At 42.7% G+C, this 576716-nt stretch overlaps 9 protein-coding genes and 7 pseudogenes across 14 annotated transcripts; 10 read left to right on the forward strand and 6 right to left on the reverse strand.

The window, feature by feature from the left end:
* Positions 1–19722: 19722 nt before the first annotated feature.
* On the forward strand, positions 19723–86796 carry LOC147437172 (uncharacterized). 5 transcript variants are annotated; one of them, XM_086486778.1, is made up of 3 exons: positions 19723–20196; positions 30314–30508; positions 85972–86796. In XM_086486778.1, exons 2-3 carry the CDS (start codon positions 30365–30367, stop codon positions 86056–86058), a joined length of 231 nt encoding a protein of 76 aa, XP_086342904.1. In that variant the 5' UTR covers positions 19723–20196; positions 30314–30364; the 3' UTR covers positions 86059–86796. The 5 variants fall into 5 exon arrangements, 3 of the variants coding, with proteins under 3 accessions (XP_086342904.1, XP_086342905.1, XP_086342903.1); XM_086486779.1 differs by lacking the exon at positions 19723–20196 and adding an exon at positions 29276–29579; XM_086486777.1 differs by lacking the exons at positions 19723–20196; positions 30314–30508 and adding an exon at positions 37600–37758.
* LOC147437173 (uncharacterized) lies at positions 68488–68739 on the reverse strand. Its single transcript, XM_086486127.1, has 2 exons — positions 68716–68739; positions 68488–68661 (listed from the first exon to the last, which is right to left on the reverse strand). Exons 1-2 carry the CDS (start codon positions 68737–68739, stop codon positions 68488–68490), a joined length of 198 nt encoding a protein of 65 aa, XP_086342253.1.
* Positions 86797–92086: 5290 nt separating the features above from the next.
* LOC147437174 (uncharacterized) lies at positions 92087–97027 on the forward strand. The gene has a single exon (XM_086485869.1). The coding sequence runs from the start codon at positions 94626–94628 to the stop codon at positions 95133–95135; it is 510 nt and encodes a 169-aa protein (XP_086341995.1). The 5' UTR covers positions 92087–94625; the 3' UTR covers positions 95136–97027.
* Positions 97028–101418: 4391 nt separating this feature from the next.
* LOC147437175 (uncharacterized) lies at positions 101419–364155 on the reverse strand (annotated as a pseudogene).
* Positions 124367–246848, forward strand: LOC147437176 (uncharacterized). Of its 2 annotated transcripts, XM_086486780.1 has the most exons (5): positions 124367–125012; positions 232575–232721; positions 234455–234613; positions 234684–234804; positions 245618–246848. In XM_086486780.1, exons 1-5 carry the CDS (start codon positions 124773–124775, stop codon positions 246055–246057), a joined length of 1107 nt encoding a protein of 368 aa, XP_086342906.1. In that variant the 5' UTR covers positions 124367–124772; the 3' UTR covers positions 246058–246848. The 2 variants fall into 2 exon arrangements, with proteins under 2 accessions (XP_086342906.1, XP_086342907.1); XM_086486781.1 differs by lacking the exons at positions 232575–232721; positions 234455–234613; positions 234684–234804; positions 245618–246848 and adding an exon at positions 189947–190556.
* LOC147437177 (uncharacterized) lies at positions 190689–192761 on the forward strand (annotated as a pseudogene).
* Positions 201600–205348, forward strand: LOC147437178 (uncharacterized; annotated as a pseudogene).
* Positions 337750–352634, forward strand: LOC147437179 (thioredoxin domain-containing protein PLP3B-like). Its single transcript, XM_086486782.1, has 9 exons — positions 337750–337981; positions 339294–339368; positions 339584–339631; positions 339705–339761; positions 339843–339928; positions 340033–340105; positions 352022–352083; positions 352157–352254; positions 352350–352634. The coding sequence occupies exons 1-9, from the start codon at positions 337898–337900 to the stop codon at positions 352448–352450; spliced, it is 684 nt and encodes a 227-aa protein (XP_086342908.1). The 5' UTR covers positions 337750–337897; the 3' UTR covers positions 352451–352634.
* An 823-nt stretch (positions 364156–364978) lies between the features above and the next one.
* Positions 364979–365815, reverse strand: LOC147437180 (uncharacterized; annotated as a pseudogene).
* Positions 365816–446405: 80590 nt separating this feature from the next.
* Positions 446406–452374, reverse strand: LOC147437181 (uncharacterized). The gene is made up of 2 exons (XM_086486784.1): positions 451883–452374; positions 446406–446716 (listed from the first exon to the last, which is right to left on the reverse strand). The coding sequence occupies exon 1, from the start codon at positions 452296–452298 to the stop codon at positions 451885–451887; it is 414 nt and encodes a 137-aa protein (XP_086342910.1). The 5' UTR covers positions 452299–452374; the 3' UTR covers positions 446406–446716; positions 451883–451884.
* Positions 452375–458205: 5831 nt separating this feature from the next.
* On the reverse strand, positions 458206–460397 carry LOC147437182 (uncharacterized; annotated as a pseudogene).
* A 41623-nt stretch (positions 460398–502020) lies between these two features.
* LOC147437183 (kinesin-like protein KIN-7A) lies at positions 502021–507692 on the forward strand. Its single transcript, XM_086486785.1, has 14 exons — positions 502021–502659; positions 503457–503546; positions 503650–503750; positions 503859–503978; positions 504050–504131; positions 504235–504302; positions 504381–504446; positions 504533–504657; positions 504732–504936; positions 505044–505187; positions 505269–505370; positions 505473–506420; positions 506550–506908; positions 506999–507692. Exons 1-14 carry the CDS (start codon positions 502419–502421, stop codon positions 507339–507341), a joined length of 2994 nt encoding a protein of 997 aa, XP_086342911.1. The 5' UTR covers positions 502021–502418; the 3' UTR covers positions 507342–507692.
* A 31324-nt stretch (positions 507693–539016) lies between these two features.
* On the forward strand, positions 539017–539537 carry LOC147437184 (uncharacterized; annotated as a pseudogene).
* Positions 539538–539568: 31 nt separating this feature from the next.
* Positions 539569–555497, forward strand: LOC147437185 (uncharacterized; annotated as a pseudogene).
* A 2467-nt stretch (positions 555498–557964) lies between these two features.
* LOC147437186 (glycolate oxidase 1-like) lies at positions 557965–561859 on the forward strand. Its single transcript, XM_086486786.1, has 12 exons — positions 557965–558292; positions 558426–558667; positions 558819–558943; positions 559033–559079; positions 559319–559396; positions 559484–559608; positions 559684–559750; positions 559915–559977; positions 560097–560166; positions 560362–560462; positions 560663–560767; positions 561519–561859. Exons 2-12 carry the CDS (start codon positions 558525–558527, stop codon positions 561702–561704), a joined length of 1110 nt encoding a protein of 369 aa, XP_086342912.1. The 5' UTR covers positions 557965–558292; positions 558426–558524; the 3' UTR covers positions 561705–561859.
* A 1816-nt stretch (positions 561860–563675) lies between these two features.
* On the reverse strand, positions 563676–566555 carry LOC147437187 (ras-related protein RABA1f-like). The gene is made up of 2 exons (XM_086486787.1): positions 566189–566555; positions 563676–564357 (listed from the first exon to the last, which is right to left on the reverse strand). Exons 1-2 carry the CDS (start codon positions 566404–566406, stop codon positions 563925–563927), a joined length of 651 nt encoding a protein of 216 aa, XP_086342913.1. The 5' UTR covers positions 566407–566555; the 3' UTR covers positions 563676–563924.
* Between the last annotated feature and the right edge of the window lie 10161 nt (positions 566556–576716).

A 576716-nucleotide genomic window follows, 5' to 3' on the forward strand; every position in this document is an offset into this window, starting at 1 on the left:
TGGCAAGTCGACCTTATTCATTTGAGTGTCAGTGGACAATGACTGTAGGCAAGGATTGAAAAAGTTTCTGCAGCTGGCAAGTGATGATGCCGACACAGTTTTACGAGTTTATGCAAGACTACAAGGTGATTGGTAACTTACAAGTAAAATAATCAGGATCCTGTATGCCATTGAAAAGGATTTCATTGAACATTGTTAGGCTAAGCAAAGCTTGCTGATGAATATGGGAATTGTTAATTCTGTGGAATCAAATATAATAAAATGTTTTTTGTTCATATCTAGTATGCTGCTTATAGGTGCAATCTTCAATCTTTTAAAAGCAATTTGGTCATCAATGAGTTTGTAGGTTGAAGGCGTTTGCAAGTACAGGGTTTGTGAGCTATTTCTACTTAAAGAGAATTTTTCCATCCTGATCTACAGACCAACTTTTGCAAGAGGTCTTTAAACCAATGTTTATTGTAAATGAAAGTGATTAGGGTTACTGATTAGTGTTTGATTGCACCTCTGTCTAAAGAAGCTTAACTGTACATAGGGAAATTTTTAGATTGCTATCTTTTGGGAAATGAGGATAGCATGTACAAAGATGTACCTGCGCATGTGATGGCAATATACGCCTGCTTGTAGAAAAGCCTTTCCAAAGAAAACACCTCTAGCACTTCGTTCATTTTGTTTTCCCAGAACGAAAATCATTCTATTCAAAATACCCCAAAGTACACAAACCCCGAGGCTTGTAGCTCTTAAGGGATTGTCTAGATTACAAGGCAAGGTTTATGGTTAAGCCTAGTGACCTCCTAGGCTCCGAAAGAGCCTTCTTATTAGCGTGAACAAGGGAGGGGAATATGCAGATGCAATAATACCTTCTAAGCTGCTACTAATGGCTAAATCCAAACTCTAGCCCTGCACCTTTGTCTCAGAGTCTATGTGAGCCAAAGAAGAAGGGATGTTAGGAGAGGTTTTGCATATGTAGACAGCCTTTGGGGGCCTGTGTCCTCTGAAGCCATCTATAGCCTCTTTTTACCTTGCTTCTTAGCCTCTCTTTATCTTGCTCTCTTTACATATGTAGACAACCTTTGGGGCCTCTATCCTCTGAAGCCATCTATGCCGCTTCTTAGCCTCTCTTTATCTTGTTCTCTTTGTATTCGATCTTTGTTTCATTTGTCCATCACCCACCAACACTTGTCATGCATGTTGGGTCTTCTGCCTACTGTGAAGAGTTACATTGCGTTTGGTACAATCAAAAGCTACATGGCCTTTATTGCCACAAACAAAAGAATGGCAGGAAGACGAATGAAGAAAACTCGTTATAGAATGTCTTTCCCACAAGAATTTGGAAGAGAAATTACAAATTTTTTTTTCTGCAAAGAAAAACATTATATTAAAAACACCCAGGGGCATAGTCCCCAAGGCAAAATACAAAATGAGATGGTTACAACAAAGGCTTGTATGAGTGGTATTACCAAAAATAAGGGGGGTGGGAAAGGCAAGTAGCTCTTAAGAGACTGCCTTGAATACAAGGCTACGTTTTAAGTATAGATGGTATTCTAGGCTCCGGAGGAACCTTCTTATTAGCTTGGGAAGTGTCTCTCACAATTAGATGCAATGCCTTCCGAGCTACTACTTGTTGGGGTGGTAAAGCCCAATGTGCTAGCCCTAAGTAATTGGGCGGCCGGCGGACACTAACACTGACCATTCATACTATACAAAACAATAAGGACTCAAACCCTATTTTTTGATCTGAGGTCATTTCACGCCTCGTTTTGACTGTGCAAGTGCTACACAGGCAGTTTCGTCTCTTGTCGACTAGATGCAGGTTCTGCATTTTCTGCACATTTGGGTCATTCGGCTTCGGTGGATGGTACTAGATCGATTCCCCGACAATCCCATTTTCTGCATCGAGTCTAGGATGTATGTTTATGAGGTAGTTCAGTGATGGTATGCTCTTGCTAATTAGCCATTGAGGCATTGATACACTCTTATGTGTATGCCTAGATTGACAATGTATCAGAGATAGTGAGATGCGTAGTGAAAATCGATCAATGATAGTGACTTTGCTTCCAAAGAAAATGCATAATTCCTTTGTACCATTCAGATACCTCATGACTCCTTTCACTGTCTCCCAATGTTTCTTGCGAGGATTTGACATGTATCGACTAACCACTCCCACTGCAAAAGCAATATCCGGTCGTGTACATATCTCAAGCTACCAACTGCAGAGGAGTATGACGCCTTGTCATTTCAACCTTTTCTGCATCAGATTTGGGACAATCATTTAGGCATAGTTTCACATACGGAGGTGATGGAGTACTCAATGCCTTCCCCCTCTCCATGTTTTCTCTGCTTCCTTCCTGCTTCTTTTCTTTATCTTTCTCCTAAGTAACTGGGCGGCCGGACACTAACATTGACCATTCATACTATACAAAACAATAAGGACTCAAACCCTAGCTCACTATTGTGAGTGAGTCCACTACATCTATGTCTCATCTTCTTCTTCACTCCACCTTCACGCACTCCTCTCTTGCACGCTCCCGCATTGCAACTTCACTACTAATCACCAAAAATAAGGGGGTGGGGGAAGGAAATCTCAAGTTTGTAGCTCTTAAGGGATTGCCTTGAATACAAGGCTACATTTAAGCCTAGATGATCTTCTAGGCTCCAGAGGAACCTTCTTACTAGCTTGAATAAGGGAGGGGAAGCGTCTTTCATAATTATATGCAATGCCTTTTGAGTTGCTACTGATGGCTAAATCCGAACTTGAGCCTTGGGCCTGAGTCTCCAAGTCAACTATACCGAGAGGTGAGCGGAAGAAGGACAACAAGAAAGGCTTTGCGCCTGTTAAGAACCTTCAAAGCCTCTATCCTCCTATACACCTCTTCTTTGCCTCCGTTCTTCTTGCTCCTTCTACATCTGATCTCTATTTAACCCGTCCATTACCAGCTGACTACCTTTGATAAGGAGATGACTGCCTCTGATAAGGAGTTACCTTGTGTCAGGTACACCTGGCGGCCATATGGCCTTTCTTGCCACACACAAAATAATGGCTAGAAAGACCAGTAAAGAAAACCCCTTGAAAAAAATCTCCTCCATGGAAATTTGGGAGAACAATGAATTGTGGGGGCTCCTTGACCAAGGATGGAGGAAGGATCATCCTCATCATAATGGTGCGGTCTAGGATTACATCACCAACCACCGAATACATCTACTATCTCCTTCACATGAGGCACAAATTTTGGGAGCAGCCCTAGAAGCCTCGCGGTCACTATGAGCCTAGAGAGGTCCATACCAAGTGTGCAAAGCATAAAAAAAATCCACCTTGTGCAAGAACCTTATTTGCTTGACCTGGTGTCTCTAGCTGAACTCTAAAACAGCCTCTCCCCAAAGGGGAGACATTCACAATCTTGAATGTCGAGCCGATTAAGGAAGCATTTTCTAGTTTTTTACCTTGAACATCTCAAACATCCGCTCCAAAGAGTTTCCATGATGAATCTGAGCTGTCGAGGGGTCGATACTTATGATGTTCAAATACTGACAGGGTTGTTCAAAGTTTCTCCCATCTCCTTGCATGAAAAGAAGCTGGCATAAAGTTTGCATTGAGGTTTGAGATGACTTCAGAATAACCATTGAATTTATCATCTTTTGCCCGGTAATAAAGATAAGAATGGAAGAATGTATCAATACAGATTTTCCACCATGCACCTTAGTGGTTTGTGGTAAAGGGAGTAGGCAGGCATATTTGATAATGATTTTAATACCGATCTCTCTCTCTCTCCCTCTCTCTCTCTCTCTCTCTCTCTCTCTCTCTCTCTCTGAAGGAAACTGGGCTTGAAACCCTTAATATTACCAAAAGCCAAAAATGCAATTACAAAGTAATACATCAAAAGACTGCATAACAGGGAAAAAACCCCTCAAGATACAATAGGAAGCACAAGAGGAGGGGAACCCCCGTCCCATCATAGGAGCCAAAAGATGGTTGCAAAGAGATGAGTCGACGACCGAACAACAAACTGTATAAATCTGCTGACCACCATTCCCGCAGGGGCAGTGGTGTAGTCCAAGACTTCTCCACGACCCACCGAACGGGCTTTGCTCCAGCCAATCACACCACACTTGAAGAAGCCCATGACAGGAGCAGTAAAATGGAACATCCATAGGAAATCACCACGAAAGGAAGGAGTAGGGAGAGGAAAATCCGCATGAAGAAAGCTACCACCGACCAAGAGCAACAAAAAAAAGGTGCAGGGAGAGAAGAATTTTGGGAAGGAAAGCACCGCCACCAACCGCAAGGTCCCAGCAACTTCAGTCCACCCCAGGGAAAGACGTTCGGGCTGTAGAGGAAGAAGCCACCAAATCTGACATGGAAGCCCAAAAGGCCACACCACCCAAGGGCCATGAAACCGCCAAGAGGAAGGGAAAAGAGCGCACACACCCACACCACACGCACACACACTACTCTACCCCAACCCAAACCCGCCACAGGGCACCACACCAAGCACAACCATGCAAAAACATACAAGCAAGCAGAAAAAGAAAAACCCTAGATCCACCCCCCAAACAACCAAACCCTACATACACACACACCCATACCCTAAACCACACACAAACATGCAAGCACACAAAAACACACACACACACGAACAACGCGTGCGCACGCACACAAACAGAGCGCGCGCGTTTGTAGGTAGACAGGGCAGACAGACGGGGGCGCACAGAGGGAAGGGGCCGCACGCGGCACTGAAAGGGGAGCAACAGGAATTGGAGAATGCGCACGCAGATCTGCCCGAAGGTAGTTGTGTGACGTCTCTCTCTCTCTCTCTCTCTCTCTCTCTCTCTCTCTCTCTCACACACACAAACCACATACTCGGCATTCAGATGAGCAGGCATCACAACAGACTTCAGAGTCCAACTGTACCAAGGGTATTTTGACTGACAAGGCTAGTGAGCTTGGGAGATCCAGACGCCCACGACTGCAAGGGTCATCACAACGTCGATGGAGGCTGCATCAGAGGGTCCGGACTATTCTGGCACGACATGGGAGACGTCCAGTTAGAGCACTCACTATGGAGGACATTGATGAGATTCGCCAACTACCAATGTTGAACATCTTAAGACCCTGATTTCAGCACTTCAGATTTCAGATTTCAGTTTTCAGCATTTCAGTTCAGTTCAGTTTTTAGTCTCTTCTTTTAGCACACAGACATTGTACCAAAATCACCAGTTGTAAAACTTTTTGGTCTCATCGGTCATTTTGGCCTTCTGAAGACGTTAATATATCATTTCATTTCATTTCTCTCTCTCTCTCTCTCTCTCTCTCTCTCTCTCTCTCTCTCTCTCTTACAAGTAACCACTGGGCTTGTACCCTTCATATTACTAAAAGCCAAGAGGCTGAAATTACAAAGTAGTACAGACTGCATAACGGGGAAAAACCCTCCTGATACAACAATAGGCTCAAACTGAGGGAAAAGTGCAGAATGACGACCAAATCCCCGGTGAAGCTACTACAGGCGGCATAGATATGCCAAACACCATTCCCGAAGGGGTATCCGGCGATGTCGCAATGGAGCACTAACTCTTCCCACGGTCCTCAGTTTCAGTGGATTCCCCCTGGCACTCCTGTGCGGTATCTTGGTTGTCATGTGGGGTTGGACTTGACTTCGGAGCAGCAGATTGCGCCTTTGCTTTTGAGTATTAGACAGAAGCTTCTCTTTTGGAGTTCAGCTCGCCTTTCTTTGGTAGGGAGAGTTGTGGTGGCGAACCAGGTGCTCCTGGCTACTATGTGATACATCACTTCCTGCTGGATCTTCTCGAGCTCGTGTATTAGTCAGGTCCAGAGACTGATCACGAGCTTCTTGTGGTCTGGGAGAGATGGAGGGCCGGCTAGGGCCAAGGTTGCATGGCCAGTCATTACATTGCCGATTACTCAGGGAGGACTGGGGATTGTTGACCCTGCATGCCAGAGCAGAGCCCTCTTGGGCAAGTTTATGGTGCGTGGACTTGTTCCAGGAGCAGAGACCCTGAAAGAGCTCCTATTGTTTAGACTGAGTGCATACTTACCAGCATCAGGAGGACCTTGGCAGTTTGAGCTCAGGTGGCTCTTCATTGAGATGCGCAGAGTGGGATTCTCTTGTCGACTTGAGGACAGATTTGCTTGTAGTCTTTTGAGGACATGGGAGAAGCTGAGACCGGCACTGATTCAGACTCCTCCCTCCTGCCTTGAGGAGGTGTTGCACCAGCCGTTAGTCTGGAACCCACAGATCCGGACTGAGAGAGGCCATATGATGGGGGCTAGACAGCATGTCTCTTGGAGTGCTATGGCGGCTTGGCCTGCTCGTAGCATAGGCGAGTGGTGTCAGTTTAGACAACCAGAGGAGCAGCAGAGCACGCGACTTGTTGGTATGCGAGGAGCAGCTTAGATGATCAACGACATTGAGTCGGCGTTTCCAGAGATTTGGTCTCAGATCCGTGAGCAGGGGCAGTTACTTGGATGGGGGCCTTTACCCACACATAGATCTTGATTGCAGTGAGAGGATGCACTGAGACTACCACTCTCTTCTACGAGGTAGAAGAAGGGGGTCGGCTTCACAGAGTAGTACATCGAGAGGCAGATCTTGTGGCAGAGTGTATTTTTCAGAGGATTAGAGTGCTTGGAGTTTGCGACAAGGCTTGGTAGACAGATCCAGACCCTGATTCTATCATTCCCGAGTGGCGACTTGGGCTTGGGAGTCTCGCCCCTTGACCCGTGTGCAGTGGGATCCAGAGGAGTGGAGGTGGAGAGATCCTTTCGTTTCAGCTGAGAGTCCTCCTATCCCTTTCAGTACACAGCGAGGCTTGGGAGGCATATTCTTCTAGCTAGGAGACCGGCCACCCCAGCTGCGGCGGCAGAGCATTGGCGACGTCAAGGCCTCACTCAGGATTTCTTCTTGTGCCTATTGCTTCTTGTGCCTATGGCCTCGCTTATCAAATCCTCCATGTCAGATTTGCTGAGCTTCATAGCAGCTTCGAATTCTTTTGGATCTACCTACCCTTCTGTGTGACTGGGTTAGGCATCTCAATCTGCTAGTGTTCTTCTTCCATCGTTGTGGGCTCCAGGCTTGCAGAGCAGTCACTCCTTGTCTTTGTCTACTACTGTCAGCCTTGATGAGTTGGTCGGCTTGCTACTTTCCCAAATTTGTGGTGGCATCAAAGCTCCCCAAGTAGCCTTTAATGACTCCTATTTCTGTTCCATAATGATTGGTCCCCATTGATAGCCAATCTTTTTAGGCAATTGCAGAGTATCATGCTCTCCTTTAAGCTCATGGGATTGTGTAGACTTTTTGCAAAGTACCATCTTTTCTAAGTGATGCAGTCAAAGAGTTCATCTTGGCAGCCAAAGGTTGGCAGACCCTTCGTTGTAGCCTTGGGCTTGAAGCAATTTCTTGGGTACCCATTACAGATTCCTGACCAGACCACAGATGCTTGGTGGTCTTTGGGCTTGCGATCAACTCCCTTCCGGCCCAATGCTATGGTCTGTTCGGACCTTAGATGCATATGACTTCCAGGACTTGGGACTACGCAAATCTAGCTAAGTCTTGTTCTTTTGCTTAAGGATATCGATGCCCTTAACTTAGCCGATGTTTACACATGTCGAGCGGGTTAGGGTTAGGGAGCGCAGGAAGCTCTGTGAGGCTCCTCTGTGCTGGAGTTTGCACTAGCCTGTTTGCTTTCCTGCTCGCCTCCTTCCCTGCCGACTGCAGTGTGCTCGTGCCTTCGTGCCGGCCAATTTTTTTCTGCATTTTCGTGGGTAGAGCTTGATCATCTTTGCTTGCAAAGCTTGATCAGTGGTGATGGATTAGGGGTGATTGTTGTGGAGGTGCCCTGGATAGTGAAGGTGCAGCAGGATTTTGGCTTGCTCGTGCCGATTGCGGGCAGCCCCCTTTTTTTAAATGAATATAATGTATCATTATCTATTTAAATCTGTATTTTTTTTTCAAAATATAATAAATACATTCCCTCTTTAAATATATTTTTATAAGTTTCTAGTATTTAAAATGTCCTTTTATTGAACTCTCATGACAGGCACATTTTTTGTAAGTGACCCCCCCCCCCCCCCCCAAAAAAAAAAAAGTATTTATAATAAACAATCAAGTTAAATAACAATGAATATTATTACTAGTACTATGAAGCATGTAGTAGTTATCCGCTTTCCCCAAATTTAAAGAGCATAAATAACAATGGACAATTTCTTTTCATGTCCTTTACTTAAGCTTAGTTGGTTTAAACTTACAAATATCAAATGCCAAAGTATAATTATCTTGCATCAAGCGAACACTTACACCTTTTCCACTAGCATCAGCACAATAACAACAAAAAATGATTGATGAAAATCAGGAAGGTGCAACAATGGTTTGTGTCAAAGAATATTTGAGTGATTCAAAAGAAATCACTCCACACATGTGGAGTAGTTTTGTACAAAAGCAATGTGAGATAGTGAGCTTTATGGCCAAAATTACAAAGAAAAATTAGATAATAGCTACACAATCCCAAAGTTGATCGCAATTCATATAGGTTCTTAAGAATAGGCAAGAATAAAAAGCTTTGATTCTCTTAGTATCATTGTGAATTCCTATTTTAAAACCTAATTGGCCCAAATATTCAATTTCACTTTGAAAGGATGTGCTTTTCTTAAGATTCAAGAAAAGTTGATTCTTCTTTAGCAAATTGAAAACAATCTAAAAACACAATAACAAAATCTTGATTACAGCTCATGGTGCATGTGAAAGTGGCTAGTGAATTTGTTATGCTTGTATGTAGTTCGCCATGGTTAATTTCAAATTTATTAAAGTGGTTTTAACCTTGCACTAAGAAGTGGCACGGGGAATGGCAATCATATGTGCAAGACATGTGGAAATGAAATCATGGCTACTACCATATAGCATTCTACATAAAGTACTAAAGCGGCCATATAGTACAGTGGCTAGGTAGCAAAGTGTTTTGAGGCCTTCTTAGTTTATGGCCTTCTAGATAAAAGACAAGAAAGAGATAAAAGACAAGAAAGAGACTGATTTTTTAGGACCCCAGAGAGGGAAAGTGCATAAACAAATTGATCAAAACAAACCATCACTCCTTCTAAGTAGGTAGGCTGTGTTCAAACAAAAAAACTTAGCCCTTACTATATGTAGGGAGCATTCGAGTGAAGCTAGTGAAAGATTAATAAGTTCATTTCTTACAAAAGAAAAAGATGTGTTATTTACTAGTAATCATTGTCTTGATTTTTTGTATCTAGTATCAAGGGGGGCATTCTTACAGTGATCTTCAATCTAGGGGGTGTCATTCACAACGATAAGTGCATGGTTTGTAAGTTAGCACCACTAACCACCAGTGGTGGGTTAGGGTGGTGGGTGGTGATGATTGCTAAGGGGTGGCAATGGGAGGTAGTGGTGGTGGGATGAAAAAAAAAAAAGCTCGCTCCAAAGCTGGTTTCGTTGAGCTCGTTCCTTAACCGTCCCCATCTAAGGGGTGTCATTCACAACGATAAGTGCATGGTTTGTATGAGACCATTATACAAACATTTTTAATTTTGTTTTTGAGATGTTTTTATTCATGAAGAGGTATCATCTAAAGGATTTTATATATAGATTTGAATAGGAAAGGACTTGTTTTAATCATGATAAACTTAAAGATAAGAGATCTTTTTCAATTATGCCTCAACACAAGAGCCATCAATAAAACTACTTTATGTAAATTTTACACAAGTAAAAATTGTAATTTACATGAATTGTGCATGGAGCAAAGTATTTTATGACCTTGTTAATTGACAAAAAGAAATAGAAATTTGAGCATTCCATAAAACATAGGTGCATCGAAAATTTGATCATTAACAAGTATGCGTGCCTTCTCTAGTGAGGGTTCAAAGAAGAACTTAGTTTCTCTAGTAGTAGAACTACTTGAACCTAACATCAAGGGTGCATTAAGGGTGCATTCTCAAGCAAAGGCTTGTCACTTAGATCAAGACTCAACATGAGAGCCATGATCTATCCCTTGTGTTACTATTTTACACAAATCAAAGATGGCAATTTACATGAAGTGGGCAAGAACTAAAGGGTTTTAAGACCTTGCTAATTTATAATAAATAAAAATTTAAAAAAATCACACCCTATAGAAGAGACTTCGTTTAGAAAATTGATCAAAAAAAATAATTAAGCGAGCAATTCCAATGCTAGGTGGCATTGAAAGACAGGGCCACATACCACAGATATGCTACATAAGCATACGAGCATTTCCATATAGCACAGACGTGCTACGTGGCATCAATAGATTGGGCCATGTATCATGGATGTTTTATGTGGCTAAATAAAATACATTGCATGCGCTTTTTCTAGACGCTAGCCACATCATACAAATGTGCTACGTGGCTATGTCTTGAGCAAGAGCCATTTACCTAGCGGGCCTATTACATGGATATAGCAAGTAAGGCCATTAGGTTATTAATTTAGGGCTAAAAAATTAATTTAGGGCTAATCTTTTTGACAAAGTAAGAGAGGGAGACCGACAAGCGACAGTGAAAGAGACGTGCTTGATTACACGAGCTCAGAAGCTTCCCCGCCATATCCTTATCCAACTGCCAGGTGCCAGCACTGCCAGGTACTAATAGAATGTTTTTTTTGTTATTTTGCATCTCCATTTTGCAAATTTGCACGCACACCACCACATTCTCAAGACTATGCTCACATTCCTTGGGTGAAGAGTGTGTGTGTGTGTGTGTGTGTGTGGTAGAGAGAGAAAGAGAAAGAGAGAGAGAGTGGAGGGAGAATGGAGAGAAAGATATATATGTGTATATATAAATATAAATATATATATGTATGTATGTATGTATATATCTATATACATACATACATACATACATACATATATATACATACATACATACATACATACATACATACATACATACATACATACATACATACATACATATATATATATATATATATATATATATATATATATATATATATATATATATATATATATATATATATATATATATATATATATATACATGTATGTGTGTGTGTGTGTGTGTTTGTGTGTGTATGCATGCATGTATGTATGTATGTACACGAGAAATACCTATCATATCATCACTAAAGACTGCTGTTGTAAGTGTGTGTCGTGTCATAATAATCAATATCTAATTCTCCTAAATGATTTTCTCATGTTAAACTGATCATTTAATATGGAAAAGTGCCAGGGGAGAAAAAGCGAGAATATTGGTTAAGCTAGCAGACCGGCCACAGTAGGGATCCAAAGGGGGGGCCATCTGCAAAAGAGCCATGTGCAACAATGGGCTAAAAAGACCCTAAGGCTCAGCCCATTAAGACTTCCAAAATGCTAAGGTTCCAAAATTCAAAGGTTGTGTCCAAAGGTCAACCATAGGAGAATTGGATGCTTTGTGTGTGTCCAAAAAAGTCTTTGTACATCCCTACATAGGAGGGGGGGGCGAGCCTAGCATGTAGGGGATGAGAGAGAAAGCCACACACACACACACACACAAGCTCCCTTTACACAAAGGGAATGAGGGACACATGTCAGCTCCCTAGGCCATATGCCCACAAGGTGTACCCAATTCCTTTTGGATGGCCTTGGAGGTGGACCAATGAGAATTAGGCTAGAGTAAATCTAGTTCAATTAATTTAAAAACACTTAATAAAAGAACCAATGAGAATTAAGTCCTCTAGAAGACTATTGGACAGTCTCCCAAGGGCTCCAATGAGCATTCAGCAGCCCAATGGCTTGCCTGATTCCTATTGGCCAGGAGGCAAAGGGGTCCAATGAGAGTTTAGTTGAATTATTAAATTACCTAAAGCTCTCACAAAAGGGGAAAGGGAGACACATGTCAGAAGGCTATCACTTATGCTGCTTAATAGTCATTGGCTAGCCCTGAGGAGGTCCAATGGGAGGATAGCAAGAGCAATTAGCAAGAGGGCACGCCCAAGAGAGAGAGGGGGCTGATTTTTGCAAGGCATTATCACACACACACTCACACAATCTCATGTGTGAAGTAAAGAAGACTATCTCTTCCCAAGCTTTAATGGAGAGCTCATCACCTACTCCAAGCTTGTGAGATAGAAGCCTACATCGACACACTCTTGGCATGAGCTTGAAAGGGAAAGCTTCTTCTTCACAAGAGAGCAAGAGAGGGCTTTGATTCAAGAGGAAGAGGGAAAAGCTCCTCTACTTAGCTATGGAGAAAGAGGGAAAAACTTCACTACTTAGCTATGGAGAAAGAGGGAGAAGCTTCACTTCTTAGCTATGGAGAAAGAGGGAGAAGCTTGGAGTGTGGCTATGGAGATTGTTGCCTTCAAGAGAAAGAGCAAGAGGGAGGAGCCCTTCTAAAATAATACAAATGAGCATGGCAAGAGCTAGCTTAAGCATGTTCTCAAAAGAGGGCCAATAGGAGATTTATATAGGAATTCTTTAGCTTGCAAAACCATGGATTCAAGTAAAACTATGGATATAGAACTAGGGGTTTTATAAGTAGCTTCTCTTATTAACTTCTTTATCAAGTTAATTGCTTGGTTATCAAGCTAGTGGATAAGTAGTCTCTCCTTTTCAAAGTCAAGGATACAGAACTAGGGGTTTTATAAGTAGCTTCTCTTATTAACTTCTTTATCAAGTTAATTGCTTGGTTATCAAGTTAGTGAATAAGTAGTCTCTACTTTTCAGAGTCAAGGATACATTTCTATACAATCACTTTTCTAGGTTAAGGAAAAAATCCATTCAACTTTGTAGTTAGCTTAGTTGAACACATACTAAATTTACACATGTTCCTTGCCTCTTTTATGCATAAAGATCTTATAAGAGGCTTTCCCATGGGATGTAGCTTCTTTTGTAAATGTTTCTATGGCGAGGATTCCTTTTTGCACTAGAACTGTTGGGGTATAGGCGCCTGTGCCTTGCCCGGCCGCCCAGAGTTTGGGTGCCTACTGACTTGTATACCTTATACATAACATAAGTGTATAGGGGGCTGCTCACTCTTTGAGTCTCCCCACCCATATCTGTGTGTCGTGTGTCTCCTTCTCTCTCTCACTCTCCGTCTGTGGTGCTCTCTGATCCCCTTCAATTGGTATCAGAGCGAGGTTTTGTGCTTGATGTTTTCGCGTCCGCGTGCGCGCGCACTTTCAAGAGTGTAAATAGGGTTTCGACTTCGGCATCGACAAATTTAGCTTTCCGAGAGCGTTTCCAACAGGTGTTCTGACGTTTTACCCCCCTTTCGAAGCCATTCAAGCCATCAGAAACCTCATTCAAGCTACGGTTGAGGAGCTGCATTTTTCAGCCCTCTTTTGGCAGTTTATGCTGCATTTTTTGGGCCGAAATAGAGGTTTTTGGCATAGCTTTCACACTCGGACTCGGATACATGTGATCCAGGAGTCTACCTTGGGGTTTTGGCACGCTCCAGACGCGCTCGTCATATCAGAATTTTAAAATTTTGAACGCTGAATTTTTTGAAGCAGCAGTTGTTTATTGTGTGTCGAGGATTCCACGCATGGTTTGCTCTCAGATGTGAGAGTGATATTTGCTGCAAGTTTCCTCACAGGTGGGAGGATACGATGTATGCCTTATGTGGTTTGATGCTCAGGGAGACTAATGTGATTACATTTTGAGCTCGGCAATGTATGCCTCGAGCATGTTTTTTGGCAGTCACAGGTAGAGCAGATATTTGTGTACTAGATTTGCAGGTGTTTGCAATTATGTATGCAAAGTGTGGAGATTGGTGCATGCATTTGGAGTGCAGTTTGATGCGCTTTGGTTGCTCATGGTTTTGAGCGTGCAGTCAGTTTGGTTACTGGTTGTGGCCGTTTTACTGACGAAACTCTGGCGAAATTTTCTCAGTAGTTTTATGCGCATCATTTATGCGATCTATGTAGAGATTGCGGGTTGCACTCAGCATTTGCGTGCGGTGTTCTCTGCAGGTGGGAGATTTGTGCATGTGTATGCATCGATACCGCACAGTGTGGGCTTGGTGATTAGCTCACGGTTTGACAGGCGTACATTTATCTTGGCACACTCACAGGAGTGAATGTTGTGATGTATGCTTGTGTGGCTACGAGCTAGGTAGCCGGATTCGAGCACTAATTGCTAGAGGTTTTTCAACAGGTTTCAGCTACAGGTTTACAAGTTTACAGGCAGGTTTGAGGGCTTATTTGGGCACTGAATTTTCAGCCATTGTTTCCTCTTTGCAGATGTCCATGTATGGCTCAGTTGTAGGCTGATTTGGGACACATTTGTGACTTGTTTATGTAGTTGTTTAAGAGCTGAATTTTGGGGCTGTTTTGGGGCTTATTTGCAGCCATATTTTACAGCCATATTTGCAGACTTTTGTTGATGCGATTCGAGCCAGTTTAGAGCTGATTTGGTTGACATTTGCTACTCATTGTTGGTTGCTCTTTTGCGAGCATTATGGCTGATTTTTCATTTGACTTTCAACGTTATGGTCTGACACAGTTTGATGGTGTAGATTTTGTTGCTTGGAAGGAGCATATGCTTGTTGCATTGGCGGATTTGGTGCAGGATAAACCCTTGCGTGGTTTATCGGCGAAGCCCAAGTCTATGCATGATGATGATTGGCAGGATCTTGATGAGTTAGCCATGTCTACGATTCATTTGCATCTGGTTGAGTCTGTTTACTGGCAGGTCTCGAGGGAGACTACAACTCATGCTTTATGGCAGAGTTTACATGCTATGTACACGACATCCATGTCTACAGGGGAGTCTAGTCTCACTTCTATGTCCATGGGAGAGATTGGTCCCACACGCAAGTCTCGACGGCATAGAGACTTGACATGTTGGCATTGTGGACATAGAGGACACATTAGGCGTCGATGTTTTAGGCGTTTGCGACAACGGAGGCGACAGAGATGCAGATTTGGGCATGACAGATGCTAGTGAGATCAGTACGGTGGTTACTGAGTATGCTTGTGATGGCGATGTCACATTTACATTTAGCTTGTCTTCATACGATCTTATGTCTACGGATTGCATATCGGATTGCACATTGTCTTCACATTGCTTACTAGATTCAGATGCTACTTTCCATGTCACGTCGCATCGTGAGTGGTTTATCACGTTTTCTAGTGGGAGACTTGGTTGTGTGCACATGGCTGATGGTGTTGTGTATGACATTGAGGGTGCAGGAGACGTATGTTTGTCCTTGCCCAGTGGTATGAGATTTACCCTGCGTCATGTGCGTTGTGTGCCAGATCTGAGACGGGATTTGATCTCAGTCAGACAGTTACGGGATAGTGGATGTCGGGTATCACTGCTTGAGCGATCTTTTGCGTTGCATTTGGGTTCGCTAGTGATTGCGAGAGGTGCTAGAGTTGGCACATGGTACCCATTGCACGTAGTACTGGTGCAAGATGGTCGAGTCTCCATCTTGTTACAACCATGCAGAGAGCGAGAGACCCGAAAAGTCTCTTTTGCTCATGGATTGCAGAGTGCTTTGCATGGAGTGCAGAGTAGTGAGCTCGTTGTGCACACAGTTGGGGCACGACTTGAGCAGTCACACAGAGAGGTGACAGATTCAGACATGCATGCTTTGCTAGTGACTGAGCAAAGCAGAGAGTCAGTTGTGCGAGATACTTCTATGCAGGATAGACAGGTAGAGCGGTCTTGCTCTAGTGAGTCACGACAGGAGGACGTTGTGCAAGAGTCTATGCATAAGGAGTTGGAGCATGAGATCTCTAGTGAGTCACAGCAGATTGAGTGGTCATGTTTGCAGTGGATGATTGCAGAGGAGGCTGAGATGTCAGCGATTATGCAGTCATTCCTTTCTATGCTCGACAGTGAGCATGGGGATATAGTTGTGCAGGATATGTCTTCCAGCAGACACCTAGAGCAGCTGGTTTGCTCTGAGGTTGCACGGCAGGTTGATGCGTCTTTTGCAGACAGTCAGGAGATGCATGTGGCTGACATGCCTTGTCAGTCAGAGATGCCTATTGCCAGGGATATATATGTTGATGCATGCTCCATAGAGCTAGCAGGGCCCGCTAGCATTGCATCAGCATTTGATGGTCTCATGTATGAGATGTTGATCTTGAGACCGGATATCGCAACTGCAGTGGGAGCATTTGCAGTTGGGGTTGTCAGTCGTTTGTTGACTGATGATGGCATAGTGCACGAGGGAGATATGCAGGTATTGCATACATACTTGTAGTACGTGTGCGGTACGTCTGGTGGTGTATGGAGTTACACGGGAGCAGGACAGCCGGATGCACATCACAGCCAACCAGTGGGCATCGGTTGAGAGCGATTTTCTCTTGCCTTTTGTAGTCTTTAGACTAGGTTCTCTTGCTTAAAGGCACAGTCGCCTTTAAGTGGGAGGTTGTTGGGGTATAGGCGCCTGTGCCTTGCCCGGCCCCCCAGAGTCTGGGCGCCCACTGCCTTGTATACCTTATACATAGCATAAGTGTATAGGGGGCTGCTCACTCTTTGAGTCTCCCCACCCATATCTGTGTGTCGTGTGTCTCCTTCTCTCTCTCACTCTCCGTCTGTGGTGCTCTCCGATCCCCTTCAAGAACCACACCGCCTAGAAATAATTCGACTGACGGAATAAAAAAATAGAGTATTTACCCAATTTAATTAATTTAAGAGATACTAGCCAAGGTTCACACTGCAGCCTCGAAATGGTCCCGAAAATGACCCCGACGGGTGTCTCGGTAATTTTACTCTAGATCACTTAAACCAACAAACTTTGCCTTCAACGTTGAAGCTTTGCTTATCAAAAATAATTTTTCCATTCAAAAATTCCATTTACAAGGGCGAGCTTCTCGCTTTCAATCCAATTACACGAGGTAGAGAAAGAACTTAGTCTCGGCATGATTTAGGACTAAAAAGGAGGTGGGGGAGGCCATGTACAAACATGTCTATTTCTAGAAGCTATATGTGAAAGTAATACAAATGCCTCAAAATGAGGCATGCCTTTGATGTGTGCAAATAAATTTCTATTTATAAATTTTCTAAAAGCTATATTCCATTGGTTACACTACATGCATTGTTGCCCAACAATGAGACCTTATACACATGCCTATTTCTAATTTACCTATGCGTGGAAGCAATAAAATTTTCTCAAAATGAGGCATGGCTTTGATGTGTACAAACAAATTCCTCTTTTAAATTTTCTAAAAGCCTTATATAATCACTTAGATACACTACATGGATTGTCGCCTAGCAAAATGAGACATTAGAGACATACCTATTTCTAAAATTTATGTGTGGAAGTAAATGTCTCAAAATGAGGCAATATGCCTTTGATGTGTGCAAATAAATGTCTATTTCTAAATTTTCTAATAGCTATATTATGTTGGATATAGTACATGGATTGTCACAAGCGAGAGGGACACTGGGAATGGCTAGGCATGGCCCTCACAAGTGGTATCAGAGTGTAGGTTTTTGGAGGAACAAGTCGGTAATTGGGGATTCAGACTGAGCACCCATGGACTTAATGATCGACGCATTCCTATCCTGGAAATAAACATGTAGTTGGTGTGAGAGCTACCTATCTGATACTTGTTAGTCCATTAGATAGGATAGCAGAGTAAGTGGCCGTACTAATCACGAGTGCCGTGGGACCGGGTTAGGCTGACCTGAGATACTACTTGTGGCCAGGTTAGTCTCATCAGGAGTCACTCATGACTGGGTTAGTTGGTTGGTTGGAATCGATCTGTGGGTTTTGAAAGAGATCGATGCTATCCTTCTCACAGATGGGATGAAAGGTAAAGATGATTTTGAAATCAAAGAATCCGGAATTGGGATTCTATGTGTGAAAATTCTTGTTGTTGATGGATTTTGGAATGTGGGAATTCATGTTGGGTTCCAGATGTGGAAGGTTGAGTTGAAGAGCTTCATCTTGATTGTGGAAAACCCAAGTGTGGGGTTTCATCCTGATTGATTGGACTCTAGTGGGAGGATTTTTATTGGAATGAGGATCTTATGGTTATCCCCCAGCAAAAAGTTAGAAGTGTTGTGGAATCATGTGTATGATTTGATGATGATTTTTACTGGAGTTGGTGGTACTCCTTGGATAAGGTTGGATTGCTTGGGATGTTGAATAGTCTGACTTAGTTTTCTCCTGTGTGCTTTGCTTGGAGTAGATATGGTTTTGTATGGCTCATTTTTGGAGCATGCTTCTTCATGTAAAGATGGTTGACCTCCAGAAAGGGATGTCAAAGGGTTGGTTATTGACAAGGGATCGTATATGATTGTTTCCGGATCGCAAAAGTTTAAAAAGACCTGGTAGAGTTACAAGAGCTCTATGAGATCTCGGATTTAGAGAAAGCAGATCCATGTGTTAGTTCTGGGGGCTATGGATGGTTTTAAGTAGGAATGCTTTGATCTATCTTCCCCGAGGTTTGGTTGACAGAGTGATTTTAAGGAGCAGCGTAAGAGTTTAGAGTAAGCGAGTTTGCGGGCTACTGTTGAAGGACAATGGATTGCTGAGTTCTAAGGAAGTTTGGGAATTTCTTGTGTTTGTTGGTAAAAATGAAGTAAAGGTCTTGTTGCGGCGAAGGCAGGTGCACATTGTTTCGAAAATGCTCTCCCAGATAGTCACCCTTGTAATATTGTGCCTTGTCTTCCATATAGTTTGCGCGTTACAACACCCTGGTTGAGGAAACAAACGTTGCTTGTATCTCTCTAGGAAGGCTCTACGCACACATTCACTTGCCTGCTCTAAGTGTCGCAACCCTATAGACAAGATTAATGCTCCTCTCCATGCTACCATTGATTCTCAGGAATCGAATAGGAAAAATCTAGCATAGGAGAAGTAAAGAAAGGAGAGAGGTCTACTTTGATATTCTCACGAAAGAAGAGAATGCCAACTGATTTTATAGGAACCCTTAGCATAGACGGGAAGCTGCTTGATCAAGAAGTAGCTTAAAGGAGAAACTTCCTTCTAGACCAAGCTTGAAGAGGACCTTGTCGAGCTGAGGACAACTCTTTCTTTTTGTTGGGGAGTTTGTAAGGGGCCTCCCCCACCCCTTTTTAGTCCTAAATCATGCCCAGACTAAGTTCTTCCTCTACCTCGTGTAATTGGATTGAAAGTAGGAAGTTCACCCTTATAAATGGAATTTTTGAATGGAAAAATTTATTTTTACTAAGCAAAGCTTCAACGTTGAAGGCAAAGTTTGTTGGTTTAAGTGATCTAGAGTTAAATTATCGAGACTTGGTGCCATTTTCGGGACCATTTCAAGACTAATGGTGTGAACCTGGGCTAGGATCTCCTAAATTAATGAAATTGGTTAAATAGTCTATTTTTCTATTCGCTCAATCAAATTATTTCTAGGCAGTGTGGTTCTAGTGCCTTTGCGAAAGAAGTTACATCCCATGGGAAAGCCTCTTATAAGATCTTTATGCATAAAAGAGGCAAGGAACATGTGTAAAATTAGCATGTCTTCAACTAAGCTAACTACAAAGTTGAATGGATTTCTTGTTCCTTTAACAAGAAAAGTGAATTGTATAGAAATGTTGAATCCTTGACTTTGAAAAGTAGAGACTACTTATCCACTAGCTTGATAACCAAGCAATTAACTTGATAAACAAGTTAATAAGAGAAGCTACTTATAAAACCCCTAGTTTTGTATCCATAGTTTTACTTGAATCCATGGTTTTGCAAGCTAAAGAATTCCTATATAAAGAGCCCTTTGGCCCTCTTTTGAGAACATGCTTAAGCTAGCTCTTGCCATGCTCATTTGTATTATTTTAGAAGGCCTCCTCCCTCGTGCTATTTTTCTTGAACGCAACAATCTCCATAGCCATACTCCAAGCTTCTCCCTCTTTCTCCATAGCTAAGAAGTGAAGCTTCTCCCTCATTCTCCATAGCTAAGTAGTGAAGCTTTTCCCTCTTTCTCCATAGCTAAGTAGAGGAGCTTTTCCCTCTTCCTCGTGAATCAAAGCCCTCTCTTGCTCTCTTGTTAAGAAGAAGATTTCCCTTTCAAGCTCTCAAAGGTGAAGAAGAAGCTTCCCTTTGAAGAAGAAGCTTCCCTCCTCAAGCTCTCAAGGTTGAAGAAGAAGCTTTCCCTTCCAAGCTCCAAGGTGAAGAGAAGCATCAAAGGCTACTCCCTTAAGTAAAGGAGAAGCCTCATCTTGATCCTCATCAACATAACCCCCCTTCTTTCCTTTGATGCCCCTTCAAGGCTTAAGCTTCCTACTCCTTAATCTTTTTAGGTAAGAGCTAATAGATTTTTTGCACCCTAGTTAATGAAAAGGATTAAGTTTTCTTGCATAACCTAAGAGAAGCATTAAACCTTTATCAAAGTCTAGAATAAGGGGAGCTTGAAACTTGAAAAGAAGGAATGATTCCTAAGTCTTTTTGTTTAAATCTCTTAGCTCATAAGCATTGAAAGAGAGGGTGAGACCTTGTTCATAGATGCTTAGTCTATTGAGTCATTAAGCTTATAGTAATCTATGAACCTTAGTATTAGGGAAGAGGGTAAGGATATTAGAACCATCATCATTAAGATTAGTTAACATAAAATATTGATACCTTGATCATAGAGTGAGAGTCTTGCTAAAGGAGCTTCAGATCATAAGTAGAATGAGGGAAGCATAATGATTTTGTAATGAGATAGGAAAGGAATCTTGCCACCCATGAGCCTAAGCCATTAGTATGATTGTATAAAGTGAAGAATAGCAAGGACCTTCAAATCATTTAAGGGAGCCTAAGTAGATTTGAAGGTGTTAAAGGGTACAAAGTGTGCATATATACTTGAAAGAATCACTTGGTTGCATGATAAAGAGGTTTATGTATCTATAAAAGTTGCTTAAAGTAGGTTACTTTCAAATGAGTTAGCCTCTTTTCTTCTTGCTCATAAGACCTCGTCAAGGTCTGTTGTAGAGGAGATGGGCTCCTGAAAATGAAAGAAACGAACTTGAATGGGACGGGAAAAAAATTTAATTAAGTATGGGTAGAAAACGAATCGTTGATGGTGGATACTTGGAATACCTCCTGGGGAGGTCGGTCTACACCAAGGTAACTATTGACTGAGTGAACGCGAGGACGATTAATGGTAGGAAAGGTGTGAGTGAATCAAGGTCTCGCTCCCAGCTATGAGGCGGGATCGCAGAGTCCCTATCCAATAGTATTGCTAGACTCTCGTCTTAGGGACGTGCCTCTTCAATGTGGGGAAAAAAGGCGTTGGGTAGGAACCAAGGACGGCTCGGAGAAGTCCTAAAAAGTGCTTAAGACACAAAGGACTCTTCGGAGCGACTACTATTTATGACCTACGAATAGGATTGTCAAGCTCCGTGATTAGGTCAAAAGTGGTTTCTTCAAAAGCAACAAGACTAATTCTCTTCTTCTCTCTCAGGTTCTTCGGGTGGGTAACGACCCTAGGAAGTGTATTTCCTTTAACGGTTACGGTGGTGGGTGCGATTATGAATGGCAGAGTAGTCGAGACCGTACCAACATAGGGCTAGATCAAGGAAATCACGGCCCTGTGTCCGAGTACTATCACTGCACTTGAAGTAGTCTTGAACAAAAGAAATCCTGTTTGTAACTAAGAAGTAAAATAGGAACTATAAGGAATCAAATTTCAAGGAAGTAGAATGCTTTACACTAGAGAAAAAAGAACCCTAGTTTAGATAACTCGCAGCACCACATAGGAACAAAGTTAGCCTATTTTCTCTTGTTTGGACTAAGTGATCCATCACCATAGACCAGGCAGATTGCCACGTGAGGTAGCGTGGGTTAACTATGTGGATTCGCCGTGTGAGGCAGCATAGGATGTATGTCCGTAGATTCGCCGTGTGAGACAATGAAAGACTGTAAGGGATTTCCCCGCACAGATTCACCATGTGAGGCAGTGCAGAAAGGGGAAGTTGGCATGCAGTTTCACCATGTGAGACAGCACAGTCACTAGTGGAACTGTGGAAGGACTGGTGGGATGGTGGATGTCTAGGGAGGAGAAGTGATTAAGAAGAAACCTATTTTTGTTGACAACGCAACATAGACAAGGCAAGAATAGACTAGCAAATAATAACTCAAAATCACTTTTTCAATAACATACAATGAGTGATAGACATACAATAGCCATGGATAGAGTTGCACAGGGAACAAAGTAACACTAGCTAATTAACAACTGGGAGTAGAGACTAGCAATACTACTGCTAGCTCACCAAGTGATAGATGATGATAGTTGATAGTGTATATTTGTGAGATATGCGTGGTGAGATGTGGGTGGTGGAAAATAGGTTATAAAATTAAGAAATGTCTTTACCGCCCACTTAGTGAGATAAGAGTTAGATGGTAGGTGGTAGATGGTAAGTGGTAAGAGTAAGCCACGTAGGGGTGTCCATAGGTGAGGGTGGAAGGCCATAGCTAGATGGAGTTCACACTGGTGGCTACAATATTCAAAGTGATTATAGCTTTAAGAAAATTTAGAAATAGACATTTGTGTGTAAGGTCTCATTGTTGGTGGGTCACAATCCAGCTAGTGTATCCAACGAAATATAGCTTTTAGATAATTTAGAACTACCTATTTGGAGAGATTGCTCTTGAGTAATCCACATGCATACACAAATACATATAAATATACATGCATATATAAACATGTACTCATATACACACACATAAATGTTTACATATATATACACATATAGAAATACAAACATATATGCATGCGCCTTCTGTATTACTTAAAGTAGTCTGAAATTTACCATACATACATCAAATGAGGCATGGCTCTAAGGTGTGTGTGTGAAGGAATGTCTCATTGAGAAATAGGCACACAACGAACAAAAATTTATTTTGTTGCATTGAAAGGGAAAATGGCATCATGGAAGCCAATTGACTACACCAATTTAGAAATAAAGGTTTTTTTTTGCAAAATGAGGCACTTAAATCCATGTACTGTATCCAATTGACTAAAGCTTTTAGAAATAGCCATGGTCAACCACACAAATTTTAAAATTTACATACTTAAAAAAAAATCATAATAATATAGTGTATCCAAGTGACCAGAGCTTTTAGAAATAGACACGTGTGTGTGTGTGTGTGTGTGTGTGTGTGTGTGTGTGTGTGTGTGGGGCCTTGAAGGAGTGTTTATCTTATTTTTTTAGAAATAGGCACACATTGTTGGGAAACATTCCAGGTAGTGTACCCAAGTGATTATAACATTCACCATACATCAAAGCCATGTCTTTTGGCAAGATAAGCCTTTTGTATCACTGTTTGAAATAGTTCAAAATTTACCACACATACATCAAAGGCGTGTTTCTTTTGGCAAGATGAGTTGCTTTTTTAACTTGAAATAGACACACATCATGGGAAAGTTAGCATATATCAAAGGCATGCCTTTTGGCAAGATGACCATTTCGTCTACTTGAAAGACAAGCAAGACAATGCTAGAGAAAAGCAACTTCAAAGAGAGCAGGAGAGTGAAGGGACCTGGATGCTCAAAGGCTTGACTCTCTCTCTCTCTCTCTCTCAAAGTTGGCAATGCAAGCTCAATGGTAACTCTACTCTCTCCTACACCAACTCTTCCAATTTAATATATATATATATATAGGATAGCATGATAAATAAAACATGCAAGCCAAAATGACAAGAATGCAATCTCTCTCTCTAGTGGTATACCTAATGATATCCCTATTTTAGAGCATATAATGCTCTAAAATAGGGATATCATTAGGTATACCACTACCCCTACTTTGTGGGATAAGGGGGATCCCATGGGTACTATGCCCACTGTGTTAAAGCTAGCTTTTGCAATGTCCAGATGCCCTGTAGTATTTTAAGGATTCCGACTGGTATTTTTTCCAGTCTTAGAGCTATTTTTAGAGGTCGTCTACTATTTTTGGAGGTCGTTATTATTTATTGCCTATCCTACAAATTGCCCTACCAAAGCAATTAGTGGCATATAAATAGTTTGCCTCAGTCCTCATTTTCATTCAGTGAGTCAGTTGTGGAGCAGAGCCTTACACAAGGGTTTCCCAGACACAATGGTAGAGCGACGGAAGGGAAAGGATCTGGTTGACAACGATGATGAAGTTTATATGTGATGCAAGAGTTATGGAAAGGAAGATTTCAGTTCTTCCTCAGTTTCCGAAGAGTCGGTAGTTATAGGGGCAGGGTAACTATGGCATTTGGAGGGTGTTGATGGAGTCGGTACTCGAGACACATGATATTCTATTGATGGTGTCTTAGGAATGTCCCCGCCCAGAAGTAAAGACAGGAGAAGGATAGTCTTCATCATCCTCTTCTTTATTTTGTATTGCCTCTACAAAGGAGGCTAGCTAGTGGGATTGATTGAATGCCAAGATTCGGTCATTCATCTTTCTCAACTTCTCACCATCCATGATTGGGCACATAAAGACAATGACGTGAGCCTGAGATATCTGGCTACGTTTAGGATTGTTGTATAGTCGGATGACCCGATGAAGAGAGTGGAAATTGAGGTCCAGATGTAGACGCTCAAGCCCGCTTAGTTGGCTTAGATGCAGGACCACATCAATAAGCTTCAAGGGATGCAAAAAGATGTGCAGGCAACTGAGAAGACCATCTCATCTGAGAATATGGCAATCACTCTTTTGTCTCATCTTCCTGACAGCTATAGTAATTTTTATTCTTCTTTGATTACTTCGGGGCAGATGACTGATCTAACATGGGAAGAGTTAGTTCCCATGGTTTTGGATGACTGATCTAACGTGGGAAGAGTTAGTTCCCATGGTTTTGGTTTAGGAGGAATGGTTCAAGGAAACAGAGGGGGCATAGTTGGCTTAACTGGCCAAGGTTGGAGGAACCAAAATAAGAAGAAGAAACAACAAACCAAAGGCAAGAAACAACAATCCAAGGACGATGCAAAGCAAGATGCTTCGAAGAAAGAGGTGACATGCTTTGATTGTGGCGAGGTAGGCCACGTATGTCACAATTGCCAAAAGAAATCTACAGAAGGACATGAAGGAGACTAAGGCGATTGCCACTGTGGCTTGACCAGCAGCCTTCGTGCATATAGACCTTCTGGAGAGTGATGGATAGTGGACAGTGGTACTTCGAAGCACATGACGCCACTGAGGGATGGTCTTCAGCATCTTTAGGCAAAGAAAGGGAAGGTGTTCATTGGGGTTTTTGTGTTTGATGAAAAGAGTGTGCCTAGGGGGATTCTTCCTCAAGAGAGTCAACCTCACGAGCATGGATGTCCACTTATTCTAGGAGATACAGGTGACAGTTGGCAATCATCTACTTAGGAAGCGACCCCTACTCCAGTAGCCATTCCAGAAGATGTGTCGGATCTAGAGGATCAGGTGGTTGAGGAGATTCTAGAGGATGTGGATCAGCCACACGTTGGTTATGATGAGGAGGGGGAGTCCTACAGACTACCTCCTATTTGGACTCATTAGATAGTGCGCGACTCCGGCATTGAGGGCGTTCCTTCAGAGTGGGAGGATACAGAAGGCCCACAATGATCTCATCAGATTCGAGAGTGGAGTCATACTGGTGAGGTTCTTTATGTCAACTATGGGTTGATGACTCGTGCTATTGAGGACTAGGAGCCTACAGATGTTGGCACATGGGAGTTAATACCTCGTCCAGAAAAACAGAAGGTTATTGGAGTCAAGTAGGTTTTCAAAACCAAGTATCGGAGTGATGGCACTCTTGAAAAGCATAAGGCTAGATTAGTAGCTAAGGGTTATGCTCAATGTCAAGGCATCGACTATGATGATACTTTTGCTCCTACAACTCAGATGGCGACTATCAAGCTGACTACTCTTGCCATTGCTAGCAAGAAGCGGTGGTCCTTGTATCAGATGGATGTGAAGTCCACATTCCTTAATGGTGATCTGAAAGAGGAAGTTTTTGTTGAGTAGCCTCTAGGCCTCCAGCAATGCTAGTCCAAGGGGATGGTCCACATATTGAGAAAAGCTTTGTTCGGGCTTAAGCGGGCTCCTAGAGCCTGGAATGAGAAGATTGGTGCATTCTTTAGGTGTACAGGTTTTCACCATTCTGTTGCAAACTTGAATCTGTATAGTCACCAAGAAAATGGCCTTTCGACGGTCATTGTTATGTACGTGGATGACCTTATCATTAAAGGTGGTAGTCCAAAGAATATCCAAAAGGTGAAATCAACATTGAAGATGGAGTTTGAGATGACAGACATAGGGCTGTTGCATTCTTTCCTTGGATTGGAAATTGGTAACCCAGGGGAGTAGAAACAACCCCTTAACGTGTAAGAGGCCAGATCACCTCAAGGACCCACCACGATTAACCGCCCTTGACGAGTGAAGTGACTCGTGGTTTACAACTTTTGAAGGAATGGAAACCATGAGGATCATACCTATATATATGGCTTTGCCATCTTTTGTAAGCTCTCTGGAATGATCAATGAAAGGTGTCTCTGAGATACCAAGATGGTGTATTTTTTCTCCTCCCTATCTCTGTCTATAATAGAGTGTGTGGGTGTATGGTGATGAATGGTAAGTGAGACATTTTCATTCTAGGGAAGCTCACCGCAGTGTGCATTGATGAGTGTTGTCTGGAGTTGTCCATCTTACTGTGTCTGTTACATGAGCTAGTAGGAGAGTAGGAGAGAGAGAGAGAGAGAGAGAGAGAGAGAGAGAGAGAGAGGAGGGTAGTTGAGTGAACTCAGAGGGTGTTTCCCACCCGGGGAAACTACTTCGCAATTAACCGAAGGCAACACTTTGTGACCACGATGGGATATTTCTCAACACTAAGCCTGCAAGGGGTATTACACCTTGGAGCTCATAAGAACACATAGAACATCTAAGCAGAATAAAGACATAGCTAAGACTGCACACCAGCAAGGGGAACCAGAGGAAGAATTCCCGGGGGCGACACCTGATAGTGTATTTAATAGAAGAGTAAACCGTAGAACCCCAGGAGAATCAAGTTGAGGAGCCTCCACAAGAATAACCACCACAGGAACAAGCTGCAGAGGAACAAATTGAGGACCCTCCACATGGGCCAATTCACTAAGGAGACTAGGAAGTAGCAGTAATGGCGGCACTAGCAAAGAATTTTCCCTTATTCAGAGGAAGGAAATATGAAAATGCTGACCTCCATGTAAAGAACTTTGAACATTACTGGAATGTGGCTCGCCTGCAACAACACAATCTGGCTGCCAATGCCTATGATAAACTAAAGAAAGATGCTTTTGTAATCACGTTCAAAAGAAGAGGCAGAGAATGGGTCTCCCGGTATGAAGACAACCATTTCCAAAATTATGAGCAGTTAACGACATCCTTCTTATACAAAGGTTTCAAAAAGAGAAATCCAGCTCACAACCCTGTGATCGCATATGCATCAAAGATGCTTAGCATGAGGCAAAGGGTAGAGGAATAGCTGAGACCATCCATAAAGCAAGTAGATGAATGGTTTATCCGAGGGCTAAAATCGGAATGTCACGTAGCAGTAGTCAACACGAAGAATGTAGAAACCCAAGAAGATTTTGATGCTCTGGCACTAGAAGCAAAAGTGGCTGAAAGAAGAGCATTAGAAAGAGGCACAAGTACGCGGAAAAAGGAGCCAAAAGAATCGTCATCGTCATCAAAAGAATCAAGTTCCTCGGAATCATCAGAATTAGAAAGTGAAGATGAGAAAAGGGATAGGAAAATGAAGAGCTTCACTAGCAAAACCCTCACAGGAAGAGATGCAGGCTCTAATAAAGGAACTAAGAGAAGTGAAAAGAGAAATAAGTAGAAGGAAGATGTTATGTGCATAATGTAAGGTAGAAGGCCACCTAAAGGAGGAGGAATGCACCACGCTGTCCACATGTGCAATTTGTTTGATGTACAATCACACGATAGTTAATTGCCGCTACAAGATGGGAGAAATAGGAAAAAAATGTGGTAAAACAGGAAGAAACTCAAGGACACCAGGAAACAGCCTACCCAACCCAAAGAGGTAGGGGATGATAGCATGGCAGAGGACAAGGCCGGGTGACCCCATGGATAGAAATGAATTGTTGTGTTACTACTGCCTTCTTGTACCTGGACACATTAACAAAGATTGCACACTGAGATTAAGGCACCAAGAGAAGAAACACGTAGAGGTGAGAAGGGTCAATGAGAGACCAGTTGATGTCCAAACAATAGCACTAGTGAATGAAGAGAGAACACGTGTAAGCAAATCAATGGAAGGATTAGCTGAAGCTAATAGTCACCAGATCTCAAGGAGACAAGACGGGTGCAACAACTCAAAGAAAAGACGCAATGGTCCATATGATGAACCCACAAGCTAATGCCCTTACCCACATTCACTTCCCAAGTGTTTAGAGCATGCATCTACTTTCCCACATTGGCTCAAATCACTCAAGAATTCACAAAATGATTAAGAACAAGCAAGCACTTCATTCCCACTCCCAAAGCACTCATTCTAATCAAGCAAACACTCAATAGGTAAGCCCACATTGATTCTCATTAGCACACATTGATCGTTCAAGCAAGAATGCAACCATTAATCAATTACTTGATCCCACACAAGCAAATACTAAGAAAGCAGCAAGAATAGCGACTAAAGAACACGAAAGAGAAGCTTCATTCATGCCATTGATTCATTGATGAATACAAATGCTCTAGCCCAAAACTAGGGAGGAAGGCTATGAGAGCTTATAGTATAAGAGAGAGTAGAGAGCTCATTCACTTGATAAGCTCTTCAAAGAGCAAACATGCAAAAGAGCCCCTTTGCTTTTGTTAATCTTTGTTTTATAGAGAAGCCACTAATCCTTGGCCCTTTTTAAACATGGGCAGACAAACTAAAGAGTTGGCTTAGCTAAATACATCTTTGAAACTCCATAATAGAGCCCATATTAACCCAAAAAATATTTCTTTACACTTTGGCTTCAAAGTGAGTTAAAATATGTTCCGGCAATGCGGGTCTTCATTTCTCGTGTGACTACTCCAACCACTCCCGTCCCATCTCGCGACTGTTTCTCTTCCTTGCTTGTCCTTTGTCTTCTCGTCTTAGTCTTCATGCATCTCCAATCTTCTCACAAACAGTCCCCCGTGTCTACTCCATGTCACACATATTGGCTTGACGCTCAAGAGGGTCCTGGCTTTGTGTGTGTGTCACTACCACTGCCCAAGGTTTGTCCTCCTCTTCGAGCAAAGAGGTGACCTTGGCAGTCCTTGTCCTTGTTGAGTTGGCTAAGATGGAGCCAAAAATCTGGTAAAGGTCCCCCTGGTGGCTACCGAGCTGTGCCCCTTAGTGAAGATCTGGCCCTTGGTGGTCTTGCACTTTGGCACCTTCCTCCCTTGCCCAAATTTGTGACGTTGGGTCCTCTAAGCGGTCCATGTGATCCATGATGTCCTTATTGATCATTGTTGGGGTAGGTTGTGGCAAATTCTTCCACCTCAAAGTAGTATGAAGCTCATGTTGCTTCCTTTGCTGTTCAGGGTCTATGACTTGTTGAGATATCAAGCTCAGCCCATGGTCCACCTGGCTGATTTCCCACCTACATTCATCACCTGCACATGGTAGCAGATATGAGGATCTTTGCCAGTGATACTATAGCTCGTCGACTTCATCGAAGGATCTACCTACCGATGGCACACCTATCTTGCCAGCTCACTCACTAGTGGTTTCACATTGACAGGTGTACATCCATTCTATTTCATGTTGTACTCTCTTTATGTTTGTAGACCTTCTCTATCACTTTCTTAAGTGGTGAAGAAGAAGAAGAAGATGTCAGCCTCCTTTCTTGTGTACTCCATTCTAGGCTTTTGTGTGTGTGTGTGTGTGTGTGTGTGTGTGTGTGTGTGTGTGTGTGTGTGTGTGTGTGTGTGTGTGTGTGTGTGTGTGTGTGTGTGTGTGTGTGCGCGCGCTTGTAAGAGCTCAAGCTCTCTTCTCCTCTCTTTCTCTTTATGGTATCAGAGCCTAGTGTTGCTGAGGAGCTATGAGAAGCAAGCATGAGCAACGGAAGAAGCGGAGCTAGGGCAAGAGCATCACCATCTCTTCCCCTGTGTGCCCTACTACACCCTTGGTGGTGGTCATTCAGGAGACGCCTGCAAGAAGCTCATATTGAGGAGCTTCCTTCACATGCATGTGCAGCTTGGAGTTGTGATGTCTATGTTTTTGGGAGTGTTTTTCTATTTTTGGGAGTGTTTTTCTATTTTAGGCATATTTTGGCATCCGTTTTTGAGATATAGTGTGTTCGTGTGCTCCCGGGTAAGTTTTGGATTTTTGTAGGTTTTTTATTTTTGGAGTGCAAACATCATATTTGGGTAAACAGACAGTGCACGCACTACATAGGAGTGTTGCAGGTGCTATTTGGATTGTGCAGGTTTTTGACTAGTTGCAAAAATGTTTACCAATGATGGACTTAACCAGGTTGTCAGTGAGAAGTTGGATAAGAACAACGTTCATACATGGAAGTTCAAAATGACCAACTTCTTGATGGTCATGGATAAAGGCTACTGGGAATATATAGAAGGTGACCAAGAGGATGCACCAGAGCTACCTGAGGAGAATATCACTGCTGCGCAAGTAAAGGAGTTCAAGGACTGGAATCAAGGAGCAAGGAAGGTAATACATTGGCTATCTCTACTACTAACACAAAGGTAAGAAAGTTGTAGTTAAAGAATGATCTAAATACAATCAAGAAGGAGAACCTGTCCAACCATCAATGGTTACACTCTGAAGATCAAAGGCATATGCAAATATCTTACCTCTATTGGTGTAACAATCGAGGATGATGACAAGGTTGAGGTATCCTTATGTGGCTTGATGCCTGTATATAAGCAGTTTAAGATCCCTATTTAGACTAAGGAAAAAATTCCCAATTTGTAGATTCAATCCCTATGCTGGTTGTTGAGGAAAAGAACCTTGGTGAAGACTCATCTTCTTCACAAGGCCAAAAAAGTTCTGAGCAGGCCTTGTACTCGAATAGAGGTAGAGGTAGAGGACGTGGTATAGGCCAAGGACGAGGTCATGGCCATGGCAACCAGAGTAAGAATCAACAACAACAACAATAGTATAATGATACACAAGGAACAAACACACGTAGGTAAGGACAATTCAGAGGCAGGGGGAGAGGTCGCAAAAATTTCGAGAGAAATCATGTAGAAAATGATAACAGAGAATGTTAGGGTTGTGGAGGAGCAGGTCACTTTGAATGTGACTGTCCATCAAGAAATCAGGGTGGTAGAAGGCTGCAAAACAATTATGTATCTACCTCATGATAATAAAAGGTTGTTTGTTATGCAACATGTTGTGAACTCTATGTTTGCTGATGTGGCCTCATGTAAGGAAGATTTATGGTATGTGGATTCAAGCGCATCGAATCACATGACTGGTGATAAGTCATGGTGAGTGGTTCAAGTAGATGAAAGATCTTGAAAGACCAAGATATGTAGAAACAGGCGATGACACAGCCCATCCTATTGCTCATGTTGGAGATGTGCCATTGTCTATGCAGGATAGCAAGGTGAAGTATCTTGCTGATGTTTTGCATGTACTAGATTACTAAAAATTTGGTTTTTATTGGCCAAATGGTTGAACAAGTTTTACAAGTGTGGTTCAATCGCGATGGCTATTTTGTTGAAGACTTTGAAAACAGGTGCGGGTTGGTTGTCAAAGGCAAGAGATCATGTAGAATGTTTACATTGGATGTAATCCAATGTAAATATGCCTGAAGTCAAATTTGCTATGTTTGCACATGGTGCAGGAGTTGTCGCACATGTGGACATATGGCATAAGAGGATTTGGGCAGAGAATGAAATTGATGCAGTTGAAAGAAATTGTGATAGGGCTATCTAGGCTGAAGGCTGAAGACATGCACAAAGTATGCGAGGCTTGTCAGCTTCGAAAGCAAGCGAAGCATGCATTTCCACAAGATAGACATGTGAGTAGAAATTCACTTGAGATTGCGCACTCTCAATGTATGGGGTCTTGCGAAGACCACGTCTATGGGTGGCTACAAATACTACGTAACTTTCACTGATGACCACACAAGGAAAGTGTGGGTTTACTTCATGAAGGAGAAGAGTGAAGTGTTCACTCATTTTCAGAATTTCAGAGTTATGGTTGAAAAGCAGACAGGGAAGCATGTAAAGTGTCTGAGGTCAGATGGAGGGGGAGAGGACATCTCCAATGAGTCCTCTAGTTATTTGTGCAAGAATGGAATCCAGAGAGAATTTTCATGTAGATAGACTCCGCACTAAAATGGTGTTGTCGTGCGAAAGAACAGGTGCATTGCTAAAATTGTGCGTGCATTGATGGCTGAGAAGAATATACCGCATAGTTATTGGACTAAAGTTGTTTCTACTCTCTCTCTCTCTCTCTCTCTCTCTCTCTCTCTCTCTCTCTCTCTCTCTCTCTCGGGTCATATCCAGCATGGAGAGAGAGTGGCAGAACACGTAATCAAACGAATTATATTGGTTCAAAAAATGTATCTTGGAAAGGGAAAGAGAAATTCGATGAGGGATTCGCCTTTTTCTGACACGTCTATAGGGCATTCTGTTGTTAGGGGTGAGTCGAGTGGCTCTTGATGAAGAGCTTGACATTATGTCTATGAAGACACCTAGTGTTAAAAAGGCTTTGGAAGACATGCATACAAAGCTAAGAAGGTCTTCTAGAGTCAAGAAGACCGTGCAACATTTGATGTATGATGGATATGTAGCACACCACAATATATATATGGCAAAATTGTAGAGGCTATTGAGCCTACATATTTTGAGGATGCTGTTGGAGAGGCAAAATGGGAGAAAGCCATGAATGAGGAGATGGCTGCACTTGATGCAAATGAAACATGGTATTTGGTGTCATTGCCAAAATACAAGAATGTGATTGGTTGTAAATGGGTGTACAAGGTGAAGCATAATAGTGATGGTAGTGTGAGCAGGTACAAAGCTAGATTAGTAGCCAAAGGTTATGCACAGACCTATGGGATAGATTATGAGGAGACTTTCATTCCCGTAGCTAAGATGACTACAGTTTGTGCTATTATTGCAGTGGTTACATCAAAATATTAGATGTTGCATCAGATGGATGTGAAGAATGTGTTCTTGCATGGTGACCTTGCAAGAAGAGGTGTATATGGAATAGCCACCACAGGGTTATGAGGATGTGAGGCATCCCATGATGTATGCAAGCTTAAGAAAGCTTTGTATGGACTGAAGGAAGCGCCAAGAGCATGGCATGCAAGAATTGTGGCATACTTGGTCTCCATAGGTTTTCATATGGCTGATGCAGATCACTCACTTTATGTGCAAGAGAATGAGAATGGCATTGTCATCATTTGCATTTATGTGGATGATTTGATTATTGGAGGTGATAATGTGGCTGAGATAGAGCATGTAAAGACTCTCTCAAAGCAGAAATTTGACATGAAGGATTTGGGGGAGCTGCGGTATTTCTTGGGCATTGAAATACTACGCACAAAAGAGAGCATATGGCTGTCACAAAGACAATGCTTTGGATATGTTATCCAAATACGGTATGGCTGATTGTAAGCCTATTGCTATGCCCTTAGATCAAAATTTGAAGTTGAGGGTTGATGAGGGTCAAGTGCTTAATGATGTTACTATGTATCGGCAGGTTGTGGGTAGTTTGATATACTTGACCATATCGTGGCCGGATTTGAGTTACACAATTGGCTTGGAGAGTCAGTTTATGCAGCTTCCCACGAAGCCACACTTGGATGCGGTGAGGTGCACATTGCGCTATGTGAGTGCTACCTTGGATTATGCACTCTTCTATGAGGCTGGCACGAAGTTGCAGCTCTATGGATACACAAACACAACTTGGGCTGTAGTGCTTGTGATCGACGATCTACCAGCGGAAGCAACCTATGGTTGCTTTATCGAGTACAGATGTAGAGTACAGGGGTGATGTAGTGGCAGCATGTGAGGTAGCATGGTTATAGATGCTACTTACAGATTTGGGGATACAAGTGCACGTACCGGTTGTCATTCATTGTGACAACCTTAGCAGCATACATTTGGCACAGAACCCAGTGTTCCATGCAAGGACAAAGCACATTGAGGTGCATTACCATTTCATCAAGGAGAGGGTCTTGGATAGCGACATAGACCTCACATATGTGAGGACAGATGAGCAGGTTGCAGATATCTTCACGAAGGCCCTTAGAGCAGAGAAGTTGCGGCAATTTTGAGCGATGCTTGGAGTACAAGAGATGTCATTGAGCTTGAGAGGGAGTGTTGAGATATCAAGCTCAGTCTGGTTGATCCCCCACCTACATTCACTGCCACGTAGTAGCGTGTTTTGAGGATGCTGGAACAAGAGCTTGGTGCATCATGAAAGACAAGGAGTTGAGAAGCATGATAAGAGCAGTATATGATTTTTTCAGAGTACTGACTATTTTTAGTAATTTACTATTTTTAGTCAGTATGGAAGTTCGATGAAATATGGAGCGGACCCATGGTAAAGTGTGATTCAACCTGGTCTTTTTTAGCACAAGAGCACTGTAATTAGAGATTAGAGCACCAGAATAAGAGAATTAGACAGAAATTAGCTATTTTTAGGTAAAAGTGGAGCATATGGAGTCTAATGGACATGTGGGTTCATTCATTGTTGTGAAGCCTATATCAACCTCTTCAGTTCAAGTACTCAACTTCATCTAATGGATTACCAAGCTACCAATAGGAATTTTACCCGTCTGTGATACAGGAAATATGATAATATTCATGGGATTTCCGTCACTCAAATGAAAGCCAAATACATTGTAATATTATTATGGGATTTTCTCCTATTTTCGGTGGGCTCATTGGAGTTCCAATTTGTAACTAGTGCAAGCCCGTAAATAAGTGGCTTTTGGCCGGTCAAGTGAGTAAGTGAGTGTGAAGCCAAAAAACCTAGAGTGCAAAAGTATATAGCTCAAGAATGCAATGTTGTGTGGTTAGCTTGTGTGAGCATTCTATTGAGAGCTTTGCAAAGACCACTCTAGAGCTCCAAGTCCTCTCCTTACTTCTCCTTCTTTACATTGTAATCCATGAGCTTAAGCTACTCTAAGCTTGAAGCCCTCATGTAATGGAAATGCTAATTCATTCTCTCTTTGTTTAAATCTCTTAGTTAATCTTATGTTTGTTGAAGTAGCTTAAGATTCTTGCTTTATGTGTATGTGTATTGCAAGCATGTGTGCATGAAGTGATAAGCCCTAACCTCCCATCTCCATAGTGTGTGTATGTGCTTTGAATCACTTGTGGGTTTGAGTAATTAGCATAAATTAGCTTAGATTTAGAGTAGAAATTGCCGATTTTCTTGCCCATTGAATGCGGTTTGGCATTTCATGCTTTATGGTGAATGTATGTGTATATCCCTTGCCACTTGTGAGTAGAAGTGTAGGAAAGCATTCTTTTCTTGCTTGCTTGGTTTGAGTGGATTAATGCATGCTTAGGAAGGTTGAGTATGGATGTGAATCCCGCATTTGATTAGCTTTAAGTTTGATTGTTTAACTTAGAGATGGAGAGAGTGGTGTGCTTGCATGTGTGTGCATCACATGTGAGATACTTTCTTATGTTGCATTGTATGAGTGAAGTAGAGTGTGTGAGTGAGAGAGTTAAGTGTATGTGCTAGCGCATTCATCTCATTCTTGATATTGCCTCCACGCGCTGACCGGGGTTAGAGTTCCTTGGATCGATAGAGTTGCAAAACTCATTGGTTGAGAGTTCTTGATTTCCCACAGACTTGAGGGTCTTCCATTGGCGCCGCTTCCGGGGAAGGAAATCCCTATGGTTAGCCGAGTGCCAAGCATGTATGCTTACCAAAACCATTAGCTCCATTTGGTTACAAAACCATTGGATAGGATTAGGTGTAGGCATTGGGTGTTTGATCCCAAGGGTGCTAAATTAGGCTAATTAGGCTAGATTAGGAAAGAAAAGATTGTGCGGGTGTGGATATTCATTTCACATACCATATCGTGGTTGAGCTTAGTGCCCAAACTCTCTTTACCATTCATTAGTTTTTGCATTTGGGAGTAGGATTAGGAAACATTTTCATGTGCATGGATGTATGTTGACAAAGAGGTCTTATTTTATAGGTGTAGGTACACATCCACTTGAGTAAGGTAAGGGCCTTTGGAGGCCACATTTATTGCTTATAAAAGTATTGCTTACATTCCGGCTTAGCCGAGGCCTGTAGATGGCTCTAAACTGCATATGGTAGTAGGTACCATGTCACATTATACCCTTGAGCTTGCTTGAGAAACATATGGAAATTTGGCCATAAGCGCGTTCTCACTCACAAGTGACACCGTGGAGTGAACGCATATACATTTTGCATTGTTATGCTACCGAAATTTCTTGAAATTTCCGTGCATAAAGTGGCTTATGTGGTTTAGCGCCATTATGCTATCAAATTTTTTATAAATTGGACACTTTAATAGCCATTGAGTTATAAAAATCACCAAGCACAATGGGTGTTGAAACATAAGAATAGCAAAATTAGGCTTTGCCTTAGGATTCGAGTGAAAATCTCTCGACGTACGCCTAAAATCGCGAGGGTAGATTTGGGCTATTTTGAAAAATCCAAGTTCTTTTTGAGCTTTTTGACATTGCCAATAGCTTCAGAACGCTCAAAAACTTCAAAAACGATACTTGGGTCTTGCGATTCCGAGTTTGTATGAGGGAGAATGGAGTATTTTAAGCTTGAAAACTGTCAAAATTGTCAGTGGCGATTTTGACGCATAACAAAAAATTTTGGAGATTTTGACACTTTGGAAATTTAAAAATTTGCAAAAATAATCACCAAGCGGGGAAAGTTTGAAAAATCATCAAGCAAAAGAAAAATCACCGCCAAGTGCAATCACCTTGGAAATTTGCAATTGGCATTTGAACTTTTGTCGAAAAAATTGGAAAATGTCAAATCACCATGTTTTAAGAAAATTCTAGCGATCGTATTTAGGGCATAACTTTCACATATAAACTCCGATTTCAAAACTTTTTTTATTGGATTTGAGCTTGTGAGTAGCCCTACATCTCTTGTGAGAGCAAGATTTTCAAAAATCTATCATTTGCACCTCTAAAAATTGGCCTGTGTAGGGTGGTCCAGATTTAAAGAATTTTTTCAAAGTTTCGCCATTTTTGCATATTGCATTTATTTTGAAGGGGAAACCATTTGACCATCACAAACACATTATCTGGATGATTTATTTTATATATATATATATATATATATATATATATATATATATATATATATATATATATATATATATATAAAGAGGCATATGCATTTGAGATCGGGACGACATCTTGGCGCCGACTTGAGGTCCGAGACTGTCTCAAGGGTACCTACTCAAGGCAGTGGAACAAGGTCGGTTGGAAATTTAGAGACCATTCGTGAGGATTTATCCTCCGACACATATTCAGACCTCCAATCACAGACAGAAAGTGAGATGTCGATAGGAGACAACTCACAAAGAACGGATTTGAGACAATCCATGTCTCAACGATCCAGAGACATGCATGACCCTATAATAAATGACCTAGGGAAGAAGCCTGTAAATCCATTCACAGAAACACCAATAGAATTGGATTATGATGTAAGGCTAAAATTTGAGACTACTAACTCTCATGGGGCTCTTCTTTATAAGGATCCCTTTAAAAGGGTTTGTGTCAAGCATGCAGATATCATAACTCCTTTTGAACTGAGACCATGGACGAATTTTCAAGAGGACTCCTACATGGGAACAGATGGAGCAAGATACATATTGACCAATGAGCCATGGAAAATCAACAATATGGGATGCTTGGTCGAGCCAAGTCGAGCGGCCACATCAATGGATCAACCTGCAAGAGAAGAAGTAAGACAGACAGGTAAGAAATCGTTGTTTTCGAAACTAAATGAAGCATCTTTTCCTTTTCATGTGAGAAAAAAAGCAGTTGAAAAAGAAAAGGATAGGGGAAAGGGAAAAGCATTTGAAGTAGATGTTATCCAAGTAGATCAAGTTCAGCAAGATTGGATGGACAGGGAAGTCTACCATGATGGTGTTGGAAATTACTATGTAACCCCTAAACACCCTATGGATGAACTTCCAGAAAAACATGTTTTGTTTGGGGAAACATGGGTAGGATCCGAAACAAACTACAAGGATAACATGAACCATGAATACACAAAATTGGATTGGGGTGAGATCATGAATTTGACCTATAACACACTTCCTATTTTTGTTGACTTATCCCCAAAAGCTACGGCTAGGCCGGAAGATACTTCTTACTTTGGTGAGACAGTAGCTCCCAAGCCTCAAGTAATTGAGAGAAAAAGTAAGCCTGAACTTGAAAGGGAAAGACCAGAGTTCTCTTTTGAAACTACAGCAAGAGGACCCACTTTTGAACCCAGTGCACCTACTTTGATAACAATGAGAATAGAACCTTACCCCATGCTTGGGCATAGAGGGTATGTAGATAGGAGATTAGCGAGCCATACGGCTATTTCGGAGCCACTTGGGCCAATTACTAGAGTGTATGAGGAACCTCATCGCACTAGAACACGAGAAACAAGAAGAAGAAATGATGATGTGTACTCTTGCAAGGTGAGACGTTCTACTCTACAAAAGCTAGTGAAAAAGTACGATGGATCTGGGGATCCGTACGACCACATAGCTTCATTCAGATAGGTTGTGCATGCCGAACAAGTCACGAACACACACACACTAGAATAGAGGGATTTGGCTTAACCTTAGAGGGTAAGGCACTATCATGGTTTTAAACCTTAGAGCCAAGTGTAAAGGCAACATAAGATAGCTTAGAGGAAGACTTTGTTGTTGCCTTCTCTAAGATGGGAATCAAGCACAATGTAGTTGCCAAGATACATTCCTTCAAACAAGCGGAATATGAAACAGAGAGGGATTGTGCAAATAGAATGAAGCAATATATTGCAAGATGCCCTGACATTGAGAAACCTAGCCAACAAAGATTAATTTCAATCTTTTTGGAAGGGTTGATCAACAAAATGCTTCATGCACATCTTTATGCAAAGAAACATACGAACTTTAATGAATGCTACCTTGATGCCATGGATTATGATGATAAGTTTGACATCGATGGTAGTGAATCTAGCGAAGGGATTTATAAAGGGAAGAAACAAAACCCTGGGAAGAGTTCTGACACTAGTGCTACATCAACCAAAGAAGTATATCCTGACGTGGTAGCTGATTTGGTGTTAAAAAGGATGGGGCAACCATATCATCCTCTTGTCAAACCAATGTACACTCAACCAGTTCCACAAGGACCTTATAGATGTGGTAAGTGTGGAGGAGATCATAAAACTGAACAATGCACTGTGTATCCCACAAGAAATGTAATGGAATTGGCCTATTTAATTTGAGAGTAGCGGAAATTAATGAGAGTACTTTTGAGAAATGACTTTGTGAGCATAGCGGGTGAACATAATTGAAGATAGCAACATAATCATAGCAATTAGCTAACTTGGCATGAACAATACTTTTCAAGAGAGAGATAGAGAACATGACAACAGTTGAGGACCGGATTTATGTGGAGCCGGTCCCCTCTCCAATAGGCATTTGTATTATGATTTCTCCCATTAAGAGAGACTTGTTACAATACAATCTTTGTGTTCCTTGTGACCTATGTGATGCAATGAAGATGGAAAGCTTCATGCATCACAAACATAACATAAACTTGAAGAAATCTTTAACTATCCCCAGCCTCAGTCCCAAGCCCTCAAACACCTTCGAAGGTGGAGAGAGCTAGCAGGGAATGGGGGTAGGGAAGAGGAAGAAGAAACATTTCGTAGGAGAAAGAATTAGTTCCTCACTTATCATAACTCTTGTTGCTAGCATACATAATAGCATAGTAATGAAGAAGAAGGAGATGGCAAGCTTAAGCATTGAAGCATGGCTCTTGGTTGGATTTACACTCCATATCCAAGAGTGTTGGTGTAGGCTCTCAACCTCTACTTGCTTGGAGAAGGAGAGGGAGCTCTTGCACTTTGCATAGCACACAATGAGAGTGTTTTTGAGTGTGTGTGGGTGAGTATACCCCCTAAGCAACCCCCTAGATTTCTTGGGTCGACCCCCCTTGTAGCTCATGCTTGAAGCTCATTGGACCCCTCCAGGCCTAGCCAATCACAAGCAGGAGGCATTACAAGCAGCAAGGGTAGCCTTGAGACAAGTGTCCCCGTTTACCCTTTGAGAGAGAGGGCTAGATAAATGCTAAATCATTTAATTAAATCTCCTAAATTATTATTGGACCCCTTGGGGGGCCAACCAATAGGCTTCAGGCAGACCATGAGGGCAACATGAGGAGGAACTTGACAAGTGTCCCTTTTTCTTTATTTGTACCATGCATGCCTTGTGTGAGTGTATGGGTGTTCTCTCTCATCCCCCCTCATGTAGGGCTCGCCCCCTCCTTGTAGGGATTGAATCTTTGACTTTTTGAAACCTCAAGCCCCTCATGCATAGGCCGAGTTCCCACCACAAGCTTGGCTCATAAGCACTTTAAGCTTGGGCTGGGTTCTCACCTCAAGTGCAACCCTAGCATCTCAAGCATGTCAAGCACCTCAAGCATCTCAAGCACCTTAGTCATCAAGCATGACAAGCAGGACAAGCACCTCGAGCTGGGTCGGGTTCCCACGCCTCAAGCTCAGCCCTAGCTTACCTAAGGTCAAAGGCCTTTTACACACATTATTGGAGGTCTTCAATGAAGCTAACCCTAAGGTCTTATGCTCCATTTGTTAGCCTTGCTCTTTGATAGACCATCTCTCATTTGGGCCCCTTGATCATTGGCCCCGTGTTGAGATAGATCTATAAGCACATGTCTATATCTTAACACTTGTTCCCATTTATTCTCCCACGTTAAGTGATCAATTAATATGAGAAAATCATTTGGGTTGGTTAGATATTAGATTTTATGACATTACCTCTCTCTTGAAATCATAGTCGTCCTTGACAATGAGGTAGAAGAGATAAAGCCTTAGTTATTAGTCAATTTTACTTAGCGGGTAGAGGATCCCTTTTTACCCTACGACATCTTTCCAAGATGGATGACTAATCCATTTGGTGCTTGGCAGACATAGCTGCCACAAGCATGTCTGCTCTTTGGTCCATTTCATTCTCCCAAAGTAGAGTGACAAATTCTACTTGGTGTTTGAGAGACGTCGTCATCACAAACATGATTCTAAGCATGCATACTAGTTAAATTTGTGCACAATTAAAAAGAGTACTAGTCTTATAAGACAAAAACATGAGTCATTTAAAAGAAATTTGTACATTTGCTTACTCTAATGTAGCATTGTAAGCATTGACAAGGTTCATACTATGCTTAAGCTGTATTCCTTGCATCCATCTAGCATCTTCAAAAGGATAATTTTTGAACCTAATAAGATACCGTCGGATAATCTTACCATGTCGTAGTACCGAAGGACAGCTTCGGGTTGTAGCACCTCTTCTTGGTCTTCAACTTCGGGAGGGTCTTCAATAATTGGTTCAGTTGGTGGCTCTCCTTTGTAGGGCTTAAGTAGGCTTACATGAAAGGCATTGTGTATGAGCCAATGGTTGGGCAACTTGAGTTGATAAGCCATCTCATTGATGGGCTTCAAGATTTGGAAACAACCATAGTATCTTTTTGCTAGTTTAGCATAATACTTTTGATGGCCCGTAGGATTTTTGCCCGTCGTTTGCCTTAATCGAGCCTTAGGAAACTTGAGTAAGACCCATTCAGTTTCTTTGAACATTAAGGCTCTTTTGTGCTTATCAGCAGCAGCTTTTTTCCTTTGTTGAGATATGGATATAGCCTCCTTAATCTTTTGAAAAGATTCTTGTACGTCACGGCTATACTCATCGGCGGCGAAGATCTTCCCATGTACTTTGAGTAGCAAGGGACTTTTAGGTCTTCCCTCAATGATCTCAAAAGGTGCTTTTCCCGTAGAAGTATGTACAGTATTATTGTAGGCATACTCTACAAGAGGTAAGTACTTTTCCCATTGTGAGCGTTGATCTACTTCGGTAACATAAGTCTTGAGTAGATCGAGTATCGTAAGATTGGCTATCTCACTTTGGCCATCCGTTTGTGGGTGATAGGCTGAAGAGAAATTAAATCTTGTTCCTAGATTTTCAAAGAGACCTTTCCAGAAATTACTGGTCATTCTAGGATCTCTATCTGACACGATGGATGTGGGTAATCCATGGTGCTTGAAAATCTGAGATATGAAGAGAGTTGCCATTTGATGTGCCTTAATAGTCTTTTTGACAGGAATACAATGTGCTTGCTTGCTAAACCTGTCAACTATTGTCCATATTCCTGTATTCCCATGGATAGACTTGGGTAATCCAAAGATGAAATCCATGGATATACTCTCCCATGGTAAATTTGGGATAGGCAATGGCTGGAGTAATCCAGGTTGCTTCCCTCTATCATACTTGGTCTTTTGGCATACTGCACATTTTGAAACATACTCTTGTATGTCCACTTTCATGGTAGGCCAATAGAAGTACGTCTCTACTCCTCTCAGAGAGTAGGTTGAATACCTCTATGCCCCGCATATGGAGGAGCATGGGATTCATACATAACTTTCTCACGAAGGGAATGGGTAACACATAGCCTATTGCCATGGAGAAGATAACCATCCTGCAAGGTGAATGGTTCCCCTTTCTTCCCCAAAGCAAGGGCTGACATTATGTCTCTAAAGTCAGGGTCAGTAGCATACTCATCTATCATAGAGGATAGATCATTGTGAGTAGCTATAGACACCGCATTAACTTTGGTTCGTCGTGAAAGTGCATCGGCCACTTGATTGTGCTTACCAGCTATGTGAGCAATATCGAAATTAAATTGCGAAAGAATATTCGCCCACCTCATTTGTTTGTCGGAAAGCTTGGTTTGCGTCATGAAATACTTGAGACTTTGGTGGTCGGTTCGTAGGATAAATGGAGTCCCCAATAGGTAGTGCTTCCATGTGTCTAGGGCATGTAGAACAACTAAAATCTCTTTCTCATAAATTCCCAAGACTCGTTCATCAATATTGAGCCTTTGGCTCTCACATGCTATGGCATGCCCTTCTTGAAGCAAAACTGCTCCAAGGCAATCACCACAAGCATCACATTGGACCTCAAATGGCTTTAAGAGATCCGGAAGCATGAGGACTGGTTGGGAAGTAAGCTTCTCTTTGAGCTTTTCAAAAGCATTTTGCTCCTTAGCAGTCCATACAAACTTAACGTTCTTCTTAGTTAAGTCGTGTAGTGGTCCTGCTACTTGAGAGAATTTTGCTATGAAGCGTCTATAGTATGCGCACACACCAACAAAGCTCCTTAGCTCATGTAGATTTCTTGGGTTAGGCCATGCTTTTATCACCTCTAACTTTGATGGATCCATTCGGATACCATCTTTAGAGATAATATGACCTAGGTATTGAATCTCTTGAAGGAAGAATTCGCTTTTCTTTTGGTTGAGAAAAATTTTGTTCTCCCTCAATGCTTGAAAAATCACTTGGAGATGTTGCTTATGTTCCTCCAAAGACTTGGAGTAGATGATGATATCATCAAAGAACACTCCAGTGAATTTGCGGTATGGTCTAAAAATTTTCTCCATCAAACGATTGAACATAGCTGGTGCATTAGTCAAGCCAAAAGGCATGACTAGATAATCATAAAGACCAAACGTTGTGCAAAACGCGGTCTTTAAGATATCTTCATCCACTATCCTTATTTGATGATAGCCACTCTTAAGGTCAATCCTATTGAAGTAGGTAGAGCCTTGTAGCTTATCAAAGAGATCTTCTACCCGAGGTACGGAAATCTGTTTTTGATAGTGATATGGTTTAGTGCTCGATAGTCCACACACATACGATATGTACCATCTTTCTTTTGCACTAAAAGGACTGGAGAACAAAAGGGAGAGGAACTAGGCCTCACCATCCCTTTGTCTACCAGCTCTTGTACTTGCCTCATGATCTCCTCTTGTTGAGCTTGTGAGACTCGATAAGGAGGCTTGTTAGGTGGTGAGCTTCCAGGAAGGAGCTCAATGCGATGGTCATCATCCCCTCGTTTTGGAGGTAATTCCATAGGGATATCATCGATGAACACATCTTGGAATCCTTTTAGAAAATTAGACAAGTTTAACTCTTCTTGATTCCTACCATTTACATTTGATGAAAAATTAGTATCTTTTAGAGACTCTTTGACAAAAATCATGTACGCACAAACTGAGCTCTTCATTGACTTATCAAAAGCGAGAGGATTTACAAGTGGAATAGTACGACCACGCTCACTAGCATCTATATACATGTTCTTTCCCCTGTAGGTGAAGTAGGTTCTCCTTTCAGGGAACTTCATGTTGGCAGCCATGCGATCAAACCATGGCTCCTAGGATAACATCCTCATGTTGGAGAGGAGAGATGAAGAAGTCTTCTTTGTTGACATAGCTTTGGACATGAAGCCTCAACTTCCCAATCAAGGGAGTAACGGAGGCTTGTTGTCCCTTGAAAGCTGCATCAACCACTACTATATCTCCCATCTCAAAAGCTTGAATGCCCAACTTGGTGGCCAACTCCATTGATATGAAGTTGAGAGTAGAGCCAGGGTCAAACAAGATGAAGGCATCATGCTCTCTTACCTTTCCCCAAGCATAGGAAAGTGATGATCCTTTGCAATGAGCATCCGCTTTTGGAGCTTCGATGGTGGAAGCCCTAGGAGTCTCATTGCGAGTATTCTTCTTGGGGCAAGAACGATAGCCATGTCCTTGCTCTCCACACTTGAAACACTTATGGTCCTTGCGAAAAGCTTCAAGCTCTTCACGAGAGATTTTGTTTTTACCTTTGTAAACTCCCTTCTCCTTGGACCGATTGTTGTTGTTGCTGGAAGTGACTTGGGAAGTTTCTTGAACATTGGTTTTCCCCTTTGCATCATTTTTTTCTTTGTTTTCCATGGGCTTGACATTACGTCTAGCCCCTTGATGGAAATTGATGCGTGAAGCAACCATGGTGTGATGGATTACTTCGCTAATAGTACCAGGCCGTTGAGAGTTGATGTATTTGGCCATCTCTTCAGGTAATCCCGCACAGAATTGCTGCCTTTGCTCGGCAAAGTCTATCTTTTGAAAGACAGTAGCCTTGAGATGTAAATCCCAAAACTTGTCTACGTACTTGTGGATAGACTCATGCACTTTGTCTTTTGCATCGCTTGCAAGGAATTGCTTCATGATGGAAACTCGTAGAGTTTTCCATGTCTTTGGGGCTTCACCATTGCCACGAAGGCTAGCCCACCATTGATGAACTGATTTTTGGAAGTGCATAGCTACATGGAGTAGCTTGGAGGACTCTGTGAAGCCCTCGTCTCCAAAGGACGCATCAAATTGCTGGATGAAGGCCAACACTTTGTTGGTAGCACCAAAGGTGTCATCATACGTGAGAAAAGAGATACTCTTTCCTCCCTCCTTGAACTTCTTTAGCTTTTGTGACCTTCGCCATGCAGGAAATGATTTGCGATGTCCTCCCCTCTTGTATTCTCTAGGCAAATAGCCATAACTTTCGTCGGAAGAGGAGGAAGGTGAAGAAGAAGGAGAAGAGGGTGACCTCTTCCTAGCCCTTTTCTTCCTTTGTTTCCTCTCGTGCCTTTCAGAGTGAGGACTATGTGTTGATCTTTTCCTCTTGGGAGGAGTGGGCGGTCGTCTAGACCGCTGTCTTCATGGAGCCACATCTTCAGAGGAGCTTAAACTTTCATTGCTTTCTTGCTCTTTGGATTCCTCCTCTCGAATGGGAGAGAGTCTTCTTTTGGAGGTCTCTTCAAGAGGCCTCCTAAGCTCTCTCTCCTCTTGGAGAGGAAGGGAAATTCCATAAGCACGAAGTTGTTGAGTAACTTCAGCTTGCAAAGCAGGGTTTCCCATAGCTTGCTGCAACCTAGTGACGAGATAATTCACAAACATGGGAGCATCATCATTAGCACCTTCATGTGCAAAATCAAAGCTATCAATGTTTATTCTACTCTCTTGATTATTGTCAGCCATGTTAACAAAATTTATGTATGTACTTAGTGTATGCTTTGGAAATTCAAAACCTTAGTTGCCACTCCTCTTAGCCTTTGAAAATCGGCTCTTAAGTATCTACACCCACGGCTCGAAGTGGTTAACTATAGACAGTAGAGGAGTAGGTCTAACATAGCAGACTCTGACGAGGGCTAGGTCCCTTCGGACTTCTTATGGCTCAATAATGGTAAAGCCATAGGCAAGTCTAAAAAGACTCCATTATTAAGTCCAAAGCTCCCGAGGTGTGCACCATCCCCCACATAGTGGGCTCAAGAAAACCTCTAATAGATCCCAGTTCCACTTACCCTAATATAATTAACAACATCAACCATTTATAGGCTACTTAAGGACCTCTCTTCTTAAGCAAGAAAAGAGAAACCAAATGCTTTGATACCAATGTAATGGAATTGGCCTATTTAATTTGAGAGTAGCGGAAATTAATGAGAGTACATTTGAGAAATGGCTTTGTGAACATAGCGGGTGAACATAATTGAAGATAGAAACATAATCATAGCAATTAGCTAACTTGGCATGAACAATACTTTTGCAAGAGAGAGAATTTAGAGAACATGACAACAGTTGAGGACCGGATTTATGTGGAGCCGGTCCCCCCTCCAATAGGAATTTGTATTATGATTTCTCCCATTAAGAGAGACTTGTTACAATACAATCTTTGTGTTCCTTGTCACCTAGGTGATGCAATGAAGATGGAAATCTTCATGCATCACAAACATAACATAAACTTGAAGAAAGCTTTAACTATCCCAAGCCTCAGTCCCAAGACCTCAAACACCTTCGAAGGTGGAGAGAGCTAGCAGGGAATGAGGGTAGGGAAGAGGAAGAAGAAACATTTTGTAGGAGAAAGAATTAGTTCCTCACTTATCATAACTCTTGTTGCTAGCATACATAATAGCATAGTAATGAAGAAGAAGGATATGGAAAGCTTAAGCATTGAAGCATGGCTCTTGGTTGGATTTGCACTCCATATCCAAGAGTGTTGGTGTAGTCTCTCAACCTCTACTTGCTTGGAGAAGGAGAGGGAGCTCTTGCACTTTGCATAGCACACAATGAGACTGTTTGTGAGTGTGTGTGGGTGAGTATACCCCCTAAGCAACCCCCTAGCTTGCTTGGGTCGACCCCCCTTGTAGCTCATGCTTGAAGCTCATTGGACCCCTCCAGGCCTAGCCAATCACAAGCAGGAGGCATTACAAGCAGCAAGGGTAGCCTTGAGACAAGTGTCCCCCTTTTTCCTTTGAGAGAGAGGGCTAGATAAATGCTAAATCATTTAATTAAATCTCCTAAATTAATATTGGACCCCTTGGGGGCCAACCAATAGGCTTCAGGCACACCATGAGGGCAACATGAGGAGGAACTTGACCAGTGTCCCTTTTGCTTTATTTGTACCATGCATGCCTTGTATGAGTGTATGGGTGTTCTCTCTCATCCCCCCTCATATAGGGCTCGCCCCCTCCTTGTAGGGATTGAATCTTTGACTTTTTGACACCTCAAGCCCCTCATGCATAGGCCCAGTTCCCACCACAAGCTTGGCTCATAAGCACTTTAAGCTTGGGCTGGGTTCTCACCTCAGGTGCAACCCTAGCATCTCAAGCATGTCAAGCACCTCAATCATCAAGCACCTCAAGCACCTTAGTCATCAAGCATGACAAGCAGGACAAGCACCTCGAGCTGGGTCGGGTTCCCGCTCCTCAAGCTCAGTCCTAGCTTACCTAAGGTCAAAGGCCTTTTACACACATTATTGGAGGTCTTCAATGAATCTAACCCTAAGGTCTTATGCTCCATTTGTTAGCCTTGCTCTTTGATAGACCATCTCTCATTTGGGCCCCTTTATCATTGGCCCCGTGTTGAGATAGATCTATAAGCACATGTCTATATCTTACCACTTGTTCCCGTTTATTCTCCCACATTAAGTGATCAATTTAATATGAGAAAATCATTTGGGTTGGTTAGATATTAGATATTAGATTTTATGACAAGAAATACACCTTCGGGATTGTGGTGTGATGTTTATCGATGGAATTACACTCATGTAACCAAAGACTGTAACCGCATAGCACGTATTCAACGGGAACAAGGCTATTCCAACTTTCCACAATATAGACCACAAATGGGAAATGCTGAAAGAGCTCTTGTACCTACCCAAATGGGAGGCCAGGAACAAGCTAGATCAGTGTTGGGAGCGCAACCTCCTGCACCTGGAACTACTCCATTAAGGTACATGGGAGCTAGTGAGTATGAGCAAAACTTAGAAATGGTGACCACTCAATCTTACTTCCAAGAGGATGAGCCACCATTGATAGATTTGAGCTCAGAAACACCAATCATACAACCCGAACAACCATTATACACCAGTCAAGACATAGATCAATTCTTACTTTATCAATCAAGGAAATAGGGGCTATGGCCAAACACAACAACAACCACAGAAGAGAATGTATCAAGCTAGACTACCTCTTAAGTGCTATGGTTATGGTGGTGAACATCTTGTGAAAGATTATCCATACAGAGGTAGACCTATGCAAGAGGGAACTTCTCAAGGAACTCCTGACCAGAACCCTACTACCCAATTTCCTTCGATTCCAGGATTTTGCAAGGATTGTTCTATCACTCACCTTGTAAAAGATTACCCAATGAAGCCAATAGGGAGTGATAACGCCAGAGGGAAGACCACGTTAAATATTGTTGATGTGATACCCTCACCTCAGACATCGAAAATGGAGACAGAAACTATAAATGTCCCAGTGAGAGTTGTGACTCGAGCTCAAGCACGAGGTGCAAAAGAAATGGAGGAAATGAAAGAGAAGAGCCTTAGAGTTGGAGAACCATAACATCAAGAAAAAAACAAAAAGAAAACAAGGAGACTTTGACCTAGGAGCCAAAGAGCAAGTAGCAAGGGATCCTCAGAAAGTGCCAAACCTTCTGTTGATAGTATTGCTCAAAATTTGAATCCTAAAAGAAAAACCCAGCCAAACTTGGAGGTACTTTGATGATATCAGCGTCTCTGAAGTGAGTGTGGGGGGTTCAATTCTAGTGGAAAAAGTCAATGAGCCATTTGATGCTATGAAGAAAGGTTATGATAGTTGCATCATGGCAATGACGAAAATCCCTAAAAAGTTGTAAGATTATCCCAATCCTTGTGAGGAAAAGATAAATCTAGCTATACATCAGCAAAAGATCAGAGAGACTCAGGCAATGTTAGAAGGACCACCAAAGACGATTTTACAAGGACCAAATCCTTTCCAACCATTGCTCAAGGCAATTCACGAAGTAAACTCCAGTGTAGAACTTGGAAGCAAACTAGTTGTTCCTTCTATTAGTAGAGAGTCATTGCAGGCATATAACTCTCAAGAGCCTGAACCTAAAGAAAGGCCTTTGACCACAGCTGATTTAGGTGATGAAATTCCAGAGATTGAAGAGGCCATAGAAATGGGAAGCCATTAGAGAAAAAGCTCATGATGAGTTATCGTCTTCAGGAGCCCCACCCTTCTTAATTGTGGATTTCATAGAGAGATTATCTTTGGATGGAAGAACCATGCCTTATATTGATGATCAAGGTTCGGAAGATTTTTTTCCAAGTAAACAGACTCTAAAAACCATGCCATCTTATCTAGGGGATTATGAGACAAAATCAGTAATTTTGAAGGTCCCTTCAATTTGGAGTGCTCAATGAAAAGAGTGTGATATAGCAAATTTGCAAGCGTTGATGACTAGCCTTGTGACATGCACACTTCCATTGATTGAACTCTTGAAGGTCAAACCAGAATTATGGGAGCATGTGGCTAAGTGTCTTAATGGGGAAAGCCTGCAATTAGAAGAACAAGGATGAGTCTGCAATTAGCAGATGGAAGTCTCGAATGCCCAGTCGGCTTACTAGAGAACGTAAAAGTAAAGTCTTGTGGTATTGAGTACCTTTATACATTTACAATTGTAGATTTTGGAAAGAATGCCAATTACGAGGTGACTCTTGGACGTCCATGTTCAAAATGATCCAAGATTGGGGATATAACTACTTGTATCTTAGACATGAGGGAGTTATAACCAGAATTAACTTGAGGAATCATGAGTACTGGGATGTAACTCATTCCTCAGTTGAAGAGTTTGACTCAGCTTCTTCCGAAGACATCGAAAATTTTATCGGTAAAGGTACTAAACTTTGGATTTGTGGAGCATCCTATAGATATGAAAATATGAGATCAGACGGGATTGTGGTTGAAAGGAATATCAAAGATGAGGCTTATATTCTGATGCCTTTCCCAGAATACCTGATTGATCTCAAGAATGGATCCATGTTCTTGCCACATTGACAACTTGTGCGCTTCCTAAAACAAACAAAATTCTATGATATGGATGGCTATGACATAGTCCCTATCAGGATGGTCAAAACTGTACTCAAAATGAGCCCTTGCAAGAGGAGTTCTATGAAGCTAATGAATAGATATTTCATGGAGATATGGTTTCAGTAAGAGATCTAACCCCATCTGATTATGACACTACCGAGAGTGGTGAGGATGAAGGGAACTTTGATAGTTCTGATGGGTATGACTCTGATGACTCCATAGTCCCTAAACAAGAACTTGAAAAAGTGAGAATGCTTCTACGAGGCAGGGAAGAAATTGCTGTAGAAATTTCTCATGACAAACCAAAACGTAAGTTCTGTAAGAGTCATAGGAAATTTCAAAAGTAGGTTCTGAGGGAAAAGAGACAGAAACAAAAGAGGGATCTCGAGGAGATCGACAAAGAACACTTTATACCACCAAAAATTCCTCCTGAGTTACGAGGAAAGAATGAATTTTTATACTATGTGGGAGCCAATGACTGTATCAAGGATGAGGTCAAATGGAGATATGGTTTCCAACTAGTCAAGAATCTCAATGATAAGAAAAATGAAAACCCTAAAAAGAAACGAAATAGGAAAGCAAAGAGCAGAGTGGACTCCTCAGTGAGCACCATCCACTCAAAGATGACCAGGGTAGAAAGGAGAGCATTGTTACAGGAAAGAAAAAGATTTTTAAAGGCTGCTTGGTCATCTACCAATGATGATTCCGATAGTGAGGAGGATGTGGTGAGTGTTCCTAACAACTTTAAGAAGTTCACTATACAGGACCGAAAGATAGTGTTGCAAAAACCTATCCGTGAGAAACTTGAAACTCCAGGCGAGTCTTATGGCCGTACACATACAATGAAAACTTTGCTAAGAAAATCAAGGAAGAACTTGATAAGCTTTTAGATGCTGAGTTCATTTATGAGATTAAGCATACCGAATGGGTTTCCCCTATTGTAGTGGTGCAAAAAAGAATGTGAAGCTTCGTGTGTGTGTGTGTGAAATGTCGAGTCTATCGGATTTGCTTAAACCCTAATAAATATAAATTTATGGTTAGGCAAGGAAAGATTTTGGGCCATATAGTTTCAAAAAATGGCATTTCTACTGATGCTTATAAAATTGCGGTCATTGTTGAATTGCCAAGACTAATAAATGCCAAGGGGGTATAGATATTCATGGGTCATTGCGGCTACTATCATAGATTCATCTACATGTATACTAAAATTGCTAAACCTTTATATGGACTCTTGGTAGTATTTGAATGGAGTGATGATTGTGAGCTATCATTTGAAAAATTGAAGACCGCCTTAGTGTCTGCTCCTATCCTAAGAGCACCTAATTGGAATGAGATTTTTCATGTGCTTATTGATGCATCAGCTTACGTAATAGGGTGTATTCTAGCACAACCTGGTGAGAAAAATATGGATTTTTTAATTTCCTATGCAAGTCGCCAGTTGAACAGTGCTGAAAAGAATTACACTACGACTGAGAGGGAAGGTCTTTCAATGGTCTATGCAGTAAAAAAAATTAGACACTACTTGCTTGCAAACAAGTTCGTGTTTTTTGTTGACCATCAAGCACTTCTTTACTTAGTTAACAAGCCATGTGCTTCAGGCTGAATTGTAAGATGGTTTATCATACTCTTGGAGTTTGATTTCACGGTGGCTATGAAAAAGGGAAGCACCCATCAGTGGGCTGACCATCTCTCTAGGATAACTTCTGGTGAGGATCCCATAGGAGTAGACGATGATATTCCAGATGCCACTTTGTTTGAGATTGAGACTGCACCAAGATGGTCCAGATCAATTATAACCTTCTTGTCTACAGGGGTTATTTTAGAAACAACAGATTCTGTTTCTCAAAAGATAGCCTTCTTAGAGGAAAAAAAAACCATATCAATTGATTTTAGGGCGGCTATACAAGTTGGGAAAAGATGGTTTACTTTGTCTGGTTCCTAATCTCGATGATTACACACGGATCTTAGCATCAGTTCACCTTAGTGTAGAATGTATCCATTACTCTTGAGATAACACTGCCAAAAGAGTGATGTATGAGGGGTACTGGTGGCCTACAGTCCACAAAGATTCAGAAGAGTTTGTACATGAATGTTTTGTTTGTAGATGGAAGGAACCACCTCAATACATTACTCTCTATTGAACCCAGATGAACCCAAATTGGAGCCATTACATTGAAAGATATTTAAAATTTGGTCATGAAAGTGAAAATATACCCAAGCATCGGAAAAAAGCCATTGAGGTTGAAGCTGCAAATTACACTCTGATTAAAGGGAAACTATTTAAGAGAGGAAGAGATGGGAATCTACGGACTTGTGTTTGTGAGATAGACTATCTCTCTATTCTTAGTCATGCTCATACAGGTGTAGCAGGTGGACATTTCTCTAGTGAGACTACAGCCAAGATCATTCTTTGGTCAGGGATGTGGTGGCCAACACTTTTTGGCGATGCTCAAGAGTATGTTAAAAGGTGTGATCAATGCCAAAGAACAAAAAATCCTATCCAGAGTGACAACATGCCTCTCAGACCTGTCATGGCGACAAGGGCTTGTGCTAAATGGGAAATAGACTTTGTAGGTCCCATTAAGCCTCCGGCTCGTCATACGCATGCCGAATACATTATTGTGGCAACTGATTATTTAACAAAGTGGGTAGAAGCCAAAGCTACTATGAAGAATGATGCGCGTACAACTGCTAAATTTCTCTATGAGTTTGTATTTACCCACTATGGCTTGCCGATAGAGATTGTGAGCGATAGAGGAGTTCATTTCATAAATGAAGTAATTGAGTTTGTACTTGATGAATTTATGGTGATTCACCATAAGTCGGATCCTTATCAACCACAAGCAAATGGACAAGCTGAAAGCACAAATAAAACCCTCTGCATAGCTTTAACTAAGATAGTTGAAAACTCACGAACTGACTGGGAACAGAAGTTACATTCTGTTCTATGGGCGTATCACACAGCGTATAAGACATCAATTGGCACAACACCATTCAATTTAGTCTTTGGATTGAATGTTATTCTCTCCATGGAGTTCTTAATTCCAACCTTGAGAGTAGCTATGCAATTGGAATGGACAGGCCATGAGTTCACTGAATCCCTAGATGACTTGGAAAAGTTGGATGAAGATAGACGGATTGCCGTAATGGGCATCTATGCTGAGAAAAGAAGACAAAAGCAATGGCATGATACTCATGTTAAAACTGATTGTTTCCAAAAAGGGGATTTAGTTCTCCTTTACACCTTGAAAAAACATAAGCGAAAGTTGAAAATGAGGGGTCTTGGACCATTCATCATCAATGAGTTGAGTGCAAGTGGTGCTATATGACTGGAAACTTTGGACGGTGAACCTATGTCTAATTTCATCAATGGAAGTCGCCTTAAAAAGTACAATGAACCTCTAACGTCATAAATGCTAGAAAGAATGCATGCTGCCAAAAATAGAAAGGCACAAGTGGAGTTGCTTAAGCAAGAAGCACAGGCGGAAGCATTTGAGAAGGCTAAGCAATCCAAGGCACGTAAAATAAAAGCTAAAATGTTTCCTATTGCTACAATAAATTGTGAAGATGAAGATGAGTTCATTGAGCCATTCCGAATCTCTTTAGAACTCCTCACTGAGAAAAATCATCTTAGAGCATGCATTTATAGATTCTGGAGCAGACTTGAATGTATTGTCATGGGAAGTCTGGGATGCTTTAGGCCGACCTGAACTTCTTTCTACCAAACTAAACTTTCTGAGTTTCTCACAGACAGAGACCACATGTTTAGGATGCATTTATTTGAAAACTAAACTTATTTCTACCAAACTAAACTTTCTGAGTTTCTCACAGACAGAGACCGCATGTTTAGGATGCATTTATTTGAAAACAAGAATCCAGGATGAACCAATGTATGTTGTCTTTTATGTGGCTAACAAGAGCGAAGGCTTGGAAGGAGTGATTGTGCGCAAGCATTGGATGAAGGTGACCAAATGTCATCTGGATTGGGATGAACGTCGATACACCATCAAGGTAAATTCTCGTACCCTTACAGGACCAAGTTCCTCTGGAGTACAGGATCTTCTACAAGACAAAGAAATCTTTACACACTACTGCTTCCAACAAAGTTTCAAGTGATCCATTAGTATGGATTCCAACAAGTTCAAAACATATACAATCTGGGTGGCTAGTAAAGAAAACACTTCTCCAAAGCGAAGGCTATGGGGGGTTGGGAATGGAGGGAGCTATAGGAGGGAGCTTTTTTCATATTTTTGCTCAACTAAGCAATTAAAAAAAAAAACTCCCTCCAAAGATTCCTCCAAAGCTCCCTCCGTACCTCAGTTCTTGGAGCGAGCTTTTCGAAGGGAGCTTTGTGTGTGTGTGTGTGTGTGTATGTATGTGTGTGTATATATATATAGGTATGTGTATGTGTGTATATATATATTCCTCTCTTTCTCTCTCTCTCTCTCTCTCTCTCCCCCCCCCCCCTCTCTCTCTCTCTCTCTCTCTCTCTCTCTCTCTCACTCATATGTAAGTGGGCACTAGACCCTAAAACATTAGTTAGTTGGGATTAATGTTTTTCAAATGCAAACACAACATTATTGTGTGAGAAACTTCTTAAAAGTATATTGCTTATGAGAAAGAGAGTGAGACTTGGATGTTTTTAATCAACTTGGTCTCACTCTCTTTCTCATATGCAATATACTTTTAAGAAGTTTCTCACACAATAATGTTGTGTTTGCATTTGAAATACATTAATCCCAACTAACTAATGTTTTAGGGTCTAGTGCCCACTTACATATGAGAGAGAGGGGGGGGGGGGGGGGGGGGGGGGGGGGGGAGAGAAAGACTGGAATACACACACACACACACACACACACACATATATATAGATATATATATACATATATATAGATATATACATATATATACATATATATACATATATATATATATATATACACACACACATATATATATATATATATATATATATATATATATATACATATATATACATATATATATACAGCTGTAACTATAACTATATCATATATATACATATATATATATACAGCTGTAACTATAACTATATATATATATATATATATATATATATATATATATATATATATATATATATATATATATATATATATATATATATATATATATATATATATAGTTATAGTTATAGTTACAGCTGTATATATATATGTATATATGTATGTATACGCGCGCGCGCACACACACACACACACACACACAAATCTCCCTCCGAAAAGCTCGCTCCAAGAATTGAGGTACGGAGGGAGCTTTGGAGGGAGGTTTTTTTTTTGAATTGCTTAGTTGAGCAAAAATATGAAAAAAGCTTCCTCCATTCCCCTACTCAGGCTATGGAAGGGGGGAGCTCAGCTCTACTGGTGGGTTCCTAAGAGTTCACGGATGATGGAGCCTATACCAACTGTTTGCTATCAGCAAACAATGCCTACTATCAACACTCCACTAAAGCAACTGTAAAAATACCAACAAAGTCGTCAACAATGGAAACCTTAACAAACAAAAACACAAAGATGGGTGTCCAAGAGAGTTCTTCGAGCACAAGGCTATTATGATGGAGCTACCTCTCTATGGTTGCCAATAATAGAGCAAACAGTGGTACCTCAGAGCACCACACTCTCATCTCCAATTTTGTCTTAGCACCGACCAATGCAAAATAACAAGTCAGAACAACCATTGGTGGATCAGTTTCAACAAAAATCAGAAAAAAGCAAGTGGGTACCACGGCTCACATTAATCAACGAAAAAAGTTCTCAAGGAGTGGAAACCGCATCAACTTCTACAATTCTCACCACTCAGAAATTCACTTCCAAAGTGAGCTTATCGGTACCTGCTCTAGTGCCAGTGCCTAAGCGATTGTACATTCCAATTAGGGATCCCAAAATAGATGCTCTCACCATCAAAGAAAGGGCATTCCGTTTGCAGTTCCAATTATTTGGTATGTCATCTATAAATCGCTCTTTATTTCCAGATTACGACTTTCAAGGTCAAGTCAGTTCACAACTCAGGTTGTGGGCATAAGGGTCACAGTAGGGCACTCTACAGCAGACACGCTCAGAGGTTAATCCTAAAGCTTCAAGTCATATATACTCTCTGCGTATGGTTTGCATGTACTTAAACTTTTCTTTTCATTTTTCTCATTTGGTGTGAATTAAGTTCAAGCTAGAGAGTTGAGCTTAGTTATGTCGTGTCGCTCATGCGGGTAACGATGGGCAAAAGAGTCTAAGTCTAAGTCTAATTATCTGAGGATGGAGTTGGAGCAGGGAGGGCATATATGTGAGCTTTGAGTGCGGTAACCTCTACAGCAAATGTCCCTTGACCCTTTGATGGTTAGATTGACTTAGTCAAGCCAGTTAAAGTCTCAAATACCCTTAGTCTTTTCTTACACTGGATATCTTTGACATGCATTGGCTGTGAATGCATTTAGGGTATCTGAATTAAAGATACATGCATTAAACACTTTTCTAGAACCCATGCACATGAGGGTGCACAAATAACAGGTCAACATCAGAATACTTCCCCATAACTTTTTCAACCATCTTTGGCCAAGACGACCAACATTAGGAAGGGGGGAGCAAGGTCAATAAAAGTTGGTAGGTAGCACAATGCAATCTATCGGTATCAAAAACAGTGGAAAACTTTTGAAAGTGATGCACAAAAAAGCAGGATCAGTGTAGTCAAAGAGCCTTCAAGGGGATGCAACGACCACAATGATCAAGGTGCCAAATCACCTAAAGCTCCTCTTGAGAATGAATGCAGATCAAAAAGATGTTGAAACCCTTGGGTGAATTCGAATTGCAAGAGTTCATTTGCATGCATTGAAGCTCGGCATTGTGCAAGGACCGACACCAAAGGGAATTAAGAGATGGCATGGGGTCAAATTCTAAAACAAGGAAGCCTATGTCGGATACAGATGCAGAGCAAAGGGTGGAGAATAAGTGACAAATACCACTCTGTATGATTAAATTGTACACGATGCTTTGAAGAGATGCAGTGTGAGGAATTCCTTCCAGAGCCAATGTCATGCGCTTGTGTGCTTTTTGTTGAGTGCAGTCACCCAGGTCTACTAGAAAAGTGTTGAGCTCTTTTTGGTGAAAAAGAGCACCTCAAATGCTCTGAATCCAACTCTACAGTATTACACTTGCAAGTTTAACCGCTTGGGGGAGCAGGACATTTATAAAGGATAGTAAGAATGATCCGAGGCATGTCATCTTCTCTTGTTTATCAAAATGGACCAATGTCAATATGAGGCGATGGTCCTACAAACAAGCAATATAGTTAGATAGAATTGATGGGCCAACATTTGATCTCTCTGCAAAAATTATGCAACAGTTGTTATGGAAAAGAGATCAAAAACGTTGAAGCCAGAGGGATTCGAAACTGCGCATGAGAGAAGCAAGGAGATAGCGTGTGAATCAACTCAAAAATCAAAAATCAAAAGACCATGCTATTCTCAGCATGAAAAAATCGCCAATAAGGATCAACGATAAAGGTTACTCTCTCTCTCTCTCTCGATTGCATCAAAAAAATCGCCAGCTATCAAGTAATGTAGGATAATATATATGGCAATGTTTCATAATAAGAAAATGTTTCTCACTAAGAAAATGTTTCCTTATGTTAGTTTTTTTCTTAGGTAGAAATGTTTCCTATGTGGATTGTATGTTGGAAAAATAAGATTCCAACAAAGTTTTCCTATTGGTAAGCAATTTTTCATAGAAGTGCTCCCAACTTGTGGAAATAAGGGTTTGGTTCCTCCAACATTTAAACATTTCACACACAAAATCGTCCAAGCTCTTTGCTTCATGGAGTTGCCTCATTGTTTCTAACAAGTCCTTGTAGATCCCTACACTCCAAAGATGCGCTCGCACTTGCTTTGTAGATTCAAATCCGCTGCCATTACAATACAAGAGAATTCCTCAAAACATCAAAACTGAGCGACGCTGCTCTGCCACCCTCGAAGAACCTGCTGAAGCATTCCATGTACTCCAAGCTCTTACCAAACCACAGCCAAGCCAAGGTGTTCATAGTCGAGGCAGGCTCATTGCTTAGAACCTCTAAACAAAGAGCCTTCCAAATACACGTCCAAGCAGTAATGCTGGCAATGGTGGAAAACATCAAACAGCAAGTCCGAACAGCCTCAGCACGTACGAAGAGCTGAAGCTGGAAGCATACTCAAAAAACCACGACGATAATCTATAGATGTAAGCAAAAGGACCAGGATCCTCATCCTCATCCTCATCCTCCCCCTCAAAAGTAAGATGAGGACCCACATCATGAAGAAGCAAACCCCAGGTGATAAACCCTGATTCCTGAATGCAATCCTGTTGTAGTCATCAGAAGGCATACTACTCTCTAAACTGCATGTGCCTGCGGCATGCCCATAAGAAATGTTTGGGTGACTCTGGAACATCCTAGTGACACCTCAAAAGTAGGATCATGGTTTGTGCACATCACCCAAGTGCCAACAGCCAACATGAGCAACCATCCATAAAAAATACATAATGCATCGAGAAATGTGAACCTCACAAATGTGTGTCCAAAAGTGAGAGAGAGACTCATGGGAAAGACCGACATGAAGCCAAGCGTGGAGACGAGTTGGCCTTGCGCACTGCTCTATCTGTCACCGTTCCTAACCGAATACTCAAAGAAGGAGACATGATCATCCTCCCAATCCTCCTGATGAAGAAGAAGAAGAAGAAGAAGAAGATGAAGAGCAGGGCTTGAAGGACTCTCTCTAGAGGAGCTCACCACTTTACTGACAGAGATGTTGCATGGTGCAACATCTGAGGCACACTAGGCCCAATCAAAGACGGCATTCTAGGAGCATGCCCCAGAACAATTGGTATGACGAGGAGTGCAGGGAGATGAGAGCGCAGCTTCGGAGGGGTCTTCTCTTAGGAGTCATCATTTACAGACAGTCCCGGATTGCCTTCCGGTGCCTTGTGCGAGAGAAGAAGCGAGCGTTCCTGGCTCAAATGGAGCGAGACTTATACTAGTTGTTTTTTAGTAGAGACTCAGGAGAGGCATGTCAATTCTTTCATGAGCACTCCCCTCCCCCAGTGATTACTTCTCCTTATGTGTGAAGCCAATATGCAGCATCCTCATATAAGGTCCCTGGACAGGCACCCCTTCCAGAGCCTCCAGAGTCATGCCCACCTACGAGTACCTTCTTTACCACTGAGATGGTAAAGAGGGCCATTGACAGGATGAGGACCAAGAGGGCATATGATCATGATGGTCTAGTAGCAAAGCACTTTATACATGCCAGAGACATGCTTGCAGAGGTTCTTGCAGTGATGTTTAATCATGCCATGTGTGAGGGGCTACCTGAGACTTGGAGACAGTCTACTATTGTGCCTATCTTCAAGGCAGGTGATCCTACCGAGCCTGGGAACTACTGTACTATTATGGTTGGGTGGACACACATTAGCACGGTTGTATGCATCCATTCTGGAGTAGCAGTTGTGCAGATGGGTAGAGAGTGAGGGCATATGGGCAACAAGACAAGCCGGTTTCAGGAGGGGCTTTTGAAAATTGACCATATTCTGACACTCATAGCCATCATTGAGGAGAGTAGGGCACATGGGAGACGGATTTATTGTAGCTTTGTGGATTTCTGCAAAGCATTTGACATGGTGCCTAGAGCCAGATTGATGCGCAGACTACAGGAAATGGGGGTGCCCATAGAGTTGATTTGGGGGATTATGGCTCTATACGAATCAGTGATGGGACATGTACGCACACCTGAGGGCACATCTGACTTAGTTTACTCTATTATTGGAGTGAAACAGGGTTGCCCACTGTCCCCCACTTTATTTGGTATGTATATTGATGAGGTTTCTAGTTACATTGACAGAGAGGGTGACAGAGGTGCCTAGTTGGCAGGGACATGGATCCCATTGTTATATGTTGATGATATTGTGTTGATCTCTGACTCACCAAAGGGTATGCAGCAACATTTGGATGCATTACATAGCTTTGCGCAGGATAGTGGACTGTCTGTAAAGCTTGGTAAAACCAAGGCTATGGTGTTCAACACCACGTCACAATGGATCAAGAGATCAACACCTACATTCACATATGGTCAAGAGACTGTGAAGTATATGGATGCATACACTTACCTTGGGGTAGTCTTCACTGGACCGAGGTTTTCTTTGAGGAGAGCACCAGAGACTAGACTAACCAGGGCTTATGCGGCACTGGGAGGATTATAGAGGATATGTTCGTAAGTTCAATTCCAGAAACCTCGAACAAAGCTATGGCTCTTTGATACCTTGGTAGCTTCATCTATGCATTATGGGGTTCAGGTTTGGGGACCTTCTGTGGGTCAGGATGGTTGGAAATGTATGGAGAGGCCCTTGGTATCTCTCGGCTGATTAGGACTAAAGCCTCCGTACCACATGAGATCATTCGAGCGGAGTTTGCCGCCACCCCTATGGAGATAGAGATGCTTACCAGATCAGTATCATTTATGCATAACTTGTGGGATACTACCAGAGACAGATATACTAGATTGGCCCTTCAGTCTTCTAGATAGTTAGCTTTACAAGGGGACACATCATGCCGGTATGCACAGATGACATCATGGTTCCAGATGCATGGCTTCAGCATGGACAGACTGCCCCCCTTCTAGTACTCCCTAGATTAACCCTCGTTGCCTTTTACACGGGTGGAGATTACCAGACTTTTTTGTCACAGGACCTGACCCAATTGGCACCAAGAGGACATGGATAGAGCCGACACAGGATTTGGGACGGAAGATGGCTTTCTATAGAGAGCATCTTCTCCAACTCACAAGAGATGGGTTTGTGATTTGACCTAGTTATATGGACACACATTTATCTCATGGGTTACGGTGTGCCATCGATCAGATACGTACATCTTCGCACCAGCTTGAGATAGAGACTAGTAGATTCAGAGGGATATAAACAAACATCAGGATTTGTTGATTATGCCATATGGAGCCAGAGACACAGTTGCATTATATATGTCACTACATAGTGTACTATGAGATACGGGGGTGCTTCCACTGTTTATTCACGGAGGGTTTTGGACTGCTCTCCAGAGTCATGAGTTATCAGGATCAGAGATGTCTTGGACTGTATCTACTTGAGCTACACAAGCATAGAGAGAGTCTATTGAGGAGACTTGGAGTGCAGTCCCAGAGACAGATTACAGATTTCTTTACCCCAAATACGAGACAACTAGAGGAGCAGCCACCACTGTAGGGCTCAGTCCATATACACACTAGCGGCACTCTCATCAACCGAGCATTGGAGCTAGGGAGAGACAGACGCCCACGACTAAGGAGAGAAGCTACAGAGCATCGACGACGGAGACTACAGCAGAGGATCCGAGCCATTCTATCTCCACATCCAGAGCACAGATGAGGAGGATCTTCTTATGACTTGTCACTGTCTTTACCATTGTATCACCCACTGTACTGTACTAGACATTCATGGTATCAGCTGTCACATTCCCGCCCGCACAGTCGTAGCTAGTAGCACTAGTCTTCTAGTTTCACTTTCATTTTCATTTTTTGTATCCAGTCATGGTATCAGATAACAGATTGGTCACATAGGTCATTTTGGCCTTTTTAAGACGTTAATATATAATTTCATCTCTCTCTCTCTCTCTCTCTCTCTCTCTCTCTCTCTCTCTTTCTTTCTCTCTCTCTCTCTCTCTCTCTCTCTCTCTCTCTCTCTCTCTCTCTCTCTCTCTCTCTCGGTGACACGGTTGGCCCGTGGCTGGGGCCCATGGCTGCCTATGGGCTGGTTGGTCCATGGGCTAGCCTACAGGGCTATGGCCCTTGGCTACTTACTACCTTGGATGGCCTAGGGGTCAGCCTTAGCCACCCTGTGGCTCTCTCCATGCCTCTTGATGGCGGGTGACCGTGCTACCAATCTTGTAGTCCTTGTGGCTTTTACCATTATGCGCCCTGCACTGCTTCTCTCGGCTGTGCACATTTGGCCATCATGGCCTTCCTCTTGAGTGCCCACCATGGCCTTTAAGGCCTTAATGTTATGCTTGGCCCTTGTGGCCCGTTTTGTGGTAGTCACTGGCCCTTTTGGCCCCTGCCCAGTGCCATGGCGCCCTTATTGCCACTCTACATGGCATGTGCACCACACGTATTGCATGGCTTAGGCTGTGCCCCCGTGTACCGACTTATGGCCTTTGTGCCCGTCATGCCATGCACCCTTTATTGAGCGCTGCCCACCTTGGTCCATGGCCTCATGTGCTCCCACCTTAGCTTATGGCTTTGTGCGCTCTCACCTTAGCCATAGTGCCCTCCTTGCTCGTGCGCTCCTTCTTCCCTAAGTGCCACACAAAAAAAAACTCACACATGCATAAGCTTTTGACGAGCAAGATGATAGAAGTGAAGAAGAGAAGAAGATGCACTCTCTCTCTCCATGGCATCCGTGTCTGCAACAACAGCCTCACCTTAGTGGTTCTCCTTCCCCTCGTCGAAGCATCGACACCATGCTCTGATACGAATGTAAGGTCTGAAGAAGAGAAGTGAATGTGTCATGCTAATCACCACCTAACCGGGTTTCACACTAGTTATGCCCACTGACCTACATGACTAGACCTTTGTCTAGAGGACCCTTGTCCTCACAACAGTAACAAAGTGACAAAGGTAAGTGGGGTAGAAGTATAGGTATAAGAGGAAGTAGAGATAAAACTTGTAAGAGAAAGAGAGAGAGAGAGAGTAAACAGAGTAGACTCTGTGTCATAAAATTTATATTTTATGAGATTCACAGGTTTTTCTCTCTCTAAAAAGTAGCTATCTAGAGAGAGAAAGCACAGGTAAGCATAGGCTAAATGCAATGATTTGTAAAAAGATTTATTTTGACTCTAGTTTATGGTAGTCAAAAGAATAAACCTTTACAAGTGCAAAACAGACACTCTCTCACTAGAATTCTAGAGAGAGAATGTGTAAAAATGTTAAAAACGGGTTGTGCATGGAGGAGGGCCAAAACGAGCAAAATACCGCTTACGGGAAGGTTGGGAGTTGGGCAGAGGGACTGCAGGTGGGAACCAGGGCATACACATGTCCAAAAAGGGTTGGCCAATGCAAAAAGGGGAGAGAAAAGGAAGAGGCGCATTTTGTTTCTTGCTCCACAAGCTAGCCCACTCTCTCTCTCTCTCTCTAGCTACTAAAAATAGCAGAAAAGTGCTTTTGAATGCTAAATTTGCTTCATGAAAAAATGTGAGCTTGAGGAGGGGATATCTCTTGCATGCTTGGCCAATTTTGAGCATGGAGGAGTGCTGGTGAAAGCTCTCATGTCCTCTACACTCTCATCTACTCAGTTTTTCATATATTCATCTTGCTTATGCTGCCTCCCTTGGTAGCTATGTAATTACTTAGTCTATGAAGCTCATTTCTCAAGCTTCCATCTTGATATACATGAACTCTACTCCTTTTCTCCGCTAGTTCTCTTTACCTATGTGGTATTTGAGGACTTGAGAAGAGGAAAACGGGGGAGCTTAAGTCTTCCTAAGCTCCTATGATGCTATGGCTATGGAGATTCTATGTACAAAGATCCTATGTTGTATTATGCTCAAGCAATGACTCTTTTTGAGCTTGGAGCACAAAGAATACAAAAGCCTTTCGAGGGGGGGCCGACCTCATAGACTCGGCCTCCCCTTCTCCTTCTTCTTCCTCACCCAATTCTTCTAGCTACGATGCGAGTGCACAAGAAGCTAGCTCCTCTGCACCACTCCGAAAGGGAAGAGGGCATATACGTGTGCATCCAGCATGGAAAAAGTCTTGCCGTCTCCAAAAGTTCAAGGAAGGAGGAAAAAGCATTACTTTCCTTTCCTTTGATGGGACATATGGTGATATGAATATAGTACTACACTTTATTCAACAATTTGATGCATCTTTTGGAGGTGAGCATTTCACAGAAGGCTCTAAGCTACGCCATATGGCAATGTATTTCCAAAAGCTAGCTAGGCATTGGTGGGCTACTATAAGAGCTTAACGTCTAGTGTCAAGGACTTGGAAGGAATGCCAAATTTCCATCATGAAGCAATTTCTCCCAGAAGGCACTAAAGATGAAGTCTTAACTGCATGGAGAAGCTTCAAGCTGGAAGAGGGAGAAACCATCCAAAAGCACCTTGATAAGTTTTGGGATCTACATCTCAAAGCCACTGTCTTTAGCAAGATGGAATTCTTTGAACAAAAGCAACAATATTGCACTGGGCTTCCAGATGATTTGAGAGCATATATTAATGCTCAAAGTCCCAAAACGATCTCCGTCGTGATACACCACTCTATTGTAACTGCCAAGATCTTTCCTATAGCTACTACAATGACGATGGTGAGATCCAACCAACGTAGAGAAAGGCCACCAAACGGGGAGAGACCTCCCAACAATAATCAGGAAAAGAAGAATGACAAAGGCCTTTACAAAGGCAAGAAACGTCTTTCTCCCGAAGAGATGGAGTGCTACCGTAAAGAGAACCGATGCTACAAGTGTGGAGAACAAGGTCATGCATATAGAGCTTGTCCTTTACGGACAACTAAGAATGACAAGCCACAAGCATCTTTGGTTACAACGCAAGATAAGAAAAAAGAAGACGATGAATCACGCCAATGCTATGCATGGGGCAAAGTGCGTGACCAAGATTGTCTTATCTTGTTTGACCCAGGCTCCAATCGCAACTTCATCTCAAGGGAGTTGGCAAGTCGATTGGGAATTCATGCACATGAGATGGGACATTCGCTAGAAGCTGATGGGGCTTTTGATACTCCAGCGGTCCCAGTCACTCCTTTGATTGAAAAGCTTTGCATACATGTGCAAGGATATGTGGACCAAGAGGATTCCTACATTTCTCCTCTTAAGCATCAAGGTGTTTTGTTGGGCACGCCTTGGTTTCATCGTATGGTTGCCAATCTTAAGTTTCTTGATAGAATTATTTCTTTTCAACATAGAGGTAGAGACATTAACTTAGATGTTAATGATAAGGAACACACTATCCCTATTGTATCCCTTGATTCTTTGAATAAATCAATAAAGTCTACTCTTTCCGCTTACTTAATTTTTGTCAAAGATTCTTTGAATGATGTTAATTCTCTACCATGTGAGCTAAAAGATTCATCTAAAGAAGCAGCAAATTTAAAGTTGTTTCTTGATGAATATGCTGATTGTTTTACCGATTCTATCCCAGGGGAACTACCTCCTCCAAGGAGAGAAGATGACCATAGAATTGAGCTTATTCCAGCAAGCTCTTCACCCAACAAACCACCATATAGGGTCTCTCTTGCACAACAAGAGGAGATTATGACTCAAGTAAATGAGCTAATGGAAAAAGGGATGGTGCGTCCAAGCTCATCTCCATTTTGCTCACCCGTGTTATTAGTGCAAAAGAAGGATGGTTCATACCGCATGTGTGTGAACTATCGTGCACTAAACAAGAACACAATTAAGAATCATTTTCTGGTTCCAAGGATAGAAGATTTGTTTGATAAGCTTCAAGGGTCTTCCTACTTTAGTAGGATAGATCTCAATAGCTCTTATCATCAAATTTGGATCGTATCGGAAGATATTCACAAGACCGCATTCCGCACTACCTTTAGTCTTTATGAGTTTATTGTGAGGAGAGGATGTCACGTGACACATCCCAACCTTATGTGTCCATGGACAAGCTACACCATAGCAGGGTTCCCATCAGTCAAGTCAGTCTAGATTAGCAGTGATCTGGCACTTTTGTGAGTCTATTCGTAGACCGTGCATGCCCAGTCACTCAGTATAGATGCATATCCTCCGGTTCAGTCACTCAGTATAGATGCTATCCTCCGGTTGCACGCAGCATGATCATCAGTATTCCCTTCGAAATCCATTAGAATCAGTTAGGGGATTTTTTAGATGACTTTATCCCATTTTTCCCTATTTTTGACATTTTTCACTTATTTATTAAGTGACTTTTGTTGGGTAGTCAGTAGAGAAAATTGGGTAAGTTAATATATAAGCAAACCCAAAGTTAGCACTCCATTGCAGAAGAGGCAGCAGGAGCTTCCCGCTCAACAGGCAACTTCTCAGCAGGAGCTTCCCGCTCAACAGGCAACTTCTCAGCAGTACCCCTCCCTCAAGCACTTAGCCTCGCCATTCCATTCTTTTCCTTGGCATCTCCCCACAGCATTCAGCATCGCCATCACATTGTTTGCCTGGCGTTTACCCTACAGTACCATTCAGCCCAGCGTTTTTCTTGCAAAAACGCTACACTTCAGCCAGCGTTTTTCTTGCCAAAAACGCCAGCAAGACTTCAGCACTTCTCCAGCGTTTTCAGCCCATTTACTAACGCTAAGAAAGCTGCAGATTTCAGCAGTGATAAACGCAGGTTTTCAGCAGTTAGCAAGGTAGCAAATTCCCCCAAGTTGATCCACCATTTTCAGCCATAAAAACGCAGCCAAAACAGTCATTTTCAGCCACCGAAACAGTCCCCGAATTCAGCAATTTGAAGACCACAGATTTCAGCCACCAAGTCGTCGTCGTCGTCATCACCGTCGTCGTCGTCGGCATAGTCCCATTGCATCAGTCCATTGCATTTGCATTGTACACCTTTGTGCAATCAAAGTAGAGCACTCTTGCCGACGAGAGTGGGGCCTTCGGAGGAGGGTTTTACAACGTCTCGGGTGTCGTATCTCTTCTCTCTCCTTCTCTCAGTCTCATTCACTTGCACGCACAATATCCACTCACTTTGTTCGTGATCATAGCACTCTCTATAAGACGGAAAGCTCTCTCTTTCTCTAAGAACTAAAAGGAACCTTGAGCAATAAAGATCACTAATCTTGAGAAAATACAACATTCATTCCGCTGCATCGAACATCTTTCTTTCCTTTTTCTTTCCTGAGAACTGATATGGCATTATATTTGGTGCAAAAGCAGAGGCTAATTGTTCGAACTACAAAAAGAAGTGCAGGAACACTCCTGTCAAAAGAAGACGGATCTCCTCGAGAAGAGGCTTTATATGATTCTCAATCTTGGCTTCCAAGAATGTGGTAAACTTTTCAAAATCTTCTCGAAGTCTATGGCTGTAAGATCTTTATCCGTGGGATCAGCCTCAATTGGGTTTGCTTTTGAGTCCCCGTTTCTTGACACCATGCCTTGATGACGTGTGTTGAAGGTAGCGCGCGAAAACAGAAAACTAGACTGGAAGATTGTCACGGGAGAGAAGCTCGAAAAGAGGACTCGGGAACGCACACTAAAGGTCCCTGAGACTTGAGTACACCCCTAAGGTGTGCACACTTATATCCAACTTGGGTGCAACTACTTTTAACGAAAAAGCTCCTAGTCACAGGAACCCGACGATTCCATGCTTGGAATCGTCAAAACGACGATTTTGCTTTACCTTACGTTGGAAACATTCGAAAAATGGGAGCCGTTGGAACAGGTCGTTTCTCACACTCGAAATGGGATGGAACGAGAACAATACACGTTTCCTTGTGCTGAAACGGGTGCCACGCGTCACATTTTTTTAAAGGTTTTTTTAATGGTTCGTTTGAGCCTGTTTTCTTTACTACGTTTTTTTTTAACGTGGAGCATGCCCGTTTTTTTAGTCTGCCGTTTTTTTAAAACATGGAGCCTGCCCGTTTTCAAGTACTTTTGCAGGCCATTCTGTTTGCGGAGGGGCCTCAAGAGGAGTTAAGTGCTCTCTTAGGAAAAATATTTTCCGCACTAAGAAAGGGAAAAACAATTCACGGCGAGGTTGGAAGCAGGGGTGAGATGAAGTTGAGAGAGAAAGGGAGAGGAGTGGAAACTAAATTTTGTACCTGCATGTGAGAAGTAGTATTGCCATTGTTATTATGTGTTTTATGACTCGATTTGTAGCCTATGCCATGCATGACAATGTGCTGGTATGAAGATATGCCATTCATGATGAATGTTAGGAATGATTGTATCATTGTCTCTTTTAAGCTGCATTACTGTCTCTTATAAGCTGCATTGCTGTCCCAAGAAAAGAAGTTCTTCATAGAGGCTAGAAAAAATGCAATGGACTTATGCCTGTTTCCTTGTGCAAGTGTTGTGGAAGAATACAAGGAGCTGAGGTGCATGCTAACTCGACCAGCTGGTTCCTAGCTGGTCCCAGTTCCTACTAAACACCCGATTCACGTTTCCTAGGGTCCAACGTTTCCGTTCCCATTTCTTGATTCTGATGACTTGAAATAGACCTACCGGTTGAAATCTAACAACCATGGTTCGAGAGTCGTTGTGATACCAACTATCACATACCCATAAGGACTCACAACAACCATGGTTCGTGAGTCGTTGTGATACCAACTATCACATACCCATAAGGACTCACCCTCGTAGCCGCCATCTTCATGCCATATGTCCGCAAGATCCTGCAAAATAACCACATAACACATGAAACTGTAGGGGGTACAGGCTTGACTCACCTCCCAACCATTCGATGATCGCATGCTGTAGCATGATCATGGATCATCGAGCCTTGAGCCACTAATTAGGATTCTAGCACACACATCCGACTAGCCCATACTTTCCCTGCGTCGTCCCATACCACCACGAGTGCTCCACTAGAGCCCAGGACTATCTGTTGGTAGCAGAGGCGCATCCACGCTAAATCTAGGCTCCATGATTGTCCCATCCATGCTCTGCTTTGCATAAGATTGCACTTGGACTGATCTCCAATTGATGATCTACCCACCCTTATATACTAACGGTGGGAGTCTAAAAAGCAGGCGTCCAAAAAGCGGCTACCCGTCCATTAGGTTGTCCCAAGCTTAGCTTACCAATCTGCCTGTGTCTAGTTCTAGCCTCCCCTGACCTACACTAGACACCCTACTGTACATGGATGACTTTGGTATGCACATGACAGTTAGGTCAGCCATGCTCTGCATAAAGAGAGCGTCAAAATCCTCGAGGGTGGCCATTTGCTGTAAGAAACTTGCTTAGAGAAAAAAATTCTGCCTACTTTGATACCAATGTAATATGCGTCAGCCTTTTCTTTTGCCTTAGACCAACGGTATCCACTTTGCAGAGACGATTAGAAACAAAACTGTCCAATCATGCTACGGCATGGGATCATCGAATGGTTGGGAGGTGAGTCAAGCCTGCACCCCCTACAATTTCATGTGTTATGCGGTTATTTTGCAGGATCTTGTGGACGTATGGCGTGGAGATGTGGCTAGGAGGGTGAGTCCTGATGGGTGTGTGATAGTTGGTATCACAACGACTCTCATATGCAAGTACCATGGTTGTTAGATTTCAACCGGTAGGTCTATTTCAAGTTTCTCTTCATGCTTGCATTGTTTGGTTCTATGCCTGCCAAGTATGAAGCATATAGGTGAATGTGCGTGTGATGATTTTGTGGGAAAGCGGGCTGATTTCAGCCTAGTTTAATAGAGATAGAGAGTGCATGGAGCAGAGCTAACTCCTGCCGAGGTTATGCAGGTGGGCTTCTGGAGCTTGTGAGAAAAACTCAAATGCTATTCTCAGAGCTTGTAGGAACGCCCAAAAGCATGAAAGAAGAAGGAAAAAAGCACATTATGTTTTTGCAGAGCGTCAATTCTCTGCACGCATGCTGAATTTCTTTTTGACAGCAAGAAAAAAATACAGTACGCATTGGGAAATCCGCAAAGACAAACATAATCTCTCCCGAGCTGCCAACTCTGATCCATGAATGGTGATGGGTTTTTTTTAACACTCATAAGTTAGAACAAGTTTTTTTTTTTTAAACTCACTTTTTGAAGGTCAAGACGAGTTGGCTTCCCTCCTTCAAGAGAAGCTAGGGATTTTCCTAAGCAATATCCCACTACATCCTCTCCACCTCCCTAAGTGGATTTCACATTTCCCACATCCCATCTAATTTTATGAGTAGCTCCTCTTTGGAACACCCTCCCTCCTACCATGCTATCTCTACCCAAGCTAGTCCCTCTACCATGGGAGTCCTCACTAGAGCCCAACGAGTGACTTGTTGGACTCGGCTTGGATGAGTTGCCTAGGCAACTCCAAGAGCCATCTCACAATCCACCCAAGTTCTCCCCCTCCCCCCTTGGGTGCATTAATGAAGCATTCATCGATGCCATTCAAGACCTTCACCGAATGGATCCTCATGAAGGCCTAGCTCCTCTCTCCATTGAGCCTTCAAAGAAACCTACGGAAGCATGGCCCTTTAGGCTTTATGATCTAATGTGCTTGACCTTAGAAGACACTGCCAAAGTCCTACAATCTCTTTCCATAGTGGGGTCTAGTGGCGGGCACCTACCACTCCTTTTGGTGGAAGGGTGTCCATGAGCTCTAGTTGCCTGGTGGTTCAGCCATGTTCTTCACTGACAGATAATAAAAGTCACCGTTTGACTATGTGTGTCTCACGAACTATCTTGCAAGGTGCCATAGTGGATGGAGGCTCTGGTATCGACTTTATGCTAGAGTACAGAATGGTGACTCTTGGTCTTCAAACTGACTGTCTTGCTCACTTCTCAGTCACCTCGGTGGATCAACAAAGGGTTCCTCCTCTAGGCATAGAAAATGTCTCATTGGAGATTCAAGGGTTCACTTTCTTGTTGGATTTTGTGGCAGTATGCCTTCCCAAGGTGCCCGTTGGTTTTCCTCCTCACAGTGATTGTCCATGGCTAAGGCATGCCAAGGTAGTTCATGACCGGGGTAGTGATCAAATGTGGATCTTTTGTTACTTTTTAGTCACGACTAGCTATTTAAGCTAATGTTAATGAATTCACCCTGTAAAGTTGTCTCTAAATGTGAGTTAACTATTTGGTGAGTAGATAGAAGAATACATGTGTAATGTATTTAGTATGCACATTTGATGGATCTTGGAGAACTAAGTGTGTAAGATTAGAGAGGGTTCGGAACCCTAAGGGTCAGGGACCCTAAGAATAGATAAGGGTTGGGAACCCTAAGGATCAGGGACCCTAAGAATAGATAAGGGTTTGGAACCCTAAGGTTCAGGGACCCTAAGAATAGTTTAGGGTTTGGAACCCTAAGGGTCAAGGTCCCTAAGAAAGGGTTTCGAACCCTAAGGGTCGGGGACCCATAAATTAATTAGGGTTTGGAACCCTAAGAGGGTCAGGGACCCTAAGATTAAGTAGGGGTTGGGAACCCGACAGGTGTGGGACCTAAGAGCCCGGGATACTCTAGAGAAAGAATGTATCTGATGGATCTACAAGAGCCAGATACTTACTAAAAATAGAAAGTATCCGTGATACAGATACTAGACAAGCACAGAAGTTAAGATGGGACTCTACAAGAAGTAGTTCATATGTATGGCATGATTAACGCATGCTTATAGCATAGTACATGTGTTTTTCACGTTTAGATGCACCCGGGGATGCCCGAAATAGTAAGTTTATGTGATAGGCATGTTGCCTGTAAGCACTCTAACCATGCGTTGAGTTGTGCAGGGTCATAGGCTCAGTCGGCATGAGCTTCGGAGTTCTAGAAGTAATTCCAGGCCAATTCCTAATGAAACGAGCCAAAACCGTGGGAACCACCTCTTATTTTTAAAAACTCACTTAAAGCAAGTGCCACCTCTCATCTTAGCAAATTAGAAAATGCACACATGTCTCTCTTCCATCAAGATGGCGAATTTTTGAAGAGGGAGAAGGAGGAAACATTATAAAGGCACTCATTCTCTCACTTGGACACACACACCCATCATCTTGCTCACTCTCAAGCTTTCATGGTAGCTTCCATCATCATCTCCACCAAGCTCTCCATTGCTGTAAATCAGTTTCAGTAGTGGTTTTGAGCCTCTTTCTTAGCCGAAACAGCCCCTTTTCATGTAGAAACGATCCCCAAGCGGTCCCACACAAAGGAGAAGGGTTTTCCTTGTGTGGAAACCCTAATTTCAGGTGGTGCAGAAAATTACAGCATGCTGAAATTGCAGATTTCAGAGGTTTCCATCGTGTGAAAGTACGGAGAAAGGTTCTCCAAGGCTAATAGCTTCATTACTGATCGTGGCAAAGCTGAAAGCACTCAATTCGGAGCTCTACAACGCCGGGAATTGAATATTCAAGCGGAGCGGAAGACTTGGAAGAAGGGTGTAGGGCATCCTTGAATAGCGAAAGAGGTGCGGGGCATCTTCTTTCTCAATCCATAGCGAGGGGATAGTGCGGGGCACTCCCTAGATAGAGTGGAAGCAATTAGCGGGGCTAATTGCGTTCCCGACTTTGTGCTTGTAATAAAATACCCTCATTTTCTTAATAGAAAATTTCTCACAAGGGGGGACCGGCCCATCTTCGGTCCCCGATAGTGTATCGACTCTCAATTTCCCTCTCCCTCTCTTGCTCTTTTCAATTTCTATTATTCATATGTCATATCTTATCTAAAGATTACGTGAATCTATTTAATCTACTCTTTTATGCGCTAAGTTTGGTCCTATCTAGCCTCCGCGATTGTGACAGTGGTATCAGAGCCAGGCTACTTCTCTCTTTTCTCAAAGAGAGAGCTTTCCTGGGAAAATTTTCAGCATGGCTGCAAATCCAAGCTACGAAGCGGAAGTTCAAGCCCTCCGAGGAGAATTAGGTGAGATACGGGGTATCCTCACCATTCCGGAGGTACGTGATGCGTTGGAGCGCGTGCACAAAGGCAAAGGCAAAATGGAGGAAGTAGTGGCTGGGCAAACACTCCCTCCTTCCTTTGAAGAGGACCAATGGGAAGAGGATGCTGAAGAGGAGACTCCAAGGAAGAAGGCCGAGAGATTGACTCGCACTTATGCCACACTGTGTAATGCACAAAGCCCTCTCCTGGAAGTCCCTTTGTGAGTAGATCAGCAGGATTTTCCTTGGTGTGGATCTTCAGCAGTTGTATCTGCTTGTCTTCAAGTACTTCCCTAATGAAGTGATATTTCACATCAATATGCTTAGTCTTCGAATGGAACACTGGATTCTTTGCCGATTGTATAGCACTTTGACTATCACAATATAACTCTGGCATATCTGCATTGATTCCCAAGTCTGCTACCAATCTACTAAGCCAAATAGCTTCTTTGCATGCCTCATTTGCTGCAACATACTCAGCTTCAGTAGTAGATTGTGTAACACAATCTTGTAATCGAGATCGCCATGATATGGCACCTCCAGCCAATGTAAAAACATAGCCTGATGTAGATCTCCTCTTATCCAAGTCTCCTGCATAATCTGAGTCAGTGTATCCTCTGACACTCAAATCCTGACTACCATAGCATATGCGCATACTCTTTGTATGTTTTAAGTATCTCATGATACCTTTCACTGCCTCCCAATGTTTCTTGCTGGGATTTGACATATATCTGCTAACCACTCCCACTGCAAATGCAATATCCGGACGTGTAGCAATCATTGCATACATCAAACTACCCACTGCAGATGCATATGGAATCTTATCCATTTCAGCCTTTTCTTCCTTAGACACAGGACAATCTTGTTTGCTAAGTTTCACATATGGTGGCAATGGAACACTCAATGCCTTTCCCTTCTCCATATTGAAACGTTGCAAAACCTTGTCAATATACTCTGTTTGAGATAACCAAATCAACTTCTTTGATCTGTCTCTCTCAATGCGCATACCAAGTATATGACTTGCCTCACCCATGTCTTTCATGTCAAACGATTTTTCCATCTTTGACTTCAAAGCTGAAATTTCTTCCAAGTGTTTGCCAGCAATCAACATGTCATCCACATACAAAATAAGGATCAGCCAACTGCCATCCTTAGCCTTCTTTGTATATAGACAGTGATCGAACTCACTACGTTTGTAGCCTTGAGAAAGCATAAACTTGTGGAACTTATGGTACCATGCCCTCGGTGATTGTTTTAAGCCATAAAGACTCTTTAACAACTGGCATACCAAATCTTCCTTGCCTTTCTCAACAAACCCTTCTGGCTGCTGCATGTAAATTTCCACATCTAAATCACCATGCAAGAACGCTGTCTTGACATCCATTTGGTGCAACACCAAATCCAATATGGCAACCAATGCAAGAAAGCATCTCAATGTAGTCATCTTGACCATTGGAGAGAAGACTTCATCAAAGTCAATGCCTTGTTCTTGCCTAAAGCCCTTGGCAACAAGCCTTGCTTTGTACTTTGGCTGACTATCATGAGCGGTGATCTTATACCTGTAAACCCATTTACAAGGTAGAGCCTTTTTGCCCTGTGGTAATTTAACTAGCTTCCATGTCTGGTTTTTATGCAGAGCTGTCATCTCTGACTACATGGCCAACTGCCATTTTTTCGAGTCAACCACTTGTAATGCTTCCTTGTAACAAGATGGTTCTCCGCAATCTGTGAGCATGACATAATTTAGAGATGGCACAAAATGATCAGGTGGTTTGGAGACACGCTCAGAACATCTCACCACAACTGATTCTGCCTCTCTAGCCACTATAGGATGTTCCTGAGCCTGACCATGCTGTCTTGATGTGCTAGCACTAGGTCCATCTTCCTTGAAGACAACTCTTCTGATCTCCTCTGTCTTCTCTGGCTTAGCATGAAACTTGGCTTCATTGAAATGCACATCATTGCTACGAATAACTTTTCTGGACTCAGGATCCCAAAGCCGGTAACCCATCTCGCCCGATTCTCCGTAGCCAAGAAATATACACTTCTTGCTCTTTGGTTCTAACTTATTCTTGAACTCCTTAGGAATATGGCTATAAGCTTCACAACCAAAGACTCTGAGATGCTTATACGAAGGTGCCTTGCCTGTCCATAGCATCTCGGCCACTTCACTCTTATCCAAAACCCTACTAGGAGACCTGTTGATCAAATGGATTGCTGTAGCCAGTGCTTCCGCCCAAAATCCATTAGGCAACTCAGCATTTGACAACATGCTTCTGATCTTCTCTTGTATGGTCCTATTCATACGTTCTGCAACTCCATTTTGTGAAGGATTGTATGGTGCAGTAAGTTCCCACTTAATCCCTTTTGCTTCACAAAAGTCTTGAAAAGCTTTGGAAACGTACTCTCCACCATTGTCAGTTCTCAAGCACTTCAGCTTCTGACCACTCTGATTCTCCACAAGCTGCAAGAATGTCTTAAAGACCTTGAGCACCCCATCCTTGTGCTTCAAGAAGTAAACCCATACTTTGCGAGAATAGTCATCTATGAATGTACAAAAGTACGCTGCTCCCCCTAGTGACAAACTAGGCATTGGTCCGCATAGATCACTGTGCACAAGAACTAACCGTTCGTCCCTACGATTCCTCTTTGATCTGTGCGGTTCCTGTGTTTGCTTACCATAAACACAATGCTCACAAAACTCGAAATCTTGAAATGAAAAGCCCGACAAATAACCATAATGAGAAAGTATTTCCACTCCTCTTTTTGACATATGTCCCAGCCTACGATGCCACAGTGACACACTTTGCTGCTCAATCACATTAATTACATGGTTTTTAATCTCTGAAACATGTAAAGTGTACAAAGTTCCTGACTTGCTGCCATGTGCTACAGTCATCGAACCTTTGGAGATCTTCCAAGCGCTGTTCCCAAAAACTGTCACATAACCCGCATCATCCAACTTCCCTGTACTGATCAAGCTCTTTCGGATTGCTGGAATATGTCTGACATTCTTGAGCCATAAAGAAGATCCATTCTGAAACTTCAACTGCACATCTCCCACTCCAAGTATGTCACAAACCTGCTCATTGCCAAGTCTGACATAATCTTTAGTAGCCACATATGATGTAAACCACTCTTTGTGCGGAGAAACATGTAAAGATGCCCCTGAGTCAATAATCCAATCAATCATAGCATGTCCATCCTCTGCAGTCAAGAAAACAGAATCAAGATTGCTTGTGAGGAAGATGTCACCAGCTGCTATACCAGAATCACTGTCTGAACCAGATCCTGTGACATTCACCTCTTCAATCTTCACTGAACTCTTCTTTTCATCTTGCTCAGAACTCTTTGTTTTGCCTTTTTCTTGTTTCCACTTCGTACAGTCTCGCTTCATGTGACCCTTCTTGCCACAATGGTAGCATTCTATGTCATCCTTTGACTTCGAGTCACGAGACTTACTTCGATTTTGTGCCTTCTTACCCTTCTTCTTTTTAGACTGTTGTCTCCCTCGAACGACCAAAGCACTATTGCCTTTGTCTTTGTCAATGTTCTTCCTGTTCACTTCCTCTGTGAGCAAGCTGCCCTCTACATTAGCACTTGTAAGACCTTCTGGCACGACAGAATTACTTAACGCTGTACGAAAAGTATCCCAACTTTCTGGCAAAGTGATTAAGAGAAACATAGCCTTCACTGAATCTGGAAAGACTATCTCCTGTGCTGTTAACTGGCTGAAAATTGTGTGAAATTCATTGAGATGATTTGACATGGCTGTCTCTTCCTTCATCTTCAAATCCACCAATTTCTTGAGCCAGTAAATCTGAGAAGCAGCACTTTGTTTCTTGTACATACCACATAGCTTTTGCCATACGCCATACGCTGTAGTCTCTTCTGCTACGTTGAAGTAAACATTTTCTGCAGTGTCAGCATGATTGTGGAACAAGCTAACTCGTCAAGCTCTTCCCACTCATCTTTAGCCATACCTTCTGGTCTCTCCCCTTTGAGCTTCAGTGGCTTCACTTGTTTTTTCTGCACCAAAACCTACCAAATCTGCTTCTTCCATAATAGAAAGTTTGTGTCATCCAGCTTTTTTATGTTGTAAAGAGTCTCACTTTGAGAAGATGCCATATCTGCCAAACTGTTTACTCCTAGGAAAAATCCGACAAAGTTTCCCCTGTAAACTGGCCTCTGTACACAATAAACAAGCTTTAAACAACAAGCTGAACACCTCTCCTCAAGAACTGTCAGTATTTTGAAAAATTTTGACAGAGTCTCCCTTGTAAACTGAGCTCTGGAAACCAAAAGATAGATCAAAAAACAATCATAAATAGCTGACCACTGAAAAATCTAAAAATCTCTATAATATGCTGTGCTATAAGTATCACTGTCTCCTGTCTGGGCGATCACAGAACCTGTATCTGTCTCAAGACTGAACCCTGAACAATGCCTCAACGGCCTGACGCATAAGATGCAATCTAGTGTCTACACAAAGTCATACATCCTATGGGATAAAAGTCGCCGAAGAGGATGCGTGTAGAGGGGAACTCCATCAACCTAATCCACCTCACACTGGGTAACCCAGTCCCCCAGTGCTTGGCTCCAAAAAACCTCACACACGACCCTCACAGATGGCTCAGCAAACTGCCCAGAACTAGCATACATCCTACAATAGACCAATCATTGTCCTATGACCGCTGCGGCGGTCTGTTTGCTAGCGTGACTCACAACTAGTAGACCCACAATCACAGTACATCAATCTGCAATACATGCCAGTGGTGTCAAGCCGTCGTATGGCCACACCTCCCCTGGACCCTGGCAAGCACAAGAAGTAGCAATGCAGACTGCAATATATATATCTGATGATATATATGTGTACCTGGTCTATAGATGATGCTCTGAAGACTGATGAGTGATGTATGTCGATGCCGATATTGATGCCGACCACCTCCTGCTTGCCAATCTACACAAGACGGGTTTCTTTGTGGCTGAAACCTATCTTCTGATGTAGTGCTCAGAACGAAATTCTGAGGGCATAAACGACTTCGAAAGGGGGGTAAAACTTCAAGTCACCTATTGGAAATGCTCCCGGAACGCCGAGTGTGAATTTTCGATCTCCAGATCCAGAATCTGCCTGAAAAGTGCGCGCGCGCGATTACGCAAAACCGCACTGAACCAAGCTCTAATACCAATTGAAGTCGAGAAGGGGTCGACTCACACACACACACACACACAGAGATACACAGTACGCAGAGAATCGTTTTTTGAAGGGTTATCTCCCAAACCTTATTATCCACAAAGGTATAAGTGACTATATACAAAGATTTAGTGATAAGTGAGTTAGGCAGGCGGGCGGCCATATCCGTATAAGAGGCCACTTGGGCTTTAATCCTAACACTGGGGGGCGAATTTTATTTCTATGTTCCATTTCCATTTTATGCATACACCTGGAAATAAGAACGTGGTGGCTGACGCTTTGTCTAGGAGACCAAAGGTCCAACGCCGTTACGACAATCCATCATCAGGATTTGTGTAGTATGCATGATGCTTATGCAAACGATGAGGATTTTAGAGAAGTGTGGGCTGCCTTGCAAGAGGGAAAATCAGCCCCACCTTTTTCCATCAGGGATGGATACCTCTATCATAATCAGGCTATTTGTGTAGTAACGCGGTTATGCACAAAAGTGATGAATGAGTCGCATGCACCACCTTATGCGGGGCATAGAGAAATCATGTCGACCACTTCAGCATTAGAACGGTATTTTATTGGCCTTCGCTACGAGCGGACATAGAGAAATACGTTCGTGAATGCTTAGTGTGTCAAAGGGTCAAATTTGATCGACACAAGACTTTAGGGTTACTCCATCTATTATCTATTCTAGATGCTCCTTGGGAGAGTATAGCTATGGATTTCATTACAGGTCTTCCTCGCACACAATTTAGCAGGCGCATTTCTTGCCCGTGCGAAAGACAATAAAGCCAGATCACATGGCTAAGATTTTTCTAGCTCAAGTTTTCAAGCATCATGGGATGCCGAAATCCATTGTGGGGGACTGGGATCCTCACACAACTAGTCTCTTTTGGCGAGCTTTATTCGAGAACATGGGCACACGGCTTGATTTCTCCTCCTCTTATCATCCAGAGACTGATGGATAGAGTGAGATAGCAAACTTAACCATCCTTGACATGCTTAAATGCTATGTCTCAGATCAGAAACCAGAATGGGAGAAGTACTTGCCACTTGTAGAGTTTGCCTACAATAATACAACGCATTCTTCTACGGGAAACGCACCATTCGAAATCATTTATGGAAAGCCTCTTCTACCTCCCATTCTTTGTACAAAAGAAAAGATCTTTGCTGCTGATGAGTTTGTGTGCACGACATTGACACAGCTTATCAACAAGTAAAGCAAGCTATCTCTCGTGCTCAAGAGAAGCAAAAGAAAGCAGTGGATAAGCATCGACGACAGTTGACTCTTGCCAAAGATCAATGGGTGCTCCTTAAGTTTCACCGAGCAAGGCTTAAGACAATAGCAGGGAAAGAAGGCAGGGCCATTAAACTTTCTCCTGACCATTCAAGATCATTGAAAGCATTAATGATATTACATTCCACTTAGCTCTTCCAGCTACTTGGAAAATACATAATGCCTTTCATAGCAGTTTATTGAAGCCTTATGCTAGTGAACCACCCTTGGAGCCCATTATGGAAGATCCTCCTAATGTTGATGAAATTGAAGAAGTTCTCGAGCCTGAGCAGATAGTTGCCCATCAAGATCGTGTTCTCAAGGGAGGAAAACACTCGCCGTTTCTTAGTCAAGTTTAAGAATTATTCTCCTTTGGATGCCAAGTGGATGGATACCCAAGAACTAACTAACTTTTCCCATCATGTACATACTATTTAGAAGCCTTTTAGTTGAGGGCAACTGAATAAAAGTGAGGAAAAATGTTACTTTTTAGTCATGACTAGCTATTTTAGCTAATGTTAATTTCACCCTCTAAAGTTGTCTCTAAATGTGAGTTAACTATTTGGTGAGTAGATAGAAGAATACATGTGTAATGTATTTAGTATGCACATTTGATGGATCTTGGAGAACTAAGTGTGTAAGATTAGAGAGGGTTCGGAGTGGAAACCCTAATTTCAGATAGAGAAGATTAGAGAGTAGATAGAGAAGGGTTTTCCTTGTGTGGAAACCCTAATTTTAGGTGCTGCAAAAAATTACAGCACGCTGAAATTGCAGATTTCAGAGGTTTCCATCGCGTGGAAGTACGGAGAAAGGTTCTCCAAGGCTAATAGCTTCATTAGTGATCGTGGCAAAGCTGAAAGCACTCAAGTCAGAGCTCTACAACGCTGGGAATTGAAGATTCAAGCGGAGCGGAAGGCTTGGAAGAAGGGTGCAAGGCATCGTTGAATAGCGAAAGAGGTGTAGGGCATCTTCTTTCTCAATCCATAGCAAGGGGATATTGCGAGGCACTCCCTAGATAGAGTGGAAGCAATTAGCGGGGCTAATTGCGTTCCCGACTTCGTGCTTGTAATAAAATACCCTCATTTTCTTAATAGAAAATCTCTGAAAGGGGGGGACCAGCCCATCTTCGATCCCCAATAGTGTGTCGACTCTTAATTTTCTCTCTCCCTCTCTTGCTCTTTTCAATTTCTAGTATTCATATGTCATATCTTATCTAAAGATTACATGAATCTATTTAATCTACTCTTTTATGCGCTAAGTTTGGTCCCATCTAGCCTCCGCGATTGTGACATCTTTCCCCAAGGCTCACCCCGGAAGGAACCATTCAAGACGGAGGCATAGATCTCGGTGCGTAGGGCTTCTCCCTCACCATTCATCTTAGCAGTCGTGATCTAGATTTAGTGCCTGAGCATTTAGAGGACACTGAGCTCCTAGATTGGATGGAGGTGACAAAATCCATTTCTTGTCTCATGGTACTCATCACAGAGCCTGGCGATGGGTCCGATTCACTTGGGTCTCAACTTGGGAACCCCATAGACACCCACTCAATTGTGACCAACCCATTGAGTCTGATCCAATGGACACCGAGCTCATAGAAACAATTGGTCTTGGAGATCCCATCAAGGATCCTAGGCATGGCAAAAAACCTCTTCACACGGATATACCTACCCAATCTTCTTCATGTTCTCCTCCCCTTCAAGTCTAGTCACCTTCACCATCATCACCTACAACTAACAGTGATCTACCTTTTAATGAATTACCCCTTGGGTGGTTGCAAGAGAGGTATGGGGACTTCTCTATAGACGAGGAGCTTGCCCATATGTGACACTTGAAAGGGCGGCACTAGCAGTGAAGATCTACAACTAACTTCTTGTCACCACCTGGTCAAAGAAGTCAACCTTGGCACCACACAAGAGCCCAAGCCCATCCTGCTTGCTTCATGGCTTTGGGATCAGCCCAACCTCTTGTATCAAGTAATCTCCTTTATGAAATCTTATCAAGATGTTTTTGCAAGGTCATATGAGGATCTAGAAGGCATCCCACCTGAAATAGGGGCTCACACGATTCCCTTGGTGGATTGCACTTGACCGGTCCACAGCAATCCCAAGTATCTAGAGGCGGTCAAACTTAAACTAGAAAAGATGAAAGAAGCCATCTCCCATGGTCATCTCTCCAAAGAAGAAATCCAACAAGATCCGAGTGTGTGTGGACTTTTGGGTACTAAATAAGTCTACCATCAAAGATGGTCTTCCAACACCTTTTACAGAAAGTGTTCTAGAAGATGTTACAAGCCTTAGTAATTCATGGGCATGACACACCGTATGTATGTTGAAGGCATGAGCATGATCATGTATGTGTGCATGACATGTGCACGTGTGTGTGTGTGCTGCATGTGAACACCATGGTTTAAGTGTGTGGATGTGTGTGCTCTTTGCATGCATGAAGTGCATAGTATGGAGCAGCACATGGCACTGTGTTTTATGAAGAGTGTGAAGGGTGCGAAAGCATGGAAAGAAATAAGCCATGCTGTACGGCAGCACATGAAGTGTGCAAATCTGCAGATGACACATGGTACTGCTGATGTGGCATGCATTTTGATGATGTGGCAGTTGCTGATTTGGCATTTTTATTGGGCGCACATGCTTTTTATTCACTCTCTCATCATATGCATCATTTTTTTCTCACTATCTTTAAAAAGCTAGGATTAAGAGGTATTTGCTAAAAATAAAAGCGTTACTTTTATTTTTCTTTTATTCGACTGCCGGAGGAAAAGCGAGAGCTTTCCTCTCGGCGCCTATATAAACAAGGCCTTGGCTCCCCTTAGGCATTCAACTCAATGCTTGATTGATTGAGACCAAGAGCAACCTTGTGCAAGGCTCGCGGAGCTTGTACTTGCACTCGAGCTTGGTGAAAATAAAGAAATATTGGAGGGGGCCCAAACGTCTCTCTTGTGTATGAGTGCTTTAGCTCCCGCTCCCTCTCTCTAAACTCGTAGCCATCTCTCTTTGTGCTTGTGTGTTGGATCGTGTGTGAAGTGTTCAACATCGCCTACTGCCCCTCAAATCTCTTAAGGCCGGTTTCAAGTTTCCATTAATGGGACCCCTCACCAACTTCTTTAAGAGGACAAGCATGTTGTGTTGATCACATTGATGGCTTCTTTAAAGCATGACAAAGAGGAGATTGCGTCTTTTGGAGAAGACAAGTGGAATAGCAAGAACAACACCGATAAAGAAACCTCGAAGATTGAAGTAGAGGAACCTGTAGATTTTGATGGACCCACCGAGGAACAAGAATTGCATAAACTCTTGGGGCATTTTTTTGGTCTTATTGGTGGACCGATTCCTCAAAAGATGAAGGAGTGGAAAGCGCGAGTGCAATAATTGTCTTGTTCATCCATACCTTTATGCTCCACCTCCCGCCCCACAAACTCATCCCAGCTATTTTGAGGAGGCTCAGTTTTTCAATCCATGACAAAGGCACCCCCTAACAACATGAATGGTAGCCTTAGACCCCACATGACACCAAGGATGCAATTTGGTTTTTCGTGCTTCCACCCCCCGTGCCTCGTCCTACAGGCATGTGCTAATTGCGTGCTGCGGCAACTCATCCCTTAGGCCGTACATAAGCTCGCCCAGCTCACGCTATTGTGGTGATGACGCATTTCGCCTCTTCTTCTATCCTTTTGGGTTCTACCATTACGACCCCACCGCTAGGTATAGAAGCCCGGTTTTATACACTGGAATTAGATATTCATCAATACGTTTACGCTCCAACTCCCGCCCCACAAACTTATCCCAGTTATTTTGGAGGCTTAGGTTTTCAATCCATGACAAAGGCACCCCCTTACAGCATGAATGGTAGCCTCGGACCCCACATGACACTAGGGATGCAGTTAGGTTTTTCATGCTTCTACCCTCGTGCCTCATCCTATGGGCATGTGGCAATTGCGTGCTGCAGCAGCAGCTCCTCCCTTAGGCCATACAACGGCTCACACAGCTCACGCTATTCCGGTGATCGCGCTTGTCGCCTCTTCTCTAATCCTTTTGGCTTTTTCCATATGACCCCACTGCTATGTATGGAAGCCCAGGTATATACAGATGCTCACATGTAGGATGAATCAGATTCAACCTGCTCTTCTTTAGCTGAGGACGAGGAGGACAAAGACTATGGTATTTAATGCCGATGGTGATATCAAGATTCCACGTTGATTTCCCCGATTCTCTAGAAAGTCACCTCAACACCACCACCTGTGTGTCGGCGGGAAGATTTCTATATTCACTTCTCGCAACCGTTACCGACTTTCTCTCTTCAGGAGGTGTTTTCCCTAGGCCAGCTCCGCACCCTGGGGCTATCATCCTTGTCTATAGGTACACTCCCATCAACTCCCCTTCCCGACTCTATCCACCACTTGCTCCGCCATTTTTCCTCTGTCCCATCTGAATTTTTGACACCCATTGTTCTATCGATTGCATTGGGCCTAGAGCCCATCTATCTTCTTGTGGCGACATTCACCTACTCTACGCTGGACAAGGTGGCCATCATTGCGGCGTGTTGGACCTTGCTTAACACAGAGCAACCTATATTTTTTCGTCACAACCGCATTTACGCCTTGCTACACTACTCCTTTCTTGTGTAGGAGCTACCCAATGAATCCAACCCCACCCCTTACTGTGTGATTCTTTCTAGTGCCTATGTCGTGGTATTCCCTACCAATTGATGTTTACTTCTTTGGAATTGGTTTTGACAACGATACGGGAAACCAAAGTGTACTATACTTCATTGCTACTCCACACTCCTCTTATCCTGATTTGCAGCTTTCTTTGGCCTCTATCCCTGCAGATAATCTCTGCCGGTCTAGGGCTCTTCCATTCGCTGTCCGCCAATTTTTCCAAAGTGACTTAGGATCCATCCTCCCTCTTGAGCCTTAGCCCCTCTTTAGAGAAGCAATACTCGGCTCCCTACATCAAACCTCCTTGTCTTCCATCTTCATGTGTGAAACCCTTGCCATCGTGCTTCCCATTTACAAGCTTGGGGTCCACTCTACCCCATGCGATCATCCTCCCTTGATTGCCCTTGGAGGACACTGTTGGTGATCCTTCATTGGCAGTTTCGTTTGTAGTTTGGCTCACACATGGCACTTGGCATTTCACATCTTTGACATCGGCTATATTGACAACCCCCACTTCCATTTCCACACCATAGAGTTTGTGGGATCCCCCTTGGCTCTGGATTCTATTCTTTTGTTGTCTACCACACCACCCACTTCCACCCGTCCGTCTTGCCACTCCAACCTTGACACGGCAGAGACCTTTCTGCAAATCGTGCCATCGAATCCATCCAGGAGGGTCTCAAAGAGCTCAGCCACATGTGCCTTTCGCTGCCTGATGACCATGGAACCCCCCACTTCCATTTCCACGCCATAGAGTCTATGGAGATCCCCCTTGCCTCTGGATTCTATTCTCGTGTTGTTTACCACATCACCCACTTTCACCCATTTGTCTTGCCACTCCAACCTTCATACGGCAGAGACCTCTACGCAGATGACACCATTGAACTAGGAGGGTCTCAAAGAGCTCAGCCACACCTACAACATGCAAACTCGTGCCTTTTGCTGCTTGACCATGGAACTAGCACAGGCTCGTCGAGCGGTTCATGTCTAGGATAACATGGTCACCGAGCTTCGCCATCATCTCACTATCCAAGCTGTGGAGTTTATGGAGGTTCGATCCCAGTAGGATTCTTTATTAGGGTGGCATCTGGTGGTCTATCATCAACACTCCATCCCCATCACCCCCAGCCCTAGTTCTCCCACCAAGTCTCTCCTTGGAAGGAGCCTCACCTTCCTTCATGGAGGCCTCATCCACCTGCTCTCCCCACTTGAGTGATATCTCCTCTTCCAGTTTATATAGGGATAGGTATGACTTTATTTCTTATGTTTTACATATGCTCCTCTCTTCTATTTCTCCTTACGATGGGAAATGGATTAGTGACGGGCCACAGGTAGCTAACGGTCCAGTAGCCCCTCCTCGGTGGTATGTGGTTCCTACCGAGTGGTCCTTAGCTGGTGGACTTGGACCATTGGATTCGCCCTTGGTGGTCTTTGGCCATTGGGCTCAGTAGTTGCACTTGGAGCCTCTTCACCCTAGGCCTCTAGCAACGGTGTGTGTCCAAGCCAATCGAGCTATTTGTTATCTCACCATAGCAGCAGTGTGTGGCCAAGCCAATGGAGCTATTTGTACTCTTTGATTTAGTGGGAGTAGTGGTTCCATCTTTCTTTTCTATGGTTGACTTCAGTTAGTGTCATGTTCTATATTATTCAGCTTATGTGCATTGTGTTTCGAAGTTTGCGTGGTCGAGCTTGGTTATGTTTGGTCGAGTGGATACTAGTGAGTTGGATATATCTTAGTTCTTGACTAGGTAGCTAGGTACGGGTATGGTGCGCAAGGAACGTAAGACACATTAAATTAAATAAATAACTAATATATGTTTTTGCAACTTAGTACTGACAACTTCTAGGTATGGTACCTAAAGTACCTATTAGGTAATTAGTACAGATGCAACTATGGTTCTTGAACATTTGGTGTGTAGAATGTTGGAATGTTTCTTATTGTTTTCATGGCTGTGTAAAAAGTTGTTTGATGTTAGAGGGTTTTTGACAATGTATGTGTGTGTGTAGTTGAGGATTCCACCAACTTCCTGCGAGCGATCTGTGAGCCTACTCCAACGGCGTCACCGGCTGATTTGGCATTGCGAATGGAAGTGAGGCGGTGCCATCTTCGACTCTCCTCCAAGTTCAAGCAGGATGCACCTCAATACAAGAGATTACAGATGCTCGACACATCGTTGACGGATTTGTGCCGCACGTTGGGAGTCGCTCGTAGGCGTCGTAGATAGAGGATCAGTTGGAGAGGTTAAAGACTCCTAGTTTAGAGTGCAACAAGCAGTGTGGACAGATTTGGCAATGGTTAGCAGCTCTTAGGCTTTTGATAGTTCAGCAAGGCAATGTGTAGTTTATGGACGGTAGATGTTGTTGAATGAATGAATGGATTTCACAAGCAGCATGTGGATGCTTTTAAATGATGGATCTCACGTTTGGATTTGTGGTGGTGGATAAACAGGTTCTTGTTGAGTGAAGACTTATGTTGGTGGTGGTGGATAAACAGGTTCTTGTTGAGTGAAGGACTTATGTTTCTGGTGTCTGGCTTTGAATTTGGTGATGCCATGGGAATTTTGTTGGAGGTCATAGCTCCTCCCTTGTAGCAGGGGATTTTTTGTGTGGCTTCAGCCTCCTTCATAGACTATGGATTTCACAAGCAGCATGTGGACAACTTTGTGCATGCTTTTAAATGATGCACTAGAAGTTTGTGATGTACTATTTCATGTTTGGATTTGTGGTGGTGGATAAAGAGGTTCTTGCTGAGTGAAGATTGATGTAGCCAGGACTTATGTTGCTCGTGTGGCTTTGAATTAGGTGATGCAATGGGAATTTTGTTGGAGGTCATGGCTCCCTTATATTTTTTGTGTGGCTTCAGCCCCCTTAAAAGTAGGTGCTTGACTAAAGAAAGGATATTGATGTTTACTTTGTAAGCACGGCATGGCTCCCTTTGAAGCCAGGCTTTTTCTTAAAGAAATTTTTGTAATGAGAAGGGTGTATGTAGCCTCTGATTGATGGTTGTACTTGAGGCGGGGGTTGATCTCCCCCCTTTTTCTGTACCAAATTTATTCTCCTCTTTATCCTCTAGCTATCTTATTCTATACCAAAATTATTATCCTCTTTATCCTCTAACTATCTTATTCTGTACCAAAATTATTCTCCGCTTTATTCTCTAGCTATCTTATTCTGTACCAAAATTTTAGGGGGGAAAAAATACATAATCTCAATCTATTCTGTGCATGTGGCATTCATTTTGCCAATCCATACAACCAGTAGCATTAAGATCTTGAGCTCCAATGTCTCTCTCTCTCTTTTTTTCTAGAAAGATAAGAAATTTAATTAAATTAAGCTCAATCTATTTTGTGCATGTGGCATTCATTTTGCTAATCCATACAACCAGTATCATTAGGATATTGTGCTCCAATGTCTCTGTGAGAGAGAGAGAGAGAGAGAGAGAGAGAGAGAGAGAGAGAGAGAGAGAGACAGAGCTCAGAGCCATTCTCCATTCATGGTGGTCGTAGTTTTTCCCCATGTTGCAAATGACCACCAAACTCTCCTCGAGGACATCCCTTTAGTTAGGCACTAAAATGACGCCTTCAAACAAAATTGGTGTCGTCCCAAAGATGAGCCAACTTCGTAAGCCAATTGTTGTTAAGCTTTATAGCAACCTCCTACCACCAGAAGGCCTCCAATGACCATCCGCCAATAAGGGAAAGCCATGGAGACCAGTGTGGGCTAGAGTTTTTACAATAGCGAATTACTTCTCCCCATTCCAGCATCGATGCTGCCTTATCAAAGTAGCAAATACACACACACACAAATAGACCCACACCCATCCTCCTCATGTTAGGTGATAATTGGGGTGGTCCATCAAACCCACAATCTTGGGGTTAACAACGAAATGTTCTACCAACAAAACCCGATTTTAATATTAGGTATTTGTTACAACTAAATAATTCATCCTTTTGTTGTGTATGAAATGTATTATCATCCCTCTCACTTGAAGGCCTTTTTCATACATGTAGAGCTTTTATATCTCTCTAGTACCATAACTAGTTCATAATTTAGGAAGCCTTTCTTCAACACATTTGGAGCATACAACTTCGACCTAACTCATTCGTAAAGAAGGCTTAATTATTTGTTTTGATCAATTTTCTAAACCAAGACTCTTTTATAGGGTGTGATTTTTTTTAAAAAAAAATCTAAACCAAGTCTCTTCTATATTGTAAGAATGCTCCCCTTGATGCTAGATACAAAAATTTAGACAATGATTACTAGTAAATAACACATATTGTTCTTTTGTAAGAAATGAACTTATTACTCTTTCACTATCTTCAATTGAATGCTCCCTACATATAGTTTTTTTTTGTTTGTTGAACACTGCCTACCTACTTAGAAGAAGTGATGGTTTGTTTTGATCAATTTGTTTATGCACTTTCCCTCTATGGGCTGCTAAAAATTCGGTCTCTTTCTTGTCTTTTATCTAGAAGTCCATAAACCAACAAGGCCTCAAAACACTTTGCTACCTAGCCACTGTACTATATGGCCGCTTTAGTACTTTATGTAGAATGCAATATGGTAGTAGCCATGATTTCATTTCTACATGTCATGCACATATGATTGCCATTCCCAAAGCCACTTCTTAGTACAAGGTTAATTCCACTTTAACAAATTTGAAATTAACCATGGCTAGCTACATACAAGCATGCACGTTTTTGGTTTGCGTGGAGTTGATATTATTCTTAGGGTGCCATTTTATCATGATTTCAATCCACATATTGATTACAACACTTGTTCTCTTTCTTTTACTCATAATGGTTAGCATGTGTGTTTCAAAGTTTAACTTGAAAGTGACAATATCCACTCTTGTCACACACACACACACACACATAAGCTAAGAGGGCAATAAAAAAATTATGCTTGTAAATGAAATCCTTGCTTAACCATGTATTGCATGTAATGATATAATTTTATCTCAATTTCAGTACTTTTTAATGTATGAATTTCATCCTGGGTTACTTTATTCTTGTCGATGTAATACACCACCTTGTTGAGCAACCTATCAAGTAAATCCTCTTGAACAAGGCAAGATTCAATCTCAAGTTAAGGATTTATTAGACAAGGGGCTCAAACAATCCAATAGTTTACCATATGGGGCACTTGTTGTTCTTGTGAAAAAGAAGAATGACACCTACCATATGTGTATTGACAATTGTGCTATTAATAATATTACTATTAACAATAGGTTCCTTATAATATTTATAAATGATATTTTGAACAAGTTGAAGGGGGTAATTGCTTTCAGTAAAACTAATTTAAATTCTGGTTATCATCAAAGTAAAAGTAATAGAAGATATTGTGCATAAAACTACTTTCAAGACACAAACGTGGCACTTTGAATTTTTTGTTATGCCCTTTGATTAACAAATACACTAGGCACTTTCACATGCACGATGAGTTGTAATCAAGATTTTACTTTTGTGTTTTCATATTGTTTTCAATTTGCTCAAGAAGAATCAACTTTTCTTGAATCTTGAGAAAAGCACATCCTTTCAAAGTGAAATTGAATATTTAGGCCAATTAGGTTTTAAAAAAGGAATTCACAATGATCCTAAGAGAATCAAAGCTTTTATTTGGCCTAGACATATGAATTGTGATCAACTTTGGGATTGTGTAGCTATTATCTAAATTTTCTTTGTAATTTTGCCCATAAAGCTCACTATCTCACATTGCTTTTGTACAAAACTACTCCACATGTCTGGAGTGATTTCTTTTGAAGTACTCAAATATTCTTTGACACATAAACCATTGTGGTTGCACCTTCCTAATTTTCATCAATCATTTTTTGTTGTTATTGTGTTGATGCTAGTGGTGGAAAAGGTTTAAGTGTTGACTTGATGTAGGATAATTATACTTTGGCATTTGAGTTTTGTAAGTTTAAACCAACTAAGGTTAAGTAAAGGGCATATGAAAAGAAACTGTCCATTGTTATTTATGCTCTTTACATTTGGGGAAAGCGGATAACTACTACATGCTTCATAGTACTAGTAATAATATTCATTGTTATTTAACTTGATTGTTTATTATAAATACTTTGGAAGGGGTCACTTACAAAAAATGTGCCTATCATGAGAGTTCAATAAAAGGACATTTTAGATATTAGAAACCTATAAAAATATATTTAAAGAGGAGATTTATTTATTATATTTTCAAATTCTTTTACAGATTTGAATAGATAATGATACATTATATTCATTAAAAAATTCATAGATAAGGGATTTTGATATAGGCCTTGAACACACACAATATAATAAGTTTTGACAGAGTAAAACTCCCCCCAAGTATTTAATGGATTCTGAATTTTTCATAAAACTTGACAGCAAAGCATTAAGCATTTGCTATCACAACCTTTGATTTATTTAATTGGGTCGATTTTAATTAAATATTTCAGCTTACTCTTCAATATCATGCTCATTGTATTTGTTGAGTTTTTGAAAATAATGCCTCAATTTAATTACATATCTATTGTTAAAGGTATTTATTTTGTGTATATGTCTGACACATATGTACATGATGAAGATTTTAGGTATACATGGTTGAAATGCATGCACATCACTCATAATCTTTGGTTAATTATGCCCTTTCTGATAATTTTCTTTATTTTAAGAAAAAGTTGTATGTCACTCAATTCTTTTCTTTAGAAGAATTTCATATTGCCCCATATGCAAGTTGTAGAGGTATTGCTGCTATATTTTAAAATATTTATCAGGATGTCTTTCTTGCATGAAACAAGATGTCAAACAACTTGTGTCTCCATGCTTGACTTATCAAAAGGTTAAATCATACATGGGTAAGAAACTAGGTCTTTTATACCCTCTTCCTATTCCCGAAAGACCTTGGAAACATATTTGAATGGATTTTATCACACTGATTTTCCTTTTACTATTTGTAAGCATGACATGATTTGGAATATTGTAAATCACTTTAGTAAGCAAGCCTATTTTATTTTGTGTCATTAAAACATCACTTATATCATTATACACAAAGTTGCTAAATTGTTACACAACTCATTTAGAATGTATATATAAGCAATACATGCAAAACCTTTCAAGTGTAATAATAAATCTAGTTTTGTGCTTGTAAATCTTTCCTCTTGTGTAACACAATGTACAACCACTATGGGGGTCCTGTTCATAATTTAAAAGACATTTGAAACTGCTTTAGCCCATTCATAAATGAGGCAAGTTTCTCAATGCATGCACAATCTCCCCAGTATGCCTATTTTTCTTCTTAGTAACACCATTTGTCTACAAATTATATGTACATGTAAATTGCCTTTGAATTTGATTTTTTTCCAAGTGATTATACTCATTTGAGAAGTACCCTAGCCCTCCATCTAACCTCATATATTTAATCTACAAATCTATTTTCTTTTCAATCATAGACCTAAAATTATTGAAGTGAGTGAACGTCCACACTTTCCTATTGTGATTAATAAAGTATATGCATCCACACATATATACTTAATCTACAAATATATTTTCTTTTCAATCATAGACCTAAAATTATTGAAGTGAGTGGACGTCCACACTTTCGTATTGTGATTAATTAAGTATATGCATCCATGAAGACTTACTATACAAGAGCCCGGTGCTACCCTCTGCATCCCCTTCCACTTCCCCCCCTCCCCCCCTTTCTGAGCTTGTGCCCCCCCCCCCCCCCCCCCCCCCCCCTTGCTCCCCTCTCGCGCTCCTCCTCCTCCGCCTCCCCCTCTCTGTTGTGCTTCCCACCTTCTCCCCCTCCCCCCCCCCCCCCCCCCCTTTTTGTGTGTTTTCCTCCCCTCCGCCCCCCTTTCCCTCTGCGCTTCTCCCCCTCCTCCCTCTTCCTGAGCTTGCGGCGCCCCCCTGCTCCTCCCTCGCACTCCTCCACCTCCCCCTCTCTGCTGCGCTGCCTCCCTACTCCCCCTCGCTGCCCCCCCCCCCCCCCCCCCCCCCTCTCCTGCTGTTGCGCAACCCCCCCTCCGTTTTTTCCCTTCTTCTTGTTCCTCCTCCCGTTCCCCCCCCCCCCCCCCCCCCCCCCCCCCCCCCCCTCCCTTTTTTTTCCCTCTTTTCGCCCTCTGCTTCCCGTGCATGGGTGTGTTGTTCTCTTTCTTCGCCTGCTTCATCCCTTCCATCCTCCCCTTCTTTGGGTAGCGGACAGAGATGGAGGAAGCATCCCATTCGCAAAGGGACTCCGCTGAAGCCCCCTCGCCCGGCCCCGATGCTTCCCCCATTCGACTCTCTCTCACCGATGAAGAGAGAGCGAGACTAGCTGCTGAAATAGAGCGGCTCCAATGCTTTCTATCATCAACAAAGTGGTCGGAAGCCGACGTAGTAGAGGAGAGTTGCGTGATCTACTCCAAAGTCGCTTGCTTGTTGAGGTGGGCAAGATTACAGATGTGGAGCTTCTCGGTCGTGGCTTCTACCAGGTCGAGTTTGAGGACCAGTCGGCACTCGCACGGGTACTTGAGCTATCTCCTCTAGCGTTTCAATCTGCCCGAAGCCTTCTTTCGCCCTTGGGTCCAGAGCTTTGACCCAACAACAGACTCCTCTTGCTTCTTCATCCCGAAGGCGGAGAGGGGTTCCAGTTATAGCATGTTTCCCTGGCCTTCGACGCGAGTATGTGCATCTCCTTACTCAGATTGGGAAGGCCATTGGGACCTACATTGAGATGCATTTTACGGCGGCTTGAGTGGTCGCCAAGGCGGCTGTCATTCCTTCAGTACGCGTATTGATCTCGGACCCTGCTTTGCTACCGCAGGAGATTTTATTGCCATCCCTTGCAGATGGTTGGCTGACTCAGAGAGTTGAGTATTCGGGCATTCCGAATCAGTGTTTTGTCTGCTGGCAGGTCTGTCACTTGGCTCGAGCTTGCCCTCAGAGAGCACACTGAGACGGGCTGGGCGTGGAGGCCGGCTTGGGCCTAGGCAAGGTACGGATGCCTAGCAGACATCTTCCGTCCCGCACCAGACTCCAGAGGAGGCCGGGACTGCACAGCCTCAGGCACCAGACTCTCAGACCCCCCCCCCCCGACTGGCAGCAGGTTCCTCAGCGTCGCCAGGCAGCTTCGGGGGCTAGGGAGCCAAGACATCGAGGTCGTTCAGCCCCTCAGCAGTAGTGGGTTCCTATTGGGAACCGTTTTAGTGTTCTTCACGAGGAGCCGAGTGGAGACTCCTTGGGGACTTCCTCATCTCACCAGGAGCCGAGCGCTCAGGTTTTGACAGCGGCCTAGACACCTCCCTCTTCCGCCTCTCCTCTTGCGCGCACCTCCACCACTCACACCGCTTCTACTGCCGCACCTCCTCCTGCTCTGTCACCTTCTCCCTTGCCCTGTCTCCACTCCCAGGACTATGCCTTCGACTCCTCGTTCTTCTCCAGATCCTGCTCCTCGTAGTGCCTATCGGTCTCAACAGGGGGCGTTTACAGCGAGCACGACTGCTCAGGAGGGCATTGCCTTTCCCCGCCCTCTTGTTGTGGTCAGTACCTCACCCATGGCTGCGGTTCCCCCTGGCCTTGTTAGCTTTGCCTATCATCATAGGGGGGAGCACTTTGTCTACGAGTTCACCCGCTTCTTTGGGGATCAGGATGATTGCAGGCCAGCCACATGCATTTGAGTCCATGTCTTGGCATTGGGCTCACAAGGACCTGATGCGGTTGATTGCCGGCTAGCCACACGCATTTGAGTCCATGTCTTGGCATTAGGCTCATGGGGACCTGATGCGGTTGATTCAGTAGTGGCTTTCTCTTTTCCACTATGTGGGACTTCTCAGGAGGAGTGGACTGACAGCTCGGCCATGCGATTCTTGCGTGCACATGTTATGGAGTTCTCTCATCACTTGGGAGATATGGAGTGCATCGATGTATTTACTTGCTTTTGGGATCTAGCCAGATTTATGTTGGTTCCTGGCATGCCAGATGCAGTAGAGAGACAGGTGATTATGTATTTGTTTGTGGAGTCCAGGATATTGCCTTGCTATGTATATATTCATGAGGATGAGATTGTGCAGGAGGTGGCTAGAGAGCATGCAGTTCAGACTTGGGCTTGCCTTCGACGTGCCATGTATGAGTGATTATCCTTTTTTAGGGGGCGTTTGGACTCGGACTATTCCCCGTCCAAACCGGCCTCTAAGATTGTGAGACTTGCCGCCGTTGTGGCGGCCTCTTAGTTTTCACAGTCACCATGAGAGTGATCTCATGGAATGTACAGGGTCTTGGAGGCCCAAACTTCATGCGTTATAGAGGCCGGTTGCGCCAAGAGTTGATGCGATGCTTGACTGGGGGCCAGATTGACATTCTTATGCTTCAGGAGCACCAATTGTCAGATAGCCGCACTCGGCGTTGTGGACAGCTTATGCGCATAGACACAGTGAGGTGTTTTGGTATGTTGCTTTTGGCCCCTCTGGTACTCAGTGGGGAGTATGTATATCTATTGCGGACTCATGGCAATCGGCCATCATCGACAGAGGCATTATTGTTCCTGGCCACGCCCAGTGGATTCTGTTGTAGTGGGGGGAGGTCAGATGTGGCTTTCTGAACCTCTATGCCCCAAATCATGAGAGCGCTTGAGGGATCTTTTGGACACAGATTCATGATGCTTTACCTGATGCAAATGAGTGGTGCGTTGGTGGTGACTTCAACATGATTGAAGCACCAGAGGACAGACTTGGAGGCAATGAGGTCACCAATCATGGCTCAGAGTTGGCAACTTGGGAGAATTTATGTATGTCTTTGAGGTTTTCAGATGTATGGCATCATGAGGGTTTTGCTAGAGAGAGGGATAGTCTCCTTTTCACGCGGTCCGGCAGACGCATCGGAGGGACTAATCTCTCTCATATTGATAGGATGTATATCAGTGACATGCTCGGGGACCGAGGTGGCTCTATTGGTATTATGGCTGGTACATGCATGTCTGATCACTTTCTAGTTGTGTTAGTTCTTGCCGTTGGGGACAGATGCTTTTCTCAGTCTCTCCGCATCCCTCAGAGTGTGCAGATTGATGAGAGCCTTGCTGAGCGAGTTGAGGAGATTTGGAAGCTTTCTCAGGATTCGCTTGGGCGCGAGCCGAGTGTCTTGCAGAGGGCCTCCTGCATATCAGTACCTTTCTCAGTCGAGTCAGCGGCTCACACTGATTCGCGAGACCGAGCGTAGACTTCACAAGAGCGTTGCCTCCCTGCAACGTTTACTACAGCACCAGCAAGATTGCCAGTGGGTTGGCACTCAGCTTGCGTAGGCTCAGCAGGAGCTCCGAGAGACCAAGGAGCGGCGACATGACTTCGTTTTTCACATGAGGACAGCTCAGTGGACTCAGGTGGGGGACAGAGTGACAGGAGAGTTCTTTGCAGTTATTGGACCGCGGCATTCTCACATTGGGGTGAGGAGACTTAGACGACATGACGGCACTACAGCCTTAGAGACTGAGGAGTTGAGGGAGATTGCTACGTAGTTTGACCATACCCTATTGACAAAGGAGATCCCCCCTCCTGGGGGCTTAAAGTGCAGACAGCGTGTTTTGAGGCATGTGCGCAGGACAGTGATGGCAGATGAGATGCGTGCACGGTTGTTGTTGCCTTTTTCGGGTAGTGAGTTACATGATGCAGTTCGCGCCCTGGCTCATGACAGCTGCCCCGGCAAGGACGGACTAATGCCTTGATTTTTTCTTCGCTATTGGGAGATCTTGGAAGAGGGGCTACAGCTTGCCTTCCAAGAGGTGATGGACAGAGGCTCACTGCATGAGGCTCACTGCCTGAGAGTATTGCAGAGGGATTGATCTTTCTTATCCCCAAGGAGGGGGGGGGGAATCTTGAGGAGATCAAGCATTGGCGGCCAATCACAATCTGAACTCAGTCTCAAAATCTTGGCGAAGGCTCTGGGGATTGTTGCAGCAAGGTATAGAGTTGTGTGAACAATGCGGTTGAAGATGTGTTTGGTGATTTGTAGACGCATCTGATTTCCCAATCAATGTGTTCATGAATGGCTAATATAACTTGAATGATTTCTATTCCTGGAGCTAGAAATGTTTTTTGCAGAGTGGAGCTTGATGCTAGGCTTGTAGTAGATTGAAACACCTATTTTGTTGTGGTGATGTACATGATGAAACTTTGGTGCAAGATCATTGGAAGGATTTTTTTGCTTTGTTTCTTGGAGGCATAGAATGTCAGAACTTGTAAAATTCAAATCGTCTTTGATATGTTTGAGATATTTCTGACTAGAAACGATGTTCAATGATTGAATGATATGATGTGTGTGTTTGTATGCGAATAGAAATTTTGTCAAATACTCCCATTTGGCATCATTGTTGAGGTGGTCAAGCTCATCAAGCACAATTTTGTCGACTTTGATTTGAGCTAGATGAATCGGATTGAGAATGTGGAGGTTTGATGGATCTTTGATGCGAGAAAGAGCTGTGTAAACCAATCCATGTGAGTTTATTGATGTTGGATCAAAGGCTACTATGCTCATTGTCAAGCCTTGTGACCTATGGATAGTGCGTGCATTCGCTGCTGGTATTGGAAACTGAGTTCGAGAGACAGTGTTTAATGCATTTTTACCAACTTGAAATTCTTTTGTTGTTTGACAAATTGGTGTCCACTGAGGGCCAATGGGAATCGTATTGAGGTGTTGGTTCACATGTCGTTGTTTGCAGCTTGTTGAGGAATCAAAAAACTCTATCCATGCAATAGCGCAGTTAACTCTACTGTCCACAAGCTTCAGAATTCCATCTGTGCCATTCACAGCACCGTCGGAAATATCGATATTGCCACCACAAAGTTCGAAAATCATTCCTGCTTTGAGCTCCAAGGTTGAGGACAAGTCTGCTGTGTTTTGTGGGTTGTTTGGAACAACTAGGTATTTTGAGCAAGTTTTATGGTGGTTGTCTCTCGCATGGATTATGTATGCGTGAGTAGGCAATTCCTCAAAAACAAGTCGATTATGTGAGTCTTTCAAGTTATTGGTGAAGCATAAATGGGGTGTTGTAAATTTGCTAAAGACCTTGTTGGTATGGTTGGTATTCAAGAGCAACAAATCCTCGGTTGTGTGTTTTGCTTTGCGTATTCTATTGAGAATGGCAATGAAGTCATTATCTGATTGACGCATTGTTTTTGTGAGCTCGTGGCATTTTATATGGGTAAGCCAGAATGAAGGCGAGAGCAGTTGCAGAGAATCCTGTGGCTCCCTAAATATCCAACGATCTCGAACCGGGCTTTCTTGACACAGGTCACCGCAGAAGATGACATCTAGACCACCGAATGGCTCTATGTGATTGTGCTTAATTGATCGCAGCCTTGTGTCTATGATACGCAAGAGTCTATTCCCAATCAAAGATGCCTCATCAAACACAACAAGCTTGAGGTTTCTATACAGTTGCGAGAGCTTGGCAAGGCTCTTAGAAGAAAGAGAAACATTTGGTTGGAAGACAAGGGGTAAACGCAATGTTGAGTGAATCGTTGTCCCTCCAAGGTTGAAAGCTGCTTTTCCTGTATATTCCATTAGCAATGTTGAGGGAAGATGTACATCTAATTCAAAGGAGGCATTGTAGTGACGAATCAAGCCTTGCAAGATTGGTTGCAAAGTGAAAGTTTCCCCGTTCCTGCACCACTAGTCAAAAAGAGATGGATTGGTTGAGTTGGTTGCAAGTGCTTTCTAATCATAATGTCGTCAAAAAGGGAACGTTGCTCGATGTTCAACTTGGACACAAGTGAGTGATACTCCTCGTTGCACAATGCCAATTTTCGAAATGTTGGTAAGGATCTTGTAGTGGGTTTGCTTGGTTGAATATCAAGTGCCAACTCATATTTGTATGACTCACCAGGCTTAGATCTTGAGGATGAGGGCAATGAAAGTGTGTTTGAGGTTGCTGCGCGAAGTTCTAGCTTACAATATTTTTGACGATTGTCATCTATAATTGCATAGTTTGTGGTATATTTGTCTTTCCAACAATCAACACTTGTCCCAAAGGTTTTCTCATCGCCCGTAAATGGAGGGAACAATAAGCAAATCTCATGAAAATTCCTCTCTGCATCCTTCTCCAGAATGAAGTTAGCATATCGTATGACTCGAGGGTTCTTAGACTTGCGGGTAGAGGGGTAAAAGCATGTAATGGTGTCTACATAACTGGTGTCCACAGACACTTACTATGAAAGTATGGTGCTATTTTTTCTATATAAGGGTACAATGAGCTCACATCATGTTATATATCAATGGATAGGTCTTGAAGAGTAGAATTTAAAAATATACACTCCGCTAAGTTTTGAAAAATTTTGTAAAAAATTTACCATGCCCCCATTTTTGTGCTATGCTATATAATAGCAGAAATATCTTTCCACCTATACATGCTTTTACCCAGAGCCACGCACACACCGGTAGTTTCTTGCATAATCAACCAAACATATGTGTGCAAGGTTGTCTGGACGATGGGTGTACTTGGTGACAATATCGTCAAAGAAAATGTTAGAATCATCAGGATTCAAAGTATTCAATGCAGCTCTTCTTTTCAACAACAATGTGCGTTGGCTTTCGAAATCTGTATTGAAGAACACGAATTGTCTACTCGCACTATGTAAAGGCAATGAAAGAGAAATGTATGTGGCTTGCTGTGATGTCATCTCTTGTGTATTGATCAAAGCACCGCCAATTTTTTTCAACCGATCCAACGTTGACACACTTGTCTTCTTGCAATCTTGCAATATGTGCTTGATTGTTTGGCTTGTGATCGAATCGTTTTTAGTCATGTATGATGTGAAATATGCAGGAGCACAATGGCCATTGAATATAAATTGAATGTCAATGTTTGCATCCCATAGACTACACAACTCTTTGTTGAAATTGTTTGTGTAAATGTCTTTTCAAGAGTAGTGTTGGCTCTGTGATGCTCACCAAAAGGGACTTAATGTACACTTCTTCAGTCATTCCCAAAAAGGCCAACCATTCATCATATGACACTTCTGAATCATGTCCAAGAGCAAGCAATTGATCGTCAATGCACTTTTTGCAGGCTAACAATGCGGTTTTCTCCGTTTGTGCCACTGTGGCTAGATATAGAATCATAGTTTCTCGAGAGGGTGGACGTGGAAAACCAAACCGGAAAAAGCTTTTACATGTTTTACGATGGTAGTGGGCTTGCACGCTTCTAAGAGACTCTTCTAACAAATTATTGTCGGTAGCAATATGTGCGTCGATAAAATGTATTGTATCATTATCCGGCGCTACACCAAAGAGAGGTGCATGTTTTACCCAAAGCAATCTATGATCATACTGACTTCCTCTATTTTGAAACTCGGTCACAAAAAAGTAATATATCAACTCACCAAGAATGGCATTGTTGCGTTTCAATTCCGTTTTCATTGCTTGAAATCTATGGACATAGTATCGCGCTGTTGTTACAGGATCAGAACGTACAAGTGCACGAATGAATGAGGCTTTGGTTGGGTAATTTGATTCTTTAATATGAGGATTCAATGCACACAAACATTTTTTCAAAGGGTCCCATCTTTGCTCAGCACATGAAAATGTTACAAAGAAAGTCGGCTGGCCCAATTGACGAATGGTTGCAAACACGTTTCGCTTAAGCTTCACCTTGTAATCGATTGAAGTGCGTAGTGATTGGAAGTCGTGGTACCCTAGCTCGGATGAAAGTAGCTGCTCTATGTTAGTGCTAGCTTGAACATCTTTTGATTGTAATTGCTTGCCACAAAGTTTTCCCTTGCGTAAGCGCACCCATATAGATCCAAGCACTTTCGCAATAATAATTTTCATTGTTTTGAAGAACAAATTTTCAATGTTGCTTGCAAATCGTCTATCCACATTTTTAAGCTCCCATTGTGCTACTTTTTGGTATTTTTTCTTCGGCAACACATGGTACTTTCTTCTTTGACCAAAAAACAATGTTGGGAATGACAACTCCTCACAAGATTCATCATCGAAAATGCTCAGAGGTCTGAATCCCTCACAAGGCGCTATACTTGCAACTTGTGAATTATGGTCCACAACTTGTTGAGCGGAGTAGATACCATGCACCAAAGTGTCCGTAGAATCATTATCGTCTTCAAGATATTCTTGGTGTGGAGTGCGACACACATCTGCATGGATTGTGGAACTAGATGACCAAGACATATCGATAGAAACACCATGCTCAATGTACAAGGAAGTGCTCAATAGGTCAACCAAAGCTTGAAGTACACAATTTGGCCGCACAATGCCACTCAAGTAGGCATGATCATAATCAAGCTTACGCTTTATCTCAACTAGAATTGAAGCTTGATCACTAGAGAAGAGTGGCAACACTCTTTGTACTCGTGACAAATCTGCCATTACATTCACAATGCTTCCGCGTAAACCAAATTGACCTTCAAAGTTGAGTTCTCGAATTTGTGCGAATGGTATGCGCAAAGATACAAGAAGACTCTCTACTGAATTCAACCTTTCTACACTAGATATTTTGACACTAAAAGTCATCTCTCTTCTCATGCAAAATAGTGGTTCCTCTTGTTTCTTCAATGCGACCTTGCACGGGTGACACACTCGAAGCACCTTATCATCAACCACCGTGATTGATTTTATTTTTTTAAGAAGCAATAACTCCACCTTTGACATGCCATGCAAACTTTGACGAAACATAAGTGAACCACATGAAGCACAATCAAAAGAAGGGGTATCCTCGATGATCTTCGCATATTGTGAAGTTCTACTAGATGAAATTGTAGAGATTCTTTGATGTTTTTGAGATGACTTGGAGTACATATTGTAAATTTTGGTTGTGACTTGCTTAAGCGTAAAGGTGTTGGGATATAGGCTCAAGAAAATAGATGCAATTTTCTAAACAGCAACATTATGGTTGTCAACAAGAGTAGCTAGAGACAAACTAGCCTCTTTAGTCCATACACATCGTCTACGTTTAGGTCGGTCAAAACCACCAGGAAACCATAAAAATTCACCATGCAAACTCAGTACGACCAAAGATGGCAAAGTGGATGAAGATGGACAATCATGTGCAACAAAGGAGCGAGCTTCACGTATAGCCTCACCTTGGTAAAAGTAAAGTTTACACGCAGCAGAAAACATCATGCACATTATACCAACCAAGTGTACGCTTAACATCATTGAGGATTGGCGACTAGACAAGAGAGATATTATAAATTTCCTTTGATCAAAGGAGGGCGATTGAAGACTTATGATCCAAGGCTGCACTCAAATTTTCAAAATGTCTTCATTTGTTAATACGATTTGCTCTACAATAACATCAACAACTTTGGACTCAAGAGATTGCAACGAGAGGCTCAAGTTAAAAAGATGAAGTAAGCTTAGCAAAACATCTTTGTTGCTCAGAAAGTTACATATAAATATGGGATCAAGGTACAATCTTTTACTTTCTACCCACAAAATGAGATCACTTGCCATTTTACAAAAAGTATAGCGTAACAAAGAGGACACACAACTAAGCACCTTTGAAATCAGTAACCTGACCCGACTTGTCAATAGTGAACCAACCAGCCTTCTTAAAGTTCAAGAGTGAAGATTTTAAATCCACCAAGCTTTGCTCAAAGAGATGCAAAAATGGACGAGAGAATCCAAGCACAGTGTCGACTACAGCACCTTGTAAAATAACACCAACAACCTCTCCATCTTGAGGATATAAGTTGGCAGGTAACACTGGTTGCTTATTGATTGTAGATTGTCTCCCACATGAGTAGCAAAATGGGTTGCTAGCTTGGCAGCTTACATTCAAACCTTTGCACGTGCCACAAAAGAACTCCACATCCAAGCTGTTCACACTCACAATCTCCAAAGTTCCAAACACCTACGAATTTCACATTACCAATGAGGATTATAGCGATTTTTATTTGATATGCAATAAAAATTTTACCTTCTTCCCAAAGCCTAAATTCGAGACTTGTTTATGCAAGTATTCTTGAAAGACATCAGCCAATGAAGGAGGCAATGGACACAAGATTGTAGCATCAACGACACTTAGAGTGTTCGACAGGTGCTTGAAGACGTTGATGTTACGAGCAACACAAGTGTAGAATCCCTTTTCTTCGACCTCGTTGACCATAAGTTGATAGTCGAGGCGCCATGTTGGGACAAACAGAAGCTGCCATAAAACAAATCTCAGGTAAAAGACACGCACTATAAATTTAAAGGTTGGCCAACACTTACACTAGCTCGATCGCTTGTTGACGGCCCATCAGCAATAGTCAATCGAAAACCAGAAGTGTTGTCACTTCTAGTTGCATTCTCTATTTTGACGACAATGAACGCAATAGGTTCCACCGACTCGTTAGCATTAGAACTTTGTGCCAACAGCTCTTTGATCTTCTGTTCTGGATAAAGGTAAAGGCAACACTCAAAAGGCTCTGCCTTAACAACCAAAGTAGTTGCATCCGCATACAAAGCCCACAAACAGGTACCACCGTATTTTGCAACAGCCCTTTTTACACATGCCCCCTCGATGCGCACGTAATCATGAACAACAAAGGCCTCAATAAAGTCTGAGAGGTATATCTCAGTCACAACAAAAGTCACAGTATGGCGAAGTAGGTATATACCAAAGTTAGACTTGGGTATACTTACAAAGCACTTTGCCTTCCAATGCAAATCTAAAATTTGCAGTCTCTGACAACTCGGAGAGAGCTAAGTTTCTTAGGGCAGGGGTTATGGCTAGCTGTGAGGAGAAAGATTCAACATTAAGCTCATCTTTCTCTTCGCCTATATTTTTTATCAAAGGGGACGAGAATGAGGTATCTGCCAAGCACCTAGTCGCCTTACCGAAAAAAAACCATTAGTGTGAGCAAAATACTCTATCGATTAATAGAAAAAACAGCAAACATTACCTCTAACTGCGAGCAAAGCCTTTTTTATAGCTGAAGAAGAGGCTTTATTCAACTTTCCTCTTGGGCTAAGTTTTTTGCTATGCGAGGAATATTCAGAGAACTGATTGGGGTTTCGAGACAAAGGTGAAAAAGCAGCAGCAGTGCTACACTTCGTACTCTCAAGAAGCTCTACTTGCAACGAAGGTGCTTCTACACGCTCGGGCTCAGACAATGCCTCATCAAAACTAAGATCTACAAACATATACTCATGTCAATGCTCGAGATCACATGCTCAAGGTAATCACAACTCAAATAAAATCTTGTTAACGTACTCACCCTTCATGGGAGTATCCATTGTATGAGGTATATAAAGCTAGAATTGCAAGCAACTATGAGCAAGAAGAGCTTAGGCCTTAGGAAAAGCATATGTATATTGTGCAAGAGATAGTTATATATATAAGAGCTGTATGAGAGGCAGAGGAGGAGTAGTGCATGTGTTTCTATAATGAGAGCCAATGCCTCACGTTTAGCATAGAAGCCAAGACAAGAGAGATTGCAATAAAATGATACAATATCTTTTCATATTAAATGAGAAGATATCATTTCACGTTTTCAAAGTAAGAGAGCACGTTTTTGGAGGGCAACTTTATTACGCGTCTTGGTGGCAATGAAAGTAAGCTGTAATTATTTTATTCTTTTAAAAGAGCAAGTTAATATCTCATAATAAATCCGAATAAAATGACATTATAGTCAATAAATATATACTAGGATGGTGCATTTATCATGGGCGACATGTTTAACTATGGAGATTTTAAAATTATCAAAAGTTTCAAAAAAATAAATTTAGAATTATTATTTATAATATTAAAAGCTCTAGACTGCATTAAAAGAACCTAGTTCTATTCAAAACCCTAATCTTTCAATAAATAAAACATGTTTCTCAAAAATAATATAAACCTGTCTGCTTTATAATATTAAAATTAAGATTGTGTACAATAATATTTTCTTAGTTTTGATCAATATTTAATGGGAAGTTATAATACCAAAGAGACTATTTTGCTTAAAGATTCTATACTAAGTTTGAAAACAAATTAGCAACAAAATAGAATTCATAAGAAATTACTAAACAAAATTATCCACAAGAGCAATTAAATTCGGCCTTGACATTTGTCTTTCCTTATCCCATAAGCTCATAACAGAATACCCAACATGAAGGATGTAAATCCATAGTTGGGTATATAGTCATCATCACAGCTTATCCAATAGTACCATTCGTGTTAATGCTCAGTCTATTTTTACTTCATCTCTATTCATGTAGAGATGAATAGCAAATGAGCAGACATCACGGCAAATCCCCGATACACTGAGAGCAAGCCGTAGATAAAAGGCCCTATTCCTTTGACTGAAGAGGCATAACAAAAATACTTTACAACAGAGGAACTTGACACATACTACATACAAAGCTAACCATAAGGACAAGACAACAGGGGATCGAAACAAGGCTACTAAATCTCACGTCACCATGAAAGAAGTAATTATATAAAAAACATAACCAATTTTAAGCATCAAAGATGCTCATAGAAGTCTAAAAGGAAATTTTTTTTACTGTTCCAAGATTTGCCTTGCGAAACTGAGAGATGAAAGTGGAAATCTTGATTACTTAAATACTTTTTGTCACTCAACTTAATCAAAAAACAGTCCTGGATATTAGCAACTGGTGCATACAAGAAAAGCCTTGAGCTTCTTTAGCAGCCGCAAACCAGAATTGAACATGGTGTTAGAGCTATACAATTAGCCAAGCTAATGGCCTGAGATCGACAACATGTGTGTAGGTACTCCAGAAAAGTTTTCATCAGCGGATCTGCAGAGTCAAAGCAGACGGTTGGTATAACAAGAATAATCAAATCCGAATGTACTCAAGACTTTGAACACTAAGAAGAACAACCAAAGCAGAAGTAAATAAATAAAGAAAGGGACATGAAGTAAAGACAAAGATATCCGGCCCCAGTCCATACCCAAAACCTCAACTATACGTAAACCTCAACATTATGTAAACCTTGATATTATCTAAAGGCAATAATTAGTGAACTTAACATCCAAATGAAATTTGCTCGCATTGCGTCCCGGCCCTTCTCAGCAGCCGTGTCTCAGCAGCCAACTGTATAGCTACTACTGCCCTGCAATGCGAAACAATTACAAACACAAAATAAGAAAGCAAAAGCAAAGCAAGATAGACATGGCGCATTGAATGGAAAAATAAATGCAAATAGCTCGCCAGTAGTATGCGCATCAACCAAATCAGAAGTATACCATCTTCAAACACAAGCTCTTGAGATGCACTTCACAGGCTCATGAATACGGATTAAACTCAGGCCTGTGGAAGCGGCGGGAGACAAGGCCCAATGGGAAAGCAGCGAATTCTACACACGCTGGCTGATTCTGCACACGATGGGCGAGCTCTCTTGGCATCGAAAGGCAGCTTCTACAGCAGATTATACACACGCTGAAGCTGTCAAGCGAAAGTAGAGGGGCTAACATCGTGCACGCCCATCGTAGTGTAGAAGCCCCATACCTAATACCTGATACAAGAAGAACACATAAGCCAAAGCAGAGAGAGAGAGAGAGAGAGAGAGAGATACCTTGATCTCTGTGTGAGCGAGGGCATAGCGGCTGCAGAAAGGCGAAAGCAGTATCGCGTAGCAAGCTTATTCGCATGTGCGGCTATGGCAGGATCATGGGCCTGACTGCCTTGACGGGGTTTTCACAAGAATGCGCACCCAAGCAACCCTCTTGACCTCGCCATCCCTCTGCGGCTGTGGTTGCAGACGAGAAAGAAACGTCACTACGCATCCAAATGATGGGCTACTTGAAAACCTAAACAGCGTGCCTTATCACTCCCTCCGAAGATCATCATAAGCCAATAAAAATGCTACACATCGGCAATCCATATCCCTACCTCTACCTACCACTTAGGATACCCATTTTGTGCGCATAGTGGCCACATTCCCCACCACTTTAATCATGCCACAAAGCGGTGCTTGATTAAAAACCACAAAATGAACATAAAAAAATAAAAAATATTTTAGTCAGCAAAAAGAGAAGTGATCTCTATAGCCTTTGTGAAGGAGTACGAGCGGAAGTGCGACGCGAGAGAGAGTGCGAGAAGAAGAGCACAACGATATGGTGAACTCGCTCTACTGTAATGTGTAGAGCATAGTGAGTTCTTATTAGGTTTTTACAAAAGAATATGTGTACATACCTGGCGGCCCGCCCACTTACGTGGGCAACCACATTGGGCTTTATACCCCAACAACCTCCCACTTAAAGTCCAATGTGGTACTTTAAGTGTGAGAGAAGCTACTATACAAGCTAATATACAAGAGATGTAGAGAAGTGATGTACTACCCTACACCTAACTGCTTGAGAAAATGCGCAAAGCTCTCTGAGGGAAGTCCTTTTGTAAGTAGATCAGCAGGATTTTCTGTGGTGTGAACTTTGACAAGCTGAAGTTGCGTATCCTCGAGCATTTCCCTGATGAAATGATACTTCACATCCACATGCTTTGTCTTTGAGTGATAAACTGGATTGCGAGCCAATTGTATAGCACTTTGACTATCACAATATAACACAGGCATCTCTTCTTTGATTCCCAAATCTATTACTAGTCGATTAAGCCAAATTGATTCTTTGCATGCCTCTGATGCTGCAACATATTCAGCCTCTGTAGTAGACTGAGTAACACAATCTTGTAATCTAGAATGCCATGATACTGCTCCACCAGCCAATGTAAAGACATACCCTGACGTAGACCTTCGGTTGTCTAAGTCACCTGCATAATCTGAGTCTGTAAAACCCTTTACACTTAGCTCCTGACTCCCATAGCATATACGCATACTCTTTGTAGCTTTCAGGTATCTCAATATTCCTTTCACCGCCTCCCAATGTTTCTTGCCTCGGTTTGACATGTATCGACTTACTACTCCCACTGCAAATGCAATGTCTGGGCGAGTAGCAATAATTGCATACATCAAACTACCCATTGCAGACGCATATGGAATCTTATCCATTTCAGCCTGTTCTTCCTCAGACACAGGACAATCTTGTTTGCTAAGTTTCACATATGGTGGCAATGGAACACTCAATGCCTTTCCCTTCTCCATATTGAAACGTTGCAAAACCTTGTCAATATACTCTGTTTGAGATAACCAAATCAACTTCTTTGATCTGTCTCTCTCAATGCGCATACCAAGTATATGACTTGCCTCACCCATGTCTTTCATGTCAAACGATTTTTCCATCTTTGACTTCAAAGGTGAAATTTCTTCCAAGTGTTTGCCAGCAATCAACATGTCATCCACATACAAAATAAGGATCAGTCAACTACCATCCTTAGCCTTCTTTGTATATAGACAGTGATCGAACTCACTACGTTTGTAGCCTTGAGAAAGCATAAACTTGTGGAACTTATGGTACCATGCCCTCGGTGATTGTTTTAAGCCATAAAGACTCTTTAACAACTGGCATACCAAATCTTCCTTGCCTTTCTCAACAAACCCTTCTGGCTGCTGCATGTAAATTTCCACATCTAAATCACCATGCAAGAACGCTGTCTTGACATCCATTTGGTGCAACACCAAATCCAATATGGCAACCAATGCAAGAAAGCATCTCAATGTAGTCATCTTGACCATTGGAGAGAAGACTTCATCAAAGTCAATGCCTTGTTCTTGCCTAAAGCCCTTGGCAACAAGCCTTGCTTTGTACTTTGCCTGACTATCATGAGCGGTGATCTTATACCTGTAAACCCATTTACAAGGTAGAGCCTTTTTGCCCCGTGGTAATTTAACTAGCTTCCATGTCTGGTTTTTATGCAGAGCTGTCATCTCTGACTGCATGGCCAATTGCCAATTCCCGGAGTCCTTCATTTGCACTGCTTCCTTGTAACATGAAGGCTCATTGCAATCAGTCAACATGACATAGTTCATAGATGGAACAAACCTATCAGGAGGTCGCGTGACACGTCCAAATCTAAGCACAATAGGTGGCTCAGGCTCAGCCACAACCTGTGGTTCCACTCTATCCTGTCCTTGCTCCTCTTGAGCCGTGACATTTTGTCTTGCACATGCAGGTCCATCTTCTTGGAAGACAACTCTTCTAATCTCCTCAACCCTCTCTTGTTTAGAATGATATTTGGATTCATTAAAGTGAACATCATTGCTGCGGACAACCTTTCTGGATTCGGGATCCCAAAGTCTGTACCCCATCTCACCAGAATTACCATAGCCTAGAAAGATGCACTTTCTACTCTTTGGCTCAAGTTTGTTCCTAAATTTCTTAGGAACGTGAGTATATGCCTCACAGCCAAAGACTCTGAGATGTTTGTATGAGGGCATTTTGCCTGACAATACCATCTCTGGCACTAAATCCTTCTGCAAAACCAAGCTAGGAGATCTATTTACAAGATGAACAGCTGTTCATACAGCTTCAGCCCAAAACCCATTTGGCAGTTGTGCATTAGACAACATACTTCTGACCTTCTCTTGTATGGTCCTATTCATCCTCTCAGCAACACCATTTTGAGGAGGATTGTAAGGAGCAATAAGTTCACGTTTTATACCTTTTGACTCGCAAAAGTCCTGAAAGGCCTTTGAAACATACTCTCCACCATTGTCAGTGCGTAAGCATTTAAGCTTCTTGCCACTCTGATTCTCCACAAGTGTCACAAACGTTTTGAAAACACTAAACGCTTCATCCTTGTGCTTGAGAAAGTAAACCCATACTTTCCTCGAGTAATCATCTATAAATGTCATAAAGTAAGAAGCTCCCCCTAGAGATGGGTTAGGCATAGGTCCACACAAATCACTATGAACAAGTGCCAACTGTGTATCTCTTCTACTGCTTCTATGCTTATGTGGCTGCTGTGTTTGCTTACCATACAGACAATGTTCACAGAATTAAAAATCATTAAATGAAAAGCCAGGCAAATAACCAGAACGAGGCAAGATTTCCATTTCCTTCTTGGACATATGTCCTAACCGGCTATGCCACAAAGAAACGTTCGGCTGCTCGATTACATTGATTACATTTTTAGAGACATTTGATACATAAATCATGTCAAGTCCTCCAGACTTTACTCCATATGCTACTGTCATAGAACCCTTGGATATCTTCCACATGTTCTGTCCAAAAGTGGTGACGTAGCCAGCATCATGAAGTAAACCTGTGTTGATCAAGCTCTTTGTAATTGCGGGAACATGTCTCACATTCTTCATCGTGAAAGAAGAGCCATTCTGAAACTTCAATTGAACATCTCCAACACCTAAGATCTCACATGTCTGCCCATTGCCTAGCCGAACATGATCTTTAGTGGTCACATAAGAGGTACACCACTCCTTGTTTGGAGACACATGAAGTGATGCCCCTGAGTCTATAATCCAGTCACTCAGTGCATTTCCATCAGATGCTATAAGAAGAGCTGAGTCCATTGTATTCTTCAAGAAGTAGATGTCTCCTGACACTAGACTGTCATCCTCTGCAACAGTGTTTGTCACATTTATTTCTTGAATCTTCACTGAGGACTTGTTCTTCTCACCATGGTCTTCAGCTTTCTCTTTGCCTTTTTCTACTTTCCATTCTCTGCAGTCTCTTTTCATGTGACCCTTCTTGCCACAATGGTAGCATTCTATGTCACTCTTGCCTTTAGCACTGCGGGACTTGCTACGAGACAGATTCCTCTTTCCACCTTTGTACTTTTCTTTGGTCCTTCCCCTGACAACTAAGGCTGTTCCTTTGCCTTTGTCCATTGTCTTTCTATTGGTTTCTTCAGTAAGCAGACTTCCTTCTACACCTGCTATGTTCAAACCATCTGGAGGTGCAGAATTACTCAAAGCTGTGCGAAAAGTGTCCCAACTTTCCGGCAATGTGATCAACAGGAACATAGCTCTAACAGGTTCATCAAACTTGACACCTTGAGCTGACAACTGACTATAGATTGTGTTGAATTCATTTAGATGATTGGACATAGGTGTCCCTTCTTTCATCTTCAAGTCAACAAGCTTCTTAAGCCAGTATACCTATGAAGCTGCACTCTGCTTCTCATAAAGATCACTCAGCTTTAACCATGCTTGATAAGCCGACATCTCGTCTGCTACATTAAAGTAAACGCTTTCTGCCAAAGTCAGCATAATGGTAGAAAGTGCCAATTCATCCATTTCGCTCCATTCATCTTCGTCCATATCTTCTGGTTTTATCCCTTTGAGCTTTATAGGTTTTATCTGCTTCTTTTGTACCAACACGTGCCAAATCTGCTTCTTCCACAATGGGAAATTGGTTCCATCCAACTTCTTGATATTGTAAAGGGCAGTGTCATGTGATCCAGCCATAGCTACGCTTCACAGTGGTTTACTTTCCTGGGAAAAATTCGGCAGAGTTTCCCCTGTAAACTGACCTCTGAACCAATATCAACCTGTCAAATGAACCAAAAAAGCTTCAGATTTTGCATAAATTTCGGCGGAGTCTCCTTTGTAAAATGGCTCTGGTGTACTCAAAAACAGACCAAAAAATAGCTCAAAAACACTGTCTCTCTGACACTGTAAGCTGCGGGTAAACCTGTCCTGCACCTGTACTGTCTCTGACTGTTCTGTCACTGTCCTGTAAGCATAGACTGCGACAATGCCTCAACGGCAGTAAAGCAAAGATGCAATCCCAACTGTCTAACTCACAATCAATACATCCTAGCTGCCTATCTAAGGGTGCTCGAGGGATCGCTCCAAGACCTGTATCACCGAAAGGATCTCAACATTCGAGAATCCCCCAGCTCAATAAAACCTCACTCGACCCTCAACAAAGGCTGCAGTAAATCTGACAGTACATAGACTTCCCACAAAGTCATACATCCACAAATTTCCCACTGTATGCTGTAACCGCTGCGGCGGTTGTTTGCTGCGTGACTCACAGCCAGCAAACCCTCAACAGACATGCATCATCTCTGACAATACATCCCATGTGGAAGTACCTGCAATGTCAGGATGAAATCTGGAATATCAAGCAGCAAACACAAGCTACCTGATGAACTAGTGGATGTCGCCTACAGACTGTGTGTAGATGCGCCCGTGTCGTATGTGACACGCCTCCAAGAACTGTGAGCCGTCCTTCGATGTGTAGACAGCCACGAATCAACACTTTGGGAGTGTCGATATCCTCAGCACGTGCAGTCGTAGGCCGAAAACCCCAAATCTGCAGAGTCGGATCTACACCCGCCGAGACCACGTAGTCGAAAATGGCCTGCGCAGACCTTTGTCGAAGCCGAACGGTGACCGAGATGACCTCAGAATGAAATTCTGAGAACACCGAGTCCTTCGGGTACACACACAGGATTTGGGGCCGTGTCTTCGCCTGTCGAATTTCACTCCAATCTGAGCTGGTGACTCTAGCCTCCTGCAGTGCTGCCCCGAGTCTGGATCTGAGCTCTAATACCAGTTGAAGGAGTATGAGCGGAAGTGCGACGCGAGAGAGAGTGCGAGAAGAAGAGCACGACGATATGGTGAACTCGCTCTACTGTAATGTGTAGAGCATAGTGAGTTCTTATTAGGTTTTAACAAAAGAATATGTGTACATACCTGGCGGCCCGCCCACTTACCTGGGCGACCACATTGGGATTTATACCCCAACACTTTGCCTTTTGGGTAGGCCAAAAAAAAAGTATATGCATCCATGCATATATGCAATCTTTTTTGGCTCCCATATGTCTAAATGTACCACCTCAAGTGGCTTCAACTTAGGGGAGCTTGTGTCCTTCAAAATAAAAAATGAATTGTATTCATGTAAGTAAAGAGAGGGGGTGGGGGTGGGCGCGGGCGCGGGGCACGACCCTAAGTGCCACGCTTTCATTGAGAACCCCTAAGTGGGATTGGTAATGGGGGATGCTTGGATGCTTTGACCCATCTGATTCTCTTTCTGAAAGAGGGGATCATTAAAAATGGGCGGCCAGGTGGCAAGGCCGCTAGGATTCCTAGACACAATCAAACTCAAGCAAGGAACTACCTATGTGGATGCTCTTCCACTAGCACATAGCACTCACATGCTAGTGCCTAGTGTGTGTGAGTGCCATAGATGTTATTTTTGCCCAAATTTTGAACGACCTATAAATATGGAAGTTACATAAGTACTTCACATCTAATACAATCTTACTTCTCACAAAAGAGAGAATAGCTTTGAAAAATCCTTAGAGCAGGCTAAATGGGTATTATACCATCATATAAACACATGCATGTGTGCATGCCTGCACGTGCACGCGCGCACACACACACACACACAATCAAACTCTGGAAAAGTAAATTCCTAAAGAGAGCCTCGAGAAGCCGCCATCGCACATCGAGACCACCTAAGCATTGGCACATGCTGCCACCATGCCACAACCACCTGCCACATGATTGTAGCATGCCCATATCGAGCCAAGGATCCACATCAAAAACCACCCACATTCGAGGAAAACGGACCGCAGATCGGCACCTTTGCACGTCCAATGAACCGTCAGGAAGGGCGAAAACAACTGGGCGGGCACAGTCAAGTGTCCTCCCCCCCCCCCCCCCCCCCCCCCCAAAGCGATCCCCTGTACCCGGAGGTGCAACAGCGCTCCCGCTCCTAAGCTCATGCCCACCCTCCAACGTTGGCCATAACATCCTACCTTAGTCCCACAAGGGGGCTGCCCCATAAGAGCACCGCAACCGGCATAGAAAGACATCCTGCAAGCCAAAATCCTTCTACACCTTCACTATCCATGGCACCTCTACAACAATCACCCCCTAATCCATCACCATTGATCAAGCTTTGCAAGAAAAGATGATCAAACTCTGCGTACGAAAATGCAGCAAAGAGCAGAAAAAAACATTGCAAGATTCAATCAAAAGATAAAGCTTTCCTCATTTAAAGCCCTTAGGTAGTACTGATTTGTAAAAGATAGATATTTTTGGATCTTTTAAAGAAAAGAGAGAAAAGAAAGAAGAAAAAAATAAAATCATGCTCTCGTGGGAAAGGGTAACCTATAATTGGTTACCCCCTCAAATTTACTATTAGAGATTTTACACATAATAGACATGCACACTCACACACAATGTTACTCAACATTTCAAAAGAAAAGAAATAGATTTTAGCCTATAAATAAAATTTAAGAAAAATCAATTACAGCTTGCCACCTTTTCTCAAAATGCAAGGGGAGGCACAATTATACTTATCCCCCCCCCCCCCAAACAACATGAGAGTGTATGAGAGGCAGAGTAACCCAAGCTCAGTTATAGGTCACCCTTCCTCGTGCGAGTACACTCTAAGAGAGAAAAAGTGTGTGATATTTTTAGAGAAAGAGAGAGTCGGATAGTTGTAAATGATCCAAGAAGATAGAAATTATTAGCATGATGTCATTAAAAATTTCATTTTCATTTTGAAAAACATAAAATTCTATTAGATATCTTCAAGACTATGAGAGAGAGAGAGAGAGAGAGAGAGAGAGATTTGATTATTTTAGTACAACTATGGCAAGGAGTGAGTGAGGGAGAGGCACTCTAAGATAGATTGTGTAGCGAGCAACTTAACGACAATGTGTGTGTGTGTGTGTGTGTGTGTGTGTGTGTGTGTGTGTGTGTGTGAGAGAGAGAGAGAGAGAACGCTCAATGCTAGCTCTAGAATGGAAAAAAAAAAAGAAAACATTTTTAATGTACTTTATATCCATTTAAAAATATGTATATTTTTAGTGTACTTTTAGCTAAGTTTTTATGGTGGAGATATCTAACTTAACATTCCACAATCCCAGAATGGGAACTACGACGTCAAAAAATAGGCTTGGTAGCAAGGGTTGAGAAGGGAAATTGATATAAAAGACAAGAAAGAGCACATATCACATTTTTAGTAAATACAGAGGGCATAAGTTGATGTTGAGAAGGGTTTATAAATAGAGCACGAGAAAGAGGGAGAGAAGGATCGAGAGTTTATAGGTATAATTCGTATGGAAAAAGGTAAGCAAGAAATCATACTTTTGGATCAACAAAGTGAGTTAAAAAACAAGGATAATAACCTTCTTAGAGAGAGAAAGACGTGAGACTTAGACATATGGATAGAGAGATAGAGATGGAATGGCCAAGAGATAGACACATACAACCATAACCACATAGGAGAAGAGAAGGAGACAAAACTATAGCCATAGAGATAGAGAGAGACATAGAGAGAGAGAGAGAGAGAGAGAGAGAGAGAGGAAAGCAGAGAACAAAGTGTGTGTGTGTGTGTGTGTGTGTGTGTGTGTATGTGTAATGTAGAGTGGAGAAAAACTGAAGTGCAAAGGCATTCAAGCTCATCACCACTATTTGAGAAATAAATTGCTCATTTTCAAAGGTTTTGCATACAAATTTAACAATTATAGTTAAAAGAAATTAATATGAAAGTTCTTCTCACAACAGTCTTTAGAAGGCCACTTCTCCAAATTGAAATTATATGAGAGAGAGAGAGAGAGAGAGAGCGAGGATTTTTAATGGATACAAGTGGGAGAGTTCAAAAGTTAAATTTACCCATTGATGATGGACTCATCCATCAAAGGCATGTCTATGAGTTGGCATGAATGCTAAGGTAGTAAATATGGGATGTTACCCGGCCATCATTGACCGCGTAGTGGCCGTGCTAAGAGCGAGCAAGACCCAACGAAGACGGGTCACGTGAGCTAGTCCCTTTTAATGGCATGTGCTCTTAAAAGTTGTCAAGATATTTTTAAAGAAAGAACACACAAACTTAATCAAAAGGCCCTACTTTTCCATAACATCCACATATAGTCATGGTGGATTATTGACTCGGTTTTTGATTGTGTTCTTAATCTTCCAAAAATTGCCCACTCACTATTTTCTACCGACATTAAGAAGTGTTATGAAAACATCCCACACTGAGGGCCTTATGGTCTCTCTACCCACATTAACAAGCTCATTACCTTTTCTTTTGACCATAACACACACAAATTATTATCTTTTAAAACTTCTCCATCATCGTGCTCTATAGGGTTCTGGTCAGAAAAGAAGTATAAAAATGGGCTATCCTTCACTAAAGGGGATTTGTCATACCTAAACTCATGGATCATTAACAACATGCTTATACAATTCAAGGGCATGATTTTTAGACAAGTCAATGGGATACCAATGGGTCTGGCTTGCTCACCCATGTGGTGTTATCTTTACCTTCATTCTCTGGAATTTGAATACATTAAAAAACACCTAAACCTACTTGAAGCTAAAAATATGCTTACTCAACTAAGGTATGTGAAGGAGTACGAGCGGAAGTGTGACGCGAGAGAGAGTGCGAGAAGAAGAGCACGACGATATGGTGAACTCGCTCTACTGTAATGTGTAGAGCATAGTGAGTTCTTATTAGGTTTTAACAAAAGAATATGTGTACATACCTGGCGGCCCGCCCACTTACTTGGGCGACCACATTGGGCTTTATACCCCAACAACCTCCCACTTAAAGTCCAATGTGGTACTTTAAGTGTGAGAGAAGCTACTATACAAGCTAATATACAAGAGATGTAGAGAAGTGATGTACTACCCTACACCTAACTGCTTGCGAAAATGCGCAAAGCTCTCTGAGGGAAGTCCTTTTGTAAGTAGATCAGCAGGATTTTCTATGGTGTGAACTTTGACAAGCTGAAGTTGCGTATCCTCGAGCATTTCCCTGATGAAATGATACTTCACATCCACATGCTTTGTCTTTGAGTGATAAACTGGATTGCGAGCCAATTGTATAGCACTTTGACTATCACAATATAACACAGGCATCTCTTCTTTGATTCCCAAATCTATTACTAGTCGATTAAGCCAAATTGATTCTTTGCATGCCTCTGATGCTGCAACATATTCAGCCTATGTAGTAGACTGAGTAACACAATCTTGTAATCTAGAATGCCATGATACTGCTCCACCAGCCAATGTAAAGACATACCCTGACGTAGACCTTCGGTTGTCTAAGTCACCTGCATAATCTGAGTCTGTAAAACCCTTTACACTTAGCTCCTGACTCTCATAGCATATACGCATACTCTTTGTAGCTTTCAGGTATCTCAATATTCCTTTCACTGCCTCCCAATGTTTCTTGCCTGGGTTTTGACATGTATCGACTTACTACTCCCACTGCAAATGCAATGTCTGGGCGAGTAGCAATCATTGCATACATCAAACTACCCACTGCAGACGCATATGGAATCTTATCCATTTCAGCCTTTTCTTTCTCAGACACAGGACAATCTTGTTTGCTAAGTTTCACATATGGTGGCAATGGAACACTCAATGCCTTTCCCTTCTCCATATTGAAACGTTGCAAAACCTTGTCAATATACTCTGTTTGAGATAACCAAATCAAATTCTTTGATCTGTCTCTCTCAATGCGCATACCAAGTATATGACTTGCCTCACCCATGTCTTTCATGTCAAACGATTTTGCCATCTTTGACTTCAAAGCTGAAATTTCTTCCAAGTGCTTGCCAGCAATCAACATGTCATCCACATACAAAATAAGGATCAGCCAACTGCCATCCTTAGCCTTCTTTGTATATAGACAGTGATCGAACTCACTACGTTTGTAGCCTTGAGAAAGCATAAACTTGTGGAATTTATGGTACCATGCCCTCGGTGATTGTTTTAAGCCATAAAGACTCTTTAACAACTGGCATACCCAATCTTCCTTGCCTTTCTCAACAAACCCTTCTGGCTGCTGCATGTAAATTTCCACATCTAAATCACCATGCAAGAACGCGGTCTTGACATCCATTTGGTGCAACACCAAATCTAATATGGCAACCAATGCAAGAAAGCATCTCAATGTAGTCATCTTGACCACCGGAGAGAAGACTTCATCAAAGTCAATGCCTTGTTCTTGCTTAAAGCCCTTGGCAACAAGCCTTGCTTTGTACTTTGGCTGACTATCATGAGCGGTGATCTTATACCTGTAAACCCATTTACAAGGTAGAGCCTTTTTGCCCCGTGGTAATTTAACTAGCTTCCATGTCTGGTTTTTATGCAGAGCTGTCATCTCTGACTGCATGGCCAATTGCCAATTCCCGGAGTCCTTCATTTGCACTGCTTCCTTGTAACATGAAGGCTCATTGCAATCAGTCAACATGACATAATTCTTAGATGGAAAAAACCTATCAGGAGGTCGCGTGACACGTCCAGATCTACGCACAATAGGTGGCTCAGGCTCAGCCACAACCTGTGGTTCCACTCTATCCTGTCCTTGCTCCTCTTGAGCCGTGACATTTTGTCTTGCACGTGCAGGTCCATCTTCTTGGAAGACAACTCTTCTAATCTCCTCAACCCTCTCTGGTTTAGAATGATATTTGGATTCATTAAAGTGAACATCATTGCTGCGGACAACCTTTCTGGATTCGGGATCCCAAAGTCTGTACCCCATCTCACCAGAATTACCATAGCCTAGAAAGAAGCACTTTCTACTCTTTGGCTCAAGTTTGTTCCTAAATTTCTTAGGAACGTGAGTATATGCCTCACAGCCAAAGACTTTGAGATGTTTGTATGAGGGCATTTTGCCTGACAATACCATCTCTGGCACTAAATCCTTCTGCAAAACCAAGCTAGGAGATCTATTTACAAGATGAACAGCTGTTGATACAGCTTCAGCCCAAAACCCATTTGGCAGCTGTGCATTAGACAACATACTTCTGACCTTCTCTGGTATGGTCCTATTCATCCTCTCAGCAACACCATTTTGAGGAGGATTGTAAGGAGCAGTAAGTTCACGTTTTATACCTTTTGACTCGCAAAAGTCCTGAAAGGCCTTTGAAACATACTCTCCACCATTGTGAGTGCGTAAGCATTTAAGCTTCTTGCCACTCTGATTCTCCACAAGTGTCACAAACGTTTTGAAAACACTAAACGCTTCATCCTTGTGCTTGAGAAAGTAAACCCATACTTTCCTCGAGTAATCATCTATAAATGTCATAAAGTAAGAAGCTCCCCCTAGAAATAGGTTAGGCATAGGTCCACACAAATCACTATGAACAAGTGCCAACTGTGTATCTCTTCTACTGCTTCTATGCTTATGTGGATGCTGTGTTTGCTTACCATACAGACAATGTTCACAGAATTAAAAATCATTAAATGAAAAGCCAGGCAAATAACCAGAACGAGACAAGATTTCCATTCCCTTCTTGGACATATGTCCTAACCGGCTATGCCACAAAGAAACGTTCGGCTGCTCGGTTACATTGATTACATTTTTAGAGACATTTGATACATAAATCATGTAAAGTCCTCCAGACTTTACTCCATGTGCTACTGTCATAGAACCCTTGGATATCTTCCACATGTTCTGTCCAAAAGTGGTGACGTATCCAGCATCATGAAGTAAACCTGTGCTGATCAAGCTCTTTGTAATTGCGGGAACATGTCTCACATTCTTCAGCGTGAAAGAAGAGCCATTCTGAAACTTCAATTGAACATCTCCAACACCTAAGATCTCACATGTCTGCCCATTGCCTAGCCGAACATGATCTTTAGTGGTCACATAAGAGGTAAACCACTCCTTGTTTGGAGACACATGAAGTGATGCCCCTGAGTCTATAATCCAGTCACTCAGTGCATTTCCATCAGATGCTATAAGAAGAGCTGAGTCCATTGTATTCTTCAAGAAGTAGATGTCTCCTGACACTAGACTGTCATCCTCTGCAACAGTGTTTGTCACATTTATTTCTTGAATCTTCACTGAGGACTTGTTCTTCTCACCACGGTCTTCAGCTTTCTCTTTGCCTTTTTCTGCTTTCCATTCTCTGCAATCTCTTTTCATGTGACCCTTCTTGCCACAATGGTAGCATTCTATGTCACTCTTGCCTTTAGCACTGCGGGACTTGCTACGAGACTGATTCCTCTTTCCACCTTTGTACTTTTCTTTGGTCCTTCCCCTGACAACTAAGGCTGTTCCTTTGACTTTGTCCATTGTCTTTCTATTGGTTTCTTCAGTAAGCAGACTTCCTTCTACACCTGCTATGTTCAAACCATCTAGAGGTGCAGAATTACTCAAAGCTGTGCGAAAAGTGTCCCAACTTTCCGGCAATGTGATCAACAGGAACATAGCTCTAACAGGTTCATCAAACTTGACACCTTGAGCTGACAACTGACTATAGATTGTGTTGAATTCATTCAGATGATTGGACATAGGTGTCCCTTCTTTCATCTTCAAGTCAACAAGCTTCTTAAGCCAGTATACCTGTGAAGCTGCACTCTGCTTCTTATAAAGATCACTCAGCTTTAACCATGCTTGATAAGCCGACATCTCGTTTGCTACATTAAAGTAAACGCTTTCTGCCAAAGTCAGCATAATGGTAGAAAGTGCCAATTCATCCATTTCGCTCCATTCATCTTCGTCCATATCTTCTGGTTTTATCCCTTTGAGCTTTATAGGTTTTATCTGCTTCTTTTGTACCAACACGTGCCAAATCTGCTTCTTCCACAATGGGAAATTGGTTCCATCCAACTTCTTGATATTGTAAAGGGCAGTGTCATGTGATCCAGCCATAGCTACGCTTCACAATGGTTTACTTTCCTGGGAAAAATTCGGCAGAGTTTCCCCTGTAAACTGACCTCTGAACCAATATCAACCTGTCAAATGAACCAAAAAAGCTTCAGATTTTGCATAAATTTCGGCAGAGTCTCCTTTGTAAAATGGCTCTGGTGTACTAAAAAACAGACCAAAAATAGCTCAAAAAACACTGTCTCTCTTACACTGTAAGGTGCGAGTAAACCTGTCCGGCACCTGTACTGTCTCTCACTGTCCTGTAAGCATAGACTGTGACAATGCCTCAACGGCAGTAAAGCACAGATGCAATCCTAACTGTCTAACTCATAGTCAATACATCCTAGCTGCCTATCTAAGGGTGCTTGAGGGATCGCTCCAAGACCTGTATCACCGAAAGGATCTCAACATTCAAGAATCCCCCAGCTCAATAAAACCTCACTCGACCCTCAACAAAGGGTGCAGTAAATCTGACAGTACATAGACTTCCAACAAAGTCATACATCCACAAATTTCCCACTATATGTTGTAACCGCTGCAGCGGTTGTTTGCTGCGTGGTTCACAGCCAGCAAACCCTCAACAGACATACATCATCTCTGACAATACATCCCATGTGGAAGTACCTGCAATGTCAGGATAAAATCTGGAATATCAAGCAGCAAACACAAGCTACCTGATGAACTAGTGGATGTCGCCTACAGTCTGTGTGTAGATGCGCCCGTGTCGTATGTGACACGCCTCCAAGAACTGTGAGCCGTCCTTCGATGTGTAGATAGCCACAAATCAACACTCTGGGAGTGTCGATATCCTCAACACCTGCAGTCGTAGGCCGAAAACCCCAAATTTGCAGAGTCGGATCTGCACCCGCCGAAACAATGTAGTCGAAAATGGCCTGCGCAGACCTTTGTCGAAGCCGAACGGTGACCGAGATGACCTCAGACACGAGATTTGGGGCCATGTCTTCGCCTGTCGAATTTCACTCCAATCTGAGCTGGTGACTCTAGCCTCCTGCAGTGCTACCCCGAGCCTCGATCTGAGCTCTGATACGAGTTGAAGGAGTACAAGCGGAAGTGCGACGCGAGAGAAAGTGCGAGAAGAAGAGCACGACGATATGGTGAACTCGCTCTACTGTAATGTGTAGAGCATAGTGAGTTCTCATTAGGTTTTAACAAAAGAATATGTGTACATACCTGGCGGCCCGCCCACTTACCTGGGCGACCACATTGGGCTTTATACCCCAACTATATGCTTTTTGGCGCTTTGATGATTTGCTTTAGATTGATAATTCTCTCTACCATAATCTACTTGTTGACAACCTAATTTACCCACTTTCCCTTATAATAGTCAACACTAACCATGATAGTAGCTCTGCTTCCTTTCTCAGTATGCAGCTGCATATCAAAGATGGACTACTGCATCAATGTATGATGGATAAATCTAACTTACTCCCAATCAAAGTACTCAAGTACCTCCATAGAGGTAGCAGTAGACCTTCACAATGGACCCACAAGGTCATCTTGTCTCAAATCAAGCCTATCATCTTTTGTAATGATGATATACCCCTAGTTGCCAGGGACATTAAAACCTTAGTCAATGCATTTGGTAACAATGGTTTTGAAAGGGCTAGACTTTGGAGGATCATAAAAGCTCAACTTGCAAACTCTATCCCACTTGAAAAATCTTGTTCACCCTATGACATCCTAAAGATCTTATCTATTGGTGGGCACTAGGAACCCTTCTTAGGGTGCCTAGTACCCCTAACACCATTATGCCAAGAGGGTTTACTAGACAGGGAGGGGAGGTGGGCCCACCTCACACACTCATAAAGTTAGAGTGTGTTAGACTTGGTATGAACAATACCCTAAGATTACATTTACCTAACCAAACTCTCACACAAGTGAAACAAAGGTGTGAATCATCACTTGAAAAAGCCTCTCATTTTAAACCTCTTTTACCACACCCTATGGTACTCCTTAAGTGTGTAAAGTATTGGAAAAAGCAAAGATAGTAGTGGGAACTATACTGTGCTTGCTTCACAAAAATTTGAATCCGATTCTTCACATTCGTTCACCCTATGATGGCTTTCTTGATGTTTAAAAGAAATGCTTTTTTCCTAAAACACCCTACCCGGTGTAAACATGGAGGTTGAATGGCATTTACAAGATCAAGAAGATCAAAAGGAGGAGAACATTGTCTACTACTTAAAGGTGGTGTGTATCAACACCTTCTCTCAAGAGCTAGAAGAACTACTCCTTGGCCCCTACTACACCGCTGCCAAGACCCCCTCCATGGAAACCCAAGTTTTTTAATTCTCTTTTTGCTAGCTAAAGTTGATGAATGGATAACAACTAGCCTTCTTACTTGACACCCGTCGTCCATGTATCTTTTCAAATGTATCATGTATCATGATGTATCAAATGTATCATGTATCTTTTGACACCTGTCTTCCATGTATCATGTATCTTTTGTACATGATGGTGATAGGTAACATTTGAAGGCTTTTCTTCTTTGGTGTGCAAATGGTAAAAGCCTGGATGTTCACTCTCTTCCCATTCAAAAAACTAATTTTTTAATGTATTTGCATTGCTAATAAAATGTTTTCTTAAATTCCATGGCAATTCTGTAAAATGGTGTATAAGGCTACTTGCCATTGTTGATTTTTCAATTGCCTCTCCTCTCTCTATTTCTTTGGTATCATAACACACACACACATTGGCGAGAATGAATTTGTATCAAATGTGGTGGTCATTTTCTTATTTCTCAACACATATTTCAATAAATAGAGTATCGGCTTAGTTGTTAGGGTGTTCCAAATGTTAAAACACAGTTTGTGGATTCAAACCATGTTGGCTGTGCCAAATAAAGCTCATCTTACCTTTGATTTTTGGGAAAAGGGAAGTCCATGGGTACTAAGGGTGTGTGTATGTGCATGCGTGCATGTGTGTGTTTGTATCTAACGCCAAACATAAAGTAAAAGAACCCAAAAGTTTAAGAGGTCCATCCACGTGACAATAAATAGAATCTCAATAGGATGAATGTGAGGATGGAACCTCATCTTACACCTTGGGTTATCTCACTACAGGGTTGGTATGGATAGAGGATCTTTTCTTTAAGGATGGAACCTCATCTTACACCTTGGGTTATCTCACCACAGGGTTGGTATGGACATAGGCTCTTTTCTTTGTTGTAGGGTTTATATGGATATACATCTATCACTTCATTAGTCTCTTCATCAACTTGTGTTGCATGCTGTATCATCATGGTCGAGAGCTGTGTAACTAAATCATCTAGTGTTGTACTTTGGCCTTCTCTCTTTTCTCTATTTTCTCTTTGTCTCCTCCAAGTACCATCTTTTGTATGTATTTGAGGCGTGTACAAAGTAACATGTTTGTTCATGAATTCCATGGCAATTCATTCTTACTCATTCACCTGATAAGGATGCGACTAGACTACCCAAGGTCAAAGGTGACCGAAACCCAGGAAATGAAGAATTGCTAACTAAATCATCTAGTGTTGTACTTTGGCCTTCTCTCTTTTCTCTTTGTCTCCTCCAAGTACCATCTGTTGTATGTATTTGAGGTGAGTACAAAGTAGCATGTTTGTTCATGAATTCCATGGCAATTCATTCTTACTCTGATTGGCAAGGATCTTTGTGTGCAAGATTACCCTTCAAGGATAGGACTTTGTCATCTCTCTCTCTCTCTCTCTCTCTCTCTCTCTCTCTCTCTCTCTCTCTCTCCCTCTCTTCTATATGTATGTATTTGAGGTGAGTACAAAGTAGCATGTTTGTTCATGAATTCCATGGCAATTCATTATTACTCAGGTTGGCAAAGATCTTTGTGTGCAAGATTATGCTTCAAGGATATGACTTTGTCATCTGTCCCTCTCTCTCACACGAACAAAGAATGTTTAACCTCTTTTTTACACACAATATCTCTCTTACACACACTCTCTCTCTCTCTCAAACACACACACACACACATCCAAAATATTCTCCTTTATTCTCTCTCTCTCTCTCTCTCTCTCTCTCTCTCTCTTACACACATAATCACTACTCTCCCTCGAACAATCTCTCTCTTGTCTCTCTCTAACACATATACTCTCTCTCTCTCTCTCTCTCTCTCTCTCTCACACACACACACACACACACACACACACACAGAGTTACACACACAGTTATATACCGGCTTTTCTTTCTCTTCTTTGAGTGCTTAAAGTATGTTCACTTCAAGATTAGGCCTTTAACACTAGTTTTTTAATTAGGCCCCAAAAGTGGCTCAAGCTAGTTTTTTGTAATTTGTACGAAACTTTGGCATGTGATATAAGAACTTCATGAAATTTCTTAAATATGCTATTCACACATATTGAATAATTTGGGAACGAAGTTTAACTTAAGGATACTGAAAAAAGAGAAGTCACTTTTTTTTAATGGGCAATTCAAATTTTACATAAAACAATACTATATTGCCCAACCTTGATTAGTCTACTAATACATATACATGGATTTTTTAAAGCATTTTCAATCAACTTTGAAGAAATTTCACCTAGTTTTGAGACATTCTACTAAAATCTTTTGCATTTGGACAAAATGCTCCTTCAAGATGGCCATAAGAATATACCTTGACTCCTTGCATTTTGATCTTACTATTTTTTATTAGGTGTTGGATGCATCTTCCTAAAAGCATTTGATTTTTAGAACTCTAGACAAGGAGGGAAAAAAGTCTCTAAAAGCTACATTTTCTCTGCACGGCTAGTGATTTCTGGGCCTAAAAAGAAACATATTGGATGATCTATGAAAGCTATTGATTTAAAACTATTAGCCGAAGAGTCGGAGATGTGAGAGAAATGCATGGTATCAAAAACTATTTGATTTAAAACACTTAAGAATATACAGGGAGTTTTAACATTGTCAATTGTATTGTATTCCCTCTCTCTCAAAGTCAGTCAAATGGGAAAAAAAAAAACGTGTTATAAAAAAACGTGTTAGAAAATTTTCCGGAACCGTCGAGTTAGTGAGTCACTAAAGCATGTCGAGAGCCACGTCCATGGCCGCGTTCCTCACAGACAACGAGTATGTTGTCTTGACTGTGGTATTCTTTGTTTGTGATTTAGTGTATGCACATCTCACGGGCTCGGGCTCTGACATTGTGTTTCGACACAATGAGCTCCCCTTTATTTTCTTTATGGGATGGGCTGTATGCGCCTATGCCTTTGTGGAAGGCTTGAAGAGAGTCTTCCCTTCTCTTCATTTCCTCACTCCCACTCTCCTTAGCTCTTCGGCAGGAGCCATTTATGTCTACCTAGGGTATGACGTCAAGAAGAGGAGAGAGCGTCTTAGGGCTGCACTCTACCCATTTGGAGACACATGCTTTGTTCTCCTCATGGCAGTGAGACACCTTTTGGCTTCTCAGGGTTATTCCAGTGCAGTTCATGCTGAGGCTGATGCTCTCGCCTCATGTCTTATGTTCCACTACGCGCGCTTTGAGGTTGCCCTTCGACACAAAGACATGCAGCATGCCCCGGATTTTCCCGATGCCCTTCTTAGTGCTTTGCGACAGCATGCTACACAGGTTCAGGGGGCTCTTGCTGTGTGGGATGACTCTAGGGACTTCTACCTTCCGCATGCTGAGCAGGACGTCCTCTTCAAGTTCTACAGAGCTTGTGGGTCAGGTGAGTTCTATCTAATCTAATTGATAATAGAGTTGTTTATATAAGTAATATAGAATGGTTTAGATCTTTTGGTTTGTAGAATTATTTGTAGGCACTAGCTAGATACTTAAAATGTGGTAAAAGCTTGGGCAATTAGACAATTGTGGACACAATTGGATAAATGGAGAGTTATGGAATTGTCACTTGTGAGAAATTGGGCAATGGTGTTGAAGAAGCCCTACTGCTTTGTGATGACTTTTTACTTTCTGGCATGTTTGGCATCGCTGCTTATACTCGTAGACATCTCTCCTCATGTGGGGCTAAAAGAAGGACCTCTCAAGCTTCTCTAATGTACCATTGATGCCACAGTGACCCCCAATGAGAGTCAGTGTGATGTGGTGCTGCATACGAGACCCTTATAGAGTAGCCAACCATCTTGGAGATTGTAATGGTCCGGGCTCACCATCCAAGGCCAATGTGTACTGAGTCCCAAACTATGGAGAGTCATGGTACACATCTTGCATGCTTTCCGACGATAGTCCCTAAATTTCCAAAACGGATCAAATCATTTGGTCTTGGTTGGACTTGTTATCGGGTTATGCTTCCTTGGGAGGTACTCTATCATGCCACCAAATTACTGGAAGATTTGACTTCATCAAGACTGGCGATCACTCCAATTGGCATTGGGCATGGTCTATAACCACTTCAAAGCTTGGTGTTCAATCTTAACAACAAAATCTCGCCTATACAAGAAATGTTTCCAGTGATTCCATGAGGCAATTTTAAGGATTGTTGCCTCGAATGCTAGCTTCTTGAGTGCATGACATGCCTCTAATGCTTTACCTGTAATTGAGACTTTCTACTTCATAGTCTTACAACCTTTCAATAAGTCTGTGTAAGTGGGGTTGTTGTAGCTAAAAAGTTTGTCATGTGTCTGTTGTAGGCTTGATAAAGACCCACAAATGATCTGATCTACTGAGCGGTTTGAGGGACTTCACACTCTGGGATGGCCTAAACCTTTTGGAGGTCCAACTAAATGCCATCACTGTTGATGTGACAAAGCTGAGATATGCTATCTCCTGAATGCCATACTCGCTCTTCTTGGCGCTGTTTTCAGAATGTTTGCTTCGAGAATTCGGACATGATGGTAGCCACTCTTCAAATGAATATTTGTGAAAACCTTGGCTCCATCTAGTCTCTCCAGGATGTACTCAAAATGCAGGGCATGAGGAACTTGTTCTTGATGGTGGTAAGCTTATTTAATGCCCCGTAGTCCATGCATAAGCAAGCGGTCTTGTCCTTCATGTCGAATAGGATGGGTGCTGCAAAAGGGGAGGATGTAAGTCAAATGAGACCTGCTCGAAGTAAACATGCCAGTTGGGACTCTAGTTCACTTGATAAGTGATAGGGGAATTGACTAGGAGGTTCTGCGCTAGGAATTCACTTGATGTGATGATCCTTTGGTCTTGAAGGGGGAAGCTTTGGAGGAAGACTATCCTTCACCATTAGATGTTGATACTTGGTGACTAAGTCCTTCATCCTGGGCTCCATGCTTGGCTCCATTGCTACATTGACCCTGAGATTGCTCCAACTTGTGCAATGCTATGAATCGACATGGTCAATTGTGGTTTGACGCGAACGTATATCAAAGCACATTCCGCGCCTTTTTTGAGTGCTCGTCAAGCTTGGAGGTGCGAGATAAGTGGGATACTTGGTAGTCGCTGATTACATTGGATGGAGGTGGGAGTGGGGAGTCCTTCGGTTAGGAAGAACGTCCGCGTCTAGGTATCGATGATGACTGGAAGGTGAAATTCCATCTAAGGTTTACCCAATAGTAAGTCCAAAGTCGCATCCTATCAAGTGAAAAACGAGAAAGTCTCGCTCAAATGAGACATACAAAATCTGGAATTTGACATTGTCTGCTTGTTGCGTGATCTGTGTGCGGATGCTGGGTGTGAAGCCATCGACGTCCACCTGCACTGGGGTAAACAAACATTGCAACTTGTTGGCTAATTGGGGGGAAATTAAGTACTCGAAACTCCCTGTGTCAAAGAGGACTGTAAACTTGTGACCTTGTGTTGGGCCATAGATGAGGAGCAAACCAGATGGTTGGCGTGTGTTCTTATGGTTGGCGTGTGTTCTTCTGCTTATTCAAAAATTGCAGCATGGGGGTGTACAAACCGGGGATGTGATGAAAAATTGCACTCGTGGCTATGGCGGGTGGAGTGGGAGTAGAAGGGTCTGTGGTTGTGGACATTGCTGAAGTAGAAGTTGTATCTGTTGGGCTTCCACTTCGTACAATCTTGTTTCCGATGCCCTTTGGTGTGGCAAAAGAAACAACATTGCTCGAATATGGAGGACTTCCACTCATCCTCGGGGAGAAAATAACCGAGTATGCCTGCCTTCGACTTCTCATCGGGTGTCTACTTGGGATTGTACTCGGTTTTCCCATTCTTGCCTTTGTCTCCTTGGGATTTTTCTCCTACCTGGGCATTTGAAGAGTATCGCCTGTTTTGGCTTACCATTGTTGAGCTCTAGCTCCTTGTTCCAATGCTTCTTCATATGTGTTGATTTTGGATTTAATACTTGATGGAGCAATCCAAACCACAAATGAACTTGCGAAGCTGCATCTTCTCTCGGGTGACAATTTGTTGAGCTAGAGTGAGAATCGTGTTTGAATAGATCACTACTAGCATACCTTTTTGCATCAATGCATCAAACGCATCCTCCAAGTCCATGAGAAACTAAGGAGATAAGAATCATTGCGTGAAGTCTAAGATGAATGTGTCCCATTCATAATGTGGCAGTTTGATGGAGGGATACGTAAATTGCTTTGGATAATGCTACCACCATGGGACCGCCTCGTTGGTAAGATGAGGGGCCACCAGATGGACCTTAGCCTAGGGCTCAGTAGTAATGTTTGCCAGCAGGAAGTGTGTCACAAATTGGTGGATAAACTGGGTGTCTGCGTTGTGGTCACACTTGCCATCATACTTGGTGAAGTTGGGGGCAGTATGGACCATCTGCTGGGTGGGAGAGCGGGAAGAAGTGCCCACGGATGGGTGAAGCGTAGCCACAAGTGCAAAATTCTTGTGTGCAAAAATTCCTCTTCTCCCTTTGGGACCCGCCAAAACTAGCTATAGGATTCACGATCACTGTTCGAGTGTTGTGATACCTTGTCGTCCTCCTTTGGGTTGAGAAAACTCTCATCCTGGATGTCCTTATTGGTTTCCTTCTCTATAGGGGACAACCTTGCCCCAGACCTGTATCCTGGTCCGTACCTGTTGTGGGTGCTTGCTCGTGTGGGGGGTTCTTTGGCTTTGTATGTACTCCACTATCGTGGAAAGAGTGTCCACGTGGGACCCTATATTTGTAATTTTGGCTGTTAGTATCACACACTTGTAAGGACTTGCTATCCTAGCCACATCTCCGTGACATACGCCCGCATGATCCCGCAAAATAACAACATAACACATGTGAAACTGTAGGGGACTCAGGCCTGACTCACCTCCCAACCATATGATAATCGCATGCTGTAGTATGATTATGGATCATCGACCCTCGAGCCACAAGCTAAGCTCCTAGCACGCACATCGACTAGCCCATGCTCCTCCGGGAATGCTCCACTAGAGCCCAAGAATATTTGTTGGTCTCGATTGTATGTGTAGTAGGCGTGCATCAACGCTAGATCCAGGCTCAAGTTCTTCATCCCATCCATGCTCTGCTCTCTGCAAAAGACCGCATGGAAAATGATCTCCAACTGATGATCAAGAGCTCACTCCTAAGCTGTTAGGAAAATTTGGAAAATACTTATGGAGAGTAGGTAATGACTACCATGTTGATTCTATCATGCCATTTGATCTTGTATTCCGTGATAAACTTAGTTTTACATGATCTTCATGAAAGCCAAGAATCTTTTCTTGTTCATGCCGTAAATCTTCGACCATAGCTAGATCTTGAGGAGAAACCAATTGATTTGTGCCACCTAGGGCTTCTTTCAAGCGGCGAATATGAAAGACTGGATGAATATGAACATGGGAAGGCAAAGCAATCTCATGTGCAACCAAACCAATTTGTCGAGGAATGCAGAAAGGACCACAATATCTAGGGGACAATTTATAAATCCGTCATGTAGACAATGTCTCTGAATCCTTCGGGACTCCTAAATAGACCATTGTCCCTTCTGAGAATTCTCGAGGGGAACATTGTCTATTTGCATAGAATCTATCTCGATCGTGTGCGCTCCTAATGGACTGGCAAGCGAAATGTAACGTCTCTTGCATATCTTCCAAGAATTTTCTTGCTGTCTCATTAGTGAGTCCCTTGAATCAGATTGTTACAAGAGATCTAGGTTGAAACCTGTACATAAGCATAAAAGGACTATAACTAGTACCAGTATGCTTGGAAATTTTATAAGCAAACTCTACCATTGTCACGTGACACATCCCAAGCCTATGTGTCCGTGGACAAGCTACACCATAGCAGTGTTCCCGTCAGTCAAGTCAGTTTAGATTAGAAGTGAACTGGCACTTTTGTGAGTCTATTCGTAGACCGTGCATGCCCAGTCACTTAGCAATAGATGCATATCCTCCGGTTGCACACAGCATGATCATCAGTATTCCCTTAAGAATCCATTAGAAACAGTTAGGGGATTTTTCAAGTGACTTTATCCCATTTTCCCTATTTTTGACATTTTTCACTTATTTATTAAGTGACTTTTGTTGGGTAGTCAGTAGGGCAAATTGGGTAAGTTAATATATAAGGAAACCCAAGTTAGCACTCCACAACAGAAGAGGCAGCAGGAGCACCTTGCTCAACAGGCAACTTCTCAACAGAACCTTGGTGGATTCCCTCCAAGCAAGATCCCAAGCCTTGGCGTTTTCTCCAAGCAGCAGATTCCTATCCCAAGCGCTTTCAACAGCATTCATCGCCGGAAATCCAAGTCCTTGGCGTTTTTGCTTCAAATCGTCGCCGGAAAGACCATCACATGCCTGGCATTTTTCACATACCCAACGTTTTTGGAAATGCAAGATCAGCTAGCGTTTTTGGTCAACCTCAGTCTCTAGCGTTTTGGATTTCAGCAATAGAAAAAGTGGCAGATTCAGCCCACAAGAAGTATCAGATCAACCTCAACTTGGTTGCAGATTGCTCCCCCATTTTCAGCCATCAAAACGCAGCCAAAACAGTCATTTTCAGCCACCGAAACAGTCCCCGAATTCAGTGATTAGAAGCCTACAGATTTCAGCCATCGAGTCGTCGTCGTCACCACCGTCGTCGTCATCGGCATAGTCCAACTTGCATCAATCCATTGCATTCGCATTGTACACCTTTGTGCAATCAAAGTAGACCACTCTCACCGACGAGAGTGGGGCCTTCGGAGGAGGGTTTTACAACCTCTCGGGTGTCGTATCTCTTCTCTCTCCTTCTCTCAGTCTCATTCACTTGCACGCACAGTGTCCACCCACTTTGTGTTGTGATCATAGCACTCTCCACAAGAAGGAAGGCTCTCTCCTTCCCTAAGAACTAAAAGGAACCTTGAGCAATAAAGATCACTAATCTTGAGAAAATACAACATTCATTCCGCTGCACCTAACAACCATAGGAAGAGAATCTTCCCATGAAGATTATTTCTTAGAAACATATGTATGTAGCATATCCTCTAAGATCTGGTTCATCCTCTCTGTCTGACCATCGGTCTGAGGATGATATGAGGAACTTAAGCTCAGCGTGGTCTCTACTACTTTGGGTTTTTCTCTTCGAAGATCTTGTTAAGACTTTCATTCCAAGTGATCGGTTGATTGGATTTTTGTCCCTTGCCTTTCAAAAGGTTCGTAAATAGAACAAGTGGGTGGGAGTATTCTCTCATGACTTTCCGTAGAAACATTGTGAATCCTAGAAAGGATCGGAGTTGTCTAATAGACTTAGGTATAGACCAATCTAAAACCAATTGAATTCTGTCTAAGTCAATGCTTAGCACATCCTTAGATATATGATGTCCCAAGTAAATGATCTCCCTCTTAAAGAAGTTACATTCACTTATCTTAGCGTACAACTTACTCTATCTGAGAATACTCAAAATGATGTAAAGATGTTGGACATGGTCCTCCAAATTCTTGTTGTACTCTAGGATATTGTCTAACCATACATCCACGAAATGTCCTAGATGATCTTTGAACAAATCGTTCATCATTTGCTGAAATGTAGTGGGAGCAATATGAGAAACTTGTAATGACCATACCTGGCATGAAACACAGTCAAGTAGATGTGTCTAGGATGAATGTGTATATGGTGATAACCCGTACGTATGTCAATCTTTGAGAAATAGCTGGCACCTTGCAACCTATCTATCAAGTCATCCGATCTAGGAAGAGGATAGTGATTCTTGATTGTAACTTTATTCAATTTCTTGTAGTCCACACACATGTGCCCAGAGCCATCCTAATTCTTATGGAAAAGCCAAAGAAATTTATTGTGTTTGATTTAACCTAGCTTTAGATATTCATCTAATTGCTTAGCTAGTTCATCTTTCTCAAGCTGGCTCATCCAATATGGTGGTGTACTTATCGGTTGAGTTCTTGGAACTAAATCAATCCAATGGTCAACTTCCCTTTTAGGTGGTAAAGTTGATGGCAGTTGTTCTTTTTTTTTTTTTTTCGACACACCAGAGGGCCCACAGGGGGAGGTGCTTATCCCTTCCAAATATTAGCCATGTTACATGGTTGGGCAAGGGCCGCGTACCATCGGGCAAGAGCCACGCGTAGGCATCACCATGGCCACCTAATTGATGCACCTATCTAGTTCTGTAGTATTTACAAGAGGCCCCTTAGAAGGGTGTACAAAACTGGATACTAATCTAGATGCCTTGAAACAATAGAAACACAGTGCACTTTCCAATCAATTTGGGCATCGAGTGCTTTTCCACTCAATTCCTAAAATCAAGCCTACGTGATCGAGATGCATAACAAAACATTGAAGAGAATCCGAATAGGCTTGAATTGTGATTGGTAAATCTGGTACCCTATGACCCCAAAATTGCCTCCAAGAAGGAAGAAGCACCACATAGATGTGGTCATTAGGCACCGTTTTGATCTTAAGTTTTTGCACCAATCGATTTATTAACAAAATTATGTGAGCTACTAGGATCCAACAGTATGCAAATCGGTTGTCCGCTGATCTCTCAATAAACTCGGAGAAGATCATTGGGACCGAATATTATAGAATTAAAATTACAATCTAAATTTGATGGACTATGCAAAATGTTAACAAAAATATCTGTAAGGTAAACTTGGACTGCCTTAGTCTTGCAAGACGACTTCATATGGATTGCCTTAGCCTTGTGTTGTGAAGACGGCTTCAATCTGTCTTTTCTAGGATAAGTGGCACGAGCATGCTCTTGTTGCTCGCAAAGGAAACAACGTCCTTACTTCTTCATATGCAAAAAATGGCGAAGCCCTTACTTCTTTGCATTTGCTGCATTTGCATTCTTTTCGGGTCCCTTATCGGAATCCAGAAACCTCTTGGGTTCTGTGCTAGAAGTAAATGGAAACTTTCGTTGTCTAGCTTGGTTTGAGGTTATCTGCTGCATGCTTCTGAGGTGACATCGAGTCATTTTAATTGTGCACAAATTTGATGCCATCCTCCAGCATAGCGGCTTTGTTGTTCTTCACTTGCAGTTTGTATGTATTTGGAAATCGTGATACAAGAAACCTAGGAACGTAGTCTTATCCATCTTTGTAGCCCGGGTTTGCAAATCTTGAAACTTTTAGAGATAAGTATCGAACGATACCCCCATAGTTGTCATACTAAGACGTTTAGATTTCGTAAAGATATTATAGTCAGCCTCTTTCTTCAGGAATTCCTTTCGGAAAGATTGCTCAAATTCTGTCCATGTCGATGGTTGCGGTCTAAGTTCTTGCCACCACAAACGAGTCTTACCGGATAAGTATCGAACGGCCAACTGAATCTTTTGTGAATCTGGAAAGGGGTGAAACTTGAAGTGCACGACCCCCTTGTGTAACCAAGTATGGATGACTTCTTTCTTTCCTTTTGCTTTCCTGAGAACTGATATGGCATTATATTTGGTGCAAAAGTAGAGGCTAATTGTTCGAACTCCAAAGAGAAGTGCAGGAACGATCCTGTCAAAAGAAGACGGATCTCCTCGAGAAGAAGCTTTATATGATTCTCAATCTTGGCTTCCAAGAATGTGGTAAACTTTTCAAAATCTTCTCGAGTAATGAAGTCTATGGCTGTAAGATCTTTATCCGTGGGATCACTCTCAATTGGGTTTGCTTTTGAGTCCCCATTTCTTGCCATTCGATGATCGCATGTTGTAGCATGATCATGGATCATCGAGCCTTGAGCCACTAGTTAGGATTCTAGCACACACATCTGACTAGCCCATACTTTCCCTGCGTCGTCCCATACCACCACGAGTGCTCCACTAGAGCCTAGGACTATCTGTTGGTAGCAGAGGCGCATCCACGCTAAATCTAGGCTCCATGATTGTCCCATCCATGCTCTGCTTTGCATAAGATTGCACTTGGACTGATCTCCAATTGATGATCTACCCACCCTTATATACCAACGGTGGGAGTCTAAAAAGCAGGCGTCCAAAATGCGGCTACCCATCCATTAGGTTGTCCCAATCTTAGCTTACCAATCTGCCTGTGTCTAGTTCTAGCCTCCCCTGACCTACACTGGACACCCTACTGTACATGGATGACTTTGGTATGCACATGAGAGTTAGGTCAGCCATGCTCTGCATAAAGAGAGAGTCAAAATCGTCGAGGGTGGCCATTTGCTGTAAGAAACTTGCTTAGAGAAAAAAATTCTGCCTACTTTGATACCAATGTAATATGCGTCAGCCTTTTCTTTTGCCTTAGACCAACGGTATCCACTTTGCAGAGACGATTAGAAACAAAACTGTCCAATCATGCTACGGCATGTGATCATCGAATGGTTGGGAGGTGAGTCAAGCCTGCACCCCCTACAATTTCATGTGTTATGCGGTTCTTTTGCAGGATCTTGTGGACGTATGGCGTGGAGATGTGGCTAGGAGGGTGAGTCCTGATGGGTGTGTGATAGTTGGTATCACAACGACCCTCATATGCAAGTACCATGGTTGTTAGATTTTAACCGGTAGGTCTATTTCAAGTTTCTCTTCATGCTTGCTTTTTTAGGTTCTATGCCTGCCAAGTATGAAGCATATAGGTGAATGTGCGTGTGATGATTTTGTGGGAATGCGGACTGATTTCAGCCTAGTTTAATAGAGATAGAGAGTGCATGGAGATCCCTTTTCCTAGGCATGGCATATTGTATGTTGTGTGTTCAATCGTTATGTGATCCCTTTTCCTAGGCATGACATATTGTATGTTGAGCACGTTTCTTTCATGGATGAGCACCAATGTATGCGGATTTTTCATGAAAAGCTGAAAAGTTTGTATGTAAGGAAGTCACATTCCATGTCTCTTCCTTGGCATGACACAGTTGCCGAACGAGCACATGACTGTATGAGCACCAAGCATGGGCATTTTCATTCTGATTTGCCACAGTTGATCGTTTTCGGTCAAATAGAGAAAAGATTCGATCTCATTGTTTGCATGTGTTTGATGAACAGTTTGTCACTCCGTCTCTATTTTCATCTACATTGCATACACAGTCTTTAGAGAAGTCAAGATTTTTTTCCTTCACTTTACATGGAATGGGTATGTTCATGGTTTTGTGTTGGAGATGATTTCAGGAATTTTCAGCCATGGGGATTCTTGAAGACGAAAGAAGTAGGCCTCTAGACGAAGTTGAAGCAAGAAAGAAGATTCAGAAGACTGTGTCGCTTTCGGCGGCATTGTAGACATTCAGGAAGTTCAAGTACCGCACGACCCACACATCAGAGTGGGCCGGCGAAGAGTCCCTTCCAGGATTCCGGATACTCTTGGCGAACTCCCTCGACGCCATAGAGGTCGGTACCAGTACCTCACTTTGAAAAAGAGGGGATGTCACGTGACACATCCCAACCCTATGTGTCTGTGGACAAGCTACACCATAGCAGGGTTCCCGTCAGTCAAGTCAGTCTAGATTAGCAGTGATCTGGCACTTTTGTGAGTCTATTCGTAGACCATGCATGCCCAGTCACTCAGTATAGATGCATATCCTCCGGTTGCACGCAGCATGATCATCAGTATTCCCTTCGGAATCCATTAGAATGAGTTAGGGGATTTTTTAGATGAATTTATCCCATTTTTCCCTATTTTTGACATTTTTCACTTATTTATTGACTTTTGTTGGGTAGTCAGTAGGGCAAATTGGGTAAGTTAATATATAAGCAAACCCAAAGTTAGCACTCCACAGCAGAAGAGGCAGTAGGAGCTTCCCGCTCAACAGGCAACTTCTCAGCAGTACCCCTCCCTCAAGCACTTAGCCTCGCCATTCCATTCTTTTCCTTGGCGTCTCCCCACAGCATTCAGCATCGCCATCACATTGTTTGCCTGGCGTTTTCCCTACAGTACCATTCAGCCTAGCGTTTTTCTTGCAAAAACGCTACACTTCAGCCAGCGTTTTTCTTGCCAAAAACGCCAGCAAGACTTCAGCACTTCTCCAGCGTTTTCAGCCCATTTACTAACGCTAAGAAAGCTGCAGATTTCAGCAGTGATAAACGCAGGTTTTCAGCAGTTAGCAAGGTAGCAGATTCCCCCAAGTTGGTTGCAGATGATCCACCATTTTCAGCCATAAAAACGCAGCCAAAACAGTCATTTTTAGCCACCGAAACAGTCCCCGAATTCAGCAATTTGAAGACCACAGATTTCAGCCACCAAGTCGTCGTCGTTATCACCGTCGTCGTCATCGGCATAGTCCCATTGCATCAGTCCATTGCATTTGCATTGTACACCTTTGTGCAATCAAAGTAGACCACTCTCGCCGACGAGAGTGGGGCCTTCGGAGGAGGGTTTTACAACCTCTCGGGTGTCGTATCTCTTCTCTCTCCTTCTCTCAGTCTCATTCACTTGCACGCACAATATCCACTCACTTTGTTCGTGATCATAGCACTCTCCATAAGACGGAAAGCTCTCTCTTTCCCTAAGAACTAAAAGGAACCTTGAGCAATAAAGATCACTAATCTTGAGAAAATAGAACATTTATTCCGTTGCATCTAACATCTTTCTTTCCTGAGACCTGATATGGCATTATATTTGGTGCAAAAGTAGAGGCTAATTGTTCGATCTCCAAAGAGAAGTGTGGGAACACTCCTGTCAAAAGAAGATGGATCTCCTCGAGAAGAAGCTTTATATGATTCTCAATCTTGGCTTCCAAGAATGTGGTAAACTTTTCAAAATCTTCTCGAAGTCTATGGCTGTAAGATCTTTATTTGTGGGATCAGCCTCAATTGGGTTTGCTTTTGAGTCCCCGTTTCTTGACGCCGTGCCTTGATGATGTGTGTTGAAGGTAGCGCGCGAAAACAGAAAACTAGACTAGAAGATTGTCACGGGAGAGAAGCTCAAAAAGAGGACTCTGGAACGCACGCTAAAGGTCCCCGAGACTTGAGTACACCCCTAAGGTGTGCACACTTATATCCAACTTGGGTGCAACTACTTTTAACGAAAAAGGTCCTAGTCATAGGAACCCGACGATTCCATGCTTGGAATCGTCAAAACGACGATTTTGCTTTACCTTACATTGCAAACATTCGAAAAACGCGAGCTATTGGAACAGGTCGTTTCTCACACTCGAAACGGGATGGAACGAGAACAATACACGTTTCCTTGTGCTGAAACGGGTGCCACGCGTCACATTTTTTTAAAGGTTTTTTTAATGGTTCGTTTGAGCCCGTTTTCTTTACTACGTTTTTCTTTAACGTGGAGCCTGCCCGTTTTTTTAGTCTCCCGTTTTTTTAAAACATGGAGCCTGCCCGTTTTCAAGTACTTTTGCAGGCCATTCTGTTTGCGGAGGGGCCTCAAGAGGAGTTAAGTGCTCTCTTAGGAAAAATATTTTCCGCACTAAGAAAGGGAAAAACAATTCATGGCGAGGTTGGAAGCGGGGGTGAGATGAAGTTGAGAGAGAAAGGGAGAAGAGTGGAAACTAAATTTTGTACCTGCATGTGAGAAGTAGTATTGCCATTGTTATTATGTGTTTTATGACTCGATTTGTAGCCTATGCTATGCATGACAATGTGCTGGTATGAAGGTATGTCATTCATAATGAATGTTAGGAATGATTGTATCATTGTCTCTTTTAAGCTGCATTACTGTCTCTTATAAGCTGCATTGCTGTCCCAGGAACAGAAGTTCTTCATAGAGGCTAGAAAAAATGCAATGGACTTACGCCTGTTTTCTTGTGCAAGTGTTGTGGAAGAATACAAGGAGCTCAGGTGCATGCTAACTCGAGCAGCTGGTTCCTAGCTGGTCCCAGTTCCTACTAAACACCCGATTCACGTTTCCTAGGGTCCAACGTTTCCGTTCCCATTTCTTGATTCTGGTGACTTGAAATAGACCTACCGGTTGAAATCTAACAACAACCATGGTTCGAGAGTCGTCGTGATACCAACTATCACATACCCATAAGGACTCACCCTCGTAGCCGCCATCTTCATGCCATATGTCCGCAAGATCCTGCAAAATAACCACATAACACATGAAACTGTAGGGGGTACAGGCTTGACTCACCTCCCAACCATTCGATGATCGCATGCCGAACCATTCGATGATCGCATGCCGTAGCATGATCATGGATCATCGAGCCTTGAGCCACGAGTTAGGATTCTAGCACACACATCTGACTAGCCCATACTTTCCCTGCGTCGTCCCATACGACCACGAGTGCTCTACTAGAGCCCAGGACTATCTGTTGGTAGTAGAGGCGCATCCATGCTAAATCTAGGCTCCATGATTGTCCCATCCATGCTCTGCTTTGCATAAGATTGCACTTGGACTGATCTCCAATTGATGATCTACCCACCCTTATATACTAACGGTGGGAGTCTAAAAAGCAGGCGTCCAAAAAGCGGCTACCCGTCCATTAGGTTGTCCCAAGCTTAGCTTACCAATCTACCTGTGTCTAGTTCTAGCCTCCCCTGACCTACATTGGACACCCTACTGTACATGGATGACTTTGGTATGCACATGACAGTTAGGTCAGCCATGCTCTGCATAAAGAGAGCGTCAAAATCCTCGAGGGTGGCCATTTGCTGTAAGAAACTTGCTTAGAGAAAAAAATTCTGCCTACTTTGATACCAATGTAATATGCGTCAGCCTTTTCTTTTGCCTTAGACCAACGGTATCCACTTTGCAGAGACGATTAGAAACAAAACTGTCCAATCAAGCTACGGCATGGGATCATCGAATGGTTATCGAATGGTTGGGAGGTGAGTCAAGCCTGCACCCCCTACAATTTCATGTGTTATGCGGTTATTTTGCAGGATCTTGTGGACGTATGGCGTGGAGATGTGGCTAGGAGGGTGAGTCCTGATGGGTGTGTGATAGTTGGTATCACAACGACTCTTATATGCAAGTACCATGGTTGTTAGATTTCAACCGGTAGGTCTATTTCAAGTTTCTCTTCATCTTGCATTGTTTGGTTCTATGTCTGCCAAGTATGAAGCATATAGGTGAATGTGCGTGTGATGATTTTGTGGGAAAGCGGGCTGATTTCAGCCTAGTTTAATAGAGATAGAGAGTGCATGGAACAGAGCTAACTCCTGCTGAGGTTATGCAGGTGGGCTTCTGGAGCTTGTGAGAAAAACTCAAATGCTATTCTCAGAGCTTGTAGGAACGCCCAAAAGCATGAAAGAAGAAGGAAAAAAGCACATTATGTTTTTGCAGAGCATCAATTCTCTGCACGCATGCTGAATTTCTTTTTGACAGCAAGAAAAAAACACAGTACGCATTGGGAAATCCGCAAAGACAAACATAATCTCTCCCGAGCTGCCAACTCTGATCCATGAATGGTGATGGGTTTTTTTTAACACTCATAAGTTAGAACAATTGTTTTTTTTTAAACTCACTTTTTGAAGGTCAAGACGAGTTGGCTTCCCTCCTTCAAGAGAAGCTAGGGATTTTCCTAAGCAATGTCCCACTACATCACCTCCACCTCCCTAAGTGGATTTCACATTTCCCACATCCCATTTAATTTTATGAGTAGCTCCTCTTTGGAACACCCTCCCTCCTACCATGCTATCTCTACCCAAGCTAGTCCCTCTACCATGGGAGTCCTCACTAGAGCCCAACGAGTGACTTGTTGGACTCGGCTTGGATGAGTTGCCTAGGCAACTCCAAGAGCCATCTCACAATCCACCCAAGTTCTCCCCCTCCCCCCTTGGGTGCGATTAATGAAGCATTCATCGATGCCATTCAAGACCTTCACCAAATTGATCCTTATGAAGGCCTAGCTCCTCTCTCCATTGAGCCTTCAAAGAAACCTACAGAAAGATGGTCCTTTATGATCTAATGTGCTTGAGCTTAGAAGACACTGCCAAAGTCCTACAATCTCTTTCCATAGTGGGGTCTAGTGGCGGGCACCTACCACTCCTTTTGGTGGAAGGGTGGCCATGAGCTCTAGTTGCCTGGTGGTTCAGCCATGTTCTTCACTGATAGATAATAAAAGTCACCGTTTGACTGTGTGTGTCTCGGGAACTATCTTGCATGGTGCCATAGTGGATGGAGGCTCTGGTATCGACTTTATGCTAGAGTACAGAATGGTGACTCTTGGTCTTCAAAGTGACTGTCTTCCTCACTTCTTAGTCACCTCGGTGGATCAACAAAGGGTTCCTCCTCTAGGCATAGAAAATGTCTCATTGGAGATTCAAGGGTTCACTTTCTTGTTGGATTTTGTGGCAGTATGCCTTCCCAAGGTGCGCGTTGGTTTTCCTCCTCACAGTGATTGTCCATGGCTAAGGCATGCCAAGGTAGTTCATGACCGGGGTAGTGATCAAATGTGGATCTTTTGTTACTTTTTAGTCACGACTAGCTATTTTAGCTAATGTTAATAAATTCACCCTCTAAAGTTGTCTCTAAATGTGCGTTAACTATTTGGTGAGTAGATAGAAGAATACATGTGTAATGTATTTAGTTTGCACATTTGATGGATCTTGGAGAACTAAGTGTGTAAGATTAGAGAGGGTTCGGAACCCTAAGGGTCAGGGACCCTAAGAATAGATAAGGGTTGGGAACCCTAAGGGTCAGGGACCCTAAGAATAGTTTAGGGTTTGGAACCCTAAGGGTCAGGGTCCCTAAGAAAGGGTTTGGAACCCTAAGGGTCGGGGAGGGTTTGGAACCCTAAGAGGGTCAGAGACCCTAAGATTAAGTAGGGGTTGGGAACCCGACAGGTGTGGGACCTAAGAGCCCGGGATACCCTAGAGAAAGAACGTATCCGATGGATCTACGAGAGCCAGATACTTACTAAAAATAGAAAGTATCTGTGATACAGATACTAGACAAGCACAGAAGTTAAGATGGGACTCTACAAGAAGTAGTGCATGTGTATGGCATGATTAAAGCATGCTTATACCATAGTACATGTGTCTTTCACGTTTAGATGCACCCTGGGACGCTCGGAATAGTAAGTTTATGTGATAGGCATGTTGCCTGTAAGCACTCTAACCATGCATTGAGTTGTGCAGGGTCAGAGGCTCAGTCGGCGTGAGCTTCGGAGTTCTAGAAGTAATTCCAGGCCAATTCCTAATGAAACGAGCCAAAACGGTGGGAACCATCTCTTATTTTTAAAAACTGACTTAAAGCAAGTGCCACCTCTCATCTTAGCAAATTAGAAAATGCACACATGTCTCTCTTCTATCAAGATAGCGAATTTTTGAAGAGGGAGAAGGAGGAAACATTATAAAGGCACTGATTCTCTCACTTGGACACACACACTCATCATCTTGCTCACTCTCAAGCTTTCATGGTAGCTTCCATTATCATCTCCACCAAGCTCTCCATTGCTGTAATTCAGTTTCAGCAGTGGTTTTGAGCCTCTTTCTTAGCCGAAACAGCCCCCTTTTCATGTAGAAACGATCCCCAAGCGGTCCCACACAAAGGAGAAGGGTTTTCCTTGTGTGGAAACCCTAATTTCAGGTGCTGCAGAAAATAACAGCACGCTGAAATTGCAGATTTCAGAGGCATGGCTGTAAATCCAAGCTACGAAGCGGAAGTTCAAGCCCTGTGAGGAGAATTAGGTGAGATACGGGGTATCCTCACCATCCTGGAGGTACATGATTCGTTGGAGCGCGTGCGCAAAGGCAAAGGGAAAATGGAGGAAGTAGTGGCTGGGCCAACACTCCCTCCTTCCTTTGAAGAGGACCGATGGGAAGAGGATGCTGAAGAGGAGACTCCAAGGAAGAAGGCCGAGAGATTGACTCGCACTTATGCCACACCGGAGTCCAGACGCGTGAAATCCAACAAGGAGAGGAACATGCGCAAAAGAGGGAGATCCCGACATGGAAGAGAGCGCCGTCCAAGAAGATCTCATCGCTACCAGCGCCATGAATCTTTGTCTTCTTCATCAAGGGAACGCTACTCTGGAATGCGGAAAACATTCAAGGCGGGCGATAAAGACATCAAGTTCGAAACATATAACGGTAAGAGAAATGTTGATCGAGCTCTTTCCTTTATACGACAATTTGATGTTGCTTTTGCAGAAGAGGACTTTACGGAAAAGTCCAAGCTTCGCCACGTGGGCATGTACCTCAAGGGTATGGCGAGCGATTGGTGGCTCACCAAGATCCTTGAGAAGAAGAAAGCGAAGAGTTGCAACCAATTCAAGTCCCAATTCTTCAAGCAATTCCTTCCTCCCGATTTTGAGAAGGATGTGCGACAAGAATGGGATTGGATCAAGCAGCAAGAGGGAGAAAGCATCTCTTCTTACATGGATGAGTTTTGGACCACCCTTCTCAAGGTGACTCCATTTCTCAAGATCTCCGAAGAAGAGAAGATGCGGAAATTCGAATCCGGATTGCATGCGCCCATTCGAAGGAGCTTGAAGGTCTACCCTAACAAGTCTCTTCGGCGCATGATGGAGTCGGCCATGGTGGGGGAAGAACTCCATTCAATGGGGCAACCAAGGAAGCAAGAAGTTAGCACTTTCCGTGCTAAGAGGAAGGCCATCTATGACGCTTCAAGGGCTGAAAATTCAGAAATTGCGGGAAATTTCAGCAAGCAAACATCTTCAAAGAATGCTCCAACAAGAAGCAGAAGACGAACGGAAAAGGGCTTTCAACTTTCCTGGGCCCTACAAAGCTCAAGGAGTACAAGGAACAAGGAAAGTGCTTTCAATGTGGAAGCAAGGAGCATATGAAGAGGGATTTCCCATACCTTAAGGGTAAAGAAAAGAAGAATGAATTTGGCGGGGCCATACCTTCTTCTAACACCGTGCCGGATGTGCAAGGCAATACCTCTATGGATCCTCAAAAGAGGCAGCTTTTCAAAGCGTGGGGCGAACTTGAGGGCAAGAATGCATTGATTCTCTTTGATCCGGGATCTATAGATAACTTCATTTCTACAAAAATGACGGAGGCTTTGAAACTACAAGCCTCTAGCATGGGAGTACCGATGGAAGCAAATTCATCTTTCCAAGAAGGAGCCGCACATGTTACACCAATTGTCGGAAGGCTGAAAATTCAGATTGGGAACTATCATGACCATGAAGAGTTTCTCATTACCTACAAGTCAACGGGGTATGATGTGCTCTTGGGCATGCCTTGGCATCATCACATGAAACCCCAAACCAACTATAGGGATAAGTCTATGACGTTGTTCTCTTAAGGGCAACAAGAGGATTTGTATTGATGCTTCCACCACGGGAGATACGATCCCCATGGTTGGCCATGTAGCACTTAAAAGTTTAATCAAGAAGTCTATTTCAGCGTACTTCATTTTTGTTAAAGAATCAAAACTTGTAAAAGCTGAAAATCAGTCCAGTACTCATGCATTTTTATCCTCTTTTGAAGATTGTTTTACAACGGATCTTCCTACCAGTTTACCACCAAATCAGCCCCCTTATCGGGTTAGTGCAAGCCAGCAAGAAGAAATTCTTAGCCAAGTAAATGAGCTAATGGAGAAGGGTCTTATCCGACCTAGTTCTTCTCCATATTGCTCACCAGTTTCGCTTGTGCAAAAGAAGGATGGATCTTTCCGCATGTGTGTGGATTATAGATCGCTCAATAAGATAACCATAAAGAACCGTTTTCCCATTCCAAGAATAGACGACATCTTGGATAGTTTGCAGCAGGGAGCCTCACTCTTTAGTCTCATAGACTTAAAGAGTGGGTATCATCAGCAGATTAGAGTTGCACCGCAGGATGTGCATAAAACAGCTTTCCAAACAAGCTTTGGACTTTATGAGTTTCTTGTGATGCCATTGGGGCTTACCAACGCCCCGGCCACATTTAACTTGATGATGAATATAATTTTTCAGCCACATCGAGCTTTCACAGGCGTCTTCTTCAATGATGTCCTTGTGTTTTCCAAGTCAAAAGAAGAACACAAGGAACATCTACGAATAGTTTTTGAGGAATTCAGACGACATAAGTTATATGTCAATCCAAAGAAATCTGAATTTTTCCTCAATGAGATTTATTATTTGGGACACATAGTCTCTCATAATGTAGTTCGCATGGATCCAAGGCGATAGTGGAATGGCTTCCACTCACTTCAGTTCATCAAGTGAGGAGTTTTCTAGGATTGTGTGCATATTATCGGCGGTTCATACGCCATTTTGCTCACATTGCCTCTCCTCTTCATGATCTTACAAAGAAGAAAGTTCATTTTCGATGGAATGAAAGGGAGCGTATGGCTTTTCAAGCATTGAAGGATCGGATTAGCCAAGAACCAGTTCTCATAATCCCTGATCTCAATAAAACTTTTGAAGTTTTTTGTGATGCATCGGGCGATTGTGTAGGAGCACTGCTCAACCATGAAGGACATGCAGTAGCATTTGAGAGTAGGCGTCTACAAGATGCCGAACTCCATGCCTCCATCTATGAGAAGGACTTGTTGGCGGTTGTCCATGCTCTTTCCATATTGAAGCATTATTTATTGCGAGTAGACTTTCTACTCAAGACTGATCATCAAAGTCTTAGATATTTCCTTCCGCAAAGGAAATTGTCAAAAAAGCAAATGCGTTGGGCGAATTTTCTTTCTATGTTCCATTTCCATTTTATACATACACCTGGAAATAAGAACGTGGTGGTTGACGCTTTGTCTAGGAGACCAAAGGTCAACGCCATTACGACAATCCATCATCAGGATTTGTCTAGTATGCCTGATGCTTATGCAAGCGATGAGGATTTTAGAGAAGTGTGGGCTGCCTTGCAAGAGGGCAAATCAGCCCCACCTTTTTCCATCAGGGATGGATACCTCTATCATAACCAGGCTATTTGTGTAATAACGGGATTACTCACAAAAGTGATGAATGAGTCGCATGCACCACCTTATGCGGGGCATAGAGGAATCATGTCGACCACTTCAGCATTAGAACGGTATTTCTATTGGCCTTCGCTACGAGCGAACATAGAGAAATACGTTCTTGAATGCTTAGTGTGTCAAAAGGTCAAATTTGCTCGACACAAGACTTTAGGGTTACTCCATCCATTACCTATTCCAGATGCTCCTTGGGAGAGTATAGCTATGGATTTCATTACAGGTCTTCCTCGCACACTGGTCCCATCTAGCCTCCGCGATTGTGACATCTTTCCCCAAGGCTCACCCCGGAAGGAACCATTCAAGAGGGAGGCATAGATCTCGGTGTGTAGGGCTTCTCCCTCACCATTCATCTTAGCAGTCGTGATCTAGATATAATGCCCGAGCATTTAGAGGACACTGAGCTCCTAGATTGGATGGAGGTGACAAAATCCATTTCTTGTCTCATGGTACTCATCACAGAGCCTGGCGATGGGTCCGATCCACTTGGGTCTCAACTTGGGAACCCCATAGACACCCACTCAATTGTGACCAACCCAATTGAGTCTGATCCAATGGACACCGAGCTCATAGAAACAATTGGTCTTGGAGATCCCATCAAGGATCCTAGGCATGGCAGAAAACCTCTTCACATGGATATACCTACCCAATCTTCTTCATGTTCTCCTCCCCTTCAAATCTAGTCACCTTCACCTTCACCATAATCACCTACAACTAATAGTGATCTACCTTTTAATGAATTACCCCTTGGGTGGTTGCAAGAGAAGTATGGGAACTTCTCTATAGACGAGGAGCTTGCCCATATGTGACACTTGAAAGGGCGGCACTAGCAGTGAAGATCTACAACTAACTTCTTGTCACCACCTGGTCAAAGAAGTCAACCTTGGCACCACACAAGAGCCCAAGCCCATCCTGCTTGCTTCATGGCTTTGGGATCAGCCCATCCTCTTGGATCAAGTAATCTCCTTTATGAAATCTTATCAGGATGTTTTTGCAAGGTCATACGAGGATCTAGAAGGCATCCCACCTAAAATAGGGGCTCACACGATTCCCTTGGTGAATTGCACTTGACCGGTCCACAGCAATCCCAAGTATGTAGAGGCGGTCAAACTGAACTAGAAAATATGGAAGAAGCTAAAATAATCATGCCCATTGAGCATTCAGATTGGCTATCTCCCATGGTCATCTCTCCAAAGAAGAAATCCAACAAGATCCGAGTGTGTGGGGACTTTTGGGTACTAAATAAGTCTACCATCAAAGATGGTTTTCCAACACCTTTTACAGAAAGTGTTCAAGAAGATGTTACAAGCCTTAGTAATTCATGGGCATGACACACCGTATGTATGTTGAAGGCATGAGCATGATCATGTATGTGTGCATGGCATGTGCACGTGTGTGTGTGTGTTGCATCATGGTTTAAGTGTGTGGATGTGTGTGCTCTTTGCATGCATGAAGTGCATAGTACAGAGCAACACATGACACTCTGTTTTATGAAGAGTGTGAAGGGTGCGAAAGCATGGAAAGAAATAAGCCATGCTGTACAGCAGCACATGAAGTGTGCAAATCTGCAAATGACACATGGTACTGCTGATGTGGCATGCATTTTGATGATGTGGAAGTTGTTGATTTGGCATTTTTATTGGGCGCACATGCTTTTTATTCACTCTCTCATCATATGAGTCATTTTTTCTCACTAGCTTTAAAAAGCTAGAATTAAAAGGTATTTGCTAAAAATAAAAGCGCTACTTTTATTTTTCTTTTATTCGATTGCCGGAGGAAAAGCGAGAGCTTTCCTCTCTGCGCCTATATAAACAAGGCCTTGGCTCCCCTAAGGCATTCAACTCAATGCTTGATTGAGACCAAGAACAACCTTGTGCAAGGCTCGCGGAGCTTGTACTTGCACTCGAGCTTGGTGAAAATAAAGAAATATTGGAGGGGGCACCATGGTTTTTGGGGCCCAAACGTCTCTCTTGTGTATGAGTGCTTTAGCTCATGCTCCCTCTCTCTAAACTCGTAGCCATCTCTCTTTGTGCTTGTGTGTTCAATTGTGTGTGAAGTATTCAACATCGCCTACTTCCCCTCAAATCTCTTCAAGTTTCCATTAATGGGACCCCTCACCAACTTCTTCAAGAGGACAAGCATGTCGTGTTGATCACATTGATGGATTCTTGAAAGCATGACAAAGAGGAGATTGTGTCTTTTGGAGAAGACGAGTGGAATAGCAAGAACAACACCGATAAAGAAACCTCGAAGATTGAAGTAGAGGAACATGTAGATTTTGATGGACCCACCAAGGAGCAAGAATTGCATAAACTCTTGGGGCATTCTTTTGGTCTTATTGGTGGACCGATTCCTCAAAAGATAAAGGAGTGGAAAGTGCGAGTGCCATAATTCTCTTTTTCATCCATACCTTTATGCTCCACCTCCCGCCCCACAAACTCATCCCAGTTATTTTGAGGAGGTTCAGTTTTTCAATCCATGACAAAGGCACCCCCTAACAACATGAATGGTAGCCTTAGCCCCACATGACACCAAGGATGCAATTTGGTTTTTCGTGCTTCCATCCCCCGTGCCTCATCCTACAGGCATGTGCTAATTGCGTGCTGCGGCAACTCATCCCTTAGGCCATACATAAGCTCGCCCAGCTCACGCTATTGTGGTGATGACGCATGTCGCATCTTCTTCTATCCTTTTGGGTTCTACCATTACAACCCCACCACTAGGTATAGAAGCCCGGTTTTCTACACTGGAATTAGATATTCATCAATACGTTTACGCTCCAACTCCCGCCCCACAAACTTATCCTAGTTATTTTGGAGGCTTAGGTTTTCAATCCATGACAAAGGCACCCCTTTACAGCATGAATGGTAGCCTCGGACCCCACATGACACTAGGGATGCAATTAGGTTTTTCATGCTTCTACCCCCGTGCCTCATCCTACAGGCATGTGGCAATTGCGTGCTACAGAACAGCTCCTGCCTTAGGCCTTACAGCGGCTCACGCTATTCCGGTGATTGCGCTTGTTGCCTCTTCTCTGATCCTTTTGGCTTTTGCCATATGACCCCACTGCTAGGTATGGAAGCCCAGGTATATACAGATGCTCACATGTAAGATGAATCAGATTCAACCTGCTCTTCTTGAGCTAAGGGCCGGGAGGACAAAGACTATGGTATTTGATGCCGATGGTGATATCAAGATTCCGCGTTGATTTCCCCGATTCTCTAGAAAGTCACCTCAACACCACCACCTGTGTGTCGACGGGAAGATTTCTATATTCACTTCTCGCAACCCTTACCGACTTTCTCTCTTCAGGAGGTGTTTTCCCTAGGCCAGCTCTGCACCCTGGGGCTATCATCCTTGACTTTTTAGCCGAGCCAATACTTATTACAGTTCGCCAGTGCAACCCTTTATTTGTCCATATGTTTTGTACTATACAAGCCAGGTTGATCGCCATCATTGTTTATGATGTAGAGCGAGATTTTTGGGATATTATCCCTTTATTGCAAGGATGCCTGCGAAAACACAAGTACTTTGCTTTGCCTCTAACACCAGATAGCAATCTAGCAAAGGTAGCATTACGTAACAAGTCCTCACCAAGGTCTTAGCTCAAGGAAACCATGGATCCATGGATGGGAAAGGAGATTCCCCTTGCCTCTGGATTCTATTCTCGTGTTGTTTACCACATCACCCACTTCCACCCGTTTGTCTTGCCACTCCAACCTTCACACGGCAGAGACCTCTACGCAGATGACACCATTGAACTAGGAGGGTCTCAAAGAGCTCAGCCACACCTACAACATGCAAACTCGTGCCTTTTGCTGCTTGACCATGGAACTAGCACAGGCTCGTCGAGCGGTTCATGTCTAGGATAACATGGTCACCGAGCTTCGCCATCATCTCACTATCCAAGCTGTGGAGTTTATGGAGGTTCGATCCCAGTAGGATTCTTTATTAGGGTGGCATCACGTGGTCTATCATCAACACTCCATCCCCATCACCCCCAGCCCTAGTTCTCCCACCAAGTCTCCCCCTGGAAGGAGCCTCTTCAGACTCACCTTCCTTCATGGAGGCCTCATCCACTTGCTCTCCCCACTTGAGTGATATCTCCTCTTCTAGTTTATATAGGGATATGTATGACTTTATTTCTTATGTTTTACATATGCTCCTCTCTTTCTTATGTCCAGTAGCCCCTCCCCGGTGGTCTGTGGTTCCTACCGAGTGGTCCTTAGCTGGTGGACTTGGATCATTGGATTCGCCCTTGGTGGTCTTTGGCCATTGGGCTCAGTAGTTGCACTTGGAGCCTCTTCACCCTAGGCCTCTAGCAGTGGTGTGTGTCCAAGCCAATGGAGCTATTTGTTATCTCACCATAGCAGCAGTGTGTGGCCAAGCCAATGGAGCTATTTGTACTCTTTGATTTAGTGGGAGTAGTGGTTCCAGCTTTCTTTTCTATGGTTGTCTTCAGTATGTGTCATGTTCTATATTATTCAGCTTACGTGCATTGTGTTACGAAGTTTGCGTGGTCGAGCTTGGTTATGTTTGGTCGAGTGGATACTAGTGAGTTGGATATATCTTAGTTCTTGACTAGGTAGTTAGGTACGGTACATTAGGTATGGGTATGGTGCGCAAGGAACGTAAGGCACATAAATTAAATAAATAACTAATATATGTTTTTGCAACTTAGTACTGACAACTGCGAGGTATGGTACCTAAATTACCTTTTAGGTAATTAGTACAGATGGAACTATGGTTCTTGAACATTTGGTGTGTAGAATGTTGGAATGTTTCTTATTGTTTTCATGGTTGTGTAAAAAGTTGTTTAATGTTAGAGGGGTTTTGACAATGTATGTGTGTGTGTAGTTGAGGATTCCACCGACTTCCTGCGAGCGATCTGCGAGCCTACTCCAACGGCGTCACCGGCTGATTTGGCATTGCGAATGGAAGTGAGGCGGTGCCATCTTCGACTCTCCGCCAATTTCAAGCAGGATAGGAAAATGACGCGCCTGGAAAGCGCTGAAAAGAAATCGAATTTGTCCTCTAGAATTAGATAACCAAAATTGTCACACATAGCCCCTCTCATTTTCCAACTCCAGGTGGGGCCTGCCCCCATATGAATAAATGACTCTCATATTCTCAGGAGGGATCGATGGCCTTTGATCAGTGACATATTTGGGCCGTCCATTTTTTCGGGATTGGAAAAAACATCCGACGACCCCTGTTATCTAAACCCCCCCCCCCCCCCCCCCACCAATGTCAGGAAAAATCCGTCCTTTAGTGTAAGAAAACCGTCTCAAATTCCCAAAAACCGGCAATAATTGAAGGTAACCTTGAAAAAACGGGTTGAATTTATGCGGATTTAGTTATAAAAACCGGTTAGGAGGCTTAATTTGTTAAGGGAAAACCGGTTAAGGAGAATGCTTTTCTTTTTTTCATTGGTTAGGAAAAAGGTTTTTTTCTGACCTTGCGGGCCCCCACCTCCTACTAACCATTCCAACCTCTTACCACTACACTAGCACGTGTTTCATGATGTCATTTCGGGCATATTGAATATAAGCTTATAAGTTGCGTCTCTAGTACACCTCGAGTTTCCTAAGTTCACCCCTAGTTTACCCCTCCCCTCCCCAAGTTCACACCCGGGAATCCAACGCAAATCCCGATCGCGATGCCTCTTTCTCACCATAGATCCCTCCACCAACACGTTACACGCCCCATACGCGTAACTGAAAAAGTTAAAATTGGATCAGCGGCCACAGGAAGAAGAAAAGTGAAAGATGAAGAAGGAAACAGTACGGCCATCAAGAGCCTTTGAGAGAGAGAAAGAGAGAGAGAGACACATACACACAGAGAATTTAAGGTGGCGAAGAGGCAAGATACAGAAGACGAGGAGGCGGCTGCAGGAATCCTGTGGAAAATTGCCCGTTTATTAGCTGATTTTACCAGGATAAGGTATAAATCCGAAGCAAAAAGCACCTGTGATTGGTCTAGTTTGCCTGCGGAGCATGTCGCACAAAAGATTTGCATGCGCAAGGATCTCTTGGCACTCGCGCATGTCTACAAATCGTGGTACACAATATTGAAGATGGAGGTGTCTACCCAAGTGGAGCCGATCTTAGTGTTCTGGGCACGTGATCACATGGTACTATATCAATCCGACAAGGGATGGTCTCCCGCTCTCAAGAGTTCCATGCCCCCTGGTATGTGTCCACCCCTGCTTATCCATGGTCCTTCGCTCTTGCAATGGAAATGCAGAGAGTTGCGACGCTACAACCTCGTCACTCAAGAATCCAGACATTGGAAGCTACAAGAGGGCTCCCGAATTGTCAATGCTGGAATTGTATCCGCAGCACAAGACGTGCACCTGACAATGCTACTATGTATACAGTACAACTTCCCATTCCACACTTTCTTACACCCTCCACCTCAATATTGGAGCAGGAGCATATTCAAGAATCAATTGGTACTCCCTACCCTTGTACTCCCAAAAGTTTGGGTCGTATGAATAGTGATAATGTGATTATTTTGAATGAAGAAAAGTGTGCATATTTCATAGTGGAGCCCGAGCCCGATTTATAGGAGATGGCTCTTGTAGTACAAGTGGGACTCTGATGCGTGGGGTTGTGAAGGTCAGGTTATCCACTCAGACCGGTGTACTTTCAGGGGAAGACACAGGCTCTGTATTCGTCGCCCATTGGTGACTCTCAAGGGGAAGCTAGGAATTGTTAGGTGCACCTTTGACCTTGATGCTCACAAGTTGGGGATTCACTTCTTAAAACTAGCCAGAGATTCACAAACTTCTCCAAGTGACAAATTGATCGACATGATTGCATGTGCTATGATGCCTCACCAAGTGTGGGCAAGATTCCTTGAGCTCTTGGCCCAACTAGAGAGCCATTATTGGCGAGAAAATATGTACCTTTTAGCCGAGCCAATACTTATTACAGTTCGCAAGTGCAACCCTTTATTTGTCCATATGTTTTGTATAGTACAAGCCAGGTTGATCGCCATCATTGTTTATGATGTAGAGCGAGATTTTTGGGATATTATCCCTTTATTGCAAGGACGTCTGCGAAAACACAAGTACTTTGCTTTGCCTCTAACACCAGATAGCAATTTAGCAAAGGTAGCATTACGTAACAAGTCCTCACCAAGGTCTTGGCTCAAGGAAACCGTGGATGCATGGATAGGAAAGGAGATTCCCCTTGCCTCTGGATTCTATTCTCGTGTTGTTTACCACATCACCCACTTCCACCCGTTTGTCTTGCCACTCCAACCTTCACACGGCAGAGACCTCTACACAGATGACACCATTGAACCAAGAGGGTCTCAAAGAGCTCAGCCACACCTACAACATGCAAACCCGTGCCTTTTGCTGCTATGGAAAAAAAATTGACGGGGTGTGCTCCGTATTCCAATACCTCCACAATTAGCTAGTCAAAACCCACGTTCCATGCAATTCTTCATTGCCTTTGCCACGTGGCAAATCTTGCCTTCCTCCTCCACTTGTGATCTCATGCATGAGGAATGCATTGATTGATTGTAAAATTTATCCTAAAGCGGACTTCACACATGGTGGGTTTATAAACACAATTGGTTGATTCAGAGAGCACAAACTTTCAATTCTCTTCATTATCCATGGCTCAGTAGTAGTGGCCATCAACAACTTCCCGAAATTCTAGAAGACTAGGTAAGTAGGTAAAGCAGGTATACATTATCATGCAGCCACTTCTTTTTGAGAACTTACTTTACCACTCTTTTTACTTACCATTCCCTTTGCTTTTACTCCAATTTTCTATCTTATAAGAAAGCTTTGTTCATGGTTAGGGTAACCTATTGGGAAGATGGTTGTCGGGTTAACCTTGGTATGTGGAGCCAATAAAAAAGAACAAAATAACAAAGGCTATAAAATACCTCATGGAGGTCGACCTATGGTAAGGATTTAAGACTGACAAGGATGGGAGGATGTGCAAAAGTGTGCGCGTATGTCGCACGTGTCAATGCAAGGAACTTGCCGATACACCGTGTGCGAGCCACAAATGGCTCCAAGCACACAACAAGCTTAAACTAGTAAGCTCAAAGAAGGCGATGGTGTGTCACTCACCGCTCTACGCTTGCTTCGTGGAGGATTCCTCGCCGCGAAGAAGAATGAGACGCCGCTACGCCACGCTCAACCGCTTCACCGCCGTCGTGCCTTCGTAATGCTCGATCACCCACTCTCTCTCTCTCTCTCTCTCTCTCACACACACACACACACACACATACACACACACAAGGAGGTGAAGAAGAAGGAGATGGAGATGGAGATGGAGCAAGAGCACTCTTCTATTGCACAAATGAGAGAATGAGTGAATTTTAGGTTTAGTTGACTTTTATATGAGCTCGCCCCATTCACACTTGGGCGCCCATGCTTAGCCAACTAATCTCTTGAATGTTCCAGTTAGAGTGCGCCTCTCATCGGCGATCACTCTTACCCTTTTCCTATTGGACCGACAAGCCCGGTACCTGACTCTACCAAATAAATAATCCGATGTCCGCCGTAGGTTACAACGTCTGTCGTAGGTAATAGGGTGTCCGTGAGCCGTGAGGGTTAACATGTCCCCCTTCCTGATGTAGATTCCGTCCTCGGAAGCTATTGAGCTGAAGCTCGTTTGTCGAGGTGGAAGAGCATTTGAGATGAATGTCCTTAGCCTTCTTCAGTCACTGCAAAATCAAACAACATTGGCACAGTAATTGCATTCTCATAAGCGATTAAAAAGCATATGTAGTTTTAGGCAGACAAATTGATTGGTAACAGAATTTTAAACAATTAGTCAGCAATGAACATTAAATTGCAATGTAATCAAATGCATAAACAGATGTAAAGGTAAAAAATTAAACAAGTTTGGGGTCGCTAATTTAACGGTCGAAAGGCACTAGAGATCGACTATTAATACCATGGGTAAGCTTCTTAATTTTCTCCGGTCAATTAAGTTGTTTAATCACGAGAGCCAAGTATTTCATGTTCAAGGGCTGACTAGAGGCTATGCCTAAAAGACCCAGAGTTAAGCTACAATAAAAGGAATTTCTCATGAAATCATCGCCTGACTGATTACCTTTTCTTTGACCCCCCAAAGTCTTTTCACAGTGATTCAATTTTGATGTGTGTGCTTATTTTGTATGCCTTGGGTTTTTTGCTTTTCAAGGAAAAGTGCGCACACTGGGAACCTCTAGGGCTCTAGTACCGTAGGCGATACATGTGAGTGAAGTATCCAATCAAGCTGAGATTTCTCTTCCAGCTTAAGATTTTACATTGTGGCACTTTGATTTTTTGTTTGTTCATTTTCAGCATTTTAATTTTGTAACTTTGGGGGGTCATATAACACTGATACACCTCCCCAGGCTCATCACATTAGTAAACTCCCTTTATAATACTTAAGCTAAAGGTCAATAGGGTCAAGCCCACTAGAAAGCCCTAGTACATTTCACACAATGCTGCTTAAATCGGATTAAGAACCTAAGTAACCATTGATTATTAGGAAGGCATTCCCCATGGTATTAAGAGAAGATCTCTAACACCTAACTTGGTCAAACTAGCTTAGTCGAACTTGCTTGATTTTTAAACCTAGACAAGTGATTATGACAAAAAATTACATTGAATTAAATGTTTGATACTAAGCAAATGCGTTGAATATTATGCTACCAATCACAATTAAAGCAGACAAACATGGATGCAAAAAGATAAGGGGCAATGCTAATGGACAAGAAACACCTGTTTGTGTCGATGGTCGCGCTTGATTTGAAGAGTGAGTCGAGATAAAGATTCCATGAAGGTCCAAATCCTAACAACAGCAACACTTTCCTGTACACACTACGAAACACAAGAATACCTCTAGGAGGCACATCAGTGGGAAAAATGAACTTTGCTAATCACTCAACTCTAAAACAGAAACACTCCTTTTGTACTAATTCTACCTACCCTCCATCACTCGAGTGATGAGGATTAAAGGTGTTTTATGGCATAGGTTTCTGTTTCAGTGTACCGGATGCGAATGTGTAGGTCTGAGTCAATGTTTTGACTTTTACTGTGCATAATCGTTTGCTAATTGCTCTTGCTCTTTATTTTTGTTTTCGTTTTTTGTGAGTATAAGCCTTTATATATACATTCCCTAAGATTGGGAGATTGAAAGGTCAGGGAAAGAAGGTTGAGAGAGGAGCAAGTGAATGATGACTGTCAGCAAACATTCCCCCCTTCCTTGGGTAGATCATATCGTTTGAAATGTGCTCGTCACCCTTTGAAACCAATTGTTCCAGTCGATAATAGGTGAGGATTTTTTCCAATAGTTTTCTATTACCTTAGGTCCCTCATTGAGTTGCAAGGTGGTAAGGTACTCTCCCAGGATCGAACTTGAAGTGGTTCATCAGGTGATTCTTGAACACAGGGAGGTGTGGATTCCTTTGTAGCTTCATGGAGGTCCACTATTGTAGGTGGAGGTTGTGGAGAATCTTTTACCTCTATGGATTCATTACATGAGGAGCTAGAAGCTTCATGGGACTCCCCCCTTCCTGAGCTAGGTGGAACAAATTGTTCTTTCTTCGGTACCCAAATTAGCTCTGGAACGGGTGTGTAGCATTCTGTGATTTTTTTCTTTCCGCAATCGTTGATTCGTTTTGGAGCTACATGATTGGGCTCGCATGGGTCAGGTGACAGGTAAGAACACAAGGTACGTTTTGGCACCCAGATTTGATCATTTCCGTGATAGTAGCCTTGGGCTTCCAATAATCGTTTAGGGATCCAACGCCACATTTTCTTACTTTTCTTGGAGCGAGTGGGACGTTTCTTACCAGGCTTTTGTTTTTTAGCACTAGCCATGGTCGCTAAAGAAGCTTTAGGGACCCACTTATAAGTTTTCTTCGTTATATTAGGATGAGTCTTGTAAGAAGCTATATGCATTGCTTGTAGCATATTTAAGGGTACAGGCATTCCATCCTCCTCAGGTGTTACCCAGGTAGTCCCTCTATTTCCCCAAGTGTCTATGGTTGCTGCTAGGTGGACCCAATCCACATTGTCTGACTCAGTCATCCCAGGTAGTACATCCATATAAGGAGAATCTTCCCCAACATCAGTGTCTGCTTTACACGTATAACAATACTGCAATGGGGCCGAGTGAACTGTGGTGTCAGATCTATGATCAATTATAAACGTGTTTCCTAGAGGATGTGCTCGACCCGTCACAAGATCCACTCGAATGACAGAATCTTGGAACTCCAAGTAGACATGGTTTTTAGACCAGTCATGCCTCATTTTTGCTTCCCTCATGAAAGGACGTCCTAAGATCATCTCCGATGCCATAGTGTGCTTGGAGAAATCCATAACAATGAAGGTAACCCTTATTTTATGTCCAAACACCTTGATCTTGAGATCTTCTAGCATCCCAATAGGTTTAACAATAGATCCATTGGCCATCTTCACTACTATGGTTGTGGTCGTAAGGTGAGGTCTTCCCATAGTTTCCCAGCAATTTTTAGTCACAATGCTAACCCCAGCGCCACCATCAAGGATTCCCTTCACAGTTAATCCCTTAGTAGTGATTGGTATGGTGGCATTGGATTCATCACCCTCAAAGTATTGTCCCAACTTGTTAACATGTATTTCTATAACAAGGTTCTCATCTAGGTTGGGTTGTGGATCTAAGTGTTCCTCCTCTATTGGCATCTCCCCAGCTCCATCCATCTGTGCAAATTCTGGTAGCCCAAACTTCAGTTCTCCATTGAGGAAGGCTCGAAGAGCTGAGACTAGCTCGGGGTCTTTATATAGTTTGGACATGATGGTGGTTCTAACTTCTGAAGACATGAAATCCATCAATTTGGCAATGTTTAACGGCACCTTTTGGCCTTGAGTCCCTTGACGTGGGGAAGATGGGATCTCCATTTCTTCGATAGGATCAGGTAGTCCCTCTGTAAACATTCTTTCCATCAAAAAGTGAGTATGTCCACTTTCCCATGACTTTAAGTCACTTTCTTCTTGGATGACACTAGGTATGTCCAAGAGTCTATGGACTTGGTGAGGTTGTTGTTGCGTAGGGAACACGATGTCTGCAATCTGGATCTTCCTAGGTGCTGGTTCTAGATCCCTTTGGGTATCTTCTACCAAACTCCTCAATTGCTTGACTTGCTCAATCTCCTCTGTAGGGTTTGGGTAAGTTCCTATCTTCTTTTTGGATCCTGGCCATTGTGGCTCATGAAGATCTTCCTTGTTGGTTTCTATGTTAGTGGTCGTTTTGGTCTCCATGGTTTCACCTGAATCAGAATCTTCTTCAGCGTCGTTCATATATACGGGGTCATCACCAGTCCCTATGTTGGTCTTTGAACTGGGGTCTGACTTCGCTGCTTTTTGCGATCTCTTTCTTCGTGTTTTCTTCTTTTTCTGAGATTGGGCAATTGATACCGTGTCTCTTTCCTCAAGAATATAATTTTGTTTTTGGAGCATCGATCGTGTGAGTACGTTTACTGGTACCACGGGTGTCCTTGGTGATGGCTCTTCAGTAACTTCAATCAAGTTTAATGGCGCGATCTTCGGTGCATTTGGATTATTTGGACATTGGGCAATCAAATGATCTATGCCACATCGATTACACATGAGTATCGGCATTGTATACGTGCTCGCTTGATTGGTTTGCATCAGTGTGGCGTTCTTTTGTAGCCTAATAGGACACTCAGCTACACGATGTGGACCTCCACACTCATAGCATTGAAGAGGTGATCTCTTAGCGGTGTAATTGATATTTTGGCCTGTGCGCTCCTTGCCGCACTGTCGAAGCAAGGGCCTTGCCTAACACTGTGTGCGAGCCATAGCCGGCTCCAAGCACACAACTAGCTTAACCAGTAAGCTCAAAAGAGGGCAATGGTGTGTCACTCACCGCTCTATGCTCCTGCCGTGGAGGATTCCTCGCCGTGAAGAAGAAGGAGACGCCGCTACGTCGCGCTCAACCGCTTCACCGCCGTCGTGCCGCCGCAATGCTCGATCGCACTCTCTCTCTCTCTTTCTCTCTCTCTCACATACACACACACACAAGGAGGTGAAGAAGAAGAAGATGGAGATGGAGATGGAGCAAGAGCACTCTTCTATTGCACAAATGAGAGAATGAGTGAATTTTAGGTTTAGTTGGCTTTTATATGAGCTCACCCCATTCACACTTGGGCGCCCATGCTTAGCCAACTAATCCCTTGAATGTCCCAGTTAGAGTGCGCCTCTCATCGGAGATCACTCTTATCCTTTTCCTATTGGTCCGACAAGCCCGGTACCTGACTCTACCAAATACATAATACACGTCCGTCGTAGGTGATGGGGTGTCCGTGAGCCGTGAGGGTTAACATGCCCCCCTTCCTGATGTAGATTCCGTCCTCGGAAGCTATTGAGTTGAAGCTCGTTCGTCGAGGTGGAAGAGCATTTGAGATGAATGTCCTTAGCCTTCTTCAGTCACTGCAAAATCAAACAACATTGGCACAGTATTTGCATTCTCATAAGTGATTAAAAAGCATATGCAGTTTTAGGTAGACAAATTGATTGGTAAAAGAATTTCAAACAATTTGTCAGCAATGAACATTAAATTGCAATGTAATCAAATGCATAAACAGATGTAAAGGTAAAAAATTAAACAAGTCTGGGGTCACTAATTTGATGGTCGAAAGGCACTAGAGATCGAATATTAATACCATGGGTAAGCTTCTTAATTTTCTGTGGTCAATTAAGTTGTTTAATCGCGAGAGCCAAGTATTCATGTTCGAGGGCTGACTAGAGGCTATATCTAGAAGACCTTGTAGTTAAGCTACCATAAAAGGAATTTCTCATGAAATCATCGCCTGACTGATTACTTTTTCTTTGACCCCCCAAATTCTTTTCACAGTGATTCAATTTTGATGTGTGTGCTTATTTTGTATGCCTTGGGTTTTTTGCTTTTCAAGGAAAAGCGCCCACACTGGGAACCTCTAGGGCTCTAGTACCATAGGCAATACATGTGAGTGAAGTACCAAATCAAGCTGAGATTTCTCTTCCAGCTTAAGATTTTACAATGTGGCACTTTGATTTTTTGTTTGTTCATTTTCATCATTTTAATTTTGTAACTTTGGGGGGTCATATAACACTGATATACCTCCCCAGGCTCATCACACTAGTAAACTCCCTTTATAATACTTAAGCTAAAGGTCAATAGGGTCAAGCCCACTAGAAAGCCCTAGTACATTTCACACAATGCTGCCTAAATCGGATTAAGAACCTAAGTAACCATTAATTATTAGGAAGGCATTCCCCATGGTATTAAGAGAAGATCTCTAACACCTAGCTTGGTCAAACTAGCTTAGTCGGACTTGCTTGATGTTTAAACCTAGACAAGGGATTATGACAAAAAAGACATTGAATTAAATGTTTGATACTAAGCAAATGTGCTGGATATTATGCTACCAATCACAATCAAAGCAGACAATCATAGATGCAAAAAAGATAAGGGACAATGCTAATGGACAAGAAACACCTGTTTGTGTTGATGGTGGTGCTTGATCTGAAGTGTGAACGAGAGAAAGGTTTCATGAAGGTCCAAATCCTATCAATAGCAACACGCTCCTGTACACACTAGGAAACAAAAGGAATACCTCCAGGAGGCACATTAGTGGGAAAAGGTACCAACACTTATTGAACACAACAAAAAACATAAGGAACCCTAACCTAATTAGTTGCACTCTTTCTAGAGAGTCAAGGGAATAGGATATTGTAGAGGTTGGGGGGAAACCCTAAGGCTAAACCCCTATCCTCGTCGTCGAGATAAACAAAGTCATCATCCATGAGACCATATGTGTCATCCGTGTAGTCCTGTAAATTTTCTTGTTCATCATAGGTGCCCATGTTTACTAAGAAGGTCACTAGAAACCTATAGTTATCTTGGTCAAAAGGGTAGGCTTGTGCAATGGGAGAAACGCTCTCTACTAAGTATGGATCAGACGTGGTCAAGAGATGTATCAGCGATTCTAACTCCTCAAAATTCCTCTCACATGCTAGCGTACCTATCAAATCCCATTCACATGCAAGCACTGGAAAGACCATGTGAAATATTTGTGAAAAGTAACGAGGGTACCTCTCACCCAAGGCAGGAGTAGATGACTCTAGCGTACTAGCCATATCTGTACACGCAAATAGATGATGGTTAGAGTGTAAATATTACAAGGGTCGTGTTTTTGTGCATAATTTGTTTTTATGATTTTGTGTTATGGCTCTTGCTCTTTTACTTTTTTATCTTGTTTTTGTGAATATAAGGCTTTATATATACATTGCCGAAGATTGGAGATTAAGAGGTCAGGGAGAAAGGTTGAGAGGGAAGCAAGTGAATAATGGGTATCCACAAACACTCCCCCCTTCCTTGGGTAGATCATACCGTTTGAAATGATGTCGTCACCCTTTGAAACCAGTTGTTCCAAGTTGTTATAGGTGAAGATTTTTGCCAGTAGTTTTCTATTACCTTAGGTGCCTCGTCGAGTTGCAAGGGTGGTAAGGTACTCTCCCAGGATCGAACTTGAAGTGGTTCATCAGGTGATTCTTGAAAACTGGAAGGTCTGGATTCCTTTGTAGCTTCATGGAGGTCCACTATTGTAGGTTGAGGCTGTGTAGAAGCTTTTACCTCTATGGATGTATTAGATGAGGAGCTAGAAGCTTCATGGAACTCCCTCCTTCCTGAGCTAGGTGGAATAAATTGGTTTTGCCTTAGAGCCCAAACTAGCTCCGGACTAGGTGTGTAGCATTTTGTGATCTTTCCCTTCCCACGGTCTGCCATTGGCTTTAGCGTTACACTGTTTGACTCATATGGGTTTGTTGTCGATAGGGAAGGACACATTTTACGTTTAGGTACCCAAATTTGCTCATTTCCATCATAGTAGCCTTGGGCTTCTAATAGTTGTTTTGGAATCCATCGTGATTTGGTCTTGACTCTCCTAGGGCGTGCTCTTGGTTTTCCGGGGAAATTTTTTCTTGGAATGGATGGGAGAGTTGAGGTAGTTGGAAGTAAGGCCTTGGGGACCCATTGATATGTACTCTTAGGTCGTGCAGGTTAAGTACTTGCAATATTACTGCTTGCTGCAACTACAAGTGTTGAAGTGCTAGGTTCATGGGTAGCCGGCAAAGACGAGTTAACCACCTTGGCTTGTGAATGTTGGCTATCCTTCAACTTTACTAGAGTTTGCAACGTAGGTGACTTTGCTTGAATGATAGGGGTAAGAGTCGGTGGTCGCGTCGTGACACTACCAGTATCCCAATCAATAGTGCATTTGGTTGCCAACATCCACGTGCGTCCCAGGTTTACGTTGCCTTCCATAGCTCCTGCGGGCATGACTAGAAACCTCTGCACTATGCTTCCATTGTCATAGACAATAGGGGTCTGAAGGACTCCAAGAATAGCAGTTTTCTTTTTATTAATGCCCTTGACTTGCATCGTACTCGGGGATAGGGTCGGTTTCCCTAATTGACACCAAACTCCATAGGATAACAAATTGTGTTTAGCTCCCGTATCTAATAAGGCATTGTATAGTACTTTCCCATAGGGGCTATTTAGCTCAATTGGGTATCGTAGGGGTGGCTCAGATTCTAATGAGTCGTCATCTGTGTCCTCGAAAAATGCTTGCGTGATTCCCAGATTAGCCTCTCGTTGGCGTCTAAGACGTTGTTGTCGTTCTCGAGCCCCAACTCTTGCTTGGATTTTTTAAAGCTCTGCTTGTTCCTTGGCAGCCTTCTTTTGATGGATGGCTTGCAACTCTTCCTGGCTTAGAGGATCATAATATCTTTTGAATTTACTCCCATTAAGGAATCCAATGGTTTCAACTCCATCTAGAGTCTCCACACGAATGGTACCTTGCGGGGTAATTTCACACACTCGATATGGTCCCTTACCAACGTATTTCAATTTCTTCTTTTCATTACGTACCCCGTACATAAGAACTTTATCACTAACCTTGATGTCTTTATCCTTTAAATGGCTATCGAACCACTTCTTTCTCCTATCCTTCTCCACTAGAGCATTTCGCACAGCTAATTGCCTCTCTTCATCTAGCCTTTCCAGGATATATAATCGCTCAACTAAGGGGTTACCATCCCAACCTTCTTGAGAAGCTACTCAAAGACTAGGAATGACAAACTCCCATGGCATAACTGCTTCTTGACCATACACCATCTTAAACGGCGTGCAATTAATAGCAACTTTATACGCAGTATGATAAGCCCATAAAGCTGATGTAAGCTTTAGGTCCCAATCAGTGCGATTAGCCTCAACTATCTTTGTCAAAATGGAGATGAGAGTTTTGTTGGTACTCTCAGCTTGGCCATTTGCTTGGGGATAATAGTGTGTAGACTTGTGGTGAGATATCATGAAGTTTGATGTGAGTTCTTTTATTACTTCATTTATAAAATGAGTTCCATTGTCACTCACAAGTTCAAAGGGGCATCCAAAACGTGTGATAATGTTCTCAAAGAGGAACTTAGTTGTTGTTTTTGCATCCACCTTTCGTGTTGCTTTTGCTTCAGTCCATTTGGTTACATAGTCGGTAGCCACAATGATATATCGTGATTGCGTGTTACGTGCAGCCGGACTAATCGGTCCTACAAAGTCTAAGCCCCACTTTTCAAATGGTTGGGTTACCTTGATGGGATGTAGAGGCATCCTATCACTTCTTTGTGGCTTCTTGAAGCGTTGGCATTCATCACATCCCTTTGCAAAAAGTGATGCATCCTTAAACAGAGTGGGCCACCAATAGCCTGACTGTAAGATCTTTGGGGCAGTCAACTTTCCTGAAAAGTGACCACCAGCTACGCCCATGTGTGCCTCTTGTAGAATATATAAATACTCATTCTCGCGGGCACAGCGTCTAAGAACATCATCTTTTCCTCTCTTATAGAGAGTTCCAGCCAGTAAGCAATAGGGTTCGCATTCCTTGATTAATTTTCGAGCTATATCTTTTCGCAGCTCTTTGGGTGGAAAACCATTAACTAAGAAGTTAACAATCTTTTCACTCCATTCAGGCATTGTCTCAACAATGAACAAAGGAGTATCAGGCAATTCATCATCAACCCCCATCGGAGCTTCGCCATTAGGGATACGAGATAAATGATCCGCCATGACATGTTTTCTCCCAAGCCTCACAACAACGGTGAAGTCAAACTCAAGAAGAATTAACAACCATTGTGTAATTCGACCTGTGGAACACGGCTTGTTTACCAAATATAGCAATGCTTGATGACCAACATAAAACACAAACTTGGTAGCAAGAAGGTAATAGCGAAATTTCTTTACTGTGTAAATCATAGCTAGACCTTCGCGCTCTGTAGTAGTGTAGTTCATCTCGGCATCATTTAATTGGCGACTTGCAAAGCTAATAGGGTAGTCCAATTTATGTTCTCCTGGTTGAGTTAGAACACACCCAATAGCAAAATTTGATGCATCAATATGCACATGAAAAGGTACATTCCAATCAGGTGTTCGCAGGATTGGAGCACTTGTTAGGGCCTCCTTTAATAACTCATAAGATTGATGACATTCTTCCGTCCAGTGAAACTCGATAAGAAGCTTGTACAATGGACGCGCTATCTCGGCAAAGTTTAAAATAAACCTTCGATAATAACCAACTTGGCCCATAAATCTTTGAACTCCTTTATAGTTCCTAGGTGGTGGCAAATCGGCAATGGCTTTAATCTTACTCTCATCTATGGATATCCCGTTCTTGGACACTATATGCCCTAGAATGACTCCATGCTTAACCCAAAATTGGCATTTGAAAGGGTTTAATGCGATGCGATAAAATCTGCACCTTTCAAATATTTTTCGTAGATATAACAAATGCTTCTCCCAAGAAGAATAAACACAAAGGTCGTTTAGGAAAGCTTCACAAAACTCCTTTAGAAATTCTTTAAACGCAGTGTTTATTAATCGTTGGAATGTAGCAGGGGCATTTGTTAAGCCAAAAGCCATAACACGAAATGCAAACACTCCAAACTCTGTGATAAAAGCAGTTTTAGCTTGGTCCTCTAATGCAATTGTGATTTGATTGTAACCAGAGTACCCATCTAAAAAGCTATAAGCTTCCTTGCCCGCAACTCTTTCAAGTACATGTTCTGAATATGGCAAGGGATAATGATCTCTCCTAGTGGCTGCATTAACTTTCTTGAGGTCCACGCACACTCTTAGTTTCCCATTCTTTTTTGGCACAATGACTATTGGAGAAACCCATTCTGAGTGCTCAATAGGGTATATGAATCCACATTGGATAAGTTTTTTAATCTCCTCTTGTACAATTTTGGCGTACATAGGATTCATTGGATAGGGTCGTTGCTGGACGGGTTTAGCAGTGTTGATCATGGGAATTGTATGTTGCACCACAGAAGGTGGAACGCCCTTCATGTCATGATATGTCCAAGCAAAGATATCCTTGTATTCCTTGAGGAGCTCCTTAAGTACAGCCTCTTCAGTTTCGGTAAGGTCTTGAGCAATAAAGACTGGTTTAGACTCCTCACCTGGTTCTGCTAATTCTATTTCTTTAACTACCGCTGGATCATCATAGACTCCACTGCTTCCATTGGTAGGTATTCGTTGGGCTTTGGCATACACAACCTTTCGCTCCCCCGTGGTATAAGATTTAAAATGTTCAGGAGCCGTATGTAAGTCAGCAGGCTCTTGTCCTGACGGAGACCTTTCTTTTAGTTCTGCCTCCTTTTGTTGTTGTGCCAACTCTCGGTTTTGACGTCTTCTTATAGTTTGACTCAATTTCGGCTCTGTAACCTCCAATTGAGCGAGGTCAATGGGTCGTGGGCTGCACCACATGACACTCTGGAGATGTTCACCCCAATTGTCTACTAGCTTTCGATGAGCATCACATGCCCCTAGATAGCTAAGCCATTCTGCAGTAGATCTTTCCTTGTTTATCCTAGCTCTCACATTTGCTCGATATCGTCGTCTCTTATATGACCTTTGTTTCTTGTTAAGGTTTTGATTTTGGTAAATGTTTGAACTCGACTCGCCTGATAGGTCTTCGCTTGTATCTTCTTCACTCTCATATAAATTACCATAGATGGTCGTACTAGGCCTTGAGTGTTGAGTTTCTATACTTGGTTCACTCGATGTTTCCTCAGGTTCTGAATCCATTTCTCCCTGAGATTCCGTTTCTGATGTGTATTGGCCTGAAGTCTTTGAGGAATCATCGGTTTCACTCTCAGGTAGGTGTGCCTCTTTCTTATCATCGGATGTTACATGCGCTACACCTAACATGTTTACTGGTGCAATGTGTGGTATCTCTTCCCCATCTGGTGTTACCCAGGTTGTTCCTCTAGCTCCCCATGTATCTATAGTTACCGCTAGGTGTACCCAATCGACATTGTCTGACTCAGCCATTCCGGGTAGGATATCCATATAAGGAGAGTTCTCCCCAATATCCGTGCCTTCGTTACACGTGTAACAATACTGTAATGGAGCTGAGTGAATTGTTGTGTCTAATCGATTATCAATGATGAATTTATTTCCTAGAGGATGCGTTCAACCACTTAAAAGATCAACTGGGACAGAGTCTTGGAACTGTAAGTAGACGTGGTTTTTGGACCAGTCATGCACCATTTTTGCTTCCCTCATGAATGGACGCCCTAAGATCATCTCAAATGACATAGGATGCTTGGAAAAATCCATAACAATGAAAGTCTGCCTTACCTTGTGTCCCAAGACCTTGATCCTGAGATCCTTTAGCATTCCAATAGGCGTAACAATAGATCCATTAGCCATTTTTACCACTACGCTTGTGGCTTCAAGGTGAGGTCGCCCCATAGACTCCCAACAACTCTTTGTCACCATGCTGACTCCCACACCACCGTCAAGGACCCCCTTTACAGTTAATCCTTTAGTAGTGATTGGTAGAGTAGCATTAGATTCATCACCTTCAAAGTATTGCCCCAACTTGTTAACGGATACTTCAATTACAGATTCATGTCCCGCTAGGTCAGATGGTGGTGCTAAATGTTCCTCATCATTCATTACCGAGTCAGGTTTGTTCATATGTGCAAACTGTGGTAATCCGGCCTGTAATTCTCCATTGAGGAAGGCTCGAAGAGCTGAGACTAGCTCGGGGTCTTTATATAGTTTGGACATGATGGTGGTTCTCACTTCTGAAGACATGAAATCCATCAATTTGGCAACATTTAATGGCATCTTGTGGGACGTAGGACCCTGACAAGAGAATGGTGAAGATGGAATCTCCACTTTCTCAAGGGGGTCGGGCATTCCCTCACCAAACATTCTCTCTAGTAGGAAAGGTGTGTGTCCACTTTCAGATGTCCTATCCTCACTCTCTTCCCGAGTGATACTGGGTATAGCTAACGGCCTGTAGTTCTTGTGAGGTTGAACTTGTGTGGGAAACACTGTGTCCGACATCTGGATATGTTTGGGTTTAGGTTCTAATGTTCGTTGAGTTTCTTCCACCAAACCCCTCAGTTGTTGGACTCCTTCCATTTCCACTGTTGGGTTTGGATAGGTTCCAATCTTTCTCTTGCAATCCTCATTTTTTGTCTCTCATGGCTTATCTTGGGGGTTCGCAACTGGGTGGTTTAACTTTGAATACTCTTTTGGTGTTCGTCGTAATTCCCTCTCGTGATCCTCCTCACTGGCTTTTTCCTTTGTAGTAATAGTTTTGGTCTCCGTGGTCTCTATCGAATCTGAGTCATCCTCAGGGTCATTCATATACACGGGATCCTCTCCTGTCCCTATGTTAGTCTTTGAACTAGGTTTTGAGCTAGAAGCATTAAGGGATTTCTTTGTTCGTGTTTTCTTCTTTCTCGCTCGGCCAATGGATGCAGCATCTCTCTCTTCGAGGATGTAATTTTGCTTTTGGAGCATCGACCGTGTGAGTGCATTCACTGGTGCTATGTTTATAGTTGGTGGTGTCCCATCAACAATCTCTATTATGTTCAATGGTGTGATTTTCGGTGGGTTTGGATTGTTAGGACACTGTGCGATCAAATGATCTATGCCACAACGATTACAAGTGAGTATTGGCATTGCCAATGCACTCCCTTGACTTGTTTGCATTAGTGCAACATTCTTTTGCATTCTAATGGGGCACTCAGCTACTCGATGTGGTCCACCACATTCGTAGCATTGAAGAGGTGGTCTCCTGACAAAACTATTAATGTTTTGGTCTCTTGCTGCTAGCGTAGTAGCTTGATATACTGGTTTGGTTTGTCCCCAATGGTCTTCCATATAGTACATGGGACACTCCTCAAGCATGTCGACTCCATAGGTGATACTAGAGTCTATGTCCTCTTGGCAATCTACATAAGTACTAGATGACTCGCAACCTATTTGGTTCATAGGTGTAACTCTTGGATGAGGGGGTTGCAGTCCTAGCACTGGAGGTGGCAACGGTGTGGTTTGGACCACATTTTGGGTTCTAGGGACCATGTGCTGTAATGGCAACTGTTACTCCATGGGTGGGGTAGGCATCAATGCAGGAACTCGAGGTGAGTCTGCCCAAGCTATAGGCGGTCTATTTTCCATGATGCGTTTAAGCATTAGGCAATCCTTCGCTTGATGGCCATACCTACCACACGCGTTACAAGTCCTGTTAAACTTTACTCTGAAAGTAGGGCATTCACTCGTAGTATGTGGGCCCAAGCAAATTGAGCACCATTGTTGCTCCCTTCTTGGATACATATGAGTGTTTTGTGGAGCACGATTACCCCTAAGGGTTTCTTGGATGGCCTTGGTGAGATCTGTCAAAGTCATCTCAGATATCGTTCGCTCTTTCACGATTGGCTTTATCTTCATTGGCTCATGCCCTGACGCTTGCGAGCTACTAGACTTCGGCTCGGCAGACACTCTTTCTCCTGCAATCATTAAATTATCCTCCAATTGGATTGCATTCATGGTGACTGCTTCCCAAGTAGTGATACCTCTAATGACTAGGCCATTATAGATACTTTCATGTCGTAGTTCCCTAATGAATCTATCGAGCAATTGGTTGTTGTTGAATCGCTCGTTTGGATTGCATCGAGAATTCAAATTCTTTAGGTGACTAATGAAGTCTCTCACGGATTCACCTTCTTCTCGTTGGGCTTTCTGGAGCTGAGAGGCTACACCCCAAAGTACTCCCTCTCGTATGTATTCTTTTAAGAACAGTCTCCTAAGAGTAGAGTAGATCGTTTTCTCTTCTACTCTTAAGGTTCTATACCAATCTCCAGCCTTTCCGCTTAGGGTCAAACTCAAAGCCTTACACTTATGTACCTCATTGTGCTCTTCCAAGGAATCGCACACATGTTCAAAGACTTCCATATGCTTTCTAGCATCTCCGTCTCCATTGAATTTCTGTGTGAGCTTAGCTACTTGAACTGCCTTGCTCCTAGGCTCTCTATCAGGTGCACTACGCATGTTTTCTGCAATAGAGCGACCGATAGTTTGAGCAATTCCTGCCAAATCTCCTATTTGAGCAGGTATAATGGGTGTATGTGCTCCTGGAACCACATGTGAGATGGGAGTTGGCCTTGGCCTTGGCATACGCGCGGCTCTTGGGTCCTATGGTGGTGTACCAGACGGTGGTCCAAAGTTTACAGGCGTGGCCCTAGGCATAGGGGGTGCCTGATATGGCATGTTATTATTAAATGGCATGGCTTCACTTGTATAAGAGCTTGGATAATGCCATTGTGGATTGTAAGCTCTTGGAATAATCGGAGGTGTAGGAGCTACATGAGGCTGAGGTACGACAGGTGCACATGATTGATACATACATGTAGGTATAGTTGGGGGCACTGTGCTACTAGGCATCGACGCAGTATTAACAAATGAACTCCATGGTGTACTTCTTGTCATGCTCACCACTGGGATATGCATGGTAGCCGTAGTGTCATTAAGAGAAAGATGAGCTAGATTTGGGAAAGTAAAGCTGCCACTTGTGGGCTCAGATTGTACTGAGGCTCCTGGCGAAACAACATATGGAGGATCAATGGGGCTCACTGAGGGAGTCTCCATTTGTGATAGGGTTGGTTGGTTTGCCTTTCCCGTATCCAAGAATCTCATTAGGCCTGTTGAAGGCATGTTGATCCTTGTGTTCCGTCTTTCTAACTCGACAATCCTATGGAGGACATCACAGACTTTCTGTTGTTGCTCATCTATGCTAGTAGCACCCGATGTGGATTGTAGAACATCTAACCAACCCACATGATAGGTGTGTCCTGTGTACCGATCAGTTAAAGCTTCTGCTTGTAGGTCATACTCCCAATTTTCGTTTAGGAATATCCCATCTAGGCCTGGCGTGCTTGAGGTTTCCCTCGAAGTGGAAGCATTATTGCTCCCCATCGCTTGCCCCTCCATGACTGCTACCTTGGGAGCACTCGGTTGCTTGGCTGGCATGATTGTTGTCATAGGAGCCTTTGCTTTCAGGGCTCGACTTTGTTCTAGCCTTCGTAGGTTCTCAATTTCCCTCTCCCTTGTTGCTTGCATATAGCGTTCGATCTCTTGTACTTCGGCAAGACTCCTACCATCGGGTAGTAAAACCTCAGAGGGAGATAGTCCTAAAGGATCAGGAGGTGCAGTGGATGGAACATTCACATGCACACTCTCAAGAAGCATAGGGTCTATTTTAGGCATGAATGACAAATTTACTTCCCCACTCCCTTCATTTATTTCATTAACCGCATGTTCGGAGCGAGTAGCTCTACTAAGGGTCTTTTTTAAGCGGCTAAACACGCTGGACCCGGGCCGTGGGCCCATGGCATGCATGTCTTGACTTGAACTATCAGGGTTTGGTGTAGGATACTCTCCATGCCTTCGTAGTCAGAGGAAGAATCACTAGACGCGATATGAGGATCTTGGGTCGCGCTACCTTGAGTCCCGGCCGAAGGTCTAGAACCTAGGGTGGAGGAATAATAGGTGCCCGCGTAAATGGAGGCACTACCAATATGCTCGTGCTCTAACACTCGTCCAGAGCGTAGGTTCATATGACTTGGATCCCCTAGAAGTGTTAGTGAGTGTCCGTGAAGGCTGCTCACCTAGTAATTTTGGGTGTTTTGCAACCCAAGTCTTTTCTTATTTATTTATTTTTTGATTTTTTGGTCCTTTTTTTCCGACCCAGCTATAGAATAGAACGTATGATAGCTCAAAACGAGCGTCTCGGTCAGAGGGACGTGCCGTGCTTTACAGCCCTCCGTTTGGTCACTTTATGTCCTCGGAATCCCTAAAACCGTCAATTTCTAGTAGGGAACTAGGCCCAAATTAGAAAGTCTAAGGGTGCAAGTGGGAAGAGGAGGGAGGAGAGTGGAGGTCTTGCCTCACATGCTCTCATTCCCTCTTGAGAGGGTAGGGTATATATATAAGAGTGACTCTAGTATATATCATAAGACTGAGGACTGAGGCCTGCGCTTGGGCTTGGGCTTGGCCGATCAAAATTTTAGTGTAGCCCCCCAGTCACTCACGCTTAAATATAGCCTCCCAGTCACTCACGCTTAAATATTTTCGGTTTTTTTTTTAATTTTTAATTTTTTAATTTTTTTTTAAAAAAAAAAAATTGGGCAACGACCGTGCGCGGTTTAGGTGACCCTTTCTTGGCCACACACACACTGTCAACACCTACCTAACCTCTCTGTCAACAGCTCACAGACAGCTCACTACCTTATCTACTTACTAACAGTCCTGCTAACCACTAACTAATCTGTTAACCACTTTGCTAACTGCTCACTGACAGTGGGCTAACTGTCCACCTACTTCCTCTCTCACTGCCTTACTGTGCAAAGACTGTGTGCAGACAAACCTTGACAGAAAACTGTGTACAAACTGTGTGCAAACAGAAATTGCTAACTGCCTTCCTACTTATTCATTCACTGCGAACAAGCTAACGACTACTAATTGTACAAAGACTGTGTGCAAATAGAAAACACAACATTATGCAGAAATCACAGAACTTGCAGACAATACAAAAATTAACAACTTGCAGAAAAATAACTCATTCCTCTTCCTCTTCCTCTTCTTTCCTACTACAGACAACTCATAGGAGAAGCACAAAGTGCCTCATGGGCTTAGTGTAGGGCGATTCCCCGGCAACGGCGCCAAAAATGTGCGCTCCTTGCCGCACTGTCGAAGCAAGGGCCTTGCCTAACACTGTGTGCGAGCCATAGACGGCTCTAAGCACACAACTAGCTTAACTAGTAAGCTCAAAAGAGGGCAATGCTGTGTCACTCACCGCTCTATGCTCCTGCCGTGGAGGATTCCTCGCCGCGAAGAAGAAGGAGACGCCGCTACGTCGCGCTCAACCGCTTCACCGCCGTCGTGCCGCCGCAATGCTCTCTCTCTCTCTCTCTCACTCACATACACACACACACACAAGGAGGTGAAGAAGAAGAAGATGGAGATGGAGATGGAGCAAGAGCACTCTTCTATTGCACAAATGAGAGAATGAGTGAATTTTAGGTTTAGTTGGCTTTTATATGAGCTCACCCCATTCACACTTGGGCGCCCATGCTTAGCCAACTAATCCCTTGAATGTCCCAGTTAGAGTGTGCCTCTCATCGGCGATCACTCTTAACCTTTTCCTATTGGTCCGACAAGCCCGGTACCTGACTCTACCAAATACATAATACACGTCCGTCGTAGGTGATGGGGTGTCCGTGAGCCGTGAGGGTTAACATGGCCTCTTGCCGCAAGAGCAGCTACTTGATATACAAGTTTGACTTGTCCCCAATAGTCCTCCATGTAGTATTGTGGAATTTCTTCAAGTACATCCATCCCATAGGCGATATTAGGATCTATATCTTCCTCATAGCCTTCCAAACAAGAAATAGATGACTCACAACCCACTTGATTCACAGAAGTGATTCTCGGATGTGGTGGTTGCGGTCCTAGCACTGGAGGTGGTAAGGGTGTTGTTTGAACAACATTTTGGGCCCTAGGGACCATGTGTTGTGCTGTTTGTTCAAGAGGTGGGGCCGGCATCAAGGCAGGCACTCGAGGTGTGTCTGTCCATGCTAAGGTTGGTCTATTGGCCATCGCACGCTTAAATACTATGCAATCCTTAGCTTGATGACCATACCTCCCACATGCATTGCAGTTCTCATTGAATTTTGCTCTAAAAGTAGGGCATTCACTGGTACTATGCGGTCCATAGCATACTGAGCACCATTGCTGCTCCCTTCTTGGATACATATGATTGTTTTGCGGAGCACGATTGTCTCTAAGACTCTCTTGAATAGCCTTGGTGAGATCTGCTAAAGTCATCTCAGATATCTTTGGCTCCTTAGCAATAGGCTTTAAGGTCATTGGCTGATGCCCCGATGCTTGTGAGCTAATAGATTTAGGCTCAACAGACACTCTTTCTCCTTGAATCATTAAATTATCCTCCAATTGGATCGCATTGGTGGTGACTGCTTCCCAAGTGGTGATACCTCTAATGACTAGGCCATTGTAGATATCCTCATGTCGTAACCCCCTAATGAATCTATCAAGCAATTGGTTATTGTTGAAGCGCTCATTTGGATTACAACGAGAATTCAAATGCTTCAAGCGACTTATAAAGTCTCTCACCGACTTTCCTTCCTCTCGTTGGGCTTTCTGGAGCTGAGAGGCTACACCCCAAAGCACTCCCTCTCGTATGTATTCCTTTAAGAACAGTCTCCTAAGAGTAGGGTAAATCGGTTTTTCTTCCACCCTTAGGGTTCTATACCAATCCCCAGCCTTTCCACTTAAGGTTAGGCTTAAAGCATTGCTCTTATGTAGGTCATTGTGTTCTCCTAGAGAATCGCATATTTGTTCAAACACTTCGATATGCTTTCTCACATCCCCGTCTCCACTAAATTTTTGTGTGAGCTTGGCCATTTGTACTGCCTTACTTCTAGGCTCTCTATCAGGCGTGTCACGCATATTCTTGGCAATAGATCGACCAATAGCTTGAGAAAATGTTGCCAAGTCACCTAAGTGAGCAGGTACCGTGGGTGAAGGCGCTCCAGAGACTACATATGGAGTAGGTATTGGCATTGGGCTTGGCGCATAGGAAGCCCTTGGGTTCCACGTTGGGTACGATGTTGTGCCATGTGGTGGTCCATAGTTCATATGAGTGGCCCTAGGCATAGCAGACGTCGGATGTGACATGCTAATGCTAGCCGGTATAGTCCCATGGAAATAAGAACTTGTGTATTGTGGTTGTGGAGCATAGGTAGTTGAAACCATAGTTACCCGGAACGCGGAACGGGAACGGCGACGGGATCCCCGCGGAACGGGGGAACGGCTAGGGGTCCGGAACGGGAACGGCGCGGAACGGGAGGTTAAAAAACACCCAAATAGTGCATTTTTTAGCTCCTTGTGTTTAAATACAAGGGGTATTAGAGTGGTTTGACTCTAATACTCACAAAAAACTCGTTTTGAAGACCATTCAACCTTGCTATGACTAGATGAAGATGAGAGAGAGAGAGAGCTTGAGAGAGTGAGAGGGAGAGACTCAAGAGAGTGAGAGGGAGAGGGAGAGATTTGGGAGAGTGGGAGGAGAGGAAGAGAGCTTGAAGGCTTGAAGCCTTGAGCCTTGAGAGAGTGAGTCTTGAGAGGGAGAGATCTTGAGAGTGTGAGGGAGAGAGCTTGACCCTTGAGGATTAGCTTGTGGAGAGAAAGGGGGAGGGGGGTGCATTTTATGAGTCCTTGAGGCCTTGCACACTTCAAAAAGAAGCCCAAACATTTACTTCAATTTTTCCAATTTTTGCCAAATTTGTTTGTAGCCGTTGGCCGTTCCAAGGGCATTCCGGAACATTCCGGGGGCGTTCCGGAACGTTCCGGAACGGCCATTCCGGTTTGCACTAGCCACTTGGAACGTCAGACGTTCCGGGACGTTTCGGAACGTTCGGGAAGGGAACTGTCCCCCGGAACACCGGAACGGGGGCTAGGGGGCGTTCCCCGGTAACTCTGGTTGAAACAATGGGAGGGGTAGGGACTACATGAGTGTGATGACCCATAGGTGCATACGATTGGTACACACTTGTAGGTACTATTGCAGGTATTGAGCTACCATGTAGCGGTGCTTTACTAACAAACGAGGTCCATGGCGTGTTTCTTGGCATGCCCATCATTGGGGTAGGCATGGTAGCCGTGGTGTTATCAAGGGAAAGATGAGCTAGACTTGGAAAAGTAAAGCTATCACTTGTGGGATCAGATTGCATTGAGACCCCTGGCGAAACAACATATGGGGGATCGATGGGACTCACTGGGGGAGTCTCCATTTGTGATAGAGTGGGTTGTTTCCCTTTGCCCGTGTTTAAAAATCGCATAGGACCCGTCGAAGGTATGTTTATTCCTCGATTTTGCCTCTCGGACTGGATAATCCTATGGATGACATTGCAGATCATGTGTTGTTGTTCCTCTAGACTAGTGGCACTAGATGTAGATTGTACAACTTCGAACCAACCCACATGGTATGTGTAGCCCATGTATAGGTCGGTCAAAGTCTCCGTGTGTAGGTCATATTACCAATTTTCATTGAGAAATACCCCGTCCAAACTTGGTGTACTAGAGGGTTGCCGTGAGGTGGATGCACTGTTGCTTCCCGTGTTTTGACTTTTAGTCACCGCTACCGTAGAGGCGACTTTGGAAGGTGGTAGCTCGGTAGGGCCCTCATTAGATGAGGTAGGTGGAATGTCCACGTGAACACTCTGAGGGAGTGTGGGGTCTACAGGAGATGTGAATGGTGATTCTACTTCCCCACCCCCTTCGTTTACTTCATTAGCCGTAGGTTCAGAGCGCGTAGCTCTACTAAAAGTTTCCATGAAACGGCTAAAAACACGATTTATAGGTTGCTGGGCCCAGCTAGGTACGGTTTCATTTGTTCCCCCGGGGCTTTGTGTAAGATGCTCTTCCATAATATCGTAGTCAGAGGAAGAGTCGCTAGCCGCTATATTTGGGTCTTAGGTTGCACTACCTTGGGTCCCCGCCGAGGGCGTAGACCCTAGTGTGGAAGGATAGTGAGTACCCCCGTAAATCGAAGCACTAGCTAGTTGTTCGGACTCTAGCACACGACCAGAGCATAGATACACGTGCTTTGGGTGCCCTACAAGTGTCGGCAAATACCCTCAAAGGTTACTTGCTTTGTTTTGTGGGTGTTTTGCACCCCGTTTTCTACTTGATTTTTTCTTGTTTTTGATGTTTTTTTAATGTTTGATTTTTTTTATATTGAAGTGTGTGATAGCTTGAAACGAGCGTATCACTTAAAGGGTCGATGTGTGCTTTACAACACAATTTTCGGGCATCTGACGTTCCGTTGGTCCTCAAAAAATCAATTTTTAGCTACGTGTGAAGCTAAAATTCGTTTTTTTTAAAGGCGATTGAGGCCGAGGCCTGAGCGTGAGCTTGGGCTTAGGTCTGGGCTTGGATCTGGGAGATATTCCCGATCCCGGTCCTACCTTTTATTTTATTTTTTATTTTTTTTATTTTTTTTCGACACACCAGAGGGCCCACAGGGGGAGGTGCTTATCCCTTCCAAATATTAGCCATGTTACATGGTCGAGCAAGGGCCGCGTACCATTGGGCAAGAGCCACGCGTAGGCATCACCATGGCCACCTAATTGATGCACCACATGCTGGGAACGACGGAGAGAACTCGTAGCAACCAGCTAGGAACCTCCTCCTCGGGTGACCCACCTCAGGAGGAGGATGCACTCGAGTGTCCAAGGGCAAGAGCCCTAGCAACGTGAACACCAGGTGAGCACAAGGTGTCCCGCTAGAGTGTGACCCAACAGGGGATTTGAACCCACAACCCGCAGGTTGAGAGGCCAAAGCCTTACCGTTAGACCAACTCTTTGGAGACTATTTTTTATTTTTTTATTTTTTTAAAAAGGATAAGGTCGTCGCGGCCTGCGCGAGAGCACACACACACTTTCTCTACCTACTTCTAACTAATACACCTACTCTTACGCACTAACACACTCTATTAACTCTCACTAATCTACTTCCTACTTATGGTACACAGAAAACTAACTACCTTAATACACAGAGAATAAACACAGAACCTTTGAAATCTCTATTAACAAAGAAAACTAACTACCTTAATACACAGAGAATAAACACAGAACCTTTGAAAACTCCATTAATAAAAAAAACACACAGTATAACACCAAATCCCTCTTCTCAACACACACACACTCCTTCCTTACCTTTCCTACAATAGAAATTGCACCACGGAGAAGCACAAAGTGCTACTCGAGCTTCATGTATGGCACTCCCCGACAACGGCGCCAAAAATGTGCGCATATTTCGCACGTGTCAATGCAAATTGCCGATACACCGTGTGCGAGCCACAGATGGCTCCAAGCACACAACAAGCCTAAACTAGTAAGCTCAAAGAAGGCGATGGTGTGTCACTCACCGCTCTACGCTTGCTTCGTGGAGGATTCCTCACCGCGAAGAAGAAGGAGACGCCGCTACGCTGCGCTCAACCGCTTCACCGCCTTCGTGCCTTCGTAATGCTCGATCGCCCACACACTCTCTCTCTCTCACATACACACACACAAGGAGGTGAAGAAGAAGGAGATGGAGATGGAGATGAAGCAAGAGCACTCTTCTATTGCACAAATGAGAGAATGAGTGAATTTTAGGTTTAGTTGACTTTTATATGAGCTCGCCCCATTCACACTTGGGCGCCCATGCTTAGCCAACTAATCCCTTGAATGTTCCAATTAGAATGCGCCTCTCATCGGCGATCACTCTTACCCTTTTCCTATTGGACCGACAAGCCCGGTACCTGACTCTACCAAATAAATAATACAATGTCCGCCGTAGGTTACAACGTCCGTCGTAGGTAATAGGGTGTCCGTGAGCCGTGAGGGTTAACAAAAAGACATTATGAGTTGTTGGGCTGAGACAACTATAAGAGACTACGAGAAGGATTTCAACGATGGAGACCACACACACACACATATATGCAACCAAATATTTAGCTACCCTCCACTTCTTACATGGCATCATCTCTATCACCTTCCACCCCTAGGCACTCAATCATGATGAGGAGCGGCTAGATATTTCTGCTCCACCACCACCCATGAAGGGCTACCTTAGCCACAAGCTATATGTACCACCAGATCATAGAGCTATCATCTATCTATCATTGATCGGTAATGAGCTAGTATCGGGCTATCGTCTAGTTCCATCTTGGTTATTTACAGAGTCCTCTCTTCATTTACTATTATTGTATATATCTTGGTTATTTACATAGTCCTCTCTTTGTATACCACTGGGTGGTGATTGTGTTTGACTAGCACTTGTCTACTCTTGTGTACTTTTACTGCTGTCTACACTTGTTATTTGTCTACTATTTTGTTGTTATCTTTGTGTCTGTGTGTATGTTACTCCCTTCCCCTATTCCTTGTGTAAGAACTCTTGCTATCACCACGCCAACACTTTCACTAACGCACTAGTAGTGACACCCACTCAAGTATTGCACTAGCACTAGCATGGCTATCACCCACTCATTGCATACAATTGCTCACTAGCTCCATTGTGCACTTCTCACTTCTCATTGTGTAGTACTTGCGAGCATATAACTCTGGAGAGTGACTCATTGCACCTACTTGTGGAGTAGCTACTTTGTCCACATGTATCATAATTTTGGTAATTCTATTGGGGAAACTCTCTAACTAGAAGTCTACTACTCCAAATGTTATGCATATGAATGCTTGTGGTAACTAGGTCACACTCTCAATTGGCTAGCACTAGTAAAAGGTCTCTAAAACACCCCCCTTTGAGTGTTCTAGTACCTACCACATTACCTTCACCTACACCGCTTCCCCCTACACTATCCCCATCACCGCCCCTATCTTTACACTCTTGTAAACCCCACAAATGGATACTCAACCATAGCCAACAACTAACAAATAGTAGCCAATGACTAGCCAAGCATAGCCACCTAACCTCTCTCATGTGGCACCACCAATTTTAGCAACATCGACTAACCAACATCTAGAACCCTTATTTAAGGATGCTGCAAGTGAGGATGCTAATGTTAGGCGATTCTTGGCAATTTGTAAGAGCATAGGGCTAGAAAGACAAGATGCATATCTTGTTTTGTTTCCTTCTAAACTAGAAAGCCGCCCCTTGGGTCAATGAGGTTGAGACTATCTTGAGTTTTGATTCAACTATTTGGCTATGATATTTTCTAAGGCTTGTGAGTCAAGATATTTGTGAGATTCCCTAAATATTGATGACTCTCCATCAGGAGTCTTTCCTCTTTACAATGTCAACAGGAGTCATGTCTAGGGAGCCCTTGGATAGGGATGCAACTTGCACATGCAAGATAGGAGTTGCAAGAGATAGGGGAACACATCCATGAGTTTAGCTATCATAGACAAGATTCTCATTGGATGCACGTGGGCGAACACATGACAACCAAGTTCTTTGAGGTTGCCTCACCATGCACATGCAGAAGTGAGAAGCCTTAGATGGGGAAACATGACAACCAAGTTCTTTGAGGTCATTGGCCCTCACCATGCATAGGAGGTAAGAGTGAGGAGCCTTAGATGGGAAAATAGCTCGGTAGCCACAGACCCACCCGAATTAGAGAGATTGCAATAAACTTATATAGAGGTCTAATGATAATTCAAGGTGGTTACTCTTCAAAAGTCTCATATATAATGTGTGTTCAAGAGATTATTAATAATACACCTATATACATGCTATATTTTCACTATGGCTCTCATTAAAAAAATCTTTGAGGTCGTTGGACCTCACCATGCACAGAAGGTAAGAGTGAGGAGCCTTAGATGGGAAAATAGCTCAGTATCCACAGACCCACCCGAATTAGAGAGATTGCAACAAACTTCTATAGAGGTCTAATGACAATTCAGGGAAATAGCTCAGTAGCCACAGACCCACCCGAATTAGTGAGATTGCAACAAACTTCTATAGAGGTCTAATAACAATTCAGGGCGCTCACTCTTCAAAAGTCTCATATATAACGTGTGTTCAGGAGATTATTAATAATACCCCTATATACATGCTATATTTTCACTATGGGTCTCATTAAAGAAAACCCCTCCATTTGAGTAAAAAATACCCTTCGGTTAATTCACGTGATATGTTACTTATTTAAATTTGAGCACCCTAAGGGTGGCAGTAGCCACCTCGTTCAAGGAGGCACTCAAATGCAAAGATATGGTATTGGTGAAAACGCACACGTGTAGCACCCTTGAGACCTTGCTGTCGAGGAAGAAGATCACTCGCGCACTTGTGGCTTTCCCAGGGGTAGCTACCCACGACTGCCTATAACTTTCTTTATTTGGTATTGAGAGCTTCTTGAGTTGGGGATGAAGATGGCCTTTAAGGAGATACTTGATAGTGATGCTACGCCAGAGAGCCTCACAGAAGGCTTGATACACTTGATACCCATAGAGGGGCGAGATATAGAGGAGATCAAACATTGGTGGTGGTTGATTATCCTACTTAGTACAACCTACAAAATCTTACCCAAAACCATCAGTTTGAGACTCTAGCCATTCCTTGCCAAGATGATACACCCCACGCAGACTAGCTTTGTTAAGGGTAGAAGTATCTTTACTTTCTAGGATCTACCTTGACTTGTCTCTAAGGCATGGGATTCTCTAAATAGTGGATATGAGGAGTAGCATCATGGTACTCGACAACCCATAGCCGGTACTGATGGGAGGGGCCTGTAGAGACCAATTCACACTCTCATGCAAAAAGGGCTAGGGCTATCCCCTGGCCCTTTTTCTCTTCCTATTCTTTGCCAAGGCCATGAGCTACTACCTCATAGCACAAGAGGTGGGCCTATAGGGGCTTAGTCTCCCAATTCAGGATGAGACACTATTTACAGATGAGATTGCAATGTTTCTGAGAGGGTACAAGGCCAACCTTATGTGCTTTCAGCAAGCTTTAGAGAGCTTTTTCCAGGTCTCAGGGACAGTGATTAAGTGGCACAAATCATGTAGATTTGGACTAGCTCTTCTCCTTTGTGAGGCTAGCAAAAACCGAGTCCCAACTTCAAATGGATCCTAAAGGGTGCTACCGTGAGGTACCTTGGATGCTAGGTCATAGACATATCTCCTGAGCAGCAGATTGTCCCGCTTCTCCTGAGCACCAGGAAGAAGCTTTTGCATTGGAGCACTACTTGACTTTCTTTGGCAAGGTGAATGGTGGTGGCCAACCATTCATCGTAGGTCGCATGATAGGTAGGTAATACATTCCCAGAGGTGGCTATCTACACACCGAGATGGCAAGCTTATCTAGCTCCAATGCATGGTGAATGTATTGTATGTAGAATGAAGAATCATAGATGATTACATTGAGTCATGGGTTAGCGGCCTGTCAACATGAATCAAGAAGAAATTGTGCTTAGCGTGCTATTCCACCTTGTGTTTGCTTCGGGACTGGCTGCCACTTACCAATAAATATAATTAGGAATTAATTTCTTCATTAAAACTAGCTTAATCAAATATTACACTAGTCTTTGCTTGTCAACTACTATACACACACACACACACACACACACACACACACACACACACACACACACACACACACACACACACACACACATATATATAAAGGCGTTTCAACTAATGTATTTCTAGCTGTAAGCGATGTAGTGGAAGTCTATTTATTATTAGAACTTGCCCTGGGTATCTTTTATTTTAGTTGAAGAGGGGATGGGGAGATTCATTAAGCCTTCCCATCCTGAACTTACTTGTTCTCTATTCACTTCCTTGCATACGAAGCACAGTATGACATGACCACACTAATTATTGTGAACTTTCTCCTTTTCAAAACCACCGTAGCACAAATCTCTTATTTTACCATAATATTATGCTTTATTGGCTTTTTCTCTAGAATTCTGCTTTCCTACTCCTAGGGGATGTCTCATTTCTGCTTTTGGGAAATATTTGACATTTGTTTTTGTGAATTTCCCATGCCACTTCTACTTTTGTTTTTTGTTTTTTTTTCTATGAAACCTTTTGTAAAAGGGACTTCTGAGAAGAGGAGCTACGAACCCTGCCACCCTTCATTCAATTGAAAACCAACCCTTTGACCTTGTCATGGTCACGCCAAATCTTGGTTAGCTCAATCCAAAATATTTTTTTGTTCAATGGCTAGAATGTCTAGTTTAGGAAGCTCCGGCTCCACTTTAACTTCCAAATTTGACTCCAAAAGAATTATAGCTTGCTTGCTTGGTGACTGGCACTCCTACTATCACTTCATGTCTTAAAATGATTACAAGAGTTTTTAGTCCCGTATTCGCCAAGATAGTGTAATAGTTTGATTAAACCCTTGTCCCCATCATAACTTTTGTCTGATGATCTCATACGATTCTTCCCATCATACTGGCGTCTCCCCCCATATTTATCTAGCTATGTCTAAAGGCATTTCAAGTCATGGTATGATTCCACTCCAAATTACAGAATATAACTAGGACAATAGTTGCGATGATTTAACACGAGTGTGGATATCTTACATATGATTTGTTGTCATCTACGATGATCCAATATGAAGTTAATGGGTCCCCATGCTAGCTTTGGAGCTCGGCGAAAAATCCTACTTCTAGGAGCATACAACCTGGCAACCTTCCATTTCCGAAAGACAATCAAAACACCACACTGATGCCCAAGTCTATGAGGCCGGCCCCCTCTTGAAAGGCATTTGTATTACTTGTGCTCAAAGCTTGAAAAGAGTCATCGCTTAAGCTAAAATACAACATAAGGACCTTGTAGCATAGAATCTCCATAGCCCAAGCAACATGTAGCTTTGGGAAGCCTATCTCTTCTGTCTTCCTCTTCTCAAGTCCTCAAATACCACGTAGGCAAGGAGAACTTCCAAAGAAAAGGAGTAGAGTGTATGTAAATCAAGATGGAAGCTTGAAAGATGAGCTTCATACACTAAGTACATAGATATCTACCAAGGGAGGCAGCATAAGCAAGATGATAATAGATGAAAGAGAGAGTAGAGATGTGTAGAGCTTGATGAGAGCAATCTACAAAGCTCCTCCATTCTAAAAACTGATCAAGTATGCATGAGGTATCCCCTCCTCAAGCTCACATTTCTGCAAAAGCACCTTTTCTACTATTTTTAGCAACTAGAGAGAGAAGATAAGGGTTGGTTCGCATGGAGAGCAAGAAAACGAGAGATGCATCTTCTTTTCCTCCCTTTTGGGCATGCATGGCTCACCTTTTGACATGTGTAAGCCTTGGTTCACATCCTGCAGTCCATATGTAAGTCCCAGTCTTATATCCTTCCCGTAAGCCATATTTTACACTTTCTGGGCATCCCGAGAGTCCGTTTGACTTCCCGTAAATCATGTTGAGATCCTAGAAAATTTTTCTTTGCACTTTTGAAGTAGCATTCACGTGTAGGACTTTCTATTGCCTGAATGCACTCCTCTACCTCATGTCATTAGCTTATTTTAATATTCTCTCTCTAGAATTCTAGTGAGAGAGTATCCATTTTTGCACTTTTAAAGGTTTATTCTTTTGATTGACATCAACTAGAGTCAAAATATACCTTTTTTCAATAGAGTGCCTTTTCCATATGCTTACCTTTGTATTCTCTCTCTAGATAGCTACTTTTTAGAGAGAGAAAACCTGTGAAGCTATCAAAATATAATTTTGATGACATTACCCCGCCCTTAAATCATAGTCATCCTTGACTACGCTTATGTTCAAGGAAGACCGGAATCTTATCATTTGCTTTGGATCCACTTTTAAGTGAATTACACCATTCCATAATAGACTAACTCTACTACTTGGGAGACACTCAGCTGCAGTAAGCGTGTAAAACATTCTATAGCCATAACACCATTCTATAATAGAGTGCTAATCTACTCGGGTCTTGAGAGACACAGTTTGTTGCAAGCATGTGTTTCTTTAGTTAACTAACAATTCACAAGCTTTAACACCTTCCCGTAGTAGAGTACTAATCTACTCGGTGCTTGAGGGACGAATCCGTCGCAAGCATGTGTGACATAAAAACATTATATGCACATAAAAATATATCTCTCTCTCGTCAGTTCGACAGCGCCATTGGTCAGTTGTTTTCGTCAGAGTCAAGTTCTTTCTGGTGCAATCCTATGGTCTACGTGTTGGAGGACTGTACAGTTCTTCCATCTTTCTTTCAGAGATGGGATTCTAGGGCCACTTCTACCTTCCTCGACATCAGATCCAGATCAATTACAGAGTGGTCCAGGGACATCCTGGAAGGCCTACATCATGGTTTTAGAGTTCCTTGGGAGATATGATTGGTGGTACAGGCAGGTGTCTAGTGGATTTTGAGCATTGAGAGGTTGTGGGCACTCCTAGGGCTGCATCGTTGGGAGAGCCTAGGCAGATTTGTGTCGTCATCAGGGTTCACAGCTAGTTCTCCTAGTTCCCTTTTCCCTTATCATTCTTTTTGTATTACCTTCTAAGTACTTTTCCCTCACAGCTTTATGTTTATCCTTGAGGGTTTTTAACCCAAACATCTAGTTGTATTGATTATCATTTGGGATATCTCCCATGGATTTCTTGTATTATCAGCCTTTTGGCTTGAAGTAATATGAAGCGTACAAGCCCAGTGGTTACTCCAACGAGAGAGAGAGAGAGAGAGAGAGAGAGAGAGAGAGAGAGAGAGAGAGAGAGAGAGAGAGAGAGAGAGAGAGAGAGAGAGAGAGAGAGAAATGAAATGAAATGAAATGTTATATTAACGTCTTCAAAAGGCCAAAATGACCTATGAGACCAATCAGTTACAAAATAGTGAATCTAATACCATGTCTGGGTACAAAAGAACTAGAAAAGAACTAGAAGTGGAACAAAATACTACTACTACTACTACAATCTAAAACTACGTGGGTGTAGCAGCTGATACAATAGGTACCCGGTAAACTGGATGTAACAGTGTGTGAAACAAAGATGGAAGAAATGGTGAGGATCCATCCTCATCTGCACTCTGGATGTCGAGAGAGTATGGCTCGAATCTTCTGTTGTAGTCTCCGTCGATGCTGTGTAGCTCCTCTCCTCAGTCGCGGTCGTCTGTATCTCTGTAGCTCCAATGCTCGGTCGATGAGAGTGCCAGTAGTGGTCGAATGAGTGTGGGACGAGCTCTGCAGTGGTGGCTGCTCCTCTGGCTGTCCCATATCTAGTGAAAAGAAATCTGTAATGTGTCTCTGGGACTGCCTCTCTCTAGCTCTCCCCAGTAAAGTGTCTCTATACCTGTGTAACTCAAGTAGATATAGTCCAAGACATCTCTGATCCTCATAACTCATGACCCTAGATAGAGGACCAAAACCCTCTCTGAATAAGCAGTGGAAACGCCCCCGTATCTCATAGAACACTGTGCAATGACATATGTAGTGCAACTCTGTCTCTGGCTCTCTTTGGCATAATCGGCATATCCTGCTGTCTGCTGGTATCCCTCTGAATCTACCGGTCTCAATCTCGAGCTGATGTGAGGATGTGCGTATCTGACCAATGGCACAACGCAAACCATGAGACATATGTGTGTCCATGTAGTTGGGTCGAATCACAAACCCATCTCCTGTGAGGTGGAGAAGATGCTCTCTATAGAAAGCCATCTTCGTGCTCAACTCCTGATGCGGCTCTATCCATGTCCTCCTGGTGTCGAGCTGGATCAGGTCCTGACGAATGAGTCTAGTGATCTCCACCCGTGTAAGAGACAGCGAGGGTGCCTGAAGAGAATATTGGAAAGGGGGCAACCTGTCCATGGTGAAGCCATGCGTCTGAAACCATGAAGTCATCTGTGCATACCAGCATGAAGTGTCCCCCTGTAGAGCTAACTGTCTGGAAGACTCAAGGGCCAATCTAGCATATCTGTCTCTAGTAGTATCCCATAGGCTGTGCACAAAGGACACTGATCTGGTAAGCGCCTCAATCTCCATGGGGGGGGCAGCTAGCTCTGCTCGAATGATCGCGTGAGGTACGGAGGCCTTGGCTCTAATCAATCGGGAGATCATAGATACCAAGGGCCTCTCCATACTTCTCCAACCATCCTGGCCTACAGAAGGTCCCCATACCTGTACCCCATACATCATAGCTGAGGCTACTAAAGTATCAAAGAGCCATAACTTTGTCCGAGGTTCCTGGAACTGAACCTGCGAACACATCCTCTCCAAGCCTCCCAAGGCCGCATAAGCTCTGGTCAGTCTAGTCTTTGCTGCTCTCCCCAAAGAAAACCTCGGCCTAGTGAAGACTATCCCAAGGTAAGTGTATGCATCTGTATACTCCACAATCTCTTGACCATACGTGAAGGTCGGTGCCGATCTCCTGATCCACTGCGGTGTGGTGTTAAACACCATGACCTTGGTTTTACCAAGGTTTACAGACAATCCACTATCCTCTGCAAAACTGTGTAATGCATCCAACTGTCGCTGCATACCCTCTGGTGAGTCAGAGATCAAGACAATATCATCAGCATATAACAACAATGGGATCCACGTCCCTGCCAGCTGGGCACCTCTATCACCCTCTCTGTCAATGTAATCAGACACCTCATCAACATACATACCAAATAGAGTAGGAGACACAGGGCAACCCTGTTTCACCCCGATAGTGGAGTGAACTAAGTCAGATATCCCCTCTGGGGTGCGTACATGTCCCATCACTGATCTGTATAAAGCCATAATCCCCCAAATCAACACTGTGGGCACCCCCATCTCCTGCAGTCTGCGCATCAGTCGAGCTCTCGGTACCATGTCAAATGCTTTGCGGAAATCCACAAAGCTACAATAAATCCGTCTCCCATGTGACCTGCCCTCCTCAATGATAGCTCTGAGTGTCAGAATATGGTCAAGAGTGGAGAAACCCCTCCTGAAACCTGCCTGTCCCTTTGCCCGTACACCCTCACCCTCTGCCCAGTTACTCAACTGCTGCTCAATAATGGATGCATACAATCGTGCCAGTGTGTGTCCAACCATAATAGTGCGGTAATTTCCAGGCTCTGTAGGATCACCTGCCTTGAATATAGGCACAATAGTAGACAACCTCCAAGTCTCAGGTAATCCCTCACACATGGCACGATTGAACAACACTGCAAGAACCTCCATCAGCATATCCCTAGCATGTATAAAGTGCTCCGCTACTAGACCGTCATGATCGTAAGCCCTCCGGGTCCTCATCCTGTCAATGGCTCTCTTTACCATCTCAGTGGTAAAGAAGGTGCTCGTAGGTGGACATGGCTCTGTAGGATCTGGAAGGGGATCCTGCCCAGGAACCGTATATAACGATGCCGCATACTGGCCCCACACATCAGGAGAAGTAATCACTGGGGGAGGGGAGTGCTCATGGAAGAGTCGCCATGCCTCGCCTGAGTCTCTACTCAAGAACAACTGATACAAGTCTCGCTCCATCTGGGCCAGGTAAGCTCGTTTTTTCTTTCGCACAAGGCGCCGGAAAGCAATCCGCGACTGTCTGTAGGTGATGACTCCTAAATGAAGATCCCTCTGAAGCTGGGCTCTCATCTCTCTGCACTCCTCATCATACCAACTATTCTGGGGCATGCTCCCAGAATGTCGCCTCCGATCCGGTTGAGTGTGTGGGTATGCCTCTGATGCTGCATCATGTAGTGTCTCAGTCAATAAAGTAGTGCACTCCTCTACTGAGAGGCCTGGAGCAACTGTGCATAGACGATCCCAGATCGCCTCTGTATAAACCGAGTCAGTCTCTGGTGTAAATGTATAACGGGTGTGTGACCTGCCTCCTGATTTCTGGGCTGTACTAAACTGAAAAGATACGGACAGTGTCAAGAGAGCATGATCCACTGCTACGCCCACTGGTCTGGCTCCCACCATGAAATCCTGAATACAAGGAATAAAGCTCGGCTGTGTCATAACATAGTCCACTGTACTGGCCCCATGTCTGTGTGGAAAGCATGTGAAGCCTGCTGCTCCAGGAAACCGCTGTAAGCCATTAAGTATGGCTAGCCCATGTGTAGTCGTCATCTCCGTGAGGTATCTCCCATACTCAGTCTGCTCTCTGTCATGTGAGCATCTGTCAAACCCCAGCTCACCCACATCCAACTCTCTAAGCATCTCATCTGAGGTGTCGTAGAAGACTGTCTGACAGTTGCCCGTTCGAGCATTGAAGTCTCCTAGGAGGATGATATCACCATCCCTAGAAAACTCCCATATATCATCATCTAGAATTGAGAAAGGCGACTGCCCTCTGGATACAGCATATACTGACGTACTGGGGGGGAAGTAACATATAGCAATATATAGAAATCGACCTGTGTCAGCTCTCAGCCTCACCCACATGTATCTAGCCTGATCATCTCTCCGTACAATATGTAGTAGTGGCTGTAGCTCCTCCCTAAACAACACCGCTACTCCTCCTGAACCTCTACTCCCATGCTCAGATCTCGTGACTGTTCTGTGGGCTGTCTCCCATTTGTATCCCACCACATGTGGCATCAGTTGGCCAGGGGCCTGGTGAGTCTCTGAAAAGAAAACAAAGAGAGAGAGAGAGAGAGAGAGAGAGAGAGAGAGAGAGAGAGAGAGAGAGAGAGAGAGAGAGAGAGAGAGAGAGAGAGAAATGAAATGATATATTAACGTCTACAAGAGGCCAAAATGACCTATGAGACCAACTGATTACAATGATGAGTCTAGTACCAAGTCTGGGTACAAACAAGAAAACTACAAACAAAGAAATGATAGGAGTGCTACCGACTCCTATGGGTGGCTGGTAGGTTGAGCAATGGTATCATGCCATAAAGGTACAAAGTGGGGATAAGTGTCAACATGATACAATATAGCAGTAGCATGAAGCCTATCATGAGAGAGAGAGAAAGAGAGAGAGAGAGAGAGAGGGATCCACACTATGTATACATGTGTCACCACATTATGCATACATGTTCATAAGCCTCAATGTGTATACATGACCCACAATTTGCTTACAAGTCTCTATCAAGTGTTCTCTGTACATTAAAGACCCTATGGCTCTGGGACTACAATGCCTTTGCTGCATTTAGTGTACATCCGATTGGCTGAAACCTGTGTAATGCCCTGGCAGAGAAAGACAGTAGCCGTGTGACGCGCGAGCAGAGACTGAGTAGCAGCACCAGGTGACGCGTGGACAGCTGTTGACGTGCGGGCAGTGAGAGAGGCTATTTGTTTGCGTGCGCGCGGTTTGCACAGTGGAGGAGAGCATGAGCAGTTCCATTATAGAGAGAGAGAGAGAGAGAGAGAGAGAGAGAGAGAGAGAGAGAGAGAGAGAGAGAGAGAGAGAGAGAGAGAGAGAGAGAGAGAAATGAAATGAAATGAAATGTTATATTAACGTCTTCAAAAGGCCAAAATGACCTATGAGACCAATCAGTTACAAAATAGTGAATCTAATACCATGTCTGGGTACAAAAGAACTAGAAAAGAACTAGAAGTGGAACAAAATACTACTACTACTACTACTACAATCTAAAACTACGTGGGTGTAGCAGCTGATACAATAGGTACCCGGTAAACTGGATGTAACAGTGTGTGAAACAAAGATGGAAGAAATGGTGAGGATCCATCCTCATCTGCACTCTGAATGTCGAGAGAGTATGGCTCGAATCTTCTGTTGTAGTCTCCGTCGATGCTGTGTAGCTCCTCTCCTCAGTCGCGGTCGTCTGTATCTCTGTAGCTCCAATGCTCGGTCGATGAGAGTGCCAGTAGTGGTCGAATGAGTGTGGGACGAGCTCTGCAGTGGTGGCTGCTCCTCTGGCTTTCCCATATCTAGTGAAAAGAAATCTGTAATGTGTCTCTGGGACTGCCTTTCTCTAGCTCTCCCCAGTAAAGTGTCTCTATACCTGTGTAACTCAAGTAGATATAGTCCAAGACATCTCTGATCCTCATAACTCATGACCCTAGATAGAGGACCAAAACCCTCTCTGAATAAGCAGTGGAAACGCCCCCGTATCTCATAGAACACTGTGCAATGACATATGTAGTGCAACTCTGTCTCTGGCTCTCTCTGGCATAATCGGCATATCCTGCTGTCTGTTGGTATCCCTCTGAATCTACCAGTCTCAATCTCGAGCTGATGTGAGGATGTGCGTATCTGACCAATGGCACAACGCAAACCATGAGACATATGTGTGTCCATGTAGCTGGGTCGAATCACAAACCCATCTCCTGTGAGGTGGAGAAGATGCTCTCTATAGAAAGCCATCTTCGTGCTCAACTCCTGAGGCGGCTCTATCCATGTCCTCCTGGTGTCGAGCTGGATCAGGTCCTGACGAATGAGTCTAGTGATCTCCACCCGTGTAAGAGACAGCGAGGGTGCCTGAAGAGAATACTGGAAAGGGGGCAACCTGTCCATGGTGAAGCCATGCGTCTGAAACCATGAAGTCATCTGTGCATACCAGCATGAAGTGTCCCCCTGTAGAGCTAACTGTCTGGAAGACTCAAGGGCCAGTCTAGCATATCTGTCTCTAGTAGTATCCCATAGGCTGTGCACAAAGGACACTGATCTGGTAAGCGCCTCAATCTCCATGCGGGGGGCAGCTAGCTCTGCTCGAATGATCGCGTGAGGTACGGAGGCCTTGGCTCTAATCAATCGGGAGATCATAGATACCAAGGGCCTCTCCATACGTCTCCAACCATCCTGGCCTACAGGAGGTCCCCATACCTGTACCCCATACATCATAGCTGAGGCTACTAAAGTATCAAAGAGCCATAACTTTGTCCGAGGTTCCTGGAACTGAACCTGCGAACACATCCTCTCCAAGCCTCCCAAGGCCGCATAAGCTCTGGTCAGTCTAGTCTCTGCTGCTCTCCCCAAAGAAAACCTCGGCCCAGTGAAGACTATCCCAAGGTAAGTGTATGCCAGAGAGTCTTGTGAAAGATTGTCCTAAAGCTCGGAATTGGGAAGGTCAACCTAGGGGCAATCAGACACAGCCACCCCGTACCTGGCATGGAGTCCATGTCCTATGCTACAGCAGTGTCGAACATGCAGGGGGTTTGGCTCACAGTTCAGCCAAGCCCCAGCGTCAGAAGATGGCAGAGAAGCCTCCGGCAGTAGTAAGGAAGGTCTACCGCCGCAGAGACAGAGTAGGAGTGGAGGAGCAGCCTCCATGTAGACCTCCTGAGATGACAGCATAGGATGAGAGTAGAGAGCCAGTTCTGGCAGCGGAGGAGCAGCCTCCGGAGAGACTACAGGAGGAGGAGGTCCCCCATGCTGACACAGTGGTCAGAGAGGCCCTTGGAGATTCAGCAGAGGTACCTCTTTCAGTGATCCCTTCAGTGGTACAGCTTTCAGTTGCTACAGGACCAGTGGAGGTTGGAGAAACACCTATGATTATACCCCCTAGGTTTATCAGAGTTGTCTCTCCTCCCTCTCATTTCTCTTCCGAGTCCGACATGCCTTTGTCTCAGTGGTTACCCAGTCACTTCTTCTCTTCTGAGGCCCTTGGAGGAGCCCTATTGGCAGATTGAGAGATGGTCCCCTTCAGATTCGGTTGATGTTCTTACAGTTTTCTTCCAGGGGGGGGTGCTATTTTACAGGGCTCGACCTCTTCTCCCATGTTTAGAGTTATGTTTGAGACGAGGCATGATAGAGAGTGGGACTTAGTGACAGTTTATGACAGGTTCTTTGATCAGGTTTCTCTCTTGGCAGAGAACTATCTTGGCACTCTGGCCAACAGCCTACTTTCTCGTCAGTTCGACAGTTCCATTGGTCAGTTGTTTTGGTCAGATTCAGGTTCCTTCTGGTGTATTCCTATGGGCTTCGTGTTGGAGGACTCTACAGTTCTTCCTTCTTCTTTTCAGAGATGGGATGCCAGAGCCACTTCTACCTTCTTCGGCATCGGATCCAGATTGATTACCGAGTGGTTCAGGGACATCGTGGAGGGCCAGCATCATGGTTTCAGAGTTCCTTGGGAGATTTGATTGGTGGTTGAGGCAGGTGTATAGTGGACTCTGAGCGTTGAGAGGTTGTGGGCGCTCCTGGGGCTGCATCGCTGGGAGAGACCTAGCAGATCTGTGCAATCAGCAGGGTTCACAACTTGTTCTCCTAGTTCCCTTTTCCCTTATCATCTTTTTGTATTACCTTCTGGGTACTTTTCCCTCACAGCTTTATGTTTATTCTTGAGGGTTTTTAACCAAGACATCCAGTTGTATTGATTATCATTTGGGATATCTCCCATGGATTTCAGGTATTTTCAGCCTTTTGGCTTCAAGTAATATGAAGGGTACAAGCCCAGTGGTTACTCCAAAAGAGAGAGAGAGAGAGAGAGAGAGAGAGAGAGAGAGAGAGAGAGAGAGAGAGAGAGAGAAATGAAATGAAATGAAATGTTATATTAACGTCTTCAAAAGGCCAAAATGACCTATGAGACCAATCAGTTACAAAATAGTGAATCTAATACCATGTCTGGGTACAAAAGAACTAGAAAAGAACTAGAAGTGGAACAAAATACTACTACTACTACAATCTAAAACTATGTGGGTGTAGCAGCTGATACAATAGGTACCCGGTAAACTGGATGTAACAGTGTGTGAAACAAAGATGGAAGAAATGGTGAGGATCCATCCTCATCTGCACTCTGGATGTCGAGAGAGTATGGCTCGAATCTTCTGTTGTAGTCTCCGTCGATGCTGTGTAGCTCCTCTCCTCAGTCGCGGTCGTCTGTATCTCTGTAGCTCCAATGCTCGGTCGATGAGAGAGAGAGAGAGAGAGGTGGGCTACCGGCATATCAGAGGATCCTTCAGAGATTGTATCGTTGCTTCTATCCGGCTCCGAAGTGGTGGTGGACGCATTGAGGACATCCTCCTTTTCGGCAGAAGCACATTTATGTTATTACTCTCATCGGAGGAGTGTGCTTCTGACCTGCTTGAGCAATCTCTTCTCCGTGCTTAGAGCATTTAGTATTTATTGTTCAGTGGTATGCAGATTTTGACCTCTCCTCCTTTGAGGATAGATGCCAGGTTCCGAGGTTTCCAGTAAAACTCTCCTTTCCTGGGTTACCGCGAGAGTTTAGGGTGCCTCAGGTTCTTACTCAGTTTGGTGCTTTGTTTGGCACACCTTTTCAATGTTCTATAGAGCTCAGGTCTTCTATCCCCTCTTTCATGGTTGCTGCCCGCACTCGATTGACTTTCCTAATACTATCCGCTACGAGTGGGCAGACACAGTGCGCACACAGAGTTTAGTGGTGACAGGAAGGCCGAATCAATGTCTGAACTATCACTTGATGGTGCATCTGGTGAAAGATTGTCCCACAACTCAGACTTGGAGAAGCCAACCTAGAGCCAAGCAGCAGCACAACAGCCACAGTACGCACAGCGCCAGAGACAGGGTGCAGAGAGTCAGAGACAGACACAGCATGCAGGCAGTCAGGCTTCTCAGGGACAGCAGAGATCTTCAGGTAGGCTTCCTGTAGAGCCTCAGAAGGTTTACAGAAGAAGACAGAAACCTGCAGAAGATATTCAGGCTACAGAGAGACCGCCTGAGGTGGAGGTGTAGCATGTTGGGGCTAGTTTAGCTCCAATTGCTGAGGGGGTGGCAGATGAGTCCTCATCATTGGCTCTGGGACAGGAGTTTTCGAGGTTTCTGATGCTCTTGCAGTTGTCCCTCTCACAACAGATACTGACCAAGCAGTGGATGTATCTTCTTCAGTGGTCCGCTTTCCGTCTCCCTCTCAGGTCCCCCTCTCTATGTGTCTCCCAAGATTCTTCTTCGCATTAGGTCCGTGGAGATATCCAGATTCTCCACTGAGGCCGGGCCCGCTACAGGTTGACATGATTCTTTTGGCAGAGGGCTCTTCCGGTGATCCGGGTTTTTGGGGTTCTTGTTCTCAGCTGATGGTGAGCTTCATGTTTGAGACACGATCAGGCTTGGGACATGCAGTAGCAAACGCTTTGTATGATCAGATTATTGTTCAGGCTGAGAGGTTCTTTGGTCCCCAGGTTTATCATCTTCTTTCCTCTCAGTTTGATGATGCTATAGGCAGGCTTGTGTGGTTAGACAGACAATCTTTTTGGTCCTTGCCTATGGTTTTCTACATGGAGGCAGACAGAGAGCCTCCCACTTTGATCAGGATATGGGACATCACTAGGGCAGCTAAAATTTTACAGGTTGGATGTGTGGAGCTGTGTGAGTGGATGGTGGAGATGTTCAGGTCCCAGTGTCATGGTTTTTCAGTGATTTGGACAGTCTGAGATTGCAGCATAGTGCTTTCACAGGGGTGTTTCACATGAGGTCTCAGTGGATGCTCGTATGGTATATAGGATGCTTTTACCCTAGGGGTGGTGGATTGTTATCCGCCGTTCTATGCCTTTTACTGTTCCTTTTGTATCATCTTTATTCTCCCCTGTGTGCAGGAGAGGAGGCTTTTCCCCTTGTATCTTGGAAAGGGTTTTTTCCAGCCCCATTATCTCATGTATTATTTGGCCATTTGGTCTTCTGAAGTAATGAAAAGGGTCCAAGCCCTGTTGGCTTCGGCATTAAGAGAGAGAGAGAGAGAGAGAGAGAGAGAGAGAGAGAGAGAGAGAGAGAGAGAGAGAGAGAGAGAGAGAAAGAAAGAAAGAAAGAAAGAAAGATTTTTAACGTCTATGTCAGGCCGAAATCGGCCTATGAGACAAATCAAATGTACATTGTGTGTATGTCATCCGTCTATCGGAAAGACAAATGAAACAAAATTGATACAAAACTGAGCTGAAAGTAGGTAGTGGAGTATCTGAGGAGGGATGGAGCTCTATCTCTAGGGGTATATGCATGTCTGTATGCTCAAGGTAGTACAATCATGAGAATGCATCAAGCTATCTAGCTCCATCCTGTACTAATGGGGGGGTGTAAGATGTGGTACATGGGTGGGTCTGGTGCCAAGGCTACCCGGATGAAAGCGGTCGGGTCAGCCCTCATCTGAGCCACTCGCTCCTCAGTGGCACGGCGCTCCCGGGCTCGGATCTCCTCGATCTGTCGGTGGTGGGAGCTCGCGCCCCTGTAGCCTGTGACTCGTGGTCGTCGTCTAGCTCGGTTCACCTGCGCCTGTGGGAGTGTCACTCCCCTCTGAGTGTCTGGTGAGGGGGGGGCGGAAATCCTCTGAAAGAAGTCTGTGAGCTGCGATTGTCTCCCCTCTGTCTGTGTAGCTGTGTGTGGCTGTAGTAGTGTGTCCCGATGGCTCTGTATCTCTAGTAAGAAACGTCCGAGCTGTCTCTGATCTCGAGATTCCATGATCTCTCGGAGAGTGGGCTGTCCTCTAAATAGGGCCTCATACCTGCCTCTGATCTCAGTGTATGCTCTGCATCTACATACAAAGTGCTCCTCACTCTCCACCTCCTCTGTGCAGGCTCTGCAGATTCGCTCCCCCCTCGGAACACCAGTATGTCTCCCGATCTCAATCTCTAACCTGTGTGAAGCCACTCTCAGCTGACCAATCGCCACCCGTGAGCTATGTGGCATATATGTGTCCATGTAGCGTGGTCTCTGTATGAACCCCCCAGATAATATGGTGAGAAACTGGTCTCTGTAATCTGACATCCTCGTCCCCAAGCTAGGTGCCGCCCAGACTCTCCTAGTGTATAGCTGCCACAGATCCTGTCTCAATACCAAGTTCCTCTCACTGCGAGAGAGGTGAACATATGGTGAGTGGGGGTCGTACTGGAATGGTGGTAGGCTCTCCATGTCAAGACCGTGTCCCTCAAACCATGCTCTGACCTGTGAGTACCATGCTCTCTCATGTCCACTCTCTGATAGCTGTATAGCTGCCTCAAATGCTCTACGGGTAAGTCTGTCAGGAGGTAGCTCTCTCATCCTCTGGATGAAGCAAACTGTCTGGAATAGTGCCTCTACAACCATAGGTGGTGTGGCGAGCTCGGCTCTAATAATGTCGTGTGGCACTGTCTTCTTGCTGCGCAGCAAGCGTGAGATCATATATACCTGTGGTCTCTCAAGTTGTGTCCACTGGTCAGCTGTCAATCCTGGTGCCCATACTGCCGCCGAGTACATCAAGGCCGGGGTGACTAAGGTGTCGAAAAGCCACCCCTTCGTGCGGGGCTCCTGAAAGTGTGCCTGGTGGCACCTCCGCTCTAGCATGGCCAGAGCTGCATATCCTCGGGTGAGCCTGTCAACAGCAGCCTGCCTCATAGTGAAGGGTCCTGGTAGGCTGGTGAATGTGATGCCAAGGTAGACATAGGAGGTGACTACATCAACCTGTCCTCCTGCTGCTGTGAAGGTGGCGGCGCTCCTCACTGCACTGGATGTGTGAAAGATCATAACCTTGGTTTTGCCAAGGTTCACAGTCAACCCCCTGTTTGTGCTGAATTCGTCCAAGGCCTCAAGATGGCGTTGCAAGCCCTCGGGTGACTCTGAAATCAACACAATATCATCAGCATATAACATGATGTGGACCGGAGTACCTGCTAAGTCGCTCCCCTCTCCCCTGCTCGTAGTATGTAGTCGGAGATCTCGTCGATGTATAGCCCAAAGAGTGTCGGGGAGAGTGGGCATCCTTGCTTAACACCAATGGTGCTAGCAATGGTCTCTGAAAAACCGCCTGGGCAACGAACCCGACCCGCCACCCTCTCATATAGAGCATATATGGCCCAAATCATCTCTGTTGGTACCCCAATGCTGTGAAGGCGCTGGAAGAGTCTCTCGCGTGGGACTGTGTCAAAGGCCTTGCGGAAGTCCACAAAGCAGCAGTAAAGCCTCTTCTTCCGCGCCTTTGCCCCATCAATGAGGCAGCGCAGAACGAAGATGTGGTCAATGGTGGAGAAAGCTCGTCTGAAACCTGCTTGGCCTGGAGCTCGTAAACCCTCGATCTCTGCGTAGCAGCTGAGCTGTGCCTCAAGTACTGCTCCATATAGCTTGGCCATCGTGTGGCCAATCATGATAGTCCTGTAGTTCCCTGGGTCCAGGGTGTCGCCAGATTTGTGGATAGGCACTATGGTGTGCTGTGTCCACTCCTCTGGGAAGCCCTCCCCTATAGCCCGGTTGAAGACATGTGCAATCAACGGGGCTATAGTGGAGGCCGCATAAATGATGTGCTCACTCTGTAATCCAGTATGGTCAGCTGATCGTCTGTGCTGCATGCGGCGTATGGCCCTCTCTACCATCTCTGCCGTAAAGAAGGAGGAGCACGTGGGGCGAGGCTCGTGTGGTTGTGGAATAGGAGGCTGCCCTGGCACTTCATAAAGTCGCTCTGCATAATCATGCCATATCTGTGGATCCTCAATAGCTGTAGTCGGACGTGGCTCGCGTAGGGTGCGCCATGCCGTCGCGCTATCCATGCTCATGAATAGGCGGTATAGCTCAAGCTCCTGTGCCTCTTCGAATGCTCGCCGCTTTTGGCGTGTCAGCGTCTTCATATGCCGTCTGGCCTCTCTCTCTGTGATCTCTCCTAAGGCTTGTCGTGCCTGGAGGCGTCGGTATAGCTCTCTGCACTCATCATCATACCAGCGGTTCTGAGGCATAGCCCCGGGGGGGGGAGTGCGTCCTGTGTGAGTGGTGTGTGGAAAAGAGCTAATAGCTGAAGTGTGGAGAACGGAAGAGATATGTGAGGTGAGAACTGAGAGTGGTGTGGATGGGTGGAGGAGACATAGGCCATGTTCGACCTTGGCCGAGTAAATAGAGGCTAACTCATGTGTGAAATGGATGGTGGTGTGTGGAGTGCGTGTTGTGGAGCTGTGTGTGATGGTATCTCCGGTGATAGAGAAAGAGAGGTATGTGTGGTCGGCTCCGATGGGTATGGGTGGAATGGTGAAGGATGTGATAAGGTGTGTAGCCTCCTTGGGTCCCAGAATATAGTCGACTGTACTCCCCCCTCCTTCTGCAACTCCATGTGGCATACAAGTCAGGCCCCCTGAGGTGGGCCACTGGACCATCCCGTTATAAATAACGAGACGGTGCTGGGAGCCAAGTCGAAGTAGATGTCGTCCATAAGCTGTGACTGGAGCTCTGTCTGCTGTGTCTCTCCTAGTAGCCTCCTCATCTAGAGTGTGTAGTGTCTCTGGGTCCTCATGGTCATATGTCTCACACTGCTCACTGCGTGTACGAGCATTGAAGTCTCCCATAAGGAGGACTTCGCCCAGTGTGGAGTACTCCATAATCTCCTCCGTGAGGCATGCGTACGGTGACTCCTGCTCAATAGGGGCGAATCTGGAGCCTGTGGGAGCAAAATAGCAAAGGGCAATGTAGACGATCCTGTCTCGTGAGAGCTCGAGGCGAATCCACATGTAGCGGGCCTGTGGGTCCCGGGCAACAATCTGTAGTCTGCTGTGAAGCCCCTGTCTAAAGAGTATGGCCACTCCTCCTGAGCCGGGAGTGGTGTGCTGGCGCATACATCCTCGATGTAGAGACTCCCACTGAAATCCATGTATCCGTGGTAACCCTCTCTCCGGGCTCTCGTGTGTCTCTGTAAGTAGAATGATGTCTCGACCTCTCATCACCTCCTCAAGTCTCTCTGGGTGTGTCCATAAGTCTCCATTGCAATTCCAAACCGTGACATGAATCTCCTCGTGTGTCCCACAGGCCGCGAGTCCCTATGCGATGGTCTTGCCATCAATGATAACCCTACCATCCCGATATACTGCCTTCTTCCCTTCTTTGCGGGCTTGGTGGACTCGGGGCATGCACGCGCGACGGTGATCTTGTTGCATCTTTGTGAGGTCATCATCTAGATAAATCGGTGGGCCGTCGATCCCTCTCAGGATGACCCTCTTTCGGAGGAAGGAAGTTCGAGACTCCTCGGAGGCGAATTGGAGGATGAGAGCTCTTTTCTTTGGATCTTTGCCGGCTCTCCAAACTTTGGAGAAAGGGATCTCTTCTTCCTTGTATCCCACTTTCTTACATAAAGCTTTCCCATCGCTTTCGGGTGTAGACCCTTCTTCTTCTTTGATGCCGGTCACTCGCACATTGAGACGGCGAGCTTGTCGCATCTTCTCCTCTTCGATGGTTGTGTGTACGATGAGTACTTCATCTTTTTGGGCTTCCTCTCTTGCTACCTTCTTGATGTTCTTTTTGACTACTTCGACCCATCCTTCTTTGGTGGCCTCTAATTTGTCCTCAATGCTTGCGGTGAGGGCTTTGGTGATCTCCTCCTTGAGGGCTTCCTTAGCCTCCCCTTTAATCTCTCCTTCCTCGGGGGTGAGGGATGTGAGGGAAGCATGAAGGAGATCGATTTGTGCCTTCATCTCTTCTTGCTCTTTCCTCCATCTCTCCCTCTCCTTCTCGTTCTCCCGTTCCCTCTCTCCTTCTCCTCTTTGAGATTTTGGATTTCCGCTCTCATGTCCTCCTTCTCTTCGTTCCATAGCTTGATGAAGTTGGCTTTCTCCTCCTTCCATATTTCTCTCTCCATCCGCCATTCCTTCATGTCCTTCTCCAATTGTGCAAGCCTCTTATTCGTGAGCATGAAGGACGTTGTCTTCTTTGTCGGTGTCGGCGTCTTGATGATGGGGGAAGACATGGTTGGCTTCGTAGCTACCCTCTCTTCATATTGTGAAGAAGAGGGGAAGAGAACAAATTTTAAAGCCTGCAAAATCTTAAATGTTATGTTCTGTACTGACTGCCTTGACTGTAGTGGCGCTGAGGATGCAGCAGGTCGTTGAATGACTGACAGGGGGCGAGCCCACAGTAGGGTTAAGCTGTGCAGGGCTGAGTACTAACTGCTACAGCAGGTCACGGACGAACAGACCACACAGTCTGAGGGGCGCCCAAAAGCTGAGGAACGTGCAGGAATCTCTTGCCCACACACACGCACGCACACACACACTCACATACACCTGCTGGCGCAGGTGCAGTGGGTTGCAGCAGCGCGCAGGAGTATTCGCGAACTGCTCACGCGCAAGAATTTCACGTGCAGGAATTTTCACGCGCAGGAAGGGGGCAGGTGCGGGTGCAGCGCGCGAGCAGAGAGAGAGAGAGAGAGAGAGAGAGAGAGAGAGAGAGAGAGAGAGAGAGAGAGAGAGAGAGAGAGATGGAGGCAGATAGACAACCTCCCACTTTGATCAGGATATGGGACATCACTAGGGCAGCTAAAGTTTTAGAGGTTGGATGTGTGGAGCTCTGTGAGTGGATGGTGGAGATGTTCAGGTCCGAGTGTCATGGTTTTTCAGTGATTTGGATAGTCTGAGATTGCAGCATAGTATTTTTGAGAGGTGTTTTACAGAAGGTCTCAGTGGATGCTCGTATGGGATATAGGATGCTTTCACCCCAGGGGTGGATTGTTGTCCGTTCTATGCCTTTTACTGTTACTTTGGTATCATCTTTATTCGCCCCTGTGTGCGGGTGGCTTTTCCCCTTGTATATCTTGGAAAGGGGTTTTTCAGCCCCATTATCTCATGTATTATTTGGCCATTTCCCCCGTCACATGTCCCTATTGCTATTTGCTGGTTAACTTGCTCGTTGCTCGTTGCACCTTGCTTTGCATTCTTTTGCGGGATGCGGGCTTCTTCTCGCGCGGCCTTCCTCCTTGCCCATTCTTAGCCTGCACAGGCCACTCTTGGCGTGTGTTTTGCCCCATTTCCTGCAGGTTATCCCCTTTTCCCTTAGCACCCTTTCCTTCCTCCCCATCCCTTTGCGGTAGCTCTTCCCCCCCCCCCCCCCCTCCGCCCCCGTCTGCCTGGTGCTACAGGTTTCGACATTGTAGCCCTCCCCCTGTTTGTTCCGCCGCGTCCTCTTCACCCCAACCCTTACCTCCTCTCGTATCCTATTCTCCCCCCCCTTCCTGAGTCGAGCCTCTTCACTGCATCCTCGTCATCCCGCCCTTTCTTAAATGAGAACGCCTCCGGATTTGCTTCCAGAGCACTGATTGGCCATTTTGTGGGTTACCGGCGTATCACACGATCCTTCAGAGATTGGATCGTTGCCTCTATCCGCCTCCGAAGTGGTGGACCCATTGAGGACAATCTCCTTCTTGGGAGAAGCACATTTATGTTATTACTCTCATCATAGGAGTGTGCTTCTGAGCTGCTTTAGCAGTCTCCTCTCCTGTGCTCAGAGCACTTGGTTTTTCTTGTTCAGTGGTATGCAGATTTTGACCTTTCTTCCTTTGAGGATGGATGCCAGGTTCCGAGGTTTCCAGTAAAACTCTCTTTCCCTGGGTTACCGCCAGAGTTTAGGGTGCCTCAGGTTCTTACTCAGTTTGGTGCTTTGTTTGGCACACCTTTTCAGGGTTCTATACAGCTCAAGTTTTCTATCCCCTCTTTGATGGTTTAAGCCCAGCACTCCATGGAATTTCCTGATTCTATCCTTTACGAGTGGGTAGACACAGTACGCACACAGAGTTTAGTGGTGACAGGAAGGTCGAACCAATGTCTCAACTATCACTTGATGGGGCATCTTGTGAAAGATTGTCCCACAGCTCAGACTTGGAGAAGCCAGCCTAGAGCCAAGCAGCAGCAGCAGCCACAACACGCACAGTGCCAGCGGCAGGGTTCAGAGAGTCAGAGACAGACACAACATGCAAGCAGTCACGCTTCTTTGGGACAACAGAGACCCCAGGCTCAGAGATCTTCAAGGAGGCTTCCAGTGGAGTCTCGGAAGGTTTGCAGAAGAAGAGTGAAACCTGCAGAAAACATTCAAGCTACAGATATAGACCGCCTGAGGTGGAGGTGCAGCTTGTTGGGGCTAGTTTAGCTTTAATTGTCGAAGAGGTGGCAGTTGAGTCGCCATGAAGGGATTTGGGACAAGATTTTTCCCAAATTTTTTATGCTCCTTGAGTTGTCCCCCTCACAGCAGATACTGGCCTAGCAAAGGATGTTTCTTCTTCAGTGGCCCGCTTTTCCTCTTCCTTTTAGGTCCCCCTTTCTATGTGTCTCCCGGACTTCTTCGCTCTGGGTCTGTGGAGATATCCAGATTCTCCTTTGAGGCCAGACCCGCTTCAGGTTGACATGATTCTTTTGGCAGAGGGCTCTTCGGGGGGATTGAGTTTGATCGGGTACTCGTTTTGAGCCGATGGTGAGCTTCATGTTTCAGACTTTGCATGATCAGGCTTGGGATACGCAGTCAGTAGCAATTCTTTGTATGATCAGATTATTGCTGAGGCTGAGGGGTTTTTTGGTCCTCAGGTTTATCACATTCTCTCCTCTCAGTTTGATGATGCTATAGGCAGGCTTGTATGGTCAAACAGCAGACAAAGAGCCTGCCACTTTGATCAGGATATGGGACATCACTAGGGCAGCTACAGTCTTACAGGTGGGATGTGTGGAGCTCTGTGAGTGGATGGTGGAGAAGTTCAGGTCCCAGTGTCATGGTTTTTGAGTGATTTGGACAGTTTGAGATTGCAGCACGGTTTCTCACAGAGGTTCTTTATAGGAGGTCTCAGTGGATGCTCGTATGGGATATAGGATGCTTTTACCCCAGGGGTGGAATGTTGTCCGTTCTATGCCTTTAACTATTCCTTTTGTGCCTCTGTGTGCAAGAGGCTTTTCACCTTGTATATCTTGAAAAAGGGGTTTTTAGCCCCCATCATCTCATGTATTATTTGGCCATTTGGTCTTTTGAAGTAATGAAAAGGGTACAAGCCCAGTTGGCTTCGGCGAGAGAGAGAGAGAGAGAGAGAGAGAGAGAGAGAGAGAGAGAGAGAGGGAGAGAGAGAGAGGAGATGGGGACAATTCGTCGTGGAGATGTCGAGGATTTCCTGCGCGTGACTGTCTTCCATCGATCTACTTCTGGTCGCCTAGGTTTGAGGTTCCGCTGTTCCTGTTTCGTTTGCTGCTGTCACGTGCCCCTTCCCCTTTCTCTTTGCTGTCTGCCCCGCCCCCTCGCTGCTGTCCTTCTTCACCTTTCCCGCCTTCCTCTGTTCGCTGTTCCCCTTTCCTCTCTTCCTTGTTGTCTGCCGTGCCCTCCTTCCCCTCTTTTTCCTCATTCCGCCCCATCCCGCCATTATCTTCCTTGCTGTTTGTCGTGCCCTCCTTCCCCTCTTTCTCTTCATTCCGCCCCATCCTGCCATTATCCCGTCCCTCCCATCCCCTTCCTCCTCAACCCTATCCTCTTGCCCTGCCCCCTCAGCCCCATCTCAGCCCGTGCCGCTTCTTCTTCTTCTTCTACTGTCCTTTGCTTCCTCCGGTTTTCCCCCATTGTCTCTTCTCATCCTCCTCCCTCCCCCCCCCCCCCCCCCCCCCCCCTCTTTGTCTCTTCTCATCCTCCCGTTTCCCTTCCTTTTTCCTCCTTTCATCTCTTTTCCCAGCCCGCCCCTTCCCTCTCCTTCTTCTCCCTCTCCTTCTTCTCCCCTTCCTTGCCCCCCCCCCCCCCCCCCCCCCCCCCCCCCCCTCGTTTCCCTGTCCCCCCCTTTCCTCTGCATTTCCCGTAACCTTATCCAAAAAATAAAAAAACCGGGCAGCACAGGTGCAGCAGCAGCAGCTACAGGTACAGCAACAGTCATGGCTCCGCTCTCGTTATCCAGCACGTCAAAACAGCCGATTTTCGACTAGATAAGCAAATACTCCGTCAGAGCTATCAAGGACTGGATTCAGGCTTCCCTCGTGGTTCGGGAAGGTCGCATTGAAGACATCCTTCTCCTTGGGAAGGGCACTTTCATGGTTTTACTCTCATCAGAGGGTGCAGTTGCCCCTCTCATTGCTCGTTCTCCTCTCTCCTGCGGGGATAAGCTTATCTTTATGGTCAAGTGGTATAAAGGATTTGATATGACTTCTTTTGAGGACAGAAGCAGGGTGCCTAGGTTTCCGGTCAAGCTCTCTTTCCCTGACCTAGCCCCAGAGTTCAGGGTGCCAGAGGTACTTTCACAGTTTGGTTCAGTGTATGGCACTCCTTTTCAGAGTTCTATCCAGCTTTCTGCCTTTGTTCCCTCTTTCATGGTGGCTATCTCTCCCACTACGGAGTTCCCAGAGACTTTCAGTTTTGAGTGGGAGGACTCGATCATCACTCAGCGTCTGGTTGTCACAGGTAGGCCTAACCAATGTCTGAGATGTCACACTTTAGGACATCTTGTGAAAGATTGTCCTAAAGCTCGGAATTGGGAAGGTCAACCTAGGGGCAATCAGACTCAGCCACCTCGTACCCGGCATAGGGAGACCATGTCTTATGCTACAGCAGTGTCGGGTCACAGTCAGCGACAGCATGCAGGGTGTTTGGCTCACAGTTTGGCCAAGGCCCAGCGTCAGAAGATGGCAGAGAAGCCACTGGCAGTAGTAAAGAACGTCTACCGCTGTAGAGATAGAGCAGGAGTGGAGGAGCAGCCTCCAGGTAGACCTCCTGAGATGACAGCACATGATGAGAGTAGAGAACCAGTTCTGGCAGCGGAGAAGCAGCCTCCGGAGAGACTACAGGAGGAGGAGACCCCCCATACTGACAGTGGTCAGAGAGGCCCCTGGAGATTCAGCAGAGGCACCTACTTCAGTGATCCCTTCAGTGGTACAACTTATAGTTGATACAGGACCAGTGGAGGTTGGAGAAACACCTATGATTCTACCCCCTGGGTTTGTCAGAGCTGTTTCTCCTCCCTCTCATTTCTCTTCCGAGTCCGACGTGCCTTTGTCTCAGTGGTTACCTAGTCACTTCTTCTCTCTAGGCCCTTGGAGGAGCCCTATCGGCAGATTGAGAGATGGTCCCCTTCAGATTCAGTTGATGTTCTTACAGTTTTCTTCCAGGGGGGGTGCTATTTTACAGGGCTCGGCCTCTTCTCCCATGTTCAGAGTTATGTTTGAGATGAGGCACGACAGAGAGTGGGACTTAGTGACAGTCTATGACAGGTTCTTTCAGCAGGTTTCTCTCCTGGCAGAGAACTATCTTGGCATTCTGGCCAACAGCCTTCTTTCTCGTCAGTTTGACAATTCCATTGGTCAGTTGTTTTGGTCAGATTCAGGTTCCTTCTGGTGTATTCCTATGGTCTTCGTGTTGGAGGACTCTACAGTTCTTCCTTCTTCCTTTCAGAGATGGGATGCAAGAGCCACTTCTACCTTCTTCGGCATCAGATCCAGATTGATTACAGAGTGGTTCAAGGACATCCTGGAGGGCCAGCATCATGGTTTTAGAGTTCCTTGGGAGATTTGATTGGTGGTACAGGCAGGTGTATAGTGGACTCTGAGCGTTGAGAGGTTGTGGGCGCTCTTGGGGCTACATGCTTGGAGAGACCTAGCAGATCTGTGCAGTCAGCAGGATTCACAGCTAGTTCTCCTAGTTCCCTTTTCCCTTATCATCTTTTTGTATTACCTTCTGGGTACTTTTCCCTCACAGCTTTATGTTTATCCTTGAGGGTTTTTAACCCAGACATCCAGTTGTATTGATTATCATTTGGGATATCTCCCATGGATTTCAGGTATTTTCAGCCTTTTGGCTTCAAGTAATATGAAGGGTACAAGCCCAGTGGTTACTCCAAAAAAAGAGAGAGAGAGTGTGCCGGCGGGCCCCGGGCAACAGTGCCTTATGGCACTCGCTAATGACCCCCATCAGGGAGAAAGGCCGTGTGACGGGCCTTAGGGCCTTGCCCGCACGACCCCCTCCCGCCTCCACATTAGCGTGCGTGCACCCCCTTTTGTTCAAACGCGACCCCCTCTACCGCTCCCGCTCTGTCTGCCTGCTTTTCTCCCGTGAACGCAATGCATGTGTGTGTGTGTGTGTGTCTCTGTGTTGTTCAGCGCGCAGTGTGTGTGCACGTGTTTTGCTATTTGGGCTGTGTATGCATGTTCTTTTCTCTTTGGTTGTTTGCTTGGGGAGTTGCTTAGGGTTTTGTGCTTGTGTGTGTTTTAAATTCTGCTTGCTTGTTTGGTGTTGGGTTTGTTCTCGGGGGCATGTGTCTAGGTTTGCTGGTAGGGACGGGGTGTGTGTGTGTGTGTGGTGTGTGTGAGTACCCTCCGTGCTTTCCTTCTGTGTTGGAGGCGGAAGGGGGGGGTGCAGCCTCTTCTTTGGATCTGCAGCGGCTCTTCATCGATTTATCATCCTCCTCTCCATGCAGATCGCCTCTTGTCCTACCCCAGGTGGATGCTTTTGCAAGATGGCCTTCGTTTTCTAGCGGTTGCTGCTACACTTGTCGTTCTCCAGGCTGCTGCTCTTGCAAGTTGTACCCGCACCTCCAAATCTTTCGGTGGTCTCTGTGTGACTGCTTCCTTTGGCTGCTCTTCATCAATTTGTTCTTCCAGTTGCAGTGCTCCATTGCGACATCGCCTGATATCCCTTCGGGAATGGTGTTTGGCAGATCTATGCCGCCTGTAGTAGCTTCACACAATGGGTCCACTGGGGCTTTGGTCGTCATTCTGCAGTTTGTTTATTTTTGATGAGGCGGCGCATTTCTCCCCTCAGTTTGAGTTTATTGTTGTATCAAGAGGGTTTTTCCCCTGTTATGCAGTCTGTAATACTTTGTAATTTCAGCCTTTTGGGTTTGAGTAATATGAAGGGTACAAGCCCAGTGGTTACTTGTTGAGAGAGAGAGAGAAAGAAAGAAAGAAAGAAAGATTTTTAACGTCTATGTCAGGCCGAAATCGGCCTATGAGACAAATCAAATGTACATTGTGTGTATGTCATCCGTCTATCGGAAAGACAAATGAAACAAAATTGATACAAAACTGAGCTGAATGTAGGTAGTGGAGTATCTGAGGAGGGATGGAGCTCTATCTCTAGGGGTATATGCATGTCTGTATGCTCAAGGTAGTACAATCATGAGAATGCATCAAGCTATCTAGCTCCATCCTGTACTAATGGGGGGGTGTAAGATGTGGTACATGGGTGGGTATGGTGCCAAGGCTACCCGGATGAAAGCTGTCGGGTCAGCCCTCATCTGAGCCACTCGCTCCTCAGTGGCACGGCGCTCCCGGGCTCGGATCTCCTCAATCTGTCGGTGGTGGGAGCTCGCGCCCCTGTAGCCTGTGACTCGTGGTCGTCGTCTAGCTCGGTTCACCTCCGCCTGTGGGAGTGTCACTCCCCTCTGAGTGTCTGGTGAGGGGGGGGCGGAAATCCTCTGAAAGAAGTCTGTGAGCTGCGACTGTCTCCCCTCTGTCTGTGTAGCTGTGTGTGGCTGTAGTAGTGTGTCCCGATGGCTCTGTATCTCTAGTAAGAAACGTCCGAGCTGTCTCTGATCTCGAGATTCCATGATCTCTCGGAGAGTGGGCTGTCCTCCAAATAGGTCCTCCAAATAGAGAGAGAGAGAGAGAGAGAGAGAGAGAGAGAGAGAGAGAGAGAGAGAGAGAGAGAGAGAGAGAGAGAGAGAGAGAGAGAGAAGGGGGGGGATGAGGATCCGGTGCTTTTGCTTAGAGCTACAAGTTACCCACATGGTTTTCTGAGTATGCTTCCGGCTTGAGCTTTTCATGCTGAGGCTGCTCAGACTTGGTGTTCAATGTTTTCCACCATTGCTAGCATCATTGCGTGGTGTATTTGGAAGGCTCATTGCTTAGAGGTTCTAAGCAGTGAGCCTTGCTTGACAGGTCGGTAGAGCAGCGTCGAGATCCCATGTCCGCCTTAGGTTTGTACTGTGAGATTGTCATGTGATCAGTTAGCAGTCGGAACTTTTAAAACTTTATGGATCTACTTCTGAAACTGCCTTCACAGAAACAAATATGAGATGCTGCTGGTGTGCTAGTAGAGGTATCAGCTGGAACAGCTAGGAGGCTTCCACTTTATAACGATTCTTATTTGTGTTTCTAAAACCCTTCTTACAATCTTTCTAGTGTCCTGCTTAGGTGTGTGTGTGTGTGTGTGTGTGTGTGTGTGTGAGGTGCCCGCCCTAACACGATCGTAGTAACCCACTGCTGGCGTGGACAACCTTTTGATAGTCGACTAGGCTTATAAGAAAAATCCAATGGACGACACCCCAGACTTACACCAAATACATGGGATACAAACCAAAGGAACCTAACCTAGTTCTACCTCACTTGCGAAAGCACGGTCACCTAAACAATCGTCTAATTCCCATTAACACTCTCAACTGCGGTCTGAGATATGGCAGGAACGTGGAGGTACTTCACCCTTGGTTCATGGTATGGTGCTTTTTTGTGTGTTTGTCATGTGATCAACTAGCAGTCGGAAATTTTAAGACTTTATGAATCTACTTCTGAAAATGCCTTCACAGAAACAAATATGAGATGCTTCTGGTGTGCTAGTAGAGGTATCAGCTGGAACAGCTAGGAGGCTTCTACTTTATAACGAGTCTTTTTTGTGTTTCTTAAACCCTTCTTACAATCTTTCTAGTGTCATGCAATGTGAGGCTAGTACTTCTCATCTTTATAGAGGTGATTGGAAGTCCTTGATGCTTTTGAGTTGGAAACAGAACTGGGTGTTGCTTGCTACTAGGACAGGATTGTTGAGGTCTCGTTGCTTATGTAGCCATCTGTGTTTGTAAATTGTTGGATCTGGCTAATGTCAATAAAAAGGCAAGAGGCCATAAAATTACTTTTGGTTTAATGATCTTTTTGTTTCCAAGTGTACAAAAAATGTTTCATGATGCTGCATCTCAAGCCAACCCTTCAATAAGAGAATTCGATTACCCTTAATGAGAGTGTTGACTTAAACAAGGGTTTGTGGTTTTTGCATGCTTGGATGCAGATTTTTACACAGCATGGGATGTGTTGTCTGCTAGATTTGCTGATTTCCCTGCAGATTGTATGTTGGCAGAGAGTTAATTGTAGTTTTTCGTGCTCAAGTTATATTTTCACTGTAATCTTCTCATCTATTTCAAAGGTCTTCCTTGCATGCTTAACTATGTAATTTGGTGTTTTCTTGCTCACGCTTTCTGTACGCATATCTAGGAGTACTTGTTCTCATATAAATGAAAGAAAAGCTGATCTGTAATCCACATGAGAAGACACTGCACATGATGCATCTCAGAAGAAAGGGTCAAGTGATAATACCACTCTCCACAAAAAGGTGTGAATAATCTTTCGCCAAATCTCAGCTAGAGTATACTTTAAGAGAGGAGAGTCTCTCCAGATGCACCATCCTCTGATCGTAGCCACAATGCTAAAAATCTCTATACACCTGTTTTTTTATATATATAAAAATACAGTCCTAATTATATTTCAAAAACTCACAACAAAAGGGTGCGAGAAAAACCAATACAAAAGGTCTCAAGGGTCAGAGAGGTATGAGATAGGAGCCATGGTGGAGGAGTATACTCCCATATAGGGATACCAACTCGCATATGAAAAAAGAGATGAACGCTCCTTGTGAGTAAGACCTACTCCCCTACCCTAGAAGAAAGAGTCTAGAGGTAATCCCACTCACCTCGGAGAGTGTGGGATAATCTCTCCCCAAATCTCAGCAAGAACATGCCAATCTGCACCTCTCTCTCTCTCTCTCTCCAACAGAAGATTCGAGCCATACTCTCTCGACATCCAGAGTGCAGATAAGGATGGATCCTCACCATTTCTTCCATCTTTGTTTCACACACTGTTACATCCAGTTTACCGGGTACCTATTGTATCAGCTGCTACACCCACGTAGTTTTAGATTGTAGTAGTAGTAGTAGTATTTTGTTCCACTTCTAGTTCTTTTCTAGTTCTTTTGTACCCAGACATGGTATTAGATTCACTACTTTGTAACTGATTGGTCTCATAGGTCATTTTGGCCTTTTGAAGACGTTAATATAACATTTCATTTCATTTTCTCTCTCTCTCCAGGTTTTTTCAGGTCACACATCTACAGGTTACAAATTTGTCAGGTTTTCAAAAACAAGGGCAGAGGATATAATGTATTTATAGTGTGGAAAAACTCCCCCAAAGCTCACATAAGCTTGCATAACTTGCTTGAAAAACAGTGAGGAAGCATGTATGCCTAATGTGGTAATTGCTTGATAACATGTATGCTTGATGTGGTGAAGGGTAAAGGTAATCAAAGTTGCAAACACCTTTTATTGTGTTTTTTTCAAACATGAAGAAGCAAAATGACAAGGACAACCCTATGGAGGATGCCATTCAAAAATACAAGGAAGAAATGCGCGAGACCATTAACAAGTTTAATCGCAACCTCCTAGGCACGATTAAAGCACTTGAAGATTGTGTGACGGCCCAAGATGAGGAGATCGCATTACTCAGAAAGGAGTTAGTGGAAGTACGATCAAGGAACACACTTGAAGAGGGAGAACTTTTGAACCCTCAGTGATTGAAGAACTCAACACTATCAAGGAACAAATGAGGGCTATCAAAGAAGGGGAGGAACAACACAAGGAAATGACGACTTCTTGGGTAGAGGTTACCACAAAGACTAAGCAGAAAGCGGAAGAGACCGAGAAATGGATCGAGGTTGCCAAGGAAGACAAAGGCAAAGAGACGACCTCAACCCCCACACCCACTATCATTAACATGACACTAGAAGAAGAGCAAAGGAGACGCATGCGTGCTTTACATGTGAGGATTTGTGGCCTCAAGAGCCAAGATAAGGTTGATGAAGAGGTAAAAGAACTCATGACTATGATGGGGGTTAATGAGCCAACGCATACAAGGGCTTGGAGAGTGGGTAATAAGAAAAGTGGAAGCAAAGGGGAAACGTAAAAGGAAAGGGCACTTATCCTTCGTTTCCCCTCTATAGAAGCAAAGGACTTTTGGAAGAAGAGACCAACTCTTAAGAAGATTGGTATCTTTCTTGGAGATGACCGCACGCTCTCACAAATTGCCCATATGCAAGAAGTAATGCCGGAAATTAGAGCGGCAAGAGACAAAGGCTAGATTGCTTTTTACCGAGATGGCAGGGTGGTGATATTGGAGCGACGCCTCGCATGACAGTGTGAGACCTATGGGACCACATTACAGATGGCTGCGTGAAATTGAAATGGGTCACTTCGGCTTGATGTAGGGGCATTTGAGGATAGCTTTACGGGGAGAGACATCGTCTTTTACTCAGAGTCACACCAGGCACCAGGATACAGTATACACAGGTGACTGGGTATAGGTGGGAGACAGCTTATCGAGCAGAGACGAGATCGAAGCGCAGGGGCAGAGGATCAAGAGGTCCTATTCAGAGAGGAGTTATAGCCACTTGTTCACATTATCCGGAGAGATGATCAGGCCAGAGACAAGTAGATTCTTGTACATTGCTATATGTTATTTCCCCCCCATCACATCAGTGTATGCCGCATCTAGAGGACAGTCCCCTTTCTTTGTGCTAGATGAGGACATATGGGAGTTTTCCAGGGATTGTGACATCATTCTCTTGGGGGACTTTAATGCCCCCATGAGAAAACATCAGACGAGTTTTTATGATACATCAAATGAGATGTTGAGAGAGCTAGATACCAGTGATACGGGACTCGATAGATGCTCACAGGATGAGGAGTACATTGAGTATGGGAGATATCTGAAAGAGATTGGGACCTCATATGGACTGGATTTACTTGCTTTCCGCATAGACATGGGGCTAGCACAATAGACTATGTCATGGCTTAGCCGGATCTCACAATGGGACCCATGCCCATTACTATAGCAGTGGATCATGCTTTATTGACATTGACCATCTCCTTTCAGTCACTACCCCATGGCCACGAGTGGCAGCACCCACCTGATATACTTTTACCTCAGAGACTAATTGGTACAGTTGTATGCATCCATTCTTGAGTAGCAGTTGAGCAGATGGCCAGAGAGAGCCGGCCTGCGAGCAATGGGACATGCAGGATTTAGTAGGGGGTTTTCGACTGTTGATCACATCCTGACGCTCAGAGCTATTATTGAGGAGGGTAGATCACATGGGAGGAGGATTTATTGTAGCTTTGTGGATTTTCGCAAAGCATTTGACAGTACCCAGAGACATGTTGATGCATAGATTACAAAAGATGGGGATACCCACAGAGCTGACTTGGGGGATTATGGCACTCTACAGATCAGTGAGAGGGCACCCCAGAGGGGTTATGTGAGGGAGTTCACTCCACTATTGGGGTGAAGCAGGGATGCCCGCTATCTCCGACACTCTTTGTTATGTATGTGGATTAGGGCTCTGATTAGATTGAGAGAGGAGGGGACAGAAGAGCTTAGTTGGCTGGGACGTGGATTCTATTGTTGTTATATGCTGATGATATTGTGTTGATTTTTTATTCCCTGGAGGGATTACAATGTCACTTAGATGCTTTACATGCGTTTGTCCACAACAGTGGATTGTCTGTCAACCTTGGCAAAACCAAGGTTATGGTATTTAATACCACACCACAGTGGGTTAGGCGATCAACACCTACTTTCTGTTGTGGTCAGGAGTCGGTGGAGTATATAGATGCATACACTTACTTTGGGATAGTCTTCAGTGCGCGAGTGTTTTGATTGAGGAGAGCAACTGAGACTAGACTGACTCGAGCATAGATTGCCTTATGGAGATTAGAGAGGGTGTGTTCGTAGGTTCAGTTCCAGTACCCTTGAACAAAGCTATGGCTCTTTGATACCTTAGTGGCTTCAGCTATGCTTTATGGAGTGCAGGTATGGGGTCCCTCAATAGACCATCACAGTAGATCTGGTAGCACTGATGGGTGGAGATGTATGGAGAGGCCCTTAGTTTCTATGATATCTAGGAATATTAGAGCTAAGGTGATTACCAGATGAGTCTCTTCTATGCACAGTTTATGGGACCTTCCCGGACACAGATATGCTCGCTTAGCTCTTGAGTCTTCCCGACAACCAGCACTACAGGGAGATATTACTTGCTGGTATGGACAAATGACATCATGGTTCCAGTCACATGGTTGCAGTTGGGTAGATTGCCTCCTTTCTAGTACTCTTTGGATGCACCTTCTCTAGCTATTATGCGCACAGAGGTCACCAGACTCATTCGTCAGGATTTATCTCAGCTTGATACTAGGAGGACTTGGATTTAGCCGACACGAGAGTTGGGTATGAAGATGGCTTTCTATAAAGAGCATCTTCTCCAACTGACGGAGGACGGGTTTGTGACTAGACCTAATTACATGGATACACATTTGTCTAGGGGGACACGGTGCGCTATTGGCCAGTTACTTACCTCTTCACGTCAGCTTGAGGTCGAGACTCGCAGATTCAGGGGGATACCTGCAGGGGCTAGGATATGCCAGCTATGCCATTAGGAGCCTGAGACATAGCTACATTACATATGTCGTTGTCCGTTGTATTATGAGATACGGGGGCGATTTCATTGTCTCTTCAAAGAGGGTTTTGACCCACTATCTATGGTCATGAGATATCAGGATCAGAGATGACTTGGGTTATTTTTACTCGAGCTACGCAGACACAGAGAGAGCATGCTACGGAGACCAGCAGAGTAAAACACCTCTGTGAAAATAGTGCTGCAATCTGAGACTGTCCAAATCACTGAAAAACTATGACATTGGGACGTGAACATCTTCACCATCCACTCACAGAGCGCCACACATCCCACCTATAAGACTGTAGCTACCCTAGTGATGTCCCATATCCTTATCAAGGTGGGAGGTTGTCTGTGCGCCTCCATGTAGAAATCCATAGGCAAGGACCAGAAAGACTGTCTGTCCGACCACAGAAGCCTGCCTATAGCATCGTCAAACTCAGAGGAAAGAAGATGATAAACCTGAGGACCAAAAAACCTCTCAACCTCAACAATAATCTGATCATACAAAGCGTTTGCTACTGAGTGCGCATCCCAAGCCTGATCATGCGAAGTGTGAAACATGAAGCTCACAAGCGGCTGAGAACGAGTACCCCAAAAAACTGGATCACCCGAAGAGACCTCTGTCAAAAGAAACATGTCAACCTGAAGCGGGCGTGCCTCAAGGAGAATCTGGATATCTCCACGGACCCAAAGCGAAGAAGAAATCCGGGAGACACATAGAAAGGGGGACCCGAGAGGGAGAGGAAAAGCGGGCCACTGAAGAAGAAACATCCACTGCCTGGCTAGTATCGGCTTTGAGAGGGACAACTGAAGGAGCATCAGAAACCTGGAAAGACTCGTGTTCCAAATCTCTTGATGGAGACTCAACAATTGGAGCTAAACTAGTCCCAACATGCTGCACCTCCACATTAGGCGGTCTATCTGTAGCCTGAATATTCTATGCAGATTTCTGTCTTCTTCTGTAAACCTTCCAACGCTCCACTGGAAGCCTCCCTAAAGATCTCTGAGCCTGGGGTCTCTACTGTCCTTGAGAAGCCTGACTGCCTGCATGCTGTGTCTGTCTGTGACTTTCTCAATCCTACCTCTGGCGTTGTGCCTGTTGTGGCTACTGTTGCTGCTGCTGCTTGGCTCTTGGCTGCCTTCTCCAAGTCTGAGCCGTGGGACAATCTTTCACAAGATGCCACATCAAGTGACAGTTCTGGTTCGGCCCTCCTGTCACCACTAAAGTCTATGTGCGTACTGTGTGTGTATCAGGAAAGTCCATCGAGTACTGGGCAGCAACCATCAAAGGGGCGATAGAAGACCTGAGCAGTATAGAACCCTGAAAAGGTGTGCCAAACAATGCACCAAACTGAGTAACAACCTCAGGCACCCTAAACTCTGGCGATAACCCAGGGAAAGAGAGTTTTACTCGAAACTTGGGAACCTGGCATCTTTCCTCAAAGGAAGAGAGGTCAAAATCTGCATACCACTGAACAAGAAATACCAAGTGCTCTGAGCACGGGAGAGGAGACTGCTCAAGCAGGTCAGAAGCACACTCCTCTGATGAGAGTAATAACGTAAATGTGCTTCTGCCGAGGAGAATGTCCTCAATGCGTCCACCACTTCGGAGCCGGATAGAGGCAACGATCCAATCTCTGAAGGATCCTCTGATACGCCGGTAGCCCACAAAATGGCCATTCAGTGCTCTGGAAGCAAATCGAGAGATGTTCTCGTGAATGACCTGTTCTGCCTCCGAGGTGAAGGAGAGAGGAGCCATAAAACCACTGTACCTGCACTCTGCTGTACCTATAACTACTATTTCCCAAACCTTTTTTTTTTTTTTTTTTGGGGGGGGGGGGGGGGGGGATAGGGTTACGTGAAGAAGAGGTGGGTGGGATAACGAGGATGCACTGAAGAGGTTGGCGCCATGAAGGGGGTGGGAAGAAGAGAATGCGAGAGGAGGTTTGGAAGCTTGAAGGGGGTGGGGTGAAGAGGACGCGGCGGAAAAAAACAACCAACGAGCTTGAAGGGGCGAGGAGGGGGAGGAAGGGCTGCAAAGTCGAGGCTCTGCAGCAGAACCTGGCGGGATAGGGGCGGGGGGCAGAGGATGCGCGAGAAAGGATGAGGCTTGGGGCAGAGGTTGCGGGAGAAAAGCCCCAGCACAGGCAGAGCGCGCGCGAGCTGAGCAGCAAAGGACGGGTAGAGCGTGCACGCACTCAGTAGCAAAGGTGGGAGACAGAAGCGGGAAGGCACAGCAGAGGGGCGCAAGGATAACCCAAGGCAACAGGGAGACGCGGGAGCGCAATGAGCAAATGAAGCGGTGAAGGTAAGGTCGCGACTCTCTCTCTCTCTCTCTCTCTCTCTCTCTCTCTCTCTCTCTCTCTCTCTCTGCGCGCTGCCTCCCCTGCGCGCTGCTCACTGCGCGTGGCTCCCTCCTGCGCGCTGCCTCACCTGCGCGCTGCCCCACCCCTGTGTGCTGCTCCCTCCAGCGCGCTGCCTCACCTGCGTGGCTCCCTCCTGCGCGCTGCCTCCCCTGCGCGCTGCTCCCTGCGCGTGGCTCCCTCCTGCGCGCTGCCTCACCTGCACGCTGCCCCACCCCTGTGTGCTGCTCCCTCCTGCGCGCTGCGCTGCTCCCTGCACGTCAAGACGACCAGCCCATCCATTGAAAACACACACCCCATCCTCATCCCCTGCCCGCTGCCCCCTGCATACACACAAGCTGAGTGTTCTCTTCACAATATGAAGAGAGGGTAGCTACGAAGCCAACCATGTCTTCCCCCATCATCAAGACGCCGACACCGACAAAGAAGACAACGTCCTTCATGCTCACGAATAAGAGGCTTGCACAATTGGAGAAGGACATGAAGGAATGGCGGATGGAGAGAGAAATATGGAAGGAGGAGAAAGCCAACTTCATCAAGCTTTGGAACGAAGAGGAGGAGGACATGAGAGCGGAAATCCAAAATCTCAAAGAGGAGAAGGAGAGAAGGGAACGGGAGAACGAGAAGGAGAGGGAGAGATGGAGGAAAGAGCAAGAAGAGATGAAGGCACAAATCGATCTCCTTCATGCTTCCCTCACATCCCTCACCCCCGAGGAAGGAGAGATTAAAGGGGAGGCTAAGGAAGCCCTCAAGGAGGAGATCACCAAAGCCCTCACCGCAAGCATTGAGGACAAATTAGAGGCCACCAAAGAAGGATGGGTCGAAGTGGTCAAAAAGAACATTAAGAAGGTAGCAAGAGAGGAAGCCCAAAAAGATGAAGTACTCATCGTACACACAACCATCGAAGAGGAGAAGATGCGACAAGCTCGCCGTCTCAATGTGCGAGTGACCGGCATCAAAGAAGAAGAAGGGTCTACACCCGAAAGCGATGGGAAAGCTTTATGCAAGAAAGTGGGATACAAGGAAGAAGAGATCCCTTTCTCCAAAGTTTGGAGAGCCGGCAAAGACCCAAAGAAAAGAGCTCTCATCCTCCAATTCGCCTCCGAGGAGTCTCGAACTTCCTTCCTCCGAAAGAGGGTCATCTTGAGAGGGATAGACGGCCCCCCGATTTATCTTGATGATGACCTCACAAAGATGCAACAAGATCACCGTCGCGCGTGCATGCCTCGAGTCCACCAAGCCCGCAAAGAAGGGAAGAAGGCAGTATATCGGGATGGTAGGGTTATCATTGATGGCAAGACCATCGCATAGGGACTCGCGGCCTGTGGGACACACGAGGAGATTCATGTCACGGTTTGGAATTGCAATGGAGACCTATGGACACACCCAGAGAGACTTGAGGAGGTGATGAGAGGTCGAGACATCATTCTACTTACAGAGACACACGAGAGCCCGGAGAGAGGGTTACCACGGATACATGGATTCCAGTGGGAGTCTCTACATCGAGGATGTATGCGCCAGCACACCACTCGCGGCTCAGGAGGAGTGGCCATACTCTTTAGACAGGGGCTTCACAGCAGACTACAGATTGTTGCCCGGGACCCACAGGCCCGCTACATGTGGATTCGCCTCGAGCTCTCACGAGACAGGATCGTCTACATTGCCCTTTGCTATTTTGCTCCCACAGGCTCCAGATTCGCCCCTATTGAGCAGGAGTCACCGTACGCATGCCTCACGGAGGAGATTATGGAGTACTCCACACTGGGTGAAGTCTTCCTTATGGGAGACTTCAATGCTCGTACACGCAGTGAGCAGTGTGAGACATATGACCATGAGGACCCAGAGACACTACACACTCTAGATGAGGAGGCTACTATGAGAGACACAGCAGACAGAGCTCCAGTCACAGCTTACGGACGACATCTACTTCGACTTGGCTCCCAGCACCGTCTCGTTATTTATAACGGGATGGTCCAATGGCCCACCTCAGGGGGCCTGACTTGTATGCCACATGGAGTTGCAGAAGGAGGGGGGAGTACAGTCGACTATATTCTGGGACCCAGGGAGGCTACACACCTTATCACATCCTTCACCATTCCACCCATACCCATCGGAGCCGACCACACATACCTCTCTTTCTCCATCACCGGAGATACCATCACACACAGCTCCACAACACGCACTCCACACACCACCATCCATTTCACACATGAGTTAGCCTCTATTTACTCGGCCAAGGTCGAACATGGCCTATGTCTCCTCCACCCATCCACACCACTCTCAGTTCTCACGTCACATATCTCTTCCGTTCTCCACACTTCAGCTATTAGCTCTTTTCCACACACCACTCACACAGGACGCACTCCCCCCCCCGGGGCTATGCCTCAGAACCGCTGGTATGATGATGAGTGCAGAGAGCTATACCGACGCCTCCATGCACGGCGAGCCTTAGGAGAGATCACAGAGAGAGAGGCCAGACGGCATATGAAGACGCTGACACGCCAAAAGCGGCGAGCATTCGAAGAGGCACAGGAGCTTGAGCTATACCGCCTATTCATGAGCATGGATAGTGCGACGGCATGGCGCACCCTGCGCGAGCCACGTCCGACTACAGCTATTGATGATCCATAGATATGGCATGATTATGCAGAGCGACTTTATGAAGTGCCAGGGCAGCCTCCTATTCCACAACCACACGAGCCTCGCCCCACGTGCTCCTCCTTCTTTACAGCAGAGATGGTAGAGAGGGCCATACGCCGCATGCAGCACAGACGATCAGCTGACCATACTGGATTACAGAGTGAGCACATCATTTATGCGGCCTCCACTATAGCCCCGTTGATTGCACATGTCTTCAACCGGGCTATAGGGGAGGGCTTCCCAGAGGAGTGGACACAGCACACCATAGTGCCTATCCACAAATCTGGCGACACCCTGGACCCAGGGAACTACAGGACTATCATGATTGGCCACACGATGGCCAAGCTATATGGAGCAGTACTTGAGGCACAGCTCAGCTGCTACGCAGAGATCGAGGGTTTACGAGCTCCAGGCCAAGCAGGTTTCAGACGAGCTTTCTCCACCATTGACCACATCTTCGTTCTGTGCTGCCTCATTGATGGGGCAAAGGCGCGGAAGAAGAGGCTTTACTGCTGCTTTGTGGACTTCCGCAAGGCCTTTGACACAGTCCCACGCGAGAGACTCTTCCAGCGCCTTCACAGCATTGGGGTACCAACAGAGATGATTTGGGCCATATATGCTCTATATGAGAGGGTGACGGGTCGGGTTCGTTGCCCAGGCGGTTTTTCAGAGACCATTGCTAGCACCATTGGTGTTAAGCAAGGATGCCCACTCTCCCCGACACTCTTTGGGCTATACATCGACGAGATCTCCGACTACATACTGCGAGCAGGGGGAGAGGGGAGCGACTTGGCAGGTACTCCGGTCCACATCATGTTATATGCTGATGATATTGTGTTGATTTCAGAGTCACCCGAGGGCCTGCAACGCCATCTTGAGGCCTTGGACGAATTCAGCACACACAGGGGGTTGACTGTGAACCTTGGCAAAACCAAGGTTATGATCTTTCACACATCCAGTGCAGTGAGGAGCGCCGCCACCTTCACAGCAGCAGGAGGACAGGTTGATGTAGTCACCTCCTATGTCTACCTTGGCATCACATTCACCAGCCTACCAGGACCCTTCACTATGAAGCAGGCTGCTGTTGACAGGCTCACCCGAGGATATGCAGCTCTGGCCATGCTAGAGCGGAGATGCCACCAGGCACACTTTCAGGAGCCCCGCACGAAGGGGTGGCTTTTCGACACCTTAGTCACCCCGGCCTTGATGTACTCGGCGGCAGTATGGGCACCAGGATTGACAGCTGACCAGTGGACACAACTTGAGAGACCACAGGTATATATGATCTCACGCTTGCTCCGCAGCAAGAAGACAGTGCCACACGACATTATTAGAGCCGAGCTCGCCACACCACCTATGGTTGTAGAGGCACTATTCCAGACAGTTTGCTTCATCCAGAGGATGAGAGAGCTACCTCCTGACAGACTTACCCGTAGAGCATTTGAGGCAGCTATACAGCTATCAGAGAGTGGGCATGAGAGAGCATGGTACTCACAGGTCAGAGCATGGTTTGAGGGACACGGTCTTGACATGGAGAGCCTACCACCATTCCAGTACGACCCCCACTCACCATATGTTCACCTCTCTCGCAGTGAGAGGAACTTGGTATTGAGACAGGATCTGTGGCAGCTATACACTAGGAGAGTCTGGGAGGCACCTAGCTTGGGGACGAGGATGTCAGATTACAGAGACCAGTTTCTCACCATATTGTCTGGGGGGTTCATACAGAGACCACGCTACATGGACACATGTATGCCACATAGCTCACGGGTGGCGATTGGTCAGCTGAGAGTGGCTTCACACAGGTTAGAGATTGAGATCGGGAGACATACTGGTGTTCCCAGGGGGGAGCGAATCTGCAGAGCCTGCACAGAGGAGGTGGAGAGTGAGGAGCACTTTGTATGTAGATGCAGAGCATACACTGAGATCAGAGGCAGGTATGAGGCCCTATTTGGAGGACAGCCCACTCTCCGAGAGATCATGGAATCTCGAGATCAGAGACAGCTCGGACGTTTCTTACTAGAGATACAGAGCCATCGGGACACACTACTACAGCCACACACAGCTACACAGACAGAGGGGAGACAGTCGCAGCTCACAGACTTCTTTCAGAGGATTTCCGCCCCCCCCTCACCAGACACTCAGAGGGGAGTGACACTCCCACAGGCGGAGGTGAACCGAGCTAGACGACGACCACGAGTCACAGGCTACAGGGGCGCGAGCTCCCACCACCGACAGATTGAGGAGATCCGAGCCCGGGAGCGCCGTGCCACTGAGGAGCGAGTGGCTCAGATGAGGGCTGACCCGACAGCTTTCATCCGGGTAGCCTTGGCACCATACCCACCCATGTACCACATCTTACACCCCCCCATTAGTACAGGATGGAGCTAGATAGCTTGATGCATTCTCATGATTGTACTACCTTGAGCATACAGACATGCATATACCCCTAGAGATAGAGCTCCATCCCTCCTCAGATACTCCACTACCTACATTCAGCTCAGTTTTGTATCAATTTTGTTTCATTTGTCTTTCCGATAGACGGATGACATACACACAATGTACATTTGATTTGTCTCATAGGCCGATTTCGGCCTGACATAGACGTTAAAAATCTTTCTTTCTTTCTTTCTTTCTTTCTCTCTCTCGTAACCACTGGGCTTGTACGCTTCATATTACTTGAGCCAAAAAGGCAATTACAAAGTATCACTGGTTACATAACAGGGAAAAAAACCCCTCAAGATTTAACATGAAGTAGAGTAGGAGGGGAAAAGTGCCCCGCCCCATCAAAAATAAAAGAGTGTTGAATGACGACCAAAGCCCTTAAGGGCACTTGTGTAAAACAGCTTCGGGCGCCACAGATCTGCCGAACACCATTCCCGCAGGGGTATCCAATGGTGAAACCAGGAAGCACTTGAAATTCTTCACACTGCCCATCTATTCAGGCCTTGCTAGAACACCATGGTCCAGCCAATCAAGCAGCAGCAAAGGGGACAATTCGATGAAGAGTAACCGCAGAAGAAACACCAGGAGGCTACCAAAAGCTACCGGCGAAGAAGGTACAGTTTGCAAAAGCCACAACAATAAGCAGGAAAAGTGTAGCAACAGCCGCCGGAGCACGAAGGCCACTTTGCAAAGGTATATGCTTGGAGCAGGACGAAGTGGGCTCCAATCTGCAGGGAGAGGACGAAAATGGGCATGAAAAGGATCTGTAGATCTATAGAGAGAGCATCTTCCCCACCCATCATAATGCTGTCGAAAGGAGGGGGAACAAACACACACACACACAACCCCAACCAAAAACCCGAGACCTCGCTCCAAACCTACACCTAACACCACACACACAAGCAAAAAGAAAAACACACACAAGCAAACCCTAACCCTAACACAGCCCCCCAAGCAAAACCCACACACACACACACACAAGGCAAAAAGGCAAAAAAACATGCAGAAAAACAAAAAACGCACCCAACACACACAAGGCGCAGCCTGCATAAACACACACATGCACGCCACACAACGTAGGCCAAACGCCGCACGCAGGAGGAGGCAAAGAGGGGGTAGGCGCGGGGGGAGCGTCGGCGCGAGCAGAATGACGGGAGGGGGGGGGGGGGCTGCGAAGGAACACGGAGGCCGAAGGCTTGCGGCCTTACCCACCCTCTCTCTCTCTCTCTCTCTCTCTCTCTCTCTCTCTCTCCATACTATCTCGACATCCATGCAGATGAAGATGGTTTCACCCATTTTATTTTTATCACCCTCTTGTATTGAGCACCCATTGCTTTAGTGTTCACACATACCCCCCACACAGTTCTAGCCAGTAGCACTTTTAGATTTATTATAGTATCTTTTTGTACCCAGACATGGTTTCAAATTCACCAGTTTGTATTGGATTGGTCTCATAGGTCATTTATGGCCTTTTGAACACGTTAATATATCATTTCATTTCTCTCTCTCACCTTCGCTGTCTCTTACACGGGTGGAGGTTACTAGACTCATTCGTCAGGACCTGATCCAGCTGGACACCAGGAGGACATGGATAGAGCTGCCTCAGGAGTTGGGCACAAAGATAGCTTTCTATAGAGAGTATCTTCTCCACCTCGCAGGAGATTGGTTTGTGATTCGACCCAGCTACATGGACACATATATGTCTCATGGTTTGCGTTGTGCCATTAGTCAGATATGCACATCCTCACTGTAGCAGGGCTACAGTCACTTCACAGGACAGGCAGTTGGACAGTTAGCTACAGTTGGTCTGGTTCACACTGGACGGACCCTTTGGGCTGGGAGTGACACGTGGTAGGGTACCTACGGTGGTCTAGTGGACAACGTGGCCAGGTCACCACCACCACTCAGTTTGGAGATAGACTTAGCTGGCTGGACATTTATGGGCCGTTGGTGGCTCTTATGGTTGTACATATGAGTAGTCGTGTTTTGGGGGCAGTTCTATCTTATCTTGCACGTAGTCGTCTAGAGGAAGTCTTACACAGAGCACTGCTTCACTATCCCTGCACATCTGAGCCTCGACACCCCATTTGTACCTGTGAGTCCTGGGCTGGAGCGGAGTGTGCTGCCACGCCAGAGTCTGTACATGGTTCTTTGAGCTAGTCGAGTCCACATGTTCTGGTCCACTGTTGTGTCTCTGTTGTTATCCATTGTTTCTGTGTTGTTATCCGTTGTTTCTGTGCTTCATTCTGTTTGAGAGAGTTTTCATTTGTTTGAGTGAGATTGTCACGCACATTGCACTGAGGGGCACCCACACTGTAGAGAGCACGACGCATTATCCGCGCTACAGGTGCTCTCATTTTGGCAATCACGATGGGACCTCAACTGAAGTCTCACTCTGTTGAGTAGCTGGTTTCTTCGCTTCGCCTGTGCAGTCTAAGTCTCTCGCCTTGCTGGTCTGGTCCCCTCTCGCCCTGGTCCAACTTGCCCTCGTCTCTGGTCTAGACCCCCTCGACCCTGGTCTAGCTGGTCTAGTCACTTGTCTGGTCTAGACCCTGGTCTAGTCCTCCTCGTCCCTGGTCCAGCTAGTCTAGACACTCGTCTGGTCTAGTAGAGTCTAGACCAGTCTTCAGCCAGTTCAAGGTTTTCTTGCCCAAAGCTTGGTTGGTTTGGAGGTCACTGTATGACACATACAAGGAGGTCAGTTGAGCGTCAAAGCCCACTACTGAGCCCTCTGAAGTACTATCACAGAAGACGACCTTTGACACCTTGTAGAAATCCTTCAACCTCATCACCTATACCTCCACATATCACATCACCCATTCCTTCATCAGGTTCCCCATCTTCGCGATCACCTTCTCCAGAAAAGCTCTCTCCTATTCTTCTACAACAAGCTATTGTGCAACAGACTCGGCAAGGAATCATGGAGCCACTAGCTAGTGTTTTGGCCAAGGTGAACATCAAGTTCCCTACATTCAAAGGGTTGTCTTCAGAAGATGCTGACGACCATGCAAGAAGATTTGTATCTCTCTGTAGGGGACGTGGGCTGAACAGAGAAGATGCTTACTTGGTACTATTTCCATCCACCCTGGATGGCCTAGCAGATAAATGGTACAGCCAATTTGCAGAGAACCATTTTGCAACTTGGGCAGCCTTAAGACAGCAGTTCTGTGCAGCTTTCAGGCCAGGTGACTACCAGGAGAAGGTGTTGGATGAGTTGGCCAACATGGTGCTCAAACCTGAGGAGACTTTTGCGGAGCTTATGACGAAAACTAAGTCGCTGGTGGCCAAGCTTCCCCAACAACCCGGTGAATTCATGGTTAAAAAGTGGGTGGAGAGTCCAACCCTGACTTGGAGCAGCCGGTCCCTCCCGATGGGTCCGATGAAGACTTACTCGAGTGGTTAGAAGCCACCTCTTCGATGCAATGCTATGTAGTCTCTCTTCAACCTTTGTCAACAGATTCACCCTATCCCCCTGATCCTACATCTGAAGCTACACCTGAGACCAAGAATCCCAATCAGCCAAGTGAGCCAGAACCAAGTGGACCAGTCTCAAGTGAGTCAGAACCAAGTGGACCAGTCTCTGGTGCCCATCCTTCAAAGGGTCCCTTGATGGAAACCGTCGGCCTGGGTGAGCCTATAACCCACCATAAAAGGGGAAAAAAGTCTCCCTTGCAAGAGTTGGCCAACACCCCAGCTCCCTCCTTAGCCTCTACTCCATCTGACTCTCCACCCATGCCGGAGCACTTTGAGATATCTGAGGATTTACCATTTGCAGAGCTTCCATCAGGTTGGTTGCAGGAAGAGTATGCTGATTTCAACATTGATCAGACGCCAGCTCATAATGTCCAAAGGCTAACAGAGGCGGCACAATCTTCTCCCCCTGACGCAGCCTCAACCACTACACCGCCTGACCCAGTCAGAGAGGTCAACCTAGGCGGCCCTGACAGCCATCAGCCCATCTTATTAGCCACTTGGTTATGGGATCACCCCGCTCTACTCGACCTGGTAATCTCCTTCGTGCGCTCTTTCAAAGATGTGTTTGCCTGGTCTTACCACGATTTAGAAGGAATCCCAGCAGAGCTAGGAGTCCACACAATTCCTCTGGTTAAGGGGGCTAAGCCGGTCAGAGGACGGGCTTACAAACTGAATCCCAAGTATGCAGAAGCAGTCAAAATCGAGTTGGAAAAAATGCAAGAAGCAGGTATTATTGTACCAGTAGAGCACTCAGAATGGTTGTCTCCTATGGTTATTGCCCCAAAGAAGCAGTCCAACAAAATTCGAGTTTGTGTCGACTATCGGGCTCTGAATAAGGTCACAATCCCGGATGGATTTCCGACACCTTTTATTGAGAGAGTCCTCGAAGATGTCGCTGGCCATGTACTGTATAGTTTTATGGACGGGTTCAGCGGCTAAAATTAGTTAGGAATACATCCTGACGACCAAATCAAAACAGCTTTTGTGACTCCCTGGGGTATTTTCATCTACACTAGAATGTCTTTTGGGCTTAAAAATGCACCGCCTTCTTTCAATCGCATAGTATATCTCATCTTTTGTCCTCTGCTTACTGATCACCTTCGCATATTCATGGATGACTTTTCCACCTTCTCGGGTGCTCAATGTTCGACCCCAGTAGAAAATCTAAAGGAGCATCTTGCTCAGCTCTCTGCAGTCTTCCTCAGGTGCAGAGAGGCACGTTTGAAGCTCAATCCGAACAAATGTCATTTTTTGGTCACAGAGGGCACACTGTTGGGCCATGTGGTGTCTGCTCAAGGTTTGGCACCGGACCCAGAGAAGATAGTAGCCATCTTGAAATTACCTCCTCCCATAAATCCCAAAGGTGTTCAGAGCTTTGTGGGCCACACCGGCTATCATCGCAGGTTTATACGTATGTATGCACAGGTGGCTCAACCATTGACCCAGCTCACCAGTGCTGCTGTTCCCTTCCGGTGGTCAACACCTGAGGCCGAAGCATTTGCATACCTCAAAAAACGTCTCACTGAAGCGCCTATTCTAGTTGCCCCGGATTGGGCCCTACCTTTTCATGTGCATACAGATGCCAGTCTGCTGGTTGTGGGTGCTGTGCTGACTCAGCCTAGCAAAGAGTTCAACTTGGATCGCCCTGTACATTATGCAAGTCGCCTGCTCACCAAAGCAGAGCGAAACTATAGCACCATAGAGAGGGAAGGATTGGCTATAGTGTATGCTCTACACAAATTTCATCACTATTTGCTAGGGGTCCACTTCACAGTTATCACTGATCACCATGCCTTGCGCTATCTGCTTAATAAGCCACAGGTTGCAGGTCGAGTATGGCGATGGCTCCTCCTATTCCAGGAGTTTGATTTTGAAGTGGTACTCCGTCCTGGTAAGCATCATGTAATGGCTGACCACCTCTCTCGCATTTACACAGGCAAAGAAGCTACCGGGATTGTGGATGACTTTCCAGATAGCAGTCTTTTTAAAATAGATACAACACCGGAATGGTACGGCGAGGTCCTACATTTTCTATCTACTGGGCTGTACCCAGAGAGGGCATCCCCACTGCAAAAGAGGAGATTGCTGTTGAAGTCCAAGCCTTTCACTCTGATCGGGGGCCAGCTCTACAAAGCGGGACCAGATGGTGTTCTGAAGCGTTGTGTCTCGCCTCATGAGGTGGAGCATATTCTAGAGGATGCCCACAATGGTCCCACTGGTGGCCATTACCCTGGTCACATCACTGCTCAGAAGATTCTACAGAGTGGTCTGTGGTGGCCCTACATTTTTAAGGATGCAATAGCATATTCTAAGGTTTTTGATGTGTGCCAGAGATGTGGGCCGAAGCCGAGTAAGCAATCCAACCGTCCTTTGCAGGTCTCGATGGCGTGGCTACCTTTTGAGAGATGGGGTTTGGACTTTGTGGGACCAATATATCCCCCGGCTCAACCAGGTAATCGCAAATATCTGCTAGTGGCTACAGACTATGCAACAAAGTGGGCAGAGGTACTAGCGACAGTAGATTGCACTGGCAATACAGTGGCCAAATTTTTATATGAAAATATTCTATGCAGATTTGGATGTCCCTTAGAGATCACCAGTAATAGAGGCAGTCATTTTGTCAATGACATGATCTCAAATTTGCTGGCCAATTACAAGATTTTTCATCGCAAGTCGTGCTCTTATTACCCTAGAGCCAATGGACAGGCCGAGAGCACCAACAAGGTTCTGATCGCTCTACTGAGGAAAGCATGTCATCTCCATCCAGCATCGTGGGCTCAGGCTGTGCACGGCACTCTTTGGGCATACCGCACATCTTTCAAAGCAACAACGAATCAAACGCCTTTTCAACTCGCTTTCGGTTTGGAAGCCATAGCTCCATTTGAGTTCAACTCCGGTTCCCCTAGGGTGGGCAGTCTGCGTGCAAGTTGGGGCATGGAATCTTCCTCTATCTCCCGTCTCACCTTATTGGATGAAAGCCGCCTTTTAGCTTCTCGTGCTCTGCAAGCGGAACAACTTCGTCGCAAAGCATGGCATGATCGCCACCTCAGAAAGCCAAAAATAACGCAAGGCACATTGGTGCTACTCTAGCAGGCAAAATATTTGAAAAAAGCAAAGAAGCTGGTTCCAGCTTGGCAAGGGCCCTTTAGAGTACAGGAGGTTTTGCCACAGGGGGCTGTCCAGTTAGTCACTTTGGAAGGCGTTCCTTTGCCACTGGTAAATGGCTCCAAAATCAAGTGCTATTACTCCTCTGAGTAAAGGGTCTGCAACTATCCCGCCATCTGTAGGTTCTATGTCCCATCTCTCTCCTCCCCACTATCTTTCCATCAGAACGGGTGTTTTGTTACTATCTCAGTTATGCTCTCCTCACGACTAGCTTTCCACCAGAATGGATGCTCTGTTACTGTCTCAATTTCTGCTATGTCTTGTTATTTGCGGTTAAGTATTAAGGTCCTTCCAGTTAAGCTTTCAATCAAGCTTCTCGTCGGAGTGGTTTTGTTCAGTTTGACAAGTGGAATCTGCTTGGGGACTCTTGGGGACTCTGCTTAGATGGCAATTGGGATAATGAACAAGGTGTAATCAAGGACTTGACTTGATGAGACTCCCAATGCCATACTGTATGGGGAAGAATATGACAGAGTTTATGTCAAAGAACTTTGATTCCAATAGCAGAAAAAACCTTTGGTGCCATTATACTTTCAGCTTTGCTGTAGAACCTTAATCTCCTAATGAGTCAAAATTACCCTCCCTTTTATCTGCTCGAGATTTGTAGCTGCTCAAAAATTAGCACTTTGTACCTTCTCTTTGCTTCTGCTATCACTTTTATCACTTTGTACCGAGTGTGATCGTTGCGCCCTACCTATCCCAACCCCAAACCCCTCGTCCCTAACCTCTCCGCAAACACACTCATCCCTACTCTATACCAACCCCTCGCCCCTACCCTCCCTTACTTCCCTCGCCCTTACCTGCCCTCAACCCCCTAGCCCCTACCCACTATCTCCCCCCTCGCCCCTATCCACTTATTCCCCTCGCCCCTATCCACTATTTTCCCCCTCGCCCCTACCCACCCTCAACCCCCTCGCCCATACCCACTCTCTCCCCCCTCGCCCCTATCCACTATTTTCCCCCTCGCCCTTACCTACCCTCAACCCCCTCGCCCCTATCCACTATTTTCCCCCTCGCCCATACCCACTCTCTCCCCCCTCGCCCCTATCCACTATTTTCCCCCTCGCCCATACCCACTCTCTCCCCCTCGCCCCTATCCACTTATTTCCCTCACCCTCATCACCCTCGCCCATACCCACTCTCTCCCCCCTCGCCCTTACCTACCCTCAACCCCCTCGCCCCTATCCACTATTTTCCCCCTCGCCCCTACCCACCCTCAACCCCCTCACCCATACCCACTCTCTCCCCCCTCGCCCTTATCCTCTAAATATCCCTTGACCCTACCTCCCTTACTCCCTCGCCCCTATCTTATACGCATACCCTCGCCCTTAACCTACCTAAACCCCTCGCCCAGTTCCGCCTACATCCATCGATTAGCAATCAGAACCCATCGTTTTCAATCCATCGCGTGCTTTAAAACAGCCATAGCTTTTTTAACTCCACATCCGCTGTCTCCATCGCTTTGAAAGGACAAGCTATTCGTTTCTTGCGTATTCAAGCTTTTTCAGAGTTAGCACTGCACACTGCAGATTGACACAACCAGGAATTCTCTTTACAATGGCTGGAACAAGCAAGCAAGTAAGGAAAAAAAAAGCTCTCTCTCCAGAGAGGCCAACTGAGACATCCCAAAGTTCTGCAGAGGCAGAGGATGTGGATACATCCAGCCATGGCCTCACTGATGTGTCCTCCACTGATCACAGTGATGAAAATTACAAGGAGTCCGAATCAAGCTCTGCTTCCGACTCCGAGTCTTCGAGCAACAAGGAAGAGGAAGAGGATGATGAAGAAGAAGCTGTAAAGAACCAAAAGAAGAGAAAAGCCATCATGCAGGTACTGGGTCATCCAATTCCTCGGCCTCCTTCTTCCAAGACCCAAACCAAGTTCACATTGAACTTCCATCTGCAGCAGCCTCATCTGTCGCTTCGAGAAGTCCTATCAAAAGACCAGCTACACAACCTAGGATTGTCAGCATTAGCAGACATCGATCTGCCTTCGGATATTCCCATGGATATGGTGCATGCACTCCTCAAGTTTTTTCCCCAAGTCAGAGGACACCCACTGAGTGCTACACGAATAGGTAACGCCTTGGGGATGACAACTTTTCCTGCAGTGAAACCGGCTACGCGCACCTATTCCCAACTTTCGAAAGATGCGACAATCGAGGCATGCAAAGAACTACTCAGTACGAATCATGCTGGCTATGCAAGGAATAAACAGCTCTGGTCCATTTTCAAGTATTACTTTTTGGTCAGAGATCCTAAAGTCGGCAAGGGCAAGAGCAAGGGCAAGGGCAAGGCCAGATGTGACGTGCCTACTATATTCTCGCACTGCGAAGGCCTATACAGCCTCATCCACACCATCCCATGTGGCTTTCATCAAATTTTATTTACCTCTTTACAGTCTCGGGCTAAAAGATTCAGAGCTCAGGTGCAATCTTTGCAATCTAGCTTTCAATGCTTCGTAGCTCCGATGTTGGCCTGGGTGATTAATATACCTGTTAGTCCTATGGATGTGGATGCGGCGATGCAGCGTAAAAGCTCTAAGAAAAAAGGGAAAGATATTGAACAAACAAAGGATCTATCTGAAAAGCCAAAGAAAAAGAGGGCAATGGTAGTGAAGGACACAGTAGCATCTTTAGTATCCCTGCCAGTCTCCGAAAGCCAACAGCTTCGAGTGAAGCAACCAGTTCGACGTTCCTCGCATACGGTCACTACTGATTCGATGGTAAGTTCAGGTGGTCCAGATCACACTATGCATGTCACAGCTGTGACTTCTACAGTGTGTGTTCCTCTCTCTACTGCTGCTATTTTTACACCTACCACAGTGACTAGCTCCCATGTCCCAATGGCAATTGCTTCTTCTCCTATGCCTAGTCCTACGGCAACCACTCCTACCATCTCTACTTCGACAGAGAGGCATGCGCCTAGTCCAGAGAGGCATGCTCCTAGTCCACCGCGAGCAGTGCCACTTGTCACACCAGCAGTCCCACCAGCTGTACCACTCTCCAGCTCTCTTCACCCTGACACGATTACAGGACCTTCTACAGGATCGGACTCTACATCATTTTTTCGGCTATCGGAGGATATATTGCAGGAGTCTAGGCAAGCCATTGCAACCATTGAGCTGGGAGCATAGCGTTTAGCAGCCACACACCAGCGTCATGCAGCTACTTACGCAACTATGGAGGGAGCTCTGAAGGTTGCTGAGAGCGCCATCGCGGATAGGGATGCCACTATTTTCGCACTCCAGCAGGCCCTGAAATTAAAGTCTCAAGTGATTAGTGACCTTCAGAATCAACTCCAAGGATTTAGAGAATTGTTGTTACAGGAAAATAGGGCAACGCAGCCTACGATGATGGGTATGGGATATGGGTGGACTGGAGCAGGTACACCAGTGCAGCATGCAGCAACGGGTCCTTCTCAACAGTTTATGGGACTTTACTCACAGACTCCAGTTCCCGTTCAGTACTACAACCAACAACAACAGTATCCTCCTCCTCAGGGGTTTCAGTCTTCACCATTGCATCAGATGCAAAATATGACTTGTTGTGATGGAGTTGCTGGAGCACATCGGCATGGCTGTGTTACTCGACGTCCTCAGTACACTACAGGACAGGTGCTACCATCGGCTCAGCAGCAGGTGGCTGGTCATTTCTCAGGAAACACACTTACTGACATGAGAGCTCGCATACAGCAAGGCCCCACAATCGATTTGATGGCCCCACCTCCAGAAGTTGATCCTTCGGATGCAGCAGTAGCCACCACTCTATCTCTTGGATGACAGATCTAGGAACTCACCATTGTACATACTAGTAGTTTTCTTTCAAAGTTTCAGTCTTCCTCTCACCGAGACGGTGAGCGGTCTTGTGGCGGGCAACCTGTAGCAGGGCTACAGTCACTTCACAGGACAGGCAGTTGGACAGTTAGCTACAGTTGGTCTGGTTCACACTGGACGGACCCTTTGGGCTGGGAGTGACACGTGGTAGGGTACCTACGGTGGTCTAGTGGACATCGTGGCCAGGTCACCACCACCACTCAGTTTGGAGATAGACTTAGCTGGCTGGACATTTATGGGCCGTTGGTGGCTCTTATGGTTGTACATATGAGTAGTCGTGTTTTGGGGGCAGTTCTATCTTATCTTGCACGTAGTCGTCTAGAGGAAGTCTTACACAGAGCACTGCTTCACTATCCCTGCACATCTGAGCCTCGACACCCCATTTGTACCTGTGAGTCCTGGGCTGGAGCGGAGTGTGCTGCCACGCCAAAGTCTGTACATGGTTCTTTGAGGTAGTCGAGTCCACATGTTCTGGTCCACTGTTGTGTCTCTGTTGTTATCCATTGTTTCTGTGTTGTTATCCGTTGTTTTTGTGTTTCATTCTGTTTGAGAGAGTTTTCATTTGTTTGAGTGAGATTGTCACGCACATTGCACTGAGGGGCACCCACACTGTAGAGAGCACGACGCATTATCCGTGCTACACTCACATCAGCTCGAGATTGAGACTGGTAGATTCAGAGGGATACTAGCTGATAGGAGGGTATGCCACTTATGCCAGATAGAGCCAGAGACAGAGTTACACTACATATGTCATTGCACAGTGTACTATGAGATACGGGGCCGTTTCCACTGCTTATTCAGAGAGGGTTTTGGTCCTCTATCTAGGGTCATGAGTTATGAGGATCAGAGATGTCTTGGACTTTACCTACTTGAGTTACAGAGGTATAGAGACACTTTATTGGGGAGAGCTAGAGAGAGACAGTCCCAGAGACAAATTACAGATTTGTTTTCACTAGATATGGGACAGCTTGAGGAGCAGCCACCACTACAGAGCTCGAAACATACTGAGTCGACCACTATCGGCACTCTCATCGACCGAGCACTGGAGCTACGGAGATCCACATCAGAAGATTCGAGCCATACTCTCTCGACATCCAGAGTGCAGATGAGGATGGATCCTCACCATCTCTTTTATCATTGTTTCACACATTTTTACATCTAGTCTACTGGGTACCTTCAATTGTCACATCCACACTGTTCTAGCTTGTAGTAGTGGTTTATTGTTCCACTTCCAATTCTTTGACATAGCCACTCCAGTAATAGCACAAACTGTACCCATCTTAGCTACGAGGTCGAAAGTAACAAAAATTGCCCCAACTGATATATCCCATGTTGGGAGTGACTCTCTGAAAGTTCCTGCAGATGCTTCTTCACACAAGACATGCGAAATGGCAAGACCATAGACACTGGTCTGTACACCTATTTTTGACTATATGATATATCTCGGGCAAATCATGGAGGCATCATTTGTGAGGTAAAGAATGCGGTCTCTCGAGAATTTTTTTTTCAGCCGTAGCTGGTGCTTGGGTGATATCCTTGTCCGCTGAATGTCTAGCCTTGTGATGTCAAATGTAATATTTTGCTAATCTCTGAGTGATGTAAAGGCGGGTAGGGAGCATCCAGGATGTATTGATGAGTTAGTAATCTGTCCATCGATATCCAAGGTAGGCAAAACCATGTGGTAAGCTGAGCATATCAACATGTCTCATCATTGTCGTCTGCTGCTAACTGTCTGGAAGAATCTAGATTTTATCAGGCATATCTGTCTCCTCTGCTAACTGTCTAGGTGTTCTGTGACTTAGCTATCTTGGTACATGATCACAATATCCCGCATAATCCTCTGCGGTGTGTGGAAGGCCACCACCTTGGTCTTGTCATAGATGATAGTCAGTCCCCTCTATGTGTGGAACTCCTCCAAAGCTACCATATGGCGTCGGATGTTCTCTTGTGAATCAGCCAATTACACAATATCATCTGCGTACAACATCAAAGAGATGAGATCGAAAAGTGGGGCTCTTGAGACATGTACCATAGCCTCTGTCAGTAGAACCAGAAATCTCAACCAAAGAATGTTGGAGATAGTGGGTATCCCTGGTTAACACCATGGTGTTAGCTGTCTTAGCTGATAAACCACTTGGGAACGGAGTCAACGGACTCTCCCCACAACTCTTCCATGAATTGTTATGATCCCCCATATTATCTGTGATGGAATTCTGAGTCTCTACAAACGCTGGAGTAATCGATCTCTAGGCACCATGTCGAAGGTTTTGACAAAGTCCACAGAGTTGCAATAAAGGTGATAGCTATCTTCCTTGGCTTGCTAAATCAAGCCCCTGAGATTGCAGATTTGGTCCATCATAGAGTAACTCAGACGGAAGCCAGCCTGCTCATTAGCAGGAAGTTCCTCACTCTCTGACAAAGCACATAGCTTTGCCTGAAGCATCGATCCATATAACTTGGCCATGTATATGACCAACCATTATCCATAATAGTCGTCACCAACCTTAGGTATTCGGATAATGGTATTCGGATAATGGTATTCGTAGACCAACAGCTCCACTAATGCTCGATTAAACATATGGGCTATCAAGGAGGCTAGTGTAGATGAAGCATAAGTAAAGTGCTCACCATTGATCCCTTTATGATTTAGAGATCTCCCATGCCTCATGGCTCTCCACCATGGCTGTGGTGAAGAAAGACGATGTGACAGATCAGGGCTCTTGAGTATGCACACGATAAAGTAGTTTATGCAAGGGTCTGCTTCCACGCCTCCACTGATTTATTGCTTAAGAAATGAGAATAGATGGTAGATGTCCGAGTATTTCTCAATCTCAGGAGCCTGCTTCTTACAATGAGTAAGAGATTGGTTCAGTCTCTGTGCCTCCCGGGTGGAGATTTTCCCTAGCTTGCTCAAATGTCTCGGAGTTCATCATCAGACCAACCATTATGGGGCATGGAGCCAACTTTGGCCATATGAGAGGTGTGAGAGAAGCCAGAAATGGCAGATGAGTGTAGTACATCAATGAACTATGTAGTAAGTGCATCTATAGATGCAGAGGGATCCAAGGGAGAAGAATCGTATATATGGTACAATGTACTATGGTAAATGAGATAATGGTCATGTGTGAAGTGGATGGTGGACATAGCCATATCTGGTATGTTTAGGAATTTTTGAATAGAATTATTACAAGGAATTCTTGGATTTTGATACTTCGTGCATAAGCATCATGCCATTAATGCATATTGTTTAGTAGGGTGCGAGGTTGTGAAGTTAAGAGTCAATTTCTCTGTTATGAAGCATTTGATATTGCTTGCAGAATTTCATTCAAGGATTCAAGGTTTTAGATACTCATGATAAATTGCAATGTTGTGAAGTCTATGTTGCTTTCTCCAGAATGGAGCACTTGATGCTGCAGCATATGCAGTGATGTCGTACGTAGTACTCCAAGTTCTCTGGAAGGCTGCAACAATCCTGAAAACCGATGAGTTTGACTGGTGGACAGTTCGCGAGAAGGCATTGATGGCACTTTCAAGTTATGAGGCAAGAGATTTTGTCTCAATTCCTTATCTTTAACCAAGTTTTTAAAGTTATTCGCGAGAAGGCATTAATGGCACTTTCAAGTTATGAGGCAAGAGATTTTGTCTCAATTCCTTATCTTTAACCAAGTTTTTAAACTTAATCTTTTCCTTTAAATGATATAGAGAATCTTCTAACCTCATAATATCAAGGCTGGAAAAGACTTCTGCTGTTAAGTGCTGTTAGGTTCCACTACTTCTACATAGGATGATGTGACTTTCGCTGTTTGAACACATTACAGAGGACACCATGAAGCGTATCTAACCGCTTCAAAAAAGAGTATTTAGTGACAGCAATGGTTGTAGAGGCCAGAGTGCTTCTTTTTTTTTTTGGGGGGGTGGGGGGGTGAATTCTAAGCAAATGCTTTAGGTGATTTGTGTAAAGCTTTCCACACGAAAACCAGCAGTGTTATTTCCTGGCAAACAGGTTCTTGCCTAAAGTCAATTACTGGTACAATAGAAATTAAGGGTTGCTGCTGTGTGACTGTGCCTTCTTCAGAAAGGTATGCTTGATCCTTTGTGCTTTTAGTAAGGTTTACAAATCTCTTACTGATGTTGTTGAGCCTTTGAGTGCACTACGGGATGCTCTTGGAAGTTCTTAAAAGACAGTTTTTCACAAAGGGGAAGGTTTGACAGATTCCACTGACAACAGAATGTCTCCGTTATTGGTTTTCAGTCGTAGCTTTTGACATTTCTCAAAATTTCTCACAAGTTTCAAGCTGATGGAATATTTCTCAAAATTTTATTTTCCTCTGAATCAGAAATGCTTTTATCATAATATTTGAAGTATAACTTCCTCATATCCTTCAAAATGGAACTCTTGCAACAGAGGAGATTGTTAAGTTAATTAGATGTTTGCTGTAGCAGATGTGAATTTCGTAAAAATAGTAGTTACTGTTGGATGTCACTTACCATGAGGACACTAGGTCAGGTGGCTGTGCATTGAAGCTAGGTTTCCATTATAGGGCTAGCATGACGATGCAAGAAGTAGCTTAAAGAAGCTTTTTCATTTTTTAAAGGTGATCTCTTAAAAGATTCTCCTAGCCAAACCAGGGTTGAAAATTGCAACCTTGCCCGCCCTTCCCCAGTGTTTTGCCCTGCACCTGCCTGGTAAATCTACTCTAGAATTTGCATATCTATGTGCATTTCATTGTCAGGTACTTGTAGTTGTTGGTATACCTTTGTTACCATGCTCTCATGAGCACTTTTGATCATGTAGAGGTGGAAGGGCAACACATATTTTGCCCTGCATTGTGAAGATCAGAGTGGTTGATAACCTTTCCTAAGGGAAGGGCAACCATTATAGTTTGTCTTCCTTAGGATGGGCACTGGTGCCCTGCAATTTTCAAGCCTGCTGCCAAACCCCTGTGAAGCTTCGCTCTAAAGGAGGTAGCCCCTAGAAATCTTTCCGAGTAACTTATGCACTTGAAAACACTTCCCTTACAGAAGGACAACTTAGGTTTCCTCACAAGAAGTTGCAAATGCATGCAGCAATTTTAATGATCGTCATTTTGTATCGCGTATACCTTCTTACTAGCACTTGTAGTAGATATCTGCAGGAAGGCATGGTGAGAATGCTACCATCTCTCTACACTCGCATAGCTATGTTTTCTACTAATAAATCTTCAGTGTGTGACTGCTTAATGTAAACACTGCAGTAATAAGTCTTTATTTTTTTCAAATGGGTTGTGCATTCAGGTTTATGATTTGAATCGAAGCTTGGGAGAGGGCTTCAGCTTCAAAAATACTATTATTAATTTTGCAGATTTAGGCATAGAGGGCAGGAGAGTGAGAAGCACGTGGACAAGAAACGAAGAAAATTATTTGTTGCCATTCCACAACTGTTTTCTACATCAGGTATGCTAATCTAGGTGTTGAGGCACTGAGATAATACCGAGTAACTATAGACCGTACTTGAAATTACAAGCTATGTGGCAGTCCAGAGGAAAGTGTTTGTTATGCAGTCTCCAGCTGCCTTTTTACTGTTGAAATGCTACAAAGAGGGAATTTTGCCAAATACACAAAGCAGAGGGAAAAGCAGGGTGCAGGTACATTGATAGCTTTTAGAAGGAAATTGCTTTGTTGATTTGTATGCAGAAATCCACGTTATTGTTTTGATTCTCTACGGATACTTAACTCTAACCTTCATTATGTGGATATCTATGATGGTGCTTGCAGGCCTGGGAGGTCAATTTTGAGGAACAGTTTACTGAGATGGCCAATAGCATGAATTTGCAAGGAAACTTGATACTGGCCTTGCTTAATCTTGATCCATGGTATTCCTTTATAAATGAACAGTACAAAGGTCTTGAGGTGGGAGAGAGATATGAGAGAGGAGCCACCGTGGATCCTATCTAAGAATGCCACCTCCCAGATGAAAGAAGAGCTGACAAACGCTTCATGTAAGAATTGCTCACGAGGAGACTCCCCTGCCCTAGAGAGGAGCGTCAAAAGGTAGTCCCAATTACCTCCGTGAGTGTGGACAATCTCTCCCCAAATCTCAGTAATAACATGCTCGTAAGAAGAGGACATACCTCCTAACGCCAACCTGTACCTGTCTCTTCAAATACACCAGCTTGTGATGCTAGCCACAATGCCATAAATCTCTGCAGACAATGCTGCCAGCATTCTCTTCAGCATCCTTTAGAGTGCATAAACATCTGGCCTAATATAAGAAACTGTATGCAGCCTGAGGCCTCTTGCCTCCCAGACCCTTGCAACATCCAGCAGAAAGTGCCCCAAGCGATATATCCCAAGCGACCCTCCATATGCCTCTCCATACAAGACGTGAGAAATCACAAGACCATAGGCAATGCCTCAAGGTCTCCACAATAGGCACAGGATATGTCACACAATCCCTTGGCATCCCCATCGCAGCTAACCATCCCCACTGGCAATCCCTGATGCACAATCATCCACAAAAAGAAGGTGATCCTCCGTGGGCACCAAGATTCCCAGAGTCTGGCCCAGAATACTCTGAAGAAAGGCCTAGAAATGCCTTCAGCTGTCCAGTGAGGGCTCCTCGAGTGTGAGTGTGGCCTCGTGGGCAACAAGGATCTCTGGCTAATCCTCGCACAATACTGGAAGAAAGAAGTGGGAGATTGCTAAGGAAGTGTCAGGGGCCAAATCTATTCACCCTGATCCAACGTAACCTCCACAAGGCGTCGTCTCTTGCAAATGCATAATCTCCATTCAGACAAGGAGGACACACTGGAGATCTCTGGGTCTACATGCCACTGCTTACCCCTAAGAGCAACAACTATGACTCTATGCCAAGGGCAAGCATCAATGTCTAAAACACTAGGAGGGGGCACTCTGAGTAAGCTCCCTCGGAAAGTAAAGATTGCCTCATGCGGTACGAAAGACAAGGCTTCGACTGCTGCTAGATCTTGAGGAGAAACCAATTGATCTGTGCCACCCAGCGCTTTTTTAGAAGACTGGATGAACATGAACATGGGAAGGTAAATCAATCTCATATGCTGCCTGACGAATCCGTCAAAGAATGTGGAAAGGACCACAATATCTACCAAGGGACCAATCCTCATGAACTGTCCCTGCCAGAATCTATGCTTCATGTTCTATCGAATTTGTACAAAAGCATGTAAATCAGTGCCATGCATGCAGTATAATACAACTTCTTTTATTAAAACTTGTGAAGGGAGAAATTGCAGACAGCTGCATATTTTGAACAGTAGGAGAGAGTGACTATCGCACAGCAGATAAATTGGTGTCCAAAACTACTCAATAAAATTGCCATCTGAAACTCATCAAATAATAATAATAATAATGCCCATTCCGTAATGAGAGTAAGTTATATCAGGAACAAATCAAGCTAGTTTTGAAATTTTAAAGTGGTACGTCTGCGACAAAAAGGAAGCATAAATTACATTTATTTCTAGTGAGTCTTAACATATCAATTCTAAAAACGTGCTTGTTTTCTTGTATTATTCATAAAAGCTTTACCCAAATTAATGTAGCTTTGATCAATGTGAATCCTAGAGAGATGGAAGTGAAGCAACCTCTACTAGGGGGGAATAAAACACTAGCTAGCTGTTGTGGACTCTCGTGGTTAGTGAACGACCAATCTCATAGGTCTCTGTAGCATAGTCTCGATCTCCTCTGGTGTGAAGTGTTTGGTCTGTCACTCTCTATATCTGGTGAAGATCCTTTGTATGTGTGAACGCATCCGTCGTTGACGGATCGGTCGTTCGCGATCTCTGAGAGAGCAGAGTTTTTGCACACTTGGGGGTGGTCCTCTTTGTTTACCCACGTCTCTAGTGGGGTTTTGCTCAAGCACTATGCAGTTCTGAGTGGTTCATTCTACATGCTTCACATCAGCCTCCTTGATATCTCCAGTTTGTATATAGTTTTATTTCGATGAGTATTGTCATAGTGCCATTCATTTTGCGCCCTATGGGATCACAATCTATACTATATATTAAGGAGACTGGTTTTCCCGCGCCACGTGTCGCAATTTCCTTTATCCAGCTACAGTGAGGACATTGCGCACGCAGGGGGGAGAGAGAAAGAGAGAGAGGCGGCCGAAGGCCGCCGATCACACTAGTACGTTCTAATATAGCCCTGGTTACTCAGAGAAATGAAATGAAATGTTATATTAACGTCTTCAAAAGGCCAAAATGACCTATGAGACCAATCAATTACAAAATAGTGAATCTAATACCATGTCTGGGTACAAAAGAACTAGAAAAGAACTAGAAGTGGAACAAAATACTACTACTACTACTACAATCTAAAACTACGTGGGTGTAGCAGCTGATACAATAGGTACCCGGTAAACTGGATGTAACAGTGTGTGAAACAAAGATGGAAGAAATGGTGAGGATCCATCCTCATCTGCACTCTGGATGTCGAGAGAGTATGGCTCGAATCTTCTGTTGTAGTCTCCGTCGATGCTGTGTAGCTCCTCTCCTCAGTCGCGGTCGTCTGTATCTCTGTAGCTCCAATGCTCGGTCGATGAGAGTGCCAGTAGTGGTCGAATGAGTGTGGGACGAGCTCTGCAGTGGTGGCTGCTCCTCTGGCTGTCCCATATCTAGTGAAAAGAAATCTGTAATGTGTCTCTGGGACTGCCTCTCTCTAGCTCCCCCCAGTAAAGTGTCTCTATACCTGTGTAACTCAAGTAGATATAGTCCAAGACATCTCTGATCCTCATAACTCATGACCCTAGATAGAGGACCAAAACCCTCTCTGAATAAGCAGTGGAAACGCCCCCGTATCTCATAGAACACTGTGCAATGACATATGTAGTGCAACTCTGTCTCTGGCTCTCTCTGGCATAATCGGCATATCCTGCTGTCTGCTGGTATCCCTCTGAATCTACCAGTCTCAATCTCGAGCTGATGTGAGGATGTGCGTATCTGACCAATGGCACAACGCAAACCATGAGACATATGTGTGTCCATGTAGCTGGGTCGAATCACAAACCCATCTCCTGTGAGGTGGAGAAGATGCTCTCTATAGAAAGCCATCTTCGTGCTCAACTCCTGAGGCGGCTCTATCCATGTCCTCCTGGTGTCGAGCTGGATCAGGTCCTGACGAATGAGTCTAGTGATCTCCACCCGTGTAAGAGACAGCGAGGGTGCCTGAAGAGAATACTGGAAAGGGGGCAACCTGTCCATGGTGAAGCCATGCGTCTGAAACCATGAAGTCATCTGTGCATACCAGCATGAAGTGTCCCCCTGTAGAGCTAACTGTCTGGAAGACTCAAGGGCCAATCTAGCATATCTGTCTCTAGTAGTATCCCATAGGCTGTGCACAAAGGACACTGATCTGGTAAGCGCCTCAATCTCCATGGGGGGGGCAGCTAGCTCTACTCGAATGATCGCGTGAGGTACGGAGGCCTTGGCTCTAATCAATCGGGAGATCATAGATACCAAGGGCCTCTCCATACGTCTCCAACCATCCTGGCCTACAGAAGGTCCCCATACCTGTACCCCATACATCATAGCTGAGGCTACTAAAGTATCAAAGAGCCATAACTTTGTCCGAGGTTCCTGGAACTGAACCTGCGAACACATCCTCTCCAAGCCTCCCAAGGCCGCATAAGCTCTGGTCAGTCTAGTCTTTGCTGCTCTCCCCAAAGAAAACCTCGGCCCAGTGAAGACTATCCCAAGGTAAGTGTATGCATCTGTATACTCCACAATCTCTTGACCATACGTGAAGGTCGGTGCCGATCTCCTGATCCACTGCGGTGTGGTGTTAAACACCATGACCTTGGTTTTACCAAGGTTTACAGACAATCCACTATCCTCTGCAAAACTGTGTAATGCATCCAACTGTCGCTGCATACCCTCTGGTGAGTCAGAGATCAAGACAATATCATCAGCATATAACAACAATGGGATCCACGTCCCTGCCAGCTGGGCACCTCTATCACCCTCTCTGTCAATGTAATCAGACACCTCATCAACATACATACCAAATAGAGTAGGAGACAATGGGCAACCCCGTTTCACCCCGATAGTGGAGTGAACTAAGTCAGATATCCCCTCTGGGGTGCGTACATGTCCCATCACTGATCTGTATAAAGCCATAATCCCCCAAATCAACACTGTGGGCACCCCCATCTCCTGCAGTCTGCGCATCAGTCGAGCTCTCGGTACCATGTCAAATGCTTTGCGGAAATCCACAAAGCTACAATAAATCCGTCTCCCATGTGACCTGCCCTCCTCAATGATAGCTCTGAGTGTCAGAATATGGTCAAGAGAGAGAGAGAGAAACAGTTGTATTAACGTCCTGTAGAGGCCAAAATTGACCTATAGGACAAATCAGATATATCCATACATTCCACTTCGGGTATCAAGAGCATGACTGCTAACAAAATGAAAATAGAACATAAAACAAAGCCCGTCATCTATGTGAGGGGGATACAAAGTGGCTCAAAATTAAACCCAAGTACACATGGGTTTTCAGGTTTTGTTGACTTTAGGTGTTCGGAAGTCTTCAATGATAGCTTTGCCTCGGCGGTATACCGCCCATTTCCCTTGCTTCCTAGCTTCATGAACTTTAGCTAACTCTTGCTTCCTAATCTTTAGCTGTGTTGGTGTGAGCTCGTCTGCCATCCAAATCTTTGTTCCTTGTAGTGAGTGAGTTTGCTTCAATACTTTAATCTTCTCTTGCATGGTTGAATATCTTAGGATTATATGTTTCCCTTTAATGGAAACAACAACACCACCAATGCGGGTGCGGCCATCTCTGCTCTAATGATCTCATGGGGAGATGAGGCCTTACCGCTGATCAACCTGGAGATCATGGAGATAAGTGGCCTCTCCATGCCTCACCATCCATCTGTGTGTCTGTGCTGACGGCTCATATGATCCACTGAGGGTCCCCATATCTGTACTTATAAAGCATGGCTGAGGCAACCAAAGTATCAAAGAGTCATAGCTTGGTGCGAGGCTCTTGGAACTGAACCTCTGAGCACATCCTCTCAAGCCCCCCCAAACCTGCATATGCCCTGGTCAATCTAGTCTCTGCTGCCTCATAGAGAAAGTCGGACCACTAAAGACCACCCCAAGATAAGTGTACATGTGTGTATACTCTACCCTCTCCTGTCCTTAAGTGAAAATGGGTGTCGATCGCCTGACCCACTGCGCTGTGGTATTAAATACCATAACCTTGGTCTTCCCAAGGTTAGCAGACATACCAGTATCGTGCGCAAAAGTGTGTAAAGCATCAAGATGGCATTGTATCCCCTCAGGTGAGTTTGAGATGAGCACAATATCATCTGCATATACTAGTAAGGGTATCCATGTCCATGATAGTTGTTCACCTCTGTCACCCTCCCTCTCAATATAGTCTGAAACCTCATCCATATACATACCAAAAAGCGTGGGAGATAGTGGGCAGCCCTGTTTCACCCCAATGGTGGAGTGAATGGTGTTTGACATCCTTGAGGTGTACGTTGTCCTGTATAATGCCATGATGCCCCAAATGAGCTCTATAAGCACTCCCAATCTCTGCAAAAGTCTACCTCTCGGCAGTGTATCAAAAGCTTTGCGAAAATCCACAAAGCTGCAATAGATCCTCCTCCCATGGAATCTACCCTCCTCAATAATAGCTCGAAGTGTGAGAACTAGAATGTGGTCAAGGGTAGAGAAACCTCTCATGAAACCAGCCTCGGTTGACGCACGTATGCCCTACCTCTCAGCCCATTTGCTAAGCTCATGGTCAATGATGGATGCATATAATCTGGCTAATGTATGTCCAATCATGATAGTGTGATAGTTCCCCGTCAGCATAGGGTCTCCATATTTGAAGATAGGTACAATAGTCGACATGCTCCAAGTATGAGGGAAACCCTCACACACAGCTCTATTGAACATCCATGCAAAAAACTCAGCCAGCATATCTCTCGCATGTATAAAATGCTCGGCCACCAAGCCATCATGATCACATGCTCTCCCAACCTTCATCCTGTCAACAGCTTTCCTTACCATCTCCTCAGTAAAGAAAGTACAAGTATGTGGGCATGGCTCTGGTGGGTGTGGCAATGAAGTCTGGTTAGGGATTGTATAAAGTGAGGTAGCATACTCACCCCATGTATCTGTAGATGTAATGACTGGTACTGAGGAGTGCTCACGGAACAATCTTCAAGCCTCACCTGAATCCATACTCAAGAATAGCTTGTATAAATCACTCTCCAGTTGGGCTAAATAGGCTCGCTTCTTTTACGCACAAGGCGCCGAAAGATGATACATGATTGTCTATGAGTGATAGGGCCTATGAGCACCTCCCTTTGCAAAGTATCTCTCATCTCCATGCACTCCTCATCATACCAGCTGAAGGCCTGTGCCGCTGCCAAACGTAGTCTCTCTGTGTGAGAATCTGTGTGAGCTCATGAAGAGGACGCTCTGGCTGCTTGCCGCAGAGGCGTGTATAAATCTCATCTGTGTATACAGAATCTATCTCCCTCTGCGTCGGTGCATCTATATTGTAGAAAAAGGCCAGTGGCTCATAACTGCATGATCCAGTGCAACCCCTGGGGAAAGCAAGTAAATCCACTCGACCAAGGGAAACTCTGCATACCATTCAATATAGCCAAGCCATGCACACTACCCATCTCAATAAGAAATCTGCTATACTCTCTATGCTATCCATCTTGTGAGACTCTGGCCAGTCCCATGTCAGTAGTATCAAGCTCCCTAAGCATCTCCTCATAAGTGTCGTAGAAAACTGACTCTTGATGCGCTGTCCTAGCATTAAAGTCTCCCAGAATCATAACCTCACCATCTTTGGAGAACTCCCAAATATCCTCATCTAGAATGGTAAACGGTGATTGTCCATTGGGCACTATAGCACGAAGTCCCTCTCTTCTGTGAGAGAGAGAGAGAGAGAGAGAGAGAGGGAGGAGCGCTAATAGCCGACTGGTCTTCCTGTTTCGTTTTTGCACCCTGCCCTAAAGTCGAACTACCTTCCCTGCCTCCCGTCACCCCTGCTCACCTGCACACGGCCTCTCCTCCTGTCACCCCTTCCCCTCTGTGCGCAGCATTTCCTCCCGTAACCCCTTCTCAGCCTGCTCCCCTCCCCGGCCCTTCTTCTCTGTTGTGCACTGCATTTCGCCCCCCCTCGCGTCCCCTCGTCTGCTCAGCAGCGCCTCAGCATTTGCACGTTGTCCTGCTGGGCTTAAGCGTGGCCCATTTCCCTCATCTACCCCTTCTTACGAGCTCTCCCTTTTCAGTTGCACCTTCCCGTCTTTGTTGTGCAGGTTAGGGTTCGTTGTGCAGGTTCTTGGTGCAGGTTGCACAGCAAAGCAGGCTCAAATTCATTGTCATATGATGGATGGGGTGGTCAGATGGTATTAAATGCAGTGTATGATCAAGTGATTGCAGAGGTATATCATCTTCTTTCCTCTCAGTTTGACAATGCTATATAGGCAGGCTTGTGTGGTCCAATAGTCAGTCTTTGTGGTCCCTCTCTATGGTATTCTACATGGAGTCAGACAGGCGCCCTGCCACTTCGTTGGGAATTGGGACATTTTGAGAGCGGCTACAACCTTACATGTCAGTTGTGTAGAGCTCTGTGACTGGTTGATGGACAGTGATTTGGAATTTGAGATTCCAACACAATGTTCTTACTGAGATTGTTTACAGGAGGCTCCAATGACAACAATACTTAGGGTAAAGGGGCCAACTTAAGGCCGCCTAAGCGGCATGGAAGATTGCGAAAAATTTGCTGCACCAAACGAATCATGCAATGGCACAGTAGAAGGCCCGTGCTCATCGCTGCGACCAACAAAAAGCTCAATGTGAACAGCTCATCATCGACGTCGCACAACAGCAAAACATTTTCTATGTGTAACGAAAATGGCCGTGCAAAGCAAGCCGCTGCAGGGTGAGAAGCGAGCCAATGGGCCAGCAAGGCTCGATCTGGCGATCCTACGGAGGAGGTTTGACCTCACTCAGGCTTACCACAACAACACTGGCTGCTTGATGGCTCATGACTGGTTTGTTTTGGTCTTGCTCATTGGGGTAATCGTGCCCCTCTTTCAGGGGGCGGCTTTTTAATGGCCCCTTTACCCTATACCCTCGGTGTATTGTTGTCAGTTATACCCTCGGTGTATTGTTGTCAGTTCTATACATTTTACTTGTTCCTTATTGTATCATTTTCTTTTGCTCCTGTGCGCAGGAGGCTTTTCCTCTTGTATATTTTGAAAGGGGTTTTTCGTCCCCAGTTATCTGATGTATTATTCGACCATTTGGTCTATCAAAGTAATGAAAAGGGTACAAGCCTAGTTAGCTTCGTCGACAAAGAGAGAGTGAGTGAGAGAGTGAGAGAGAGAGGGCCTCAGGGGGGGAAGGCTCCACGTGCGAGGCCCTAGGCAACAGTGCCTTTATGGCTCTAGCTAATGGCCCCCCACCGAGAGAGAGTGACTCCATCCTTCCGCCAACAGGTACGCCAGCCGCCCCTCTCTTTCCTGGATGTGTGGTGTGGTGTGTGTGTGTGTATGGTATGGGTATGCGTGTGGTGTGTTTATATGCATGTTTATATGTTTCTATTTTTTCTGTGTTTTCGGGGATTAGGGTTTTTTGGCTATGTGTGTGTGTGTGTTTTTATGTTATGCTTGTATGTTTGGCGGTGTGCTGGTTTACCCCTTGGTTGTTGGATGGGGCGGCAACTCTCTCTCCCTGCAGATTGGAGCCCATCTCTTCCTTCTCCACGCATATACTTTTGTGAGATGGCCTTCGGTGCTCTGGCGGTGGCTGCTACTCTTGTCGTTCTCCAGGCAGTTGCTTATGCAAGTTGTACCCGCTCCTCCAACTCTTTTGGTGGTCTTGGTGGCCGTCTTTCCTTTGGCTTTTCTTCATCAACTTGTTCTTCTAGTTGCAGTATGATTGGCAGGGCCAATGAGCTATCAAAGCCTGAAGCGATGGGCCGCGGGAAGAGTTCCCTGCAGATTGGAGCCCATCTCATCCTTCTCCGTGCATATACTGTTGCGAGATGGCCTTCGTGCTTTGGCGGTGGCTACTACTCTTGTCGTGCTCCAAGAAGTTGCTTATGCAAGTTGTACCCGCTCCTCCAGCTCTTTTGGTGGTCTTGGTGGCTGTCTTTCCTTTGGCTGTTCTTCATCAACTTGTTCTTATGGTTGCAGTATGATTGGCAGGGCCAATGAGCTATCAAAGCCTGAAGCGATGGGCCGTGGGAAGAGTTTAAAGTGCTCCTTTGCGACATCGCTGGATATCCCTTCGGGAATGGTGTTTGGTAGGTCTATGCCGCCTGTAGTTAGCAGCTTCACACAATGGGCCCATTGGGGCTTTGGTTGTCATTTTGCATTTTGTTTATTTTTTATGAGGCGGGCACTTTTCCCCTCAGTTTGTGCCTATTGTTGTATCAGGAGGGTTTTTCCCTCGTTATGGAGTCTGTATACCTTCTAATTTCAGCCTTTTGCCTTTGAGTAATATGAAGGGTAAAAGCCCAGTGGTTACTCCAAGAGAGAAAGAGAGAGAGAGAGAGAGAGAGAGAGAGGGGGGGGGGGGGGGGGGCGTGTCAGGGCAGCGCAGGGCTCTACCCTGCGTCTGCTCATGCGAACCTCCCTGTCTTCATCTCTGCCCGCGCCTCCTTTTGGTCGTAGCCCCCTGCCCGTCCCCGCTCTGTTTCCATGTCTGTGCGTGATGTTGGTTGGCTGTGTGTGTGTTTGCGTGGGCATGCGTGTGTTTGTGCGCACGCACTACATGGTATGTGTGTGTAGGTGTCTAATTTGCATGTTTTAGTTTAGGGTTGTATTTGGGGCTGTTAGGGTTTGATTGTTTGTGTGTGTTTTTCCTTTTTGCTTGCTTTCTTGGCGTTGTGGCAGCTCGTGGGGGCTTGTGCATAAAGTTGCTGGGTGGGAGGGTGGGTGTGTGAGTGTGGTGTGTGTGTGTCCTCCTCCCGGCTATTCTTCTGTGATGGTGACTGGAGGAGGAGTGAGCCTTTCTTAATGGATCTACAGTGTGGCTTCAAGTTTTATCTTCCTCCTCCCCCTGCAGATTGGAGGCCTTTTGTCCTTCCCGAGGTGAACGCTTTTGCAAGTGGTACCTGCACCTCCAGTTGCTTCTTGGTCTTCGGATGATTTCCTTTTGGATGCTTCTTCATCATTTTGTGCTTCCGGTTGTGGCGTGATTGGCTAGGCCAATGTGTTCAAGCAAAGCCTGAATCGGTGGGCCGTGGAAAGAATTTCAAGTGCTCCATTGTGACATTGCTAGGTGCCCCTACGGGAATGGTGTTCCGCAGATCCATTTGATGTAATACTTTGTATCAACCTTTTTGGCTTTTGATAATATAAATGGTACCAAGCCAAGTTGCCTTCGGGGGAGAGAGAGAGAGAGAGAGAGAGAGAGATCTTTACTCAGCATCTGGTTGTCACAGGTAGGCCTAACCAATGTTTGAGATGTCACACATTAGGACATCTTGTGAAAGATTGTCCTAAAGCTCGGAATTGGGAAGGTCAACCTAGGGGCAATCGGACACAGCCACCCCGTACCTGGCATAGGGAGACCATGTCCTATGCTACAACAGTGTCGGCTCACAGTCAGCGACAGCATGCAGGGGGTTTGGCTCACAGTTCGGCCAAACCCCAGCATCAGAAGATGGCAGAGAAGCCACTGGCAGTAGTAAGGGAGGTCTACCGCCGCAGAGACAGAGCAGGAGTGGAGGAGCAGCCTCCAGGTATACCTCCTGAGATGACAGCACAGGATGAGAGTAGAGAGCCAGATCTGGGAGCGGAGCAGCCCTCAGAGAGACTACAGGAGGAGGAGGCTCCCCATGCTGACACAGTGAAGATTCAGCAGAGGCACCTTCTTCAGTGATCCCTTCAGTGGTACAGTTTTCAGTTGCTACAAGACCAGTGGAGGTTGGAGAAACACCTATGGTTATACCCCCTGGGTTTACCAGAGCTGTTTCTCCTCTTCCGAGTCCGACATGCCTTTGTCTCAGTGGTTACCTAGTCACTTCTCTCTAGGCCCTTGGAGGAGCCCTAACGGCAGATTGAGAGATGGTCCCCTTCAGATTCAGTTGATGTTCTTACAGTTCTCTTCCAGGGGGGGTGCTATTTTACAGGGCTTGGCCTCTTCTCCCATGTTCAGAGTTATGTTTGAGACGAGGCATGACAGAGAGTGGGATTTAGTGACAGTCTATGACAAGCAGGTTCTTTGAGCAGAGAACTACATTGGCATTCTGGCCAACATCCTACTTTCTCGTCAGTTCGAGAGTTCCATTGGTCAGTTGTTTTGGTCAGAGTCGGGTTCCTTCTGGTGTATTCCTATGGTCTTCGTGTTGGAGGACTCTACAGTTCTCCCTTCTTCCTTTCAGAGATGGGATGCCAGGGCCACTTCTACCTTCCTCGGCATCAGATCCAGATTGATTACAGAGTGGTTCAGGGACATCCTGGAGGGCCAGCATCATGGTTTTAGAGCTCCTTGGGAGATTTGATTGGTGGTTCAGTCAGGTGTGTAGTGGATTCTGAGCGCTGAGAGGTTGTGGGCGCTCCTGGGGTTGCATCGCTGGGAGAGACCTAGCAGATCTGTGCAGTCAGCAGGGTTCACAGCTATTTCTCCTAGTTCCCTTCTCCCATGGATTTCTTGTATTTTCAGCCTTATGGCTTCAGGTAATATAAAGGGTACAAGCCCAATGGTTACTCCAAAAGAGAGAGAGAGAGAGAGAGAGAGAGAGAGAGAGAGAGAGAGAGAGAGAGATAGATAGATAGATTTTATTATCGTCCTCGGAGGTCAAATATGACCTATGGGACCAAAGTTACAAGTGATGTAGTATGTGTATGACTGATGAGTGACTCGATGCTCCAAAATTGTAGTGATGAGAGTCGCAATGGAGAGCCCACACTTTGGCTGGGAGAGGAAAGTGTGTAGGTCTAAGTTATGGCTGAAAATGTGAGAGAAGCAAGTTCGGATGTGATCAAAAGCTGAGCACTCTAGTAGTGTGTGGTACTCAGACTCTCGAACTTGCAGTGAGCATAATGTGCACAATCGATTTGACTCTTCTCCATTGCCCCAACGCCCTATCTCGCATCGAAGGAAATGGGAGCTAAGCCGAATTGCTGCGATAGTGCGTATCGCGGACAAGGGAATAGGCTCAAGCATGTAAGTGTGAGTACGGTTTCCTCTCTCAGCGAAGAACATGGTTTTGTAGTTGGGGGCAATATAGGCGGTGTAATGTATGAAGCGTGACCCACCGGATTTCTCCCAAGCCGTAATACATTGGCGTTGTAGAAAAGCTTCATTCACTTGAGAGTCAATTGAAGCATCATGTAGCAAGTGTAATGCATCCCATCTCCCAAACCACTTCTTTATGTCTTGCATCCATCCCGTGCTCAAGATCTTGCTTTTATGCGTCTTTTGAACTTTTTTGCTTGCTTCCCATGCAATTGTAGGAAGTCGATGTGAGGGGTTTTGACGCATCTTTATCATGTACTCCACAACCCTTTCCATGCCCATAACCTCAATTGGAAGAGATCCCGACTCAAGAAGTAGGAGCATATATGGTGTTTGTGTCTTAACTTGGAGAAAGTTTGTAAGAAAACGCTTTTGGACATTCTCAAACTCTTTCCAAGTAGACTTTGAGATGCTCCCGCCCCACACTTCAACTACATAAAGAAGAACCGGTGTCACCAATGCATCAAAAAGATACTTCTTGAGAACCCAACACTTGATGTTTCCCGCATTACACATGTTCTCAAATGCATAATATGCTCTCTTTCCCACTTCCAAACGACGCATAGCACATTCATGCCACTTGTGATTGGATGGAACCTCAAGGCCAAGGTACTAAAAGCTCTCAACAACTTCAAGTGTCTCATTGTTGTACACAATGCATGGCTTCTCCTTATGGTTGGTTTTCACAAGCATAACCTTTGTTTTGGATTCATTTACAATCAGCCCACTATGCAAGCAAAAGTTCTCAAGGACAACCATAAGCTTTTGTGTATCTTCTAAAGTGTGTGATAGAAGCACTACATCATCCGCATACAACAAAAGCATGATTACCGCATTGCAAATAGTGACCTCTTCAATGCCTTCTTCTTGCATAAAGTCAAGTACCATTTGTTCCAATTGATCGATGCATAGACCAAAGAGAGTTGGTGACAATGGACATCCTTGTTTAACCCCAATAGTGCTTACAAAAATTTCTGAAATTTCTCTTTCCATGCGCAATTGACAAATCACCTTCTCATAGATTCGAGAAACCGCAAGCATAAACTCACTTGGCACTTGGAGTTCTTCCATCCTTCTCCACAAATTGTTACGTGGAATCATATCAAAGGCTTTCTTAAAGTCTACAAAACAACAATACAATCGCTTGCCTTTCAACTGACTTTCCTCCATGAGAACACGAAGAGTGACAAGATGATCAATGGTGCTATGGCATCGACGAAAACCTGCTTGTCCCTTGGCACGCTTGTCATTCTCTTCAGCCCAATCACTCAATTTCATCTCCATTATGCACCCAAACAACTTTGCCATAAGAGACCCAATCATTATAGTCCGGTAGTTGCTTACATTCTTTACATCCCCTCCTTTATGCAAAGGCTTAACCCAATTAGTACTCCAATCATAAGGCATACCATGTTGAAGTGCAAGGTTGAACATATCACACATCCACTCATGGGTAAAATCTCCCGTCCATTTGATCATCTCCGGCTTGATACCTTGAAGATCTCCCGCTTTGCGAGTGGCCAACTTTTCAAGCCCACCGCATACATCCTCAATAGTAAAAAAAGATGGCATACATGGGAGTGAACCATAAAATGGCATTTTTTCAGTATTTTCTTGTTCATATAATTGCCTACAATGTATGTACATATCCACTAGACTCAAGTTACCAAAATTCTCAACCTGCTTGCTTCTCAAGTTTCTCCAAAATCTTCCACATGCATATGCCTTTTCTTGGACTTGAAACTCTTGTTGCTTTACTTCCCATCTTCTTCTCTTCTTTTGAATCAATGCCTTGTATGTATGCAAATGACTTTGATAGTTGTCTTTGTCCATAGTTGCATCAAGCTTTATCAAGGACTTTCGAGCATCTTGACATTCTTTATCAAACCACCTTTTGCGTGACCTATCTTTGTTGATACCATGGAGATGCTTTATGGCAAAGCATTCTTCCGCACAAGAAAAAATAGCTTTCTTGAAAGCTTCCCATTTAGTTTCCAATGGTGCATCACATTGAAGCTTTGTCATCCATAATTTTTGCTCAACCATTTCAATGTACATTGGTGCCCGTTTGAAATCCATACATAGTGATAACTTCTCTTTCCTTTGGCTGAGATTATCATGCTTAGTTGCTTCTCCACATGAAAGGTCAATACATAAGGTGCGATGGTCGGATTCCGGGGTCCATTGACCAAACATAAAACTCTTTATGCGATACATGATGGCTTCAGAGAGTAGCATATAGTCAATCACACTATCCCCATTATGTCTTCTACATGTAAATCCATTGGTTCCACTCCACAAAGATACACCATTGGCAATGAGCATACCCGTGCTATTACACATGTGTAAAAGTAACTTTCCATAGTGATCCGGCTCTTTCTAATCCATTGAAGTACGATCATACAAGTGAACTTCCTCCAACTCCCTTGAAATGTATGGCATATCAAATTGTTGAGTATCATGTTGCAATGTTTTTGTGCGAGCATTCATATCCCCAAATACAATAACATCACCTTCACCTTTGAAATAAGCAATGTCCTCTTCCAAATCAGAAAATGGTTGATCTCTATTCATGCAAGCATAAAAGGGAGAATCATGATGAGGAATGTAGCAATCGGCTACAAAAATGGGTGCTCTTTTTGGTGTCATAATTTTCAGCCATACATAACGTTTGTACTTGTCATCTTTCACAATTGATACAAAATCTTCCAATCCTTTCTTAACCATACATGCTAACCCTCCTTGTCCTCTTCGTTGCTTGAGATTCTTTGACCACATCAATGAATGTAGATTGTAATCCTCCAAGTCGTTAATCCTTTGTGTATCATGCTCCCAAGTTTCAACAAGAAGTACAACATCGGCTTTGCTTGTTAGTTCATCAATGCCAACCCCCGCATTCCATGGGTATCCATTACAATTCCAAAAGCATATTTTCAATTGTAACTCGGTCTCATAGGTCACGCATCCCTATTTGCTTGAAAGACTTGCCTCCTCCTTGGGCACATTTTCTTCATGAGAGATCTCCTTGTTTTTATTATTCTTTTCCTCATATGCCTTGCGACGCATATTTTGTTGCTTAATAGTGCGATCTTCACATACAAAACATTTTGTATCCCTCAAATAGATCCAACTATTATCAAGGATAATCTTTCGCTTGGTCTCATCCGGCATGGTGCATACAATTGGCCGTTCTCCCGAGCGAGGAGCTCCTTGCTTCCCCACTCTATGTGCTCCATAGACCATAACTCCGGACATGCCAAAGTGGGTTTTGAAGAAATCTTCAATAACAATGGCAAGAGAAGGAGGTGTCTCTAACTTCTCTTCGGGAATTCCACGAATAACAATGTTCTTGGAACATCGCTCCCGTTCCTTCAACTCCTCCACATCCACATTCTCAGCATTCTTTGTTTGAACCATAGTTTGCATGAGTGAGGAATTAGAAACCACATTGCTACCACATACATCAGCCCAAGACTTGTTTGTGCATACATTTTTCATGTCGCATACATCCCGGCTCATGGTGTCAAATTTCTCCTCTTTCAATACATGGTCATGCTCTACTTTGCTCATCCGCTCCTTCAAAGCATTCAAGTCCACAAGAGAGCGTTTACATTCCTTGACTTCCTCTTCAAGTTGCATCAAACGTGTTGTTTGCATCTCAAGTGTCCTCTTGAGATTCTCATTCTCAACCACAAGTACCCTTAGTGTGCCATTCTCCATTGCAAGTGCTCGTAAGTCTTCGCCTTGTTTGTTTACGGTCTCTTGCAATGATACCAAGTACGCCATGATCATGGTTTCCGATGTCGTTGGTTGGGTGGTTGTGTTGCTATCTCCACACTTAAGAGATTTTGGATCATTTTCCACAATGGTTGTGGACCTTGTTGAAGAAGAAGAACCCTTGCGAGTGTCGGAAGACATTGTATGTAAAATAGGAGATGAGAATCAATTTTGTTGAACCTGTTCACTTCGGAAATGTTGCTACAGAAACGCCTTCCATAACTCTGAAAATTTCTGTCTTTACATCAATGCGTAGAGGACTTCGTAGAGAGAAAATGAAATGAAATGAAATGTTATATTAACGTCTTCAAAAGGCCAAAATGACCTATGAGACCAATCAGTTACAAAATAGTGAATCTAATATCATGTCTGGGTACAAAAGAACTAGAAAAGAACTAGAAGTGGAACAAAATACTACTACTACTACTACAATCTAAAACTACGTGGGTGTAGCAGCTGATACAATAGGTACCCGGTAAACTGGATGTAACAGTGTGTGAAACAAAGATGGAAGAAATGGTGAGGATCCATCCTCATCTGCACTCTGGATGTCGAGAGAGTACGGCTCGAATCTTCTGTTGTAGTCTCCGTCGATGCTGTGTAGCTCCTCTCCTCAGTCGCGGTCGTCTGCATCTCTGTAGCTCCAATGCTCGGTCGATGAGAGTGCCAGTAGTGGTCGAATGAGTGTGGGACGAGCTCTGCAGTGGTGGCTGCTCCTCTGGCTGTCCCATATCTAGTGAAAAGAAATCTGTAATGTGTCTCTGGGACTGCCTCTCTCTAGCTCTCCCTAGTAAAGTGTCTCTATACCTGTGTAACTCAAGTAGATATAGTCCAAGACATCTCTGATCCTCATAACTCATGACCCTAGATAGAGGACCAAAACCCTCTCTGAATAAGCAGTGGAAACGCCCCCGTATCTCATAGAACACTGTGCAATGACATATGTAGTGCAACTCTGTCTCTGGCTCTCTCTGGCATAATCGGCATATCCTGCTGTCTGCTGGTATCCCTCTGAATCTACCAGTCTCAATCTCGAGCTGATGTGAGGATGTGCGTATCTGACCAATGGCACAACGCAAACCATGAGACATATGTGTGTCCATGTAGCTGGGTCGAATCACAAACCCATCTCCTGTGAGGTGGAGAAGATGCTCTCTATAGAAAGCCATCTTCGTGCTCAACTCCTGAGGCGGCTCTATCCATGTCCTCCTGGTGTCGAGCTGGATCAGGTCCTGACGAATGAGTCTAGTGATCTCCACCCGTGTAAGAGACAGCGAGGGTGCCTGAAGAGAATACTGGAAAGGGGGCAACCTGTCCATGGTGAAGCCATGCGTCTGAAACCATGAAGTCATCTGTGCATACCAGCATGAAGTGTCCCCCTGTAGAGCTAACTGTCTGGAAGACTCAAGGGCCAATCTAGCATATCTGTCTCTAGTAGTATCCCATAGGCTGTGCACAAAGGACACTGATCTGGTAAGCGCCTCAATCTCCATGGGGGGGGCAGCTAGCTCTACTCGAATGATCGCGTGAGGTACGGAGGCCTTGGCTCTAATCAATCGGGAGATCATAGATACCAAGGGCCTCTCCATACGTCTCCAACCATCCTGGCCTACAGAAGGTCCCCAAACCTGTACCCCATACATCATAGCTGAGGCTACTAAAGTATCAAAGAGCCATAACTTTGTCCGAGGTTCCTGGAACTGAATCTACGAACACATCCTCTCCAAGCCTCCCAAGGCCGCATAAGCTCTGGTCAGTCTAGTCTCTGCTGCTCTCCCCAAAGAAAACCTCGGCCCAGTGAAGACTATCCCAAGGTAAGTGTATGCATCTGTATACTCCACAATCTCTTGACCATACGTGAAGGTCGGTGCCGATCTCCTGATCCACTGCGGTGTGGTGTTAAACACCATGACCTTGGTTTTACCAAGGTTTACAGACAATCCACTATCCTCTGCAAAACTGTGTAATGCATCCAACTGTCGCTGCATACCCTCTGGTGAGTCAGAGATCAAGACAATATCATCAGCATATAACAACAATGGGATCCACGTCCCTGCCAGCTGGGCACCTCTATCACCCTCTCTGTCAATGTAATCAGACACCTCATCAACATACATACCAAATAGAGTAGGAGACAATGGGCAACCCTGTTTCACCCCGATAGTGGAGTGAACTAAGTCAGATATCCCCTCTGGGGTGCGTACATGTCCCATCACTGATCTGTATAAAGCCATAATCCCCCAAATCAACACTGTGGGCACCCCCATCTCCTGCAGTCTGCGCATCAGTCGAGCTCTCGGTACCATGTCAAATGCTTTGCGGAAATCCACAAAGCTACAATAAATCCGTCTCCCATGTGACCTGCCCTCCTCAATGATAGCTCTGAGTGCCAGAATATGGTCAAGAGTGGAGAAACCCCTCCTGAAACCTGCCTGTCCCTTTGCCCGTACACCCTCACCCTCTGCCCAGTTACTCAACTGCTGCTCAATAATGGATGCATACAATCGTGCCAGTGTGTGTCCAACCATAATAGTGCGGTAATTTCCAGGCTCTGTAGGATCACCTGCCTTGAATATAGGCACAATAGTAGACAACCTCCAAGTCTCAGGTAATCCCTCACACATGGCACGATTGAACAACATTGCAAGAACCTCCATCAGCATATCCCTAGCATGTATAAAGTGCTCCGCTACTAGACCGTCATGATCGTAAGCCCTCCTGGTCCTCATCCTGTCAATGGCTCTCTTTACCATCTCAGTGGTAAAGAAGGTGCTCGTAGGTGGACATGGCTCTGTAGGATCTGGAAGGGGATCCTGCCCAGGAACCGTATATAACGATGTCGCATACTGGCCCCACACATCAGGAGAAGTAATCACTGGGGGAGGGGAGTGCTCATGGAAGAGTCGCCATGCCTCGCCTGAGTCTCTACTCAAGAACAACTGATACAAGTCTTGCTCCATCTGGGCCAGGTAAGCTCGTTTCTTCTTTCGCACAAGGCGCCGGAAAGCAATCCGCGACTGTCTGTAGGTGATGACTCCTAAATGAAGATCCCTCTGAAGCTGGGCTCTCATCTCTCTGCACTCCTCATCATACCAACTATTCTGGGGCATGCTCCCAGAATGTCGCCTCCGATCCGGTTGAGTGTGTGGGTATGCCTCTGATGCTGCATCATGTAGTGTCTCAGTCAGTAAAGTAGTGCACTCCTCTACTGAGAGGCCTGGAGCAACTGTGCATAGACGATCCCAGATCGCCTCTGTATAAACCGAGTCAGTCTCTGGTGTAAATGTATAACGGGTGTGTGACCTGCCTCCTGATTTCTGGGCTGTACTAAACTGAAAAGATACGGACAGTGTCAAGAGAGCATGATCCACTGCTACGCCCACTGGTCTGGCTCCCACTGTGAAATCCTGAATACAAGGAATAAAGCTCGGCTGTGTCATAACATAGTCCACTGTACTGGCCCCATGTCTGTGTGGAAAGCATGTGAAGCCTGCTGCTCCAGGAAACCGCTGTAAGCCATTAAGTATGACTAGCCCATGTGTAGTCGTCATCTCCGTGAGGTATCTCCCATACTCAGTCTGCTCTCTGTCATGTGAACATCTGTCAAACCCCAGCTCACCCACATCCAACTCTCTAAGCATCTCATCTGAAGTGTCGTAGAAGACTGTCTGACAGTTGCCCGTTCGAGCATTGAAGTCTCCTAGGAGGATGATATCACCATCCCTAGAAAACTCCCATATATCATCATCTAGAATTGAGAAAGGCGACTGCCCTCTGGATACAGCATATACTGACGTACTGGGGGGGAAGTAACATATAGCAATATATAGAAATCGACCTGTGTCAGCTCTCAGCCTCACCCACATGTATCTAGCCTGATCATCTCTCAGTACAATATGTAGTAGTGGCTGTAGCTCCTCCCTAAACAACACCGCTACTCCTCCTGAACCTCTACTCCCATGCTCAGATCTCGTGACTGTTCTGTGGGCTGTCTCCCATTTGTATCCCACCACATGTGGCAACAGTTGGCCAGGGGCCTGGTGAGTCTCTGAAAAGAAAACAATGTCCTTGTCTCTGAAACTGTCCTCAAAGGCACCAACATCCAACCTCATAGACCCATTACAATTCCAAGTCGCCATCCTCAATGTGGTCCCATAGGTCTCGCACCGTCATGTAGAGCGCCGCTCTACAATCACCACCCGACCATCTCTGTAAAAGGCCATCTTCCCCTTCTCCCTTGCCGCTTGAATCTCGGGCATTACTTCTCTCATATGCGCAAGTTGTGAGAGAGTGAGGTCATCGCCTAAGAAAATACCTGTCTTCTTGAGAGTAGGTCTCTTCCTCAAGAATTCCTTCTTCTCTTCCAATGAAGGGAAGCGTAGTATGAGAGCTCTTTCCTTTGAAGATTCTCCGGGGACCTCACTCTTCTTGCCCACTCTCCATGCCTTTGTGTGTGAAGGCTTCTCCACCCCCATCATTGATGTGAGGCTTGTGACCTCTTTTTCCACATTGTTTATGTCCTTGAGGCCGGTTACCCTCACATGTAGAGCCCGCACCCTCCTTCTTTGTTCCTCTTCGAGGGTCATGTTGATAAGAGTGGGTGTACAAGGAGCTTCCTTACCTTTCCCTTTCTTGGCAACCTCAATCCATTTTTCGGCCTCCTCTACTTTCTTTTGCGTTTCGGATATGACCGCGGCCCATGACTTCTTCTCCTCATTGATGTTGTCAATTTCTTCCCTCAAAGAGGGCTGAAATTCCCCCTCTTCAAGCCCATTTTTTGACCGTGTTTCCAACACTTCTTTGTGGAGGTCCAAAATGCTATTCTCCAACGTGGCGATCTTGTTGAGAAGATGATCCTTCTCGTCCTTCCACCTCTTCTCCTTTTCTTCATTTTCTCGGAGGAAAACGGTCTTCGCGTTCCTCCAATCTTCCATCTCTTTTCTCCATGCTTTCATTTCCAATTCAATGATGGAAATTCGTTTGGAGTGAAGCATATATTTGAGTTTGCTTGTTGCCATAGGTGAGGTTGGGGTTGACATGAGAGAGAGAGAGAGAGAGAGAGAGAGAGAGAGAGAGGATTGATGTTTCTAAAGTGCAGAAAATGCAGCAAACCCTAAAACGTAGATCTGTCCAACAACCCAAAAAAAAAAACAAAAAAAAACAAAAAAAAGTCGCGAACCCTAAAATACAGGTCGCGAGCCCTAAAAACAGGTCGCGAACCCTAAAATACAACAGCGAACCCTAAACGAAAGCATGGTAAAGAGAGAGAGAGATGGCGTGATGAGAGAGAGAGAGAGAGAGAGAGAGAGAGAGAGAGAGGACCATTGTGACAAAGGTACAACGAACTCAAAAGAGAAGTGTGAAGGTGGAGAAATGAGCCCCGACGGAGGGATCACAGGGCTTCTCCTTGGGCCCATGGAGGAGCCCAGAGGGCAGATTGCAAGATGGTCCTCTCCAGATTCAGTTGATGTACTTACAATTTTCTCACGAGGGGGGTGCTATTCTGCAGGGCCCGGCCTCTTCACCCATGTTCAGATATATGTTTGAGACGAGATTTGATACTCACTGGGACATGGTGACAGTATACGACAGTTTATATGAGCTGATTTTCTGTTAGCTCACTCTCACCTTGGTAGTTTGGCCACCGATATACTCTCTTTTGGGTTCTAGGATGCTATGGGTCGGTTATTTTGGTCAGCATCAGGCTCTTTGTGGTGTGTTCCCATGGTCTTCGTTTTGGAAGATTCTACAGTTCTTCCTCCAGCTTTTCAAAGATGGGATGCCAGAGCCACCTCTTCATATCTTGGTCTGAGGTACAGAGTGGTCACAGAGTGGATGGTCAGTATTCTTGAGGGTCGGCATCATGGCTTTCGAGTGCCGTGGGATGTCTAAGCAGTAGTGCATGTAGGCAAATTGTGGATACAAAGTCCAGAGAAGTTGGAGGGAGCTTATGGGATTGCATCGATAGGAGAGACCTGGCAAATTTGTGCATTCAGCAAGGCTCACAGTCATTACTCCTTTGCTAACCTTTTCCTTTTTTCCTTTTTATACTACCTTCTGGGTACTATTCCCTCACAGCTTCATGTATATGTCTGAGGGTTGTTAACCGAGATTTCCTGTTGTATGGTTGATCTTATGTGGAGTTCTCCCACGGATACTTGATGGCTTTTTAGTAATATGAAGGATACAAGCCCAATGGTTGAGAGAGAGAGAGAGAGAGAGAGAGAGAGAGAGAGAGAGAGAGAGAAATAAAGAAAGTTGTATTAACGTCCACGGGAGGCCGAACTGGAGCTATGGGACAAAACGATACATCCTTCCTTGTACATTTCACTTCGGGTGTGCCATTGGCACAGTAAAATGAAAAGAAAAGAAAACAAAAAGTGTGCACTAGCTCAGAGGATTACATGGGTAAGGATTACACCTAATTACATGTCAAATCAACCTTTGTCCACCTTAGGTGTCAGGAAATCCTCAATGAGGGCTTTACCATATCGGTGACCAACCCATTTTCCTTGCTTCCTAGCCTCGTATACCTTGGCCAGCTCCTCTTTCTTTGATTTAAGTTGCAGGGGTGTGAGTTCATCTGCCATCCAAATTTTGATTCTTTGTAGTGAGCGAGCTTGCTTCATTATCTTGTAAGTCTTTGTACCTGAGTACTATCTGCTTTTCCTTGATTAGAGAGAGAGAGAGAGAGAGAGAGAGAGAATAATGAAAAGGGTCTCAAGCCCAGTTTTTCTCAAAGAGAGAGAGAGAGAGAGATGCTTGGGATAGGTTTTTATTCTCGGTTGGTTGCTCTAACACTTGGGACGAGCTTGCTTTCTCTAGAGGTCTAGGCCCTCTTGACTTATCCTAGGGCTTTGCTATCAACGGGCCGCCTACTAGAGAGACAGATTCTATGTAGATCATTGGGTTATTTCTTGCGTGGTATCATCTCTGTCATCACTGGCATAGCCCTTGCAAATCATTCACCTATTTCTATGCTCTCTATTCCTATGGCCCGGAGGAGAGTATACAAGATTTCTGATTGTCTTTGCTCATCAGTCTCTTCGTGAGGACAATTTTGGTATTTGGGTAGGTGTTGACTCTTAGGATCCGGCGTAGTGGCTTTCCTCTTGTCTTATCCTTTCCAGCGAGGCTTCACGCTCCCATGTACTAGCGGAAGGAAAAGACTAAGAGTCCATGAGAAGGGCTTACATGAGGCACTTGGATCCATTCAGACGCTGATGCAATAGAATCCCAAGGATGCCTTTCTTCGAGAGCGGGAGATTTCTACCAGAGAGGAGTATGTAGGAACAGAGATCAGAGTTCTCCTACCATGCTTCGGTTAGTCACTAGATCACCAAAGCAGATAGGATAAACAAAGATTTCTTTTCCACGAGCGTCCTCTTGGTTCCATACTCTGTGCGCTTCATGATGACACTAGCAGTTTACAAATTGACCTAGATAGAGTGTCGGATATGGCATCTGGTTACTATGCGTTGGTTTTTTTGGCTGATCAGATCACTAATGACGTGATGGCAGCCACGAGAAAGTTTGGTCTCATATTTGTCCTGTTGTGACTACAAGCATGTGTTAGACTTTGATGTCTCCTTTCACTCGGCAAGAGTTATATACAACTATCACATATTAGATGCAATTGGTAGATTTTGTCTGGTATCAAATCAACCAGCCAAGTGTTGTACCTTCATGCATCTTACCTACAGAAATGCCTTTATGGATGTAAGGTCTATCCATGCCTTTTTTGGCCTTTTTTTGTATAGGTTAGATATTCCAACTAATGAGCTATGGGACAAACTATGTTTTGTTTGGTCCTTTATGGACCCCATTAACCTACAGATATGCAATGCTAAAGAAGCTTTTTCTACTATTGCACTACCCCCATGTCTGTGCAATGATGCTACACCCGGTTATTTGAGCAGTCTAAAGCATGTAGTATTTTTTGATCTCAAGTACATTGAAGATCAGAATATTAGAAGCGTTCTCATGAAAGGGCTTAATCATATTCCCTCCCAACCTTTGTGCAAACATATTGCCATAAATGAACTATGGATGTGTCGTTTTTACATAATTAAGAGTGGCATCTTACCCCTACCTCCCCATCTTCAAGAAGATAGGATCAAAAACCTATTTTGGGCATAGTGTGAAACTACACTGCCATCCGAACACTCTACAAAAATGTTGCCCCTATGGATCGACATATTGATGCCTTCAAAAGCAAGTATTTTATTACATGCTTAGACAAAGATGCCAATAACCTTGTCTTCATATGTCCAACCTTCATGACTCGAGAAGCCAAGAAGAGGCTAGCAGAATCTGATTTTTTGCCCATTCATATGCCCCAAACTGACATTTTGCAAGAAATTGGTGATTTCCTCACCAAGTATCAGTTAAAAAACCTCTCTCCTCTACCCTACCTAATGGCTATTTATAAAGCCCATAAAAAAGCCTTTAGGTGGATCACATGTGGGTCTAATTGTTGTTTTCTTAGCATGTATTTTCAAAACAATATCCCTTGCCTAAAAACTAGGGCACACTCACTAAACTAAAAAGCCCTATTATGTTGCAATATCAAGCTACAATCTTGGTGGGTTGTGGATTCACTATATGAGGTTATTCTAAATCTACCAAGAAAAGTAGACTCTGTATTTTCAGCTGATGTCAAAAAGTGCTATGAGAACATTCCCCATCAAGGCAACATCGAAATCATTACCATCATGAACTCCCTCATTAGCTATGTCTTTGATCAGTATGGACCTTTCATCTCATTTAAGAATTTCCCAAGTAAGTGTACAAGTGGAATCTGGTCGCAACCTAACAAAAATCAGTTATCCTTTGACAAAAGACAAGTCCTAGAACTAAACTCCTGGCTGATTAACAATGTGTACATCCAATGTAATGGGAAGGTCTATAGGCAGATCAATGGAATCCTCATGGGACTGGCATGCTCTCCCATTTGGTGTAACCTTTACCTACATGCATTGGAATACAATTACATTAACTCAGTCCTAAAAGATCCTCTGCATCGGCATCACTTTCTCCATCTAAAAACTTCCTTCAGGTTCTTTGATGATATTTTTTGGGTTAACAATGAGCAACCCAGGTATTTCACTATCACCAATCCCATTTATCCTCCCTGCCTATCCATAGATGACAGCAATACCATTTTTTTCGAAGACAGGTATGAGCACAACTTTCCTTAGCATGAAGCTTGAAGTACATCATGGGAAGCTGCATAGATCTAGGATAGACAAAAGTATGGTGGTACCTGCCCATGTTCTAAAGTTTATCCACAGAGGCAGCAAAAGACCATCTAATTGGTCTCACAAAGTCATATTATCCCAAATCAAACCCATCATCTTTTGTAACCACTCTATAGAACAAGCCTGTTCTGATATAAAAACCCTTGTAAAAGCCTTTTTTCTGAATGGCTTTGAGAGAATTAGACTATGGAGAATCATCTACCAATACTTAGAAACCACATAAAATCTGCAATCATGTACAGACTTCAAAAAAGTCAACTTATGCCTCAAAGGGTGGGCACTAGATCCCTAATGGGGGCCTAGTGCCATTAGTGGACTCTCCTACAAAAAATTGACCTAGTGTAAAGAGGAGGGTTTTTAATACACACCTTGGATTTGTTTTCCTATGGAATCTAAGGCTTAAAGTGAGTGGTTTTAATATCATAAGGGTGATATTTGTCTGCCAAATAGGAAGTACCACAAATCACTTTTACACACTCCCACTAGACCACTACGTTGACATACATCCTTGCATGGCGGGTATTGAATCAAGGCTATATTAAAGAAGGTGACCCTACCACCTCTCCCACATCACCCCTTACTCCCACCACCCCACTCTGCGTGAGAAAACCACTCCCACCTACTTTTTCAAAAATGGAAACTCTACAGATCTATATGAAGGTTGCAGTGTGGGATGTTGAGAGCTTAAGTTTTCAAGACTTTGTGATTGGACCATACTTCCCTAACCAGCTCAATATGGAGCTTCCCAATCAGGTATGGGCATTCATCATAGGATTACTTCCCCATTAAATTTCTTGCCTTAAGCTATGGCGGACATCGATAACAAGTGTCTTTCATTAATGACACATGCCTACCACTTTTAACTCCTTTTGGTTGTGATGGTGGCAAGTAACATTTGAAGGACTTACCATATCTCGCATGCAAGTGGTTTAATGGGAGTGTTTTTTCTTCCTTGATTGTACATTGCCCAAGTTACATGATAAATATACAATTGCTCGACTTTTTTATCTATGGATGATTGTCTGTTTTATGCTCTGATGGTTGAATTCATCCTACACACACACACACACACACACATCAAGCATGCTTAAAGGTCACCACATTCTCTTTTTGGTAGCACAACCTTTAATTCAATAGAACCAGAGTTACATCAAGCTTGCTTTATTGGTTACAGTTTCAATTTTGTAGCCACCCTTCAATTTAGCAAGAGTTTAGTGTATTGCTCAAAACACATCTAAAGATCAACAACTGAGTGAACTTTTTTTGCTTTTGTTGATCTTAGCTTTTGAGTTGCCAAAATGGGCCAAAAGTCTATTTGTGTCAGCTTATAGCACTAACTTGGTTATGATTATTGTAATTAGATGATGATATGCACTACTACCATACATGTGGTACAAAAAACATAGATAGATATGCAAGCAAGCAAGAGGTTAGACAGGAGTATAGATAGTGGTTAATCACATAGGGTAGAGGGGCCGCTACAAGGCCACCTAAGGAGAGGCACAATTTTTTGGCAACAAGCTTCATCAATTTTTGCTTGGAGGAATGCAATCAACGGCTCATTGCAAGGCGCACATGCAGTAAAAACATTAGTGTTGACGAAGATCTGTAGGCAACACACAGCAACGTTGAACAATTCTTGTGTAACAAAATCGAGCTTGAGAGGCAGGCCATGTTAGTGGGGTATAATGTGCCAATGTTGTTATCAAGATCGAGCGCAGATCATGCGGGCCAGATTTTTTGATCAACTCGTATAATCAGCCCAGCGCTAGTTGCTCGATGTCCCACTATTGGGTAAAAATAATGTTAATTTTGAGAGTTGTCGCATCCTTGTAAAGGAGGGCAGGTTTTAATTGGCCCCTTTACCCTAGATAATCATATTCTCAATATTGAAAGCTATTCAAACCTTGAGAAATTAAAGCTCTACTACTACATTGAAAACTACGAGCCCCTTTTTTTTATAACCTCTTAGTGTAGCTTGTTTTTATCACCAAGATTTGTAGCTTTGCGAACCCAACTTAGACCATGGGGAGGATGACCTCTTTGATTATTGTAGAGAAGGTGATCATGTCCATTGCATTGTACCTTGGAAGAAGCAAGCAAGAGAGAGCTATATAGATATTGGGGTGAATCACATTGTCAATGTCAAATCCAAACTCCAATCTTGTGTACTTGAAGTAGTACAATTACATTAAAGCTGACTCGACTCTTGGGCACATAACTTACTACGATTACACTAGCAGACATGATCCGGCATGCTTTAACAACTTGTTGAATTTCCCACTTTGTACCACTAGACTTGATAGCAAATTTTCCAACTCTAGATACACTAACAGAGGGGCGTTTGGTTTATTGTAGATAAGGCAATAAGGCGCACTCTTGCTACTTGTTGTTGCTCATAAGCAAGACATAGAGATGGAAGCAAGTACCAACTCCATTTTCAAGTGAATATCTTAATGCTTCTGAGAGCTCATCTCTTTAGGCCACGGTGACTTATCTCGCTTGCACCATTCAACTGGGTAGCATTATTAGCCTTAGGTAGACCAAAATTAGGACTCTCTCTCTCTCTCTCTCTCTCTCTCTCTCTCTCTCTCTTGCCCCCCCAAAACCACACGACAACCTTCACTTCAATAGTAGTAGAGTACTCTTACTCCCACTAAATGAGGACTAGCAACTCATATGTAATCTACGTGAGGAGATCTCAAGTTTGTATTATTAGGTTGTATGTTGCCTTTTGCATAAGTTTGTGAGAACCTATTGACAAGTGTCAAGTATTACGTTTGGAAAAGCAATGTGATATATATATATATATATATATATATATATATATATATATACACACACACACACACACACTAAGACTATATCTATACTATGTATAATGTAGCTTAAATTATTTGAGCTCAAAGAACCCCTCCACGTGTCGATCTTCCCTTTCTTCTCCAAGGAAGATTGCTCAACACTACTCACATTTAATGGGGCCGCCTAAATTGTCGATTAGCATGGGAAGAGATTCCATTGCAGATCTGATGTCTGTGCTATTTTGGGGCATGTGTGATGCACGAGCTGCACGGGAAGACATCACCTCGTGTGTGCAGGTGTGCGATGGAGAGAGAGAGAGAGAGAGAGAGAGAGAGAGAGTTCTATTATCATCCTTGGAGGTCAAATATGACCTATGGGACCAAATGAACATGTCACGTGGTGTGGGTGGCGGTCATAAGTGACTCTCGATGTCAAAAATGGTTGAAATGAGCGTCGCAATAGAGAGTCCACATCGTGGTTGGGAGAGGAAGGTATGTAGGGAAAGCTCATGACTGAATATATGGGGAAAAGAGGACCTAATGTGGTCAAAAGATGAGCACTCAAGTAGTGTGTGGTACTCACTCTCTCGCACTTGACGAGGGCACAAGGTGCAAAGTCGATGAGACTCCTTGCCAGTGCCCCAACGTCTTGTCTCGCAGCGTAGAGAATGGAGGCAATGGTGCGGATCGCACTCAATGGGATGGGCTCAAGGATATAGGGATGGGTTTGGTTACCACGTTCGGAGAAGAAGAGAGATTTGTAGTTTGGGGCAATGTGTGTGGTGGAATGGCTGAAGCGAGAACCTCCGGATTTATCCCAAGCCGTGATACATTGGCATTGTAAGAAGGCCTTGTTAACTTGGGAGTCGATCGAGGTATCCTTGACCAAGTGACATGCATCCCATCTTCCAAACCATTTCTTGATGTCAAGCATCCACCCCGAACTTAGTATTTTGCTCTTGCATGTCTTTTGGACCTTTTGACTTGCTTCATATGCGATTCTAGGAAGTCGATACAAAGGGCTACGTTGTGTCTTAAGCATGTACTCCACAACCCTTTGCATGCCCAAGACCTCAATGGGAAGCGATCCGGACTCAAGAAGTAAGAGCATGTAGGGTGTTTGTGTCTTGACTTGGAGAAATTTGGTGAGAAAACGCTTTTGGACGCGCGAGAGAGAGAGAGAGAGAGAGAGAGAGAGAGAGAGAGAGAGAGAGAGAGAGAGAGAGAAACAACCACCTTATGTGTGTAGGTGGTTGATGGAGAGAGAGAGAGAGAGAGAGAGAGTCGACTCATACAAAATTGCGCACAGTATGTGTATCCGTGGGAGTCCGTGCATGCTCTCCATGAGCTTGTGAGCCACCACAAGAAGTTTTGGACAAATTCTCACAATAATTTCCACATTGTGACTTACCTCAACATCATGGGCTTTTGTGAGGGAGGCACCGCATACCTAGCTAGGTTATTATTGGGGGCAGGGGACCGCGGGCTCGGTGGGGGTGTTGGTGGTCCCCTACCCCCAATCATACCTAGTTAGGTATGCGGTGCCTCTCGAGCAAAAGCTCATGATGTTATTCATTGTATGAAAAAGACTCCATTCCTACGTGATAAATTTTCTAAATCTTCTTGTGCGTTGAGCGGCATCGGTTACGTCAACCTACAAAAGTACCTACATATTCACATCTACAATGTGTGTGTGTGTGTGTGTGTGTGTGTGTGTGTGTGTGTGTGTGAGAGAGAGAGAGAGAGAGAGTGATAAATAATGTTGCACTGTAGCTGCTAGGCTCTAGCAACTTTGAAGCCTCCCTTGTGTGAGCTCGTGCGCGTGAGAGAGAATCGTTATCCTCATCGACTCATTATTACTTATTGAGTTCATGTGCCTGAGGGAGAGAATTGTCCAAGTGCCGAACCTTGAGATGCTGAGTGATTGTGTGTGTGTGAGAGTGAGAGGGCGGGGGGGGGGGGGGAGAGACATGAGATAGCACCACTTGGAGTTGAGAGGTTGGGTGCCTGCTACATAGGGGGAGAGAGAAGGGGCGGGTGGGGGGGGTGTGTACTCCATATCCTTGAGCATCGACAGGGTGCAATAATCACAGCTCAACAATCGTTTCAAGGTGAGGGCTAGCAACTCGTGGGTGGTGAAGGCGGGTTATGAAGGCGGGAGTGAGCAAATTGCGAGTGGCGAACAGCAACGTGAATAGCGAACGGGGTGATGATGGAGAATGGCACCCATTTGGCTATAATTGATGATTTTCACGCTAAAATTTCCTTTCAATTTTGTGTCTCCTATCACCTTGAGGTGTTCTCACCTTCAAAATGAGAATTTCAAAATTGAAATTTTTTAGAAAAGAAATATCAAAGTTGGTTAGGAAATTTGCCTATCACCTTGATGTGTTCTCACATTCAAAATGAGAATTTTGGAATCGGAATTTTTAGGAAAAAATCAAAGTTTGTTAGGTTTTTTTTAAGATGGGATTATAGTAAACCTTTTTTTAGAGCACTCTCGTATACAATGTTTTTTTCCCCAAAACGAGGGCGACAAAGGACACGATGGAGGTCAACCCTCGAAGAAACTTGCATTAAATTCCTTTGAAATGAAATTCCTTTGGGTGCCATTACTTTGAAATGAAATTTAGAGGAAAAAAACATCTTGCAATTTTGTGTGTACCGTCACCGTCAGGTATTTTTAGCTTCAAAATGAGAATTTCAAAATTAGAATTTTTAGAGAAAAATATCAAAATTTTATAGGTGGGATTACACTAGATTGGTTTTTTTAGAGCTCTCTCATAGACAATGCTTTCCAAAACATGGGCGCCGAAGGGCACGGCGAAGGTTAGCCCTCCACTATATTTGAAGAATTTTGCATTAAAATCCTTTAAGTTTCCTCAGTGCTATCACTTTGAAGCTTAAATTTAGAGATAAATCTCAAAATTTCAAGGTAGGATTGCAGTATACTTAGGATGCTTTGAGTTTCACGGGTGCCAAAGGGCGCGACAAAGGTTAGTCCTCCACTATATTTGAAGAATTTTGCATTGAATTAAACAAGCCTTGAGTTAATGTGCACTCTATCTTCCTTCCTTGGGGTGTACTACTCCAACCAATATTTTGATGTGTTAATGGTATTTTATGCTTGCATTTGGAAGTTAGTACAGATGAAGAACTTCTCTACCTTAAGTACACTACTCTAATCAATACTATGATGTATTGAGGGTATTTCATGCTTGCATTTGGGAGTAACCAAAATGATAAAACTTATGCACTCATTATGAACTCGGTGTTTCTTTGCTGCTTTACAAAAGCATTTATGAGGATAAGGGACACATGCCTTTGTCTTTCTGAATCGCCAAGTCATTCCTCGCATGTGCGTGCATGTCAAAAGTTTGCACAAAATTATCGATGCCAAATTGCTATACATTGGACGACATACTTGCCAAGTGATGCCTTGCCCCATGCTCAACAAATGACCATGGTCATGGTAGGAGTCCCTCCACATTTGTGGAGGGTTGTGTCCATGGCGATCTTACTATTTTACAAGTCCATATGAGAATGTGGCAAGCCTCTCTTTTGGAACTCCACGACAGACATGTGAGCCACCACTTTCCCAAAATATCTTTTTTTAAGTTGTACTTCATCATGCTCAAGTGTTTCAGGAAGAAAACCCTGGTGGTTATGTCTAGTCGATAAGAGGAAACATGTCTTGAAAGCAACACCTCATGTATTTCTGGCCATGTAGGGCTACATGTGAATGTGACAAATAAGTATGGCTTTCCCTTTGCATGCACAATTGCCATTGCATCTTGATACAATTGGTACATGTGCCGAGGGCTGCCTATAAAAGATGAAGGTAAGACAATTCTTTGACCTGTAGACCATCCAAGTACAACATCACTCCCAAACATATGCACCGATTCTCGATGTAAGTGTCATAAAATATAATATCTAACTTTACCAAATAATTTTATCATATTAGATTGATCATTTAATATGGGAAGATAAAAGGGGAACAAGAGTTAGGATATAGATATGTGCTTCTAGACCTATCTCAACAGGGGACCAAAAGGAGAAATGGTAGCATCTCAATAGGGGTCCAAAAGGAGACAGTCTACCAAAGAGCAATGTGCAATAAGTGCTTCTAGATTTACCTCAGCAAGGGACCAAGAGGAGAGATGGTTACATCTCAATAGGGGTCCAAAAGGAGGTAGTCTATCAAAGAGCAACGTGCATCTAATGGAGCTTAAAATAGCTTAGGGTTAGCTTCATTAAAGACTTCTAAAAGTTAGTGTTAAAAAGTCATTTGATCTTAGGCAAGCTAGGGTTGACCTTGAGGTGGGAATCCTACCCAAGCATGAGGTGCTTGTCGGCTTGCTAACTAAAGTGCTTAAAGTATTTGTGGGAATCTTGCCCAAGCTTGAGGTGATTCTCATGCTTAAATGGCTAAGGTTCTTGAAGTGTTCAATTCATAGATAAACTCTCAAGAGGCATAAACGATTTCTATGCTTAATTGACTAAGTGCTTAAAGTGTTCAATTCAAACCAGATGACTTAAGAAGTATAAAAAACACATGTCAAAATACTCCACATGTGGCCCTCATGATGTGCTTGAATCCTATTGGATAGGGGTCCAATGAGAATTTAAATGCATAAAAAAATAATTAAGTTCTTTCTCTCAAAGAGGAAAAAGAGGACACATGTCCAAATGATATAATTAAATAATACGAGAGAGAGAGAGAGAGAGAGAGGGGTGGACCAACCTTGAGAGGGGGGGGGTATACTCTCCCACACACACACACACACACACACACTCATTATGTGAAGTGCAAAGTGCAAGAGCTCCATCTCCTTCTCCAAGCTTGTTGAGAAGTGGAGAGCCTACACCAACGCTCTTGGCTATGGAATGCAAATCCAACCAAGAGCCATGTTTCAATCCTTAAGCTTGTAATCTTCTTCATCTTCATTACTATGCTATTATGCTATGCTAAGCAAGAAGACTAATGATAAGTGAGGAACTATTTCTTTCTGATATGAATGATTCTTCTTCCTGAAGGAGTACGAGCGGAAGTGCGACGCGAGAGAGAGTGCGAGAAGAAGAGCACGACGATATGGTGAACTCGCTCTACTGTAATGTGTAGAGCATAGTGAGTTCTTATTAGGTTTTTACAAAAGAATATGTGTACATACCTGGCGGCCCGCCCACTTACCTGGGCGACCACATTGGGCTTTATACCCCAACAACCTCCCACTTAAAGTCCAATGTGGTACTTTAAGTGTGAGAGAAGCTAATATACAAGAGATGTAGAGAAGTGATGTACTACCCTATACCTATCTGCTTGCGAAAATGCGCAAAGCTCTCTGAGGAAAGTCCTTTTGTAAGTAGATCAGCAAGATTTTCTGTGGTGTGAACTTTGACAAGCTGAAGTTGCTTATCCTCGAGCATTTCCCTGATGAAATGATACTTCACATCCACATGCTTTGTCTTTGAGTGATAAACTGGATTGCGAGCTAATTATATAGCACTTTGACTATCACAATATAACACAGGCATCTCTTCTTTGATTCCCAAATCTGTTACTAGTCGATTAAGCCAAATTGATTATTTGCATGCCTCTAATGCTGCAACATATTCAGCCTCTATAGTAGACTGAGTAACACAATCTTGTAATCTAGAACGCCATGATACTGCTCCACCAGCCAATGTAAAGACATACCCTGACGTAGACCTTCGGTTGTCTAAGTCACCTGCATAATCTGAGTCTGCAAAACCCTTTACATTTAGCTCTTGACTCCCATAGCATATACGCATACTCTTTGTAGCTTTCAGGTATCTCAATATTCCTTTCACTGCCTCCCAATGTTTCTTGCCTGGGTTTGACATGTATCGACTTACTACTCCCACTGCAAATGCAATGTCTGGGCGAGTAGCAATCATTGCATACATCAAACTACCCACTACAGACGCATATGGAATCTTATCCATTTCAGCCTGTTCTTCCTCAGACACAGGACAATCTTGTTTGCTAAGTTTCACATATGGTGGCAATGGAACACTCAGTGCCTTTCCCTTCTCCATATTGAAACGTTGCAAAACCTTGTCAATATACTCTGTTTGAGATAACCAAATCAACTTCTTTGATATGTCTCTCTCAATGCGCATACCAAGTATATGACTTGCCTCACCCATGTCTTTCATGTCAAACGATTTTGCCATCTTTGACTTCAAAGCTGAAATTTCTTCCAAGTGCTTGCCAGCAATCAACATGTCATCCACATACAAAATAAGGATCAGCCAACTACCATCCTTAGCCTTCTTTGTATATAGACAGTGATCGAACTCACTACGTTTGTAGCCTTGAGAAAGCATAAACTTGTGGAATTTATGGTACCATGCCCTCGATGATTGTTTTAAGCCATAAAGACTCTTTAACAACTGGCATACCCAATCTTCCTTGCCTTTCTCAACAAACCCTTCTGGCTGCTGCATGTAAATTTCCACATCTAAATCACCATGCAAGAACGCTGTCTTGACATCCATTTGGTGCAACACCAAATCTAATATGGCAACCAATGCAAGAAAGCATCTCAATGTAGTCATCTTGACCACCGGAGAGAAGACTTCATCAAAGTCAATGCCTTGTTCTTGCTTAAAGCCCTTGGCAACAAGCCTTGCTTTGTACTTTGGCTGACTATCATGAGCGGTGATCTTATACCTGTAAACCCATTTACAAGGTAGAGCCTTTTTGCCTTGTGGTAATTTAACTAGCTTCCATGTCTTGTTTTTATGCAGAGCTGTCATCTCCGACAGCATGGCCAATTGCCAATTCCCGGAGTCCTTCATTTGCACTGCTTCCTTGTAACATGAAGGCTCATTGCAATCAGTCAACATGACATAGTTCATAGATGGAACAAACCTATCAGGAGGTCGCGTGACACATCCAGATCTACGCACAATAGGTGGCTCAGGCTCAACCACAACCTGTGGTTCCACTCTATCCTGTCCTTGCTCCTCTTGAGCCCTGACATTTTGTCTTGCACGTGCAGGTCCATCTTCTTGGAAGACAACTCTTCTAATCTCCTCAACCCTCTCTGGTTTAGAATGATATTTGGATTCATTAAAGTGAACATCATTGCTGCGGACAACCTTTCTGGATTCGGGATCCCAAAGTCTGTACCCCATCTCACCAGAATTACCATAGCCTAGAAAGATGCACTTTCTACTCTTTGGCTCAAGTTTGTTCCTAAATTCCTTTGGAACATGAGTATATGCCTCACAGCCAAAGACTCTGAGATGCTTGTATGAGGACATTTTGCCTGACCATACCATCTCTGGCACTGAATCCTTCTGCAAAACCTTGCTAGGATATCTATTTACAAGATGAACAGCTGTTGATACAGCTTCATCCCAAAACCCATTTGGCACTTGTGCATTAGACAACAAACTTCTGACCTTCTCTTGTATGGTCCTATTCATCCTCTCAGCAACACCATTTTGAGGAGCAGTAAGTTCATGTTTTATACCTTTTGACTCACAAAAGTCCTGAAAGGCCTTTGAAACATAGTCTCCACCATTGTCACTGCGTAAGCATTTAAGCTTCTTGCCACTCTGATTCTCCACAAGTGTCACAAACGTTTTGAAAACACTAAATGCTTCATCCTTGTGCTTGAGAAAGTAAACCCATACTTTTCTCGAGTAATCATCTATAAATGTCATAAAGTAAGAAGCTCCCCCTAGAGATAGGTTAGGCATAGGTCCACACAAATCACTATGAACAAGTGCCAACTGTGTATCTCTTCTACTACTTCTATGCTTATGTGGCTACTGTGTTTGCTTACCATACAGACAATGTTCACAGAATTCAAAATCATTAAATGAAAAGCCAGGCAAATAACCAGAACGAGACAAGATTTCCATTCCCTTCTTGGACATATGTCCTAACCGGCTATGCCACAAAGAAACGTTCGGCTGCTCGGTTACATTGATTACATTTTTAGAGACATTTGATACATAAATCATGTAAAGTCCTCCAGACTTTACTCCATGTGCTACTGTCATAGAACCCTTGGATATCTTCCACATGTTCTGTCCAAAAGTGGTGACGTAGCCAGCATCATCAAGTAAACCTGTGTTGATCAAGCTCTTTGTAATTGCGGGAACATGTCTCACATTCTTCAGCGTGATAGAAGAGCCATTCTGAAACTTCAATTGTACATCTCCAACACCTAAGATCTCACATGTCTGCCCATTGCCTAGCCGAACATGATCTTTAGTGGTCACATAAGAGGTAAACCACTCCTTGTTTGGAGACACATGAAGTGATGCCCCTGAGTCTATAATCAAGTCACTCAGTGCATTTTCATCAGATGCTGTAAGAAGAGCTGAGTCCATTGTATTCTTCAAGAAGTAGATGTCTCCTGACACTAGACTGTCATCCTCTGCAACAGTGTTTGTCACATTTATTTCTTGAATCTTCACTGAGGACTTGTTCTTCTCACCATGGTCTTCAGCTTTCTCTTTGCCTTTTTCTGCTTTCCATTCTCTGCAGTCTCTTTTCATGTGACCCTTCTTGCCACAATGGTAGCATTCTATGTCACTCTTGCCTTTAGCACTGCGGGACTTGCTACGAGACTGATTTCTCTTTCCACCTTTGTACTTTTCTTTGGTCCTTCCCCTGACAACTAAGGTTGTTCCTTTGCCTTTGTCCATTGTCTTCCTATTGGTTTCTTCAGTAAGCAGACTTCCTTCTACACCTGCTATGTTCAAACCATCTGGAGGTGCAGAATTACTCAAAGCTATGCGAAAAGTGTCCCAACTTTTCGGCAATGTGATCAACAAGAACATAGCTCTAACAGGTTCATCAAACTTGACACCTTGAGCTGACAACTGACTATAGATTGTGTTGAATTCATTCAGATGATTGGACATAGGTGTCCCTTCTTTCATCTTCAAGTCAACAAGCTTCTTAAGCCAGTATACCTGTGAAGCTGCACTCTGCTTCTCATAAAGATCACTCAGCTTTAACCATGCTTGATAAGCCGACATCTCGTCTGCTACATTGAAGTAAACGCTTTCTGCCAAAGTCAGCATAATGGTAGAAAGTGCAAATTCATCCATTTCGCTCCATTCATCTTCGTCCATATCTTCTGGTTTTATCCCCTTGAGCTTTATAGGTTTTATCTGCTTCTTTTGTACCAACACGTGCCAAATCTGCTTCTTCCACAATGGGAAATTGGTTCCATCCAGCTTCTTGATATTGTAAAGATTAGTGTCCTGTGATCTAGCCATAGCTACGCTTCACAGTAGTTTACTTTCCTGGGAAAAATTCTGCAGAGTTTCCCCTGTAAACTGACCTCTGAACCAATATCAACCTGTCAAATGAACCAAGAAAGCTTCAGATTCTGCAGAAATTTTGGCAGAGTCTCCTTTGTAAAATGGCTCTGGTGTACTAAAAACAGACCAAAAAAAAACAGCTCAAAAAACCGTTGTCTCTCTAACACTGTAAGCTGTGGGTAAACCTGTCCTGCACCTGTACTGTCTCTGACTGTCTTGTCACTGTCCTGTAAGCATAGACTGCGACAATGCCTCAACGGCAGTAAAGCAAAGATGCAATCCCAACTGTCTAACTCACAGTCAATACATCATAGCTGCCTATCTAAGGGTGCTCGAGGGATCGCTCCAAGACCTGTATCACCGAAAGGATCTCAACATTCGAGAATCCCCCAGCTCGATAAAACCTCACTCGACCCTCAACAAAGGCTGTAGTAAATCTGACAGTACATAGACTTCCCACAAAGTCATACATCCACAAATTTCCCACTGTATGCTGTAACCGTTGCGGCGATTGTTTGCTGCGTGACTCACAGCCAGCAAACCCTCAACAGACATACATCATCTCTGACAATACATCCCATGTGGAAGTACCTGCAATGTCAGGATGAAATATGGAATATCAAGCAGCAAACACAAGCTACCTGATGAACTAGTGGATGTCGCCTACAGTCTGTGTGTAGATGTGCCCGTGTCGTATGTGACACGCCTCCAAGAACTGTGAGCCATCCTTCGATGTGTAGACAGCCACAAATCAACACTCTGGGAGTGTCGATATCCTAAGCACCTGCAGTCGTAGGCCGAAATGGCCTACGCAGACCTTTGTCGAAGCCGAACGGTGGCCGAGATGACCTCAGAATGAATTTCTGACAATACTAAGCCCTTTGGGTGCTCCCACGAGATTTGGGGCTGTGTCTTTGCCTGTCGAATTTCACTCCAATCTGAGCTAGTGACTCTAGCCTCCTGCAGTGCTGCCCCGAGCCTCGATCTGAGCTCTGATACCAGTTGAAGGAGTACGAGCGGAAGTGCGACGCGAGAGAGAGTGCGAGAAGAAGAGCATGACGATATGGTGAACTCGCTCTACTGTAATGTGTAGAGCATAGTGAGTTCTTATTAGGTTTTTACAAAAGAATATGTGTACATACCTGGCGGCCCGCCCACTTACCTGGGCGACCACATTGGGCTTTATACCCCAACACTTCCTCTTCCCTACCCTCATTCCCTGCTAGCTCTCTCCACCTTCGAAGGTGTTTGAGGCCTTGGGACTGAGGCTTGGGATAGTCAATGCTTTTTGCAAAGTTTATGTTATGATCGTGATACATGAAGCTTTCCATCTTCATATCATCATCAAGGTCACAAGGAACACAAAGATTGTATTGTACCAAGTCTCTCTTGATGGGAGAATCTATAATACAAAAGCCTTTTGGAGGGGGGACCGGCTCCAAGTAAATCCGGTCCACAACTGCTATTATGTTCTCTAATACTCTCTCTCTTGCAAAATTGTTGTTCATGCCAAGTTAATTAAGTACCATGTTCATGTTGCTACCATCAATTAAGTTCACCCTCTATGTTCTCAAAGTAATCTCACAAAAATGCTCACTCTAATTCTCTTAATACCGCTATTCTCAAAGTTCATATGCCATTTCCATTACATAAGCCTCAATCAACATTTAACTATGACGTAATGGTTTGTGCAGATCTACCAGATAAAAATTGAGTTCCAGTGATGCATGATACCATTGTTAGTTGTACCGTTCATGGCCCGTGTAGTGAGTTCAATAGTTCATCTCCTTGCATGGTTGATGGGCAGTGTATTAGAAAATATCCACGTTCATTTTGTGAGCAAACAAGCACAGATAATAATGGCTACCCCATTTATGCACGATAAAACTATGACTTCACCACCAAGGTCAGGGGTTCTACTACTGATAACTGATGGGTTGTGCCATATAATCTTATTTTGTCAACACTATTTATTAACACACATATCAATGTTGAGGTATGCTCTACAATTTCAACCATTAAGTATGTTTATAAGTACATCTACAAGGGGCATGATAGGGCAACTGTAAAATTTCATACATCGGTGTGATGCAAAAAGGGAGAACATTGATGCGATAACCATGTACACAGATGGCCGCTATGTATTTGCATCTGAGGCTTATTGAAGAATTTTTTTTCCTTTGCACAATGACGCACTAGTTGTTCAAAGATTGAGCGTACATGTTCCGGCTGGTCAAATGGTGATTTTTCGTGATAATGAGAGCCTTAATGATGTCTTGCAAAGGGACAGTGTAGAGAAGACCGCTTCGACAGAGTGGTTCACATGCAACTTGAAGAATATAGATGCAAACGATAGTTTATACATTGATTTTCCTCAAAATTTGGTGTGGAATTCGAGTTTCGAAAAAATGGACGAAGAGACGTCGTGGAGACATTATTGGGCGGATGTATTTTTTGCAGCCCTCTACATGTGAACGATATTATGTCCGTTTGATTTTGACTATTTGCAATTTTGCATGGATTGACTATTGATGGTGGGGCTATTTTTTTTTATAGATGGGCCTACAAGGACTGGGAAAACTTATTTGTATAATTGTTTATTGTCATGCATGTGTTGAGAAGGAGAAGTTGCATTGGCCACATCATCTTCTGGGATTTCAACATTGCTACTATGAAATGGATACATTGCTCATTTTAGATTCAAGATACCCTTGGACCTCGATAGTTGTAGCACATGCAATATCCCTATTCAGGGACAACTTGTTGAATTGCTTAGACTATGCAAGTTGATTGCGTGGGATGAGGCTCCTATGATGCATCGATATGCCTTCGAGGCTTTGGACATGTCTTTGCAAGATATCTAGTGCTCAAGAAAGCCATTTGGTGGAAAAGTGTTACTTCTTGGGGGAGATTTTAGACAAATCTTACAAGTGTTGTTCCAGGGAGCGCATGTCGACATTGTTGATGCTACACTTTGTCGATCGCACTTATGGAATCATGTGAAGATCCTTAGATTGACACATAACATGTGTGTGGGAGGTGGTGATGTTGCAAATTCTGCCTAGAGAGAATGGCTTATGGATGTAGGAAATAGGACTTTGACAAGTGGCGATGAGTAGAAGATGAAAATCCCCTATGACATGGTGCTTTCTTCATCTTCATTGGATGTATTGATAGGTTGCCTCTATTCAAAAATTGATAAACATGGGGGCCATGGAGAACACTTTAAAGAGCGAGCCATCCTTGCTCCCAAAAAGTCTAAAGTTGGTATTCTCAATGCTAAGGCCCTTTACACAATGAAAGGTGATGTTGTGCAATACTTTAGTGCCGACTCTTTGGTGGAAAACTCAATGCAAGATTAATTCTTACACTATGTGGAGTTTTTAAATAGTCGCACCTTGGGTAGTGGATTTTTAGCACATTGCTTGGAGTTGAAGACGAATGCCCCGATAATTCTACTACGAAACCTTGATCCAAGTTGAGGTCTGTGTAATAGGATATGCTTGCTGTGCAAGGCATTTCATGCAAGAGTTTTGGAGGCAGAAGTTATTACAGGTACATGGGTGGGCACCAGGGTTTTCATCCATTGAATATGTTTTCTGCATTCTGGCACGAAGTTTCCATTTGTTCTTAGATGGAGACAATGTCCAGTTAGATTGGCTTTTTGTATGACGATAAATAAGTCATAGGGCCAAGTGTTGGAACTATACCTGGTGACACCGGTCTTCACTCATGGACAATGGTACATTGCATTGTCACGCACATGTTCAGTTGCTGGAGTGAAGATTCTCCTACGTGACGTTGATGTAAATGAAACAACTGCACTAACAACAAACATTGTGTACCATGAGATATTAAACAATGGCATATGAAGGCACCAATCCTTCTTATCGTTGCCTTCTTCTTTGTGTGTGTTTCAACTCATAAAATATTTCATGAATTAATTTTCTACCTCTCTCCACAATATATACTAAAATATGTCATGCGAAGGTGTCATTCCTTCCTCACATTGTCTATTTTTTGGTCTCCATTTGGCTATATAGATCATGGATCAAATTTCTTGTATCTCTGAGGTGTCCTTTTTGTTAATGTAGAAGATCATCCACATCCTGGTATGTTTCTATCCGTCGTTTTAAGTCATTATGTAGAGACTTATTTTGTTCCTTTTGGGACCTTGATTTTTTTTTTCATTATTTTCAGTAGAGCCACGTTTTTGGTGTGCACCTTTGTCGCACAAAAAAATTGTTAGGACCATCCACAAGCACTACAACACCAAGTGTGTGTGCATGAAATCAGGAATTCACTTGGCACAAAGTAAGGTTCATGGTTTTTTTTCTTTCTTTTTGTGTTACGGACCTTTCGAAGTTGCCATCTATCGATATTTTTACATTGCGTATTTTGGCATACTCACCAAAGCATCCTTTGCCACTAACTATTTTGTTTGTTTCCTAAAGAGTTTTGACATTTTGCATGGAGTGGACGATGTAAATCATGAATAAAATCTTTTGGTGTTTGAAGGTTTATTGGTATTGCATTTGGAGTTATTTGTTTTTTTTAAGGCATCACAATCTCAAAATTAAGTGTTGCCTTCTATTTTAAGTTGTTGCATATATGCAAAATTTGTACTTTCATAAATTGTAGATATTTTTTATATGTTTTCATCTCATTATGTGGGAACGTTAAAAGTTTATGGCTTATGTATACATAAACGAGTAGATTTGTGCAGCTCTTTATGCATGTTTAAGAGTGATCGAGAGCTAAGATTTTGTTACAAATTTAAGAGTTTCAATGGTATTAATAGTGTGATCTTTTGGTTTGCACCAACATATGGGTCACATACTATAGTTGTTATATTGATTCAATTCTCTATACACTTCGATTTTCATGCAAAGCTGATGTTATGATGTTTCTTGGATGGGGTTGAAATGTTCTATTTATAGATGCTACATCAAAAAAGGCATTGGACACTATCTACTTTTAGTTGGATGCTTCATCATCCGCCATTTCGTATCTATGGTAATATCTAATTATATCCTTTGTAAAATTTTCAACTTGGTGTTCAAATTAACAATTTTCTCATGTAGATCCTGAAGTGCGTGAGCGAGAGCGTGTGTGAGTGTGTGCAGCAATGGAGAAGAGAGGAGAAGAGGAGACCTTGTGTTTGCAGGGGTTGAAACTCACTCTCTACATGTGAGCCCCCTTATTCTATTATGTACATAATGAATAAGTATAGTGGGCGGGCACCTGGCCTAACCGGCCACATGGGGCTTTACCCCAACAACATCCTACGTAAAGGCCAATGTGTCCGTGAGAGAGAAAAGAAAACCGTACAAAACCTGTACAAAGCCATCACAAGTATGACCTTAGCCAACGCCCACTGGCTCACTGAATCTGTGTGCATCCAACTCTAATCGTAGAGAAAAGTATAGAGGGATCGACACCATACTCCTCACCAAAGCCGCACACATCCTGCAGGTATCTCACCATACGCTGCAAAGTACCCCTATGCTCAAGGCCAACGCCAGTCACTACACGACTAACTACTCCCACTGCAAATGCACCTACTGCAAATGCAATCTCGGGTCTCGAGATGAGTATCTCGTACATGAGACTCCCGAATGCTGATGCAATCCTAGCAATATCTGCCAATCTAACCATCTCAGTCAACTTTGGCTCAGAACTCCACTCATGGAAATCACCCTAACACCTGAACTCCGATCCTTGGAATCCATCCTCGTGTCCATCGCATGTCACATGCACACCAAGAGCATCTATCTGTCCTGAACCCTGTGTGGTAAGAGCAATGCCTAGCTCTAACTCACATACATCAGCCTCTGGCCTAAGCATATCCATGAATGATTAAATCACGATTGAATCCTCAACAGTCAAGCCATCCATATCCGTCATCGTATCCACGAATGACATGCCCTGCTACACAACTGGCTGCACAACTGGCTCAACATGCTCACAAACTGGAGCATCATGCAACCTATCATCAAAGGAGACATGCCGCGTCTCTCTGCATGGCTGCGTACTCACAAAAACTGTGTCGTCTCGCACATGACAAACTCGCATCGCATGAATCATGCCAACACTAGCACCTCTAGCTATGACTAGCTGTCCACGATGCAATCTAAAACTGTGTTCATCCAGTACTACTTGGCATCCATTGTCTCGTAACTGACTCACAGAGATCAAGCTCTGCGTCAAACCTGGCACATGGCGTACATCTCGCAACACGTATGATGCACCACTCCTCGGAAACGATAGTCTGACATCTCCTGCACCAACTATGTCATGCACTGAACCATCAGCTAGACACACACGTCCAAGCATACCACTAGCATATGTGCTAAACCACTGACGACTCAGCGTGACATGAAATCTAGCATTCACATCTAGTATCCAATGCGAAGGTAATGTGTCGTCAAAAACCGACATAAGAAAGTCAAGAGTAAACATGGAAGCAAATGCGACATCTCCGTCATGCGTAGCCACATACGTACATTTGCTCCCGCATCATCCAAAGTGATAGCATCCCTCTTGTGTTGTCTCTTGTGTTGTCTCATCCGTCGAAAACAATGCCTACGTACATGCCCTGTATGACCACAATGCCAACACACAACATCTCTATGTCTGCAAGATCGTCCTTTGACTGTAGGCATCTCTCTAGACTCATTTGTGCCAAAAGCATTGCACAATCTTTGCCATAACTCTCTAGTTGTACATGCATCCAAACCATTGCGATAGACAGACTCACCAAGGTGTAACATGATCGTCGAACGTGCAAGCTCATCCAAGTCTTCCCACTCATCGTCAGTTATAGACTCTGGCCTAGCATCCATGCCCTGTAGTGGCAACACTTGGCTCAAATGAGTCAATGCACTCATCTCGAAACCCGAGATTGCATTTGCAGTAGGTGCATTTGTAGTGGGAGTAGTTAGTCGTGTAGTGATTGACGTTGGCCTTGAGCATAGGGGTACTTTGCAGCGTATGGTGAGATACCTGCAGGATGTGTGCAGCTTTGGTGAGGAGTATGGTGTCGATCCCTCTATACTTTTCTCTACGATTAGAGTTGGATGCACACAGATTCAGTGCGCCAGTGGGCGTTGGCTAAGGTCATACTTGTGATGGCCTTGTACAGGTTTTGTACGGTTTTCTTTTCTCTCTCACGGCCACATTGGCCTTTACGTGGGAGGTTTTTGGGGTAAAGCCCCATGTGGCCGGTTAGGCCAGGTGTCCACCCACTATACTTATTCATTATGTACATAATAGAATAAGGGGGCTCACATGTAGAGAGTGAGTTTCAGCCCCTGCAAACACAATGGAGAAGAGAGGAGAAGAGGAGACCTTGTGTTTGCAGGGGCTGAAACTCACTCTCTACATGTGAGCCCCCTTATTCTATTATGTACATAATGAATAAGTATAGTGGACAGGCACCTGGCCTAACCGGCCACATGGGGCTTTACCCCAACAACCTCCCACGTAAAGGCCAATGTGGTCGTGAGAGAGAAAAGAAAACCGTACAAAACCTCTACAAGGCCATCACAAGTATGACCTCAGCCCACGCTCACTGAATCTGTGTGCATCCAGCTCTAATCATAGAGAAAGTATAGAGCGATCGACACCGTACTCCTCACCAAAGCCGCACACATCCTACAAGTATCTCTAGACTCATTTGTGCCAAAAGCATTGCACAATCTTTGCCATAACTCTCTAGTTGTACATGCATCCAAACCAATGTGATAGACAGACTCACCAAGGTGTAACATGATCATCGAACATGCAAGCTCATCCAAGTCCTCCCACTCATCGTCAGTCATAGACTCTGGCCTAGCATCCATGCCCTGTAGTGGAAACACTTGGCCCAACTGAGTCAATGCATCATGCATACCTGCTTTCCAATGCTCAAAGTTTGAACCATCAAACTTTGTATGGAAAAGCACAAACCCTGACAATGATGTACATGCCAAATCCATGGCAATAACCTGTGACAAGACCAAGCACAAGTCGATCAACTGACAATAGCCAAAGCCTGGCTAACTCATACACCAAGTACTGTCAAAATACAACATAAGTTGGCATAAGCTATCTAAAAGAAGTGTCAACAAATATGGCGATCAATGTAACATACAAGTGAGAAAAATCGCTCAAATGATGCCAAAACACCTGCTCTAATCCAAGAGCACTATGTGGTAATCAATGAAACTATCATCAACAATCTCCCTCCTGAAGAGATTACCACATGTATGTCAAATGACATAATCCGGTGAGCAAACACTCTCACAATGTGATGCCAAAACACTATGGCAAAGCAACCACTGAGTGCCACATGCAATCAAAACACAATTGCAAACCATGCGCATAAACAAATAAACTCGCAAGAAAAATCCGGCAGGCAGTATTTGGCTATCTAACCATAATAACCATACATGCCATAAACATGCTCAAAACCATGAGCAAATCATGCGCAAAATCCGCACTCAAACATACATGAGCTGCCCCAAAGTCTCAACTCCGTAAACTTGGAAAACAATCCTATAAACGAAACACAAAGTTCATCAACCACACTCTACAAGCGAAGCATATACTAGCATAAACTTGGATGCAACCCAACCAAAATATGACACAAATTGATGCTCAAAATAGCTGAAAATCAGCCCATATATGCCATTGCAAGGCGAAGAATACCATCCGCCGAAAAGCGCACATCATGTGCATCCACATGGCAATATAAACGAGCATCAAGCATGTATCAATTGTGTAGAAAATGAGCATCCAAAACAGCTGAAAATTCAGCTCGCAATCATGCCAAAAATTCTTGCAAAACTCTCTGCAAATCTGTGCACCACACTTTTCAAAATCTACTCAATCGCATAAGTCAATGCACATAACCTGTGATGAATCTACTCTCGAGCCTAAGAGTCCACAAGAATGCATACATCCACAAAGCGTTCTCAACGTATGCACATAAATGTGTTGAAAATATCAACCCACACTCTCTTCACTGAGAGCAAAACATCAATGCGCAAAACAAGAGAATGACAAAAGCTCAATTTGAGCTCTTCGAATGTAGCAAATCACCACAATATGCATACATTCGAATACCTTGCAGCTTGTCAGCCCATATCTTCCAAACCGTGCAAAATTTGCAGAAACTTCCTTCTGCAAAGTTGTAGACCATGCTAAAACAATTGGGAATCGCGAGAATGGAACTAAAATGTGTTGTTTTTACAAGTCGAAACAGATCTGTAAAAATCTGCACCTGTGTACCCTAGACGTGCAGGCAGTCTAAGTGACATATCTCAAAATTGATGAAGATTTTGAGAAAACTCTCTTCTACAAAGTTGAAGAGGACAAAAAACCGATCAAGAATAGCGGGAATAGGCTTGAATGAAAACGTTTTGGTAGGCCAAAACAGATCTGCAAAAATGTGATGCAATTTTTGTTGTTTCTCTGTCTGCCTCCTCGCTGAGCTCCAATGGTGCTCCCAATCCCTGTGCTCTGATACCAGTTGAAGTGCGCGAGAGAGAGCGTGTGTGAGTGTGTGTAGAAATGAAAAAGAGAGGAGAAGAGGAGACCTTGTGTTTGCAAAGGCTGAAACTCACTCTCTACATGTGAGCCCCCTTATTTTATTATGTACATAATGAATAAGTATAGTGGGCGGGCACCTGGCCTAACCGGCCACATGGGGCTTTACCCCAACAGATCCATCTGGTTGGAGAGGCCCACTCAGTACTCATAAATGTAGTTCACATTATTGAAAGCTTTGAAGTTTTTAGGTAAGGAACAACAATGAAGCACAATGCTTTTTTATATTTTTTTTGGTTATTGTACTTATTGTACTTAACCTGTTGGCTTGCAAGAATCGCTATTATTGTGATAACATTTTGATGGAAGTGCATGAGTTTTTTGGAGGACTCCAAACATCCATGTGGCTTTGAACCGTAACGCAAGTTCAACTCGCATATGGGTTTGCGAGCTCAGAGATCGCTTGTCGGCCAATGCAAAATACTCTTACAGGGATAAGCATATGGGTTTACGAGCTCAGAGATCGCTTGTCGACCAATGCCAAATACTCTTACAAGGATAGGTATGAGAATTGGAGGAATGTATTGTACACCCTGCATGAGGGGCATCGTCATTTTGGTAAGAGCATTCGTTGTGTGGGCCCATGGGTTGTACGAGTGCCAAATACAATATCTTGAAGGTTGTCATTTTGAAGTTGCAATTGTTTTGTTAGTTAAGATTTAGTGGCTTTCAAAAAACTTTTTCTTTTAAAGATGAATATTAGGTTATGCTTACAAAGACTACTTACAATAATGGAAGTGGATTGTTGTTTTTCTTTTAGTCTCCCCCCCACCCCCTTCTCTCTCTCTCTCTCTCTCTCTCTCTCTCTCTCTCTCTCTCTCTCTCTCTCTCTCTCTCTCTCTCAGCTCACACTAAGCAGCAGTTGCTATGGTGAAGCTGACATTGCAGCACAGCATGTCAAAGTCAGTGTAACAACAGGTTGAGTTAGGGTACCTCTAGTAGCACAATAGAGTGACAAATTAGGGTTATACGAGTAGCACAACATCTCGAATTAGGGTTTTACCAACAACACAACAAAGGGACCTCTCTCTGTAGGTTTGCACATTTGTGGAGTAATTGCCCCTTCATGGGCTGTCATCCAGCACCATGAGTGGGTTGTTCAATGCCCTGCGCCAACCCCGCAGGGGCTGTGAGTTGTTCGTGGCATTTAGGTTAGCAACGAGGGTGTTTTGCTCTCCAGGGAGGTTAACTCCTCGTCTTTAGCTTTGAAACATTAGCATAAGTAGTGAGTTGTGGCGCCTTGTCCTCTCATTGAGGGTTGGTTTTGGTAAACGGGAAGCAAATACACAGCAGCAGTGGGGTCCCCTACAGGTTTCTATGAGAAGGGCTTTTGGAGCGTGTTCTCCCACACCTTTTTGCATTGAGACTTATTTCCCGCAGTAGGCTGTGGAGTTGCTTTTTTGGAGCTTGGGTTATGTATGGACCTTTGAGGCAGTGATCACATTTTTTTGAGTTTAGTTGCATACTCGTTGAGGCGTGGTACATGTCAAGCATGAAGAAGTAGAATGACAAAGCTAAAGGATGCCATTCAAACGTGCAAATAATAAATGGCCAAGACCATTAACAAGATCAACCAAAATCGTTTGCTAAGAAAGGAGAACGCAAGGGAACAACATCCACACCCACCATTATGAACCTCACACTAAAAGAGGAGCAAAGAAGACGCGTGCGCGCTCTACGTGTGAGAATAAGTGGCCTTAAAGACAAAGATAATGTGGACGAAGAGGTAAAAGAACTCATGACTATGATGGGGGTTAATGACCTGATGTACAGAAGAGCTTGGAGAGTGGGCAATAAGAAAAATGGAAGCGAAGAAGGACTTTTTGAAGAAGAGACCAACTCTTAAGAAAACAGGCATCTTTCTCGGCGATGACCTTACCCTCTTGCAGATCGCTCATATGCAGGAGGTAATGCCGGAGATTAGATCGGCAAGGGAAAAAGGTAAGATTGCCTTTTTATCAAGATGGAAGAGTGGTGATATTGGAGCGACACCCCACATGACGGTGTGAGACCTATGGACCACACTCAAAGTTGCTACCTGGAATTGTAATGGATCTATGCACCTTTATGTGGGTGCTTTTGACGATAGTTTTAATGCGAGAGACATCATCTTCTACTCTGAGACACATCAGGTTCCTGTGTAGTCTATGCCCCATGTCAATGGATACAGATGGGAGATAGTCTTAAATAGGAGACACTATATGCACCACCCAGAGCACAGTCTCCCTTCTCTATGTTGGATGATGACATATGGGAGTTCTCTAGAGATGGTGACATTTTCATCCTAGGGGGCTTCAATGCTAGGATTGCCCACCACCAGACAGTATTTTATGATACTTCAAAGGAGATGTTGAGGGAGTTGGATGTTGCAGAGATAGGCATGTCTAGACTATCACAAGATGTGGAGCATACTGAGTATGGACGACACTTGATAGACATGGGGACTCCACATGGATTGACCATCTTGAATGGCCTACAGAGATTTCCCATTGTGGGAGGTTTTACATACTTTCCACACAGACACGGAGCCAGCACAATGGATTATGTCATGGCATAGCCAAGTAGATCATGCCCTTGTGTCAATGACCATCTCTTTTCAGTTTAGTGTAGCACACATGCCACGAGTAGCAGCCCCTACTCACTACACCTTCACGCGAGAGGCGAACTCTGTATACATAGATGGGATCTATAGACGCCTATGCATTGAGGATCCAAGGCGACCTCTGGAGGAGCCTACTACTATACTGACATAGACATTGCACAATGCGAAAGCAAAGGCTTACCCACACACCCAGTCTGAGTAGAGATGACGTTCTAGGAGCATGCCCCATAACAACTGGTATTATGAGGAATGCCACGAAACAAGATCCAGACTTTAGAGGGAGGTTCTTTTGGGGGACATCACTCATAGACAGTCATGGATTGACTTTCGATGCCTAATGCGACGGAAGAAGAGGGCATTTTTGGCTTAACTAGAGCAAGATCTATACCAGCTATTCTATAGTCAGGACTCACGTGAGGCATGGAGACTCTTTAATGAGCACTCCCCACCCCTGCCATTACCTCTACAGAGGCTTGGGGCCATTATACATCATCTTTGTACATAGTTCTTGGACAACCGCCCCCTGACCCATGCCCACACACATATACTTTTTTCATCGTTGAGATGGTAAAGAAGGCCATTGATAGGATGAAGATTGGGAGAGCATATGATCATGATGGCTTAGTGAGACTGAGCATTTTATACATGTCGGGGACCTGCTCGCAAAGCTTCTAGCAGTTATGTTCAATTGTGCCATGTGTGAGGGATTGCCTGATACTTGGAGCTTATCTACTATTGTACCTATCTTTAATTCAGGGACCCTATGGAGCTTAGGTATTATCGCACTATCATGATTGGACACACACAGTCACGGTTGTATGCATTGAGCAGCATCTGAGTAGATAGGCAAAGAGAGAGGGTATACGCGCAGCCAGGCAGGCAGGGTTCAAGAGAGGTTTTTCTACTCTTGACCACATCCTGATGCTCAGAGTCATTATTAAGGAGGGCATATCACATGGGAGATGGATCTATGTAGCTTTGTGGACTTTCGCAAAGCATTTGACACAATACCCAGAGCTAGATTGATGCGCAGACTACAAGATATGGGAGTACCCACAAAGCTGACTTCGGGGATCATGGCATTATACATGTCAGTAGTGGGGCATGTACAAGCTATATTGAGAGAGATGGTGATAGAGGTGTACAGCTAGAGCCAATGCTTAAGGTTATGGGGATAGCCTAAATCCTGATACTAGTTGGGTTAGTTATGCATCATGCACACATTCATGCATGATGTTTGAGAAAGGATATTGTATTCATGATGCATCTATAAGCGACATGGGTTGGTGGTACTTGTTTGACTTGTCGTCTTGAGTGGGAGTGTCTGGTTGGAGTTATGATTGAAGTGTTCGTTGTTGTAATTTTCTTTGAATATTTGTTTTGTAGTAACAAATGGCTCCCAGAGTGACGAATGAATGCTTTAGCCAGGGAGGTTTTGGCCATAGTGTTCAACAATATGGAGACACGATTGTCCAGGGATGAACGGGAACTCTTTTACTTAGAAATCGGGACCAAAGTCTTTGGCATACCAGGAAGCACAACTTGTTGGAAGACTGTTGACCGTAGTTACCTTACCCGTCATCACAAACCTTTTCGTCTATTCTTCATCTATATTGATGATAGTCCAAGAGATTGGTTTGCCAACCTCAGACTACTTCAACTCAGCATATGGCTAGGCCTAGAAGACATGTTCTACTACTTGGCGATGCATTTCCAAATGTTAAGGATTGCCGAGGTTGCTAAGAAGTTTGAAGCTCTTGCAGCCATCATAGGAAGAGAAAAGCTAGAGGATAATTACAGACCATGTTGTCACGTGGGAGGTCTGAGAGAATACCATGTTATGAGAGTTAAAAGAATATTTAGAGAATTAGCTCCAAGACACCCATAATATTGTAATGAAATAATAAAAATCAAATTTTGATAAATAAAAGAAGCGTAGACTTAGTTTTGGTTCACATGTATACTAAGTTTTCTCTCTCTCATCGTCTTGTTTTAGATGAATCTTCTTAATTGTCTTGATGAACTCCCGAGTGATTTTGCACAAAGAATATTTTTCAATTATGCGGTTGGATTCAGTCTACATTGGGGAATTGAAGTGGTTCGAGTTTCAAAGGGGACTAGAGATTACCTTATACCCAACACGTACGTAGCATGGGAGCTATATGTTGAAGCTCAACCTGAACATCAAACACAAGTGCCTGATAGGTTCATGACCGACCCACAGCTTTGGGTGAAGGAAAGGATCCAAGAAGGCAATGTTAAAGTGCAAGGATGTGTTCTTCACCTTAACTTATGCTCTCTTTTGGACATACCGAGTCGTGAACTCATACTTAGTAAGAAGGCCCTTATGCTAAACCAAAGATACGGCTTTTGTGAGAAGGTCATAATCAGAGTATTGAAGAAGTCAAATGGTGGCAATCAATTCTATTATGTACCCTAGGATAGGTTCAATAGAGTCTATAGACCTATTTTCAAATACAACCCTCACAATGTTACCATTACCTTTGATCACAACGAGAAACCAAGGTGCATAAGTGACTTTGCTCGAGCACAACCAATAGCAGTGAACTCGAGTAGATACTGATAGCCGTTTTTCGGCTCTCCGTAATTGCCATAGTGAGTTAATCCACCCTACCAAAATCATCCAAACATTGTGGCTATCCCTACCATTTCACTGTATATAGGTGTGTGTGTGAGTTAAGAGACTTTTCCCATATCTTCTTAAAAACCCTTAATTAGCTAGTCACTGGGCTAGTTGAGCCAAAAAAATAAAAAATATAAGTATATTATGGCCCATTTGTGTGTAAATATTTCATTGTATATAGGGCCTAAATATAAGGATTTTTCATAATTATTTTGGTATTTATTTAAATATTTATACTTAGGCGTGTGTTATTTATGCTATGTACATTGACTCACCATTACCATATATTTTCTTACCATTTTGCATACTCTTTATTCCATATATAAAATAATTCATGCAAGCTTCTCTTATTTTTGGTGTAACTCCATCCCAACAAAAATCCAAAAAAACTAGTTCTATTTATGTGTATATTTTTTCACTATTGTCATTTTTTCCTTCCTACATCTATTCTCTATTACTCTCATAAATTAGACCACCAAAAATATCCATCTTTTTATGGTAGACTTATAATGAGAGAGATTTATTTTGACCCCTTTATATTTTTTCCACCTATATTATTTATATTTGACATGTACATACATTTTTTTAGACCCCTCAATATTTGATTTTCTTAGTTGTACTATTCATTTATATCATGATCTCAACAATATCTTCAATTATAGACCTGCCAAATAAGGTCAAGGGTATGTGGCATGCATGCATGCACCATGGGGAACTCACTCTTGGAGGTATTCAAATGAATCATCCAAAGAAGGACCTCACAAGGACTTTGTGCAGTGGAAAAAACAGTCGGTTTTGCTGAATTTTTAAAGATCACATGCTCCCCGAATTTGAAAAGGTGATACAAACAAAAGTTGTAGCTCGTGAGCTGAACTTTCACCTCAAATTTTTTCATATTTTTTTGAGCTACGAGCTACGAGCTACGAGCTATGATTTTATTGGTGGACCCCAGTTTGCCCATGCTATGCAGCCACACTGCCTCTTCCACTTTATCATTTTCCTCTTTCACACACACTCCTCCCTCTCCTTCCCACTCCCAAACCTGCAACTCCCATGTCCTAATTCACCCTCTTCACCATTGCCACATATCTCACACCTCCATAGCCTTCATCCTCCATTTCTACACCCTATGTGTCCCCCTTTCTCTCTACATATATGTCCATATTACCATACTCTCTTCAGCTTTGTAAAGAACTTCAAAAAATCAGCAAAAATCCAAGGATAACCTCTGCAAATGAAGGCTTTTATCATGAATTTTCCAAGATTTGAAATAACATAGCTTCATCGACACGCGCTGCTTCGCCATGCTGACCGCTTCTTCTACCGGTGCTGTAAAGAGGTGAATGTCAACTTCTCCAAAGCTTCAACCTCTCTTTACAAGCTCATCCCTTCTCTAACTTTTCTCATCATATATCTCACCATTTGGTGAATGATTTTGTAAATATTTTTTAGTGATAATTACTAACTACTAACCACTAACCTTATTGTAAAATGCACCCTCTACTAGAGTAGGCACTCCCAAATTATTCACTCAATCCTCTCTCCTATCATCCTCAATAATTCTCTTCCCTTGAGCCCACATCCATGTGACTCAAAGGACAAAAGACCCACCCTCATTAAAAAAAATAAAAATATGCATAATCTTTTATACCTTCAAATAAACTTGATTAGGCCTAATCCAAATCGGGGCTTCTAAAACCTATAAATAGAGCCCTTCTCTCCCTTGTAAATCATCACATGATCACACTACACCACACCATTCTCAACACATAACACACCACTCTTCAAGCTTAGTTGTGTAGAGTGTGTGCATTGTGAGTGCTCTATTCCATCATTACACATAGGTGCATGGAGAAGCTTGAAGTTAGTTATGCCATCTAGAGGAGTGAAGTGATACTATACTCTGCAATCACACTTGTATCCTACTCTTGTCCATAAATAAGATTCATGGTTTTGGGTGCAATTGTATGCTGCAACTACGACTCTTCTCTCCAAATTGGCTTGATAAGTTGGCTCATCAGGTGGTTGAAGGTATATTGTCCTTGAAGTTTGTTGTGCCATTTCATGCTTGGTGGTTTGAGGGCTTGTTGAATTGTTTGCTTAAAAGGTAAATTGTAAGAGGGTGCTCGGTGAGAGGGCTCCCGTGACCCTAAGACAATTTGTGTATTGGCAACAAGGTCAAGTTTTGTGTTGTCTCTCTATTTCTCATCAAGCTTTGTGTGCATCTAGTCTTTAAGGCTAAGACTGAGTTGATCAAGTTGATTTGTGCTCTTTACCTCTCTCTAGCGTGGTGAATGTTTGTGTTTGGTGTGTGTGGCTATCTTGCATTCCCCTCTCTTTGTGCGTTTGAGTACAAAGAGATATCACGTTGATCCGAGCCTATTAGAAATTTTTGTTTATCATATTTTGTTGGTTTTCCTTGCTTCTAGAGGTTTACAATAAAAGAAAGAGTGAGAACAACCTCTTGGAAAAAATTTTAAAAAAATGATTTGATAGGAATTTTTCTTGACTAGTTCACCGGAGGTGAAAGGTAGAGGGAGAACCTAGTGGTAAAGGAAAGGGAAGATATGTAAATGTGAAAAGAAAAAATATGATGTGGTTGTGGAGCCATGCACCCATGATTCAAGGGTCATGAGTGGCTCATATCATCATGGCTTTGGAGCCATATGATGATTCAAACAAATGGGACCCAAGTGGAAGACTTGGTAAAGGAAGAAACCAGACACATGATTTTGCTGAATTTTTAAAAAATACTTCCACTCCGATCCAAGAAAAGTTGTCTTCATCAAAGTTGTAGCTGATGAGCTGGAGATTCTGGCCATATTTTTTTTATAATTTTTGCATCTACGGTCTAGGAGATATGGCCAAAATGGTGGACGCCAATTTTTTCAACTGTGGTGGAGACCACCCCCTCTACCTTTACACACACACACCCTTCCTTTTCCACATTGAGACCTTCTCTAAAAATCAGCCATTAGTCTTCTCACCCTCCTCTCCTTCCTCCTCTCTCTCAAGCTCAAAAACCCATCAAAATTCCTCTTCTAATCACCTCTCAAGTCATGCTTAATCTTGTTGTAATTCATAAGTCCTCATTCAACCCCTTTCTATTATTACTAGATATGTATTGATTTTATGTAGATTCTTTACATTTTAAAATAAGGAAGCTCTTGGACTCAAGCTATGGAGGAAGGAGTGAAGACAACACAAGTGATGATGGAGCTAATTGGTCAACAAATCACTTGGAAGGAGCTTCTTCATTGGTTGAATGTCCCTAATCAAGCTTCATTTGTACAAATTACACTTGGATCTTAACCTCACTCCTAATCACTCTCTTTCCTATATAAAAAGGCCTTCCCCTTTGTAATTTCAAGCCTCCCTCAGCCCCATTGAACCTTTGTATCACTCACCATGAGCCCATAAGCTCATTCATTCACTCTATTCTTGCACATCCTAGAGTGCAAATTGTTTCATGCTAGTAACCTCTCCTCCTCTTACTTATGTTAATTAAGAGAAATGTTTTATATGCGTGTGAGAGTGCTTGATGTGATCTTGGCTAATCCTTGAGTGATTGTTTGGTAATCTATATGCTATTTGTGTTGGGAGTGTTTGAAGTCATCCATTCCTTGTACACACACTACGGTTAATGTTTCATTCATAGTGATCTCTCCCTCTCTCTCTCTCTCTCTCTCTCTCTCTCTCTCTCTCTCTGTAGCGGTCCTAGTCCACGCTTCCAAGACTAGGTGGTGCCCTCATCTCATTTCCCTTGTGGCGCAATGGAGTTTGTTTTGGTGTAGAGGCCGCCATTCCAAATTTCCTTCGTCATAAATTGGTGCCCCCACTGAGGAGTTCTCAAGCAGCGCTCTATCAATCCTATGAAGGAAGATCCATCAAATTCTTCGAGACTTCCACTATGGTCTCCCCAAGAAGCTCGAGAAAAGAAGCGTCTTTATCGACAAACGTCACGTATGCGGGTAAAGAGAGTTAACTACACACACCCTTCTTTGCTTCAAGGAAAATCTTGTAGTCATCAAGTCCCTAGGTCAAAAAATTGTGTTGAGTGCTGGCTAGTGTGAAGACACTTCCTTTGAAGCCTCGACTTCAGGTGGTGAAAGCACTCTCACACTCGGGAATTAACAAGTTTTTGGAGGGGGAGCTACACATCAATGGGGTGCGGTATTGGCAAGAGGCTACATATGGTGATGCACTCCAACTACTACTAGCAAGAAGGCTCAAGGTGGTTGAGAGGGTAGCCATCGAACCCTATGAACTTTACAAAGCTGAAGATGGTCACACCAAAGCTAGGCTAATCACTGGTGAGCAAATTCTTCGCATCTCTCAAATGGTGGGATCCAAGAGAGCTCAACTTCAATGAAGTGCTTCATGGAAGTTTGTATTTAATGCACCAATGAATAATCCCATTTTCTACAACTTTCAATCAGTTCAGAATATTAGGGTGAATGTGCGCATTGATAGAAAGATTTTTTTCCAACAAAGATTGGTCTTCTATTTTGGAGCTGAGAGGTTGAGAGAGATATTGTTGTCCCCTGACCCTATAATATTTCCTATTTTGGAGTATAATGTATCTTTTGATTATCACATCTTCATCTTGCTTTAAGCATACTCCATGAATCATAGGGATTTATATGGACCTTTCCAACCTCTTGCTAGACAAATTGTGCATATAATAGCTAGCACAAAGCTTAGGTTCCAAAACATCATAAGGGACTTACTAAGCCCTCGTCGTCTAGCTGAGATTAATGCATCTATCAATCCATTTATTCTACCCTTAATAAGATATGATTTGGGCCTAGACGTTTTCATCTTTGTGCTGTATTGAGAGGAAGGCAACCCACTTTTATGATGGCTTTCCCAAATTTTTTTGGGCGTAGTGGGGAAAATGCTGGGGATTTTTTGGATAACTTGGAGATGGCTTTCCTTGTCTCTGGGAGGGATGACGAAGCATTGAAATTGAGAGCTTTTCCTTTGGTGCTCAAAGAAGAAGCTAGGGTATGGTTCCAGGCTCTAGATCCAACCCAAAGAATTGATTGGGAGGGATTGAAGGTGGCTTTCCTACGAAGATTTCAACGAGCCAATTCAGCAGAAGAACTATGGCAACGGCTTCTGTCCCTTCATCAAGTTGACCCTCATGGTTATGCAACCTATGAGGAAGGTTTTCTAAAACTTTGGGGGAAATGGTCAGACTCACTAAACCCTGGTGAGCAAGCTCTCAATTGCCTCCAAAAGGATCGATTTATCTCAGGTTTGTACCCCTTGCTAAGGGAGAAGGTAAAGAGCAAATTTCCAAATGCTTTTGAAGATGCCTTAAGAATTGCTAGGGAAAAGAATAGAAAGATTCTCTATCAAGCCCAAGCTGGCCAGCTAGCTTTGGGAGGCAATATCACAACTATGGAAGCTTCTCACATACCTCCAAATGTGCCTAATGCACCAGACCTCAATAGAGGTCAACAAGAAGATATGCTCCAACAAATAAACAATCTCACAAACCAGCTAGAGGGGTTGAGAGTAAATCTTGTGCAGGGTGCAAGAAGGCCTATTGAGGGAAATGGTGGGAATCGGCCACCAATGCGACGTCAAGCAAGGGAAATGTTGTGTTACAATTGTGGGGAAAATGGCCACGGCATGTATAATTGCCCTCATCCCAGAAGATATGACTACCCTGTCAGAGGTCCTCGACAACAAGTAAGTCCACCCCGTGCTAGAGCTCAAGCACAAGAGCAACCGCAACCTCAAATTTTGCAGCCACCTCGTGCTCAAGCTCAAGCCCCTGCTACTCAACCAAATGTGAGCATCATAAGGATGGAGGAGGTCCTCAAGGGCAGAAGCAACCAGGAAGAAATAGCTAAAGGGAAGATGAAGATAGATGAAGTGGATACAATGCCTATCAAACGTGTGCGTGTCCAAGAAGAAGTAGGTAAAGAAACAAGCAAGGATGCAAGCAATGAAGCAAGTACATCTTGGGCAACTAAAGATGAAGCCAAGAAGAGAAAGACCCGTACTAGGTCTCAAATTGACATTTCTGATTTCCCTATGGGATCTCGGACACAACCTTATGACTTGACAGCTGATGTGAGTTCTCAAGGACCAAAGATTACTTGGCCACAACTACTTCATATCTCCCCAAAGCTTCGACGACAATGGTCAAAAATGGTGAGCATGAGGGCAAAGCGAAGTAAGCTAGCAAGTGTAATCAAAGCATATGGTCTCAAGGATATAGTGCCTTTGGTGGAAGCTCAAATCAAGGGACAACGGATTCCAAAAACTTACATTGATAGTGGAGCAGAGGTTTGTGTCATGACAGAAAATCTAATGCATCAATTGGGTTTAGAGGTAATGGAATCATCAAACTTTAGGGCAAAAATGGCCAATAATGTCTCTGTCACTTGTGTGGGTGTAGTGAAAGCTTTGAGAGTTTCTGTTTTTGGAATCACTACAGAGGTTGATGCTTATGTGATGCCAGTAAAGGGAGAAGGATACCCCCTTATTTTAGGACGACCTTGGCTCATGGGTATAGGAGCTAGGCAAGATTGGGCAACAGGAGACTTGGAGTTGAGGCCTCGCATGGGTGGCCATAGTCGGAAGGTGGTTTATAACCTAAAGAATGGGCGGCAAGAGAACCTTGAACTAGAGACGTCAGCTGATGAGTGGAGCTCAAGTGGATGCTCCTCATCCATGGACGAGGAAGAGAGTTCAAGTGAAGAGAGTGATAGCACTCTCGAAGTCATGGGCGTCACCATAAAGGAAACTACCTCATCAGAAGACAACCCAAGGATCCAAATGGAGAATGTGTGGGATGCCAGCCTAGAGGAGATGTTATCCAAGGATATAAAGGAAGAAGAAAAGGAGGGTTATGTAAATGTTCTCAAGAAGCATGCATCATTGTTTATTTCTGATTACACTCACATTACAGGTGTCACTGCAGTGAAGCATCATATCCATCTAAAAGAAGGGAGCAAGCCAGTAGTACAAAAACTAAGAAGATTAGGAGTTGTGCAACAAAATGCACTGTTGTCTGAGGTGAAGAGACTCTTAGAAGCAGGATTCATATACCCAGTAGAAGATTCAGAATGGGTCTCCCCATTAGTGGTGAGGCCAAAGAAGAATGGTAAATGGCGAGTGTGCGTGGATTACAAGCCACTAAATGCTGCAACAAAGAGGGACCACTTCCCTCTCCCATTTCAAGATGAGATTCTAAATGAAGTGGCAGGCCATGAGAGATACACAGTGTGTGATGGCTACTCTGGCTACTTTCAAATACGCATTGCAGAGGAGGACCAGAAAAAGACTACTTTCATCACACCATGGGGATGTTTTGCATTTCGAGTCATGCCTTTTGGTCTCACCAATGCTCCAGCCACCTTTCAACGATTCATGAACATGGTCTTCCAACCTTACTTTGGTAAGTCCATAAGGGTTTTCATAGATGACTTTTGTATTTACAGCTCCAAAAGTATGCATCTCGGCAAGATTGATGAAGGATTTACTCGTTTAGCTAAGCTGGGTGGACAACTAAACAAGGACAAATGTCACATTGGGGAAAGCAAGGCTACACTATTAGGGCATGTAGTGTCCATTGATGGAATCGAGGTAGATCCTGAAAAGATAGAAACATTGCTAAATCTACCTTCCCCAACTTCCATCAAACAATTAATCTCCTTCTTGCAAAAGCTAAGATATTTGAGTGGATTCATACACTTACTCTCCCAAGTGATATTTCCTCTACAACAGCTGACTCGTCAAGAGACGCTTGTTTGGAGTGAAGAAAGTGAAGAACATTTTAGAGAGATTAAAAAAATGTTAGGGTCACTCCCTGTAATCCTCCAACCTTGTTGGGAAGAAACATTCTTTGTAAACCCTAGTGTGGGAGAAGAGGCCATTGGTGCTGCCCTCCTACAAAAAGATCCAAAAACATTCTTTATGAGGCCTGTGTATTTTGCTAGCCGCCTCATGGAAAACACAGAGAAGGCCTACACCCTGATGGAACAGCTAGTGTTAGCTCTCATGTTTGCGGTAACCAAATTTCGGCCATACTTGCTGCCGAAGAGGTTTGTAATTATCATTGTGGAGGATATGTTTCCCTATGCACTACAACATATGGAAATCTCTGACAAAATAGCAAAGTGGGTGGTGCGACTTCAAGAGTTTGATTATACAATACAGGTTGAAAGAACAACTCGAGCATGCTTAGCCGACATTTTAACAAACAAGTGCTATGAAAAAGTTTTCCATTTGAAGAGAAAGGAACTGCCACCACCTCCAGCTCCAGAGGCTTTGGTCAATGCTTATAGCCTCTACTTTGATGGAGCATACAAGAGAACCAAGGATAAGGCAGCTGCAGGCGTCGTGGTCTTATCTCCATTGGGAGAGAGGATCCATGGTGAAGGGATCACTCTAGAAGATGTCCACTCCAACAATGAAGCAGAATATCATGCTCTAATTCATGGCCTTCGTTGTTGCCTCGATAATTCAATTAAGAGATTAAACGCTTTTGGTGACTCCATGCTTTTGGTAAGGCAAATGCAAGGTACATGGGCTTGCAAAAATGCCCGTCTCTCTACTAAAATGAGAGAAGCCAAGGCTCTTATGAGGAGATTTAGGGAGGCACAAGTACATCATGTGCCAAGAGACCAGAACAAGGATGCAGACCACCTAGCATCATCAAAGTTAAATGAGTCAATAGTGGGAGCAGTGGCCATCAAACTTCCACTTCAGCAAGGCAAGGAGGACTTGGAAGATATTATGCACATTCTGGAGCAAGGAGAGGCTCCTAAACACTTGAATGCAGGGGAAAGGCGATGGTTAGCTAGGAAAGCTACCAGGTATCGCATAGTAAATGATGACTTGTATTGTCTTGGTAAGGATGGTGTGCTTAGGAGAGTGCCTTTGAAGAGTGAAATTGAAGAGATTTTAAGAGCTTGTCACGATGATATGTGCGGAGGACACTTTGCACACGACGTCACTAGTAGAAAGGTTCTACAAGCTGGGTTTACTTGGCCAAGTCTTCATCGTGATGTCAAATACTGGTGTCAAACATGTGATGAATGTCAGAAAGCAGGACCACGACGGCTCATAGCTGAACCTCAGAACCCAATAAAGGTATATGGGCCCTTTGAGAAGTGGGGAATTGATGCCATAGGACCTCTACCACGCACTCAGTCAGGTAAAGAGTACATCATCATGGGAGTAGACTACATGACTAGATGGGCTGAGGCTATGCCGACCAATGGAATTACTGCTAAGGATGTGAGTCAGTTCATCTTTGACCACATCTGTTGCCGGTTTGGCACCCCTCTTGAAATACTATCTGATAGAGGACCAGGGTTTAGAGCAGACTTGGTAGGAGAACTCATGAAGAAGCTAAATATTCAGCATCAACACTCTACTCCTTACTACCCTCAGTGCAATGGTTTGGTGGAAAAGGTAAATGGAATCATTTGCAAAATTCTCACCAAACAGGTACATGCTAGGCGCCAAGATTGGGACAAACACCTGAATGGAGCTCTATGGGCCTATAGAACCTCCTTCAAAACCACATTAGGGTACACACCCTTTCATTTGGTTTATGGAAAGGAGGCGCTTTTGCCTATTGAAGTGAAGTTAACAAGTCTTCGAATATTGGGTAGCCAGGTAGGCTCTCAAAAGGAGAAAGTACATCAAAGGATCATTGATTTAGAGAGGCTGCAATTGGATCGTGAAGAAGCCATCAACCACTATTCTCAAGAAGCAGAGAAGCGCAGAGAAAAGTTCAACAAAAAGCTAGCATCCAAAGACATCAAAAAGGGATCTCTAGTGCTTCGATATGACAATCGCTTCGACACTCGTAAGGATGGAAAGTTTCTTTTCCGATGGGAAGGCCCGTTCTTGGTCACCAAAAAGTTCAAAAATGGCTCTTACAGACTTCAAGACATTGATGGTAAAGTGCACAAGACCAGGACAAATGGATGGCGTCTAAAGCCTTATCACATCAGGATAAGGTCAGCTCAAGATCAAAGAAAGTAGGCTAGAGGCATAAATACCCCTAGCCAGGTTTTGGGGGGCTATGATCCGAGCCTATTAGAAATTTTTGTTTATCATATTTTGTTGGTTTTCCTTGCTTCTAGAGGTTTACAATAAAAGAAAGAGTGAGAACAACCTCTTGGAAAAAATTTTAAAAAAATGATTTGATAGGAATTTTTCTTGACTAGTTCACCGGAGGTGAAAGGTAGAGGGAGAACCTAGTGGTAAAGGAAAGGGAAGATATGTAAATGTGAAAAGAAAAAATATGATGTGGTTGTGGAGCCATGCACCCATGATTCAAGGGTCATGAGTGGCTCATATCATCATGGCTTTGGAGCCATATGATGATTCAAACAAATGGGACCCAAGTGGAAGACTTGGTAAAGGAAGAAACCAGACACATGATTTTGCTGAATTTTTAAAAAATACTTCCACTCCGATCCAAGAAAAGTTGTCTTCATCAAAGTTGTAGCTGATGAGCTGGAGATTCTGGCCATATTTTTTTTATAATTTTTGCATCTACGGTCTAGGAGATATGGCCAAAATGGTGGACGCCAATTTTTTCAACTGTGGTGGAGACCACCCCCTCTACCTTTACACACACACACCCTTCCTTTTCCACATTGAGACCTTCTCTAAAAATCAGCCATTAGTCTTCTCACCCTCCTCTCCTTCCTCCTCTCTCTCAAGCTCAAAAACCCATCAAAATTCCTCTTCTAATCACCTCTCAAGTCATGCTTAATCTTGTTGTAATTCATAAGTCCTCATTCAACCCCTTTCTATTATTACTAGATATGTATTGATTTTATGTAGATTCTTTACATTTTAAAATAAGGAAGCTCTTGGACTCAAGCTATGGAGGAAGGAGTGAAGACAACACAAGTGATGATGGAGCTAATTGGTCAACAAATCACTTGGAAGGAGCTTCTTCATTGGTTGAATGTCCCTAATCAAGCTTCATTTGTACAAATTACACTTGGATCTTAACCTCACTCCTAATCACTCTCTTTCCTATATAAAAAGGCCTTCCCCTTTGTAATTTCAAGCCTCCCTCAGCCCCATTGAGCCTTTGTATCACTCACCATGAGCCCATAAGCTCATTCATTCACTCTATTCTTGCACATCCTAGAGTGCAAATTGTTTCATGCTAGTAACCTCTCCTCCTCTTACTTATGTTAATTAAGAGAAATGTTTTATATGCGTGTGAGAGTGCTTGATGTGATCTTGGCTAATCCTTGAGTGATTGTTTGGTAATCTATATGCTATTTGTGTTGGGAGTGTTTGAAGTCATCCATTCCTTGTACACACACTACGGTTAATGTTTCATTCATAGTGATCTCTCCCCCTCTCTCTCTCTCTCTCTCTCTCTCTCTCTCTCTCTCTCTCTTTCTTTGTGTAGCGGTCCTAGTCCACGCTTCCAAGACTAGGTGGTGCCCTCATCTCATTTCCCTTGTGGTGCAATGGAGTTTGTTTTGGTGTAGAGGCCGCCATTCCAAATTTCCTTCGTCAACGTGCGTCCTAGCTCGCATCTACAACTAGGTGGTGCCCCTTTTCTTGTTTGGTTTCTGGCTGTGGGTTGTTGTTGTCTCTGATTGTGCTTGCCACAGCCCCAATTGAGCAGCACGGGAGCCTCGAAGTGTGTTTAGAGGCCGCTCTTCTTGTTGCCCGCCCCGGACCACCTCAAATTGGTGCCCCCACTGAGGACGGCTTGTGTATGTTTTGTGAAGGCTCAACCTTTAGCATAATCAAGTAGCTTGCATGAATCACGAGAATTTGTATGATCCCTTCATTCCCATTACAAGGCAAAAGGTACACATAATTGTTAGTACTAAGTTGCAATTTCAACGTGTAATTCGTAGAATTTTAGGTCCTCTTAGGTTGGCAGAGATAAACGCATCAGTAAATCCTTTTATTTTGCCTCTCATTAGGTACGACCTTAGTTTGGACGTCTATATTTTTGTTTTGTTTTAGGAATTAGGTCATGCATAGACCATGGATAATGGCCCAAGAATAGAGGTTTTCCCTTTCATTTCACTCCACACATTAGAATAAACATTGCAATTAGTAAAAAAATCCATTTTCAACAACGTATGGTGTTCATGTTTGGTGCCCAAAGAGTAGGAGAAATTCTCGCATCACCAAACCCTGTCATCCTGCCTCTTATTGATTATCATAGGTCATTTGATGTGAATATTTTTATTTTGTTGTAGAATAGATTGCAATTTAGAAAACATTATTGTGTAATTTTTTTAAGAAAGAAAAACAAAAACGTGTTGTCACTTTGAAACCGATTCAATGGAGGCCCAACGCCAAATGTCCGGATATCCTCTTTTCTTTGAAGAGCCTGGAGAGGATGCAGAATTATTTTTAGCAAATTTCAAGATGTCTTGTCGTATCAAGAGGATAGTAACTGATCAAGAACGCGTAGAGATGTTTGAAGTGGTCCTTAGGAAATATGCTAGCACTTGGTTTGACTCGTTGCCTGAGGAAGTTAAAGGGAATTACACGAAAGTTGTGAATCATTTCAAGAGATACTTCTTTGATCCCCAAAACACTCAAAAACTATGGCAAGACATTGTTTCTCATAAGCAAAAAGACTTAGATGACTACTACTCGTACAAGCAAGAGTTTCTACGTCTTTGGGCTCTATGGATACGAAATGTTGCTAACCCTGATGATGGTGCAGAATTTCTAAAGAAGGAGAGGTTCATAGCCGGACTCTTTCCTGACCTTAAGGTAAAAGTTGAGGCGGGTGCACCTGCTACCTTTGATGCAGCTGAAACTAGGGCTGCTGAGAAATATAGGAAACTCAAGTGCTTAAGGGGGGAGGTTCCAATAGAAGTTCTTAGACCCAAAGGTAAGTCACAAGCATCAACATCTAAGGAGATTCCTGAGGTAACGGCGGAAGTGATTGAGAAGTTAAATGAATCTTTAAGCAGCTTGTCAATTCACCTTGCACAAGCTGTAGGTCCAAAGGGACAAGCAAAGAAGTCTGAAGAGCGAGATTCACGACCTAGGAGAGTCTTGCAATGTTGGAATTGCGGAGAGTCTGGACATGGGATGTATAATTGTCCTTGGCCCCGTGGGGAGCCAGGGAGACCTAACTTGAATTACCCAGTGATGAATGCAGGTGAAGGAACTGGTCAACAACGAAGGCTTCTAGAAAGGCCAAATGGAGCAAGACCACCTCCACAAGGAGTGGAAGGACTTCCACCTTTGCCAGACCCAAATGTGCATGTAGTAGAGGTGACAAACTCAAATGAGGTTGACATGGAAGCAAATGGCATTAAGCGTGGTTGAGGAAAAGGTAAAGAGAAAGAAGGTGTCACATCACAAAGTGACCATGGACGAGAAAAGAAGGCAAAGGAGACCAAGGAAGCTAAGAGGACTCGACGTCGTATCAATCTCCAAGACTTCCCTCTTGGACATGGTATGGCTCCATACAACCTATTGGAAGACATGAGAGGTAAGGGTCCTGATATCTCATGGCCTCAGTTTCTTGCATTATGCCCACAAGTTAGGAGGGATTTAACAAAGGCAGTTAGCACTAGGAGAAAGGTAAAAGAGAGTGTGCGTGTTGTAAAAATTGCACATGCTGAAATGAATGAGGATATTACACATGTGCTAGATTGTTACATCAAAGGAAGATTGGTTAGGAAAGGTCTAGTGGATGGGGGTGCACAAATTTGCATCATGACAGAGGGACTCATGCAAAAACTAGGCATGCACATCCATGAGACACCTGAAATTAAAATCAAGATGGCAAACAATAGCAAAGCTAGGTGTGTAGGCATTTGTAAAAATGTTTTTGTAGAGGCCTTTGGCATTAAGAAGGCGGTGGATTTCTATGTCATGTCTACCAAAGGAAATGGTTACCCATTTATCCTAGGGAGACCATGGCTAATGAAAATGCGAGCTTTGCAAGATTGGGAGAGTGGAAAGCTAATTTGCAGGAATGACAATCATAAGAAGGTTGTTTTTTACATGAAGGAGCAACGCCAAGAGGAGCTCCATGAAGAATCATCTCAAAGTGAGACGGAGGAAGGCTGGACCGATAGCACTTCAGAAGGAGAAAGTAGCGGCAGCATTACTGAAGAGGAGTCTTCCATCGAAGTCATGGGGGTAAGGTTTAATCCAAACAACCAAGAGACCTCTTGCCCAGGTTTGGAAGAGGTAGGTTCCCAAGAAAACCAAAAAGTGGAAGATGAAAGAATGCTAGAAGGTATGTTATCTACAACACTTACAAAGGATGAAAGAGAGGAGCTCAAAGGTGTGTTAAGGAAATTTCCTAGGCTTTTCGCTAAAGACTACACCTATGTGCGTGGAGTAGAGGCTGTTCAACACAAAATTGAGTTGAAGCCAGAGGCCACACCTAAGACTCAAAAGCTACGAAAGCTAGGAGTCATCAAGGAGCAGGCTTTACTCGAGGAGGTAAGAAAGCTTCTAGCGGCAGGTTTCATTTATCCAGTGGAGAATTCATAGTGGGTCTCTCCCGTTGTTGTCACTCCTAAGAAAAACGGCAAGTGGAGGGTGTGTGTGGATTACCGTCCACTTAATGAGGCAACAAAAAGAGATCACTTTCCCCTTCCATTTCAGGATGAGATACTAAATGAGGGAGCTGGTCATGAGAAGTACACTGTGTGTGATGGCTACTCGGGTTACTTTCAAATAGGTATCGCATTGGAAGATCAATTGAAAACAACCTTCATCACTCCTTGGGGTTGTTCTGCTTTTAGAGTCATGCCATTTGGCCTGACAAATGCTCCTGCAACTTTCCAACACTTCATGAACATGGTGTTTCAAACATTCTTTGGAAAGTCCATTAGGGTTTTTAGTGATGATTTTTGCATTTATAGCTCAAAATCATTGCATCTACAAAGGGTAGAAGAAGGTTTAAAGAAGCTCTACGACATGGGAGGTCAACTCAACCCCGACAAGTGTCACATAGGTGAGGATGAAGTGATCTTGCTTGGTCACAAGGTTTCCTATAAAGGCATTGAGGTGGATCCTTCAAAGGCAAAGGCTCTTATTGAGCTTCCATCACCCAAGAATCTCAAAGAGGTCATCTCATTCATTCAAAAGGTGAAGTATATGTCACGCTTTATTCACTTAGCTTCGGAGTTGCTTCATCCTTTGCAAAAGTTGACACAACAAGTAGAATTTGCATGGTGTGATGAGCTTGAAGAGTACTTTTGTAACATTAAATTCATCCTGTCAGAACTACCAACACTCATGCCTCCTTGTTGGGAGTTCACATTCTTTGTTAGCTCTAGTGTTGGGAAAGAAACAATCGAAGCGGTTTTGCTACAACAAGATCCCCATAGTACCCGGATGCAACCTATCTACTTTGCTAGTAGGGTCATGAATGCTTTGGAGAGAGGCTACACGGAGGCAGAACTCATGATGCTTTCTCTCATGTTTGCGGTGAGAAAGTTTAGATCCTACTTGCTACCAAAACCTTTTGTAATTCTCACTGCAGAAAATTTGTTTCCTTGGGTGTCATCTCAAATGAATCGTAGCACTAGGATCTCAAAGTGGATTATGGAATTACAAGAGTTCCAATACTCTTTCAAGGTAGAAGATAGTGTGCGTGCACAATTGGCAGGGATCCTTACTTATAGGGTACATGAGAAGGAGATTAAGGTGCCTGAAGTAAATACCCTACCATTGCCACCACCTAAAAGTATTCCTAATGCTTTTACCTTGTTCTTTGATGGAGCTTTTCGACGAGTCACAGGGAAAGCAGGGGGAGGGCTAGTATTGCTCAACCCAAATGGAGAGGTGCTCATGAAAGAGAAGGTCAATCTACCAGGTTCAACTAGCAACAATGAAGCAGAATACGACACACTACTTCATGGTTTGAAGATGTGCATTGGCCAAGGGATACAACGTCTCATGGTAAAAGGAGATGCACTTCTCATTGTTAAACAGATTTTAGGCATTTGGGCATGCAAGAATGAAAGCTTACGGACAAAAGTTCATGCCATTCGTAGATTGTTTAATCAATTTGAAGAAGTGCAACTATATCATATTCCTACGAAACAAAATGAAGATGCCGATTTACTTGCACAACAAGCAGTTACATGTGTTGAGAAAGAAGTGCAGGTCATCATGGTGGCAACAACTGTCAAGCAATCGAGATACCAGGGATTGGAGTCATTGACTCCCATTATTAGCTACATTTTGGAGGGTGAGTTTCCACAAGACTTCACGAAGGCTCAGAAGAGGAGACTCATGAAAAAGGCAAGCGCGTATCTCTTCCTAGAAGGATCCCTCTATCAAAGAGGGAAGGATCAAGTGTGCAGAAGAGTACCAACTATCAAGGAGATTCCAGCCATTCTAAAAGGTTTGCATGAAGAGGCATGTGGTGGTCATTTTGCCCAAGAGTTAACTGTGAAGAAGATTTTTCTTGCGGGGTATGTTTGGCCAAGTCTGCATGTGGATGTCCAACATTGGTATAAAAGTTGTCACAATTGTCAGGTAAATGGGAATAGAAGATTGGTGTATGGTCCAAGGCAAATCGTGCTTGCAAATGGACCCTTTGAAAAGTGGGGCATTGATGCTATGGGTCCATTGCCTAGGACTAAAAATGGGAAATCGTATATCTTGGTGGCCATAGACTACATGACGAGATGGGTAGAAGCACAAAGTGTGGCAAAGGTAAATGAGAGGACAGTGAGCAAATTTATCTACACTCACATTTGTTGTATATTTGGCACACCTTTGGAGATTGTTTCTGATAATGGTCCAGGATTTAGAAAGGTCTTGCTCACAGAAGTATGTGAAGAACTTCACATTCTACATCATCATAGTACACCCTACTATCCCCAATCCAATGGTCTGGTAGAAAAAGATAATGGTGTCATTGCAGGCATCATTAGAAAGATGGTGAGAAACAAGACAAAGTTGTGGGATGACTTCTTGGATGGTGCCTTGTGGGCGTATCGAACCACATATAGGGAAGCCATGGAGTTTACACCATTTCACTTGGTCTATGGTCAAGAGGCTTTACAACCAATTGAGCTCAACATTCCAACAATGCGACTTCATGGCAAAGCAGCACAAGATGATCAAGAAGCATGGATGGATCGACTTCTTACCTTAGCTGAGCTTGAGTGGAAAAGAGAAGCAGCATACGAGTGCTACAAGAGGAAAGCCACACAGACGAAGGAAAAGATTGACAAGAAACTGAAGGACAAAGGCATCAATGAAGGAGATCTTGTGTTAAGGTATGACAATCGACTCGATAATCATTTTGATGCCAAATTTGAAACTAGATGGCAGGGGCCATACATAGTTAAGAAGGCTTTCAATTCAAGTTACTATCAACTTATGGACTTGAATGGGAAAGAGCACTCTAGGAAGGTAAATGGTTATCGCTTGAAGCCCTATTTGAGTCTCCTTTTACCAAAGGATCTACCAAAGATCTGTGAAAGGGCAGCTGTCTCATGTAAGTATTGTTACGTGAAGCATGAGTGTAACTCCACCCAAAATTTTGAGGGGCCAAACAATGAAGATCTCGTCAAGGACTCTAAAGCACTCTCTTTGGAAAATATGCTCTATGATGGTACATGAATATACCATCATCCTGGGGGAGGGCTAATGATAGCCGTTTTTGTTAGGAAATAAGACGTAGCTAAATAGATTTTTGAGTAGATTACTTAATGGAGAGAGATAGATTTCACACACAAGAGATTATAGAGTAGAGAGAGAGAGAGAGAGAGAGATTACACACAATATACGTGGTTCACCCAATGTGGGCTACGTCCACAGGAAAGCAGCCACTCAATGGCTTTAGCACTTCAAAAGAAGAAGTAGTTTACAAAGGGATTAAACCCTTAATAGAGCTCTCGCCTTGCTTCACTCTCACCACCTCACACTCACCTTGTTGCATCAACTTCACACTCTGAAATGTGTGTAGAAATGGCCTCCTTTTATAGGCCAAAAGGGCTGCCCTCTCTTACGAGAGGCAGCCATGTGTAGCCGCCCTTGTGCGAATAAGTCCAAATCGGACCCTCCAATCTGCCCATGTGTGGCCGCCCTTGAGAAGACAAGTCCGCATTTGAATTCGGCCACCGGCCACCGGCCATTGACTTCCGACCACCGGCCAACTTACCGGTTGTTTTCTGAGCACTTTCCGATCGCCGTCCGGCCATAATATTCCGGCGAAAAAGAATATTCCAGCGAGGAGAAAAAAAGTATCAGGGGGCCTCCGCCCCCGAGGCCCCTAAAGTTGCCCATGATTCTTGTCCGTGAAAATTTTGGTTTCCGGTGAGTGATTTTCCTTCACGCACGATGGCTTCTCCTCATAATGGGGGCCTTACAAATGTGTGCTTTTACCACAGAAAATTACAAGGGTAAATCAGGCTCCATACTTAACAATCTCCCACTTGGAGACTGATCTCCAAACCAAACCTGTGACTGCTTTCCATTCTGGCTTCTTATCCTTGAATGCCGATTGAAGATGAGCAAAAGCTCAACTTCTCCTTGTTGACCACCTTTGTAAACATGTCTGCAGGATTTTCACTTGTATGCACCTTTCCTAGCTTTAGTTGTCCCTCTTCCAAAAGAGTGCGTATGAAGTGATATCTCACCTCAATGTGCTTTGTCCTTGAATGAAAGGCTAAGTTCTTCGCAAGATGGATAGCGCTTTGGCTATCACTGTACAAGACACAATTGTCTTGTTTGAATCCAAGCTCTTCTAAGAATCTGTGAAGCCACAGAATTTCTTTGCTTGCCTCCGTCATTGCTACATACTCTGCTTCCGTGGTAGAAAGTGAAACCACTTTCTGCAGCTTTGAAGCCCAGCTTATTGTTGTGCCTCCAACCATGAACACGTAGCCAGTAGTGCTCCTTTGAGTATCTTTGTCACCTGCCATATCTGCATCAGCATACCCTTCTAGAAAAATATCAGTTCCTCCAAAATACAAAGCATTTGTTGTTGTCCCTTTTAGATACCTAAGTATCCACTTCACAGCTTGCCAATGCTCTTTACCTGGGTTGTCCATGAACCTACTCACAACTCCCATTGCATGTGCAATGTCTGGCCTTGTCCAGACCATAGCATACATTAGAGAACCTACCACTTCAGCATATGGAACTTTAGACATATAGGCTATCTCCTCTTGTGTCTTTGGACACATATCCTTCGTTAGTTTAAAATGACCAGCCAAAGGTGTAGAAACTGGTTTTGCATTTTGCATTGCAAACCTTTCTAGTACCTTCTTGATGTAATCTTCTTGAGATAGCTTTATTGTCTTCTTCGTCTTGTCCCTTGATATTTTCATACCAAGTATCCTCTTTGCAGCACCTAAATCTTTCATTGAAAAAGATTTAGACAACTCCTCTTTTAGGTCTTTGATGTCCTGCATGTTAGCACTTGCAATCAACATGTCATCAACATACAACATTAGGATGATGAATTTCCCATCTCCCAAATTCTTCGTGTAGACGCAGTGATCCGAGTTGCATCTTGTGAATCCATGATCCAACATCCATCGATCAAACTTCAAGTACCATTGTCTTGATGCTTGCTTTAAACCATACAAGCTCTCCAGAATCTGAGATCAAGAGATGGTTGAAGGAAGGAACAAACCGTTCTGGAGGTCTACTTGCTCTTGTAGATCTTCGGGGAATAGGTTGAGGCTCCTCATTTGGTTGACGTTGTTGCACATTGTCACCGTTTGTAGTCCTTGAGTCTTCATCGTCCTCAAGCTCCATGTACTCATCACCTGTTTCTTTTGTTTGTTTTCTTTCCAAGTAATCTTTGTACATATTTTGTTCGTTAAAAATTACAACCCTACTCCTTAAGATTTTACCATCTTCAGGATTCCATAGGCGATACCCAAAGTCACCTTCTCCATAGCCAATGAAGAAACACTTTTTGGACTTTGCATCTAGCTTTGATCTTAGGCTTCTATCTATGTGCATGAAAGCCTCACACCCAAACACTTTGAGAAATGCATAATTCACCGGTTTACCTGTCCATGCCTCTTCTGGAACTCCCCCATCCAATGCCGTTGAGGGTGACCGGTTGATTAAGTACACAGACGTACTTACAGCTTCCGCCCAAAGCTCAAGTGGCAGGCCTGCATGTAGCCGTATGCTTCGTGCTCGCTCCAAGATTGTCATGTTCATCCTTTCCGAAATACCATTTTGTTGAGGTGTCCTTGGGGTTGTCCTTTGCCTCCGAATGCCATTGCTAGCACAAAAGCTTTCAAAAGCTTGGCTGCAATATTCACCTCCATTGTCGGATCTGAGGCATTTAACCTTGGTACCTGTTTCATTCTCTACAAAGGCTTTCCACCTTTGAAATATGAAAAATACATCGGATTTATTCTTCATGACATAAACCCATGTTTTTCTAGTCGCATCGTCTATGAATGTTACATAGTACAATGAGCCACCAAGTGATGGTGTACTTGTTGGACCCCAAACATCAGAATGAACCAACTCAAGTTTTTTATTTTTTCTTTCATTTTCTGATTTTTGAAATTTTACCCTCTTTTGTTTACCATAAACACAATCTTCACAGAACTCTAAGTCCACTTCTTTCAAACCTGGTAGAAGCTTCTTTGTTTGAAGGATTTGCATTCCTTTGGCACTCATATGCCCAATTCGATAGTGCCACACCGCACTATCAGCTTCTGTAGTTGTTGCACAAGCTGAAGGTTGCGTGCTAACAATACACAAGTAAAGTGTACCGACCTTTTCTCCCTTGGCAACCACCAAAGATCCCTTTGAGATCTTCCACCATTTGTTTCCGAATGCAATGTTGTGACCTTCATCGTCCAATTGTCCTGTAGAGATCAATTTTTTGCAAAGGGAAGGAACATGCCTAACATCTTTAAGCTTCCATTCATTTCCGTTAGCAGTTTTGACAGAAACTGTACCTTTGCCGACAATCTCACAAGCTTCATCATCTCCCAAGTATACATACCCAAAATTACCTTTGGTGTAGTCTTGGAAATATTGCTTGTGTGGTGTCGCATGGAATGAAGCCCCGAAATCTACTATCCAGGAATTAGACACATTGTCTAATGAGAGAATTAGAGCATCTTGCTCTACTTTACCTGCCACATTGGCCTCCGATGTTCGCTTGTTGTCTTGAGACTCTGTCTCCTTCTTCTTCTTGGACCAGCAATCCTTCTTGACGTGTCCCTTCTTGCCGCAGTTCCAACATTCAAGAACTGACTTTGTGCGTGACTTGCTCCGTCTTGAGCGATCACGACCCTTTTGGTTTTTGAACCTCTCCTTAGGCCTTCCTCTTGTTTCTACTGACAATGCAGCACTTGATGATTCTCCTGTGCTTCTCCTTTGCATTTCCTCGCTTAGGAGAGCACCCACAACATCATCAAACTTAAGAGTATTTGTGCCAGAAATAGAATTACTTATAGCCATCACAAGGCTGTCCCAACTATCCGGTAGAGATGATAGTATAAGGAGAGCTCGCACTTCGTCATCGAAATTGATTTTCACCGATCGAAGTTGACTTATGTTTGTGTTAAAGTCATTTAGGTGTTCTGCAATTGAACCATTCTCTGTCATCTTTAGATTGAACAAGCGCTTCATAAGAAATACCTTATTGGATGCCGATGCTTTCTCGTAGAAGTCGTCAAGTGACTTCATCAAGTCCTCCGTGGTCTTCATCTCCGAAACATTGAAGGCCACCGTTGACGCTAAGCTTAACCGGATTGTTCCTAGTGCCTTTCGATCAAGGACAATCCATGCTTCATCTGCCATCGTTGCGGGCTTCTTTGTAAGACCGCCTAGTGGCAAATAGAGATCCTTCTGGTAGAGATAGTCTTCAATCTGTATCTTCCAATGTTAGTAGTTTTTGCCGTTGAACTTCTCAATCTTGAGCTTCCCTTCCTCTACCATAACTCCCACTCGATTCAAGGAATCCTTTCCGTGAGATAATTTAGCTACGAGCAAACCTTGCTCTGATACCAGTTGTTAGGAAATAAGACGTAGCTAAATAGATTTTTGAGTAGATTACTTAATGGAGAGAGATAGATTTCACACACAAGAGATTATAGAGTAGAGAGAGAGAGAGAGAGAGAGAGAGAGAGATTACACACGATATACGTGGTTCACTCAATGTGGGCTACGTCCACGGGAAAGCAGCCACTCAATGGCTTTAGCACTTCAAAAGAAGAAGTAGTTTACAAAGGGATTAAACCCTTAATAGAGCTCCCGCCTTGCTTCACTCTCACCACCTCACACTCACCTTGTTGCATTAACTTCACACTCTGAAATGTGTGTAGAAATGGCCTCCTTTTATAGGCCAAAAGGGCTGCCCTCTCTTATGAGAGGCAGCCATGTGTAGCCGCCCTTGTGCGAATAAGTCCAAATCGGACCCTCCAATCCGCCCATGTGTGGCCGCCCTTGAGAAGACAAGTCCGCATTTGAATTCGGCCACCGGCCATTGAATTCGGCCACCGGCCACCGGCCATTGACTTCCGACCACCGGCCACCGGCCATTGACTACCGGCCACCGGCCAACTGACCGGTTGTTTTCTGAGCACTTTCCGATCGCCGTCCGGCCATAATATTCCGGCGAAAAAGAATATTCCGGCGAGGATAAAAAAAGTCTTGGGGGCCTCAGCCCCCGAGGCCCCTAAAGTTGCCCCTGATTCTTGTCCGTGAAAATTTTGGTTTCCGGTGAGTGATTTTCCTTCACGCACGATGGCTTCTCCTCATAATGGGGGCCTTACAAATGTGTGCTTTTACCACAGAAAATTACAAGGGTAAATCAGGCTCCATACTTAACAGTTTTTCGGCTCTCCGTAATTGCCATAGTGAGTTAACCCACCCTACCAAAATCATCCAAACATTGTGGCTATCGCTACCATTTCACTGTATATAGGTGTGTGTGAGTTAGGGGACTTTTCCCATATCTTCTTAAAAACCCTTAATTAGCTAGTCACTGGGCTAGTTGAGCCAAAAAAATAAAAAATATAAGTATATTATGGCCCATTTGTGTGTAAATATTTCATTGTATATAGGGCCTAAATATAAGGATTTTTCATAATTATTTTGGTATTTATTTAAATATTTATACTTAGGCGTGTGTTATTTATGCTATGTACATTGACTCACCATTACCATATATTTTCTTACCATTTTGCATACTCTTTATTCCATATATAAAATAATTCATGCAAGCTTCTCTTATTTTTGGTGTAACTCCATCCCAACAAAAATCCAAAAAAACTAGTTCTATTTATGTGTATATTTTTTCACTATTGTCATTTTTTCCTTCCTACATCTATTCTCTATTACTCTCATAAATTAGACCACCAAAAATATCCATCTTTTTATGGTAGACTTATAATGAGAGAGATTTATTTTGACCCCTTTATATTTTTTCCACCTATATTATTTATATTTGACATGTACATACATTTTTTTAGACCCCTCAATATTTGATTTTCTTAGTTGTACTATTCATTTATATCATGATCTCAACAATATCTTCAATTATAGACCTACCAAATAAGGTCAAGGGTATGTGGCATGCATGCATGCACCATGGGGAACTCACTCTTGGAGGTATTCAAATGAATCATCCAAAGAAGGACCTCACAAGGACTTTGTGCAGTGGAAAAAACAGTCCGTTTTGCTGAATTTTTAAAGATCACATGCTCCCCGAATTTGAAAAGGTGATACAAACAAAAGTTGTAGCTCGTGAGCTGAACTTTCACCTCAAATTTTTTCATATTTTTTTGAGCTACGAGCTACGAGCTATGATTTTATTGGTGGACCCCAGTTTGCCCATGCTATGCAGCCACACTCCCTCTTCCACTTTATCATTTTCCTCTTTCACACACACTCCTCCATCTCCTTCCCACTCCCAAACCTGCAACTCCCATGTCCTAATTCACCCTCTTCACCATTGCCACATATCTCACACCTCCATAGCCTTCATCCTCCATTTCTACATCCTATGTGTCCCCCTTTCTCTCTACATATATGTCCATATTACCATACTCTCTTCAGCTTTGTAAAGAACTTCAAAAAATCAGCAAAAATCCAAGGATAACCTCTGCAAATGAAGGCTTTTATCATGAATTTTCCAAGATTTGAAATAACATAGCTTCATCGACACGCGCTGCTTCGCCATGCTGACCGCTTCTTCTACCGGTGCTGTAAAGAGGTGAATGTCAACTTCTCCAAAGCTTCAACCTCTCTTTACAAGCTCATCCCTTCTCTAACTTTTCTCATCATATATCTCACCATTTGGTGAATGATTTTGTAAATATTTTTTAGTGATAATTACTAACTACTAACCACTAACCTTATTGTAAAATGCACCCTCTACTAGAGTAGGCACTCCCAAATTATTCACTCAATCCTCTCTCCTATCATCCTCAATAATTCTCTTCCCTTCAGCCCACATCCATGTGACTCAAAGGACAAGAGAGACCCACCCTCATTAAAAAAAATAAAAATATGCATAATCTTTTATTCCTTCAAATAAACTTGATTAGGCCTAATCCAAATCGGGGCTTCTAAAACCTATAAATAGAGCCCTTCTCTCCCTTGTAAATCATCACATGATCACACTACACCACACCATTCTCAACACATAACACACCACTCTTCAAGCCTAGTTGTGTAGAGTGTGTGCATTGTGAGTGCTCTATTCCATCACTACACATAGGTGCATGGAGAAGCTTGAAGTTAGTTATGCCATCTAGAGGAGTGAAGTGATACTATACTCTGCAATCATACTTGTATCCTACTCTTGTCCATAAATAAGGTTCATGGTTTTGGGTGCAATTGTATGCTGCAACTACGACTCTTCTCTCCAAATTGGCTTGATAAGTTGGCTCATCAGGTGGTTGAAGGTATATTGTCCTTGAAGTTTGTTGTGCCATTTCATGCTTGGTGGTTTGAGGGCTTGTTGAATTGTTTGCCTAAAAGGTAAATTGTAAGAGGGTGCTCGGTGAGAGGGCTCCCGTGACCCTAAGACAATTTGTGTATTGGCAACAAGGTCAAGTTTTGTGTTGTCTCTCTATTTCTCATCAAGCTTTGTGTGCATCTAGTCTTTAAGGCTAAGACTGAGTTGCTCAAGTTGATTTGTGCTCTTTACCTCTCTCTGGCGTGGTGAATGTTTGTGTTTGGTGTGTGTGGCTATCTTGCATTCCCCTCTCTTTGTGCGTTTGAGTACAAGGAGATATCACGTGCGTCCTAGTTCGCATCTACAACTAGGTGGTGCCCCTTTTCTTGTTTGGTTTCTGGCTATGGGTTGTTGTTGTCTTTGATTGTGCTTGCCCCAGCCCCAATTGAGCAGCACGGGAGCCTCGAAGGGTGTTTAGAGGCCGCTCTTCTTGTTGCCCGCCCCGGACCGCCTCAGTACTTCTATAGAAATGATGTAAACGAACAACATGCTCATGTAAACTACTTTACTGGATTATCACCAAGGATGTATCACAGAGGGAAGAATGGTACAAAAAGAAAGACGTGACTTTTAGTGCACAAGTTGAAGTGCTAAACTTTGATACCCAAGATGTGAACAAATATAGGGGTAGAATCTCAGTTGTAAGAACCGAGAATTGGTTCATTGGACCCTTTCGTATTTATGTATCTCCCTAGAAACACAATGTATCTTTTTGGCTTTCTACGGTCTTATAAAATTTTGATTTTGATATAACACATATTGTTTTGAGGATATAATATTTGAGTTTGGATCTTGTTTTTCATCAATTTAACTAACTTGAGTGATGGGGTGTGTGTGTAGATGATTGATCGTTTACCTCGAGGGATATGGACGGATATACTCTCTCGCCTTATGGTGGAGGAGCATTTCCAAACTGGAGTGGAAGTACAAAGACTTGTCACTACCACGCATAACGGGGAAGAGAAGAAAAGCTTGATGTCTACGGATTTTATTGTACCAAATACCTTGCAAGCTTGGTATCATTATGCTACAGAGAACCGCGAGTTGAGACCACCTCAGCATAAACCCTCGCATGTTGGGAGTATCGAGTGGATACAATCTAAGTTGGGAACGGAGATTGTAGTCACTAATCAAATATTGTACATAAATACTTATGAACTTACCCTAAGACTAACAAAGGAAACATGGATGGAGAAACATACTTCCTTTAGTAATGGCTACAAGATACTTTGACATTGTTATGTTTAATGTATGGGGACGACGGTGCGAAAACAATGACCTACATTTCTATATTCCAGTACCTTGGGAGTTATTCTTTGACTTGTTTGGGAAGTCACTCATCTACAATCCTTGCAATGTAAAAATTTTATACAATGCCTATAATAGACCTCAATGTCTTGCAGATTGTGCAAATATTCACAGCTCAATAGGATGGGACACACTAGATGTGTTTCCAAAGGAATCTACTTTCTTCGATGACTACTTTGGGTACAAGAAGGCGATTATTCACACCGAAATGGGGGTATCTATAACAAAAAAATATCTTACTCAACAATAGTATGACTCACACGCCAACGAAGAAATGTTCCAGCCAAAGATCATAAAGATTATTGGAGTCAACCATTAGACATACTCATTCTCGTATACTGGTCCAACATTTATTATATTCAATACTTCATGGGATACCTCCTCCGATTCCCATCCTCAAGATCCAATGCTATGCTAGGACTGATCTGTATCATCTCTAGTAAAATGTGGATAAGGGATTTGAGCTCGCATCGTTGGCATAAACGTCTTATGTGTATCTCACCTAACCAACCCAACATTCATTAGTTGTTGATGTTTCAAGCAATCCACAAAATAAATAAAAACGCGTTTACCTGATCTGCACCCTCACATTCCCCCCCCCCCCCCCCCTCCCTCCTACTCCTACTCCTCCTCCTCCTCCTCCTCCTCCTCCTCTCTCTCTCTCTCTCTCTCTCTCTCTCTCTCTCTCTCTCTCTCTCTCTCTCTCTCTCTCTCTCTCTGCGCGCTGCAGTCGGCACCTCCAATCTGTCTTTTTTTTTCCCGCATCTGCCAAGATTCGTGAAAGAGAGGTGGTAATGTGTGTGCTAGTCTCCACCCAATCGTGCTATCTTATAGCCTCCCCCTAGCGTACACATAGTCCGGCTGTGCCGGTGGTCTTGCCCATAGGACCCATGTCCTTACATTAACCCCCCCCCCCCCGAGAATCGTTTTCGTCCTCGAAAACAAACATAGGAAAACGTTTCTTAAGTGCAGAGACATTCTCCCATATAGAACCTTCTTCAGGTCTATCTAGCCATTTTACCAACACCTCTCGTTTGACATGATGTCTGGTGCGAAGCTCATGAGAATCCAAAATCTTTTCGGGCTCATGAGGGATGCTTGGCGGTTCGATAAGGTCAACTAACACACCTGTGTCAAGGACATTATCATTCTGTCCTAGCTGTTTTCGTAAATGGCTAACATGAAAAACAGGATGAACTCATGAGTTCTCTGGAAGAGCTAACTTATAGGCCACTTGACCTATACGTTTGAGAATGGTAAACGGTCCACAATAGAGTGGTGAAAGTTTAGCAACTTTTCCCGTCTTCAGACTTTTTGAATGCTCCTGAACTTTGAGGAAAACCTTGTCTCCTTCTTCGAAAGTAGCCAGACGACGATGCTCATCTGCGTACTTCTTATATCGATCTTGAGCTTGCTTAACATTTAGTCAAGCAACTCGAAGCATGTCAAAATGGTCTTGGAGAAAATCCTTCGCTTGTTGTAATTTCTCCTTAGACAACCCCACCGTAACGGGTGATCTAGGTTGAAATCCATATAAAAGCATAAATGGACTAAACCCTGTAGTCACATGTTTTGAACTATTATAAGCAAATTCCAATATAGGTAAGTAGTCTTGCCAATTGGTTTGCTTCTTGCTAACGTACGCTCGTAGCATATCCTCTAGCACTTGATTGACTCTTTCGGTTTGACCATCCGTTTCTAGATGATCAACCGTACTTAGATTAAGTTTAGTTTCCAATTTTTGGAACACAACTCTCCAGAAGTGATTATCGAACTTTCGATCTTTGTCACTAATGATACTAGTTGGAAGACCATAAAGTTTATATATATATGCTTATAAATAGCCGTGATAATTCTGGTGTCTTAACCATAGTCTTAGTGGGAATGAATCGACCCATCGTTGTGAGACAGTCTACAATTACCCAAATGGCATCATAGCCACGATTTGTAGTAGGTAGTCCTACTACAAAATCCATAGAGATACTCTCCCACTTACCTTGTGGAATCTCTAAAGGATGTAAAAGGCAACCTACCTTGAGGCGCTCTGCCTTATTAACTTGGCACTGTTGGCAGTTTAGTACATACTCTTGAACATCATGATGTAAGCCCGACCAATAAAATTGTCGTCTAACTAGGGCATACGTCTTACGAATACCTGGATGACCAGCACTTGGACTATCGTGACACTCCAATAAGATTTGGCGCCTGGTGTCTGAGTCCTTTGGCACACATACTCTACCTTTGTGGAGTAAGTAGCCATCATCAATGGAAAAAATCTTACATCACTTAAGCTCTTCATGAGTTGGGGTGGAGCTCTGTGTGTTGGAGTTTTTATCTGCGCGTGCAGAGACATGTTGATCTGGCTATACAGAGACATGTGCGTGTGAGGGATCCCTTTTTAAAACAACACTCCACACTTTAGCATATGATTGATCTTGTGCACACTTGCCATGTAATGACTCTAAAATCCACTCTTTATTTCCTTGAAAGCAAGTGAATTAATCTGAGGCATCCGACTTAGTGCATCCGCTACTACATTATATCGCCCTTTGCGATATCGTAGCTTACAATCATAATCTTGAAGGATTTCGCACATGTAGCTTTACGGCCCTTCAAGTCCGTTTGAGTAGTAAACCACTTGATACTCTCATGGTCAAAAACTACTTCAAACTCAGCACCATATAAATAGTGTCGCCACTTTCGTAAAGCATGAATTATGGCATAGAGCTCTCTCTCATAGACAGAATAATTCTGTTGAGCTTTATCTAACTTTTTACTTTCAGAGGCTATAGGTCTTCCCTCCTAGAGAAGTACCGCACAAATTGCTTTATCACTAGCATCAGTCTCTACCACAAACGGCTTAAGTGGGTTGACGATTGCTAGGATGGGAGCAGTGGCTATAGCTACCTTGAGTTGTTCGAAACTTCGTTTTTGGGCTTCTTCCCAAGAAAAGGTCTTACCTTTTGCTTTAAGTTGATCCGTCATAGGAACAAAGATTTTGGCATAGTCACGGATATACTGTCGATAAAATCCAGCCATGCCTAAAAATATTTAAAGCTCCTCAACCGTGTTGGGATGTGGCCATCGAAGAATGGCAGCGACCTTGTCTGTGTCCATCTTGATGCCAGAATAAGAGATCACATGACCAAGGTAATGTATCTCTATTTTAAAGAAATGGCACTTGCTTTGCTTAGCATACAATGCGTGAGCTCGTAGCTTTTCAAACACTGATCGTAAGTGTTCTATGTGTTCATCTTCAGTCTTACTGTAAATGAGAATGTCATCAAGGAAAACCACAACAAATTTTCCAAGATAGGGACGTAAGACATTATCCATGAGTGTCATAAATTTAGCCGGAGCATTGGTTAGACCAAAAGGCATAACCAGAAATTCAAAATGCCCGAACCATGTTCTAAAGGCAGTTTTGGAGATATCTTGTAAAAGGATACGCACCTGGTGGTATCTTGAACGAAGATCTATCTTTGTATAGTATCTTGCCCATAGAATTGATCAAACAACTCATCTACTCTTGGCAGAGGATACTTGTTCTTGATGTTATGGCGTTTAATCCGCGATAATCTATGCACATGCGTATAGTACCATATTTCTTTTTCACCAATAGAATTGGTGATGCCCAAGGCAAAGTGCTAGGTCTAATGAAACCATGGGTGAGGTAGTCAACCAACTGACTCTCAACCTCCTTGGCTTCTTTAGCACTCATACGATAAGGTGGTTCACTCACCAATTTAGTGCCTGGCAAGACATCTATGCCATGCTGCACATCATGTGTAGAGGGTAAACCCGGTGGTAAATCACTTGAGAACACATCACTATACTCCATGAGTACGTGAGTCGGCTTTTGCCGTGCAAAAGGTGAAAGTAAACTAGAGTTATGCTGGGATGGAAAATCTTGTAATTCCTGTAGTGTTTGTATTACAACAGTTGCACGTTGCTCTATAGAATTAAAATTGAGAGCACTTTGATCGTTAGATTTGTTAACACTTTGTTTATTGGTAGAATTCATTGCACTTTACATACCATTAGAATTCAAGTAGTAACACAAAAAGACTTCATCTATTAAATCTGCTTTCTGCAAAATAGAAAGCTCGGCTATACATATAAGAGGTGTAGATGGTATATTTTTCTCACCGAGCAAAAGCACATGTTTACCATTGGCCATAAAGGATAAGGAGTTGTGTTCATAACTAGTGTGCAATGTGTTTCCTAAACCATGCAGCCACTCCCGTCCTAAAACTACATCAACACGGTCCATGTTCATAACTTGGAAGTCAAGGGTCATCGTATGATCTTGAACAATAAGCTCAACCCCTTGAACTACCGTGTCCCATACTTCTTTATCATTCCCAGACATCTGCTCCACCACATACTTGTGAGAGCAGGGAGTCTTTGTAAGCTTCAATTTCTTGACTAGCTTATAGTTCAAGAAGTTATGAGTTGCACCATCATCCACTAAAATACGAACACGTTGTCCGTTAATAGTGCCATGCATGCAAATCAAATCATGGGGGCCAAAGGTGGGCTGCCACATTGAATCAGGCACACAACACTTGTGTTTTTCTTCCATACGAAGAACCTCTACAACACAATATTTAGGAGATGAATCTAATGTGAGGCGTGACACCGTGTGCATGGCCTTTTCTTTGCCTTGCAAAAGAGGACAATCTTTTTTGTTATGTTGGTCTGAAAGACATTTAAAACACAAATTCTGTTTCTTTGCACGCTCAAAATCGGCAGTGCCGAGAGACCCACGTGGAGTATCTCGTGATTGCTTAGGCTTCTTAGCCTCTTGTGGGCGTACAGAGGTAGATTGTCTCTTATTCCTCTTGGAACATGTGGGAGATCTACCTCGCCATTGGCTCTTAGCAAAAGTATTCTTAGAGTAGGGAACATTTACTTTCCTCTCTTGGTCATCATCATATCTTTGGGCATGAATGATGGCTTCTTCTAAAGTTTTTGGATGTTGGGTCTTGACATGAAGACAATAGTCTTTGTTAAGATCCCTATTAAAACCCCGTATCTTTTGGAATTTATCTAGACCTTCTAGTTTTAATATGATTTCCCGATACTTTGAAAGGTATTGTGTGAGAGAGAGAGGGCAGACATGCGGCATGCATCCCTTGCTAACCAATTCTTATCTTCTTCATTGGAGTCCAAAAACTCTTTGGAAAAAGAAGCTTGAACGTAGCCCAAGACGGAGGACGGGCATCTATTGGAAATGTCATCCACCACTTATAGGCCTTGCCTTTAAGAGATAGACTTGTTTCCACAGCCGTCTTTATATCCGGGGTGTGTCTCAATCTATGAATATCACTCCATTTGTGTAATAACGTATTGACCGCATCCTTGTTGCAATCACGCTCTTCCCCATGAAACTCAAGAATGGTGATATTCTTAAGTAATGCATTGCTTCCTTCTGCATCTTCTGACGTACTTGTCTCTTGGACTCCTTAAGTCATGCGAGCTTGGTTCCCTTGAACCATTCCACTTGTGGCTCCTTGAGCCGTCTGTGAATTCATAAATTTCACAAGTAACTCCGTAAGATTGGTAACATTTGCATTGAGTGCAGAGAGGTTGCGTTCAAGTATGCTTTGGCAATTTTCCAAAGTCTTGAAAGCAGCCATATCTACAAGGCCGTGATCTCCTAAATCATCGCCATCATGCATATTAGTGTCAGCCGCACCCGTTGTGCCCTGATTTTGATCTACGTGCTCAAAATCAAACGTGCGTGTAGGTGGTAAATCCTCACTGGCCATGGTAAACACACACTAATGCAAAGAGAGGGAAAAAACTTGTACCTTGTGTGAAATTGAAGTCTTTGTGTTTTGTATGCTCCGCGATTTGCGTCGCATGCGAACCTCGCCTTGCGGGAATTAGAGCGCTTCACGTGCCGTTCGTTGTAAGAACACCTTGGCTGCCTCTTCACAAAAACTCGTCGTGTTTGTGAAGGCATTTGCTCACTTTGAAGCTACCTCCTTGAGGAAAAAAGAATTTTTGGAGAAAAACTTGCCTTCCTCCAAGAAGTGAAAAGGAAGGGTGAAGCTTTCCCTTTCCTTCTAGTTTTCCTTTCAACACATATGCTATCTTTCCTTGTTCTACTCAACAAGGGTCAATAGCTTGATTGTAAAGTGTTGGACTCTTATCCTCATGGGGTGGGTTCAACCCTCCTTCATGCAAGGGTTATGCGGGCCTTCCTACGCGCACAGCCAACGGCGCCAACGGAAGCCTTCGAAGCTTCAGTGCCGTCGAGTTGTTGGTCGAGTTTGCCTTGGTTGCCCGTTGTGGAGGGCATAGGTAGGGCGATGGCGGTCGACTGTCGTTGTCTGTCTGTGTGCGTTGCGCACCGAGAAACGTGTCTCTCGTTGTGGAGGGCATAGGTGGAGTGATGGCGGTCGGTTGTCGATGTCTGTCTGCGCGCGTTGCGCATCAAGAAACGTGTCTGTCTTCTTTTTATTGCACAGCGGAGACGTCGCTGTCCGTGGAACGTGTGAGAGAAGCAGCGCGTCGCATGCACAAGCAACCCACTTTTTGTCTCCTCCCAAAAATAGCTCGAATGCCAGTGAAAGGACAATGGTAATGCGTATGCTAGTCTCCACCCAACGGTGCTATCTTATAGCCTCCCCTTAGCGTACACACTGTCCGGCCGTGCTGGTGGCCTTGCCCATACTTCTTACAATTTTCCACGACTTCTTTTTTCCTGAATCGTGGGCACATACTCAAGGAATGGAACAACTATACTCCATTGGTGGAAGGATGTCACAATGGATATTGCCAAGTGCATTATGTTAAAGCCACTAGGATTTATTAGAAACTTCAAGACACCTTGTAGACTTTCGAAAACTCAAAGTTTTGTGATATAGGAATTGGGTTAATTTATTCATTATTCCTTCTTCTATCTTCTTATCATCTTATTTTTTAATGTCTATTCTATTTGATTTGAGGACTTCGAGCGGGATAGAATATTCTACTACTTGTGACCTTGGTTGATATGGTGCAGTAAGTTACCATACCTCCTAGAGGAAATGCGGCTGATGCTAACGCAAATGCGTCTATTGTTCCTCAGCACACCATCATCGATAGAGACATCGATGCTATGCTTCGCAAGTCTCAACGTGGGAATTTTAGCGGGGAAGGTAAAGATGTAGGCAAAGATCTTGAAGATTGGATTGAGCGCATGGATGACTATTTTGACTTGGCTCATTCGTCCGTAGTGAACAAAGCTATCATCACTAAGTTCAAATTAGAGAAAAAAGATAAGCGTTGGTGGAGAGACCATTGCACAGAAAACAATGTTGATCCTAATGCTGCAACTTGGGATTATCTTAAGACCCAACTTAAGAAGAACTATCAAAACAAAGTTTATCATTCAGACCGTATGAATGAGTTTCTTAATTGTACTCAAGGAACCAGAGATCTAAAATCATACTACCAACATTTCTTAACCCTTGTCAAGTAAGCTTAAATTGTTAAAGGGACAATCCCTCGATTGATGACCAGGATCAACACAAGTGTAGCATAAATGATCCTGTCTAGCTTTCATACGTAATAAGTTCTCTCTTTTTTGTTGTGGATTTCCATATCTTTGTTCCTCCTCGGGACGAGGTCTTTTGATTTCACGAACATGATCAGGTTCTGGTTTCCTCTTTCCGGTAGTAGATAACTCTATTTCAATGGGTTTTCCCGCATCAAGAACATCTACAAAATTGGTAAGACGAAGACTCTAAAGTCTAGACTTTATAGGATTATGTAGCCCTGACATGAATCAAGCTACCTTGACCTCTTGAGTCATCTGTGCTGGAGAATTGGTGGACAGTTATGAATGTAGAAACTTCGATCCAAATCAGAATTTTGAAAACTTTAGACCCAAACCATCAACAGTTCATAGGAACTTCAATCAAAAAAACTTTAACCAAAACCAGAGACAACCTCAAAACCAAGGGAATTTTAGACTACGCAATCCACCTTTTGTTCGGAATGGACCGCCTGTCAACAATAACAACAATGGAAATGTTAACCGTCAACTTTGTCCAGGAGGAGAAAGAAATCAAAGACCTCAAGTTAACAGAGCTCAATTGAACATCAGGAAGTGAATGAACAATTTTCAGTTATTCAAACCCCAATGGAGTATCAAGGTAACCATTTTACCTTATTGATTGATTCAGGGAGTACACATTCTTTCATATCTCCTAAATGCATAAGAAACCTCATTTTGCCTGAACACCCTGATACAGACCTTACAATAGAATTAGCTACAGATAGGAAGGTTAAATCTTCTACTTCAGTGGGTACTTGAATTTTGTTTTGGATGATTATAATACTTCTGCAAACTTCAGAGTGTTACCCATCGGAATCTACGATGTAATTCTAGGAATGGATTGGCTTCAAGCCAATGATGCTCACATACATTGTAAAGACGCTTCGTTGACCTTTCAAAATGATCAAAACTCTAGAGTTACAGTTACTAGGAAACGGGGAAAGCCTAAGCTCAAACTAGTGAACTTTACCAAACTTATGAAGAGTAGAAAGAATGAGAGGATTTACGCAGTAAAGCTTAACCCTAAAGAGAAGAAGATATTTGATGATGTATTTTTTGAAGAACTTCAGACTCTTACCCATCGGAATCTATGATGGAATTCTAAGAATGGATTGGCTTCAAGCCAATGATGCTTACATACATTGTAAAGACGCTTTGTTGACCTTTCAAAATGATCAAAATTCTAGAGTTACAGTTACTGGGAAACGGGGAAATCCTAAGCTCAAACTAGAGAACTTTACCAAACTTATGAAGAGTAGAAAGAATGAGAGGATTTACGCAATAAAGCTTAACCCTAAAGAGAAGAAGTTAGATTCACCTAAACCCGAATGAATAATAGAATTTGATGATGTATTTTCCGAAGAACTTTCACAGTAACCACCCAAGCGTGATGTTGATCATGCTTGTAGACCTTACAAAATGTCAATACCTGAATCTGCGGAACTCAAGGAGAAATAACTCAACTTCTTGAACAAGGCTTCATTTGACCCAGTGTTTCTCCATGGAGTAGTCATGTTCTCTTTAATCGAAAGAAGGATGGTACTTTACGTCTTTGTATTGATTATCGTGGATTGAACCGGGTAATAGTCAAGAATAAGTATGCAATACCAAGGATTGATGAACTCCTTGACCGATTACAAGGATCTTCTATCTTCACAAATATTGATCTTAAGTCAATGTATTATTAAATCCAAATCAGGGAGGAGGACATACCAAAGACGAGATTTAATGCTCATTTTGAACATTATGAATTTAGAGTTATGACTTTCGGACTTACTAATGTTCCTGCAACTTTTAATTGTCTTATGACCGACGTATTTCGAGAGCGTCTTGATGATTTTGTTCTTGTATTCTTTGATGATATCCTGGTTTACTCAAGAAACAAAGAAGAACATGAACAACATGTGCAACGAGTACTTGAACTTCTCCATCAAAATCAACTTTATGCCAAACGTAGAAAATGCGTCTTCTTCACTAACAAGGTGGAATATTTTGGATTTATTGTATCCAAGGATGGTTTTTGTACTGATCCAAGTAAGATCGAATTTGTCAAAGCTTGGCCTACACTGAAATCAATACGAGAAGTACGTGGCTTTCTTGGTTTGACAGGATGGTATCGTACAATTATTGAAGGTTATGCTAAGATTGCATCTCCATTGACTAATACGCTTAAGAAAGCTAAATTGTTTACTTGGAATGAACGTGCTCAAGCTAGTTGTGAGAAACTCAAAGAAGCTTTGGTAAATGCTCCCATACTACAACTTCCAGACTTCTCAAAGACATTCACTATGCTCAGTGATGCAAGTGGACAAGCAATTGGTGGCGTTTTGTCTCGAGAGGGAAAACCAGTAGCTTATGAATCTCGTAAGTTACGTATACATGAGTTAAATTATCCTACACATGACTTGGAATTATTGGCCGTTATGCATGCTCTTAAAGTATAGCGACATTATCTTCTTGGAAGGAGATTTGAACTAGATACCGACCATAGAAGCCTAAAGTGGATCCACACCCAACCTGACCTTAATATGCGGCAACGAAGATGGATGGAGTTATTATGCAAATATGATTTGGAATCAAATATAAACCCAGGAAGGAAAATCTTGTGGCCGATGCCTCAAGCAGGAAGAGTACTATAGCGGTTGTCACAACCTCTACTACTTCTTTAATTGACCTTATTCGAGAAGGTATGACTCAGGACCCATATTACTTAAAGATCCAGTACTTGATAAACCTAAATAATTGCACAGAGAAGCAGGAAAGGCAAATCAAAGGCTTTCATGTTGAAGGAGACGACCTTTACTTCAGTAACCGTCTTTGTATTCCAAATCAAGGTGGAATTAAACTCTAGATATTACAGGAAGCTCATGATATACCTACAGCAGGACATCCAGGATACATTAAGACTTCCTCTACTGTAAGAAAGAGTTTCTTTTGGCCAGGACTAAAGCGCGATGTGTTGAACTATGTTACAAGATGTTTAACATGTCAACGTATTAAAGTTGAACGGATTCGATATCCAGGTAAGCTTCAACATATTGATGCTCCACAAATAAAATGGTGCTTACAAAAATGACCCATTTATTTCCAATCAAAACAACATTTACGGTTAAGGATATAGCTCGGGTCTTCATGAAAGGTGTTTTCATGTATCACGGTTTACCTCGACGAATAATTTTTTATCATGATGCAAAGTTCACCTCTAATTTTTGGAAAGCGTTATTCTCAGCTACAGGAACCCAGTTAGCCTTTAGTACTGCTTATCATCCTCAAACTGATGGGTAGACAGAAAGAACAAATCAAATCATTGAAGACATGTTTGAGAGCTTATTGTATGCACAAACAGAGTAAATAGACTCGATATTTGTATTTGGTTGAATTTGTGTATAATTCATCATTCCAACGCTCAATTGGAATGTCTCCTTTTCAAGCATTGTATGGACAAGAGTGTCTTACTCCACTCAAATCGAATGACCCTCTCATATGAGTTCAAGCATCCAAAGAAATGTTGGATGAAATGCAAATACAAACCGATCTTATACGATAGGATATTAAGACTGCTCAAGATAGACAGAAGAGTTATGTTGATCCAAAACAATCTACTAAACTTTTTGAAGAAAGCGATATGGTATTTTTAAGGGTGAAACCCAAACATAGTTCTTTATCAATGGGTAAGTGTAAGAAGCTAAGTGCCAGATATTGTGAAACTTTTGTAATCATAGAGAGGATTAATGATCAAGCTTACAGACTCTTGTTACCACCACACATAAAGATACATGATGTTTTTCACGCTAGCTTACTCAAAAAGTATGTATCTGATCCACAACATATTCTTGATGATTCTCTATTATCTACATCTACTTATGGGACTTTTGAAGTATATCCCGAAGCAATTCTTCATAGTAGAACCAAGCCTCTACGTAATCGGACCATTATTGAACACCTTGTTAAATGATCAATGTATCCTCAAGAAGATGCCGCTTAGAAACATGATGATGTAATGAGACTAAATTATCCAGATTTCATGTCGAGATGAGGACACCTCAAATTTTTCAAGTGTGGGAGGAGGGTGTAAGATCCCCAATTTTTTGGTCGCTTTGAAAAATAAGAAAAATAACTTTCAATATCTATTTCGCCAAATTTTGACTTAAGATGCTTGATTGACAAAGTTTATGACAAACAACTAGCAGAGCACCGGACCTTGTGTAGGGATCGACTGGTCCACCCATCCACTTCCACCCTACTACGGACAGAGAGCATTTCACTTCGTCGGGAGCGAGCCAGAACACCTCCAACCTACTTGAGCCAAACATAAGATGAGGCCGCTTCGCCTCCCTCCATGAACACCAGCTCTGAAAGGATCCCAAGTACCAGCAGGTGGTAGGGTATCAACACCAACCATACCAGTTTAGGTGCCACGTCTCTTCGATGCCCAACACCGGGTGTTTATGCAAAGCCAAGACAAAATCCCCGACGCATTAGCCGTGTAGGCCATTCAACCCCCGACGCACTAACCATGTAGATGAGCCTAACAAAAAAGAAGAATACCTAGGCAACACCCCCTATTCAGCAAAGCCCTAGGTCAGCGACTCTTTAGTCTAAGGCTAAGCGATGTAGATGATCCTAGTCTTGTAGCGACACTGCCATGATCAGCTCTCCTCTGACAACCTTAGTGTGAGAAACAACTTGAGTGGAGCGCCTCCAGACTTCGGTATGCATCCAAACGTAAGGCAGGCAGAGGGTGAGAGAGAGAGAGAGAGAGAGAGAGAGAGAGAGAGAGAGAGAGTCGTGACAAGAGCATGCAAACCGCCCAAAGTGTGTGTGTGTGTGTGTGAGAGAGAGAGAGAGAGAGAAGTGTGGTTCGCTCTCCTTTTCATTTTTCCCTTCCATTTTCTTTTGTTGCTGAGACGGAATCATTTATTGATTCCACCTATAAACTTTTTTTTTCAAAAAAATTGTTAAATTGTTGACACATAATAGCTGAACTAGTGTGGCTAGCGGCCTTCGGCCGCCTCTCCTTCTCTCTCTCTCTCTCTCTCTCAGAGGCAGGCCAATCCAGACTCCGTTGTGTAGCCAAGAGGCGTAGGGCACACACGCCGGATCAGCTTGATGCTGCCACGTGTGGGGGTGGGGAGGAATCCCTCCTCCTTTTATTATAGTATAGAATAGAACAGAATAGATGAAGGACAAGATAAAATTTACCCTTCAAATTTTATTTCGCTAATGAGACGGAATCGTTTATTGATTCCATCTATAAACTTTTTTTTTTGAAATCGTTAAATTGTTGACACATACTAGCTGAACTAGTGTGGCTAGCAGGAAAAAGGGATCACCATCAAACCAAACCCCATTTAATCTAGATATAGTTCTAAAAGTAAAATCCATTGAAGAAGGCATCATTTAGGTTTAAAGTGAAGCTTGCGATAGACACGGGTTCGCACCCGTAACACCCAGGGCCCAATGTATCGCACACTTCGTCCAAGCCGCCTAGGAGTATCATCGACAACATACATTCTCACTTTCCAATTCTCTGCTTCAAATCCAAAGGAAGGTAGTGCATTTATGGGACGTTGATACCCTATCTCTCTAAGAGAGACATGACCCCGTCCTGCTGCCTCGTCCAACTCTAATGCAACATGATAGTATCCTATGAGTCCTGTGGACTCATATAGACCTACCAAGAGATGGGCTGGATAATAGAGTTTTCTACAAAGAAGAAAGAGTATGTTAAGAAAAATCCAAACCTATCACAAGACATAACAAATATTGATTCAAAATCCATACCTTATGACATCAAAGTCTTCTAACATATGGACAACATCATTTGCAGGTATAGGTCCCCTCCAAAAAAGTGGATCTATGCTTTATACGACATGGCTAGTATGCTTTACTTGTTAAAACATTGAAAACATGTGAAGCTCATTTTTTTTTGTAAAGTTTCAACAAAATACCTCGAATATATTCAGATACCCTATCCATCGTGTATTTGACAGTAGATCGGTTGGCCATCTATAAACAATAACAAAAAGTAGGATTAATATAAATCTTCACTTAACAAAAAAGTTAATACAAAGAGTAATGCATGATACCTTAAACATTACTGACCTCTAGCACTTCTTTGTAGACAATGTTTGGGTTGCAAGCCATTGGATTTGCATTTGAATTTGCTATCGATGTTTGACTACCATCTATCAAAATCTTTATGGCAGTAGAAGAACACACGCGGGACATTGCTACATAGAGCTGACCATGAGTAAAAACAGGTGTAGCAAGGTATAAACCTACGAATCGAAGTGTTTGTCCTTGTGCCTTGTTGATTGTCATTCCAAATGCAAGTCTCACAGGAAATTGTCTGCGCTTCATTTCAAAAGGTAATCCTTGAGAACCTCCTATGATAAAGTCGATCCTTGGTATGAACACACTGTCTCCAACATGAGAACCTGTGATTACTTCCGCCTCAATGACCTTGTGATAAAAATCCTTACATATCAATCTTGTCCCATTTCATAAACCACGCCTTGTATCCAGGTTGTGAAGGAGCATGATTGGAGCATTCTCTTTCAGGTGCAAGCAGTGTGGTGGGAAGCCACCACCAAGATCCAATGAGTTTAAAAACTCTATCGGATATAATCCACCATCACAATATGATGTACAAAGAGAATTTGCACTCAAGTATTTTTTGTCAAGTCCTCTCATTTTACGCATAGCCAAGTCATTGATTATAGCAACATCCTTATTGTGTGGTGCAAGAATACCTCTCTCCCTAAAGAAGCTTGCATGTCTTTGGACATTTTGTAAGTCACCATATATATTGTGAATTAGGCCTTGAACATTGTTATCTTCGAGTATCATACTACTTGGAAATGCTACAATTTCAAGTAAAACCCCATGACATACATTCCCATTGCCAATGTCTAGTACCCATTTTGCAAAGTCTCTCTCAACCAAGTCATTGGAACAATGAAGTACACCCATATTCTCTATTAGCTTTTGAGTCTTCACATGTTTCCACACATAAGATCGGCACAGGGAGGCATCCACAATATCTGCTCGACTTCCTTTGGGCACAACTAGTAAAATTTGTCTAAAATTACCCCCAAGGAGAAACACCTTTCCCCCAAACAATGCATCACTTTGCATAACATCTCTTAATGTCCTGTCTAAGGCCTCAAAAGCATAACGATGGACCATGGGAGCCTCATCCCAGATGATCAATGATGCTAATCTGAAAAGCTCTGCAGGTTGACTATTTACTTTGATGTTGCATGTTGATTCGGAATGCACTTCTATTGGTATCTTAAATCTCAAATGTGTTGTACGTCCATTGCTAAGAAGTAAGGCTGCAATTCCCGAGGATGCACATGCCAAAGCCACATTCAGTTGACAACGTACACGACAAAGTAGTGCATTATAGAGATAAGTCTTCCCAGTCCCACCAGGTCCATCCAAGAAAAAAACTGTCCCATTTGATGAGTCAACTGCTTGCATGATTTCATTATAAGCAGCTCTTTGTCCACGATTCAAAGATGCTTCCATACGAATAGCTAAATTCATTTGTTCGTTTGCATTGAACATCCTCCCTTCTGCTATCAAACCACTCCCACATCCAGATAATTACAGAACGGTCTGTAGGCTCGTTCACTTAAATCTTTCCGTACCCATACTTGTTGTTTGCTTATTGTTGACCTTGATCTATACCTTGTCGCCTGTGGCATCTCATTTTTCAATTGAAGACGGTTGGTTGTTTCCTGTTTATCCTTCGTAGGTATCTTTTGTTGGTTAAGTGGCACCCATCTATTTTTCTGTTGATCAAGTGATTGTGGCACCATTATTGGGTTCTTTTGGGTTGTCTGAGCAAAGGCGACCACCTGGTGTTCTTGTGCTTGTTGAATTCTGACCGTATTCGAACTCCAATCTATTTGTGTTACATAATGCTTGATTCTTAGCTATCTCATGACATACACCCACATCACTTGTACATTCATGCAAAGCATAAACATAATCCTCAGAAAGCTCCATGGAGAATCGGTGCCACAATGTACCTAGACATAATGGCTCACAAAATACCAAGATCACAACAAATAGTTGTCGTAATTGCAAACCGGTACTTGTACATGATGCCTCTTGCAAACACATAAACCATTCATCATCATTTTGTAGCAAACCCCTGGCACTGCAAGCTTCCTTGAAAGTGGCATAGGTTTGTCTATTGAAAGTGCGAAGCTCCTCAAATGATTTACAATCCTTGCATATGGTAAGCAACATACACAAATAATAAAGATCACCAGCATTGGGAACAACATTGTACATTCTCCCGATAGTATCATCTCTTTGCTTATGTGACCACACTTCCAAACCCATTCGAAGGGAAAATCTATATATAATAAATCATTTGCTTCTGGATATTGTTGATTTGCCACAAACCACTCTGTATGTGTTGTCTTCCTATTATCATCATTATTCACCAGATTGGATATGTCAGTAGAGTCTCCAAAAGAAACCGTATTCTATTGCGGGAGATGCACTTGCAAACGCAATATATCAGGCTTTTCCTCATGCAATGAGAATCCAAAAATTCTCCAAATTGCCTCCGATGCGGATACATAATGTGCATCTAAATAACTCTTGATTTCATCAAGAACACCTTCTCCATCTTGGAGCACAACTGTTGCCCTATCATGTCCTTTGTACACATACTTATAGAGATACTTCACTGTCGATATGGTCGAGCATATCTCTACATTGATGTGAGCTTTATACCTTAGAGACAAAAATGGATTATAGGGAACAATCCATCTATTATCAAGCCTCTCTTGCTTTTGAACCACATATTGACCATCATCTTGCCGCATGTACCTTGGATATCCATCACCATCAACAGAAGTAGATTCACAAAACTCGTGTGGGTATTTGAATCTACATCTTTGATCTACCATGCATGGAGCATTTGGATCCAATGCGCCACACGGACCATGAACATGGCAACGACTCACAACATCATACAAATCAGGAAATAAAATTTTATATGGAAGCTCAACACAAACCATTCTATCGTAATGCCACATCTCCGTCGGCTTATATTCGGATGCAAGAATCAGTAAGATATGAGCATGGGGAAGACCTCTCTTCTGAAATCCTATCACACAAACATGTCCAACAACCTTTCCAAAGATAGCCCTTTTAAGAAGCAAGTCCATCAAATCTTTGAATTTATGATAAAAGACACGCGTAGTCAAGTCAGGACGATTAGAAGCAGTCTTGTCCTGGCAATAACGCATCTTCTATTTCCTTCCACCTTGGGTTGCATGTGAAAGTTATGAATAGATCAGGCTTTCCTCTCTTACGTACAATTGCCATGGAATCTTGATAGAGTTGATGCATGTACTGAGGTCCCCCCACAAAAGATGAAGGCAATACAATTCTTCTTCCAACATTAACACCCATGACCCCTTGCGCATTGTCATTGGAAGCAACCATGTCTGCAAGGCCTTGATACACTTCTACACGAATTGATCTCTAATTGTTTCTAAACCATAATAATAACCTTGACTCCTCCATAGTACTGTAGGCATCAACAATGTACTGCTGCAACAATCGTCCTCCACGTAAAAGGCAATCTGTGGTGTCACTCCTAATCTGCAACCTAAAAGTGTAGTATTGTTTTTGTGTAACAAATTGCTGCTCATTGTGAGTTTGCGGTATATATGGATGCCACCCATCCTCTGCATTAGGAAACAATAGAACATATAGTAAAGGCATATATGATCGATGTAGGTTGGAGATCCTTTTAAGCCCCCCATCACGATACTGCAATACAATATCACGATGGCCAACGTTGCTCTCATCTCCTTGCCCTGGCATAATTGCTACAACCTTAAATCCATGTGGGGCTAAATATTGCCAACTGTTTGTACACTTTTCAGTAATGACCATCTTCATGTTTGGGATTCCTTCATTCCCCATTGTTGTAGCAGCAGACCGAAAGGCATTTGCATATGGGTTAACATGATGCATCATAGTTTGCAAACTTTGCAAGGAATCTCTATCTAAATCTCGCACATGATGCAATCTATTGTTGAGTTCATTCTCTGTATCAAAAAAGTACAATTGTGCAAAGCGAGGGATCTGATCCACTCTTTCGCTAGGTGTCATGGGCCCAATATTATGGTAGATGGCGCCGTGAACTTTAAATGTGTATACACCTCTCCCTCGCGTAAGTTGCTCATCAACATGAGCACCCAAAGAAGCAAAAGCCAATACATTAATTATATGCTCTTGGTAGTAGCACCTTGCATCAATTCTTTGAGCTCCATTGGCGGATTACTCAAAGGAAGCAATTTGACTTTTCATGATAAGCAACAATACTTACCTATAAATGTGCGTATAGACCTACCTTCAACCTTCCAAGCACATGCACCACAAAAGGAGCACACAAAATTTAAGCCACCCAAGTTGCAGACCAAGCATTTTCCACGGTAGAGGGCAAGCATAGAGTCATGCTTCAAGATTGTTGCATTTGGATAAATGCAACGAATAGATAGACAATAATGCTCAATTTTAGAGAATCCAAAACAATGCAAGGATGTTGTTGACCCTCCCAATTGTTGACACTTCCAATAATGGAAGGTACTTCTAAAGGTCTAGTACGTTGAGCATTTGTAGTACACTTTTCAATATGCATAGCCATTGCATCCATTTGTTGACTGTCATGGCTTAAATGCATGATATTCACACAATCTCTTAATATACCCAATGGGGTCTGCTGCAAAGATCATTGAGTCCTAGCGAGTGATGTTTCTCGCCTAGCTTTTTGAGTAACATTGCACAGTCTAGCTCGATGTGCGTGTCCTGGGGACAAAACCCGTGGTCCGGACACCATCTGCGTGGAATGCAAAATTTTAAAGACTAATCACTTAGGGAGGCTGATTTAACAACATCCAAAAGGTTGTCAATACGAAGATCACTTGCATCTATCTCCCTTTCCTCCCTCCTCTCGCTACCTCTCCCTTTGTCTTTCTATGCCTCCCTATTTCTATGACGTATATCTCTTACCCCTATAACCTTCTCCCTCACATCCTCTCTCTCTCATTGTGCTTTTCATGCATGTGTTCATGGGGGGGGGGGGGGGGGGGGGGGGGGGGTGGTGGGGGGAGAGAGAGAGAGAGAGAGAGAGAGAGAGAGAGAGAGAGAGAGAGAGAGAGAGAAGGAATTGCTACAATGACAAATTGAAGTTTTGCTACATCTCATTAGTCCAAAAAACATTACATTTTAGGATAAGATGTTGTAATATCCCCCTGTGCGTTAGGCATGACAATACGACTAAGTCTCTTATCGATGGCATTCAAGCGATTAATTGCAATTTTTAAGGTCTTCATCTCAGACCCTAAATTTGCTACATGTGCTTTCAGAGCTTCAACTTGCTTCTTGTGTTCTTAAAGGTTCTAATCTCAAACCCCAAACCTACTACATGTGCTTTCAAGGCTTCAACTTGGTCCTTGTGCTCTTTGAAGCACAAAGACAATTGTTGCACAACCTCGTTCTGGAAATTTTCCATGAATGTATAGAGCTCATGTTAGTTGATTTCCAAACGTGCAGTTTCATCCTTGATACCCTGCAATACTAAAATCACCTCCTCTCGAAAGGTGATGTGGTCTTCTTCACCTTGAACTTGTCTACAAACCTTTTGTAAGAAGTTTCTGCTCTCTTGTTGGATAGCTTCGTTGCGTTCACAAAATCCTTGAATGATTTGTAAACGCTTTGAAGGTCCCTCGCAATTCAATTGCCCCCCTGATGTGGCCAATTGTTTTGCGACTCGCACAGTATTGCACTCTGGAGGTGTAGGCATGATGACTTCATTTACGTCATGATCTCCTTGGAAAACATTTCCAAAGCCAGAAGAATGACTATCCATCACTGAAAGAGAATAGATGCACCAACTAATTGCAAGTCATCATGAAAATGTATGTAACTAAATTATAAACAAATAAACAAATTATAGTTGAGTATAAACATGGATATATAGGTGTCTTGTGATTATAGAGATTCGCCTACTCCTCTCCCTGACTTCATAAAGCACTAAAAGTGCTTGAGGAGCTTCATGTCTCAGAGAGAGAGAGAGTATCTACTATTCGCTTCCACAACTTTCAAGTACTACTCATCAGAGCCACCGTCTCTTGCTTTGAGCCACGTGGAGAGCCTAAAAATGGCTCTCCATTATATGTTCCGTAGATAATAGAGTACCAACCCAATATTATATTATAAGCAAAATCACCTTGGCGGATAGTTAGCAAGTTTTATGAAATATGTCAACCTTCTAGAGGACTTTGAATGGTGAGGCATAATTAAAGTAAAGGACACAATTGAAACTATCGCAGTTTTTTTTTGCTTCCACAGCTTTCAAGTACTACTCATCAAAGCCACCGTCTCTTGCTTTGAGCCACGTGGAGAGCCTAAAAATGGCTCTCCATTATAAGATCCGTAGATAATAGAGTACCAACCCAATATTATATTATAAGAAAAACCACCTTGGCGGATAGTTAGCAAGTTTTATGAAATATGTCAACCTTCTACAGGACTTTGAATGGTGAGGAATAATTAAAGTAAAGGACACAATTGAAACTATAGCAGTTTTTTTCCAATTTACCTTTAAATTAGAAGGCTAATTTAGCTTCCCAACTGAAACTACTCCTTCCAACACATTGCACAAACTTCATGTGCACCATCATTGAGAGCCAAACAAGCTGCTAACCATTCGCCGGCTACAAACACAAATTCCTCTCTCATGCTCTCTCTCAAAACACAGCAAGATTGCTTCGACATCCTTGTTCAATGCCTGCAAGAACGTGAGATTTGTTTATTCATCTCTCCCCGCTAATTGGGGTCCATTATACTAGTATCCAAGAAGGTGGAAGGCTTGGTCTCTTGCTTGTGCGGCTCCCTATCTCCTACACCTGGTCTTTGCATGCCATGTGGAGAGCCTGAAAAGGACTCGCCCCCGCCTATTTACTTTCCGCATTACATACGGCCTCTTGTGGGCTCATATTCCACGTGCAGGAGGTCCTGGATCACCGCTCTGTGTGTGTCTCTATTTTCTTTCGGCCATCCGTGCCTATTTACCTCATGCTCGAAGGTCCTATATGGCTCACGTCTACATCGCTCCTGAGTCATGCTCACCACCTACAGTGTACCCCCCCCCCCCCCCCCCCCCCCCCCCCCCCCCCCCCTCTCTTTCGTGTCTTACAAAATGGCCATTCACTTGCCAGTGTTGGGTTTGAATGGGCGAATGCCTTGAACAGTGGGCGAGTGCATTGGCTTTGGGCGAATTGCCAACGTGTTGCTATTGGCCTTTAGTGCCTTCACTACATTCACTTTGAGCTCACCCCTGGGCCCTCTCATTGCTTGCCTTGCGCAATTGGTATGCTCATTACTACTCTGAGAGAGAGATTATAGTGTAAAGCCTCATCTGTGTGCACCTTGTGCCATTGGTGTCCTCAGAGAGAGAGAGAGAGAGAGAGAGAGAGAGAGAGAGAGAGAGAGAGAGAGAGAGAGAGAGAGAGAGAGAGAGAGAGAGAGAGAGAGAGAGAGAGAGAGAGAGAGAGAGAGAGAGATGGCTTCGTAGCCCTAGAAGTAGTTGCAAGACGGAAATGAACCACCACAATCAAAGGCAAGCATCATTATCTAAAGGCCACCCATGGCAGGCTGGCAGTCCTACCCTCTAATTGGGGTCCATTATACTATTACATACGGCCTCTTGTGGGCTCATATTCCACGTGCAGGTGGTCTTGGCTCACCGCTCCGTGTGTGTCTCTATTTTCTTGCGGCCATCCGTGCCTGTTTACCTCATGCTCGAAGGTCCTATATGGCTCACATCTACGTCGCTCCTGAGTCATGCTCACCACTTACAGTGTACAACACAACCCCCCCCTCCCCCCCTCTCTGGCAGCCTTGTGTGCGACCGCAAGCACATTGCCCCCGCGGCGTTGAGTGCATGCAGGGCAACTGAAGTTGCAGCAGCACGTTTGGGTTTTCGTCGGGTTTTCTGCAGGGCTGTGCTTGAGCAGGTGGACACACCATGTTGCAGCTCCTTCTCACTTGCTTGTTGAGCAACATGGCCAGCTGGAGGGCGACGATGGAGATGGCTTGCAACACGCAACTCCACGCGGATGCAGTCTATGCTGGCGTTGTGAGAATGCATTGCTGGTGGCTTTTGATAGATGCTCTGAGGAGGAGTTGATGGTGCTCACACAAAGGTCAGGCAACAGGACATGCTGCATGGTTAGCAGCATGCAAAGCAAGGACATGAAGCGGCGAGAGAGAGAGAGAGAGAGAGAGAGAGAGAGAGAGAGAGAGAGAGAGAGAGAGAGAGAGAGAGAGAGAGAGAGAGAGAGAGAGAGAGAGAGAGAGAGAGAGAGAGAGAGAGAGACCTGGAAAAGCTAGCAGCACCTTCGACGTACTTGCAATCTGCTTCAACACCTATAGCCATAGAGAAAGCGTGTGTGTGTGTGTGTGTGTGTGTGTGTGAGAGAGAGAGAGAGAGAGAGAGAGAGAGAGAGAGATAGATGAATTATCGTCCACGGAGGTCAGATATGATCTATGGGACCAAATACAAAACATTACATCTGGTCTTTTGGAGTGAAGACGTTGGATACATATTAGTTAAGGACTGAGGGTCCACGAAAGGGGAAGGGAAAAAAAGGATAGGATCAAGACCCAAACCCTAAGGGGGGTCGGGTGGAGGGGGAGCTGGCTTGGGAGTTCGAAACTCCTGAATGATGGCTTTACCACCACGATAGACTGCCCATTTACCTTGTTTGCGTGCGTCATGCACCTTTTTGAGCTCGCTTGCTTTAAGCATGAGTTGGTTTGTAGTCAATTCCTCGGCAATCCAAAGCTTTGTCCCCTTGAGGCGGTAGGATTGGCGTAGCAGCCTTGTCCGTTCTTCTTTGTTTTTGAAAGCGAGGATACATTGGCCAGGTGGTATATGCCTATGCGTGTCGTTGATCCAGGAGATAGTGTCGGGCTCGATGTTGATTGGTTGGAGAGTGGCATTAAGCTTGGTGATGGCTTCTTCGAGGGTGTCCTCCTCGGTGCACCATGGTGAAAAGAGTCCTCCAATTCTGATCTTGAGGGCAAGGGACTCTCGTAGCCGGCATTCTTGAAAGGCCGCTTGGATTTCGCTGTCAATCTTCTTATGCGCTGCCGCATTTGCTTCTTGTTGAGCCGCTTAGACAGTCTCATTGAGAGAAGCTTCGACTTCGTGTTTTTTTGTAAGTAGAGTTGCATGCTCCTTTGCCGCATCCTCGAGCTTGTTCAAGCGTTGTTTGAGTGCATCATTCTCCAAAACAAGTGCTTGGATTTGGGCCTCGAGGGCTGTGATCCTCACGTCTTGGCGAGCAGCATGATCCTTCTTGGGTGCAGCGGCCACAGCAAGAAAACTCTTGCGTGTGCTAGGGGTCGGCGTGTTGAAGGAGGACATGACTCGGTGGATAAATCTTTAGGTGTTGTGTGAACGGTGTAAAAACCCTAGAGGTTCGGCTCTCTGTAACCCGTGGAGCGCTGTGCTTGTGCATTTTCAAATTGGAGTCAACAAATGAGGCCTCGCGAGCAGAGCATCTAGCTATGCTGGCCTTGTGTGGAGAGCCTCTCACTGTGTGTGAGCACGCCCCAACTGGCAAAGGCAAGAATGAAAAAGGAAAATAATGAGAAATGAAGTACAGTAGAGGGCAGAGCCGCTCACTGTGTGAGCAGGCCCGAGCGTGTAGAGAGAGAGAGAGAGAGAGAGAGAGAGAGAGAGAGAGAGAGAGAGAGAGAGAGAGAGAGAGAGAGAGAGAGCGCTTTGATGAATACCAACCAACAACAGCGTAAGATTCTCCAGGAGAACTTTTAATGTAGAGTTCTGTGGCGAGGTGAAGCGATGCTAATGGCCGTTACTTCTTTGTGAGGTGAGGAAAAGTGGGGTAAAAAAAAACATAAAGGAAAATAATGAGAAATGAAGTAGAGTAGAGGGCAGAGCCGCTCACTGTGTGAGCAGCCCGGAGAGACGGAGAGAGAGAGAGAGAGAGAGAGAGAGAGAGAGAGAGAGAGAGAGAGCGCTTCGATGAATACAACTAACAGCAGCGTAAGATTCTCCAGGAGCACTTTTAATGTAGAGTTCTGTGGTGAGGTGAAGCGACGCTAATGGCCGTTACTTCCTTGCGAGGTGAGGAAAAGTGGGGTAAAAAAAATCATTAGCTCTCCGGACCAAGCAAGGCCGGACTTAGCAAATGCTACCATGTGTCAAGGCTTGTCACCGGAATTGCACTCTCCTTCAAAAGAGTATAGATAGAACTAGTGTGGCCGGCGGCCTTCGGTCGCCTCTCTCTCTCTCTCTCTCTCTCTCTCTCCTTGTGTGCGCACTGTCCTCACTACAGTCGGATAAAGCAAATTGCGACATGTGGCACTGGAAAACCAGTCTCCTTAATATATAGTAATAGTAATAGTAATAGTATAGATATAGATATAGATAGATAGAACAAAATAGATGAAGGACAAGATAAAATTTACCCTTCAAATGAATGAATGACTGGGGGACTTTGCGAGTCTCGAGTCTGTAGCGACCATTAGCATTTTCAAATTCAAGAACGAACTCCTCCCGCGGGCGCAAACAAAGAAGAGGCTAGCACCATCGACCTTCCCTTCTTGCAGGTTTTGCAAATCGCCAGCAAGCAGCCATGGATCCAGACGCCTTCAGATCCAGAATGTCCGACCTCAATTTGGGCACTGTCCTCGGCGCAGCTGCCCGCGATTACCAGAAGGTACCCTCACAGTCCCATACTCGCATGTCTGTTTTGACGTCTGCTTAGCTCTTTCTTTGAAGATGGAAAGGATGAGAAAGGGTTTATGGAGCTTACTCTGTTTAAATGTAACGACGATATATTTTTGAAGCAAAGAGGCAATGTTTGATGTAAGAGCTGCCCCTTTAAAGAGCATACTGCTCTCCGGGTACCTATATCTGAGCTAAGCCAGTGGCAGTAAGTGCCAGCTTTGCTGAATTTGATGCCTAGCTTGATGGCTACCAGCACTTGTCTGCATTGGTAATTTGGTTGTCTGATCTACGTTTTCTATGATGCTTCATAACTGCCTTGGTTATTGGCTACAATCGCTGGCATTTTCAACCTGATTAGTGCACTTCAAGAGGGAAACTGCTTATGAAAATTAAAGGCATTACATGAGGCATTGCTTATTCTTGAGGGGTTGAACTCAGGGTTCATAAGGGAAATTGGGGTTGTGTATTTTGTTTTCCTGCAAGAACCCATAACAAAGAGATGAAAATAGCCTTACAACATTGAGCAGGTCACTCACAAAAATTATATAGCATCAAATTACTCCATTGGTGAACAAAACTGATAGTGGTTTGGATCTTAGGTTGGTTGATCTACAAGATGGAGTCAAGTTTTCCTGGGTGGGCATACCATCGCTTCAGTCTATTTACATATATAACTCCGATGGTATTACTTTGCTTAGTCCACAGGTGATTTGGCCGGATGCTGCTTGAATCATTGACACCCTTGAATTTTAAATGTTACAAATGAAGCTTGCACAACCTTGTACATATTTGACACATGAAACAGAACTCTATCATGATGTTTATGCTCTATCAACTGCTTTTCATAGAATTATTGTTTTGATTTTATGCTTCAATTAGTGGTAGGCTTCGTTATTACGGAATCTGCCCTGCATTTCTAGGGCCATGAGAGAAATGCAGATTGCAGATGTCTCTCCTGATGTGTCCTCTTGTGGATGTGTGTGGTTTTGTGGGGTATGTGTTTGATATGTGGTACCTAGTTCTACACCCACTATTGGCTACTGATGAATACACTGTCCATATCTGATGGTTATATTGTCTTGTGGATCACTACCTCGAGTTTATAATATGCACTTTCTATTAGATGTGAATCTGGGCTTTTCCTGGATTCAGTCAGGTATATATCTGTGATGATTCACAAAGAATCCATCATAATTGTGTTTGTATTTCCTGTCTAATATTATTGGAAGAACTGCTATGCTTGGACTTTCACGGTATCATGCACTAAGAGTTTGGCCTAACAATGACTGACATGATTTCAGGAGCTGATGGAGCAGGAGAAAACTAAAGCATCTGCCTCTATGCATCAAGAAGTTGATCTTGATGATTTAATGAATGTGAGTTACAGCACTGATTGTTGCACATTGACCTAGATGGCTCAACTGTAAGAATTGAAAAGATGTACCTTTCGTGTGCACTGCACAATTGTGTGATACGTTTAATGAAGTGACGCCATTATTAATTCTGGTTGTTTGTGGGTTCAACTTTACTTTCTAAACTGAGTAGGTTTGATGGCTCCCGAATTGGGTTAATGGATGTAATGCACTTCCAGGATCCAGAACTGGAGAGTCTACATGCTGAAAGGATTGCTGCCTTGAAGGTAAGGATTAAGCTTTTATACATTTCTTGACGAGCCTTACAACACATTTTTGTCACAAAATTTGTTGATGCAGCAAGAAACTGAAAAACGACAAGTGTTAGAAAAGAAGGGGCATGGTGATTATCGTGATGTAAGTTCCTCTTTGACTAAAAATGTTTGAAATTTATAGCAAAGTACCATTGCAGTAATGAAAGCCTGGTTTCATGACTAGGTCAGCGAAGCAGATTTTCTTGCGGAAGTTACTGGAAGTGACAAGGTGGTTTGCCAGTTTTATCATCACGAGTTTGTGCGATGCAAGTAGGTCAATCTATGTTTTGAAAATGGTATAAGAGTAACGTGGTTAACGTGGTCGGTTAAATAATGTAGTTATCAATGGTTGCTTTTTGACTTTCTTATTTCAGGATTGTTGATAAACATCTGAAGATTCTGGCTCCTAAATATTTTGATACAAAGTTCATCAGAGTAGATGCAGAGGTATTTGAACTGAACCCTTCTTTGATTTTGTTTTGTCTTTTTTTGAAACAAGACTTACACCTTGGATGACATATGGCAGGGAAACCAGTTTTTGTCTATGGGTACATGATAGTTGGTGTGTGTTTAGGCTAGCTGTTGGAATTTGCAAATCCTCATACGTAATCACTTCAAGGCAATTGTATGTTAGGGGCAGGGTGGAAGTACTGTCGTGTAAAATAGACCTCCTTTAACTATCAATTAAAGATTCATAAAACTGAGGAGATCAGCATTACTGGTAATGGCTCCTTCCGCCAAACACTTTGCCCCTCTTTCTCGCAAAAAGAAAATGAAGTTGTTTGCTCCAACAAACCTGAAGAGGTTCTTGTGATTCGGCGTATTGACACTTCTTGCAAGTTGACTGTGAGAGTTCATGAGTTAAACGATAGCACACCTACTAATTCAATAAAGAAACACTGAAGAACGCCATCAGTTCAGCCATGTAAGCTCCACTCACACACACAAAATCAACTGCAAAGTCAATTATCAATGATGGTTCACTAGCTTCATGTGTTTCAGCTTTATGTGTTTTTCTTGTATTTTTTACTTGTCTAGTTCGATCAAGCTTGTGCATTGCTCATAGCATGCACATGTTTGAGCAGCAATATTGCCTTGTGCTCAAGCAGTTGCGAATTTTTGTATGGATGAGTAGGAAGGAGCTCCAATTTCTTTCACATGCCCTGCCTCATGATGTACTCTCTTTTAAGATGTAGGAGAAGTGAATGCCGGTTCGCCATGTTGATTATATTGTAGGCGATAAGATCCTCAAGGAACTTCCCATGCTCCCCTCTCGTAATGTCTTTGGCAAAAAGGGATCCCAATGAACAACTCTGTATCGGTGACGAGATCGGAGAATTGGGAAACTGGAAAAGCGATGCTACAAGATCATGAATAGGTCTTTGCATCCATGCCTACCTTTTGTTTGTTTTAACTAAGATCCCTCTTTTCTCACGTGGTTCAAGAAGAGTCGTCTCTTTCATCTTAAAAGCATTATGCATGAAGTGCACTAGCAGACAAGTGTTGTCTCGATATCCGTCTTGCGGAGAACTAGATACAAAGGAGTGATCATAATTAAGATAGCATGGACCCTCTCCCAAAAGTCCTCATTGAAGCAATGCCTTTGCATGGATTTGGTTAGATCGAATGACGACTTGTTCCATCCATTCCACATCATAGACACGCCTTTTGACAAAGAGGCATCTTCATATCATCTAATTCTTCATTAGAATCATAGATATATAAAGCCTGTAGAGGAGGGTTTCCTTAGCTCAAGTTTGTTATGTTCTGGAAACATAGAAAGCACCTTGTACTTGATGATGAAGAAGGTGACAATAGAAGTTGCCTTCGTGACCATTTCGTTTTTGCATCCCATCTTTCCTATGTTCAAGACAATGTCCTTAGAACTGCATTTCCCGGGTTGTTTCCCTCGAGATGGTGAAGGGAAAACACAAGCTCAGTGTGACTGTACACGTGATGTGTATATAGGTTTCCACAATGAGAACAATGCAGACACATGGTATGAGATTGATGATAAAAAAGGTGGCGAAGAGCTTGTCAATCAAGAAACAATTGATGTAGAAGATGATGAGAAGTCTTATGATGACATGGCGTTCCGTTTCCATGTCTGTCTCCATTTCCCTGTTTTGCATAACTGAAGCTGCCATTCATTGAGGGCATGCTTTGTGCCAAGTAGGAGATTTGGTCATTCACGGAGCTCTCATGCACTTCGCTGACGGTTATTTTGTTGTTTTCTATACATAAGTCCTTAAGGATCTTACTGTACGCGTGAATTTCGATATGGTATGGCGAGTATGACATGGAATCTATCCGTACGAATGTACAGATCCTACTCTATACCAGGAGAAGCTTCACTAGTAGTGGTCATCATCAATGGCAACTTGGTGGTAGTGGTCATGGTTCCAAACTTTGATAAGCCACTTCTATTAGCGGGCATTGGGTTACCAATACAAGCACTCCGATCGCACTCGGTCTTGCTCAATGGAGGTGGTTTTTCTTTTTATCTTGGATTTCAATGGACATTGACTTTCAATGGATACTCTGTCACCAGCGTGTGACTACTATCTATCCTTTTTGTTGATTTCTTTCTTATTATCTATTTACTTTCACTTTTTGGAAACACCCCTCGGGAAATCTAACTGCCCTGCATTGCATAGCTAGTGTGGAACTGTCCAGAGGGAGTCCAGGCCTGAGGGCAAGAGAGCACTAAGGTTGGACAAGGACTATGGTTAGCCAAGTGGGGTCATTGACTAGCCAAAGTGGAATCCTTTGCTACAAAGGCTACATTTCAGTTTTGGATGTGGCCGCAGTGTACAAAGAGGGTCGGATGACCTAGAAAGATACAATGGCAGCATCTCCTAAAATTTAGGGAACTGCTATTTTGGGACCTGAAAATGTCTTCGCGTCATTACGTGCAGTTTGACATGGGGATCATTTTGTTACTCTGTGGCCAAGTCAACAGAGGCTGCAGGTGAGATATTTTTAGACCCGAGGGTCTAAAGCGGGAAAATGCACAAATGAGTGACACTTGGCACTCTGAGGCCAGTTTACTACTTATAGAGAAGGCAAAAACGTGATTTATAGCTGGGAGGCTCATTTTGCAAGTCTCTGTCACAGGTTAAGAGCTATGGAGTGCTTGCTTTCCCTCTTATGCACAGTGCGGTGCCAGGAGTGATGCCCTGCACGCTACGCACTGCCCTCTCTCTCCCCTTTGGCAGTATGTTATGCCCCTCTAGTGGGCTTTTCATTTGACCAATGTACAGTTGTGTGGGTTCATGCGCGATTGCCGAGGCAAGAGCCTCTTGCACAGGTACTGGATTAGCTAGCGGCTAATCCCCCCGCAGGTACAGGTGAATACGGAGAGGTTTCACGCCAGAAATCTCGTCCGATTCAAAGGGCAAGTAGCCCTACAGGTGCGGGAGCTCGAGGACTTGCTAGGGATGCGACCGGCACGCGAAACGGAGCCCGAAACAGTGAATTACAGCCTGCTGTGTATTTTTGCAGGTTTAGGGTTTTGGCCCTAAACGGACCCTAATACCCCCAGGAGGTTCGGGGACGCAAGGGGACCGCTGTACAGGCGATCTGGCGCATTTTCAGGGCTGAAAACAGAGAATTCAGCGTGCTGCAGATTCTCGCCAGGTTTTGCAAAGTGCCCATATGCGTCGGGAAAGTCAGTCAATGCGTGGGAATACTGACCGTGAAGGGTTCTAGTACAGTTATGCTGCCGAAATCAGGCTGGAACAGTGGAAATTCAGCCGAGTTTGTGCGGGGCAGCTTGTAGGGAACCACAGCGTTTATTCCCTCTTTTGAACAATAAAGAAATACCGAAAGGGGCGCCTAAGTTAGGGGCCAATCTGGTGTCCGTCTACTCATACAGGTGCAATCTAGCAGCCTGTATCCCTCTCCCCTTTGTTGTGTCTTGAAAGTACAGGTAAAATAGACGACTAATAATGGGTGAAAGCTAAATCAAGGTTTAAAGTAAAGTCTACCGCCCTTTTTGGATTGAACAGGCCGGTTTCATACTCTCAGAGCCATTCAGACCTCAAATGGTCACATTTCAGGCATGCTTTTTGGTATGCAAGGTGGTGGAAGCAAGATTGTCCGCTAGAGAGCTATTGGACTACCTCAAGGCTACTTTTCTTGACATGCCCATTCCTAGGATTGTGATTGTCTACCCATGCGGGTGAGGTCCTTACAGGGTCAAGTTCGAGACGTCTGACCAGGCTAGTATATTCCTCAAGAACCAGAGGCAGTTTTAGATCATCGTACCTGTCATTCGCACCAAAAGGCTTATGACGAGTACTTAATTAAATGGAAGGGTCAATCTGAAAGGTTTGCCACTTGGGAACCAATTAGAGCTTTGAAAACTTAGTATCCCCACTTCATTGATGAGGACATCAATGGTTCTTAAGGGGGAAAGTATGTTATGTCTCGCTTACAGGAGAGGGGATCTAGCCCAGACGCCGTCAGGATGGGCGTCCAATGTCCGGGTGGACGTAGTGTGAAACCGGCCAATGTGGCCGGCCATTACTATAAAAGGGAGGCCAAGGCCTCATTTGCAGTTATCGGCTCCGATTGGTAGAGTGCCAGTGGTTAGCCCGCGAGGCTAGGAGTGCGTGAGGTCACCTTGAGGAGGTGAGGCCGGGTGGTATGGGACGCTCAGTCTTACGGGTGCACGCCTACGTCCTCGGATGTTGGCCCCAACATGGGGGAGCTGCCGGATGGTGGCTATGGTTGGGTGGTTTGTCCGACGTGTGTCTAGGCGGTCCGTGTAGCCGGGAGATCAAGTCCCTGCTTTCGTTTTAGCATGGGTCTAGCTAGTCTGGGAGAGGGTCTAGCTGTCACTTTGAGATTGGTAGTATTTTGGGAGTTTTTGAGTGAGGATGGAGCACTGTCCAATGTGGGTACGCTCCCACTCTTCAACAGATGCTTTACCCCTCTCGTGAAGAATCCGGAGGGTATATTGAGCAGTGTTATTTATTGGGCTTCCAAGACACTGCTTTGTTTGTGGTAGAGTAGGACATATGGCAACTGGATGCACATGAAGAGTGGAGCTCTCGAGCGTCCAAGGCACACACAACTGACAGATGTTCAGGAGAGGCAAACTTAGGTAGCTTGACTATCCATGTAAAAATAGTAGATGCTTTTATTTACTTTTAGGTTTCATAGCTATAAGTACGGGGCGAAAGTGTCAATTGAAAACTCACTCAGACGATGGTAATACAGTTGTTGGTCATCAATTGAAGAGCTATAAGTACGAGGCTAGAGTGTCAATTCAAAACTCACTCAGATGATGGTAACACAGTTGTTGGTCATCAATAAAAAAATACTGCAAGGATGTCCGCTCTGACTTGGGGGCCAAGCTCTCTAGTTACCTTTGATTGCAGTTAGTTTCCAATCGATTACAAAGTCGCCTGGCATGTGGTGCCGGTGTAAGGTGCAGCGGAAGTGAATGTTGAACTTTGCTCAAGATGAGTGCTCCGAACTGTGCTCAAGGTTCCTTTTTCTTAGGGAAGGGAAAGCCTTCCGTTCTTTAATGAGAGAGTGCAATGGACACAAACAAAGTGAATGGACACTGTGAGTGAAGGTGCTGAGACTGAGAGATAGAGAGAGGAGAGAATACGACACCGGGAAGTTGTCAAACCCTCCTCAAAGGGCCCCACTCTCTATGGCGAGAGCGGTCTACTATTGATTGCACAAATCTCTACAATGCTTGGACTTGCTAACAATGTCGATGACGATGACGATGAGGACAACGATGAGATCTGGAAACTCTAAGGGCTGAAATCTGCAAATCTTCTATTTGCTGAATTTTGACTCTATGTCGGTGACGACGGCGATAAAGACGATGCAACGACGACGCGCTGAAAACGCAGATGCTGAAATCTGTGTTTTCCGGGTTGAAACTGCAAACTACGTTGGATCTGAGCGTGCGGCAAGGATCTGCTGTGGGAAGGTAGATATGCGAGGTTCGGGGGTTCTACTGCGGGGACTGACTGCTGAAAGCTGACTGCTGCGAGAAGGTGAGATATGCGAGGTTCGGGGGTTCTACTGCGGGTATTGACTGCTTAAAACTGAAAACGCTGAGTCTAGGGCTGATTTCGTCGCGATGATATTGCAAAACGCTGAATGTCTTGCTGCTCCAAAAACTCTAGGGTTGAATTCTGTTGCTGGGGGAAATCTGCTAACGCTAGGAGTCGTCTGCTTCTTGTTGTCGCCAGGCTGTTGCCAATGCAAAAACGCTGGCTGATCTGGTCCAAAAACGCCAGCCTTCTGCTGTGATGCAAAAACGCTAGGGTATCTGGGGGTTCTGCTGAGAAGTTACTTGTTGAGCGAGTGCCCTTGCTGCCTCTTCTGCTATGGAGTGCTAGCGCTAGGTTTTCTTATATACAAACTTAGTACATTTGCCCTACCTAGTTTCCAACAAAAGTCACTTAAAAATAATAAGTGAAATGTCAAAAATAGGGAAAATAGGTCTATGCACTGTAAAAATGCTCTTGATGGGTTCTAATGGAAATCTGATGGTCATGCTGTGTGCAACCAGAGGATATGCATCTAATCTAAGTGTCTGGACATGCACGGTCTGCGAACAGACTCACAAAGTGCTAGATCACTTCCTATTCTAGACTGACTTGATTGAACTGAACCCTGGTCATGATGTAGCTTGTCGACGGACACATAGGGTTGGATGCATCACGTTACATCCCCTCCTTTTCAAAGTGAGGAACTGGTACCGAACTGTATGGAGTCGAGGGAGATCGCCAATAACATCCGGAATCCTTTAAAGGACTCTTCGCCGGCCCACTCTGAGGTGTGGGTCGTGCGATACTTGAACTTCATAAAGGTTTGCAACGCTTGCTTCTTTGGGCCGCGCCGAAAGCGACAAAGTCTTCTGTGGCTCCTTCAATGCTTCAACTTTGTCTAGAGTCATGCTTCTTCTTTCTTCAAGAATCTCCATGGCTGAAAATTCTTGAAACCACTTTCAACACAAAAACATGAACATACCTATTCCATGTAAAGTGACTGGAAAAAATCTTGTCTTCCTCAAAGACTGTGCATGCAATGTAGATGAACAAATAGACGGAGTGCCAAACGGTTCACCACACACACACACACAAATAATGAGATCGAATCTTGTCTTACTGATCTAAATCAATCAATTGTGGCAATTCACAACGGAAATGCCCATGCTTGGTGCTCATACTTTCTTGTGCTCTTTCTACAACTGTGTCGTGCCAAGGAAGAGACATGGAATGTGACTTCCTTGAATGCATACTTTTCAGCTTTTCATGAATAATCCGCATACATCCGTTGAGTGAAATGTGCTCAACGTACAATATGTCATGCCTACGAAAAGGGATCACAAAAAGACCCTGACTAAAATACAGGAAACAATCACGAATGAAACAGTCGAACAATGCGTGCTGACGAATCATTCGAACACATAGTACTTCCTGTAAGGGTTCTTTGGACCTAGGCTCGAGAGCCAAGATCGGTTCTTCGTGAGGGATCGAAACTTCTTGGGGGGGTTCTTTGGACCTCGAGGTGAGAGCCAAGATCGGTTCTTCGTGATTGATCGAATCTACAATGAGATTAGCTTCACTAGAAAAGTATCAACTAACCCATCATTCTTGTGAACAATCACATCATGGTCATACAAATCATCATGCTTGTGTAATCACATCTTGATCATGCAAATCATCATGCTTGTCATTGTCATCCAAATCATCATGCTCATCATTGTCATTCAATTCATCATGCTTATCATCATGCAAATCCTGTGTGTCATGCTTTGGAGAACACGAGACCGAGAGAGTCTCCTTCTCCTGAATCCGTTCAATCTTCGCCTGCACATTAGAAATGAGAGAGGAAGAATGAACAATGTTCTTGCGATCTAATTTTGTTTTTCTTTTTGCGTACTTGCGATCAAATTCTTTGGCCTCCATGGCTGCCATTCTTGCTTCGTGTCACGTTGTCATCATGTCCATCATCGTCTTGCACCAAGCCTCCATAGGAACTGGTGCAATCCTTGGCGTAGATGGGGAAGGGTCGGAAAAACCTCCTGGTGAGGAAAACTCTTCTTCGCCACTCCCATGCTCACCACCTTCATGCGAAGTATCCATTCCGCTTCGAGTGATGACCATACACTTGAAGTCTTGGGTTCTTAAGTTCACGAGGAACTTGGGTTCTTGTGGATCTTGGGTTCTTCTTTTGCTTGCAATCTGTGTTAGAGAAGGATCTTCTCTTCACCCGAGTTCTGCTCTTTTCCGCGGGCGCACCCCTTGGCGGCCTTGCGCTCACACCAAGGTTGCTTTTTCCCACCGCACGTCGATTGGCCGGCCGCTAAGTGCATGGTCCACTCTCAATGAGTGAAAAGAGACACAAGGGGAGGTTGGACAAGCCCTTCTTTCTTGGGATTCTGGTCACTCTTCAACAAAACACGATTAGGAATCGACACGCCCAAGCAAACTTGGGTTCGTGCGACCGCAACAAGCAAAAAAATTCTTGTGGTTCTTTCCTTGAGTGATACAGAACACTGCCAAAGCTTTGATACCAATGTTAGGTGCAACGGAATGATTGTTTGCGCTTTGCTCAAGATGAGTGCTCCGAATTGTGCTCAAGGTTCCTTTTAGTTCTTATAGAAGGGAGAGCCTTCCGTTCTTAATGGAAAGTGCTATGATCACAAACAAAGTGAGTGGACACTGTATGTGAAAGTGTATGAGATTGAGAGAAAGAGAGAGAAGAGATACGACACCTGAGAGGTTGTAAAACCCTCCTCCGAAGGCCCTACTCTCGTCGGCGAGAGTGGTCTACTTTGATTGGACAAAGGTGTACAATGCGTATGCAATGGATTGATGCAAGTTTAGGCTATGTCGACGATGAGGACGGTGATGACGAAGTCGACCTAAGGGCTGAAATCTGCAATCTTTCTACTGCTGTCCAAAAACGCTATGGGCTGAAATCTGTGACTAGTCCAAAAACACTGATTTTGGAGGCTGTTTTTGTGGGTCTTTGACGCTGAAAATCTGCAAGTTTAGGGCTGAAAACTGAGGTTTCTTAGGACTCAAAACTGAGGTTTCTTAGGGCTCAAAACTGATGGTCTTTACAGGCTGAATCTGCTACACTTTAGGTGAAAATTGCCGGTCTTAATCTGCTGTTGAAATCCAAAAACGCCAGGGCTGAAATTGGTCCTTCCGTCACTGGGGTTTTGCAAATGCAAAAACGCTAGGCTGATCTGCTGTGGTCTTGTCGCCGTGGCTTTGCAAATGCAAAACGTTGGCTGATCTGCGGCGTTTTGTGCAAAAACGCGTGGTTCTTTCCTTGAGTGATACAGAACACTGCCAAAGCTCTGATACCAATGTTAGGTGCAACGGAATGATTGTTTGCGCTTTGCTTAAGATGAGTGCTCCGAATTGTGCTCAAGGTTTCTTTTAGTTCTTATGGAAGGGAGAGCCTTCCGTTCTTAATGGAAAGTGCTATGATCACCAACAAAGTGAGTGGACACTGTGCGTGAAAGTGTATGAGACTGAGAGAAAGAGAGAGAAGAGATACGACACTCGAGAGGTTGTAAACCCCTCCTTCGAAGGCCCCACTCTCGTCGGCGAGAGTGGTCTACTTTGATTGCACAAAGGTGTACAATGCGTATGCAATGGATTGATGCAAGTCTAGGCTATGTCGATGATGACGACGGTGATGACGAAGTCGACCTAAGGGTTGAAATCTGCAATCTTTCTACTGCTGTCCAAAAACGCTATGGGCTGAAATCTGTGACTAGTCCAAAAACGTTGATTTTGGAGGCTGTTTCTGTGGGTCTTTGACGCTGAAAATCTGCAGGTTTAGGGCTGAAAACTGAGGTTTCTTAGGGCTCAAAACTGATGGTCTTTACAGGCTGAATCTGCTACACTTTAGGTGAAAATTGTCAGTCTTAATCTACTGCTGAAATCCAAAAACGCCAGGGCTGAAATTGGTCCTTCCGTTGCTGGGGTTTTGCAAATGCAAAAACGCTAGGCTGATCTGCTGTGGTCTTGTCGCCGTGGCTATGCAAATGCAAAACGCTAGCTGATCTGCGGTGTCTTGTCCAAAAACGCTAGCCAAGATCTTGTGGAGCAAAAACGCTAGAAGCCTTTGGGGTCCTGCTGAGAAGGTGCCTGTTGAGCGGTGCTCCTGCTGCCTCTTTTGCTGTTGAGTACTAGCTTTGGGTTGCTTATATATTAACTTACCCAATTTGCCCTATTGACTACCCAACAAAAGTCACTTAATAAATAAGTGAAAAATGTCAAAAATAGGGAAAATGGGATAAAGTCACTTGAAAAATTCTCTAACTGATTCTAATGGATTCTGAAGGGAATACTGATGATCATGCTGTGTGCAACCGGAGGATATGCATCTATTTCTAAGTGACTGGGCATGCACGGTCTACGAATAGACTCACAAAAGTGCCAGATCACTTCTAATCTAGACTGACTGGACTGACTGAACCCTGTTATGGTGTAGCTTGTCCAAGGACACATGGGGTTGGATGTGTCACGTACCATTCAATCACTTTTATGTAATGTTCATTGGTGACACAGTGGCTTGAGTCGGGGGGATTCACCTTGCTTTCAGAAAGGGGGCATGGTAAGAGGGAGTACAGCAGATGATAGCATTATGTCCATCCTTAGATCCTTCACTCCCCCCATCCCTATTGATTGATCACACACATTCTGCTTTTCTCTCACAGCTAGTCCAGACTCCACACACACCTGGTCACGCCCCTTCCATCACACACACAAGACCCATCCTATTGTATTTTTTTCCGGACCTGTCCAATTGGGAACCATCGTGTCCGGATCTGATTGAAGTATGATCAGTCTTCCCCAGGGTTTAAAGGGAAACCACCATCTATTTTGAGACTAGTCATGATGGCCATTGGTATGTACTATGATGATTGATCTTGGATTGAGCCGAATATCAAAGTTTCTACGGTGTTTCACTGCATTCTATGGTTTTGTGCCCCTGTGTATTGTTCTAAGTGTTCTCTGTAGACTGTCTTTAGTGAGCCATATGGATTATGGAATCCTCAGGGGGTCTGATCTTTACATTATTCTGCACTTACATGCGCTCCGACTTTTGATGTATGGTTGATGTATTGAAAAACTATGGACCCTATCATTCATGGTACTCATGATTGAGCAGCTGTATATGATGGCATGATCATTATGTTAGAGTGACTGGCACGGATCCCTCCGCACCTCTAGCTACACTCACTAGATGTGAAACAACTCTAATATGCCCAGCTTTCCCACAGACACTAGTAGTAAGTAGGCACTATGTCCCATAATCATTGGGGTATGCTATTTAGGCAGCTTTATTGACACCTAAGGACAGCATGCCAGGCCAACAGACAAATGAGAGCTCTCGCAAGATGTAAACCTACTGTCATATGAGGAGACATTTGTTTTTATATATACCCAATGCCTACGAGCAGAGATGCAGATGTGGCATGGGGTTGACTCCGGGACAGAGTCTCCCTATACCTGTTGAAAACTGCTGAATTGTGGCATTTAATATGCCGAGAGACTTAACCATGTACATCACTAGCATCTAGACCATAGCTTAGTGAGTCACATCCCACATTCACAATTGTTATAATACAGAGAGCATTACAAACTTGAAATACTGACACTCCAATAATCGATTACAATTTCAAAGGCCCCTTTTTGGACCTCGTTGCTTGCTGGTGAACACGGAGAGAAGGATGGAGACTGTGTCAGAAAAATGCGAGAGGACATAAGCAGGCCCTCTTCTTCCTTCAGGAATGAAGATGGCTTATAAACAGTGCCATTTTGTTGACATGGCTTTCAACATTGTATTGACTTCAGTGTCGGTATATTTTCTCATCTGACAGGATTTGAGGATTGAGATTGGTAGACACTAGGGGATCAAGGCAAACGATTGCATTTTTGAGATTTACAACTAGGATGTGGACATGCGATTTGCGAAGCATGTCTACAAAGAAATTTGCAGGTGGTTGGCTCTTTGTGAAAGAGTTGGATCACCAGCACAAGGTGAGCTTGAGGATCAAAGATGCTTGGAGATCGTTTTGCTTGAGCTTCAAGTCAGCAAGACACAATGGTTGTAGTATGTTTTGGGTCTGATAGGTCACTTGGGTATTACTTCTGTTTTGGTTTGTTTCTTCATTTGCACTCATCTTTATATGATTGGGCCTGGGAAAGATCTTGATACTTAATATGAGGCTCCTGACTCCATGTATCTGGCTAAAGTAAGAACTTGCCCATCACTTATTTTCTTGCCATTTAATTGCTTTCTAGAACCTGCATCTTGTGTACATGCACTCAAACTTTTATCTGGTTTTGCGGACAGAATGCGCCATTTTTTGTGTCAAAGCTGGCAATAAAGACTCTGCCTTGTGTGATCTTATTCAGGTAATTAGCTAATTGCTGAAAGAACTATTTTCTTATTCCTTAGCTGGTCTAATCGGGGTCATGCATTGTGCAGGGATGGAGTTGCCTTTGACAGATTAGTTGGCTTTCACGATCTAGGAGGCGTGGATGATTTCTCCACTAGCACACTGGAAAATTGGTTGCTACGCAAAGGTACTGCTTTTCTCGCTGCTTTTGTAGAATGTTCTGTAAGCAACAGGGAGCAGGTGTTCTTTCTTCCTAAGCTGCTGCAACTTCTTGTTTAACAGCTGTTCTGACAAGGAAAAAAGGCTCACAAGATGAGGAAGATAGGCTGGAAGTGCCAAGGCGTGTTAGATCAACACCTTATGCAGAGTCGGATTCAGACTGAGGAGACCCTGAGATTTTGCCATGTAATATGCCAAGGAAAATAACAGGGTTTTTGCATTGTTTGAACATCTGCGACAGGAATTCAAGCTTCTGTAACAGCATGCTTATAATATTAGAGTCATGTTCAGCCAGTTTGTGCAGGTATTGAACGGACAACAAATATATTAGAAAGCTCTTTTTATGTTGATTGTTTTGCTGAATTGCTTTGTAACCCATGTACAAGCTATATGCCTAATTTTGTTGAATCATCAAAGCATTTGGCTTTATCAGATTTAGAATCCTTATGGCAAGCTTGAGCTATTGTAAATTTATGAATTTCAGAATTGGAACAAGGTTTTGGTTGCCAAGGGACTTCAAACATATCCCCGATTTCCGCATGAAAGAGCGAATTGGAGAGCACGAAGTAAAAACCAATCTTGGAACAAGATTTTGCTCGTGGGAATTCTCAAGCCCACAATAGAGATAATGCACAATAAGTAGATGGCAAGTAGCTACAAAGTCTTTTTTCTTGGTTTTTTGGACATTATGTGGGAGGTTGTATTAAGAAAAAACAAGAACGGTACTGGAGAGCCCATGCAAATAAAATTTGCCATGGGTCAAGGGGGACTATCAATTCTTTGGCTTTTACAGGGAACCAAAAAACCCATATAGTTACCCATGTAGCCAAATCCTCAATAGAGCCAAGAGAGCTTCTAGTTTTTTTATTCTTCTTCTTCTTGATGAGATTATTAATGGATGGGCCAGTGACATCTATAAGATGCTAAAGGAGGTCGATTTTCACTGTTGGAGTGGCTTCAACGAAGACTTCTTGCTTTTGAGTTTCTCTTGTTAAAATCTCATTCGAGGATCCTTCGAGATTGTCTTGATCCTCAAGGGGGCCAATGGGGACTAGCTGTTGCCTGGGAGTATTAATTATTGTGTCCAGTTGCTCTAGGGTTTCACCGTTCTACAAATCTGTATGTGCAAGCCCGCAAACATTGCACTCTTTCTCTTGTTTTTCCATGGTAATTGGGCATGCATCCTCTATAACTGCAACCTGTCTCATTCTTGTAACTCCCATGCTCTCTAGGTATGCTTGTTATTCCAACTAGGGATTGCTTCACATCTCAGTCAGCTCGCTTCCAAGTGGTTTTTACCATTGGTTTATTGATCATCATAGCCATAGGACATAATGTCCAATTTGGTAACATTTGTAGCATGCCGTGGGAAATGAAGTAGATGCCAATTCTTGACGAAAGGCTCCAAAGCATTCCATGTTGCATGTTCCACTGGATGCTCAAATCCACAAATTTCGTAATGGGTTTGCTCATGTTCCATAGGATGCGCACCTTAATATCCAAACTTGATCGAATCCACTGCAGCTTTGGCATGAAGAGCAGCCGGCCAGCTCGGTGGCTATTGTCTGAACATGATCATGAAGCCAAAAGGGGGAGGGTCTTGAAAGTGGCCCATACGGGACAGGAGCGCATAATCTCTTCATTTAGGTTAAACTCAAGGGTGGAAGGCATGAGGTACGCGAATGACGAAGCACCCCAAACCTCAACTTTTATTACCAGATCCTGAACTGTCTACTCCGAAGCACACACAACTATACAAAACCCTTTGCCCATCGTAGTAAAATGTTGCACCTCATTCCGATTGCTTGCCCAATCCCGTAATCCTTGGATCGTCATTCCATAAAACAGTGAAATGCCATCTTGAAGCGATCTCATTGTTGCAAAATCAGAATCGTAATGTCTGAGAAAAAGCAGAAGGGTTCCTTGGAGTTGATGGAACATCAGATTGTCCCTAAACCTCCAAATGGACCAGAATGCCTAATATTGAATCCATGTAAAGATAACGGACTAGGGAATGGTCTGTTAGTGACCATTCCCAAGATTAAAGGTGACCCCATGGCGACCGGCGGCACCCGGGAGCCTTGGGGGAGCCTTTGGTCTTGGGAATGGTCACTAACAGACCATTCCTGGGCGTCAAAGTCTGGGGGAGGGAGGCCAACCGGCTAAGCCCGTATCACGCAACCTTTATGTCGAGCTGAGCCGCTGACAGGCAATGTGATCGGGGTACACAGACGACGTGGCGTAGCTTTATTGGCCTGCATGCATGCTCGTTCTGCGTTCTGCGTGCTGATGTGTCAGCCATCTGATGGCTGTCAGAAAAAAATTCGGAAAATAATCGACACTAGATGTGCGGTTGAGAGGCGTTGCCCCCCGACCTCAGACTTTGACGGATTGTGGTAGAGAGTACCAAAAGTAGAAAGCATAATCTTGGTTTAAGAGAATAAACATTTTCCTCATGCCTACATAATCATCATCAACTATAAGTAATTTTTCGTCTGCCGAGCTATCCAAACAGACAGTTCCAGAGAATGTGCTTCCCTTCATATGAAGATGGCTTTTTTTTAATAATTTAGAAAGATACTCTCCCACCCCACCACAAGATTTTGCGTATGTCAACATGCATAATCTATATATAAATATAATATCCAAGGAGAAGTTTCAAGCTTAACTTTTGAGCTATGATTTGAGCCAAAGGGATGCATATATACATGTTGGTCAGGTAGTTTGTCTTGAGAGCCAAGGTCTTATGAAAAGTGAACACAATTTCAATCTCCAATTAAGGTCTAAGGTGGATGTTTTGAATAAGAGCCTCATATTAAAACCAGCTCATTGTGAAACCAATGGAAATGACAATGTTGATTTCTAAAAATGCTAGTTTACTTTTAGACCATTCAAAGCCATTAAGAAATTCTCTAGGGTGGTGGTGGAGGTTGTCATAAGAACTATGGTGGGCTCGGACGAGGATAAACCAAGTTGCAGTGAACCAACTCTTGCCATGCAGCTTTGACGCCTTGTGTGCAAGATTTCCACCGCCTCAACAAAATATGGAAGAGACAATGGCCTAGAAAACGGTGAGAAGAAGTCATGGAGAACATTTGGAAGCCAAATTGGCCTCAAAATGTTAAGGTATTCTTGTGGGTGGTATGGGGGTGCTCTGCCGAGATAGGCGTAAAGATCCAGGAAAGAGGAATTGGATCTGATCGTTGCTCAGGTTGCAGGATAGCTAGTGCGGACCTGCCTACCCTTTCATGGAATGCCAGACAATCAAGACCCTGGTAGGAAGATTTGCAAGTGGGTCCAAAAGACATGGCAGATTAGGTTCTTCAAGACTGATTTGTTTTTTGGAGGCAAAAGGATAGGAAATCTTGCTCTTCTTATCTGCACTCGAATTGTCAAATACTTCTTTTTCCGCCATATATGGCAGGTGAGGAACCATTGGGTGTTTGAAAGAGATTGTGCTGTGGCAAGATTCTTAGAGCTCATCCAAGAAAGCGGAGTGACGATTTGTCTGCTCCGAAGCAAACAAAACTCTGATTATTGGTCTAGGGCTACCCATGCCATCTTGGCAAACTTCGATAAGTAAAAGCTTGTCATTATAGTACACCTATTATGTTTTTGATAGCACAAAAAAAAAGGTACAACTCAATTATGGCATGAGAGATTTGGTCACCTAGAGGACATCCAAGTTGTAATGCTCAGTACCTCGAGGCTCTGCCTCAACTTTGACTCTTGAGGTCGTTTTGTAATTTCTTTGAGATTTTAAAACATTCACAATAGTATTGAGTTTTGGAGGTGGATAAAACAAGAGGAAAAAAAAGTGATAAAATCACGAGGCCTACCATAGGAATTTGTTTTGCTAACAGAAAATGGAAAGCGAAAATTAACCGAGAAAGAGAGGCAGGTGGCAATCCATTGAATCTAATAATAGTTGCTTTGGAAGACAAACATTTTAGAGATGAAGTAATTGCTGTACACGCATGCTCAGGTTCGAGATTGAGCAGGGGAAAAAACTATGTTGGCAAAATGGTTGTAGGTTACAAAATTTGTGTTTGATACATATGGTGGGATGAGTTGATATACATCAAGGGAGGTAGTTGGATGGCATGAATGTAGATTTACTTTGCTTTGATGGGTTGGTGGGGGGGGGGGGGGGGGGAGGGGGGAAGTCGGAAGGGAGGGAAGGTGTCCCCTCCAATGATCTTTGGTTTATTTATTTTGGAATCAGTATATATGTGATTGAATGATCCGACCAAAAGCAAAATCTTGTGCCACAAATGTAGTGAGGTTGTTGGCTTCTCACCCAAATATGGTCTAGCATTGAATTATAGATGGTTGTTGTTTCTTTGATTTGTTGCCGATAGTTCTCCGAATGAAGTAGAGATTCCAAATGTTGGTATTGGGTGTTTGTGGTGCCGATATTGATGTTGAAGTCTCCTAGTATGATGCTCAAGTTTTTTTTATCGTTTTCTTGTATCAAGTGCTGGAGTTCTAAAAGAAGTGTCTTTATTGGTGTCTTGGGTGATTTGTATACATTTATGACATGGATATGAGTTGAAGTTTGATTTCTGAAAGAGAAAGTTGCATCGATTATTTCAAGTCCTGCTCTTGAGATGGTTTTTTGAGATATGGATTGAATGCTTGGATGGTGGAATATAGATACACCATAACCATTATAATGTTGAATATGCTCAATGTTTGGTGTTAGGGGGTTCATACTTTTCTTTTCTTTTGTTTCTTGGAAGCACAAGATACTGGATGACATGAAGTTTGGGTTGCCCTTGATGTGGTCAATGTGTTTGTTGATTGAGACGATGTTTAATGATGCAACAATATGGTGTGTTTGTGCAATTGTAACCAGGGGTTCGTTCAAGTAGGACCACCTAGCATCCGTTCGAAGGCATTTGATTTCTTTCAGGACTATGGGGTCAGTTTTGATATGGCTCTTGAGAATGGGACTAAGAATATGCAGATTTGTAGGGTCTTTGATACGTGACAGAGCTGTGTAGACCAAGCCATGAGATTGGATCCCGGTAGGGTCAAATGCGACTGCTGTCATTGTCAAGCCTTGGAATCTATGGATTGTGCGTGCGTTAGTCACTGCTTGTATTGGGAGTTGTGTTCTTGAGACTAGGTTGAGTGGGTTCTTGCTTACTTGAAACTCTTTCGTGACTTGAAGTATTGGTGTCCATTGTTTGTTTATGTTTCCATGGTAGAGACGTGCATTTTGGGATCGTTGTCTTCTCCAAATTGAGGTATCGAAGAACTCCACCCAAGCTATCAATGATTGTGCTCTGTTGTTTGTTGTTTGGAAGATTCCATCCGCACCATTCACCAAACCATCAAGCACGTTGATATTGCTAGCACAAAGCTCGACTATCATTCTTGGCTTTAGCTCAAGGATGGAGGATAATCCATCAGTTACTTGAGGGTTGTTTGGAATGACTAGGCTCTTTGAGCATGTTTTGTGGAATTTTTCATGAGCCTTGATGATGTATGGTGTCTCTTGCAAGTTCTCAAAGACCGTTTGGTTGTGCTTGGACTTTAGTTTATTTGTGAAGAAAAGATGAGGTGTTGTAAAAATGTCGAAGTTATTGTTTCCAAATGTGTGATTGATAAATGCCAAGTCTGTTTGTGTTTTTTTTGCAACACATATCCTATTTAAAACCTGTATAAATAGTTTATTTGATTGGCGCATTGGTGTTGTTAGCTCAACGCATGTGACATGTGTGTTGCAACTTGATGGTGTGAGGATGTTAAGTGTATTGTTTGTGTCGTTGAATATCCATCGATCGTAGACAGGGATTGCCTAGCAAAGATGACCACAGAAGATAACGTGTAGACCACGGAAGGGTTCGTTGTGTTTGTGCATTATAGATCGGAGTGTTGTGTGAATAATACGTAGCAGTCTATTACCTATTAAGGAAGCCTCGTCAAAGACAACTAGTTTGAGGTTTGCATGTGTTTGGGATAGGTCATTGAGAGTGTCGTTGGAAAGAGGGACCATCTCAGTTAGCATCAATGGAAGGCGCAATGCAGAGTGAATTGTTGTGCCACCAAGGTTGAATGCTGCTTTGCCTGTATACGCCATCAACAATGCTGTTGGAAGTTCAATGTTTCCTTCTATCGAAGGTGCATGGTGTCGGACTAGGCCTTGGACGATTGCACGCAAAGTAAAGGTTTTTCCTATTCTGACGCCCCTTGTTAAAAAAAGGTGGATTCTGTCATTAGGATATACTCTCTTTTGTGTCATGATATCATCATAAAGATGTCTTTGCTCTATATTCAAACTCATGACAATTGAGTGATATTCTTCATTTGGCATGCCAAGGAATCTGGATGATGTTGGTAGTTGAGTGGTATGATGCCTTGTGCTTGGTAGGTCGAGATCAAGCTCATAAGTGAACCGTTCTTGTTGAGTTTCTTGTGAGGAGATTGAGCATGATGTTGATGATTCTTGATTGTTGATTTCTAGTTTTGTGAAAGGCTCCATGTTTTGTGCAATTGTAGCAATATTAGACTCATATCTCTTCCTCCAAGTTGATGTCAAAGCATCGAACGTGTATTCATCGCTTGTGAATGGCAGAAACAATAGACATAGCTTGTGGTAATGTCTCTCGTTGTCGATCTCCTTGTTGAAGTTTGTATATATCTGATGATACGAGGCTTCTTGCACTTGTGGTGTGTCCCTTGTGAGATAGTGTAGTTGCTTGCATACTCTGTCAAGAAAAGATTTCCTATGCTAGTTGGTCTTTTTGTATACTTTGTTACGAGATCATCAAAGAATATGTCTGTGTCATCAGGATGAAGTGTTTACAAGGAAGTCTTCCTCTTTAACAATAGTGTTCTTTGGGTTTGGAAGTTTGCATTGATGAAGATAAATTGTCTGCTTGTGTTATGCAATGGAAGAGATATTGAAATGTATGTTGCTTGTTGAGCTGTGATTTCTTGAGCATTGATCAAGGCACCTCCAATTTTCTTAAGGCGCTCCATTGCGGGAAGACTCTCTTTCTTGCATTTGTCAAGGATTTTGTTGATTTCTTTGCTTGTGCTTGAATCTATTTTTGTCATGTATGATGTGCAGTATGCAGCAGCTCCATGAGGGTTGAAAATAAACTGAATAATCAAGATTGCCATCCCACAATGTGCACATTGTTTTGTTGAAATTGTTTGTGTATATATCTTTTTGGTTGTCTTTTGAGCAAAAGTGTTGGTTCTGAGAGTGATATTGAGAGTGTCTCAAGGTACATGTCTTCATCCATGCTTAAAGAGGATAACCAATCATTAAAACTAATTTCAGGGCAATGTGGTAAAACTGCAAGTTGGTTTTCGAGTTGTTTCTTATTTGCAAGAAGCATGGATTTCCTTTCTTCACTTGATTGGATCGGGTGCAAGATAATCGTTTGCTGTGCAGGCTGTCTTGGAAATCCGAAACGGCAATGCTTCTTTCTTTGTTTGCATGTTCTTCGATGGGAATGGATTTGTACTTTTTGTAGGTCAACACCCAATTCATCTTTGTTACTTGAGATGTATTTATCAACAAAAGCAAGCACTTCTTTGTCATCAGAAATCCCAAGCTTTGGAGAATTATCAATCCAAATTAATCCATGGTCATATTGGCTTCCCCTATGCTGAAATTCAGTGACAAAGAAAAAATCCATGATTTGGCCAAGTATTTTTGAATTATGTTTCAACTCTTTCTTGAATGCGTTGAATCTATGGACATAGTATCGAGGTGTAGTGATAGGATCCGCATGAACCAATGCGCAGATATACTGTGCACTAGATTGGAAACTAGATTCGTTGATTTGTGGATTAAGTGTAGCAAGACATTCGTGCAATGGCTTCTATCTTTGCTCTGCACACGATAGAGTGACAAAAAAGGTAGGCTGATCTATTTGTCGAATCATGGCAAAGACATTACGCTTGAGTTTGGCCTTGTAATCCGATGACGTTCGCAAAGATTCAAAGTCATGATATCCTAGTTGGGATGATAGTATTCGCTCAATGTTAGTGTTGTTCTAAACATCTTTTGCGCATAGTTGTTTGCCTTGCAATTTTTCCTTGCGTAGACGCACCCATATAGAGCCAAGCACCTTGCCGATGATAATCTTCATCACTTTGAAGAACAAATTTTCATTATCCAAAGCGAAGCATCTATCTTTGTTTTTGAGTTCCCATTGCGCCACCTTCAAGTAATTTTTTTTCGAAAGGTCTATGTAGGCTCTTCTTTTCCCAAAGAACAAAGCTGAAAATGTTAATTCCTCACAATCGGCATCATCGAATAAGCTCAAAGGGGAAAATCCTTCACAAGGTGCGACACTATGGACATGTGCACTATGATCGATGACTTGTTGTGAAGAATAGATGCCATGGACAAGGGTGTTTGAATGCTCATTCACCAACTCATCAACCTCATCTTCTTCATGCAACACTACATCTGGACTCATGTGAAAACTAGAAATCCAAGCTTCATTAATGGAGGCTTTGTGCTCTATGTATAAAGGGGTGCCAATCAAGTCTTTCAATGCTTGGAGCACATAAAAGGGACGTACACCACCACTAAGGTATGCATGGGCATACTCAACTTTACGCTTAATCTCGACAAGGATTGTAGCGTGCTCACTACTAAAATGCGGCAAGATTGCTTAAATTCTTGTTAAGTCTGCCATGACATTAACGACACTCCCTCGCAACCCAAACTGACCCTCATAATTGAGCTCTCGTATTTGAGTGAAAGGAATGCGAAGCGATACAAGACGTTTCTCAATTGCATTTAACAATGCAATGCTTGCAATACTTTCATTGAGCAGAGAATGTGGATAAATGCAAAAGAGCGGCTTTCTTTGAGATTTTAAGATTTGCTTGCAAGAGAAATAAACTCTTTTGTCTGCAACAGAGTTAAATGTTTGCAATCCTATCAAGGTTTGAAGAAAATATGCTTCGAGTAGGGTCAAACGATGCAAATTCTTTTGGAACACAAGACTACCACAACTTAAACATACATATGCAGGAGTGTCTTGTATTTCCACTACATATTTTCGTTTTCTAGATCTCTTATTTGATTGAGGCACAACATTGTCTTCATGCAACATTTTTCATATTGAGTAAACTTTGTTTTGAATTTGTTTCAAAGCGTAAGAAGAACAGACTTGTGTTCGAAATCGAGAAGCTATATGCGATGCTGTCTCATTTGGAAAAGTCTTAACAACATCAAGCAATCTAGCGGCAAGATCTTTAGGCCAAGAGCAACGTTTACGTTTCTCGATCGAAGCTGATTGTGGAAAAACAAACAATCCACCTTGACAAATAAAGACCAACAAGCCACGAGAGGAGGAAGAAGATGCAACACAAGGATTAGCATTGAAGGAATGTTGATGATTTTGTTCTTGAAACACATGAATAATACATTGAAACTCCAAGACATGGCAAGCTAGAGTGATCAAATTGATTGAAAGCAAAACATAATTTTTTCTTGTATCCATGCGTTGGCAAACTAAAGATTCAAGAGTTTTATCATCAACATTACAAGCCACACGCTCATCATTCCACAATTTCAGCTACACACTTGAGATCTCTATGTCTTGAGAACGAATTTTTGCAACAATATGCTTGGACATAATATTTTCTAGTGAACTGATAGATATATCTACACCATATACAAACAACAATGCCCTTAAAACATCTTGATTACAAGAAGATGTCTTCCAAAAAGTTGAGTCGATTGAACATTGGATGCCATTTATACAAAAAACAGTTTTATCGCCAATAGATAATCCCGCTATAATGTCTAGATACAAAAGGATATTCAACAAAATATGACGTTCCTAGAGAAGTGCAAGGTACATTAGCAAAGCTAGTATCTTCCTATTCGGATTTAAAGCTTGTTACATACCCCTGTGCATCAATTGAGAAATGTCCAGCTCTCTTCATTCCCACCAAGGAAGCTTTCAAACTCACTAGATCAGTTTCATACAAGTACAAAACAGAAGAGGGTAGGCGAAGGACTTGGTCAACAATCTTCCCGTGCAAGGTGACGGAAATACCTTTACCACACGAGGAACCAGCTTTGCTTGAAGAGCAGGAACTTTCCAAATTTCAACAGCTTTGTTACAAACGAAACAATGAGGATTTTAGCTTTGACGACTGACTTGGGTAGATTTGCAAACTCCACATAAATACTCCAATCCAACGCTGTTGACGTTAACAACCTCAAGAGAACTAAACACCTGAAATTAACCTAAAAAGATCACACAATGCACAAGCAATGTAAAAAACCTACGAATAAGAACTCACCATTTTTCCAAATCCCATGTTGGCAATTTGCTTAACACGGATATCTTTGAAAAGCAACTTCAATTGAGAGGGCAATGGCAGCACAATAGTGTAGTCCACGATAGACAATGTGTTGGAGAATTGTTTGAAGACATTTATGTTGTGAGCCACACAATCATAAAATCCATTCTCTTTCACTTCATTGGAAATGTTATAAAAGTCAGCCTTTTGAGAGGGCACAAACAAAAGCTGCCGCAATAACAAAGAGTCAAAACACTATTAAGAGGACTTAGAGTTGCGTATAGAAGCTTACCGTTGCTCTATCAACATCAGCAAGACCATCGGCAACAATAAGTCTAGTGCCACTACTGCCATCACTTTTGGCCATGTTCTCCACCTTGATAATAGTAAAAGCTACGGTAGGCACATCATCTTCAATTGAAGAAGTCCATGATGAAACAAGATCTTTTATCTTATGCTCGGGAAGGAGAGTGAGCACAAAGTCGAATGAAGGAGACTTCACAATAGATGTAGTTGCATCAACATAGAGAGCAAGCTGACAAGTGTCTCCATCACTAGGATTCTTCTTCCTCACACAACAGGCCCTTCAATACGTAAAAAATCATCTACCACAAATGTGTTGACAAACTGTTCTATATAATTTTGTGCCACAACAAAAGTGATAGTGTGATGTGCAACCTTGTCCACAAGATCAGCCTTCAAAAATTTGTTGTAATTTTCTTTTTGGATTTTATATGTGCCATACTTTGCGATCACCTTGCCAACGAAGACAAAATGGTAGTTAATAGCATCAAAAAGTTCAGATATAAGAAGCTCAGGCGTAGATTGACTCAATGACAATTGAGATCCAAAGGAATCAACTATAGGTCTTGGATCTTCTTTAATAGATGCTAAGCCCAACGAACGACTCACATCGGCGGAGAGAGTGGCAATCCCAACAGAGCTAAGCGGTGTTCGCCCTATAGCACATTGCACACGATACTATTATTATCAATTACACATTCATAAGCCACAGAAACTGGAAACAAAGCTAACCTCTCACAGAGGCCCTCCCTCTTGCAATACTAAGGGCCTTTTGAACAGATTTTAGAGAAGTTTTCTTGAACTTGGCTTTGGGACTAAGCTTTTTAAACGGTGAGTTTGGAGAATTCACTAAACTACTTGACGATGCAAGGCCCCCACTTTCAGACACAACTTCGTGCAAGTTTTCAGCACTAGGAGCTACACTTAAAGTTTTGAAGTAGTCATTGCTTGAATTTGTTGTGAAAGCATCTATAATCAAGAGAAAATTTAAGATAATTTCCAAGATAAGCAAGACAACAAGACTCTTAGGCAACAAAAGAGGAAATGAAATGCAGAGGTATATTACTATCCATATTCGAATCCATAGGGCCCAACAATAAAGAGTATTGCTATCGCTTTGATAAAAGATGTGGCTGTAAAGTTTAGGAGATTGTACTATAGAGGGAGTATAATTCTTAGCAAGAGTGATCTCAGAATAGGGAAGCTTGTAAAACGTGATGGTTCTTCACATACCTTTAGCTTTTATATACTTAAAGAGTGAAACTTGATGCATAATCTTGAGTACTTCAAGATAGATACTTTGAAAGTTCCACTCAATGGTTGGTAGTAAATGCAAATTTTTACATTTATTATTATTCATCATTATATAATATTGGGTCACGACCTGTACACTACATAGAGAGAGAAAGAGAAAAGGCTCCTCTTTTCATTAACTCTACGTCGACTTTTTCGATATTAATAAAAGGTACAAACATAAATGAAAATAAAGTCAACTATTATTAGATAGAGGAGAGAGGAGAAGAGAGGTGCAAGGCTGCAAATGAAATGAGAGCTACAACTAAAAGTAAATTAGGGTAACTAAAGAAGAGAAACTAGTCACTTAAAACTTTATAAAGATTTGAGGTAGATCATTCTAAATCAACACATCAAAACGGATTTATTTCCATTCTTACTCTACAATATAAACAATGAACCATGAGATTATTCAATATAATATTCGAAGTTAAATCATTTTTTTTTCTTACATTAAAAAAATAGCCACGGAGCCATAAATTTTCAATGTCGATTGTTCCCAAACCCTAACCACATGCTCAGCCAGTCCAAATAATCCATCAATAGGATTAAATCATGGACCAAGATTGCATCATAGAATGTGGAGCTAATCGTCTTGAATTAAGAGCACCTTGACACAATACCAAAATAAATTTTCTATAGCAGACCAAAGCACAAAATTTATCGACAAAATAGACAAACTTCGAGAAATAAACAACTCTAGGAACATTACACATTAATAAACTCCATCAACACCATAAAAGTTATATCATCTTCAAAATATTCAGCCCGAGAAAATTATTGTGCTCGACCTCCGCATATAATCAACCAAGCAAACCATCCAATCCCGTCAACCACCCTGCAAGAATCATCAAAGACGAGAGCAAAACAGTAAATAAAAGATCCAAAAGAAATTAAAGCAACAAATAAAAGTAGATAAAACTTCTCTTTAATGCATACCAAAAGCTAACATAGAGATGCCATCGACAAGCCGCACACGACACCGAACCACCATAGACCGGCAGGCGGGATGACACAGCAGAGCAGCGCAGTACACCGCAGCAGAGCTGCACAGTACACCGCAGCAGAGCTGCACAACAGAATGGCCCGATCCACCACAGACCGATGGAGAGGACGACAATGTAGCACGACCACACTGAAAACAGGAGCAACACAACAGATGGGTGTCCAAGGTCTGCCACAGATCGGCGAAGGGGACATCCTAACAGAGCAGCACAACCTCGATGCACAGAGCAGCACGACACCACGTCTTCAAGATCCGCTTCATATTGGCGAAGGGGACGAGCAAACAGAGCAACACAACCCCGAGATACAGAGCAATACAACCCCGAGGCACGACCCGAATCCACCATAGACAAACAAACCAGGAACACGAGGCACCCGTAGAGAAGAACAATAGAGAACAAGCGCGACCCAGATCCACCATAGATCGGCGAGCAGGATGGCAAACCACATCAACACAAGACTGCGGAGAGGCAGGGCACCGAATCATGCCCAACAACGCCATAGACCAGCGAGAGGAACCACGCTAACATACAAGCCACCCTTCTCTCAACAAACACATGCAGGAAGCAGGACAGCAGAGCACAAGCGCGGGCCAGAACCGCCATAAGCCGGCGAGTAGGACGGCGTGTTGCCATGCCTTCATGCAGGAAGCAGGACAACAGAGCACAAGTGCAACCCAGAACCACCACAAGCCGGCGAGCAGGACAATAGAGCAGAGAAACAAAAGAGCGCGCAGAGGCAGCCCATGCACAGCACGCACGCAGGACCAAGAACTGCCATAGGCCGACAGCCTTGAGCGCACCTTGCTAAAGCCTACCCACTCCCATTCCCCACTAGGGTTTCATTATACCTAAACCTAATGAGAGCTCCCTCCACAGAGCTTAAGGAGCCTCCACCCCAAAAGAGGGAAGAATAAAACGCATCCACTCATTATATGGTCTCCCACCAACCTCACTTAAGGCAAAAACGCCTCTTGACCAGCCACCTAACCTCTAATCTATAGAACCACTCAAAAGACACCCAATCCAACGAACCTATCCTCTCAAGAGCCACTCAAAACCATATAGGTTATTTTTTATTTCTCACTTTTATTTATAAAATACATGTGACATTTTTCACTAAGAAAAAAGGGAATACACCACTATGGCCTTAGCCCTTTGGGCAGGCCAAAAAGTATATTTCCACCGCCTCGTTTGAACAAAACTTTTAAAGAATTTTCACTCGGGTATCACCGCACAAACAACAACACACAATAAGAGGGAAGAAGTGATGGTCAGTGGGTCACCGCAAACAAATCGTTTTCATCAAGCGGCGCACAACAAGAAGGTATGGGTGTGGACGACTGGATGACAGTGGAGCGATGATCCACAACGGATTCTGAAGAGGCCAGAGGAGTAGAAACCATAGCATGCAAGAGGGGTGCAAGTTCACGTGCTGCAAATAGAATAAGCCGACGCGTCTTTTACTTTAATTTAGACTTCTGCTCTAACTAGAAGCTTTCATTTCAAACTAAGTAGTATGGGTATGGGCACCCAATCCTAGAAAATGGGAAAATCGCTCATTAGTTGGAGCTAGAAAAGGGAAGGGAGAGAGGTAGATAGGAAAGTGAAGGGTGAGGGAGGGAAGAGGGGACAAGCCACGTGCAGGGCATGCCCCTCTCTTGCCCTTTTCATCCATCTCTCTCTCTCTCTATCTCTCTCTCTCTCTCTCTCTCTCTTCAAAGCAGAGGCACTTGCCGCTCTCTTTCTCCCATGCACTGCTCGCGACTAATGTGGGTGTGTGTGTGTCTATCTTGCATTAGAGGCAATTGCTGCTTTCTTTCTCTCATGAGTTTCTCAGCTCTGCTTGCACCTATGTTGATATCTCTCTTTCTCTCATGCGTTTCTCGGGACTGCAGGTGAAAACCTGCTGCTCTCTCCCCCTCTCTCTCCCCTTCGTCTGTGTTGCCCATGACTACAACCTAGACCTGCTGCGCTCTCTCTCTCTCTCTCTCTCTCTCTCTCTCTCTCTCTCTCTCTCTCTCCCTCCTTCATATGTAATTGAAGTGGTTCTTTTTTTTGGGGTTGGAGAAAGGGGGGGGGGGGGGGATCTCTTTCATGAAACATTTTGTTTTCGCGTCTCCCTGTAGGTGTTACCCAGTATATAAAGTAATCAATTAGTGAGAATCTATGTCAGATTTTGTTTTTGATTGAGAAGCGAAAGAGAATGTCGACAAATGACGTGGGGGGGGGGGGGGGGGTCAAATGCGACAGTTGGACGATGAGCAGTAGGCCAACCCGCGTTTGCCGACACGGGTCACGAGGGCTTGTAGAGTTTTTTTTTTCTATATTAAAGGAAGGGCTTGACAACATGGAAATCAACTGGATGAGGTGGGTAGCATAGACATTTGGAGACTTTGAACTTGGTGCATCTGAGTTCGAATCTAAAGTTGTGAGCGATAGTTTTGTTGCTGTATGCTACTGCCAAAAGAGGCAAGAACGTAATGCGGGAAGATTTTGCGCAATAAAATATGGACCTAACAAGTGTGTACTATTAAATTTTATAATAAATAGGATGAGTAGTTTGTTTTTAAGTGCCACCATGGTAACAATTGATAGGCTCATTGACACTTCTGTCCATCTCTACCATTTTATCTATATGGATGTAGGTGAGAGTTCTATCCTTGCTTAATCACATATCTTTGCTTAAAGGTGTTTAAGTTAATTTAGTTTAACTTTGAAGATGGAGATTTAATTCATCTATAAACCGACTTCTTAGTGTTTTGATATAGGATAATTAAAATGAATGCTTCGAATATAGAACTGTTTTTGTGCATAAACATTATTGTTGTCCAGAGCTTGCTGTCTTTGAATCTGGTGTTCTCTTATGTCTAAGTAAATTATATACATGTGCACGTGCACAAACGTTTTATCTTTCTGATAGTATACTAGCCAACATACTAGGCGAGAGAGAGAGAGAGAGAGAGAGAGAGAGAGAGAGAGAGAGAGAGAGAGAGAGAGAGAGAGAGAGAGAGAGAGATGTGGAGATGTACCGTATATCCTCCAACATTCTAGAACCTACACCCTTAAGTTTTCATGTGAACTAACTTAAATGCATCAAGGACAAAATAATAAACACAATTATAAGACCAAGGAGCCTTCTTGTGATGTCACCTAGCTCAAACAAAGGGCTGCTGTAGTGCATGCTCATACAAGACAAGCCAAAAATAAAAAAACACTGAAACTGTTTTCTTAGGACAAGTTGTGCATTCAACTTGAGTAAGAAAGCAGAGAGAGAAAGAGATAGCTTCAGCATTGAAGGCTTCGTATATGTATCTCGACGAAGAAGAGAAATTAGATTCCGACAGAAAGATAGAGGAATTGTGTGCATAGTACGACACACACACACACTCCGATTCTCGGCATCGACAACCGGTTTTCCTAGCTTACAATATCGAGACTTCTCCTCCGACATCGACATGCATGGATGAGGTGCTGCTTCCATAGAGGAGTGACACCTAATATCGACATCGACTTTGGCGATATCGACTACAGGTTTTCACATGCTCTGTGGCATTGTAGAGAGCAATTTAGAGAGATAGTTTGTCAGCAGTGAGAGGTAGGTTACAGATGGCTATTAGCAGCATTTATATGCATTTTTATAGAGCGGATTTGGATTGCCATATGCGTGTTTGTCTATGATGTGTGTTCTCTATGAAATTGCTTATGCATAGCTGTTGATGGCTACTCAAGACAACTCTCAAATACATTTTACACACAGAGAGACAATCACAGGTTCTCTAGACACAACAAATCTACGAGTATCTTTGGTAGTGACAACCATTATAGTTCCAATGGGAGTTTGGGATACATGTGGTTTATGCGCGATTATCACTTGAGAGTGCTTGTGCTTTGTTGAGAGCATTTTACTCCCTGCAAGGAGCTGATTTTGTGCTTTTGCTTGCAGATGCATTGTTGCATATTTTGAGAATGTGTCATGTATTCTTGCAATGACAGTTTCACGTTTTGGATGTACATTGTGTTGCAGATACTTCCATTGTACATCATTGTGGAGCCGATTTTGGCATGTTTTGGTAGTCCCTGTCACTTTTAAGACTCAATCTAGAAGAGCTCTTTTTGAGATTGTGGCTAGTCGTGTCTGCATAACCTTTTGTGAGGATTGTTGCGTAAGGTTTTTTGAAGTCAAGTGCTGGGGATCAGCTTACCCACTCTGAAGTGGATTAGGTTGCTGGAGATCCCCATTTGTTGCCTCACCATAGGACATGTATAGATGGATACATGTGCTTTGATACCAAGTTGACAATTTCTTTGAGCAGTACATGTCAGCTTATGCCTAGTCAACATTCTTTGTTGGTTTATACATTGCTTTTGGCTGAGTTTTTTTTTGAGATTTTGATCTCCGTACAGAGGAGACTTTACCAATTTTTTCTCACGATTCCTCTAGTTTTCCTATAGCACTCTTTTGCATTGACCTTACAATGATTTTGCCGAGTTTCTAGTTGAGATTTTGATACGTGAACAAAGGAGACTCTGCCAAAATTTTCACAGGAATTTTGTCATAAATTTCTAGTCTCACTCTTTTGCTTGTTAGTCATGGTTGGAAATTTTGAAAAAGAAGAGTATTATAAAGAAGTTTGATGGTAGAAACTTCACGATATAGAAGTAGTGTATGCTTGATGTCTTGGTCAACAAGGGCCTTGCAATGCCATTGAAAGAGCATAAAGAGGGTTTTTACACTGATGAGGAGTGATAGGAGTTTGATGTGTTATGGCGACCATTCACCTACACCTTGGTGAGTTCATTTTTTTAGCGATTATGGATAAGACTATTACAAAAGAATTATGAGAGTCATTATGCTCAACTTGGGATGGTAAGAGTGCATCAAACAAAGTGTTTTTGATGAAGAAGCTTATGCGCTTGAATATGAAAGAGGGTAGTAGTGTAAGTTTGCATTTGAACGAGTTCAATAGTGTTTTCACACAGTTGACTACTAAAGGTTGAATTTCAATGATGAAATGAAAGCCATTTTCTTAGTATGCTCTTTGCCTGTATCACGGGACACTACCATTAGTAACTATGCCGCTTTGGGAAAGCTTGTTTTCAGTGATGTGCTTTGCTCACGAAAGAGATTTGACGTTAATTGCTTGACTCTAGTGGGTATGGTGATACATATATGGCTAGTGGAAGTAGCCTGAAAAACCATCAATGGCAAAGAGGTTGTAGTCGGAGCAGTCGAGATCATTCTCAAGATCACAAGAATACGTGTAGCAAGATTCGTGGACGTGACACGAGGAACATTGAATACTACCATTTTCACAAGAAAGGACACATGAAGAAAGATTTCCGTTTATTACAAAGAGAAAAGGGTTAAGCCATTGTCGTAAGTCTTGCACCTCCTAAAAGCAGCATGAAGATCGAGGAACTGAAAGTCGTTGAGTCTCCACATATTGATTTTTTTTCCTAACATATGGCAACCATCATATGTACTAGTCTGCACTTATAATTTGAGTCCGGAGGCGTTATTAGCTCTTAACAAATTTTATGCACATAATTGGATCACTGACTCAAGTGCCATTTTTAAATCAGCTAAACATGCTTGGGATATTCTAGCAATGAGGCTAAAATTGCATTGTTGCGTAAAGAGATGGAGTCGAAGATTATGCATGAGGAAGATGACATGGACACTTTCCTTGCTAGAATCAAGGATAGTAATGAGCAACTAATTTTGTAGGTCATTTTTGACAGCGCCCTGATGCAGACTGTTCTTGATGCATTGCCAGATTCTTACCAGACTTTTCCTAGTACTTAGAGACCAATGACCCAAGGAAATCTCGATGTTGTCAAGTTTGATGCATTATGCACATTGCTGTTGCAAGAGTCACTTTCAAGAAAGAACAGAGCTAAATAGCATGCAGTTGAGCAGGCTTTTATTGCTGCTCAAAGAAAAGGTGGTAACAACAATGTAGCCACTTCTCATGGTTCTTTAGCGAGTGGAAAATCACCTGTTCCTAAAATCTTCTGCTAGTAGCACCTCATCTAGGAAGTCTGGTGAAAAAGGCAAGAAAAATATGCGTTGCCATTATTGCAAGGCCAATGATAACTTGATTAAGCTATGTCCTAAATTGAAGGCAAAAGGGGCCAAGAAGAAAGAGGCAGGTCCTACTACAAGTGCATCTATTGTAGAATCTTCTGTGAAAGAAGATTGTGATGCTGATGTAGATGCAGAGTGGGCATTTAGTGCAAAGTGCAGTTATGATCCTTCTGTCCATGCTGCATGTATGTCAGTTGCTGCAAATTCACATGTGTGGTACTTTGATAGTGGTGCTACAAAGCACATTACATCACATCTTGAATTTCTTGAGGCTGTCCCTCATAGGACTATATTGTGCCAACAAATCCTAATATCCGGTCCAAGGAGTTGGAAAGATTGTGCTGGCTGTTGTTATTTCACACTTGTTGATGCACTTTATGTACATGGGATAAAAAAGAACCTTTTGTCTGTATCTGCACTTTCTAGACTTGGTGGATGACAGATTTACAATTCATGATCTCATTTTCGATGATGAAATTGTTGCATCTGGCATTTTATGCCATGGGCTTTATAAGCTCATTTTATATGACAAGTGTGGGGATTTTTTTTTCAAAGGAAGTTGTGGATTCAAAGACGGTTTCAGATGCAAAACTTTGGCATGCATGTTTTGGGCATTTGAATTTTGCCAGTTTGCTGCGTTTGCAAAAAATCTGATATGGTTGCTTCTTTGTTGCCTCTTGAAGCACCTGTGAAGCATGTATCTTGGGTAAGATGCATCGTTCAAAGTTTCCAAAGGATGGGTCAATTAGGGATACATGCAGATTGCAGCTTATGCATAGTGATGTTTGTGGGCCCATGCAAACTCCATCCTTGGCAAAATACTTTGTGACTTTCATTGATGATTACTCCAGGCATGCATGGGTGTATCCTCTTAAAGCTAAGTCTGAAGTGTTTATGTGCTTCAAGCAATTTTTGGATATGGCTGAAAATGTCTCTAAATGTACTATGGGCACACTCTGTTCAGATTGAGGGGGGGAGTATATGTCTCATTAGTTTAATGCATTTCTAGCTAGTCGTGGGATAAAACACCAATGTACAATGCCGTATACACCTCAACAAAATGGTGTTATTGAAAGAAAAAACATGTCGGGAACGGAAAGGACATGATGTACGTTCAAGAGTCAAGCTTTGCCATATTCTTTTTGGCATGGGGCTGTCGTGTGTGCTACTTATGTACTTAACAGGTGTCCAACAAAATCTTTGCAGTCTATGATTCCTTATAAAGCATGGCATGATAGGAAGCCATCTATTGATCACATGCACATTTTTGGTTGTTTAGCTTTTGCTTTGGTGCCACAAACACAACATAGAAAATTGGATGATAAGGCTATTAAATACATTTTTGTTGGTTACAATACTGAAAGCAAAGGTTACAGGTTGTACCATCTAACAAAAAATTGTATCTTGGTTTCACGAGATGTTGTGTTTGTGGAAGATCCTGTTCAATCCTTTTGTCATGTACTACAGATAGTAAGTGTAAGTAAGCTCACATGACATTCATGACAATTTGTTGCCTCTTTTTAGCGGTGGAAACTTGAATGTAAATTCCAATGAGGCAAATGTACAACCTATGGTGGTTTCAAAAAATGTTACGGATCAGCCTATAACTGATGCACCTGTGGCTTTGCTGGATCAGAGGTGTGGAGCTTGGAGATTTTTTTTTGTTAGACTCATCTACACAAATAGAGTGTCATGGTTGAATGACCTAGATGACTAATATGTCATGTATCTTGCCTTAACTTGGCTTCAACACTTTATATGGCACCTAAATTGGTATGTTTGGTGTTGATCTCCTATCACCTATTGATATTTAGAATCCTTTCAGAGCTCGGGTTCATGGAGGGAGGCAAAGTGGCCTTGGATTATATCTAGCTCAGGTAAGTAGAAGGTGCTTTGGCTCACTCCCAAATTCTCTTTTTTTGTAGTAGAACCGATGTATATGGTGGACCGGTTAACCCAATTGCTTCTACTTAGTCATTTATATCTTGAAGTTATGGTATTCCCAGATTTTGTTATTGCGTTGACTCATGTTTTTCTTCTTTCATTTAGATGGGGCATTTAAAGATTTCCTTTTGTCATTCTCCTGTGTTTTTATGCACTCTATTTCACCCTCCTCTCTCTCTCTCTATATATATATATATAATATAATATAATATAATATATATATATATATATATATATGTATATATATATATGTGTGTGTGTGTGTGTGTACACATATGTGTACACTTTTATTTATACACATTCAGGGATAACAGTAGTCACTAGGTATCTTTGGATGCAATCCAACTCATGGTTTAAACTCCATGCTTAGTCGAGCACTTAGAATTCCTTCTCGAAACAATTGCTTCCGCAACCCTGATGTATATTTAAATTGTATGAAAGTGTAAATTTTATAATTCTCACATAGACCCGTGAGGAAGTGTATCTCTCCCCTAGTCATGACAAAATATCAGTAGATGCAAATTGAGTAAAATCTCAATCAACAAACCCAATAGAAGCCCAAGTTTTTGGAGATTGGAGCATCAAGATATGACCCAAATAGTGGAGCCCAATTTTCCACACAGGACAACCTTGAACTCTTCTCACCTCCTCCTCTCCACACTCACGAACACACTTATTCCTCTCTCTCCCTCACACATTTCTGTCTCTCCCTTACCAAAACGTGAAAATTTCAGCCATCTCACCATCTTCCTCACCTTCATCTCTCCTTTCACCTCCATAACTCACAACTTCTCTTCCGTACATACTCTCTCTCTCTCTCTCTCTCTCTCTCTCTCTCTCTCTCTCTCTCTCTCTCTCACACACACACACACACACACACACACACACAAATACATGCTTACATAATACATATATATATGTACATACGGTCATAAATACATGTTCACCTTGTAAGTTTTTTGGATCAAAATGGATACAATTGGACCCTCTAACATAACTTTTCACATCCTAAGAGCAATAATACGAGAGTATACAAAACTGCATGCATATATATGAATCATGCTTATGAACTAAAGAGTAGGGCTCTTCATCACTCGATTTGGCAACAATATACAAGTTATATCTATTAGCATCTCCCTCTCTGTTTTACACACAGGAAGTTAGGAGGTCATCGTGTTTGACAAAGTAGTGTGTGCATGCATGCGTGTGTGCTTGTGTGTGTGTGTGTGTGTGTGTGTGTGTGTGTGTGTGTGTGGACAAAAGATAAAAGCATTCCTAGAGCATCTTTTCCTTTTCCATGTTGAATACACCACCTTTTGCATACATCTTGGCCAAAGCATTGCAAATAATGACATCTTTTTTCAACAATCTAATCTCATCACTTATTTGCTTGCCCACTTCAATTTATTTCATGATATTATGACATCCCTTTAGATTACAAGCATGCATGCACACACTACTTTGTCAAACACGATGACTTCCTAACTTCTTGTGTGTAAAACAGAGAGGGAGATGCTAAAAGATGTAACTTGTATATTGTTGCCAAATCGAGTGATGAAGAGCCCTACTCTGTAGTTCATAAGCATGATTCATATATATGCATTCAATTTTGTATGCTCTCGTATTATTGTTCTTAGGATGTGAAAATTTATGTTAGAGGGTCCAATTGTATCCATTTTGATCCAAAAAACTTACATGGGCCTCCTTCTAAATTTCCCTTAGGATGAAGCACTTCAATTGTTCTAGCACTTCCTCACCCATTTCTCCTTGTTGCAACGGCTTCTCGAGTAGTTAAAAGGTGCCCCCATAATGAGTTCATTGCGTTCGTGGCACCCAAGGTCACAAAAGCAGAGCCGTGTTGGGTATGTGCGGCATTAGATTGCGTTGCAGTGCTCCTTCAATTGATAAACGGCCCTCCAAGAAGAGTGACCCTTTCAAAGGGTGTATAGGAAAGCCCTCTTATCGAGATCTATCTATACTATGTGTAAAGGGGGAGGGGATTCTGACAGCCCCTCCCCCCACATGTCCTTATTGCTTGCGTCTGGCCTCCTTCAGCTAGTGTGCTTTAGCAGCCCGCCTCGGCTAGAGAGAGAGAGAGAGAGAGAGAGAGAGAGAGAGAGAGAGAGAGAGAGAGAGAGAGAGAGAGAGAGAGAGAGAGAGAGAGAGAGAGAGAGGAGCCTCCACCTCCAAACTAGTAACTATCGTCTATGGTTAAATGTACTTTTATCTACCCAATTTTAAAACTACGATGCGCATGGAAATTATAGTCCACTAATGTTATATGCTGGAGATGTTGCATTTTCAACTAGGAAATTGATGATAATATGAGTACTGCAACTCAAATCCTGCAAAATTTTAGCCTCCATAATTCAATCAATTGGATCCCTATGCTTGCATATTGAAGGCATGTTGCACCATGCAAGACGTTCAAGTGGGAAAATTGACAATAATGCCATTACTTCAACTTAGATTTTGCAAAAAATTTGCCTCCAAAATTTCATCAATTTGAGCCCCTATGCTTGCATATTGAAAGCACGTTGCATGCAACGCACCTGAGTGAGCAAATTGACAATAATGCGAGTCTTGCAACTTAGATTTTGCAAACTTTTAGCCCCCAAAACTGGTCCAAGGCATTTGGCATCGTGCAACACGCTGATGTGGAAAACAAAATCATGATGAGATCCTTAGCCATGAGTTGTCAAAAAATGATGTCTTGGTTGGGCATGCTAAGGTCAAGATGTACACCAAGCTGTGTCTTACAAACCCTAGAAAAGCTATGGAATGTTGCCACTTTGAGCAAGTGGCTCTTGTTGCACCTTAAAGGCATGTGGCATCATGCCAAACTTTGACACGACCAAACCAATTTACGTTAAGGCTAATGTTGTTGCTCATGGGTTATTTAAGAATTCTTGGAAATGATTTGATTGAAACGTATGCCAAATGTGGTGTACTTCAAAAAGCATAGCAAGTTCTTGACAAGCTTCACGTTGGGATATGTCCAACATGGGCAAGGCCACAAAGCTCTAGATGTTTTCAATGGATCCATACCAAGGTTTCTCTCTCAATGCAATGACCTATGCAATTGTTAATGAAGGCTATGGAAAAATGCAAGAAGATAACACGTGCAGCAAGAAAACACTAATAATCTTATGTCACAAAAAATGTCATGCTTGGATGAGCTTTGGTCAACATATACGCCAACTACATCGTAGTTTTGAAAGCACAACAAGTTTTTAGCAAGCTTTTAGTGTAGAAGTCATCTCTCAGACGACAAGCACTTGCAGGGCAAGGAAGATTTGGGCTACATTTAGCGAATGTGGAGTCAATGCTTCTTTTCCAATGTGATAATCTATGCTTGTAATTTAAAGGGATGTCATAATATCATGAAATAAATTGAAGTGGGCATGCAAATAAGTGATGAGATTAGACTGTCGAAAAAAGATGTCATGATTTGCAATGCTTTGGCCAAGATGTATGCAACAATATACAAGTTACGTCTTTTAGCATCTCCCTCTCTGTTTTACACACAGGAAGTTAGGAGGTCATCGTGTTTGACAAAGTAGTGTGTGCATGCATGCGTGTGTGCTTGTGCTTGTGTGTGTGTGTGTGTGGCGAAAAGATAAAAGCATTCCTAGAGCATCTTTTCCTTTTCCATGTTGAATACATCACCTTTTGCATACATCTTGGCCAAAGCATTGCAAATAATGACATCTTTTTTCAACAATCTAATCTCATCACTTATTTTCTTGCCCACTTCAATTTATTTCATGATATTATGACATCCCTTTAAATTACAAGCATGCATGCACACACTACTTTGTCAAACACGATGACTTCCTAACTTCCTGTGTGTAAAACAGAGAGGGAGATGCTAAAAGATGTAACTTGTATATTGTTGCCAAATCGAGTGATGAAGAGCCCTACTCTCTAGTTCATAAGCATGATTCATATATATGCATGCAGTTTTGTATGCTCTCGTATTATTGCTCTTAGGATGTGAAAATTTATGTTAGAGGGTCCAATTGTATACATTTTGATCCAAAAAACTTACATTGGACTCCTTCTAATTTCCCTTAGGATGAAGCACTTCAATTGTTCTAGCACTTCCTCACCCATTTCTCCTTGTTGCAACGGCTTCTCGAGTAATTAAAAGGTTATAACAAGGTCATTTTTAGGCCATTTCATCCCAAAAAAAGATATTCATTTTTATGAATCTTCCAAACTTCATTAAGCATCTCTAGATCTAGTGTTGTCATGCTACTTAGGATAAAATTCCATATCACATGCTTTACTTATCTTGCAACACATGTGACATGCACCTCATCTAGGAGGAGCCAAATGTTCTCATTTGGGAAGGGGGAGGGTAACTCGAGTGAAAGGCTCAGTAGGTTAGTGAAGGTGAAGATATTGGGGGAGAGGACAATGGGTCAACTTTAGATATTGACAATATGAAGCTTGCAACAATGAGCATCGGATGCGGCTCCCTATGCAATTGAGATCTTGGATATACCATGTGCTAAAAGATTGGAGAAGATTGTGTAGGAACTAAATGTTGCACGTGCAGAGGAAGAAATGTAGAGGAGCAAGCAATGGGAAAGAATGTAGAAGAGGAAGCAAATAGTAAGATTAGGTGCTGGGTAATCCAAATGAACTTATAGCCGAGGTCCTAGGGGATTTGAGAAGCCAAGGCATTGAAACGGACCACGGACATAGTCAACGTAGGAGATGACTCCCTAATGGGCCATTTATTAGGCCAACTTACAAGGAAGAAAGGCTGTAAAACATTGGGCAGTCAAGCGTCACCTGCAAAAATCCTCTGGAGGTAGACCTAATTGTCGATCCAATTTTACATTGAAACCACATGCTTGCAAGAAACTTTGAATTTCTCCATCTAGTTGCTTTGTGCATCAAAGTGCTCTCTAGATGTCCTTGATTTTATCAAATTGAGAACTTTGTTACATAAATGTTACCTAGAATGCAGAATTTCCATTTGTATCAAAAAGCAAGCAAGTGTATAAATGCCTAAGTGTTACATTACTATGTGCAGGTAGTTGTGTGTCAGTCATGTGGGTGCCTACACATTTATATGTTGCAGTTGATTGCTCTGTAGATGGTATCATTGAAATTGTGTGTAGTGCAGATGCATGTGTGCGTGGTGAAGCATGGGAAAGGGAAGAGGAGGACAAGTGTTGTGTGGGTGGAACAGACCTCCAAGTAGTGAGAGGAGCCCCTTATTCTTTGGTACATGAAGAATAAGGTTAGAGGAGAGCTGATGCCGGTCTCACTCAATCTGTCTCCAAGTAAGTCAAAGTCAAAAATTTGGGGTGTTGGGGGTGTCCAATGGAGCAAAAACTGCTCCAAAATGAGCGTGGGAGGGGAGCTGATGTCGATGTTGTAGTGGCGTATGGTCAAGGACAATGTCGAGAAGAACGCTCAATGTCAATGCTGAGAGGAAGTCGTTTGGGAGAAGATCTCTCAACTGAGATGTCCTAGATCTCTGATATTGAGAGCTAATGTTGAAAGTTGAGGCCGATGCGGGGTGGCAAGTAGATGTTGTATGCACACCGAAGGAGAGTCGGTCCCCTCTCTCCCTCACTCTCTCTATGTTGAAGTTGAAAAAAGAAGACACATAATTGTCGATGAAGAGGTCGGTCTTGCCTCCCACCACTTGATGGGAGTGTAGCCATTTAAGAGCTACAAGCTCTCTCACACTCTAGCGAAAGCCAAAGAGATCAATATCTCATCTCTTCTTTCAACCTCCGATGCCAGCTCTCTCTCTCTCTCTCTCTCTCTCTCTCTCTCTCTAAAGCTAGGCTCTATGCCGAGATCATGTGTGTGTATGTGAATACACTCTTAGAGAGAGTTAAAAAAATAATCTCCTTTCATGACAACTTCTCTGTCAAGAAACCTGTGTGTGTGGGTGTCTACAACACACACACATCCTCAAGCTCTTTCAATTTGCCACCAAAAGCCCAATGCTACTACAAACCTTGCCCGATTTGATTCAGCTCTGATTGCAAAGCAAGAATCGCTAAGGCTTGCAATCAATTCTAGCGCTACTTAATTCACAGAGTTGCTACCCGCTTTCTTTACATTGCTCAAGTGTAGCTCGCTCAAATTCTCAAATTCTCCCCAAGACTTCAATCAACCTATAGATGTTGCCTTCAATTGATGCTTTCAAAATACCTAGCTCATTCCACCTTTATATACCAATTGTGTGTGTGTGATATCACACAACCACACACAGTCGACTGCTAATTTCGTGCCTCTGTTGGCCATTTTCAATAGAGATTCAACTTCCTAAGGCTTCAAATGCTCATACACATATGCTATTGCCCAATGCTTGCTTTGTATGTGTGTGTGTGTGCACACACACACACACACACACACACACACACACACACACACACACACACACACACACACACACACACACACACACACACACACACACACACACACACACTCCAAATCTCTGCAAGTCATTTCCTTGTTTCACTCCCTTGCTTGTCGATTCTCTAAATTTACCAACTTACCTGTAGATTTCCAAGCTCTTGCAACCTTAGCCATCGGAGGAAAGGCTGCACATGCAAATATCTCTAAGGTCCGTTGGATCTCCTCCCAATGTTGCCGATCTGCTTCGATCCGATTCTTCCATGTCGGATCTACCGCCGCCAAGCTCAAGCTTCCATAGCCAAACTTTGTTGCTTCCATGCCTAACAAAGAAGCCGTCGCACACGCATCGACATAGCTTTAATACCAATTGAAATTGTGTGTAGTGTGGATGCGTGTGTGTGTGGTGTGGTGTGGGAGAGGGAAGATGAGGATGAGTGTTGTGTGGGTGGAGCAGACTTCCAAGTAGAGAGAGGAGCCCCTTATTCTTTGGTATACGAAGAATAAGGTTAGGATGCATAGTGGGCAGGTGACTAGCCACGAACAGAGGCATAACGCTTTTACCCCAACAATAATGATTGTTTGGCTGTCAAAAGTTTATTGTTTTTGTGTTGCATCCCATCCCAACCACTTTTGTAGCTATTGGTACGGTTTCGTCAAATTAAACATGCTAATAACAGTTGAAGATGAGGAACTACTAGTATCTGCATTGCCAACCATCACTAAAGAAAAACAAAAGGGTGTATCAATAGCCAACATTCTGCCCACTAAGGGAAATTGCCATTGATTGCGTGCCACCACCTTTGTCAATTGATGAGCTTGACTTAAATCAATCTCTCCCTCCCATAGAGAAGGATGCAAGGGTCCTCATGCTTGACTTGAATGGAGTGTTGTTGTCACATCTCATGGTAGGTGAGGTGATCCCACGGCACACAAAGAGGATGAAAGAGGTGTTGTATGAACATGAACAATGGATTGTTATCCATCTTGGAGCCCTGCTTCCTGTTGTGGTGCTTGCATAATTTTCGAGTGTATATATGGAGTTGTGTACATCAATCCAATGTTTCCAACCCAACTTTACAAAGAGTTTCTTGAGTGTTCCAAAAGATTTGTTGGGTGGCTTTTGTCTAGTCCTAGTGCAAAAGGTAGGAAAGTGATGCAATCATTTCTAAGATCGACAAGCCTATTATTTACAATCACCTATTCAATTTTTGGGGTTAAAAAAATATTACAATTCTCAAAAGACTTTAATTGTCGATGATTCTATGTACGTGTGCTTTTATAATCTCCGCCATTACTGCTTGATCTTGTCAAAAGTTTGCAAATGTGGCAAAGGCTCAGTTTGATGGGTGCCTCATTGATAAAGTTGTGAACTGGCTTTGGTTATGGTTGCTTACTCCCGATCACCCACAACAGTATGCTTTGGAGAGTATGATACATAACCCCTCGGATGATAAGAGCCTCTTAGTGTTTCAATTTGTAACTAAAAGTTAGACTATGCTCTAACTGATCAAACTTTCTACCCCCTCTTGCTTAGCACAAGACTACTATGCTTAGTATCCCCTCTTACCCGACCTTTAAAGGCAGTGCACTTTTGGCTAAACATACAACTTACTCTTCATGCATGGTATATAGTCTATAATACAAGTACACAATTCACAAAGCGTGCAAAGGACTAGTGTCTTGAAATTGGATAACTTGCTAATAAAGTGTTGTTTTGTAATCCAAGTAAATTTTTGTTTTATATTTTTTATTAGAGGGTATATAAAAAGCATCTCTTGTTTATGTGGCTAACGCTACAAAAGTGTAGGAATAATGAGCAAGACTCATTGGTTCTCCCCACTCAACAAGTAGTGGGGTAAGCAATGGCTTGAAGCACAATGGGTGGTGATAGCAAATAACATATGGAATCCACAATTTTTGTTGTCGATGAAGATCTTTTTGTGAAAGGTGCTACGGGGGGCTATGCCAATAGGCATCAAGATCCTAGAGAGAGGCATTGGCTCAAATAGGTGCTCGGAGTGCAAAACGTTAAGTGAGGGCCCCTCTTGCTTATTCAAAGAGTGCCCAGTGATGAGAGACCTAGCCGACAAGATATGCAAATGGGTTCAAAAGGCCTCAAAGAAAGGTTTTTTCAAGAATGTATTTTTATCAGGAGGGAAGGTGATGAAAATCCAAGCACTGCTTATATGTATACAAATTGTTAGATTATACTACTTTCAACAAGTGCGAAGCCCAGGAACTGCCAGATATTCAAAAATGACCTATTAATAGCAAGATTCAAGGAGATCATCCAAGAAATTAAGGAAGTGATTACTGTCATTGGAAAAAGAAAGAAGTTGGATGAGTGGAATTAGGCAATTCTCTTTGTCATGACCCCAAACAGTGGGTAAGGGATCACGGGTTATGGCTCACCCGTATATGTTGCTTTGTAGCTTCTTAATGTATCGATGGATACCTCAAGGCTCAACACGAGCTTGAGGTTACTTTGTACATTTTTTAAGGAGAGTTTTAATATATTCACTCACAATTGTGAGTTTGGCCAAATTAAAAAAAGGATTAATGGAGCACAATATGTTGGTGATCATTCACTAACATGTATGTTGTTTATTATTCATTCAAAAATGTATATTGGACTCATGTACTCACACTAACACATAGATTGTTCCATGCTAACATTAATATTCTAGTTAGTTTATAGTGGTCACCCACACTTACCTGTGTGCTACCTAGCACAGATATATGCTAACTAGCACATAATATATCCCTCCTAGCACACATAAGTGTGCAAACTTGAATACACCTTTGTGATAGTTAGCATACACATGTGTTACTTAGCATATATTCATACACGTATGTTTTTATTATCATATTTCCAATGTTTTCTAGTTATAATATATAGCTAGTCAGCATACACATGTGTGCTAGCTACCATTCTAGTTAGCATACACATATGTGCTAGTTAGGATAAAATTATATGTTAGTTGGCATACATCTGTATGCTAACTAGTGTGAAAATATATGCAAGCTCACTAATGCCTATAGCCAATAAGTACATACTAGTCACTACCTCTTACTTGTGTGGCATATACCTATATGCTAATTGACATACACCTGTATCCGATTGGTATAGTCTAGTCATTGACACTTACATATATGCAATTTAGCATACACATATATGTTAAACATACATGTGTATGCTAAGTAGCATAAGCCTATATACAACTAGCAAAAAAATTGTGTGCCAGTTAGCATATATTGTGATGTTCTTCCACCAAACATCTATGCTTATTAGGAAGGGGTACAAGGGAGAGCATGCAGTAGACAATACATACACACTTTTTTAGTAATCAATTATATTGTAAGGATAGATTACATTTCAAATGGCATGCTATTATAGATAGCCTCATACAATTTTGGAGTGATACAAAAGAGGTTTCTTCTTTTTGGGATGTGCTCCATGGGTATCTTTATACAACACATACAATGCAATAGTATATGAACATACTGATAAGAAGATTGAAAGAATATGCATCTAAGTGCTTGTAATACAATCCCTCACTGACATATGCACCTTTGGGGGTGAATTCTACCATTCACCAACGTAATTATCTTCAGTATCTTACTTCTCTGCAAGACACTTCACAAGATAGAAGTTGACCGCTTTTGTATTAGTTGTGAAATCTAGATACACTCCAATTTATTTTGCAACTTGAAGTGCATAGCTTAACACATCGTGATGTTCTTCATATAGGGTTTCATCTATACCTTCCTCATCATCCAAGATGGGGTTAGTGTCTAGCAAAACCACATCATCAGGGAAGCTATGAATACATTCTTTAAATTGGTGTGATTGCCAACAAGAAATGTAGTTGTAAAGTGCAAGAAACTCCCATGTGTCTACATTTTCTTGTTTAGAAGATCTTTATTCTTCCTCATGTTTCCTTCTTTGTCCATACTCTCCACAAATGCAAACATCTCTACCATAATGGACAGAGGCTTCCTTTCTTATCTCCAAAGAATAACAAACCAGTTTCTTGACTCCACAACCCTTACTTTCTTGTCTCCAAAGAATAAAAAACCAATTTCTTGACTCCAAAATTGTTTTAATACCCCATCAAGCACTTGCTATTATAAAAAGGGCTCCTCCAGAACCATCTCCAACACACATCTGACAACTGCATCCACATTCACCAACATGAAGGCCAAAATTCTAAGAACACATGTGATTGAGCATCTCTAAAAAGGGCTCCTCCAGAACCATCTCCAACACACATCTGACAACTGCATCCACATTCACCAACATGAAGGCAAAAATTCTAAGAACACATGTGATTGAGCATCTCTCAGGAAAGACATTGAGGCGGTCTGGGGCGGGTAGCAAGAAAGGCGACCTCTAAACACCCCTCAAGGCTCTCGTGCTGCTCAAGTGGGGATAGGGCTATGAAAAACAAGCGAAACAACAACAAACCACAACCAACAACAAGTGAAGGGCCACCACCTAGATATAGAGCGAACTAGGATGCAACAAAGGAGAATCCCTGAGCAATACAAGCGAGAAGGAAGAGTACACTATCACTAATATCAATGCTACAAATACACACACCAAACCCAGAGAGATAGAGAGAGAGTTTTGTGCAAGAGCTTCAATTTTAATGAATTGATGCGGGTGTATAAACAGCTTGGAGGAGAGTTAAGAAACACAATTAAGTTTGATGATGTTGTGATCTATACATTATCTTAGGGTTATGGGAACCCTCTCACCATACAAGCCTCTTATAATGTTTTTCCAAAAGCAACAAAACAAACACAAGAGCTCTTGAGTCACACACAAGAAAATACTACAAAAGAATCTCAAAATAAGAACACGTCACCTTAAACCAAACAAGATGAGGTTGCCAAGTGTGAATTTGAGAGACTCAAGAGAGTTCTGAACCACGGTTGCACCCAAATTATTGATTCAATTGATGTGCAAGAGTAGGTACAACTTTGATTGGAAGTGATGAATCGCTCACTCCCTTGCAATGCTACACCTAGCTCAAAGAAGCTTTCCTATACACCATAAGTAATGGTGTATAGAGAGCTCACTCTCTCTCTCCCTAAAACTAAGATGGTGAATGGTACGGTCAAACTAGTGAGCAATAGTGTAGAGATCATTTTTACAAAGAGGAATTGGCTCTATTTACAGATTTTTGGGAGCCTTGATTAGGATTATACCTAATCAATTTTATTGACAAAACAAGAGATTATGAAATATTTTTTATTTTCAAAATGGGAGTGGGTCTTCCTTATCTCTTGAGTCACATGGATGGGGGCTCAAGCAAAAAAATTGTTGAGAGTGAAAGGAGAGAGAGGTGAGTAACTTGGAGGTGCTACTCTAGTAGATAGTAGAGGGTGCAATTTACAAGAACGGTTAGCCATTAGTGTTAGTAATTTGTAGTTAGTAGGATGGGTTAAAATTACATGGCATATGCACTCAAGGTGCATTACATGATTTATAATATGATAAAAAGTAAGAGAAGGATGAGAATATACACAATTTGATGGAAACCACAAGATGGAAAGGGAATTTTCCACCTATCTCCTCCAGTGAATGAAGCGTTCGTAGAACTCTATCGGTGTAGTTTTTGTGACCATGGAAAAGTTGAATTTTCCATCATTAAACTCCTCCTTTTGCAGAGCTTGAGCTTGGAGCTTGTTTACTTGCTGATTTTTTCTCTTTTTGTGAAAGGATGAAGAGGTTATGGTAATATGAGTTTGATTCTAAAGAGAGAATTTAGACTATATGTGTGTAGAGACGATAATTTCTGAGCTATGGAGTAAGGGAGAGATGGAAATGGTGAAGAAGATGAAAGAAGGCATGAAAGGTGCAGGTATTGGTGATGGAAGAGGAAGATGAGTGTGTGAGTATGTGTGGAAGTAGGAAAGGAGGTGAGAGAAGACTATGGGCTACTTGTGAGAAAAGTGGACAGACTGGGGTCCACCCAAAAAAATCCTATCTCATCAGTGGTAACTTCAAAAATTATCAAAAATTTTGAGGTTATTACTCAGCTCTTGGTCCACATTTTTTCTTGTAATCACCGTTTCAAATTCGGAGTGGAAATGGATATAAAAAGTCCCACCAAAAAGAAAATTTTCCTCACAAAAAAGTCTTCAGTGGCCCCCTTTTTGTCCAAAGGTGAGCCCCTCCTTGCATGAGAGCATGAAGTAATAGATTCTTAGGGGTTTGGAAATATGCATGGTTGTGGATTAAGCATAAATATAATATATGGATATGATGGAAAAAAACCAGACTAGTATATATAAACAATTTATGGAATCTAGAATAGTGTGAGTTATATATATAAAAATCAAATATATGCAAATATAGGGAAGCAAATGAGGAGGGCCCTCATTTGTTTTTATTTATGTATATTTATTTACAAGAGGTAAGGAAAAATACATGTAGAAAATAGGAATTTAGTGAAAGGCAATGACTGATGGTGGAAGGTATTTTTTTGAGGTTTTTCCTTGGAGTGGATTTACACCAAAAATAAGAGAAGCTTGCATGAAAATATTTCTATATGGAATAAAGAGTATGCAAAATGGTAAGAAAATTTGTGGTTATGGTGAGTCAATGTACATAGCATACATAGGCAAGACTGATGGTGGAAGGTATTTTTTTGAGGTTTTTCCTTGGAGTGGATTCACACCAAAAATAAGAGAAGCTTGCATGAAAATATTTCTATATGGAATAAAGAGTATGCAAAATGGTAAGAAAATTTGTGGTTATGGTGAGTCAATGTACATAGCATACATAGGCAAATAGCACACACCTAGGTAGAAACATTTAAATAAATACCAAAATAATTATAAAAATTCCTTATATTTAGGTCCTATATACAATAAAATAGTTACACACAAATGGGCCATAACATTTTTTATTTTTAATTATTCTTTTTACTTTTTTGGATCAACTAACCCAATGACTAGCTAGCTGAGGGTTTTAAGGAGATATGAAAAAAATCTCCTAACTCACACACGCCTATATACAATGAAAAGGCAGGGATAACCACAATGTTTGAGTGATTTTGATAGGGTGAGGTAGCTCACTATGACAATTTCAGATAGCCAAAAAATGGCTATCAACATCTTTACATGATATTCGCACTAGCATATATATCCTTCACTGAAAAAATGAAGAAAGGCTTTAAATACTCAAAAGCATGCAATTAAATTTTTCACTCTAAATGAAGGAAGCATGGCCCATATGCTACTTAGCATGGTGTGTGGGCTATTAGGTGTGGTGTGTATGCTATTAGGCATGGCATGTATGTTACTAAGTATATATTATATGGTAAAAACTATTAGGGGAATATGCTAACATTAATGAACACAAGGTAGTCAACTTATATCATACATAATCAATAGCAACAACTGTGCTAAATAGCATCTCCTTTATGGTCCTTAGCATAGAATAAATGGTATACTTCAGCATGGTGTGTATGCTATTAGGCATGTCATGTGTGTTACTAAGCATATATAATATGGTAATAACTATTAGGGGAATATGCTAACATTAATGAACACAAGGTAGTCAACTTATATCATCCATGATCAATAGCAACAAATGTGCTAAATTGCATCTCCTCCATGGTCCTTAGCATAGAATAAATGGTATACTTGTGGCTCATTGAGTAGATGAATGGGGTGTTTGATATGGTTGTTTCTCCCTAATATTTTCTACAAACATCCTTCTTACTGGGAGAAACACGTAACTCACATTTCCAAATAAGTAAACTAGTTCCTTCAATTTCTCAGATATGGAATTTTCTATTGTTGCTTCCAACATGTCACCAATGAGAATAATCGAGAACCATGACTAGAGGTGGCTTGGACGCTAGAACTTTCCCTGTACAAGGATGGCTTCAAAACCTACAAAACCCTTGCCGCCTTAGCCACGGGAAAGTCTTCAGATGAGTTCATTAGCATTGCCAAAGTACTTTTCTTAAGGAAGGGTTTATCTTTGTTAACAATTTCCAATGTGTTGCAGACATTGGCTAGTAGAGTTGTTTGCATTTTTTGCTCCTCCCTAAGGTTTAATCAAGTAGTCCGAGCATTGCTGGACGCTCAAAATTTTGATTAAGGGTTTCACAATTAATTATCTTCTCCATGCTTTGAGTCTCATCATTGAGTACTTTACTGTCTCACAAACAATTGTGTGCTTTGATGCTTCATCAACATCCATAAACTTGCATAGCTCTTATGCATGCTATGCTCCCAATATTCTCTCTTCTTTAAGGCTTTGTACAATGTACTCCCTGATGATGGCACATGATTCAAGATACTTCTCTTGATATGCATAATGGGTTAAATCTTGAGTCTTACATGACCTTCTTCCATCAGTTCCGTGAGTTCTTCCCCATTGTCCTTACTACAACTTGTAGCTACTTTGCAGTGTCACACACACACACACACACACACACACACACACACACACACACACACACACACACACACACACACACACACACACACACACACACACACACACACACTATGGAACATGCACTGACATATCGCACACTTAGACCTACATGGTCAACCCCATGGTGTAGGTTTGACACATTATGCCCCATTTTTTGGATCGGCTCTATGTTAGTCTTGTTCAACCCAATATTGGCAGTTGCAAAGTCTAAACACATGATTCTATATACACACTATGTCACAACAGCACACAATACATGGAACATGGTAATGCATGATAGTACTAAGGACATACAAACTCGTAACACACACATGCTGGCATAATAACAAGACGTCATTTATACTAACAGATTTTGCATGACACAGACAACAACATCTTTGGCGGAGGAGTAGTCAAAAGACAAGGACATACAACATGAGCAGCCTGATGAAGCATTCAAGCAATAAACCCCTTCTATTTTTTGGTTTTATTCTGGCTTAGATAAGCCAAGTCCTTTGTAAAATGTTTTCCAGATGCATGATAGAATCCTTCAAGTTATCTGTAAATGCGTGCCAGCATCCCCCAAATTATCAAAATTCTGCTTCAAGTCACAATAACATTATGAAGTCCGTATCTCAAGTGGTTTCCCCCCCCTTTTTTTTCCCTTTTTACAACAAGGGCACTTACTGATATAACAACTGGCTACCTTTTATAAGGTCAACATAGCAACTAAGGCGTCTGTTTAAGCCTAAACAACTTGCAATTTGGAGCCTGGCTAAAAAAGGCATGCAACATTAATAGCAGCGCCGTATCCACCCCTCGCAAGAAATCGCTGCAGCTAGCATGGCCATAGGACCGCCTTTAAGGCACTGGACTCAGATTCCCTATAAAACCAAGGCATCGCAAGGCACACTTAGCACTATATGCACGTATACACAGAGCGTCATACACGGTAGTTTTCCTAGAGCATCACACTCATAGAGTTGCCATAGGTGGGCGTCTTGAGAAGGCACGACACACTTGCTGCTGGTGGCGCATTCGCTACACTACCAAGCCCAAAGGCATCAGCCTCTACTACCCACAAGGCTACTGCGCAAGCTACACAAGATACAGAGGAGGTACATTCATTTTTTTCAAACGTATATGTTGAAATACAATAACCATATAATAAGCTGAACCATCCCTGGTCTCCATTCTTTCTCACGAAAACGTTCTCTAAGAGATAATTACTAGTCACTTAACGATTTCTCATAAGGGGCTCAGTTGTATGCATACACATCTCAAGGCACTGTATGCCGTAAATAATCATAGTTGTATGCCATAGGTAATCAACCCGGGACGGCATGACATATCGGCTGGTGTGTGCGCAATTGGTACACTAGCAAGCCCAAAGGCATCGCTTTCTACTGCACACAGAGATAATTCGCAAGCTGAAGACCTATACTACACACAAGGCTAACTTGCAAGCTCCAAACGATATAGGGGAGGTACGTTCACGTTTCTGTACAACTTATCTATTGAAATTCATTAACAATAATGTAGGTTAAACCATCTTTTGTATCCAGTTTTTCACAGAAAGTTTTATAAGGCATGGTATCGTTTTGTATTTACTCATCTTCCGGTAACGATTCCAGTAACAGTACTGGCTTTCTATTCACTCATATTCATAGTAAAGATGTTTTAAAGGCATGGTTTTGTTTTCGGTTAACACAACGTCTGTCATGCATAAAGTACTCGTCTATTGATACACATAGGAAAAAAGCATGGCATCACGAACTTAAATTTCCGGTGATAGAACTAAAACTTGCATACAAGCATGCAATCCGATTAAACATTGGTAGGATATATGTACAAAGTACAACAATAGGAAGGTCCACAAACAACCTATATTCATGTAAATGGCACATAATAGGCACAAAAAAGGAATACCTCGCTCACCCATACTCTTGTTTTTGCATACTTATACATAAGGCGTACATTCATAACGCAGTCAAGCCACAATTTAGCATGAAAACAGGTTCGTAGTGTACCTAAACTAAAAAGGATATATGGTCCGACTAATTGTTGTACATAAAATTACTTGAAGGTAACGGTTGCAAGGAGAGCAATACCTTGAACCTACAAAGGCAAAAGGAGCACTTCCGATGTCTATTGCAACTAACAACCAGGTGGACTGATAATGAAAACCTGGAGTATAAGTTTTTTTCAAAAAATAAGAAGCAAAGCGGTGTTTCTTATCGATTGTCTTGTATGTAATATCGGGCATAAAGGAGGTATTAAATCTTTGCATAAGGGTTTAGGACAACCTTATTTCATTATGAAAAGACCGTTTTTTTGAAAAAAAAGGGGATAGAACAAACAAAATTTTGCCAAAATGCTCAAAAATTGACCTTAATATACTCACTTTTTAACCATAGCAAGGCTGCCCCTAAGGCAGTAACCAAACAGTATATAAAAACCAGTACGGAAAACCTTAGAGGTAAGGCTGTTGAGTCAAAACGGAGGTTTTTGTAAAAAAAAGGGGGGTTTTTTTTACTCTTCTTTATGATTACCTAGCAAAAGAATGGATCAAAGATTTAATGTATAGGACACATCTTGTAAAGGCAGATGTTGGTCTCGTTTGGAATATGTTTTTTTTTAAAAAAATAAACCGTTTTACAAACAAAATGCTTCCGAAATTTTTCAAAAAAATCAAGAGTGCTTGTAGATTATAATGTTTACTTATATACCATAATGATAGGGCTGCCCCTATAGCAACATAATATAGTCGCTAAAGAATGCTAAACTCCTAATCATTGATGACAAATAGGAGTACAGGCAGACAACTAGGATGAGTGTCACTCGTGATATATTCAAGCTACAAATGATTCGGGACAAGCTCATGGCAGCACACACAGGGAAAAATCAAACCAAGCCATTAGCAATTAGAGACCCCATTTCCAAACCTTGTAACCCTTTACGAAATTTCACGGACCGTAATCGACCATATCTGCATAGGCGAGCAAAAGAAAATGTAACATATACCTAGGAGTAGGGTTGGCCTTCAGGGTGTGACATCGATAACAAGCAATGGGGATTGCTTGATATACCTGTCACCCATTTAGTGCAAATTAATTCTAATTGATTGTACTTGTGGTTGGTTGGCAGGTAAAGATGATGCGTACTTGTGTGCATTAAACTAATGAGACATATACTCCCCCTCTGAATCTGAACAGAGGGTGCCCATAGTACATTTAGAGACATTTTCAGCCATATCCAAAAATTGCTTGAAGCACATAAACACTTCAGACTTAGCTTTAAGCGGATACACCCATGCATGCCTGGAGTAATCATCAATGAAAGTTACAAAGTATTTTCCCAAGGATGGAGTTTGCATGGGCCCACAAACATCACTATGCATAAGTTGCAATCTGCATGTATCCCTAATTGAACCATCCTTTGGAAACTTTGAACGATGCATCTTACCCAAGATACATGCTTCACAGGTGCTTCAAGAGGCAGCAAAGAAGCAACCATATCAGATTTTTTGCAAACGCAGCAAACTGGCAAAATTCAAATGCCCAAAACTTGCATGCCAAAGTTTTGCATCTGAAACCATCTTTGAATCCACAAGTACCTTTGAAAAAAAAATCCCCACACTTGTCATATAAAATGAGCTTATAAAGCCCATGGCATAAAATGCCAAATGCAACAATTTCATCATCGAAAATGAGATCATGAACTGTACATCTATCATCCACAAATTTCACAACAAGACCAAGTCTAGAAAGTGAAGATACAGACAAAAGGTTCTTTTTGATCCCATGTACATAAAGTGCATTAACAAGTGTGAAAGAAAAACAATTAGTACAATCTTTCCAACTCCCTGGACCGGATATGAGGCTTTGTTGGCACAAGTGACTATATTCCCATGAGGGACAGCCTCGAGAAAGTCAGGATGTGATGTAATGTGCTTTGTAGCACCACTATCAAATTACCACATGTGAATTTGCAGCAACTGACATACATGCATCATGGACAAAAGGATCATAAGTGCACTTTGCACTAAATGCCCACTCTACATCTACATCAGCATCACAATCTTCTTTCACAGAAGATTCTACAATAGATGCACTTGTAGTAGGACCTGCCTCTTTTTTCTTGGCCCCTTTTGCCTTCAATTTAGGAAATTGCTTAATCAAGTAATCATTGGCCTTGCAATAATGGCAACGCATATTCTTCTTGCCTTTTTCACCAGACTTCCTAGACAAGGTGCTACTAGTAGAAGGATTAGGAACATGTGATTTTCCACTCGCTAAAGAACCATGAGAAGGACTAAATTGTTGTTACCACCTTTTCTTTGAGAAGCAATAAAAACCTGCTCAACTGCACGCTATTTAGCCTTGTTCTTTCTTGAAAGTGACTCCTTCAATAGCAATGTGCATAATGCATCAAACTTGACAACATCAAGATTTCCTTGGGTCATTAGTCTCTAAGTACTAGGAAAAGTCTGGTAAGAATCTGGCAATGCATCAAGAACAGTCTGCACCAGGGAGCTATCAAAAATGACCTACAAAAATGAGTTGTAATCTTTGACTCCATCGCTTTACGCAACAATGCAATTTTAGCCTCATTGCCAGAATATCCCAAGCATGTTTAGCTGATTTAGTTAAGCAAATGTGTGGAGTCATAGTGCTCTTCACAGATAATGCAATCAATGCATGAGCCTATGCATCTCTAACATCCCAACAAACCTGCTTAGCCGTAGACAAAATAGCTCTAGCAACAGCAATACTGCCACCAAAACCTGCAACATCCTCAACAATGTCTGCATCCATAGAATTTGAACGTACATCAATGCCTTGCACAACATTCCAAACACCCTTTGACACAATAACATGTTGCATCATGTATCCCGCATTGTGTAATTGTCCCTGTCCAATTTATCCTCAACATCAAATATCTTGAACACGTCTATGTTGTTCTCAACCATGGCGAGTGCTTGCACCTGATGTGGAAACTGCCCGAAAAGAGGAGAAACAAAGCGGGAGTAACACATACTATATAGCACAACCCAAAGATACTGTAAGGATCGTATTAATAGCACTGACAAAAATTATGCAAAAAAGGACAAAATTGCTTGCGTAGTACTGCTTGTAGTGGAAACGGAGGCCGAAATGAGCTCAAATAGAAAATCAAAACAGACTGAGTTCACCCAAAGTATTAGTCGACCTGTTGATGCTCACCAAAGCTCACCCAAATGGGAGAAAGTGAGTAGGCGTGTGCTGGCGATGTTGGCGACTATGCCCGAGAGGACACAACCTAATCTGATACTCCTCTTATACCAATTGTTGGAAATAGGGTTGCAGGGAAACACACACAGCTTGGAGAAGATGAATAATCTCAAGGCACACAACATAGAGTAGTATTGCTTAGTCCACAATGGAAAGATAAGTTAGCCCTAGAGTGATAGGTGTATATACAACACACAGGGGGGAAAACCTCCTAGTGAGGAAAAAAATGCCCCGATGGTCCTAAGTGTGTTCACACACATCACTATCACATATGTATGGTTACACTTTTGTATAAGGCTAAGAAATGTAGGCAGCCTAATCGTATATCAACAATGTTATGAGAAACATAACACATGACTCCAATCAAAAATAGTATCTTGCATATGCACAAACAATCCTTTCCAAGGAAATCAGGTTGTAGAGGGTCTCTATTATTACACCTTTGACATCCAATTCATAATCCAATCCAAGACCATAAACCATAATCCAATCATCTTCACATGGATGAGAATTTCACCTTGAGTGATGTACATCCATCTTACAAAACCATTTTTAGCACATAACATGGCTGCAAAATTTTTGGAAGTGCAACCATTACACAAAAAAATAATTCAAGAGCCACACTGGCTTCCACGACCAAAAAATCACAACCAAACTATAAGGTATCCTCAGCCGTTGATCATAAACAATATTTCTCATTGAATCAACTCCCACACTTGGAGTTTTGAATATACACGCCGCAGTCAAACCGAGCCAACACACATGACCCTTAAAGAATGAATCTTTATGTGTAAGAAAAAGTCCAATTAGAGAATAAACATGATCTCAAAATACCATTTTGAAAGTGTTTAACCATTCATAAATGATGTACTATGATCGCATCTCACCCCCCTTACACATAGAGCTAGTTTGTACCTAACAGAGTGGAAAGCAGTATATGTATGCATCTCAGCCCCCCTTACACATAGGACTAGTTTGTACCTAGTAGAGTGGAAAGCAGTATATGTATGCACATAAAAAAATCCACATCCATCTTTGAAGTTCCATTACAAAATCACTACATCAATCCAATCATAATGCAAAACAGCCCCACCACTATGATCAACCATATGTCATAACTTCACATGTAGGTGCAAAATAACTTTTTTCTATTTTGAGATGCACACACCACATGTAAAAGAAAGTGTTTAACTCCATACCAATGCATTGAGCTCAACCCTATAACATAAAGTAACACCTTATCCCATCACTTCATCAATATGAAACGCATGTTAACAACCGTGACACAAAAGAAAGCCATTTTATGCAAAACTGTTGGTCGTATATTTTGGATTGACTACCCATATATCCACACATAAGCTTATGGACATCATACACATGATAACAACTCACCAAAACAAACCATAAATTATATATGAACCACTCATCAAAACCCATGACTCTAGGTGGCACCCCTAAACGTATAGGTAATCCCGTACAAAGAACGGTTGATAAATCGCATTCATGAAGTGATAACGGTGATCTAAATACATTAATCATCATGTATTATCAAGGTTTTGATTTTTCTTAATGGGTTTTCTCATCTGGCAAATCTATATAGTGGTTCTTCAAGGAGTCTAGCGTCCAAAATATTGATTGTGTAGTGGACAATAAACTTTATTTCTTTGGTTGCTTCATGTAGACATCCTCATGAAGGAAAGCTACTTCACATCCATCTGGACAAGTTCTATGTCCTCAATGGCTACTTGTCCAAGCACAAGATGCAATGTAGTCATCTTGATTACTAGAGAGAAAATCTCATCAAAGTCCATGCCTTTCTTTTGCTTGAAACCCTTAGCAACCACTCTAGCCTTATACATAGACTCAAGATATTTTTCCGTGTACTTCTTTTTGTACACACATTTTCAAGGCAAGGCTTGTTTCTCCTTTGGAAACTCTGTCGATTTTCAAGTTTCATTTGTCATAATCAAGTTATACTGAGATTGCATTGCCGGCTCTCACTTCACGACATCTTTCATCTCAATAGTCTCTTGGTAGCAGGTAGGCTCTCCGCACTTAGTGACCAACAAATAGTCTAACCTTGTCTAAAACGCTCAAGGGCACAAGATACACGCATAGATCTCCTCACTATCTGACTGCTAGACTTTGTTATCTTAGGAGCATCACTAGCTCTCTTCGGAGTGCTACTAGTGCTAGTAGAATGAGTTGTTTGCGTAACTTTTGAGGCTACATCCTTGAATCTTACTTTGCGATACTCAACCTCTTTCACAGGCTGTCTATGCATCTTTGATTCATTGAAGATCACTTGTGAGCTGCAAATAACTCTTCGAGATTCTGGGCATCGGAGACGATAACCCATTTCGCTATCTTCACCATAGCCAATGAAGATGCATTTGTGTGACTAAGAGTCCATCTTCTTTCTAAGAACTTTAGACACATGTGAGAATGCCTCACACCCAAACACACGTAATCTGTCATAATTGGGTATCTTACATGTCCACATCTCCTACGAAATCTTGTATTTCAATGGTGTACTATGCGACCTGTTGATTATATGCACTACTGTCATAATAGCTTCTCCCCAAAAGTCTTGAGGTAAATTTTTCATAGATAGCATGGAAGTGAACCTCTCCTGACTAGTCCTATTCATTCACTGAACAACTCCGTTTCAGGCAGGTGTGTACGGCATAGTGAATTGCCTCCTAATGCCTTGTTTGTTATAGAAGTCGTTAAACTCAGTGGAGACGTACTCTTCCTCGTTGTTAGTGCACAAAGCCTTCAACTTCTTGCCTCACTAATTCTCAGCCATAGCTAGCAAATTCTGGAAGGCATTAAAGACTTTGTCTTTCCTCTTGAAGAGATACACCCACACCTTTTGAGTAAAGTCATCTATGAAAGATAGGAAATATAATGCCCTTTCTAGAGGCGTATGCAAAATAGGTCCATTGAACCAAATCTAGAGGATTCCCTAGATTTCTATCAAATGGCAAAGTGGTAAGTATAGTCTGTTGTAATTGCTTCATTCTCTTTTGACTCATATGACCAAGCCAGCTATGCCACAACTCAGTAAAAGACAGCTCTGCTACATATATAGAATTCTCTTCCACACAAGAGACATACAAGAAATATAAGGAGCCAGACTTTTGGCCTTTGAGTATGACCAAGTTACCTTTTCTGATGATCTAGGAACCATTGCCAAATATTGTAGTGTATCCAAGATCATCAAGCTATTCTACTGAAACCAAACTCTTAGTTAGCTTTGGCACATGTCTAACACCTCGCAGCATGAACTCAATTTACGCAAAAGCAAATTCACATCTCCCATGCCACATATCTCAAGTTGATGAGAATCACCCCGCTTAACTAAACCATGTGTGGAAGCATCATTGGAGAACCACTTCTTGTGAGAAGTAACATGAAAAATGGCACCTGAGTCAGTGATCCAATTATGTGCATAGAATTCGTTAAGAGCTAATAACGCCTCCGGACTCAAATTATAAGTGCAGACTAGTACATATGATGGTTGCCATACGTTAGGAACAAAATCATGTGGAGTCTCAATGACATTCAGTTCCTTGATCTTCATGCTGCTTTTAGGAGGTGCAAGACTTACGACAATGGCTTAACCCTTTTCTCTTTGTAATAAATGACAATCTTTCTTCATGTGTCCTTTCTTGTGAAAATGGTAGTATTCAATGTTCCTCGTGTCACGTCCACGAATCTTGCTACACGTATTCTTATGATCTTGAGAATGATCACGACTGCTCCGACTACAACCTCTTTGCCATTGATGGTTTTTCATTCTACTTCCACTAGCCATATATGTATCACCATACCCACTAGTGTCAAGCAATTGACGTCGAATCTCTTTCGTGAGCAAAGCACGTCACTGAAAACAAGCTTGCCCTAAGGGCCATAGTTACTAATGGTAGTGTGCCGTGATACAAGCAAAGAGCATACTAAGAAAATGGCTTTCATTTCATCATTGAAATTCAACCCTTTAGTAGTCAACTGTGTGAAAACACTATTGAACTCATTCAAATGCAAACTGACACTACTACCCTCTTTCATATTCAAGCGCATAACAAAAACACTTTGTTTGATGCACTCTTACCATCCCAAGTTGAGCATAATGACTCTCGTAATTCTTTTTTAATAGTCTTATCCATAATTGCTAAAAAAATGAACTCACGAAGGTGTAGGTGAATGGTCGCCATAACACATCAAGCTCCTATCACTCCTCATCAGTGTAAAAACCCTCTTTATGCTCTTTCAATGGCATTGCAAGGCCCTTGTTGACCAAGATATCAAGCATACACTACTTCTATATCGTGAAGTTTGTACCATCAAACTTCTTTATAATAGTCTTCTTTTTCAAAATTTCCAACCATGACTAACAAGCAAGAGAGTGAGACTAGAAATTTATTCCTGTGAAAATTTTGGTAGAGTCTCCTTTGTTCACATATCAAAATCTCAACTAGAAACTCAGCAAAATCATTGTAAGGCCAATGCAAAAGAGTGCTATAGGAAAACTAGAGGAATCATGAAAAAATTCGGTAAAGCCTCCTCTGTACGGAGATCAAAATCTCAAGCAGAACTCAGCCAAAAGCAGTGTATAAACCAACAAAGAATGTTGACTAGGCATAACATGACATGTACTGCTCAAAGAAATCGTCGACTTGGTATCAAAGCACCTGTATCCATCTATACATGTCCTATGGCAAGGCAACAAATGGGGATCTCCAACAACCTAATCCACTTTAGAGTGGGTAACCTGATCCCCAACGCTTGACTTCAAAAAACCTTACGCAACAATCCTCACAAAAGGTTATGCAGACACAACTAGCCACAAACTCAAAAAGAGCTCTTCTAGACTGAGTCTTAAAAACGACAAGGACTACCAAAACAAGCCAAAATCGGCTCCACAACGACGTACAATGGAAGTATCTGCAACACAATTTACATCCAAAACGTGAAACTGTCATTGCAAGAATACATGACACGTTCTCAAAATATGCAACAATGAGTATGCAAGCAAAAGCACAAAATCAGCTCCTTGCAGGGAGTAAAATGCTCTCAACAAAGCAGAAGCACTCTCAAGTGCTAATCGCGTATAAACCACATGTATCCCAAACTCCCATTGGAACTATAATGGTTGTCACTACCAAAGATACTCGTAGATTTGTTGTGTCTAGAGAACCTGTGATTGTCTCTCTGTGTGTAAAATGTATTTGAGAGTTGTCTTTGAGTAGCCATCAACAGCTATGCATAAGCAATTTCACAGAGAACACACATCATAGACAAACACACATATGGCAATCCAAATCCGCTCTATAAAAATGCATATAAATGCTGCTAATAGCCATCTGTAACCTACCTCTCACTGCTGACAAACTATCTCTCTAAATTGCTCTCTACAATGCCACAGAGCATGTGAAAACCTGTAGTCGATATCGCCAAAGTCGATGTCGATATTAGGTGTCACTCCTCTATGGAAGCAGCACCTCATCCATGCATGTCAATGTCGGAGGAGAAGTCTCGATATTGTAAGCTAGGAAAACCGGTTGTAGATGTTTTGAATCGGAGTGTGTGTGTGTGTGTGTCCTACTATGCACACAATTCCTCTATCTTTCTGTCAAAAACTAATTTCTCTTCTTCGTCGAGATACGTATACGAAGCCTTCAATGCTGAAGCTATCTCTTTCTCTCTCTCCTTTCTTACTCAAGTTGAATGCACAACTTGTCCTACGAAAACAGTTTAAGTGTTTTTTTATTTTTGGCTTCTCTTGTATGAGCATGCACTACAACAGCCCTTTGTTTGAGGTAGGTGACATCACAAAAAGGCTCCTTGGTCTTATAATTGTGTTTATTATTTCGTCCTTGATACATTTAAGTTAGTTCACATGAAAACTTAAGCGTTTAGGTTCCAGAATGTTGGAGGATATACGGTACCTCTCTCTCTCTCTCTCTCTCTCTATGTTGGCTAGTATACTATCAGAAAGATAAAATGTGTGTGCGCGTGCACATGTATATAAATTACTTAGACATAAGAGAACACCATATTCAAAGACAGCAAGCTCTGGACAACAATAATGTTTATGCACAAAAACAATTCTGCATTCAAAGCATTCATTTTAATTATCCTATATCAAAACACTAAGAAGTCGGTTTATAGATGAATTAAATCTCCAACTTCAAAGTTAAACTAAATTAACTTAAACACCTTTAAGCAAAGATATGTGATTAAGCAACCATAGAACTCTCACCTACATCCATATAGACAAAATGGTAGATCATTGAAGATGGACAAAAGTGTCAATGAGCCTATCAATTGTTACCATGGTGGCACTTAAAAACAAACTACTCATCCTATTTACTATAAACTTTAATAGTACACACTTGTTAGGTCCATATTTTATTGCGCAGAATCTTCCCGCATTCTCTTCTGGCAGTAGCATACGGCAACAAAACTATCGTTCACAATTTTAGATTCGAACTCAGATGTGCCAAGTTCAAAGTCTCCAAATGTATATGGTACCCACCTCATCCAGTTGATTTCCATGCTGTCAAGCCCTTCCTTTAATATAGAAAAAAAAACTCTACAAGCCCTCGTGACCCGTGTTGACAAACGTGGGTTGGCCTATTGCTCGTCGTCCAACTGTCGCATTTGAGCGCCCCCCCCCCCCCCCCCCCATCAGTTGTCGACATTCTCTTTCGCTTCTCAATCAAAAACAAAATTTGACATAGATTCTCACTAATTGATTACTTTATATACTAGGTAACACGTGTTTGGGAGACGTGAAAACAAAATGCTTCATTATAGAGATCCCCCCCCCCCGCCCCCCCCTTCTCCAACCCCAAAAAATAGAACCACGTCAATTACATACGAAGGAGAGAGAGAGAGAGAGAGAGAGAGAGAGAGAGAGAGAGAGAGAGAGAGAGAGAGAGAGAGAGAGAGAGAGAGAGAGAGAGAGAGAGAGAGAGAGAGAGAGCAGGTCTAGGCTGCAGTCGTGGGCGACACAGACGAAGGGGAGAGAGCGGGTTTTCACATGCAGTCCCGAGCAACACATGAGAGAAAGAGAGAATCAACGTAGGTGCAAGCAGACCTGAGAAACTCATGAGAGAAAGAATGCAGCAATTGCCTTTGATGCGAGATAGACACACACACACACACACACACACACACACACACACACACACACACACACACACACAATAGTCCCAAGCAATGCATGGAAGAAAGAGAGGGGCAAGTGCCTCTGCTTTGATGAGAGAGAGAGAGAGAGAGAGAGAGAGAGAGAGAGAGAGAGAGAGAGAGAGATGGATGAAAAGGGCAAGAGAGGGGCATGCCCTACACGTGGCTTGTCCCCTCTTCCCTCCCTCACCCTTCACTTTCCTATCTACCTCTCTCCCTTCCCTTTTCTAGCTCCAACTAATGAGCGATTTTTCCATTTTCTAGGATTGTACCCCATACCTACTGGCAGCGTCATCATTTTATTCAATTCAGTGCAGATTCCAATGCAAATCTCATCCTCCATCTTTTGCCCTTTAAAAGGGCTAGGCCAAAAATCGATCTCAAGCCCCGAGGGCGTGCGAAGAAAATTGCTACCAGGCCTAACCACAAGCACCTGCTGTTCGTGTTGCAACTCCTGACGATTCCATAAATTATTTATTAAAAAAAAGACCAACAAACTCTCCATGTGCTCCATCTCCACCTCAGTCTCCTGCTGCTTCACCACCTCAATCTGCTTCATTGTGCATCACCCACCTCTGCCTTGGATAGCTGTCGTCGCCCTCGCTTGTGCATCACCCGCCTACTTCATTCTTAATGCTCATTTCGCTTCCTCGTTCACTTAGCAAGGGGATCTTCCGAGATTCTTGCTAATAAGAGAGATTAAAACTGATTGGGTCCTCCCTACCTACTACTACCCTACTAGCACACTAGTTAAAAAAACCCATATTAGAGAGATACCCTACGAATATTCTAACCCCCCTCCGCCCTTTCTCTCTCCCCCCTCCCTCACTCCTCTGTTGCGCTTCCACGCTCGCTCAACTTGCCTCGACCCCTTCTCATGATCAGTAAACACACAGGTAGGTGAAATGGAGAGGCCATGTGCGAGCACAAAGTTGTCCTCAGTACATCAATCATGACTATCAACCTTGGTGAGTCTTTTATCAAATCACTGCAATAACCCTACCCCCCCCTTTGGTGGCTGGCTTCATATGATGGGTTGATGCAAACCTCACTATATACCATGATGTGGATTTTCTTAAGCCCACATTGCAATAGAACTCTTCCAAAGTTCCCCCACGATGATCTATACAACATCTTATTGTACATCAAATCACAATAACTTGAGTTAGAGAGAGCGATAGTGAGAGAGACAGAGGAGAATTAAAAAGAAGAAGAATAAGTGAAGAGAAGGTCAAGCTCCTCTCTACCTAGTGTTGAGATTTGTATGAGTGGAAAGAGCCTTATTTTGTTTAGCATAAGGCTCGTGGTTTAACCCTTGGGTAGAGGTCTAGGATCAAGTAACGTTTTCCTTTCTTGAAATCATCTCAAAAATTTTGTTTGACTTTGGGTTTTAAATAGTGTACCTTGCCATGTCTTGCTAGGTTTAGGGATTGCTTGGAAATTCTTGCTTGAGGTTTGGGATTCCTCATTTTTAAGCTAGTTCAATGTTTGCTTTTGGCATTAGTCATACTCCTAGCCATTAAAGTGTAGTTGGCTCCATTGAGTGATGCATTGTTTGTTAGCTATTAATATATAGATTTTAATTCCAAGTTATAATTTATAAACTTTAAAGTTTGTTTTTTTAAAATTTTGAGTTAATATGTTGTCCTCAAAAATCATGAAACATGTTCTCATTGTAGCATAGATGGATCTTGTGGAAACAAAGGAGTTGATTTTTTTTTTGGGAATCTCATGGTCACGTATGTCTTTGCCTTAGACATGGATGAGATGACCTCCACATTGGAAAGCGAGACATGAAGATAGCACTTTTTGACAACATAGTTGGAGTAGGTCGGTCACACTTTGCAGCTTACGATGTGATAAGATAAAAAAGACCTCACTACTATCTAGAGCCCTTCCCTTCAAGCTCGAGACTGCCAAGCAAGCTCACTGTTTTAGAGCTCCAGGATGGAGTCTGGACTAACAATTGAGATCTTCAACGAGTTTTGGGCTCTAACACAACTAGCCCTTTTACAGGGACAGATGGATACCAGCTTGAAAAAAGAGCTCATCAAACCTTTTTCCAAATTCGTTTGTTGCTCCCTCTTAAAACCTTATCGATCAATCTCTATGATGGCAATAACTTGCAAGATCATTGTAATCACCCCCCATCAACATGGATTCATCAAAGGAAGATCTTTTTATGACAACATTTTGGTAGCAATGGTCGACGTCGAGTATGCTAGTTTCACCAAGCAAGAATGTATTGTCCTTCAACTTGATTTGGATAAGGCCTATGATAGAATCTCATGGTCATACATTGTTGATTTCATAAAGGCACTAGGATTTGGATCCAAAATGTGTGCAATAGTTCACACGTTTTGGGAGGTAAGCTTCTCTTAGCTCCTCTTCAACAACATGAATGTAGGAATATTCAAAAAAAGATCTATACAACAAGGCTGACTCCTTGCCCACTGCTCTTTGCAATTGGCTCACACCCTTCGGTAACCTCATGAGGACGGTGCAGCAAAAGGGGAAATTCAAGATCTTTCTCTCCTAGGGAGAAAAAAAATTGCTTGAAAAACTTTTTGCCAACAATTCGTTGCTTTTTATAAAATCCAACTCACAAATGCTGAGAAGAGCTCTCAAGATCATCCAATTATTTTTTACTGCTTCTCGCTCAAAGTGCAATATCAAGAAATTGAGATTAGTTTCACTCTCTCAAAGCGACTCGTCTAGCCCCGCCGAATGGTCAGGGGAAGTTATCTGCAAGGGTATTGTCTTTAGACACCTCGACGCTTTACTTGGGGTGGACATCTCCGACAATCAAAGATTTGACTGGGCCTTGAGCAAGATCAATAGTAAAATGCCAAGGTGGGAGTGCACACTCCTCCCTTTCCGTAACAGAGTCATTGTGATTAATGCCTTCATAATCCCATACATCTCATTTGTGTCTCCGATTCTAAAAATTGGCAAATGCAATTGGATTTTTTTTTTGAAACCTATCAAATACTTTTTGTGGAAGAACAACACTAAAGACGTGACTCCTTGGTAATGGGAGAAATGGGAATTAATGGCATGATCCAAGGACCAAGGCGACATTGGAATTCTGTGCCAAACTAATAGTCTTGTTGACTGATCAAAGGCAAGACTGGGTGGTCATGGATTGGGACATGATCAACAAATCAGAGCTTGTCTCTCAAGGAGGCACATGGGAGGAGACTAAAGTGCATGATAAAATTCTAGCGCTTAGTTGGACTCCCTTATGCTTGGGAACTACATGGGAGAAATTGTACGAAAGTGCAACAAAGCAGCATTGGCTCTGGAATGGAGGGAGAATGTCACATACTTCAGCTCCCCCTAGATTTCCAAACTTAGAAGGGAATCCTTCAACTCTTTTTGGAGTTAATTTGTGGGAAAGGTGAGTAACAAAGGGATCTCCAAACTTTCACATCTTTGGGATGCCAGGAAAATTTTATGGGATGAAGTGGAGCAATTAGAAATTTAACAGAATTTGAGTATCTACAAAAGGCTTATGATCAGTAGAGTCTTGGAAGTTCTGTCACATAGTCCTACACCTGTGATCAGGTTAGACATGGATTGGAAAGCATGGCATTGGCCAAAAGACAGATTGTTAAGATACCTATAACAAGCTAATATACAAAGTAGCCCAGTTCGCTCCACTCGTCAAGATCCGGAAGGAAAATTGGTCTGATGAGCGATGGCGAAAGTGTACTAGAGTCGGCTAAAATGGCCCAACCCCATAAAGATGTTTACATGGAAGGTGGTATGGTGAGCCATCCCAACTTGAGACAAGATTTTTCCTAGGGGGATTGACACTGGCACCTACTCTGATAATAGAACAGCTTCTGAGGATCCCCTACATTTGTTCAAATACTACCCTGCCACACAGAGTTTGCTGCAAGAATCTGCAAATGGGTACAAAAAACCTAGAAAATTATCTTCTACATGAACGATCTGATCCTAGGAGGGCAAGTAGATCGCGAAGCTAAGCCATTCAAATGACGAGATACCATAATCTCAAATAGATATGGAAAGCCAAGAACCTTCAAATATTTGAGGAAAAATATATTGTGGCTCAATTTGATGATATTGTGAGTGAGAGCACTGAGCTCATTTAGGTTGTGGATTCAAAGAATGGGACACCCGCTGATGCCAAAGAACGGAAACATGCACTTAGCTGCATCGACTTCTTAGGTGGCAACACTTAACAGCTCTTTGTTTACATACCGGTGCTCAATTAAACAAGCCCCCTTTTGGAAACAATGTCACCTCAAGCACATTATGTAGTGCTTAAGGTTGATTGTATATTCTTTCGAGTCATATAACAACATCTCCACTCACAATTGTGAGTATGGAAAAAGAGAAAGAGTTTTTGTTTTAGTACGTTATAATTTACATGCACTAAGCTGTGGGCATTGCCTTGTTGAGGAAGTCACAATGTGAGAATTATAGTGAGAATCTATCGAAAACTTCTTGTGATAACCTTTGTTTTTTTTACAAAATCTATGTATGTCAATGACTGAATTCTTCGACATAAAAAATTGTTTCTCAGATGAAAAGTCTGGCTCCCACTTGATTTTAAGTTAAAGTAAGAAAAGAGAAGCAAACTCTGTATTTCATTTCCAATGCTATAGGCTCTTACATTTGATGCTAACCTCTCCTACTCTTACTTAGAATTCTAAATAGACTCATAACTTGACAGAAATGAACACAAACAGGTCGCTCAACCACAAAAAGAAGATGTTTTTTCCTCACACAACATGTTGGTCGAGACTCACGTGTAACCAAATTTTGTAAAACTGGCAAGCATTGAGTATGTTTTTGCCCTATGATTGAATTCATCTTGAGCTACTAGTTGCACAAGCTGGCACAAATATAATATTAGCATTTTATGGGACATAGTGTTTATGATTACCTAGGATCATTGATACAAAAAATTAGCAACAAAACCCTGCTCATGCAGTCCTGATGGTTTTAATTTTGTTCTATCCCTTCAATGGATTAAGTGTGATAGCGGCAGCAGACGTAGTGGCACCATTCCTCGTTGCGACGTCCAGACAAGAAGTAGCTCTACGTTTTGCTGATGATCTACTCGTCACGTACTGCTAGCAGCACAATTAGCAAAACATTTTGCTCAAAATAAACCATTTTCTAAACTATCGGCCTAAAATTTAAGATGTTTAGAGGGCTCTCCCATAGGCCCTCTATTTTCGTTGCAGGTGCCCCCATAATGAGTTCATTGCATTCGTGGCACCCAAGATCACAAAAGTAGAGCCCGTGTTGGGTATGTGCGGCATTAGATTGCGTTGCAGTGCTCCTTCAATTGATAAACGGCCCTCCAAGAAGAGTGACCCTTTAAAAGGGTGTATAGGGGAGCCCTCTTATCGAGATCTATCTATCTATACTATGTCTAAAGGGGGAGTGGATTCCTGCAACCCCTCCTCCCACAAAGTGCACTAGCAGCCCGTCTCGACGAGAGAGAGAGAGAGAGAGAGAGAGAGAGAGAGAGAGAGAGAGAGAGAGAGAGAGAGAGAGAGGTGCCGCCGCCTCCAAACTAGTAACTATCGTCTATGGTTAGATGTACTTTTATCTACCCAAATTTAAAACTACGATGCCCATGGAAATTATAGTCCACTAATCTTATATGTTGGACTAGATGTTGCATTTTCAACTAGGAAATTGATGATAATGTGAGTACTGCAACTCAAATCCTGCAAGATTTTAACCTCCAAAATTCAATAAATTGGATCCCTGTGCTTGCATATTGAAGGCATGTTGCACCATGCAAGACGTTGAAGTGGGAAATTGACAGTAATGCCATTACTTCAACTTAGATTTTGCAAAAAATTTTGCCTCCAAAGTTTCATCAATTTGAGCCCCTATGCTTGCATATTGAAGGCATGTTGCATGCAAGGCGCTAGAGTGAGAAAATTGACAATAATGCGAGTATTGCAGCTTAGACTTTGCAAAATTTTAGCCCCCAAAATTGGTCCAAGGCATGTGGCATCATGCAACACATTGATGTGGAAAACAAAATCATGATGAGATTTTAGTCATGAGTTGTCAAAGAACGATATCTTGGTTGGGCATGCTAAGGTCAAGATGTACACCAAGCTGTCTCTTGCAAACCCTAGAAAAGTTATGGAATGTAGCCACTTCAAGCAAGTGCCTTTGTGGCATCATGCCAAACTTTGACACGAACAAACCAATTTAGGCTAAGGTTGTTGCTCATGGGTTGTTTAAGAATTCTTGGAAATGATTTGATTGAAACGTATGCCAAGTGTGGTGTACTTCAAAAAGCATAGCAAGTTCTTGACAAGTTTCACGTCGGGGCATGTTCAACATGGGCAAGGCCACAAAGCTCTAGGTGTTTTCAATGAATCCATACCAAGGTTTCTCTCTCAATGCCATGACATATGCAAGTGTTAATGAAGGCTATGCAAAAATGCAAGAGGATAACATGTGCAGCAAGAAAACACTAATAATCATGGGATGTCACAAAAAATGTCATGCTTGCCATACACGCCAACTACATCGTAGTTTTGAAAGCACAACAACTTTTTAGCAAGCTTTTAGTGTAGAAGTCATTTCTCAAACGACAAGCAGGTGTAGGGCAAGGAAGATTTGGGCTACATTTAGCAAATGTGGAGTCAGTGCTTCTTTCCCAATGTGACAATCTATGCTTGTAATTTAAAGGGATGTCATAATATCATGAAATAAATTGAAGTGGGCAAGCAAATAAGTGATGAGATTAGATTGTTGAAAAAAAGATGTCATGATCTACAATGCTTTGGCCAAGATGTATGCAAAAGGTGGTGTATTCAACATGGAAAAGGCAAAGATTCTCTAGGAATGCTTTTATCTTTTGTCCATGCACAGACACACACACGCAAAAGCACATACGCATGCATGCACACACTACTTTGTGAAACACGATAACTTCGTAAATTCCTGTGTGTAAAACAAAGAGGGAGATGCTAAAACATGTAGCTTGTATATTGTTTCCAAATCAAGTGATGAAGAACCCTACTCTCTAGTTCATAAGCATGATTCATATATATGCATGCAGTTTTGTATGCTCTCGTATTATTGCTCTTAGGATGTGAAAATTTCAGTTAGAGGGTCCAATGTATCCATTTTGATCCAAAAAACTTACATGGGACTCCTTCTAAATTTCCCTTAGGATGAAGCACTTCAATTGTTCTAGCACTTCCTCACCCATTTCTCCTTGTTGCAACGGCTTCTCAAGTAGTTAAAAGGTTATAACAAGGTCATTTTTAGGCCATTTCATCCCCAAAAAACAAAATTCATTTTTGCTTAAAGAAAATCCTAGTGGTTTATGAATCTTCCAAATTTCATTAACCATCTCTAGATCCATATCACATGCACCTTATCTAGGAGGAGCCAAATGTTCTCATTTGGGAAGGGGGAGGGCAACCCAAGTGAAAGGCTCAGTAGGTTAGTGAAGGTGAAGATATTAGGGGAGAGGACAATGGGTCAACTTTAGATATCAACAATATGAAGCTTGCAAAAATGAGCATGGATGCGGCTCCCTATGCAATTGAGATCTTGGATATACCATGTGCTAAAAGATTGGAGAAGATCGTGTAGGAACTAAATGTTGCACGTGCAGAGAAAGAAATGAAGAGGAGCAAGCAATGGGAAAGAATGTAGAAGAGGAAGCAAAATAGTAAGATCAGGTGTTGGCTAAGCCAAATGAACTTATAGCCGAGGTCCTAGGGGATTTGAGAAGCCAAGGCTTTGAAACGGACCTCGGACATAGTCAATGTAGGAGGACTCCCTAATGGGCTATCGATTAGGCCAACTTACAAGGAAGAAAGGTTGCAAGAAATTGGGCAGTCAAGCGTCTCCTGCAAAAAAATGGAAACCCTCTGTAGGTAGACCTAATTGTTGATCCAGTTTTAAATCAAAACCAGATGCTTGCAAGAAACTTTGAATTTCTCCATCTAGTTGCTTTGTGCATCAAAGTGCTGTCTAGATGTTCTTGATTTTTTCAAATTGAGAACTTTGTTACATAAATGCTACCTATAATGCAGAATTTCCATTTGTATCAAAAAGTAAGAAAGTGTATAAATGCGCAGGTAGTTGTGTGTCAGTCATGTGGGTGCCTACACATTTACATGTTGTAGTTGATTGCTTTGTAGATGGGATCATTGAAAGTGTGTGTAGTGCAGATGCATGTGTGCGTGGTGTAGTGTGGGAAAGGGAAGAGGAGGACAAGTGTTGTGTGGGTGGAGCATACCTCCAAGTAGTGAGAGGAGCCCCTTATTCTTTGGTATATGAAGAATAAGGTTAGAGGAGAGCTGATGCCGCTCTCCCTCAATCTGTCTCCAAGTAAGTCAAAGTCAAAAATTCGGGGTGTTGGGATTGTCCACTGGAGAAAAAAATGCTCCAAAATGAGCGTGGGAGGGGACCCGATGTCGATGTTGTAGCGGCCTATGGTCAAGGCCAATGCTGAGGAGAACGCTCAATGTCAATGCTGAGAGGAAATCGTTTGGGAGAAGATCTCTCAACCGAAATGTCCTAGATCTCTGATATTGAGAGCTAATATTGAGGGTCGAGACTGATGTGGGGTGGCAAGCAGATGCCATATGCACACCACAGTAGAGCCGGTATGCTCTCTCCCTCAGTCGGTCTATGCTGAAGCTGAAAAAAGAAGACACATAATTGTCAATGAAGAGGTCGGTCTTGCCTCCCACCACCGGACGGGAGTGTAGCCATCTAAGAGCTACACTCTCTCTCACACTCTAGCCAAAGCTGAAGAGATCAATCTCTCCTCTCTTCTTTCCACCTCCGATGCCATCTCTTCCTCTCTCTCCCTCTCTCTCTCTCTCTCTCTCTCTCTCTCTCTCTTTCTCTCTCTCTCTCAAGCTAGGCTCTATGCCGAGATCATGTGTGTGTATGTGAACACACTCTTAGAGAGAGTTAAAAAAATAATCTTCTTTTTTGAAAACTTCTCTGTTGAGAAACCTGTGTGTGTGGGTGTCTCCAACACACACACATCCTCAAGCTCTTTCAATTTGCCACCAAAACCCCAGCGCTACTACAAACCTTGCCCGATTTGGTTCAGCTCATGAGCTCCTTGATTGCAAAGCAAGAATCTCTAAGGCTTGCAATCAATTCTAGTGCTACTTAATTCACGGAGTTGCTATCCGCTTTCTTTACATTACTCGATTGTAGCTCGCTCAAATTCTCCAATTCTCCCCAAGCCTTCAATCCACCTATAGATGTTGTCTTCAATTGATGCTTTTGAAATATCCAGCTCGTTCCACCTTTATATCCCAATTGTGTGTGTGTGTGTGTGTGTGTGTGTGTTGATTTTTCTCAACAAAGTCTATCTTTTGAAAGACAATAGCCTTGAGATGTAATTCCCAAAACTTGTCTACATATTTGTGGATAGACTCATGAGAGAGAAGCTTCAAACTACGCCATTTGGTGAGCACTTTGTCCTTTACATTGTTTGCAAGGAATTGCTTCATGATGGAAACTCGTAGAGTTTCCATGCCTTTGGGGCTTCGTCGTTGTCATGAATGCTAGCCCACCATTGATGAGCCAATTTCTGGAAGTGCATAGCTACATGGTGTAGCTTGGAGGACTCTGTGAAGCCCTCGTCTCCAAAGGCCGCATCAAAATTACTGGATGAAAACCAACACTTTGTTGGTAGTACCAAAGGTGCCATCATAGGTGAGAAAAGAGATATTCTTTCCTCCCCCCTTGAATTTCTTGAGATTTTGTGATCTTCGCCATGCAGGGTATGATTTGCGGTGTCCTCCATTCTTGTATTCTCTAGGAGAATAGCCATAGCTTTCGTCATAAGAGGAGGAAGGTGAAGAAGAAGGAGAAGAGGGTGACCCTTTTCTTCCTTTGTTTCCTCTCTTCCCTTTCGGAATGTCGAGGAGAAGGACTGTGTGTTGATCTTTTCCTCTTGGGAGGAGTTTCATTGCTTTCTTGCTCTTTGGATTCCTCTTCTTGTATATGGGAAAGAGTTTTCTTTTGGGATTTCTTTATCAAGAGCCCTCCTAAGAAGGGAAATCCCATAAGCACAAAGTTGTTGAGTAACTTCGGCTTGTAAAGCAGGGTTTTGTCATAGCTTGCTGCAACCTAGTAATGAGATAATTGACAAACATGTGGGCATCATCATTAGCACCTTCATGTGCAAAATCAAAGCTATCAGTGTTCATTCGACTCTCTTGGTTATTGTCAGCCATGTTAACAAAATTTGTGTACTTACTTAGTGTATGCTTTGGCAATTTAAAACCTTAGTTGCTACTCCTCTTAGCCTTTGAAAATTGGCACTTAAGTATCTACACCCACGGCTCAAAGTGGTTAATTATGGAGAGTAGCGGAGGGTCTAATATTGCATAGTTGCCAAGGGCTATCTCCTTTTGGACTTATTATGACTCAATAATGGTAAAGCCGCAGGAAAGTCTAAAAAGACCCCATTATTAAGTCCAAAGCTCCCAAGGTGTGCCCCCCACATTTGGAGCTAAGGATGTGGGAGGGAGTCGTGGATAGTAACTGCTCATCTTATTTCTTTGAATAAAAAGGCCCTATATATTTATGAAATGTCATATTTTCAAATAGGACAAGAAACAAATAGCATGTGCTATCTAGCAATTTCTATGAGCATGGTATTTGGTTACAATTACGGTGCTTTCATCCTTTACGCTTCCACTACAATGACACTTCAATGATCAACGAAGTTGATTCTATTTATGGCAGGCTCTATGCATAAGGTGCATTCACTAAGAAGCATGTGGGTTAATGTAGTTGAGAACTTTTCCTTGATATGCAAGAAGGTAAAATTCTTTCTTTTCTATTTTTCTCAGTTTATCAACCTTTGCATCTTGTTTAATTTTCCGTTATATGTCAAGGAAATTCTTTGAGATACATATGAAGCAAGTGTGCTATACATGTTACAAATGATGATTTTTTTTTTAGTGGACACAAATGGCCTAGCTATCATGAAACTTGTTCATGTATAGCATGACTCTTTTCTATCCTTGGTCGTGATTGGTTATCACGTTTACATGGCTTTGTGATGATAAATCTTCACTTTATAAGGAAAACAATTTCACAGCAGGCAGTCTCATCTTTTCATTACAGATCTATGGACCTGCAACCACACATTATTTATGCTTGCCACATGTATCACTTATGTATATGCAAGGAAATTTTGGGAAAAACCTCATAACACTAGTTTCTTTTGGGTACTGAGAATCTTTCTCTTCTTTAATGAGATGATATTCTTCTTTTAATGATCCTCTGGGAATACAATTCCAACTTGAGATGATCTAAGGTTTAGTCTATAGCACCAATTGTGTCTATAGGAGTAGTATAGCTTGTGTCCAACCTATCTTGTAAATAACAATTCACTCATAAGTGGTGATGGACACTTATTTGACCTTTACACTTATACTTTTAAGGCAAGAAGTTCTAGATTGTCACATGGCACTAAAGTTTGCCTTATCGATCACCTTACAGTCACTAATGATAGCAAGGGCGCCTATGATGGTCCACATCTATGGGGTTGTTGTTTCAATAGTATCACTTTATATGTGTGATCTTCAAGTGGCCTTCAACATGAGCAAAGCCAACAAAGAGTTCTTGGAAGGGTTCTTTGAAGAAAATCATGTTAGTATGATTCTCTCAAGTTTTTATGTGTACTAATGTTTCTATTTAGTGCATGTTTGTAGGCCAAGGTGTAACAATAGCTACAAGTCCGGTATGCTAGTGTTGCGCAAATTCTCTTATATGCAAATCACATGGTCATGCATAGCTACATGGTAGTTGTTATGGGAAGGTCCATTTATTGAGCCATTTCAAGCATGTGGTATTGGGAACAATGTCAATGGCTAAAAATTGTCTAATATTTAGTAAAACTTGTTAATGTAACAAGTACTACAAACAAAATTAAGAGGTGATTGTTCAATATTATTAGGTTGCAATTATGCCTACCTATTACGCACATAGCAATGGCTATTTGATGTCAATGAAAATGTTTCGCTGGTTTTCCCTAGATGTGATCTATGTTCACATTTTATCATGGCTCAAATATTTTAGCATGTTTAGTGATTGTTCACACTATTATATTATACATTTATGTGGTTCAAGGTAGGAAATGTTTAGGCTTTTTCTTAAAGAGTCCTTTACTCATATATTCCATCAAGTTTCATGTATGCTATGAGCATAATCTCAGGCACGAGCATCCTTCAGAAAGCCTAAACATTGGTCATACATCCAAGTTATCTCTTAGATATTGTAGCCCATTCAAAATACTCAAGCAAGATGGAGATATGGCGTGTACACTCTAGTATTCATCTAGTTTTTCACGTCAATCATTTACACAAATGCTTACATATGCAAAACAATGTAGGCAATCAATATGTTTTGCTGATTTCATTGAACATTCCACCTAACCGCATGAACTTGAACCTCCTCTTAACTATCATCGTATAGGTCAAGTAGGCAAACATTTGCAGTCTTAAGAAGAAATATCCCACTTTTTTTTTTGAGGACATAAGCGCTTCTCCAAGGGGGGACTAATGTCAGGAGTAGGGTATGAATAGGGGGGCAAGGGCCTAAACAAGGCCTGCTAGGCATGCACAATCCAAGGATATCGTAAAAGTAGGCTAGAAGCTCTATAATAGGAGTATGGTTCGGGTGGAGATTGGTATGCTTTAGTCCCATTCCTCACAACATCCTTTGATCCTAGGCACCATGTCTTGGACTTCTTTCAAGTTAGAGCATTGAGAAGAAAATTCACACTCCATCTCATCATTGCTCTACCTTTTCTCATCCAAAATTTCATTCATTTGAAGCAATCCAAAATTTTCCTTGGTTGCTCACGTTACTATCTTTGAGGGTGCATTGATAAGACATATATTTCAAAAGACATATGCCATGGCGTTCGCAATTTCCACTTAATGATGCGATTGAAAGCACCATTGTGGACACATGTTGGAGCTTTATTTTGTCCTTTCTATATTCTTTCCATCACACTTTATCAGCATACTTCTCAATTGCTTCAATGTTTCAAGCCTCGCCAAAACCCCCTTTCCTATTAGAGTAGTCCACTCTTTGATGGAAGACCTTCTATACGTGTCTGCCGCACGTGTCGGAGATAGGGACTTGCCGAGCACCATGTGCAAGCCACGGATGGCTACAAGCACACAACTAAGCTAACCTAGCAAGCTCAAAGAGAGCAAGGGTGTGTCACTCACCGCTCTACGCTCGCCACCATGAAGGATTCCTCGCCGCAAAGAAGAGGGAGCCGCCGTCACCACGCTCAACCGCCTCGCCACTACTCATGCCGCCGCAATGCTCAATTACACACACTCTCTCTCTCTCTCTCTCTCTCTCTCTCTCTCTCACACACACACACACACACACACACACACACACACACACACACACACACACACACACACACATGTGTGTGTGTGAGTACACAATGGAGAAGGAGATGAAGGTAGGGCAAGAGCACTCTTCTTTAGCTTGCACCCTTCAAAATGAGGGATTTAGGTCACAATGGCCCTTTTGTATGGGTTTGGCCCATTCACACATGCCACACTGGCCGGTCAAAGTAAAAATATTGTCAAATGAAATATGTGGTGCACCTCTCATCGGCGATCACCCAAGCACCTATAGGACTGGCAAGCCCATCCCATGACTCAAAACAATGTGATAAGGTATCTGTCAATCGGTTAACATGTCCCCCTTCCTGATGTAGATTCCGTCCTTGGAAGCTAGTGAGGTGAAGCCCATTCATCGAGGTGGTAGAGCATCTATGATAGAATGTATGCAAAGCGAAGTCACCGTGAGAGTATGCAAGCTGAACATATGGCATTCTGTCCAAAAATTAAGCGTGCAAGCACAAGCAAGCAATGGCAAGATAGAGATAACGTGAAATTATGAAAGTTAAATTTGCTAAGTAGGTAGCATAAAATTAGCATCATTTAGTGAACCCGCATAAATTAATGAGCTAGAGTGCTGTCGTTATTAGCGTGTGTCACAGTCAATAGCTACATGAAAGGTTAAAGTTTGATCTTGATCTACCTATCAAGTTTACAAAATCACGTATTAAGAGTGGTTACCTTATTTGTTTTTATTGGTATTCGAGGATTAGTAACCTGTGCATTTTATGGATGTGAGTGATGAGCGTAATGTAATTCTCAGGCATTCAAATGACTTTGGCAATTGAGTATAGGAATTTGGTTGACATTTAAAGTTTAGGCCATGGGTTTTTGCTCTCTTGATTTTGGCATTGTTAATTCAATCTCATTAATTAGAGAGCGCCCATTCTAGGATTTGGCACATGATAGTCATCGGCCTACTTGGAGTGTGTTATTCATGCACATGAAGTGAAGTGATGAGTTCTTGAATTTGATAGTTACTTGAATTATTTAGCATTAAGCTAGGTCCATTTTGCCTTTTAGACAACTAGCCAACATCTACCGCTAAACACCCCTAAGGTTTCTACCATTAATAACAGAGTTCATGCACAAGACTAGTTGGTCAAAGATCAGAAGTTAACCTAAAGTCATACCATTTTCTTAAAGGAAAAACTAATAATGTTAGACTTCAAACAAACTAATTTCTACAAGTTACTAAAAGATTCCCATTTTATACAATCTATGTCGCAAAGTAGCAACATAATTTCACAGTCTATGAGCATGCCATACTAGCAACATATACACATAAAACAAAAATAAGAAAGCAATCATGGAAGAATTACACTTGTTCATGTATGGAGTAGCTCATGTCGTTGAAGAAGATGTCCTCATCTATGTAGACGGAGATCCATATAAGTTCTCTCAATGCTCCTACACAACAATATCAAGCAACAAGACACTATACCTCAAGGAGGCATGTCAGTGCGAAAAGACCAAAAATTCAAGGAAAACAAGCTGAAAAAAAATCTAGACCCCTAACCTACTTATCTATCACCACTTATGGAATCAAGGGAAGAGGATATTATATAGACTGGGTGCCATCCCTAAGGCTTGGTTTCTATCCTTAGCATTTCGATTTGAAAAAATAATTTTCAGTGAGGCCATAGTCTTTCTCATTATTTGTTATTGATTCTTCATCATCTTCTTGTGAACATATGTTAAACAAGAACCTCACTATGCGTGGATACTCATCTTGTGGAAAAGAATAGGCATGTGCCACTCGAGAAACGTTCGCTACTGGGTAGGGATCACTAGTAGTCCATAGACATATCAGCCATTCTAACTCCTCAAAATTTTTCTCACACATGAGTCTCTCTACCAAATTCCATTCACAAGAAAGTACAGGGTAGCATATGTGAATCATTTGAGAAAAAAAAAAGGGTACCTTTCATAAAAAATAGCAGCGCACGTCTCTGGTGAACTAACCATCTCTAGGAACATAGATATATTTGGTTAGGTCTCTAAAACAAAAGGGTTGTTTTCTTGTGTTACTTGATGTGACATGGTGAATTTGGGCTATGTGTTGGATCCGATAGGGTGTACTCTCGTTGCTAGTCGCTCTTCCTCTTTTTTTGTTTTTTTTTGTTAGTATAAGTATAAGGCTATATATATACAGTCCCTAAGATTAGGAGGTTAAGAGGTTAGGGAAGAAGGTTAAGAGAGAAGCAAGCGAATGATGGATGTCACTAAAAACTCCCCCCTTCCTTGGGTAGATCATACTTTTTGGAAAGATAACATCACCTTTTGAAACCACTTGTTCCAAGTTGTAATGGGTGAAGACTTTGACCAATATTTTTTTGCCACCCTGGGCGCTTCATCAAGTTTCAAGGGTGGTAAGGTACTCTCCCATGATCTTACTTGCAATGTTTCTTTAGGTGGTGAACTTACAACTCAGGGGGTGCACCTTTAAGAAACTATTCATATAATGTGTATTCAAAGGGTATCAAAAAAACCTTTTTACTTACATGATTAAGGTAATAAAATGACCCCCTTTTCTTCAAAAACTTACGGTTTTTTCTCTAAAATCATTCAAAAAATCCATTTTGTTAATTTTATCATGTTAAAATTTTAAAATTTTGGCAATTAAAAAACCCATTCATTTGAACTCACGTGATAACTTGGATGTTTAAGAGGTGAACCCCCTACCGAGACTTACAATGGGAGGTGCAAATTCTTTCTTGTTTTTTTGGATATTTACAATGGTAGGTGGAGGTTTTGTAGGAGTTTGTATTTCTGTGTATGAACTACATGAAGCTTCATTTGACTTCCCTATTCCTAATCTAAGTGATACAAATCGTTCTCGCTTTGGTACCCAAACCAGCTCTAGAATAGGTGTGTAGTATTCTGTTATCTTTTCCTTCCCACCATCTTTAATCGACTCCATAGTTATAGGATCCAGCTCACATGGGTGACACGGAAGAACACAATTTACATTTAGGCACCCAAATTTGATCATTTTCGTCATGGTAGCCTTGGGCTTCTAGCAGTCGTTTAGGAATCCAACGTAATGTTTTCTTACATTTATTGGGGCGAGTGGGGTGTCTCTTACGAGGCTTTTGTTTTGAACCAGATTGAGCATTGAATATAGTCGTCGTTAATGAATCTTTAGGGACCCATTTGTATGTTCCCCTTATCAAAACACTCTAATTCTTGGGTGCCATGTTCTCTGATTTAGGCATGGAAGTTGAAATTTTAGAGGTTTGTGCTACATGTACGAATTCTTTGACCTCTTGGATCAAACGTAACGTCTTCTTACATTTCTTGGGGTGAGTGGGGCGTCTCTTACGAGGCTTCTGTTTTGAACCAAATTGAGAAAATTGAAGGTGGTTGTTAATGAAGCTTTAGGGACCCATTTGTATATCTCCCTTGTCAAAACATGCTAATTCTTGGGTGCCACATTCATTGTTTTACGCATGGAAGTTGAAGTTTTAGAGGTTTGTGGTACATGCCGGATGCTTTAACCTCTTGGATCTGCGATGTTTTGTTATGTCATTCCTCTGGAGGTGATATCTCAGGGACTGTTGCTTGAGGGGTAGGGTTGAGAGTTGGTTTCTGTGTCGTGATACTCCCAGTTCCCCAATCAATACTACATTTAGTTGCAGACACGCACATGTGTCCTAGGTTTATATTACCCTCCATAGTGACAACAGGCATGCCCAAAAAGCTTTGAACCACCGTCCCATTTTCCTAAATGACATGAGTATGTAGGATTCCAAAAACAGTGGTCTTCTTCTTATTGAATCCCTTAACGTGGATGGTACTTGTGGATAAGGGTGGTTTTCCTAGCTGACACCAAACTCCATAGGATAGCAAATTATGTTGAGCTCTTGACACCCAAATTGGCTTCTCGTTGAGCTCTTGACTTGGATGGTACTTGTGGATAAGGGTGGTTTTCCTAGCTCACACAAAACTCCATAGGACAACAAATTATGTTGAGCTCTTGACACCAAGATTGGCTTCTCGTTGGCATCTAATACGTTGTTGTCACTCTCAAGCTTCAATCCTGGCTTGTATCTTTTTTAACTCAACTTGTTCTTTTGCTGCTTTCTTTGATGGATGGCACGTAATTCCTCTTGGCTTAGGGGATCATAGTATCTTTTGAATTTACTCTTACTGAGGAATCCCACTGTTTCAACTCCATCTAGATTCTCCATACGAATGGTACCTTGAGGGGTAATTTCACACACTTGATTCGGTCCCTTACTAATGTATTTCAATTTCTTGGCCTTAGCTTCCGCTTCTTTTTGTTGTTGGGCTAACTCCCGGTTCTGCCATCTCCTCGCTGTATGGCTCAACTTGGTCTTCTCTGCAATGCCTATTTGGGCAATGTCATGGGGTTGTGGATTGCACCACATGACACTTTGGAGGTATTCACCCCAATTGTCTACTAGCTTTCAATAAGTATCCAAAGATCCCTCATAGCAAAGACATTCTGCATTGGATTTCTTTTCATTCATTTGAGTATGCACATTTTCTCAATATCGTCGCGTCTTATAGCTCCTCTTTTTCTTGCCTAGGACCCACTTTTGATTTACATCTAGATTTGACTCACTAGATTGGTCCTTGTTGGTGTCCTCTTCACTCTCGAATAAGCTAACATGTACTTGGTCTTGAATGTTTTGACTCAAAATTAGTTTCACTTTGGGATTCAGTCTCTAAGTTGCATTGGTCAAAGTCTTCTATAGTGGCACTGTCAGGCTGGTTTACAAATTTCTTATCCTTAGAGGATATATGCATTGCACTTATGATATCTAGGGGTGAAACCTGTGGTAACTCTTCCCCCTCTTGTGTGACCCAAGTGGTTCCCTAGGTGTCTATGGTTACAGCTAGGTGTATCCAATCAACATTATCTAATTCCTTCATACTCGGTAACACATCCATATAAGGAGAATTCTTCTTACAATTATAACAGTATTGTAGTGGGACTAAGTGAACTGTGGTGTCAGAGTGATGATTGATCATGGCTCTACTTCCTAGGGAGTTTACTTTACCAATCATCAAATCCACTCTAATGACAGAGTCTTGGAATTGCAGATAGACATGGTTTTTTGACCAATCATGGACCATATGTGCTTCCCTCATAAAAGGTCATCCTAAGATCATTTCATATGACATAGGGTGCTTAGATAAATCCATCATGATGAAAGTATGTTGTACCCTGTGCCCTAGAACTTTGATCTTAAGATCCCCGAGTATCCCAATAGGTTTTGCAATGGTACCATTGGCCATCTTTACCACAATGTTTGTAACGCTGAGGTGGGGTTTTCCCATGGATTCCCAACAATTTTTAGTAGTGATGCTAACTCCCGCACCACCATTAAGGATTCCCTTTACACTTATTCCCTTTGTCATGATAGGTAGGGTTGCATTAGACTCGTCACCTTCAAAATACTACCCTAATTCGTTGGTGGGTGTTGTTGGGTATGCAAGCGCAGGTTGTGGTCGTCTAGCTTGTGGGAAATCCCCCTTTATGATGCATGCAGGGAGGATTAGTTAAAGTTGGAGTCTTGCATGGTTAAAATCTTATATAGTTGTAAGGTTGTTTTAAAAACATACAATCAATATACATAGTGTGTTGGTTTTCTCCTGCTGTACCGAGTCTGTGTGTGTGTGTGTGTGTGTGTGCGCGCGCATTGCGCCATCTCCAAAGCCATGGCCCCTCACCGCTGGCACCCGCCATAGCTTAGTTCCTATCATCTGGTATGAGAGCCTGTACTCAGCCTCGGCTTGAGTTGAGACGGTGGGAGCATCCACTTACATAGGAAAGAGGAGGTTGAACGACCTGCAATTTTTTTGCCCTTAATCAGCATCAATGAAATCGACCTGGCTTGAGCAAAACTTCTCGACACTATAGCTCAAGAAAATTCCGCCTTTTAGGCCTACTATAAGCAATTTGCCATCGTCGTCGCTTGTGTCTGTAGCAGATTTGTTAACGTTGGTATTCATACCATATTTAAGAAGGGCCACCCCAATTTAGTCTTGAGCCCCTAAGCAACCAGTTATTCACACCCTCCGGTCTCCTTCGATTATGTGCTCAATGCTCATAAGCATAAGTAGATAAGCAAGGTGCAGATTGTGGTAGGCAAGCTACCTGCATATCAAACCACAGCTTTTGGAGATCTTGTTGACAACCGGGAACTTAAACAAAGCTTTTCAAAACGGCCAACAGTGACAGGCCTTCAAGGTTTAGGTCGGGCATAGCAGATAAAGAGCTATACTGGTCCTGTGCATATTTATCTTGGCACGTATGCAAATATCTATCATGTTCATGGATTATGACATGTTCGTACACATTGACAATTTCCAGAACGAAGAAGAATCTGCTTCGAGACTACAGTATAAGTTTTCCAAACTATTTTTGTCACTTTTAATTTCATAGAGTTGTCCTCTTTTGCCTATTGTCAAAACCATCATAAACTTTCAGCCAAAGCCTCCTTTTACATTATCTATTGTCAGCTATTGTCATGCTTGTCAGTTGTCATCATGTTGAAATTGTACGGGTTATAGACACTGCCACATAAAAAGTGGTAAGACCACCCTTTGTTGTTTGATCGAGTTCTGGTATGTCTCACACTGATGGCTGTTTGAGGGAAGTGCACAAACACACCTATGTTATTATCAAGGGGGGGACTTCTACTCATAGTTTCAGGTGATTGGACTCTGCCATGGTCTATATCAAGTCCATAGTCAGTGGTTTGGGCTTGAGGGGGGGGTTGTTGGGTTTGCAAGCCCAAGTTGTAGTCGTCTAGCTCGTGGGAAATCCCCCTTTATGATGCATTCAGGGAGGATCAGTTAAAGTTGGAATCTTGCATGGTTAAAATCTTATATAGTTGTAAGGTTGTTTAAAAAACATACAATCAATATACATAGCATGTTGGTTTTCTCGTGCTGTGTCGAGTCTCTCTCTCTCTCTCTCTCTCTCTCTCTGTGTGTGTGTGTGTGTGTGTGTGTGTGTGCAGCACGCCATCTCCAAAGCCATGGCCCCTCACCGCCGGCAGTCGCCATAGCTTAGTTCCTATCATGTACCTCGACAATAGACTCTTGTCCATCTAAGTCAGGTGATTGCACTTGATTCTCCTCAACACTCATAATCGAATCAAGCCTATTCATTTGCACAAACTGTGGTAGTTCATCCTATAGCTCCACATTGAGGAATGCTCGAAGTGCAAATAACAGATCAAGATCGTCGTATAACTTTGATATGATAGTGGTTCGGACCTCCAAAGACATGAAATCAACTAGGTTGGCAGCATTCAATGGCATTTCGTGAGATGTAGGTCCTTGACTAGGAACTAGTGAGAAAGGAATCTCCCCTTCCTCAATGGGATTAAGCGTTCCCTCACTAAACATCATTTCATACGAGAAAGGTGTATGCCCACTTTTTGATGTCTCCTCCTCACACTCTTCTCGGATGATACTAGGTATGGAAAACGGTCTATGGTTCATGTGGTGAGGATGGACTTGCATGGGAAATTCTGTGTCAGAAATCTTCACATGTCTAGGTTCTGGTTCTAGCTTTCTTTGAGTCTCCTCCACCAAACCTCTAAGGTGTTGAACTCTCTCAATATCCTCTATTGGGTTTGAGTAGGTCCCAATATTCTTCTTGCAATTTTCCTCTTTTGGCCCTCGTGGCTTATCTTGGGGGTTCCTGATTGGATTTGGAAACACTTGTTGTGTTTTGAGGGATTCTTTATGGCACTCCCCAATTGAGTTTTTGTTTGGCTGTGTCTCATGGTGTTTTTGTTGGATTTTCCCTTTGTGGTAATGGTTTTGGTTTCCATTGTTTCAATTGAATTTGAATCATCCTCAGGGTTGTTCATATACACGAGATCATCTCATGTCCCTATGTTTGTCTTGGAACTCGTTTTGAACTTCCGATATTTAGCGATCTCTTCCTTCGTGTTTTCTTTTTCTTTGCTCAAGTATTTGATGCAGTATCTCTCTCTTCAAGGATATGGTTTGAATTTTGGAGCATTGATCGTGTAATCACATTGGCGGGTACAATGGGTGGTATTGTTGATGTCCCACTAGCAAGTTTGACCAAATTCAAGAGTGTGATCTTGGGTGCATTTGGGTTATGGGGGCACTGTGCAATCAAATGATCTATGCCATAACAATTACATGTGAGTATTGGCATTGTGGATGTGCTCCCCTGGCTGGTTTACACTTGTGTGGCAGTCCTTTCTAGCCTAATAGGACATTCAGCTATCTGACGTGTTCCACCACACTCGTTGCATTGAAGAGGTGGTCTTGTAGCAATGAGATTAATGTTTTGACCTCTTTCTGCGAGAACAACTGCTTGATAAATAGGATTGACTTGTCCCCAAGAATCTTCCATGTAATATATAGGACACTCTTCAAGAGTTTCCATCCCATAGGCAATACTAGTGTCTATTTCTTCTACACAACCATTCAAGCAAGCACTAGATGGCTCACAACCCATACGATTCACAAGGGTGACTCTTGGATGCAGGGGTTGTGGTCTTAGCACTGGAGGTGGTAGCGGTGTAGCTTGAACAACATTTTGGGCTTTAGGAACCATGTGTTGTGATAGTTGCTCAACAAGTGGAGCAGGCATCAATGCAAAAACTCAAGGTGATTCCGTCTAGGCCAAAGGTGGCCTATTCGCCCCATAACATGTTTAAACATTATCCAATCCTTAGCTTGGTGATTGTATCTACCACATGCATTGCAATTCCCGTTGAATTTTACTCTAAATATAGGGCATTCACTAGTGCTATGTGGACCAAAGAAAATTGAGCACCATTGCCGTTCCCTTCTTGGATACTTATGATTGTTTTGTGGAGCATGATTATCTCTAACACTTTCTTGAATGGCCTTGGTGAGATTTGCCAAAGTCATCTTAGATATCTTTCGCTCTTTAACAATAGGCTTTATGCTCATTGGCTTAGGCCCCGATGCTTGCAAGCTACTAGATTTTGGCTCAAAGGAAACTCTTTCACATGCAATCATTAAATTGTCCAATTGGATTGCATTGGTAGTGATTGCCTCCCAGGTAGTAATACCTCTAATGACTAGCTCATTATAGATATTTTCATGTTGCAATCCTCGGAGGAATCTATCGATCAATTGGTTATTGTTGAAATGCTCATTTATAGAACAATGAGAGTTTAAGTGCTTTAGACGGCTAATAAATTCTCTCACTGACTCACCTTCCTCACGTTTGGACTTTTGTAGTTGAGATGCTACACCCTAAAGCACACCTTCTCGTATGTACTCCTTCAGGAACAATCTCCAAAGAGTAGGGTAAATTGTTTTCTCTTCCATTCTTAAGGTCCTATACTAATCCCTAGCCTTCCCACTCAAAAAGCATTGCACTTGTGTAGTTCATTGTGTTCTCCTAGGGAATCACATACTTCTTCAAATACTTCGATGTGCTTTCAAGCATCTTCGTCCCCATTGAATTTTTGTGTAAGCTTTGCAATATGTACCACTTTACTCCTAGGTTCTCTTCAGGCGCATGACGCATATTCTTTGCAATAGACATACCTATTGTTTGAGCAAATGCTGCCAAATCAACTATGTGAGGAGGTATGGCCGGTGGAGGCACTCCTGGAATCATATGTGAATGGGGGTGGTTACTGGCCCTGGCATATATGTAGCCGACGTAGGATATGGAATATGACTTGGCATAGCCCACTCGGATAAGGGCTCGACAATGGCACTCATGGAGCATATGGTATTGGTACAATCAGAGGTGTAGGAGCCATGTGTGCACATACGATCAAGGCCCAGTGGTAGGTACTACACCACTAGGTAGTGGTACTGCACTAGCCCTTGAGGTCATGGGTGCATTCTCTCTCAGGTCCATCATTGGAGTAGGCACCACTGGTTCATACTACATCGAGACTCTAGGCAAAACGACGTATGAGGGGTCCATGGGACTCATCATAGGAGTCTTCATTTGTGATAGAGTAGGTTGTTTGGCCTTGCCACCAGAAATCTCATGGGGCCAGTTGAGGGTACTTTTACGCCTCGATTTTGCCTCTCTGAGTGGATGATTCCATAGATGACATTACAGATCATTATTTGTTGCTCCTCATATTAATGGCGCTAGATGTGGATGACAATCTCTATCCAACCTACATGGTAGGAGAGGCCAAAGTATAGATCCGTCAACATCTCAGTGTGGAGGTTGTATTTCCAATTTTCATTAAGGAATAACCCTTCAAGAATTGATGTGTTAGAGGTCCCTTGTGAGGTGGAAGCAATGTTACTCCCCGTGCTTTTGTCTTTCGTGGTCTGTACTTTAGAGGGAACTTCCAAGGTGTTGGGGTATAAAGCCCAATGTGGTCGCCCAGGTAAGTGGGCGGGCCGCCAGGTATGTACACATATTCTTTTGTAAAAACCTAATAAGAACTCACTATGCTCTACACATTACAGTAGAGCGAGTTCACCATATCGTCGTGCTCTTCTTCACGGACTCTCTCTCGCGTCGCACTTCCGCTCGTACTCCTTCAACTGGTATCAGAGCTCAGATCAAGGCTCGGGGCAGCATTGCAGGAAGCTAGAGTCACCTGCTCAGATTGGAGTGAGATTCGACAGGCGAAGACACGGCCACTAATCCCGTGGGAGGATCCGAAGGACTTGGTGTTCTCAGAATTTCATTCTGAGGTCATCTCGGCCACCGTTCGGCTTCAACAAAGTTCTGCGCAGGCCATTTTCGACTACGTGGTCTCGGTGGGTGCACATCCAACTCTGCAAATTTGGGGTTTCGGCTTACGACTGCAGGTGCTGAGGATATCTGCACTTCCAGAGTGCTGATTTGTGGCTGTCTACACAACGAAGGACGGCTCACAGTTCTTGAAGGCGTGTCACATACGACATGGGTGCATCTACACACAGACAGTAGGCGACATCCACTAGTTCATCAGGTAGCTTGTGTTTGTTGCTTGATATTCTAGATTTCATCCTGACATTGCAGGTACTTCCACATGGGATGTATTGTCAGAGATGATGTATGTCTGTTGAGGGTTTGCTGGCTGTGAGTCACGCAGCAAACAACCGCCGCAGCGGTTACAGCATATAGTGGGAAATTTGTGGATGTATGACTTTGTCGGAAGTCAATGTACTGTCAGATTTATTGCAGCCTTTGTTGAGGGTCGAGTGAGGTTTTATTGAGTTGGGGGATTCTCGAATGTTGAGATCCTTTCGGTGATACAGGTCTTGGAGCGATCCCTCAAGCACCCTTTAGATAGGCAGCTAGGATGTATTGACTGTGAGTTAGATAGTTGGGATTGCATCTTTGATTTACTGCCGTTGAGGCATTGTCGTAGTCTATGCTTACAGGACAGTGACAGGACAGTGAGAGACAGTACAAGTGCAGGACAGGTTTACCCACAGCTTACAGTGTGAGAGAGACAGTGGTTTCTTGAGCTGTTTTTGGTCTGTTTTTTGAGTACACCACAGCCATTTTACAAAGGAGACTCTGCCGAAATTTTTGCAGAGTCTGAAGCCTTCTTGGTTCATTTGACAGGTTGATATTGGTTCAGAGGTCAGTTTATAGGGGAAACTCTGCCGAATTTTTCCCAAGAAAGTAAACTACTGTGAAGCGTAGCTATGGCTGGATCACAGGACACTGCTCTTTACAATATCAAGAAGCTGGATGGAACCAATTTCCCATTGTGGAAGAAGCAGATTTGGCACGTGTTGGTACAAAAGAAGCAGATAAAACCTATAAAGCTCAAAGGGATAAAACCAGAAGATATGGACGAAGATGAATGGAGCGAAATGGATGAATTGGCACTTTCTACCATTGTGCTGACTTTGGCAGAAAGCGTTTACTTCAATGTAGCAGACGAGATGTCGGCTTGTGAAGCTTGGACAAAGCTGAGTGATCTTTATGAGAAGCAGAGTGCAGCTTCACAGGTATACTGGCTTAAGAAGCTTGTTGCCTTGAAGATGAAAGAAGGGACACCTATGTCCAATCATCTGAATGAATTCAACACCATCTACAGTCAGTTGTCAGCTCAAGGTGTCAAGTTTGATGAACCTATTAGAGCTATGTTCCTGTTGATCACATTGCCAGAAAGTTGGGACACTTTTCGCACAGCTTTGAGTAATTCTGCACCTCCAAATGGTTTGACCATAATAGGTGTAGAAGGCAGTCTGCTTACTGAAGAAACCAACAGAAAGACAATGGACAAAGGCAAAGGAACAGCCTTAGTTGTCAGGGGAAGGACCAAAGAAAAGTACAAAGGTGGAAAGAGGAATTAGTCTCGTAGCAAGTCCCGCAGTGCTAAAGGCAAGAGTGACATAGAATGCTACCATTGTGGCAAGAAGGGTCACATGAAAAGAGACTGCAGAGAATGGAAAGCAGTAAAAGGCAAAGAGAAAGCTGAAGACAATGGTGAGAAGAACAAGTCCTCAGTGAAGATTCAAGAAATAAATGTGACAAACGCTATTGCAGAGGATGACAGTCTAGTGTCAGGAGACATCTACTTCTTGAAGAATACAATGGACTCAACTCTTCTTACAGTATCTAATGGAAATACACTGAGTGATTGGATTATAGACTCAGGGGCATCACTTCATGTGTCTCCAAACAAGGAGTGGTTTACCTCTTATGTGACCACTAAAGATCATGTTCGGCTAGGCAATGGGCAGACATGTGAGATCTTAGGTGTTGGAGATGTTCAATTGAAGTTTCAGAATGGCTCTTCTTTCACGCTGAAGAATGTGAGACATGTTCCCGCAATTACAAAGAGCTTGATCAGCACAGGTTTACTTGATGATGCTGGCTACGTTACCACTTTTGGACAGAACATGTGGAAGATATCCAAGGGTTCTATGACAGTAGCACATGGAGTAAAGTCTGGAGGACTTTACATGATTTATGTATCAAATGTCTCTAAAAATGTAATCAATGTAACCGAGCAGCCGAACGTTTCCTTGTGGCATAGCCGGTTAGGACATATGTCCAAGAAGGGAATGGAAATCTTGTCTCGTTTTGGTTATTTGCCTGGCTTTTCATTTAATGATTTTGAATTCTGTGAACATTTTCTGTATGGTAAGCAAACACAGCAGCCACATAAGCATAGAAGCAGTAGAAGAGATACACAATTGGCACTTGTTCATAGTGATTTGTGTGGACCTATGCCTAACCTATCTCTAGGGGGAGCTTCTTACTTTATGACATTTATAGATGATTACTCGAGGAAAGTATGGGTTTACTTTCTCAAGCACAAGGATGAAGCGTTTAGTGTTTTCAAAACGTTTGTGACACTTGTGGAGAATCAGAGTGGCAAGAAGCTTAAATGCTTACGCACTGACAATGGTGGAGAGTATATTTCAAAGTCCTTTCAGGACTTTTGTGAGTCAAAAGGTATAAAACGTGAACTTACTGCTCCTTACAATCCTCCTCAAAATGGTGTTTCTGAGAGGATGAATAGGACCATACAAGAGAAGATCAGAAGTATGTTGTCTAATGCACAACTGCCAAATGGGTTTTGGGCTAAAGCTGTATCAACAGCTATTCATCTGATAAATAGATCTCCTAGCAAGGTTTTGCAGAAGGATTTAGTGGCAGAGATGGTATAGTCAAGCAAGGTGCCCTCATACAAGCATCTCAGAGTCTTTGGCTGTGAGGCATATATATACTCACGTTCCAAAGGAATTTAGGAACAAACTTGAGCCAAAGAGTAAAAAGTGCATCTTTCTAGGCTATGGTAATTCTGGTGAGATCGGGTACAGACTTTGGGATCCCGAATCCAGAAAGGTTATCCGCAGCAATGATGTTCACTTTAATGAAGCCAAATATCATTCTAAACCAGAGAGGGTTGAGGAGATTAGAAGAGTTGTCTTCCAGGAAGATGGACATGCACGTGCAAGACAAAATGTCAGGGCTCAAGAGGAGCAAGGACAGGATAGAGTGGAACCACAGGTTGTGGCTGAGCCTCAACCACCTATTTTGGTAAATCTGGACGTATCTCGCGACCTCCTGATCGGTTTGTTCCATCTATGAACTATGTCATGTTGACTGATTGCAATGAGCCTTCATGTTACAAGGAAGCAGTGCAAATGAAGGACTCCGGGAATTGGCAATTGGCCATGCAGTCAGAGATGACAGCTCTGGATAAAAACCAAACATGGAAGCTAGTTAAATTACCACAGGGCAAAAAGGCTCTACCTTGTAAATGGGTTTACAGGTATAAGATCACCGCTCATGATAGTGAGCCAAAGTATAAAGCAAGGCTTGTTGCCAAGGGCTTTAAGCAAGAACAAGGCATTGACTTTGATGAAGTCTTCTCTCCGGTGGTCAAGATGAATACATTGAGATGCTTTCTTGCATTGGTTGCCATATTAGATTTGGTGTTGCACCAAATGGATATCAAGACAGCGTTCTTACATGGTGATTTAGATGTGGAAATTTACATGCAACAGCCAGAAGGGTTTGTTGAGAAAGGCAAGGAAGAATTGGTATGCCAGTTGTTAAAGAGTCTTTATGGCTTAAAACAATCACCGAGGGCATGGTACCATAAGTTCGACAAGTTTATGCTTTCTCAAGGCTACAGACGTAGTGAGTTCAGTCACTGTCTTTAGACAAAGAAGGCTAAGGATGCGAGTTGGCTGATCCTTATTTTGTATGTGGATGACATGTTGATTGTTGGCAAGCACTTGGAAGAAATTTCAGCTTTGAAGTCAAAGATGTCAAAATCGTTTGACATGAAAGACATGGGTGAGGCAAGTCATATACTTGGTATGCGCATTGAGAGAGACCGATCAAAGAAGTTGATTTGGTTATCTCAAACTGAGTATATTGACAAGGTTTTGCAATGTTTCAATATGGAGAAGAGAAAGGCATTGAGTGTTTCATTGGCAAACAAGATTGTCCTGTGTCTGAGGAAGAACGGGCTGAAATGGATAAGATTCCATATGCGTCTGTAGTGGGTAGCTAGATGTATGAAACGATTGCTACTCGCCCAGACATTGCATTTGCAGTGGGAGTAGTAAGTCAATACATGTCAAACCCAGGCAAGAAACATTGGGAGGCAGTGAAAGGAATATTGAGATACCTGAAAGCTACAAAGAGTATGCGTATATGCTATGGAAGTCAGGAGCTAAGTGTAAAGGGTTTTACAAACTCAGATTATGCAGGTGACTTAGACAACCGAAGGTCTACGTCAGGGTATGTCTTTACGTTGGCTGGTGGAGCAGTATCATGGCGTTCTAGATTACAAGATTGTGTTACTCAGTCTACTACAGAGGCTGAATATGTTGCAGCATCAGAGGCATCCAAAGAATCAATTTGGCTAAATCGACTAGTAGCAGATTTGGGAATCAAAGAAGAGATGCTTGTGTTATATTGTGATAGTCAGAGTGCTATACAATTGGCTCGCAATCCAGTTTATCACTCAAAGACAAAGCATGTGGATGTGAAGTACCATTTCATCAGGGAAATGCTCGAGGATAAGCAAATTCAGCTTGTAAAAGTTCACACCATAGAAAATCCTGCTGATCTACTTACAAAAGGACTTCCCTCAGATAGCTTTGCGTATTTTCGCAAGCAGTTAGGTGTAGGGTAGTACATCACTTCTCTACATCTATTGTATATTAGCTTGTATAGTAGCTTCTCTCACACTTAAAGTACCACATTGGACTTTAAGTGGGAGGTTGTTGGGGTATAAAGCCCAATGTGGTCGCCCAGGTAAGTGGGCGGGCCGCCAGGTATGTACACATATTCTTTTGTAAAAACCTAATAAGAACTCACTATGCTCTACACATTACAGTAGAGCGAGTTCACCATATCGTCGTGTTGTTCTTCACGCACTCTCTCTCGCGTCGCACTTCCGCTCGTACTCCTTCACAAGGGAGGTAGCTTGGTAGGGCCTGCATTGAAGGAGATAGGCAGCATATCCACATGGACACTCTTTATGCTTCATTGTCCTCGGGTTCGGAGCGAGTAGGTCTACTAAATGTCTCCATAAAATGGCTAAACATGCTATCACTAGGTTGTGGAGCCCCGCCGGTGGGCACGTGTCCTTCTTCCTCAAGGTTTTGTATAGGATAACCTTCCATTGCGTATGAGTTAGAGGAAGAGTCACTACCTGCTAAGTGGGAGTCTTGAGTAGTACCGCCTTGGGTTCTTGCTGAGGGCCTAGAGCCTAATGTCGAGGGATAATGGGTGCACATGTAAACAGAGGCACTCTCTATATGCATGTGCTCTAGCACACGACTAGAGCATAGGTGTATGTGACCTTGACACCCTAGAAGTGTTGGTGAGTGCCCCTGAAGGCTGCTCACCTAGTTTTTTGGGTGTTTTGCAACCCGTTTTACTCTCAAATTTTTTATTTTTTGGTCTTTCTTTTTTACCAAGGTATGGAATATAGCGTATGATAGCTCAATACGAGCATCTCGATCAGAGGGACGTGGCGTGCTCTTGTTACTTTATGCCCTCAGAATCCTCAAAATAGTCTATTTCTAGTTGGGAACAAGGCTTAAAATGGAAAGTTCAAGGGTGCAAGTGTGAAGGGGAGGATGGAGGACTTGTCCCACATGCCCTCACTCCCTCTTGTGGGGGTAGACTATATATATATATAGTCTTGGGTCTATACTATATCATAAGACTGAGGACTGAGGCATGGCCCTGGGCTTGAGGACCGACACTGATCATTCTTTTGCTACACGTTTTTCTTTCTTTTCCTCTCTTTCTTAAAATTTTTCTTCTCTTTCCTTTTTTTTACTTTTTCTTTTGATTTTTTTTTTCCAGTTTTTTCTTTCTTAAATTTGAGGACAAGGTTTTTGGATATGCCTACGTGGTCTCTGGCCGCACACGCACGAAGTTGCATGTGGCTGTGGCCGTGCAAAGACTTGCGTGCCACACACAAAACTGAGCAGTCGTGCACGTGGACCTAGCAGAACCAAGACAGAACGGAACTGTAGAATAGAACTAACACAATGTATAACAAAACTAAAACAGAGCTAACATAACTAGTGAACAGAGCTTAGCAAGGCTTAATAGAACATAACTTTTTAGCCATTTCTAATAGACTTGTACCAAAAGCACACACACGTACCTTCCTCTACCTTTCCTACATGCACTGAGTGACTTCACAAGGCAGCACATAGTGCTTCTTGAGCTTGGTGCAGGAAACTCCTCGACAGCGGCGCCAAAAATGTGCATGTTTGTCGCACGTGTCAAAGCTAGGGACTTGCCGAGCACCGTGTGTGAGCCATGGATGGCTGCAAGCACACAACCAAGCTAACTTAACAAGCTCAAAGAGAGCAAGGGTGTGTCACTCACCGCTCTACGCTCATCGCTGTAAAGGATTCCTTGCTGCGAAGAAGAAGGAGCCACCATCGCCACGCTCAACCGCCTCACCACTGCCGATGCCTCCGCAATGCTCTCTCTCTCTCTCTCTCTCTCTCTCTCTCTCTCTCAAGCACACACACACACACACACACACACACACACACACACACACACTTGTGAGTACACAATGGAGAAGGGAGATGGATGCAGGGCAAGAGCACTCTTCTTTAGCATGCACCTTTCAGAATGAGGGATTTAGGTCACAATGGCCTTTTTATATGGGGCTGGCCCATTCACACATGGATGCCCACACTGGTCCGTAAAAGTAAAAATACTGTCAAACGAGATATGTGGTGTGCCTCTCATTGGTGATTTCCCAAGCACCTATAGGACCGACAAGCCCGGCCCATGACTCAAAACAATGTGATAAGCCGTCCGTTATCGATTAACACCTTCATACTTTGGTAACAACTGATGGCATACCTATTTGAAGTCTTGCATAACCACTTCATAGAATCTTGCTTGTGTAGCTAAACCTTTGGATCCAAGACCAATATTGCACCATGCACAGGTGTATGGTAGAATCTCCACATAGGGCTTGCTAACCACAATAAGTTTGTCTACACCATGCAAGAAACAAGGGAACTACACCATTGATACACATCTTTGAGTTGATGCTTCATACCTTGGGCAATTGGTGATCCATTTCCACAATGCAATTATCTCTCTCAAAGCCCCTTGCACTGTAGTAAGATTACTCAGAGCTTCATTGGCTATAGGAAACCGTGTGGTGCAAAATGTTTGAAGTGCTTTGAAGGGACTTGGAGAAGAATATGAAATTTGGTGCTTCCTTATAAGCTCTACCGTGTGATTGGAATCTAAGGGCACCTACTTTATAAAGGGTATTTTTCCAATGTCCTTAAGTAGCAATTTGTGTGTGTATGTTTGTGTTTGTTTGTGTGTGTGTGTGTGTGTGTGTGTGTGTTGCACGAGGCACCACAGTAATTTCAAGGCTTTTTCCTTAGATGACTAAGCCTATACCCTTATAGTTGGAGTCATTTTCCATCAAAACATCACATTTTTGGGGGCACCAAGTATACTCTTAAGTGTTATGCTTTCCCTTGGTTGCTATTTTTGTAGCTATCTTTAACTTTTTCATATCAATAAGCATCCTATGTGTTGAAACAACCTTAAAGAATTCATTAGTTTATCATAGTGACATGGGTGTACGTGAAGTCATTCTCTCATAATTTAGGCTCATCTCAACCTTTTACTTGAAAGTTTGAGCAATTTGATAACTAAGAACAAAGTCTACCATGAGTGTAGTCAAGCGAACACGAATGGTACATAAGCACATTCAGCCTATAGTACCATGCTAGGGCCCTGGTCCAAAGCGTAAAGCATCATGTATGTCCTAACATGTGGACATTTGGTAGGTCAATGGATCGATCATTTAGTGGGATACATGCCATGCATGTAACAAAGAGCACAACATCGGAATGCTTGATTGAAACATGATAAATAATCGGGAAAATAAATGCCACCTGAATTGGTTTGCTATGGTTCATAACCATGCATGTCGACAAGAAAGAAACATCATCTATTGTGTGTGCATATAAGAATGAAGAGACTCAATCATCAATAAGCTTTTTTTTTCCATAAAGATGAAAATACATTCCTAGAAAAAAAATACGTGTCCACCAAAGCATAATTAAAAATGCATATAGGGCAAAATAAATGCTAATACAAAAATAAGCTTATAAAATTCATGGTTGACAACATGCCATACATGTAGCATATGTACACCCTCATGCAGAAATTCATGTTGAAACTCTTGAAGGTGTATGGAAATAGGTATGATTGGAATATAAATATACATGTATACCTATGTACCCTTGTTCGCCTTGCATGTCTTAAAAGATACTTATGCTATCATGAACTGGGAAACGTATGTGTATCTTTGTACATAACTATATAGGCTCTTGACCGTCTATCCTCGTGCTTCCTAGAGAGGTTGTAAGGCTAATTTTGTTAAACATGAATAAGAGAGTCCGATCCATTAAAGAATGTAGCTTGCTTTTTGATAGCTATAGAGTTACGTTGCCATCAAGAAAATAATATGCACTTGGCTAAGGCGGGTTTGTACTTATAATGAGGTAGTACTTGTTGGAATGAAATATCTCATAAAAATATTACTTCACATATCATTCTTATACATTAAAGTTTTGAGATCACGTGACTCTTAGTCGCTGGACCATGTTCCATGACATAGTAGAGATAATATGCTTATCTCCGAAAACTCCACCTCTACATTGAAGATGTGTTAGAGTACTTTTCACAAATTCCATCTTGGTACCTTAATCTAGCAAATGATGTACTTGACAAAGCGTTTTACCTAGTTGCAAAAGCGTAGAAAAAAGCCTTTCTGTGTTAAGCAATTTCTAACAAGTAGAATGCACTTTGCGTGGATGTAGAGGAACGTAGATTGGCCTTGCCAAACTGTCACAATCTTAAAAACTTTGACCTTGCCAATTCATTATGATATGACTTTGTCTTGGGGATATAAAATCAAAAAAACATGTTTCACAAGAAGAGTTCAAAACATTAAGTTACCTAATAGAGGTTATATTGGCCATGCTACAGTAGCAAAAGAGTACTTTGCTCATAGCCAAAGAGTTCATGCATGCTTTTCATACCAACACATATGCGTGATTGCATGCCTTGTATGCAAGAATCTTATAGTACATACCACAAGTTGCACTTGCAATCATAACCTGCATATATATGACATACATATACATGCGCAAACTTGAAGCTATAAAAAATATTAGCACCATAGCTTAGGTATTAAAATCTATAAAACATAAAAAATTACATTATCCAAATATATAAAAAAACAAAGATTTTAAACGTGTTACCCAAACTACGCTTGAATAAGTTCAACATCAATATCCATATTGGAACCTTTCCATAAACATGAAGTTTCATGAGACATGGAGTTCTTCATGACATGGCAGAATTCCATCACTTGATAGAATGGACTTGTATGTGCTATGGCAATCGCATGCACGTGTGCATGCAACTATGGCAATATTCATTTTATTTTCCAAAACTATGAAAGGCTAAAATTGTGCTTCTTGATTACCTGTCAGTTTACGCGAGATAATTCAAAATCAGAGCGAAATCTTCAAAAAACTACAAAGTTGGAGACCACAACAATTCCGGTAAGGATGGCGAGTAGAATGTTACACAAAAATTCCAAAAATAGAAAATGTGATTCAACATCCTAAGAGAATATGCAAAGTACAAAGAGAGACCTTTGTCTCCTTCTTTTGCCATAGCTTTTGATAGCAATGTAAGACTTGGATTATGGCATAAGAGTCTCCACCCATCCATTACTTAAATAACCGTTGCTATTAAGTCCCGTTGCCATTATGCCATATTGGCTCATTCCCTTTCCTTGGGACCATGCCTAAGACCCTTGTTCTCACAATGCAGCTTTAACATATCGTGATTATCGAATGCTACATGCAAAGCTTGTGGGATAGAGGCTCTGCTACATAGACCATTGCTCCCATCCACTTCTCCATAGCCACGAACTACAAAAGAGTAAGGACCTTGCATGGGTTGTGGTGATGACATTGGAGTCCACTAGTTGCATCCTTCATTTTGTGTATGTGCACATTGCTCATAAGTTTGATGCAATGATGCTTCATTCATGCCCTTCCATTTTTTGGAGAGCATAACTACCTATTTGCATTTCTTTGCATTAGCTGCAAAGTGTACAAATATGTATGTGGGTGATGTGGTGTATTCCGCTACATTGATGTCTATACCAAACAAGTGCTCCTTGATTCGAGTTGCATTGCCATGGAATGTATGGTTGCAAATCCTATGTTAGGGATGAGACCCAATTTTGCAATGCTTCATCTTGTCACATACATTTGCTCCTCCCTTGCACAATGACTTCTAGCTTTCTACAAATGGTTTCTTAGAAAAAAGATAGATGCATTATTGAGTATAGCTCTATCCTTCCGTAAAAAAATTTAAAGTGTCACAATACAATCAAAAACTTCATCAACATGAGAAACGCAAGGGTGTGAAAAATAACCACCAATGGACATGACATTTATAGCTACTTTTAAGTAAAGAGAGTTTTATCATGAACAATCAAGTAAATTCTTTAGTGATTTCACTATCTGTGTCTCTTGGAGATAAGAGGGACTGTCCAAACACAACCAAGCTCCCAACTTCTATATCAACATGGAGGTAAGAGCAATGCTCAAAAACAACAAGTGACTCTTAGATACATGAATTTTATTCATTTGGAGGTAAGAGTGTTGGCTCAAAAGAAACTTAGTAAATCCTTCAATCCATCCACTATTCATGTCCACTTGAATAACAACTCAGCAAGCCCTAGGACTATCCTAACTCTGATATTGAGTCTACTTGGAGGTAAGAGTGTCATCTCATAACAACCAAGTGACTTTAAATGCCTTTTAAATCCCACTTGGCCATAGGAGCACTTGTTCATAATAAACAAAGGATCTTATGTGTAATTGGGCTATAATTTTAAGCATACTTAGAAGTAAGAGCATATTTTCAAACAACCAAGTAGAACTACATTATGAATGTTTGTTTATATTATTTCTAAGTCCTACCAAATGTGTACACACTAAGTATGTCTATAAGCAATATTCACTATGCCATACACTTAGTTTAACTATATCTAAACACTACACAAAAAATACAAATAGACAATGGTTTTCACCACAATATACCACTATTTTAATCATATTGTAGGCTAGAGCCAACCATTAGAGTTAATACTCTTGGTACCTTTAAAGCACCAAGAATTAAGATTTATTTTTTTTAAAGAATAAAAAAATATGATTTTATGAGAATTTTTTGTCTACCTTGCACTTCTCAAGGATAACCTTGCAATTTGTGTACATGTGACTTGTAGTCCCGAGGTTAAAAGTTCTCATCTTTTATATAATGGCAATATCAATGGACAGTAGATCAAAGCACCAAAAATTAATTTTATTTTAAAAAATAAACAAAAAAATATAATTTTATGAGATTTTTTGTCTACCTTGCACTTCTCAAGGATAACCTTGCAATTTGTGTAAATGTGTACATGTGACTTATAGTCTCGAGGTTAAAAACTATCATCTTTTATAGAATGGCAATATCAATGGATAATAGATCAATCCATTACAAAATGGATTAATACATTATTGATCCATTTCTCTATTGATAGACACGTAACCATATATGTGAAATTTTTGAAAACCCTGACGTGTCTCTAAATAATACAAATGATTGATGGGAGCCCACAAAAAATGCGACCATTCGATGGACTATTTGTAATTTTTGCAAGGGATACTAAGGGCAAGGCCCACTTTGACACACACACACACACACACACACACACACACACACACACACAGAGAGAGAGAGAGAGAGAGAGAGAGAGAGAGAGAGAGAGAAGAAGAAGAAGAGAATTTTAACGTCGTAGGAAGCTATCCCAAGAGACCTCAAAGATCTATCCGATGAGAGTTGAACTCAAGACCTGTTATTCAAGAGGAAAATGGCATAACCAATCTACCACACTTGGGTGAAAGAAAGGTTATACCATTTTCCTTTTCTTATTAACACACTCACACACCCACATACACACCTGAGAAGAAGAGAAGTTCAACGTCGTAGGAAGCTATCCCAAGAGACCTCAAAGGTTTCTACGACGAGAGTTGAACTCAAGACCTGTTATTCAAGATGGAAATGGCATAACCAATCTACCACACTTGGGTGATAGAAAGATTATACCATTTTCCTCTTCTCATTAACACACTCACACACCCACACACACACACACACACACACACACACCCGAGAGGAAGAGAATTTTAACATCGTAGGAAGCTATCCCAAGGGACCTGAAATATCTATCCGATACGAGAGTTGAACTCAAGACTTGTTATTCAAGAGGGAAATGGCATCACCAATCTACCACACTTGGGTGATAGAAAGGTTATATCCTTTTCCTCTTCTTATTAATACACTCACACACCCACACACACACTCGAGAAGAAGAGAATTTTAACGTCATAGCAAGCTATCCCAATAGACCTCAAAGATCTATCCGCCTGACAAGAGTTGAACTCAAGACCTGTTATTCAAGATGGAAATGGCATCATAGAAATATTATACCATTTTCCTCTTCTTATTAACACACTCACACACCCACCCACGCATCTGAGAAGAAAATAATTTTAACATCGTAGGAAGCTATCCCAAGAGACCTAAAAGGTTTATCCGACGGGAGTTGACCTCAAGACCTGTTATTCAAGACGAAAATGGCATAACCAATCTACCACACTTGGGTGATAAAAAGGTTATACCATTTTCCTCTTCTTATTCAAGAGGGAAATGGCATGAACAACCTACTAGACTTGGGTGATAGAAAGGTTATACCATTTTCCTCTTCTTATTAACACACTCACACACCCACACAAACACCCAAGAAGAAGAGAATTTTAACGTCATAGGAAGCTATCCCAAGAGACCTCAAAGATCTATCCGCCTGACGAGAGTTGAACTCAGGACCTGTTATTCAAGAGGGAAATGGCATCATAGAAAGGTTATACCAATTTCCTCCTCTTCTTATTAACACACTCACACACCCACACACGCACCCAAGAAGAAGAGAATTTTAACGTCGTAGGAAGCTATCCCAAGAGACCTCAAATGTTTATCCAACGAGAGTTGAACTCAAGACCTGTTATTCAAGAGGGAAATGACATAACCAATCTACCATACTTGGGTGATAGAAAGGTTATACCATTTTCCTCTTCTTATTAACACACCCACACACCCACACACATCCGAGAAGAAGAGAACTTTAACGTCGAGGAAGCTATCCCAAGGGACCTCGAAGATCTATCTGCGACAAGAGTTAAACTCAAGACTTGTTATTCAGGAGGGAAATGGCATGACCAATCTACCACACTTGGGTGATAGAAAGGTTATACAATTTTCCTCTTCTTACTAACACACTCACACACCCACACACACATACACACAAGAAGAAGATAAATTCAATGTCATAGGAAGCTATCACAAGAGACCTCAAAGATCTATCCACCTGACAAGAGTTGAACTCAAGACCTGTTATTCAAGAGGAAAATGGCATAACCAATCTACCATACTTGGGTGAAAGAAAGGTTAGACCATTTTCCTCTTCTTATTAACACACTCACACACCCACATACGCACCTGAGAAGAAACTAATTTTAACGTCGTAGGAAGCTATCCCAAGAGACCTCAAAGATCTATCCAATGAGAGTTGAACTCAAGACCTGTTATTCAAGAGGGAAATGGCATAACCAATCTACCACACTTGGGTGATAGAAAGGTTATACCACTCTCCTCTTCTTACTAGCACACTCACACATCCACACACGCACCCGAGAAGAAGAGAATTTTAACATTGTAGGAAGCTATCCCAAGAGACCTCAAAGATCTATCCGAAGAGAGTTGAACTCAAGACCTGTTATTCAAGAGGGAAATGGCATAACCAATCTACCACACTTGGGTGATAGAAAGGTTATATCATTTTTCTCTTCTTATTAACACACTCACACACCCACACCCACACCCACACCCACACCCGAGAAGAAGAGAATTTTAACGTCATAGGAAGCTATCCCAAGAGACCTCAAAGATCTATCAGCCACGAGAGTTGAACTCAAGACTTGTTATTCAAGAGGGAAATGGCATGACCAATCTACCACGCTTGGGTGATAGAAAGGTTATATAATTTTCCTTTTCTTACTCACGCACTCACACACCCACACACACACACACCCGAGAAGAAGAGAATCTTAACGTCATACAAAGCTATCCCAAGAAACCTCAAAGATCTATCTGCGTGACGAGAGTTTAACTCAAGACCTGTTATTCAACAAGAAATGGCATCATAGAAAGGTTATAGCACCCAAGAAGAAGAGATTTTTAACGTCATAGGAAGCTATCCCAAGAAACCTCAACAAAGATCTATCCGACGAGAGTTGAACTCTAGACCTGTTATTCAAGAGGTGATTGGCATAACCAATCTACCACACTTGGGTGATAGAAAGGTTATGCCATTTTCCTCTTCTTATTAACACACTCACACACCCACACATGCACCCGAGAAGAAGAGAAATTTTACTAGCTATCCCAAGAGACCTCAAAGATCTATCTGCGACGAGAGTTGAACTCAAGACCTGTTATTCAAGAGGGAAATGGCATGAACAATCTACTACACTTGGGTGATAGAAAGGTTATACCATTTTACTCTTCTTATTAACACACTCACACACCCGAGAAGAAGAGAATTTTAACGTCATAGGAAGCTATCCCAAGAGACCTGAAAGATCTATCCGCCTGACAAGACTTGAACTCATGGCATCATAGAAAGGTTATACCATTTTCCTCTTCTTATTAACACACTCACACACCTACACATGCACTCGAGAAGAAGATAATTTTAACGTCGTAGGAAGCTATCCCAAGAGACTCAAAGATTTATCCGATGAGAGTTGAACTCAAGACCTGTTATTCAGAGGGAAATGGCATAACCAATCTACCACACTTAGGTGATAGAAAAGTTATACCATTTTCCTCTTCTTATTAACACACTCACACACCCACACACACACACACACACACACACACACACACCCAAGAAGAAGAGAACTTTAACATCGTACGAAGCTAACCCAAGAGACCTCAAAGATCTATCCACGATGAGAGTTGAACTCAAGACTTGTTATTCAAGAGGGAAATGGCATGACCAATCTACCACACTTGGGTGATAGAAAGGTTATACCATTTTCCTCTTCTTACTTACACACTCACACACCCACCCACACACACGAGAAGAAGAGAATTTTAACGTCTTTGGAAGCTATAAACCTCAAAGATCTATCCACCTGACGAGAGTTAACTCAAGACCTGTTATTCAAGAGGGAATTGGCCTCATAGAAAAGTTATATCATTTTCCTCTTCTTATTAATTCACTCACACACCCACAAACGCACTTGAGAAGAAGAGAATTTTAATGTCGTAGGAAGCTATCCCAAGAGACCTCAAAGATCTATCCGATGAGAGTTGAACTCAAGACCTGTTATTCAAGAGGGAAATGGCATAACCAATCTACCACACTTGGGTGATAGAAAGGTTATACCATTCTCCTCTTCTTATTAACACACCCACACACGCACCCGAGAAGAAGAGAATTTTAACATCGTAGGAAGCTATCCGACGAGAGTTGGAACTCAAGACCTGTTATTAAAGAGGAAAATGGCATAACCAATCTGAGACCTCAAAGATCTATCCGCGACAAGAGTTGAACTCAAGACTTGTTATTCAAGAGGGAAATGGCATGACCAATCTACCACACTTGGGTGATAGAAAGTTTATACCATTTTCCTCTTCTTACTAACACACTCAAACACCCCCACACACACCCGAGAAGAAGAGAATTTTAACGTCATAGGAAGCTATCCCAAGAGGCCTCAAAGATCTATCCGCCTGACTAGAGTTGAACTCAAGACATGTTATTCAAGAGGGCAATGGAAGCATAGAAAGGTTATACCATTTTCATCTTCTTATTAACACACTCACACACGCACACACGCACCCGAGAAGAAGAGAATTTTAACATCGTAGGAAGCTATCGCAAGAGACCTCAAAGATCTATCTGACAAGAGTTAAATCAAGACCTGTTATTCAAGAGGGGATTTGCATAACCAATCTACCACACTTGGGTGTAGAAAGGTTATACCATTTTCCTCTTCTTATTAACACACTCACACACCCACACACGCACCCGAGAAGAAAGAATTTTAACGTCGTAGGAAGCTATCTCAAGAGATTTCAAAGATCGATCCGACGAGAGTTGAACTCAAGACCTGTTATTCAAGAAAGAAATGGCATAACCAATCTACCACACTTGGGTGATAGAAAGGTTATACCACTTTTCTCTTCTTATTAACACTCACACACCCACACACACCCAAGAAGAAAAGAATTTAATGTCGTAGAAAGCTATCCCTAGAGACCTCAAAGATCTATCCGACGAGAGTTGAACACAAGACCTGTTAAGAGAGAGAGAGAGAGAGAGAGAGAGAGAGAGAGAGATCTATGAAGTGGAATCTTCAAAACGCTATATATCACAAATATACAATTCCAAACCTCAAAAAGTTCAACACATAACCACTATTTTTTCAGTTACTCCACACTCAACTTTTCAAATGTGGCATCGAAATTTTCTTGACTAGCTTTACTTGCTTTTCTGATCCCATGCAAAAGGGGCCCGTATAGACTGCATCTTCTTCTTAGATATTTCTAGCTTGGTCACATGCAATGAACATTTTGCCCCTTCTCTTTTGGAAGGGTGTTGGAATCGATAGGTTGAGATGCTTACCAAGGCTCATATGTAGTTCAAATAAAAACTGCTCCATTTTCAAGAATGTAGTCGGGTGTTTGTATATGCTTCCTAGGGTTCAAAATTTTAAACCATTCATTCTCTTATGTAATTGCTCCAACTTAAAAGAAGTGCAAAAACTCTTCACTTCTTCGCAAAAGTTTAAAGATGGAAACTTCCACCTGAACCAATTGCATTGGATTCATAGCACATAACAAAAGATTGTTGATAAGACTGATTTGAATGCCTCTTTTGAAATATCAAACTTGGCTCATTTTCATCATTATGTAGACACGCAACTTAAGCAAGCTAATGCAGGAATGTGCCGTCAAGTACAATTTTAGACAAGAAGTCGCCATGTTTGAAGCAACATTGCAAGGATATGCCTCAAGGACAATGTTTTTTTTTTTTTTGGGCTAAATATCGCTAATTTGGCTAAAAGCACAATTTGAACCCAGGGTTTTGGCTATAACTAAGAGTAAAATTTTATATACCTTTATAAGTTCAGAATAGTATGAACTCACAAATTATAAGAGGGAATAAAGCACTTATAAAACTATAAAAGCAAGGGACACAAGAAAAGAAAAGAAAAACAAAAACAAACAAACTAACTAACTAAATGACTTTGTTTGCTACGAAACAAAACTAGATAAAACAAAACATTATTAACTTAAAAATGTTTTTAGAAAAGGCATATGTAAAATAAGTTGACGCAACTTACTTGGCTTAAAACAAGTACTCAACTTTAAGCAAAAAAGGATAAGACATCTTAAAAACTTAATCCTAAAAATCAAACTTCACACAACAAATTCTACCGGAACACATTCTTAAGTCCTCAGGTAAGCTAAATACAAAATCAAAAAATGAATACTACTTCAAACCTACGAAGAGCAAAGAACCAAACTTGACAATATATGATCTCAACTTCGCTGCTTATCCAAACAGGAAGAATAAGTTTATCACCTTTATCATGCATAACTTGGACAACAGCTATGACATCCCTACTCACGTCGTCAGTGCCCAAGAGTAGGTGCAGGTTTATATAGAGATCATTCATGCTTTGAACGTACTCTACAAAACCAACGAGCTGAGTTTCTATCACCCTCCGGAGGTGATGGGCATACTCAGCCATGATAAAGGCTAGCATTTGTCAAGCTATAGAAGAAATACTAGAAGCGCTAAAGATCAAAACAACATAAGGTGTTATTAAGTCAAACAATAAGTGGGTTTTTTAGCTCCCCACTTCTATTGAATTTACTACTGATTATCTTGAACATTCCAAAGGAAGAAACATTAAAAATACACTTACTACGATGCAAAAATGAACGAATGTTTTTCATGATTCTTTTGAATGAGTATCATTTTTCAACTAGTAAAGAAATAAGATGGCAAGATTGAACAACAAAAGCAGATTTACTAGAACAAAGACGAGAAAATCTAAATAGTTGAGAGCAAATGACACCGTACTTAGCTAAAAGAGAAATGTTCAAAGAAATGTGAGGCATACGGATGATTTTTAGATTGGCATATTCTGGTTCAAGGCGCTTATCATAGATATCTACTTTTAATCCCAAGGGAGTCTGAAAAATCTTAAGGTCTAAAAAGGCACAACAATCACTATTTGTGGTACAGTTAAGTTCACAAAACTCCTTGGGATAAATTTCTCCGCCTACAGAACTCGAATTCAAATACATAAAATCTTGAAAAGAAGGAACGTCAGGGACAAAAAGATCATCTAGAAAGCGTTTTACATTGCATAACTTGTGCAAAAATATTGGGCAAGTGTTAGCAAGGACAAGACGCTCCATAAAATCAAACTCATAAGTAAAAAGATAGAAATTAGCAAGAAAAACAACACAATTGGTGTCCATAGGGATACCAATTGTTTGCTTGAAAAGAGAGTCGCCAATGGTTATATATAAATTGTCCAAAAGAAAATCTAACCAAAATATGATGTCAATGTCATCCACAATCCTCGTGAATCTCTTCCTTCCTTTGTTTACATCTACATTCTTACTTTTCAGCCATAAGAAGTCAAAGTTCAAGGTTGACTTTTCTACTAGCAATGGCTTGTACCTATTCTTCTCAAGCTTGTTCGCAAAAACTTTTGAAATAAGAGACTTGACTCTAAATTTAAGGTCCTCCAAATTTAGCTTCGTGTATAGCGTTGTAAAGTCAAAAGTTTAGAGACATAAAGGAGAAGATTTCTCCTTAAGGCTTCTTGAAGAGTTCAAAAACTTTAAAATAGGAATTACACCTACTGAATCATTTAAAATCCAACTTGAATCGTAGGTACGTTTGCTTCCTTTAGCATATTTTTCCACAATTCAATTACGCTAGGTAAAATGGCTTTGAAACAATAACTAAGCCATTTGGAAACCTCCGTCAAAGAGGTGTTACCAAAAGCAGCTATAAATCTAGGCTTTATAGGGTTCTTGTGGAACTTCCAAACGGTATATAAAAAAGGTAATTTAGGTTGGCACTTGAAACCAAAAGACTTAAAAAAATCTTGATGTTTCAAGATAACCTCTTGCAGTGAAAGATCACAATTATTGTAAGTCTGAGAGTTTACTTCACCTAACAAGCATTCTAAATAGAACTTTTTGCACGTAACAACAAAGTTATTAAAGCACTTATCTACATAAGAGATTACAAAATCACGATAAAATTTCCTAAGAGCATCACGATCAGAAGAAGATAAGCTATTCCTTCTTGAAGAAACGTTTCGAGAGCTAGATGCTAATTTCAAAGAAGCTTTCTTGAGGATTGTAGACTTACAATGGGTAAAAATACCTTAAACTACTAAAAACTCCTCAAACTTCACTACGAAACTAGAAATTCCTTTTTCTATGGCTTTGAGAAGGCAAGAGTCGTTTGAAGGAGCCTATATTTAGTACCTCTTGAAAAAAGGTCTTTCAAGGAATCCGAAGGAAGGATAGAACAATCGGCAGTAACTACATGACCCAAAGCTCCATTTACGTTTTTTTTTAAAAAAAAGATAGTTTTACTACAAGGACAATCAATACTTGAGATTGCTAGCGTTTCTTGCTTTTTAAGATCATGTCCTATGTCACTATAGTTGAAATTTTTTTGTCCTAAAGTTCACATATTTGAAAGCTACGACAGAATAGTTCCATACCTTTCTCACACAAGGAGGGAGAGCATCCAAAGCTTCTTGAGATCTCAAAATATAGCTTAATCCAATCTTGTTTAAGTCAAGGGAGGTAGAGATAGTTATCAACAAATCTTTCTTTCCAACCAAAGGATTTTTCAGATTAGGACATTTGGCCTTCAAAAATTTGCTTAACAGTACTCGAAGTTAAGTACTATGAGACTCTCTTAGCTCCAAATCTTCATAAAAGTAGTTCTCAAAGATATACAAGAGCTTAAATAGAATCCTTATATTATACCTTTCAAATAATTTATAAGAAAAAGAACCCAATTCCATAGCTCTAGATAGGTAAATCAATCTCCGTTTGAAATCTCTATAAGCAAAAATTATATGGTTATATTATCACCAACAATATGAGCATTAGGTAAAATGTATAAACTTTTTAAGCCAATTTGTAATGTTTTACCTAGAGAACATATTGTAAATTAGAAAAAATATGCTAAGATTTAGAAAACTACCTCTTATAAATGAAAATCATACAACGTATTAATCATTTTGACTTAAATAGTGTTTGAGAAGCTACTTTTGTTTCTAATGCTATTATAAGCCTTGAAAAAAATTTGACAATTTTTCTCCAAAACTTATAGTTCATCGCCAAACAGTTGAGCAAAAACCTTAGGGTCTGTCCCAAAAAAATACACTGCTCAAGGATCCATTCTTTCTAACAAGACCTCATCAGTATGTGTCAACGATTTCAAAAAAGTCGTTTATAGATGGAATCAATAAATGATTCCATCTCAACAACAAAAGCAAATGGAAGGAAAAAATGGAAAGCAGAGTGAACCGGCACTTCTCTCTCTCTCTCTCTCTCTCTCTCTCTCTCTCTCTCTCGACAAGGATGAGGCCTCTCCCGTGTGATGTCTGCAGGGGTCTCTCTTTCTCACACACACAGTCTCTGTCTGCCTTACGTTTGGATGCATGCCAGAGTCTGGAGGGGCAACCAAGTTGTGCCCAACACCCAGCGGCGCCTGTGAAGAGCCACAAAGGCGAGAGGGGCATGAAGGTGGAGATGGCTGCCTGTAGATCTAGGCAGGAAGCACCTTTGGATTTTTGGTGGGAGGGGTATATTCGGAACTAATAGAAATTCTTTTGAGTGTTACCAGTATGTACCAGTAAGTATATTGCCAATAAGTAGCCACAGCAAGGATTAAACACCAATATAGGCTCCATTGGGAAGCATGTCCTCCTTGTCCTTATGTAGGTAATGCAACCTACTTGTAGTACAAAAAGCCTTGCCATAGCCATGGGATCACCCTAGCAAGAGACCAAGCTTGCAAGCCCCAATCATATCTCGTTATTCCATACCAAAACCCCAAGAAGGTAAAACCTGTTGCTACCTTTAGGACAAGCCTCTAATAGAGCAAGCCTTGCAACAAGCATGAAATGGCCCGAGGTTAATGAAATAAATTAAGACTATCAACTGAGAATGTTAGCTTTCATCAAATTACAGTAAAATTCAACTTGATAATCCTTTATATGGAAAGATGCCTTACATAAAATCGCCTTGTGTTATCTTTCTCCCAAAATTTAAAACGCACAAGACCATACGTACATAGTCCAGGATAAGGTGGATTTACAAGTAATCGTGTTCACAAAATGTGACACTCCCAAGAAATAAAAGGTTTAAGTAGATAATTAAAAAGTTATAGTAGATAAACAACTCTTGAAGGTCGAGTACATCACCATTTGATGTCAATTAAGGCTGTCCAAGTCTCCTGTGCTTTCGCTATAGCTCATCAGAGCACCAAGAAAAGTGGCTTTACTTTAAGATAGCCGTCGAGCTTTACAAGCATACCAGACCTATCCCATGCAAAACAAATAGCATAGATGAGTAAATGAGAACCAAAACCTATCCGGCCAAAATTACTAACAAGTACTTTCCTTCAAATAACTACTTGAAATAACTATTTGAAACCTTTACATGTGTAGTTTCATGAATGTAGGTGAATTCATGCCCACATCAACATACTCGAAGGACGAGAAACAACTGAAAACCCACAACACAAAAACCACAATAGAAAAATTTTGGACTTTTCAAAAGATCAGGCTCTATAGAACATCTGAAATTAGGGTGCACACATTGCCTTGAACCTAATAGCTTTTCTCTCCTGTTACTAAAATTCCAAACTGGACATACTTTTCGTGCTTGTCCCTCCTTAGTGCTTGTCCCTCCTTATGGCAACCTCACTCGTCACCAGAATGTTGTTAAACACTCCTCCGAAGGCCCCACTCTCTATGGCGAGAGCGGTCTACTTATGATTGCACAAATGCAACAATGCTTGGACTTGCCGATGATGTCGCGACGATGAGGACGACGACGAGACAGGTTGAAATCTGAAAATGCCAAGGGCTGAAATCTGCAAATCTTTATCTGCTGAATTCTAACTCTATGTCGGTGACACTGTCGATAACGACGATGCGACGACGACGCGCTGAAAACGCAGATGCTGAAATCTGCGATTTTCCGGGCTGAAACTGCAAACTTCGCAGGATCTGACCGTGAGGCCAGGATCTGCTCCGGGAGGGTGAGATCTACGAGGTTCGGGGGTCCTTCTGCGGGATCTGACTGCTGAAAACTGAAAACACTAGTGTTCTTGATGTCCTTGTCGCGAAGGTTTGCAAAAACGCTACGGTTGGTCTGCAAACCAAAAACGCTAGGGCTGAAAATCTTCCAACGGTGGAAATCTGCTAACGCTGGGGCTGATCTGTTGTGATTATGTCGCCAGGCTGATGCAGATGCAAAACGCTGGTTGATCCGAGTTCTTGTCCAAAAAAACGCTAGCCCATCTACTGTGGAGCAAAAATGCTAGGGATCTTGGGGTCCTGCTGAGAAGTTGCCTGTGAACACACTGGTTCCTGCTGCTTCTTCTGCTAGAAAGTGCTAGCGCTAGGTTTCTATTTATACAACTTAGCTTAATTCCTTTGTCACTAGGGCCCCTTCAGACGGGGTCCCCATAAGTTGGTAGGACTTCTTCTTCTGTTACTTGTTCTTCTTAGGGTTTAGGCCGGCCGGGATCTGCAAGTTGGCTCCATTCTTCAAGGCTTTGACACGTCAGCAATTTGTGACAAAACTCGTGTGCGCCAAATTGAAATTTGGGTCACTCGTCAAGTCACTGACAACTTTATAAGTTGGTGGGTACTAGGAATTAAATCAAAAGGGGCTAACTGGACACATGGCAGTAGAAGAGCAACTTACAAGTCAACTCACTCTCTTTAGAAGCTCATCTCAAGAGGCGGTGTAATGAGCGGCGGAAGTGAATGATGGTATAAGCTCAGGATGAGTGATCAGTGAGTGCTCAAGGTTCTTATTACTTTAGAGGAAGGGACAGCCTTCCTTGCTTAGAGAGAATGTGCAATGACCAAAACAAGAGAGTGGAATGCAAACTGTGAGAGAGAATGCAGAAGAGTGATAGAGAGAGAGAGAGAGAGAGAGAGAAGAGACGACACCAGATGGGATCCCAAACCCCCCTCCAAGGGCCGCCCTCTCTACCTCTCTATTGCTAGAGGGGTATTTGCTTTAGATTGCACAAAGGTCTGGTACAATGCTTCTAGATGTTGTGGACCTGGTACCTAACGACGATGTCGACGACGACGACGACGAAGACTGAGGGTTGAAAATGAAAATCACTAGGGCTGTGGCTGGCTGAAAACTGAGCACTATCCTAGGGCTAAATCCTACAACTGTGCCGGCGACGACGACGGTGACGACGAGACTATGCAAAAACGCTGATGGCTGAAATCTGAAAATGCGGGCTGAATTGTGGCTGAACATGGATCGCTGGCTGATCTGCTGTGGTAGAGAAAACCGGTGAGGATTTGCTACCAGGCCGGGAATGTGGCGGTACGGTCAGGCTAAGGGCTGATCTAAAAATGTTGCTCCTTTGGGCTAAAAAACACTGATCTTGATGGCTGAAAACACTGATGCTTGGCAGCAAAAACATTGGTCTGGCTGATGACAAAACGTTGGAGAGCATGCGCGTCTGCTGGGCACTGTGCTCTATCTATGTCTTCTGCTTTCTACTGGCGCCCCTGCCCTCCCTTTATAGGTGTAGATGGCTGGGTCGAGCAGCATCACTTGAGCCTCCACGATTTGGATTTAATTTAAAGTCACTTAATAATAAAATGCATCAGAGGTTGTTCACATGCCATCAAAAAAATGGATTCATGCACTGGAAAATGGTCATGCTGGATACCGAATCTCATGCTAGTGATCATGGGTTGTGCAATCAGAGGGTATGTAGCTACCCTAAATGCTTGGATATACACGGCCAGTGTACAGGCTCACAAGGTTGCCATAACACTTCCTAGGCTACCTAAACCCTAGAAGTAGGAACAGCTTGTCCACATGCACATAGGGTTAGATGTGCACGTGACATCCCCCTTTTCAAGGTGACGTACTAGTACTGAGCTGGCTTCTTTGTAGTCTGCCAACAACTCAAGGTAATTGGTGAAAAATGCTTCATCAACCCACACTGCCTCGTGGGTTTCTTGATCTTTGAACTTCAAAACGTATTGTCGTGCTTGCTTCTTTGATCCATGGCGAAACCGATGCAGCAAAATCTGCTGCAATTCCATGACTTCTGCTTCATCAATGATCTCTGGTTCTTCTTCTTCGGAAATGTCCTTTGGTCGGTCTCCCTGAAACAACTTCACCAAAGAAATGTGGAAAACATTGTGCATTGACCATAAGTTCGGCAACTATAATTTCATAGAAACCTCATTTATCTTTTTAATGACTGGAAAGGATCATTCATACGAAAAAACAACTTTGGACACTTCTTTCCTACTTGCTTGAGACGTTGCTTCATGATCCTACCCTTCCTTAATAGAAACATCCTGACGATGCTTATTGACCTGATGAGAATAAGACTCCTGAGCCTTGCTTAGCCGAAGCTTAACACTCTCAATAATCTCATCCAAAGACTGGCTCTGGGCATTGGCATCAGGCAACTAACTAACCAATCAAGTCAACAAAGATTGAAACAGACGGCCAAATGCTGCCTCATACAGAATTCCACCAATGGCACTAAAATATGAGTCACTCAAAATTGCTTGAACTAACGGGAGATACTGCTCCCAATGAGACTCCTGATCATGCACATAAGACTTCAAAACATCGAAAGCCAACTGATTGTAGACCTTAGTTTGACCATCGGACTATGGGTGAAACGCAGATGAAAAAATCAACTTGGTGACAAAATTGTCAAAAAGTGCTTTTCAAAAATGTGACGTCAATTTGGCATCTGCCTATTTGACACAATCAACTTTGGCAAACCACAAAGGGGATACCATTGCTTAATGAACAGATGTGCTACATCTTGTGCTATCACTGTGACCTTAGCAGGAATCAACATGCAAAACTTGCTAAAATGATCAACGATGATTGAACGCTGATTGTTCCTTGAATGCAAGCTAGGTGGAAAGTTAGTCACAAAATCCATGGAAATGTCCTAAAATGGTAGCAAGAGGCCTTGTTGCTTACCCCTAGGAGCTTTTACTTTTTGACAAATGGAACACTGTGTGACATACATAATATAGCCGGCATGTACACCGTAGAGGGCGGAACTAATTCAATTACCTGTTAACTTTACACAAAGCACTAAGAAGAAAAGAGAACACAGATGCGTCCAGCGACTAGAATGTCACTGCGTACACGAAGACTGACACCCTATAGGCCCCAAAGATTGGCGCCCCTTTCAATATTTCTTTATTCAATTTGAAATGGACGATCCGAACACTTGGATCGTACTCACAAAGCTGTCCAAACCTAGCGAGGGCTGAAATTGCAGGTTTTTGACCCAATGTCAGCAACATAACGACACCAAATCCCCTGTAGGTCAAAAGTACCTGTCTACAACGGATTCCTTCGCAATAAAGAAGCTTTCTGGTGAGCTGTAATAGAATTTCAGCATGCTGTAATTCTCTATTGTGCCACTGGCAAGTGCCCAAAGCCCTGTCTAAGCATCACAAGGGCTTCCCGAGGCTCCCTTGGAGCAAACACGTCTACGTGTGTCCCAAGAGCTCCCGCACACAATGGGACAGTCCCCCTGTGATTTGGACGAGTTTTCACGCGAGAAAACTCTCCAAATTCGCAATCTTTCGCAATGGAACTGTGGTAACTATGGGGGAGTAGCAATTAGCTAATCCAGTACCTGTTCACAAGGCTCTTGCCTTGGCAAACGCGCATAAAATCCTCATAACTATACATAATCATCTGAGTAGCCCAACTAGTGGGGCATTACCATATGTGCAAAGGGAAGACAGAGATGTGCAAGAGCAAATCATCATCACGCTACATGAGACAAGGGAGAAGGCAAGCTTTCCATTGAAGTTGTGATCTTAACTCATTTTTGTCTCCTAGAGTCAATCTGTCACGATGACAACTAGGGTTAAAGAGTGCTTAAAGATAGTTTATCCTCAATGAGAGATCAGACAAGAGAAGTTTCCTTGTCAAACGCTGCCGATCGTAAACGTGTTACATTGGTCAAATATGACACGAATCTAAGCACCCCTCGTTGCTCAGTGTCCTATTTATTTTAGTTCTTTGGTTCTTTGCTTAGAGAATGTTCCTTGACCCATAGAGAAAGATACTAGAGAGAGGTGAAGGTTATCAGCCCATTCACCGTCTCCCCACCCCAATAAACTTCCCTTACCAAACTTAGTTAAAATATGTCAAATAGGGAAAATCCCAAAAAAAAAATACAATCTTAGAGATATAGGTGTTCATATGAGACGCATAGCATTCCAGTCACACATTACGGCATGAGATCAGAATCACTGAGATATACAAGAGATTAGAGTCCTAATTCTGCATACCCCACTGATGCAATTTGAAGAATGCAAATGAAAACAAGAAGGCATCTTCAAACGTCAGCAATGACTGTGATGTACAAGAAATCACAGTCCCAACTCTGCATACCCTCATTGATGCAATTCGACAAATCAAAACGGAAAGATAGAAGGCACCTTCAAGCATCGGTAACGTTTCCTTCATGTTTGACAGCGTCTTCAAGGATGCCTCCCTCTTCTATAAGAACCTGAATTGGGGAGGCACCCAGGCCATCAGCAATGGCAAGAAGGATGTCTCTCATCTGCTTGCGAAACTCATCCAAGTCAACAGTGCCGCTATGATCGGTGTCAAACTTCTCAAAAACAGAGTCATAAAGAGCATTGAGCTGAGCAGGCGTATGAGCAATGGGCACGCCAAATGAGCTCTCCAACAGGCGCATTCTTTCAAATGCTGTGCGTAGCTCGGCACGTGAAAGGGAGCCATCCTCGTTCAGGTCCATTTCCTTGAAACGAGCATCCATAGCTTCATTGAAGGCCCGCTCGTCCTTCACAAAGTCCCGCACTGTCGACCCGTCTAGCAGAACCAACGGCATCTCTCTCTCTCTCTCTCTCTCTCTCTCTCTCTCTCACACACACACACACACACACACACACACACTTTTTTAGTAATGTCTCTCTCTCTCTCTCTCTCTCTCTCTCTCTCTCTCTCTCACACACACACACACACACGCACAAACAAACAACACAGCTCCTTGACTTGAGTACTTCAACTTGTTCGGAAAGATCTTTGACTTATAATAATTCTTGATCCTTGATGAAGGCAATATTATCTCGAGACTTACGCTGGTTACCCACCCTCGTCACTAAAGGTGGGATCAACACTGCAGGATTGGCGTAGCGAGCGGCAAAAATCCAGGCCATCCATTTATTTGTGAACTAGGTGTGAACTAGCCGGGAACTTAGTGTGAACTATGTTTAGTGTAAACTAGGTGTGAACTATGTCCTGACTTCAAAAAGTGCACTATTTCGGGGGTAAGCCGCCAATGTTAGGGCCATTTAATGAGGGAGAGCCCACCACTTGCAAAGATTCAAATCCACTTTACACGCTTTCCTTCTTCCTCTCCCTTTCATTTTCACAAGCTCAAAGCATAAGCAACTATGCTAGTCATCACCATCTCCTTCCCTGCACCTCTTGAACTAGTTTATCATGTGATCTATGCCATGAACCATGTGTGAACTCTGTTGGGGTGAACTAAGAGTTTATTTGGTGTGATTTGAGAGTGAACTAGATGTGAACAATATCAAGCCTTTTTTTTAGGGGATCATGGACATTCAGGAGAATGGAGCCACAAGTCACATCTTTTCAGATGAAAGTTTTGAGGAGTATTCTAGCTCTCACGACACACGAGAAGGGGATGATGGTTACCCAAGCTCCAAGGAATCAACCGATCATGAGGAAACAAGTATAGGCCATATGGATCATTGCATGGGCACATGGCAACATAGCACTCAACATATGTTCTCGACGCTTGATCCATACAACTATACTTCTCGTACATTATACTCTTTTGACAACAAAACTCATGCAATGATGAGGCTTGTCCTACAAAGAGATAACCCTATGACCTTGGAGGAGTTAAAGTAATGTGATCTTCGGGGTTTGCTTGATTTAAAGAGATGGAGGAGGATGACAGATGCACTTTGTTTGAAGAGGGAGTCAGATGGAAGAGGCTACTTGTGCTTGAAAAGTGCGTCGTCACCAAGGGTAGCGTACATAGAAGAGTGGGAGGGCATTGTGCAATCATGTCACTTAAGCGAGGATGGAAGGTCCCACCTGGAGGTATCAGAGACTCTCTAAACCTCAACAAGATGTGGTCCATAGATATTAAAAGGTATGGCATACCTTTGGCTTATGTGAAGGATTTACTATCATCATGTGTCTGTTCAAGTACAAGTAATTACATGTCACAATCCCATCTTCCAACAAACAGAGGGAGGTCTCCTCTTATACCATATCAAAAGAGGCTAGACATTTCTACTCTAAGTGTATGCCTGAACCAAATTATGATTGAGCATAAGGTGCTGCTTGTAATGGTCCGCTCTACCATCAAGGGTACCAATGAGAAAAGCATTGTGGTCGATTATGCATGCCATAGGGGGAGAGAGCCACGCAGGAGGGAGACCACAAAGAGAAAGAGGAGGTCAAAGAGATGCGGTTGCTCATTTCGAGTACGGGTCCATTGTGATCACGAGACCAACTTTGCTACGGTGTCATTGTTTCCTCATCATGAAGGCCACATTTCCAGCTTGTGTGCGGATTTGTATTATTTGCCGGTTCACCCTAATGTGATTGAATGTTGCACTAAAGATTTATTTGATGTGGGAATCTCACGGCATGTTGCAAAAATGTCACTTTCAAAGGAGAAGCTACAATATGAGAGATGCTCTCCTATCAAGCAAGTAATCTATAGGTTCTTTATGATACCAAGGGAGGTTGCAATGCTGTCGTACCAAATCTGCAATCAAGGTAAAGTCCTTGCTTCTCAATGAAGTCTTCCCTTCGTATCCACAATTAATCAAACTAGCATTCTAAGAATGTAGGGAAAATCACAAAAGATGATTGGACTTCAATGTTGAGGGACGTTGCACTTTTACAAAAACAAAGAAAGGTTTGTTGCTTATTCTTCTTAAGCAACTTCTTGGAGCTTTGCAATGGCTTGGTAATAACTATTGGAGTTTACATGTGTGCTATTTTCAACCATACAATCCCTTGGCGCCCGAGCGTGTGGATAGGCCATTCATTCTTGTTATTTAGGATGAGTGGATGCTTGCCATGGCCAGACACTTTTCCATTCACAACACATGGGCCATTGATAGCACCTTCAAGACCAATGTCTTTGGTCTCCCCTTGTATGTTGTTGTCACCCCAAACCAACACGGCATCGGTATACCTATTTGGCTTATGTTATGCACGGCTGACGTTGGATTGGACCAAGAAAGTACGACACTTGAGATAACTCTACAAACAGTTTTTTTGAGAATGGGCAATGTGTGGCCTACAACAAATATAATAGATAAGTCGCAATTGGAGCTTGACGCTTTTGACAAGGTGATCAAGACCTATGATGCTTGCTGGGAGTATAACAGCGACGGCATACATATGCAAGTTCGTTGCCATATTATTATATGTTGGTTCCATGCAAAGAAAGCATGGGTGGAGAATCTTCTTCCAAAGGTACATGTTTATGCATACATGTGAGTGTTATGAATGCATCATTGATTAATGTTAACATACTGTTGTTGCACGTGGGTGATCATAGGTCCCAAAGAATCTCCAAGATCAATTATACTCCTCAATGAACACTTTGATGTATTGTGCCTCTGAAACAGGCTTTGAGTATCATTATCAGGAGCTCTTAAGTAACTTCTCTTCCTTTACAAGTGTGCAAAGGTATGTAACCAATGGATGGTGTGGTCGGGATTGCCCATGGCGTCAACGATGGCCTAAGTTTGCACGCCTTTTTAGCTATGGGAATGTTGACACTACCAATTTAGTCAAGAGGTTGTGGCAATACATAAAATACACCTTGCTTAATGCCCAAATCAACAGATCTGTTGTCGAGCTTCTACATGCACTTGTGGGTGACTCCACAAGTGGCACTCGAATGGGAGGAACTTTGCTTGAGTTCTTTAGACAAAAGCAAGAAATAGGTGAGCATCTAGTGTTCCTTCATGAATGATACAAGAACGTTTGTGTAATAGGATTCATCATTATGTGTCGCAGTTGGTTCAGGGCGCTTTAGCAAGAGAGGCTCATTGAAGCAACATACCAAAAGACTACAAGAGGGAGAGCAAATACTACGGCGATATGAGGTTGACCCTTCCACATTGGTCATCATGAATGAATTGACATTGTTGTTTAGGATGCAAAGTGGTAGTGATGCTTAGCCTATGGTATTATGTGAGCCTCCAAAGCAATTACTGTGACTGCCCGGATTTGTCAAGTGAATGTAAACACTTAAATGTTTTGCGACTCATATTGCAGAAGCACTTTGTGCATTTGGTTCCCATTATTCCTTCCTTGGATAATTGCCTCAATGTTGACTTGATGATTAAAGCAAGCATCAATTCCCGGGGGCGAACTTGAGGACTTGGCAATACCTATGGAAGAAGCCGCATCACCCCATGAAGGTGTCCATGTGGAAGGTGAAGTCATTGCATCTATCCAAGAGGTGAGGCATTTTCTTTCTAGCATAGAGATACAATTGGACGACTGCAATGAAACTCAGATAAAAAATTACTTGCATAGACTAGCCACTTGCAAAGACATTCTTTCAGGTGGATATGCTCCCAAAGAGATTGATTTGCCACTCAAGGAAAGCATTAGAAAAATACAAGAGCATGTTACAAATACACGTTTTGGTCATGGACAGAAGCATGAGCCAGCTCCAACAACTCAAGCAAATGAGAACTGCCTCCCAGTGAACCTTGCAAGCCGTCACGCCTTACTGGATAATTGAGGTGGAAGCATCAACGAGGAAGAAGTCGCATAAGGCTAGAGAAGACCCAACGAGTGTGGTGTCCACATTGCCACACAAAGACCTTTGTGGTTGACCCCAAGGTGACAATCACATGCTTCAATTGTAATGCCTTGCTACCATTTTCATTGTCTTTAGCCTCAAAAGGGAGCGAACGAAACCTTATTGGCAAGGTGGTGCGAATATGCGATGTGCCGAGTTGTATTGTTGCTAAGATAAAACTTGTAAACTTGGTCTTGCTCCACAAGAAGAGCGAAGTTTTGTGCTCATGCAAGAGAATGGAGAGGTTCTCAACAATGTTCTAGCCTCCCAATGGAGGATCGTTTTTGTCGCAATGAATGCAAAGTAATGCAAGAGTTGCATGGTATATGGCCAAGTTTTTTGCAAGGATTGGTCTCTTGAAAGTATTATATGTTTTCACATGGTTCACACTTTGTTCTCTGCAATTTTTGACACAGCTTCATGTATAGTTTACGCAATGTTCACTCTAAGTTCACACCAAGGTCACCCTAAGTTCACCCCAAGATCACACCTAGTTCACAATGTCGTAAGGTATTTTAGACCAAGGTAATCACAAGGGCTATTCTCTGGAAATTTTCACAGAGCAACATACATAGTTCACATAGAGGCTACACTCAAGTTCACACACAATTCACTCATTTTTTCTATTGAATGTTCACAACAATGATCACACCAAGTTGACACGAAGTACACTCCAAGATCACACTAAGTTCACAAATCTTCTAAGGTTTATGAGACCAAGGGTTCCACATATGGTTGCACTTTGGAAAGTTTCTCAGATCTAGCAGCATAGTTCACACAAGTATTGCACCTAAGTTCACACATAGTTCACCCCAAGTACACACATAGTTTACACATAGTTCACAAAGCTTCTAAGGTTTATGAGACCAAGGGTTCCACATATGGTTGCACTCTGGAAAAGTTCTCAGAGCTACCAGCATAGTTCAAACAAGTATCACACCTGAGTTCACACATAGTTCACCCCAAGTCACAACATAGTTTACACATAGTTCACAAAGCTTCTAAGGTTTATGAGAGCATGGGTTCCACATATGGTTGCACTCTAGAAAATTTCTCAGAGCTACCAGCACAGTTCACCTCAAGATCACACCTAAGTTCACACATAGTTCACCCCAAGTGCACACATAGTTCACACATAGTTTAGAAATCCCTAAGGTTTATGAGACCAAGGGTTCCACACAATTTGCTCTCTGGAAAGTTTCACAGAGCTAACGGCATAGTTCACACACATATCACACCTAAGTTCACAATTAGTCACACATAGTTTACCTCATATTCACACTAAGTTCAGAAAGGTGTAAGGTTAATGAGACCAAGGGTTCCACTAATTTTGCTCTCTGGAAAGTTTCACATAGCTAACGGCATAGTTCACACACATATCACACCTAAGTTCACAATTAGTTCACACATAGTTTACCTCGTGTTCACACTAAGTTCAGAAAGGTGTAAGGTTAATGAGACCAAGGGTTCCACTAATTTTGCTCTTTGGAAGCTCTCACAAAGCCATCAACATAGTTCACAAACAGTTCACAATTAAGTTGCTATGAACAACAAGTTCTCATTAGTGAACAATGAAGACATAAGGAGATGCAATAAACCATAATTTTTGAGTAAAAAACACTCTATTAAGTGTTCTATAACGTTTCATTGAAGCGGCTTGCCTCATCAACAATGACAATATTACATTTTTTCTGATGGAAAATGCCAGGTTACAAATCATTAGAGCTATATTTCTCGATTCAACTAGTTATGCCATAGTCCCACTAATGCACTTCTTCATCCAAGCCTTCAAGCCTTCCTTTAACGCTTGGACTCGGTCTTGCTTGAACCATGTCTTTGTCAACTGCACAAGGAATACCGTAGATAAGAATCAAACATCAAAACAAAATGATTAATGAAATCAGTACACATGGAGAAACACTAAAATTGCAATGAAAGGTTGGACTTTGAATTCAAAAATGACTTGGACCGTTTCCCATGGGCATCTTCAGTAAGACGCTTTATGTATGTCATGACGTAAAAGCCACAGTCAACTGCATTAGGTTGTAGAGGGACCTGGAATCCCCAAAGATCCTATGAGTAAGGCAAAGAAGAACGACTATGAAGCTTATTACTAGTCATACCCGAGGACGCTCCCATGCTCCAATTCATCTCTAGGTGTAACCATGAACTCCTTCAAGGACGGAGCCGTGCAATTTGAAGCCATGAATTCCAATGCCCTGCATAAAAACACTCACTTTAAAGAATGTCATTCCATAAACACGTACTTACCTAATGTTATTTCCATACAAAATCAGGGATTACCGATACACGAAAGGCAAATATTCTTCTAAGTCATCCAATGTCATGGAATTAAGGTACATGAGTCCATGGTTCTCCCAAGGAAGCTTTGTTATCTTCTTGATTGTGTTATTGTACAACACAAAAAGGCACCAATGATCCCTACGACAATAGCATTATTGATCATCATGCACAAGTTGCATTACAAATTCCTGGTTGACAAAGGTACCTGTCCACAATTGGGAAGAACACAAAAAGATGTTTACTAGCATCCACACCATTGAAATAGGTTTGCAGCTTCTTAGCGCTTTGGGACGTCTCCAATTCCAAAAAGTCAAACCACAAACTGTCAATGAAGCACACGCTATTAAGCACGTCTTGTGAGAAGAGTGTTTTCCAACCACCTGTCAAGTTAAAACTGCAAGCTGTTTACTGAGAACGTATGCAGACAATGTCGAGGAAAGAGATACAAAAGCGTACATGCAAAATAATGTCATCGTCCGAGTTGAAGCCTTTTCCTTGCTTATGGCGTCCACTAGCAGTAGGTCTACATCCACGATCAATTTCTTGTGCTCTGAAATAAACTGAATACTTCCTCCAGATTCAAATCTAAAATGAGAATACATGCCTTTAAAATCACATTAAATTCTTAGCAGTATGCCATCCTGCATTGTGGACATTTATGTGTGATTGAACGCAAACCACTAACCTTTCCTTCAATTGGAGCTCTCCTCCTGTACTTTTGGATGTCTTGACATCCATGTGAACAAATTTATTTGTCACCAACAACGTGAGGAGAAGAGAAGAGCTTGGCAGTGCTGAATTGCTAACCAAGTGCGGAGAGGGACGTTGCACACGAAAACGGAACTAACAAAAACAAATGCGCAATCAATTCTCGGGGAATTATTAGGCGAATGGCCATAAAAACGCACAATGCATGTAGAGACAAATGCAAGCGGCCTATTTTGCAATTACCTTGGGAAGCGGACTCATAGAAGAGGATATGGAAGACCCTTCAAGAAAAGCCTTTTTGCCATGGATTTTCATAGACGCCAACAAAGGACCTTGTTCATCAGTGGTTTGAAGTCTCTTCTGCAATACATGAACGTTCAAGAGACTTTGTACATTTTCCAAATGACAATAGACTAGACAAACTGATATGACCCTATGCTCGTACTAGTGTTGATCCTGCGAAGCCCTCGTTACTACCATCGTGCGTCTCCTCACATTTTTTGGAGTCCTTCCCGCATGGACGTCTCTATTGAGTACGACTAACATCTAAGTAGAAAAGATAATATGATTTTTTAACAAAATAAAACAGATGCAAAATAACCATGGACTTCAGGGTTATCGAATCCATCTGCAATCGTTCTTCGAATATTGGCCATTCGTTCTTCACTATCACGAAGGTAAGATTCCATGGCTTGTAATACCTTGAGGTTGAGAAAATTCTCTTTGGAATTTGCGTCTATTTTTTCATCTTCCTCGAGCGCATCCCAAGCTTTTTTTGCTTTTTTTACCTCGCGCCCTTCCTGTGCCTTTACATTATGTTTGAACTTATATTCAACATCTTCAAATCGTGCACAACATTGCTTCTCGTATGCTGGTCTTTGAAACTTTGCAGCGACACAACCAAGGGGACAACCTCCCTTGCGCTTTGGAATATCACATTCTATCCCATGGACTTCGAGTAGATGATCCATCATGTCCCCTCGTCGCAAGTAGCGTACGTGCTGAGCCCGACATGCATCATCAACAAGACACATACATGCTTTTTGCCCATCCTCAAGCACAATGTTATCAAACAATTTTGGCTCGCTATTTGCAGCCATGGTGCCTAGTACACTACAACAATGCAGGCAAAAAAAGGTTGCATTCGCTTTAGTGTGCATATTGGTGTGAATGGTATGTGTATTGGTGTGAATGGTGTGCTTGAAAGAGTCGATCGTGTGCCAATTTATACGTGCAATTATGTGTGTGTGTGTGTGTGTGAGAGAGAGAGAGAGAGAGATGGAGAGAGTCGATTTTGCACATACATATGTGTGTGTGTGTGTGTGTGTGATTTTGCACATACATATGGTCAGCCGCCGGATTATTCTTGTGTGTGCGTGCGCATGAGTCAATTTCGAGAGCGAGAGTTGATTCCATACAATTATATGTGTGTGTCAATAAGCTCTGTCAAATGTCTGTATGTGTGTGTGTGTGTGTGTGTGTGTGTGTGTGTGTGTGTGTGTGTGAGAGAGAGAGAGAGAGAGAGAGAGAGAGAGAGAGAGAGAGTGTCCCGATTGGTCAATCACAGGCTTTACTGTGTGTGTGTGTGTGTGTGTGTGTGTGTGTGTGAGAGAGAGAGAGAGAGAGAGAGAGAAACGAAATGTTATATTAACATCTACAAAAGGCCAAAATGACCTATGAGACCAAAAAGTTACAATTGGTGAATCTGATACCATGTCTGAGTACGGAAGTTACAGAGTTACAAAGTTACCAAGTTACAAAGGACTAACACTAAAACACTAAGGAGAAAGGAAATAAGGGGGGGGGGGGGGGGGGGGGGTTTGTGGGTTCATATGAAATCTTTCATCGGTCACTGTCGGATCTCATCGACTTCCTCCATGGTCAAAATTCTGGTTGGGCGTCTTGCATGTTGAGCTAGAGTGATCTGTATCTTCTGTTGCAACCTTCATCGGTAGTGGAAGACCCCCCGAGGTCGTGGACGTCTTGATCTGCCAAGTTCAGTGGCTCTGCCAAGTAGTATACCTCTAGTATGAGTAGGCTCTGAGATCTGTTGTAATGACTGCTCCGTTTGCTCTCCTCTGTCTGGTGTAAAGAACTCTGTGATTTATCTCTGAGACTGTCTTTCCTCTGATGTCCTCAGCAAGCTCTCCCTAAGTCTGCGTAGCTCTAGAAGGAACAATCCGAGACACTTCTGATCCTTGTATCTCATGACTCTAGAAAAAGGTCCGAATGCTTCTCTGAACAGGCAGTGAAAGCGTCCGCGTATCTCATAGTATGCCGGGTAGTGGTTGGCAGGTGTAGTGCAGCTCTATCTCTGGCTCTAAGTTACATAGGTGACATATCCTGGCTCCTGCCGGCACCCCTCGAAATCAGCCAGTCTCAATGTGGAGCTGATGTGAGGATGTGTGTATCTGTCCAATAGTGCATCTTATCCCATGAGATAAGTGTGTCTCCATGTAAGCTGGCCTAGTCACAAAGCCATCCTCCGTGAGTTGGAGAAGATGCTCTCTGTAGAAGGCCATCTTCGTGTCCAACTCCTGTGTCGGATGTATCCATGTGCTCCTGGTATTTAGCTGAATCAGATCCTGATGTATGAGCCTGGTGACCTCTGTCCGTGTGAGAGACAAGGAGGGTGCATCCAAGGAGTATTGAAACGGGGGTAATCTATCCATGTTGAGACCATGCGAGTGGAACCATGATGCCATCTGTCCATACCAACATGTTGTATCGCCTTATAGAGCTAGTTGTCGAGATGACTCCAGGGCAAGCCGAGCGTATCTGTCTGTGGGGAGATCCCATAGACCGTGCATAAAGGAAACTGATCTCGTCAGTGCCTCCACCACGAGGGGAGGGGGGGCTAGCTCGGCTCGAATAATCTCATGTGGTATTGAGGCCTTAGCCCAAATCATCCGAGCAATCATAGAGACTAGAGGCCTCTCCATACATCTCCATCCATTTGTGTTGCCAGATCTCCCATGGTGGTCTACTGAGGGTCCCCATACCTGAACTCCAAAGAGCATAGGTGGAGTTACTAGAGTGTCAAAAAGCCAAAGCTTTGTTCGCGGTTCCTGAAACTGAACCTGCGAACACATCTTCTCCAATCCTCTCAAAGCTGCATATGCCCTCGTCAGTCTAGTCTCTGATGCTCTCCTTAGTGAAAACACCGGTCCACCGAATACTACCCCAAGATAGCTATATGCATATGTGTACTCCACAAACTCCTGTCCATACATAAATGTGGGTGACAACTTCCAGACCCACTGTGTGGTGTTGAACACCATAACCTTGGTTTTCCCCAGATTGACTGACAATCCAATGTCACGAGCAAATGTATGCAGAGCATCCAAATGACGCTGCATCCCCTCCGGGGAGTCTAAAATCACCACAATATCATCAGCATATAGTAACAGCGGAATCCATGTCCCTGCTAGCTGAGCCCCCCTGTCCCCCTGCCGCTCTACATAGTCTAAAAACTCATCCACATACATCCCAAAAAGAGTCGGGGATAGTGGGCATCCCTGCTTTACTCCAATAGTGGAGTGGACCATGTCAGACATTCCCTCAGTGGTGCGTACCCACCCCATCACTGTCCTGTATAGAGCCAGAATACCTCATATCAGCTCTATAGGCACACCCATGTCCTGTAGTCTGTGTATAACTCTGGCTCTCGGCACTGTGTCAAAAGCTTTGCGGAAATCCACAAGGCTACAATAGATTCTCTTGCCATGGTGTCTACCCTCCTCAATAATAGCTCTGAGTGTCAGAATCTGGTCAAGAGTGGATAAACCTCTCCTGAAGCCTGCTTGCCCTGGTGCTCTTATTCCCTCTCGCTCTGCCCATCTACTCAGCTCCTGCTCAAGAACGGATGCATACAACCTAGCTAATGTGTGTCCAACCATGATGGTGCGATAATTCGCTGGAATCATGGGATCTCCTGACTTGAAAATAGGCACAATTGTAGACATACTCCAGGTCTCCGGGAAGCCTTCATACATGGCTCGATTAAACATCATAGCCAGGAGCTCTACAAGCATATCCCTGGCATGTATGAAGTGCTCTGCTACCAGACCGTCATGATCATGCGCTCTCCTTGTCTTCATCCCGTCAATGGCTTTCCTTACCCTTGCGGCAATAAAGAAAGAGCATGTCTCTGGGCATGTCCCTAGTGGGTCCGGCAGAGGTGGTTGCCCTGATGCTGTGTAGATAGAGACATGGCACATGCCCCATGTCTCAGTGGAGGTTACCACGGGGGGTGGTGAATGCTTGTGGAATAGCCTCCATGCTTCGCCTGAGTCCTGGCTTATAAATAGCTGATATAGATCCCGCTCTAGCTGAGATAGATAGGCCCTTTTCTTTCATCGCACTAAGCGGCGAAAGATAATCCGTGAATGTCTATGTGTGGTGATATCCGTGAGCACTTCCCTCTGTAGTTTGATCCTCATCTCTCTACACTCCTCATCATACCAATTGTTCTGGGGCATGTTCCCAGATCGTCTCCTTGTGGGCTGGCTGTGGTGGTATGCCTCTGATGCTGCATCATGGAGAGTCTCTGTCAATATCTGAGTGAGTTCATCTAGTGGCCGTCCTGGCTCTTGGGTGCATAGCTTCCTGTTATCTCATCCATATACACAGAATCCGTCTCCCTCATGAAGGTATGCCAAGTGTGTGTGGGGACCTCTCCTAATGGAGCTGTGCTGAACTGAAAGGTCAGGGTGAAAGACACAATAGCATGATCAACTACTACTCCAACTGGCCTAGTGCCCACCATGAAATCCTGAAAGAATGGAATGAGACAGGCTGGGCCATAACATGATCCACTGTGTTGGCACCATGTCGGTGTGGAAAGCAAGTAAAACCTCCAGCTGTCAAAAATCTTTGTAGGCCATTCACAATTGCCAATCTGTGTGCGGTTCCCATATCTATCAAGTATCTACCGTATTCAGTGTATTCCTCATCTTGTGATAGTCTGGATAGACCCATCTCTGTGACGTCCAGCTCCTTGAGCATTTCTTCGGAAGTATCATAAAGTATTGTCTGGTGGTGGGCAGTCCTAGCATTGAAATCCCCTAGTATGATAATGTCACCATCCTTGGAAAACTCCCATATGTCATTATCCAAAATAGCAAAGGGGGATTGTCCTCTAGGTGATGCATATACTGGCGTACTAGGAGGAAAGTAACAAATAAAATGTACAGGTATCTGCCCATCTCTGCCCTAAGCCTCACCCTTCCCCTGAGCCCCGTCCTCGATGCTCCGATCTGGTCTCCTGTTTGCAGGTTGTCTCCCATCTATATCCGCTCACCTGTGGCATGGATTGTCCCGGTGCTTGATGCGTCTCAGAGTAGAAAATGATGTCTCTCCCCATGAAGCTATCCTCAAAGGCCCCTACATCAAGACGGAGTGACCCGTTACAATTCCAGGTTGCCATCTTTAATGTGGTCCCATAGGTCTCGCACCGTCATGCGGGGCGTCGCTCCAATATCACCACCTTTCCATCCCTGTAAAAAGCAGTCTTCCCTTTTCCCTTGCTGCTCTTATTTCCGGCATTACTTCTTGTATATGAGCAATCTGCGAGAGGGTGAGGTTATCTCCAAGAAAGATGCCCGTCTTCTTTAGAGTCGGTCTCTTCTTCAAGAAGTCTTTCTTTGCTTCCATGGAGGGGAAGCGGAGAATGAGTGCCCTTTCCTTCGAGGTTTCTCTGTTGCTCCCACTTTTCTTAGTGCCCACTCTCCAAGCCCTCGTATGCGTCTGCTCGTTTACCCCCACCAAGGTCATGAGTTCTTTCACCTCTTTGTCTACATTATCTTGGTCTCTGAGGCCACATATCCTTACGTGTAAGGCCCACACACGTCTCCTTTGCTCCTCTTCTAGTGTCAAGTTGATGATAGTTGGTGTGGGGGTGGGAGTTATTTCCTTGCCTTTCCCTTTCTTGACAATCTCGATCCATTTTTTGGCCTTTTCTGCTTTTTGCTGGGTCTTTGTGATGACATCTACCCACGAGGTCGTCATTTCTTTTTGTTGCTCCCCACCTTCTTTGATGGCCCGTACTTGTTCCTTAATCATGTTAAGCTCTTCAATGACAGAGGGTTGAAGCTCTCCCTCTTTGAGGACATTCTGTGATCGCACCTCTACAAGCTCTTTCTTGAGTATTGCGATTTCCTCATCTTGGGCCTTCGCGCGATCCTCGAGAGTCTGTATCGTGCTTTCCTGTACTGCCACTCTTGCGCCGAGTTCGTTAATAGTACCTAAGAGGTGGCGGTTGATCTGGTTGATGGACTCGCTCAATTCTTCTTTGCACTTTTGGATGGCATCGTCCACCGGGTCATCCTTGCTATTTTGCTTTCTCATGATTGAGAGGCCGCAGCAAGAGAGGGGGAGGGGGGGGGGGGGGGGGGAGGGGGACAGAGGCAAAGCAATTTTTATTTTTATTTTTTCCTCTTCCTCTCTCTCTCTCTCTCTCTCTCTCTCTCTCTCTCTCTCTCTCTCTCTCTCTCTCTCTCTCTCTCTCTCTCTCTCTCCGCGTGCAGGCTCTTTCTCTCTCTACGCTTGCAATTTTTTTCCCTCTCTCTCTCTCTCTACGCCTTAAACACCTCTTTCTCTCTCTACACCTTAAAAACGCCTCTTTCTCTCTCTACGCTCCTGGACCAAAATCTCTCTCTACGCTGGGAAAGAAAGCTCATTCTCTCTCTACGCGAGGGTTGCGGGAGAGGGGCAGTGAGCAGTGGGTGGGGCGGTGGCCTGGCCGTCGCGAGCCGGGGTAGGGGGGGCAACGAGCGAGCAGTGTGCGGGGAGGGGGGGGGGGGGTGCAGCGCACGTGAGCAAGGTGCAGGGGAGGAGCAGTGGGCGAGGGGTGCAACACGCGCAGACAGGGCAGCGGGAGGGGGGGGGAGAGAGAGAGAGAGAGAGAGAGAGAGAGAGAGAGAGAGAGAGAGAGAGAGAGAGATAGATAGTTCTATTATCGTCCTGGGAGGTCAAATATGACCTATGGGACCAAATGAACATGTCACGTGGTGTGAGTGGAGTTCATAAGTGACTCTCGATGCTCAAAAATGGCTGAAATGAGCGTCGCAATAGAGAGTCCACATCGTGGTTGGGAGAGGAAGGTATGTAGGGAGAGCTCATGGCTGAATATATGGGGAAAAGAGGACCTAATGTGGTCAAAAGCTGAGCACTCAAGTAGTGTGTGGTACTCACTCTCTCGCACTTGAAGAGGGCATAAGGTGCAAAGTCGATGACACTCCTCGCCAGTGCCCCAACGTCCTGTCTCGCAGCGTAGAGAATGGGAGCTAAGACGAATGGAGGCAATGGTGCGGATCGCACTCAACGGGATGGGCTCAAGGATGTAGGAATGGGTTCGGTTACCTCGTTCCGAGAAGAAGAGAGATTTGTAGTTTGGGGCAACGTGTGTGGTGTAATGGCTGAAGCGAGAACCTCCAGATTTCTCCCAAGCCATGATACATTGGCGTTGTAAGAAGGCTTCATTAACTTGGGAGTCGATCGACGCATCCTTGACCAAGTGACATGCATCCCATCTTCCAAACCATTTCTTGATATCAAGCATCCACCCCGAACTTAGTATTTTGCTCTTGCATGTCTTTTGAACCTTTTGACTTGCTTCATATGCGATTCTAGGAAGTCGATGCAAAGGGCTATGTTGTGTCTTACGCATGTACTCCACAACCCTTTCCATGCCCAAGACCTCAATGGGAAGCGATCCGGACTCAAGAAGTAAGAGCATGTAGGGTGTTTGTGTCTTGACTTGGAGAAAGTTGGTGAGAAAACGCTTTTGGACATTCTCAAACTCTTTCCAAGTAGACTTCCCGATGCTTCCACCCCACACCTCCACTCCATAAAGAAGCACCGGTGTCACCAATGTGTCAAAGAGGTACTTTTTGAGAGCCCAACACTTGATCTCTCCTGCATTGCACATGTTCTCAAATGCATAATAAGCCCTCTTTCCGGCTTCCAAGCGACGCATTGCACAATCCTTCCATTTATGATTGGATGGAACCTCAAGGCCAAGGTACTTGAAGTGATCTACCACTTCAAGTTTCTCATTGTTGTATACAATGCATGGATTTTCGTCATTGAGGGTCTTTACAAGCATAACCTTGGTTTTGGATCCATTCACGATCAGCCCGCTATGTAGGCAAAAGCGTTCCAAGACACTCATAAGCTTTTGTGCATCTTCTAAGGTATGTGCCAAGAGCACTACATCATCGGCATAAAGCAAAAGCATGATCACCGCATTTCCAATCTTAACCTCTTCTATGCCTTCTTGCTGCATAAAATCAAGAACCATGTATTCCAATTCATCAATGAGTAGCCCAAAGAGGGTTGGGGAAAGTGGGCATCCTTGTTTGACACCAATAGTGCTTGCAAAAAATTCTGAAATTCCATCTCCCATACGTAATCGACATATCACTTTTTGGTAGATGCGAAAGACTGCATGTATAAATTCTCTCGGCACTTGAAGGCTTTGCATACGTCTCCAAAGATTTCCTCGCGGTACCATGTCAAAAGCTTTCTTGAAATCCACAAAGCAACAATACAACTTTTTTCCTTTCAATCGAGACGCTTCCATAAGAACTCGAAGAGTGACAAGGTGATCAATAGTGCTATGATGCTTTCGAAAACCTGCTTGGCCAAGCGCACGTTTGCCATTCTTTTCAGCCCATTCACTTATCTTCATCTCCATGATACATCCAAATAACTTTGCCATCAAAGAACCAACCATTATAGTGCGATAGTTGTTCACATTGTTTACATCTCCTCCTTTGTGCAAAGGTTTGATCCAATTTGCACTCCAATCATGAGGCATGTCATACTGAAGTGCAAGGTTAAACATATCGCATATCCAATATCGTGTTTTCTTGCTTGTCCATTTAATCATTTCAGCCTTGACACCTTGAAGGTCACCTGCCTTGCGAGTAGCAAGTTTCTCAAGCGCGCGGCATACATCTTCAATGGTAAAGAAGGGAGACATAAATGGAAGGGAGCTACAACCCTCCATCTTATCAACATTGGGTTGCTCATAGAGCTTCTTACAATGCATATACATATCCTCAAGAGTCAAGTCACCAAAGCTCTCAACGCGCTTGCCTTTTAGATTTTGCCAAAACTTGCCACATGCATGTGCTTTCTCTTGTGCTAAAAGAAGTTGTTTTTCGACTTCCCACCTTCTCCTCTTCTTTTGAACAAGTGCTTTGTATGTGTGTGAACATTCCAAGTAAACTTCCTTGTCTTTGATTGCATCCAATCTTAGCAAGTGTTTTCGGGCTTGACTACATTCCATGTCAAACCATTTCTTCTTGGTGCTACCCTTCTTAGACCTTTTGCAAGACATGTGTTTCGCCGAAAAGCATTCCTTCGCACAAGAGAAAATTACTTCTTTGAAAACTTTCCACTTGCATTCTAATGTTGGGCTCCCTTGATGCTCTATCATGCTTAACATTTGGTCCACCATATCAGCATATATAAGTGCTTGTTTGAAGTCTAGACGTAGGTACAAATGATTCACATCATGATTGGAGGCTACATGCTCGGGCCGTTTACCACACTTGAGGTCAATACATAACATCCTATGATCCGATTCCGGATTCCATTCACCAAGTGTAAAGCTTTGTATGCATTCTAGAGTGGCTTCTGAGAACAACATATAGTCAATCACGCTAGCACCATTGTGCTTTCTACATGTAAAGTCATTGGTGCCTTGCCATAGAGATACACCATTTGCAATGAGCATTCCGGTACTATTGCACATATGTAGAAGTGACTTTCCATAGTGATCCACTTCTTTTGCATCATTAGAACTTCGATTATACATGTATGAGTCATCCACTCTTCTTGATACATGCGGCATGTCGACTTGTTGTGTGTCGTGTTGTAACATATTTGTGCGAGCATTCATGTCTCCAAAAACAATGACTTCACCTTGATCCTTGTAATAAGCAATGTCTTCCTCTAGTTCAACAAAGGGCTGATCTCTATCCATATTCAAGCGAGCATAAAAGTTGGAGTCATAGTGAGGAATGTAGCAGCCGGCCACAAACATGACTTGACCATTTGGTGGGCTGATTTTCAGCCATAAGTAGCGTTTATACTTATCTTCTTTGACAATGGAAACATCTTTCAAACCCTTTTTGGTCATACATGCTATGCCTCCTTGGCCTCTTCGTTGCTTTGCATTTTTGGCCCACATCAAAGAATGTACATCGTATTTGTCAAATCCAAGAATTCGTTGCGCATCATGCTCCCATGTTTCGACAAGAAGTATCACATCGGAGTCATTGGTAAGCTCATCAATGCCAATTCCCGCATTCCATGGATACCCGTTACAATTCCAAAAGCTTATTCGCAAGCGTGAGTTGGTCTCATAGATCATGTGTCCCTATTTGTTGGGTGGACTTGCATCCTCCTCAAGTGCCTTTTCTTCTTGAGATGATACCTTAACCTTCTTGCTTCTTTCCTCGTATGCTTTGCGACGTACATTTTGTTGCATAAGAGTGCGATCCTCATATACATTACAACCCGTTCCTTTGAGGTAGATCCAACCATTGTCAAGGATGATCTTTCTCTTTACCTCATCAGCCATGGTACATACAATAGGTCTTTCTCCCGAGCGAGGGACTCCTTGTTTTCCAACTCGATGTGCACCATAAGCCATGATTCCTGACATGCCAAAGTGTGTAGCAAAAAACTCTTCAATAGCAACCGCAAGAGATTGGGGTGTTTCCATGCTTTCCTCCTTGATTCCACGAATGACGATGTTCTTTGAGCGTTTTTGTCGTTCTTGCAATTCTTGAGTGTCCACATTCTCTACATTCTTTGCTTGGACAACGGCTTGCGTGATAGGAGATGTAGAAACCACATTATCCTTACATATATCAGCCCATGATTTGGATGCATTTCTCATCTCACATACATCATGTCGTATTGTATCTATCGTTTCCTCTTTCAATACATGATCACTCTCAACTTTGCTCAAGAGAGAGAGAGAGAGAGAGAGAGAGAGAGAGAGAGAGAGAGAGAGAACGATGAGCACTTGTCCACCGTCGTGAGCACCTACAATCCCTCACCTTGCCCCTTCTCTACGAATAGAACCCAGCATGCACCTCGCCCGCTGAACTGCAACTCAATTTGCGTGAACTGTGCTCTTGATCATCATGCTCGCAAAATTAGAGGTGGCGCTCAGTTCAACAAATTTATTGTTGGATTCTATTATTCTCCTAAGGATTCCTTTTACACATTGACGGCGCAAAATCTGCCTTCATCTCCCAGTGTTGATCCCACATCCTTTTGGAGGTGTCATTTAGTGACGAGGGTTACACACCCCTTCCCAAGTTTGGGTGATTCGTCATGCAAACTACAAGACGACAACATGCTAGCCAACTTTTCATGGACACGTGGGCAGCTATTAAAGTTATGAGTCCTTGTCCATCCGTAGGGTGTAACCTTTGTCCTCCCATCTAAAAAAGAGATAGACACGGAGACTTTGGTATGTAAGCAGCCTTAGTTAAGACAAGTATGTGACCCGCGTGTTGTTGCAGTCAAAGAAACATCACCTCTATTCTCAAAGGGCTATCTTCTCTTCCAAGTGGAACACTATCAATAGTCTCTTCCTACATGTAGTGTCGCATTTCTAAAAGTAATGCATGACGCAATCTCTTGATAGATTCTACAAACATGAATATATGTAAAATACCACAAATATCACCTCTATTCTCATAGGGCTATCTTATGTTCCAAGTGGAACACTCTTAATACTCTCTTTTTGCATGTATAATCTCTAGCATTTCCAAAAGTGATGCATGATGTGATCTCTTGATAGATTCTAACAAACATGAATTTATGTAAAATGCCGTAAATTATTCTTTGATACCAAGCTTGGGAGCTTCTCATAAACATTATTTTTCACGAGATTTTTTATGAGGTGCTAGTCCTTGCTCAACAAACTTAGGAGTGCTCTACTTCTATTTTGAGAGAGAGAGAGAGAGAGACAGAGAGAGAGAGAGAGAGTCCTCCTTTGGTCTATCTTTGTCTAGCAATTCTACCAAGCTTGATTATGCAGATAAGATAAGTTAGCATGGTGTGCAAAGATGGAGTGGGTTTTAGAATCGGTTTCAACAATGGAAACACAATTTGTTTCAATGTATCTGCTCCACTCTCTTATTTTCCACCAAGTCCAAAAGTACAAATTGGGTAAGTCATCAAGTTTTTAAAGATGACGGCCCAAAACTGCTTCACTATGTTATCATAAAACTTTTCATGTCTAAGAGTGGAGTTGTGAAAAGATTACGGCTCATAGTTTCCAATATACCATGAGAGCTTCAAGTTTCAAAGAGATGAGTTGGCTTCCTTTTAATATCAAGGATTTGATTGACCATTCCATCTATGTTGCTCTCTAATTGCCTCGTTTGCATCTCTATCTATGTTTTGTGCACAAGCATGGTAATAGTGTACATCATCACCTAATCATAACAATGCATAGGTAGCTTACTACAATAAGGTGCACACTATTTTTTCATGTACACTTTCACGCCGTATTCAACTTAAAATGTGATAGAAATGAAAGCAAAGTAAGGTTGCTCAATTGTTTATTTTTGCAAGATTTTTTTCCATTATGCTAAACTAAAGGATGTCGTGCAAAATTGAGGTTGTGACCTAAAATCATGCATGTCATCGATCTCTCTCTCCCTCTCTTCCAAAATTACAAAAGCATGTTCCTCTTTGAAAGAGCAGACTGTGTTCAACCATATACATGGTTGAACCTATTTTGTTACACACAATCTACACAACACCAACCATTTGGCTTAACACCTATTCCCTTAAATGTGAGATCGGACATTGAGGTAGTGTAGGAGATCTCTTTATGTATGCACATTATGCCCCTTAAAAACCTTAAGAACATGAGCATCATATTCTACTTAAGTGCTCAACTTTTGATCACATCAAACTTCCTTTTCTTAATTTTAGCACGGCAATGCACGGCCTACATTTCTTTCTCTTGCAGAAACTTCATGGATTTATTTGTCGATTGTCACCATTATATCCATACCCTTTATGCATGCTACATGTTGTATTTGGTCCATAGGTAAATCTAACCTTTAAGGACAATCTCTCTCTCTCTCTCTCTCTCTCTCTCTCTCTTTCAAGCTATGCAATAGGAGGACTCCTTGCCAATAGTGTTTGGAGAAGGTTTGCTTAAAGTTAGCCGACCTCAAATCGGGTTAACATGAAGTAAAGCGGCTAAAAATAGTCAAAAAATACTCTAGAGTTTCAATTTTTATTAGTAATTTTGGTCTCCATCTTAATGGGGAGGAAATGTGCATTGCAAATACATCAAAAAAACAAAGGGCGTTTTGGCTACAAAGAGCATGTGCGAGAAGGGTCTCGAGGGCTTGGGGAGAGAGAGAGAGAGAGAGAGAGAGAGAGAGAGAGAGAGAGAGAGGCACATCACCTAGTCAAGGGAGACACACACAGGCCCGTCGCTCTTTGTTGATATGCTCGGTTGCGAGCGTCCTCTCTCGTTCGGCACTATGCGATGATAGAAGGGGATGGTTATGTGTAGACATGTTAAGAGTTTAGGAAACTTTTAATGTCAATTAAAAGGGTTATAGAATATTTTAACATCATAGACAAAATCCCAACTTATATTAAAGATTTGAAGCATATGATAAAATTGGAATGATACAAAGGTGACACACATAAGTTGAGATCTCTCTCTCTCTCTCTCTCTCTCTCTCTCTCTCTCTTGCGCGCATGCACACACACACAATGTACGCATTAGTTCAAGACCCTATACATAAATATTGGAGATAAATTATTGTTGTTCTTATGGTGTTAAATTCTCTCTCTCTCTCTCTTACACACTCACACACACACATCTATGTATGTGTGTGTGTGACACACACACACACACACACACACACACACACACACATATATATATATCTATATATATACTTGAATAAAAACTTTGTCACATAGATCTCGAGGCCTTTTGCTATTGTTCCAATTTAGTAATGATGCATTCAAATTTTCTATAGTTCGCTTGTGTCCCCCCCTTCCAAATCTCCCTCTCTCTCTCTCTCTCTCACACACACACACACATACACACACCCATGTGTTGGGGTGGTAGCAATCTCATGTGTGCACACACACATGACTTGCCAATGTGACATAGTAGTTGATAAATTGGCACTCTAGCTAAAGAGACGGCCCCAAGTCGACACGTGGATAGGGAGCGCTCTTCTTTTTCTCAATCTCTTTGAAGAAAAGCATAGATGGCTATGATTGCTCTCTCTCTCTCTCTCTCTCTCTCTCTCTCTCTCTCATTGATTTTTGATAGGTGGCCTTGCCTACCAGAATTCATTAAATAGACATTTAAGCGTGGCCCACATGTTCACTCTTAAAAATTAAAAGAATAAAATACCTCACAATTGGTAAAAGGTCCATTAACTGGGAAATGTCTCTCCCTATTTGAGGTGTCAGGTTTGGCTTTTGTTGGGATCTTACCTACTCTAAGACATTTATCTCATTTTCGACATGTGAAAAATGTTAACTACCTTCTAAAAATATCCCCTGGTGAGACGGAGTCCCTATGAGCTTGACGATTAAATCTCTCTCTCTCTCTCTCTCTCTCTCTCTCTCTCTCTCTCTCTCTCTCTATGTCTCTCTCCCTCTCTCTCACACACACACACACATACACGGTATGCAATTCTCTCTCTCTCTCTCTCTCTCTCTCCACACACACACACACACACACACACGGTATGCAATTCTCTCTCTCTCTCTCTCTCTCTCTCTCTCTCTCTCTCTCTCTCTCTCTCTCTCTCACACACACACACACACACACACACACACACACGGTATGCAATTCTCTCTCTCTCTCTCTCTCTCTCTCTCTCTCTCTCTCTCTCTCTCTCTCTCTCTCTCTCCACAACATGGATAACAATCCCGGCATTTATAAACATTTAAACGTGGCCCACAATTTCACTCTTAAAAATTAAAAGAATGAAATACCCCACAATTGGGAAAGGCCCGTCAACTGGAAAATGTGTCTCCTTATTCGAGGTGCCAATGTCGGGGCTGGTTTTTGTTGGGATTTTACCTACTTTAAAGCATTTATCTCATTGTCGACGGATGAAAAATGTTAGCTATCTTTTAAAGTATCCCCTGGGATGAGATGGAGTCCCTATTAGCTTGACAATAAAATCTCTCTCTCTCTCTCTCTCTCTCTCTCTCTCTCTCTCTATATATATATATATATATATATATATATATATATATATATATATATATATATATAACGTGGATAACAATCCCTTCATTTGCATGCATGTCCTGAACACGAGACATCCCTCTCCCAAGTCGACGCATGAATAGAGAGCATTTTTCTTTTTCTCAATCTCTTAAAAATAAATACAAACTTTGATAAATCTTTCATAAAAAACATCAATATTAGTCTTGAAAGAACTCTCTTGAAAAAATAAAGCCAATTATTTTTTCAAAAATATTTTTTTATTAAATAACTAAATCTTGACTAAAAGTATCTTTTTTTGTTATGTGAATTTTGACTTTACATTGTCAAAAGGTTTTCATTTTCTAAAACTAACCTTTCACGCACTCCTCATCAGCACTCAGATCGTCAGATACTTCTTCTTATATAATGTATGGCAGACAAGGAACCGCCGTGTGTTTGAAGGAGGTTTTGAGGTGGCAAGCTTCGCATAAATTATACAAGAAAGCAAAGTGCTAATATGGACACTCAGGCGCAAGCAACACTCGGAGGATTGGTCTAGGACTACTTGTGCCTTGTTGTCAACAGATGGAATGCCTAGGATGGGGGCTAATCTTGGTCATCGGTAAATAAAAGATCTCAGAATGACATGATTATGGACCTTGTGTATCAAGAGGAGGGGGCGGGTTGGTAGGGATGGCTACCCTGATAGCCGATGTAAGTATGGTCCCTCGATGATGTCATGGCTTAACAAGAGCATGACAAGATCTTGTAATTTTTTGGGTTGTTCAATATAATTCACTCACAATTGTGAGTTTTGCTATTAAAAAAAAACTGACCTTTCACTTTCACATTTAAATCTTACCCTATAGTAGAAAGTCTTTTCACTTTATACTCTCAACATGTCAACAACTTTTCATTTTGTAGTACGTACAAACTTACCCTTTACTTTAAAATTTTAAATCTTAACCTTCAATTTTGCTTCGAGATTGGATTGTAAGGTTGCCCCCGTAGGGGTGGATGTAACCCGCAGGCAAAGATTTCAATGGGTCCTTGAAAAAATAAGCTCAAAAATGAGAAGTTGGGAGTTTGTTCTCCTCCCCTTCCAAATCCGGATTAGAGTGATTAATGCTTTTATGATCCCGCTTATTGTTTTCCTCAGCCCTGTGGTCAAGATGGCTAAGTGTAACTGGAAAGAATTCTTAAAACCAGTGAAACGGTTTCTTTGGAAGAACAACACGAAAACCTCTCAGCCATGGCAGTGGGCTAGATGGGAGGTAGCTGCTCTCTCAGTAGACCAAGAAGGGCTGGGCATTCTTAACCCTGTATCCCATGCTAAGGCCCTTTGTGCCAAATTTATGGTCTCATTGGCTAAACAGGACCAAGCTTGGGCTATCATGACCAAGGAAATGCTTGATGCAGTAAAATTGGGATCGAAAGGGGGAAAGTGGAAGGGGGTTGTGATGCACGACAAACTTTTCGCCCCGAAGTGGAGGTATGTAGATGAGGCTAAGTTGAAGAGTGAGAGGGAGAGGGAAGTTAGAAAGAAAGAGATAGAGGGAGGAAAATAATTGGGCTTTTTACCTTTTAGGTTTTTAGAACGTTCAAACTAGTTCGTACACACATGGTCAAACTAAATCATATCTACTCATTTACACATATAAACAAGGCCATCACTATGGCAATGCCTTAGAGAGAGAGAGAGAGAGAGAGAGAGAGAGAGAGAGAGAGAGAGAGATGGAGAGATTGAATTATCATCCATGGAGGTCATATATGACCCATGGGACCAAAAAGCACAACATTACAACAATCTCTTCTCAGTGCGGGCTGATACATATTAGTTAAGGACTGAGGGTCCATCAAGAGGGTAGAATAGAGAAAAAAGAGAGAAACAAAACCTAAGGAGGGTCGGTTGAGGGGAGAGCCTATTTGGGATTTTGAAACTCTTGGATGATCGATTTCCCACCTCGGTAGACTGCGCATTTGCCTTGCTTACGTAGGAGTAGCGAAATTTTACATTTGCTTAGCTCAATGTTAAATATGATCATGGGAGTTTAGAGGGTCAATTTTGGGCTACATCATTGGAGGCTTGGCTACATGTTGCTCTATCTCATGCCTTTTTGCACAATAATTTTTTCCTATTGATGGATGTCGAATATAGACAAGACACAATGGACATGTTTCTAAATACTATACATGCTTTTGAGTCTCACCCCTACGAGTGCTTTTGAGTCTCACCCCTACGAGCTGATTTTTGCTACTATATTCACATTCAACTTGTGAATGATTTTGAAGGCTAGGTGCTTTGAATGTTATTCGTGGTCATCCAAAATCATTTGTGGCTCGCCTATCAGAAGATGTCTTTGCACAGTTGGATCACCTTGAGAACGTGGCCAACTATCAAAATTGGGATGAAAATTGCAAGTACATGGAAGCTCGCACATTGTTGGAGCAAACTTTGCATGAACCAATAGCTCAATTCTTAGGTAAACTCTAGTGACCGTTATTAAGAGCTGAACCTACCATGTCGGCATACATGAATCTCTACTTTCTATGGCCTTGGATGAGGCATGACCATGGAGGCTCTTGCAAAGAGGGTGCCATCAACGAAACAAGCATGTTATTTTTGGACATTGTTTGCTTTCAATTGTAGACTGGTTTGAGGAAAGCAGAGGTCTCAGATATGTGTGCGACAAAAACACAACAAAGTGAACATCAAAATAACCTCTTGTGGAAACCTATAGATGGCCTTCTTCAATAGTCACGAGGAAAATTTTTTCTTCATGGCTGGTTTTGAAGGAGCAGAAAGTTTTACAAGCTACAACCATGAGTTCGGTCCAAGTCAAGTTTGATTAACCAAAAGCACTCATGTGACCAAGGGAAACCGGGAAGCTACACAGGAATGTGTAAGCTGCTGCCAAAATAAAAGTAGAAAGAAAGGCAAACTACTTGGTGTTGATCATTGTTGTATAGAAGAGCTTGTCATCTTGCTTCCAATACCTGATCAACTAGATTAAGCACGTACTCTAAATCTTCTTCAAACTCCATTTGTTCCAACCATATGACCCATGCACGACCATCATAGAACAAAGAATGAAAGCGTATGACTGACAAATTCTAATCAAATACTCTACATGTTCTTCAAAGTCCATTTGTTGCAACCATGCAAGATGACCCATGGACGACCATTATGGAACAAAACATGCAAGAATAGGACTGACAACTTCTAATCGCAACCGCTCAAGATCACACATACAATAGAATTGTGTGTGTGTGTGTGTGTGTGTGTGTGATGTGAATTTTATTTAATTTGTGGAGATATTGTTCTTCTTTTGATGGCTACAGAGTTAATGCCCATTAATTCACAGTCTTATCACACATACACTCACTTTATTCCATGAGATCCTTACACTCATTAAAAAACGCATGAACAAACGTTCTGTCTTTTGAATTTGACACACAAAGAGTACCACTGCATCTTTGTTTCTCTCTTTTTTGACCTCCATAGCTAGCATTTTCAATCATGAGTACTTCAAGCTCTATGTTTCTCTCTTGGCACATGGGCGGTGACACTCTCAAGGATGATATTCCTTTGCACAATGGTAAGGTGTTGTTGAGCTCACACTATTGTCGAAGTCTGCTACCCCCAACATTTCTTTTTCTTGGTCTGCATGCAATCATTCAAGAAGAAGGCCGTACCGTATTGGAGCTTGCTATTTATCCACATTGTGACCATGAAGGCAATGAACACTATCTGATTAATGGTTCTTTGTCAACCAAATATTTGATATTGCACTCAATAAAATGTGTTTATGTATTTCATAGCGAGAGCGCCCCAAGAGCGTGGAGATAAATAGTGACAAGGGTAAAATAAAATAATTGGATGATATGAACCTTGCAGTAGCTGATGATGCATGTGTGGAAGTGTTAGAGCTTGATGGTGAAAGTGAAGACAATGAAGATAGACCATCTATGTCCATTGTTACCAAAAGAAGAAGGTGCTATTTGACTCAAGAAGTTGTTAAAGATGAGCGGCAATCCTCTATAGGTAAATGAGCTTCCACCAACCTGTAATGGCAATTTGTGTTTTAAGTTTTTTACAACTTAAAGAAAAGAATGGAAGGGATGGAGGAAAAACTTGATAGTCATCTCTAGAAACGACCAACCCAATCGAACATGAAAATACCTTGTATAGTCAGGCTGAGTTATTGTCTGGGGAACCTTCAATGCCATTGATTGACTTTTCTATTTACATAAACGAGAGGAAGTTCAATGACGCCTATGTCAATGGGCATTTGAATAGGCAGATGAGAAAGGGGTATCATGCAGATGAAGGCAAATATATCTTTTTTTCACTAGTGCCCAAAAACAATGACATTCATTGATGTATGCAAGGCAATGATATACTATGTATTCCCCTTGGATGAGAGCATGCCTTGAATCATACTTCATATTGGTAATCATGAGCATAATGTCCAACTAGGCACCTCAAGAGCTAATGTACAAAAATTGCAGAACTTGTTCTTCAAATTGAAAAAGGTGGAGCACAAAAAATACAAATGCTAGTGGCTCGACAAATGTTATTCAAATCTTTGATTAGAGAAAGTGAAGAAGTCACAGCTAAAAGAGATCTACTTGGTTTTCTTGAGGAGATAATGCGCTGGTGCAGGACATATGCTAATTCTTGCAAGTTTTTGTTCATGTGTCTTATGTTTGTCTTTGCTAAGCTATTTCTTTTTACTTGATATATATGTTGTGTGTAGATTTTAAGGTATAATATCCAAAGAAAAAACAAATTAAGGTGTTCAAATAGGTAAAGGCTATGATAATATTTTTAGCTACAACAATGTTGTATGTTATTCTTGACAAGAGCCACTTGATTTTGCAAGGTTCATGTCAGATGAGAAAGAGGCAAACTGGTTGGCAATAAAGAAATTGTACAATGGAGGCCCACCCAAAGTTATGGAAGGTAGAGGGCACTCTTGCCTTCCATTGGGAGTAGAGCTTGCAAAATTACATCAGAAAGTTGGTGCACGCACCAAAGCAAAAAGAGCATATTGGGATATGTGAAGCATGAAAACTCTTAACAATTGTAGAAGAGGCTACACTTCAAGCGAGCCATACCAAAGAATGGTGGTTAGTTCATGTCCCACAAGAGAACATAGAGGCAATACAACAATGGTTCAAATGGTGGGAACAACAGATTGAACATTGGGAAACATAAAAAATAATGTGAATTTATGGTTTCTTTCTTTGTGATCCAAGAAAATACATGTCCAATTACTCAACTATAATTTTATGAATAGGCTAATACAAGTCCATGGGAGCAGGCATAGATTCCAAGCATAAACATGTCTAAGAGGATCCATGCTACTTGGTTGGCTGGTGAAGGGGGAAGAAGAAAGATTTCATTATATGATGCATGTGATATTGATGTCTTGAACTCCTATATACAATGTGCAAAGCGTTTGGGATTCTTGGTAGGTCATTTTATAAGCCTTGGACCCACACTTGGTTCTATGCTCTTAATCCCCTCTTAATGGTGAAGAGAACAAACTCCAAGTCCAACTATTGTTCAAAAGTGATACGAGGCGCTGTTGCAAACACCCTAGTGTATGAAGAACCATCAACACTACATGGTGACAAGGAAACTGTGCAATGAAAGAAGAGAGGGAACATCAATGCCATTAGTTCTCATTGCGCAAAATATGTAATGGACTCAAAACACCATAAGTTCAAGGTTGTCCGCGACATATTAGATTTGAAACCATGGACTCAAGTAATAGTGAAGAAGAGGATATTGAAATAGACAGTATCCCTAGAAATGAGCATTTAACATGCAATGAAGACAACTCAATGTATGCAAAGGAATCTGATGTTCCCCACGAACAATAATGAAGAAGAGGATATTGAAATAGACAGTATCCCTAGAAATGAGCATTTAACATGCAATGAAGACAACTCAATGTATGCAAAGGAATCTGATAATCCCCACGAACAATGGGCCTTGTGCAAGATGCAAATTCATTGTGTTAGGAAGTGTTTTGGTGTTGTGGGATTTTTTTTTTTGTGATAGCACTCTTAAAAGCCATGGCATAGGTTTGGCTGCACCATGATTTATTGTGACAAAGATCCTACAAAGACAAAACCATAGCGCAATAGCTATGGTTTTGCAATCATGATGTGAAGCACACAAAGGCAACACAAAAGTAGGTGAAGGAGGATCTTTTTGCACCTATGCTTGGCTTAATGGAAGGGGATTAAACATCTCTACAAAAGATTTGTTCAGTCTTACAATGGCATGTTTTCAAGTTGCTAGTATTTTTACATCAAATTGCAAGAAAAATTAGTGTCCTCGCAATGTGGAGAAGGAGGTTCAAATTGCTAGTATTTTTACACCAAATTGCAAGAAAATAAGGTGTCCTCGCAATGTGGAGAAGGAGGTTCAAGGAGCAAATGACGAAAGTGGAGGCATGGTATATTTCAAAAGAAGCACAAAAAAGGATTGAGGTAGCTAGTGAGATGGTTGCAACCTTATTAGAGGAAGTCTCTATGATTCCAAAGGAACACGTTATGTTTTGTATAGTCACTAAAAGCTGTTATGATGTACACATCAAAGGAAAGCTAAGCTATACATGTCTAGATTTCCAAAAAAGGATGATATCCCAAAAGTCATTGTTGCTTGTAATTACATGTATTATGTGTATGTGCATACTCAGGGCCTACAACTCAAGGAACACATGGTAATTTATCAACCTATATTGACCCCAATGTATGTTTCTTTCATACTTAGTCAACCTTGTGTTTCCCTCCACATTTTGTGAACCCTTAAGCCTCAACTTTGCAAATAGGAAACCCCATATTGCACCCCCCCCCCCCCCCCCCTCACCACCCGAACACTTAAGACTCAAGTTTTTGAACTCACAACTCAAGTTTAGAGTGGTTTTTATGTTGAATGGTGCAACAAGAATTTTTTGTGCCTTTCCACTTTATGACATTGCGTTGATAATACCCGTGTCCATTCATGCACGTATGATAAGGCACAAATCTCAAGCATAATTTTGCCACGTGGTTTTGGTCCTATTGACTCATTGCACTCTCATGTGGGACAAAAGGCCTTGAGTATTAAGTTGTGGTCCAATGCCGAGTATATTTTATAAAGTTGATAGAGCAACTTTGTTTGACTCTTCATCTAGACCACAATAGAAGATGTTTAAGAAAGATATATAATGTGATATTACAATAGTAAATAGATCATTTTGATTCTCATGATGACACCATTTCTTTGTTTTGGTCTAGTAAACCAATATTATTGGAAGCGGAGTTCACTTAGCTGCATGGATTGCTTTATAGTGTGGCATGAGGCACATTTGTTATCTATGCTGATAAATAGGAACATCCAATGGATTATTATGATTTTGCATTTGGGTCAAGCAAACCAAGATGCCACCATCACTTTGGTTGGCTAAAGCCGACCAATATTACTAAAAAAGGGTGTTAACTAAGCTACATGTATTGCTTTACAAATTGTCATGATGGGACACATTTGTTGAGTATTTGAGTAGCTAAATAGGAATTCCTATTAGATTATCATTTTCTTGTTTTGGGTCAAGTAGAACAATATTATTGGAAAAGAGTTCACTTAGCTCCATGGATTTCTTTACAATGTGGCATGGGACACAATTGCTGAGTGCTATGTAGCTGAACAGGAACTCTCGTTGGATTATTATTTTCTTGTTTTGGTCAAGCATACCAATATTATTGAAAAAGAGTTCACTTAGCTATATGAATTGCTTTACAAAGTGGTATGGGACACATACATCGAGTATCTGTGTAGCTGAATAGGAATTCTCAATGGATTATTATGTATGGGGGGTGTGTATAGCACAAGAAAGAGGGGGTGTATGTGTGTGTAATATGAGAGAGAGAGAGAGAGAGAGAGAGAGAGTAGGAGATAGGGTGAGTGTGTGTGTTTTTGTGTGTGACAATCCATCCCCACTCTGTTGCCTAACATACACTGCAAAGTTTTCAAGTCTTGTGCCAAGTGCCCTAGTTTACTCGATACATTTCTTTTGTGCTCCACCATCTATAGATAGCATCAACCCATAAATTGATAGCTTTGTTCCCAATGCACTATAGTTGATCAATAACATTGGCATTGGATGTGCTAGTTTACATGGATGGTGTTATGGTGATTCACAATGCAGCAACTACAAGTAAATCATCTTGTTATGGGGGGAAGAACCATAGAAAATTTAGAGATAGGAGGTTTGGATGATGTTGTGGAATAAAGGGAGGGAATGTTGAGTATACACCTTTGAATTCAAATGGTTGCCTATGGTTGTGCTAAAGAGAGAATGTTGCAGAACACAGATAGAATAGGGGCTCCCATTGCTCTATGCTTGAGGCAAAGATGGAGAAGCATGTGTGTGTGTGTGTGTGTGTGTGTGTGTGTGTGTGTGTGTGTGTGTGTGTGTGTGTGTGTGAGAGAGAGAGAGAGAGAGAGAGAGAGAGAATAAAGAGAAAGAGAGTGAGCAAATACGCAACCTTAGGAGATCTCCACTCTTTGTCAGATCTAGGTAGTAAGGAATGTCCTTACAATGATTGAGAGAGGTGACTTTGATATATGAGAGAGAGAGAGAGAGAGAGTCCATGTATTAGAGAGAGAATGTCAAAAATCTACTTTTGTAGCAAGAAGAGGGCTAAAAAGTACCTCCCTTACAACCTTCAAGCTGTGAGAGAGTGGTTTCAATGTGTGTGTGTGTGTGAGAGAGAGTGAGAGAGAGAGAGAGAGAGAGAGAGAGAGGGTGGGAACAATAAATTTAAAATTCTAAAAATATATTTAAAAACTAAGGTATCCACCTCTCTTTTTGGTAGAAACTTCCTATTTTGAAAGCCAAGATATAGAAGAAGACTTTTTCTCTAAGCCCAAGATAGACCTTTGTCTCCACCTCTTCAGGCTTGGTCAAAGCTATCTTAAGCATTAAAAATTTTCTTAAATTGCCAAATAAAGAGGCCCTCCTATACCCTATTCACTTCGTAAGCATGTGCATTACTTCCTCATCCTGCACTACGTGAAGGAGGCTATCCTATTGCCAAACAACTTCAACACAGATAGCTTATAGAAGGACATTGACAATTCAAATGTAGCCACCATAGCACCCCAAAAAATAATTCCTTTCAACATATCCTATGGTACAAGATGCTAGCAAGCATCCTAGGATCTTCATCATGGCATTGATAGCCGTTTTTTCGGCTATCTGTAATTGCCACAGTGAGTTACCTCACCCTACCAAAATCACCCAAACACTGTGGCTATCCCTACCATTTCACTGTACATAGGCGTGCGTGAGTCACGGGACTTTTCCCTTATCTTCTTAAAAACCCTCAGCTAGCTAGTCACTAAGCTAGGTGAGCCAAAAAATAATAATAATAATAATAATAATAATAATAATAAAGTATATTATGGCCTCTTTGTGTGTAAATATTTCATTGTATATATGGCCTAAATATAGGGATTTTTTATAATTATTTTGGTATTTTATTTAAATATTTCTACTTAGGTGTGTGTTTAAACCTATGTACACCTTCTTTCATCCTCTTACACCATAATTATATTTTTTTTTGCCAATATGTACATACTCTAACCTCATATTTTTCCTTTATACAAATCACTCCCACATTTTCACCCTCACCCTCGTGAAAAAAAAAAATTGATTTCTACTCATTGGTTACTTTTATTATATTATTTACTTGCATACCTTTTCCTCTTTTACCCAAAATAATTCAAGGAGGGACCATATCATATGATTCCAATATCTTTCCATATCCATAACTCCTCCATATTTTTATTATTATTTTTACTCATTATTCTAACACCATGTGCTCATTGAGCTAAAGTCCATGAATAGTCCATACACTAGTCCCACCATGTATATATTTCTTATTTCACCAATAATCCTCCTCCATGCATGGGTCAAGGGCAACTTGAATGCTTTGTATTATGATATGACAAAGGAGGGGCTCACTCTTGGATGCATTGTACAAATTCAACAAAGGAGGGGACCACTAAAAGACTTTTGCAGGCCTAAAAAACAGGCTTTTTGGTGAGAATTTTGGCACCTATCTCCACTCCGAATTTGGAGCGGTGGTCAAAAGAGAAAATGTAGCCCACGCTCTGAATAATCACCCCAAATTTTTTCATGATTTTTGGAGCTACCAACTGTGAGCTATGATTTTTTTAGTGGACCCTAGTTTTCCCATGCTATGCAGCCACACTCTCTCTTCCACTTTATCATTTTCCTCTTTCACACACACTTCTCCACTCATCATCCCCATCTCTCTCACCACTCCTCTCTGCACACTACTCACCTTCTCCTCAACCTTGAAGAATAAGAGAAACCATGGTGAACTCATACCTCCCACACACAATTCCATTCCAAAATTGATCACCTAGTCTCATTTTTCCTCCTCCAAATTACCCATATCTATCAAAAAACCACAAAATTCAGCCTCTTCTCTTAAAAGACAGCATCATGGTGGTTGATTACTCAGCTTCAATTACCTTGTCTCTCAAGGAAGGTCAAGAGTGGAGAAAAAATGTACCGTCAAAGCTAGTGGACCGTCAACAAGCGTCAAAATTGGCCCTACTCAAGACACTTGGAGCATCAACCTTGTAAGAAATCCACCTTTTCTTACCTCTTAAGAGTTTTTCTTCCTTATTTGTATCCTACATGGATACTCCCATTGTAAATATTCAATTCCATTTGTAAATTAATACTAACTCTACTAACACTAACCCACTATGGAAAGTCCTATCACCTCCATTTCTCTCCTCTCTCTTTCCCCACCAACTTCTTGATAATTCCAAGCAAAAGAAATTAGATAAATTGCTGAAAATCTAACCCAACCATGGTTAGAGGAGTAACCCTAGCCTTCAAAATTGCTATAAAAGGAGGGTGTAGCTAGCATAAAAGGGGGAAGCCATAAGCAAGAGCACTATGCTATAGCTTGAGAAGCCAAGCTCAACCTCTCTAGAAGGAGCTTTTGAGTGGAAGCTCATTGTCTTATGCATGTGCATGTGTTGTAATAGGGGATTAGCAAGGGAAATCTATGCCATTGTAAGAGAGAGAGTGATCATTCAATTGAGAGTAGGAAATATATCATTTCTCCTACTAGTGTAAGCCCAACATTCGCTGAATCAAGGAGGGTGGATTTGGACTAATCTTGGATATTTTGTCTCCCTTCCAACGCGAAGTAATGGACAACAATGATGCGTAAGTGTCTTGGTTTTTTTTTTAAGTTCTTGATAGCTTGTCTCTGGTGTTGTCATCAATCTAGCCATAAATCCCACATACTGTAAGAGGGCGACAGGGTGGAGAGGACTCCCCTGGCCTTAAGACAGTGATTGGGGTGGCTTTTTTAGTGATGTGTTGTGGTGAAATTTACGCAAGCTATGTGGAACAAGTACTAATCTCACTTTGATTTGTCATGACAGATTTGTAAGAAGGTATTAATGCAACAAGCACCCCCTCCCCCTTTCTCTCTCTTTCTTAAATATATAGTTGTGTTTGCTTGACCATCGCCGATACGTTTCAAAGCAGCCCGAGCACTATCTCTCTCTCCCTCTCTATCTCTCTCTCTCTCTATCTCTCTCTCTCTCTCGTGTTTTAGTGTGTGAGAGTATTCCATTGGTGTTAGGGTTAGTGTAATTCCTTGCTTGTTTGTGGGTTTCTCTAACGATTCTTCTCTTTTGCGTCCTAGTTCGCTCTTAAACTAGGTGGTGCCCCTTGTGTAGTTGGGATTTGGCGGTGGGTTTGTTGTTTTGGTTTGTGTTGTGTTGTGCCCCAGCCCCATTGAGCAGCACGGGAGCCTTGAAGGGTGTCTAGAGGCCACTCTTCTTGTTGCCCGCCCCGGACCGCCTCAGCATCACTAAATATCTAAAGGATTTGATCACTATGGTGGATGAGTGGGGATTGCAAAACTTCTTCTTGACATTGATAGTGGACATTGAAGTGTATTCCACAAGTTGACTAGAGATTAACAATTTGAAGAGGATTATTTAGCACTTCCATTGGACGAGGATAATAATTTTGCTAGCGTTTAATTTAGAGCTTTTTTATTTGTGAACTCAAATAGGCTTATAGTACATGAGAATATTGCCAAACGTTAAACTTTATGGCATAATTTTATAACTATTTATTTAAGAGTTCATATTAAAATTTTATGTTGTGTGCAAAGTAATATTCAACAAGAACCGTTTTTGGATTCTCCAAACTAATCTATAACACATAAAATAATTTAAAATTATGTATATCCAATCTATCCCACAAAACCAATTGTTTACATACTTATTCTCTATACGACACATTACACTCAAAGGAAAACCAAGCTCTATCAAAAAGCCAAAATTATCTACCATGCAAGAATAGTGTTGTCAATAGACATTAATAGGCTTTCATCCACTAGGCCTGAGTGACTACATGCTCTATATTTGAGGAGATGCTTTTCTATAACTTCACTGTTCTATAACTTCACTTGACTAAAACAAGATTCCAAATCTTTGTATTTTCAGCCCTGGCCAACATATCCTTCTATAGTACAATCCTATACATTTCATTTAGAAAGAAACCCTTGCTTTCTTACAAATTTACATCAAAAATTTGAGTGGTGCTGCACCAACAAAAAACAATCGACATTGTTTTTCCTTTTCCATTGTTGTGTATATTTTCCCTTTCACACCCCCAGAGATGCAATCCAAATAGGGCATTAGTCAAGAACTTTTTTTCATTGTAGAAAGATACTAGACTTGAAACTATGTATTTAATAATTATGTGATCATGTGAGAATAAGTGGTGATGTGGCAACCCATAAACCCCATCGGTGTGTGTTTTGTTGATGGGTCCACCGAGAAACTATAAGAACGCTAAACTGGGCCCACCAAAAAATGAAACACTCCCAGTGGGTTAATTATCGAACAATTCTATAGGTTAAGGGGGAAGTCACACGAATATTTAACGTGATCATGTAATTCAAAATGTGATCACTCAACATTCTTAATGTGTTCACGCATTTGTGATCACATTACTGAAATCCTTGCTTGACATCCATGGTAACCACAACACTACCAAGGACAATACTTATTTCAATAGCTCCAAGTCTCTAGTGAATTTGTTTGCCAACGTGAATAGCTTACACAATGCCATGCCTTCATATGAAAGCATGGATGGGCGTTTTGGGAGAGGAGCACTTGTTTCAATTTTTAGAACAATGCCATGCCTCCGTATGCAAGCATGGATGGGTGTATTGGGAGAGAAGAACTTGTTCCGATTTGTAGAACAAAACTAGAGCTTCTAAAATTGTACTAGCCCCTGTCACATTTGGAATTCCTTGCATGCTCATATATTATTAATAATCACACGAAATGATCAACTTCTTACTATGCATTATGTGCATTGCAATTGTATACAACTTGAGATTACCTTTTCATCTGTCTATACACATATAATGGAGAAATGCCATTGTAGGAGGTTGAGAAACGTGAAAGACATTGCAATTTTTGAATGGTAGAAAATATAATTTAAAATTATGTGGTGATGCAATTTTCTCTTGCACACATGCTCCCTTTCGCTCTCTCTCTCTTAGCAAGTGTAGGGGTGCCAACTAGAGTACTGAAGAGGGGGGGGGGGGGGGGGGGGGGGGCTATTATTACACCAATCATCCCTCCCTCCCCCTTGTTGCAGGTAAAGTAAGATGGATTTAGGATCTCTCTCTCTCTCTCTCTCTCTCTCTCTCTCTCTCTCTCTCTAGTGCACACAAACACAAAAAGAACTAACCACCACTTTAGAAATGTTGTTCATGAAACAACTAAGGGGTGTGTGTAGTGTGTGTGTGTGTGTGTGTGTGTGTGTGTGTGTGAGAGAGAGAGAGAGAGAGAGAGAGAGAGAGTAGTGGTGGAGGAGGAGATTGGGATAAATTATCTACCACATTATTGGGCAAAATATAGAAACATTATTGCATTTTTTGTGTCTTTATTCACACCGACCCAACTTTGTAACGCCATATCAAAACAATCCAAATTAGGCCTTGGAGATCTATTTGATGAGTCTTAAACTGGATATAAACTATCAAAGAGGGATTATCTCTCTCTATATAATATGCTAACTGGAGGTAGCCTTCATAGTTCCCTTAACACAGAGAGGTGAAGGATAGGGATGGAAGGATTGTAGGTAGCATCTAGGAGGAGTTAGGTTCTAGGAAGTGCCCAGACAGAAAGTCGGTGTGCTACATTTTGGTTTGGGCAAGGGTAAAAAGAAAGCCATTGTTGACATGCTGACTAATGGGAAACTAAATAGAAAAAGCAGCTACATAATGATTTTGGGGGTCCCCTACACCACCTGTAGCCATGACTGCATGGTGCTCTACATTAGTGCTTTATTGATATTTGATCAAATCAGTGCCTTTGCTAGAAAAACAAACCTCGCTGGCATATTGTTACTAATATCACATGGTTACTTCCACGAGTAGGGTGTAACAAGTGGATTTCATGCAAAAAATCCAACACTAGTATAGAAGATTTCCTCTTCATTTGATTTTTCCAAGCAAGGCTGAGAGAAGACGTCACAGGCTGCAAGCAGGAGGCAAGGGGGGCCGTAGATGCGTGGTAAAGATGTGATGTTGGGAAGGAGGGAAGGTGCAAGGAGCCCGTGCAAAATACTACAGCTTCACGCACGAGGAAGGGGGCTATCCTAACTTTGTTTTCTTTTATTAAACAGATTGGAAGTAGAGAGAAATGCATGTTCTTGCTTACATGGTTACGAGCAAAACACATTGTTCTTGCTTGCATGGTTATTGAAAGTCAGAAGTTCCAGTTGCTTTAGGATAAACTTTGCCCCCTTTGCTTGTTGCTTTAGGATAGAATTTTCCCCCTTTGCTTTAATAAGGCTAAAAGAGCCATGGCCGTTGCCAAGACCAATCTGAATTGAATAAAATCAATTTACGAGCGAATCGATGAGCCCCTTTTAAGACAAAAAATAGGAGGTCAAAAAACATCCCACAAATAAGTAAAACTCTCTATTCTCCCCCAAAGTCACGTACAAGACGACCTTCTTTAAGCACTCTCTCTTAGTTTCAGTGTTCTCTCTCTCTATCTCTCTCTCTCTCTCATGCAAATACAACACCTGCAACTTTCCATGCTTCAAACTGCGCTCTCCCTCGCATGCATTATACCTTAGCACGCTGTGCCTCTCTCTCTCTCTCTCTCTCTCTCTCTCTCTCTCTCTCTCAATTTGGCTAAAATCCTCTCCAGGAAGGGGTGGCTTATGTGAAATCCCGAAGGTCCTTTTCCAGGGATATTCTTTCTCTCATATTCTCTCTCTCTCTCTCTCTCTCTCTCTCACTCATAAATGCACGTCTCATGCATTGGGAGAACACAACCTTATGCTGCTGACAGACGCATGGGGCCACTTCTGGAACCGGAGTTAGGATCTCCTTCAAGTCGGAAGTCATGCGAGCGTCATGCGAGCAGGGTAAAAATCGCCACCTGAACTGTGTCTAAAACTGAAGAGGGGCGAGTGGAAAGGCATGGGAATTGACATGCTCAATGACTAACATGGAACTGAATGGCGGAAACACAAAAACGACGACGGCGATGGTGTCATTTGTGTTTGCAATCCACAATGCGCTGGACATTCTCTCACTCTCTCCCCCCAATATAGAGGCTTGTTGCAGCCTCCCTCGAGTGGAGAGGGAGAGTCGCAGGGACATTGAGGTAGGAGTTGCATGTAGCCAAGGGTCGCGGAGCAGCTCGTGGGTGATGAGGAGGGTCGCCCTCTTGATGCATCTGCATGCCAACGAACCTAAACAGTAGCACCATGTTTGCGCATATGAGGAGTCATGAGCACACTGCTCGTCCGCGCGCGCGCAGACGATCAGTGAGCTCATGATGTATGAAAGACACTTTATATGAGCACATAATTCAACCACCAGCAGGCGGTGAGGGCACCAGCCAGCTTAGCCTTGAGCCGACTGGAACTTCACGAAATCAATTGAGAGGGCAACAAAAAGGACAATTTTGTTTGGATTTTGCAAGCCATGTTGGCATAGGAGCACGCAGTTCGTTTGCGTGCGCGCACGAACGGACTGCATGATCATTGACCGCCGTGGGTTTTTATAATCAAATGAAAGCAATCAATTTTTTCAAATCATTACATTTTTGCTCACGCGTAGGGGTTGTGAGTATGAGGAAGAGGAGATGGAGGGGGAGAAGGCCGGCTAACAAGCATAAAATGATGAGTAAATGACGACTAACAAGAATAAAATCAAAAGAAACCATCATTTGTTTGCTCTGATTGTCAATGACACCTTTGAATAAAAAATATTATCCTCCCCCTATATCTCCTCCCTCGCTTGCACGACCCCTGCACGTGAGCACGCAGTCCGTCCGCGCGCACGCGGACGGACTTCGTGCTCACGTGCAGGGTTGTGCAAGCGAGGAAGAGGAGATGGAGGGGGAGATGGAGAAAATGGAGGTCGGAATGGTAACCGACCTCTGGGCAGAGAGCTTTGTATGCAGAGACGAGAAAATGATTAAGTAGGAGAAAAAGGGGCTTTGACGTCAACTTGCCCTGCAAACACAACCAAAAAGCAATTTGGAAAAAATTGCATATATTAAAGTTGCCTTTAATTTTCAAGCTACTCTCATTTTGTGGTTGTTGGAGGCCACTCTCTCTATGTAAAAAATACTTTCTAAGCTGCAAGATTTTTGAATAAAAATGTCCATTATTTAGCTTCAATATTCAAGATTCACTGTATTTTTTCATGATTTGATCTTGTAGCCATCAGCAATCGCCATCATTTATGATGCAACAATTCAAAATATTATGAAAAATATTCCTTACAAGGAGTTTTTAAACATTAAACATTACGATCTATATTATCATATTTAGATCTAACTAGTTTAAAGTAACCAAAGTTCCCTTTTAACATCTACTAGACACTTGGAACAGAGAATTACAATAGGAGTGGAGAAGAAACTCTTGCTTCGCAATTGAGAAATTTATTTCTTTGAAAGCAATAGTGTACGTTTGTTTAGAAAGAATGGAAGTTAAAACCCCGTCTGAGTGGGATATTGAAGGGAATGAGCACTATGTATTGAACGGAACTCTATCCACAGAGTACTTCATTGATCATTCTATTGATATGCAATATATTTCATATATTTGGGAGAGCAACTTTGGCGCTAAGGGTAAAGTTGGCACAACATTCCATGTGCTACAAAAGATTGTTTTGAGATAAAAAATCCATCAATTCAAGAGGAAACAAAGCCCTCTATGCAACTTGATCCCACAAGTGACAATGTGCATGATTTCACAAGAAACTCTATCCTCACATGGATTTTACGTAGACAAATATGTTTCAGACTTCAAAACCTGATTTAGAACAGTAGGGAAATCAAATAGGTGATCGAGATTCCACGAGTGTATGATGGTGACATTGCCTTTGAGCTACCCCCTATCTAAGAAGCTTGCAAAGGATGTAAAGGGATGGAGCAAAAATCCAATGGTGGTCATCTTCGGACCAAGCCAAATAAAACTAACATGTTTATAAATTGTATTGTTAGGCTTAGTTATTGGTTAGGATCATTAGTTTGTGACAGAGTTATTTGTCCATTATTCAAACAACATCGAAGAGGAAACCCTAAGTATCACTTGTCATTTTTGCAAAAAAACTATTTTTGGTGAGAGTCCTTGTTCTTGCAAAATGTAGTACATTCTTCGCTTAGACCCACAAATTATTGGAAAGATGGTTTCAAGTGTTTTGAAGGTGGATAGAAGTAATGGACCCACGAAGTTCAAATGATTGTTGCTAGACAACTACTTGTTGATGCTATTGTTAGTTCTAGTGACCTAAAGATGGGAGAGAAGATCTTTAGTATATTGGAAGATATGCTTCCATTGATTCAAAATCATAGGTGAAACAGTTAAATCTAAGATTCTTTGTTGTATTTTAGCTATTTCAATTACTGACTTGTGATTGACAGGTTCAAGATAATGGTTGCTGTTGAGAAAAGACAACAAGCCTCAATTGTTGGTGATGGGTTTGAGCACATTATACTACTAAAGAAAAAATTTCACTTTTCTTACTTTCATGGGAGTCGTTTCGATCCCAAGCTAGGCCTAATGATAAGTGTTACATTTATAAGACGTCAACAAAAGGACCAAGGTTCGGGATAGACATTGTTGCATGCAATGAGGAGGAAATGGAGATTTGAGTATTGCTTGGGTACATTTTTGTCATACACATAGAATAGATGGATGGGAAACTGTGTCATGCTCTATCTATGATCCTAGGTAAGTTTTTTATATTCTCTAGCACTTTATTTTGTCACCAAATGAAAGCTTATTGTGGTAATTTTTGTGATTTTTTTTTTTGTTTGAGGGAATTGATGGTAATCGCTATTTGTGACACCAAAGACAAGGATACAGACACACAAGTATTATTTTGGAGATCTCTTACTGATGTGTTGATTCAAGAAGGCTGCCTACTAATGGATTTTGTAGGTTTCATGGTAGATGAGGCTGGAGCAAATTGAGATGCTGCATACAAACTACAATGGATGTCTAGATAACGTCATGACTAGTAGATAAACATCTTTTCTCTTCCATTGGGAGAAAAGTTTATAGAAATATATTAACAAATATATACCTAAAGATAGCTTGAACCTTCACATAGACATGTGTGAAACTTGGCACAAATCTAGGACGAGTTTGGCAACGCAGCAAGCAAAACAATAAGAAGATGGTGGTCATAGAATGTTGCAAGCAAGAGTATCAAGTCCCTCAAGGGATGGTTCAAGTGGTGGGAGACAATTGCATATCTCTCTGGGGTAGCCTTCATTGTGAAGTATGACACAATTACAAACCTTGTTGTGCTTCATTAATTTAAAGTTTTTTGTTTATGGGATGTAGATTTCTACGAGTCCTTGGAAAAAGGCTGAAATTCCTTGTACAATTTTTTCAAAGACTGTTCATGCATCTTGGCTTTCTGGCGAAAGATGGTAAAAAATAAATTTCTTTTGTATGATGCATGTTACATTCAAGATACAAACAACATGGCTATATGATTGGTAGATACATAGGGCTTGCTCCTAACATGCAAAAAATTTTAGACATATCAAAACAAAAGCAAAAACTCCTAGCCCATGCGTGTTGGCTAGTGCCCTCCAAGGTGGAGTGACGAGGAAACCATTGTATGAGAGGCCTATTTTGCATGGAGACATAAAAATTGGGCAAAGAAATAATGCTAGAGGGTCTATGGAAAAAATGTCATAGAAGCCTGGCTATGCGATGGAATTCAAACACTGAAAGAGCTCAAACAACCAGAAAAGATTTTATTTGAGGTGGGCATGGAGACAAAGGGACAAAAAATTGATGTGAATGCACATTCCATGGATGAGGAGCTCCATGATAGTAATGAGATAAGAGAGGCCACTATAGACACTATGGGTAGATATGGTTTTGATGATTTCGAGGTTTTCTTTCCAAAGGGCCATTGGGTAATAAGACAGATGCCTCAAAATGTATCTTGTAAGTGTTTTGGTGTGGTTGAGGGGAGATAGAACTTACAAAGATCAGAGGCAAAACTAGTGGTTGTGGTTTTGTGGCCATGATGTGCCACATACTAAAGTTAAGGCCAAACAAGGATTGGAACCACTAGAAAGGCCAACGTCTTGGTTTATAGAGAGTGGGACAAATGTATCAAAGAAGGAGCATGCCGGTTGGCTTGGGGTAGATTTTGTGATAGGAGTTCCTTGTCCCAAGGTTTTCAAGGAAGGAGAGATAGTAAAAAACTCAAGCAAGCGTAGAAAAAAGTGTAGATTTTGGTGTCTCTAAGGAGGCATGCAAAATCTTTGACATAGCATCACATATGGATGCTTGTTTCCTGCAATTTGGCACCTATTCGTTATGCCCTATTTAAGATCTCAACTCAAGATGTACACGATGTGCTTGCGGCTATGGAGCCCTAGTGCTCATACCCAAATTTTCAAGTAAGAGAGAAGGCAGAGAGGCCTTAAGTGGCTTGTAAGAACGTATACATTATCTACACACAAATTCTTGGGTTGGATGGTAAGAAACATACTTGCCGGGGGGGGGTAGAAGGATATGTGCCTATCACGTGCATTCAATAGTAGGGATTATTTAAATCTATTTTTTTCCACATTTTCACATAAAGAAGGGGATTGTTAGAAGGATCTTGGAAAAAAATTTACAATTGAATAGAAAAACGGTCCCTTTTACTCGTTAAAAAATTACAGATAAGGGGTTTTATAAACATGCCTTGAACGCATGTGATATACAGGTTTTACATAAAGTGTCCCACTACATGAAAGAGAGTTCACATTCGTCTTAAGTAAACCTCAACAACTGATGTCTTTAGACAACTGGAGATGAAGGAGCTCTCAATAGCTTGCACAATCTTCATGTATAGTGGAAGCTTGTGCAAGTGTTTTACATTTTGGTATGTGATTGGTACACTTTGTGAGGGATTTTCTTTTTTGCACTTGTAATAGCTCCTCAAAGACATGCTTATTAATTTTAAGGCTTTTATGGATTTCTCTTTGAAATGCTTGTATTGTTTGTAGGCCGTGCAAGTCTGTTTTGATTATTTAACTATGGCAGGTGCAAATAATACAGTTTGTGTGGAGGCCTTATGTATGACTCTGCAAAAGTGACATCCATGGAATATTAGGTTGTAGTTTACTTTTGTTTTGATACGCTAATTCTGTTGTGGTGAAGGAATTGGAGTATATATATCATGTTTTAGTCATTTCATTATGCAATACTCTACGTTGAGCATGCAACCTAAAAAGACCTAAACTATGTGAGAAAGCTCTAAATGAAAAGCTTTCAAAAAAATTGCACTCCCATTGGACCTCCTACACAATCTAAGTGTTTGGCCATATTCCATAAAAGACTATACATGTTCGTGAGCTATCTAGTCCTTTGCAAGAATGGAGTATGTGAATGTGTAACACATCATGTTAATTGATACAAAATATAGAGCAAAGGATTGTTGTATGTACACAACATACTTTGAGTGAGAACGAGACATTTATCAAATTTCCAATGAAATCCTAGCACACATCTTGAAGAAGACCTTTGTAGCCCAGATTGCTTACAAGAGTTTGTTCTCATATAACAGATCCATAGTGTAGAAAAATGTGCTCATTAGAGAAGGGACATTTGGTATATGTTGATATGACTTTCCCTTTACTCCATAGTTAAGTAAAATTCCTCTTATATGCCAGCAGGCACACATATATCTATACCATCAACAAAAACTTTGAGCATAGAAGTGTTGCTCCTTACCATCTCACAAATGGCTATTCTATTGGCCAAACTTGGAGCATAAAAATGCTGTTCCATACAGTGCTCACATGGGGTATCTATATGAACATCCAACAAGTGACCCACTTGTCAATATCGTATTGCTTTTTAAAGTATACAAGGAAGTTGAGCTTCCATGCTAGCTAAATATTAATTCCCACCAAGAAGTACAACTTGGGCTAAATGATCTTGATTCAACAAAGCTCATTGAGTGGAATCCTCCCCCCACTTTTATGCCAATCAAGGCTAATCACATAAGCATGGACTAGTAAAAAGGCACTCATGCTTGCTGAAATGCTCCAAGTGCCATGTAAATGTGCAAGCATGCAAGATATGACACCAAGACCTAAGCAAGAACTCATCTTAAAATAGATATTAAGATGCAACTCATACTTGCATACTGTACTTGGGATGCTTGGAAGTCAAGAGGGCTTCTTAATACGATACCTTGATACCTTTACCCCAACATGATAAGCACCAATAAAACAGCGTTGATCACGACAACATGTGCAACTACCACCCGCTTAATAAGCATCACTTCAACAATTCATTACTGGTTCAAAATCCCTCTGAAAGACCATAGATATCCTTCAACAATAGATGTGGAGAGCGTCTTTTCAATTAAAGGGGACGAAGAAATTATAATTGATGAGGTATCAATGTTAACCTCAATGACTTTCATTAATGGTTCATCATATGTACCTACAAATAGGATGTACACTTCTACAGTACAACACTAATTAAAAAACATTTCTGGCTCGATCAAATCATTGACATTCCCTGAGACTAGCACTAAGGACAATTGAATACTTCAAGCATGGTCAAAAACCACAAAATTTCATGAGTTTGAATAAATTATTGCAATCATTACAAAGAACATTGACCTTGCCATTGGGGGCCACTAGTGGTGTTATGTGCATTGTACACAGAGCCATCATCAAATTACATTCACAAAAGCAATTATTATGCTTCGATGTACAAGACACTAGCGATGCTCTTTGATCAATTGTTCGTACTAGAACAAGCAACATTTCCTTTATTGCTTGTGAGCCATAAGTCCCAAGGTGCAACAATATCAACCAAAGCGATCCTCATCCTTAGAAATGTGTTTGATTTGGCCTTAGACTATATTATTCTTACAAGAGTGAGAGAGTGGTGCAGATTGTGTATTCTTGGTACTCCTACCCCATAAATATATTCAAGCCAGTTCCAATTCCCTCTTTTACCAAATTTTAAATTGAGTGGTTTATTCAAAATAGCTTTACACATGTAAAAAAGGTAAAGTTAAGAACACACATGTAAGTTTCTCATGGCTACTTTACTATTCTTTCAATCTATGTTTAACAATGTCATTCTTCATATGATGAACTCCATATGACCTCATTCCATAATACACAAAATTCAAGGATGCAATGTATAAACTACATTGCTATTTGGCACCTCATCAGTAGAAAATGATACTCAGACAATTCATGCACACGTGGGCAGAATTCATACCATGGCATGTCTAGCCACCTACTCAATAAATATTATGTTGTTATCTATTTGGCCCAACTCCACATCACAATTAACATTGCAACGCTAGCTACGTGCTCCACAGAACACCAATGTGTATTCTTCATACAAATTGAGAACAAAATTATGTTGCTCAAGCACATCACCTCTAGCATACCATTTTCCCATTGGCCCCTCAAAACTTCTCTTTTAATTATTTTCCAAGTCCACATAGCATGGTGAAAGGTTGTGACACTTACGATTCAACAGAGAAGTTTACTTTGAGGAGCTTGGTGAAGTAGTCTCTCTCCTTCTTCAGGTCATCCCTAGCTTTGATAAAGCGCTTGTCCCATGGCCTTAGAGGGATAGGTGAAAATGTGAGAGCCATGTGCATGTTGAAATGAAACATGATGAATGTCACTCCTACCAAGAGGCCACTTTAAGATGTTTAGTTTCTTTTTAGAGGGAAAAAGATTAATCGTTCAATGTGCCATTTAACTCTCTTGTGTATTAGAATACCTATGTTGTTGAGGACAAATCATGTGTGTTCATGATATAAACTATGGCCACTCTATGCATAAAGGATAGTTTGACATATGAGCTGGAGGAAACCTAAAAGCCCGTTGGGCATCGAGAGGTGGTGGGGAAAATGGTGTGATTGGGCAATTGCATTCGGGTGCTTGAAGAAGAGAGATTTCACATGCAATGGAGATCAGAGTTATTCTATCCTTAGCTATTGTGAGGGAAAACTACCAAAATATTGTAGAAATTCCCAAAAATACCCCCAAAATGTCCTTCAAATTTTCCAAAATTACCACAACACCTCTGGTTGTGAGAGTAAATTTCTCCAAAAACAATTTTTTTTGAAGCTTTTCATAAGAAGAGTGATTGTCTACCATACAGGATGCTAAAACTAAAATTTGAGCTGGTTATGTAAGCTTTGGAGATGAATTGCTTCATTAATTTTAAACATAATTGCCTTTTCTTGCGAGGTAATCTGCGACAAATTACATGCTAAGCACTCAAAGAAGGATCTCAACTGTCAAACAAGAATAAAGATTAGAAAATCTTGAAGAATCCAACCAAAATAGATACAAGGGTATGATGGGAATTTTTGAAATTTGAGGGGTGTATTGGGAATTTCCACAAATTAGAGGGGTATTTTTGGTACTTTTTTCCAAATTGTAAAGCAGTGCGACAGCAAATGAGTCATGACCCTCATGGCTTCATCTCTTTCTCCAACTTGAGTCTCAAACATGCCTAAAAATTGCAGGGCACCCTTACCTATCTTAGGAAGGGAATTTTCTAGAGTGCCCTTCCCATGGGAAGGGTTGTGTGGAATTTCAACCTTCAAAGGGAAGGGCAAAAACTGCCCTTCTGATCAAATTCTTACCAAAATAAAGTTTCTTAATGATTTCATTCTAACTAGCCAACAACATATGATATAAGATGATAAAAACGCATACATTGAGAGACCACAATGAGAACGACACCTGGCTCAATGTAAAGACAAATTTTTTGTTGCCTCAATACTCATTGAAACTCGCATACCAAAATGAGCAAGCAATATACTCCACCAGAACTAATCACAACAGTAAAAACATAGCCTCTTGAGTCTCAACAAAGTCTGACACAATAGAAAAAAATTGCGATCTTTCAAACTCAAACTATTTGCGAGTCACAACTAAAAGATCAATATCCATGCAATTGTACATGAGTTGAAGACTTTGAAGAATCAAAACCAGTTTCTTTACAGAGCCTCAACAAAATATTTATGACTAAAATCCAATTCTTTAAATCAAATGCAGATAGTAGGGTAGCTGGAATAACCTATATGGCTATTGCATTAGACTCAAAAGAAACGACAATGCTCTTTGTAATGCACCAACATCGAAATTAATTGAAGAAATGAGTTTGCTTTCATATAGCATTGAAATGGTTTACCACCTAGCTAGAAAAGTAAGAGACCTGTACAAAATAGTACCAATTACATCAAGCTGAATTACATTAAGATGCTCTCCACCACCATTGATCACAACACTTAAACATGGCAAAAATCAGACCCAACACCAATTACATCAAGCTAAATTACATGAAGCTGTAGTCCACCAGAATTGATCACAATACTAAAAACATGGCAAAAATCATACTCCACACCTACAGCTATAAAAGTTAGAGACCTTGTACAAAACAATACCAATTACATCAAGCTTCTCTCTAGACTCTAGCCATTTCTTGATGATGCCATGCTGAGAAATATCAGAGTTTATACCAACAAAAAAAAGGGATTTCAATCGTGATTCGTGAAGGGCTAGTGTACCAAATTCCACAAAATGCGAGAGACACAAAAGCTTTGCCAGGATCATAATAGGTATCTTAGATGGACAAAAACTCAAAAAGTTACAAAGTTAGTAGCATGTAGAGGTCTGGAATATAGTAAGGTGTAGCCAATCCAAAAATCAACACGCCAAAACGTTTTTGCCTATGCTCCTGTATTTATAGACCTCTTTTTCTTCTTGCTCCATAAAGTAAAAACATCATTCAGACCTATGAACATGTAATTTTCAAGAGTCATTATGCTCATGCTTCTCCAATGGGCTTACTTAATGTTGTTTTAAAGAGAAAATCCTCGTTATGCAGCAACTGTGTTAACGAGAACCACAAAGAGGATCTCCCAAACCCTCATCAAGTTTGGAAATGAATCTTGCATTATCATATATGTCCTCTACATACTTGCCATGCATCATAAAAGCCTTTGCACTTGAAGTTGCTAGATAAGACTGTGATGAATGAGTCCAACTCTCCCATGCACTTCTCTGCATCATCGACCAATCCCCCATATTGGTTCAAAATTGTTTTCGACCATTTCCTTGTACAATCTTCACACTCCAGCTCTTGACTTGGATAGTGCTTTGGGTTGAAGAGCTTGCAAGCATGAACGAGTGGCATGTCTTCTTGCAATCCTTGGACTTAGATTCTCCACAACCTCTATGACCGACTCTTTACTAGATGCATACAATCTTCAAATAAGCCACCTCTACTGGTTCCCTTAATGCAATCAAATGTCAGCTTGGGAACATACACCTCTCCACCAACATCAAGAAAAGTGATCCCTCCATCTTTTGCTCGTTGAACAAATTGCTTCAATACTTTGTCCCACAACTAGTAGAATCTCTCAAGAAATTTTTCCTTAAGTCTTGCAATGTGGCATCAACATAATCTGATATGTTAGCGATATCCACATAATCTGATTGAAATTGATAACTTAAAATATTTAAATCAGAACATAAAAAGAGCTCAAGTGGCCCGGTGCATTTCACGACAAAGTACATTTGCCACATGACCGTGATGATGATCCTTACTTTCTCTTTGTCCTCAAAAGTAGAAACATATTCCTCAAGAGGGATGCAAACTCTTTTCTTCTTGTTTATCCATTTAAAGGCTGTGATTTTATGTTCATCGGACTCGCTATGCTCTGTCAAACCTGGAAGTTGATAGTAGAAGCCCCTACATTTGCAAAACGTGTCCTTTGTCTGGAATAGGCACACCACTGACACTTTATTTTCACTCTTCCCTCAACTATCAGGAGATAAGCACATGGATGTTGCAGCTTCCATGCTCGCCTCCATCTTCTTAGCTTCTTTGCTTTCGAAGTGGGTTCGGAGCTTGCAACATCCTGCTCTTTATCACTGTTATCCTGCCCTAGTTCAGGTCCATCTCCAAATAGTTCCTCTACCAAGCGGGGTTGTTGCTCCTTTGACTCTTTCCCTTTTCGTTCACCTCTATCATTCGTGACCTGATAATAATTTGAAAATTCCACTTGTTTCTTCTTCTTGTCTACAATTGGCTTCCCATACTTGTGGTATCTACAACATTATGTCGACAGTCACATGCACAAAAATTTCATGGCATTTCATTCAAGAGTCTAATAGGTGCAAAAGAGGAGTTGGAGTTGGAGTAGTCTACACTCACGAGTCACAAACCGTGCAGGGAAGGAGAAGGATGGTGGATCGCAGCTTGTCACGGACTCGCATGGCTGACCAGGACGAGCCACGATAGATGCCCTGCCAGCACCCATCGGCTCTGGCTTCTGACTATGGACTTTGGATTTGACTTTCTGGAGTCGCTTGTGCAAGCTCCGATTGAAGAGTGGAATGATAAGTTTCAAGCTTTAGCCTTCAAATTTTGAAAGTTCAAAGTTCAGGTTCAAAGTTCAAACTTTGGAATTTGTAGGCTATAGTGTGGAAGTGTCGCGTGCGTTCAAAATTATACTTAATTTAAACTTTTAAGTTCAAGGGTGCATGCCCACTACCAATAACCAGACTCCAACTCGTTAAACTTTTAAGATGCACACTGCATGCTTGAACAACCTTGAGGGCTCTCAAACTCTGTGGCACATGCTCTAGCCTCTAGGTACAATTCAATATGTGCAAGGCAATTTTAGCAATTGCCCTTACCTAGGAAGGCTTCGCAAAAGTAAGCACTTCCTTGGGGTAGGGCCAATTTGAGCGTCCTGCCCATCCTTAGGAGGGGCTAGGATAATTTTGTCCGGCGTGTGGAGGGCTAGCAACAATGGAAGGGCAGGAAGGGTTGCAATTTTCTATCCTGGTCCTGCTCACTCCGATTCCGACTCCGACTCCGACTCTAACGTTGCTTTTGTGCCATTTTCGACCGGGTGTCCCTTCAAAGTTCAGACAAAGGGGTGCATAAGAGTTTGTGAAAAGTAAGAGATCGTAGAGTTGAGAGCTAGCCGTTGCCAAAGCCCGTTTGAAAGTAGACAAAATGAAGAGTCTTGTACTTCTGATGGCGGAGCGCCTGTGAGCCTCCTCCTCTTCAGCTGCCCCTTCCATACCCGAAGACGCAAGAAAGAGAGGGAAGGGAAAAAGCTGAAGACGAGAGACCCAACGATCTGCCTCCCGTCTGCATCTGATCATCCCCAGGCTTGCACAAGCTCTTCTGTCCACTACCTTCCCTCCCTAAGGCTCAAAAAAGGCTCTTCCATGCTTATGAACAGTCCAGCAATGGAGAGAGAGCAAAGCTCTCCCTCTCCCTGCCTAAACTCTAAAACGCGAGAAAAAATCCTAGTTACTGTACGTGTGCGGCCTCTCAGCAACCGTGAGCTTCAACAGCAGGACGTCATTGCTTGGGATTGCATTGATGATCGTACCATTGTACAGCGCCCTCCTCAGCCTAACCTTCCAGAGCGATCCCCTCACCATCAGCCGAAGTCTTACACCTTTGGTGAGTCTTTCTTGTCCTACGTTGATGTTTCTTCTTGCACGATCAACGTAAACAATTGTCATCTGCACACAAGGGGGTGCCAAGCAGAATTTTTCTGAGGTCTACAGCAGTTGTGTAGCATAATGTTGTGTAGCATAATGTTGTGTATCAACTACTTCCAAGGTTTTGCAGCATGATTCATGTTCAGGAACCTCGTCAACAGAAAATTCTGTCATATTCAGGCAATTAACCTTTAAGAGAAGAGTGCAGTATTTGTGGTCATCACCAAATGAACCTTTAAGTGAAGGATGCAGTATTTGGTATCTGCAATCCATTCTGTTGAATCAAGAAACAAATTAAGTACTTCCTTGTATAAGGAAAGCTTTAGTGTGAGCTTGGGCATACTTCACACAGATGCACCAAGTAACATGGGAAAGCCAGCATTTTCCTCTTCCCTTGTATACAACTGCTATCAGCAGCATGAAATCACATGCATTCCCTGTGTAAGATTGAGGGGATACAGCGATGGGGTTCGGTTTGAATGAATTCAAGCGAAAAATTCTAAGAATTATTATGCAATGTACATAGGTAGGGAACTGTTTGTAGCCCTCAGATCTTCGCAGCTAGGAAATACCTGCAAGTCTAGAAATAGAAAGCATGAACGAGATTAACCTTGCAAGTCTATGTCTAATCTTTCCCAGCAGCTCTGAAGCATCACTTAAAGAAAGAGTTTTTTGAAATTGGGGTTGATTTGAGGTTACACAACTCTTTTGTCTCTCAAATCTGATCCATTTATAACTTGATGTGACCTGGTGCAGATCATGTGTTTGGACCTGAATCTGTCACTCAACAAGTCTATGAAGAAGGTGCCAGAGATGTTGCTCTCTCTGCTCTTTCTGGTATCAATGGTAATGACTGTTTTACTTGGCAGATTTTGTATCGCAACATGTCTCAAGAGCCATGATTAATGTGAGAGTTACACATGAAGCACTGATTCACTTCATGAAACAGCCACTATTTTTGCATATGGACAAACTAGCAGTGGAAAAACCTTCACTATGAGAGGCATAACAGAGAATGCAATCAGTGACATATACTTCTATATGCAGAAAGTAAGCAAGTTTACTTATTCATTTAGTAAGAAATGCTCCAGTTATAACTCATATGTTAGTCATCTTTGTGCTCATACTTAAAAGTTTCTGGTTAAATGTGTGGTTTAGAATTGCGAGAGGGATTTTGTCATAAAGATCTCAGCGTTAGAGATATACAATGAAGTTGTGCGGGACCTGCTTAATACGGATATGACTAGTGGCCCTTTGAGGCTTATGGATGATCCAGAGGTATGTGTTGTTATTTTTGTCTCAACTCAGAATGAAGAAACAAAATACCCACAGTTCCGATATTCTGTCAGAAAGGAACCATCATTGAGAGATTAGCTGAAGATATTGTAAGGGACATTGGACACCTTCGCCAAGTTCTTTCAGTAATCGAAGGTGGTTTGAGAAACTTGAATACAATTACCAACTTCATCTATGTCTGTATGACTACATCGTAGACAATTCCACAATTAATTGGTGCATGGATGCCTCCGTGCAGCTCAAAGGCAGGTGGGTGAAACTATGTTGAATGAAACCAGCTCCAGATCACACCAAATTATCAGACTGGTGAGTATAATGGTCAAATTCTATACAAAGCAGGAGCTATCTTCAATGTGCACAATGGCTAATCTGACTCGTGTTCAGACTGTGGAGAGTTTTCCTCGAGATATCCCAAATGGAGGCTTGGTTAAATCCCTTGTGGCTACCCTGGTTAGTTTATTCATTCTGAAAACCTCACTTCATTTCGCATTTAGCTTAAGGGAAGCACATGGTGAGGGATTCTTTTGGTTATACAGAACCTAGTAGATCTTGCAGGAAGCGAACGTGCTTCTCAAACACACTCAGAAGGTACTCGATTAAAGGAAGGCTGCCATATCAATCGTAGTTTGCTTACTCTGACCACGATCATTAGAAAGCTCAGGTGTGCTGAATTCCAATCTTTTTGTGAGAGAAGAGATTGCTGTAATCAGTTGACAAATTAATATAATAATGCAGTGGCCAGGGGAGGGCTAAAACAGGTCACCTTCCATATCGAGATTCCAAGCTGACTCGCATATTGCAAAATTCACTAGGAGGAAATGCTCGAACTGCAATTATTTGCACAATGAGCCCTGCTCAAACCCATTTGGAGCAGTCCAGAAATACCCTCTTTTTTGCAACTCAAGCCAAAGAGGTTACTAATACTGCTCAAGTTAACATGGTAAGATTTTAAGTCCAAGTTTAGATTTGAACTCATCAAGTAGTAACAACCTTGAAAGTGTCATGAGACACACATCAGCAAGTTTGTAATCGGACCTTCTAATGCAGGTAGTTTCAGATAAGGATATGGTTAAATTGCTACAGAAGGAGGTGGCTCGCTTAGAGGCGGAGTTGCGAGTTCCTGTCAACTTAACAAATGAGTCTTCACCAACTCTAGCATTGCTGAATGAAAAGGAAGCTGTGATTCAGCAGGTACAGACAACAGTTTTAACAGTTTTTAATATGTATGAGGTACATAGAGTTGATACTGATTATTTGCATTGCTTGGTGCAGCTCCGAGCTGAGGTGAAAGAATTGCATTATCAGCGAGACCTTGCACAAACTGAGCTGGACCAACTGCGGAAAAGGTTGGCAGAGGAAGAAGCGAAGAAAACAGTAAGCACATAATTAAAAGAGTTACTTTGATGCCCTTCGTTGCTACAATCTAATAACACCACAATCTACAACTCTCTGTTTCTGTCTATCTTGCTTACACAGGACCCAGAGTGCTTTATGCCCTCTCCACTCTCACCGCAAACACCTGACATTGCAACAAGAGGATCAGCAAATGACATGGTTCTCTGTGTAGGATCGACTGATCTCAATCAGAGCACTCCAAAGCAAAGAAGTCCTTCTCTTGCCAGGCAATCTGTTGTAAGGCAGTCTTCAACAGCTTCTATGATGCTCATTCAGGAGATCAGGAAATTGGAACAGCTGCAAGATGAGCTCGGAGAAGATGCCAACAAGGCCCTGGAAGCCCTTCAAAAGGAGGTTGAGTGCTTACGGCTTGCCCAACATGACATGAATCAGGATGCCGCTTCAACAATTTCTAAACTTCAAGAGGAGGTTCGAGCTCTAAAAGTTAGTGGAAGAAAAGAGGAGAAACAAACATGCCTGATAAAAGAAAGCATCAACTGCTCACTGAGAGAGGAAATCAGCAGACTTCATGCAATGGGTACAACCAATGGATGTAATGCTGACAGTACAATTGCAACACTCGAGGAAAAACTGATAAGTGTGCAGAAGTCTCTCGATAATATGGTTTTGAGCTCAAACAGTGCTGTGGAGCCTGGAACACCAATCAATATGAACACTCCAGATCGCCGGATAAGACAAATGGCAGCTGGGTCTCCACGGTCTATTCGTCGCACATTGGAACTTGAATTTGAAAACAATGAGAACAATCCGCCTGATAATTCTGAAAATACATGCCCTCCCATCCAAAAACCATCGCGCTTCAAGAGGCATGAAGGAGAGCTTGGTAATGTATCATCCAAGGAGAACACAGCCACTCATCGCAGAAACAATTCGGTCGACATTAAGAAGATGCAGAACATGTTCAAAACAGCTGCAGAGGAAAATATTAACAGCATTAGAGCTTATGTCATGGAACTGAAGGAACGAGTAGCTAAGCTGCAATATCAAAAACAGTTACTGGTCTGCCAGGTATTGAATGAAAGGATTTTAGAGGTCTTGGTTAAGATATAAATGTCAAGCGACCATGAAAAAAAAACTTTAATTGCTCTTTAATTCCATAAGGTACGTACCACCTTCAATTGTTCTTTTCTTCTGTAGGTTCTCGAGCTGGAGGCTAATGGAGACATGATTGAGGAGGAGGATGACAGGGACATGGTTCGAATGGATGATGAAGCAGTTACACCCACTCCTGTGCCCCAATCGCTAGAAGATTATCAACTGCTTTTCCAGAAAGAAAGGATGCAAATTGCACAGCTATGGGACGTTTGTCAGGTATCAATCATCCACAGATCTCAATTTTATCTGCTCTTCAAAGGCGATCCTGCAGATCAGGTGTACATGGAGGTGGAGCTTCGAAGGCTTGCCTGGTTGCAAGAACACTTCGATGCTGCAACTGCTGTTGATTATCCTGACACTGATGGAGAGACAGATGGAGATTCAGCAAGCTTGGCAGCAAGGTGATGTGCACTAGACTTGATGTGTAGATAATAAATCGACTGTTCAGAAATCTTGATTTTTGCTTAATATGCTTGATTCATCTCTCATAGTTGCCGGGCCCTAAAGAAAGAAAGGGAGCAGATAGCTAAGAGGATGGGAACCAGCTTGACTGAGGAGGAAAGGCAGGAGGTGTATCAAAGATGGGGCGTTCCGCTGGGAGCGAAACAGAGAAAGCTGCAAGTGGCGTATAGGGTGTGGACGAATCCCCATGATCAAGTACACCTTCAAGACAGCGCCGACCTGGTGGCAAGAGTGATGGGCTTCTGGAATCCCAAAAGCGAGGCGTCAAAGGAGATGTTTGAGCTGGCGTTTGCTCCGCCCAGCAGTAAGAAGCCATGGCTTCATGTTGGCTGGAACACTATCCTCAACAACCTCAACGCTCTAAACATCTGATCAGTAATAGCGGCGGGAGGATGTTTGCGCTCTGCGGGCCTTGTCGCACGAAACAAAGCTGTCTGGCTTTATTTGATAATGATGCTTACTATTATGGAAGAAGCCCTGTCATGCCAACACAGCTCTTCAGCGTCAGTTTGCTGCTGCATGCTGCTCTGCTCAGCAGTAAGAAGAAGCTGCCATGGCTGTCAGTTTCAAATTCTGAAGCTTCATCTCTAGGTTCAGCTACTTGCTGCCTGGGACGTGAGGGTCGTCCCAGCTGGCCCTTTTTTTAATGCCTTCATTTTATTCAATTCATTCTTTTTGCTTTTCGCAATAAAACAAAATACAATCAAACTGTAACAGGTTCCAGCTTGTGTAAATACCCAATCTGGTGGTGCATTTAAGGAAAAGAGTTTCTCAGATCCTGCTTGTGCTTGTGCTTGCCTGCACTCACCCTTGTCCTTCCAGAGGTGCCAATCGAAATAAATAGCTCATGAAGAATGTCTTACAAATCGCCGGTATAGAGCCAGTCACAATTTGCAAATTCATAAGTTGCACATTTCGGTTTGCAAGCCATTGATTCCTTTCTATGATTGTGATCTTTCTATGTGCCCCCACAATGCTTCACTAAGTCTCTTGTAATCACGATCCAGGAGCAAGGCAAGGTTGTGTATGAATTGCCATATCTGAAGAACTCAAACTCCTCAAGACTCCTCTCATCAGACCTTTCCTGTTTCCTACAGAGACATGGTTTTGTGTTTCAACTAGTTGTGACGAATAACCTGCTATCAGAGCATTTCAAGAGAGGATGTTGCTTGCATAAATGTGGCTTCTGTAGGTCACCCCTGCTGGTTGAAGAGCGACCTCTGAAGCTCTCCAGTTGCCTCTCACATCCAAGTTCTCGGGTTGGCAGGATTTGTACAAATACGTGGTTCAATTCTGTATGGCAACAAGTGAAAAGGGTCAGGACGGCTTTCAAAAACAATAAGAAAGTGATAAAATTGTTAGGTTGAATTAAACTGGCATCGGTGTGTAGGAAAGGATTGCCTTAGTTTAGTCTTGCAATCGAGACTAGGTAGCTGCAAACCATGGTAAACGGAAGAAAAACAGATGAAATATGTGAGTTGTTCAAAAATTTTGCAAATCTCAAAATTTATGCTAGTATTTTTGGTTTTCTTCTTTGTGAGGGGGAAACTTGATCAGCAACCGTTTAATAAAAGATACTTTTTCGAACGTTAACAATGATTGGAATCAAGCTATAAAATGCAAGAAATGTAAAGCCATGTGAAGTTGTGATATGAAAGTGAAATAAAAAAAATTAATTAATGTGTGTGAGTGTGTAAAAAATTTATTAGAGTTATGCAAGGTGAAGCTTCACTTTAGCATTCTACAATAGAATGTAAAAAAAAACATGTGTGTGTAAAATTTACTAAAATTATGTGAAGCTTTACTTTAGCATTCTAAAACAATACAATGCAAGAAAAGTAAAGACATGTCATGATGTGAAATGAAAGGTAAGTCTATCTCCAAAATCTTTTTTGAGCTGCTTGATTAAGTGAAATATAGAGAGATTCGTTCAATGGCTTTGAAGGAAAAAGAGGCCGTATGACACGTGGAGGAGAGAGGAGAGATAAAGAGAGATGTGGAAAGGATGGGGGACGAAACGAGGAGAGAGATAGGTTGATCTGTGCGTCAAGACATGCGTAGGATGAGGCCATGCGGTGGGTGCTCCAGCATGCCACATGGTGGACAGAAGGAGAGAAAGATGACGCGCGTCCATCAAGAGCGGAGAGATAGAGGATGGATTTTTTTTGGGATTTTTGGTGTCAATGGGATGGCGTCGGGCTGCCCAGGTCGCGCTCTCAGGTCTCTCTCTCTCTCTCTCTCTCTCTCTCTCTCTCTCTCGTCCTGCTTCTGGATGCACCAACCTAGCCTCTGCGAAGTTGAACATGCGATGGTCTCCCTCTGCGTGTCATACGACTGTCAAGTGGTCAGCTATTAACTGCACCAATCAAGTGGTCTCAGCAGAAACTCTCTCTCTTTCTCTCTCTCTCAGCGGGGGCAGGGGGGAGGGCGAGGGGGGGGCACCTATGTCAGCACGATGGCGGAGGGACAAAGAGAGATGTTTTTGCCCGTTTTTAGCTTGTTCCTATGAGCAGCTTTCGACAATTAGCAGGTGGTGCTAGAGGGCATGTGTGTTTGAATGCTATATTGTTGAGAGCAAGTGGGGTAAGGTGATGAGGCGGAGAGATGGCCTAGATCAGACAAGGATGATGGGTATCACGTCATGGGATGTGAGGAGGAAGTCTCAAGATCTGGAAGCCAAGTGAGGGGATGCAGTTGACCTATTGCCATGGTGCAGCTCCCAAGTTCTGCATAAGAAGTTGGAGATGGTAATGGAAAGCAAGACACTGAGTGGGAGGGAGCATCGTGCGATGGCGAGGCCGGGGGAACATGTGCTATCTAGTGTCACAGAAGAGAGTGTGTCAAAGATGAGGGGTGGCTCGAAAGACTCTGACAGAGCATATGCGAAAAGGGATAAAAGTTTAAATTTATGGAATCTTGGCAAGATTCCACCTATTACATACCAAAAGGACCCAATTTTATGTCCATCATGCATTGAACTCAACAAAACACTAAGGTTTTCTTTTAGAGAGCCAAAAAGCATTATTTTTAACTGTTAGGAAGGGTTGTGGTACAACTACTCTTAAGCACAAATCATTTTTACCAAATCTGGGGACAAATTGCCAATGAAAGGCGATTTGAAATAAACGGAGCTAAGTAGGTAGTGCAAACGTAGTTGGAGCCAAAAAGATTTGGGTTCAAAACCATGATGTATAGCCTTAATACTCAAAAACCTAAAAACATGATCCACGCCTAACTTATCACCAAAATAGTATGGTCCATTTAAAATACTTAAAGCGAATTGGAGAAATGGCCTAGGAGTTAGCTCTTCCAACACAATCTCGCGTCCATTCAATATTTTATGTAAGTCCTCTATGACAATGCTTATATTATTATATTACGACGACAACCTTGGGTCTATGTTGCGTACATTAATTAATTTCTTGCAAAGATCCCTTCATCTGCTTAGCAGTTAACATTATGCTGTTAATTGGAGCGAATGCACGCGCCCTACATCGCGCTCGGCTTTCTCGGTGCTGGTTCATCTCGTCGCTTTGCTCGAATGAGTACCTTCACCAAAGGTGTGCACTCCACAAGTCTGGTGACAACCCCCCCCCCCCCCCCCCCCCCTCTCTTCTCTCTCGCTTCGCGCGATGGCAGACCTCAAGTGCCGCTCTGAAAGCGGACATGGAAACTCTCTCTCTCTCTCTCTCTCTATCATAATAATCAATATCTAATTCTCCTAAATGATTTTCTCATATTAAACTGATCATTTAATGTGGGGAAGGCCAGGGGAGAAAAAGCTAGAATATTGGTTAAGCTAGCAGACCGGCCACAGTAGGGATCCAAAGGAGAGAAAATAGGGATCCAAAGGGGGGGCCATTTGCAAAAGAGCCATGTGCAACAATGGGCTAAAAAGACCCTAAGGTTCAGCCCATTAAGACTTCCAAAATGCTAAGGTTCCAAAATTCAAAGGTTGTGTCCAAAGGTCAACCCTAGGGAAAATTGGATGCTTTGTGTGTGCCCCAAAAGTCTTTGCACATCCCTACATGGGAGGGGGCGAACCCTAAAGGTAGGGGATGAGAGAGAAAGCCACACACACAGGCTCCCTTTACACAAAGGGAATGAGGGACACATGTCAGCTCCCTAGGCCAGATGTCCACAAGGTGTGACCAATTTCTATTGGATGACCCTTGAAGTGGACCAATGAGAATTAAGCTAGAGTAAATCTAGTTTAATTAATTTAAAATCATTTAATAAAAGAAACCAATGAGAATTAAGTCTCCTAGAAGACTATTGGGCAGTCTCCCAAGGGGTCCAATGAGTATTCAGGAGCCCCATGGCTTGCCTGATTCCTATTGGCCAGGAGGCAAAGGGGTCCAATGAGAGTTTAGTTTAATTATTTAATTACCTAAAGCTCTCACAAAAGGGGAAAGGGGGACACATGTCAGAAGGCTATCACTTATGCTGCTTAATTGTAATTGGCTTGACTTGGGGAGGGCCAATGAGGCTTCAGCAAGAGCAATTAGCAAGAGGGCTCGCCCAAGAGAGAGAGAGAGAGAGGGGGCTGATTTTTTCAAGGCATGATCACACACACACACTCACACAAGCTCATGTGTGAAGAAAGAGAAGACTATCTCTTCCCAAGCTTTAATGGAGAACTCATCACCTACTCCAAGCTTGTGAGATAGAAGCCTACATCAACACTCTCTTGGCATGTGGATGCAAATCCAACCAAGAGCCAAGCTTCAATGCATGCTCATCTCCTCTACCAAGCTAATTACTAAGCTAAGCTATGCTACATATGAGTGATTATGTGAGGAGATGTACATCTTTCTCATAAGATACTCCTTCTTCCTCTCAATCTACTCTCATACCCTGCTAGCTCTCACCATCTTCGAAGGTGTGTGAGGTCTTGGGTCTGAGAACGGAGATAATTCAAGTTGTGTTTGTTAAGTGTTTTGCTTAGTGCATGAAGTTTCCATCTTCATTGCACTAGCTAGTTTTGAAGGAACACAAAGGATTGTATTGTACAATGTCTCTCTTGATGGGAGAAACCATAATACAAAACCTTTTGGAGGGGGGGACCGGATCCATCAAAATCCGGTCCTCAACTGTTGTCAATAGCTTAATTTCTCTCTCTTTTGAAAGTATTGTCGATGCTATCTAACTAGGTGTTATGCTTTTTGTTGCTCTCTCCACCCAAGCACTCTTGTAATTCTCATTAGGAATCTATTCTAATGAAATGCCCACTATGTTCATGCTAATTTCCGCTACACATAAGTTATTAGGCCATTAAATGTTACATTGGTATCAGAGCTCAAGGTTTCTCTTTTCTTGCTCAAGAAGGGAGGTCCTCAAGCTAGCTACAAATGGTTGGTATTATTAATTGCCTGTGAGTAAGTAGAATAGGGATTTTTCAGCCTTGCAGTGCGCCTGCCTTCGTGCAGTTAATGGGGCATCACCGTCGAGAGCTATGGTCTTAATAGTGGAGTCCTACGGGGCTTGCCTATGGCTTAACCACTATTGAGCCATTAGAAGCTTGACAGGAGCCGGTGCTGTTTTGGTGTCGACAGACCCTCTCTTCTATTCCTTGCAATTAATGGTATTCGAGCCGCGGGTACAGTAGCTTGAGTGATTTTTCTAAAGGGGTAAAGAGGAGTAGCAACTAGGGCTTGAAGTGCCAAAGTACACCTAAAAAGTTTACACCTAAAAGTTGTTAGAATGGCTGACAATAGTAAAGAGAGTGAAATTAATGTTGATAACTTTGATTTTGCTCATGAGCAAGCTACTAATGATGCTTCAATGCTTGTTAACTATCTTGTTTCTAGGCTTCAACAAGCCATGGGCAATCCATCTCTCCAAAGTGAAGTGCAACGGCAGCTCCGTGCTCACGGGATTCTCCAAGCTCATCACCATGACGAGAGAACACCTAGGAAGCCTCCTTGTGATACTACCAAAAGAGGTCTCTCTCCGATTCGGGAAGAAGAAGAAAATCCATATGAAGGGCTCAAGAATTTACTTCTTGATGATGCATCTCCTTCCCAAAGGAGAACTCAATAGCCTCCACCGAAGGAACGAGAAAGAAGCGAGTCTCCCGCCACCTCGGCGGAGATGGCTCCACGAAGACGGCGGGCTAAACGCTCTCCATCACCACCAAAGCGGAGAAGACCATCACACTCTTCTCCACGCCATAATTCAAAGAGGGATGATAAAAAGCAAGAGAAAAAAAAGGCGAGAAAGAGGACGCTCTCTTCTCCATCTTCTTCATCCTCTTCCTGTTATGAAAGCTATGGTGAAGACGACAAAGATCAAGACAAGAAAAAGGCGAGAAAGAGGTCACCCTCTTCTCCACCTTCTTCAAATTCTTCACCTTCTGAAGAAAGTGATGGTGCAACCTTTGAACCGTAAAAAAGAAGAGGCCATCGGAAATCCTATGCCGCGTGGAAGAGGTCGTCCAAGTTGAAGAAATTCAAAGAGGGAGGGAACAGCCTCTCTTTCCTTACCTATGATGGTACCTTTGGTGCTACGGACAAAGTCTTGGCCTTTATCCAACAATTCGATGCAGCGTTTGGAGATGAGGGCTTCACGGAGTCCTCTAAGCTACGCCATGTAGCTATGCACTTTCAAAAGTCCGCCAGACAATGGTGGTCTAGCCTACGAGCCAACGGTGAAGCTCCACGAACATGGAAAGCTTTAAGAGCTTCCATTATGAAGCAGTTTTTGGCCACCGATGCCAAAGACAAAGTACTCACCGAATGGCGAAGCTTAAAGCTCTCTCCCAATGAATCTATCCACAAATATGTAGACAAGTTTTGGGACCTACAACTCAAAGCCACTGTCTTCAAAAAGTTGGATTTTGGAGAGCAAAAGCAACAATTTTATGCGGGCTTAACCGAAGAAATGGCGGAGTATGTCAACTCCCAAAGACCACGTACCATATCGGCGGTAATACACCACACTATGGTCGCCTCTCGAATCAATTTCCAAACAGGGGCAAAAAGAAATAATAAGCCCCCGGAAAACAAGGGTTCCAATGAGCCTAAAGGGAAGGACAATGTCCAAAAGTCTCCTAAGGGCAACTCCAACAAAGCTAAAGAGAAGGGAGTTTACAAAGGTAAGAATAAACTCTCTCCTGAAGAGCTTTAGCGTTATCGTAAGGATAACCGGTGTTTCAAGTGCGGCGAACAAGGACATGCATACCGCGCTTGTCCCCAAAAGAACAACCACCAAGATCCTCCTAGAGCTTCCTTGGTTGAAATCCAAGAGGAGGAGACTCACCAAACTCACCACAAAGGATCTCCTCTATGCCATGCTTGGGGAAAGGTAAGAGAACATGATGCTTTTATTCTCTTTGACCCTGGTTCTACTCACAATTTTATATCTATAGAGTTGGCCACCAAGCTAGGAATACAATCCTACGAGATGGGAGATGTCCTACCCGCAGACAGTGCCTTCAAGGGGCAAGAAGCTTCAGTCACTCCCTTAATCGGAAAATTGAGGCTTCATGTCCAAGGCTATGTGGACAAAGAGGACTTATTTATCTCTCCTCTCAAGCATGAGGATGTAATCCTAGGGGCACCATGGTTTGACCGCCTGACTGCCGATGTTAAATTTCCTGAAAGGAGAATCTCCTTTAAGTTCAGGGAAAAAGACATGTATATAGATGCTAAGGAAATGGGTAACACCATCCCCATTGTACATACACAAGCTTTCAACAAGTCAATAAAGAGCACTAAATAGGATCACTATCAAGAATAGGTTTCCCGTTCCACGGGTAGAAGACCTATTTGATAAGCTACAAGGATCGACCTACTTCAGTAGGGTTGACCTAAAAAGTGGCTATCATCAAATAAGGATAGTTGATCAAGACATTGTAAAGACCGCATTTCGTACTACATTTGGTCTTTACGAATACATTGTCATGCCTTTTGGCTTGACCAATGCACTAGCCACATTCAACCGCTTGATGGAGAAGCTGTTCAGGCCTCATCGAACCTTCACTGGAGTTTTCTTTGATGATATTATCATCTACTCTAATTCATTGGAGGAACACAAGCAACACCTCCAGGTAATATTTCAAGTTTTAAGAGAGAATAAACTTTATGTTAATCGAAAGAAAAGTGAATTTTTCTTGCAAGAGATTCAATATTTAGGTCACATTATCTCTCAAGATGGCATCCAAATGGATCCATCCAAGTTAGAGGTAATAAAAGGATGGCCTAAACCAAGGAATCTTCATGAACTAAGAAGCTTCATAGGTATGTGTGCATACTATAGACGCTTCATAGAAAAGTTCTGACAAATTGCGGGGCCATTACATGACCCAACAAAGAAAAGCGTTAGGTATACATGGTCTGCTAAGGAGAACAATGCTTTCGAAAAGCTTATCTCTCAACCTGTGCTTACACTACCAGATCTCTCAAAACCATTTGAGGTCCAATGCGATGCTTGTGGTGATTGCCTTGGAGCTGTTTTGCTCCAAGAAGGGCACGCCATAGGCTATGAGAGTCGAAGGCTCGACCCTGTTGAGCAAGCTCTAGGCATATACGAAAAGGAACTCCTTGGAGTTCTACATGCCTTAGACTCATGGAAGCACTATTTATTGGGGACTCCTTTCATTCTGCGAACGGATCACCAAAGTCTTAAGTACTTCATGACGCAGACCAAGCTCTCCGACAAACAAATGAGGTGGGCAAATTTCCTTTCGCAATTTCATTTTCATATTGCTCACATTGCTGGCAAGCATAATCAAGTAGCTGATGCACTCTCAAGACGGCCGAGAGTGAATGCGGTTTCCATAGCAACTCACAATGATCTATCTTCAATGATAGATGAGTATGCTATTGATCCCGATTTTAGAGATGTGATTTCAGCCCTTGCATTAGGGAAGAAAGAAGAACCATTTACTTTACAAGATGGTTATCTTCTCTATGGCAATAGACTATGCGTTACTAACTCACTACGTGAGAAAGTAATGTATGAATCTCATGCTCCACCTTATGTGGGGCATAGAGGGATTCAGTCTACCTTAAAGGGAATTGAAACATATTTCTATTGGCCTACCATGAAAGTGAACATACAAGAGTATGTTTCCAAATGTGTGGTATGCCAAAAGACAAAATTTGATAGAGGGAAGCAACTTGGATTGCTTCAACCCTTGCCAATCCCTAATTCACCATGGGAGAGCATATCCATGGATTTTATCTTTGGATTGCCTAAGTCTATCCATGGGAATACGGGAATATGGACGATAGTAGACAGGTTTAGTAAACAAGCTCATTTTATACCTGTCAAAAAGACTATCAAAGCCCATCAAATGGCAACCCTCTTTATTTCACAAATTTTCAAGTACCATGGCTTGCCTATGTCCATAGTGTCGGATAGAGATCCTAGAATGACCAGTAATTTCTGGAAGGGTCTCTTTGAGAACAAGGCTAAACTTCTCTTCAGCCTATCATCCACAAACTGATGGCCAAAGTGAAATAGCTAACCTAACCATTCTCGATCTACTAAAAGCCTATGTAACGGAAGTAGATCAAAGATCCCAATGGGAGAAGTACTTACCCTTAGTGGAGTATGCTTACAATAACACTATACATACTTCCACGGGAAAAGCACCTTTCGAGGTAATTGAGGGAAGATCAAAAAGTCCCTTGCTACTTAAGGTACATGGGAAGATCTTCGCTGCAGATGATTATAGCCGAGACCTACAAGAATCTTTTCAAAAGATTAAGGATGCTATCTCTATCTCACAGCAAAGGCAAAAGGCTGCTGCTGACAAGCACAAAAGAGCCCAAGCTTTTAAATAAAACGATTGGGTCTTGTTAAAGTTTCCCAAGGCTCGATTAAGGCACACAACGGGCAAGAATCCTACGGGTCACCAAAAGTACTATGCTAAACTAGCAAAAAGGTACTATGGTCCCTTTCAGATTCTTAGGCCAATCAATGAGATGGCCTATCAACTCAAGTTGCCCAATGATTGGCTCATACACAATGCTTTTCATGTGAGCCTATTAAAGCCTTACAAAGGAGAGCCACCTCAATAACCAACTATTGAAGACCCACCGGAGATCGAGGACCAAGAAGAGGTGCTGCAGCCCGAGTCCATTCTCCGACATGAAGACAAGGTACTAAGAGGCGGTAAGACTATCCGATGATATCTTATTAAGTTTTAAGAATTATCCTTTTGAAGATGCTAGATGGATGCAAGGCATACAATTAAAGGATAACCTAAACCTTGTCAATGCTTACAATGCTTCCCAAGAGTAAGCAAATGTACAAAATGTTAAAAATGAACAAAATTTTTGTCTTATAAGACTCTCTTTTTCTTTATTTGTGCACAAAAATGAAGTAGTATGCATGCTTAGATCAAGTTTGCGGAGACGACGTCTCCCAAACACCAAGTAGAGCTTGTCACTCTACTATGGAAGACTGATAGGACTAATGTGCAGACATGCTTGCGGCAGCCTCAGGCTCTCAAGCGCCAAATGGACTAGTCATCCATTGTGGAATGATGTCGTAGGGTAACATAGGGATCCTCTACCCGCTAAGAAAAGGACTCATGAACATGCTTTATCTTCTCTACACCATAGTCGAGGACGACTATGATTTCAAGAGAGAGGTAATGTCATAATAATCAATATCTAATTCTCCTAAATGATTTTCTCATATTAAACTGATCATTTAATGTGGGGAAGGCCAGGGGAGAAAAAGCTAGAATATTGGTTAAGCTAGCAGACCGGCCACAGTAGGGATCCAAAGGAGGGAAAATAGGGATCCAAAGGGGGGGCCATATGCAAAAGAGCCATGTGCAACAATGGGCTAAAAAGACCCTAAGGTTCAGCCCATTAAGACTTCCAAAATGCTAAGGTTCCAAAATTCAAAGGTTGTGTCCAAAGGTCAACCCTAGGGAAAATTGGATGCTTTGTGTGTGCCCTAAAAGTCTTTGCACATCCCTACATGGGAGGGGGCGAGCCCTAAAGGTAGGGGATGAGAGAGAAAGCCACACACACACACACACACACACAGTCTCCCTTTACACAAAGGGAATGAGGGACACATGTCAGCTCCCTAGGCCAGATGCCCACAAGGTGTGCCCAATTTCTATTGGATGACCCTTGAAGTGGACCAATGAGAATTAAGCTAGAGTAAATCTAGTTTAATTAATTTAAAAACATTTAATAAAAGAAACGAATGAGAATTAAGTCTCCTAGAAGACTATTGGGCAGTCTCCCAAGGGGTCCAATGAGCATTCAGGAGCCCCATGGCTTGCCTGATTCCTATTGGCCAGAGGCAAAGGGGTCCAATGAGAGTTTAGTTTAATTATTTAATTACCTAAAGCTCTCACAAAAGGGAAAAGGGGGACACATGTTAGAAGGCTATCACTTATGATGCTTAATTGTAATTGGCTTGACTTGGGGAGGGCCAATGAGGCTTCAACAAGAGCAATTAGCAAGAGGGCTCGCCCAAGAGAGAGAGAGGGGGCTGATTTTTTCAAGGCATGATCACACACACACACTCACACAAGCTCATGTGTGAAGAAAGAGAAGACTATCTCTTCCCAAGCTTTAATGGAGAACTCATCACCTACTCCAAGCTTGTGAGATAGAAGCCTACATCAACACTCTCTTGGCATGTGGATGCAAATCCAACCAAGAGCCAAGCTTCAATGCATGCTCATCTCCTCTACCAAGCTAATTACTAAGCTAAGCTATGCTACATATGAGTGATTATGTGAGGAGATGTACATCTTTCTCATAAGATACTCCTTCTTCCTCTCAATCTACTCTCATACCCTGCTAGCTCTCACCATCTTCGAAGGTGTGTGAGGTCTTGGGTCTGAGAACGGGGATAATTCAAGTTGTGTTTGTTAAGTGTTTTGCTTAGTGCATGAAGTTTCCATCTTCATTGCACTAGCTAGTCTTGAAGGAACACAAAGAATTGTATTGTACAATGTCTTTCTTGATGGGAGAAACCATAATACAAAGCCTTTTGGAGGGGGGGACCGGCTCCATGAAAATCCGGTCCTCAACTGTTGTCAATAGCTTAATTTCTCTCTCTTTTGAAAGTATTGTCGATGCTATCTAACTAGGTGTTATGCTTTTTGTTGCTCTCTCCACCCAAGCACTCTTGTAATTCTCATTAGGAATCTATTCTAATGAAATGCCCACTATGTTCATGCTAATTTCCGCTACACATAAGTTATTAGGCCATTAAATGTTACACACTCTCTCTCTCTCTCTCTCTCTCTCTCTCTCTCTCTCTCTCTCTCTCTCTCTCTCTCTCTAGCAATCACAGCCGTCATTGCCGCTCTACCCGCCAGCCTGCAGCGCCACAATCATCCTCACCTTGACTCCGTCTGCCACCTGCACGTCCGTGCACACTTCAGCTCCTCCTCAGGTCGGCCACCTCCTGTGATGCGTCCAAATCGACTACTGCTGCGCCATGCCCGACAGGGGTTGACATTGGATCGACGCAGGCCTGCTCTCTCTCTCTCTCTCTCTCTCTCTCTCTCTCTCTCTCGCTTCGAAAAGATCTTTAAGGTCTCTTGGGATAGTTTCCTACCACGCTTAAAATTCTCGCTCCACGTGCCACGGCTTCCCCCTTTTCGCCCCATTCTTCTTCAAGACAAAAGGGGATCTTTCAAGATCCCCCTTAATTCACCTGCTTCGCAAAATCGGGGACACATACTTGCTAATCAAGATGTATTGCTTGACTTTATTCAACCTCATAGTTTACCACATGAACCAAAAAGAATTAATGTTTAATATGAGTTAAGAACATGATATCATGTTTGTCGTAAAAAATGATCTCGTTGGCGTTCCTTGCATTGTGTTGTGACCAATGGTTGTCGCACCACAACACGATAGGGAGGCCCAACATAATTCCTCTTTCTTTATCTCGTGTTGTGCCTTGGCTGAGACTTCTTGTAACACAATCCAAGAGGAAGGCCCAACATGATTCTTTTTCTCTCTCGTGTTTTGTCACGATCAAGGCTTGTCACAGGTCTAGGCCCCCCAAAAATGGTCCCTCTTATGTTCCTTACATTGTGCCATGATTGATGCTTGTTGCACCACGATGCAAGAGCAAGGACCACCATAACTCCTCTTTCTCTCTCATGTTGTGCAACGATCGAGGCCTAACACGCCACAGTGGGAAAGGGGGTAGGCCTAGCCTATATCTCACACGGGCATGGGAGGAGATGGGATATACGGTGGGATTATTGAGCACCGTAGATCTCGGGCTTTCGTGGACAATGTAAACTCGGAAAAAATGTAAACTCGGGTACAATGTAAACTAGGGTACCCAAGTTTACCTCCCGCCTCTCGGGAGGCTTGAACCCACAACCTAGGATATGAGAGCCATTTGGCCTAACCACATCGCCTGCGCACATCACTTGTAGAATATAGACGTTTCCATGGAGTTTTGATGTGCAAATGTATCGGGGCGAGAAAAAGTAAATTCGGGTATTTTTGTAACTCGGGTACCCGAGTTTACAAAAATACCCGAGTTTACTTTCGCGACAAGATCTATGGCGGGCGCCTAATGTCGGAGCCCAAAATTCATGGGAGCCTTTGATCCCATCTCCCATGCCCGTGTTAGATATAGTTGAGGGGGTGTAGGGACAAAAACTGGTCCACATGTCCTTATGCATGATCCTCATGCCACATGTATGCAATTATTCCAAAGCATCAGTGTTGGGGTATTAAGCCCAATGTGGTCGCCCAGGTAAGTGGGCGGGCCGCCAGGTATGTACACATATTCTTTTGTTAAAACCTAATAAGAACTCACTATGCTCTATACATTACAGTAGAGCGAGTTCACCATATTGTCGTGCTCTTCTTCTCGCACTCTCTCTCGCGTCGCACTTCTGCTCATACTCCTTCAACTGGTATCAGAGCTCAGATCGAGGCTCGGGGCAACATTTGCAGCTAGCCAGAGTCACCTACTCAGATTGGAGTGAGATTCGACAGGCGAAGACATGGCCCCCAAATCCTGTGGAATAGCTCGAAGGACTTGGTGTTCTCAGAATTTCATTCTGAGGTCATCTCGGCCACCGTTTGGCTTCGACAAAACTCTACGCAGGCCATTTTCGACTACGTGGTCTTGGCGGGTGCAGATCCGACTCTGCAAATTTGGGGTTTCGGCCTACGACTGCAAGTGCTGAGGATATTTGCACTTTCAAAGTGCTGATTTGTGGCTGTCTACACAACGAAGGACGACTCACAGTTCTTGGAGGCGTGTCACATACGACACGGACGCACCTACACACAGACTGTAGGCGACATCCACTAGTTCATCAGGTAGCTTGTGATTGCTGCTTGACATTCCAGGTTTCATCCTGACATTGCAGGTACTTCCAGATGGGATGTATTGTCAGAGATGATGTATGTCTGTTGCGGGTTTGCTGGCTATGAGTCACGCAACAAACAACCGTCGCAACGGTTACAGCATACAGTGGGAAATTTATGGATGTATGACTTTGTGGGAAGTCTATCTACTGTCATATTTACTGCAGCCTTTGTTGAGGGTCGAGTGAGGTTTTATTGAGCTGGGGGATTCTTGAATGTTGAGATCCTTTCGGTGATACAGGTCTTGGAGCAATCCCTCGAGCACCCTTAGATAGGCAGCTAGGATGTACTGACTGTGAGTTAGACAGTTGGGATTGCATCTTTGCTTTACTGCCGTTGAGGCATCGTCGTAGTCTATGCTTACAGGACAGTGACAGGACAGTGAGAGCCAGTACAGGTGCAGGACAGGTTTACCCGTAGCTTACAGTGTTAGAGAGACAGTGTTTTTTGAGTTGTTTTTGGTCTGTTTTTTGAGTACACCAGAGCCATTTTACAAAGGAGACTCTGCAGAAATTTCTGCAAAATTTGAAGCTTTCTCGGTTCATTTGACAAGTTGATATTGGTTCAAAGGTCAGTTTATAGGGAAAACTCTGCCGAATTTTTCCCAGGAAAGTAAACTACTGTGAAGCGTAGCTATGGCTGGATCACAAGACACTGCTCTTTACAATATCAAGAAGCTGGATGGAGCCAATTTCCCATTGTGGAAGAACCAGATTTGGCACGTGTTGGTACAATAGAAGCAGATAAAACCTATAAAGCTCAAGGGGATAAAAATAGAAGATATGGACGAAGATGAATGGAGCAAAATGGATGAATTGGCACTTTCTACCATTATGCTGACTTTGGCAGAAAGCGTTTACTTCAATGTAGCAAACGAGCTGTCGGCTTATGAAGCATGGACAAAGTTGAGTGATCTTTATGAGAAGCAGAGTGCAGCTTCACATGTATACTGGCTTAAGAAGCTTGTTGACTTGAAGATGAAAGAAGGGACACCTATGTCCAATCATCTGAATGAATTCAACACCATCTACAGTCAGTTGTCAGCTCAAGGTGTCAAGTTTGATGAACCTGTTAGAGCTATGTTCCTGTTGATCACATTGCCGAAAAGTTGGGACACTTTTCGCACAGCTTTGAGTAATTCTGCACCTCCAAATGGTTTGACCATAGCAGGTGTAGAAGGCAGTCTGCTTACTAAAGAAACCATCAGAAAGACAATGGTCAAAGGCAAAGGAACAACCTTAGTTGTTAGGGGAAGGACCAAAGAAAAGGACAAAGGTGGAAAGAGGAATCAGTCTCGTAGCAAGTCTGCTAAAGGCAAGAGTGACATAGAATGCTACCATTGTGGCAAGAAGGGTCACATGAAAAGAGACTGCAGAGAATGGAAAGCAGAAAAAGGCAAAGAGAAATCTGAAGACCATGGTGAGAAGAACAAGTCCTCAGTGAAGATTCAAGAAATAAATGTGACAAACACTGTTGCAGAGGATGACAGTCTAGTGTCAGGAGACATCTACTTCTTGAAGAATACAATGGACTCAGCTCTTCTTACAACATCTGATGGAAATGCACTGAGGGACTAGACTCAGGGGCATCACTTCATGTGTCTCCAAACAAGGAGTGGTTTACCTCTTATGTGACCACTAAAGATCATGTTCGGTTAGGCAATGGGCAGACATGTGAGATCTTAGGTGTTGGAGATGTTCAATTGAAGTTTCAGAATGGCTCTTCTTTCACACTGAAAAATGTGAGACATGTTCCCGCAATTACAAAGAGCTTGATCAGCACAAGTTTACTTGATGATGCTGGCTACGTCACCACTTTTGGACAGAACATGTGGAAGATATCCAAGGGTTCTGTGACAGTAGCACATGGAGTAAAGTCTGGAGGACTTTACATGATTTATGTATCAAATGTCTCTAAAAATGTAATCAATGTAACCAAGCAGCTGAACATTTCTTTGTGGCATAGCCGGTTAGGACATATGTCCAAGAAGGGAATGGAAATCTTGTTTCGTTCTGGTTATTTTCCTAGCTTTTCATTTAATGATTTTGAATTTTGTGAACATTGTCTGTATGGTAAGCAAACACAGCAGCCACATAAGCATAGAAGCAGTAGAAGAGATACACAGTTGGCACTTGTTCATAGTGATTTGTGTGGACCTATGCCTAACCTATCTCTAGGGGGAGCTTCTTACTTTATGACATTTATAGATGATTACTCGAGGAAAGTATGGGTTTACTTTCTCAAGCACAAGGATGAAGCGTTTACTGTTTTCACAACGTTTGTGACACTTGTGGAGAATCAGAGTGGTAAGAAGCTTAAATGCTTACGCACTGACAATGGTGGAGAGTATGTTTCAAAGGCCTTTCAGGACTTTTGTGAGTCAAAAGGTATAAAACGTGAACTTACTGCTCCTTACAATCCTCCTCAAAATGGTGTTGCTGAGAGGATGAATAGGACCATACAAGAGAAGATCAGAAGTATGTTGTCTAATGCACAACTGCCAAATGGGTTTTGGGCTGAAGCTGTATCAATAGCTGTTCATCTTATAAATAGATCTCCTAGCAAGGTTTTGCAGAAGGATTCAGTGGCAGAGATGGTATGGTCAGGCAAAATGCCCTCATACAAGCATCTCAGAGTCTTTGGCTATGAGGCATATACTCATGTTCCAAAGGAATTTAGGAACAAACTTGAGCCAAAGAGTAGAAAGTGCATCTTTCTAGGCTATGGTAATTCTGGTGAGATGGGGTACAGACTTTGGGATCCCGAATCCAGAAAGGTTATCCGCAGCAATGATGTTCACTTTAATGAAGCCAAATATCATTCTAAACTAGAGAGGGTTGAGGAGATTAGAAGAGTTGTCTTCCAAGAAGATGGACCTGCACGTGCAAGACAAAATGTCAGGGCTCAAGAGGAGCAAGGATAGGATAGAGTGGAACCACAAGTTGTGGCTGAGCCTCAGCCACCTATTTTGCATAAATCGGGACGTATCTCACGACCTCCTGATCGGTTTGTTCCATCTATGAACTATGTCATGTTGATTGATTGCAATGAGCCTTCATGTTACATGAAAGACATGGGTGAGGCAAGTCATATTCTTGGTATGCGCATTGAGAGAGACAGATCAAAGAAGTTGATTTGGTTATCTCAAACAGACTATATTGACAAGGTTTTGCAACGTTTCAATATGGAGAAGGGAAAGGCATTGAGTGATCCACTGCCACCATATGTGAAACTTAGCAAACAAGATTGTCCTATGTCTGAGGAAGAACAGGCTGAAATGGATAAGATTCCATATGCATCTGTAGTGGGTAGTTTGATGTACGCAATGATTGCTACTCGCTGAGACATTGCATTTGCAGTGGGAGTAGTAAGTCGATACATGTCAAACCCAGGCAAGAAACATTGGGAGGCAGTGAAAGGAATATTGAGATACCTAAAAGCTACAAAGAGTATGCGTATATGCTATGGGAGTCAGGAGCTAAGTGTAAAGGGTTTTACAGACTCGGATTATGAAGGTGACTTAGACAACCGAAGGTCTACGTCAGGGTATGTCTTTACATTGGTTGGTGGAGCAGTATCATGGCATTCTAGATTAAAAGCTTGTGTTACTCAGTCTACTACAGAGGCTGAATATGTTGCAGCATCAGAGGCATGCAAAGAATCAATTTGGCTTAATCGACTAGTAATAGATTTGGGAATCAAAGAAGAGATGCATGTGTTATATTGTGATAGTCAGAGTGCTATACAATTAGCTCGCAATCCAGTTTATCACTGAAAGACAAAGCATGTGGATGTGAAATATCATTTCATCAGGGAAATGATCGAGGATAAGCAAATTCAGCTTGTCAAAGTTCACACCACAGAAAATCCTACTGATCTACTTACAAAAGGACTTCCCTCAGAGAGCTTTGAGCATTTTCGCAAGCAGTTAGGTGTAGGGTAGTACATCACTTCTCTACATCTCTTGTATATTAGCTTGTATAGTAGCTTCTCTCACACTTAAAGTGCCACATTGGACTTTAAGTGGGAGGTTGTTGGGGTATAAGGCCCAATGTGGTCGCCCAGGTAAGTGGGCGGGCCGCCAGGTATGTACACATATTCTTTTGTTAAAACCTAATAAGAACTCACTATGCTCTATACATTACAGTAGAGCGAGTTCACCATATCATCGTGCTCTTCTTCTCGCACTCTCTCTCGCGTCGCACTTCCGCTCGTACTCCTTCAATCAGGGCTCGTCGTCATTGTCAATCCTAAAGGCCACTGTCAGCCCGTACAATGCCCAATGTTGACCACATCATTACAATTACCTACCAGTGCTTGTAAAACTAGTTTTTCTTTGTTGTGGTCGAAAGCCTTGTCGGAGATCTACAATCCTTCTTTGCCCTTTTCATCCTATTTGCATCATTTGACCACAAAGCTCATCTTTTACTATTTTATTGCTGTTTTTCACTCTCTAATCCATCTCACAATTTGGTTGTAAATGAAGAATAGTGAGAAAACAATACAAAGATGATTTGAATTCAAAAAACCACTCGTATTTACAAGCAGCGGATCCAAGCCTACAAACCAAACCATTTTTTTGGCAAGATATGGTCATCTTGCGAGCTACCATGAGGAACATATATCATAATAAGAATAGAAGTGTGATGCTTGAGTTATGCAAGCTCCAAGAAGCATGTTTCCCTCACAATTCCAAAGATCTCCTTATAAAGGGCGGTTTGCGATATCTGCAAGCATACTTGCCTTTCCTTCTACTAGATAGAGAGTGCAATGGGCTACCTTCAAAAAGCCAGAGACGATTTCCTAATTGAGTTGTTTCAAGACTCTTATGTTTTGGCTGTGCATGTTATGTTTTGGCTGCTCATGCACACTAGCTAACCCAAGAAGTTTTGAACAAATTCTCACAATATTTCCCACATTGTGACTTATCTCAACATCATGAGCTTCATTGAGGGAGGTGTCGCATACCTAGCTAGGTACAATTGGGGGCGGGGGACCGCCGGCCCGATCATACCTAGCTAGGTATGCGGTGCATCTTGAGCAGAAGCTCATGACGTTATGCATTGTATGAAAAACAATGAGAAAGCCAAAAAGCATGTCCCACCTAGAAGTCTTCAATCCTTCAATTCATCGAATAAGAATCACTCAAAACTATTACACACTTGCTATTGGTAGGGCTCAAGAGATGGGATGAAGGTGTGACTTGCAAGGAGGAGAAGATGGAGGAGCCGCTAGCAAGGAGGGAGACCTCTCTCTACTTGGTTGCTTCTATAGTGTGGGCAAAGCTCTTAAAGAGATAAATAAAAGTGATCCCTCAAAAGGGATTCTCTCTATGGATTAACAAATCTATATTAGTAGTAGGAATTCTTAGAATACAAAAATATGTGTAAATAATAAGGACTATTTGTTTGCAAAAGATTGCATAATAGATAAATAGCATATGGTAAAGATGATACCATGCAAGAAATATGAGAGACAATTGAAACGACACAAGATGAAATAAATCTCCAAATTAGCATAATAGAATTGATACAAAGGATACAGAAAAATAAGGAGAATGATGAGTGATGGATATGATAAAAGAAAGAATGGAAGAGGTCCTTATCAGTGTTAGAAAAAAATCGGGGTACAATGTATTTTAAATGGCTAAAATCACAAAATCCCGGTTAGATTTTGAGCTTGCCTTGAAGAAAACCGGAAAATTTACACAAGTTTTAGTGTAAATACCGGCTAAAGCTTCAAATTTTGACCTAAAAACCGGTAGAATTTCAAGTTTGCCCTTATTTTCTTCGGTTAGAAAAAATGTATTTTTCTAGTCTTGGTCCTTATAGAACCCTAGGTAGAAACTAGTGACATCATTTCCAATGTCAAATCGGAGCATACCTAGTCTTGAATAGGGTCCCACTAGAAGTATTGTAGCTCTAGAAACTAGTGACATCATCGCCAATGTCACATCACAGCATACCTAGTCTTGAATAGGGTCCCACTAGAGGTACTGAAGACCTATGCTAACAAACTCATCATTGCCATTACAAATTGTTTACTGAGGTAATCAAATATTCTTTAAACAAGGTGAGGAATCACGAGGGCCTGCCAATGGAAGGATTTGTGAATGTGTTTTTGGAGTTTAGTGGAAGCACTAAGTAAATGATGGAGTGGTCTGACCAAAATGAGAAGTTAGTGCCTGTTGTTATGTTATTGAAGGAATTTGTAGTCCAAATATGGTCCAAAGTTGAATTGTAGATTTTTGTGCTGTGGGTTATATGTTGTGTCATGTTGTGTGTGGAGAGAAGGTTAGAAATAGCAAGGTATTCAGGGGTTTGGTATTTAGCATTGATGTTAAGTCACCGAGTAAAATGGTAGGGGTGTGTTGGAGGCGAGGCGTGAGTAGTGTGGTCAATGTTTGCAGGAGCAAGGGAAGTGGAGTTGAGGGTCTGCGGTATTATGTTATCAGGCTTATTGGTGGACCATGTGGTGTACTGAGGAGTGCTTTAATGCATTCTATTTCATCCGTGGAAATGGTGTTGTGGTGTTGTGGTGTTGTAGATGTATGTTTTTCTTTGATGTGAAGAGGGATACTCCCATGGGGCCAGTTGTTTGAGTGTGTGTGTAATCGCGTATGGCCACTGTGTTACCATGTTGTAGCTTTGTTTCTTGGAGACAAAGAATGTGGGAAGCCATTAAGTTATTATCATGGATAAGATTGTTGTAGTGTTTCTTACGGGAGACAACGTTAAGACATTGTATTATCAAGTGATTGTCGGGCAAAGAGTGGAGGTCAAGCTGTGAATGTTGCCAAGTCGCATGTTTTTTGAGGCGGTGTAGCTCATTTAGAACTGTTTGGTCTACTTTAATATGGGTGGAAGTTAATTCTGTTAGGAGGTAAAGGTTGTTGGGATCTCTTATGCGAGAGAGGACAGTGTACACAAGACCGTCACTTCGAATGCTGGTCAAATCGAAAGTCGAGGTGTCTAGTGTCAAGCCTTGTGCACGGTGTATGGTCCTAGCAGCTTTAGGTTTAATTGGGAATTGTGTTCTAATAATAGTGTTTAGGAAGTTTTTTCCTATCTGAAGCTCACGTGTTATTCTTTGGATTGGTGTCCATTGTCTATCTATTGATGTAATGTATAGTTGTTGGTTTTCATATCTAGTTTTTTGGCCTACTTTAGTGGTTTGAAATGAATCTAGATGGTTTGTGTCGTGGAGTTTTGTGTTACTGCTTTGAATATACTGTCGGCTCCATTGACTAGGCCATCTAGAATGTCAATGTTTCCAGGACAAAGTTCTACAATTAGGTCTGGTTTTAAGTGAAGTTTTTTTGTGAAGACCTGCTGTCAATTTTGGATCTATCGGTATTTGAATAGTTTTGCTGCAATTTTTTGCTCTTGTGTCTTGTGCTTCAATAAATAGTGGTGTCCCTATGGTAGTGTTGAAAATATGTTGGTTGTGTAGGTCTTTATCTTTGTTTGCATAATAAAGGTGGGAGACCATGGCTGGATGAGGTACTGTGCGCATGTAATGTGTATTGAGGTACGAAATGTCTTCGATGGTGTATTTTGAAACGCGTATCCTGTTGAGTATGTCGATGAATGTCTTGTTAGTTTGTCTCATGGTGCTTGTTAACTCATAGCACTTTATGCCGTCATGCCAGAAAGAGGGTGAGATAGCTTCGAGCAATTGAGGTATTTTGGAGAAAATCCAAGAGTTGCGTCCTGGACTAGCTTGGCAAAGATCGCCGCACAAGATAACATCAACACCACCGAATGGGAGGTCGTAGTTGTTTTTAATTGCACGCAAGCGAGAGTCTGGCATAGCGAAGACGTTGGTTGCAATCAAGGAGACTTCATTGAAAACGGCTAGCTGCAGGTCTCGATAAAGCAACCGCAACTCATTCAACTTCTTAGGCGATAGGGATGTGTTAGATGATGTGAGCAGTGGCAAGTGGAGGGCCGAGTGAATAGTGGTTCCACCAATGTTGAAAGAAACCTTGCCCGTGTATGCCATTAGCAAAGCTTTTGTTGTTGTTGGACTGGAATGTGATTTGTGGTTATAGAAGCGTAGAAGTCGTTGGACAATCAAAAGGAGGGTGAAAGTTTTTCCTGTGCCTGCACCTCCAGTCAGGAAAATATGGATTGGTTCGGTGGAAAATATACGTTTTTTAAGCATAATATCATCTAATATTAGCCTTTGCTGGGTGTTAAGCAGTAGAATGCTCTTGTAATACGTATCGTTTGGCTGTAGTAGTATTTTTATGGTTGGTATAGTGTGTGTATGCAGCTGGTGGTGTTGGATATTTAGGTCTTGTGTGATGTCAACACGAATATGGGAGGAAATATTAGATAGTGTTGTAGATGTCGAAGGTGAACTGGTGCCTAATGGGTTGGTGTTAAGGTTGTCTTTCAGTATTGTGGTTTTGTTATAATTAGATTCATTTGTATCAATGATAGGTTTATTTTGATTGGATACATCTTTCCATGTGAGTCCATCTGTTAGATGTTGAGTTTCATTATTTATCCATGGTAGAAATAGAAGGCATTGTTCTCTATAATAATTATCTGGATTCTTTGCGGCATTATATTTGACATATCGTATAATTTTTGGTTTGGTACGTTTTTTGTATGTGTTGCTTGTTGTATTGTATGTGGAGGCAAATTCTACCAATGATATGGCATCGAGCTGGGCAGGTCGTGTACAGTATTTGTCTATGCTTGTCTTGTAAAAGATTCCTGTGCTAGTCGGGTCTATGTTTTGTAAGAGGTGTTTTCGCTTAAGAAGCATTGTTCTCTCGTGGGGAGGGTTTGTGTTTATGAACATAAATTCTCGAGTTGCACTGTAGAGAGGTAGGGAAAGTACAATATATACTGCTTGTTGTGAGCTTATTTGTTGTGTGTTTAGTATTGTGTTTCCTATTTTTCAAAGTCTATCAAATGTAGTTGCATTGTTTTCAATGCAAGAGTTAAATTGTTTTTTGATTGCTTTGATTAGTGTGTTATCAAATTTTGTTATATACGAGGTGCAATAGGTAGTGCTCCATGTGCATTTAAAATGTAATGTATATTTGAATCGCATCCCATAGCTTTGAAATGGTTGGATTGAAATTATTTGTGTAAATATCTTTGATATTTCTTTTCAACAAAAGTGTTGGGCATGAGATTGTGGATGATATAGCTTCGATGTAATCCTCAAATCGAAGGTCCATAGATAGGAGCCACTGTTCGAATGTAATATTTGCTTTGTAATCTAGTAGTAGTAGATTATCTTTCATTTGTTTGTGTTTCTTTATTTTATATTGGATATTGTTATGTGGAGAACGGCAGGGTTCTAAAATCATAGTGAAAGGCATCGGGTAGCGAGGAAAGTCAAAGCAGTTCCCTTGCGTTTTCTAAAGCAAGGCTTCCTATGCTTGTGTGTTTGAATTTCTTGTAAATCTATAGGAAGAAGCATGGAGTCAGTTGTTATGTACTTATCAATGAAATCCACAACATCTTCATTGGGATCTTTCCCATAGATAGGAGCATTTTCTATCCATAGCAGCCCATGATCATGTTGGCTACCTCGGCTCTGAAACTCGGTTATGAAAAAGTAATCTTTGAGTTTTCCTAATATGGTTATATCCTTGGCTAGCAATTTTTTCATCCCGTTAAACCAGTTCAAGTAAAAGCGGGCTGTTGTTTACAGGGTCGGCTCGGAGCAAATCTCGTATATATGACGCTTTTGTTTGTGTGCTTGCACGTATGATGGGGTTGAGCTTAGTAAGTGCTCTAATCAAAGGCTTCCAACGTTTCTCAGCCGCAGAAAATGTGATGGAGAATGTTGGTGGTCCAAGTTGTCTAATCATAGCGAAGGCAATTTTTTTAAGTTTTTCCTTGTTGTCAGTTGATGTTCCTAATGCCTCGAAGTCACGATATCCAAGTTGGGAAGACAAGACCTTCTCAATGTTAGTATCTCCAACAACTTGTGCGGCCACTAGTGTATTGTGGTTTAGCTTGCCTTTGCGCATACGGATCCGAATGGACCCCATGATTTTTTGAGGCATTACTTTGACTGTTTTGAAAAAAAGATTCTCTAAATTTAGCGAGAACCTTCTATCACTGTGCATAAGCTCCCATTGAGCCACATGTTGATATTTATGCTTAGCAAGTGTATGGTATTTACGGGGCTCACCATAGAAAATAGTAGCGAAACTAAGTTCTTCACAGTATTCATCTTTGTAAATATTCAAAGGACTATTTCCCTCAGCAGGATCTACAAAGAAGATTTTGTCGTTGTGATCCAGTACTTGTTGTGATGACTCAATTTCATGGAGCATGACATCTGTAGCTAGATCATCTTTTTCTGATTGTTGATTGCTGTCAGCAAAATCATCAGGCAAAGGACAATGAAGACTATGGAAATGGCTTAGCCACTCGCTGTTCAGAGTAATTTTTTCGTTCTTGTATAAAGATGTTTGCAATAGTTGAGCAGTGGCTTTCATTGTAAGCAATGGTCGAACAATCCCAGAAAGGTAGCAATGATTGTACTATAGACGACGCTTAATACCCACTAGTATCGAAGCTTCATCATGAATAAACCTTGGCAATATTTGTTGTGTTTTTCCCAAGGATGCCAAAACATTAACAACGCTACCTCGCAACCCAAATTGACCATCGTATGTAAGCTCCCTAATTTTGGCAAAAGGTAGCCTAGGACTTACAAGGTGGCTTTCTAAATGATTTAGCTTCTCTACTGTAGCCAAGGGGAGGTTAAATCCTATGGAATTCAATTGGGTGAGCACTGCACCATGTTCTTGCCTTTTATGGCCGCATGAAGTGCAAACATAGTTTTCGTGTATCTCATTGTTTCTAGACCTCCCAAGTGCCGACCTAACGCCCTTTTTGAGCTAATTGCGAAAAAAACATTAAATGTCCACATTTATAACATCGACATATAGGAACATCATTCGCTGTTTCTATGTATTGTTATATAGCTTTTTTTGGTGGGGAGGCTTGTTCAATGTTTATGTTGAAGGGAGTTGTGGGGTGTATTTTTTTTTTTAATTTTAATTTTTGCTGTTATTGCACCTATTTCTCGGATGGTTCTATCACCTAAGCAAGCAAATTGCCCCACGATGGAGATAGGGAGCTCATTCGGTTGCTGGAGAATCAAAGCTTTCAATGATTCTGTTCATTTTTGTCCCAGGTACGAGGCTTGCATTTGTGTGAGTGTCGGTTGTCGCCCAAGTAAAAAAATAGGTGACCACTTCTATCAACAATTTTGTGCAATGTCGTTGGATCGGCTCCACTATTGAATGTTGTGTTTTTGAGTGAAGTTATTGACACATCGCAAATATGGACATCACATGCAATACTAAATGTAAAGCAGAACACATGGATAATATCAAGCGCAATACCAATAGATGATGTCCCTACCTTCGCAAGCTCACCTTGTCGGCTACAATTTGCAAGATGCACAAACCTACGAGCTCGAATCATCACCTTGCTCTGTAACCTAGGATGCACTGCCCTAGATGAAGAAAAACTCATTCAGCCTTAGTCTGCCAATGCTCAGAGTTAACACACAAACGTGCACACACAAAGCCCTGCTCGACAGCACATAAATGATCGTCTATTTCCTTCTCTCTCCTTCACCTCAACACATGGCCTCTCTCTCTCCCCCCTGCCCCACGTGCCCCGCTGTCCCTTTTTGCTCTCAAACAAAAGATTCCTCTTAATAAGTCTCAAACCAAAAATTGTGAAGACCTACTGGATACTCTTTAATCTTTTGTTTTGAAAAAGACTATGGAGCAAACTCCTATGAATATTCTTTAATCCTTTGTTCTTTAAAGTCTCTTTCAGCATGCCAAAAAAAAAAGAAAGCATCTTTGGGAAATAGCGTTTGAAAGGAAGTGTTTCTTTCTCTTCAATTTTTAAAGGGAACATGTCAAGCAAGCAAATTTGGACGACCTTCACCCATATGGATACTAAGGCCTTTAGCAGACAAAAAAAACTCATCAATATATATATATATATATATATCATGTATGTATGTATATAAATGTGTGTGTGTGTCTCTCTCTGTTTGTCTGTGTGTGTATGTATTTATAGAATTTACTAAAATTATACAAGGTGCAGCTTCACTTTAACATTCTAAAACACTAGGTGCTACAACTTTCGTAAAAGAAAAGAAGAGGAGAATCAACACAGATTCTCCTCATGAAATTTGTGAGTAGGAGGCTGATTGCAGCATGCGTTTGAGAGAACGCAGAAAGTGCTTCAGGTTGGTAGCATGCATGGAGAGGAATTAGTGACAATCCTTGAGCCAACCACGAGTAGGACAGCGCGAGCCGATCAGCTGCAAGTAAACAGGTAGAAGGGCGCGCGCGGGGTGGGGGGGGCCTGGGGGGGGGGGGGGGGGGGGGGGGGGGATGTTTTATTTCTTTAACCTTAGATTGACGGCTTTGTCAGAAAGCTGAGTGTTGGAGTTGGCTACGATAACGTCGAGACGGTCAAAGTTCAAGGGGGTTGGACTCGACTCTCGTGTGCGGATATCTTTTTGAATAGGGAGCCTTTCTCTAAGGCTAAGGGCAAAGATGCCCTTGAGAATGGAAGCATCTTGATAATGAATGAATAAAAAGTGAGCGGAGCGAGTAGGGAATAGAATGCAAGAGAAGTCAAGACATGTCAGGATGTGAAATGCAAGGTGAAATAAAAAGATTCATTTACTATTTTAAAACAGAAATAACATTTAAGGTAAGTCTGCATCATCACTGAAAACATTGAAAGTATGCCTAACCCAACTTTCCTCTAAAGTTTCTTTTAGAAAGCCAATTATTATCATTAGCTTGCCATGTGGCACTAATCCAGAAGATTTATCCAATGGTTGAGAGATGCATCCACCCTTTACTAAGGACTACTTATGTAGTCTAACAAGTGATAAAATCAGGAGGCCTGCAAAATAGCCTCTAATAGTAAAAACTGATAAAATGCAAAATAACCTCTAATAGTAAAAAGTGATAAAATCACGAGGCTTGCCATTAGGGTAGAGGAGCCAGTAAGTAACAAGGCACTAGAAGAGAGACAAAAGTTAGAGACATAAATGACCCAATGAGTATTAAAATAAGGGCCTAAAGAGAGGCAAAATTTACAACTGGCTCGTTAAAAAATTGAAAATGCTGAAGAATTACAACTCAAGGCCACGTTTCCAACTTTCGATACACACTGTGCTCCTCTTTACGCGCGTACGCCTCATAACTGGTGCACTCCACAGCCTTAAATCCTACATTCCGCATCTCCAAGTGACTCGCCACCTGCTCAAGGACAACACACCCCCATCTCAGCAATAATGAACGATGCATTTATTTTTAAGAATCATGAATCAACATGAGAATTTTATGCCAGCCTCAAGCAGAGCCTTTAACAACAAAACAGAACCTGACCATGACTCAGACCAGCATAAAAGAAACAGTAAAACACTATCCCTACTAGATTCCAGTTTCCCAGCCATAAGCAAGCATACATGACCAGTATGAACAGAGCATATATCACTTAACCAGAGCAAAGTTCAATGTTGCACACACACTCTCATCCCTACGCTGCAAACAAGATTCACAGTTTACAGCCTCACTATCCCATTATGCAAATCCTCCTCAATGGCATCTGTAGCTCCCTGCGAGTGTAAAGCTTGCCTAGTTGAAAGACACCCACAGTTGGAAGGTCTACTTTGCACATCTGTTTTAATACATAAGCACGGTGGTCGAGGGTGTTGCTGCGGAAGAGTACATGTACAAGCCATTTACCATTGCAATGTTAAGTATGGAGCCTGATTTACCCTTGTAATTTTCTGTGGTAAAAGCGCACATTTGTAAGGCCCCCATTATGAGGAGAAGCCATCGTGCGTGAAGGAAAATCACTCACCGAAAACCAAAATTTTCATGTACAAGAATCAGGGGCAACTTTAAAGGCCTCAGGGACTTTTTTTTCGCCGGAATATTCTTTTTCGTCGGAATATTATGGCCGGACGGCGGTCGGAAAGTGGGATTTCGGAAAGGATGAACAGGACAATCATGGAACGAGCACGAAGCATGTGGCTACATGCAGGCCTACCACTTGAGCTTTGAGCGGAAGCTGTAAGTACGTATGTGTACTTAATCAATCGGTCACCCTCAACGGCATTGGATAGGGAAGTTCCAGAAGAGGCATGGACAGGTAAACCGGTGAATTATGCATTTCTCAAAGTGTTTGGGTGTGAGGCTTTCATGCACATAGATAGAAGCCTAAGATCAAAGTTAGATGCAAAGTCCAAAAAGTGTTTCTTCATTGGCTATGGAGAAGGAGACTTTGGGTATCGCCTATGGAATCGTGAAGATGGTAAAATCTTAAGGAGTAGGGATGTAATTTTTAACGAACAAAATATGTACAAAGATTACTTGGAAAGAAAACAAACAAAAGAAACAGGTGATGAGTACATGGAGCTTGAGGACGGTGAAGACTCAAGGACTGCAAACGGTGACAATGTGCAACAACGTCAACCAAATGAGGAGCCTCAACCTATTCCCCGAAGATCTACAAGAGCAAGTAGACCTCCAGAAAGGATTGTTCCTTCCTTCAACCATCTCTTGATCTCAGATTCTGGAGAGCCGGAATCATATGAAGAAGCTATGCAACATGAATCCAAAGAAGAATGGACGAAGAGCATGCAAGTGGAGATGGACTCACTACATCGCAACCAAACATGGGAGTTGGTTGAGTTGCCTAAAGGTAAGCGGGCACTTCAAAACAAATGGGTGTACAAGCTAAAGGAAGAAGAAGGTGGGAAGAAAAGGTACAAGTCTAGGCTTGTGGTAAAAGGTTTTTCTCAAAAGAAAGGTATTGACTTCAATGAAATATTTTCTCTTGTTGTAAAAATGAACTCAATTAGGCTTGTCTTAAGCCTTGTGGCTGCTCATGATCTAAATCTCGAGCAAATGGATGTAAATACGGCATTCCCTCACGGTGACTTAGAGGAAGAAATCTACATGCTTCAACCAAAGGGGTATGAAGTAAAAGGTAAGGAGAAAATGGTTTGCAGATTAAAGAAGAGCTTGTATAGTTTAAAGCAAGCATCAAGACAATGGTACTTGAAGTTTGATCGATGGATGTTGGATCATGGATTCACAAGATGCAACTCGGATCACTACGTCTACACGAAGAATTTGGGAGATGGGAAATTCATCATCCTAATGTTGTATGTTGATGACATGTTGATTGCAAGTGCTAACATGCAGGACATCAGAGACCTAAAAGAGGAGCTGTCCAAATCTTTTTCAATGAAAGATTTAGGTGCTGCAAAGAGAATACTTGGTATGAAAATATCAAGGGACAGGACGAAGAAGACAATAAAGCTATCTCAAGAAGATTACATCAAGAAGGTACTAGAAAGGTTTGCAATGGAAAATGCAAAACCAGTTTCTACACCTTTGGCTGGTCATTTTAAACTAACGAAGGATATGTGTCCAAAGACACAAGAGGAGATAGCCTATATGTCTAAAGTTCCATATGCTGCAGCAGTAGGTTCTCTAATGTATGCTATGGTCTGGACAAGGCCAGACATTGCACATGCAGTGGGAGTTGTGAGTAGGTTCATGGACAACCCAGGTAAAGAGCATTGGCAAGCTGTGAAGTGGATACTTAGGTATCTAAAAGGGACAACAACAAATGCTTTGTATTTTGGAGGAACTAATATTTTTCTAGAAGGGTATGTTGATGCAGATATTGCAGGTGACAAAGATACTCGAAGGAGCACTACTGGCTATGTGTTCACGATTGGAGGCACAACAGTAAGCTGGGCTTCAAAGCTGCAGAAAGTGGTTTCACTTTCTACCACGGAAGCAGAGTATGTAGCAATGACGGAGGCAAGCAAAGAAATTCTGTGGCTTCACAGATTCTTAGAAGAGCTTGGATTCAAACAAGACAATTGTGTCTTGTACAGTGATAGCCAAAGCGCTATCCATCTTGCGAAGAACTCAGCCTTTCATTCAAGGACAAAGCACATTGAGGTGAGATATCACTTCATACGCACTCTTTTTGAAGAGGGACAACTAAATCTAGGAAAGGTGCATACAAGTGAAAATCCTGCAGACATGTTTACAAAGGTGGTCAACAAGGAGAAGTTGAGCTTTTGCTCATCTTCAATCGGCATTCAAAGATAAGAAGCCAGAATGGAAAGCAGTCACAGGTTTGGTTTGGAGATCAGTCTCCAAGTGGGAGATTGTTAAGTATGGAGCCTGATTTACCCTTGTAATTTTTTGTGGTAAAAGCGCACATTTGTAAGGCCCCCATTATGAGGAGAAGCCATCGTGCGTGAAGGAAAATCACTCACCGAAAACCAAAATTTTCATGGACAAGAATCAGGGGCAACTTTAAAGGCCTCGGGGATGGAGGCCCCCGAGACTTTTTTTTCGCCGAAATATTATGGTCGGACGGCGGTCGGAAAACAACCGGTTGGTTGGCCGGTGGCCGGTAGTCAATGGCCGATGGCCGGTGGTCGGAAGTCAATGGCCGGTGGCCGGTGGTCGGAAGTCAATGGCCGGTGGCCGGTGGCCGAATTCAATGGCCGGTGGCCGAATTCAAAAGCGGACTTGTCTTCTCAAGGGCGGCCACACATGGGCGGATTGGAGGGTCCGATTTGGACTTATTCGCACAAGGGCGGCTACACATGGCTGTCTCTCATAAGAGAGGGCAGCCCTTTTGGCCTATAAAAGGAGGCCATTTCTACACACATTTCATAGTGTGAAGTTGATGCAACAAGGTGAGTGTGAGGTGGTGAGAGTGAAGCAAGGCAGGAGCTCCATTAAGGGTATAATCCCTTTGTAAACTACTTCTTGTTTTGAAGTACTAAAGCCATTGAGTGGCTGCTTTCCCGTGGACGTAGCCCACATTGGGTGAACCACGTATATCGTGTGTACTCTCTCTCTCTCTCTCTACTCTATAATCTCGTGTATATAAATCTGTCTCTCTCCATTAAGTAATCTACTCAATTATCTATTTAGCTACGTCTTATTTCCTAACATGCAAAACCCCCTAAAGAAAGCAGGCTCCTTTCATCGGCATCAAGCAAAGCACTTCAACGCCAAAAACCACATAAAGACCAGCAAGCCTTGAAAAAGAGCAACCAACAACAAGCCCTGAAAAAGAGCAACCAACAGATCCGGAGACAACGCAACATGTCCCAAAGAAGCGCTTCTCTGTAAAGGAATACGCAAAATTTCTTCTCGATTTTCAATAATTTCCTTGATAATATAAGTAATCTCTTTCAATCGTCTATATTTCAAATCATCTGATTTAACAGTATGACCTAATATATCTGGTTTGACAGTATACATTCCTATTGTTAATACTTTTTTTCATCCTAGGAATACTCTAGTTTACCAGTTGATAATTTCATATTTACCTCGAAATTAACTTTTGATGACTTTAAAAAAACCACAGCCATTAAATGTGTGAATATTTCAGTACTCTAACATAGGTGCATTTTCCCAATTAATAATCCCTCTTCATTTCTCACTTAATCAAATATGTGTTTAGAAATCATGGCAAAGAAGAGTACTAAGACTGCAACCAAGAGCCAAGACCAATAGTCAACAGAGAAGAGTCCTTGGACTGCAACTAAGAGCCAAGACAAGCAGTCAACAAAGAAGAGTACTAGGACTGTAGCCAAAGAGTACACGATTGCCTCGTCCTATCACCAACAAACAATGCATGAAGAAGGTAGCTTTCACAACTCCACCAGACAAAGAAAAGGTTGGCATCAAAAAACCACACCATCCAATTGAAAGCAAAGACAGCCAAATTAAGAAGAGATCACATCGAAGATCAAACAAAAATCCTCCTCTTGCTCTCATAACAAAAGCCATATTTCAAAAGTCAAGATCAAGTACACCTACTACTCCAGCTCAACCTCTTCTAGAGGTAGGAGAAGATCCTCCAAAGACACCAAAGAGGCCAACAGCCCGCACTAAGCTGTCATGGACAACAGAAGATATGGCCAAAGCTCTCCATGCAGGAGAACATGGACTTTCTCTAAACAAATGTTCCATACAATTTGGCATTAGCAGAGGTGCAATTGCTAATTGGGAAGAGGGAAGGACTCAAACAAAAAGGAAAGGACCCCCCACCACTCTCACTACCGCCGAAGAAGAAGCATTGCTCCAATGGATTTTTTTGAAGTGTGACTCTGGTCATGGAGTTCTGTGACAGATGTAAAGCTCAAAGCTGCATAAATTTGTCAAACAAGGAACACACTTTTTTCAAATGGCATTCCAGGCAGAAGCTGGTGGGATGGATTTCGCAAGCGGCACCCAAATCTGGTTTTTCAAGTTACCGAGAGCCTAGACCAGTCAAGGGCAAGCATATTCAGGCCAGAAATAGTAGAAACATTCCACAAAAACCTTCAAGAGCTTTACTCAAAACACAAATACCCGTCGTCAAATATTTGGAATGCAAACGAGACAGGATTTCAAGGATCTAGAGATAAGGGTATGAAAGGTGTTAGCCAAGAAAGGATCAAGGTCAGTTTATGGAGTCACATGCGATTCACGTGAGTGGATGACAGTACTGTGTTGTGTTAATGCAATTGATCAAGCAATACCCTCTTACTATATTTTTAAGGGCAGTCGCATAACAACTAACTACATTAGGTTTTGTGAGCCTGGAGCCGCCATGACTGTACAGAAAAAGGCATGGATGACAGGAGAGTTGTTTCAAGCATGGTTAAACACTTCGATGATGCTATTTCACTACAAGGAAAAGAAAACAGACACCTCTTGGTCCTTGATGGACATGGAAGTCATGTCTCACTTGAGGTAGTGGCCAAAGCAAAAGAGAGCGGCATAGATATTGTCACACTTCCAGCCCACACATCACATAAACTTCAGCCATTGGACGTATCAGTATTCAAGCCATTATAAGTACAATTTCGGAAGGAGAGGGATAAATGGCAACAAAGAACGGCTTCGAAGCAAGCAAACAAGACAGAGCTGGCTTCTATTGTGGCAACAACAATAAGTTTATCTTTAACAGAAGCTAACTTAACAGCAGGGTTTTGAGCAACAGGAATATGGCCACTAGATTTTGCAACAGTTAAGTTTGAAGTTATGCCCTGCAATCACATTAACCTTGTTGACGAGACAAGTCCATTTGACAAGACAGAGTCACAAGTACCCAACACGCCAATTGAGTAGCCCATAGAGGATGAGGTTGAGGCCATACTATCTCTCAATACTCTCGCATCTGAGCTCCAAAAAGAAAATAGAATTTCTTCTCAGCAAGAAAATCGGGCACATGCAATAAGCTTCACCCAGCTTTTGGAGGGAGCTGAAATTTCAAACTACACACCTTGCGACTCAGAACCACATTTCTTCATAGAAGACGAGTGCAATTGGGACATAACACCCAACCAAATTACCATGAATTACATGGAAAACCAAGTAAGCTCTCCTACTCTGCCAGTAGAGATACAAAGAGTTCAAGATGCACGGTTTTCTAATGAAAATGCAGCTCAGGTACAAAGAGTTCAAGACGCACAATTTCCTAATAGAAATGCAGCTCCTGTTTCGACTTTTCAAGCAAGCATACCTCAAACCAGACATATCACTGATAGTGCTCGAATTCCAACAATAACAAGTCATCAAGAAGCAAGGTTTCCAAATGAAAATGCAGCTCCAACAACAACTGTTCAAGAAGGCCTAACTCAAAACAGACGTGTCACTAATGTGGTTCAAATTCCAACAGCAGCAGCTCATCAAGAAGCATGGTTTCCAAATTCAAATGCAGGTCCAACATCAACTACTCAAGAAGGCACATCTCAGCAACACCGTATCATTGATATGCTCCGAGTTCCAATGTCAGAAGTGTGTGTGCGTCAAGCAAACCGTGAGGCTTTTGTAGACTACACAAATAGTCTCATTTTAACATCTACACAATACATTCAAAGTATGAGAGCAAAGAATGCAAAGAAAGAAGAGATAGCCAAGGCAAAAGAGGAGAAGTGCATTGAAAAAGAAAAGAAGAGACTTCATTCACTTGCAGAGAAAGAGGCTGCTCGACAAAGAAAGGCCCATGCCCGGGAAGCCAAACTTTCGAGAAAAGATTGGGAGATTCAACAACAGCTCTTTGGTTGGCTAAGCATGGGCGCCCAAGTGTGAATGGGGCGAGCTCATATAAAAGTCAACTAAACCTAAAATTCACTCATTCTCTCATTTGTGCAATAGAAGAGTGCTCTTGCTCCATCTCCATCTTCTTCTTCTTCATCTCCTTGTGTGTGTGTGTATGAGTGAGAGAGAGAGAGAGAGAGAGAGAGAGAGAGAGAGAGAGAGAGAGAGTGCGATCGAGCATTGCGACGACGGCACGGTGGCGGCGAAGCAGTGGCTCCTTCTTCTTCGCGGTGAAGAATCCTCCACGAAGCAAGCGTAGAGCAGTGAGTGACACACCATCGCCTTCTTTGAGCTTACTAGTTTAGGCTTGTTGTGTGCTTGGAGCCATTCGTGGCTCGCACACGGTGTATCGACAAGTTCCTTGCATTGACACGTGCGACATACGCGCACATTATTGGCGCCGCTGCCAGGGAATGCCGTGCATTAAGCTCGAGTAGCACTCTATGCTTCTCCCTGGTGCAATTTCAATTATAGGAAAGGTAGGGAAGGAGTGTGTGTGTGTTGAGAAGAGGGATTTGGTGTTATACTGTGTGTTTTTTTTTGTTAATGGAGTTTTCAAAGGTACTGTGGTTATTCTCTGTGTATTAAGGTTGTTAGTTTTCTTTGTTAATAGAGATTTCAAAGGCACTGTGTTTATTCTCTGTGTATTAAGGTAGTTAGTTTTCTGTGTACAGTAAGTAGGAAGTAGATTAGTGAGAGTTAATAGAGTGTGTTAGTGTGTAACAATAGGTGTATTAGTTAGAAGTAGGTAGATAGAGTGTGTGTGTGCTCTCGCGCAGGCCGCGGCGACCTTATCGTTTATTAAAAAAAAATTTAAAGGTAGGACCGGGATCGAGAATATCTCCCAGACCCAAGCCCAAGCTCACGCTTAGGCGTAGGCCTCAGTCGCCTTTTAAAAAAACAAATTTAGCTTCACACGTAGCTAAAAATAGATTTTTTGAGGACCAACGGAACGTTAGATGCCCAAAAATTGTGTTGTAAAGCACACAACGACCCTCTAAGTGATACACTCATTTTGAGCTATCACACACTTTAATCAAAAAAATCAAACATTAAAAAACATTAAAAAAATATTAAAAACGTAAAAAACACGAGTGAAAACGGACGCTTAAAAAGGTAAGCGGTTAACCTTCGAGGTTATTCGCCGACGTTTGTAGGGTGCCAAAGGCACATGCATTTGCGCTCTGGTCGTGTTCTAGAGATGGAGCAACTAGAGAGAATTTTGACTTACGCGAGGTCTCAATATCCATCTACTTTAGCTTCTGGACCCTCGGCGGGGACCCAAGGTAGTACAAACCAAGACCCGAACATAGCAGCTAGTGACTCTTCCTCTGACTACGATGTCATGGAGGGTTTCCCAATGCCTAATCCCGATAGCTCGAGCTAAGACATGCATGCCATGGGTCCTCGGTCCGGGCCGAGTGTGCTTAGCCGCCTGAAGGAAACCTTTAGTAGAGCCACTCACTCCAAACATGGAGCTAATGATGTAAATGAGGGGGGTTGGGAAGTAAATTCTCCATTCGTGACAAATGTAGACCCTATACCGTTAGAGAATATGCACGTGAATACTTCATTCACTGCACCTCCTGACTCTTCAGAGTTATTTCCCTCCGAAGTCATATTACCCGATGGTAGAAGCCTTGCCGAAGTGCAAGAGGTTGAGCGATATATCATTGCAACGAGGGAAAAGGAAGTCGAGAGCTTACGCAAGGCGGAGCAACGAAGAGAGTTAAAAGCGAAAGCTCCTATGTCAATATCCTTGCTAAGAGAGCAATCAAGTGCTCCTAACTTAGCAATTGCTAAAGGGAAACCTCTAGAAAGAAACATTACATCTAGCTCAAAGGACACCCTTAGCACCTCAATCCTAGATAGGGTGTTCTTAAATGAGAACTAGGAGTACGAATTACAAACAGAGACTCTGACCGACCTATACATAGGTCACACCTATCATGTGGGTTGGTTAGATGTCCTACAATCCACAATGGGTGCTACTAGTGTAGAGGATCAACAACAAAGAGTTTGTGAGGTCATCCATAGGGTCATTGAGTTAGAGAGACAGAACAAGGGGATCAACATGCCTTTAACGGGTCTCATGATATTCTTGGATACAGGGAAGGCTAAACAACCGACCTTATCGTAAATGGAGACTCCCTCGATAAGTCCGATGGATCCCCCATATGTTGTTTCTCCAGGGTTCTCAGTGCAATCTGATCCCACAAGTGATAGCTTCACCTTTCCAAGTCTAGCTCATCTTTCCCTTGATGATACCACAGCTACCATGCCTACCCCAATGATGGGCATGCCGAGAAACACGCCATGGACCTCATTTGTTAGTAAAGCACAACTACATGGTAGCTCAATGCCTGCAACAGTACCTACAAGTGTGTACCAATCGTATGCACCTATGGGTCAGCACACTCATGTAGTCCCTACCCCTCCCATTGTTTCAACTACCTATGCTCCACAACCACAATACACAAGCTCTTATTTCCATGGGACTATACCGGCTAGCATTAGCATGTCACATCCGACGTCTGCTATGCCTAGGGCCACCCATATGAACTATGGACCACCACATGGTACAACATCGTACCCAACGTGGAACCCAAGGGCTTCCTATGCGCGAGGCCCAATGCCAATACCTACTCCACATGTAGTCTCTGGAGCGCCTTCACCCACGGTGCCTGCTCATTTAGGTGACTTGGCAACATTTGCTCAAGCTATCGGTCGATCTATTGCTGAGAATATGCGTAACGCGCCTGATAGAGAGCCTAGAAGTAAGGCAATACAAATAGCCAAGCTCACACAAAAATTTAGTGGATACGGGGATGTGAGAAAGCATATCGAAGTGTTTGAACAAATATACGATTCTCTAGGAGAACACAATGACCTACATAAGAGCAATGCTTTAAGCCTAACCTTAAGTGGAAAGGCTGGGGATTGGTATAGAACCTAAGGTGGAAGAAAAAACGATTTGCCTTACTCTTAGGAGACTGTTCTTAAAAGAATACATACGAGAGGGAGTGCTTTGGGGTGTAGCCTCTCAGCTCCAGAAAGACCAACGAGAGGAAGGAGAGTCGGTGAGAGACTTTATAAGTCACTTGAAGCATTTGAATTCTCGTTGTAATCCAAATGAGCGCTTCAACAATAACCAATTGCTTGATAGATTCATTAGGGGATTACGGCATGAGGATATCTACAATGGCCTAGTCATTAGAGGTATCACCACTTGGGAAGCAGTCACCACCAATGCGATCCAATTGGACGATAATTTAATGATTCAAGGAGAAAGAGTGTCTGTTGAGTCTAAATCTATTAGCTCACAAGCATCGGGGCATCAGCCAATGACCCTAAAGCCTATTGCTAAGGAGCCAAAGATATCTAAGATGACTTTAGCATATCTCACCAAGGCTATTCAAGAGAGTCTTAGAGACAATCGTGCTCCGCAAAACAATCATATGTATCCAAGAAGGGAGCAACAATGGTGCTTAGTATGCTATGGACCGCATAGTACCAGTGAATGCCCTACTTTTAGAGTAAAATTCAATGGGAACTGCAATGCATGTGGGAGGTATGGTCATCAAGCTAAGGATTGCATAGTATTTAAGCGCACGATGGCCAATAGACCAACCTTAGCATGGACAGACACACCTCGTTGCCTGCATTGATGCCGGCCCCATCTCTTGAACAAACAGCACAACACATGGTCCCTAGGGCCCAAAATGTTGTTCAAACAACACCCTTACCACCTCCAGTGCTAGGACCGCAACCACCACATCCGAAAATCACTTCTGTGAATCAAGTGGGTTGTGAGTCATCTATTTCTTGTTTGGAAAGCTATGAGGAAGATATAGATCCTAATATCGCCTATGGGATGGATGTGCTTGAAGAAAGTCCACAATACTACATGGAGGACTATTGGGGACAAGTCAAACCTATCTATCAAGTAGATGCTCTTGCGGCAAGAGGCCAAAATATCAATTACACTGCTAAGAGACCACCTCTTCAATGCTATGAGTGTGGAGGTCCACATCGTGTAGCCGAGTGTCCTATTAGGCTACAAAAGAACGCCACACTAATGCAAACCAATCAAGCGAGCACGTCTACCATGCCGATACTCATGTGTAATCGATGTGGCATAGATCATTTGATTGCCCAATGTCCAAATAATCCAAATGCAACAAAGATCACGCCATTAAACTTGATTGAAGTTATCGAGGAGCCATCACCAAGTACACCGTGGTACCACTAAACGTACTCACACAATCGATGCTCCAAAAACAAAATTATATTCTTGAGGAAAGAGACATGGCATCAATTGCCCAATCTCAGAAAAAGAAGAAAACACGAAAAAAGAGATCGCAAAAAGCAGCGAAGTCAGACCCCAGTTCAAAGACCAACATAGGGACTGGTGACGACCCTGTATATATGAACGCCGTTGAATAAGATTCTGATTTAGGTGAAACAATGGAGACCAAAACGACCACTAACATAGAAACCAACAAGGAAGATCTTCATGAGCCACAATGGCCAGGATCCAAAAAGAAGATAGGAACTTACCCAAACCGTACAGAGGAGATTGAGCGAGTCAAGCAATTAAGGAGTTTCGTAGAAGATACCCGAAGGGATCTAGAACCAGCACCTAGGAAGATCCAGATTACAGACACCGTGTTCCCTACGCAACAACAACCTCACCAAGTCCATAGACCCTTGGACATACCTAGTGTCATCCAAGAAGAAATTGACTTAAAGTCATGGGAAAGTGGGCGTACTCACTTCTTGATGGAAAGAATGTTTACAGAGGGTTTACCTGATTCTATCGAAGAAATGGAGATCCCATCTTCCCCACGTCAAGGGAATGAAGTCCAAAAGGTGCCGTTAAACATTGCAAAATTGATGGATTTCATGTCTTCAGAAGTTAGAACCACCATCATGTCCAAACTATATAAAGACCCTGAGTTAGTCTCAGTTATTCGAGCCTTCCTCAATGGAGAACTAAAGTTTGGGCTACCACAATTTGCACAGATGCATGGAGTTGGGGAGATGCCAATAGAGGAGGAATACATAGATCCACAACCCAACCTAGATGAGAACCTTGTTATAGAAATACCTGTTAAAAAGTTGGGACAATACTTTGAAGGTGATGAATCCAATGTGACCATATCAATCACTACTAAGGGATTAACTGTGAAGGGAATCCTTGATGGTGGCGCTGGGGTTAGCATTGTGACTAAAAATTGCTGGGAAACTATGGGAAGACCTCACCTTGCGACCACAACCATAGTAGTGAAGATGGCCAATGGGTCTATTGTTAAACCTATTGGGATGCTAGAAGATCTCAAGATCAAGGTCTTTGGACATAAAATAAAGATTACCTTTATTGTTATGGATTTCTCCAAACACACTATGGCATCAGAGATGATCTTAGGACGTCCTTTCATGAGGGAAGCAAAAATGGTGCATGACTGGTCCAAAAACCATGTCTACCTGCATTTCCAAGATTCTGTCATTCGAGTGGATCTTGTGACGGGTTGAGCACATCCTCTAGGAAGCAGGTTTATAATTGATCATAGATCTGACACCACAGTTCACTTGGCCCCATTGCAGTATTGTTACACGTGTAAAGCGGACACTGATGTTGGGGAAGATTCTCCTTTTATGGATGTCCTACCTCGGATGACTGATTCGGACAATGTGGATTGGGTCCACCTAGCAGCAACCATAGACACTTGGGGAAATAGGGGGACGACCTGGGTAACACCTGAGGGGGATGAAATGCCCGTACCCTTAAATATGCTACAAGCAATGCATATAGTTTCTGACAAGACTCATCCTAATATAACGAAGAAAACATACAAGTGGGTCCCTAAAGCTTCTTTCGAGACCATAGCTAGTGCTAAAAAACAGAAGCCTTGTAAGAAACGTCCCACTCGCTCCAAGAAATGTAAGGAAACGTGGCAGTGGATCCCTAAACGATTATTGGAAGCCCAAGGCTACTATAAAGGAAATGATCAAATCTGGGTGCCAAAACGTAGATTGTGTTCTTACCTGTCACCTGACCCATGTGAGCTCGATCCTGTAGCTCCAAAACGAATCAACGATCACGGAAAGAAAAAAATCACAGAATGCTACATACTCGCTCTAGAGCTAGTTTGGGTACCAAAGAAGAACGATTTGTTCTACCTAGCTCAGGAAGGGGGGAGTCCCATGAAGCTTCTAGATCCTCATCTAATGCATCCATAGAGGTAAAAGCTTCTCCACAGCCTCCACCTACAATAGTGGAACTCCATAAAGCTACAAAGGACTCCACACCTCCCAGTGTTCAAGAATCACCTGATGAACCACTTCAAGTTCGATCCTGGGAAAGTACCTTACCACTCTTGCAACTCGACGAGGCACCTAGGGTAATAGAAAACTACTGGCAAAAATCCTCACCTATTACCAACTGGAACAATTGGTTTCAAAGGGTGACAAGCTCATTTCAAACGGTATGATCTACCCAAGGGGGGAGTGTTTGCTGACATCCATCATTCACTTGCTTCCCTCTCAACCTTCCTCCCTGACCTCTCAATCTCCCAATCTTAGGGAATGTATATATATAGCCTTATACTCACAAAAAACAAAAATAATAAAGAGCAAGAGCAATTAGCAAACAAGTATGCACAATAAAACTCAAAACATTTACCAGACCAACACATTCACATCCAGTACACTGAAACAGAAACCTATGTCATAAACACCTTTGATCCTCATCACTCGAGTGATGGAGGGTAGGTAGAATTAGTATGATAGGAGTGTTTCTGTTTTTGAGTGATTAGCAAAGTTCTTTCTTCCCACTGATGTGCCTCCTAGAGATATTCCTTGTGTTTCCTAGTGTGTACAGGAGCGTGTTGCTGTTGTTAGGATTTGGACCTTCATGGAATCTTTATCTCGACTCACTCTTCAAATCAAGCGCGACCATCAACACAAACAGGTGTTTCTTGTCCATTAGCATTGCCCCTTATCTTTTTTGCATCTATGATTGTCTGCTTTGATTGTGATTGGTAGCATAATATCCAGCACATTTGCTTAGTATCAAACATTAAATTCAATGTAATTTTTTGTCATAATCACTTGTCTGGGTTTAAAAATCAAGCAGTCCGACTAAGCTAGTTTGACCAAGTTAGGTGTTAGAGATCTTCTCTTAATACCATGGGGAATGCCTTCCTAATAATTAATGGTTCTTAGGTTCTTAATCCGATTTCGGTAGCATTGTGTGAAATGTACTAGGGATTTCTAGTGGGCTTGACCCTATTGACCTTTAGCTTAAGTATTATAAAGGGAGTTTACTAGTGTGATGAGCCTGGGGAGGTGTATCAGTGTTATATGACCCCCCAAAGTTACAAAATTAAAATGCTGAAAATGAACAAACAAAAAATCAAACTGCCACAATGTAAAATCTAAAGCGGAAAGAGAAATCTCAGCTTTAATTTGGTACTTCACTCACATGTATCGCCTATGGTACTAGAGCCCTAGAGGTTCCCAATGTGGGCGCTTTTCCTTGAAAAGCAAAAAACCCAAGGCATACAAAATAAGCACACATCAAAATTGAATCAATGTGAAAAAACTTTCGGGGGGTCAAAGAAAAGGTAATCAGTCAGGCGATGATTTCATGAGAAATTCCTTTTATCGTAGCTTAACTACAAGGTTTTCTAGGTATAGCCTCTAGTCAGCCCTAGAACATGAAATACTTGGCTCTCGCGATTAAACAACTTAATTGACCAGAGAAAATTAAGAAGCTTACCCATGGTATTAATAGTCGATCTCTAGTGCCTTTCAACCGTTAAATTAGCGACCCTAGACTTGTTTAATTTTTTACCTTTACATCTGTTTATGCATTTGATTATATTGCAATTTAATGTTTATTGCTGACAAATTGTTTAAAATTATGTTACCAATCAATTTGTCTGCCTAAAACTGCATATGCTTTTTAATCGCTTATGAGAATGCAATTACTGTGCCAATGTTGTTTGATTTTGCAGTGACTGAAGAAGGCTAAGGACATTCATCTCAACTACTCTTCCACCTCGACGAACGAGCTTCAACTCAATAGCTTTTGAGGACGGAATCTACATCAGGAAGGGAGGCATGTTAACCCTCACGGCTCACGGACACCCTATCACCTACGACAAAAGTTGTAACCTACGGCGGACATTGTATTATTTATTTGGTAGAGTCAGATACCGGCTTGTCGGTCTAATAGGAAAAGGGTAAGAGTGATCGCCGATGAGAGGCGCACTCTAACTGGAACATTCAAGGGATTAGTTGGCTAAGCATGGGCGTCCATGTGTGAATGGGGCGAGCTCATATAAAAGTCAACTAAACCTAAAATTCACTCATTCTCTCATTTGTGCAATAGAAGAGTGCTCTTGCTCCATCTCCATCTTCTTCTTCTTCATCTCCTTGTGTGTGTGTGTGTATGCGTGAGAGAGAGAGAGAGAGAGAGTGTGATCGAGCATTGCGACGACGGCACGGCGACGGCGAAGCGGTTGAGAGCAGCGAAGCAGCGGCTCCTTCTTCTTTGCGGTGAAGAATCCTCCACGAAGCAAGCGTAGAGCAGTGAGTGACACACCATCGCCTTCTTTGAGCTTACTATTTTAGGCTTGTTGTGTGCTTGGAGCCATTTGTGGCTCGCACACGGTGTATCGGCAAGTTCCTTGCATTGACACGTGTGACATATGCGCATAGTTTCTGTTTCATGCTTAACATGCCAGCTGCCCATTATGGTGTATAAAAGTACTTGTATGTAACAATTGAAGGTGCAACAGGTAAAGTTTTGTTTTATGGTTAGTATGTTAACACACGATGTCTCCCGTTAACACATGATACATCCGCATTTCTCACACAACATCAACTACTATCTATTATGACAACACAAAGTTTATCATTCACATTTCTTCATACAATATCCCCTTCCTATCAAAGTCTTACTGCATCATATGCATTTTTTCTTTCAATGCATCAGCTACATTTTGTCTTTCAAATGCTTGTTTTATTCTTTGGGACAACCTTCAAATACTGTTAGCCTCACACACTATTAGCCATTCATTATGGTTTTCAGCCAAAGTTTGATCACATTTCAAGTAGTAGACTGTAGTCAAATCAAGAACGTTCGCAAAGATTTTGGTTCTCAACGAAGGTGAATCTCAGCCACATTAGAAGCACTCAAACATGAACATTCACATACATCCATTGCTGATTGAGAGTCCTCAGCTCAAAAGTATATCTCTGTACAAGCTCCACATATTAACACTCCCTAAACATTCACAAGCATCCATTATTGTTGAGTGAGGCTCGAGAGTCCTCACCTCAAAGTAAATTGTCGCATGTTGCTCCACAAGTTATTTTTAGCAGTCCTGAAAGAAAACCTTACAGTCAAAGGCAATAGACTGCACATCAACTCAAAAACCAAAAAAGTGTAGAGAACAACAATCACTCTTGGCTCTGCAAATGGCAGATGCGGGCCTGGTTTCGCTCTGTCGGCTGACTCTTTTGGCATTCTCCTGCAAGGGCTGAGAGGGGTGCGGTACAAATAAGAGAGCTTGAGAGGCTGCGGCTACCATATCTACCCCGATCTCCATCATAGGAAGTTCCACTCGAGCACAAGGGCTAGTGGCATCCAATCCCTCTCGACCTCATTAGCTTTGTCGACAGGATTGCCTCTTGCAGGGACTTCACAGAGCACGCGCCAAGCAGTGACTCATCATTGGCAAGGCAAGGATACAATAGAGGGGGCACCGTGAGGCAAGCTTCGGCTTTGACTACAGGCGAGCCAGGGAAGACGAGGCCCATTGTGCAGAGCTTGAGCGCGTGAGGAGGCAACGTAGTGAAAGGGCAGGTGGAACTCGTATAGTGTGCCTTCAATGTACACGAGGTTGGCACCTTAATAGCGTGAAGGGATAGCATCTCGCTGAGGAGCCTCCAAGTGTCTACCCGTGAGTGGCTACATACCCCATCCCAAACTGAGTGACTTAGAGCATTAGTCGTCTCTCTTCTAGGAACTTATCATCCAAAGGGAGAATCCTAAGTGGAAATGTGCAAGGGGGGGGTTGGTATCCCCACTCACGCTCTCTTTTTTAACAAAGGAATCAAAGAATTTGTGTGGAAATCCATTTTTCTTCACTGCCATCTCACCATCTTACCTCCAGATGTTCAGGGACACGTGGCAGTGCTGACCAATGCCCTAACCGTGTGATTTGACCAAAAATCAAGCATGGTACCACCTTGCCGAGTTAGGTGTCTCTATACTGGCTCCTCTACCCTAGTTTTTGTAGGCTGCAAGATGTTCATTCTGCAATTGGAGAGAGTGACCATGGCATATTCATGCCTTGTGTGGAAACTCGACACGCAATGCACGGACTCCAGATGGCCTATCCACACTACAAACATAACATCAAGATATCGACGCAGTATATATCGACGGCCGTACCTTTCCACGCCGATATTGACGTACTTTCATCCCGTTGATATATGCGTCGAAATAGCCGTCGATATGCGCGTGAAAATATGCGTGGCAAGGCATGCTTTTCCACGCGTATATCGACGGACATTACCACGAGTATATCGACGCACATTTCGACGCAAAAAAATTGGGGGGAAAAAAAGGGAAACCCGCACGCAGGGGCTATTTTCGCGTGCAACGCGCGTGCTCAGATCTTGGCTGAAACCTACTACGCAGGTATTATGAAACTCTCCCCCCCCCCCCCCCCCCCCCCCCAACCCCTCTCTCTCTCTCTCTCTCTCTCTCTCTCTATCTCTTTCCTACACACACACACACACACACACACGATGTAGAGAGAGAGAGAGAGCAGTGTGTGTGTGTGTAGGAAAGAGAGAGAGAGAGAGAGAGAGAGAGCGGTGCACACACGATGTAGAGAGAGAGAGAGAGAGAGAGAGAGAGAGAGAGAGCAGTGTGTGTGTGTGTGTGTGTGTAGAAAAGAGAGAGAGAGAGAGCGGTGTGTGTGTGTGTAGGAAAGAGAGAGAGAGAGAGAGAGAGAGAGAGAGAGAGAAATGTGTGTGTGTGTGTGTGTGTGTAGGTAATCAAAGAGAGAAAGAGAGAGAGAGAGAAACGTGTGTGTGTGTGTGTGTGTGTAAGAAACTAAAGAAAGAGAGAGAGAAATGTATGTGTGTGTGTAGAAAATCAAAGAGAGAAAGAGAGAGAAATGTGTGTGTGGGTGTGTGTAAATAAGAAATTAAAAAGCTAGAGAGAGAGAGAGAAGTGTGTGTGCGTGTAGGAAATTAAAGAGAGAGAGAGAGAGAGAAATGTATGCGTAGGAAATTAAAATTAGAGAGAGAGAATTAATGTATGCGTAGGAAATTAAAATTAAAGAGAGAAATGAAATAAAATGTTATATTAACGTCTTCAGAAGGCCAAAGTGACCTATGCGACCAGAAAGTTACAATGTGGTGGATCTGATACAAAGTCGGAGTAACAAGATGACAAAATGACAAAATAAAATATTATGGAATCCTAAACTGCTGGGTGTGGACTAAGCAGCTAAAACAGCTAGCTGTGATAGGTAGATCATAGGAGATCCAGCATCCGTCGCTGGCGGATCTCATCAATCTCCTCCATGGCAGTAGTCTAATCGGGCGTTGTGCATGTCGAGCCAAAGTGACCTGGATCCTCTGATGCAGCCTCTGTCGATGTTGTGTAGTCCTCCACAGTAGTGGGCGTGTGGATCTCCCTAGCTCAGTCGCTCGTTCGATAAGTAGAGAGATAGGGAAGTAGAGAGAGAGAGAGAGAGAGATCCTACGGAACGACTCCTACGGAGCGGGCATTGATTTTCGCGACATAGCACCTACATCTAAGAGAGAGAGAGAAAAAGGATTATGCGTGAAGGTCCGATCAATATAGAGCCAAGGATGGAAGCAGAAAAGGGCTTATAGATAGAAGACGACGGCATGGAGGAGATGCTGGATGCCTTCTTCCAGACAAGCGAGGAGAACGCTAACGAAGCAGCACCAGAAGCCGTGCGCCTATCTCCTGAAGACATGTTGAGGAAGTTGGCACGTCAACCAATTTATGAAGGCGCCAAAATATATGTGCTTCGTACTTGTCTGGCGTTTTTGAATCTTCAGTCAGTGTACGGGTGGTCAGATGCAAGCGTCACTGCTTTGTTTAGGTACGTAATTTACAAAAGAGATTTTCCGATTGCAACGGTGACGTGCTTGGAGAGCTTTTTAATTTAATGTGGCTTAAACAGGTTGTTGCGGGAGCAACTTCTCCCGGCTAGCAATGAAGTTGGATGTGAAGTGGTTCAAGGTGATTACTTCTGGTCGTAATGCAACGGTACGCAGAGATGGAAACAAGCTTGTGCAAATAGATTCTACAAAGGTTTGGACAGATGCGAGCGACACATTTTCTCTCCCCGAACATTGCGAGCAAGTGGTCTTTGTACCGGACCCTCGAGAGCAACAATGGTGGTTTGTGGTTCAGGTTGCTCCAAGAAATAAACAAGTATTTGAAGGGCAAGAGCTCCTGGAGGAAAGTCAGTCAAACAACGCAGATACTACTGTGACATTAGATGAGATGGACGAAGGTATGATAGAGGAAGCTGACAGATATACGAGGGATGACGCAGACGAGGCAGAATTGACACTTGTAGATGAAGATGCAATGGATGAAAACAATATGCCAGAACGAGTTGGGGCAAAGTTATGTCTGCAATTAGAGATAGACGATGATACGGTGCAATATCTTATTGATGATGCTTCACTCGTCGAGGCCTAGGCCTGTAAGTGTTTGTGTGAAGACGTTGATTTAAAATTAATCTTAAAGTTAATTTAAACAAAGGTGTTCTGATGCTTTATTTTACTTTCTTTGTGTAGGACTTTAGTATGGCAGACCAGTTTCCATATCCCGCTTCTATGAGTGCAGATGCATTTATGGGCTTCGTCACATGGATGATGCCTAGTCAGATGCCAGAGGCTTCTCAGTACTGGGTAGCCAGAGGCACGGGTACTACGCCTCCGGGCTTCACACCCGAGGGTCCGACGCCTATGGGGGGGGGGGACGTCTACGGGTACGACGCCTGCGAGGTCTCCCATCACGGTCGCTTCGACATCTAGGGGTGCGGCAGAGGAGGGTACGTCCTCATCTCCGTAGCACAGGCGCACTCGCCGATCTCGACGATCGTCAGGTGGAGGTGGTGGTTGCTGTGGAGGAGGGTCCACAGATACTTCGATCCCTCCTAGCTCACGACCCCCATCCTACCCAGGCACACCTCTCGACACACCTCTTGGCACACCTCAGACACCTTGGGGGGCACACGATCCTAGTGCCTCCAAGCTCTATACTGTACGGGCAGATGGTTCTATTGACATGGATAGAGTCGGGACTAAGATGAGACAGCGGATTTGCCAGCTCGCGGAGCTGCAGTTTTCGACCAATATTCTGACGCCTTGGCATGACCAGGATGAGGACAAAGTCAGTTATATAGTGGAGACTATCATGAGAGAGTACCAGCCTGCTCCGGGTTCAAAGGATGTTTCGAGGGGGTGGATCAAGGGTGTTGCACGGGACACCGTGAAACATCGACGAGATGCAGCTCGGCAGGCTTTCAGGACCGGCTCGCCGAAGCCTTCGGGCATCCCACAGGAGACGTGGCAGCAGATCAGGGAGCATGAGCGAACAACGGTCACGCGGTTCAGACAGCAGCGTCAGGCCGCGCAAATACGACAGATGACTAGAGGGACAACATCTCATCTTGGCAGCGGAGGCTTCGACACCTTTCGCTATGAGTTTGTGAGTTTCTAATCCAATCCTAGCTATGGCGTTTTTTTAAAAGTGATAAATCATGTATTCTTATTACTTTGATTTTTGTATAAACGCAGAATCTTGCGATGCATCGAGCCCTGACACGCTAGGAGGAGACAGATGGATATCCCTGAGGTATCTATGAAGTATTGAATGATCTTGATGCTTCAGGAGAGCCTGTAGATTGGGAGGCCTTAGAGTTTCGCTCATCGATTGAGGTGAGGCATTAATATGTGTGAGTTGATTTAATTAAATAAGTATATGTGAAGTAATATCAATACTAATTTTGTGACTTGTCCTATGTGCAGGTTGTGACGCCTAGTCATCAGTGAATTTCATATATATGCTTTGTGAGGCACAAACACGCTTCTGTGTCTCTTTTTTGTATAAACATATATGGTTATGGTTATTGTTCAGACAGTTATTGTTTTCCTTATGGTTATGGTTATTGTCATTGTCATTGTATAGACATGGTTATTTCTCCTATTTTTGTATAGACATGGTTATGGTTATTGTTTTGTTTCTGGTTATGTTTAACTTTCTGGTTATGCTTATGGTTATTGTTTTGTTTATGGTTATGGTTATCTGCATTATAGTTTTGATCAATATGGTTATGGTCGGTTATGGTTTTAATTTGGTTATGGTTTTGCACAAATTAAGTTCGTTATGGTTATGGTTTTAAGTTGGTACGGTTATGGTTTTGCACAAAATTCATTTCATTTCTTTCATTGGCCTTAAATCTCATGTGAGATCCTACATGGATAGCATGTAGAAGACGTATACATGATATGATTTTTTTTGAAAAGTTTATGTAAAAACGAAGGGAACTCTGCCGAAATTTCTACGGGAGCACGGTTGATTTTGGTGTTGATCGTTTTCTTGGACAGAGGATAGGTAGTCTGGCTGTGGCTGTGTCCATCTTTTCATTGGGCACAGGCCAGGCTGCCTGTCTTTTGCCCAAGATTTTTTTTTCTGTTATGGTCATCGCTATATGCGTCGCTAAGCCCGTCGAAATATGCGTCGATAATATTACCTTTCGACGCGTATATCGATGCATATAGCGACGTTTTTGTAAGAACGCGTATATCGACGGTTTTTTCGACGGGGTGCGTCGAAACTTGCGTCGAAAGCCCCCTTTTTTGTTGTAGTGCCAAGAGAGAGAGTAGATGACTTTCAGCTGAATGCTCTCTCTCTCTCTCTCTCTCTCTCTCTCTCTCTCTCGCGCGCGCGCACGCGCGCTAAGTCTCATAGCCTGCGCTATTCCTGACAAGGTTGAGATGTTGTTTGACCTGCAGCACACTTGCCGTGAAGGATGGGGTTGAGTTCAAGGGTTGCGAGCATGGATGATATTAATAAGGGAGGATACAACAAGTCGTAGAGTTGAAGAGGGAGAATAGACCCGGTTTCTCTTTTGGCCTAAATTAGAGGGTTGAGGTCAGAGGCTGCTTGATGAGATTGCAGAGCCAGTGATGGTCACAAAATACAGAGAGCGAGAGAGGGCCAATGTCGCACAGATGGAGAGGAGAAAAGCTGCAAGCAAAGAATACCTTAGACTGGACAAGGCTTGACATATTTCCATGCCACTACCATGCAGAGGCTCTCTCTCTCCATGCAGACAGACAATGGGTTTCTCTCTCTCTCTCTCTCTCTCTCTCTCTCTCACACACACACACGCACACACACACACACACACACACAAGCTGTGAAGTCCACAGCTAGCGAAATTTCAATGCACCATTTACAACTGCTTACGCAAGGAGGGGCAACACTAGTTGTGAGTAATTAAGGAGGAGAGCTCTTCCAGCTCGCTCTCTCTCTCTCTCTCTCTCAGGCTGCGAAGTCCACAGCTAGCAAAAGTTCAATGCACTCCCATCGAGCTCCAAGAATCCGTGGCATGAGGAATCGATGATTCCATAACTGCCGTCCCCTTGACCTTGGCGAGTTGGGCCACAGGCGATCGTTGAAGTTTAACCTTGGGCAACGAGAGTAAGCTAGGGCTCAGGTAGAGTGACGTTGTAATTCCATTACGGTTGCAGTACCCCGGTTGGACTCCCTGCAACCCAAGGGTGAAGTAGCACCACTTGGGAGTCCTTGTAGACAGTGGCTCCAACCACGCACGTTTGTCCTCACGAAGAGAGAGCCTCTACGTGCTATGGAAAATGAAAAAGCACGTACGTCTTCTACTTAAGGCAAGCCAAGGAATGCGCAAAGGTTGCATGGCAAATGGGCTGCCAGGTGGATGAAACTGAGCGTTAGGCTGAGCGTTAGGCAAGATCGAGAGGAGAGGGCAAGATGGTTTTAACCTCATCCATAGCGCTGTAAAGATTTTGTAACCACGTGGATGAGTCTCTTTTCAATGATTCATCAGAGATATGAATATATATTTCCTTGTCTTTGTCATGGGTATTAACTCTCTAACCAATCAAAATTTGTGTATTTTTTATAATTTAACCTCTCTTTTTTTTCAATTGGCAAAGAGGGAACACATCACTATGGCGTTAGCCCTTTGGCAATGCCAAAAAGATGTAACACATCACTATGGCGTAGCCCTTTGGGCAGGCAAAAAAGATGTTTTGAAAGTCTTTTTATTTATAAGAGACTAGGGAGACCTTATCGTACCTTCAAAATCAAGGCCAGTTGTTTTCGAGCACTGGACCTGAGTTCGATTCCTACGCTTTTTCTAATGGAAATTTAGTCTCCCAAGAATTCTGTATTCATCGATAGTGGCGAATCTGTCTAATCAACGCACGTAGAAACTGAAGACCACTTCAACTTTCAAGGCTTCACGTGCAAGCAGAACTCTGCAGTCTGCATACAGCTTTTGGTTTTGCTCCTGACGGAGTGCCTAATCTTGCATAATCAATTTATCCTTTGCTCTTAATTTCAGCTGGGTTCCGATTAATTCACTAAGTGTGAGTCTAACTTTGCGTAGTCACTCAATCTAGCTGCCGCCAATTGTGGATTAAGAGCTCAACCTTCCATAATCAAGCAACTGTCCACTGTTAAGTCTATTTAGACAGTCAATGTACGTCAACTTTGTCTGGATTGAGAGCCTAATGTCTTGCAAACTCTGATTACAAATTGTGTATTCAGAGCTTGATCTTGCTTAATGACAATCACCATTGGACAGTTTAATTAGTTGTCGCTAAATTTTCCAGATTTTTATGCTCCTTCAACAAGCATCCGTCATAGTGCAGTGGAGTTCCATTCATTGTCCAATTGAATAAAGAGAATTAAAGAATTCGACAATTGTAGCCATGTCTGCCATGGTCGTGAATGTGTCGGAATTCGAAGTGCTGGCGAAAGCGATCCTGCCCAGGATGGTCTTTGATTATTATGCTTCAGGAGCTGAGGATGAGCATACTCTAAAGGAAAACAGGGTTGCTTTTGACAAAATCTGGTATGCTGCATAACAGCCATGTCTGTGTCTTCTCAAAAGGGAGTATATTACTTCTTGTGGAAGCACAGACGTGCGCGCGCCCAGACACACACACATTTTTGGTGCCATGAAGCATATTTATTTTCATACTCTTCGGAAAAAATTGTGACAGGCTTCGTCCTCGCATCCTTATTGATGTGTCCATCGTCGATTTAACGACAACGGTTTTGGGCTTCAAGATCTCAATGCCCATCATGGTTGCACCCACTGCAATGCAAAAGATGGCACATCCAGAAGGTGTAAAACTATGCTCTTTCTTAATGTTTTAAACTTTGCTTCTATTTGAAATTCATCCATCTTCCTCACACCGATAACTTGTGTTGCAGGAGAGCTCGCAACCGCAAAAGCCGTTGCATCTGCTGGCACAATAATGGTATGGTAATCTAAATCCCATCTAGAAGTAGCCTTTGATCTTCCCATGTATGTTGTGTATATTTGGCTTGAGAGGGCAAACAAAATCATAATATATCAACCGATGATGAACTGCTGGATCTAGTAAAAAAAACACGCAGACACAATGTAGCCGGAGCTTTGCGATCGCAAATGTTGCTCAATTATCCTTTCTGCAATATCTAGCTCCACATGAACTTACCCAATGATTTGTAGTAACAGACACTTTCCTCTTGGGCAACTAGTTCCGTGGAAGACATTGATTCGACAGGACCTGGCGTGCGGTTTTTCCAACTTTATGTAAGTGCAGAATGATTTCTACATGACAGCACAATGCTGGAAATTGCAACAATGTAAAGAGAACTAAGGTCTTGTTATGGGAAGCAGGTTATGAAAGACAGAAATGTGGTGACCCAGCTTGTTCAGAGAGCTGAAAGGGCAGGTTTTAAAGCCATAGTTCTGACTGTAGATACGCCCCTCCTTGGTCGCAGAGAAGCCGATATAAGAAACAGGTACCATAGCATTTTCATCAGCATATGCTTGCATTCTCTTAATTGTAAATGTATCTTTTTATTTGGCCATGGCAGGTTCACTCTCCCTCCTCACTTAACACTCAAAAACTTTGAGGGTCTCCACTTGGGAAAGATGGAAAGGGTAATATCTCTTAACAAGTGCATGCTTCAAGGAAACAAATAAGGGCTATTTATAGCCCAGTGTACCTTTAGAGGGTGTTTATTGTAAAACACCTTCTGATACCATCATATCTTTGATCCTATCAAGATTTCTTGCATTTGACTCAGATGTCTCAAATGTGACAGACTTCGGATTCGGGTCTGGCCGCATATGCCGCAAACCAAATTGACAAATCTCTAAATTGGAAGGTTGGTCTTCAAAAATTTATGCAAAGAATGAACAGAATTTGAGCTTATAGCACATACCATCGGAGCCGAGTGAAATAGGACATTGATGTGATGAATTCTACATCTTACTCTCTTTGCAGGATGTTAAGTGGCTGCAGACAATCACAAGTCTACCCATTCTAGTGAAGGGCATTCTAACAGCAGAAGATAGTACGTGTTGGCTTGTTATGCCTTTGTTTTTCTCCGCCGCAAATGTTTAGAATGAATTGACACAGGAAAATTTCTGCTTTAAAAAGTTAATTGTACTCATGCAAGCATAAGCAATGCTATGTAGCATTAGAAAGTAGCCAGATTTCTATGTGAGCATACAGAATATAATGTTGTTTCGATCATTCTTGTGCACAGCTAGAATGGCTTTGCAGTATGGTGCTGCCGGAATCATTGTTTCCAACCACGGCGCACGGCAGCTGGACTATGTACCTGCGACGATCAATGTTTTGGAAGAGGTACAAACTCCATCTACATACAATGCATAACATCATGAGCTTCTGCTCAAGAGGCACCGCATACCTAGCTAGGTATGCGGTGCCTCCCTCACAAAAGCTCATGATGTTGAGGTAAGTCACAATGTGGGAATTATTGTGAGAATTTATCCAAAACTTCTTGTGGACATACATAGTCATCTCACTTTTCGCTGTCTCACCAGGTAGTAGCTGCAACTGAGGGAAGGGTCCCCGTGTTTCTGGATGGCGGTATCAGAAGAGGCACAGATGTGCTCAAGGCACTTGCCCTGGGAGCTTCGGGTGTTTTCGTAAGGAATTTTCTGTGTATCTCTTTTCATAAAAAGATATGTGTTACCAGCGCCGAGTTTAGGGTTCATGGGTATCCTACCAGAGCACTTCATTTAGAAGTTGTGGACTATACCTCCATCAAACTGTGTAGATTGTATGACGAGAAAATGATGCAAGAATCCCAATTCTTACATCTCAAAAGAAGCATTCAAATCAGCCTTAATGTGCTTCTTGTGTATACTCCTAAAGATAGTGGTTAGGAGCCCTATCAGAGGAGGTGATTGGGTGGATAAGAGCACGTTCGGAATTCCCGGTCTTTACAGGTTCGTTGCTTGAAGAAGGCAAAATTGAAACCAAACATGTATGTGTGAGTAATACATGGATGAATCGAGGAAAAGCCCAAATTTTTCTGCGAAGAAAGGTGAAAGGCATAGATTCATGGTTGTCATCTACAAGGATATATAATCATCAAAACCAACTCCATCAGGCAATGTATGGACTTTAAATCCTCTAAAATCATAATTGCCCACCACTGTAAAGGTTCCCTTATTCTGTAACAGTGAAGCTGGAAAAATCTTTCCCTTTTGCTTAACCGCTAGGGGCACTCACTCACCGTCAAATGTTGTGGTATCAAAAATGCTAGCGTGTACATATACATGCACACACATGAACATGAATTATTACAAAGGCTTGCATACCAAGTTTTATCATGGCTCTAGAGATGAAGAAGCAGCAAGTACTGATGTGTGTTTGGCATGTAATATCTTGCAGGTTGGAAGGCCCGTGGTGTTCTCCTTAGCAGTGGACGGGGAGGCCGGTGTAAAGAAGATGCTAGACATGCTTCGGGATGAGCTAGAGCTAGCCATGTCGTTGGCTGGGTGCAGGTCTCTCAAGGACATTACTAGGGCTCATGTCAAAACCGAAAATGAATTGCAACAGTTTGCATCAAGACTCTAGATCCCTCTGCAAAACCTGCCTATGCTGTTTCTTTGCACACTTTATTGTTGAGCTCACAATTTTCATAGCATTTAGATCTAAAGATGAAAAAAAGAGCTTTGATTTGAAGTGGCATATTGGAGCCATGCATTAAAAGATACAATTTTTTTGTATTTTGGAAACATTGTCATGTTGTGAAAAGTTAATTGAGTGCTTTTGAGAAAACTTTCTGGTTTTCTAAAACAAGCCTTAGTGAAGAAGGGAGTCATGCAAACCCTTCGACTAATTAATCACTTATGGACCTAGCTTTGCATGCTAGATTATAAATGGGCCCCTTAATTTAAGAGCCTCCGTCTTCCTTTTTTCATCTTGTTTGTCGAAAGTTGATTGGCAACATCGCAGAGCATATGATATAATTAGATGTATGCACTCTTTGTTCGAGAATTTTTCGGTGGTGAAAATGCAAAAAGAAGAATGTTTTATTGGAAAATACTAATGGCTGAAGAAAAACTGTCCCTATTAAGTTATTAGAGATTGCTGAAGGCTACCAAATGTGGAAGATCTTCTGACCTGTGGCAAAAATATTGCATGGCGAGCACAAAAGCAATGAGAGCTTAGGTTATGCAAAGTTTGCCTATGCACTACAATGTCCAATGTCAAGACTGAAAGCAATTATAGCCATCATGTGCAAAATTTGCAGTAAAACCTATGTATTATTTCAGGCTTGGGAGGCTAGAATTGATTAGCGGTTGCCAACTATTCTACCTCCTAAATCTCCAGAATTGCATGTGTATAGTTCATGTTTTAGATTGGTTGTACAGCCAAAGAGATGGGAACAAAACATGAAAATTCTAGACACGTGCCGCGAGCCAACTTACATCCTTTTCTTTTTCATTCTCTTTGACGATGAGCATGATCAGTTTTGGCATTCTTTAGAAATCTTGGTCGTTTCTTTGAGATCAAAGATTGGCATGATCTATTGATTGTTCAATGATGCAGAAGGATATTTGATCAAAATCTGAGAAAACTCTCATGAAAACCAGTCCACTCCATATTTCTCAAGGGATTGAATAGGTTATAAAGAAATGGGGCAGAGTGCCTGCAACATTGATCCAAACCTCAGTTGAATAATGTGCATGCTGACTAAATGCTCTTAAAGAAATGGGGCAGAGTGCCTGCAACATTGATCCAAACCTCAGTTGAATAATGTGCATGCTGACTAAATGCTCTTAGAACAAGGTGAAAAGGAAGTCATGTGAGGCTCTTAAATCAACAGCCCCGTTTACAAACTAGAAATACAAGTTGTCAAAATGTCTTTGATGCAAGAGTAAGGCCAATCAGGACAAAAAAGAGCAAATGCCCATCACCACACTTCAGTTAAGCTTGTTTTGGAAAGCCAAAAAGGAACTTTCCACAAAACAAGCGAATCACTTTTCTCACAAGACTCGGCACTCTGCAAAAGTAACTGGAAAAGATTAAGACTCCCTTCACAGAAACACTACAAACTGGAGTGAAAAAATCCAAGTACTTGGTATCCCCTAAATTCCCAAGCAACATGAGGGCATAACATAACCTCTCTAGGGCATGAACCTCTTTGCACTTGAAGGTACTCGCAATGTCATGTTTCATCAAGCTCATCCTATAACTAGAAAGGATCTTCGCTCATCATCTCCAGATTCTCAGCTCAAAATTTCAACCAGGATGCCAAAATACCCTACTCAAAACTCAAACCCAATTAAGACGTGCTGACGAAACTCTTTTGCAAAGCAACCCAATCCTGTAAAAAGCTCATCCTTTGCAAATTCGTGAGCAGGCCAGAGAAATCACCAATTGGCTGAAGCTCAAAAAATAGTCCTTCACACAAAGAATTGCTTTCAAAGCTAGCATTACCAAGAGGTCTGGAACATTCTTACACCCCTACAATACAAATCGCCGCGTGTAACTGCCACAAAGTTATTTGTCAATACAGAAAAGAATTCAGCTACACAAAGATACTCCAAAATTGCAAGGAGGCTTCCCAGTTGAATGCTGCACATACAGGAGGTCAAACAACAACCGCATGGGTAAAGTCAATTTTTGAAGACTCGGAACTAACAAGCCTCTGCTGGCCTAGTACCTCCAAAATTCACCTCAAATCAAGACAAGCACAATGAAGACACCCCTGCCTTAGAACAGAGAAATAAAAGTAATCACATCTGGACTTCTAATAATTTCTAAGCAAGCCTAGAGCCTTCTCAACAACTATGCTGAACAACACCCGACTTTTTTAGTTGCGGTCACATCATTGCTGTTGACGTTTATTGTTTGACCCTGGCTTGGAACAGCAGCGGGATCTTCGCCAATATCGAGGGCTTTCTTGCTGACAACCCTATAAATCTGAGTAAGAATTTGCTTGAATGCATTCTCTACATTTGTTGATTCCAAGGCCGACGTTTCCATGAAGTACAGACCCTCTCTCTCTGCAAAAGCCTGGCTGTCGTCCGCTGATACTGCTCTTAGATGACGTAGATCGGACTTGTTGCCCACCAGCATAACCACGATATTCGAATCCGTGTGATCCTTCAGCTCCTTCAACCACCGCTCAACGTTCTCAAATGTCACATGTCTTGTTATATCATATACCAACAATGCACCCACTGCACCTCGGTAGTACGCACTGGTAATGGCTCTGTACCTGAACATACAAAATAATACATAATTACAACAAAAATCAACAACGAGAAAAAGCAAAAAGCCATTAAAGCATCCCTGATTGTGATTTGGGAGTAATCTTAAGAAACCTCCAAACTCAAGAACCATCAGAACTCCAAAGGATATAGTAATGCTATTTGCCAAGCTATAACTTGTGACTATCTCAAGGAAAAGGAGACCCAGACCAAAATCACAACATGTGCTTTCTGTATCAGTCAATACTACATCAAGGCTTCTTTTAAACTTGATGTGTCACATGCACTTGCACATAAATTGCGCCTGTGTGTGAGTGCGCACGCATACGTTGTCTCACACATACAAATAAACAGGTGCATATATAAACATAAGCACCCATACATACCTGAGCATCTGGATGCTCCTACATCTCTGTGCATGAGACAAGGCTCAAAAATATGAGCATGCAGAAGAGTGAGGACATATGTTCTTGCGCATACATGTGCCACATAGTGGGGGAGTGGGAGGGTGCCTGTGCACAATGAGCTAGCCCGCATTAACATACACAATATAGACATGTAAGCCTGTGAATGTGTCCAACCGTCTGCGTATGTGGGTGTGCAAGCTGCCATGCATGCACAATAAACAAGCACCCACACAGTCTAAAATGGGCTTCCTATACATCCACATTCCAGGTCTCCGATAATCAACTGTTCTATGTTCATGTCAACAAAGATAAAAAGCTGTGCATGCCCGATAAAGTGTGCAAAGAAGTGTTCTTGCACTAACAGCTATATTGCAAAAAATAACAATTTGAGTATAAATTGTCTGTACTTAGTATGCTATAGCTGAGTTGTTGCAGGTACATATACTTGAATACACTTATTTGGCATAAGGACGGTTAGCATAGAATACAATGTGTATTGAAATCACCTTCATAGGTGATTCTGACATAACTCAAATGGGAACATTAATGTTAACCACTTCAGTAACTACCTAAGTTTCATGCACAGATTGTACATAAATTAAATTATGAGTACCCTAATTCTAGGCATGAATCCACAAGGCCAAACTATTCAGCCAAAATGTGTAATGAGCTGTCATTGGTGTACCAGTGGCAATATGCAGAGTATTGCACAATGTCTAAGCAATTAAGATTCAAGAAACAGGAATCGCAAGGGATAACACCCTCTTGTAGAACATCCGTAACTTATGTGCAATTTAGATCAAGAGGCAACAAACCTGTTGGCACATATAACTACTCGATTGTGGTGAAACCCCTCTGTTGGGGTTAGTTCAACCTAAGTAATAATAAAGGTGTGCGGATGTGGCAATCTGCATATTAGAGAGTGCATATCCTCCCTTAAAAACATTGGAGGCAGACCTTTCAACACTGGGATGCAGATCTCTCACCCTAGCGCTCTATGCCAGCCCAAGACCAGGGTACAAAAAGATACTGGAATGCGCCACTTCATATCCAAGGCAAAGGTAATGTTCAAGATTCACACGCCATGGGTTTCATAAACAATATTACCTAACCTAAATCTATGACTGGAAACATGACCTCAGTCAAACTGGGAGCTTGTATCAATCTGGTAAAACATTGCTTTAGTCCACAGATCTAACTTGCAAGACTCAAAATGTTGTAAGCTGATGCTGCGATCAGGAATGGAAGCCATTCTGAACATTGCTGAAAATAAGTGCATCGGCATGATAGCACAACCAGCTTCAGCAGATCAGTATATTCCTGAAACAGACGCTCCTCGTCCTGTCCATGTCTTTGCATATGTCTCTGCATGCACGTCCATGAGTGCTTGTTTGTGTGCATGAGAGAGAGAGAGAGAGAGAGAGAGAGAGACCTTTCTTGGCCGGCAGTGTCCCAGATCTGTGCCTTGATCGTCTTGCCATCGACGTTGATGCTGCGTGTAGCAAACTCTACCCCAATGGTGGACTTGGACTCGAGACTGAACTCGTTGCGAGTGAATCTGGATAGCAAGTTGGACTTGCCAACGCCCGAATCGCCTATCAGCACCACCTTGAACAGGTAATCGTAGTCATCATCAGATCTGTACGCCATGACTTGCTGCGAGAGGGGGGAGAGAGTGGAGGGAGAAAGCTTCTCTCCCTTATTACCAAACAAATTTTTTTTTGTGCCTAACGAAAATGGGTAGCCGGCTCTTACGCAGAGATTCTCATTGCTCTTTATACATGTTGCTTGTTTGCATAGTCGAGGACCGAGGTAAATGGCCTGCCTTTGGAAGGGCCATACTATTGCATTCTTTCGTTTAAATAAACTAGTTGGAATGGGATTGGAGGCAAATCCTCCACTCCTTATGTTTATCTACCACGGGTTTATGTGGGTGGCATCTATAGATAATAGAGGAGGGTGAATGGAGGACTGCCGGATGACTTGGAGCATTGGCGCTTAATAACTAATCTGGAGATGAATCCTAATCTCAGGATCCCGAAATTAGTTTTAGCAAAGAGGATTTTTGGGGGGTCAACGTTATTGAGGTGGGCTTCGTGAAGCGGGAAGGGAGGCCATCAATAGGCAACACGAAAAGTTTGTAGCTTTGCGGACTTTGGTCAGGGAAGGAGTGCGGACCTGATGATCTCTATGAACTAAATCTCTACCATACAAGAAATGCTTCTCATGCTTGAGAGAATGAATGACAGAGAGAGATTCCTTATCATGCAATAACTAATTCGTTTTTAAACTATTTAATTGTGTATTGAGAGATGCAACTGGACTATGTGTTATATCCCATTTCAAAACATGAGTGAGAGATTAGAGACACATAAGGGGTGCTCTGATGACCGGGAATGACCACAGAAGATACACCCTCACAAGGAATAGTGAGCTATTCTCTTTCCAGCTAACTTGAGGATTAATCTCACAAACCTACTTAATACCAAAAATCATATCACATCCAGAGAGAGGAGAAACAACCACGGCTTGCCAATGTCCATAGTGTCGGATAGAGATCCTAGAATGACCAGTAATTTCTAGAAGGGTCTCTTTTAAAATTTAGGTACAAGGCTAAACTTCTCTTCGGCCTATCATCCCCCAACGGATGGCCAAAGTGAAATAGCTAACCTAGCAATTCTTGATCTACTAAAAGCTTATGTCACAATAGTAGATCAAAATTCCCAATGAGAGAAGTACTTACCCTTAGTGGAGTATGCTTACAATAACACTATACATACTTCCACGGGAAAATCACCTTTTGAGGTAATTGAGGGAAGATAAAAAAGTCCCCTGCTACTCAAGGTACATGGGAAGATCTTCACTGCAGATGAATATAGCCGAGACCTGCAAGAATCTTTCCAAAAGATTAAGGATGCTATATACATCTCTCAGCAAAGGCAAAAGGATGCTGTTAATAAGCATAGAAGAGTCTAGCCTTAAAACAAAATGATTGGGTCTTGCTTAAGTTTCTCAAGGCTCAATTAAGGCACACAACGGGCAAGAATCCTACGGGACACCAAAAGTACTATGCTAAGTTAGCAAAAAGGTACTATGGCCCCTTTCAGATTCTTAAGCCAATCAATGAGATGGCCTATCAACTCAAGTTGCCCAGCCATTGGCTCATACACAATGCTTTCCATGTGAGCCTACTAAAGCCTTACAAAGGAGAGCCACCTCAAGAAGCAATTATTGAAGACCCACTGGAGATCGAGGACCAAGAAGAGGTGTTGTAGCCCAAGTCCATTCTCCGACACGAAGACAAGGTATTACGAGGCGGTAAGACTATCCGACGTATCTTATCAAGTTTAAAAAGTATCCTTTTGAAGATGCTAGATGGATACAAGGCATAGAATCAAAGGATAACCTAAACCTTGTCAATGCTTACAATGATTCCCTAGAGTAAGCAAATGTAAATATGTTTAAATGAGCAAATTTTTTGTCTTATAAGACTCTCTTTTTCTTTATTGTGCACAAATTTTAATAAGTATGCATGCTTAGGATCATGTTTGTGCAGACGACGTCTCCCAAACACCAAGAAGAGCTTGGCACTCTACTATGGAAGATTGATACGGACTAATGTGCAGACATGCTTGTGGCAGCTAAGGCTCTCAAGCACCAAATGGACTAGTCATCCATTCTGGAATGGTGTCATAGGGTAAAAATAGGGATCCTCTATCCGCTAGCAAACGGACTAATGACTAAGCTTTATCTTCTCTACCTCATGGTCGAGGACGACTATGATTTCAAGAGAGAGGTAATGTCATAAAAACTAATATCTAATACTCCCAAATGATTTTCTCATGTTAAACTGATCATTTAATACGGGGAAGTACCAGGGGAGTAAAAGCTAGAATATTGGTAAGGCTGCCAGACCGATCTTTGTCACGGATCCAAAGGAGGGAAAATAGGGATCCAAAGGGAGACAACTTGCAAAAGAGCAATGTGCTTCAATGGGGCTTAAAAGACCTAAGGTTCAGCTCCATTAAGACTTCCATAGGCTAAGGTTTCAAAAATTAACTCATTTATCAATGTCATAAAAACTCATATCTAATACTCCCAAATGATTTTCTCATGTTAAACTGATCATTTATTATGGGGAAATACCAAGGGAGTAAAAGCTAGAATATTGGTAAGGCTGCTAGACCGGTCTTTGTCAAGGATCCAAAGGAGCGAAAATAGGGATCCAAAGGGGGACAATCTGCAAAAGAGCAATGTGCTTCAATGGGGATTAAAAGACCTAAGGTTCAGCTCCTTTAAGACTTCCATAGGCTAAGGTTCCAAAAATTAACTCATTTATCCAATGGCCAAAGCAAAGGGAAAATTGGATGTTCATGGGAAGCCTAAAAAGTCTTCCCACATCCCTACGAAGGAGGGGACGAGCCCTTATTTCAGGGGATGAGAGAGAAACACACACACACACTCCAAGGCTCCCCCTTTGCACAAAGGGAGTACTTACTAGACACATGTCAAGCTCCTAGGCTAGTTACTCCCATGGATGGCCATAGAGGTGGACCAATGAGAATTAGGCTAGATAAATTTAGTCTAATCAATTTAAAAATGCTTGATAAAAGAACCAATAGAATTTGACTCTCTTGAGCTTCCTATTCTCCATGACCTTTCACTTGTCGAGCTTCAAAGAAAACTTGAGAACCCCGGTCCTCAAATGTTGTCAATTGTTCTATTTCTCTATCTTTTCAAGTATTGCCAATGCCAAATTAGCTAGGTGTAAATTGCTATGTTGCTTTCTCAAATTAAGTACTCTCTCTATGCTCATTAGGAACTTGTTCTTAATGAAATGCTCAATATGTTATCGATTTCCTCTAGACACAAGTTACTAGTGCATTAAATGTTACATATAGATTTCTTGAATGCTCAACGTGAATACATAATGGCTGGCCGGACATAAATGGCCATAGCTTATAAAGAGCACTTCAATAATAAAATATACGGTGTCCTTTCGCATAACCCTTAGCTCGGTCATGCTTTTTCCACTTGTCAACTGCAGTAAATAATAAAATATCAATTTCCATTATAGGCCTTGGGCACCCTTGTGCTTGAAACACCTCAAGAATCCCAAGAGATGGTGGGCTGCAAACTTCACTAGAGAGAGAGAGAGAGAGAGAGAGAGAGAGAGAGAGAGAGAGAGAGAGAGAGAGAGAGAGGTTGGCTGCCACGCCCTTGGCTGGGGTCGCCTCAATGATAAAAATTGCCCCGCTTGCTGGCATGAACGTGTCAAGCCAGGCCTTGCTTGATTTGGTGCTAGTCGGCGATGGCCCCTCTCCTTGCTTAGCAACCCTGCACACGCTATGCTCCTCTTCTCCTAGCTCCTCCTTGACTTGCCCTCCACGGTTTTGCATGCATGCAAATCATGCAAGAGCAGAGGGATCACACCCCTTTTTCTCAAAAAACTATGAGCTCTGATACCAATGTAAAGCCCCAGGGAATTGCCTTAAGGATATTCTGCCCTACCACCCTATTATATAAGCCCTTGGTCGTCTATATTTAGAATCCCATGTCCACATCTAGCAACCAGCCCTTGGCCTGGGTCCGTGACCCCCTGGGTTTGCCCTTGGCCTTACACTGAAGGTCGTCCTTCTCCTTGGGCGTGTCTTCATTTCTTTGCTTTCCCAACACATCCTTATTCGATGAGCTCTTGCGCTTTTGTCAAATTAAGTTCAACACATTACATGAAGGAAACAAATGTGCTATGCGAAAAGAAACGAGAAAGGTTTGATCAACCACCATCGACTTTTCATATGCTTTTGTAATCCATTCTATGAATAACTTTTTATGTGGTTCGTTTATTGAGTCCCAACATGCCATTCGTGCTTTCACAAGGCTCTTGACACACAAACCTCGAGTGGATTTCACCTTCTCCTCATTTGGAAGACGTCCCCACTATGCTTTGCCTTGTTTGATCTTGCTACATTCAAAAGCCTTTCTAGCCTTTCTAATTTTAAAGTCAATGTCATAGAAACGAGCCTCACTTTGGGCACGTGATCTATTGGAACCCCATGTAGGGTAAGAAGCCAGTTTAGAGACACTCAAGAAAAAAAAGGTAATTTTGGGCGGGATTTTGCAAATTTGGTCAGATTTGAATTTTGAAAATTGCATGAGATTCCTCATGCAAAGGCGGATTAGGTGATACCAAGATTGATAATTTTTTGAGTTAATTTGGGCAGTCAATTTGAGAAAGTTTAAATTTTGAGGTCTTTTAGGGGTTAGAGACACCCAAGGCCCAGTAGTGGGACAGTTTTTAGTAAATCACAAGTTGACACATTAGCAAGATTTCTAGTATATTCAAATTTTTGTCTCTAAATTGGGGCGTGTATGACATTTAAAAGGCCCCCGTGTTACAACTGGCTTCTTTACCCTAGACCCCATGTCATTGGATTTGGGATGGACTATTGGCAAATGCGGGATAGCCACATGCATTGCTTTCATGGCAGGCCAATAGAATTATGTTTCTATCCCTTTTAGGGTAGACTGAATCCCTCTATGCCCCACATAAGGAGGAGCATGAGATTCACACATTACTTTCTCACGTAGTGAGTTAGTAACGCATAGTCTATTACCAAAGAGAAGATAACCATCTTGTAGGGTAAATGGTTCTTCCTTCTTCCCTAGTGCAAGGGCTGAAATCACATCTCTAAAATTGAGATTGGTAGCCTACTCCTCTATCATAGAAGATATATCATTGTGAGTTGCTATGGATACCGCATTCACTCTCGGTCGTCTTGAGAGTGCATCGCTACTTGATTATGCTTGCCAGCAATGTGAGCAATATGAAAATGAAATTGCAAAAGGAAATTTGCCCACCTCATTTGTTTGTCAGAGAGCTTGGTCTGCATCATGAAGTACTTAAGGCTTTGGTGATCCGTTCGCAGAATGAAAGGAGTCCCCAATAAATAGTGATTCCACGAGTCTAGAGCATGTAGAACTGCTAAGAGTTCCTTCTAATATATGCCTAGAGCTTGCTCAACAGGGTCGAACCTTCGACTTTCATAGGCTATGGTGTGCCCTTCTTTTGGAGCAAAATAGATCCAAGGCAATCACCACAAGCGTCGCATTGGACCTCAAATGGATTTGAGAGATCCGACAGTGTAAGCACAAGTTGAGCGACAAGCTTCTCTTTAATCTTTTCGAAAGCATTGTTCTCCTTGGTGGACCATATATACCTAACATTTTTCTTTGTTAGATCATGTAATGGTCCCACAATTTGTGAGAACTTTTCTATGAAGCGTCTATAGTATGCACACATACCTATACAGCTTCTTAGTTCATGCAGATTCCTTGGATTAGGCCATTCTTTTATTACCTCTAGCTTTGATGGATCCATTTGGATGCCATCTTGAGAGATATTGTGACCTAAATACTTAAGAAAAATTCACTTTTCTTTCGATTAATATAAATTTTATTCTCTCGTAAAACTTGAAATATTACTTGGAGGTCTTGTTTGTGTTCGTCTAATGAATTAGAGTAGATGATTATATCATCAAAGAACACTCTAGTAAAGGTTCGGTGAGGCCTGAATAGCTTCTCCATCAAGTGGTTAAATGTGGCTGGTGCATTGGTCAAGCCAAAAGGTATGACAATGTACTCGTAAAGACCAAACCTAGTGCAAAATGTCGTCTTTACAATGTCTTGATCAACTATCCTTATTTGATGGTAGCCACTTTTTAGGTCAATCCTACTGAATTAGGTCGACCCTTGTAGCTTATGAAATAGGTCTTCTACTCGTGGAACGGGAAACCTATTTTTGATAGTAATCCTATTTAGTGCTCTATAGTCGACACACATACGATATGTGCCGTCTTTCTTTTGTACTAATAACACTGTGAACAAAATGAAAATGAGCTAGGACCAACCATGGATTTCTCAACTAACTCATGCACTTGCCACATAATCTCCTCTTGTTGATCTTGAGAAACTCGATAAGGAGGTTTATTAGGCGGTGAACTTCCTGGAAGAAGTTCAATTGCATGGTCGTCATTGCCTCGTTTGCGAGGTAGTTCACGAGGGATGTCGTCAATAAAAACATCTTGGAACCCCTTGAGGAAGTTGGATAACTCTAATTTCTTTTGATTATTTATATTTTCTTTTGCTAAAGCATTAGGTTCATTTTGAGAATCTTTAACAAAAATCATGTACACGGAAATAGAGCTCTTTATTGACTTATTGAAATCTTGCTTATGTACAAGGGGTATGGTACTACCCAACTCCTTAGCATCTATGTACATATCTTTTTCCCTGAAGCTAAAGTAGATTTTGCTTTCAAGGAATTTAACATTGGCAGCCATGCAATCAAACCATGGTGCCCCTAGGATTACATCCTCATGCTTGAGAGGAGAGATGAAGAAATCCTCCTTGTCCACATAGCTTTGGACATGGAGTCTCAATTTCCCAATCAAGGGAGTGACTGAGGCTTCTTGCCCCTTGAAAGCACCATCGGCAGGTAGGACATCTCCCATCTCATAGGCTTGGATGCCTAGCTTGGTGGCCAACTCTGTGGATATGAAATTGTGAGTAGAACCAGGGTCAAAGAGAATGAAAGCATCATGTTCTCTTACCTTTCCCCAAGCATGGCATAGAGGAGATCCTTTGTGATCTGCATCCTCTTCTTGAATTTCGACCAAGGTAGCTCTAGGAGGCTCATTACATGTTTCTTGTGGGGACAAGCACGATAGGCATGCCCTTGCTCCCCGCACTTGAAACAACGGTTATCCTTTTGATAACACTCTAGCTCTTCAGGAGAGAGTTTATTTTTTCCTTTATAAACTCCCTTCTCCTTAGCTTTGTTGTTGTTAGCGTTGCCTTTGGGAGACTTTTGGACGTTGTCCTTCCCCTTAGGCTCGTTATGGTCCTTGTTTTCCTATATTTCTCTTAGCCCCTTTTTGGAAATTGATTTGTGAAGCCACCATGGTATGGTGTATGACCGCAGATATGGTGCATGGCCTTTGGGAGTTTACTCCGCCATATCCTCGGTTAAACCCGCACAAAATTGTTGCTTTTGCTCTCCAAAATTCATTTTTTAAAAGACAGTGGCTTTGAGATGTAAATCCCAAAACTTGTCTACATAATTGTGAATAGATTTGTAGGGAGAGAGCTTCAAGCTTCGCCATTCAATGAGTACTTTGTCTTTGGCATTGGTAGCCAAAAACTGCTTCATGATGGAAGCTCTTAAAGCTTTCCATGTTCGTGGAGCTTCACCGTTTTCTCATAGGCTAGACCACCATTGCCTGGCGGACTTTTGAAAATGCATAGCTACATGACGTAGCTTAGAGGACTCCGTGAAGCCCTCATCTCCAAACGCCACATCAAATTGTTGGATAAAGGCCAAGACTTTGTTCGTAGCACCAAAGGTGCCATCGTAGGTAAGGAAAGAGATGTTCTTTCCTCCCTCTTTGAACTTTTTAAGCTTGGACGACCTCTTCCAGGTGGCTTAGGACTTCCTATGGCCTCTTCTTTTAGGTGGTTCGAGAGCTGCACCATCACTTTCTTCAGAAGAGGAAGAATATGAGGAGGATGGAGAGGAGGGTGACCTCTTTCTCGCCTTTTTCTTCCTCTCATTAGACAATGTGTCTAATTCCTGGATAGTAGATTCCGGGGCTTCATTCCATGCGACACCACACAAGCAACATTTCCAAGACTACACCAAAGGTAATTTTGGGTATGTATACTTGGGAGATGATGAAGCTTGTGAGATTGTCGGCAAAGGTACAGTTTCTTTCAAAACTGCTAACAGAAATGAATGGAAGCTTAAAGATGCTAGGCATGTTCCTTCTCTTCGCAAAAATTTGATCTCTACAGGACAATTGGACGATGAAGGTCACAACATTGCATTCCGAAACAAACGGTGGAAGATCTCAAAGGGATCTTTGGTGGTTGCCAAGGGAGAAAAAGTCGGTACACTTTACTTGTGTATTGTTAGCCCACAACCTTCAGCTTGTGCAGCAACTACAGAAGTTGAAAGTGCGGTGTGGCACTACCGACTTGGGCATATGAGTGCCAAAGGAATGCAAATCCTTCAAACAAAGAAGCTTCTAACAGGTTTGAAAGAAGTGGACTTAGAGTTCTGTGAAGATTGTGTTTATGGTAAACAAAAGAGGGTAAAATTTCAAAAATCAGGAAATGAAAGAAAAAATAAAAAACTTGAGTTGGTTCATTCTGATGTTTGGGGTCCTGCAAGAACACCATCACTTGGTGGCTCATTGTACTATGTAACATTCATAGACGATGCGAGTAGAAAAACATGGGTTTATGTCATGAAGAATAAATCCGATGTATTTTCCATATTTCAAAGGTGGAAAGCCTTTGTGGAAAATGAAACAGGTACCAAGGTTAAATGCCTCAGATCCGACAATGGAGGCGAATATTGCAGCCAAGCTTTTGAAAGCTTTTGTGCTAGCAATGGAATTCGAGGCAAAGGACAACCCCAAGGACACCTCAACAAAATGGGATTTTGGAAAGGATGAATAGGACAATCATGGAACGAGCACGAAGCATGTGGCTACATGCAGGCCTACCGCTTGAGCTTTGGGCGAAAGCTGTAAGTACGTCTGTGTACTTAATCAATCAGTCACCCTCAACGACATTGGATGGGGGAGTTCTAAAAGAGGCATGGACAGGTAAACCGGTGAATTATGCATTTCTCAAAGTGTTTGGGTGTGAGGCTTTCATGCACATAGATAGAAGCCTAAGATCAAAGCTAGATGCAAAGTCAAAAAGTGTTTCTTCATTGGCTATGGAGAAGGAGACTTTGGGTATCGCCTATGAAATCCTGAAGATGGTAAAATCTTAAGGAGTAGGGATGTAATTTTTAACGAACAAAATATGTACAAAGATTACTTGGAAAGAAAACAAACAAAAGAAACAGGTGATGAGTACATGGAGCTTGAGGATGGTGAAGACTCAAGGACTGCAAACGGTGACAATGTGCAACAACGTCAACCAAATGAGGAGCCTCAACCTATTCCCCGAAGATCTACAAGAGCAAGTAGACCTCCAGAAAGGTTTGTTCCTTCCTTCAACCATCTCCTGACCTCAGATTCTGGAGAGCCGGAATCATACGAAGAAGCTATGCAACATGAATCCAAAGAACAATGGACGAAGAGCATGCAAGTGGAGATGGACTCACTACATCGCAACCAAACATGGGAGTTGGTTGAGTTGCCTAAAGGTAAGCGGGCACTTCAAAACAAATGGGTGTACAAGCTAAAGGAAGAAGAAGGTGGGAAGAAAAGGTACAAGTCTAGGCTTGTGGTAAAAGGTTTTTCTCAAAAGAAAGGTATTGACTTCAATGAAATATTTTCTCTTGTTGTAAAAATGAACTCAATTAGGCTTGTCTTAAGCCTTGTGGCTGCTCATGATCTAAATCTCGAGCAAATGGATGTAAATATGGCATTTCCTCACGGTGACTTAGAGGAGGAAATCTACATGCTTCAACCAAAGGGGTATGAAGTAAAAGGTAAGGAGAAAATGGTTTGCAGATTAAAGAAGAGCTTGTATGGTTTAAAGCAAGCATCAAGACAATGGTACTTGAAGTTTGATCGATGGATGTTGGATCATGGATTCACAAGATGCAACTCAGATCACTGCGTCTACACGAAGAATTTGGGAGATGGGAAATTCATCATCCTAATGTTGTATGTTGATGACATGTTGATTGCAAGTGCTAACATGCAGGACATCAAAGACCTAAAAGAGGAGCTGTCCAAATCTTTTTCAATGAAAGATTTAGGTGCTGCAAAGAGGATACTTGGTATGAAAATATCAAGGGACAGGACGAATAAGACAATAAAGCTATCTCAAGAAGATTACATCAAGAAGGTACTAGAAAGGTTTGCAATGCAAAATGCAAAACCAGTTTCTACACCTTTGGCTGGTCATTTTAAACTAACGAAGGATATGTGTCCAAA

Source organism: Adiantum capillus-veneris, chromosome 17 (assembly GCF_014529385.1).
Source record: "Adiantum capillus-veneris isolate H3 chromosome 17, ASM1452938v2, whole genome shotgun sequence".
Classification (NCBI taxonomy): Eukaryota; Viridiplantae; Streptophyta; class Polypodiopsida; order Polypodiales; family Pteridaceae; genus Adiantum; species Adiantum capillus-veneris.

Coding starts and splice junctions, on each gene's coding strand:
- LOC147437186 (XM_086486786.1), top strand. CDS start 558,525: ATGTCTGCCATGGTCGTGAATGTGTCGGAATTCGAAGTGCTGGCGAAA. Junction 559,609..559,683: donor GAAGCCGATATAAGAAACAG/GTACCATAGCAT, acceptor TGGCCATGGCAG/GTTCACTCTCCCTCCTCACT. Junction 559,978..560,096: donor ACAAATCTCTAAATTGGAAG/GTTGGTCTTCAA, acceptor CTCTCTTTGCAG/GATGTTAAGTGGCTGCAGAC.
- LOC147437173 (XM_086486127.1), bottom strand. CDS start 68,739: ATGCGATCATCGAATGGTTGGGAG. Junction 68,662..68,715: donor GATCATCGAATGGTTGGGAG/GTGAGTCAAGCC, acceptor GTTATTTTGCAG/GATCTTGCGGACATATGGCA.
- LOC147437174 (XM_086485869.1), top strand. CDS start 94,626: ATGATTGAAGCACCAGAGGACAGACTTGGAGGCAATGAGGTCACCAAT.
- LOC147437183 (XM_086486785.1), top strand. CDS start 502,419: ATGCTTATGAACAGTCCAGCAATGGAGAGAGAGCAAAGCTCTCCCTCT. Junction 503,979..504,049: donor GGCTTATGGATGATCCAGAG/GTATGTGTTGTT, acceptor ATATTCTGTCAG/AAAGGAACCATCATTGAGAG. Junction 505,371..505,472: donor AGGAAGAAGCGAAGAAAACA/GTAAGCACATAA, acceptor TTGCTTACACAG/GACCCAGAGTGCTTTATGCC.
- LOC147437187 (XM_086486787.1), bottom strand. CDS start 566,406: ATGGCGTACAGATCTGATGATGACTACGATTACCTGTTCAAGGTGGTG. Junction 564,358..566,188: donor GACACTGCCGGCCAAGAAAG/GTCTCTCTCTCT, acceptor TTGTATGTTCAG/GTACAGAGCCATTACCAGTG.
- LOC147437181 (XM_086486784.1), bottom strand. CDS start 452,298: ATGCCGTTGGTTCTGCTAGACGGGTCGACAGTGCGGGACTTTGTGAAG.
- LOC147437172 (XM_086486777.1), top strand. CDS start 37,626: ATGGGAACAGATGGAGCAAGATACATATTGACCAATGAGCCATGGAAA. Junction 37,759..85,971: donor AGAAGAAGTAAGACAGACAG/GTAAGAAATCGT, acceptor GTGTGTGTGTAG/TTGAGGATTCCACCAACTTC.
- LOC147437176 (XM_086486780.1), top strand. CDS start 124,773: ATGCTGAGGCTGATGCTCTCGCCTCATGTCTTATGTTCCACTACGCGC. Junction 125,013..232,574: donor CTACAGAGCTTGTGGGTCAG/GTGAGTTCTATC, acceptor TGCTTTCTCCAG/AATGGAGCACTTGATGCTGC. Junction 234,614..234,683: donor ACAACTGTTTTCTACATCAG/GTATGCTAATCT, acceptor TGAAATTACAAG/CTATGTGGCAGTCCAGAGGA.
- LOC147437179 (XM_086486782.1), top strand. CDS start 337,898: ATGGATCCAGACGCCTTCAGATCCAGAATGTCCGACCTCAATTTGGGC. Junction 337,982..339,293: donor CTGCCCGCGATTACCAGAAG/GTACCCTCACAG, acceptor ACATGATTTCAG/GAGCTGATGGAGCAGGAGAA. Junction 352,084..352,156: donor CCTTGTGTGATCTTATTCAG/GTAATTAGCTAA, acceptor TGCATTGTGCAG/GGATGGAGTTGCCTTTGACA.